Source organism: Sciurus carolinensis, chromosome 11 (assembly GCF_902686445.1).
Source record: "Sciurus carolinensis chromosome 11, mSciCar1.2, whole genome shotgun sequence".
Classification (NCBI taxonomy): domain Eukaryota; kingdom Metazoa; phylum Chordata; class Mammalia; order Rodentia; family Sciuridae; genus Sciurus; species Sciurus carolinensis.
The window spans coordinates 103,401,739-103,978,454 of NC_062223.1; the positions used below are offsets into that span (position 1 = coordinate 103,401,739).

The 576,716-nt window shown below is 34.6% G+C and overlaps 2 protein-coding genes and 1 non-coding gene across 8 annotated transcripts; 1 reads left to right on the forward strand and 2 right to left on the reverse strand.

Moving 5' to 3' along the window:
- Positions 1 to 29,322: 29,322 nt before the first annotated feature.
- On the reverse strand, positions 29,323 to 63,449 carry Dcun1d5 (defective in cullin neddylation 1 domain containing 5). Of its 6 annotated transcripts, XM_047519155.1 has the most exons (8): positions 63,051 to 63,449; positions 60,915 to 61,006; positions 55,013 to 55,083; positions 54,519 to 54,610; positions 37,095 to 37,203; positions 36,903 to 37,007; positions 34,940 to 35,042; positions 29,323 to 33,097 (listed from the first exon to the last, which is right to left on the reverse strand). In XM_047519155.1, exons 1-8 carry the CDS (start codon positions 63,134 to 63,136, stop codon positions 33,042 to 33,044), a joined length of 714 nt encoding a protein of 237 aa, XP_047375111.1. In that variant the 5' UTR covers positions 63,137 to 63,449; the 3' UTR covers positions 29,323 to 33,041. The 6 variants fall into 6 exon arrangements, with proteins under 6 accessions (XP_047375111.1, XP_047375112.1, XP_047375113.1 ...); XM_047519156.1 differs by lacking the exon at positions 60,915 to 61,006; XM_047519157.1 differs by lacking the exons at positions 60,915 to 61,006; positions 63,051 to 63,449 and adding an exon at positions 58,247 to 58,381.
- Positions 63,450 to 82,656: 19,207 nt separating this feature from the next.
- Dync2h1 (dynein cytoplasmic 2 heavy chain 1) lies at positions 82,657 to 456,861 on the forward strand. The gene is given in 97 exon segments (XM_047518130.1): positions 82,657 to 82,963; positions 86,257 to 86,427; positions 86,743 to 86,878; positions 88,745 to 88,863; positions 89,819 to 89,963; positions 90,631 to 90,669; positions 90,672 to 90,725; positions 90,728 to 90,745; positions 90,748 to 90,773; positions 90,775 to 90,861; positions 93,644 to 93,683; positions 93,686 to 93,777; positions 93,896 to 93,954; positions 93,956 to 94,007; positions 94,119 to 94,176; positions 94,179 to 94,229; positions 94,564 to 94,687; positions 97,271 to 97,447; positions 99,641 to 99,836; positions 108,973 to 109,068; positions 115,357 to 115,509; positions 116,426 to 116,524; positions 117,710 to 117,849; positions 117,965 to 118,193; positions 119,428 to 119,555; positions 122,905 to 123,020; positions 123,778 to 123,905; positions 126,206 to 126,355; positions 127,276 to 127,481; positions 128,713 to 128,868; positions 128,956 to 129,070; positions 129,609 to 129,779; positions 130,982 to 131,364; positions 133,016 to 133,148; positions 133,255 to 133,372; positions 135,100 to 135,212; positions 136,916 to 137,035; positions 138,815 to 138,965; positions 141,709 to 141,914; positions 143,118 to 143,300; positions 143,869 to 144,051; positions 146,525 to 146,748; positions 147,468 to 147,583; positions 149,885 to 150,084; positions 150,879 to 151,143; positions 152,486 to 152,693; positions 153,374 to 153,503; positions 156,764 to 156,919; positions 158,243 to 158,502; positions 159,416 to 159,662; positions 160,774 to 160,925; positions 163,524 to 163,668; positions 164,343 to 164,445; positions 164,926 to 165,093; positions 180,425 to 180,555; positions 181,710 to 181,958; positions 182,476 to 182,584; positions 185,639 to 185,752; positions 187,348 to 187,490; positions 189,796 to 189,880; positions 191,178 to 191,332; positions 193,102 to 193,239; positions 200,143 to 200,256; positions 200,647 to 200,807; positions 202,034 to 202,157; positions 202,859 to 202,980; positions 204,646 to 204,732; positions 216,041 to 216,167; positions 217,600 to 217,741; positions 218,436 to 218,545; positions 223,346 to 223,366; positions 224,764 to 224,862; positions 228,341 to 228,464; positions 242,087 to 242,250; positions 244,087 to 244,206; positions 244,743 to 244,877; positions 254,276 to 254,419; positions 259,184 to 259,273; positions 269,827 to 269,892; positions 271,774 to 271,824; positions 272,574 to 272,651; positions 275,268 to 275,399; positions 276,338 to 276,410; positions 293,505 to 293,665; positions 294,963 to 295,088; positions 297,871 to 297,981; positions 302,505 to 302,660; positions 305,240 to 305,315; positions 316,329 to 316,537; positions 319,820 to 319,924; positions 376,675 to 376,791; positions 389,806 to 390,015; positions 405,611 to 405,700; positions 423,746 to 423,855; positions 424,910 to 424,991; positions 440,907 to 441,023; positions 456,245 to 456,861. Coding segments are annotated over 97 exon segments (12,927 nt in total). The 5' UTR covers positions 82,657 to 82,768; the 3' UTR covers positions 456,404 to 456,861.
- Positions 273,736 to 273,808, reverse strand: Trnaa-agc (transfer RNA alanine (anticodon AGC)). Its single transcript has one exon. It is a non-coding gene; the product is annotated as a tRNA-Ala (tRNA).
- Positions 456,862 to 576,716: the final 119,855 nt, after the last annotated feature.

Below are 576,716 nucleotides of genomic sequence, written 5' to 3' on the forward strand. Positions count from 1 at the left end.
GTAAAACAATACATCATCATCATCATCTTCCTCATACTGAATTCTTATTTTATATTATCCAGGGCCTCTCAGCCCTGGGAAAATCTTGTGGAACATGAACTATATACACACTCCTGCTTGCAAAACCAGTTATGTGATTACATATTCAAATGTGCAGTCTTTCCTCTGATCTTGTGACTCAAACTCTGGTATCCAAAATCCCCCAAGCACAAAGTTAAGGGAGTGAGAGACCAATTGTTTCTTTTACATACTTGTTCTGGATTTGACTAAGGTGTTTGTCTGAGACCTTTAAAATCACAGTGACAGGCTCTACTGTATATAATAAACAGGTAAGGTAATTATCAGAACACACTTCAGTTTCTTTCAGCACCACCTCTGCATAGGAAGCTCTTTCCTACACCTTACTAAAATCCTCTTTGTTCATTCACTCAAAATCTATTTACCAGATCAGTATTCTCTATAAAGAAGTAATCTGGTAAGCAGGGATTTGATGAATAAGATATGATCCCTTTCCTTCAGGCATTTATAACCTAATAAAGAATACAGACAAGAAAAATCAGTGATAATAGCACAAATGTAATTTAAGTTTTTCATCTGTTTTTAAATACTCATACAATCACTCTTGGATTATCAGTTAGAACTATTTATCACTTTACCATTTATTGAATCTCTACCATATTTACAAAGAACTAGAGGGATGAAGAGGGGATCTTTTAGAAGGGTCAAGCCTCAGCCTCAGGTGACTTCTCTAAGTAGCATCTGTGTGTGTGTGTATGTGTGTGTGTGCGCGCGCGCGCGTATGTGTGCGCACACGCACGCACACACAAGGCATGAACCCAGCCCAGATCTTCCTTCTCAACTCAAGATAGGTTTTATTCACCTATCTTCTGGCCATCTCTATGTAGAGTTCCAGGAAATCACTGGTCTCACAGGTCCGCAATGAAATTCCTTATCATACTCTCTAAGCGTGTCCTCAACTGCACCTATCACCTACCTGCCCTGTTACCAAGACAGAAACCTGGGGCTTAGATTTCTCCCTCTCCTTAATTGTCCACACTTAATTATTGTTAATTTTATCACTTACCTATTTCCTTACTCTGTTTTTTACTCACTTTCTGGCTACAACTTCCTTAATTCCTGCTCTCATCAATTCTACCCTAGGCAACCACAAGAGCCTCCTCCACTGGTCTTCCTGGGTCCTGTCAACCTTTCCACTTGAACCATTGGCTGCAGTGCAAGAATCACCTAGACACTGCCCTGTTCCCAAGCCCTTGGTGACTCTCCAATCTCACAGGGAAAAATCAAGGAGAGCCCTTCATGGCGTGCGTACTCATCCTTGTGCAGCTGGTTTTGTTAGCCAAATTTAAATGTTCAGAGTTCTATGAACACACTATGACATTTTATCCTTCTGTATCTTTGTAGTTACACCTCCCTTTCTCTGCCTATCCTGTCTGATGTCTAATCATCTTCAAAGACCCTATTCAGGAGCCTCCTCCTCTGTGACACAGATCTCTGATTTACCAGAACTATAGTCGATAACTCTTTCCTTTGTCCTACTGATGACATTTATATATGTCTCATCCTGCCCTTTCTTCCTATATTGCCACTTTTTTACTTCAGTATCTCCTTCTATGTGTTGACTTGAAAATATATCCTTTATATAACTCTTAAATCCACTGAGTTCTCTCTATATTCCTTACCACCACCCTTGACCAAGGCACCATTAAATTTCAGAACTACTGCAATAGATTCCTGACTTGTTTCTCTGCTTCCACCATTGTTGCCCTACAACCCAGTCTTATTTTCTACAATTTGAGTATGTTTTTTTTTAAATGCAAACTGATCCTGTCATACACATACCCTTCACTTCTTAACATTAGTTAGAGGCACCTTCATTTTCCTTAGGACAAAAACCAGAATCTTAGGCATGTCTCTTGTGACCCTCAAGACTTCCCTGGTCTTGTCTGTAAATATGATTCCTCCCTTTCCCTCTCTGCCCTTGCTAAACCAACTACTTTCAGTTCCTGGAATTTACCATTAAACACACAGAGGATTTAGGTTTCAATGGAAGGGAATAGAGTCAGTAAAGCTATTTGATCAGGTGGATATTGTGACACAATTATACTGGAAGGGAAAAGGAGACCAATATATTGACTAATTAGATGAGTCCTGTGTGACCAACCAGAAAATTAGTGCAATAATTAGGCTGTGACTTGTGTAGTAGTAGTGCACACAAAAGAGGCAGGAAGAGACATGAGATATTTCAGAGGAAAAATCTTTGGGAATGAGTGGCTGGTTGATTATGACGAATGAAAAGAAAGAATTAGACCTAGGAAAATAGTTCCTCTACTGAAAAGAAAATGGAAGGAGATTTTGAGGTTAAGATAATAAGTTCTGCTTTGGACTTAAGTCAAGCTCAGGGAGAGCTCATGAGAGAAATGTTCTATAAAGGCATGGACTGTTCAGAAATACAGATTTGGGAACACCCACTCAGCCCAAAGAGTGATGTGCCAAAGGTTGAGCAGATCAGCTCTTCTGGGAAAACTGTAAAAAGAAGAGGTCAGAAGTGCACAGTCATGAATAAGAGGAATAAGAGAAGCTATGATGGAAACAAAGGAACTATAAAAGAGGTAGGCACAGTCTGGAAGAGCATGATGTCTTGGAAATTGGAAGAGAGGAGATTTCAAGAAGGAGCAGGTAGTCACACAAGGTCATGGAAAACAAAGGCCAAGGGAAGGCTTTTGGATTTATTTTTTAAAGGAATGTCATTCTTGACATTTGAAAGAGACTCTTTAGTTGATAAGTAGGAATAGAAACCAGAGAAGAGAAAACTGAGGAATAGGTCATTATTGATCTCTGAAAACAAAAATTGGTTTCTAATTGGTTTAATTTATAAATTTTGAAGAGTCTAAAAGGCAGAGCACTGTTCACTTACCAGACATCTTAAAACACATCTTTATGTTTAAGAATAAGCTGCCATATTTTGTAAGCAGAGACCAAAGACCACATAAAACATTTCTCTTAAAACCTCCAACATTGAGAAAGTTGTGAAAATTCCCAGTATGAAATGTTTTCAGAAGCTTTCCCCAGATTCCATTTTTGCTTAGTCAGAAGAATATTTGCAGCCAGTTGTTTTTCTAAGTGATGTCTGAATTCTGTCATTGCAACATGCAAAAGGGCAGCTGGCTGCTTTCTTCCTGTTTATGTTTTTCTCTTAAGTACATCAGACCATCAGGCCTGAAATAGCCCAACTATCCAGCTGCCTTCACATGCTTCTTATGGCATTAGAAAACACATAAACTCTTATGCATTCATTCAAATTCTTCATAAAATCTAGTCATTACTCAGAAAAAGCCTTCTTCTAGGTTTCATCAAGGCAATGTAGAGCTGTACCCCAAAACTCTTAAAAACAAATCATCTTTTCATTCACCATTTAATGAATTCTGTGTGTGCCAAACACTATTATGTGTCCTGAGAAGATGAGTTCCTGGTCTCAAAGAGTTCATACTTTTGATGGTGACATGTGCCCCTTTTCCCCCCATGGGAAAAGGTGTAAAACCCAAGAAGAGTAGATATGAAGATGGGCTAAGAGTGAGGGGAACTCATGGATCCCTTACACCCGAAGAGAAACATTGTATGTCATTACTCTGCCCCCAAATTACTTTGTCCTTACAATCGTCAAATGGGATGTGGACCAACATGGAAGCCAAGGGCTCTGTAAAGACCATTCCTTCACCTGAACAGAAGCATGGATTGTACTTGACTTTTTCACTTTGGAGTGGACATCAATAATCATTTTCTCCTGCTATTGAGAAACCAAGTACGGTTTGCTATACATAAACTAACATGAAGATTATTCAAGGGAAGGAAGTGATCTAAATGTCTCTCTAAATGAACAAGTGCATTTCTGCTTTTAAGTGAAAGAATCTTGCTTGGTCTTTCAATTACAGTGATGACTTTGTTTTCCTTGCCTTTTGAGGAGAAATCTCAAACTGAAGGAATCTGCCAAACCAACAAAATGGTTGCCAGGGAATGAGCTCAAATTACTGTGAGTGTGTGTGTGTACATATGTATATATATATTATTATTATTTTTTTGACCTTATGCATTCTAGGCAAGTGCTCTGCCACTGAGCTACATGCTTAGCCACTTTATGTAATATTAGAGGTAGTCATTTTGAAATGTTTATATAGTTTTTCTTTTGACTGTATCCCCTTCTTCCCAAAATATGAATTGGGTCATTCAATACTTGAATAGTGATTATGACCATGATGACATCATAATGAATTTCTAGTTATATTTTTTGATAATTTTTAAAGGTTAAATTTCATTCATCCATTGTACATTTTTGATTTTTTTAGTATTTTGCAACATCCTGCCTCTAAATTTCTCTTATTTTTCTGCTCTAAATTAGTAGACACTAGTCAACAGCTTTATAGTGGCCAAAGGCTGGGAAAGAAATTATGTCCCATCTCCTTAGTAGAAAAATGCTGGAAAGTTCAATGTACAGTAGCAATTCCCAATATGAAACACTGAGTTCACCCAGGGCTACCATGCTTTTACTTATATCCTATTAGCATGAATGAACCCAAACAAATTACTCTCTAATTGTTTCATTTGCTTTTAAGACAGATATTAGATGAACATTCTACCAGGTGCTAATGATTCAAAGGACAATCCAAGAACTTGAAATTTATAAGTATGGTGAGAGTATGAGCTTCTTGAATTTTAAGTGTTCTCTAACTTGTTCATCTCCTAAGTAACTACAGGGAATCAGTACTTAAAAGAACATTTAGAATCATGGACTTTGAAAGCTAAGGGGGAATATATACCATCTTGGGCAATGCCGTTCAACAGAAATATGTAATCCTTAGTGAGGTTCACAAACATAATTCTATTTTCCAGTGATAACACTTTTAAAAATTACATTAATTTTACTAACATTTTATTCAAGCCAAATTATGTGAAATATTAAAATTTTAATATAATGAATAAAAATGCTTAATTGTGGCATTTTACCTTTTTTTCTACTGTCTTGTATGTATTTTACATCTACAGCATACCTCAGTTTAGGCTAGACACATTTCAAGCACTCAAGAGTCACGAGTAGCTGCCATGTCAGTCAATACAGGTCTAGGGTCAAACTGTAGCATGTTATAGATGAAAAGACAGAGATTCAAAGAGGTGAGGTTATCATCAGTATAATGAACTGAAAGAGAAACATTAGAAGAAGGAAATCTCATAGCCTGAAGTCACAGGATTTCCCCACTGGGAAAGCTGTGGTGATTTTCTTCACGTACTAAGGTCTCTTTTTCCCTTGCCTCTGGGTACCTTAACCCATAGGCCTGGGCAATGATGATGAAGTCACTATCTTCAAGTATGGGCAAGTAACCTGTTCCCAGTGACTGATTGTATTTGCCTTGACCAACATTCAGATGAGACAGGATCACTTTTATGATGGGCGCCCTAACCATTCTCCAAATGTGGCTTCTTTGATATACTGATTAATAGTTTGAAGCTTAATAGAATTTCAGAAGACACTTTAAGAGTTCCATCATGAGACATCTATTGACCCAGAAAGACAGATTTTTATCTGCTCCTGTTCACTATCTTGCACTTCAGACAGTCAAAATGAGTTAAGTCATGTGATAAAGAAGATAACTGAAAAGATTTCCAAAAGTCAAAATGGAGGTGTGAGCTTGGTTTTTGCAAGCTAGAACTTGTTCTTCAATGACATTATGGGTTGGGGTCCCTTCCGGTTTAGAGCAAAAGGGCATCTTAATAAAATACAAAATGACACTGTCAGCCAATTTATTTCTGTGGGTCATACACCAGCTGATTTTAGACCAACTGGTCATTTGGCAGAGAAGGAAACTGAGGTGCAGATAAGTAAAGTGATCTTCCCAGGATCACTGCACGTCAGTGGCAGAACCAAGACCAGGGCACCAAGATAAATTCTTTTTTTTTTTTTTTTTTTCTGGTGGTGCTGGAGAATTGAACCCAGGGCCTTATACTTGCAAGGCAAGCACTCTACCACCTGAACTATATCCCCAGCCCCGATATAAATTCTTGATTCAGTTTTCTTTCTGCCTGAACAAACTTTTTCTTCAGCTAGTAATACCATATCAAAAACAAATAAACAAACAAACAAAAAACTCTACCCTCCTGTACTGCCAATTCTACCTCCTAAATATATCTACTTACTTCCTATTTCCATAGCCTCTCTGCTAGAGAATTAGGGCCATTTTCAAACCTTGGAATTCATGGGCATTCTGACCTTTAGGGAGCTCATCCCACTTCTTGTGAAACACCTAAAAATGCACAAACAACTCCATAAAAAGTACTTAATTTTACGTACAAAGGATTAAAAAAAATTTTTTTTGTAACTCCCTTTTGAAATTATTGGCTTAGAATAAAAATTTTGGTTGGTTATCATTTCTCAGCAATAATTTTGCATTTGTGGCAACTCTTGCAGTGAGAAAACCTACCCCATTCATTCTTTCTGAAAACAACAAACCTTTTACCACAGTTAGATTCAATACAATATGTATTTGGTAGTAATTTTAATGAAGCATACCAATTTTTATTTTCCAGTTTTTCATATTTTAGAGAACGATTTTCTTTCAAATACTCAAAACTCTTCATAGGTCTTAGGAAAAAAAAAAAATCATAGATCTGGATCCGTGGTGTCAAACAGTGTACGTCATCCTGTGGATCATTGCAAAGACCCTCTCCTAGTCTCTGTCACAAAGGACTTGTCACTATCTCCCAGTCTTGTAGAGTACTTTTGTCCCTCTTTTGTTTTAAACCCTTCAGTGGCATACCCGGCAAGTAACCTCTAAGCCCCTAGCTTCTGCTACATCTTTATTTTCACTTAAATTGTATAAAATCCTGTTAGAATGCCAGGCTTTACCTTATATTCTTGTGTTCACATGTGCATTTCTTGATGTTTGGGCTCATTCCCTCCTCCATTTACTGCTTCTCTTCACACCAATTTCACTTATAGAACAAATAATTTTTTCTGATTTTAGAATTTGAGTTGCCTTAGCAACCATATCTCTGTTCTGGTATTTATTATACTATGATATTGCTGATTTTATTTGTTGGCATGTGTATCTTATCTATGCTACCACAGTGAGAATTACACTATATACATTTCATATCTCCAGTCCCTAGCAAGATGCTTAGCTCCTAGTAAGCTCATAATAAATTCAGTTTAATGAATGTCCATTAACAATAAAGCACAATTGGTTAAAGCCAGTTCAATTGTAACAACCAGCTACTATTCTGTCCAAAACTTGTCATAATTTTACTGCAGTGGAAAAAAAAATTGAACTGAAGTTAAAATCCTGGGTCTAGTCTTCATTTTGCCCTTCTCTAGTCAAATAATCCTAAAAACTTACATGACACTCTAAATCTCAGTTTTCTCACCATATTTTGAAATCAATATTATCACCTCTGCCTATTTTGCAGTTGCCAAGGAAATCACATGAATGCATTCTGAAAACTCTGAAGAACTCCATAAAGTCCTATAATTACTAAGTTGATTATGTGGTATCTCTGTTGATGATGACCTTAGGCAAGGGGCTCATTCACACCCATTTACTCAGACCCTAAGCAAGAGGGACAGCTCTCCTGTATGTGAAGGGCTGAGGAGCAGGGCACAGGAAGCCCCCAAACCTTTACAGCACATCAGTCATTCCTCCTATCAAGACCTGACCATTTTAGTAATACCTCAGGGGAACAAAACCTGTTTCCCTACATGACGAATTTAAAACCTGAAACAGGAGATTAAAAATTAAGTTTCCAGTTTGAAAAGAGATTCAGGCATTACTGAAGAAGAAAAAACAAAGGCACAAAAATGGTCAATGGCAGGAAGCTGAGTTATTGGAAATAACACTGCCCATCATGTGAGAGAACCTGTGTAAACTTGCCTACCCACCCCACAGGCTTCAAGATCCTCAGCTGAAACTTGGGGGTTGGCGCGGGTAAGTTCCTTGTTTCCTCCCAACTTGGCAGTTCCATGATCTCAAAGGACTGGAATCTGACAGTCCTGCCTGACATTGTCTAAATGTTCCTGGGAACTAACAGAGCATGTTGTGGTTTCATGCTTAGTTGGGAAATACAGAAATGGGTCTGTTCATTGTGACCAGAAAAACATATTATTTCTGACAAAGAAAGAAAGGATAAGGAAAAAAGCCAGAGCAGTGAGTCTGAATTGACAAACTAAAGTAGTTGCTATCTTGGAGGATAAAAACCAAGCAGTTTAAGAAATAGTTACATAATAGTTTGTCATTCTCTTACTCTTTGGATTTTTCTCTGATATAATTGCTCTTCCTAAACCAGCTGGAAGGTGAATGTAAGGAGTTCTTTGGGTTCTGTATAGAAATCTTCATGCAACCCTAGATAAGCCATATAACCCCTAGGAACCTCAGTGTGTTCAACTGCTAAATGACTGAATTGAACAATGAAAAAATTGTTAATAAATTAGATGGAAAATGGGGAACAGAAAGGATCGTTAATAAGAGTGGTAAAGTATACTACAAATCACATCATCAAGATGTAATTTATTCACTCATTGAATAAATATTTACATATGGTGTCAGATATAATTCTAAGTGCTATGGATATAGGGAAGAGAAAGAAATGAAAGAGGGAGGGAAAAAGGGAAGGAAGGAAGAAAGGATGGAAAGAAGGACAGACCAGGTAGAAATCCTTGTTTTCTTGAAACTTAAATTACCATCAAATAAACAAAGTAAAACATACAGCATGTCAGATGGTGAGGAGTGCTACAGAGGAAAAGGGCAGGCAGGGGCTTAGAGTGTCTCACCTGTACTCAGGTGAGATAGGTCACTGGAGAATTTTAAGTAAAGTCTCAGGTGGGAGACAATACAAACAGAGATGTTGAAAAGTCAGTGGGAGGTCCTGGAGTTTAGAAAAGAAGACGTCAGGACTGGAAATATACATGTCCAAGTTCGCAGTGTTTAATTGGGGTTTAAAGTGATGAAGCTAGAGACCATCCTGGGGTGGGGGGAAGAAAATAGGAGTGTTCTGAGGATTGAGATAAGGAGCACTCAATGTTTAGAGGTCATCTAGATAAGGAGGAACCAGCAAAGGGACCTGAGAGGCAGAGATGAATGAGGGAGGAGAAAAATTGGGAGAGTACTATGCTGGAAACTAAGTCTTTCAAGGAAAAGGAATTAGTTTACAGTGTCAAGTGTTATAGACCAAATAAGTTGAGGACAGAGATTTGGCAATATGGGTGTTTTGTTGTTCTTTGTTTGTTTGTTTGTTTGTTTGTTTTGGTACTAAGGATAGAACCCAGGGGTACTCTAGCACTGAGCTACTTCCCCAACAATTTTTTTTTAATTTTGAGACAGGGTCTCACTAAGTTGCCTAGACTTACCTCAAACTTGCAATCCTTTCACCTCAACCTCCTGAACCTGGTGTGTGCTACCTCACCCACATTAGTAACTTATGTAACTTATTAGTAACTTATTAGTAACTTATTATTAGTAACTTATTAATAATTAGTAACTTATTAGTAACTTAACTGGGTGACATTAGTAACTTAGACTAAGTAACTTAGAAACTTAGTAAGTTACTTATAACTCAGAACTGTTTCAATTGTTTGAAGTGGCTTTAGGAAAGAATTGGAGGAGAAGAATTAGAGATAACTAATATAAATAACAGAAGGGAATTATGCTATATAGTAGAGGAGAGAGTTGGGGCAGTAGCTGGAGGTAAACTGTCAAAGAGGGATTTGTTTTTAAAGTGGGTGATTGTATTGCATATTTGCCTTCTGATGGAAATAATAAAGAAAATTTAGAGGAGAAAAGAAAGGAAGGAAGAAAATTAAAAATGACCTCAATAAATAGAAATGCATCATCTGTACTAGTGTATAAGACTAAATATTGTCATGATGTAACTGTTACAGAAGGAAGCATGAATTCAGTGCAATCCCTATCAAAAGTTCCTACAGACTTTTTGCCGAAACAGAAAAGCCAATTCTCAAATTCATATGGAACTAACTGGAACTCCACTCTCCACTAAGGCAAAACAATCTTGAAATCCAGTTGGACCAGCATCACTGGTTGAAGAGACTACTCTTTTTCCACAGAATAGATTGGGCACTCTTGTCAAAAATCAATTGATCATAGTTGTATGGGTTTATTTCTGGACCTCAGTTCCCTTCCATTGTTCTATATGTCTAACCTTATGCCATAACCACAGTTTTGATTACTATAGCTGTTAGTAAGTTTTGGAATTGACACATTCAAGTTGTTCAACTTTGTACTTTTTCTCTTACAGAGACATCAGTTCTATGGGATCAGAGTTACATCATAGGCCCTATCTCTAGTACTGTCACATAGGGAATTAGGGCTTCCATACATGAATTTTGTAAGGACACAATTCAGTCCATAGCAGTGATTATGAGAATGACACATACTTTCCATCCCCCAAAATAATACTAGTTAATAATATACGGGAAATAGCAGAGGATTATGTTTATGAATTAAGCAAACTAGAAGATGACATTTCCTTGAGCTAACAATAAACGCTTATCAAAGACCTCATTTAACCATTCTCATAAAAATAACCTAAGTCAAACTTGTCCCCTCTTATGACAAAACCTAAACTGTAACTCGAAAGCTAAATGCTGATAAGACAAAGTACACAATAATTTAATAGAATATTCTCCTAAGCCTTCTGGGAGAAATAGAACCAACCTTTTAAAACATCACAGATCATAATTATACAGAAAGGTTTCTACTTGGATTCATATTAATCACCAAAATTACAATAAATCCTCTAAAAGATAAAGGCTTTACATTTGGGGACCACTGACCCATGCATTTGTCAGTGGGATTTATATAAAATATTGGTTGGAGGGATTTTGTGTTATGTAGGTATAAAGAAAAAATGTTTCTTTCAATTATTTTATAAGATCTTGGAGCATGAAATGTTATTCAATACATGTATAAATATGTTTTTCATTCATCTTTGATCCAGAGAATGGAAGAGGACAGGTAGGAAAGAAAAGGAATAAGGAGAACTAAAGAACATAAGGAGAAAAGAACAAAAACGAGGCAAAGGAGAAAGAGGAAGAAGATAGAAGAGAAAGTACTTACACAGATGTACATCCCACTGGGAGGAATGGAACACACAGGAAGTAGGAGATCATGAAGCAAAAGTTCAGAGAAAGTAAGCAGGAGGTTTGTGAAAACTCAAAACAACAGGTGTTATGTGCAAATAAGTATGGATGAGTTCTCTAAGACAAGTCATATTGTGGATTTTTTTCCCATCTATAACAGAGTTATTGAATATGGAAAGAGGATGCTTCCATAGACTTAGGATACATCTGTCAAAATGGCTGTTAATAGCCTTTTGAATAAAACATAGAAAACCGTAAGTTGGATTTTGGTCAAGTTAGAGAGGCATATGTCTGGGATAGCCACACTCAGTCTATTTGTTCATAGGTCTGCACCAGTTCCTTTATTCTTCAACTAAAAACTCTTCTTAAGCAGCAACTATTTTTCAGGAACTATGTTACACCTTAGTGATGCTAAGACCAAACTGTGGCCTCACTATCAGGAAGAAGGAGTTTTATCACAACTGTAAAATGGTTCAGTAACTATGAGAGTAATAAGCTAGATTCAAGGAGCATCTTTAGTGAGAAGACACAAAGTTCTTCCCCAACCTTATCTTCAACATTTTTATTATAATGTGGCTAATGCTAGAAAAGCCTTTCTTAATTTTTTGCAAATATCATAAAACTTGTAGAAGTAGATATACATTGGTAGGTAAAAAATAAAAGCAAAAGAAAAATCTCAGAAGATTGTAATGATGGTCTGAAGCCAGTAAGATGTACTGAATATAAATAAATTCAGTGATCTACATTTACATGAAAGAGCACAACCCCATGAACACAAGATCTGGGAGATGTGACTTGACAGCAGCTAATGTGAAAAGGACCTGACTTAGTCAAACACTAACGTCACAGTTTCACAGAGAAATGTAATGAATAGAAACACTTGTGTAGCGAGGTTGATTAGAGCAGTATGTGGGGGCCAATACATTGACACAGCTGTGTTCTATGCTGGTCATATCATCCTGTAGTGCCAGGTGCAGCTGTGGGCACACCTCAGGGCAGTGTTTGACGTATTGGAGACCATCCATAGGAGGCAACCAAGAGAATTTATATGAAATCTTTCCTAAAAAATTATAGGGAAAAGGGCATATTAGCCTAAACATAAGATGATGTAATGAAATATGTCATTATTTTCTTTAACAATGAATAGAATTATTTTACAAAGTGCAATGGTGAAATAGGAAGAGCTAACTTTTCCATTAAGAAAAGTTAATGTTTTCTTAACTTTCACCAGCCGGGCATGGTGGCACATGCCTGTAATCCCAGCAGCTTGGGAGACTGAGGCAGGAGGATCACAGGTTCAAAGCCAGCCTCAGCAATTTAGAAAGATCCTAAGTAACTTAGTGGGACCCTGTCTCAAAATATAAAAGAAAAAGGGCAGGGCATATGGCTCAGTGGTTAAACACCCTAGGTTCAGTCCCCCATACAAAAGAAAAGAAAAGAGGGAGGGAAGGAAGGAAGGAAGGAAGGGAAGGAGAGAGGCAGGGAAGGAAAGGAAAATGAAAGAAAAAGAGAGAGACTTGCTATTTGCAAAACAACTTATCTTATAAATTATATCACTTGGTTTTCATAATGACCTTGAGAGTTGGGCAACATAGGCACCACCATTACTACCATTTCACACGTGGCAAACTAAGGTTCAGCAAGACGGAACTTACTCAGAGTGAAAAATTTGGGGTCTAAATTCCAATTTTCTGAGTCCAGATGTATGGTCTTCCCATGACACTATGCCATCCTTCCACCTAGAAGCAGTTTTTTTCCTCTAGTGTGAGGGAAAGCTTTTTAAAAATTTTGAGACAGGGTCTCACTGTGTTGCCCAGGCTGACTTTGGACTCATGATCCTCCTGCCTCAGACTCCAAGTGGCTGGGATTAGAGGTACGTACCACTGTGCCTGGCTGAGGAAAACCCTTCCAGTAATAAGTAATACTTAAGAATGAAGCAGACTGCCTCACAAGTTAATGATCATTTTCTCATGGGAAAAGGAAAAAAGGATGAGGACTTTGTATCAGGGACACTTTACAGGTGACTCCTACTTATGGAGGAGATTGGATTAGGTGACCCTTAAATCTATTTAAAAAAATTTACCATGGGGAAAAGAAAGACAATGAATAAAAAGAAAAGCTTGAGAGATTCAAATTGATATTCCTGAGTCATCCATGGAGTTCATTCATTCATTTGGCAAACTTTCACTGATCATTTACTATATGTACTGAGTCCTATAATAATGACAAACATACCAGATTTGAAAATAGAAATCCTGGTATTAAATACCAGTTCACTCAGTCATCATCTGTGCACTTTTTTGAATCTAAATTTTCCCATATGTCAGTTGAGGTTTATAAAATCTATCTCAAGAATTATAAGGCTTTGGGGCTGGAGTTGTGGCTCAGTGGTAGAGCACTTGCCTGGCATGTGTGAGGCCCTGGGTTCGATACTCAGCCCCACATATAAATAAAATAAAAGATCCATTAACAGCTAAAAAACATTTTTAAAAAAGAATTGTAAGGATTGGATGAGGTAATATTTTGTTTAAGTACTAAGCACATTGGAGCTTAATAAAGGTCAGTTCCTTTCTTTCCTTTAGATATGAGAGGGGCTGGTTTGTATAAATTGAATATGATAAGACAGGATCTGGATATAAAGAAAGTTGGAAGTGTAAGCAGAACATCACTTAGTGTTCACATCACTTAGCTGACCTGGAGTGATCACTTGGGCTTAACTTCCTGAGAAGAAAACAGTGTGTTAATTTACAGGGCACAGCATGTTCTGGAACTTTATTTGAGCCTGAATATCCAAGCAAAGATTTTCTTCTTTCACTGATCTTTGTACACTGTTGAGCAAATCGTACAGGTTTCTTATTTTCAGATGGAACTAGAGAAAAGGAGATATCTGTTTGTCAGATGATTTTATAGAGCAAAAGGACACAAGGGCCATGTTTTATAGTGATTTATACATCAGAGAAATATTCTCATACATATGACTTTAATAAGAGGAAGTAATATTACTGACTAAAAATCAGGAATTTTTCACACAGATTTACCAACTACACATTCATATTTTAAAAATTGAGCTTCTTAGGTATAACTAGAGTAGTTTGGAATGTGATGTTTTGGATAATTTTGCCAACTTCATGTTCTGGCTAGAAATACAAAAACATCAGGAGACAATGGCTCAGTTGGTTATGAAAGACTGTTGGTTGCACATCAAGCTATGGAAGTCAGGTTCACAAACAAAATCTTTCTCAGTCTTGCTGAGTCATTCTTCCAGAAATAAGTTTGGGTGAAGGTCTGGTTTTTTTTTTTTTTTTTCCATTTGCTTTAATATATAAATTAAATATTTGCTCAGCCCTCATCTCAAATCATTAACCAAAACTGTAAATTCCTACTGAATACAGACTGGTTTACCTATATTCATCTCCTATTGTGAACCCAAAATGATAAAAGATGGCAAAGAAACATGATATTATTCTATACTTTTTTCCTCCTTGTTGAGAGTATCCATTTAATACACATAAACAGTTAAGTATCAATATCAGGGACAGGGATTGTGGCTCAGTGGTAGAGTGCTTGCCTAGCATGTGTGAAGCACTGGATCCAATTCTTAGCACCACACATAAATAAATGAATAAAATAAAGGCCTATCAACATCTAAAAAAATATTTTTAAAAAAATCAAATTCAGTGTTCATAATAGCAACTGCTATACCCCTAATCTATTTTGTGCCATGGGCACCTATCCTTGAGCATCACAGTCTCATGGCAGTAGAAGATATCAGATGTAGGAAAACTTGTAAAGGACAATGTGACCCTCAGGAGGTTATGACAAGAGGGTTGCATGTCTGTGTAAACAGGGAGAGAGAGAGAAAGGGAGAGAGAGGGCAAGGAGAGAGAAGGTTCTAGCTCTAAAAAAAATGTGTATCAAATTTTAACACTGTACCCATATATAAATATAAATACTGTTTGTTTATTAAAAATAAAATTAATTTAAGATGAATTAAGAGTTTATTATGCATAATGTAAAATTTAAAAAAGAACGTGAAACAAAAATTATCTTTCTAACATATTAAATATTAAGACAATAGTTCTCAACTCACAAATACTCAAGACTTATTTAGGAGCATGCTAAAATGCAAGATTTTTATCTTTACACCAAGACATTCTGTTTCAGTAAGTTTGAGATGAGGCACTGAACTATTCAATTTAAATAAAAATCCCAGATGATTCTGATGCAGATGTATTGAGATCTCATCTTGAATACAACTACTAAGAATCTAAAAATTAGACTGAATGGGACACAGCTTTCCCAATCACAGATTCCAAAGACTTAAAACCCCTTGAATAAAACATATCAATCCCTTATGAAAAGAACTCTGTAAAAGTTTTAAAAGCCAAAGTAATCAATCATGATCATTATCATATTTTCTTCTTTCATCTCATCCAGATGGTAAGATCAACTGCAAAAGAAATGATTTAGGATCATTTGGATAATAGAATAGATATTACTGAAGAATAGACAACTTTCTCCTGGCATATTTAGATTGAAAATTCCATAATATCAAGCAAGCATTTGAATGAAATAGAGTGATTCAATTCATCAAGTATTTCTTAAGGAGAATCTATTCTGTGTATAAATAACACTAAGGTGGATACTCAATGACCGGGGTCAGAGAAGGGATGGGTTTGCCATTCCAATGAAGTTTCATTCCTTGAGGAACTTAAAATATCCTTAAAAGAAAATACAAAAATCATATGAAATACAATCCATTGTATACAGGAAATAATAAGTGGATGATATAAGCATAACCATTGAATGAGTGCTACAAATATTAGTGTGCCCAGGACTGATTCAAGAAAACAACCAGGATGAAGGCCTGGATGATAAGCAGAGTTTGGATTGTTAGGGAGAAAGACAGTCAGCAAAAACAACATGCTGTTTTTGTCTCCCAGACTGCTAAATAAGTGGGTAGGTTAAATTGAACGGGTTGAATTATTTTGAGGTCACCAAACCATAGCCTTAGGTTTTCAATAATAAAAACTAGTAAAGAGGGGCAGGGGTTATAACTCAGCGGGAGAGTGCATGCTAGGAATGCACTAGGCTCTAGGTTCAATCCCCAACACCAAAACAAAACAAAACAAAACAAAAATACAAAAACGAGTCCTGCTCCCTCCCCACACACACTGTCAAAAAAAAAGATCAAGGAAAAAAGAAAAGTGAGGAGAGCAAGGAGAGTAAGATGCAGGAAAAAAGTGGGGGATGGGGAGCAATCCCAAGGTAGAAAGAATAATAACTTCTGCTGGGCAGGCAGTGCATCCCTTCACAGTATTCATTTCAGTAGAAATAAGAAGAAAATAACATTTATTAGACACTTATTGAGTATTGGATGATTCTAAGAATTTTTATGTATCAATTCCTTTAATCTTCCAAGAAAACTGAGGTAGGATTACTAAAGCCCATGATCCATTCATGCAAAAATTAGCTTGATGTAATCTTATCTACAATGTAGACATAGATCAAAACATTGCATCATGCCCCCAAAATATACACAATTATTATTTATCAAATAAAAATAATTTTAGAATGAATTAATTTTATTTGATCTTTTTAATATAAATTCATATAATATTTATTCACTCAGAGATTATTACATGACAATCTTGAAGAGATGGGCTTCTGGCATGATGTTCTTCTCAGGTTTGCTCTCCTGGCGTTGTTTCAGGTTCATGTGATACATTTGAGTAACTGCTAAGCATTCATTAGGTTGCCTCCTATTATGGTTTGGATAGGAAATATTCCATTAATGCAGGAATATTCAGAGGTGAAATGATTGGATTATGAGAGCAGTAACCTGATCAGTTCATCCTACTTGAATGAACTAACTGGGTGGTAACTACAGGCAGGTGGAATGTGGCTGGAGGTGGGTCACTGGGGGTATGCCCTGGAAGAGTACATCTTCCCTGTGGCCCCTTCCCGCTCTGCTTTTTGACCCCACCATGAGTTGAGTGGTTTTCCTCTACTGGACTCTTCCCCCATGATGCCCTGCCTCACCTTGGGCCCTCAGCATTGGAGGAGTTCATCCATGGATCGAGGCCTCTAAAACCATGAGCCCTAAATAAACTTTTCCTTTTCTTAGTAGAACATGTCGGGTATTTTGGTCGCAGCAATGCAAAACTAAACTCCTCCCTTTCATGTGTGGTCTCCTGAAGGGTGTGACCGATCTGCCCCTTGCCCTATGGTTCTTTCTCTTGTCACAACCTCAGGTGCAGGGAACTCAAGAGCTCTAATTGAAGGCCAAATCTTACCAATATGCTATCTAGTCTCTAGACCTGGTGCTGTTTCATCTGGTTTTCTCTCTATGGAAACCCAGATTTTCTCACTCAGAATCTGAGCAGAATTTCTCAGGATTCTAAATGCTATGAAATTACCCTATACTTTAGGAGTTTCTTCTTGGCTGCCACTCTGTGATACTTTTCTCTGGCAAAGATGCAGGTACCAGAAAAATATTGCTGTAACTGAGAGATGAATGTGTCATTTGATTATTTTCAGTACTTGCTGTTTTCATGTATCTAAGAGGTTTGCTTTAAAAAAATATCCTTTATTTTCCATGAATGAATATTCAATCAGTTGAAGTGTGAATTTTAAGAGTTGTAATCAGTAAATTCTCATTGGTGTTCAATACAAACTTGACATTTTTGCCTTATGTATAGATTTTTAAATTACTAGTATTAATAACCAAGTATATAGACTTATACCTCAATCTTAGAGAATGCAAATTCAATTAATGGGGTGCAGAGAAACATGGAGGGCAATATCACAAGAAAGCCACTTAAGAATTTAACAAGCAAGCTCAAACAGATTAAACTTCTGGTCTAATGGGAAAATGCATCCACCTGTGATCTTGCAATATAGCCCAGTTCAAGTGACAAGTTTAAGAATTGTATCTTCTATTATCTAAATTTCCCAGGGATTCAGAAAAATTTTTCAACAGAGTCTTGGTTTTGAAACTGAATGTTTATGGTGACTCATTGGATATTTACAATTCTTAACTCTGATCTTCCAGATTATTGAGCAAAAATTAATGACCTAAATGCAAATTCCTCTGTTAATTACAAGTTTCCCTCTGTCAGCCAAAACGCCTTTTAAAAAATTAGTCTAAATTAGTACATCAGTCAAGTTTTCTCTGCATTGACCAAATAGATGTCAAACTACCACATGGCTTTAAATATTAAATGGTCAGTAATTAATCAGTCACAGAAAATTTTAAGGTAATAGTCATTGGACTAGTTTCCAAACATGTCTAATAATAATTGTGTAATTCTATGAATTCATAATTAGTTACACACATTTCACATAATTACTATAGTGTTGATGTCATTAGTGCCATTTGAAATTACAATTTAGATTCCATAAAGTGATTTCCTATGCTTATGTTAATAGAAACTTATGGCAACACTGGAAGTTATCCAGGCAAATCATTTGGTTTCTAATCCAGAGTTCTTTTGACTGCTAGTAAGTGTGGGTTATGAAAAATATAAAGAGCACAGTGAACTCTGAAAACAGGCAAATTTTCTAGCTTCTAGTGAGGCAGTCTTTTCAGTTTGACTTTTGGAATGGTCAGGCCAACCCCACAAACTAGTGCACAAATTCCCCTGTTAAATTTTTTTTCTCATAAAAATACAGGATGAACCATTCTGTCAGCAGTGAGTGGAGTTTTATATTTAAAAGTAGTTACCGATTATTAATTCTGCAGATCTCTCATTTAAAGATTTTGTTGACATGTTTCTTAACCATTTCTGTTTTTTAAGCAATAATTTTCTAAATTCACATGGTAAGCAGTTGAAGGCCATGCTGTGGCTAGAATCTGGTTCATAATGGTTTCCTCTTCCTAGTTGTCATCCTTTCCATTTAATTACTCTCCACTTGGCTTGTGGAGAATACACAATTTTCCAGTAAAGTGACACAATGAGTGTTTGTTTATACTTCAGGAGTATTTCCTGTTTTTTTGTTTTCCAGTCTATCTACATACAGATATAAAAAAAAAAGGCTGAACCATTTGCTTGTTTTCCCTTAACACTGCAGACTTCTTTTCAGGACTTTTTCCAATGAAACATACAGGATAGGCAACTAGTAGCTCTTATAGCAACAGTAGGTGTCATTTCCCTTTGCTTTCTCCATCACTCTCAACGCAAACTCCTACTCTGTATTTATTTCGCCTGGATCTTGGTTCATTCAACAGTCACCACCTGTATCTACAAACACTTGCTTAAAGTGAAGGTATGGGTATTGAATTGGAAATTCTGGGAAGTCTATATCATTTATGCAACTGCATGTAAATCAATATTAGAAACTACTTTAAAACATAGTTTTTATTTTTAAGGAAGCTTGTATTACTTTAAACCATAACAGGGAGTTTCTAAATGATTACTTTTCTTCAAATCTTAGAGATAATTTACTTCTTTAAGGAAAAATGTTTTATGAGTTTTAGCAGTATCCTGAAATCAAGAGGCCACCCTACAAGTGTGGTAACTTAAAGACAAACGAGGGAAGCATATTTTCAAAGACAGCAGGAAGCACAAAATAGAAAGACAAAAGCAGGAGTGCCTTCTAGAGCTAAGAGTAGTGCCAGAAGGTGAAAGTTCAAAATTAAATCTAGAATATGGAAAACTGAGGTAAGAGTGTGGAGAAGGCACAGATCTGCTGCTAGGGAGTTTCACGATGAGTGCAGAGAAAAAGTAGAATTACTCAGGCCCTATTTTAGTTTCTATTTTCTCTGTTAATGTGTGAATCTGAAATTAAAGAACTTGTTAAGACTGCTGTACCTGCACAGATTATATCACATCTGTAGTTCTATGTTTGGTTCAAATTTTTTAAGAGGAAGGATTCAGAAGAGCCTGAAGTATCTTGAAACACTACTTCATTCATTTTGTGCATCCATGAATTCATTTATTCTTCAGTAAACACTTCTTGAGCCCCTATCAGATGCAGCTCCATATTACAAATTAGAAAATAGACTCATTCATTCACTCATTCATTTACTCACACATACCTTTCATGTTCTGGATACTGTGAACGAATCAGTTAAGGTCCTTGCTATTATGGAACACACAAGTATGAGAAAATATTATTCAGTACAAAAAACATTAGAGTAAAAAGTGTGTAAATCATAGTGCAGCATTTCTGAAACAAAAGGATAAAGCAATTCATTTGACTGGAAGAAGAAAGGCATTGACAAATGAATGATTCAGTACGTGGATAAAGGCATAAAGAGTTTAGGAGGCAGAGGAATGGTATGTACAAAGTTCCTAAGGTGCAAAAATACACACAGTCTTAAACAGGAATAAAGGGCAACTTGATCATATGAGAAACCATGAAAGAAACTAGAATTTTTAACCTGAAGAATAAGAGACTCATGGCTAGTGTATTATTGCTATCTTCAAATATCTGGAAATCAGTTATGCAGAAAAGAGAAATTCCACTCCAAGGGCAAAACCAGAATCAATCCATGAAAGTTACACACAAACGAATACAGGGACAGTGTCAAGAAAAACTTGCAATGAGGGTATTGTGGTAACATCAAACTACAAAAAATATTCTAGCCTCAGCAAACCAGAAAGTAATACAGGCAACTTCTACATTGGATTGAATGCTAATAGTTAAGGTCCAATTCTTTAGATCTTTGAAAGCTAAAATCAGGTCAAAGTATTCTAAGACAGTACACTAAAATTTGAGAGGATTCTGGAAAAAGACCTTGGGTCTCTTGAACCCCAAACTTTTACTTTACAGATGAGAAATTGAAGCTTTGGAAAAATAAGTGCCTGCAGATCACCCAGAAAATCAATGTCTATGTCTAGATTAGCATTGCCTCTTCAGTTCACCATGTGGTTATCATTCCACCATATCATGTTGCTGCTCTAAAATGAATCCAAATATCTAAACCTAAAACTCACAGTGAATGTACAAAGCACAATCCACAATGTTAAAAAACATATACCCAGCTGCTAGAGAAATAAAGGGGCCAGATTTTCCATGACTTATCAAAAATACAGAAAATGGTTTCTCCAAACTACAGTCCAGTGATTTTCATATCCAAGAGAATATATGGTCCAAATTAATAAACCGAAGAGGTGATCACAGGAACTAATATGTAAGAACAAATCATTCCTAACCTTTATTTTTTAACATCAGAAGAAAATTTTATTTCATCATTCACTTTTCATCCTATCAAGAAATAAATATTTAAGTGTCTGTTAAGGGTCCTACACTGAGCTAAGGACATTGGAAAGATGAATGACCAAATCCCTGGTTTCAATGAGTTCAGTATAATACAACAATGCTATAGAAGGTAAAAGATATTGGGGAGTGGGTGTGGGTGAGGAGAGCCTTCCCAGAAGAGGTAATATCTAAGCTGAGATTAGGAGTTTTGAAAGATTAGTGAGAGTTAGCCAGGTTAGGACTTTCAAGGTGCAGGCAGCAGAAGAGAAAGGAATAGCTCATTTGATAATTGAAAGTAGTATAATGCTATGCTGTAATTATATTGTATTTGCCTTTTGGTAGTTAACCAAATCTAAATAATATGCTTTATGCTTACAAATATACTAGGCAGATGGACTACTGACTAGATGAATGGCCCTGCCCAAAGATAAAGAGTAACAGATTGATGTTAATGAGTGTAAGGATTTTAAGTGACTTTGCCATTTTATTCAACTGGTTAAAAATTAGGCAAAACCAGGCAAGTGTGGTGGCGCACATCTGTCTTTCACTGTATACAGACTAGGATTAGCAATAGTGGCAGAAAAGGCAAGTAAAAAGGTCTGCAACAATGAGTCCAGGGGGAAATTCCTATTTGATAATTGGTCCCACTCACTAGAGGATGTGTATAATCAGCAAAGGAGAAAGTATATATTCCTTATACAACCTTTATTTTTTTTATATTACAAAAGTAACATACTCATTGTATTACAGAAAATACAGATTGTGAAGCAAAATAAAAACTCCTGGTAATTCTATCACCAAGAAGTTAACCATTTTCTCATATTTTGGTGTATAGTCTTTCAGCCTTCTCTTGATACATATAGTTTTAAAATATAGTATCATATTGTACACACTGCTTTAAAATGCTTTCCCCCTTTAATAATATACCATGGATGTTTAAAGAGGCCATAATACCTCATTAAATGAATGTGCTATTATTTAACAAATTTTCCTGTATAAGCATTTAGGTAGTTTTTTTCCCCCTATAAACTATGTTATGGTAAAAGGCTTTCACAAATTTTATTCTTTAGGATAAATTTCTAGGCTTAGAATGGCTGGGTAAGAGGATATGAAACTTATTAAGGCTTCTGAACATATCTTCCTACCTTCAGAAAAGACTATGCCAATCACAGCCTCTTCAGTAAAGCACAAACAGTTTTCTCCCTATGCCATCAACAATAGGTATTATCAATTTAAAAATTTATGCCAATTTGAGAGGTAAAAATGTCATAATTGTTTTAATATGTATCTCCTATTTTGATTTACATTTACTTCAATAAATGAACATTAAAAATAGGACTATACTAGAATGTTTTCCACACAGTAAGCAAAAAGTACAAATATATTAGACATCTAACACAAGCAAAACCATTAATCTGTTCACTCTCATGTATTCATTTGTCCCATTTGAGTGCTTTACCTATACTGTAGATAGTTTTCAGCATTAGAGGATAAAGCAAAAACACACGTTAGAACCTGCTCTCAAGGAGCTCACAGCTTAGTTAGGAAAACGTATGTGAATATGCTGTTATAATACAGTGTTATTGACTCTCAAAAGTATATATGATTAGTAGTGACTCAAAGATTGCAGAAAGGAAAGAATGTTTCTTTAAGGCTAACCAGGCCCAGAATGGGGAGAACCCTCAATTACTACAGGAGGCAGTGGATATAGAATACACAAGAAACAGAAAGGTGTTGCAATCTGGACTAAAGAAGTTCCAATAAATCCAGTCTTACATCAGAGTTAAGGGCTAAGCTATTACCAATTCATACATCCTAAGAGCAAGAAGAATCAGATTTTCCCCTATTCAACTAATGGCCTGTCAATTTTTTCAATTATTTTGTTAAGATCAGACTAGTCGATGTAACCATCTTATGACCAAATTTATAACAAACTGGTTATGGGGGAAAAAAATGACTCATTTGTTAACTAAAGTGGAAGGCAGTTAAAGCAAATGAAGCATTTATCCTTCAGGAAGCTATTATTTTAAAAAGATTTTTTGCATTATCTTGTGGTTTGCCTCTTTCAACAAAGCAGTAAACTTACAAATAATGTCAGTATGAAAAGCTATGACTTACTCACTTCTGACATAACTTTAGTCTCAAGAGTTTCCAATTGATCTGAAAAGTCTTTCTTTGGATCATGAGATTTGGTGACTTCACATACTTGTTTTTCTTCTCGTAAGAACTAACAGGTTTACTGGCAGATGCAAGAGCTGACATTCCACTGGTTCCATTCTTTTCATTAGTCAAATATCAGTTATCATTTAACAAAAAACATTTGGAACCCACTGTCTTCAAAGCACAGTGTTAGGTTTTACATAGTACTTTACAAACAATGCACTTTTAAGTACATTATCAATATGCACTGTAATCTTACCTCTTACCTCACAAAGAAGTAATCTTCTGTCACATGTTCACTAGCAAGAACTTTGAAAACAGATCTCTGAATTCCAAGTCCTGAGTTTTTTTCATGTTATGTCTTTGTTATTGGTCTTTCCAGGTGATTAATTTTCCAATTATCTAAATAATAACCTTAAAAGACCAATATATCCCCACCTTCACCATCTCATTTGTTCTGAGAAGGCATCTTGCCTATTTGGGTCCATAAGAACTCACCCTTCTCTAAACTCCTACAGCTTGTTGCTCATATTATTCAAATGGCAGACTCAGAAAATGCTCAGTGGATCTTTAAATTCAATCATGAAAATAATTTTTGAGTCTATTAGGAAGACATTATGCAAGGTTATGAAACTATTCTAGTACTCCTCAAACTTAAGTTCTATTCAGTTTGCTAACGTTTCTGACAACCTACTATGAGTCATACTTAACTTCACTAAGTTGAAGACATGGTTTCCAGCCTCAAAAATTTTAGTCTAAGGGAAATGTAGATACAGAAACATTTTATGTATATAAATGTGCATTTGTTCATTCAATGTATTCAGTAAACAATTTTTTTTGCCCTGGGCATAAAAAGATAAAAGAAATATGGTTTGCTTTTCACTTGTACTTTAAGTGGAGAGAGAGACATAACTTTTTCATTTATTCAATAAACACATTATGAAGTGGACATATGAGAAGGGAACACCTATAAACATCATAGCCCTTGCTTAGAGTTGCTTCCTTTTTGAGAATCATAATCTTCAAAAGTAAAGAGTAGGAATTACACATATTTATTCTATGTAATAAGGGGCCATAGGGAAGTCTTAACCCATGGACATTCATTTATTCTTAAGTCTATTCCAAATCTGTTGGTAATTCTTATATTACTGCTTTAGAACAGCTCTAGATAATGAATCATCATAAATGCTATAATTCTAGAATAAAATAATTTCTATGGTCCTTGAAATATTTCTCATCTTATTCTAGACTAAAACACTCTATTATTTTGTTCACATTTGACAAGTCAAAGTACAATGTGCAGTGGTTTTCAAAATATGCTGTTGGAGCTGGGCATGGTGGCGCATGCCTATAATCCCAGAGGCTCAAGAGGCTGAGGCAGGAGATCTAGAGTCCAAAGCCAGTCTCAGCAAAAGTGAGGCACTAAGCAACTGAGACCCTGTCTCTAAATACAAAATAGGGCTGGGGATGTGGTTCAGTGGTACAGTGCTTGGGTTCAATACCCAGTATTCCCCCCAAAAAAATGCTCTTGAAGAGCTAGTTCCTTTGAGGTTCTAGAACCTCGAACTGGAAGTGAGGATATAGAGCTTCTTACTTTAATCAGAGCATTTTAACTATTTTAAACATTTTTACTTCTAGGTAAAACTTCTTTTGGAAAAGGGTCTTGCTACTTTTTAAAAAATACACAATTTAAGGGAATCAAACTAATAAGATCATCTAGTATTTTCATTTTATAAAATATCTTTAATATTTTTTTAGTTCATGTTACTGAGCACTTGTTACTTGGTATCAAGCACACTATAAATTGATCATCTCACTTAGTCATGTTTAACATCCCCTTGAAGAATCACTCCATTATACTGCCCAAGTTAGTAAGTCAATGATACAGATTAGTTTACATCAATGAGTTTTGTATTTCTAAATGTATCCGTCTTAGTGGATTGTTTTCCACTTAATCTCCTATATCATATTTATTTGAACACAAATTCAATTTACAAAGACCAATGATCTAGTTTTGTTTTTTCAAATAGCAATGTAGTTAACATTTACTGTATGTACTATTTAATTTCATTCTCAAAACAATCCCATTAGGTAAGGACTAACATTCTTGAGGAAAGTAAAGAACTAAGAGGGATCCTAAAAGGACCAGGAAAACATAAGAACCATGTATGGGAAAATTTTCAGGGTGGAAAGTGGATTAAGAGTACCCTCATTCTGGAAGGTTCCATTTCAATATCTGTAACTTCTCAATCTGATACAAGCCAGACAGAAAGAACTGCCCATCTTCCACACCTATCATTCCTCCTCACTCTGGTGACTATAAAAAGGCTGACCTTCTACTTTCTATGGCTGCCAATGTTACTTCTAAAAACTGTTCTTATAGATAAAGACTATAAGAAAAAGGCATGGGAGCAAAGATAGAGTTGGAATCATCTCCATAACTTTTAGCCATGTTAATAGGAAAGCCTGTCTCTAAGGGAGAAAGTGTGAAAATAGAATTTTGAAGGGAAAAAAGAAGGTGGAGGTGGGGAGATAAGACAAACTTAGTGCAGTGGCAGAGTGCTTACCTAGTATATACAAGACCCTGGGTTTGATCCTCAGTCGTGGGGGAAAGAAAACCCAAAAAAGGAAAATTGGACTTTGCAAAGGCCCCCACTTTCCTGATCTCGTTCTCTTTTTTTTTTTCATTTATTCAAACACTATGAACTAACCTAAAAACTAGGCACTGTGATGAGCACTTCAAAGTACCAATAATAATAGGGTCCAGATTTCTATTATTAAAGGGGGAAAGACATTTAAAATTGGTAAGATAAGGTATTAACTCTAGGAAGCTACCTTGAGTTTCCTTGGGCTTCATAAGCAAATGAGTTAATATCAACCACCAGTCTGAGATAGACTAAAAATCAAGCTTAGCCTTATTTTATGCTTTCCCAGCAGTAGAAATAAAACACAGTACATGGTAAACATGTCACCTGAGAATCAAGTGCATTCTTTGAGAATGAATGTAGGAATTATGTTTGGACAAATCCACTTACAAGGCTTCACAATATAGAAACAATTCTGCCCTCTAGTGCTAGAACTATCAAATTGAATCACAACAGTAATTTCTAACCATCAGAGAAAATAGAAACATATTCTCAAAATATAAAACTGTACCACTCACAACAAAAGGCTTCATTCTAAGAATTAAGGAATAATGACACATTCCCTCTTCATTTTGCCATTTGTTTATATATATTAGTATGTTATCAAATTTGCTTTTAAAAATCTATTTCTATACTATAAGAAATAATGGTTTATGTTGTAGAAAATGTTATATATTTCTTATTGAAAAATCACAAAAGGTAGTCCTAAAGTTCTCTGTCTTCAATTTGGTTCGATTCTATAAGCTACACTTACTCTCTGTGATTTCATCTACATCCTGATGTAAATATACACTGTTGACTTCCAAATTACCTATCTTTAGCCCAGACTTCATCTTTGAAATCCAAATTCAAATATCCAATTGCCTACTCTACATTTCCCTCTGGACAGACATCTTATAGCTTGTCTACTATTAGAAATCCCGAACTAAATCCTCAGTCTTCCTACCTCAAACCTGATCTTGAATCTTTTGCTCTTAAATGGAAACTTCGTTTTTTGAACCTTTCAATATTCTAATGTATTATCCTCCAAGTTCTATTCACCCCCATCCTTGCTTTCAACAGAACACTAATTGTATCCTACTTCACTAAGTCTGTCTTTAGAAAAGTGGATCATGTCCTATAAGATTACCTACAATCAAGCAGTGTTTACTCCCAATCTCTGTAACCTCACTTTCTATTGCTAATAATACTCTTCTCGCTTACTACAATTACACGAATCTTGTAGCTCCCCAAAGACACCTAGCAAGCACACTGCTACCTGCTCATGGCCTTGGCAAATATGATTCCTTCTGCCTGGAACACTCTGATCCCAGATAACTATATTGTTCAATTGCTCATGTCTCCCAGGTCAAATGTCTCATCAATTACAGTCTATTCAAAATAGCCACACTATACTCACACTCTAGATGTCTTCCTCAACTTATTTTCCCCAATTAATTATGTCACCATTTGATAAATAATGTATTTTATATACCAATTCAAATGAAAATCACATAAACACCAGAGACCTCTCGAGTCTGTGCCCTGTGATATACTTGGGCTAAAATATTTCTTGGTATAGTTAGGATTTGTTGAATTAAAGATTTAGTCTAAAATGTGATTATTAAAAAATGGTAAAGTAAAACAGGAAATCCTAGCCATTTGTCCATATAGGATGTTGTAATCTGTTGAGGGGAAAATGAACTATTTCAACTAATCACTTTTTGTTCAAATACCAAAGTGAATTCTTTTTAAATTTATTAAATAGGCAGATAGAACCCTATTTGTACCTCCTAACAAAACAAGTAGGATTTCTGCTCTTTTACAGAAGAAACTGAAGATGACAGGGGTCAAGTAACTATCTAAATGTAACTAACAGATGTGGCAAAGAAGAAACGAAACTCAGGTTTCTCAGATTTCACTTTTATAAACTCAAAATTCCAAGTAGTTTCAAAGAATGACATAAATCCAAAATAGGTAAGGATTCTACATTTGCAGCCAAAATTAACTGCATAAACCTGCTGTAAGTAATTTCATTTGCATAATACAGGTAAAATATGTAAACCTCATTAAATACTAAAAAATTAATTTGCTAAATTTGATAAGGTCATGTATGAAGTCTCAAGTGACAAGTTGTTCAAATAAAGTATTAAGTTTTTTTTCACATTTCAAATTCAAATGACAGCAATCATATAAAAGCAAATTTTTTAACCTTCTAAATGTGAAGGGCTCTTAATCATGATTTATTGTCTTTTAACCATGAAAAATAAACTACAGTCACTAATTCCACACACACATACAACCCTATAGAGTTTTGGGAAAATCTTGCTTTATACATATGCATTTTATATATTTTTAAGCTTTTAAAAATCCACAATTTCAATTTAAAACCAATTTGTGAAAACTCATCAATACTTTAGACCTGAAAAGCCAAAAAGCAGGATAATATTTCCTCAAATGATATTTTTCAGGGAAGCTAAGACAATTAAAACTGTTTTGCTGTAATTTTTCCATTTGTGGATCATAGATCTATAAAATAAAGTTCCAATAAAATTGGCATTGTAAGATTTAATACTCATGTTAATGTCTAATCTATTAAGTGGATATATTTTAAAGAACATTTAACACATGGGAAGTAAGAACTGATAAAAAATAAGGTGTATTATAAAGGGTTCCTAATAAATTATCCATCTTAAAAAGAAAAGGGTCACCATTAGTAACAACTGATCAAGGAAAGAAATTAAGGAAACACTATCTGTACTCATAGAATACAGAAGATCATGAGGTGGACACAGTAAATGCCTCATCGGTTTTATTGAGACTGGAGTATAAGAAAAGGCAAATAAATTAACATCAACAGATTTGTTCCAGTGAAGTAAAAATTCACTAGAAAAATATATACAATATTAGTACAATTTATCCAAGGTTCATGGCAGCAATTCAACTTTCCACAATCTATAAAGTTTACCACAGAAGTTAGAATGCTTTCTGGGTTTCAACAGTATAATCATAGGTAACTAGGTCTATAAACAAAAAAGACTGAATTGTAATCTTTTGGGCTGGGGAGACAGCTCAGTTGTTAGAGTGCTTGCCTTGCAAGCACAAGGCCCTGGGTTTGATCCCCAGCACTGCAAAAAAAAAAAAAAAAAAAAAAAAAAAAAGAATTGTAATCTTTTTGTCTGGTTATTGTCAAATATTCATGAGTTATAAAACTAGAATTATTAAAAATTATACTATCCAGAATATTTAATAATTCACAGTCTTTTCTACTGAGGAAATTAATGAAGTTTTGCTATTTCTCATTTCTCCCAAAGAGAAAATGCTTCCTTCTTTGAAATTTTTTTTGTGATGCCTTCCAGTATCATTCAAGAAGTGATATACTTCCTTAAGGGAGAATTCCTCTCTAGGAAAAAGAATTCTTTAGCAATATGATTCTGTCTCCCTTTTCTCTTGTTTTAACAAGGAAATGCATTCAAATTACATGCATTAAATGTCCTCAACTTATTTGCTACTTTAGACATTTGGGAAGCATGTGAGAGATGTGCTACAAAACTTCAGGCTTAAAAGTATTATCTCATAGGGAGTGAAACATGATGTCAGCATTCTTACCAACTGCTCCTCCTCAAAAACTAAGCACAGAAAATATTTCAATAAGTCCTTTCATAATTTCACATTAGTGATGGTGGAAAAGATGTTTTGCGAAAATATAACTCAAATTGAAGTGCTTAATTAGCAATGTATTTCATGTGTATTGAATCTGACCATGCCACATAACTTTGCATGCCTTAAAAACCCTAGTTATGTCAAAATTATGCTCTCACCCTCATCCCCATCACTCTGAAAAGTGATGGCATTTGATATTGGTAAAATACATTTTTGGTTTGCTGGATGAAAAGGCATTCATACTTAAGAGATATATACCCCTGAGGGTCAATTTAATAACCCCATGGGAGGTCTCAAATTTCAGTTCAAGAGACAATTAATCTAGAGTACTTCAGAGAAAAATCCGAATCAATAATACCTATACATTACACATAAAAATACAACTACTGAAAATGTATTGTCAAGCATTTTATCAGCATTTTAAAAACAAGAAATCATTAGATAGTAGGAGACAAACATGGTAACAGATTCAGATCAACATGTAATATACATTTTTTTATCATACTAAGTTACCTGAATCACTGGTCATTTTTTTAGAAATACCATACCTTATTACTGGCCCCAATAGATTGTGGAGGGCAACCTCTCCAACCTCCCACAAAGAATCAACACCTGGCTCTACTTTCTTCCAGTAGTATTACATTTGTAAACTATTTTATAAGCAGCAAGTCAACTCCATGTTACAAAGCACCATAGAGTATTTCATTCCATATGAAGGAAATAAATTGGAAAATTTTACAACAGGATTCCTGGGAAGGCACTTTAGTCAAAAAAGGAGCCACAACACTTAGGAGACTTCTTCATACTACAAGTTCCTTAATATTGTCCTCTTTGCTTTACATCTTGACCAGTTAATATCTTAACCACTTAGCATCTTGATTATAAGTTTCCCAATAAACTGAATGTTGTCCAAATATAAATTAAGAAAGGAGAGAAGGGATATAGCCCCATGCCCTGATAAATAAGGCCGAGTAAATATGCCTCCAAAGTAGGTAAACGGGGTGGGGGGCAGGAACTAAAGATCAAACTCTGGAGCACATAACCAGATTTTCATTCCTAGCCCCCTCTCCTCCCCACTTTTAAATTTTGAGACAGGGTCTAGATAAGTTGCTGAGGCTGGCCTTGAATTTGTGATTCTTCTACTTCAGTCTCCCAAATTACTGGGATTATACAGGCATGTGCCACTGAAGTAGGTGAGTGTTATATGACTTTAGAAAGGTAAGAGAAATAGATGGAGCCAGAAAGTAAAACAGGCACATGATCAGTGTGAGACTTTAGGCAGAAAAAAAGTGAATTTAATTTTCATTTTCAGAACCACCCCCCAAATCCTAAAGGAATCCTTGGATAGTTAAGCAAAGTAAAAATTTTTTTTAAGTCATCTGTAAGTTTTGAGTGTTACTTTCTTTACTCAAATAATAAAGATGACAAAGACTTTACAATTAGTTCAGGTTATAAAGTAACAACTTGTAAGATTTCACTTAAATTGTTTTGAATTAAACAATATTCTTCAACTTTCTTATACCTTAGAAGAGTCAATTATGTTAGAAATTCAAAGGTCTATAAATGCTTTTCTTGTATTATTAATTTGATATTAAAACATCATTCATGATACTAAATCACAACTGTTTGTATGCTCCTTTCTAAAAATTTTCTAATTCTGATACTTAAGAAGAATATGCCAAGAAAATTATCTAAAGGCATTGAGGGGAAAAAAAATTGTTTTCCACTATTGTATCAGTGTTTCACAAAACTGTACAAAATAATCTTATTAAGAAGGCAAGTAAAATATTGGCAATCACTTTCTGTTCATTAACCAAGAAGCAAACAATAAAGTTTCAAAATGCTATTTTTCCCTTAGACAATTAATACTGAAAATCACTCATTAAATAAATTCATTATCAAAATAATCAACTTTTACTTTAAATCTCAAGAGAAATTCCTTATTATGGAAAAATAACCTATTTAGTTCTCTCCATTTATACAGTGAGACTATGAATATTACTGAGGTTGTGACTGAACTGTCAATGTGAACCAAGTTTTCTCATCACTGGAATATTGGATGGTTTGAAAAGGAATGTATAAAACATACCTGCTGCTAACCAAAAGGTGACTTTTTTGTCAGTAAGGCTGTTATTTCCTCAAGAGACACTGTACTGCCAACAGTCAGAAAATAGTGATAAACCGCAAAACTGTGATACTACCAATTAAATGACCTCACTGAGTTTGTACTTACAGCCAGAGTTCTCTCATGGTCCATTATTCTATTTTCTTTTCTCTTATGTATCTTAACAAAGTCCAAAAAATCGAAGCTACAGTTTTCTTAAGGAAAACATCAGTGCTCTCAACAAAATTCTCATTATAAAATGATAGTTTAAAAATCATAAATATGCCATTTGTATTAATGGTGAGAATTACAACTTCAATATTGATCCTAATGCTCTTATAAGTGTGTCTGATCTTGAGACTATTAATATATCAACCTTGCTGCTTCAAATGTAAATAAAATTCTTTAACTGACAGAAATATACAAAACTTAAAATTCATGTTAAAGATACACATGCAATGCTCATTTATGCTTATTATCTCATGGTTAAAAACAAAATAACTGAACATAATCTTTCCAAACTTTTCAGATAAGATACGTACATAAGACCTTGACAGTTTTTACAGAAAACCACAGCTGAAAGTGAGAGCATTTCTCATACCTAGAAATGTTCTTTACTAGCTGCATCAGAAAATTTTAGAAGTCAAGGTCAAAAATTATTCTTCCTAACTGTGCAAAGATAAATAATATGAGCTAAACCATCAGTAGACTACATTGCCAGATATCAAGAATGCTTAAAAGCTTTAAAATTCCACAAATTCATGGTGATTTCAAACCTCAAAAATGTAAGAATTCAAACTTACAAAAATAAATACCACTCTGACACTCAAGGGACATCTTCACTTTAAGGCCTTTGTCACAAATCTGAATCTTTATTGTTCTGAAATAAATGTTAAAAACATAACTTGAAACAAAAATGTCAATATTCAGTCTCAGAAGAGGTGTGGCTCAATGCCCCTCACATGTAACAAGGAAACTTCCTTTAAAAAAAAGGAAAAAAAAAAAAAAAGTACTATGAGAAGTCTTTCATATGAATGAAAATGCACCCTTTGGATTTTTCCCCCTCATCTCATTAGTTTGTATACATATGGGAATCAAAAAGTTTGCATTTTCTTCACAATAGTTCTTGCTATGATGTTTGACGGACTTTTTGCCACTCAACAAATTCATCAAGAAGAACGGGCCCTAGAAATAATGAAACAAGTCTCATTAGAATTCAATAAACTCATCTCAACTATACAACAAACTCTACAAGCTTAGTAATGACAGAGCCTGATCTCTTTGAGTGTTGTGTTTCCAGTCTCCCTCTTCTACATATTGGTGGTTTCTTAGCCTTTTCCATTCTGCCCATAAAAACACAGGGACTTTCTACAATGTTATTCATACCAATTTCCTTCTCAAGGTGTTTCATAAACCTTCTAATAACTGAGTCACTACTAACCTCTCCCATAGCATTCTGGCATTTAATTATTAAATAACGTGAAATTGATTGAAGGTAGTTCTATTACATTCCCAAGTACTGTAAGATTGTTAAGGGGGATTAGCCATATAAGAGACTTTATTCCAAAAATAGGACACAGTATAAACACAAAGTAAATGTTTAATAAATATTTGACAACTATTCTAAAAAAGGTATTTTTAAAATGCAGAGGTACAAACATTTACTTAAAGGCAGGTAGGCAATTTAAATGAGTTTAGTGTTTGTTTACTTGCTTGTTTGATCCTTTAATATAGTAAAATTAAGTCCCACAAAGAAATTAGCTTGTCTTATTTTTCTCAGAACACACGGCCCTCACGTGGTCACTTTTCTTCTCTTACCTTTAATAGACATTTTTCTACTATTAAGAAAAATAGCAAAGCAAGCACAGTAAGAAATAATAGTCATTGAAAAATAGCCTAGGTCTTGAAATACTGTATGAACAGTCAAATTGAAAAGCAAGTTCAATACAAACCTCTACTTGGCTCCAATCTCTGAATCCACAAAAGAATTCAGGTGTAGTTTTGTCAGATCTTCTGATTTTTCAAACAAATCTAGGAGTTTTGGTTTTATACAAAATATCCCAGTTCTAACTGTTGGCTCGACATACACAGAAACACACACACACACATACCTGCAAGCTATCTATAGCTCCCAGTTTACTACTAGAAGATATTATTTCTATAAAATATCTAATTTTATGCCATCTTGTAGACTACTATACATAGAGGGAGAAATAAAGTTATTCTTTCTGTAGTATCTTACTACTTCAGTACCACAAAAATAAATGCATGATTTTTAATTTCTGTTTATAAGGAAAGTTACTTTTCCATGTAACTTCTGAACATTAAAACAATGTGTACAAACAAAATGATAGTAAAAACTGAAAATATATAATTCTAGAGAGTAACCTGGCTTATCTAATTAATCATTACTTCAAATTTTTGTTTTATACACTTAAAAGTACAGATATTTTAACTGAAGGGTTGAAATTGTAGTGAAATTGTTCACTACCGGTTTATCAATTTAAAATTATGAGGAAAGTTATTGACATTATTTGCCATATCATTAATGGGTACTATCATTAATTTTAAAGCTTTTTCTAGTATAGTTCAATGCTTTGTTTTCTTGTTTTTAAAATCATGACTTTCTATAGGAAGGGAAAAAGTAAAGCAGAATTTCAGTCTCTAAATGCAGAAATTATCATTTCAGTTTAGCTATAATGTACAAATTACTAAGGAAAGGAAACACTGCAATTACCAAAATGAATTTTATAACATTACTAAATCTAAGTTCTCTACCTTTCTCATGACCTGGTTAAACAGTAGAAGTTACTGTTATGTTTAAAGCTGTTATGTTAATGTTCCACAAACACATCCTCTCTTCTAATACTTTTTGAAATTTTATTTTCATAGAAATACATTACTGGGGTTGTGGATCAATGGTAGAGTGCATGCCTTGCATGCGTGGGGTGCTGGATGCCTCAGCACCACATAAATAAATTTAAAAAATAGATATTTAAAAAAAGAAATACATTATATTGTACTTACAAGCACCGTCTTCATCGTAGTTACTAAGATCGGCATGAACTGTTCTGCTGAATTCTAATACATTGTACCACTGATCTTTGTTCATAACACGATACTTTGATTGCTGTGGAAAATGATATAGACATTTCAACTCCAGACCAAAGATTACTAATAGGATTTAACTTAAGTCAATATAATTACAATTTTTTTTGTGCTTTGGCTTTTCCTAAAACATTTCCCTATTAATTATTTATGTTCTTAAAGAAGAGTCAAGAGTATTTACACACTGACATCATCTAGTTTTTCCTCCAATATGTGAAGATCAAGACAGAACATTTTCCATATCTATAAAGTTCCCTCACAATGCTTCCAAGTAAATTTTTTGCACAAACTACATTTTGAGGTTGGTGTCTAATGAAAGTAGTGGATTCAAATCCCACCTGAGTCACTTAACAGTTTCACCCTGAGAAAGTCACTTAATAGAACCCACAGCTGGGCCCTGTGGCACATGCCTGAATCCCAGAGGCTCAGGAGGCTGAGGCAGGGGGATTGCAAACTCAAAGCAAACTCAGCAGCTTAGTGAGGACCTATGCAACTTAGCAAGCCCCTTTCTTAAAATTTTTAAGTGGGAGGGGACTGGGAAAGTGGTTAAGTGCCCCTGGGTTCATTCCTGTTACCACAAGAGAAGAGAATTCATTTCCTCAATTGTTAAATGGATATAAAACTTAATTTAAAAATTATGTTATAACCATTAAAAAAGTATGTGGTCAAATAGCTCGCATATAAACAAGTGTGTGGAAACAGTTGTTCATCTTAGCTTCTCAGAGATAAATATTTTCACACTGAGTTAAATCTAATTTTACCTAAAAATAGCAACAGGAAAAAGGTAAACACTACTCATGAAAAATATTCACTTTATTGGTCTTAAAATTTATAGTGTACAAAACTTCTTTATACAAGTACCACTCTCCTTTATTATAAGCTTTAAATAAAACTACTCTGGACAGCTTGCTGTGATATCAGCTTTATGAGAAATTATTTCCAAAGGAAAAACTTATTTATTCAAAAAATGGCAAGAACTGTATCAAGAAAAAATTAAAAGGCACAAGCTGGATGTGGTGGTGTATCCTGGTAATCCTAGTTACTCAAGAGGCTAAAGCAGGAGGATCAAAAGTTCAAGGTCAGCCTGGGTAACTTAGTGAGAACTTTTCTCAAAGAAATAAATAAATAAAGGGTTGAGGATGCTGATCAGTGGCAGAGCACCTGCCTAGCATATGTGAGGTCCTGCATTCAATCCCAATGCAAAAAAGAGAGAAAAGGGGTCCATGAAAACATATAAACTAGATAAAGCAATGCCAAAAAAAAGGATAGTATTTTCTTAGAACCACTGTTGCTAGTAGAAACCATGACACCTCTTCTCAAAGAATATTTACTTCATAAATTCAGCATCTATTTTTTAGTAATCAGTAAAGTCAACCATGCTGTTACAATCATTCTCATATTTGTGGACATAAAATATTAAAGTTTTTTTCTTCAGAGTGAATCTAAATACAAAAGGAAAGTTTTATTGCAAGACTAGGTTCTTAAGTACATTTCAGCGTGAAACAAGCTGCTTGAGATTTGTTTATTAGCACTGATGATTTCTTGGCAAAACTCAAGAAACTAATTTTGCATAAAAAATATCTATGTTAATAAAGGTCTCACTTTGAATGTAGTGCTAGTGACTGAACCCAGGGCCTAATGCATGCTACACAATCATTCTACAACACTATACCCCTAATCCCAAAAATTCTTATGTAAAGACTATATCAAATGAACTAGTACCTAGAAATGACAATAGAAATGTACACATTTTAACAGAATTTTTTCAATACTCACGAAGAATGTTTAAAAGTTCAGGATTAAAAAATGATTTGTTCCTCAATATTCTTAATGAGATTTTTTTTATTTAAATAATTTAATCAAAAATTTTAAAAATGCCTACCTCCAGGTACTGGTAAAATACTGAAAACAGTGGCCATGTCCTCCCAAGCAGAAGAGCTAACATAGATTTAGCAGTATCAATATCAAGGCTTCTCTGATCTTTATCCTAAAATATGAGTGAAAAAATTTTCCTAAGTATGGTCTCAAAATGAAAAACAATTACAGTGACTAAAGACAGGGAAAATATACCTACCCTTGCAAAATCAAAGGCATATCTGTATATATTCTTAAATGATGAAATATCATTCAGCTGAGAGCGCAAAAAATCAAATTTGTTCTGTAACTTTTCTGTGCAGTCACACCTTAAATAAAAAAAAATATATATATAATCAAGAAAATTAAAACATTTTTAGGAAGTTAGAGGAATGTATTGAGAATGAATACATTTTATAAAGTTAAGTTTAAAATTCTCTCACAAATTAAGAGTAACTAACTTATTGCCTTATATCTACCAAAACAATAATAAAAGGAAAAATGTGGAAAAATAAATAGAAACCCCGGCAATCAATGAAAGTTTATCCCAAAGACTATTCTTTGGGGGTGGGGGGGGGGGCAACCAAATATTTCTAATAAGATGACATGTATTAAAATATGCCTTTATTATATATAATTGCAAAAGAGAAAGTAAAAAAAAAGAATGGGAGAACCAAATAAAATATCACATATTTCATTGGAAAGTTCTTAAGCAATAGCCTGGTGAAAGATATCAGCCATAGTGGTTTTAAAAGTTAAGGACACAATACAGAGGAAATTAATAATTATATTAAATGGTTCAGTAATAAATCCTGATCCCCACATTTTTAGTGAACAAAAAAATTAAAGTATCAGTAGAAGTATTTAACTTCAAGTAAGATATACATGCAAAAGCATGCAAACAAGTTATACATGTTATTTCTAAAGATAATACATTAAATATAAGCAATTAAATAAGTACAATGCTCAAAAAGTTTGACTTGTCTTTCTAACTCTCACTGGGTTAACAAGTTCCAGTTTGAACAAGAAGCAAGGCAAAATCTCCAAAGGTACTTAGAAATCTCCACTCTCATCTTGCCATTTCAGCATATCCTTACTATACTCTAGTTATATTTCAATTACCATTCCTACGTGCCACAGCTGTGGTTTAGCATACCTTATTTCCTCTGCTGGAAACACATTCCCTTCAACTTTCTGACAAAATATTACTCATCAAGACCTAACACACATTTTGCCACCTTTAAGAGATCATCTAACACCCTCTGATCAAATTAGTTGTCATGAACTCTGATCCACAATATTCTGCTCAAAACTGAATTTTAGTGTTCATGATGTAATACATTATACCTGGCATTTTCAAATTTAATTCAGACTTTCACTACCCTAAATGTATAGTAAGTTATAATTCTATTAAGGTGTAAACACTTTAGATACTTCCTTTTTTCTATTCTTTTCTTTTTTTTTTTTTTTTGCTTCTGGAGATTGAACACATGGTCACTTAACCACTGAGCCACATCACTAGTCCTTTTTGTATTTTATTTAGAGACAGGGTGTAGCTGAGTTGCTCAGAGCCTCCCTAAACTGCTAAGACTGGCTTTGAAATTGAGATCTTCCTGCCTCAGCCTCCCAAGGTGCTGGGAATACAGGCTTGCACCACCATGCCCAGTCATTTTGGATTTTTGGATACAATTCTAATGTTAATTAAATCTTGCACATCTAAAATAAGCCAAATTTAGCCATGTTACCCGTCTTACACACTGCTAGATTTTTTTTTTCTGTTTCTAAGCAAAACTGGCTTATAAATTTCACCTTTTGTACGCTCTCCTTACTAGTTTTTATAATGACCTTTACATAAGCCTCAGAAAACAAAATGAGGATTATTTCCTTTTCTGTTTCATGAAGTTTATGTAACCTTGGAAATAGTGTTTGTTCAAACACAAATTAAAACCCATCTGGGGCATTTTATTGAGAGAAAGAAAGGCTTTAAAAATTACTAAATTAACATTTTTAATGGCTATGTGACTATTCAAATTTTCTATTTCTTTTTAAGTCTGGTTATTTAACACTTCTAATAAGTGAATGATTTCATATAAAATCTCATTTAAATGTTGATTAAAATTATTTAACATTATAATCTACATTGTTTTTACCTTTTGCTTTTCTTGACAATCTTGACAGAATTTAATACAGCATTCAAGAGTAAAACTTAGGTGTAACCATAAGTCTTGGTAAATATTATTACTTTTATTACATTCACTTATAAAGGACACCTTGATGAACTGTTTTCAGAGGAGTGGTAGGGATAAAAATCCTACTGGAATAGGTTTAAGAGAGAATGAGAAGAACTGGAGAAAATAAGTACAAACACTTTTAAAGAACTTGGTTCTACCTACAGAATGGGGTAAAATCTTTGCTACCTACTCTTCTGATAGAAGATAAATCTAGAATACATAAAGAACTCAAACTTACCACCAAAAACCCAAATAATAAATGGGCAAATGAATTAAAGAGATACATCCCAAAAAAAGAAATACAAATAGCCAATAAAGCTGGGCATGGTGGTGCACACCTGTAATCCCAGGGACTTGGGATTACAAGTTCAAGGCCAGAACTCAGTAACTCAGCAAGGCCCTCAACAATTTAGTGAAACACTGTCTCAAAATAAAAACAAAAAGGGATGGGAATGTGGCTCAGTGGTTAAGCACTACTGGGTTCAATCCCAGGTACCAAAAAACAAACAAATGGCAAACAAATATATGAAAAATGTTCAACAACATTAGCAATTAGGGAAATGGAAATCAAAACCACACTGAGATTTCATCTCACAATAGTCAGAATGACAGTCATTGAGAATACAAACAATAATAAATGGTGGAAAGGATGTGCAGAAAAGAAACATTTTTACACTCTTGGTGGTATTGTAAGTTAGTACACCCACTATGGAAATCACTATGGAGGGTCTCAAAAGAGAATGTATGGTCTCACCATATGACCCAGTTATACTACTACTCAATATTTATCCTAAAGAATTAAAGTTATCATACTTGTTATGGTTTAGATGTGTCCACCAAAGTTCACAGTTGAGAAAAAGAAAGGTTTGGAGAAGAAATGATTGGATGATAGCATTAATATAATCAGTGGATTAATCCCTGATGGGATTAACTGAGCAGTAACTGGAGGCAGGTGGGGTGTGGCGGAAGGAAGTGGTTCATTGGGGTTGTATCTGGAGAGTGGAGTCTCTATCTCTGTTTCCTGATCACCATGTGAGCTGCTTCCCTCTGTCATACTCTCCTGCCACGTTGCTCCTGTCTCACCTGGGGTCCTAAGGAATGGAGCTGGCTGTCTACTGTCTATGATTGAGACCTCTGAAACCATGAGCCCCTAAATAAACTTTTTCTCCTCTAAAACTATTCTGGTCAGAGCCTTAAGTCACAGCAGTGAAAAAGCTGACTAAAACAATATTACAGTGATATATGTACACCCATGTTTATAGCAGCACAATTCACAATAGCCAAAATATGGAAGCAGTCTAGGTATCCATCAACAGATGAATGGATAAAGAAAATGTGGTATATATACACAATGGAGTTTTATTCAGCCATAAAGAAAAATGAAATTATGTCATTTGCAGAAAAAGGAATAGAACCTGAGACAGTATGTTAAACAGAATAAGTCAAACTCAGAAGGTCAAGGGTCATGTTTTCTCTCACTGGAGAGGAGGTAAAACTTAACGGTGGGGGAGCAGGGATCTCATGAAAATCAAAGGGTCATCAGAAGAGGGAAGGGTACAGGAGTGGGAAGGGGGGAAGTACTAAAGTATGAAATTAGCCAAATTATAGTGTTATATTGTGTGAATAAATGAATATGTAGCAACAAATACCATTATTATATACAACTATAATGAATCCAAAAAATGTGGAAAGAAAAAACTTGGTTCTAAATGGCACACAAGAAGCACTAAATTGAGTGGAATTAAAAAAAAAAAAGTTAAAAGGAACAACTTTCTCCCAGGACTAGGGAGGCTAAAGAAGGAGGACTGCAAGTCTGAGGTAGCCTCAACAACTTAGCAAGACTGCCTCCCAAAAAAAAAAAAAAAAGAAAAAAAAGAAAAAAGGGGGGCTGGGGATATAGCTCAGTGGTAAAGCATCCCTGGGTTCAATCCCCAGTACTAAGACAAAACAAAAACAAAATAACTTTCAATTTCAGCAAGATGGAGTAAATATCTCTCACCATCCTAAATCCCCTCCTTTATATATGATGTCCCACGGACATATATAAAACAAACATAAGAGAACTCCAAAACCGGAGACCTGAAGAACTCAGTGGTGAGTTCCTTGAGTGTATTATATACTCAGACTTAGGGCTGAAGGAGCCAGCAAACCAGAAATGGCAATGGAGGAACACAAAGTAAGCTCCAACAAAAGCCACAACTTTTTCTAGCCAAAAGACTAGGAAAGGAACAGCACAGGAAGACAAAATTTAAGAAACTAAACATTCTATTTTAGTCAAACACTATCCAAAAAAAAAAAAAAAAACCTGTGCTCCAACTCCCACCTATGCAAGTGAAGACTGAATAGGAACCTAAAATGTCCACTCTCACCAGTATATGACATCTCTATCAACTCTTGCAGTGTTTGATAGAAACCACATGGGGAATATGAACCTCTACTCATACAAGGTAATAATAAGCAGCAAATCCTCTGCCCTGGGGTGGTATACAGTTAACATGGTAAAAAGTAGAAACTTTCTCCATCACCCACTGGTAAAAGGCCACAAGCCCCAGTGGGGTCAGTGGAGGCTATGTGGGGAAAAGTTAATAAGGCCCTCTTAGCCGTTTCAGACAAGATGGTATCAGTGGAGGCTAAAAGGGGACCCAGAACTCTCACCCTTGCCTAGCAGTTAACAAGGAGCATCCTTCCTTGGATAACAAAAGGTGCAGTTTCCACTTCTCCTCAAAGAGTGGTGCTACAGGAAGCTAGCTAAAACAAGATCCCAAGTTTCATAACATAGTATTAAAAATGTTCAGATTTCAATAAAAAACATTAAACAAGAATCAAGATTTCACAGAGAATGCAAAAAGATAATCAATAGATACAAACACCAAAATGGCAGAAGTGCTCATCATTATCTGACACAAACTTCAAAGCGTCACCATAAAAATGCTTCAACAAGCAATTAAGTACACAATAAAACAAGCGAAACAATATAAAGTTTCAGCAAAAAAAGAAAAGAAAAATCTGAGAAATATGATTAAAAAAAAACAGAACCAAAAGGAAAATTTTCAATGGCAAAACAGGGTACACTTATGCCCTATCATATCAATAATAACACATAAAAGATCTTTAAATACATCAATGAGAATGATAGAGATTTGCAAAGCAAAGTTTAAAAAATTACCCAAATATATGCTACTTAGAAGAAACAAACCTCAAAAATAACAATATAGGCACGATGAAAGTAAAATAGAAAATGATATAAAATCATAGAAACATTAATCAAAAGAAAAAAGAAATGACTATATATAATATCAGCTAATGTGTACTTTAGAACAAAGAAAATGATTCAAACAAGATAAGTACATAATGATAAAAAAGTCAATCCACCAAGAGGACACTGCAATCCTAAACAACCCTAAGCAATACAAGATGTACCAAACAACAAAGCTGCAAATACGTGAAGCAAAAACTGATAGAAATGAAAGGAGAAATAAATTCATATTATAGATGGAGATTTAAATACTTTCTCTCATCAATTGATAGAAATATTAGAATGTCAGTAAACAAAGAATTTAACGGGCTGAGGATATAGCTCAGTTGGTAGAGTGCTTGCCTTGCATGCACAAGGACCTGGGTTCAATCCCCAGGACCACAAAAAAAAAAAAAAAAAAAATTAACAATACCATCAACCAAGAGAATCTAGATAACAGGGAATACTTCACTCAATTACAATAGAAAATTTATTCTTCTCAAATGCCTATGGAACATAAATCAAGATATACCATACTCTGGGCCATAAAACAAACCTCCACAGATATAAAATAAATAAATAAATAACTGAAGTGATGGAAAGTGTGTTCTCTGGTCACAATGGACCCAAACTAGAAAATAACAACAGGAAGGTAACAGCACAATTTCTAATAAACACTTGGGAATTAAACAGCAAACTCCTAAAATAATCCCTGGATCAAAGTCTCAATGCCAACTGAAAATGCATTAAATTGAATGAGATGAAAATATATTAAAATTTGTAAAATGCAAATAAAACATACAGAGAGGTAAATTCACACTAACTGTAAACATTAGAAAAGAGAAAAATTTTAAAAAACTAACTAAATTTATACCTTTAGAATCTAGAAAAAGTATAACAAAATAAATACAAGAACTAAATAATTAAGAGCCAAAATCTATGAAATTAAAACAAATAATAACAGCAACAACACCCCCGCCTCCGCCACCACCAAATCAAACAAACAGGAACTGATTCTTTGAAAAGATCAATAAAATTGAAAAGTTTCTGGCAAGACTGCCCAAAAACAACAGAGAGAGAATATCATTAAAGACTCAAAGGGACTATACTATGAACAACTCAATACAAGAATTTTCAACTACCCTAGATAAACTGATTCAACCATTTGAAAAACAGAAATAACAAGGCTAAATTAGTTTAAGTACTATGGAAATCAGTACAAAAATTCCTCAATAAGACTGGTAGGAATGGAAATGGAACCACCATATGACCCAGCTATAACACACCTCAAAAGAGTTAATCGGTATATTACAGTGATTCAGGCATACCCATGTTTACAGCAGTGCTATTTGCAATAAAGGATGTTCTCTCCTATGTAGTAGAAAGGAAAAAAAAAAAAAAAAAAGGCAGTGGGGTGTGGGAGAGGATTCTCATGAAAGTAAAAGACCAAGAAGATAGAAAAGAGGGGAGGCAACTGAGAATTAATGGATCAAATTACTTTATGAGTATATAAAAATGTGCCACAACGAATTCTATTATAATTATTACCCACCAATAAAAAACATTTTTAAAAAGAAAAGCACAAATACCAGAACACACAATATGCAGTAATATAAGTAGTTCTAAAATTATTAAAGCAATTGAATTCAAATTTAAAAGTTCTCAAAAAAGAAATCTCCAGGCTTAGATGATTTTACTAGAGAATTCTACCAAAGCTTTAAAGAATGATTCTACATAATCCATTTCAAATAATAAAAGGAAAAACTTCCCAATTTGTTTTAAAAAATCAGAATTGCCTTAATAAAAAAAAAAAAAGGAATAAAAACACAAAATCATTTAGTGGAGGGAACTAAAGAAATTAACATCTATTTTTAATAGAAATAGGTCACAGGAGACAAGATAAACTTACATAAATTAATTATATTTCTATAATAGTAATGAACAAAGACTTTGAAATAAAAAGACTACAATACCATTCATAATAGGTCAAAATAAAAATGGAAAACACGTAATTTTAACATAGAATATACATGACTTATATATTGAAGACCTACATAAGACTGATGGAAAAAAAAAATCAAAGATCTAAGAAAATGGGGAGGGTTAGCAGTGTGGCTAAGTGCTGAATGCTTGTGTAGTATGTGCAAGGCCCTGGTTTTAATCCTTAGCACTTCAAAAAATAATGAAACTTTAAAATATAGATATATATTGAAACACTGAAAATAGCAGAGATGTCAATTCACAGTTTAACCAAAATCTCAGCAAAATGTTTTTTGTAGATCTAGAGAATAGTCTAAATTTTACATGGAAAAGCAAAGGCACTAGATTAGCTAAAGCATTTTGTAAAAAGATGACAGTTCATCTAATTTCAAGACATTATATAGCAATAGTAATTTAGACTGTGGCACAGGCAGAAGATTAAGACACATCAATGGAACAGAATGGAAAACCCAGAAATAGACCCACGAAATATGTCCAATTGATTTTTGACAAAAGTGCAAAAGCAATTTAATGGATGAAAGATAGTTTTTCAATAAATGGTACTGGAACACATGGACAACCACAGGCAAAGAAATCAACCAAGACTCCTGAGTCTTACATCTTTTTACAAAAATTAATCTGAAATACATCAATGACTTGGGGCTGCAATTGTGGCTCAGTGGTAGAGTGCTTACCTAGCATGCCTGAGGCATGGGGTTCAATTCTCATAAAGACTTTGTGTTCATGTACAACTAAAAATTTTTAAAAAACATTAAAAAAAATACACCAATGACAAATGTAAAACTTTAAAAATCTTCTAAAAAAAAAAAAAATAAGAGAAAATTCTCAGGAGAGAGCTAGGCAAAGAATTTTTCAGCCTGACATCAAAAGCACAATCCATGAAAGGAAAAATAAACTGGATTAAAGCAAAGTAGCAGGATACAAACTCAACATACAAAAATAAACACTTTTCTATATACCAATAATGAACCCAGTGGAAAAATAAATCAGGAAAACAATTCCATTCACAAAAACCTCAAACAAAAAAAACTAGGAATAAATCTAACCAAGGAGGTGAAAGACCTTTATAATGAAAACCATAGAAATCACTGAAGAAATTGAAGTAGACATTAGAAGATGGAAAGACTTCCTTTGTTGTATAGGCAGAAATAATAATGTCAAAATGACCATACTACCAAAAGTGATCTAGAAATTCAATGAAATCTTTATTAAAATTACAATGAAATTCTGCATAGAACTAGAAAAAGTCCTAAAATTCACATGGAAAGATAATAGTAATAATAATAGTAATAATAATAATAGTCTAAGCAATTCCAAGCAATAATAAGGCTGGAGGCAACATTATACCCAACATCAAACTATATTATAGAACTACAGTAACAAAAACACAATGATGTTGGCATTAAAACAGAATGAAAACCAAAGCAACAAAAAAGACACAGAGACAAACCCACAGAGACCTAGTCATCTAATACTTGACAAAAGTGCTAAAACCCTAAGTTGGAGAAAAGATAGTCTTTTAGGTACTGGGAAAACTGGATATCCATTTGTAGAAGAATGAAACCAGACCCCAATCTATCTCCCTGCACAAAAGTCAGCTCAAAGTGAATCAGAGACCTAGGAATTAGACTAGAACTCTGCAAATGCTATAAAACATATTCCATTATAGAGGTGCAGGCACTGACATCATCCATTAAGATTCCTAAAGCTCAAGAAATAAAACCAAGAATCAATTAGTGGGATGACATCAAATTAAAAAGGTTCTGCACAACATAGGAAACAAAAAAGACTACAAAATGGGAGAAAAATCTTTGCTAGCTATTCCTCTGACAGAGGGCTAATATTCAGAATACACAAAGACTTTTCAAAACTTATCAAAAAACCAAATAACCCAATCAATAAATGAGCAAATGAACTAGAGTCATTTCTTAAAAAGTGCAAATGTCCACAAATAAATGAAAAAAAAAAAAATGTTCAACTTCCTTAGGAATCAGGGAAATGCAAATCAAAACCACACTGAGGTTTCATCTCATGCCATTTAAAGTGACAAACATCAAGAATATAAATAATAGCTGGGTGGTGGCACATGCCCATAATATCAACGACTCAAGAGGCTGAGGCAGGAGGATCACAAGTTTGAGGTCAGGCTCAGCAATTCAGCGAGACCTCAGCAAGTTAATGAGACCCTATCTTGGTAAAGTCTGCCTGGGTCCAATTTCCAGTACAAACAAAACAAAACAACAAACAATACAAATAATACTAAATGCTAAAGATGATATGGGGAGAAAGGAATAATTATACATTGTTGGTAGGACTGCGAATTAGTATGACCACATTGGAAAGCAATATGGTGAGTCCTTAAAAGATTAGGAATGGAACCACTAGATGGTCCAGCTATTCTACTCCTGTGAAGAGCTAAAATCAGCATACTATAGTGATACCTGCATTTTAATATTTATGGTTGCACAGTTCACAATTATCAAATTATGGAGCCAATGTAGGTGTTTGTCAACAAATGAATAAAGAAATGTGGTATATAGACACAATGGAGTTCTACTCTGCCATAAGAATAAAATAAAGCATTTGCTGGCAAATGCTTGGAACTGGAAAACAATATGTTAAGTGAAATAAGCCACACTTAAAGAGTCAACTGTTTTCCCTCGAATGTAAAAACTAGTGAGAAATAAGGAATAAAAAGAAAGGGGGACCTTAGGAAAACAGAAGGATGCACAAGAAAGTAGAGGAAAGAGATTGAGGGGAGAAAAGAAGAGTTGGAAAGGGAGCCATTGGAGTGAAATCAAATTATGTTAAGTGCATGCATGAAGATACCACAATGAATTCCACTTATATGTATAATTATAATGCAACAATTAAAATAACAAATAAAGAGAAGAAAGACCAGCAGAAGAGAAAAGGGATGAGGATACAGGAGGATAGGTAAAGTGGAAGTACTAGGTAGGGATTGAAATGGAATTATATCATATTCATTTATGAATGTTAAAATGAACCCCACTATTATGTATAATCATAGTGTACTAATAAAAAAAATTTTTTAAATTAAAAGCATATTTTGCAAAAAGTCTTATTAAGAGGATGAAAGAAATGGGAAAAAATATTTACCACCTATTCAACAAAGGACTCCTATCTGGAATATACAGATATTCTGTATTCTGTATATTCCTATCTAGAATATGAGAACACTCTCAAAACTCAATATTAAAAAACTAAGCTTGTCTTAATTTTTTAGCCTGTTTATCATTTTCTTTTCACACTAATTTCCTCAGATATTGTAGTTCACTGATTCCTACTTCGACTACATTTTTCTACTTCATGTGTCATCCACTAAGTTTTTAACATGCTATATTTTTCACATTTGGAAATTTGATACTCTGATCAACCCAGGACAATTCCTTTTTTCTTTAAATACACAGAAATTTTATATTGCAAGTATTGATAATTCATAAAATAAAGCTGGGTACAATATTGTACACCTGCAATCCTATCAACTCAGGAGGCTAAGGCAGGAGGATTCCAAGTTCAAACCCAGTCATGGCAACTTAGTGAGACCCTGTCTCAAAATAAAATATAAACAAGACTGGGAATGTGGTTGTTTGTAGAGAACCCACGGTTCAAACTCCAGTACCACCAAAAATGATCATGGAACCTCTTTTTACAAAAAAGTGAAATGCATTTTTATACAGCAGAACTGCTTCCACTACGAACAGAGGAGGTGTCCTAATTATCTAGAACAATTATAAAGCAACTTTTTGGTTTGGGTCATAGAAATAGTGAATTTTAGTCCCAGCTCTATATGACAGAATCTACAACTAGAAATTTCCTTGGATTGAAACCCTTTATCTCCAACTGTATGGAGAATGAAGTCTTGGCAATCAAGTAGCCAATTACTGGGTATGTTTGTCATCAAATCTAAGAGGGAGTTTAATTCCCACTCTACTCAGTCTTCCAATTTATGCCCTGCTCTCAACACGCACGACAAGTTAACAGACAGATCAGAGGTGACTAGGAATAGGTACGTGTCCTCTGGGTAACACCAGCTTTAATACATTCCTATGAAATCACAATCTCTCATTATTTGGGGCCTCTGATTATTTTCCTTAATTTTCAGACAAGCCCAGGTATGCTTCTGAAATATGGTTTTGTATTTAATCCAGCATTTAAATGTTTTTCATGAGAATGCTTTCTCAGCACATTTAGTCTATCGTATTGCTAGAAATATAAATCAAAATTGGGTAAGTCTAACTTGGCAAGGGCCTAAATTCCTTATAGATGAATGAGCATACCATATCATGCAGAAATAAGAAAAATATATTCTTAAAAATTATTAGAAAGTCATTACTTACACTCTTGGTAAGTGGTTTCAATTAGTGCAAAACTGACTCATTATGAGAAAAATTAAGCTTTAATCAAAGTTGAAAATACAGTTAACTTCTACCACGGGGATATGCAAGAGAAATAAATTATCAGATTACATGTTAGTACAATGCTGCCTGAAAATTTGGAGATGAAGTCTTCGAGATCTCCAGATTTAACAACTTATCACTCAAAGAAGTGGTAAATTTCTGAGAAGCCAGGTGCCTGGCACATGCCTGTAATCCCAGCAGCTTGGGAGTCTCAGGCAGGAGGATCTCAAATTAAAACAAATACCTTGCACAAAATACAATGCAAAATCTTAGCAGACTTGAAACCCAAAAGAACAAAAAAGATAAAGTATGCCTCCTGACATTCCAAGTTATTCCTTTCTCTACCTCCAGAGTTTGAAAATTATTTACAGCAATAACACTGAGGGTTTGGCATATAGAAGCACTCCAAAAATACTGGTTAAATAAAAATAAAAATTAAAATGCCAAAAATAAACCAAAAGGTTGATGGATGAGATTTTCAATTATAACGTTTCACAATTCCTATCTGGTGGAAAAGTATAGATAAAAAAAAAATCATAAAGCACATACTAAGTCACTAACAAGATGAGAACCCAAAAAATTATATATAATCATTTCTAAATATTTTACATTCTATGGGTACACACAGCAACAATATTACTTATGTGATCTCAATAAGCTTTAAGACAGAGATATAGTGAAGAAAAGAACAAAGATTCAAGTCAAAGGGACTTTGGTTAAAATTCCACCGTCTCCATTTTCAGCCATGGGACTTTTACGAAAGTTATCATTTCAACCTTCTCCAGTCTGTTTCCTCATTTCTAAAATAACAATAACTTCATAGGATAACCATGAAGATTACATGGGAATACATGCATTAAACGCTTAACACAGCTCTTAGCTTAGTGTGCTCCTTTTCAGATAAATGGATTAAAAATCACCTGCACTACATTCTGCTATCCAAACTATGTCCTACCATTCCTAATGGTGTATCATAAACCTTGAGCGGAGAAAGAATCCATGGAACTGAAAATTGATGTTGTCTTCTTAGAGAAGAGTGATAAAAAAAGAAAACCCATATCTCCACATTACCAGCATCTTTATGATAAAGACAGTCAATGAACCAAGCAAACAAACCCAGTCACTAACACCAACTCAACTCTTAATTTAGTCTTCAGATAAACTCCAAATAGTAAAGAATGTCAATATCACAGAACCTGGGAATTTAGGAAAATAAGAATGCATTTTTAACTAGTAATGTCATGGGAGGCAAGTAGTTTATGAATATGAATAGAACCCAAAAAAAAAAAAAAAAAAAAAAAAACCACACAGATTTTGGAGAATATTGGCATACGATACCACTTTCCAAGGCTATTATTGTTAAAGCAAGAATAAAATGAGTTTAAATTACAACACTGAGACTTGGAAATTAATTTCCAGGGTATTGTTAAACATCTGATTGTCAAGGGAGAAAGGACTTCAAAATTGTGCTTCACCTTTAAAATGAGAATTCTCATTTATATATCAAACCTAAGGGTAAATTCCAGTAAAAGAATTTTATCACAAAATTTTAGATTAAGAACCTTCTCTAAATCAGGTTTATCACATAAATAATTCAACCTCTAGGAGTATATGGAAATGTGGAGGAGGGCATTTTGAAATCCATGACAGAGTGAAGAGGAAAGATGCTAATGGCAATTAGTAGTTTGACCCAAAATGCTAAATGAGTAAGTCACAAACCATAACCATGACATCTCATCTAGTCCACTTCTCTGCCTCCACGATAAAGTAAACTAAATATTCTCCATTCCTTTCTTTCTTAAAGAAAGTAAGTCAGAATATTACCTTTAATTTCAACTCAAGGGCTCAAAAAAGACCCAAATGTGTAATCTGTACCCTACTGGTGGGTAATTTGGCTACTACCACTGTTATCAGATGCTATCTTCTTGTCACTTTATTTCATTATCATAACCAAATACAACTCTCTTCAAAGGTCTATGTTATTTTATCTGCCAACACATTTTAATCTTGCTCCAACACCAAACTTTCAGCTACCAGATGTGTGAAAAATTCTTCATTCCAGTAAAGTACGTCAAAAATCAAACCTTCCAACCATCCCTAGAACTTTGTATCTGTAGATAGAGTATGAAAAAGATCCATAACCTCCTGAGAATATAAGCATAATATTGTGTAGTAGTAGTACATGTGAATCTTAACCGCGACAAGGTTCACAGTTTTGCTAAAATTCTCAAATCTCTCTGACCTTAAAATGTCAAGAATAAGTAGCAGCTGGACATAGTGACATACTTGTGATATCAGCTACCTGCTAAGCTGAGGCAGGAAGATGACAAGTTTAAAACCAGCCTGGGCAACTTAGTGAGAACCGGTCTCAAAATAAAATAAGAGATGGAAAGACAGCTCAATGTTAGAGTGCTTGCCTAGCATATGCAAAGCCTGGGTTCAGTCCAAAGAACTGAAAAACAAAAACAAACAAAACAAAAAAACTGCTCATTTAAAACTATGCTGAAAAATCTCTAACTATTCCTATGCTCAAAAATCTGGTTGTTCAACATGTTACCTAAGCCCTTCACAATGGAGTCATTATCCCAAATATCTAGAATTTTAAATACATTCTGGCAACTTTATCTATCTTATGATTCTAACGACCAGATTATTTCCTTTAAACATTTACTTTCCTTCCTCAAGGCTCTAATCCTAATTTCTCTCTTCTGAAACATTTTTCATGTCCTCAACCAACAAAATCCTGATCAGTCTTCAAGTTCCAGTTCAAATGCCACATCTATAAAGATTTCCCAATCTACTCAGCTGAAATTAACCTTATTAGTATCTTTACTTTCCCAGTATTTTGTACTTTTACTCTTATTACATATCAGGTTCTGCCGAGGTTTACAGTTATAGTACTGTAATGTCTTCCTTGACCTACTATAATATACTAAAGGGCAAGAGCTATGTCTGATGTCTCACAGTGATAATCAGAAAGAGACATGGTACTTTATGTAAGATAGGTTTTTAATATAAATATCTGTAAAATTAAATACAATGTGGGGAAACTTGAATCTTTATTAAAGATGAAAACTTTGTGAAACTAAGTATCTGGAAAAAATATGGCAATTTCATCCTCTGAAACTTACAAAATAACCAGTCTACTCCAATTACATGTAAATTCAAATGCACAAATTCCTTCACACAAAATAGAAAGTCAATTCATTTATACAAATCCTGTATGATAGCCTTAAAGCAAACCAGTGTAGGCTTCTGAAAACTGTAAAGCATTACACAATACAGATTAAAAGTAATTATGACTATTATAGTTCACTATATTTGACTACAGTATATATTTTAGCTATGAGACTATTTCTATTTAGCAGAGTTCGACTAAGGTTTCTGCAAATCAAAATTCATTGAAACAACTGATGATTTAAATACCATCAGATGACTAGGTCAAATTCTAAAATATGAATGAAAAATATACACAGAGAATTAAGCCTATAAAGTTTTACATTTTAAGATTTTATTACAGAAAGTCAAGTACATTAAACAACTATACATTTTAAAATTAAGAAATATAGATTATTTAGTTTGTGTTGCTTAAAATTTCACACTATTTTATTCCTACCAAGTTTTTCAAAGATTCAGGGAATAAGAGTTGATGGAGTGAGGGAAGAAACTTTTTACTTCATAATAATTTAGATCATTGGGAAAAAAACAATCATTTTCCTAGCTGAGAATACTTGTTTATTTGTACAGCTTCAATCTACAGAATATTGTTCTAGGCACATGGCAATGATAAACTTCTGGGACAATTTAAAATAAGTGCCTGTTTTTATTTTGTATAGCTTTTGAACTTCCTATAGAAAACATATGCTAAACCAGGTGCACTGGCACATGCCTGCGCCTGTATCCCAGCAACTCAAAAGGCTGAAGTAGGATTCCAAGTTCAAGGCAAGTCTGGGCAACTTAGTGAGACCCTGTCTCAAAATAAAATAAAAAGGGCTGTACCTCCGTGGTAGAGTGCCCCTGGAATCAACCCCAAGTAACAACATTCCCTCACCCCCCAAATAAGATTGCTAATAAAAACAATGTTCATGGGCTACTTAATTTCTGGTTTTTGTACTTAAGACTAAAGATTCAGGAATAGGTATTAGAAATGTTCTGTTTACCCATTTTTATTATACAAAGGCTCTTCTCATATCAACTATACAAAAACAAACAATTTGCATCTTTTTGGTTTACAAATACAAAACTGCTTTTTAGTTGGAATACTCCAAAAAGCAGCACACAAAATGTGGTAATACAAAAAGCCCTTATAATGTGAAATAAGCAAATAACAATTTTAACAGCCTAAGTTGCATAAAAACTAGTTTATGTTCTTTGTGTATCCCTTTGTATATTTTATTTAATCTTTCTTTAAAAAGTTATTTAAATGGTAGGATATAGCCCAAAGAATTTCAGAATCAATCTATTTAACTGGGCATAATATAACATCTAAATATAAGAGAGAACTTTGGTTGCAAACACTATAACTTTAAAAAGTTAATGGCCTATTTTGTTAAGGAATCTAATAATTTACATATGAAAAAGCATTACTACTACTAAGTAGAGTATGATTGATAGACTGGTAATCAGTAAATTTAAACCCTAGATCCTAAATCTGCCACTGAGGAATTGTGTAAATTTTGCCAAATATTTTCTTAACTTCTTTTAATCTTAGATTCCTCATTTGTAAACAATGGAAATAGGAGAACTGACTTTATGTTCTATTCTAGAAATTATGATTTGATTATGAGAAAAGGTTTTTACCCTCCCCAAATATAAACTTTCTATATGTTGATGCTGATTTAAAGTAAACACTGCAAATACAAATACAAAAAAACAGATGCCATATAAACAAATATACTTCCTTTAAAAAAAAAAAAAAAAAACGAAGGACAGGCAAACAAGGACTAAAAATAGTTAAGAGTGTTAATAAAGCATAATCACAACAGGAAACCACCTGGCTAATAAAACCTTAGTTTCTGCCTTTAAAATGTAAATTAATGCTTCCTCACTTGAAAATTTTTAACTAGTAATATCCTGAAGGAATGTTAGGAACATGATATAAAATGAAATTAACACGTAATTCCTTATTTATTCTGAAATTAAATACACTTCACTCTGGAAAGTCAAAATCAAATTATTTTTATAAATAAGTAATTCTATAACTTATTTAGCTATTCAAAGCATCTTAAACTGGAAGTATACAACTATAAAATGGCTGAAGGTTGCATGGAAGCTTACATTTGTTCTTTTGTTCTATTTAAGATCATTTAGTAAAAAAGAAAAATAATCATAAAAGTATCATGTAACTGTATCTTTAAACTGATTAAAGAAAGGAGTGAGGAGGCCCTAGAATTTAGGACTGCTCAGTGAACAAACTCCTTATATTGTGGAGTTCTCTATTCAGAATGATAAAGCCTTTAATACTCAAGCAACCTGTGAATACATAAACTCTTTGATCACAGACTTATAATTCACTTAACAAAAGAATCAACAAGTTTTAAGACAATTATACTGAAGTTCTTAAACAGTATGAAAAATGGGGTATTCATTTGCCAAGATCACAATATAATTTTGTCAATCTCCAAACTGATTGTGATAGATCAAACCAATTTGATTTTTTAAAGGTGAAACCTTACTCCTGAAAATTATGAAGCACAAAATATCAATTAAGATCTTCAAATAGGCCATCAAATTTGTTTTTTAAAAAAATTTCTTACTGTAATGAAGTCATTCCCTTTAACCATTCTTCCTTGGTAAAAAATCCCATGCTTTCAGCCTCCAATTTCCACGCTAAAACTAACATAATAATCTGGAAAGAACAGAACATAAAGGATACGGGAAAAGTCAGCATAGAGATAATGATGTCTATATTTATCATGGAGAGCATTTTTATAAAAACTATTTCCATCCTTCAACCATTAAAGAGTACAACCTCTGGAATTATTAACTATAAAGAAATTGAGATGGGCCAATTTATTAAAATTAAAAAGTTCGAATAAATTTATGAAGGTAGAATCTCACTTGATCACAAATAACATTTATAACAAGAATATATGTGCCCAACTTAAACTGATTAATAACACTCTAAATGCAAATTTACAATATTAAACAAAGACAAAATCTTCATTTAAGTACAAAGTCTCAATTTTTAGAAATTTATGAATATGTTATACCCAACTTATATTGCATTCTACTTAGAAATAAAACATACATTTTCAGGTTCAACACCAATGTCTTCACAAAATTTTTCCATTCCTTCTGGCCCTACAACTTCATCAGGACCTTCAAAGACAAAAACAATTTATAAATTTGATTATGATTCAATATCAACATAAAACAAGTCATTATGCTTAAGGCATCCATGAATACAACATAACATTTTACAAATAACTGGCACAGCTTCAATAAAGTATAAATATTTGCTAGAGGATTTATAATTTAAAACTTTTAAAAGAAATATTTGAGTAACATTTCAATATGAAATTAAGGAAATTTTTAAAACAAGCAATAAAGAAACACTTCATTAGTATCAATCATTCATTTATTTAAAAAGTTTACTAAGACAGCCTACTCTGAATAAAATTTTTGGAAATGCAGAAAATTGATTTTTTTTTTTTTTCTTTTTTTGTCGTACTGGGGATTGAATCCAGGGCATTCCATATGCTAGCCAAGTGTTATGCCACTGAGCTACATCCCCAGCCCACAAAGCAGGAATTTAAAGAAGCCGAAGAAGGTTGGAGCTAGAATGTGTTAGAAAAAAGGCAGTTTGCTTTTCTGCTACTGGGAACTGAATCCCAGGGTGACCAAGCTACATTCCCAGTCGCTTCAAATTTTTAATTTTAAGAGAGGGTCTTGCGAAGTTGCTTAGGGCCTTGCAAAGTTGCTTAGGGCCTTACAAAGTTGCTGAGGCTGGCCTTGAACTTGCATTCCTGTCTCAGCCTCCAGAGTTGCTGGGACTACAGGCATGCACCACTGTGCCTAGTTCAACGCATAGTTTAATACAGTAATCAGAGGAAGAATATTCATTTACTTACTACAAAGAGATTATCTCTTTGAAATAAACTTAAATATAACTTAATTCTTGAAAAATTATATTGTAAAAATGACTTCTGTAAACTACTATATTGCAATTTAAGAAATATTTTCCATATCATATTAGTTCTAAATCACAAGGCATCAGTTATGTCACCTTAACATAGAAACAAGTTTAATCTCTCAATTAGCTTGGGTCTATCACGTGAACAAAAATTAGTTATTTAGCTTATTCTTTATTTTATTCCCTATCACTAAATTTAAGTTAATACATCAATTCTCATGTTTTGTTTTTATTTTTGTTTGTTTTTTAAATCAGATTCCCAACACATAGCAACTGCATCAGCTAGGTTTCTTTTGTGACAGGAAAACTAAACTAAATCTTGATATAACGTTAAATTAGTCAAGAGAAGCCTCCATTTTCCTTTCTTAAGAACTAAAACTACTCCAGTTTTATATTAAGTCATAGATTAGACCAAAGTTACTCAGGTGGATTTTATGACACCACTGTTAAATTACAAGTAGAATACAAAGTCAACATCCTACAGCTTTTCTTAATAAAAGAATTTAGCCATCCAGTATCTAGAAAATACATTCTTGCTGCTTGAGATGAGATCCAGGATGTCAAGATGACTTTACTATTTGATCAGAAACCAAAACCCATTTTAAATTTTATGTAAAATGATCAAGTCATTAAGTTTAAATAAGTAGTAAAAGTTCAATGAAGTATTAAAAGATGAAGAGGGTGCTAATCAAGAGACTTTTACTTCCTAGTATTAATAGTTAGAGAATGATTTTAATTAAATGTATTAATTCAGAATTCAACATAGGAAAGAGCTAGGAGTGCAGTTCAGTAGTATGTGTGCTTAGTAGTAGGTGCAAGGCCCTGAGTTTAATCTCCAGCACCAAAATAAATTAGAAGAAAAACAAAGAAAAGTAAAGAATACATATACAATAAAGCCACTAAAACGACATAACTGAGGTTGGGTTTGACAGTACATAACTATAATCCCAGCCATTAGGGAGGCTGAGGCAGGAGGATCACAAGTTTGAAATCAGCCTGGGCAAATTAGTGAGAACTTGTCTCAAAATAAAATAAAAATGACTGAGGACATAGCTCAGCAGCAGAGTACCTGCCGAACACATGCAAGGACCTGGGTTCAATCCCCAGTACCCAACCCCCCAACCAAAAAAAAAAAATCAAACCAAAAACAAAACCATAACTGATATGCATCCTATATATGGCTGAAAGAAAACAAAAATTACATTAAAAACTTAATGGAAGAAAACAAAGTGCTTTTTAAAGCCATGAAAGGAAAATATTCAAATTTTTTCTGATGCAACAAGTACACTTGCCCTCAAAGTTGCCATCAATGCTCAGAAAAGAAAGCTGAAGAGTTTTGTCAAGAAATATCATTACTGTCATAAAATATAGGCCTCTAGAAACAAGGGGGTTAATGATTAAAACCAAGTTAAAATTTGTTTTATATGTATATATAATATGCATATATACACTGCACACACACACACACACACACACACACACACACACACCTCTCACTTTATAGAGCTAAAATCTATAAATGTTAAATGACTTTCCCAAAGAAATGCAAACAGTAATAGATTTAAGTCTAAAGCAAGGTCTATACCAATGTTTTTTCCTTGTGTGCATAATTTTAATTATACTTTTTGAAACATACCCTTCCAATAACAATATTTCCTGGGTTAAATTTCTAAAGCTGAATTTACTCTTTCATGCAATTTGGTTTGCACTCAATTTAAAAAGCCTGGAAATGATTAGTTCACTGTACTAGTACGCTCTATCAGCTGGCTACTAAATTAGGATTATGCACTTCTAACATTTTTAAATGTTTAGTCAATGGACCTTTGTTTTGTCTATATGTGGTGCTGAGAATCAAACCCAGTGCCTCACACATGACAGGCAAGCGTTCTATACCACTGAGTTACAACCCCAACCCCTAGTAAAACTTTTTAAAATTCCCTTTCACTTCGTATATTTTTGTTTACCACAGACCCAGTATATAACCAGCCTTATATATCTTGAGTTCTGCACTAATGGATTTCAACCAATTGCTGATCAAAAATATTCAGAGTGAAAAAACTCCATCTGTACTGAATGTACACACTTTTTTTCTCATCCTTTTTCAATTACTTTTACATAGCATTACATTGTATTAAACATTGTAACTAAAGATGGTTTTAAGTCTACCGGAGGATGTGTGTGGGTTGATTATAAACAAGTAATATTTCATTTTATAAGAACTTGAGCATATTTGGATTTTGTTATCTGTGGTGAAGATGAGGTTATCCTAGAACCAATACCCATGGATAAAAAAGGACAAATGTATTATTCAATTTAAATATTACTGAAGCCAGGCACAGTGATACACACCTACAATGCCAATGACTTGGGAGGCTGACGCAGAAGGATTGAAAGGTCGGCCTTCATAACTTAGGGAGACCCTGTTTCATATACAAAAGCTGGGAATGTGGCTCAGTATCAAAGTTCCCCTCAGTTCAATCCCCAACACTGCAATAAATAAATAAATAAATATCACTCAAGAGTAACAGGTTTTGTGTGAGGGCAAAACCATCAAGTTTATCACATATGACCTATAATACTCCAGTAACACATTTGTGATATTTTTAAAACTAGAAGAAAAACAAAACTAACTCTGATGTTTTGTTAAATAATAAAGAAAATGCTTCCAGGTATATATGCAGTGTTTAATACCATACCCATAATAGATTCTCAAGACAAAATAATATGCTCAGTGACACAGCACTTTCATCATGAGCTACATAAGATTAGCTAATTTGGGGACATTAAAAAGCTACAACCAATAAATCTGAAGCTATAATATTATACTGTTTTAACCATAATAACAAAAATGTGTTGAGTTCTGACCATATACCAGGTACTATGCTAAGGACTTATAAGTTAGTATACTAAGTAGGCACAACCTTGTCTCCATTTTAAAGAGGGACAGCCCCATTTCAACACAAAACAGTTACTGTTTATTTGGCAATGGGCTCTTCCCCATCAAGCAGTTTTCTGCCCAAAATCTCCAGAGAGCCCTTCCCTAATCACTGTATCTGAAAGTCCATCCATACCTTCCTCACTCTATTTATGAATCTCCCTATATTTATTATCTGTGTAATATTAAAAAATCCATAATATCCTGCCTACGTATTGTTTACTGTCTTCCTCACTAGAAGCCAAGTCCCCTGAGGGCAGGAATCATGTCTGACTTCTTCACTGTTACATCCCCAGTACTTAATTAGCACAGTGCCTGATTCACCAAAAAGTGCTTGATAAATATTTATTGAATGAATGACAGAAAATAAATTAACCAGGTGTACTTATATTTTTTATAAAAGTGAAAACCAGTTGCCATGTATACAGTCATGTACATATTTAAATAAAAACATAGGAACAATAATTAAAATCATGGTCTAGTGTCACAATGACTGTGGTTTGAATCCTTGCTCTTGTTATTACCTTGACCAAATTACTTAATCTGTTTTCTCAATCATAAAATGAATACTACACCATCTACTTCATAGAATGGTCATATGGAAAAATATATACTTAGCACAATCCCTAGAATAATGAGAGCAATTATTATGTTGGCAATTAAAAAATGCTAATACAAGAAATACATGTTTAATTAGAACTTTATGATACCCAGGAAAGTTCTAAAAAGAAGTAAAATCAAGCAAACATTAAATTAAAAAATGAGCTCATTATTTTTACGGTATCTAGTAACCTTTATAAGTGAAGTAAGAAGAATGACCTTTTGATTCTATATCCTGCATACCAATAAAACTGGCATTTTGAATAATGGGTCAACAACTTAAATGGAGGTCAGTTAAGAAAATGAATTCCCTTCATTTAAATTGGGTTAGTGGTTGTCTTGGGATGCCAGTAATAGCTTTTTTCCTGGTCTAGAATGATTCTGTTCTGCTACTAAACAATTTTAAATTATACTTTTGGGATCACTCCACTGATCCCAACAGTTATGTTACTGCTCCCTTTTCAAAATAGTCTCGCTTTTCATACCGTTAGCCTAAACTTTACTTGAAGTTCAAAGCATATTTTAGAACTTAACATGGATTAGCACTAAATAAACCACATACACACTTTTAAATAAAAGATTTTGAGAATGACAAGAGGGAAAACAAAAGCAGGGAAGCAAGTAAGAAAAAGAAGGAAAAGTAAAAACAAAAGTAAGCTTTTAGAGTTAGTTACTCCAAAAAAGCAAAACTATTTAAGTGGAAAAAATTGTCATGTATGCTTACAAAATGTTAGTAATAAATGGTAAATGATTAATCTTTTTCATTTATTTGCTTAACTCTTTAGCTTCATCTATGGCTGGCTTTAACTTTTACCTGTGTCCTAGGCCTAGAGGTTTTCAGTTACTGCTAATAGTATTTAGCTGAGGTTAGTTAGCTTCTCCAAGAAAGCTACCCTGACACTTCCAAGGCTGGGTTATACACTGCTCCTATGAATTCTCACAGAGTGTTCCTAACATACTAGCTATCACCATGTGATAATACCACCTATTTACTTTCTTACTTATTTTCTATCTCCAATAGTAGTAAATGGCCAAATAATCATTAAAGGGTAAATGTTTGTGCAATGATGGTTCAAATCTTTTCCTGTCTCCCCTGAAGTCTCAGAAAATGTTACCAATTCACAAAAATTCCCAAAAAAAAAAGATTAACAGAAAAAGAAAATTTTATTATGTATTTTTTGTTTTCCACAATGCTACAGTAGCCAATGGATGTAAATAAGTAAATCCACCTCTGTTTACACATTAACAGTAAATGAGTTTCTCCTCTTCTGATGTATAATGAATACATATTTGAAGAAATAACAGCCTGAAGTGGCACCAAATTCTTAACTAACCCACAATCCTTAGTCTTGATCCTGATCCCAGTACATAGCACTAAAACATGGCAGGCCTGAAATAAATAATTTGTTAAATAAATAAACCAAAAGGAAATAAAACTTTTTAAAGCATAAGACTGATATCTTCTTACATTAGTTTCATTACCTGCATACTCATAAAACCAAGCCAGGCACTTCTTGCTTGAAAAATGTTCCTCTCCACTTATTAGTCTAGCAGGGGGTTGGGATCTGCAATAGCTTAGAAAACACACAAATGCCTAAGATTTTTATCAAGTCTCAATGCTTAGTGAAAAACTAAGTGCAATAAGAACTACTTCAATTCAAACAAAGCTTTTTGTTTTGTTTTTTAAGTTGGCATTAAAGGAAAAAAATGGAGTTAAGTATCTGCAATTTGAAACAGTAATCTACATATTAGATTTCTAACAAAACCCAAATGCTACTTTACTATCAAATTCCAAAAATACCAACTAAAATTACTTCCCCAGATTTTAAGACTATACAGAAGTTCAAACTGAGTGTCAACGTAGAACTGAGAAAGTAAAATCTTTTTTGTAATTCCACTACTGATTTCCTGGGAAACTATATATATTATATACATTTTAAAACAAAATCTTACAAAGTATATTTTATTGCAAAATAAAATAATATATTAAGAGTTTTAATGAATCACCTATCAAACTTAGATTTTTAAAGATGCTCTAGGACCTAAGGCTATATTAAAGTCCACAGGTTAAAAAACAAAACCACAAATCCCCTACAAATTAATAATTAAAAACAGTCCAAATATTTGGGCCAAAAGCTATTTAATCAGATTTTTTTCCCATAAAAATCATTAAAAGCTGGGAAGTTAAAAAATATCCTCTAGGATTTAACAAACTTCAGAGAGCTTTTTCTCAAGGAATTCAAATAATTACACTACCACAATGACATGGAAACACTGGAACTTCTGCAATTGAGTAATGTAATGTAAACTAGGGATACCAAATTTAAAAATTTTAATTGACAGAACAAAGTATCACCTGATTTCTAATTCTGCCTGCCCAGCTATTTTAATGTTTAAATACTTTTGATACAGTATCCATTTAAGATGGTCACAAGTTACAGTGATAAAAACTAATTTGCCTATGCTTCATAAAAATATGCTAGTAACCACTTCAAATTCTAATGTTAGTTACCAAGTGGTATAAGAAAACCCTATCACATTAACAGCCAAAACAAACAAACAAACAAAAAAAAAATATATATATATATTCCTTAGGTTCCTTTGCCAAAGCATAGTAAGGAAGGAAAAAAGTGAATTATAAAAAGGAAGATGTAGACTATACAAGTCACCTCTCTTACATTTTAAGCAGAGTTCTAATATTTTTTTCTCCTTACAACTTTAGGTACTGTCTTATTTCTGAAGTTGTCAACATCTGAAGTTGTCACATTAAGCATCAATTATTAAGACAAAGATACTATAAGGAGATGGGGGGGTGACAAAACCACTTCTCACACCTAAACTGCAATGATCTTTTGCAGTTTCTGTGATGCCTAAATGATAAAGTTACAAAGGCGTCAAAGAGCTTTAACTATAGTTCCACTTTGTCCTTTTTCTCAAAGAAAATACGGAGTATAACAGCTCCCAAATTAATAATATACATACTGAGAAACGAATGCTGAATGCTCTAGAAAACAAAAAGCATGCAGGGCCTTCCCAACTCTGCACACAGGGAATTAGCGCAGGTGCAGATACTAGACTTCCAAAAAATGGGTCTTCTGCAAATAAAAAAGGTCTCCAGCTGGGATGGTTCAGGTTCGGACACTCCAAATACTAAAAATTTGGAGGCCAATTACAGAAGTTTTTTTCTTTTTTCCATTTCCAAGGCAGTTCTCTAGATTCCTTATGCTCTCGCTCCTTTCTTCAGGCTCTACAAAGAAATTTTAGGTTTGACCTTTTGGGTTTGGAAAAAAGACGAGGGAGGAATTAAAGGAGTAGAAGGTCGAATGAAAGAACGCAATTTATATATGCATGTGTTTCCCCACCCACACTCCAGGGCACACAGACTAATGTGGGGCGACTCTTCTGGTTCCTCCTTAAACACCAGAGCACACGCACGCTTGCGAACACGAGGTCGGGTCGGGCGCGGAGCCTGGGTGTTCTACACCTACCGCCTAATTTGATTAGAGGGGTCTCACCTCTCTCCAGCTCGAGGCCGGGAGGTTCGGCCCAACTCCTCCTCCTCCAGCTGTCCTGCAAAGGAGGAAGGAGGAAAGACTGAAAGGTGGGGGGAGGTGGTACCTGGAGATTTTACACTTTTTGAGGCCTCCGTCTTCCGCCACTGCCGCTGCCACCCCAGAGGATTTTCTCTTCTTCTTCACTGGCATCTTCCGCCCTCCCCGGCAGGGTGGGCTGGGGGGCCGGGGAAGGGGGTCGCTGTCCGCTGGAGGCCCCTCAGCGCTGGCACCCAGTTCCCAGAGACAGCAGCAAGCGGAGGGACACAGTTGCCAGCCCAAGCCGACGCGGCCCAGCCGCTGCCCGCTCGCAGTTCTCCTCCTCGTCTTTCTCTGCTTAGGACAGAGTTAGCTCTTCACCCGTGAACACTGCGGCTCCGTCTCACCAGGAGGAGATAACGCGGACAGCGCGGCACCTACACTAGTCACGGATAGCAAGAAGCTCAGTCTGACCCGGATGCGAATTGCCCGGGACCGGAAGTGACGCAAGTGCAGAGCCGGGCGACGGAATGGGCGTGGCTTCTGTTGGCTTGCCTTAGGAGAGGTACCTTTCTGGCCTGGGCGAGTGGAGCAATCTAGTCAAATTTCGGTGTTCAGTCCAGGGTATCCTGACTGTTCTAGTGAAGATGACACCTTGCCCCAACGCTGGTAGTCACCACCAACAAATGTTTCATGAAACCACTAATATTCTGCAGTTAGCGTTCAAAATAACCTGGCAGACTAATCTGAGCTGTAAATGGTAACCTCACCGTTAAGTGTAACCACCTCTTAAATGTATTGTCACCCAGTGTCCTGCATGTTCTCTTTATGGGCCTGAGATCAGCTTCCTCGTCCCCCATTCCCACTTCATCTTTGACCCTGACCTCTGCTTATTACTTTCTCCTGTATTAAAACAGCTCTGTCATTTCCATTTCTACTAGTACACCTCTCAGGCGAGTGTCAGTAGCTACCCACTGACAGTAGAGAGACTTATTAGTAGAGAGAAATTTGGGGGACAGGTCTAAGGGGCCTCTTCCTAAACCTTACTACCCCAAACAAATCTCCAGCGGAAATATTTATGATTAAAATTGTAAATATTGTTATGTAGAGATTATCTAGTCAACTGTCATTAGTAAACATTTTTGTAAAATCACCTCTAAATTAGCCAACTATAATAGTAGAGCAATAAAAATGTCTTTATATTCAGTAACAATTGATGCCATCCATTGGAACCCTAATCTGGCCAATCAGAATATCATATCATAGTTCTATTAATTGATTCAGGATGGATGCTTAAGTCAGGGTAATAAGTGCTAATGACAAGAAATTGAGCTATTTCTTTCCTATGAACTTGAACCTGAGAAGCTGTTGGGAATGAAACCAAAATTCAGAAGAGACCAGAATCAAGCAGAAGAGAGAAAAACCAAGGTATGATTCTGTGACATCAGTCCCAAGTCCATGATATCCCCTGGAATTGTCAGTTATGTGAGTCAATAAATTTCACCAATTTGCAGATGTAGTAACCAAAATAATGAAAGCCTGTACTCACTCCTTCAACTTATTTGAAATGTGTAAGACCAAAAATCAAATCTCCATCAGATCGAGTCTCTCACTATATAACTACTTTCTTCAGAAAGTAGAGGATAGGAGCATCAGCAAAATCTAGAGTACAAATGACCCAGATTGTGCGACAAATTGTTAGGAAGAGAGGAAAGAAAAGGAATTTAGAAGAGCTTTCTTAAAAAAAGGGTTTTTTTTTGTTTTTTTTTTTTTTTTTAACAGAGCTAGGGTTTGAACCCAGGGTCTTGTATGTGGTAGGCAAGTACTAAACTACTGAGCTATACTCCCAGTCTAGATCATTTTCAGTATGGTTCTTATTTGAATTGTGACTCAAACAATTTAAACAATACTATGACAATTATGGGAAATTTAGACACTTTAAAATGGGCAGATATTTGATAAAATTTAGAACATGTGAAACTTATCTGTAGCATATAGTGACTCCTGGGACTTGAAATGCTGTGGAGTTGTCGGGGAGCAGACTGACTGCAAAGGATTGCAAGGGAACTTTTTGGATAATAGACCCATTCTACATATTGACTTAATTGGTGGAAAATATATTTCTCAAAGTTCGTTGATCTATACACTTAAAAATAGATGCCCTTGCTGGGAACTGTGGTGCATGTCTGTAATCCCAATGGGAAGCTAGGGCAGGAGGATCACAAATTCAAAGTCAGCCTCAGCAACTTAGTGAGGCCTTAAGTAATTTAGCAAGACCCTGTCTCAAAATTTAAAAAGGGCTGGGGATGTGGTTCAGTGATTAAGCACCTTTGATTCAATCCCAGTTACCAAAAACAAAACAAACAACAAAAACAACAAATATCCATATACATATGTATACATGCTCTTAATTTTCTGAATATTATTTCTCAATAAATTTTATATCAAATGAACGAATTCCAACAGCACAAAATAAAACAAATGGTAATGACAAAACACTATTAGAAAAAAACAAGATAATTTCTTCAAGAAATTAGCTGCAAAAGCTAAAGAGCCTGTTTACCTAATGAGGACAAAGGAAATGGAATAAAACCTAAAAGATGAAGATACATAATCTAAGAGGACCTGAGGATGAAGTTCAAGGAATCTCATTCTGGAGAATAGAATCATGGCCTAATCAAAGGATAAAGAACTTCATAATACCTTTGAAGCAGAATATCAGCATTGTTGTAGACCAGGATTGTTATACATCTTTAATTTTCTGAACTGAAATTTTTACTGTTGTTAACATGTACTTTTCCATAATTATATACTGAGTAAGAGTGGGGAGCAGAGCATATTCTCTTAAGTTCATAGGTCATTGAATCATATGGAATCACTTCTAGACCTGAGGAAGAAGATCCTGCCCTCCATGGAGGTTCTGGTCATTGAGCTAGATGCCGTAATTCAATATGAGACTACTTGTAGAATTCTCTGGGGCGAAAGATGCTGGATATATATGGTATTCATTCAGTAGATCTATAATTCAAATAACATTTGGGGGGGTTACCAGGGGTTGAATTTAGGGGCATTTGACCACTGAGCCACATCCCCAGCCCTATTTTGTATTTTATTTAGAGACAGAGTCTCACTGAGTTCTTAGCGCCTCACTTTTGCTGAGGCTGGTTTTGAACTCAAAATCCTGCTGCCTCAACTTCCTGAGCTGCTGGGATTATACTCGTGTGACACCACACCTGGCTCAAATAATTATTTAATGACCACTTAAACCAGAAACTGCTGGAGTTAAGAATATAAGACTGATAAGACTTCTGCATTCACAAAGTTGACAGTCTGGAAGGGAAAATATGTACAATCAATCTAAGAGAATTTTATGAAGAAAGAATAAGATCAGTTGGTTATGGTAGCACATGCCTGTAATCCTGGCAACTCAGGAGACTGATGCAAGAGGATTCAAAGTTTGGAGTTAGTCTCAGCAACTTCATGAGACCCTGTCTCAAAAACAAACTCAGGATGGTGATGTAGTTTAGTGGTAAACTGTCCCTGGGTTCAATCCCCAATACCAAGGGAAAAAAAAAAGAATAGGATATTTTTCAGTGATATCTTGGGGATGGCAATTTCCAGGATCATATAGATCATTCATACCCATATACCTCTTCATTGCCTTCTCTGGTCGGTACCTACAACCACAATCATACCTCCATTACTAGGGATTGAACTCAGGGGCACTCAACCAGTGAGCCATATTCCAAGCCTATTTTGTGTTTTATTTAGAGACAGGGTCTCACTGAGTCACTTAGCGCTTTGCTTTTGCTAAGGCTGTCTTTGAACTCTTGATCCTTCTGCCTCAGCCTTCCAAGCTGCTGGGATTACAAGCCTGTGCCCCCACACCTGCCTCAAACCTCCATTTTTAAATGTTTGCTCTATATCATACCAATTACTATCAAAAAAAGGGGAGCATACTGATACCTCTATACCTGTGAGGAATGTAGAAATGCCTAGTTATGTGGTCTTACTTTTTTCTGATGCTTGCCAACACATGGATAGTCCATGATTTTCCACCAAAAAGTACGATAATGAAAAAACAAACTGTGAAAGAATAGTTTTGTTCTTTGTTGTGCAGTAAAATTTTAAGTGAAAGTAATGAGGAGAGGATGTGATATGTTCTGGTTTCAGATCCAAAGAAGACACTCAGTAGCTTTAGGAAAGTTACATGACTTTATCCTTCATCTTATCCTAGTATCATATAAAAAGATGCAAATTAAAAAAAAATCACAACTAAATAATAACCCTCTGTAATGAGAGTGGACATAATACTTGAGCTGAACAGGGAAAAAGGCAAAATGTTTGAGACATAGTTCCATCATCTATTTAGCATTTGGTGATGACAGAACAAAGCCATGAAAAGATCTTTAAAAGTCATATCTGTATTAAGGTAGCCAAAATAAGGTCCTAAGGTATGTTAATTTATATGTTCTGTACATAGTTTATTTTTTCTTAACATCTCTTAGATAGGATTTTTCCCCACTTGCTGGAAAAGCAAGCAATGTGGACATTAAGTGATTTATGGGATGCCAAGTGTTATTGTGGTCCTGGATCTATGTTAGCCTTTGCATACGTTAATGCTGATTTTCCAAACAACTTTATAAGTCAAAATTTTATGCAACATTTCCATACACATAAACCCAGAGGAAGTTGACTCTGGGAATTATGGGGACATTCTGTAGTACCATTGCAGTTTAAAAAAAAAAAATCTAAAATTTTTTTTTTTTTTTTTTTTTATTGTGAACAAATGGGATACATGTTCTTTCACTGTTTGTACATAGAGTAAAGGCATACCATTTGTGTAATCATACGTTTACATAGGGTGATGTTGGTTGATTCATTCTGTTATTTTTTCCCCTTCCCCCCACCCCTCCCATCCCTCTTTTCCCTCTATACAGTCCTTCCTTCCCCCATTCTTGCCCCCCTCCCTAACCCTCACTCTAACCCTAAAACTAACCCCTCCCACACCCCATTATGTATCATCATCCACTTATCAGCGAGATCATTCTTCCTTTGGTTTTTTGAGATTGGCTTATCTCACTTAGCATGATATTCTCCAATTTCGTCCATTTGCTTGTAAATGCCATAATTTTATCAGTCTTTATGGCTGAGTAATATTCCATTGTATATATATGCCACAGTTTCTTTATCCATTCATCAACTGAAGGGCATCTAGGTTGGTTCCACAATCTGGCTATGGTGAATTGAGCAGCAATGAACATTGATGTGGCTGTATCTCTGTAGTATGCTGATTTTAAGTCCTTTGGGTATAGGCCAAGGAGTGGGATAGCTGGGTCAAATGGTAGTTCCATTCCAAGTTTTTTAAGGAATCTCCATACTGCCTTCCAGAGTGGTTGCACTAATTTGCAACCCCACCAGCAATGTATGAGTGTACCTTTTTCCCCACATCCTCGCCAACACCTGTTGTTGCTTGTGTTCTTGATAATCGCCATTCTGATTGGGGTGAGATGGAATCTTAGGGTGGTTTTGATTTGCATTTCTTTTATTACTAGAGATGTTGAACATTTTTCCATATGTTTGTTGATTGTTTGTAGGTCTTCTTCTGTGAAGTGTCTGTTCATTTCCTTAGACCATTTGTCGATTGGATTATTTGTAGTCTTGGTGTTGAGTTTTTTGAGTTCTTTATAGATTCTGGAGATTAGTGCTCTGTCTGAAGTATGATTGGCAAAGATTTTCTCCCACTCTGTAGGCTCTTTCTTCACATTGCTGATAGTTTCCTTTGCTGAGAGAAAGCTTTTTAGTTTGAATCTATCCCAGTTGTTGATTCTTACTTTTATTTCTTGTGCTATGGGAGTCCTGTTGAGAAAGTCTGGTCCTAAGCCGACATGTTGAAGATCTGGACCTACATTTTCTTCTATAAGATGCAGGGTCTCTGGTCTGATTCCGAGGTCCTTAATCCATTTTGAGTTTAGTTTTGTGCACGGTGAGAGATATGGGTTTATTTTCATTTTGTTGCATATGGATTTCCAATTTTCCCAGCACCATTTATTGAAGAGGCTATCTTTTCTCCATTGCATATTTTTGGCCCCTTTGTCTAGTATGAGGAAATTATATTTGTTTGGGTTTGTGTCCGTGTCTTCTATTCTGTACCATTGATCTACCTGTCTATTTTGGTACCAATACCATGCCGTTTTTGTTACTATTGCTTTGTAGTAAAGTTGAAGTTCAGGTATTGCAATACCCCCTGCTTCATTTTTCCTGCGAAGGATTGCTTTAGCAATTCTGGGTTTCTTATTCTTCCAGATGAATTTCATAATTGCTTGCTCTATTTCTGCAAGGTACATCATTGGGATTTTAATTGGAATTGCATTGAATCTGTATAGCACTTTTGGTAGTATGGCCATTTTGACAATATTAATTCTGCCTATCCAGGAACATGGGAGATCTTTCCATCTTCTAAGGTGTTCTTTAATTTCTTTCTTTAGTGTTCTGTAGTTCTCATTGTAGAGGTCTTTCACCTCTTTTGTGAGATTGATTCCCAAGTATTTTATTTTTTTTGAGGCTATTGTGAATGGAGTAGTTTTCCTAACTTCTCTTTCTGAAGATTCATCACTTATGTATAAAAATGCATTGGATTTATGAGCATTGATCTTGTATCCTGCTACTTTACTGAATTCACTTATGAGTTCTAAGAGTTTTCTGGTGGAATACAAAAATGTATTAAAAAGATAGTGCATCATGATCAAGTGGGTTTCATCCCAGGGATGCAAGGTTGGTTCAACATCAGGAAATCAATAAATGTAATTCACCATATCAACAGACTTAAAGTCAAGAATCACATGATTATTTCAATAGATGCAGAAAAAGCATTTGATAAAATACAGCACCCCTTCATGCTCAAAACACTAGAAAAAATAGGGATAGTGGGAACGTTCCTTAACATTGTAAAGGCCATCTATGCTAAGCCCATGGCTAATATTATTCTTAATGGTGAAAAACTGAAAGCATTCCCCCTAAAATCTGGAACAAGGCAGGGATGCCCTCTCTCACCACTCCTATTCAATATCGTCCTTGAAACTCTAGCCAGAGCAATTAGACAGACCAAAGAAATTAAAGGGATACGAATTGGAAAAGAAGAACTCAAACTATCCCTATTTGCTGATGATATGATTATATACTTAGAGGAACCAGGAAATTCCACCAGAAAATCTAAAATTTAAAAAATTATTTTAAAAGTATTTTGGACAGAAAAACATTAGTAAAATTGAGAAAATAGTGAAGTATAGAAAGTGATAACTCAGGGGAATCCTCTTAGATTGGATACCTTTGGAAAGAAGTCATGAAATTCTGCATTGGGGATTATAGGCAGAAAGTAATGTCTTAGGTATCATGTTGATAAGAAGAGAACAATTTGGGGGCTGGGGAGATAGCTCAGCTGGTAGAGTGCTTGCCTCGCAAGCATAAGGCCCTGAGTTCGAACCCCAGTACCGCAAAAAAAAAAGAGAACAATTTGAACTTGAAACCTAGCCAGGAAGAAGAAGAACATGTGCTGAAGAGGAAAATATTAAACAGAACACCCAATTTGCTTTCTAGTATGTAAATATGTACCCCAAATTTTAAAAAAAAGTAGTTCATAGACTGAAATTACTGTCAGAGAGCTGTTTTGATGACTTACTGCAGAGAACTCTTTTTGGTTGGTTGAAATGATAGAGAAGAACAAAGGTAAATGCAGGTAGTTTGTGTTTGGTGTGTTCATAATTTTGGTCTTTGCTAGATGACTATTGCTTTTTTGTCACACCATATATTTCCTCAAACTTACTGTTGGAAAGGTAGCCTAATGGAAAGGGTTTCTTAAGATGAGAACAACCATTGACTTTTTAACTGCCACATTGGTAAAACATTTAAACATTTATGACTCAGTTTTACTAAGAAAAAATAACAATATCTGCCTCATCTGGATAACAAAGATTGCATTATTGATAAAAGAAAAATATATGACAGTGTATTCAAAACTGTACTGGGGTACTCAATTATTTATTGGGGTTTTTAGAGTACACCCCAACAAAAATATATTCTAACTTAGCAAGTTGTTTTATTTATTTAATCTCAGAATCAAAGGAAAGAGTTGTAAAGAGGCACGTAAAAGAAGTGAGTTGTCTTAGGTTCCCTCTCTACTCAAATTCTAGTAATGGGGGAGAATTCATATCACTACAGCCTTCTTGAATGTAACCAACTCCATCATTAGTTTCAGGGATCTTAACTTTTTTTTTCCCTGTCATTGAAAATAGAGCAGTTTCAATGAGATTCAGCAAATTCTTGAGTCATAGTTATACATCACTTCTTTGAAAAATTCATAGCTCACATGTGGGCAGTTACTGAACACCACTGGTGAAGACCAGTCAGCACAGAGAAGATCAGTCCATATGATTCTTCAGCAAAGGCAGCAGAGGCAGTGATTCCTAGGAAGACAGTTAATGATTGGCAAATAATCTGCCACTTACTTAGCACCTACTTTCCTCTAATCACTGGCACTGATAGTGGGTTAAGATATCTCTTGATGCTAATTCCTTTCCTAATCATGTGTTCTTCAGAGGTTTGCTCTCCTGTCTAACCTCACAGATACTCTTTCCAAGTTCCATCCTTATGCAACTCTTAAACCCTTCAGCTAAGATTAACTTTAAATGTCATGGCGTTCATTCTGTCCTCTGTTTCTTTCAGGGATTGGACCTTAAATTTCCAAGAAACTTCTTGTCTCTCAAGATAACATGGCTCATAAGAATCAAAGTTTTTTTTTTTTTTTTTTTTTTTTTTTTTTTTTTTTGGTGCTGGGGATCGAACCCAGGGCCTTGTGCTTGCAAGGCCAACTGAGCTATCTCCCCAGCCCAAGAATCAAAGGTTTTGAGCCGGGCGCAGTGGCACACACCTGTAATTTCAGTGACTCAAGAGGCTGAGGTAGGAGGATCCCAAGTTCAAGGCCAACCTCAGCCACTTAGGGAGATGCTGTCTCAAAAAAATAAAAATTAAAAAAGACTAAGGATGTAGCTCAGTGGCAAGTGCCTCTGGATTCAATCCCCAGTCCCCCTTTCCCACACATACACAAAGTGAGAAATTCATAAGTGAGGTATGGGGTATATAGGAAAAAGAAGAGGAAGCAGCACTCTATAGAAGTCATCTAGTGCCATGAAGAACCCTGGAAGAGCTTTGGACTCAGTTCATCAGTCCAAGGTGTTTAGCACCTAATTAGTGGATATTTTCTGGGAATGACAAAACATACATAATAGAATGAAATTATTTAAGGAGTGACATCTCCAGAACTGGAGAGAGATTTTCAGATTCAAGGTATTTGCACTAGTCAATCAGATAAAAGAGAAAAGATCCATATTTAGGGTCCTCACTGCAAAATTCCCAGAAAACCCACAATTTTAAACAGATGCTGGTAACAGAAGGATTATACACTTGTTAAATCTCTAAAGAACTATACATTGAGAATTGTAGCCCATCAGAGTTACAATAAGGGTCAGGACCCTCTACTACCTTGCTTATAGCAGGTAACACCCTTCATTTGGCAATAGACTCAATATATGTAGATATGGGTGGCTCATAGACAACAGGGAATTCACAGGCTTTCAAAACCATGAAAAGTTCCCCTAGTTTGGAATGTGTTATACAGTTACTCAACTCCCCATTTCATGGTATCCCAAAACCTGGAGGTTCTATTTCTTTGATCCCTGTGATTAGAGATCAATAATAACCTTTTATTTTCTTTTCATGCCCTGGAGCCTCTATAGCATGTTCTCTCTAGGAATGTCAACTAAGGTTAACAATACAGAGATAATATTAATAGTTTGCCTCTTCAAACCCCTCTGTACTCAAGAGGATAACTTCAGGAACATTTTTGTCTTAGTACTTGCCATCCAAGCATCTCACACATACACAGGAAAGTTGACATTTCCTTCAAATACCTGATGTCTGTCTCTTTGCCTGGGTCACTAAGTGGTTTCACTGACAGGCAGGAACATCAGAGGTTGATGTTCTGAAAATGCTTAGAAAAGGGAGAACAGGGATTGGTACTGAACTCTCTTCCTCTTTCAGTTCCCACCCAGGAGGCCTGTCCCCCAGGAACTTGAATGGAGAGGTAAGCCCCAACATGCCAGAGGCGCAAGCATCACATTCACATGTTGAGTCAAGATCCCGAAGGAGAACTTGCCTGGGGATGCAACTGGGTCCACACTTTGACTATGGTGACTGTTAGTCAGGCTGAGCCTTTCCTTCACCAACTATAGCTTTGCAGCCAATACTGAGTCTGCAAAAACAATGGATCTCTTCCAAGGTAGGGAAAGAAAGGGGAATAGGAAGCCTGAATTCAAGTGTTGGTTGTCAGAGTATTGTGGGTGGAAGAGACGATGAACCTCTCCGTGTTCTCTTAGGGCCAGACTGAAATCTGAGTTTCTCTGATATGATGAAGTAGGCAGGATTGGGTTCAGTATCATTCCTGTTCCTTGGCCAGGTAGATTTTGTGTTTACATCTGAATTCCCTTATCTCAGAGACCTGATAAATGATATTTACATTTATACATTTGTAGTACCATTAATTAAAATAAATTCAATAGTGACAATTCAGTAAATAAAATTGCCCAATAAAAGCATCAATTATGATTTAAAAAAAAAGCAAATCAAGGCTTCATTCCATGAAGCACCAGGTTTGTAAAGTACACTTTATTAGAGAATACTGTGTGTTGACCAAATATCATTCTTTCTTATTCCGGTGTATACAATTTGATTACATTTTATCTTTGTAGTCAGAAATTGCCATAAAAATCTCTTGTGTAAGACTTCACACTTTACCTGTCAATGAACCAGATTCAAATAACGTAGGAGGGAATTCCATAGTCCTGGGAGATAATGAAGCCACAACGTGGAAAAGGAAGATTCCTGAATCATCACATTGAAGACTGTCTGCCATATATCACATTATTGGACTTTGAAGAGAAATATAATTCTTCAGTTAAACCACTGAAATTTTGTGGTTGTTTATTGTAACATTTGCTATACCTTGTTTGTGACTATCAGGACTAGGTTATGCTACAGTTATGAACCACACCAAAATCTTAAATATCTCATTGTTTTAGCCCACTCATGCTGCTATAACAGGTAATTTTAAAGAAACTTTTTCCTTACATTTTTGGAAGTTAGGTAGTTTAAAATTAAGAGTCTTACATCTGGCAAGAGCCTTCATTCACCATGCCACAGTGGAAAGCAGACACACAGAGCAAGAGAGCAAGAAGGGTGCTAAATTTGCTTTTTAAAACCCACTGTAGTGATAACATTAATCTGTTCATGAGGGCAGAGCCCTAATACCCTAATCCCCTCTTAGTAGGCTCTTCCTTCTGACACTTGCTTTGGGATTTCAGATTCTAGCACATGAACTTTGGGGGAAACATTCAAACCATAGCACCCATCATAAAAAAAAATGTATTCCTTTTTTACAATAGTTTATCAAGAAAACTACTTATGTAGATATCCTAGTAAAAACTTCATCTTGACTTATACTTTCATGATTATCATGGCAGTGAGAAAGAGCTGTGGTTAATCATACTTTGACTTACAAGGTTTCTGTGTGAGTGGGTCAAAATAGTCTACTCTTAACTATACTTCTTTAGCGTGATTTAAGACAGCTACAGCAGATGTAAGAAATAGCTTGGAAAGCTGTTCTTTTATGGGGCAGATTTGCATCTTATTGAAGTACAAGAGGACATAAACAGACTTTCTCCAAGGCTTACTTATTTCTGACTTATCTGGATCCACCTAGAGATTTCCACATGATGTCACATTATTCTGAAGGTTATTACTAGCAAGATGATCTGCATAACAACATTGATTAGTGCATTTGTATCCCTTCAAACTTTCATAACTTACATTACCACTTTCTCCCCAGCAGCCTAAAGTTCCTATTGCTTCCTGTATCTCAAAATGCTATTTAAATTTCAACTATCTGGTGCTTTAATTTCATACTTATATATGGCTCCCAGACTTTCATGTTAATAAATTTTTATGCTTTTTTCCTGTTAATCTGTCTATTGTCCATTTATTTTGTAGACTAAAATTATCAAACCTTATAGAAAATAAATTCAAACTTCCCTATTCTATATATCACATAGGTGATATATCAATCACTTCTATATACATTTCAATGATCAAAGCAAGTGATATGGCCATACCTATCTTTAAAATAGCTGAGAAGTGCAATCTTATTATGTGCCAAAAAGAGGAAAGCCAGAAATGTTTGTTAAATGGAAGTAATAAAAATCACATGAATACAGATGTTGGTGCTTAGAAGGAAGATGCTGGCATACAGATGCTACATGGAATTGGTAGTCATCCAGCAGGTAGCAGGAAAACAGATTAGCAGGTTGGTTAGGTGGACATTTCAGGTGTGCTTTGGTAAAATATTCAATGATATTGTCCCCAATGAAAAGTAAAAGACCATGAACCTCATGAGATTCTAACTATAGAAAGTAGTTGGAGGCATAGTATGTGTTGATTATAGTTGTCTGTCTTTTGTAAGATATAAGAAGAAAGATAAAAGCTCAGATGAGAACTGGTTGATGTTCTACAAAGTACAGGAGGCCACTAATTCTAGAGATCAAAGGCTTTTGAGAGTTCCAGACAATGAAGCCCAAAGTAATAGGAGATAAGACTGAAACAGAAGTTAAGCATGGAAATATCTCTGTTTTAAAAAAGTGATACAATCCTTGGACAAACATCAGGCTAAGGATTTTAATCTTTCCATGTAAACCTGTTGTTTCAGATAATTCCTAGATAACCATCAAGTTGAGGAAGAAAGACCTGTACAAGAAAGCAGATAAATTCCTGAGAATTATGTGTAGGAAAGAAATAGAATAAGAAATTTAGGATACAGATCTAAAAGCAAATACATAAGAAAGCCTTAGTTCTTAAGATAATTATATTGTTAATGAAACCATGAGCCTAGACTAAAAAATCATCCACCTCCCAGCATTTTCCCCAGCAAGAAACACAGATAACTTATCTTTTTAGTTTATAGGTTGCTGTATTTTGAGAAGCCACATTTGAACTTAATGGAAAAAACTGCACACTACTTTTAGGTCTTAGGTTTATCGCTTTCTCTAATAAAGACTTCCGCCAAATGTGTCTTTATTGACTTCACAGCCCCATTCCTGACAACAACACATGATAGGAATAACTTCCAGTAGATTCAGCAAATATGTTTCTTAATGATGTAAAGTCTCAAATTTCATATTCGATTAGCTGTTATTACGGACTGAAGGTGACAAACCAGTTTTTAAAAATGGGAATTGCAACTGAGCTTCTTTTCCTTTAAATTTATCTTGAGATACTCTGCTGGGTAAGTTGACACTGACAATTTTTTGATGTTCTATTTTCATAGCAACAGGCTCTGATGTCAGAGAGTTATTTTATCACAGAATTTATCTAAAAAAAGATGTTAGGCTGTGAAACAGAAAACTGATTTAATTGCATGTTATTCAACAATCATTTTATATAAATAAAAATGGGAATAGCAATACTCAAATAACCATTTATGTGAACATTTTTCTTAATAGTTGCCATGGTGTTGAAAGCCTCAGCATTTTACATCAGTGGGTATATATTTTAAAATGACACTAAAGGGCATTCAGTTATAAGTCAAAGCAAGATTGTTTCCTGCAAATAAGAGATAAACTAGATCATGCTCACAGTAAAGAAAGCATCATCTGAAAGTACACATCATCACAGAAGAAAAGAAGACCTTTTAATATGTTCTGAAATTAAAGACCTTAACATGGTAGTTTTGCTAGCATATTTGTTATCCTAAAAGGCAAATTTAAAAGCAATGCCCTCTTTATCAGACAATGGAATTTGCTGGAGGTACAACAAATTTTGTTAAGATAGCATCTTGTAAGACAGTTTTACAAACTCCCAAGTCTACAGGGTCTGGTAGGTTATGTAAATCAGCGAAATGGCCTGGGTGTAAGACAATGAGGTGTATGGGCACCATGACTGAACTATATGTGTTAGTAGTTTAGATGGGATAAATTAGCCAGAGCAACAAAGCAGCCAATAACTCAGTTAAGAGGACAAAGTTTTCTTACCTTCTTACACTACCCATCAAGTGTCAGTTGGGGGCTCTTTTTTTTTTTTTTTTTTTTTGCTATGAGAGCAGCTACTGTTGGAACATTACTGGTTACTGTGGCAGAGGAAAAAGAAGAACATAGCATTTTTTGCTTGGAATCTGCTTTGTCACATGGTTTCTTTCCCCTAAATACCAGTAAGATGCTTTGTAAAAAAAAAAAAAAAAATGTGACTTTTCAAGTGAACTCTTAGATAAGGTTATTATAACCAAAGCTCAATAAACAAAAACTTTTTACCAAGGAATGTACAATATCATAAAACTATAGTGAGCTTTTTTGGTATATTTCTCCAAAACATGATGTCTTTATATTTTGAAAGAGAATATTTTTATAATATAGTCTTTGTCATATCCCCTGTATTCCTTGTTATTAAATGTACTTGAAATTATTATTTTCTTTAAGTAGGCATTACAATTATACATAATAGTTGGGTGCATTTCAACAAAATCATACATGCATGAAATTTAATTTACTCCTTTTCAGTCCTTGGTGTTTCCGCATTTTGATATTCAATTTTTAAAACATTATGAAGCACTAGCATTCAAATAAATAATAAAGTCTGATAGAAGAATCACATATTTAAATTATTTAACCATATTATATATATTTTCTCATAATGAATCAGAAATAGTATCTACAAGGAACACTACACGTTGATTTTGTTTTTTCTAAAGTCTGTTTCTGTTCTTTCTGCCAGTAGAGACAGGGAAAGAAATTATTCCCATATTATCTTATTTATGTCCTATTGCTCCACTTCTTCAGTCATGTCCAAGATTAGCTGGGGGAGGTGGATAGCAGGAATGCAGATGTAAAAATTATCTTCAGCTCTATGCTACAAACATAAAAACCAACTCACTTGCTTACATATCTCTGGTCTCTCTCCCCATGTGTTTTTAGTGCAACTGACTAAGAAGAATTGGTTCTCTATTAGACACAGAAGTAGTGTTAACAACTAGTTGTTCACTGACTTTAGGAAAAAAGTCAGAAGAAATATAATGTCTTTGATTCTGCAGGGAAACTTAAAAAAGACTTTAACTTCGAGCAACAAATTTTTATTGTTTATAAATTATCCAGTCTAAGGTATTTTGTTATAATAGTCCAAACAGACTAAGACAATGATCTAACATGAAATTTAAAGTTCAACTTGAATTTAAATATATTACATCTACACATTTTGTTGGGGGGTACTGGGGATTGAACTTGGGCACTCAACCACTGAGCCATATCCCCGTCCTATTCTGTATTTTATTTAGAGACAGGATCTCACTGAATTGCTTAGTGCCTCATTTTGCTGAGGCTGGCTTTGAACTTGAAATCCTCCTACTTCAGCCTCCAGAGCTGCTGTAATTACAGGCATGTGCCACCACTCCTGGCCACTTTTTTTTTTTTTTTTTTTTTGATTGATTGAAGAGTCCTCGATCAAGATGACAGCAGATCTCTTTTCTGGTAAGGGTTCAGTCCTCACAGATGATGCTTCTCTATGTTCTCACATATCACGAGGGATGAACAATCTTCATTGGACCTCTTAAGAGGATGAGGGCAGACCCTCATGACCTAATCACTTCTCAAAACCTCACTTCTTAACACTATCATATTTGGGGATTATGTTGCACCATATGAATTTGAGGGGACACAAACATTCAGGCTACAACAAGTATGCATTTTATTATGCTGGTGTCTGATATGTGTAAAATCATGACCTTAAATGAATTCTTGCTTCTGTAAGTCTGAAGAAAATGTTCTCAAATGACATTCTTTCATGGGCAACTACCCAGCACTAAGACCAGAATAGTTGATTATTGCCTTGATATGAAAAATTGTATGTATTACTCAGGATCCTCTAGAAAAACAGAAACAATAGAATGTATATAGACACATAAGACCCCCACCCCCACCCACCATGGGAATTGGCTTACAGAATTATGCAAGTCAAGAAATCCCATAATATACCAACTGCAGGTTGGAGAACCAGAAAAGCCAATGTTATAATTCAGCCTGAGTCTGACACCAGTATAATAAAATGTATACTTGCTGTAGCCTGAGAGTTTGTGTCCCCTCAAATTCATATGTTGCAACATTAGGTCATAAGGGTTCTGCCCTCATTAAGAGGATTTATGACCTTATAAAAGAGATCCAATGAGACTGTTCATCCCTTGCGATATGTGAGAACATATAGAAAGCATCATCTGTGAGGACTGAACCCTTATCAGAAATGAGATCTGCTGTCATCTTGATCAAGGACTCTTCAATCATTAAAAATAAATGTGGCCGGGCGTGATGGCACATGCTTGTAATTCTAGCAGCTCAGGAGGCTAAAGCAGGAAGATTTTGAGTTCAAAATTTCCTTTTAAAATTTCTAATAATAATATTGATAGAAATAACTTACAAAAAAAATTTGGGGTGTCTTCAATTTTTATTATTATTTATTTTTGTTGGGAATTGAATCAGGGGCTTTCTGCATGCTAGGTAGACACTCTACACTACATCTCCAGACCGTGGAGTCTTTAATAATTTTTTAAAGTACAAAGAGGTACTGACACCAAGTAGTTTGGGAAATGCCAATTTGGAACCAAAATTAAGAAACTTTGGCTCAGAAAGGATCTACACCTTGTTCTCAGCTCATATTTCCTATTTTTATGCCATCTGCCAGCTAATAAGTCAATGTTCCTCATTAAAAAAAAAAAAACCACCAAAAAAACCAACAATTTAGATTGTACCATCACTATCAATTACATTTTTGGTTACAGTAACCCAAATTACTACAAAAATAGGCTTACATGTTGAATGTACACACAAAGGTTGTTCTTGGTTATTTAACAATTGCTCCACATTGTGACTTAGGTGTAACCAGGTCTTACTATTGTTTGGTTATACCAGCTCTTCTTGCTTTGTTTTATCTGCATCCAGTTGGCAAAAGGCAAAGGTACACTCACTTCCTTTAAACTGTTTTGCCCTGAAAGTGCATACATTACTTTTGCTCAATTTCATTGGTGTGAATGGAATGCCTGGATAGTAGCCAAGTCTTCACTATGGAAGGGACAAATGACTTGGTGATATCTGGCTGCTACCACTGTGATGCAGTATACAGAGATTGGTTTGAATTGGATTTTGGTATGAATCTTGCCTCTATTATTTACCATCTCTGTGGGCTTGTATAAGTTATTTAATCTGAGTTTTTTTTTTAATTCTGAAATTTCCTCTCCTTCTTCCTTCCCCTCCTCTTCATCTTCCTCCTACATGTCTTCTTCCTCCTTTTCCCCTTTTATATGAACTACTTCACCACTAAGTTATATCTCTAGCCTTTTTTAAATTTTGAGATGGTCTCACTAAGCTGCTGAGACTGTCCTCAAACTTGAGATCTTCCTGTCTCACCTTTCCTTCTTCTTTTTTATTGTAAACTTCATAATTACAGGGTCCTTATGTATCTTGTTTCCTACTCTATTCATAATTTTACATGTACAACAGTGAATAGGATACACAAAATCTCTATTTTCACAGGGTTTACATGTCAAATGGAATTATCATGTATTTTGAGATCTGGGTTAAACTTGGACCGTAATGTACATTGTAGAGCAAGAAGTTCTGTATCCATATAACATTTATGTTTTCAAAAATCCTTTTTAGCTACCCAGTTACCTTGGGTTCCTATTTTGATTTTTTTTTCCCCACTCAGTGTTCCTACCTCACTGTTTGGATTTTTTCCCATGCAGCATTAGATTCCCATCTCCCACCTTATGGGTGTTTCACGTGACTTTAAATTCATTTACTTTTAAATTGAGAACAGTTAGGTTTCCTTTCATTCCTACTCCCAAATCTTAAGGTGCTCAGCAGATAAAAGGACCATCCTTTTAATTTTAGAACAATAGAGTTTTTGGAGGAATTTGTGATTATTGAATGGAAATTTTAAAAATCTGTATATAATTATGTACCCTGGGAAGACAGCTCAGATCAGTATAGAGATGATGAAAGACTAGACCACAAACTGTAAGAGCAGGCACTATGTTCCCAGGGCCTGCTTCAGTACTAGCATATAGGGTATACTATGTAGTAACTATTTTTATAACACATTGTTGAATTGAGAGTATCTTTGATGAATGTTCTGACTGAAAAAACTCAGCAGTTTTTTAGTAATTTGTAGTGATGCTGTTAAGGGGATGGGGACTTCTGGAGAATGGAGGTCCTGTGAAGACATCCCTTCTAACCCCAATTCTTGTGATCAGGTCAGAAAGATGTCAGATATGTTGCTCAGAATAACAGGCATGAGTTTGCTGAAGGAATAGGAAATGAGAAAGGACACTGTCAAAGGAGAGATGGGTCCTCTCAGAAAGGAGAGGGACAGCAAACCTCTCCTGCACTCCAGTTTTATTGGGGTTCCAGAGAGTTTCTAGAGAGTCCCACCCAGGTCAACCTCTTGACTTTTGACTGTCAGCAAGATAACATCACACTTTCAAGTTTCCACTGCCATGACAACTCCAGGTCACTTTGGTTCATGCTGACTATTCTAATTGGATTCTTAACCATAAATTCTTATCGATTTTAGGTTTGGGAGGAATTATCCTTAGCTCCTTGAGTTTTGGGATCTAGCCTGTGAAAAGGTACATAAAAGGTGACTCCGTCAGAGTAAACTGGGGTCCTTCTACAGAAACATTTCCTGCCTGCATTTCTTCTGCAGGACCAGGTAGTTTGCTGAGGAATGTGACATACCCGGTCCACTTAAGCCAAGCAGGGCTGCAGGTAAATTGCTTCTTGAAAAAAGAAAGCATGTGGGAATCAGCACAGTGTCCAGTTTATAGAATTATTCTTTTAATCTCTCGTTCCCACCAATCTCATCTGTCTGTCCCCTTTCAATGCATGGGGAGGAAAATGAAACCTGCCTTCATTTCTGTATTTCTTCAGTATTTGTGCTTGTTATTAAATAAATCAACAATTATCATTTGACTATTTTACAAACAGGGTTGTTTTAGGGTTAGTACTGTTAAAACTTGAGGAAATTAGTAGATAAAAAAAAATCAAACAGGCATGAATTAACCAACAGAAATTGAGTAAATTAACATTGTACTGGGTTTCTATTATCAGCCTCTCTAAAAAGCGATTTTTAAATCGTAATCAAGTCCTCACTTGGTTGCAAGATAGCATTTCCTCATTTTACAGACATGGAAATGACGGGACAGTGGTTTGCTAACAGATGCACGTGGAAAGGAGCACTAGAATCCAGCTCTTAAATCCAGGTTACGCGGCTGCACCTTCAGGCCAGCAGTACCTCTTCTGATTATGCATTATAAGAAATCAATAGAAGAATAAAAGTTTTTTTTTTCTTTCTTTTTTTCATTCAATACAAACTTGCCGGAAACTTTTACAATCCATGAGCATGGGGATCAGCTAAGGAGCGTGGAGACAGTCGATCCTCTCTAAGAGCTTTGCGTGCGCGCGACCGACACGGAAACGTCCGCTGCGCGCCGCCGTAGCGCTCAGTAGCCATAGCGACCGCCCCTGGCAACCGCGAAGCTCTGAGATCCGCGGGCCCACTCTGAGTTGGAGCAGAGCTCTGCTCTTCGTTTCCTTTTCCCTCTGGCCTGGTTTCTTGTTCCTTCCCTCTTTCCCGCCCACCCTCTTCCCTCTCCCTCTCTCCCAAATCATGGCGGCCGGGGGTCCGGACGTTCGTAAGCTCTTCATCTTCACTACTACCCAGAATTACTTCGGGCTGACGTTGGAACCCTGGGACCAGTCATTGCTGTACAACTGTATTGAAGTCAACAGCTTCTTGGATGATGGGAACCAGATGCTCCTCAGGGTGCAGCGATCTGATGCCGGACTCCTCTTTTCCGACACGGTACGGCTCCTTACACCCCTGCCTCACCTCCGGTTACGTCCCCAGGCTCAGCCCGAGGGCTGGCCGACCGCCCCTCAGCCCTCCTCACAGATCCTCCTCGGGAGCCCAAGTCTGTCCCCGCCTTTCTAGCCTTGGCCTCAGCCTTGGTTTTGGCCCCGTACTTAGTACTTCAGCATGTAGTTTCCATCTGTCAGAGGAGGTTCCCTGTCCACACATCTGAATAGAAATAATTATATATATTTAAAAAAATTATTTATTTATTAATTTTGAACCCAGGGGCGCTTAACCACTGAGCTACATCCCTAACCCATTTATTTTTTTGAGACAGGGTCTGGTAAGTTGCTGAGGCTAACTTTGAACTTGCTATCCTCCAAGGTGCTGGGATTACAGGCTTCCAGCCCTAAATTTTAAATAAACACTACAGATGGGTTGTAACTAAAAGACAAACACATTATTTATTTTTGATTTTTTTTCCCCTCCCTTTTTTCCATTTTCCCCATTTGAGGCAAATTCTGGTGTGTGTGTGTGTGTATAAATACACATATGTGTATAAATAAATAAATAAATGTTTTTTGTTTGTTTGTTTGTTTGTTTTTTGGTTCATGCACTTACCTTAGCACTGCCTGAGGGGAAAATTAGTTAGGAATTAATCTATAAAATATTATTTGATTATTTTCCAAAATAAAGTTCATTTTGATGTGCACGTGGTTTTGATTTACTTATTGCCCTGCTCCCTCTACTGGCAGGATTGCTTAAAATGATTGCATTTGCAACTCATAAACCTCAAAGAAAAACAAGAAAATTGCCTGACATAATGAAAGGGGTTAAGCAAACAGATGAAGATTGACAAACCATAGACATATTTTTAACCCTTTCCTTTTGTGTTCATTCTTATCTTTAGATCCAATGAGTTAAATTCAGTTCTATTTAATAAATATTTTTTTGAACTTAAGATATGCAAGGTGTTTTGTGGACCAGGTGGATTTACAAAGATTTAAGAAGGTTAGATAATTGTAGCTAATGTTTATTTTCACTTTACTCTTTGTCAGGCATTGTAGACATTTCATATGTATTATTGCCTTTAGTCTCCACAACACAGTAAGATGGGAGTTTTTTCTGTTGTTGTTGTTGTTGTACTGGGGATTGAACTGAAGGGCACTGAACCACTGAGCCACAGCCACAGCCCTGAGTTGCTTAGTGCCTTGCTTTTGCTGAGGCTGGCTTTGAACTCGAGAGCCTCCTGCCTCAGCCTCCCTGAGCTGCTGGGATTACAGGCATGTTCCACCGCTTTGGACTGGAACTATTCTTATTCCCATATTTTGACCAAGAAAAGCAAGGAACAAAGTTTATATCCCAAGTGTTAACTGTTCTGCTTCTCTAATACTACAATCCAGAGTAGGGCCACTGCTTCTGCCTCCCAGAGCCTCGCTCCAATATTTAGGATAACATGTATTCAACAAATTGTCAAATCAGGGCAACTTTTGTAAATGCCTTTGAAGGTTCAGATGGAATGCAGTGGGAAAGATGAGATTTTCAGTTTGTGAAAATGTATCTTGGGTTGGGTTTTGAAAGTTGAAGCTGTCACTTTTTAAGTTAAAGCTTATATAGGTAGCGTTCATCAGTATCTTGGTAATTTTACTTATATACCATACTACAGTTTTTAGTCATATTTGAAAATTTTTTTTTATGTCTGGGAGTCAGCATGATATAATAAGTTAATGTCAACAAATATTTATTGAGTACCTTCTCTAGGTCTGACACTGTCTTAGTTAGATGTTAGGGATAAAGCCATGAACACAGAGTCCATGACTTCAAGGAGTAAAGGTGGAATGAGTCATGGGTTAAATACACATATATTGTAACATAATTTTTAGTATTAATACATTCTGTTAAGATAAAAATAATAATAGTGATGAGGTGGGGTGGGGAACTGCATTAAAATAGGGTGGAAGGTAATACCTCTCTGGGATAAGTGACCTTTAAAGTAATATTTGAATGATGAGTTGTAGACAGGTGTAAGTTCTGTGGGAAAAGTGTTCTAAGCAAAAGAAACTGTAAATTCCAAAGCCCTGAGCTGGTTCTCAGCCTGGTTTCAAGGGGCAGGAAAGAAAAGAAAATCCATGGTGATGGTTAAAGTCTAATATATGAAGGGCAGTGTGTGAGATAGGACATGGGTTGGCAAACTTTGTGTATTGAGTTAGATAATATTTTAGGCTTAGTAGGCCATAAGGTGCTACTTGCAACTACAACTTGGCCATTATAGTGTGAAAGCTGTCATGTAATAAACTATATAATAAGCAGTGTAAATGAATGAGTATGACTGTGTTCTAATAAAACTTTATGAACACTGATATTTGAATTTCACATAATTTTCATGTGTCATGAGAGAAGAGAGTTTCAGAAATATATTAATACAAGTAAAGTGTCAGTTTTTTTCCAGTGGTTAAAAATTGTAAAAATTATGGTTAAAGTGGTGTGAAATTCACTTATGTATAAGTATCCTTTATGTACAGCAGTAACTTCGTTTGAAAGCTTTTTAGTGCATATACTTCTCTTCCTGGAAAAAGAAATGAGAATAACTCTGAAAATGTGTATCTAATGCCCAAACTTCTTTTGAGTTGGCAAAACTAGTTTTTGGCTAATGAACTAATTACTATAAACTGACCTATTTTAAATAAGATTACTTTAGTGAATTTTGATTAAGCTCATCTGGTTCCAATTTTAAATAATCCTAACTATATGACAGTTTAATAAAAAAAACTTTGATGCTCAAACTCTTTAAGGAAAATTTTTTGGTTAAGGCAAAGATAATTCTAGGAGATAGATCACTTAAGCTTATTTTGGCAATTTTGAGTACATGTTATATTGTACATATTAAATTATGTAATAAATATAATTTTAAAAGCAACTTTTAAAATGCTTTTTCCAGATGACAGGATCATTAACATTTCTGTTACAGACTTTCTGGGGATAGTAGAGAAGTACACTGCTCATCATTGTATACTTTGGGCATCCAACTTTGATCTTCAGTATTCCTGAATCTGGTTGGAGTAGAATAGTTAGTAGTGTATGTCAATAATATATAGTGTCAACCTATTGTAATAGCTTTATGATATAATCACATGGAGATCCATTTTTAAACCCAGGTATTCTTAAGGAGCAGAGATAGACTGGTTTAATATATTTATTTTTACAGTAACTGTTTTTCCAGGTGGTAGAATATTTTAGATAAACATTTCTTTCAAATATTAAATTTTATGAAGATAACATTTAACAATTGTTTATCACTTTAGATTGATTTTGGTGACACAAAAGATAAGGTGCTGGTTTTTTTCAAGCTGCGACCTGAAGTAATTACTGATGAGAATCTACATAATAACATTCTTGTTTCATCTATGTTGGAATCTCCTATTAATTCTCTATACCAAGCAGTAAGGCATGTATTTGCACCAGTGTTGTTAAAGGTGAGTAAAGTAGCTATGTAACTATTTGTTGTTTTTTTACTTACATATTTTATTAATGTGTATATAAACATAAGCATTTATCCAATTTACTATTAGTGTAATTAATGTTTTAGTTTTTAAATTGAAATGTTTATTTATTAATTTATTTTTGCAGTGCTGGACCTCAACTCCAGGGCTTAAAATATCTCTTCTTAAATTCTAATTTTCTTAAATTCTAATTTTAAAGTAATCTTTGTTGACAAATAGAGACACTGTTTAGGAAGTGTTTGATTGGGAATACTTCGATCAATGGTTGCTCTGTCTCTTTTTCTGTAGGATCAGGAATGGAGCAGAAACTTTGATCCCAAGCTTCAGAATCTTTTGAGTGAACTAGAAGCTGGGTTGGGTGTAGTTCTAAGAAGATCAGACTCTAACTTATCAAAATTGAAACTTAAGGAAGATGATATGCGAGGTATATAAGACTATATAATGTTTCATATTCATAAATCATTTGTTAAAGTAACTATACTATAATCATCTCTGGCTTACTCAAAGAAATTGCAAAATGGTTATTTTGTTAGTACATTGCTAATTGAACATGTTTCTGCACAGATTGCTTTTCATGTTTTTATAACTTCTCTTAGCATAAACTTCATTTAAATAAAAAGATTTATATGGATATGGAGAAGACAGAAGTATATTTCTTAACAATATGCAATTTATGGAAACAGGAAATATGGTTGATTCTCATTATTTGCAGTAGTTATGTTTTATAAAGTCACAGTGAAAACTGAATTAGTGAATTCTGAACCATTGCTTCCAGGGAAAATAAAGGGTAAAGTTCTTTCAGACCTCTTGTCACAACAGTTTGCAACTGATCAATACCTAACATTCTTGATTTTGTTTTGTTTTTGGTACTGGGAATTTAACCTAGGGATGCTTTGCCATCAAATCATGCCCCTAGCCCTTTTTAAATTTTTTATATTTTGGTACCTGGAATTGAACCCAGAGGTGCTTAACCACTGAACCACATCCCCAGCCATTTTTTTAAAAAAGTTTTTGTTTTGAAATTGTCTTGCTAAGTTGCTTAGGGCCTCACTGAGTCACTGGGACTGGCTCTGAACTTTTGATCTTCCTTCCTCAGCCTCCCAAGTCGCTGGGATTACAGGTGTGGGCCTCTGTGCCTAGCGATACCTAACCTTATTTTTTATGTGTTTCTGTATGAAGACACTTTCATTAATATATATTGATGATTAAGTAATATTGTTTTTATCACCAGCCTTGTAATAGATGCCTGAATGAAGCTTATCTAACACAAATATTTTTTCTGTAAGGAATATCACAGCTTTCTTGTGGTTAGGAATACTAGACAGAATTTTAGCACTATGCTTGGGGATCATTTTCAGCAGTAAAATCAGCAAAAAGCTTAAAAATGTGAAAAATATGACATTAAATAGACTGCAAAAAAGATCATTTGCTTATAGCATGATATGGGAAGCAAGAAAGTAGACTGTTAAATTGTTTGATCTCTGCTGGGAACAGGTATGTCAGGCAACAAATTTTTTGCTGTTGTAATACATGATATGGGAACAATGAGTACCAACTAATTGTATACCTTGCAAAATTATCAGATTTGCCTTCAACTTTTATTTTAAAATATATTTTATCTGAGGATATCTAATTGTCATTTCATTGTGGCTACAGATAAATTGCTATTCATATGAACAATCAATATTAAATTCATAACATAAAAATAATTATTTTAAAATATTGGGAGCAGTTTTATATTTTGCTTGGACAATAAACGATATGCTTTTGAAAGCTCAAAGTCCCAGGAGGAATAGTGCATTTATTTCCAGCATTGGATTAGAAAAATGGCAATCATTCAATTCATTGGGAAATTTAAAGGCAAAATTCAAAGTAACACTCTTTTGTTTATATTTTGAAATTAAATCAAAAACATTTATTGATTAAATTGTAATTATTTTCATTTGTTTGGAATTTAAGAGTATGAATGGTATTAGAATTAGATTTAGGAGTACATGTTGGAGAAGCAAGCTCATAGACACAAGATGCAGAATGGTTATATAGATAGGAATGATTTATAAAAGCATATAGGAATCATTCTGGGCAACAGACTCAACAAATGTTATGTGAAGTGCAAATTTGGATTTTTAGTGGATTTATCTACTGTTATCTGATAGAGTTTGTATATCTTCAAGCATGTAGGAAATGTGCATGTATCTAGATATAACCAAAATTAGCAATGACCCAAATAACTTTCTGGATTTTCATTTCCATTGAAAATTTCTTCCTTTTTTCTTCTTTACTTTTATAGGTATTCTTACACCAAGTGATGAATTCCAATTTTGGATAGAACAAGCTCATCGTGGAAATAAACAAATTAGTAAAGAAAGAGCCAGTTATTTTAAAGAATTATTTGAAACAATCGCAAGAGTATGTGTTTCATACATAGTTATATATCAGGCTTCTTATGAAAGTATTTTAGGGTTGAGTTCTCACTGTTTTTCTATTTTAAAATCTTGATGACTGCCAATAAAATACATACTTTACATGTAGCAAAGTTTTTTTAAGGTGTCTATTTAAAATGAGAAAAACTTAGAAATACAGACCATACAAGACAACAAAAAGTTAAATTTTTATTTCTAGAAATACCTTCCTCAAAACAAAATTACTTTCCTGCATGTACTTAATATGAAACAAAAACTTAATATATTTCAGAGGTTTATCTGTGTAGAGGTATATGTTCTTTCAAAAGAATATTCATTTTACTCAAATTAACACTTTTGAAATGACCTGATATGAAAAAAATCTTAGTTTTATGCTTATTTGATTGATTATTCCTTGATGTATCTTCATAGAGATTAAATAAGTAATTATAACTGCAAAAAATCTATTTTCAAAACAAATACATGTAACGATTTTCTACATGTTCCACTATTATTTCAATATCACGTTAGTCATCTGTTTGAAATGATTTTAAGTTTTTTTTTGAAACAGTGATAAAATATAGAATGATAAATATTATACTGCTGTTGTATTGTTAACCACAACCTTATGCAACATAAGAAATACATTAGTAAAGATGGGAACTGCAATGGGTAGTGCACATATGAAGGTAAGACTATCTTTACTAGGATTATAAGTAATTCTAAATTTAAAGAAAATTAGGTCAAGGGTATAAATAGTGACTAGACTTTATAATTATTTTGTCTTTTGTCTCTCAAAATCTATTTATATGGAGGATATTTGCATAAATAAGTAATTATGGTAGAAAATGAGAAAAGATGGCAAATATTAGAGTTTTAGCAGTTGAAAAAGTCTGGGATAGTTTGTATTACTCAAGGTACAGATATGATTATGTTAAAAAATTAACACATTTTTGTTTTAGGAGTTTTATAACTTGGACAGTCTATCATTACTGGAAGTTGTTGACTTGGTGGAGACTACTCGGGATGTTGTAGATGATGTGTGGAGACAAACAGAACATGATCCTTACCCTGAGTCACGAATGTTACATCTTTTAGATATCATAGGTATTATTATAGAAATAAGCTTTTGGAATTTGGAAGCTTGTCTTATTTTCTTGTTTTCCTTTAAGCTCTTACTTAAAATGTCCCTAGTGTAATAATTGCTATTTAAAGTATCTCTTAAAGCACATCATATAGAATTATTTACACAGATATTTGTATATTGATGGTTAACTTAAATCTTTTGTGTTAAATTTATTGACCACTAATAGAATTAAATTATATATATTTTCAATATTTATGCTTTTATTTTTAAATGAACTGAAAATATACTAAAAATATATTGACTATCTGTCAATATTAAATTTTTGACCTAGAAGATATCATTTTTGTTATTATCCTAAGGAATAACAGATAAGTACACTAAAGGTGTAAAGGATATTTATTGCAGTACTTTTTGTAATATGAGTAGAAAAATTGCAGTTGGCAATTATTTATATAATGCCTTGAAAGAACTGTAAATACATCTCTACACTTGGACGTTGTACACGATACATTGAAAGATGCAGAAATGCAAACTGGTGTGTGTGTGTTTTAAACAATATGTTATTGACAGTGTTAGTCTAAGGGTGTACTTGTGGTATTTTGTAAAGTCTTGCTAATTGCATGTTTTAAAATTTTGTCATAAGCATGCATTTTATTGCCATTAAAATTTTGCTATATGTTTTACTAGGTGGTTCATTGGGAAGGTTTGTTCAGAAAAAACTGGGAACTTGAACCTATGGGAAGATCCTTATTATATTGTGAAAGAAAATCTGAAAGCTGGTATTTCATTTGTGAACAATGGGTGTAGTCTGTAATCATCTAACAGGCCAGGGTGTGGCAGCGCTATGTTCCTCATCCATGGAAAAATGAAAAATATTTCCCAGAAACACTCGATAAAGTTGGTAAACGACTTGAAGAGGTATACATGTGAATATACATATCTTTGTCTTTAAGTATGAAGTGGGTCTTTACTTGTTGTGAATGTATTTTATAATTAATAAGTATACTATAACTCTACTAGAAATTATTTGGGAAAGAATAGGAGTTAAGGTTCATGTGGGATAATTTATGGCTTAGTGCCAGGTACACAGTGGGCACTAAGTGCTAATTTACTTTTTTTGGGGGGGTGAGTGTGGCAGGTTAACATGCTAATAATGAAATTCTCTTTTGTTCTTTATTGTAAGAAAATAATCCACTTATCTTTCTGTGGAAGCTCTCAGACATTCTCTTGCTATTACAATTGTTTTATGTATGAACCTTTTTTTAGGTAGTACTCTTTTTTTTACATTTTTTTTTAGTTGTAGAGGGACACAATACTTCCAATTTATTTATTTATTTTTACGTGGTGCTGAGTATTGAACCCAGTGCCTCAGGCATGCTAGGTGAGCACTCAGCCACTGAACTACAACCCCAATGCCCTAGGTGTCTTGAATGAAACAGCTACCTATTACGTAAGTTATGAGTTCAGTATAGAATTTACATATGTAGCTTCAAGGGACAGGCAAAATGAAATTATCTGAATATTGTAAAGCTGACTCCCACCCCCCACCCTGCCCCTTGCATAGGGGAATAATAGTTCTTTGTTCATTTGGAATAATTTAAACATATATAAAGTAAAATAGTGTAATGAATGCTTAGGTTTCAGTTACTCAGAATAATTACTGACATTATTCAGTTTTTATCTCATCTTTGTCTTGCCTTCTCTCCTGTATCCCCCTTTATACTGGCATATTTTAAAGCCAAAATATATGCTACCACCCTAAGATATAACCACAATTAACATTATTCCACCCAACAAGATGACAGTAATTTTTAAATATAATTTCATGTCATTTATCCTCTTTGTCTCAGAAAATTTTTTTATAGTTGGCTTATTTAAATCAGGTTAAAATAAGGTCCACATATTGTACATCTCTGCTGAGTTTCTTTTAATCTAAAAGGCTTCCCTTTATGTTTTGTTATGTCATGAAGTACTTCCCATCTTTAGAATTTGTCTTTTTATATTCTTGTGCTGTTTATCATGTTTCTGTTTCTCCTAAATTTTCTACTGTGAAGTTAGTTATAAAGCCTTGATTAGATTTAAGGATTTTTCTTTTCAAGAGTACTTCAGAGGTCTATAGTTTTTATGAATTCTGCCTAGAGGCATGCAATGTCTGACTTTTTAATTTTTAGTGAAGTTGAGTTTGGTTTTGTGGGTTCAGATAGATCTGCTCATCTATTATAATGCTCTCCATCAACTTAATGTTTGTAGCATCCTCTGATAATTATGAAGTGTTGCAATATGGCTGTTTTCTATATCCATCATTCTTTCTGCAATTTCTTTCTTCTTCTTTTTTTTTCTTATTTTGGTACTGGGGATTGAACCCAGGGGTTGCTTAACTACTTAGCCACATCTCTAGCCCTTTTTAAAATATTTTATTTAGAAACGGGATCTTACTGAGTTGCTTAGGACCTCACTTTTGCTGAGGCTGGCTTTGAACTCGTGATCATCCTGCCTCAGCCTCCCAAGCCACTGAGATTACAAGCATGCACTACCTTGCTTGGCTCTTTCTGCAATTTCTAGTGGGACTATTTTTCTATAAAGTAGAATTTTTCTCATCAGCTTTTTAGTTACCCTGAAATATAGTTTGCATAGGAATGGAAGGATAGACATGGCTTCTTTTTTTAATTTATCATTCTTTCAAACAATGAATAGTATGTTAGTGTCATGGTAAGTTTCATAGGAGCAAGAAATTGTTTTGGTAGTATCATATATTTATGTGTTTCAGAACACTTTAATTATTCCATCTTTGGGAAGTAAGTGCCCCCTCAAGTTGGGCAGTGAGTACCCCTTCAAGAAGGCTTCTGTGACTCTACTATCTTTCATAATTTTCAGACCCCAAAATGTTTCAGGCCAGCCCATTTTTTATATTTTCTGTACTACATCTGAAATTAGACATTTTTCCAGTGGGACTGGTTCTTTTTATTTTTTTCTCAGTGCTGGGGTTTGAGCCCAGGTCCTCATGCTTGTGTGAAAATCACTGTACTAACTGAGCTATATCCCCAGCCCTGGTTCTTTTTAGTAGGAAATGATATTTAGCAATGACCTGATTAGGGCAGTGCTGTTATTTAGTTATCAATGCTTTTAGGCTAGGGTAGATAGAATTGTTGATGATATTTTTTAAGCAAGAAATTAATACATCATGAGTCTATGCTTATTTTTCCGACTCAAGGAATATTATAGTGTGTTTACTTGATCTTTTTGATTACTTTTTGATTGTTAGTATTTTTTAATTCAAAATATGACAATATTTGTTTTCCAGCTGTTTGTTAACTATAAATAGTAAGGTTGTTACATTGATTTCATAATTAGAAGTGCAGTTTGTTGCAGAATAAGAAAAATCAGAAGTTGCTACTATTTTCAGAACAGATTCTTAAAAATTTACTTAATAAGCCTTAAACAGTTTATAAATATCTAGATCTTATACATTTTCACCAAACTTGAGCACTTTGATTAATGTTAATCTGATCACATAATTATGTCTTTGAATATCACTTTGATAATTGATGAGTTGTAATTCTCAGGATTATAGTTTCAGATTTATTCATTTCAGAGAACCTATTTTAAAGAAATTATTGCCAGATATATTTTGATTTTAGACCATTTATACAGATTTTTTTGATTTAAATAAAATTTGTTGTTTTAATATTTTATGTTTTAGGTTTTGGCTGTTAGAACAATTCATGAGAAGCTTCTCTATTTTTACCTGCCAGTGAAGAGAAAATCATATGCCTGTCTCGAGTATTTGAACCTTTCAATGGCCTGAATCCTGTGCAATATAATCCATATACTGAGGTTGATTTTATATATCTATATCTATATATGTTTATATGTATATTTTCCTGTTTGTATTATTCTTTTAAAGGTAGATTTTTAATATATTAAAGTGTAACAATGTTGTTAATTTGTTTAGCCTTTATGGAAAGCTGCAGTGTCTCAATATGAAAAAATTATTGCACCTGCAGAACAAAAATAGCAGGAAAATTGAAAATTATATTTCAGAAATTCAGGATAGTCCACAGCAGGTAAAATATTGAGATATTTTACTTTAATGTTTTCCTTAAGCTATTTTAGGAGATATATGTATTTACTAAGTTGATCAGTTGGTATAAAACATACACTTTATTTTATGTTAGCTTCTTCAAGCATTTTTCAAATATAAAGAGCTGGTGAAGCGTCCAACTATAAGCAAAGAATGATTGTGGAAAGAGAAACTTTATTGGCAAGACTTGTGGACTCAGTTAAAGGTAAAGGTTTTCCATAGATTATAGTGTTTGCTTAAGAAAGTATTTTTGTAGATTACTTTTTCTTTATTGTATAGCATTTAGAACTAAGACTATTCTGAACATTTTTATGCTGAAGATTAATTTATTTATTCTATTATAAGTAACAGATTTTTGAATTAGCAGGTTATTTTCTTTTCTGTTGATTATACTTACTTCATGATAAGGTCATTGGGTATAAAGGCCAACTCTTACTGTTTTTCTATACATAGTATTTGACATAGTGCTTGGTGGATTGAAATATTTAGGAAATCTTTGCTAAGCTTGTATAATCATTTATTTGATTTAAATTTTATAGATTTTCGATTAGACTTTGAGAATCGGTGTCGAGGAGTTCCTGGTGATGCATCTGGACCACTTTCAGGCAAAAATCTTTCAGAGGTTGTCAATAATATTGTTTGGGTTCATCAGTTGGAATTGAAGTATTTGTTTCAATAAGTTGAAAAATACTAGTTATTAAGATAATACTAACTTAAGGCATAATGTAGTATGCGCTCTAAAACTGTAGTGAAAATAATCCCTGTTTTCCTTGGTACATCCACCTAGTTTTTCATGTGAAATGTTCAAAAAAGTGTGCAGAGAAGATTATAATGGTACTATTCTTTACTTGTATAGAGATAATTGTCAAATCATTTATAATTCCAATTGCAGTTGCTTCAGACAAGTGCTTTTAAAAATATTCAAAGAAGAGCATCCCTTACTCAGCATTAAAAAAATCTTCAAAATTTTGGTAGTCTATTTGCAAATATGTTTATATTACTACATTACTTTAAGTTGAAGTTAAAGGAAAGGTAAAAGATAATTATAGCATTATCTAAAGTAATGATATCATTTACAGATTTGAAGAGTATTATTTGAATATTATTCAATTTGTCCTTAGATTCTTATAGATCTACTAATTAGTATGTGGTGTAGTGTCTTGCATTTGACTTATACAGTAAATATAATTGAGTAGTCTCTGGGGCAAAAGAACGTAAAGTATTATGTTATAAAAGCTAGCATTTTTTGTTTTTACAGGGTGTTTTTTCATTTTTTAAATTTGTTTGAATTAGTTACACATGACAATGAATTTTGACACATTATGCATAATGGAGTATAACTTCTCATTCTTCTGGTTGTATATGATGTAGAATCACACTGGTTGTATAATCACATATGTACATAGGGTAATCATGTCTGATTCATTCTCCTATCCTTCTTACCCCCACACCCCCTCCCCTCCCTTCACTTTCCTCTGTCTAATCCAGAGTACCTGTATTCTTTCTGAGGGGGTCCCCCCACCTTATTGTGAGTTAGTATCTGCATATCAGAAAAAAATTCCTTCTTTGGTTTTTTGGGATTGGCTTATTTCACTTAGTGTGATATTCTCCAGATCCATCCATTTACCTGCAAATGCTGTAATTTCATTCTTCAAGGCTGAATAATATTCCATTGTATATATTTATATATCCACATTTTCTTTATCCATTTATCTGTTGCAGGGCACCTAGGTTGGTTCCATAGCTTAACTATTGTGAATTGCGCTGCTATAAACACTGATGTGCCTGCTTCACTGTAGTATGCTGCTTTTTAAGTCCTTTGGGTATAAACCTATAAATGGTGTGACTGGGTCAAATGGTGGTTCCATTCCAAGTTTTCTGAGGAATCTCCATACTGCTTTCCAAAATGGTTGCACTAATTTGCATTTCCACCAGCAACATATGAGTGTACCCTTTCCCCACATCATTGCCAACATTTATTGTTGCTTGTATTCTTGAAAATTGTCATTCTGATTGGAGTGAGATGAAATATTAGAGTAGTTTTGATTTGCATTTCTCTAATTGCTGGAGATGTTGAACATTTTTTCATATATTTGTTGATCGATTGTATTTCTTCTGTGAAGTGTCTTTCGGTTCCATAGCCCATTTATGGATTAGGTTACTTGGTTTTTTTTTTATTTTTTATTTTTTGAGTTCTTTATATATCCTGAGATTAATGCTCTTATATGAGGTGCATGTCATAAAGATTTTTTCCCATTCTGTAGGCTCTCTTCATATTATTGATTGTTTCTTTTGATGAGAAGAAGCTTTCAGTTTGAATTCATCCCATTTATTGATTCTTAATTTTACTTCTTGCATTTTAGGAATCTTGTTAAGGGAGTCAGTTCCTAAGCTGTCATGGTGAAGATTTGGGCCTACTTTTTCTTCTCCTAGGTGCAGGGTCTCTGTTCTAGTGTCTAAGTCTATGACCCAAATGAGTTGAGTTTTGTGCAGGCTGAGATTTAGGGGTTCAGTTTCAATCTGCTACATATAGATTTCCAGTTTCCCAGCACTATTTGTTGAAGAGATTATCTTTTTCCAGTGAATGTTTTTGGCAAGCTAGCAATTTTGATATTACTACTTACAATTTTGATGTTTTATTTTTTGGAATATTCTGCTTGGTTCTGTCAGTTAGCTTTCCAGAGTGCTACAATAATCTTTGTAAAGTTATGGAGGAAAGGTACTTTTCTCTCTTTAATGGACGTTCTTATTGGCCTAATTTTTGTTTGTGTTTTCAACCAGAGTGTTTATCTAAGGGCCAAAAATATTGCTATGTTTAGGAGTATTGCTGTAGTTCTTGGAGTTTTCTCTGAAATAAGTGGGGCACAAATATTTTGAGACCTCCGCATGTATGATTTTGTAAAAATGAACCCAACTACTACATATAATGCTCTAATAAATGCTAATAAATAGTACTCTAATAAATAAAAATGCTTCTAATAAACATAAAAATATTTTGAGACCCTGACTTTTCCTTATTTTACCCTTCAAATTATGCCTTCAATGGGCTATCCTTTTGTGTTTTGCTGTTCTAAGGTTGTATCATTCAGATGTATGGTAGGATTGATATTTTTATGTTCTCTGACAAATCTCCTGTTTTTAGTGTTACAGATGAAAGTGAAACTGATTTCTGAATCACAGATCAGATATTTATGCTAATTCTGTTAGGATATAAATGATATATATCTGTGTAATTTGACTTTTTAAGGTTGATGATACTATCAAGATCGCGGAGGCTCTTTTGTCTGACCTGTCAGGATTTCGATCTTTCCATCGAAGTGCTGAAGATCTCTTAGACCAGTTTAAACTATATGAACAAGAACAATTTGATGATTGGTCCAGGGAAATTCAATCAGGTTTATCTGATTCCAGATCTGGTCTATGGTAAGTATAAATATACCAACTTATAAAATCCCAAACCATATGTCATTAATCCAAACAGCAAGATAGAGTTAGTCATTCTTTTCCTTTTTCCAAATTTGATGCTCTTCCTTTAAATTTTTTTTTTTTGTTGTTGTTGTTGTAAGCTGATCATTAAGTTTAAGTCATTAATATTGGAAACTTTGATGATGTAGTTAGTTTGACCACTTGGTTCCCCTTTTATTCTAATGTCTTTTATCTAGAATTGCAAATTCCTGTTTGGAAATCAGACTTACCCTCTCATTTTTCTTTTTCTTTTTTTTGTCGTTTTTCTCATATATGCTTTTATTCCCTTTTGGCACTAATATTGCATACGCACTGTGTATATACATACACACCCCCACAACACACACACATATACACACACATAAAACTTTCATGTTTTTTGCAGTACTGGGGATTGAACACAGGGATGCTAAACTAATGAGTTACATCTCCAGCCCTTTTTTTTTTTTTAATTTTTTTTTTTAATTTTGAGACAGGTTTTTGCCAAATTGATGAAGCTGCCTTGAACTTGCAATTCTTCTGCCTCAGTATCCCAAGTAACTGGGACTATAGAAGATCTCCACCATGCCTGACCACATCTTTTTAAAAGTACCTTTGTGCTGGGGATGTAACTCAGTGGTAGAGCACTTACCTCGCATGTACAAGGGTTCAATCCCCGGTAGTGCAAAAAAAAATAAAAAATAAAAATAAAAGGAAAAATAAAAGTAACTTTGTTCATAACATAAGATTCTGTTTATTTCCTCTATACTGATACAAAGGATAATTAGACCAAAAGTGGTACTTCTTAAATGGAATTAATTTTTTTCTTTTCTAAAATTCTGACTCTGGAGGAAGAATGTAAGAAACAAAGGGTTTCAGGGCATAATGGTTACAACTTTATGGCAATTTAACTCTTTCCCTTTGTATTTTGAGCCTAAAACCTGAGAGATTCTCCTCTCAAAGTGCCTTAGTCAATTAATTTGGAAATATTTGCATGCTTTTATTACTGTAGTTCTGGTGGTGATCCACTCTGTATGGTAACCTACCAAGGATCTGAGATCTGTTGTAAAAAAGTCTATTTAACTTTATTCAACCTAATCTTTCTCATTTGATGAGGACTCTCCTCTTCTTGCTTAATTTTGGTGTTAAACCTGTTATTGCCCCATGGAATCATCTGTATGCTTTTGAACACATTTTAGAAATGCTGATTTGTACAAGCTAATTTTGAAGATCACTCCTGAAAAAAGATTGAAAGTCACTATTGTAGTTTTCTGACAGGCTTTACGTGTATAAAGCAAAATTTATTCTAACTCATCATTTTAAGTCATTATAAAATAAGTATCTACTTTGTTTTATACTTTGTTGTATCTGCTATTAATTATGGGGAATAGATTTGTTCTTTGCTTTTCAAAAGTAGGATACTTTCTAACACTTGTAAGTTTTCTTAATTGTGAAACTGATTTGAAAGAATGTGCATTATATAAACCTACTTCTAAAGGAATGGTGATGAAAACATAATACCTTATGTTTAATTAGCTCATCATTTTCATACTTCCATGCTGACCTGAGTGCTCCAAAGTAACACTTGCAATTAAAGACTTCACAAGAAACAGAGAGATAGGATAATCCTCAGTGAAACAATGGGTAGAAGAATGAAACATTTAGGGGCTGGGGAGATAGCTCAGTCGGTAAAGTGCTTGCCTTGTACGCACAAGGCCCTGGGTTCGATCCCCAGCACCCCAAAAAAAAAAAAAGAATGAAACATTTAAATTGTCTCTACTTCTACTCTTGCTGTTCAGATTTATTTTATCATTGATGTATTAAAAGTATTAAAGAAGCAAGTAGACCATTAAAAGCAAAATCCAGGTTACTCTTAGAGAATAAATCAAATCTTTTCTTTATCTGTAGATGTGTTGTTTTTGAGTCTTAGTTGACAGTTAGGAGACTGATTTTTCTGACCTTAAAACTGCTTAGTTAAAATATTAGTGTGATGATATATTTTGAATTTTATACTTTATTTCCAAAATCTAAATTAATAATGTGTAAAAAACAAATATAAAAGCTGTAATTTTCAACTTTAATACTAGACTTACAGAGAAGTAAAAACTATTTGTGTATTTTATTATTCAAGTGTGAGAACATGACAAGTAAAACATCATTTGTTTTTTTCAGTATTGAGGCTAATAGTCGAATTATGGAATTGGATCCTAGTGATGGATCATTGAAAGTGCATTATTCCGATCGTTTGGTGATTCTTTTGAGAGAAGTTCGTCAGCTTTCTGCCCTTGGCTTTGTTATTCCTGCCAAAATACAACAAGTTGCGAACATTGCACAGAAATTCTGCAAGCAAGCAATTATTCTTAAACAAGTATGAAATTATATATATATATATTTTTTTGTGTTTTCTTTTTTTTATTATTGTAAACAAATGGGATACATGTTGTTTCTCTGTTTGTACATGGCGTAAAGGCATACCATTTGTGTAATCATAAATTTACATAGGGTAATGTTGTTTGATTCATTCTGTTATTTTTTTCCCCTTCCCCCCCACCTCTCCCACCCCTCTTTTCCCTCTATACAGTCCTTCCTTCCTCCATTCTTGCCCCCCTCCCTAACCCTAACTCTAACCCTAACACTAACCCCTCCCACCCCCCATTATGTGTCATCATCCACTTATTAGCGATATCATTCGTCCTTTGGCTTTTTGAGATTGGCTTATCTCACTTAACATGATATTTTCCAGTTTCATCCATTTGCCTGCAAATGCCATAATTTTATCATTCTTCATTGCGGAGTAATATTCCATTGTATATATATACCACAATTTCTTTATCCATTCATCAATTGAAGGACATCTAGGTTGGTTCCACAATCTGGCTATTGTGAATTGAGCAGCTATGAACATTGATGTGGCTGTATCTATGTAGTATGCTGATTTTAAGTCCTTTGGGTATAGGCCGAGGAGTGGGACAGCTGGGTCAAATGGTGTTTCCATTCCAAGTTTTCTAAGGAGTCTCCACACTGCTTTCCAGAGTGGCTGCACTAATTTGCAGCCCCACCAGCAATGTAAGAGTGTACCTTTCTCCCCACATCCTCGCCAACACCTGTTGTTGCTTGTATTCTTGATAATCGCCATTCTAATTGGGGTGAGATGGAATCTTAGGGTGGTTTTGATTTGCATTTCTCTTATTACTAGAGATGTTGAACATTTTTCCATATGTTTGTTGATTGCTTGTAGATCTTCTTCTGTGAAGTGTCTATTCATTTCCTTAGCCCATTTGTCAATTGGATTATTTGCATTCTTGGTGTAGAGTTTTTTGAGTTCTTTATAGATTCTGGAGATTAGTGCTCTATCTGAAGTATGATTGGCAAAGATTTTCTCCCACTCTGCAGGCTCTTTCTTCGCATTGCTGATAGTTTCCTTTGCTGAGAGAAAGCTTTTTAGTTTGAATCTATCCCAGTTATTGATTCTTGCTTTTATTTCTTGTGCTATGGAAGTCCTGTTGAGGAAGTCTGGTCCTAAGCCGACATGTTGAAGATCTGGACCTACTTTTTCTTCTATAAGATGCAGGGTCTCTGGTCTGATTCCGAGGTCCTTAATCCATTTTGAGTTTAGTTTTGTGCACGGTGAGAGATATGGGTTTAGTTTCATTCTGTTGCATATGGATTTCCAATTCTCCCAGCACCATTTGTTGAAGAGGCTATCTTTTCTCCATTGCATATTTTTGACCCCTTTGTCTAGTATGAGAAAATTGTATTTATTTGGGTTTGTGTCCGTGTCCTCTATTCTGTACCATTGATCTACCTGTCTATTTTGGTACCAATACCATGCCGTTTTTGTTACTATTGCTTTGTAGTACAGTTGAAGATCTGGTATTGCAATACCCCCTGCTTCACTCTTTCTGCCAAGGATTGCTTTAGCTATTCTGGGTTTTTTATTCTTCCAGATGAATTTCATAATTGCTTGCTCTATTTCTGTAAGGTACATCATTGGGATTTTAATTGGAATTGCATTGAATCTGTATAGCACTTTTGGTAGTATGGCCATTTTGACAATATTAATTCTTCCTATCCAAGAACATGGGAGATCTTTCCATCTTCTAAGGTTTTCTTTAATTTCTTTCTTTAGTGTTCTGTAGTTCTCATTGTAGAGGTCTTTCACCTCTTTTGTGAGATTGATTCCCTAGTATTTTATTTTTTTCGAAGCTATTGTGAATGGGGTAGTTTTCCTGATTTCTCTTTCTGAAGATTCATCGCTTATGTAGGATGATATTGAATAGAAGTGGTAAAAGAGGGCATCCCTGCCTTGTTCCAGTTTTTAGAGGGAATGCTTTCAGTTTTTCACCATTTAGAATGATATTAGTCATGGGCTTAGTGTAGATGGCCTTTACAATGTTAAGGAATGTTCCCACTATCCCTATTTTTTCTAGTGTTTTGAGCATGAAGGGGTGCTGTATTTTATGAAATGCTTTTTCTGCATCTATCGAAATAATCATGTGATTCTTGACTTTAAGTCTATTGATATGGTGAATGACATTTATTGATTTCCTGATGTTGAACCAACCTTGCATTCCTGGGATGAAACCCACTTGATCATGGTGCACTATCTTTTTAATATGTTTTTGTATGCGATTTGCTAAAATTTGTTGAGAATTTTTGCGTCGATGTTCATTAAGGATATTGGTCTGAAATATTCTTTCCTCGATGTGTCTCTGTCTGGTTTAGGTATCAGGGTGATATTGGCTTCATAGAATGAGTTTGGGAGGGTTCCCTCCTCTTCTATTTTATGGAATACTTTGAGAAGTGTTGGAATGAGCTCTTCTTTAAAGGTTTTGTAGAACTCGGCTGAGAACCCATCTGGTCCTGGACTTTTCTTTGTTGGTAGGCTATTGATGACTTCTTCTATTTCATTACTTGAAATTGGTCTATTTAAATTGTGTATGTCCTCCTCGTTCAGTTTAGGCAATTCATATGTCTCTAGAAACCTGTTGATGTCTTCAAAATTTTCTATTTTGTTGGAGTATAGATTTTCAAAATAGCTTCTAATTATGTTTTGTATTTCAGTCATGTCTGTTGTGATATTTCCTTGTTCATTCCGAATTTTAGTGATTTGGGTTTTCTCTTGTCTTCTCTTTGTTAGTGTGGCTAAAGGTTTAGATACCCATAGACTAAAGGTGAAAGGATGGGGAAAAACATACCATGCACATGGACTCAGCAAAAAAGCTGAAGTATCCATCCTCATTTCAGATAATGTGGACTTCAAGCCAATGTTAGTCAGAAGGGATAAAGAAGGACATTTCATAATGCTTAAGGGAACCATAAATCAGCAAGATATAACAATCATAAACATCTATGCCCCAAACAGTGGCTCACCCATGTATGTTAAACAAATCCTTCTCAATTTTAGAAACCAAATAGACCATAACACAATAATGCTAGGTGATTTTAACACGCCTCTCTCACCACTGGACAGATCTTCCAAACAAAAATTGAACAAAGAAACCATAGATCTCAATAACACAGTCAATAATTTAGACTTAACAGACATTTACAGAATATACCATCCAACCAAGAGCGAATACACTTTCTTCTCAGCAGCACATGGATCCTTCTCTAAAATAGACCATATATTATGCCACAAAGCTAATGTCAGCAAATACAAGAAGATAGAGACACTACCTTGTATTCTATCAGATCATAATGGATTGAAGTTAGAAATAAATGAAAGAGTAAAAAACAGAAACTACTCCAACACCTGGAGACTAAACAATATGCTATTATATGATGAATGGATAACAGAAGATATTAGGAAGGAAATTAAAAAATTCTTAGAGGTAAACGAGAACAAAGAAACATCATATCAAAATCTCTGGGACACTATGAAAGCGGTACTTAGAGGAAGATTTATTTCATGGAGCGCATTTAATAAAAGAAGTAAAACTCAAAAAATAAACGACCTAACACTACAGCTCAAAGCCCTAGAAAAAGAAGAACAGACCAACACCAAAAGTAGTAGAAGACAGGAAATAGTTAAACTCAGAGCTGAAATCAACGAAATTGAAACAAAAGAAACAATACAAAAAATTGACAAAATAAATAGTTGGTTCTTCGAAAAAATAAACAAAATTGAAATTATATTTTTGATTACGTGCCTATTCTGAATTCATTACATAAAACTAGAATGTGATAAAGGCTTCATTTTCTACTTTTGATTTTTTTCAGCTAATTGAATAGCCTTGTGAAATTATAGCTTGCTAAATGATTAGTTATACAATTTGTTTTGTAATCTATATAGGAATTTATTAATATAAGTTGTTCTTGCTTTTTATTCTAAAAACATTTAGAAAAATAGAATATTGCTATTTCTTTTCCCCCCTTTCTTTCATGTTACTTGCAAAAGTTTTAAAGTACCTTCTAATTAGAGTCCTGCTTGCCTTCTGGGGGAAGATTATTGGAAAATTCCCAGGTTAATAGATTGGTCTTTATTTCTACCCATTTCATTAGCACCATTATGTTGTTTCCATATTTAAGACCAATATTATCACTTCATTGTCTGTCTCTTCAGCATGGCATACGAGGCCTTTCTTAATCACACCCCAGCTAACTTAATGGTTTGGAACTGCCTGTATTCTCCCCTCTTGTATATTCTATGTGTGTCAGTCAACTTCTGTCAGTATAGCAAATACCTGAGATGATTAGCACACAGAGAAAAGGTTTGTTTCAGCTCACAGTTTGAAAGTTCCAGTCTGTGATTGGTTGGTCCCTTGCTTTTGGGCCTGTGGTGTGGCAGCGTATCAAGATGGGAACATGTGGTGAAGCAAACTACTCACTTTGTGGCTATAAAGCAAAAAAGAGAGCAGGGACATAATTCCCTTCAAGGGCACACTCTCACTTACCTAAAGACCACCCACTAGCCCCTACCTCTTAAAGATTCCACCAATTCTCAGTAATACTTTTCTGGGGACCAAGTCTTTAATACATGGAACTTTGGGGGACATTTAAATCTAAATTGTAGCTCTGTGCTTTGGTAATATGAAACATGCGTTTCTCTGAGCATGTTTCCATGTGCTAAAAGAATCTGTTCTCTCTGATTGGAAAACCCAGTGTCATTGTTCAGTTTCCAACCTAAAAGTCACTTTCTCTATTGTGTGTTACATTAAGTGATTTTTCAATATTCTGCATGTGATATGAAAATCATTATAGCACTTATATTGTATTGAATTTTTTCCCCATCTTTTCTCTCACTTGATTAGTAGCTGTTAGAGAGTAGAAAAATTATCTTGACAGCCAGGAGCAATATCTTGTGTGTTTGACCTTTCATTTGTCCTTTCGTTCAACAGAGATTCACTGAGTACCTGCTCTGCTAGGTATTTTGTAGAGAGAAATGAACAGATACCTATCATAGTCTGGCACAGGATTTCTCACCTCTGCACTTTTAATAGTTTGGACCAATTTCTTCCTGGGAATGTTCTCTGCATTGTAGAAAGTTTAGCAGTATCCTTAGCCTGCACTCAGTATATCCCAGTGCATCTGCCTAGTCCTGATAATAAAAGACATGTCTAGACATTGGCAAATGCCCTCTGGGGTATAAATTAGCTGCAGTTGAGAGTAATTGGTCTGGAGGGAGAAAATTTTTTTAAATTATTTTTTTGGGCTGGGGAGATAGCTCAGCTGGTAGAGTGCTTGCCTCACAAGCACAAGGCCCTGAGTTCGATCCCCAGTACCGCAAAAAAAAAAAAAAAAAAAAAAATTATTTTTTTATTTTTACAGACTGCATTTTGATTCATTGTACACAAACGGGGTGCATCTTTTCGTTTCTATGGTTGTGCACGATGTAGATTCATACCATTCTTGTAATCATACATGTTCATAGGGTATTGATGTCTGTCTCATTCCGTGATTTTTCATACCCCACTCCCTCTCATTTCCCTCTATGTAATCTAAAGTTCCTCAGTTCTTCTTTCACTCCCCCCCCATTACATCTCATCATCCACTTATCAGGGAAAACATTTGGCCTTTGGAGTAGCATGGTATTCTCGAATTCCATCCATTTATCTGCAAATGCCATAATATTATATTCCATTATGTATATATACCACAGTTTCTTTATCCATTCATCTGTTGAAGGGCATCTAGATTGGTTCCACAGTCTAGCTATTGTGAATTGAGCTGCTATAACATTGATGTGGCTGCGTTACTGTAGTATGTTAATTTTAAGTCCTTTGGGTATAAACCGAGGAGTGGGATAACTGGGTCAAAAGGTGGGTCCATTCCAAGTTTTCTGAGGAATCCCCACACTGCTTTTCAGAGTGGCTGCACCAATTTCCAACTGCACCAGCAATGTAAAAGTGTGCCCTTTCAGAGGGAGAAAATTAACTAAACTTGGAGTGCTCATTAAAAGTCAGGCTTTATGATAGAGCTGTAGTTTCACTTCCTATAGTTTCATTTACCTATAGTCAACTGCAGTTTGAAAATATTAAATAGAAATTTTCAGAAATAAGCAATTTTTTTTTATGGTACTGGGGATTGAACTCAGGGGCACTTTACCACTGAGCCACATCCCCAGCTCTGTATTTATTTAGAGATAGGATCTTACTTGGTTAGCACCTCACCATTGCTGAGGCTAGCTTTGAACTCGCAATCCTCCTGTCTCAGCCTCCCGAGCTGCTGGGATTACAGTTGTGCATCACCCACGCCCTGCAGAAGTAAGCAATTTTTAAGCTTTAAATTTCACATTATTCTGAGTAGGATGATGAAATCTGCCATCCTACTCCTTCCTGTCTAGGATTGAATCATAGTGTCCATTCTGTAAATGCTATCATCCTGTAGAAGCCATCTCTGTTATCAGATCTGATCACTGTCATGACAGGTGTTCTAAGGTTTGTATTCAACTAACCTTGATTTTGGTTAGTTCTGGGCCCAAAATAAAAGGATAATGATGCTGGTAATTTGGATATAACAAAGAGAATCTCTAAAGTGCTAACTTTAAGTGAAAGTTCTCAATAAGAAAAGAAAAAAATTATGTGCAGAGGTTGATAAGATGTACAGTAAAGGATTAATCTTTTATCCAGAAACTTTGAAGAATGAAAAAGAAATCTGTGCTAATTTTGTTGTCACATATCAAATTGCAGAGTTTATGGCCATGATACATGATAAGTGCTTAGTTAATATAGAAAGCATTAAATTATGGGGTTCAGAAGTATTTGCAATTTCAGGCATTCACTGGGAATCTTAGAACATATCTCTTCTATATAAAGGGGGAGTGACTGAATTTCAGTTAATTCTCTAATACTAATCTAATTAGAGATCACATATGTAAAAGTTACATATAGCTAGTAAGTTATAAATCTAGAATTTGATACCAAGTCTTTCTGCCTCCAAAGCCCATATTTATTTAATTATAGACCAGTTATGTGAACAAGTAGACACAATATTTAATGTAGTATAAGTACGATGTTTTATATGTTCAAAGTCCTGTGACTACATAGAGGTGGGAATTTTCAATTTTTCTCCTGGCCAGGCATAAAAGTAGTATGAGTTAAGTCTTTAAGAGGATTGATGGTTGATGTGAGACTTGAAGAGTATTCACATAATCTCTCAAGTACACAGGGGATTTGTGATGATTTTGGTTGGAGTGATTATTTAAGCAAAAGCAAAGATACTGGCTCATTTTTGTTTCTTAAGTATTTAGTTTGTCACAGTAGGGCTCAGCAAAGTATTGAATGGTCATACAGTATTTATATTTACCCGTGGAAGAACAACTGGGAAAATCTATTTCTATATATTTTATTTGTGAGCAGATATATTTAGCTAGTGAAGAGTATGAAGTAGAATGTTGGAGATAGAGCAATATGGCCCGATTGTTGTAATATTATATATTTTCTTGCTTCTTGGCCTCCAGATTGTGCTTTTTGTGGGCTTAATTTTTTATTTTATTTTTTGGTGCTGGGTGTTGAACCCAGGACCTTGTGTGTGCTCTAGCATTAAGCTATATTCACAGTTTCTGGGCCTACTTTTGTGGTGGTTCCAAATGAGTAGAGTGGGCATTCTTCAACAAATAAAGTATATTTTCTTTGCATATCAGTGTAAAAAAGAGGATGTTCTAAAATCATTTTTTAAGCACATTCTCTGTGCCAAGAATTTTGTGAGGTATTAGAATACAAAAATGAAGACAATATCTCCTTAGACTCCTCATACTCGTGACAGGATATCATCTTTATCTTACTCCTTGGACTTTCTCTTTTTGCCTAATGGTGTTGACAATATCTTTTGTTCACCACTGTACCTTGTAGGTATCTCAATTTGTTGGTTCCTTGGTTAACTCAACAAATATTTATTGTCCACAATCAGATAACTGTTCTTAGAGCTATCATTCCAGTAGGAGACACAGTTAGCAAACACGTAGCTATGTAATATAATACTGGGTAATGGTAAGTGCTTGGAAGAAAAATAAAATATAGTGAAGAGATAGTAACAAATACAGCTATTTTATATAAAGTACACATGGCCGACCTTGATGAAGAAGTGACATTTGAGAAGAGACGTGACATAAAGTGAACAAAAGAACCGGCAAATGTATAGAGGAAGACTGTTCCAGCTAGAGGGAATGATAGATGCAGAGTTCTTTAGGAAAGCCTTACTTGGTAGTATAGAATAATAGTAAGAAGACCAGTTTTGTTGCAATATAATGAGGGAGAGGTTTGTGGTGGGACTAAGGGTCAATTTATGTAGAATATTATATGCTGGGGTAAAGGCATGGGTTTTGCATTCAATGTTCATTCTTTGTATTGGGAAACCATTGGAAGGTTTTTAGTAAGAGTTTTGGGATAATGGACTTTATTCTCAAGAGTATTAGAAGCCATTAAGTTTTGAGTAGGCAAGAGGTGTGATATGTTTAAGAAAGATCATTCTGGCTGCTTTGAATGAACTATTAGAGGCCATATTTGGCAAAGGAAAATAATTAGAAGACCGTTTTGCCAAGATAAGGGTGCATGGATTAGAGGGCGATTGCTAGAGGTGGGGTGAAGTGGTTGGATTCAAGATATATTTTGAAAGTATAGGTAATAGGATTTTATTGATGTGGAATGTAAGAGAATAAAGACAACTCAATCTTTGATTTAAGAAATGGATAAATAATTATGATATATACTGAAAAAAGTAGTAGGTTTCAAGAGGTATAGGAGTTAAGAATTCACATTTTACATGCCTTATTGGTCCTTTCCTCCATGAGACTGTTAACTTCTTGATTCCTGGGACCTGGTTTTATTTTCGTATAATCAGCCTCAGGACATAAGTTGGCAAATTGTAAGAATTAGTATATGTGCGTTCATTGTGTATATTAGTTTATGAATAAATCCTGTATTGAGATGAAAACTTATTTCAGTTTAATCTTAGAATTGAAAAGTTATTATTTCCATTTATTTAAAAATGAAGAAAAATTAAAACTAAAAAGTGAAGTCTGTTACTTATTTTCAGTTATTGTTAACTAGAGTTTTACTTTGTAGGTGGCACATTTTTACAATTCTATCGATCAACAAATGATTCAGAGTCAGAGACCAATGATGTTACAATCTGCCTTAGCATTTGAACAGATAATTAAGGTAGGTGAACTTTTTATGTTTTATGATTAGATTTTACATGTGAAGTGATTCTTATTTCTTAAGTTTTCAGTATACCCTTTTTTTTACCATAGCCATCAATCTACTTTCTTTTGTTCTCTAATTACTTCCTTCACTCTTAAAAGGAACATTTTTTTTCCACTTGTAGATTTGAAGTTTTAATATTTCATTTATTTTGGTATTGATTTTCATTGGTTGCATTAATAGAGATAATATAAGATTTATATGCTGTTATATTTATTGTCCAGTAATATTTGAGGTCCTTATATACAAGGTTCTTTAATGATTTTTTTAGCATCTCCTGATTTTGTATTTAAGATTTATTTGCTTTTTATCTGTATTTATTTAAATGTCCATGCATATTAAATTAGGAAAGTTCATAATAGTGTTTAAATTGTATGTTGCTATGTGTCTACTAACTGTTTGACATGAAATATTTTTTTTTTATTATTTTTTTTATTTTTTTACATTTACATAGGGTAATGATGTTTATTTTATTTTTCCCCTCCCCCCACCCCTCCCACCCCTCTTTTCCCTCTACACAGTCCTTCTTTCCTTCATTCTTGCCGCTCTCCTTAGCCTAACTCTAAACCTAACCCTAAACCTAATGCTAGCCCCTCCCACCCCCCATTATATGTCCTCATCCGCTTATCAGCGAGATCATTCGTCCTTTAGTTTTTTGAGATTGGCTTATCTCACTTAGCATGATATTCTCCAATTTCGACCATTTGCCTACAAATGCCATAATTTTATCATTCTTCATTGCGGAGTAATATTCCATTGTATAAATATGCCACAGTTTCTTTATCCATTCATCAACTGAAGGGCATTTAGGTTGGTTCCACAATCTGGCTATGGTGAATTGAGCAGCAATGAACATTGATGTGGCTGTATCTCTGTAGTATGCTGATTTTAAGTCCTTTGGGTATAGGCCGAGGAGTGGGACAGCTGGGTCAAATGGTGGTTCCATTCCAAGCTTTCTGAGGAATCTCCACACTGCTTTCCAGAGTGGCTGCACTAATTTGCAACCCCACCAGCAATGTATGAGTGTTCCTTTTTCACCACATCCTCACCAACACCTATTGTTGCTTGTATTCTTGATAATCGCCATTCTAATTGGGGTGAGATGAAATCTTAGGGTAGTTTTGATTTGCATTTCCCTTATTACTAGGGATGTTGAACCTTTTTTCATATATCTGTTGATTACTTGTACATCTTCTTCTGTGAAGTGTCTGTTCATTTCCTTAGCCCATTTGTTGCTTGGATTATTTGTATTCTTCGTGTAGAGTTTTTTGAGTTCTTTATAGATTCTGGAAATTAGCGCTCTATCTGAAGTATGATTGGCAAAGATTTTCTCCCACTCTGTAGGCTCTCTCTTCGCATTGCTGATAGTTTCCTTTGCTGAGAGAAAGCTTTTAAGTTTGAATCTATCCCAGTTGTTGATTCTTGCTTTTATTTCTTGTGCTATGGGAGTCCTGTTAAGGAAATCTGATCCTGAGCCAACAAGTTGAAGATTTGGACCTACTTTTACCAGAAAACTTTTAGAACTCATAAGTGAATTCAGTAAAGTAGCAGGTTACAAGATCAATGCTCATAAATCCAATGCATTTTTATACATAAGTGATGAATCTTCAGAAAGAGAAATTAGGAAAACTACTCCATTCACAATAGCATCGAAAAAAATAAAATACTTGGGAATCAATCTCACAAAAGAGGTGAAAGACCTCTACAATGAGAACTACAGAACATTCAAGAAAACCTTAGAAGATGGAAAGATCTCCCATGTTCCTGGATAGGCAGAATTAATATCGTCAAAATGGCTATACTACCTAAAGTGCTATACAGATTCAATGCAATTCCAATTAAAATCCCAATGATGTACCTTGCAGAAATAGAGCAAGCAATTATGAAATTCATCTGGAAGAATAAAAAACCTAGAATAGCTAAAGCAATCCTTAGTAGCAAGAGCGAAGCAGGGGGTATTGCAATACCAGATCTTCAACTCTACTACAAAGCAATAGTAACAAAAACGGCATGGTATTGGTACCAAAATAGACAGGTAGATCAATGGTACAGAATAGAGGACATGGACACAAACCCAAATAAATACAATTTTCTCATACTAGACAAAGGTTCCAACAATATGCAATGGAGAAAAGATAGCCTCTTCAACAAATGGTGCTGGGAAAACTGGAAAACCATATGCAATAGAATGAAATTAAACCCCTATCTCTCACCCTACACAAAACTCAACTCAAAATGGATCAAGGACCTCGGAATCAGACATGAAATATTTGAAAAAATAAGTAGAAGAAGAATATACCCTTTTGTTCTTTTATTTGAAAGTGAATAACTAGTTGTTTAGGATCCTCAAGACTGCTCCCCATTTTGAGATTCACTAGGTGTCACAGGACTTAGTATACTCCTAAGACTCAGAATATAGTCATACTCATAGTAGTGACATAAAGTGTAGTGACATTATGTGTATTTTATCCACAGTGAATGGATAAAAAACAAAATTAGCCAAGGGTTGGAGTCCTAGGAAACCAGATGTAAGCTTCTAAGAATCCTCTCCCAGTAGATTCACACAGGGAGTGTTAAATTCCCTCAGCAACAAGTTGTAGTACAAGTGAAATGTTCTTTTCCTCAGGAAAGTCATTAGAGACTCAAAACTCAGGTTTATGTTGGGGGCTGGTCACACAGTCATATCAAACTGCTAGTCTCCTAGAAGGAAAGCAAGTATTTAGCATAAACCGTTTTGTTTGGGTATCATTCTTATCAGTCAGGGTGGAGAAACTCTTAGAAATCTTAGTTCCCAAATACTGCTAGCTAAGGGCCAATATTTTAAGAAGGTCTTTTAAATTAGTCAAATTTATAATCTTAAGTCAGATTTATAATCTTAACCTTTCTGCACGTAAGGTCTGAGGCTAAAAATTTACTGACAACTATATAATTCATATCATAGATGCTTTAAAATTTTTAAAAAAATTATTAGTTTTTGAATAACATGAATATTTTAGTCATCTTTTTTGGTGCTCTGACTAAATGGTCTGACCAGCACAATTATAGAGGCGGAAAGGTTTATTTGAGGGCTCATGGTTTCCGGGGTCTTAGTCCATAGAAGGCTGGCTTCATTCCTCGGGGCTTGAGGTGAGGCAGAACATCATGGCGGAAGAGTGTGGCAGAGGGAAGCAGCTCCCATTATCAGAAAGTAGAGAGAGAGAGAGAGACTCCACTCTCCAGATACAAAATACGTACCCCCAAAGCCATGCCCTAATTCCTGCCTTCTCTAGCCACACACTACCATTTCAGTTAATCCCATTAGGGATTAATTCACTGATTGGGTTAAGACTCTTACAACCCAGGCATTTCTCCTCTGAACCTTCCTGCATTGTCTGACATGGGAGCTTTTGGGGGACACCTCACATTGAAGCCATAACAATAAGTTTAATGGAAAGTTTAAGAATACAGGTAAACAACAAAAAAGCCCAGTAGATGACCATTTTTAATAGTCTGGTATATATTCTTTTAAATTTCTTTTGCTATGTATACTTTTATAGTTTTGAAAAGGGAATCATTATTATTTTTGAACTTTTTTCACTTAATGTATAGTATTTTAATGTTTCTCTTATAATGTGAAACAACATTTCACTTTTTATGTCTTTGTAACTTTTTCTTCCCTAATAAATATATACAAAATAACATTTGTTCGTATTTCTGAAAACTTATTTTCTGAAATTGCCTTCTGAGAAATATATATTATGTGTATATTAAATGAGACATAATAGTGGATGAAACTAAGATACGAGTAGAATGGAAAGAACACTAAGGTTCTTTATAATGCTTTGACCACTCATTATGTATAGAATTTTGGAGGACAGGGACTCTATATATTTTAATACTCTCTAATAATAGAACAGTATGTGGTATGCAGTAATTACTCAATAAATGCTTTTTAAACGAATTCACAGATAATTCTGTTGGCTTTATTATAATTATTTAATTTCATTCCTTCATTAGCTAGTATATATAGTTCAGGGACTTACTCTGCACTACCATTTATCACTTAAAGTATAAGAAACCTTACTTCTATGTAGGTCTCTTTCTCCTTTCACTTTTATAAATTTGTCTTGAGTTTTTGCTTCAGTTAACATGTAAGATTTGAGGAACTTATGAGAAGGATAGTTTGTGTGTGTGTGTGTGTGTGTGGTGTGTGTCTATATCTATATTTATTTATTTTTACTCATCCCAGTTTTTTTTTTTTTTTCCTTTCTGATGTTCCAGGCTTCCTTGGTTGTCAGTTTATTCTTATGTAGAGAACTTCCTTTAACTATGCTAATGACAAATTTTCTTAGTTTTTTTTTTTTTTTTTTTTGTCTGATAATGTTTGTTTCTCTTCTTTCCTGAAAGATTTTTTTACCAGATATAATATTCATATCTGACAGTTCTTTTCTTTTAGCACTTTAAAAGTATTGTTTTTCTTTTTGCTGGTCTCCATGGTTTCAGTTGAGAAATTCATTGTCATTCTAATTTGTATTCCTTTGAAAATAATGCTTTGTTTCTCTGGCTGCTTTTGAGATTTCAAAGATTTTTTTTTTTTTGTCTTTAGTTTTCAGAAGTTTTATTATTATGTGGCCCAGCATAGGATTTTTAAAGTTTGATATTTTTGAAGGTTCACTCCTATTCAGGTTTTGGTCTTTTGCAAAATTTCAGATTTTTCAGTTATTGTTTCTTTGTATACCTATTTCAGTTTCTCTTCTCCTTTAGGATGTCAGTAATATGTGTATTAGTTATTTTATCTTAGAGTTCCCTGATATTCTGTCTTTTTTTTTTTTCTATTTTCTTTCTTGTTCCATTAAGTGAATTCTATTACTTTGTCCCTAAATTCACTGATTATATTTTCCGATATCTTCACTCTATTATTGGGTTTATCTAAGAAGTTTTTTTTTTTTTAATTGTTATTGTATTTTTTAGTTCTATACATTTCAATTTTTTTCTGAAAATATTTTTTTTTCACTAGTTTGTGGGAATTTGTTATTGCTTGTTGAAGTATTTTTATGATGGCTGCCTAAAAATTCATGTCAGATTATTCCAACATGAAATTAATTTCAGTATTGGCATCTGTTGATTATCTTCTCATTCAAGTTGTGGTTTTCCTAATTTTAATGTCATGAATGATTTTCAGTTATATTCTGTCATTTAGACATGGCATTATGATACTTGGTAATATTTTATCCTCACACTTCAGAAAATAGTCATTCTGAGGGCTGAATGGGTATATATATTTTTTTCCTGCTGGACCCTGCAGTTACCATTTTAATGAAAGTGGAATACTGATTTATACTATTTGATTGCAGATGAGAGAAGTGAAAGTTCAGTGCCTCCTTTTTCTCTCCATCTTGTGATAGTGAGGCATCTACTTGTGTTGTCTCACTACCTGCAGGCAGGGTGTACAACCTCAGTGTCCTCTTTAGCCCCAGCAGCAATACCTTAGCAGGGGAATCAGAACACTGCCTGCTTTTACAAGTAGGAATAGAACATCAGTTCTTCATTTGGTTCCACTGAAACTGCAAAGAGGGAGTGGTTTTCCTTTGGTGTTTTCCACTGTAGGTTGGGCATTCCTCAAGATTTTCTGTCATGAGGCTGCTATTTTCCTAATCTTTTGTCTCAAGAGAACATACTTCTTGAAGTGCTTTTTAGTCTTCTCCAAAGACCTATCCAGAATATATAGGAGACAGTAAGGAAACCTAGGTATGTTGTTGCCTAATTCCTGAAATGTTTTGACTAACTTCTCTTCATTCTACCATTTAATCTTCCTATGCTTCTTTGCTGTGTTATATGTAGGGGTTTTTAGTTATAAGAGGGAGACCCTGGAAGAAATAGCGCTAACTCAGCCTTGCCTGGACCATATAATATACAAAATGAGAAATTATATTCTTCCTTTTTTTCTTCTGTGGTACTGGGGAGTGAACCTACAGGCGCTTAATCACTGAGTCACATTCCAGCCCTTTTTATATTTTATCTTGAGACAAGTTCCTGCTGAGTTGCTTAGGGCCTTGCTAAGTTGCTGAGGCTGGCTTTGAACTTGTGATCTTCCTACCTCAACCTCCTGAACCACTGGGTTTATAGGCTTGTGCTATCACACCTGGCTAGGCTATATTTTCTTTATTGCAGGTCAGTGTTGGGGATAATTTGGCTTATGGTATAAAATTGAATCTTTTGGAAAAAAGAAATGTATGTAAATACTAAATGTCATTTATTATACCATAGAATTCAAAAGCAGGGAGTGGAGGAAAGTCACAAATTACTTGGGATAATCCTAAAGAATTAGAAGGTTACATCCAAAAGCTCCAAAATGCTGCTGAAAGACTTGCTACTGAAAATAGAAAACTGAGAAAATGGCACACTACGTTTTGTGAAAAGGTATATATTGTTTATACAATTGAATAAGCTATGAACTTAATTAGGATATAATTTTTTTTTCTTTTTTTGGGTACTGGGAATTGAACTCAGGAGCACTCAACCACTGAGGTATATCCCCAGACCTATTTTTTATTTTATTTAGAGACAGGGTCTGACTAAGTTAGTTAGTGCCTTGCTTTTGCTGAGGCTGGCTTTGAACTCCAGAGCCTCCTGCCTCAGCCTCCAAGCTGCTGGAATTATAGGCATGTTCCTCTGTGCCTTGTTTAGGACACAATTTTAAAAATCTAACTTTTGAAATAATTTGAGACTTATAGTTGCAAAAATAGTACAGAGTTCACATTTACACTTCACTTAGCTTCCCTTGATGTGAACAGCTTACATAATCACAATATGGTTATCAAAACCAGGAAATAGACTTTTGAATTTTACAAGTATTTCCACTGATATATTTTTTCTTTTATAGAGTATAATCCAGTTTCTTGGTTTCCATTTAGTTGTTGAGTCTCTGTACTCTTCTCCTCTTCGGTATTTCTTGTTTTTCATGACTTTGATATTTTTGATAAGTACTGATCAATTATTTGTGGAGTATCTCTCCATTTAGGTTTATATATTTTTTCATGCAATTTTAGCAGGAATATTATGGAATTGTTTAGCTTTTCTTGGTATATCAGACAGGTATTAATATTTCTTATCGGTTGAGTCATACTTGATTGCTTGGTTAGGATAGTGTCTTATCAGAAAAGTTACTGTTTTTTCATCAACACTTTGAAATTATTATGCTCCAATTTAAAAAAAATAAATTATTATTATTTATTTATTTTTGTGTTGCTGGGATTGAACCCAGGGCTTTGTGCATGCCAGATCAGTACTCTACTACTGAACCACACCTCTAGCATTATGCTTTAATTTTTAACAGGTAGTTGTTCTTATGAATATCGATCTACTTCGGCAGCAGCAGCGTTGGAAAGATGGATTACAAGAACTGAGAACTGGCTTAGCAAGTGTAGAAGCACAGGTAGATTACATTTTACTTTGTGTCTATACTTTGAAATATTATCTTTTCAGAATGTGAATATATGAATTGAGAAGTTTATAAGGGTTATCTTTTAAATCTTTGCTGATAGATTCCTATCAAATGTAGAATTCTTTGACTGAATAACATGTAAAGGCCATAAATTAACAATGAATTTCTATTAAAAATATAAAAATCAGTCTCTATCTTATGAAATGTCTAATCCTTCAATTCAGAGTTTGTTGTTTTTCTGACTTGGCGCTTAAATAATTATCTTTTAGATGATTGTGACATCTGTAGAACACAGTTAAGTTTAGATAGAACAATTTTTCCTTTATAGGGGAGTGGATAAACTCAAGTTTTATTCACATTTTGATATAAGATGATGTATACAGAACAAGTAGCACAGAGAATGATATACAATACCTGGTAGTGGGATCTTCCTTGAATGTGAATTAGCAATTTTTAGCAATTGTGAATTGTCAATTTTTAGAATTTTAAGAAAAACCCCAGGGCCAGGTATGGTGCACACACCTGTAATCCGGCTTGGGACCCTGAGGAAGAAGGGTCATGAGTTCAAAGACAGCCTCAGCAACTTAGCCCAGCTCTAAGCAACTCAGTGAGACTGTGTTTCTAAATAAAACATCAAAAAGGACTGGAGATGTGGCTTAGTGGCTAAGGGCCCCTGGGTTCAACCCCCCAAATATTTGAATTGATATAATTATGATTGTATGGAAACAAAAAAATATGTAAACTATCCCTCTAATATCTTAAATTTTTCATGTTTTTAAATATTCAGTAGATTATTTAGGGAGTTGGCAGGGAAAAGAAGAGCTGTACTTCATGGGAATTTTTAAAAAGGACTAAAATACTCACAAAATAAGCCTTATTTGTGTAACTGCATTATAAAACAAAGTACAGATATGAAATCCATTTAATATTAGCGAGATTTTTAAATTTCACTGATCTTTTTCTATACTATTTATAAGCATGAAAGCTAGATATTTTCATATTTGGTGCTGTGAAAATTTGCTCACTAAAAGTGCCAAATAAGGAGTTGCATGTTTTAAAATATTTACAATAAGTTTTTCATTTTAAGTGTAATCTATGTGACATGAAAGTATTAGATAAAAAAATCTATTTTGCCACGTAAGTTTTAAATAAAAAAATGTTAATGCAACATATTAGGGATTCCAAGCAAGTGATATGCATGCCTGGAAGCAGCACTGGAACCATCAACTATACAAAGCTCTGGAACATCAGTATCAGATGGGCCTCGAAGCACTTAATGAGAATCTGCCAGAAATAAATATAGACTTAATTTACAAGTAAGATATTTTTAAACCCCACTTTAATTTTCAATTTATAATTTTCTGATATCGTATATTTAAATTAAAGTGTAAATTATAAATATATGTAATTAAATTTATATTTTATTTTCAGACAGGGCCGGTTACAGTTCAGGCCCCCTTTTGAAGAAATTCGGGCTAAGTATTACAGAGAAATGAAGAGATTCATTGGTATTCCAAATCAGTTTAAAGGAGTGGGTGAGGCAGGAGATGAATCTATTTTTTCTATTATGATTGATAGAAATGCAAGTGGTTTTCTTACTATTTATAGCAAAGCAGAAGATTTATTTAGAAGACTGTCAGCTGTTTTACATCAACATAAGGTACAGAACATATAATTTTCCTTCCTTCTATTATATATTTCATTAAATGTACAGGTTAACATAAATTAACATTAAATGTACAGGTTAATAATTTATCTTGTGTGGCATTAAATTAAAATATGGCAAACCAGAGACCCTGATTTATTGATTCCTATACAGTTTAGATTTTTGCTGCAGATGAAAACTAGTTATACTGTTTTTTTTTTTTGTCTTTGAGTATTTGATTTTTTTAAAGTGTTGTGCCAACTAAAAATGTGGCATGATTCTACTGTGTCAATTTTAATTCTCCTGAAGAAAATATATTTTGAAGGTAATGATCAAACATTAATGAAATCAAGGCGATTTAAAGATAGTTGTGTAGCCAGGTGTGGTGGCCTACGCCTGTAATTCCAGCAAATCGGGAGGCTGAGGCAGGAGGCTCTCAAGTTCAGAGCCAGGGCTGGGGATATGACTCAGTGGTCAGGTACCCCTGAGTTCAGTCCCTGGTCCCCGCCTCCACGCCACCCCCCCCAAAAAAAAAAGAAAAAAAGATAACTGTGTATTGCTTAACAACTAGCATACCTTCTGAGAATGTGTAAATATAAAATTTATCATTGTGTGAATGTCACAAAATGTGCTTACAGAATCCTAGACGGTGTAGTCTGTAACACACCTGGGCTTTATGATCATATTTCATATGTGGTCCACATATGTTTTTTGTGGTCTGTCAGTGATTAAAAAGTCATTATATGGAGCATGACTACTCATTTCCGCTCAAGTGAATCATACCAACTAACTCTAGTTAGAAGCCCCAATTTCATGGCTCATTTGTATTGACATTGAAGACATTTTACTAAATTTGTTCAGTTCCTTCCTTAACTGCTTCTGCAGTGTTTCTGCACTTTAAATTTCTAGAATCTATTGGGTAAATCTGTTTACTTTCAGATTAATAACTTTTAGTGAGTTTTGGCTTTACAGAAGTGATTTTATATTTGTATTTTATGTATATCTAATTTGAGAAGAGAATCTAAAGAAAGGGTTTATTAACTTCTTTAGAAAGTTTATAATTACTATATTTTCATATTAAATCTTTTTCTCCCCCTCTTCATTCTTTCATCTGTTTAAATTGACATTTTTCTGAATAGGCCACATTTTCTTCATTTTATTTGTCTTAAATGAAGGTTGAATCCTAATCTTTTAAATATCAACTTGTTAGTTCTGTTTCTTTAATGATATGTTTTTATTCTTTAAATAGGAATGGATTGTAATTGGGCAAGTTGATATGGAAGCTCTGGTGGACAAGCATCTTTTTACTGTACATGATTGGGAGAGAAACTTTAAAGCACTGAAAACAAAAGGGAAAGAAGTAGAACGACTTCCAAGGTTAATTTAGTACTTATGTATCATAATAGTTTTTGACATGGATAGTAAGGGTACTTTGTATTCATTGGAATTGAAATCAAATCAGCTTGTTCTTTCCTATAGATCTCTGCCTTGATATTTGAGTATTATTTGGTTGTGACTTTACAGAGAATGAAAGAAGTTCCCCTTCTAGATTCTCTACTGGATGGCATCTAGTTGGGTAGAAAAGACTGGGGGAAGAGACTTCTATTCATATCTGATATTAGGAGCTAGTAAGTGATATGCATTATCACAAGCTACTGGAGAGAACATACTAGAGAATACAAAATGAATGGTATTTAACCCTACTTTTGTACTGTTTTCTTTCCTTTTAGAAAGGTTTAGGAAGTGTACCACATAGTGCTGTATTTAGGTATTACTTTAAAAGTGAACAAAAACCTCTGAAGAGTTTTTCATAACCTAGTTACTTGAGTATGTGTTTCCCTTACTTATCTGAAATTTCCACCACTGGAACTTCTTTTGGTGGTAAACAATCCATGAAAGGCCTCATGTAATAGTGAATCTATTATACCTATAGAAGATAACATTGCTTATATTAATTCATTTATTCTTTATTATAATAAATATTTGGTGAACATTTGTAACATGCAAAATCTTGTGCCTCCTAGGGGTACAAAATGAAGAAGAGTGAATCTGAAATCAAGTTGCTTTACTCTCTGATAGTGTAGGAAGACAAGTACATTTAATAAGTCAAGTGCAGTGAGGAGTAATTAGATAGCTCTTACCAGTTGCATGACTTTGACAGTCATTAAAATTGTAAAGCTAAATTTCTTCAGCTTTAAAATGCAACAGTAGTATTTATAGTATTTTGTGAGTTAAATTAGTAATTTGCATATAAATTAGTGGTACAGGGTATAAGTTCAATAAATGTTAGGTTTCAATTGTCATTAATAACAAATTGAATAGTCCATATTCCTTTATTAGAGACTGAACTAAGACTGTGAGGATTCAGAGGGTGATGATGCCCATACTTTGGGACAAAATCAGGGAAAGCTTTGTTAGAATAGTAACAATTGAATTAGAATTTTGAGACGTAAAAATGATAATGGGAGGTGACAGAGGGTATGATGTAAGTTATAGTGAAAGACATAGATTAAAGTACAAATTTGGGAAAGTATTGCATTCTAAATTAGGGGATTTGAATTTTATTTATTTTATATGATTACTTTTGAAGATTTCACAGGAATATGTATCAAAGTGGTCCTTTTGGAAGGTCAGTCTGGACATAAGGAATTGTATGGCAGAATAAAGAAATTCTAGACGTGTCAGTCATCCCAAGATCAGAAATAATTAATCAGATTAATTTTTGACACTCAAAATGGGGAGGAGGAAGTACTATGAAGAATTAAGAGTCATATTTATTAGAGGAAAACGAAGGATGAGGAATAGAGAAGAGACAAATGACTTGAGGAGTTGAGTTTGATAAAGTAATGATAATTCCATTAATATAAGTTCAAAGTAATAAGTAGTACTTTTGTATTGCTTGCATATGGGTTTTCTCTTCCTTGTTGAGTTCTTTTTGTTTAATCTGTTTTCCATCTTTAACTTTGTGATGTTTAACTACTTAAGAACTTCACTGCTACCTTTTCTATTTGTTTGCCCCTTACTGTAGATAGCTTTTCTCTTTGCGCTTCCTTGCCGAAGATAAAAAAAAGAATGTCTGTCCTACAGTCCATTTTCCATTTTGCTATTTCTTACTAATGAATTAACATGTTTTCATCTAAGCTAACATGAACATAAATGCACATACAAACACATACACAGATATTTATTTCATTGGTATTTTTTTAAAGTATAAGGCTAGAAAAGTTACATTCTAGTATGTATTTCAGATGGTATAGAAAGCACATGATTTTTGGGTGGTTATCTTTGAAATACAATGAGATATCTTCCTGTTCTCTCTTTGACTGAATGGAATCTCAGTTGCATATTATAAATATTTTCAAATGAAAGATGAATGTTAGTCTTGTCCATAGCATTCAACAATCAGTGATTTTGATTTCTTTGCTCTAATTATGTCACTTTATGTTAATTTATTAGCAAAAAAATCAATAACATATAATTTTTTGATTTTATAAAATCATTTATCTGCAAGTGTCAAAACCCAGCATGATTTATGCTTGTTTATGTTTCAGGATTTCAGAAATCATATAACTTTATTTATCAGGCAAATTGACTTATGTTTAACTGGCTAAGAACTGCAGTTTAGTTTAGACTTTTCCAGCTCGTCAATGGTTGAGAATAAATTAATAAAGCTTTAAAGGAAAATCATATTTAAATTATAAAACTATTAATACTTAATACATCTAGCTTGATTTCTAAGGCTCTTACCTGGCTCTGTGGTTTGGAAAGGGAAAATTTCTGTCTAAATAATAATTGGGGGCCAAGGTTCCAACCCATGAAACTTTGCAGGGCAAATTCCATTCAACACATTGCATACATATGCTTAGGAAATTTGAATCATATTGTAACCTGCTTTTTAAAAAACAATTTCTCTAATATTTTGCCATATTATTATCTATTCCTCAAAAATATTATTTTAAATTATATGGATATATATTAATGTAGCTATTATTGCACTTAGATTTTTTTCTTAGTTTTCACTATTACAATTAATGCCTTGATGAAGATAATTGTGTACAAGTCTTGGAGTCTGGCTTGAAAATTTCCTTAGGAAAAATTCTAAAGTTGGCATTTAAAAAATAAAAGATATACCTATTTTAAAATTATATGATCTATAAATTGTTCTTCACAAAGCTTGAATTATTTCATACTCTCACATTTCTGAGGGTTCTCATTTTGCCTACATGATTGAAAATGCAAATTAACCACTCTATTTTGTCATTTTGATAGTTATAAAATAGTATTTCATTTATTATTTTAGTGCTGTAATAATCTATAACTATCATTTATATTTTTCTTTTCATTATCATTATTGTTTATATTTTGATTGCAGTATAGTGAGTTTATTTTATAAATATCTAAATAATTATATGCTGTGATAGACCTTGAAATATTTGACATATTCTGTTGAATTTTCGATGATTTATAATGTGCTGGATTTTAAAAAACTGATACATTAGTTGATTAAAAGTTAGTGTTACAATGAAACTGTTCAGTGAAAACCTTTGAAATAGTAAGGCTTTTTTTGCTTAATTAAAGCTAAAATATAAATGTGTTTAAAGATCAGAATAATACTTTTGTCTCATATTTTTAAATGTTTTTTTGCAAAATTATTATAACATTTTAAGGAGATTGTTTTCTTTAATTAGTTTTTTTCATGTCACATATATCCATTGGCATTTTTCAGTTCTGTCAAGGTTGATTGTTTAAATATTAATTGCAACCCAGTGAAGACTGTGATTGATGATCTCATCCAGAAGTTATTTGATATGCTTATTCTTTCTTTGAAGAAATCCATCCAGGGTAAAGACAATTTTTAATTTTAATGTTAACTTCATTTTGGATATAGAGACATATACTGTGTTAGTTATAAAATATGAATCTCAATTATTACAAATTAAAACAAGTAGAAAATAATATGAAGAAAATTCTATAAATAATAGCTTAAAGATCCTGGAAAGAATCTGACATGACTTTCCTATATACACATATGAATACACCACAGTGAATCCTACCATTGTGTATATCCAGAAGACTGGGGCCCTCATTAGAATAAGATATATTCCATGCATGTATAATTTTATCAAAATGAACTCTATGTATAAGTAAAAAGAATCAGACAAAAAAGAAAGTTGGAAAATCCTTATTTTTTTCTTTAGCATCTGAGCTAATATCAGTTTGTTGCATATGTTATTGAGAAAGGTAGAGATTTCTGCCATAATGTATTTTGTCCTTAAGTTTTTAAATAACAAATTGAAATATTTTAGCATATTATTTAAAAGACTGAAAATATTTCTAATTGTTAATGAACTTTACCAAGAATGAATACATTGTAATTATTTTTCAAAAAATTTTAGTGGAATGTGAAGCATCTAAAATTTCATAGGAAAAATTATTTTGCTTATTCCATATTTTGAAACTTTGTTGTATGAAAGCAAATAATAATTTAGGATTCAATGCATTTTATGTAGTGATTACTTCTTCTAATATGTCTTAATTTAGAAATGATGTAATCGAATATTTTTGTGGTAATGTCTTATATTTCAATGTTACCTCTCAGCTCATTTACATAAAATTGATACATTTGTTACTGATGCTATGGAAATCTTAACAGTTATGCCCCAGTCTGTGGAAGAAATAGGTGATGCAAATTTACAATACAGTAAGCTGCAGGAACAGAAGCCAGAGGTGAGAATCCCAAATTAAAATTATTATTATTTTCCCTACTGGAGATATTTAAATTAGGTATTTTTTTTGTGTGTGTATTTAGAAATATATAATGTTAGCATTATAAAGAGGGTCATATAATTTAATCAATCTTGTCTGTGGCTATTTGGCCTTTCGATGCGATGTTGATATAATAAAACAATAATAATAATGTTTATATTGTTTTCAGAAGTATTTGCAGTCTATTTTATGATGGGACATATTAAAATAATAATAAACTTGAATAGTTTATGCTGTTACCTTCAGCATTGTAATTTTAAGATGCTAAAGTATGAAGTTAGTGTTGAATTATGAACCCACACACACACACACACACACACACATAATGGAAGAGCTTTTAATTAAAGACGTATGAAAGAGGGGTAAAGATTCATAAAAACAGTATTTGGAAGGTCAGAACCCTGAAGAAGCAATGCAAAATTTTATAAACATATTATGAATGATTTCAAATAGTTTTAGGCCAGAATAAGAAATAATTCAAGTCAGTAAACAATATTTTATGGGTCCCTACAATGCAATAGACTTTAAGTTATAAAGTGAATTTAGTGTTAAATAAAAATAATACACTGCCTGATGTGAGGGTGCACATGTGTAATCTTAGCTACTCAGGAGGATGAGGCAGGAGGATTTCAAGTTTGAGACCTGCCTTTGAAACTCAGTGAGACTCTGTCTCAAAATTAATAAAACAAAACAAAATAAAAATTTGGGATGTAGTTCAGTGATATAGCACCCCTGGGCTCAATCACTACTCCCCACCCCATCAAAATGTACCTCTTTGTGGAAGGAATTATAAACTTTTATGTGATAGGCTGAAAGATACAAAAGAGGGCTTAAAGGCAAATAAAATAATGCCTTTAGGAGAAAGAATTAAAGAAGGAATGATTATGAACTATGGCATTTAGCAAAAGCATAGTCATTCATTTATTTCTTTGACAGATACTTGTGGATCATCTGATATATTCCAGGCATTGTTGTAGGAGTTGGAGTGTAGCTATGAAATGTGCTCTATTCTCATGGATTGTGCATGTGTGTGTGTGTGTGTGTGTGTGTGTGTGTGTGTTTAAGTGTGTTGTAAGAGGGAGGGTGTTTAGAGGAGCTATAGAAACACAATGAAGCAGGAGGAAAGATATAAAAGTAATATCAAAAAAGGTAAGAGGAAAAATAGTTTCTTGGGAACAGCAAGCTGTTATACATTATAAGAGATAATATGTGAAGTAGGAGTAACATGGGAACTGGGCAGAATCAAGGTTGGGTCATGTTAGGGATCCTAGGCTGTATTCCAAGAACATTGGGGTGTCATTGCTGAGTTTTAAGCAGCAAGATGTCTCAGAATTCTGTTTTGATATGTCTCTCTGTCAGTAAGTAGATTTGTGGGGTAATGCTGGAGGCAGGTAGACCAGAAAACTGCCATAAAGTCTTTTTAAGCTAACTTAAGTTTTGTTTACGTGTGAGCATTAAAATGTTACTGCAGTTTTTTTCACTTTTCTTACTGATAGAACAGCATGGCTTCTTGGTTCGTTGGCTTTTCTCTTCTGCTCAAGTGAAACTGATCTTGCCCTGGGGTTATTGAGATATATTTGAATTTCTGGTGTTGTCTGTTTTATTACATATGTACAGTGATATGTAAAAGTCTTTCAGTGGATTTACTACTTTGTTGTGTAGTAAAAGTATGATTATTAATTATAGGACAACATTGTCTTACAGTGCTTCAAAAGATAAAAGCAATTTAAGCAGTTTAGAATGTAATGACCAGACTATTTAATAAACTGCTTATTATCTACTATAACTTAGGACTTTTCAGTTGGAAACTCCAGATATAGGAGTTTGATTTCACTTCTTTAGTTGTCTATTTCTTAAATGCCATTTTTCATAGCTTTTTCTTCTCTATGAAGTAGATATTTAGCTAATCTATGCTTTTGGATAATCAGTAATATTAGCACTTTTAGAAGACTTTAGCATTTTCTAATAAATAGAACATTTATTATGAGAATTTTACTTTGAATAGTTATTGTCTTTATGGCTTTATGGTTTCACTAAATCTCATATTACTACTTTTATTATTTTTTTAAACTACTGAAGTTAAAGTGCCTTCATTGAGCTTGTGTATAATAATAAGCATTCCAAAGTTTTTTTATCTAGGAATTTAACAAATTGTTTAAAAGCAAATATTGATTTTTAAAAAAGCAAATCATGAAATACAATAAATGAAATCTTGAGAGATTTCATGAAAAAGTTTGTCACGTTTTTATTTTAATCTTTAGATTTTGCCCTTATTTCAAGAAGCTGAAGGTAAAAACAGACTTTTACGAACTGTGGCAGGTGGAGGTTTAGAAACAATTAGTAACCTGAAAGCTAAGTGGGACAAATTTGAGTTAATGATGGAAAGTCACCAACTTATGATTAAAGATCAGGTAAGAATCTCTTAATTATTTTTTAAAAATGAAATCAATTCATTCTCACTTAATTTTTTGCTTATGTTTATTTTATTATAACCCATATTTATAAGAATTTGATGTTGCTGTTTAAATTGACCTTCCTTAGTACTTTATAGTAATACATATTTTATGTAACTGATATATCACATGGTTTGTCTTCTTCTTACCATGCCAAGAAGAAAATAGTCCCTTTGAAATATAATCTTATTTTCAGTCTTGAATGTTTGCCTGCTGTATATGCCGTATGTGATTTCTGAAGCTCATGTTCTTTTTTAAATTACTAAACTTATTAAGATATCAGTTTGACTATTCTAATGAAGACTTCAAAAATTAGAGCTTAAGTTTCTTTCTCAAGTTAAATTTCAGGCTGAAATGATGCCTCCGCTCTATGACTTTGTCTGGGGCCCACTAACTATCTAATAAGGGATAAAGAAGAGAGCAAGAGAAAGGGACACCATCTGTCTTTTTTAAGGGTATAATCCGGAGGTTGTACACATCTATAGCATTCATATGTTATTGACTAGAGTTTAGTCTGATGGCTCTTGGCTACATGGAAGACTGGAAAAGCCTTCCTTTTAAGCCACTATACACTCGGAACCACCAGCCTTTGAACATTTTTTTTAATTACATCACTTTTGTTGACAGTTGTATAGGGTGCTGTTAGTCATAGAATGATTTAATGATGATAGTTGAATGTTATCTCTGGTTATTAAAATATATTCTAATTTTATGTCATTGAAATTATTTTATTACACTTGAAGTCAATAATTGAGAAAAAAACAATCCTTTGAACAATTGGTGTTGATATATTATTACTTTGAAACAATATTAGAAATAAAAATATGAAAATAGAGATTTTGCTCTGCATTAAATTATTTAAACTTTGTTGCTTACAGATTGAAGTGATGAAAGGAAACGTGAAATCACGTCTTCAGATCTATTATCAGGAACTGGAAAAATTTAAAGCTCGTTGGGACCAATTGAAACCTGGTGATGATATTATTGAGACTGGCCAACATAATACTCTTGATAAAAGTGCAAAGTCAATAAAAGAGAAAAAAATTGAATTTGATGATCTTGAAGTTACAAGAAAAAAATTGGTGTATGTTTTTTCTTTAAGGATTAGTTTGATAAATAAATTTTACATTTATATGTTAAGCTAACAGTTTTATTGTATCTACTGTCTTAATTCCTTTCCTCATAAACTTTAGTAGTTGTTTTAACAACTACAATTAATACATGTTCACATAGTGCTTTCTTAGGAGTTATAGTTAGGTTATGTAAGTCTAGTTAAATAAAGCAAATTTCAAGAAAGGCCTTGAAACAGAGTAGAAAATTAAATTTATTTATATGTTAAATTAAGAGAATTATGATATTTTTGTAATCTCATCCTATTTAAAAATGAAATCAGTGGAAATGAAGGGGTGGGAGGGGGAATAGAAAAGGAAAGAGTGGAATGATTCTGACACAATTTCCCATGAACGTATATGAAAACAACACAGTGAATCCTCCCATCATGTTCATCTACAAGAATGGAATCCTAGGACTGGGGAGATAGCTCAGTCGGTAGAGTGCTTGCCTTGCAAGCACAAGGCCCTGGGTTCAATCCCCAGCACTGCCAAAAAAAAAAAAAAAAAAAAAGAATGGAATCCTAACTAGAGTAAGATATATTCCATGCTTGTATAATTATATCAAAATGGATTCTATTGTCATGTTTATCCAAAGAAGCAATATTAATAAAAAAGGAATATATAAAATTGTTGGAAAAATACTTTGAATTTTAGAAAATGAATCTAGCAAAATAAATAATAAAAATAAGAATTCAAAGAAAAAAAGCTGGATTTTTGGTTTACCTTATAAATAATACAAGGTATTAAATTTGAACATTGTTTTATGATTGGTTTATTTAGGTAAAAGTATCCATAAAATAATTGTTTTCATACGTGAATGGAAGTTTTATACCATACTTATTAAGTGACATTTTACCTATTAGATGAAGAATATCTTATAATCAATTGAAAAGGCTATTCTCAGACTAATTGATAGACTTATAAAATCATGAACATTTATATATATTATATATGATATGTATTCAAAAATCTCCTTAAATATATTACCAACTCCATGTTGACACCTTTGGAAAAAGTAACCATTATGTAGGTAAAATTCTCACATAGTGTAAGGAATCTCCCATTGTCTATCTCAACTAAAAGGCATACACCCACGCACACACACACACATTCTCCCTCTTTCTCACACACACACAGAATTTATTTGAATAGTGGCAATTTACAGTTTTTCTTTTTTTAATTTTTCAATATTTGTTTCTATAGTGATGATTGCCATCATTTTGGACTAGAAGAGCCTAACTTCTCTATGGCATATAGCATCGCTAAAGACATTGAAAGCTATGCACAGATTTGGGCACTTTATGAAGAATTTCAGCAAGGATTTAAGGAAATGGCCAATGAAGATTGGATTACTTTCCGGTTTGATTAAAAGAAAATATTTAGATTCTTATAATTTAGTATTTTTTTGGGATATGAACTCTAATATGTGTTTTTGTTATTTTGTAGAACTAAGACATGCCTGTTTGAAGAATTTTTGATGCATTGGCATGATAGATTAAGGAAGATTGAAGAACATTCGGTTATGACAGTGAAATTACAATCAGAAGTTGACAAATATAAAGTAGGATTGTTTTACTAATTAAAATGATGTTTTAATTAGTAAATATGATAATTAAAAGTGATGTTTGGAACTTTCATTTATCTTTTTATTATTTGGTGACTGATAATTTTAATTTACATATTTTAAAATTCAACTACTCTATTATATGAAAAAAAATAGGGAATATAGAGTAAGCCATAGAAATTATAAGTATTTGTGCTACCAATTGGAAAGAAGTTAGAACTAGGAAATTTATTGTTAAAAGTTATGGAGCATTTATACATCCTAGTACAATATAGATCATATCTAAAAATAAAAATAGAAATAATCTGTACTTTAAAATATATTAAACTAAAAAGGAAATTTGCCTGTATTTACACCAATGTTAAATAAAAATTTTATATTCTTATGTTTAAGAACATGATTTCAAGATTGTTAAATAATATAATACAGTAATTAAAATTATGAGGGCTAAAAATCATGAAAGAAAATAATTTGTATTTTACAAATATATTCATGTGTATGTAAATGTGCCTTTTTCTTCTCTTTTTCTCCATAGACCTCTATTCCAATCTTGAAATATGTGAGAGGGGAGCATCTTTCTCCAGATCACTGGCTTGACCTTTTTCGTCTACTTGGCCTTCCTAGGGGAACTAGTCTAGAGAAATTACTGTTTGGTGATTTGCTTAGAGTAGCTGATACAATTGTAGCCAAAGCTTCAGAACTTAAAGTAAGAAGTATTTTCTCAATATCCCGATTTGATCTTTGTTAATTTATAATTTTGTAAATGTGATTTTTTTATTCCCTTAAAAATAGTAACAATATTATTCTGTTATTCTTTCATTAGCAATGCATCTGAATCCATATATCACTGTGTATAGGATTATAGAAACACTAATATAAACCCCTTCTTAGAGGAAAAATATGAAATACAAAAAAATCTTTCCTTATGAAGGAAGTCAGTTTTAATCAGAAGGGCAATAAATACAAATTATTGTACATAGAATGAATGAAAAATAATGTGCTGTTACAAATTTAAAGATAGGATACAAAAATCCAGAGAACTACACCAAGAACCCTTTTAATAATTAGTTTCAGAAAACTCTCAGGTGAGAATACAATCGTCTCAATTTTGTATTAAGTAGCAGACTCTATGTTGTGTTCTGACCATTCATTGTGAAAATACATAAGACTTAGATGCATTTTGTTTTATTTTCTATCCAAAATGTCAACCTTTATGTTTGTCAGTTATCCTGGAGCATGTTTGATAATCATGGGAAGTTATAAAGTATTATTGCTCTGGGATATCTCTAGTTGATTGTTATTCATGTTACATGAATCAAAATTCACAATTAAGATTATAATAACATTTTTGTAGTTCCATCTCCCCAAACTTGGTTTTTTGGTCTACAAAACTTGAAATAAGTTAGGCTAGTTTTGTCTTTTGTGATAGATGCTTTAATTTTTTTTTATAGAATTGAAAAACATAAGGCTAAAGTTCATATATACTTTGATCACATAATCACGAATGCTAAATATCTGATATACCTTGATGCAGTAGCCACTTATTTTCCTGAATTACTTGTAAAATATATCCACTAATTTTTTTTTTTTTGCCTTATGATGAAAATGCAGATAAAATATATTTTCCTTAAAGTATATTCTTAGTCAGGTTCAGTGGTGCATGCCTGTAATTCCAGCTGCTTGGGACATTGAGGCAGGAGGATTCTAAGTTTGAGTCCAGTCTTGGCAACTTAGACCCCGTCTCAAAAAAAAAAAAAAAAAAAATTGAATAAAAGGGGATCTGAAGTTAGCTCAGAGGTAGAATGCTCCTGAGTTCAATCCCAATAACTGCCAAAAAAGTATGTTGTAATGATTTATTTATAAGAGAATTAATTTTAAAATACTGTGTGGATATTTTATGTTAAATAGGATTTAAATAGTCGGGCACAAGGTGAAGTTACCATCAGAGAAGCTTTACGTGAACTTGATCTTTGGGGAGTTGGAGCAGTGTTTACACTGATTGATTATGAAGACAGTCAAAATCGCACTATCAAGCTGATTAAAGACTGGAAAGATATAGTGAATCAGGTTGGAGATAACAGATGCCTTCTTCAATCCTTGAAAGATTCTCCATATTATAAAGGATTTGAAGATAAAGTGTCAATTTGGGAAAGAAAACTTGCAGAATTAGATGAGTACCTGCAGAATTTAAATCATATTCAGAGAAAATGGGTGTACTTGGAACCCATTTTTGGTCGTGGAGCATTGCCAAAAGAACAGACACGCTTCAACAGAGTTGATGAAGATTTTAGGTTGGTATGACCACATAAGACTTAGACATATATGGCAGTATTTCACTCACATTGTACTTAATGCAAGCTAATTTCTTTTACATTATTGGTATCCTGTGGGTTCAATCTATTTCTCTAGTGGATCATTCTGAAAAACAGTTTTCACTCTTTCAGGCATTTATTTCTTAAACCTTTTTGATATGGTCTTTGTCTTTATTGATCTACTCAATATATGTACTTCCTAAAGTCCCCGGTTTCCTCCTTCTCCGTCAACAACAGCAGCAACTACAACCACAATCAAGGGTCTCAAGCATGCCAAGCATGTACTCTACTCCTGAGTTACATTCTCTGCCCCTACTTTCCTGTTTTAAATTCAATGGGTATTTTAATTTTTAAAAACTTTTTATATTTATATTTTTATATCTGACTACTATTTAATAGAGTTGAGCTTTTTTTTTTCTCTTTCTAGAAGTGTTTCCCTTGATTTCTATGATACTGTCCTCTGTTGATTTTCTGCCTCTATAGTTCTCTACTTGTAGTTTCTGGTCCTCAGTCCTCTTCAAACCTTTAGATGGAGACTGTCTAGTCTTTAGCTTTTAGTTGTTATTCTATGTTTATTCCTTAGGGAATCTTAAATACTGTCAGAATCAGTTATTTTCGATTTTCTGAGGTGTTCTCTGCTTACTAAGTATAGCCTTATTTATCTTCTGAGATTCAAATCTACTCAGCATTCTCAGACAACAGGTCAAAACTGAATTCTTAAGCTTGTCCTCAATCCTTTTCCCATAAATCTTTTCTACTTTCTAATTCAAATGATACTACTAATTACTCAATACAGAAACATAATGGATATCTTTAATATGATCCCATTTCCTCTACTTCTGATTCATTGTTATCAAATTTTATTGATTTTAACCTACTTAGTGTATCTTGAACTGATTACCTTTTTTACCTGTACTGCTCCAGTTCTGTTCTAAAGTACTTTCTCTCTCACATAGACTCTACATTAACCTTCAAGATTTGTTCTTGTCTTCTTTACTACGTTTTTCACACAATAGCCAGTCAAGATTTAAAAATGCAGTTTCATCACTTCTTTTAATCCTGTTTGTGAAATTTTCAAATGACTTTCTATTGCTCTAAGAATAAAACATGGTCTGTTCCTTGTCTGTCTCTAGACTTTTTTTGGGCTGCTTTCCTTTTAATTTTTGTGAGTCTAGACTTTAGTTTCTCAGACATATGTAACTCTTTTCCAGGATCTTTGCCAGAAATTGTTGTGCTTCGACTTACTTTTTTTTCTTGTTCATTATTTCTATCTCAGTTTAAATTAATTATCCAAGAAGTCCTAAGTTATGAATTGTCCTATTAGCTACTTTAACAATACTTTGTACCTTTTCTTCTTAGCATTCATTATAAATTTATTTAAATATTTTGAGAAATTAATGTTTTTTTCTGTCATTGGAACTTTATCTCTGTCAGATAGGACTTTACATGTGTTTAATGAATGAATCAAAAATGAATTTGTAATAGGGAAGGATAAAAATGATGAGATATTAGTTTTTAGCATGATTTTTTAAAAGCATAATGATATATTGCTGTTAATAAGTTTACTTATAGTTTACTTGAAGCAGATGAAAATGTAAACCCACATGTGACTATAATTTTTCTTTTGTAGATCAATAATGACTGACATCAAGAAAGACAATAGAGTCACAACATTAACTGCTCATGCAGGAATCAGAAATACTCTACTAACAGTACTTGATCAACTTCAAAGATGTCAGAAATCATTAAATGAATTTTTGGAGGCAAGTTTTTTTTTTTTAAACAATGTATATATACTAATTTGTAAAGTCCTTAATATCTTTATTATTTGAAAAGAGTGAAAGCTATTTTCCTTTTCCTTTTTACTAGGAAAAACGCTCAGCATTCCCCAGATTTTATTTTATTGGTGATGATGACTTATTAGAAATACTGGGCCAATCTACTAACCCATCAGTGATTCAGTCTCACCTTAAGAAGCTGTTTGCTGGTAGGTTTCAACAATTATTCCATAAATATTTATTAAGTTTCAAGTATTTGCTAGACTGAGCTATACCCCTAGGCCTATCAATATATACTCTTATGAGCTTACTTGTGTGTGACTTTTTTTGCTCAGTGTGATATTTTTGCCATACTTATATATATATTTCATTTTTAAAAAAAAATTCCTGGAAAGTATTCTAGCATCTGACTCTATCAGAATTTATCCATTTATCTGTTGATGAATTTATTCATTCACCTGTTGGGCCTTTGGGTTATTTCCCATTTTTGACTAACATGAATAAAGTTTTTGTGAACATTCATATAAATATTTTTGTGGATATATCTTTTATTTTATTGGACAAATACCTAGCTACAGTAAGTATATGTTTAACTTTATAAGACACTGGCAAATCTTTTTCCAAAGACATTACATTTTATATTCCTACTAAGAGTGTTTGAGAGTTATTATGGTTTTTTTGATTTGCATGCATTAGTTGATTAATTTGCTTAAAACTGTTAGGGTCCCGTTCTGACTAATCCCCAGAGAGTCAAAGTGAACACACAGTAATGCAAATCACACAACGAGGTTTTATTAAAGCAAGCTGGAGCCTGGACCCAAACCAGCCCCTCAGACCGATACAGTGGCTGCCGGGGGAGTGGGGAGGTTGGACCCGAGTGGCGAGAAAGCGCTCTATTTAAGAGCTTTTTCAGCATTCATACACAAGGACCTGTACATTATTGGTTAAAATTCAGATAGCTAAATATTTGTCCTCCTTTGGTTTGGTCCCTCCACTTTATTTGAATCTTATTGGGTCCCGCCAAAACTGAACGGTCCTGGAGGGAGCATTGAGGAGGGAGGGAGTGAAATTATGAGGGAGAGGGGTCAGGGCTAGGTTCCCCTGTCCTTGATAGATGGGGTCTCCGGACAGCTGCACATTCCTCAGATAGATATCTCTGAACAGCCTTGATAAACCTGGGGCCCAGCACATCCCATTTGACCTGTATTGGCCCTCGAAGGTGCCGCTGTGGCTGCTGGCATCCTCCGTGCTTGCACGCCCTCTTCCTGGGGGCCCAGTTCATGAAATAGCTTGTTTATACAAGAGGGCTGCACGGATGGCACCCCGTTCTCAACAAAACTTTCTGGAAAATGGTGAGAATGAATAAACAAACAGATAGCTAAATAAATAATAAGACTACTGCCAAATTATATCATGTATAGTTAGATGTTAATAAGAAATATTTTTTATTTTTTAAGTTTTTGATACTGGAAATTGAACCCAGGGTGCTTAACCATTAAGCCACATCCTCAGTCAATTTTTATATTTCATTTTGAGATACAGTCTTTCTCAGTTGCTTAGGGGCTCGAAAAGTTGCTAAGGCTGGCTTTGAACTTGTGATCCTCCTGCCTCAGCTTCCCAAGTTGCTGGGATTACAGGTGTTTGCCACTGTGCCAGCTGTCCATATTTTAGATTATCCATCTAAAAAGAGTGTTTTGTTTTCTTCAATAGGATATTTAAATACTGGCACAACTATATACATTATAATTCTATTAATATGCATACAATATGTAATATAATTATATTGATTATAATATTAGGTATGCAAATATGCTTTGTGAGAGAGATATATGTGTATATTTCACATTGCATATATACATACATATATACATATGTATATCATGTCATAATTATTCTTTAATCCTTTCACATTTAAATTGTTGCTTTTATATAACAGGTATTAACAGTGTATGCTTTGATGAGGAATCAAAATATATAACTGCTATGAAATCTTTAGAGGGAGAAATTGTGCCTTTTAAAAATAAAGTGCTTTTATCAAATAATGTAGAGGTAAGCAATTCTTTTTCTAATATGAAAATAAAAATGATTGAACTTAAAATTGATTTTAAAAATAATTTTAGTCATTTTGTAGGATAGAGTTGGTTCATTTTTGTGACTTTAGGAAATTCATCTCATATCTTCAAAAATGATGTTAGATTTAGAGTGTTTGGACATTTAAAAAATATGGGTCTTTAGTCTTTAAAAGGCAACATATTATCATGAAAAGAAATTGATTTGGAGTCAAAAAGACTTGGATATTAGTCTTAATGCTATAATTTTTCAGCTATGTGACTTAGAGCCTTTTTTTAAAATCAGGAAAATGTTAATTTTTGTTGTAAAGATTTTCCATTGATCATTAAATGAGTTAATTGGTTTTAAGTACACTATATAGTGCTTGGAATATAAGTACTCAATGAGTCCTAATTCTCTTTATTCTTTAAAATATGAGTTGTATAAGATCATTTAGGTGAACAAGTGAACCTGAAACTAGCACTTTTATAAGACTATTGATTAACTAGTTCTCTAAGACTGGGAATCAACTTAGGCATATAGCTAAAACCAACAAAAGGTTGTATAACATGAATTATAATTTTCAAATTCCAAAATTATCTTCCAATTAGAAGTCAGGGATCATCTCTCATGATGTGAATTCTGTAAGTCTTAAAAAATGTCTTTTCTTGGTGAGGCCTCAATATTTTATTAGATATTGAGTATATAAATTGGGTAATTGAAAGCACTGAAATTTTTCTAAGTAGTTCCCATGTTTGGTTAGGAATTTTCTGGTTTGTTTCCTTTCTTATAGTTTTGTTGACACAAAACAGAGAGAGGAAGAGCTTAAGCTTTAGTAACTGGGCTAGAGCAGTTATGCCAGCAAAAGAAGAGCTAAAACTGGAAACTCTGTGATGAACAGAGCAGGTATTTTCTGTTGCCTTACACTGAGGAACAGGTTCTCACTCTTTAGCTTCAGTGGCTTTTGGGATGGGCAAAGGTTCATGCTGTTTTTAATATTGGAAAATGCTTTTCAGACAATAAAAACATCTAGAACTTATAAGTTAAAGTAAATAATGATGAAAAGTTAAGATTGTTTTTGCCTTTGTATTTAATCACATATATTTTTAAAGTTAAGTAGTGACTCATAAGTAGTGATTGTTATTTTTACCAGTTGTCATTATTTTAACTTGTTACATTTTGTTATTTTATCTATAATCAAGTGAGTAGGCACATATATTATTTTGACTTTAAAACAAAATCATTTTGTTTAATGAGGCAGCCTAACCCCCTCTGTAATACAGTTTATTCTGATAAAGCAGTGTCTTCTCATGGATGCAATTTTGTGAATATAAGATCATCAGAATAGCATGAGCCAGGAAACTTAGCTAGTCATTTTGACTATGATTTCTTGACTCATTTATCTAGTTTGATTTATCATAATGATGAAATGAATATTCTACTTTTAAATGTTCATACTATATTGGTTTGTATAGATATATTAAGTCACCATAGTCATAGGTAATCACAAATTAGAGTTTTCACATTCACCATGATCCTGAGGTTAAGAACTTTTCTTAAAATTACTTAAACCACTTATTAATAAAATAAAAAAATATACATTTTGGCATTGTAACAGTCAATGATTTCCCTCTTGAAATATAAGAATAAGTATAGTCAACAGACTGCATATTTGTTTTATGACTTGTGTATATTATTTTCAGGCTTGGTTGAGTGATTTAGCCTTGGAAATGAAGCAAACTTTGAAACAGTTGTTGAAGGAGTGTGTCACCACTGGGAAAAGTTCACAAGGTGCAATTGATCCATCTCTGTTTCCTTCACAGGTAAGGTGGCTTATATCTGGAATATAGGTAGGTATTTTATTGTGGAAAGATCTCTTTAACAGTTAACATGGACAAATTCCTTAACTTCTGGGTGTGTTTCCTGAACTGTAAAATGTGAAGGATGAATGGCACGATAATGAAGTTATTTTCTAACTCCATTAGTTTTCTGTAATTCGGATAAATTCAAACAGAAGTCACCCTGATATCTAAACAAGCCTGGCCAGTGGGAAATGGGAATCAAGTATGTAATAACTTCCTGGTTCCACATGATTATTCCATTATTGATGGAAAGGCACAGGATTTATAATACTGCCTCTCATACCCGTCCACCCCTCTCATGGGATCATCTAAGAGGTTGGAGCTGGCAAGAACTTATTAGGGTGCTAACATAGCTTGAAATATAATTACAACACCGAACTGGAGTATTGTCAAGGAATCTGAGAGCTAGGTTACATGGTGGGTTAGGATTTGCTGCAGATCACCTAATTTCTGGAACTCTTACAAAACTTGTTTCAAGCTTTACCAAATTGTAGCACTAGTAAGACTCGGGTTAAACATCTTGCCTGTTTCAGAATTTGGCCAGACAAGTGACACAGGTGTAGGTCATTAGGAACTTTATTTATTAGACACTATGAAAGGTAGGCACTGAGATGTTCTATGAGTTCTCACAAGACAATCTACCCAATGACTCAGTTACTAGTTTCTCAGATTAAGAAATTTAGTAGTTATTGGAGAAGGTTTTTATGTTGGTTCTTTTGAAAGTATGAGAAGTTCAATGGAGTCATGGAACATTTTAAATTCTAAACCATTTTTTCACATCTTTTATATATTTTATCATTTTAAAACAAACTACAGTGCTTTAAAAATCTAAGTCCCTAGAGAATACTAAAATAATTGTCAGTGAACAATTAGTACCAATGCTTTATTACCTCTGGTAATGCTTCCTAGTACTCGGTCAATAGGGCCAGATTTAAATTGAGTTAGAGTAAAAGACAAGATATAAAAAATTCAAAAAGCAAGAATTGCATAATAATTGGGTTAGGGAAATAATAATTATATTAGGAGATGTATTGGAAGACAGGCTAAAAAAATGTTGCTGACTTTTAAGCCTGAAAATTAACTTTAGGTACTTGAGCAGTGAGATAAAAATGAATTCTTAAAAATGTAAATCATTCATTATCTATCACAACAAAGAACTCTTAATTTTTTTCCAACTTTTGTTTATTGGTGCATTATAGTTGTACACAATTGATATTCACACATGCACACAATATTACAATATAATTTGGCTACTGTGACTACCCTGCACTTTCTCCCTCTCTCCACTTCCCCCACTTCTTGATCCCTTTCCTCTGTTCTACTGATCTCCCTTTGATTTTCATGAGATCCCTTCCCTCACCCCACCTTTATTTTCCTGTTTCCTCTCTAGCTTCCACATGTGAGAGAGAACACAACTCTTTACCTTCTGGGTTTGACTTTTTTTGCTTAACTTAATGGTCTCAAGTTCCATCCATATACTTGCAAATGACATAATTTCATTTCTCTTTATGACTGAATAAAACTCCATTGTATATATATACCATATTTTCTTTATCCACTTATCATAGACTTGGCTGCTTCACACAATGCTCTGTTAATATTTGAGGTGCCAGTGTGACATTCAGGTAGAGCTATATGATATACAGTTGGTAATTTAAAAAATGGTGTCGTTCCTTAAATTTATAAAATATTTCTAAGTAAATTCACCTTTTAAAAATATTTTTTCTTTTTATTCAACAGATATTGTGCTTGGCAGAGCAGATTAAATTCACTGAAGATATAGAAAATGCTATCAAAGATCATACTCTTCATCAGATTGAGACACAACTGGTGAATAAGTTAGAGCATTATACCAACATTGATACAAGTTCTGAGGATCCAGGGAATACTGGTATGGGAAAAATGTTCCCTTTTTTTCCCTACCTTTGGGTTATCTGGACTTTTTTTAAAAACAAATTTTTAATTTTATCTGTACTCATTATGTTCTTGACTGTGAAGCCATCCATCCATCCATTTTGGTTACTACTCTGTGAGTTTTATGTATACTTAATTTTTTATATTGTACTTAAAATCAATAATGTATTACTTTAAATGGAATGTAGAAACTTTACCCTACATAAATTTCTTTATCTCCTCTTTTTATGTTGTAGTTGTCTTAAAATTATATCTCCATACACTGAAAACTCCATGGGATTGTCTTTTAATTTTAGCTTTTAACCCTCAAACATATTTTAAGGTTTAAGAGGAAAAGCGTAATTTATTTTATGTACCTAAATGTTCACCATTTCTGATGCCCTTCCTTCATTCCTGCTATTCCAGGTTTCATTCAGCATCATTTTCCTTCTATCTAAAGAACTTCTTTCAGTGTTTCTTTTAGACAAGGTTTTCTGGGTGTGAATACACCCATAGATTTCCTTCATCTGAGAGTATCTTCATTCCACTTTTATTCAGAAGGTTTTATTTCACTGGCTCTTGTGGGTTAATTTTTCTGTTTTTTCAGCATTTTACACTTGTTCCACAGTGAGGGATGCAGGTGCATGTCTGTAGTCCCAGGGACCTGGGAGTCTGAGGCAGGAGTAGCACTAGTTCAAGGCCTGTCTCAGCCATTTAAGGAGGAGCACAAGTTCAAGGCCAGTCCTGGTAACTTAACAAGAACCTCAGCAGTTTAGTGAGACCTTGTCTCAAAATGAAAAAAAAAAAAAAAAAAAAAAAAAAAGTAAAAAAATAAAAAGACTGGGGATAAAGCTTAGTGATAAAGTGCCTTGGGTTCATCCCCCAACCCCTAGATTAAAAAAAGGAAAAAAGTGTTCCATTTTCTTCTGATCTCTATATTTTCTGATGAGGAATCCACAAATGTTTGAATTATTGTTCTATAGAGAAGGTGTTATTTTTTTCTGATAGCATTGAAGATAATCTTTTTCTTTAGTTTTCAGTTATATGATTATGATATGTCTGGCCATGTTTGTTTTGCGTTTATACTATTTGGGGTTCTCTGAACTTGAATCTGTAGGTTTATGTTTTTCATGAAAAATTTGGAAAGTTTTTAGCTATTATTAACTTCAAAAAAATTTTTTTTTGCTTTATATGCTTTCTTTTATCCTTCTGAGTTTCTCATGGCTTGAATATTAGACCTATGATATTGTCTCACAGGTCTTGGAGGCTTTGTTCATTTTTATAAAAATTTTTTCTGTTCAGTGTGAGTAATTTCTACCTACTGCTCTATCTTTAAGTTCACTGATATTTCTTTCCTTATTTCCCTCCATTTCAGTGTTGAGCCCATTCAATGATTTTTAAAATTCTTTTTGTATTTTTTCAGTTTTAAAATTTCCATTTAATTCATATTATATTTTTTAGTTTTACATTTTTTTGTTGACATTTTCTTTTCATTTGTTTCAAGATGTTCACTTCTTTATTTTTGAATGTTTAGTTATTTCTTAGAGCAATTTTATAATAGTGCTTTAGAAAGTCTTTTACAGATTATTCTAATATCTGTGTAATCTCAGTACTGGTACCAGTTAATTGTCTTTTCTTATATAGATTCAGGTTTTCTTGATTCTCTGCATATTTAATCCTTTTGAATTATATTCTGAATGTTTTGAATGTATTTTTGTGAGAAAATATAACAGAATAATATTATTCTTTATTTTGTTTTAGTGGCTGATCCCTATTGGGTTCAGGTGACAAGTTCTGTGTGTTGTATTTCAAATGTCAGTTTGTTTTCATATCTTTGTAATATTATTTGAATCCATACCACATGTGTGCCATATAGTGGTCAGTTCTTGAAGTCTTTAGTTTATTATTATAATGTGTTTTACTCATGAACAGTTTGGCGTTGATAAATAAGTTTATGAGATAATTTTTTCAATCTTCTCCATGATCTTCCTGGTATTTTCTGGTTCTCTTGTGTTTCTCTTATGGTCCTTTGGCCAAAAAGTTGGGATTTCATATACCTTACTCTTTTGCATACTTTTTGTGACTGTGTTCATATACTATGCAATTGATGGGAGAACAGAGAGAAAAAGCAATTGGGATTTGCTCTACTACCTTGGGTTTATAGTTCTTCTGATTTCTAAAACTTGTCTCAGAGTTTTAGGTACTTTTGGGTCCTAGTTGTCAGTGCTGTAGATACCAGGATACCTTTCCTGCTTCTCAGAGACCTCCTCCTGGAGCTCTCTCTTTATACAGTCTGAATTTCTGACTACATTGGGTATCGGACAAGGGGATAACAAAGGAGAGGGGGAAAAAAAAGAGGTAAATTTTCCACTGGCTTGATGGTACTTCTAATTTTGGTCTGCTTCCTCAATTTGCCTGCTACTCTTTACTTTTCTGAGTGCTAAATAGCAGTTCAGTGCATATTGTTCAGACTTTTTTACCTGTATTTAGATGAAAAAACAAGGTAAGATATGCTTATTCCCTTGAGTAAGGAACCAGAACTTCTTTCTTGTTGAATTTTGATGCCTTAAGGCAAATTTATTATTTCTTACCAACTTTTTTTTTGGCTTGCACAAACTATTTGATTCAAATGTATTGTAAAATTACTGTTTAAATTCATTCAAAAATTTTCTCTGTACATAATCATAAAGTACAGAAGTCACAGACTAAGATATTTTCATATTCTATTTATTTGTGTTCAGAATCAGGCATTCTGGAGCTGAAACTTAAAGCACTAATTCTTGATATTATTCATAATATTGATGTGGTGAAGCAATTAAATCAAGTTCAAGTTCATACAACTGAAGACTGGGCTTGGAAGAAACAAGTTAGATTCTATATGAAAAGTGATCACACATGTTATGTTCAAATGGTGGATTCTGAACTTCAGTATACATATGAGTATCAGGTATGACTTGTGGCAGAAATATTTTATTTTTCTAGTTAGAAATTATTTAAAGGAAGTTTGCTATTAGGAGAAAGTATGCCATTTCTTTTTATTCAGTTGTAAGTTTTCAGTTTTTTTTTCTTGATTTTGGTTCTGGGGATCAAATCCAGGGCTCAGTGTTCTACCAGTGAGCCACATCTCCAGACTGATATTTTTGTATTATTATTTTCTTTAGTGTTCATCAGAATTTAAAAAGTTTTATGTAAAAAATAATATATTCTATTTGCAAAAAATCTGAAATATTGCCAGTATTATACTGAATTTTCTAAAATGTATCTCTTATTGAGTGACATTTATATAGACTTTGAAATATATCATTAATCCAAGGAGCATTGGATATAGTCAGTCTCAATAGAAGGAATTAGTTTGTGCCTCTTTATACAATGCCAAAATTAGTGCAATTGTAAATATGCCAGAATTTTTACTAAATGTTTTCAGTTTTGACGGTAAAAGAATTTTTGAACAAAAAGCCTAGATAACATAATTAGTTTTTAAAAAGATCTAGTTATATTCCTTCTGCCTTTTTTCTATCATCATGAATCACTCATCAGAATATGTTCAACAAATTTTTTAATAAGCATATGTTAGGAGAGCTGCCCATGCCTCTTTCAAAAAGGAAATATATTGAGACCCAAATGTATGTTGAACAGCTGGAATTATATTTCTTTACAGTGTAGTAGAATTTTGAGAATTATTTGATACCTTCAAATTATTAGTTTCATAAGCAATTTTAAAAATAGTGTACTTTGAAGTCTTCAAAGTAGTTTTGATTTGTGGAGATAATGATTCAAGGAAATAATTTACATGCATTTTAAAATATGAAGTGGAATGATTATTATGTAATACACTTTTGGATTTGTCTTAGAAGTATGTCTTTGTGCCATTATCACCAAATTCTTAGCGGTATGTCTTTGGGCCATTGTGAATAACTTTAGAGACTGTTTGGAAATCTAACAACATGGTACTGAAGATAGAAATAACTAAGTTTAATCCTAGTTTGTGCTTTAGAAAGTTTCTTTCACTAAGAAAAATTTGGATGTTGTTCTGTGTTGAAAACTTTAACATGTTTGCTCTATTCTTAGCTTCTTAAATCTCATACCATGTAAATGTTTATAAATGTTTACTTGAACACCAGTACTCTGACATTGTATTTCTCTTGTATAGGGTAATGCTCCCAAGTTGGTTTATACTCCATTGACAGATAAGTGCTACCTAACTCTCACGCAAGCCATGAAAATGGGACTTGGAGGAAATCCTTATGGACCAGCTGGAACTGGAAAAACTGAATCAGTAAAGGCTTTAGGTGGACTTCTTGGAAGACAAGTTTTAGTTTTTAATTGTGATGAGGTAGAATAAATAATTATCAAAATATATAATGTGTTCACCATGGTTGGATTAGTTGTCATGTACTTATATATGTAATACTCTATTTTAAATTGCATGTAGACAGAATTTGTCTTAACTGAAAAGAAAAATAGAGAGAGGTTGCACATAGTATTGTCCTAAAACTTTACCATGGAGAATTATTGTGAAGAAGTAAATTTTTAATGCAGAACAAATGTTACATTGTAGAAAATGAATTATAGTAAGGAGAATACTGAATAGAAGAAAAATCTTAAATGAGGTGCCCAAAGTGTTTTGTGTAAGATTTATATTTCAATTTAAATAACGAAATCTTTCATTTGTTGCAGTTTTGTGTATTTTTCAGACCATTTGCGTGTGCATTATTTTGCTTATTCCTTGAACCCACACTGAGTTTTGAAAGAGGAGCTACTTGATCTCTATTTTAAAAAGAACAAATGAGGCATAGATGACTGAAATGATACTTTATCAATATGTAACATGAAATATTAAATTACTATTAGAGATTTAAATTATTTTTTATGAACATTATTTTTATTTTTGTTTTTTTAAGGGTATAGATGTGAAGTCAATGGGGCGAATATTTGTTGGTTTGGTGAAATGTGGGGCCTGGGGATGTTTTGATGAATTCAATAGACTAGAAGAATCTGTACTGTCAGCGGTATCCATGCAAATCCAGACAATTCAAGATGCTTTGAAGAATCATAGAACTGTATGTGAACTACTTGGCAAAGAGGTAGAAACATGAAAGAATTAAAATTTTTTTTTTATAAGACTTCTCCTTACTCATACTTAGGCATTGTTCTACCTTTTTTTCTCCTGGTACCCCTGTGTCTAATCTGTGACCAGTGCGATAAGCCTTTTTATCTATGAAATGTCTCTGAGGTTTTTTTTTTTTTTCCTTTTTTGGTTGCACTTTTACCATTCATCTTTAAACTTTCAATATGGAATAAATCAGTTATAATAGTATTTGTATTATTACATTATACATTATATACTATTACTTGTGTTAGCACTGTACATATTGCTTTAATGTGTTTTCTCATATAATAGTACAATCCTTTGAGATAGATACTTTTTTTTTTCCCACTTCATGGTTAAAGGTTTGATAGTAAAAGTAGTGGAACTGGGAACTAAATTCAGATCTGTCTTATTTGGAAGCACACATTTTAAATCACAATTTCATGAGTATTAAAATAATAAGTACATAACTATTCTGTTTCTCACTTCTTCCCATGGGAGAATGAATGTACATGAGAGATATACATTCGTCTTGTTAGAATGTAGATTTATTTGTGTAGAAAATGTAAACATCTTCTTTATATTATGTAATGCTGAACATACCAAAAGTTATAAGAATTGAGAAATTATGCTATTATTCATACTAACATTTTCATAATACAAAGTTGTCTGTAAGACCTATTTTAATGTTATTTACATGATTATTGACAAATAAAAATTGAGAATTACCTATTATCCAGATTTAATTTATTTCACATCTTATTTTTTTCCCATTCTTCCTCTTTCAAATAAAGAGTTGTCTTTTCTTCCAAACAGTACTAATCTTTCCACCTGTGCTTTGGAATCTGTTTTCCATGACTTTCTCTTGTACCCTGTGCTAGAGTTTCAGCCTTCCTACTTTTATTGATTCCTTATTGGTTTTTAAACCTAATCACATCTTTTCCATTTATATAATAATTAAAACATAAACATTTTACTTTAATTCATTCTTTCTTCTAACCTCTGCCTTTTTTATTTTCTTCTCTTTCTCTCTCTCTCTTTCATTGTGTTCTTTTTTAGATATATGTATGACAATAGAGTGTATTTTGACATTATATATGCAAGGAGTATAACTTATTTTAATTAGGATCCCATTCTTGTGGTTGTACATGATGTAGAGTTTTGCTGGTTGTGTATTCATGTATGAACACAGGAAAGTTATGACCATTTCATTCTACTGTCTTTCCTGTTTCTATTCTCCCTCCCTTTCCTTCATTTCCCTTTTCTAATCCAATGAATTTCTGTTCTTCCCTCCTTTCCCACTTTATTGTGTGTTAGCATCCACATATCAGAGAAAACATTCGACCTTTGGTTTTTTGGGCTTATTTTGCTTAGCATGATAGTCTGTAGAGCCATCCATTTACCAGCAAAAGTCATAACGTCATTCTTCTTTATGGCTGAGTAATACTCCATTGTGTATATATATATCACATTTTCTTTATTCATTCATCTGTTGAAGGGCAGCTAGGTTGATTCCATAACTTAGCTACTGTGAATTGAGCTGCTATAAACATTGATGTGACTGAGTCACTGTAGGTTGCTGATTTTAAATCCTTTGGTTATATACTGAGGAGTGGGATAACTGGGTTAAATAGTTTTCTGAGGAATCTCCATATTGTTTTCCAGAGTGGTTGCACCAATTTACAGTCCTACCAGCAATGTATGAGTGGACTATTTTCCTTACATCCTCCCCACCATTTATTGTTACTTGTATTCTTGATAATTGCCATTCTGACTGGAGTGAGATGAAATCTCAGTGTAGTTTTAATTTGCGTTTCTCTAATTGCTAGAGATGTTGAACATTTTTTATATATTTTTTGACTATTTGTATTTTGTCTTCTGTGAAGCTCTTGTTCAGTTCCTTTTCTGCCTCTCTTCTTTCCAATCTGGATTTCTTAGTTTCACTACTGTAGGTGTTTCTTCTACTTAATAATTGACCTTTTTGTTTACACTTTGTACTTTAGCTTCTCCTCTTAGTGCCATGTTGATCATGCTTCCACAAGGTGTTCTTATACTATTTGACTTTTTCCTGTCATGATATTTATCCCACAGTCACCTCCTTGTTAGGGTATATCTATGCTTCAAGGGCATAAACTATTATGGACTTTTGTTCTGAGTTGTCTCTCTGTATTTATTAAATTGCCTTTCACAATCAAGACATTAATTAAACACACGTTGAATGCGTGAATAGACATTCAAATTAGATATCCTCTCTTAAAATTACAATCTCAAAAAACTCATTATGAAGAACCCCTGTAAAGCAGTGTATTCCTGTTCCATTTATTATATGTTGAGTAAGGATATGGGTTAGCACATTGGATGTTACTTTTTTCTAAGATGTAAGACTACATAGAAATATGTCACTTTAAAATTTCTTTGGACAATATATATAATTTCAAATTTTTGATGCTGATATTCTAATATTTCAGGTAGAAATAAATTCTAATTCTGGGATTTTTATCACTATGAATCCTGCTGGAAAAGGTTATGGAGGAAGACAAAAACTGCCTGATAATCTTAAACAACTTTTTAGGCCAGTGGCTATGTCTCGTCCAGACAACGAGCTTATTGCAGAAGTTATTCTCTATTCAGAAGGCTTTAAAGATGCTAAAGTATTGGGCAGAAAATTGGTAGCTATCTTCAACCTATCTAGGTGAGTTTTCTTGTTTTAAATATGTTTATATTTTCCTTTCAAATGGCTGATTAAGGTTATTAGTGATCATTTTCACATTTTCCAATTCAACTTTGGTGATTTTTTTATATTAATGAGTTTATGTATTTAAGGTGTTTATGTGAAAGCTTTTACTTTGAACAATAAAAACATCTGGTTCAAAACTACTTATTTTTCTGAAATATTACTAATTTGATTTTTTCTTTAAAATAGTTATATTGGAGTGTTCTAGCTAAATGTTTCTTAATGAATTAATTTACTAGCTCACCACGGAAAAGCTACTATTCTTTGGAGAAAAACTTTCCCAATTTTCCTTTTATCTTATGTCTCATAGTACACCTTGATTATGGGGTGGCAGCCTAAAATTTTGGTTTAAATTACTTAAGAGATTGTGGGGAACAAGTTACCAGAGATGTAGAGCAAGATACGTTGACCAAAGACTTTAGGAATAAGAATAAGAGGTAACTGTCTGTATCTTAAGTAAGATAATTAACTAGTTTATCCTGATCCTGAGCACCACTTATCTTTATTCAGTAGCTTACTTGAATGACTGTTTTTTGTGATTAACTCCTTACATAAATTTAGTGGAATATCAGTATTTCTATATGTCTGTAGTTTTGTTTTGTATTTCTTTGGCTGTGATGAAAAAAGAATTTCTTGTAGTTATTTGTTGCTTTAGGATTTCCATGTCTTTATTTCAGGGAACTTTTGACACCTCAGCAACATTATGATTGGGGGTTGAGAGCTTTGAAGACAGTTTTGCGAGGAAGTGGAAATCTTCTTAGACAATTGAAGAAAAATGGGACTAAACAGAATGGTATGATTGATTATTCCAATTATAATAATTTATTTAAAAAAATAAGGTCAATTTAGAATAGTTTTATATTTACAGAAAAGTTGAAGATATAGATGATTTCTGTATACCCTACCCCCAGTTTCACCTCTTGTTAAAATCTATATTACTTTGCTACATTTGTCATAACTAATGAACCTATTTTTTGCTATTGTTTTATAATTAAAGTTTGATTTTTTTTCTAATTTTTAATCTGATGTCCTATAATAACTTTTGGGGGAGGATACCAGGGTCTTATGAAAGGCATGCATTCTACCACTGAGCTATATACTCCTTACCCCTCATATAATAATTTTTAAATGTTCGTCAAATATTAAATAGTTGTAACATGTAAAGGAATAGTTTAATTTACTTGTTCTCAAACTTAAATGTTCATTAGAATCACTGGTGGCTTGTTAAAATACTGACTGTTGGACCCCACTCCCAGAGTTCCTGATTAAGAGGATATGGAGTATAGCCTGAGAATTTGTCTAGTCTTAACAAGAACAGAAAGTTTTAAAATACATGGAAGTCTTTTCTTTCAAATATAGCATACCCTGGTTAGATTGGGTTATGAAATTTGGTAAGAATATGGTGGAGGTGAAGTGCCGTATTCATCACATTGTATCAGTGGGTACATGAGCACCACATGACACCACTGGTGAGATTATCTTTCATCACTTAACTGAGGTAGTGTTTGCTAGATTTCTCCATTGTAAAGTTATTATTTTCCTTGTTTTCTACTTTGTGCTGTGGAAACATGTTAAAAAATCTAGCTGACCCTCAAAATGAGGATGTTCCACTCTATAGAGGGGGGAGGATCTACATATATTATTTGAAATTCTTCTATAAATATTTGTCTCATTTTCCTCATTTACATTTTTGTTACATTTTTATTTTAACTTATATGAACTCATGTATGTTTATATTATTTTTGTTCATGTAAAATAAATGATTTTCTGCTAATAAAATAAATGATTTTATCATCCACGGATGTAGGCCTTCATGGGAACTTTCAGTTTCTTCAGGTTGTCGAAAAATAAGTAAAACACTGTGAAAAGAGCAGAAAGGACTATATAAAATTACTTAATTGGAATTTAAATGATCAAACTATATATGTTATCAAAGGAAACTAATTTAGATCTTATTATTTTGACATATACAAGGGTAGATATAGCTATTTTGTGAAGTAGTTAAATAAATATTTTCCATTCATCTATCTCTGGTGATTTTTAAGAAATATTTAAACCATATTCATAATAAATAAAGATGGCATATGATTCATGCTTGCCTGTTATGTATATATATGTTATCAATCATGTCCTTGAAAGTAGTACTCTGGCAATGATATTACTTTGCCTTTGGTCTTAGAATAAATTTGTGAACCAGTTTGTTTTAATCAGAAATTAGGAATTTTTATTATGCCGAGTCATTTAATTTTTGAATTGTTTGCTGTAATAGATGATATTATTTCCATGTTGGTAAATATAAGGAAAAATCTGAAAATCACATTTAGTGATTGGTTCAAGAATTGTAGCTAGTCCTTAACAAACTTTTTTGTTAGTTTGTTTGGTACTGGGGATTAAACCAGTGTCTTGTGATGCTAGGCAAGCACTCTTCCACTGAGCTACATCCCCAACCTTCCCATTTTTAAATTCTGAGACAAGGTTTCACCAAGTTACCCAGTATGGTTGGTCTTAGATTTGTGATTCTCCTGTCTCAGCCTCCCATGTGAACCAGTATTGAACAAGGCTTATTGAAAATTGCTTTTCAATTTGTTATTTTTTTAGTTTTAGGACATAAACTCTCTGGGAGGCAGTACTGGTATATTTGGAGATATACCTGAATCTAGAATTAGTTTACCTGGCTTCAAATCCCACCAGTAGTACTACTGTGCCTTCTCAGGCAAAACATTTAGACTTAATGTCTCATATGTAAATATGGAATAATCATACTCTCTTACCTACTTTATAGAGTTGTTATAAAGATCATAAAAGTAAAATATACAAATATAAGTCATAATTATTTTTATTATTAAAGTCTGGGTAATCTGGAATTCAAATTCTATAGAAAGAATTTTATGACTGTTTAGTGATACTTATTTTTCAATAGTCAAAATAGAAAGTTTGGTTAAGCTTGCCAGTTCACATGATTTAGTATATCTTTAAATGTTTCTAGTGCATCATTTAATGATTAATAATGTATATTAAGAATATAGAATACTTAAAAACTTTTGTAGTCATTAAATTGATAGCATCTTATTTTAAAATAAAACTTTTTCTCTAGCTGATGAAAGTCATATTGTGGTACAAGCATTGAGGCTTAATACAATGTCAAAGTTTACATTTGCTGATTGCACGCGGTTTGATGCACTGATTAAAGATGTCTTTCCTGGAATTGACTTTAAAGAAGTAGAATATGAGGAACTAAGTGCTGCATTACAGCAAGTGTTTGAAGAGGCCAATTATGAAATCATACCGAATCAGGTAACTGTCAAGAATATTTTTAATATATTAGCTTTTCTTAGCTCCTTATTAACTATTCTAATCATAAATCTTCCAACTTATCTTTCATCTTTCAACCTTAACATTACTTGCTTCAGTTCTCTGATTTTGAAGTCCTGATAAGTCCTTTTATTATGTACTTTTATTACTTTTATTATATATACTTGTGTACTATTTAATTGTATATTTGATTAATATTGATTATCTCCCATCAAGTAGTAATCTTCATGGAAAATGAAGAATCTGGGTATATTTTTGCTTACCATTTTATTCCTGGCACCCATCCTAGTATCTGGCATATAATCCTTCATATGTGTTTTTGATAATTAATTATATATGATTTAGCTTCATTTTGATAGTTTCCTAGGAGAACTTCTTTTCGGTGGGTCTTGCTAGTAAAAATGAACACTTCCCTCAGATTTTGTTTTTGAAGAAAGGTAGGATATAAATGAATGAATGAATGAATGAATGAATGAGTGAATAAAGTAATGAACATACTGTATATGAATGAATGAATGAGTAAAGAAAATAATGACCATATTGTCAAAAAATCTAAAAGCATTCTGTTTCTTTGAAATAAATATTGAATTGAAAAGTCACATTGTAAATATGTTAGGATTTATTTAGATATTGTTTTATTTAACATTTTATCTTCCATTGACGAGATCAAAAGCTTAATTTACATGTTTGGAATAGAACAACAATATAGGATGAAAGCAGAACTGAATATAATTGAATATTATAAATAACATATGAACACATTTCTTTTCTACTAGATCAAGAAAGCTTTAGAATTATATGAACAATTACGCCAGAGAATGGGAGTCGTTATTGTTGGTCCAAGTGGTGCTGGGAAATCAACCCTTTGGCGAATGTTAAGGGCAGCACTTTGTAAAATTGGCAAAACAGTAAAACAATATACGATGAATCCCAAAGCTATGCCCAGACATCAATTATTAGGCCATATTGACATGGATACAAGAGAATGGTCTGATGGTGTTTTAACAAATAGTGCTCGCCAAGTAGTTCGTGAACCACAAGGTTAGTCTCTACTGTGTAATTCATTGCTTTAGTTAGTAAGTTGTAGAAAATAATAGAGCCTGTCTGTAATGCTGTCCTTATAATTTAGATCTTACATAGAGCCATAAACTACCTTATAAAATGTGCATTTGATATTTTACTAAAACATTTTGACTTACACTCTGTACCAATTTTTTAATAAAATAAAAATTTAAAGTAACTTGTTTAAATTGTAAACTATTTACTGAATAAGTATAGAAATCTTTGATTTCTGAGTTGACATCATAATACCTCATAATTTAATTGGTTTTTATTAACTATTAATTTGTTAGTTTGAATACATTATTTTGAATCATTTTGAAAAGTTAAGTAGTAAAACCGTAGATTTTTATCATCTTAATTTTTTTGGGGGTAGTGGGTACTAGAAATTGAACTCAGGGCCCTCGACCCCTGAGCCACATCCCTGTCCCTTCCATTTTGTATTTTATTTAGAGACAGGGTCTCACTGAGTGGCTTAGTGCCTTGATTTTGCTGTGGCTGGCTTTGAACTCACAATTCTCCTGCGCCCCTGGGATTATAGGCGTGTGCCACTGTGCCTATCTGCATCTGAATTTTATTGAGTTACCTTAAGAATATTTTTGGGTAGAATCAGTGGAGACTCCTTAGTTTTTACCAGGTCATAATCTAGTTAATACTTATTTTCTAAGGCAGTGATTGGAATGTTCAGAACTCTAAGACATTGGATTTTTGATGTAGTCTCATCTCTCACACTTTTATTGGTGACACATTTCTGTTTGAAATATTTTAAACTTGAACCACTCCCATTTTAGGGAGGATGGATAAAGAAAAAGTGGGTTCCTGGAAAGTCTGTATATATAATCTGCTTTTTCCCTTTGAGTCAGTTTTTATGTATATTAAAAAAGCACTGACACTGAAAATTGAGTTTCTAATATTTTCTAAAAGAAACATATTACATAGCAAGCATTCTTGTATTCTCATGATATATTAAAAGACAAAAGTCAGAGGAATTTTATAGGTTATCTCATGGGAATAGGACCATCTAAGTCTTGTATACCAATTTCTTTTAGGGAGATTGCCTATGCTGTATTTTTAGATAAATGAAGTGTTATTGCATGGTATATAGCTGAGTCTTTTGGCTAGCTAAACCAGGATCACTCTTGAATTCTCTAGCAGATTTGTAGTAAAAATTTCCATGAAATTTTTAACTTGTTCAACTTTTTCTTCTTTATATTCAACTTCAGTAATAAAAATATACTTAGGAAAATCACTTCTAATTTATAAGAGATAATAGGTTTTCCTTATCTTTAACTATTATTACTGCCCTATTATGGTTTTCAAATAGATGTGAGCTCGTGGATAATCTGTGATGGTGATATTGACCCTGAATGGATAGAATCTTTGAATTCTGTTCTGGATGATAACCGACTACTCACTATGCCTAGTGGAGAAAGGATTCAGTTTGGCCCAAATGTTAACTTTGTATTTGAAACTCATGATTTAAGTTGTGCCTCACCAGCCACAATATCTAGAATGGGAATGATATTTCTTAGGTAAGTCATAAAATTTATTTCAATTAGTATTTTGGTTTTATAGCTAAGTCAAGTATAGTATGAATAGCATACAGACTTTTTAAAAATTTACAATTAACTTTTTTAGGTTGCCATATGTTTCAGTTCTATCTTAGCTTTGGGTTTCATTCATTTCTTCAGCAGATATTTGCTGAGAGCTTGCTATGTAATAGGCCAAATGGGGACCTTTTTATTTCCCTACATATTTTATTGGTATTGTAGTTGTACATAATGGTGCTTTTTGTTGTTACATGTTCATGCTTGCACACAAGATAACAGTATAATTTGGCCAATATCATTCCCCATTATTTCCCCTTTACTTCCCCTGTTTATTTCCCCTGCTGTCTTTCCTCTGTTCTACTGATCTCCTGAAATTTTCATGAGACCCTCCCACCCACCTTTCTTTTACTTTTTCCTCTTTAACTTCCACCTGAGAGAAAATTTGTGACCCTTGATCTTCTGAAAATGGGAACTTTGAGTAGTGCAATGGGTGCTATTAATTATTATACACACATACACACAAAAGTAATCAAAGCCAACTCTTGTGTGCTAAAGGATAAAATACTTGTGTGGAGTAATGTTTAATGGAGCAGAAATTTATTGGAAAGTAAATTGAGAATTTCTTCCTAAGTAATTTATGTGTTTGTGTTAATGTGTTTCAGTGATGAAGAGACAGATCTTAACTCTCTGATAAAATCTTGGTTGAGGAATCAGCCTGCTAAATACAGGAATAATCTTGAAAATTGGATTAGGGATTATTTTGAAAAGGCTTTACAATGGGTTCTAAAGCAGGTAAATTGACCATAATATTTCATAATTAATTTTTGAAGTGACACATATAATGATTAAGAGTGATGCTTACATTTTACTGCCTTATGGCAAAGCTCTGCTGGAACCTGGGGGTGAGGTGAGAAGTATTTGTTGTCTTTGCCATTCCTCCATATCTTTTGGCATAAATTTTGATTACATTAGTTTTCAAAACACTTTAATTTTTCATTTACAATAACTTGAATGCCTTACCTAAATATCTTTAAAATATTGAGATATCTTTTTTATTTTTCACTAGCAAAACCATCTTGCTGTCACATTTTACTATGTTATGCAGTACCTATGTATATATCTTGTTAAACACAATATTAAACTATTATTAAGTAGGAAAAGGATGGCGAGTTATTTACAATAATGTACGGACATTTATTCAACAAAAGTGAATTAACTAATATATGTCAAACATAGTAGTAGAGAGATTTTGAGGGGTGAAGATTAATAGGGTAGTCCCTTTCCTTGGTTAAGGTCTATCTAATGAAGGAAATGCTGTATAAACAGATAATCACAGTGCAGCAGAACGGAAATATATTGCCGTTTTTTTAGAAGATATTTTTTTTTGTTGTTGTTGATGGACCTTTATTTTATTTATTTACATTCAGTGCTGAGAATAGAACCTAGTGCCTCACACTTGCTAGGCAAGCGCTCTACCACTGAGCTACAACCCCAGCTCTTCGAGGAGTTTTAAATAAGAGATCACTCTTGATTTTTAATTCGAAGCATAATTAGAAGTTTAGCATGCAAAGAAGATCCTGGAGGATTTCTAGATATTCTATGATTTTTTTTTTAACTTTCCTGTCATTACTTTTATGAAAAACTTAACATAGCTATACAAAACAGGAAAGAAATAGCAATGAGTGTTTTGAAAGTATTTGATTGTTAATCTGAATTTGATTTAGAAGTTAATATCTTGTGATTGAACAGAATTCATAGAGAAATGGAGATCTATCTTGCTGTAGTTTTCACAACCTTTTTCTTTTCTTTGTAAGTATGTAGGGATTTGATCCTTACAAAGCAATAGGGATTTTTGAGGAAATACTGCAAGTGAGATAGTTTTCCCTGGGAGTCTCAAAGAAGGAACCACTCCCACCAGCCCCGACCCACCAGCCCCGACTCTTCCTATGTGCTTATATAGCAATATACAACATCTACCAATCATCTTTCAGTTATCTGTTTATGGTTAACTCTAAGCACCTTGAGGGTAAGAACCACGCCTGTCATATTCCTTATTGTAGCCCCAGAAATTTGGTATTAACAGAGTAGTGAGTGAATGATAGTGTTTGTACTTAATTAATTTAGCCCTGATGCTATTTGTGGCACTTTTTTGGTAGATATGTCATTAATAAAACATGTAGGACCTGCTGAGTCTCTCTACTGTAATACCCTGAGATCATTTACTTACCTGCTATTAATATTAGAATGTGGATTATATTACTCAATGCAATATATATGTATAGCAGTTTGGCTGTAGATATGAAGACAAGGTAAGATTATTAACCATAGATTATATTACCAAAGATGCAGTTAGAAAATATACTGATTCTGTTTGGAGGTCCATTCATTGTTTTTGTTTGAGGTTTTGTGTGTGTGTGTGTGTGTGTGTGTGTGTGTGTATGTTGAGAGATTCTTTCTTCTTTTGTTCACCAATCTCATAGTATGATATATAACATAATGAATGCTCTGGTCAAATACTGAAATTTTATTTTTAACTAGAACTTTGCTTTCTTGTATTAGTTCAGCAATTAAGATGATATAGATGAAAGTATGAAAGTGTCTCTATCTCACCTTTTGTCCTTGGGAGCCTTAGTGTGACCTAACCACCTGTGTTTCTACCTATCTCCTCCCTTCTTCCCACTCTTTTTCCGATTTTTATTTTCTTCAAAATTATTTATTATATAGGCAGAGTGAGCTTTTAAAAATGTAGGTTGTTTCATTTTAATCTCTTATTAACACCGCTTTAAGGACAGTGAAAATAAAATTTGTATTACTTACTGTGGCCTATTTTTGCACTCTGGTCTTCTTTAATTTTTTTTTTTTTTTTTTTTGGGTGCTGGGAATTGAACCCAGGGCCTTGTGCATGTGAGGCAAGCACTCTATCAACTGAGCTATATTCCCAGCCCCCTTCTTTAATTTTAACTGCTGATTCCAGCCAAGTATGGTGGCACATACCTGTAATTCCAGTAACTCAGAAGGCTGAGTCAGGAGGATCACAAGACAAGGCCAACCTCAGAACTTATCAAGACCCTCAACAACTGTCTAAAAGTAAAAAACAAAAAGGGCTGGGGATGTAGCTGGTAAAGAATTCCTGGGTTCAATTCCCAGTACTGCAAAATGAAATGAAATGAAATATAAATAAAATACAAATAAATAAAAAATAAACCACTGATTCTTTGCTTCCTCCAGGTTAAGCTTTTTTTGATGTACATAAAGGTACTAAGTTTTCCTTTCAGGTGCTGTGTTTTCTGCATGGCCAGATGGAACTTAATCTTTCAGATGTTAGCTTAAATGTCACCTTTTACAAAGAGGCCTTGAACCTTCAATTTAAGTTACTTTTCACATCACCTTGTTGTGCTGCTCTGTAGCTTTTACTGCAATGTATTAAACATTTCCTCTCTTGTGCTTCAGTACTGTGAAGACAGGGACTATGTTTTATGCACTTTTTTCTCTTTTCAAATCTAGTACCACATGTAGATCTAATGTATGATTGGTTCTAAGTAAATAGTTATATAAAGAACGAAAAACATAATTTCATGTGAACTCCCAGGTTTACCAAGGTCCCAGAAGTTTACACATCAAAAACATCTATACCACCTACATCTAAAAGTATTATTTTAAAGTTCTACTTATGGAGGAAAGTTCAAATTATTTTCATTTAAACTGGCTTTTCTTAGCCTTTTTTTTTTTTTTCACCTAGTCATTATTATAGCTCTTGCTTCTAGTTCTTTTTATCAGCAGGAGGAGATGAGCAATAATAATTTTACTTTTATAGTTTTCAGGGTTAGAAAGTAGGCAAACCATATATATCTATTTGAGGACTCTAGCATTTGTAGAATAAAATATGTTTTTATTTTTTAAAAAAGAGTAAATATATAGAATAAAATCCAAATTTCCTACAACTTGATTGGAAGGATGAATTTAAAGAGTGTTTTTAAAACGATATGTGAATGTCTATTTGTTTGGTTCTCACTTTACCAGTTAATATTTGTACTATGGATTTTAATCAACAGAATGACTATGTGGTAGAAACAAGTTTGGTTGGGACCGTGATGAATGGTTTGTCTCACCTACATGGATGCAAAGAACATGACCAATTTATTATTAATCTCATAAGGGGACTTGGTGGAAATCTGAATATGAAATCACGTCTGGAATTTACCAAAGAGGTAATGTATATTTAAAGCCTTTATTCAGTCAACACTTTTCTTTTTCATCAACTCTTAACTGCCCAAATACAATGATTTGTAATTGTAAGGTATAGAACTTTCAAGTTTAGAAATTATGCATTCAGTAGAGTAACAGTAGAGTAACACATTCATTTATGTGTATGTGTACATATTTATATATATTTATTTTCTCCTTTGATCTATTTTATGGTGTTAAAATTTTATAAATATGTTTTAATAGGCTAGTTTGGGACGTAAAAATGTTAGATGTTTGTGAACCACATGAATAAATATAATTATTTTATTGCTTTTAAATCTCAGAATAATAAAAACTTTTAATCATCTCTTTAGAAAAGTTTGAGCAATTAGCAATAGAAAGATGAATTAATAATTAGTAAATGTTTTCTTTAATATGTGCAAAGTTTGCATTTTAGCCAATTGTTTATAAAAATAAATTCTACACCATAAGGAATTTTCTTTCTGTTGACCTCCAACATTGTTTCAGCTTCTTTTCCCATTTTGATGCTTCTTTAATACCACCATGTGTTGCTTTCTCTATTGTGTTTCCATTACCATGGCTATTCTGTTGCTTTTGTTGTCATTGGTACCACTCAGTGCTATTCTGTGTGATGCTCTGAATCAGAGACTCTCTTGCTAAAGTTTAAAATAAAGGTGTTGAAGAACAGCATCAGGTTCGAACTCTGCTTTACATCAGCACTAATAAGACCTGTCAGTATGAAGGAGAAAAATAACACATAGAGTACAGTAGTGGTAGCACTGGAGTGTGCAGTACTGATTTGTTGGAAGTGAGGGACTTTAGAATTCCTACACTGTACAGTTTTATTTTATACCACTAATTTGGTATCCTCTGTGTACTTTTATTTATTTGCTTAAATGATCATTTAGAGAAAAATATTTAAGATAAAATATCACTTTAATTATTAAATATTTTACTTGTAAGTAGGTTTAGTGTATGTGATTTTTTTTTTTTTTTGTACTAAGATGATTTAGTTTGGGGATGTTTACTTTGAAGAATTAAAAAATTTTACACATTCAGCCAGGCACAGTGATTCATGCCTTTAATTTCAGTGACTCAAGAGACTGAAGCAGGAGGATTCCAAGTTCAAGGCCAGCCTTAGTAACTTAGCAAGACCCTCAGCAACTTAATGAGACGCTGTCCCAAAATAAAAAATAAAAAGGACTGAGGATGTAGCTCAGTGATAAAGTGCCCCTGGTTTTAATCTCCAGTACCAGGAAAAAAAAATATTATTACACATTCTGTTTGGAGTACATAAAAACTTACCACAACTTTTCCTTTTTAAGGTTTTTAATTGGGCACGAGAATCTCCTCCAGACCCTCACAAACCAATGGACACCTACTATGAATCAAATAGAGGTCATTTAGCATCGTATGTGCTGAAGAAGCCAGAAAACTTGACAGCTGATGATTTCAGTAATGGTCAAGCTCTTCCAGTCATTCAGACCCCTGATATGCAACGAGGTCTAGATTATTTCAAACCTTGGTTAAGTTCTAGTACCAAACAGCCATTTATTCTCGTAGGACCAGAAGGATGTGGCAAAGGGTAAGAAGAGTGTTGACAGAGTGCATATTGTGGATTTATGTCCCCTTTTCCTAGTTACTTGGTAGATTTTATGTTTCTTTTGTTTAAAGTGACATTTACATTTTCATGGAGGATTCTTTTTAGTGTCACTACTTGTGAACATCATGATGATGAAGAAGAATGTGTCCTTTGCTAGATAATGTGATTTCTAATGGAAAAAGAACAATCTGAGAAGTTATTCTTTAATATGCATACAATCATAAGAAATTAATATCTTAGATGTAAATTACCTTGTGCTTTAGTTTTAAAATATAAATGTTGAATTTAGCTTTCTGTTTAACTTTTGTTGTTGTTGTTATTTTTATGTATTTATTTATTTTTTTGCAGTGTTGGGAATTGAACTGAAGGCCTTTAGTATGTGCTTTTTACCAGTGAACTATAGTCCCAACTCTTGATTTAGCTTTTAATTCAGTAGAATCCACCTATTTTTAATGCTTATAGGGTGTAGTTTTTGTAATAAAAAAATCTACGAATTATTAGTTTTACTTTTCTGTTGGGAGAGTAGTCATTTAAAAATTCCATAAAATGATAATTTTTTTTTTAACCTAGGAGAACTTAAAATCTTTTTCTCAATTGTAGGGAAACAGAATTGATATATTCTATGTATACTTTGTCAAACCAAATTACTTTTGAGAACTTTGACTGTTTTGACTGAAAAAAGTCCCAGTAGTACCTTAAAATATACATTTATTTTCTAATCCAAAATTTAGAAAGTTACTATATGGGTACCATATCTGTGTTTTCCATTTCCATTTTCAACATCATCATCATAATTTGGAAATTAAAATATTTGTAAAATGGAAGTCCTAAATTGAATATAGAACATATTATGTTGGTTACATTTTCAAAGTCAAATGTCATACATCTTTTACAGGATGCTGCTCAGGTATGCCTTTTCTCAACTCCGATCCACTCAGATTGCTACAGTTCACTGTAGTACACAAACTACTTCTCGGCATCTCCTACAAAAATTGAGCCAGACTTGTATGGTAATCAGTACTAATACTGGTCGAGTATATAGACCAAAAGACTGTGAAAGACTTGTTTTGTATTTAAAAGATATCAACTTACCTAAGCTTGATAAATGGGGGACCAGTACATTGGTAGCTTTCCTACAGCAGGTAAGTTTTATTACTTGATATATATATTTATATATATATTACTTGATATATATATATTTATATATATATTACTTGATATATTTTGGTATAATTGGAAACAGTTTAATTCCAATAATTTTTCTTCTAAATAGAAAATCTGCTTTTATTCTTTGGGACCAGTTTTTTTATTTTATTTTATTTTATTTTTTTGCGCTTCTGGGGATTTGAACCCAGGGCCTTGTGCTTGTGCAGTTTTTTTTTTTTTTTTTTTTAATTATGTGTCATGGAAATTGAATTCATGAGTGTTTCAGTCTTATTTTAGGTTGCTTTCTTAGATTTTCCTGCCTTTAGAAGTTAGTATTACATTGAGATAATATATGACAGGGAAAGTAAAAACCTTTATGTTACATCTATCGCCTGCCCTTATTAAAACAACAACAACAACAACAAAAAAAAAAAAAAACAAGGAGGAAATCAGAAGCTGGGGGTGGTATTGGAGTTTGGGAAGTTTTTGCTTCAGTTTTTTAGGTATGCATTCATCTGAGAGTAGTTATACTACTTATTTGTAAGCAAGTATAAGTAAGTACCTTCTGTCGTCCAAGTAAGTATAAGTAAGTACCTTTCTGTCTGCTTTAGCCCATTAGTCTCCCTTTTTGCCTCAGAATTCAAAATCACATATTCTTATACAGTGTGCGAGATTTTTTCCTTAATGTTATTTAAATCCCATTAGAAATGCCAAATTCTTAGAGCTCACTATGCCTATTTGTGTAGGTCCAAATTTAGCTTTACCATGTAACTACAGAATATGATAAAATATAGGAAAAAAACTAAAATATTTTCCCTCATTCCTGATATTTTGTTTTGGATAATTGCTAATATATTTATAATATCATCTGAATTTTTATGTTTATTGAGAAAAACATTTTTAAAATGAAGATAATTCAGCTAATGTTAAATTTAGATTTGAACTGTATTATTTTTCAGTGGCATAGAATTTAAAATATATTTTAATCTTAAATTCTTGAGGTAAGAAGAGGGTGATAATCGCATTTGGAAATCATTGAAATTTAGACAAGCTTTTGATTAGAAAATCTAACGTATAAACATTTAAAATGCATTTATTTTCAAATAGGTATTGACATATCAAGGATTTTATGATGAAAACTTGGAATGGGTTGGTTTAGAAAATATTCAAATTGTAGCTTCTATGTCAGCTGGAGGAAGACTGGGAAGACACAAGCTTACTACCCGATTTACTTCTATTGTTCGTCTTTGTGCTGTAGAGTATGTATCTTAGAGTTTAATTCTTTTTTTTATTTGGAGAGACATCATTATTATTTAATTGCATCTTATTAAAGGTTTCCATTAATGAAATTTCTTCAAAATGTAGAATATAAAATGGTCAAACTTAAGCTCTGATACATTTTTCTTAGTCTTCCCAAACTAATAATTTAGGATGGTAAAGGCTTTAATGAAATCATTCTATGTGTTAGAAATATATAAGGTAATGAGTACTGTTTTATATAGTCTGTGTTTTAAAATATCAGTATTAGGGCTGGAGCCGTAGTTCAGTGGTAGAGCCCTTGCCTCGCATGTGTGAGGCCCTGGATTTGAGCCTCAGCACCACATAAAAATAAATAAATAAAAATGTGAAGAGAGAGCCTAGAGAATGGGTTACAATCTTTAAAAAAAAAAATCAGTATTTTTAATTAAAGTGGTAGATTTTAATTTTTTAATTAAAAATGTTTTAACTAATATGCAATATAAATATGGTATGTCCTCAGACTTGTCATTTTTTATGGTGAAAACACTTAAAAATTCTTTCTTCAAGCTTTCTGAAATGTACAATACATTGTTGTTATTCATTGTTACCTTACTGTGCAGAAGCTCACGAAAACTTTTTACACCCAGCTAGCTCTTAGTACCCATTGATCAATCTCCCCTGTCTCACTCTACTACTACTCTACTCATCCTCTGATATCCACCATTCAACTCTCAACTTCTATGAGATCAACATTTTTAGATTCCATATATGAAAGAAATTACAGTATTTGTCATTTTGTGTCTGACTTATTTTGCTTATCATAACTAGTTCCACCCATGTTGCTATAAATGACAGGATTTCATTCTTTTTATTGCTGAATAGTATTTCATTGCATTTATGTACCACATTTTCTTTATCTATTCATTGGTTAATGGGCACTTAGGTTGCTTCCATTTTTGGGCCATTGTGAATAGTGCTGCGATGAATGTGAGAGTGCAGAGATCTCTTTGACCTACTGATTTTATTTCTTTTGAATATGTAAAAATGTAGATTTTAGATTTAAATGTTTTATGTGTTTAACAAAACAAAAAACATTGAATTTTTGAAGATTTTTTTGAAATAAAAGACTTTAAATCTGAGAAAGAAATAGGTCATTTTAATGGTTGATGGCATAAGTACTCATACATCTATCCAGCTCTATAATCTGTATCTGTCATTGTTACAGGATCTCCTGAATTTTTCCAATTATGGCACTATCTCCTATTTTGTTCCATTTTTGCTTTTCCAACTGTGTCTTTATGCTTTCAAACTAATTGCCCTTCATCTATTAGTGTTCCCCTTTCTGAAATGATACTGCTGCCAATTAAGCTCTGTGGAAATTAATTTGGTTTTGGAGAAAGAGGTTGATTTTGTGTGTGTGTGTGTTGGTTCTATTTTTATAGGTTCTGAGGTTGACTCTGCCTTACATATAGACTGTACTTATTTCAAAATGCTTTTTTGTAAGTCTGGTTTTCCTTTTTCTGCTTTCTAAAATCAGTGGTTTTCTAAACAATTTGTCTTTAAATAATTTCATTGGAATCATGTACAGGATTTAACATTTGTTGACAACAGGTACTTAGGACTCTAATTTGGTTGAAGTGAAAGCAGGAACCATGAGCCTAGCCTTAACCTTTGGGTGATCTGGGACCTAGAACAGTTCAATTTGAAAACCACTATAAATTACCCAATAAATTAATGGGCAAATGAACTAAACAGACATTTCTGAAAATAAGAAGTACAAAGGGCCAACAAATATATGAAAAAATATTCAACATCTTTAGCAATTGAGGAAATGCAAATCAAAGCTACACTGAGATTCCATCTCATTCCAGTTAAAAATGACAGTCATCAAGAATATAAATAAAAATAAATGCTGAAGAGGATGTGGGGAAAAAGGAACACTTTTGTTCTGTTAGTGGGATTATAAATTAGTAGAGCCACTGTGAAAATCCTCAAGAGACTAGAAATGGAATCTCCACATGACCCAGATATAGCACTCTTGGTATTTATCCTAAAGAATTAAAGTCAGCATATAATAGTGGTATATACATACCCATGTTTATAGCAGCACAATTTGCTATAACTAAATCATGGAAGCAGGCTTGGTGTCCACTGATGGGATGTACACACAATGAATTTTGTTTAGTTATAAAGAAGAACAAAATTTGTGTCATTTTCAGGAAAATGAATGAAACTTGAAGGCATTAGGTTAAATGAAAGTCCAAGATCATACGTTTTTTTCTCATATGTGGAAACCAGAGAGAAAAAAGGAGGAAGAAAAAAAAAAGAGAGATGGGGGGATCTTGTGAAAATAGGAGCAAAATCAGTAGAGTAGAGGAAGGGGCCCTGGGAAGGTGGGGCAGGGAGGAACTGGGAAACAAAATGGACCAAATTATATTGTTATTGTTCTAATGTGTGCATGTAGGAATGTATAACAACAGATCTCACTATCATATATGAATATAAAGTACCAATAAAAATTTGTAGAAATCCCCCAAACTGCGACGGTAACTTAGCATTAAAATAGTAATTTAGAATATTGATTTATTTCAGTTTTTTTCTTTTATACCCTTTTTTAGTTACCCAGAAAGAGAGCAATTACAAACAATTTATGGAGCATATTTGGAAGCAGTTCTACATAAAAATTTGAAGAATCATTCTATTTGGGGTTCTTCATCAAAAATTTATCTTTTAGCAGGATCTATGGTACAAGTTTATGAACAGGTATATATGCATTTATATTATAGTTTTCAAATGTATTGGTATCATTCCCAGAGATCAACCTTTAATTTTGTCTTCTGTTGATGTCCAGTCTTTACCTTCCTGCTTTTTTATTAATTCTTTCTACTAGAGATTAAACATTTTGAGGGCAGGTGAGATGTGTACCTTATGTATTCTATTGTATTTCTGGCATAGGTTCTGAAAGGCACTCAATACATACTTGTTGGTTGAATGAATTATTGTTAGATGGTTACTTTGCTTTAAACTCCAATTTAGCATGTTTAGAATGGTGTTCACTTTCTTTCCAAAACCAGGCCTTCCTCCTTTCTTCTATTAGCCATGCTGCAAACTTGACAGTAGCATTTGATGTTTATAACTTTCCTCCTGTGAGTAAGTGTCTAAAGTATACTTCCTTGATAAAGTGGAGAAGATTACTTAAGAATAGGCATGGAGGATGCAAAAGACATTTGAGTATCTTTTATTGCCAGTGGTAGTCCTAGGGATACAAAGATGACCAGTTCTCCTTACTATGGAAGATCATAATCTAATGAGGGATTGAGTTATATAACTAAATTATTAATGTGGTATGATAAATGTAACAACAACATATTTTCAAGTTACAGAGTCAGCACAGAGAGGAGAGAATATAACTGTTTACAATATTTTATTTTTTTCAGGTGCGGGCCAAATTTACAGTTGATGATTATAGCCACTATTTTTTTACTCCTTGCATTCTTACCCAGTGGGTTCTTGGCTTATTTAGATATGATTTAGAGGGAGGTAAGTTGTGCTCATGTGTTTGTATGTGTTTGTATGCATGCTTTTATGATATATATTATAGTTGTAAAAGATGTATTTAATGAGTACTGTGAAAATAATTCTATTTTAAAAATAAGAATTGTAGTAATATTCAATTTAAATATCATGGTTACTTTTAAATATTTTTATTAAAATGATCATATTTCTTCTTCCAAGTGATTTATTGCTATCACCATTAAAATTTGATTTTGAATGATGTTTATTGTGCTTTTTGAAATCATGACATTTTTATTGAACAACTAGAGACAATAGTATTTGATGTATATTTAAAGCATAAAACAATCTTACTAATAAAATGAATTTTAATTCTTTTTTTTTTTAATGCATCTGATGCCAAAATTATGGTATGTAGTTTCTCACTCTTTCAAATATTACGTTAAACAGACATTTTGAAACAATTTAAGTTTTATTACAATTAAAGAAAATTTTGCCTTTTCTTAGGATCCTCAAACCATCCAACAGATTATGTATTAGAAATTGTAGCATATGAAGCACGGCGCTTATTTCGTGACAAAATTGTTGGTGCGAAGGAGCTTCATTTGTTTGATAATATTTTAACATCAGTGTTTCAAGGAGATTGGGGCTCAGATATATTAGACAATATGGCAGGTAATATAATAGTTTTTTATATATATAATTATTATGAAAAATTTAAAATTATTTTTTTACCTGTAGCATGATTTCACTTGTCTAAAAAAAGTTTTGGCTAAGTCTAATTTTTCCATAAGGTGAACTGCCTTGTTATTTTTTGCTAGATGTCCATAATTATAATCTAGACAAAATGTAATGACGGTAATTGTTCTTAGGGAAAATGAGTTCAGGCAATACTATCTTACATTTGCAATACAAAAATGTTTTTTCCTGGAACATTTTCACTATTAGTTTTTTTAGTACAGTTATATGTGTATGAAACTTACAGATCATTGAGAAACTGCATTTTATTATGATGACTTTTTGTTTTTGTTTTTTAAAGACAGCTTTTTTAATAATGATAGAAATTTAGATGGTATTGATATAAATTATAGCATGTTAAAATCAGAATCTATTTCAGCATTATGTGCAGAATAAAAAACAGATTTCTTTTCTCAGTCAACAGAAATGACATGTCATATTTAAATATTCACAGAATCTCAGCTATATAATGACCTTTTTTATGACCTTTTGATTAATAATAGTAATGGCCATTAATTTTCCTGTCACCACCCATAATGCCATTAGCATAGAATTTCCTATATAGTCTTGTTACCAGCTTTTTCCATTGTCTTGATAAACACAACATAGCATCATTTGGTCAAAGCAGCTATGCTGCATTTGGAATTTTGACTGCTTAATAACCAGTTTGCATTTTGAAACCTGCTATGAGAGTAAGGCATGTTATAGAAAATTATGGTGAGAAGGTCTTTTAGAAAGACCACAATAAGAAAATATTTCTTAGTAAAACTGCTTTCAGACTACAAAGTGGACTCATTCTTTCAGAATATAAAGCTAGGCTTCATAAGTATTTCATATAACACGTTGTATATATTGTATATTTCTAGATGTGATATTGGTCCCAGGGTCATAATTATAAATCAAGAAATATTGAATATTAAATGTAGGAAGAAAGTTAAGATTGATATAAGGAATTTTTTAGGTATTGCCCAAGATTTGGAATTAGGAGATAAGTTCAAGGGAACCTAAGGCAAGATAAAATGTTGAGAGAAGCCTAATAACAGTTCAGATTTAGTTTGAATTTGAGTAAGAGTTTATGTCATTATGGCCTGTAGCTTTCATGGACTTTGTTTCTTAAATGAACTTTGTTTCATGAACTTTGTTTCTTTTTTCTTTTCTTGCAAAGAAAGCGGTGTGTGCTTTGATCATTAGATAGTATTGATACTTTACTGGATGTCTAAATTCTCTAATGTTTGATAATTTTTATAGTTCCCTGTGTAAGACTTTTAAAAAATTTTTGCTCTTCTCTTCAGTGAAGGTTTTAAAAATTTTTTAAATACATTCTTGACATCTTAGATCTAGGCACACAGGATTTTCACATAGTAAAATGTTAGTTTATTAAGAAAAATTTAATTTTGGACACAAAAATACACTAGATATATCTTATCCTCAAGAAACTTACAATCAAGTGGCAGAAATAGATATGAAAATCTGTTTATGGTGGTAACTATTGATAGTATGTTTAGACGCTATGAAAATCTGTGGCAATAGGTTGTTAAAGTGGTAATTGCAATAGAGCTTGGCTTAAGTAATATTACTTTTGTGAATATGTTTGGCATGGAGCCAACATTTCAGATTTATAGAAGAGCTAAGTACATTCTTTTTTGAGAAATTTATATTGAAACGTTTTAAATGAAAAGAAAATTGAGATAATTGTAGATTCACATTCAGTTGTAAGAATTAATACAGAAATAGCACATGGAAGTTTTACTTGAGTTTCTCCAGTGGTAACACCTGGATAGATTCTAATATCACAATCAGGATATTGACATCAGTGTAGTTAAGATATAGAAAAGTATCTCAAGTTCAAGCCTAGAACAATAGCAAAACCCTGTTCAAAAAAAAAAAAAGAAAAAAAGGATTGGGGATATAGCTCAGTGGTAGAGTGCTTGCCTACCACGTATGAACCCCTGGGTTCATCTCCAGACTTAAAAAAGAAAACTACAACAACAACAAAAATCCTCCCCAAACCCAGATACATTTACATTGTTACCACAAGCATTTGCTGTGTTTCCTTTTTATAGCCTTCTTCCCTTTAGAAATCACTAATCTGTTCTTCAATTTTGTCAATTTAAAAATGTTATCTTCACTCAACAAAATTCTCTGGAGATATACAAAAGTTGGATATTTTAGCAGGTTGTTCCTTTTTTTATTGATGAGTTGATATTCCATTTTATGAATGTTACACTATTTCTTTAACCATTCATCTATTGAAGGACATCTAGGTGTTTTCAGTTTTTGTGTATTAGGAGTAAAGTTTCTATAAGCATATATGTACAAGATTTAAAAAAAAATATTTTTAGTTGCAGATGGACACAATACTTTTTTAATTTTATTTTTAATGTGATGCAGAGGATTGTACCCAGTGCCTCATGCGTGGTAGGCAAGTGCTCTACCATTGCACTACAACCCCAGCCCATATGTACATACATTTTTGTTTTTTCGTGATAAAAGCTCAGGAAAGCAATTCCCATGTTGTGTATGGTAATGCTTCGTTTTTAAGGTAACTACCAACCTGTTTTCTAGAGCACAAGTATCATTTTATGTTCCTGTCAGCAATATAAGAGTTATCTAGTTGCTCTATATTCTTACAACCATTTGGTATTGTCACTTTTTTATTTCAGCCATTCTGAGAACTAAGTACTTAATTTACATTTGTGAGTGGCTAGTAAAGTTTAACATCTTCTCATGTGCTTATTTGCCATCTATCTATTCTGTTTGATGAACTATTTATGGTTTTTTGGCTATTTTCTAATTGGATTTTTTTTACTGTTCAGTTTTGAGAATACTTATTTATAGATACTAGTCTTTTGTTTACAAATATATTTCCCTACTTTGTAGCTTGTCCCTGCATCTTCTTAAAATGATCTTTCACAGATACAAAATTTTTAATTTTGTTAAGTCTAACCTTTCAATTTTTCTTTTTAATGATCCTTTGGTATCAAGTTTAAGATTTCTTTTTCTAGTCCTAGATCTTAAACACTGTCTCTGTGTTTTTTCATAAATGTTTTTATATTTTAAATCTGAATCAGTAAACCATTTTGAGTTAGTTTATGTATTTAAGGAGTGAGACTTAGCTCAGATTCTTTTTTTTTGGCCTATAGATGACCATTTGCTCTAGCATCCTTTATTGAAAAGGCTTTCTGCCTGAATTACTTTATTGCCTTTGTCACAAATTAGCAATTTGGGTTTATTTCTGGATTCTCTGTTCTATTCCATTGATGTGTGTTTGTTCTTAACCACAATGTCTTAATTACTTATAGCTACTAAATATCTTGAAATCATTCAGACTGATTTCTCCTGCTTTATATTTCTTAAGATTGTTTTAGCTACTTTAGTTTTTTTTGCCTATTTTTGTAAATTTTAGAATGATCTTATGTGTATATGAGAAGTGTTCCTTAGATTTTGTTAGGTATTGTATTAAATTTTTATATTGATTTGGGGAAAATTGACATCTTTATGTAGAGTCTTCCAATTCATGAACAAGGTATGTCTCTCCATTTATTTAGATATCCTTTGCTTTTTTCATCAGTGCTGTATATTTTTCATTGTACAAGTTCTCTGCATGTTTTGTTATATACCTCAGTTTTAAATTGTTTTTGAGTAATGATAAGTGGTCATACTGGATTTTATTTATTGATTTGCATTTGTTCTATTTAGATATACATGACGGTAGAATGTATTTTGGCATATTTTTTATACATGGAGTATAACTTATTGTAAGTAGGATCCTATTCTTGTGGCTGTACATGATGCAGAGTTAACCTGGTCATATATTCAAATATAAGGACAGGAAAGTTATGTCTGATTCTACTGTCCTTCCTATTCCCCTCCCTCATTCCTCTTTGTCTAATCCAATGGACTTCTGTTCTTACCCTCACTCCCTTATTGGGTGTTAGCATCCACTTATCAGAGAGAACATTGGAGCTTTGTTTATTTTTGGTTTGGATTATTCAAATCCAATCCCCAGATCCATCAATTTTTCTGGCAGATGTTATAAAGTCATTCTTTGTAATGATGGAGTAATATTCCATTGTGTATATGCACCACATTTTCTTTATCCATTTATCCATTGAAGGATATCTAGCGTCCTTTACCTTGGCTATTGTGAATTGAGCTGCTCTAAGTATTGGATGTGACTGTGTCACTGTAGGATGCTGCTTTTAAGTCCTTTGGGTATAGACCCAGGAGTGGGATAACTGGGTCAAATGGAAGTTCCGTTCCAAGTTTTCTAAGAAATCTCCATACTGCTTTCCATAATGGTTGTACCAATTTGCAGTCCCACCAGCAATGTATGAGTGTACCTTTTTCCCCCACATCCTCTCCAACATTTTTTGTTACTTGTATTCTTGATAATTGCCATTATGAATAGAGTGAGATGAAATCTGAGTAGTTTTAATTTGCGTTTCTCTAATTGCTAGAGATGTTGAACATTTTTTCATATATTTATTGAACATTCATATTTCTTCTGTTAAGTGCTTGTTTAGTTCCTTTGCCCCCTTATTGATTGGGTTATTTGGTTTTTTTTGTATGATTGTTAAGGTTTTTGAATTCTTTGTATATCCTGCAGATTAACACTCTATTTGAGGTGCAGGTGGTAAAGATTTTCTCTCATTCTGTAGGCTCCTTCGTGTTCTTGATTATTTCCTTTGCTGTGAAGAAGCTTTTTAGTTTGAATCTATCCCATTTATTCATACTTGATTTTAATTCTTGCTCTTTAGGAGTCTTATTGAGGAAGTAGGTTCCTAAGCCGATATGATGAAAAGGTGGACCTACATTTTCTTCAAGTGCAGGGTCTCTGGTCTAATGCTTAGGTCCTTGATCTACTTTGAGTTGAGTTTTGTGCAGGGTGTGAGATAGGGTTTCAAATTATCTCTGATACATATGGATTTCCAGTTTTTCCAGCACCATTCATTGAAAAGGTTATCTTTTCTCCAATGTATGTTTAATGGTGCCTTTGTCTAGTATGAATAACTGTATTTATGTGGGTTTGTCTCTGTGTCTTCTATTCTATTTTGGTCCTAATACCATGCTGTTTTTTACTACTGCTCTGTATTTTAATTTAAGGTCTGGTATTGTGATGCTACCTGCTTCAATTTTCTCGTTAAGAATTGCTTTGGCTATTCTGGGCCTCTTATTTTTCCCAATGAATTTCTTGTCTGTTTTTGTATTTCTATGAAGAATGACATTGGAATTTTAATAGGAATTACATTAAATCTGTATTGCACTTTTGGTAGTATGGCCATTTTGGCAATGCTATTGCTACCTATCTAAGAACATGCCTATCTAAGATCTTTTCACTTCCTGGGTTCTTTGCAATTTCTTTCTTTACTTTTCTTTGTTTTTCATTGTAGAGGTCTTTTGCCTCTTTTATTAGTTTTTTTTTTTTTATTATTGTACACAAATGGGATACATGTTGTTTCTCTATTTGTACATGGCGTAAAGGCATACCATTTGTGTAATCATAAATTTACATAGGGTAATGTTTGATTCATTCTCTTATTTTTTCCCTTCCCCCCACCCCTCCCACCCCTCTTTTCCCTCTATACAGTCCTTCCTTCCTCCATTCTTGCCCCCCTCCCTAAACCTAACTCTAAACCTAATACTAACTCTTCCCACCCCACATTATGTGTCCTCATCCACTTATTAGCGATATCATTCTTCCTTTGGTTTTTTGAGATTGGCTTATCTCACTTAACATGATATTTTCCAGTTTCATCCATTTGCTTCCAAATGCCATAATTTTATCATTCTTTATGGCAGAGTAATATTCCATTGTATATATATATACCACATTTTCTTTATCCATTCATCAATTGAAGGACATCTAGGTTGGTTCCACAATCTGGCTTTTGTGAACTGAGCAGCTATGAACATTGATGTGGCTGTATCTCTGTAATATGCTGATTTTAAATCCTTTGGGTATAGGCCAAGGAGTGGGATAGCTGGGTCAAATGGTGGTTCCATTCCAAGTTTTCTAAGGAGTCTCCATTCTGCTTTCCAGAGTGGCTGCACTAATTTGCAGCCCCACCAGCAATGTATGAGTATACCTTTCTCCCCACATCCTCGCCAACACCTGTTGTTGCTTGTATTCTTGATAATCGCCATTCTAATTGGGGTGAGATGGAATCTTAGGGTGGTTTTGATTTGCATTTCTCTTATTACTAGAGATGTTGAACATTTTTCCATATGTTTGTTGATTGCTTGTAGATGATCTTCTGTGAAGTGTCTATTCATTTCCTTAGCCCATTTGTCAATTGGATTACTTGCATTCTTGGTGTAGAGTTTTTTGAGTTCTTTATAGATTCTGGAGATTAGCGCTCTATCTGAAGTATGATTGGCAAAGATTTTCTCCCACTCTGTAGGCTCTTTCTTTGCATTGCTGATAGTTTCCTTTGCTGAGAGAAAGCTTTTTAGTTTGAATCTATCCCAGTTATTAATTCTTGCTTTTATTTCTTGTGCTATTGGAGTCGTGTTGAGGAAGTCTGGTCCTAAGCTGACATGTTGAAGCTCTGGACCTACTTTTTCTTCTATAAGATGCAAGGTCTCTGGTCTGATTCCGAGATCCTTAATCCATTTTGAGTTTAGTTTCATGCATGGTGAGAGATATGGGTTTAGTTTCATTCTGTTGCATATGGATTTCCAATTCTCCCAGCACCATTTGTTGAAGAGGCTATCTTTTCTCCATTGCATATTTTTGGCCCCTTTGTCTAGTATGAGAAAATTGTATTTATTTGAGTTTGTGTCCATGTCCTCCATTCTGTACCATTGATCCACCTTTCTATTTTGGTACCAATACCATGCCATTTTTGTTACTATTGCTTTGTAGTAGAGTTGAAGATCTGGTATTGCGATACCCCCTGCTTCACTCTTTCTGCCAAGGATTGCTTTAGCTATTCTGGGTTTTTTATTCTTCCAGATGAATTTCATAATTTCTTGCTCTATTTCTGCAAGGTACATCATTGGGATTTTAATTGGAATTGCATTGAATCTGTATAGCACTTTTGGTAGTATGGCCATTTTGACAATATTAATTCTTCCTATCCAAGAACATGGGAGATCTTTCCATCTTCTAAAGTTTTCTTTAATTTCTTTCTTTAGTGTTCTGTAGTTCTCATTGTGGAGTTCTTTCACCTCTTTTGTGAGATTGATTCCCTAGTATTTTATTTTTTTCGAAGCTATTGTGAATGGGGTAGTTTTCCTAATTTCTCTTTCTGAAGATTCATCGCTTATGTATAGAAATGCCTTAGATTTGTGTGCATTGATCTTATATCCCGCTACTTTACTGAATTCACTTATGAGATCTAACAGTTTTCTGGTGGAATTTCCTGGTTCCTCTAAGTATACAATCATATCATCAGCAAATAGGGATAGTTTGAGTTCTTCTTTTCCTATTCATATCCCTTTAATTTCTTTGGTCTGTCTAATTGCTCTGGCTAGAGTCTCAAGGACGATATTGAAAAGAAGTGGTGAAAGAGGGCATCCCTGCCTTGTTCCAGTTTTTAGAGGGAATGCTTTCAGTTTTTCACCATTTAGAATAATATTAGCCATGGGCTTAGCGTAGATGGCCTTTACAATGTTAAGGAATGTTCCCACTATCCCTATTTTTTCTAGTGTTTTGAGCATGAAGGGGTGCTGTATTTTATCAAATACTTTTTCTGCATCTATCGAAATAATCATGTGATTCTTGACTTTAAGTCTATTGATATGGTGAATGACATTTATTGATTTCCTGATGTTGAACCAACCTTGCATCCCTGGGATGAAACCCACTTGATCATGGTGCACTATCTTTTTAATATGTTTTTGTATGCGATTTGCTAAAATTTTGTTGAGAATTTTTGCGTCGATGTTCATTAAGGATATTGGTCTGAAATATTCTTTCCTCGATGTGTCTCTGTCTGGTTTAGGTATCAGGGTAATATTGGCTTCATAGAATGAGTTTGGGAGGGTTCCCTCCTCTTCTATTTTATGGAATACTTTGAGAAGTATTGGAATGAGCTCTTCTTTAAAAGTTTTGTAGAACTCGGCTGAGAACCCATCTGGTCCTGGACTTTTCTTTGTTGGTAGGCTTTTGATGACTTCTTCTATTTCATTACTTGAAATTGGTCTATTTAAATTGTGTTTGTCCTCCTCGTTTAGTTTAGGCAATTCATATGTCTCTAGAAATTTGTTGATTTCTTCGAGGTTTTCTGTTTTGTTGGAGTATAGATTTTCAAAATAGCTTCTAATTATGTTTTGTATTTCAGTCGTGTCTGTTGTGATATTTCCTTGTTCATTCCGAATTTTAGTGATTTGGGTTTTCTCTCGTCTTCTCTTTGTTAGTGTGGCTAAAGGTTTATCAATTTTGTTTATTTGTTCGAAGAACCAACTATTTATTTTGTCAATTTTTTGTATTGTTTCTTTTGTTTCAATTTCGTTGATTTCAGCTGAGTTTGAGTATTTCCTGTCTTCTACTACTTTTGGTGTTGGTCTGTTCTTCTTTTTCTAGGGCTTTGAGCTGTAGTGTTAGGTTGTTTATTTTTTGAGTTTTACTTCTTTTATTAAATGCGCTCCATGAAATAAATCTTCCTCTAAGTACCGCTTTCATAGTGTCCCAGAGATTTTGATATGATGTTTCTTTGTTCTCGTTTACCTCTAAGAATTTTTTAATTTCCTTCCTAATATCTTCTGTTATCCATTCATCATATAATAGCATATTGTTTAATCTCCAGGTGTTGGAGTAGTTTCTGTTTTTTACTCTTTCATTAATTTGTAACTTCAATCCATTATGATCTGATAGAATACAAGGTAGTGTCTCTATCTTCTTGTATTTGCTGACATTAGCTTTGTGGCATAATATATGGTCTATTTTAGAGAAGGATCCATGTGCTGCTGAGAAGAAAGTGTATTCGCTCTTGGTTGGATGGTATATTCTATAAATGTCTGTTAAGTCTAAATTATTGATTGTGTTATTGAGATCTATGGTTTCTTTGTTCAATTTTTGTTTGGAAGATCTGTCCAGTGGTGAGAGAGGCGTGTTAAAATCACCTAGCATTATTGTGTTATGGTCTATTTGGTTTCTAAAATTGAGAAGGATTTGTTTAACATACATGGATGAGCCACTGTTTGGGGCATAGATGTTTATGATTGTTATATCTTGCTGATTTATGCTTCCCTTAAGCAGTATGAAATGTCCTTCCTTATCCCTTCTGATTGACATTGGCTTGAAGTCCACATTATCTGAAATGAGGATGGATACTCCAGCTTTTTTGCTGAGTCCATGTGCATGGTATGTTTTTCCCCATCCTTTCACCTTTAGTCTATGGGTATCTCTTTCTATGAGGTGAGTCTCTTGCAGGCAACATATTGTTGGATCTTTCTTTTTAATCCAATCCGCCAGTCTATGTCTTTTGATTGATGAATTCAGGCCATTAACATTCAGGGTTATTATTGAGATATGATTTGTATTCCCGGTCATTTGGTTCATTTTTAAAATTTTATTTATTTATTTATTTCGTTTTTGACACATCTTGGTTCCTCCTTTATTTGACAGTTCCTTTAGGATAATTCCTCCCTTTGCTGATTTGCTTCTTTGTTTTTTATTTCTTCCTCATGAAATATTTTGCTGAGAATGTTCTGTAATGCTGGCTTTCTTTTTGTAAATTCTTTTAGCTTTTTTTTATCATGGAAAGATTTTATTTCATCGTCAAATTTGAAGGTAAGCTTTGCTGGGTATAAGATTCTTGGTTGGCATCCATTTTCTTTCAGAGCTTGAAAAATGTTGTTCCAGGCCCTTCTAGCTTTTAGGGTCTGGATTGAAAAATCTGCTGATATCCGTATTGGCTTCCCCCTGATTGTAATTTGGTTCTTTTCTCTCCCAGCCTTTAAAATGCTGTCTTTATTTTGTATGTTAGGTATTTTCATTATAATGTGCCTTGGTGTGGGTCTGTTGTAATTTTGTGTATTTGGAGTCCTATAAGCCTCTTGAACTTGATTTTCCATTTCATTCTTCAGATTTGGGAAATTTTCTGATATTATTTCATTGAATAGATTGTTCATTCCTTTGGTTTGTTTCTCTAAGCCTTCCTCAATCCCAATAATTCTCAAATTTGGCCTTTTCATGATATCCCATGGTTCTTGGATATTCTGTTCATGATTTCTTACCATCTTCTCTGTTTGTTCGACTTTGTTTTCGAGGTTAAATATTTTGTCTTCAATATCTGAAGTTCTGTCTTCCAGGTGTTCTATCCTATTGGTTATGCTTTCTATGGAGTTCTTAATTTGGTTTATTGTTTCCTTCATTTCAAGGATTTCTGTTTGTTTTTTTTTCAATATCTCTAACTCTTTATTGAAATGATCTTTTGCTTCCTGAATTTGCTCTGTTAACTGTCGATTGGTGCGATCATTCAATGCCTGCATTTGCTCTTTCATCTCATTGTTTGCTTCCCTAATCATTTTAATTATGTACCTTCTGAACTCCCTTTCTGTCATTTCTTCTGCCATGCTGTTGTTGGATTCTATTGATGTACCATCTAGATTTGTTTGGGGCATTTTCTTCCCTTGTTTTCTCATATTGTTCAGGAATCAGTGGGTCCTTAAGATATTGCAGATTTCCTGTATCGACTTATAATGTCCCTGAAGATTGCTAGTATATCCCCTCTTATTCTTCAGTAGCCTGAAGTCTTGGAGGAAGTTGATAATGCGGAGCTCCACGAAGAAGCTGCCTCTCTAGGGTGGTGACCCTCAGGTGGCGTATATTCCCTGCTAGTGGTCAGAGGTGTCTCCACTTGTTGACCAATGGTCATCCAATGGGGAACTAGGCTGTGGGCCGAGGCAAGTCCTGTTTGTGCCTGTGTCTCTGGTTTTACCGTCCCTGTGGGAAAACCTCTCCCGGTAGGGAAGACTCACTCGGTGGGAACGTCTCGCTGGTCAGTTCCCCTCCTAGAGGTTCCCCTCAATCTACAACTACCGCCTGGGCTGGACTGTCTTCCTCTGCAACGTTCCCAGGGGCCCGGACCTACCTCCTGGGCCTGGGAGCCTCACCCTCCGCAGGCGAGTCTCCTTAGGCTGCTTCTCCCAGATAATCTGCCCGCAGTCCTGGAAACTTCATTCCGCCCCTAGGCGTGTCTCTGTGTGACTCTTCCAGCAAGAAGCCATCTAGCTCCTGGGACCCTACTCTGCACCTAATCACCTGGCTATGCGGCCCCTCCTCTGAACCGCCACCTGGAGCCCTGTACAATAGCTCTGATACCCAGAGACCCGCCACACACCTCCTCCACCGGACAGCACCCCGGTTTCTGACGCAGTCACTAGGAGTCCAAGCAACTCACTTTGCGTCTCCTCCTCCCGCCAACCTCCCGTAGCCCTAGGCAGTCACTCCAAGCCCAAGTGACCCGCCCTGTTCCTCCTCCTCCCCCACGGGGTAGCCTCCCGGGTGTTCAGGAGCGGTGGCTCCGAGACCAAGTGACCCACCACGTTCCTCGTCCAGGCAGGCCACCGGTGTTCAGGAGTGGTCGTTCTGAGTTCAAACAGCTCGCCACGCAGCTCCTCCTCTGGCAACCGCCTGTGGCTCTGATGCAGTCACTCCTAGACCAAGCGACCCACCGCGCTTCTCTTCCTCCGGGCAACCCCCCGGTGTTCAGAAGCGGTTGTTCTGAGTCCAAACAGCTCTTGATGCAGCTCCTTCTCTGGCAACTGCCTGTGGCTCTGATGCAGTCACTCCTAGACCAAGTGACCTGCCGCGCTTCTCCTCTTCCTCCGGGCAACCCCCCGGTTTTCAGAAGCAATTACTCTGAGTCTAAACAGCTCACCACGCAGCTCCTCCTCAGGCAGCCGCCCGGAACCCCAGTGGTTGCTCCGAGTCCAAGCGCTGTGCTCAGTATTTTTTTTTTTTTTTTTTTTTTGAGGCTATTTTGAATGGGATAGTTTTCTTGATTTCTCTTTCAACTGATACTTCTTGTTGTAGAGGAATGCAATTGATTTTATACCCTGCTTCTTTGCTGAATTTGTTTATGAGTCCTAGAGTTCTCAATTCGTTTATGAGTTCTGGTGGAGTTTTTTGAGTCTTCTAAACACAGAATCATGTTGTTGGCAAATAGGAATAGTTTGAGCTCTTTTCCTACTCGTATCCCTTTAATTTTTTTCGCTTGTCTAATTGCTCTGGATAGAGTTTCAAGGATTATGTTGAATAGGAGTGGTGAAAGAGGGCATACTTGTCTTGTTGCAGTTTTTAGAGGGAATTCTTTCAATTTTTCTATTGATGTGGTGAATTATATATATTGATTTCCATATGTTTAACCAACCTTGCATCCCTGGAATGAACCTCACTTGATCATGGTAAACTAACTTTTTAATATGAGACAGACATTATTACCCTATATACATGTATGATTACACTACTGATACGACTCAGCATCATGTATAGCCAGAGGAATGAGAAGTTATGCTCCATTTGTATATAATATGTCAAAATGCATTGTACTGTCATGTACAACCAATTAGAACAAATTAAAAAAACTTAAAAAAAAACCCTACAAATGATCTAGTTTCTATGACAAAATTTAAGGAAAAAGTGTGCATAATGGAGCATAATCTATGTATTAAAAGAGACTTAAGAGGCATTTCAACTAATTTCAATTTGTGGATCATATTTAAATTCTGATTCCAACAAACTATAAAAATAAGTTTATAAGCCAAAAAAATTCATTAATTCTAGCTCTCTTTTTTATTATTTCATGTCTTCTGCTTTTGGTGTTGATTTGTTCTTCTTTTTCTAGGACTTTGAGGTATAAATAAGTTATTTGGTGATTTTGTATTCTTTTAATGAATGAACGCAATACAATGAACTTTCCTTTTAGTAATGCCTTCATAGTGTTCCAGAGATTTTGATATGTTGCATCGCTATTCTCATTTACTTTTAAGTACTAATTTCATCCCTGAGTTCATCAGGTATCCATTGATCATTCAGTAGTGTATTTTTTAGTTTCCAGGTGTTAGAGTAGTTTCTGTTTTTTATTTTATCATTAATTTCTAATTTTATTCCATTATGATCTAATAAAATGCAAGGTATTTCTTTTTTTTTTTTTTTTTGTATTTCCTAAATGTTGCTTTGTGGCCTAAGATATGGTCTATTTAGAGAATAATCCATGTGCTGCTGAGAAGAAAGTATATTTAGTCATTGATGAATGAAATATTCTACATATATATATGTCTAAATTATTAATTGTATTTTCTAGTTCTATAAGCTTCTTTATTTAGTTTTTTTTTTTGAAGATACATTGATTGGTGAGAGATACGTGTTGAAGTCATTCAGTCATATTTTGTTGTGTCTCTTTGATTCTTGAGATTGTGAAGGATTTGTCAAACTGGATTTTAAAGGATGAATATGATGAATGAGGAAGAGGTGAAGGACAATCCAGGAGAGGGAAAAAAATGCAAAGAAGCCAAGCCTTGAGATAACTATTATAGAATGTGGAGGGAGATAGGAAATTTAAGCAGTAGTGAAGCGAGATTGCAAAAGGGCCTTTATTAGGAGTCTGAAGTTTCTTTCTTCCTTCCTTTTTTTTTTTAAAGGGAGTCTGAAATTGATATTGCACTGGTATGGCACAGTTTTTATTTTTGTCTTATAGCTGTGAGGATATATTTGAGGGGCAGAGACTTGTAGGAGAGATAAAGGGTAGAAGGCTATTGTAGTAGCTCCTATGAGAAATGATGAGATGTGAATATAATGTAGTTATTATAAATAATTATGGTTATTTAAAAATATCCATTTTACATTTTTGAATATTTCTAAGCTTTAATTTAATCTTTTGTAAATCTACATAGACTTTATCAAATATGAGGATAGAAATCATGTCTGTCTTATTCACTGTGTATCAAGCAGGAAGTACAATGTGTCAACAGGTGCTCAGTAGATAAATGTTAAGTGAATGTGTGAATTATATATCTGTTAATAATTGCAAACACGAGACTAGACTAGAACTTTGGAAACCTGTGATGAAATATGTAATGAGTGGCTTTTTGGGTATGTAAATAGTTGACAGCTCAATCCACTGAAAAAGGTAAGTAAATATATAGAATTCTTTAGAATTAAAAGAACAGAACACTGAATTCAGATCTTGGGGCAAAATAACTATCAGCGATAAGCAGAAAACTGAAAAGCAGTAGTGTTAAAAGGAGGAAAGACCTCAAGGAAATTGGAAAAGTTCTTATCCAGGTAATGACTGCCAAGTTTTGTATTTGGAGATTAGAGCTTTGCTGTTGTTCCCAAATATGTGGTTAAGTATGGTGGTCTTTTCAGATAGAAAAAAATATGTGAAATGTGAAGGTAAAGGCAAGAAGAACATGAAGTAGTGTTGGTGTAGGGAAGGTATAATGGTCATTACTTTAGGAGATGGTAGAAGTGGGCATGTGTCAAGGAGGGTATATGATGGAATCATCCTACAAAGCAGTTGGGGAGGGAAAGTTTCAATAGAATGTTGAGTAGATTTTCCTTATATGGTACCCTGAATAATGTGCTAGATGAATTTAAGGGAAGTTTGGGGATTTTTGTTTTCTAATTAAAATTTGATTTTTAAAAATTTTAGCAATAAGCATTCTTGAAAATATTAACAAATCAGTGTTCTTTCTCAAGAGATTTTTGAGATTGTTTTATCAATTTTATGTATTATTTTTAGTAAATTTTTTTGAACCAGGGATTGAACCCAAGGGTACTTTACCACTTTACCCCAGGCATTTTTTATTTTATTTTTTTGAGACAGGGTCTCGCTAAGTTGCTGACAGCCTTGGTAAATTGCTGAGGCTAGCTTAAACTTGGGATCCCTTTTCCTCAGTCTCCCAAGTCACTGGGATTGCAGGCATGCATCACTGTGCTCTGTCTAATTTATAATTTTTATGTGGTGATTCTGAAGAAGGAGGAAAATGAGACAAACTGAGAATAGACAGGGGGAAAGAGGGGTAAGTTAGATGAAAGCCAGTTCATTTTGGGGAACAGGTAGAGGAAGAATATAGAACAAAGATACAGTCAGCTAGTTTTCAGAGTTTGGTGTTAAATTTAAAGTCTTTGTATCTTAACTGATTTTATTGGTCTTCCAATTAATTATCTTAATATATTTAATATAGTTTATATTTTTATTTCTGGAGATAATCTTATTTGGACTAAACTAAAAATAATTTAATAAGCAATATATTATTGATTCCCCAGTTACTACTAATGCATGTAAAGCAGCATATCTTTTATTTCTAACAGATAGTTTCTATGTTACATGGGGAGCCCGACAAAATTTAGGAACAAGGGCAGCCCTAGGACAACCATTACCTCCACATGGAAAACCACTTGGAAAACTAAACTCTGCAGATCTCAAGGATGTTATTAAAAAGGTATAATATGCATCATTAATTTGAAATAAGATTTGTTATGATTACTGTTATTTAAAAATATTTATTGAAAACATTTTGAGGTCATAGAGATATCAAATCATAGAATAGACAAAACTAGTTCTGCTCTTTTGGAATTTAACATAACTGGAAGCAGATGTACTTTATATAGATCCTTGTAAAATTGCTAAGATATATTTTGCAAGAAGATGTTTATTAGAAATATTAATGAAGCTTAACAGTAATTGGGAAATCATCCCATGGCAGTGATTGTTAAACTTTAGCAAGTATCTGAATCACCTGGAAGAGTAAAAAAATATGCAGATTCCTGGGTTCCATCTCTAGAGAGGCAAACACAGTAGGTGAGGCCCAGAGAATCCAATTTTTAACAGTCTCACACATGATATTGCTGCTCCTTGTCCTTTGAAACTTGGAGTAACACTGCCTACAGAGTTTCTTTTTCTTTCCATATTTCTTTCTTATTTGCTATCCTTGTTTGCTTTGTTTCTATTTAGCTATAATAAAGAAGAAACAGTTTTGAACATTGAAAGTTAGTATGGATTTGATGTCAGGAAGTTTCTTTGTCATGGTCTGGTAAACTGATTGATTTGCCTGGAATTGATACTGCAATATTTGAGAATATTGAATATTGAAAGTTGTATGTGAGGTCTAATTGTCTTTTCTCTCTTTTTATACTCTTTTGCTCAGTCTGTAGCAGGACATGATACCCATGTGGGCTTTTGAGTCATTCCCAAGTAGTACAAAAGAGCAAATGTTCACAAAAACATTTGTAGGCCCTAGGTTTCTAGAGTTCTGAGACTGTTTCATAGTCCATGTTCATTGATTTATTACAACTGATAAAATTTGAGCATTTTTTAGTTTTTTAGTTAAGTATCCCATGTACTTTTTCCTAGTGTATTAATTAATGTCTAAGGGTAGCTGATTTTTGTGAACCCTTGAACTTTTTTGACATATTACAAGTTTTTTCTTAGAATGTACCTAGAAAGAAGGATTACTGAATAGTTAAAATATTGGTGTGTAGTTACTTTCCCCTCTTCTTGAATGTATCAAAATAATATTTTAATCTAGATAATTAGCATTTTTATTATGTAATTAGTATTTATATTATGAAATATTCTTCTTTGGTTTTTTGAAAGGGTCTTCTTCATTATGGACGAGATAACCAGAATTTAGATATTTTACTTTTCCAAGAAGTCCTGGAGTACATGTCTAGGATAGATAGAGTACTGAGTTTCCCTGGAGGTTCACTTCTGTTAGCAGGACGCAGTGGTGTGGGACGTCGGACCATCACTTCTTTAGTCAGTCATATGCATGGAGCAGTGCTATTTTCTCCAAAAATTTCCAGAGGATATGGATTGAAGCAGTTCACAAATGATCTTAAATATGTAAGTTGCTCATGATCCTTTGCTTTGTTGGGTTTTTAATCATATTAGTTATTTTTCTAAATTACTTCTATCATCTTTATGCCTCTGATATATAACATAGTATTTATTTTTATTTTTGATGATTGTTTTTTCCATAAATATTAGAAAAATTACATTCTTATGTATACAGATTTAAGAGATTCTTTTTGGGATTTATAGGTCATACAGGATGTTAGATGGATATGAATAACAACAAAAATGATGGAATTTATAGAGGAAATATGTGGGTACATATAAAAGTGATCTCTTACTTTCTGATTTAATGTTCTAGCTCTAAAAAGATTAAGTTTTCTCTCAACTAGTATTTATTTGTGGGTTCATTTTACTATTCAAGCTATATGGCTAAAGTTCGAATTAATTTTGATTACTCAAATATGAATGCATGATATGACATACTTTACATAGAGTAATAATTTTTAACTGTGCCAAAATACATAAAGAGTACTAAAAAAATGTGTTTTGTTTGTTTATTTTGCAGGTGCTGAATCTAGCAGGAATTGAAGCACAACAGGTTGTTTTACTTCTTGAGGATTATCAGTTTGTACATCCTACATTTTTGGAGATGATCAATAGCCTTTTGTCTTCAGGTAAGTGAATGGTTTCTATTCAGATAAAATAAAAGTAGTGATGTTTTAATAAGGTGATATAGGATTAAATATGCTTGTGGCAACAGAATGGAGAAATGCCATTTTTATAAAATGAATAACGTAGGAATTATATAAAAGTTATTGGTAATATTGAATATTAATGAATTACAGAAAAATTGGCCTTTCCTGTTCCTTCAGTGTGTTATTATATGTTCTAACCTTTAGGAAAGTTATCTACTAGTACTTATTAAAAATGTGCTGTACCCTTTCATGCAGCATTGTTTTTTGTAGAAATTTAACCCATAGAAATAGAATGAATAGTATGTAAGGAAGCATGTAGTATGATTTGTAATCACGAAAAGTTTGATAGAACTTCTATCAGTAGTGGTCCAGTTGAATAATTATGGTATGAACTTAGTATAGACTTAAATATAGGTGTATTCCATATATATGAAATACTGCAGATATCTATATGTTAGTGTCTGCATTTCATATATATCTGGAATATATCACTATTCATTAATCTGAAACAATGCATAGTCTGTTTCTTTAGTTGAGTAAAATATATCAGCTACTATTTACTATTTGTAAGTAATCTCACTTTTTTTTTATATAAGAATATCTTACATGTTAATAGGAAAGAGACCAGTGACTCAATAGAAAAATAGGCTATGGATGGTAGTTAACAAAAATAATAAGCACTTATGAACATTTAAAAATGTACAGCATTAAGTCATCTTACTTTTTAAAAGAAGAAATTAAAATTACTTTTAAGAAAAAAGGGGAGAATGCATTTACAATATGCATTTATATAATAAATATCATTTAAGACTACTTTATTAAAATAAATACTTCATTGAAATGTAGAACTAAATGGAATTTCTATATTTACAGAATTTTATAGGTTGTAGGAATATTTACCATAATTTTTAAGATTTTTGTTTGAAAATCATTGTTTTCATTTTGTATTCCTGACTTGAATCACTTTCTCTTGAGATACAATACAAAACTGTCGTACCATTTAATCAGCCTACTACAGTGAGGCAGCCACATCAAAACAACAAGAAAACCCCACATTCCTGCATGTTGTTTAACCTTGCTAGTTGGAGACCTTGTTGTGTTCATTTGACTGATATAAACTGATAGACCAGATACACTGTGTGTGTGTGTGTGTGTGTGTGTGTGTGTGTGTGTATGTGTATGTGTGTGTGTGAGAGAGAGAGAGAGAGAGAGAGAGAGGAGGAATAAACATATAGTTAAACACTAACCCAAATATTATAGTTTTATTGTTTTAAGATAAATTGTTCTAATTATTTTGTGGGGGGGTGGAATTGAATCCAGGGACACTTTACTACTGAGTCACATTCCAAGCCCTTTTTTACTTTTTATTTTGAGACAGGGCCTCCCTGAGTTGCTTAAGGCCTTGCTAAGTTGCTGAGGCTGACTTTGAATTTGCAATTCTCCTGGCTTAGCCTCCCAAGCTGTAGGTATTGTTACAGGCATGCACCACCTTGCCTGGTTGATAAATTGATTTTTCTTATCAAGGTATAGCTGCAAAAATGACAAATTAAATTTTGGCAGTTTCTTTTTAGAAAAAGTATTCAATAAATCCTTCTCTCTTTTTTTCCTATTTCAATTTCTTATTCCCTAAAGTGTATGATATGGAAGTAGATAAGCTGGTAGTCTTTGCTGAATTAAAGGCATCAAAAGTATTCTGTTGCTGGGTGTGCTGGTGCACACTTGTAATCCCAGCAGCTCAGGACACTGAGGCAGGAGGATCTCCAGTTCAAAACCAGCCTCAGCAAAATCAAGGCACTAAGCAACTCAATGAGACCCTGTGTCTAAATAAAATACGAAATAGGTCTGGGGATGTGGCTCAGTGGTCAAGTGCCCCTGAGTTTAATCCCTGTCCCCCCGCACCCCCCCAAAAAAAGTATTCTGTCATGACTGAAATTTAAAGAACAACATATAAAACAGACTTATGTGTATATGAGTGTGAGTATATGTATAAGCTTTTTGAGTAGCAGGTGATCTGGTGCCTTTTAGTTGAATCCAAAGAAAAGTTGGAATTGGATTGTGATGGGCCCTTCATGAATGTAATACTTTGGTTGTGTAGAAAGGAATTTTTACTTAATCTTCGTTTCTTGTGAGTTACTGGTTTAATAAATATTTTTTAAGTATGGTCCGGGCCTGCTTACAGTGTTAAGCAACTTTGATTTGCCTTTCATTATTCTATTGCCTGTTAGAAGACCATGGAATAGGTCCCTTGATTTCTAGTATAAGTTCATTAATTCATTTATCTAACAAATATTAATGTTCTGGATATATAGTAAGAATTCCCCAGGGTTTAATATTGAATGTTTTAAGATATTTGTCCTTTGAGAATTAGAGTAATTAAGTGGGAGAGGAAAGTAATTCATTACTGAATAATGTGATAAATGCTAAACAGTGGTATGTTTTGATAGCACATGAGAGAGAGAAAAGGTCTTAGCATTTGGCTAAATAGGAAAGGCATATGGGCATAGCAGTTGATGAAGTAGAATCTTGAAGCATAAACAGTCATTTAAGGAAGGATAAGAGGCACAGAACTAGGTAGGTATACATTCTAGAAAGGGAAATATTTTGTTGTATTTACAAACATTTAGGAAAACAAGGTCTTACGAGTGAGAAGGGGAAAAAACCCCAAAAGACGAATAGATGGCTAGATTATGTCTCCTTTGCTTGTCCTCCCCGCCCCCCCCCCCCTTGGAGGTGCTAGGGATCAGTCCAAGGGGCCTGGCACATGCTAGGCAAGTGCTCTACCACTGAGACCAATTCTTAGCCTAAGAACTCTCTGGAATGACTTGATTAGGAGTTAGAATTTGATCAAATGAAGGTTATAGATGTAGGTTTAGAGTCATGTAGATGTGAAAGGGTTTATATATTTTTGGAAGGAAGGATCCAATAAGGACTGATTATTTAATACAAAAATTGAAAAGCACTGTGTATGTAAAATGTGTTTTGAATTAGTGTGTTGCTACCAAAGTGAAAAAGAAATCTAATATTTTTCTGTAGGTGAAGTTCCTGGACTTTATACTCTTGAAGAATTAGAGCCCTTGCTATTGCCTCTTAAGGATCAAGCTTCACAGGATGGTTTTTTTGGACCTGTCTTCAATTACTTCACATATAGTAAGTGACATAGAATTCATTTATCAATTCAAATTCTGTTTCAGATGAAATAAATATCATTTAATTTATACCTTTTTCTTTTTTTCTGGAGCTTTTAGAAATTAACACATAATAATATATAGTCTAGCCTGTGATTAAATCACCTTAGCCCAATTTTAGCAAAGGCGATTGATGAAAATTTTAGCAAAGGTGAATATTTCTTTGGAATATTTTCCTTACTTTTTTTTTTCTTTTTAAAGAATTTGGCATTTTTTCAAAAGTATCCAAGTGACATCCTAGGGTAAATCACAATGTTTTGGGCTTTCTTACACTAGTTTTATAGTTTGTTTGTTTGTTTTTGATAGTAGAATGCATTTTGACACATTGTACACAAGTGGAGCATAACTTCTCATTCCTCTGGTTATATATGGTGCTGAGTCACACAAGTCTTACTTTGTTTTCAGGTGGTAAAATTATTGTTACTTTAGAATCTCCAGTCCTAGAAAGCAATTGAATATTTAGATTGTGTCAGACTTTATAGTTTTTTTAATTTAAATTTTTAAATTTTTAAAGTTTGTTCTTTTTAGATATACATGACATTAGAGTTTATTTTGACATATTGTATATACATGGAATATAATTTATTTTAATTAGGATCCTTTTCTTGTACTTGTACATGATATGGAGTTACCCTGGTCATGTGTTCATATACAAGGATAGAAAAGTTATGTCTGATTCTTTCTACTGCCTTTCCTATTCCCCTCCTCCCTCCCTTCCCCTCATTTCCCTTAGTAAAATCCAGTGGACTTCTACCCTTTCTCTCTCTGCCCTCCCTTTTTGTGGGTTAGCATCCTTTTATTAATACAGAAGCAGTTTTATGTGTACTGTAGAAATCTGAAATTGAAATAAAAACTGAGGGCATAATCACACCATCCAGTCATTACTATTACTATAATTCTGTCCTTCAAGGATATCTTCCTGAATCTTTATTTTCTTTTCTTCTCCTTCCCTTACTCTCTCTCTCTCTCTCTCTCTTTCTTTCTTCCTTTTTTGGGCAGCTGTGGATTACACACAAATATGCACACTTCCAAGTATATATATATATTATTTTTTTTTTTTTCAGTGCTAGGAATTGAACCCCAGGCCTTGTGCTTGAAAAGCAAGCACTCTACCAACTGAGCTATATCCCCAGTCCTTACAAGTATTTTTTAACCGAATTTTGTACCATGGTATTATTTCTTTGTTTTTTAAGAAAAACAGTTGCTAGCCAGGCACGGTGGCACACTCCTATAATCCCAGTGACTCAGGAGGCTGAGGCAGGAGGATTTTGAGTTCAAAGCCAGTCTCAGCAAAAGTGAGGCACTAAGTCACTCAGTGAGGCCCTGTCCCTAAGTAAAATACAAAATAGGACTGGGGATGTGACTCAGTGGTCAAGTGCCCCTGAGTTCAATCCCCAGTACCCATCTTTCCCCCCAAAAAAGACAAACAGCTCCTAATATAACATTTCAGGAAATTTCAATCTCATGAACTAGATCATATAGAATTCGTATATATAGAATTTCTGATTCTGTTATTCTTGTAATGGACTGTGATTAATTTTCTTATATATTTTTCAGGAATTCAGCAAAATTTACATATTGTCTTGATAATGGATTCTGCAAATTTAAACTTCATAATAAACTGTGAAAGTAATCCAGCTCTGCATAAGAAATGCCAGGTGTTGTGGATGGAGGGTTGGTCAGATAGCAGTATGAAGAAAGTAAGTTTAACATTTACACATGAAAAGAAAAAATACTCATTTTCTTTTTGAAATTATTGATTTTACAGCTCCTCTTTGGTTTTGCTTTTAACATTAGCTTTATTGTGGCACTGACCATTTCTGTCATGTTTAAAAATATCTGTTTTCTCTTTATTCTTTTATTTATAGTTCAGCTGAGTATAGAATTTTAGGTTGAGGATTATGTATTTAATTAAGGACCATAAAGATAATTATACTTTAAATTTTTATGCCTTTAATTTTTTAGCTTATTGTAAGCTAGCCTAGAATTAAAAAAAAAAAAACAAGAATTTTACCAATTAAAATTTTAATCCTTTTTTTTTTTTTAAAGAAATGTATCATTGTTGTGCTATACATTGGAGAGGGATTTTTAAAGTGTAAGCTCGTAGTCTTAAGCTTTGCTAAGAAGAGTCTTAAGGTGCTTTACTTACGTAAATAATTTTTAGCATCATTCTTTGACTATTTCCAATCATTCGTTTCTTTATTTTTATAATAGATATACAGATTATAGTAGATTCTAATAGAAATTATACAGATGATAATGGAAATACAGATAGAAATGCCTGTTGTGATTCACTGAATATTGTAATATGAGGTAATAGATAAAGTTTTATAGGTGAGATGGTATTTTAGTTATGTTTAAATAAGTAGATAAAGGAGAGGAGAGGTATTTTAATCTGAGGACACCACATGAATAGAGGCATTCATTAAGAAGAAGTAATGTTCTATATACTGAAGATACAGCAGACGGGAGGAAACAAAGATTCCTGCCCTTATGGAGTTTTTTCATTCTTGTCACAAAATTGGAGAAAGCTTTCTAGATAAAGATTTTTGAGATGAGCACATTCCTGATGATTTTTAGGATCAGCAAGAAGCCTGTTTACCTGGAGCAGAGTGATACTGGGGAAAGTAGTAGGAGATGATAACAGAGAAGTAAGAGACCAGTTAGGGTAGGGTTTTGTAAGCCATAAGGATTTTTAGGTTTTCTTGAGAACTTACTATTTAGAAGTTTTTGAGCAAAAAATATTCTGACTCATGTTTTAATAGAATTACTCTGATTTCTGGGTTGAAAGTAGACTATAGGAAACAGAGGTAGAAGCAGTTATAAACTATTATAGTAATCTAGGTGAAAGAAAATGGTGGCTTGAGCTATAGATCTAGTGGGGAGGTGTAAGAAGTAGTTGGGATTTTGGATATGTTTTGTAGTAGAAACAATAGGATTTGCTCATAGGTTCTAATAAGGTATAACAAAGTGAGGAGTCAGTAGTAAAATATTCTCATAGATGTTTAACTATTTTGTCAGAAATCAGTGAAGATGGTTGAGAAAAAACATAACTCTCTGGCTCAAGAAAAGTGACAACTTTTAAACACTATGTTAAATAGGGGATCTTTGGCTTATGTTTTTTTTTTTTTTAATTCAGTCTAAGAAATTTTAAAAAATGAGGGTTTTTTTTTTTTTTGCTTAATTACATGAGTTACTTGTGTTTCTTTTTGCTGTTAATGTCCACCATACCTGTGGAAGAAATTCAAGCTATTTTTCTTGATATTTCAGAGCCTTTATATTTTTCTCTAGAAAACTATTTTCCTTTGTATATTCTAAAGTAGTATTCTTACTGAGTTTTCCCATTTTCCTTAATAATAGGATATCTGTTTATAAAACTTTATTTGCTTATTTGTGATAGGGGTAAAAAACTCAGCCATAGTTAGAAAAAAGTTTTAGAATCATTATTTATGAAATTATTGGTTATTAAATATGAAGTTATTTTCATTCACTTTATTTCTTACTTATGAAGCTAAGAATCTTTGGTACCCCGTTGTGCCATGAAGGCATTTTATTATCTTGATGCCAAATAAAACATTTTTATTACTTTTATGATCATAAATGGTAGTTTTAAATTCAACCCAAATTTTAATACCTTTTATTTCGTACTGTCTAATCATTTTTAGGTGTTGGAACTTTTCCCTGTGTGCCATTAGTTTGCAATTAATGGTTGATACGTGTTGCAATGTGTAGTAAATAATGACTTCTAAAGATATGTTTTTTTCTCTTTGTCTATAAAGCAAAAAAATGCAGTTGATACTGTTTTATTTTTGGTGTTGTTGTTCAAGGTTCTTAACCTTTGATATTGGGCATACTTAAACTATTTCATACTGATTTGAGTTTTAATTTTTTTAAAACTTTTTTTGGTGGTGCTGGGGATTGCACCCAGGGCTTCTCACAACTAGGCATGCACTCTACCCTAAGCCCTGACTTCTAAGTTTTAAAAAATTGTTGTATATGTTTTAGATACCTGAAATGCTATTCAGTGAAATGGATGGTGAAGAGAAATATAGTGACAAAAAAGGAAAAGAAGAAAAGAAAAAAAATTCAGGTAGTATTTTGATGAAACCAATTTTATCTGATTTTTATTTATGAAATGTCATTTTTCTGTTGTATATCCATTATTTTTTTGACTGAGTAGTCTGAAGGTTCCAATTATATTTTTAGAGTCCTTGATTAGTAATCTAAACTTTTGATAGTAGCTTATCTTTAGACATATCATAGAACTCAATTTAAACCCAGAAAAATTTTATGAATTTCTTTGAGTATGGACACAAGATTTTCTTAATTATAATATTGGAAAAGGCTTAGAGAAGTAATACAGGCATTTTTATGGAACTATGAATAGCCTAAAAGGCTAAAATATAGGATGTGTAAATAGTAGAGCACTAGGTGAAGAGGAAAAGATTGGTAGGATCAGGTTATGAAGAATTTTTCATGTTATGCTGAGTTTGTATTATAACTTGTAGGTGATCTGGGGTTATTGAGAGATTTTAATAGGGATGTAACCAGAGTCTTGTTTTAGAAACAGGAATCTCTTGGTCCATCCCTTTCTTCAGTTATTGGAAAATAGATTGGTATAGGAAAAAACGGAAGGTCATTAGACAATTTTAGAAGTCCATTGCAATAATCTAAGAAAGACATGATAAAAGTCCTGAACAAAGGCAGAGGTAAGAATGGAGGGAAAAGAATGAATTTGGGGATGTTAGGTGGTTATCTATATGGGACTTGATTGTGTCGTGATGTGACATACAAGGAAGAATGAAAGAAGTCGGGAATGTCTCACAGGATTCTGGCTTGGAGAATTCATTAAAAGTTGATTTCATTCACTGCAGTAGAGTCTAGAGAGGGAAATTAAGTCAGTGAAAGGGAGGTGATGTTTGATCATGAATGTATTAAATCTAATGTGAACTTATTCTCATTCTTATTCTTATTTTTGACTTTCGAAGTCTTGTTTTCCTCTGTATCAAATGGGAGAGAACAGATACTTGGTTTGGTGTCTTGATTCTACTCAAGCAAATTATATTGAGCTCTTTTTATATGTGTTATATAGTCCCAATTCTTTTATGTTGTGAGACCATGTAGATTTCTTTTTCTTGCAGTAATAAAAATGTTCAGGGAAAATTTATAACATCAGAAGATAGAGACCACATAAAGTAGACAATTCAAATTCTTAAGGAAGATGAGTGCTGTGAATAGATGTCTAGGAATGCCTGTGCAAAGATTATATCACATATTTATAATTTTAAAGTGGAATTACCTAATATGAAATAAATAAGTTAATATTATTTTTCTAATTTTTAATGAATCAAACATATAAGTAATTGTATTTTCTATCTTTTTTCTAGTTGATCCTGACTTTCTAAAATCATTTTTATTAATCCATGAATCCTGTAAAGCATATGGTGCTACACCAAGTCGATATATGACCTTTTTACGGGTGTATTCTGCCATTAGTAGTAGCAAGAAAAAGGAATTATTAAAAAGACAAAGTCATTTGCAGGTATAATATTGATTATATCCAATGCTTTATCTTTATCATTATTTGATTTTAATTTTAAATTATTTTAGTATTCATAGGAAACAAGTATTATATGTTACAATGCCATGTTACCTCTGGCATATATTTATTATAAATAAATAATATACTGTATTAAAAGCTTGGAAAAGAATTCTACCTCCCTGCCTGTATTGCCCAGTTGATTATATGGTTTGAATTTTTTTTATTTACTATGTATTTTTATTATTTCTTACTTTACTGGACAGTATTTATGTATTTTTGATAGTTTTTATATTGTTGTCCTTAAGTCTTTTTCATATGAAAATATCTTTAGGCATTGAGAAATTCCTTTCCAAAGGTGGTTATATAGTATAATCTTGGATATTGTGAAATTATAATTATATTTTTGAAGAAAATTAAATATTATATTTGAGATTGAAATTTTATAGAGCAATGTTCTTATCCATATCACTTCTCTTACTACATTCTGAACGGTTTCTTTCTATTTCTCTAAGCTTTAACTTAAATTAAATGAATGCCAGCCTCTGGAATTGTCAGAGAGCATTTCCTCTCCCAAGTTTTAGCTTCTGTCTGTTAGGTTAATAAACTAGGATCCATCTTAATTGCATAATTATCTTTGTCCTTCTTTCTAATGATTCACTTTCATTTATGTTAGGTCACTAAACTATACATGATTTGGGAAGGTTAATTTCTCCATTTAGTTCTTTTTTAAATTTATTTTTTAATTTTTATTTTATTTTTTAAATTTTTATTTATTTTTATTGTAAACAAATGGGATACATGTTGTTTCTGTTTGTACATGGAGTAACAGCATACCATTTGCGTAATCATACATTTACATAGGGTAATGATGTTTGATTCATTCTGTTATTTTCCCCCCCACCCCTCCCATCCCTCTTTTCCCTCTATACAGTCCCTCCTTCCTTCATTCTTGCCCCCCTCCCACCCCCCTCCATTTAGTTCTTGATGTTGTCTCTGGTGAATTATTTAAACTTGTTGAATTGCTGCTTAGTTAGGTCAATGTAGTTGTATGTGAGCATAGTAGTTAAATTAATATAAGAATAACATAGCTTGATACCTGTCTTTTATGTTAAGTGGTCAGTAAACATTGGTTGAATTTTTTTTTTTTCCAACACTTTCTCTCCAAATCTTTTGATTTGTTCGGTGACAAAAGCCTAACTCATATTATAGAAGAAAAGGATTATTTTTCCTTTCCTTCCTTGGATTAATCATGGGCAGTGGGTAGGATACCATAATGGCTGGGTCTGGGTCAAATGACTGCCCAAAGTGTAGGCAATGCATTTTGAATTATAGTCCACCAGAGCCATGTGTGAGGCAAACAAAATCAAGTCATGTCCACTACAAAAAAGAGTAACCCTTCAGTTCTTTTGCCCAATGAGACTAAAAATTGGAAAAGGTTTTCTGAATTTTCCCTTGCTTTCTAGTTTCTCTCCCATCTACCACATTGAATGAAAGTGTTTCACCAATTGTTCAAGCTGACAAAATATGTTGATCTGTATAGCTTTAATTGTTTTTTCTTTAAAACTTTGTGGAGTCTTTTACTACAACTTAATGGGTATGATGTTTAATAAATCATAATTAGCAAAAAGAAAAAAAAACTAAGGCCACTTGTTACTGTTTCGCATATATCCACTTACATGTTTGCTTGATCCATTTTTATAGGACTTTATTTACTACGTGTATATAAACTTTTGTTTTTAATATTGCCCATCAATATTTTATTGATGTAGGCTGGTGTATCTAAACTAAACGAGGCTAAAGCTCTTGTGGATGAACTGAACAGAAGAGCTGGAGAACAAAGTATATTACTTAAAACTAAGCAAGATGAAGCAGATGCTGCCCTTCAAGAGATCACAGTGTCAATGCAGGTAATGTTTGAGTGCAGAAGTGCAAAACATAGGGAGAACACTTATGCCTAATTGTTAATCCATGTGAAAAAGAATATTTTAGCTTAAATGGATTTTAAAAATATTGCTCATTTGAGGTTGGGGTTATAACTCAGTGGTAGAGCACTTGCCTAGCAAGCGTGCATGAGGCACTGAATTTCATTCTCAGCACCGCATATAAATAAATAAAAGATCCTCTAACAACTGAAAAATATTTTAAAAAATATTGCTTATTCATACTAAATGAGACTGATTATATTATATACTTGATCTTTTATGGAAGAGCATGTTATTTTTCCTTATTGTTTAGAATCATAACTTTGCCCCCTCAATTGATCTTATGCTTATTTATCTAAACCCTTTTTTGTTTTAAATTGGTATGGATTTGTCTGTAACTGATTTTCTTTATTATAATGTTCTGCCAGTTAAGTTGATCTCTTTTTATTTTCTTACAATTCTCTCCTTTAGTCTTTGAAAGTCTTCCTTGTTTTTAATACTCTGAAAATTTATAAAATGTTTTCATTGTGTTTTGCATGATATTTTATATTTTAGTTATATCCTATTTATAACCATCATTTTCTTTTGTCAAATACTTTCAAAGTAGATTTTTTTTCAAATGTTCTTTTTTTCCCAGATTTTAAAAAATTATTTGGTTTCTTTACAATCATTTATTTATTTTTCATAGTTGTAGATGGACATCATGCCTTTATTTTGTTTGTTTTTTCATGCTGTGCTAAGGATCGAACCCAGTGCTTCACATATGCTAGGTGAGCACTCTGCCACTGAGCTACAACCCCAGCTCCTCATTTATTTTTTATTTGTTCTAATTAGTTATACATGACAGTAGAATGCACTATGATACATCATATATAAAAATGGAGTATAATTTCTCATTCTTCTGGTTATGATGTACAATCCTACCAGTTGTATAATCATGTATGCACATAGGGAAATAATGTCTGATTCATTCTACAATCCTTTCTACCCACCCTTCACTCTCCTCTGTCTAATCCAAAGTACCTCTCTTCTTCCCTAGGCCCCTCCCCCACCAGCCTTATTGTGAGTTAGCATCCACATTATCAGAGAGAACTATTTGACCTTTGGTTCTTTGGGGATTGGCTTATTTTGCTTAGCATGATGTTCTCCAAATTCATTCATTTACCAGGAAATGCCGTAATTTCATTCTTCTTTAAGGCCAAGTGATATTCCATTGTGTGTGTGTATGTGTATGTGTATCACAATTTCTTTATCCTTTTATCTGTTGAAGGGCACCTAGGTTGGTTGTTGGTTCCATAGTTTAGCTATTGTGAGTTCAGCTGCTATAAACATGGATGTGGCTGGTCACTGTAATATGCTGATTTTAAGTACTTTGGGCATATATGGAGGAGTGGAATAGCTGGGTTAAATGGTGGTTCCATTCCAAGTTTTCTAAGGAATCTCCCTACTGCTTTCCATAGTGGTTGCACCAATTTGCAGTCCCACCAGCAATGTATGAGTGTACCTTTTCCCCACATCCTAGCCAACATTTATAGTTGCTTGTATTCTTGATAATTTCTATTCTGACTGGAGTAGGATGGAATATCACTATAGTTTTAATTTGCATTTCTCTGTTTACTAGAGATGTTGAACATTTTTTCATGTATTTGTGACCATTCATATTTCTTCTATGAAGTACTTATTCGGTTCCTTAGCCTGTTTATTGATTGGGTTATTTGTTTTTTGGTGTTGAGATTTTTGAGTTCTTTGTATATCCTGGAGATTAATGCTCTATCTGAGGTGCATGTGGTAAAGATTTTCTCCCCTTCTCTAGGCTCTCTTTTCACGTTATTGTTTCCTTTGCTGAGAAAATGCGTTTTACTTGGAATCAATCCCATATATTGATTCTTGATTTTACTTTGTGTACTTTAGGAGTCTTTTTTTTTTCTTAATTTCTTTCTTTCTTTTTTTTTAATTTATTTTTATTGTAAACAAATAAGGTACATCTTGTTTCTCTGTTTGTACCTGAAGTAGAGGCATACCATTTGTGTAATCATACATTTACATAGGGTAATGGTGTTTGATTCTACAGAGTGGGAGAAAATCTTTGCCACACATACTTCAGACAGAGCACTAATTTCCAGAATATATAAAGAACTCAAAAAACTCTACACCAAGAATACAAATAATCCAATCAACAAATGGGGTAAGAAAACGAACAAGACACTTCACAGAAGAAGATCTAAAAGCAGTCAACATATATATGAAAAAATGTTCAACATCTCTAATAATAAGAGAAATGCAAATCAAAACTACCCAAAGATTCCATCTCACACCAATTAGAATGGTGATTATCAAGAATACAAGCAACAACAGGTGTTGGCGAGGATGTGGGGAGAAAGGTACACTCATACATTGCTTGTGGGGCTGCAAATTAGTGCAGTCACTCTGGAAAGCAGTGTGGAGATTCCTCAGAAAGCCTGGAATGGAACCACCATTTGACCCAGCTATCCCACTCCTTGGCCTATACCCAAAGGACTTAAAATCAGCATATTACAGAGATACAGCCACATCAATGTTCAAAGCTGCTCAGTTCACAATAGCCTGATTGTGGAACCAACCTAGATGTCCTTCAATTGATGAATGGATAAAGAAACTGTGGTATATATATATAATGGAATATTACTCTGCCATAAAGAATGATAAAATTATGGCATTTGGAGGCAAATGGATGAAATTGGAGAATATCATGCTAAGTGAGATAAGCCAATCTCAAAAAACCAAAGGACGAATGATATCACTAATAAGTGGATGATGACACATAATGGGGAGTGGGAGGGGTTAGTGTTAGGGTTAGAGTTAGGGTTAGGGAGGGGGGCAAGAATGGAGGAAGGAAGGACTGAATAGAGGGAAAAGAGGGGTGGGAGGGGTGGGGGGGAAGGGAAAAAATAACAGAATAAATCAACCAACATTACCCTATGTAAATTTTATGATTACACAAATGGTATGCCTTTACACCATGTACAAAAAAAGAAACAACATGTATCCCATTTGTTTACAATAAAAAAAAAAAAAGAATACCAGCAACAGTAGGTGTTGGCGAGCATGTGGGGAAAAAGGTACACTCATACATTGCTGGTGGGGTTGCAAGTTAGTGCAGCCACTCTGAAAAGCAGTGTGGAGATTCCTCAGAAAACTTGAAATGAAACTACCATTTGACCCAGCTATCTCACTCCTTGGCCTATACCCAAAGAACTTAAAATCAGCATACTACAGTGATGTAGCCACATCAATGTTCATAGCTGCTTAATTCACAATAGGCAGAATGTGGAACCAACCTAGATGCCCTTCAATTGATGAATGGATAAAGAAACTGTGGTATATATATACAATGGAATATTACTCAGCCATAAAGAACAATAAAATTATGACATTTGCAGGCAAATGGATGAAATTGGAGAATATCATGCTAAGTGAGATAAGTCTTTTTTAAAAAATTTTAGTCATAGATAGACACAATACCTTTATTTTATTTAGTTATTTTTATGTGATGCTGAGGTTCCAATCCAGTGCCTCACATGTGCTACCTCTAAGCCACAACCCCAGTCCCTTTAGGAGTCTGTTTAAGGAAGTCAGATCCTAGGTAAAGATTTGGGCCTACTTTTTTTTCTATTGGGTGCAAGATTTCTGTACTAGTGCCTAAATCTTTGATCCACTTTGAGTATTCTTTTATGTGCTTATTCTCTCAGAATGCTTTTTCCATTATATTGCTTTGTACTACCAACCACATATGACTATTACCAAATTCATCTTTTCCTTCTTTAGCACAGACATATTTATTAGCCCAGATATTTCAGATTCAAATATTCAATTATCTTCTAAACATATCTTTTTGGAAGTCCTATGGACATTGCAAGTTGAAACACTTTGGAAAGTTAATTCATGATTTTTCTGTTTTATATTTATTTCTTCAGGTTATGGCAGCTTATTATAAGTAATTATTTAAGACAAAACTTATACATGATATTTGACTTCTGTCATCCTTTATATGTAATGTAAATCTTTAAATTCTGTTTTGTTTCCTTGACTCTTTCTCAAATATGCTTACTTGTGTCCATGTTGGTGATTATTACCTAGTCTCTAGCTACTAGTCTAATGTTATTAAAATCGAATATTTTTCACATTAATTAAAAAGTACATGGCACAAAAATCTTAAAAACAATAAAGTTGGAGTACTTAAGATTTCAGGACTCACTATAAAGTTGAAGTATCATTTAAGAAAGTGTGATATTGGTGTAATGTTAGGTGTAGAGGTTGTTGGAATGCTATGGAAGCTAGAAATAGACCTAGTCATACAGAGTCAATTGATTTTATACAGAAATGATAAATAAAAAGGGAAGGGATAGTCTTTTTCAAAACTAGTGCTGGGTATTTGGATATTCATATATAGAGAAAAAACTTCATTTCTTTATCTTGTAACCTATACAAAAGTTCACCTGATAGAGATCATAGATCTAAGTCTATAGCCCTAAATTATAAAATTTTAGAGGAAAACATAGGCGAAACCCTATGCTTGGGTGAGGCAAAGACTTATTTGTGATGCCAAAATAGGAAAAGAAAAAAATTGATGTTAGATTTCATCAAAATTAAAAAAATAATCCTCTTTTTACATAAATTCTGAAATGCAAAGGCAAACCACAGACTTGGAGAAAACATTTCCAAAACACATATATGATAAAGGATTTGCATCCCGAATACATGTGTTAAACAACTTTATAATTGTAAAACAAAAAATTCAGTTTAACAAAGGATAAAAGATTTGAATGGACACTTGCACAAAAGAGGACACAAGAAGGGGTAATAACATGAAAACATGCTCAACATCATTAGTCATGAGGGAAATTTAAAATAAAATCCCTAGTGAGATGCCACTGTACATCCACTAGAACGGATAATGTTGAAAGATTGATAATATGAAGTGATGGTAAGGATGTGGAATATCTGGAATTCTGATAATTGAAGGAGGAAGTACAAAATGGTACAGCCTCTTTTAAAAAATTTGGCAGTTTTCTGTAATGTTAAATATAAAATTCCCATATAATCCAGCAATCCCGCTTTTAGGTTGGTAAATGAGAAAAATGGGAATAACATGAGGATAAATCTCAGAGGCATTATGCTAAGTGAAAAAAGCTAGACACAAAAAATTACGTACTATGTGATTTCCTTTGTATGGAATTATAAAAATAGGAAAACTGTAATGATAGAAATCAAGTTAGTGGTTGTTACATGGGAAATAAATATATCAGACCTATAAATGTAATTTTGATACCATAAAACTTTGTCTTAATTTTTTCTCAAGGTATTTTAGAACCAAATTAACATATTATTAAAAGCAGCCAGCCCTCTTTATTGTTAAATATCTATTACTTCTTATCTTAGAAGAGTAATTTGAAATGTACAAAAATAAAGACTACATAAAAAACAACACTGTTGATAATTATCTGTCTATAAAAGGAAATTATTTCGCACTTAGGTTCCTTGTATAGTCTCAACCTAGTTTATATTAATAATACATATTAGGTCTATACTGCTCTTTGAATTGTCCTAAGAAGGAATTTTTCTAAGACTATAGCTGATTGTTTTACCTAGTAGAGACCCAAAAGAATAACTGTGCATCTCATAAATTAATAATTTTGCTTAATTAATTAGGATAGCAGATAGGCTTTTTCTTTTTTTTAGGGGTGGGGAATGAAGTACTGTTCAGAGATATAGGTTAAACACCAAACTGCAACTTTTAAAGGTTGCAATTCTAGATTTGTTGCAAAAGAAGGGTAGAGATTAAATGCTATAAAAACTCACAATAGGGATAGCTTCCAGTAGAAAGAGAAAGATATGAAGGAACATAAGCCTTAAAGAAAGATAGTGATGTCCAAGAGAATAACTTCACTTTTTGAGAAGTGGTAGCAGAAGTTCAAAGGTAGAAATGTTTGTGAATTGTAGAAAATTCCAAATGGGCTGATGTATAACATACCTGAGAGTTAGAATAGGACAGGGAAAAAATTGATGGACTCAGGATTCTTAATTGTGGTGGTAGATTTTGGTGGTAGAGTCCTAGTTGCACTCAGATTAAGTATATCAATATATTTGTCAGTAGGACATCATGTATTAGTAGGTTTTAAGTTCCCTGAATGCTTATAATCTAGTTGAGAACCAGTTCTGTAAGGACTCTTGGAAGATTTTTTGATGAATTTTTTCTTTGGTTTTCAAATAATATAAATAAGCCCCAAACATACATTTATAATACTCTAACATTTTCATTATTACGGGATCGAACACCATTGATTTTTTTTTTTATTCAGGAACAAAGAAGTCATGAGATATTAATGCATAATTTATTGTTCTTTAAGTTTTCTCATTTTTCCCCCAGTTATTTGCCATCATTTTATCAATGTCTTGATTTCAATTAATTTATGTCTAAGATAAAAGTACAGAAACAGTCTTTTATTATACAAGTTACTCTGGAAGAATTATTCATCTCATATTAGAATTAAAGACTTTTATTTTTAGTTTCTTCATTTATAAAATGAGCATAATACTGACCTTCCATGATTGCTTCAAGTTTAATATGTGTTTTAATGTAATGGCTTTTAAAATTATGCATTTCTGACTTGTTTAAATTTTGTATTATGAGAATTTATTGCTTTAAGTTAAAAAATTGAAATGAAGCATAAAAATCTTTCTGGTAAATGTAGGGTATTTTGGAAATTCTCATGACATAGATTCCAAATGAATATTAGAAGGAATTTTAATAGAAAATGTATATTTTTAAAATAAGTTATTCTTGGTATCCTGTTTTTAAATATTTAGTGTTTTAAAATTGATTGGAATGTCTCATAAATATTCCTGTAGGATGCTAGTGAACAGAAGACAGAACTTGAAAGGTTGAAGCACAGAATAGCAGAAGAAGTTGTTAAAATTGAAGAAAGAAAAAATAAAATCGATGATGAATTAAAAGAAGTACAGGTGAGCGAAAAAACATTTGAAGGTCCATTTACACATTTGACTACCATCTGTATGTAGGAATTTAAACATTGCTCAAGTTATTTTCTAATAGTATTATTAAATGTGGCCTTCAATCATAATATTACTTATAAAATAAAAAGCAAAAAACAAAGCCTGCCAGGGAAAGCAAGTGAATTAACTAAAGGTAATTAAAAATAACCTTTGTTTTCTATAAGTCTTATTATTTGCAGAGGGAAAAATATATTGTAGATAAATAAGACAAATCAATGATCTTGTTTTCTCCAGTCTTGACTAAATTACCTACCTAGTTCTAAAAAAATAATTTGTAAAGTTATTGATTTTTTAAAATACATATTTTGAAAATAAGGTGACCTTTTCTTTTTCTTTTAGCCTCTAGTGAATGAAGCTAAACTAGCAGTGGGAAACATTAAGCCAGAATCTCTTTCAGAAATTCGCTCACTACGCATGCCACCTGATGTAATCCGAGACATTCTTGAAGGAGTTTTAAGGTTGATGGGTATCTTTGATACATCTTGGGTGAGCATGAAAAGGTAAGTTTTTGAACTTGTGAAAATGGTATTTCAGCAATCAATCACACCCTTTTTCATAGTTCTTAATATATTTTTTTTTAAATTTCTCAATCTTGCCTTTATCTGAATACATGGGTATATACCTTGCCCTGAAATTTCAAGGTGTTCTCTGCAATCATATTTCAAGATCTTTGTATGCTTCCTTCATAAGTGATTATCAAAAATATCCAAGGAGGAGGAAAGGAATGCCTTAGAATTTTTCAGAATGTCTCATTAAATTTAATAATTTACTTGATCCCTACATAGTAGAGAGCACTGTGATTTTAGTGTGATTTATACTTAGAGAAAATATAGTCACTATTCTCAGAGTCTAGTAGTTTGGGGACTGAGGTGGGGACAGAAGGGCAGGAGATTGAAAGAATGAGGGAAAGAGAGGGAGGATGAAGGAAACCATCAATAATATGAGTGACATAAAATAGAAAAGGGTGAGTGGTAACCAAACATGGAGCTATGCAGCTTCAGCTTTCTCATTACACTCTTATTTGATGCCAGTAGTATAAGCCTTATTGTTTGGTCAGAGAGAGGAAAATGTGTTGTAAGACAAACTGTTAAACTTGTTTTCTTTAGACTTGACTAAATTACCCAGCTAGTCCTAATGTGTTAAAAGTCTTTTGCAAAGGGCTGGCTATGTCCTGTGCTCATATTAAGTTTTATGTTTGGATTTAGGTTGATAGTAAGGAGTGTTTTTTATATCTGATAAGAGGAGAGAAAATTTAGGATGAGGGAATACTTTAAAATACCTTAGAAAGCAGTCAGAATATTTCCTTGTGTTATCATAGAGCATATAGACACCTAGTAGTTCACAAATAAGGATGTGGGTGGAATAAGATTGTGATTCTGGGTAGGGAGATAGCTCAGTCAGTAGAGTGCTCGCCTTGTAAGCACAAGGCCCTGGGTTTGATCCCCAGCACCACAAAAAAAAAAAAAAAAAAAAGAGAGAGAGATTGTGATTCTGATATTTCACTTGTTGCTCTAGTTTTTTCACAGGACATTAAATGGTTTTGCGTTTTAAGAGAGTTGGTCTTTGCTGTCTATAAAAAATGATATCTATTAGAAGCTTAAATTTTTAATATCCTATTCTTTGTTAATAGATTAAAAGTATTACATACATCATTTTTATATTGATTTTTTTTCAGAAATATCAATTTTCACTTAGTCTTATTTGAATTACTGTGTTTTATTTTTAGTTTCCTTGCCAAAAGAGGTGTAAGAGAAGACATAGCAACCTTTGATGCACGAAATATTCCAAAGGAAATAAGAGAGAGTGTTGAGGAACTTCTTTTTAAAAATAAAGGCTCTTTTGATCCAAAGGTAATTTCAAACAGTTATATCATAAATTCTTTTATCAAATAATAACAGATAACTGTGTTAGGATAGTTGCATCAAATTTCAGTGAACACTTTAAATTCCATGATTTTTGTGTTTTTTTAGTTTCTTATTGAAAATGTTATTTACATCTTCTTTGACAATACTAATGATTTCAAAATTGTTCTTATCTACTAAAAATGTATCACATGCATAGAAGAAAAATAATGCTTGAACATTTTGTGGTTGGCATATTTATTCATTATAATTGGGACCAGTGGAGTAATTATGTTGGTAAATCATCATAATTATGTTGGTAAATCTTATGCTAAAGATTCTATATGGTTCAAGATTTATTTTTAACTAAAAGTAGAGTTCATGTATATTCCTCTTAATCAGAATAGCAGTTCACTATATATTTTTTAAAAATATTTTTATTAGTTGTTGATGGACCTTTATTTTATTTACTTATTTATATGCGGTGCTGAGAATTGAACTCAGTGCCTCACACATGCTAGGCAAGTGCCCTACCACTGAACCACAACCCCAGCCCAGTTCACTATATTTTTATTTTAACTATAAATAAAAAATTTCATTATTTAGTTTAATTTTTTAAATAAATACCTAAATAAAAATGTGTTAAAGTGAACTTTGCATTTGTTTAGAATTATGTCAGGATACTGGATAACATCTAATGAATTTTTTAGAATGCTAAACGTGCCAGTACTGCAGCTGCGCCTTTGGCTGCCTGGGTTAAAGCCAATGTACAGTATTCCCATGTCTTGGAACGAATTCAGCCTTTGGAAACTGAACAGGCAGGATTAGTATCGTAAGTGAAATATAATATATATGTACATATATGTATATATAATTCTAACATTCGTTTTCATCAATTTTATGAATTTGTTCTATTATTAATAATGTATTCATTTTTTCCTCTATTTTAAAAAGGCAGCTGATAATATTAAAGCTTAAAATGAGTTAATTAAATATAAATTATAAATTAAACAGATTGAAGAAGAAAGAGATTAGAAGGATAGATAGCAGAACCAAATCACTTTATCTCTGTGATTATGTTGTTAGAAGGATGTTATTCCTTTAGAAAGAGTCAGAGTTTTATAATGTAATAACATTAAATTAAAAAAAGAAGGTTTTGGAATTGAGGGATTTTATGTTGGTTTTCATCATCTAAGTTCTAGGAAATATTTAGAATATGTTTTCCAGAACAATTTCTGGGCATGTAGTAGAAAGATTTAATGATTCAGTATTTGAGCTTAAAGGTCCAATTGGCTATTGTTACTAATTCAATGTTATATTTTATCCCCTTTGTTCTAAATGTAAACTGAGGTTTGTTGTGTTCTTGATTGTTCAGTTTTTCACATTACCTACTAACATTTTTTTCTCTTTGAAAGATTATAGATCTTAGTTTCTAACATTGTGAAATTTTACAATTCTTGGTGTTAGATAGTTACTGTCCACTTTTAATTTTGAAATTCATTTATTCATTCTGGGAAAGTTTATTGAATTTTTTCATTGGTAGTTTATTTTTGTACTTATGTGTCATTTGGGGTACTTTGGGCTGTAGATTAGTAAAATTACCACTCAAGGTAGCTTTAAGAAATTAAGAAAAATATGACATTGCAAACAAGTCCCCAAATTAGGTTGATTTTAAGGTGACTGCTAAAGTTCTATTCAGACAAGATGATTTATAGTTGGAAAAAAGAGACTATATATTTTTTTAATTGTTGATTTTTAGAAGGTACCTTCCCTGTCTTGGGTAGTTTGTAGAAGGAGGTTGTCATTCAATTTTTTTCTCCAAAGAATCTGCAGAGGGTATGTGTAGGGGTAGATGGAGTTGTTTGGAATATAAGCTGGTATTGCAGCATTCTGTTTGGTTTTAGAGAAAAAGTCTGCTTGCAATTAGGTAGAAAATTTGAGGTCAAACTCTTTGTAGTATCAACTCTTAAACTTCTGTACTTAGTTTTATTGTTAGATTCAGGAGTATCTGTTGTCTACATTTTCTGAGCATTTTGGAATTCTGCCTTTTTTAGACCTTTTTCCTGTAGCCATTTAGTTTTTATGTTCTTGATGGTCAGTTATTGCTTTTCAGAATTTTATTGATGTTCCTCCATTGCCCTACTTATTCTCTTTATCCTTGTCTTATATAACTTTTTAAAATTATGTTGCTTTTATGTAATAGAGTTTCAGAAAGAAGAGAAGATAAATATGTTTAGTCTACCCTTTTGGTCCGGAAGTCTACTTGCACAAACATTTTTAAATATAGATTCCTAGAAGTGTGGTTGGATCAAAGAATGAACTTTTAATTTTAACATGTTTTTCAAATTTAATTTGAAGCAAAAGTGTTACATTATATGACTATTGATAGTTTTCATTGTCTTGTTTTAACTGCAAGATTATATTTCAAAGTACTATTGCTGTTTTAATACTGATATCTAAAATAGAGTGACTTTTATAATATTGAGTTATATTTTAGGAATTTGAAGAAAACTGAAGACAGAAAAAAGAAACTAGAAGAGCTTCTTAATTCTGTTGGTCAAAAGGTATCAGAACTCAAAGAGAAGTAAGTTAAATTCTGAAAGATATTTTGAATACTTGAAACATATGCCTCAACTGACATTTTTAATTTTCAAAATTTTAATTGTAATCGCTATTTTTACTTCTTTTTGTAATGTATCACTTTAATTATGGTAAGGATATAGAATAATAGAGAAGGTAGGTACTTTTCCCACAGTTTTTCATTGGTATATTATGGTTATACATAATGTTGTTACATATTTGTACATGCTCACAATAATATAACAAGAAAATTTGGGCAATATCACTCCCCAACATTTCCCCTCCTTCCCTGCTTCCTGCTCCTTGATTCCTTCCTTCTACTGATCTCCCTTTGATTTTCATGAGACTCACCCCTACCTTTCTTTTCCTTTTTAACTCTAGCTTCCACATATGAGATAAACATATGACCCTTGGTGTTTTGGGTTTGACTTATTTGTCTTAACATGATGGTCTCAAATTCCATCCATTTTCCTGCAAATGATATAATTTCATTTCTCTTTATGTCTCAATAATACACTATTGTGTACAGATACCACATTTTCTTTATCCATTCATCCATTGATGGACACTGAGGCTGCTTCCATAGTTTGACTATTATGAATTGTGCTTCTATAAACATAGGGTATGCATGTGTCATTATAGTAAGATGACTTTTTATTCTTCAGGACAAACACCAAGAAGTGGTATAGATGGGTCATGTGGTGGTTCCATGCCTAGTGTTTTGAGGAGTCTCCATATTGATTTCCAGAGAGGTTGTGATAATTGACAATTCCACCAACAGTGTAAAATTATTCCTTTCTCTGCACATCCTTTTCAGCATTTATTATTATTTGTATTCTTGATGACTGCCATTCTGACTGGTGTGAGATGAAATCTTAGTGCAGTTTTGATTTGCATTTCCCTAATTACTAATGATGTTGAATATTTGTTCATATATTTGTTGACCATTTGTGTTTCTTTTGAGAAGTACCTGTTTAATTTATTTCCCATTTATTAATTGGGTTATTTGACTTGTTGGTATTAAGTTTTTTGAGTTCTTTATATATTCTTATTAATCCTGTGTCAGACAAGTACCTAATAAAGATTTTTGCTCATTCTGTGGGTTCTTTCTTCACATTCCTACTTGTTTGCTTTGCAGAAACTTTTTAATTTGATATCATCCTACTTATTAGCCCTTGACATTATTTCCTGAGCTTTAGAGGTACTATTGAGAAAGTAATTACCTATGACTTTATACTGCATTGTTGACCCTATCTTTTCTTCTAGGAGTTGCACAGTTTCTGATCTAATTCCTAAGTCTGATTCATTTTGAGTTGATTTTTGTATAGGATGTTGATTTTTGTATAGTTTCAATCTACATGTAGATAACCAGTTTTCCTAGCATCATTGTTATAAAGGATGTCTTTTCTCCAGTGCATGTTTTTTGGCACTTTTGATAAGGATCAAATGACTATAGCTGTCTGGGTTTGCCTCCATGTCTTCTATTCTGTAAAGAAGGTACTTCTTTTAAAGAAAAATTTTGGTGAGAATAAATATCTTCTGTCTCTGTTTAGGTAGCTACTGTTACATATATTCCTCAAGTACTAGTGAAAAATTGAGCAAGAAGAATTTAATGTCATGAGTTAATGCTGGGAGTGTTTACATTTGACATTCCATTTTCTTTTTATTTTGACTTTAAAATTTTAGTCCTTAATATCAGATGATGCTATCACCACATTTTTCTATAAATGTGTCATCATGTATTCTTGATAATCGCCATTCTAATTGGGGCGAGATGAAATCTTAGGGTGGTTTTGATTTGCATTTCCCTTATTACTAGAGATATTGAACATTTTTTAATGTATCTGTTGATTGCTTGTACATCTTCTTCTGTGAAGTGTCTGTTCATTTCCTTAACCCATTTGTTGATTGGATTATTTGTATTCTTGGTGTAGAGTTTTTTGAGTTCTTTATAGATTCTGGAAATTAGCGCTCTATCTGAAGTATGAGTGGCAAAGATATTCTCCCACTCTGTAGGCTCTCTCTTCACATTGCTGATAGTTTCCTTTGCTGAGAGAAAGCTTTTTAGTTTGAATCTATCCCAGTTGTTGATTCTTGCTTTTATTTCTTGTGCTATGGGAGTCCTGTTGAGGAAGTCTGATCCTACGTCAACAAGTTGAAGATTTGGACCTACTTTTTCTTCTATAAGATGCAGGGTCTCTGGTCTGATTCTGAGGTCCTTGATCCATTTTGAGTTGAGTTTTGTGTAGGGTGAGAGATAGGGGTTTAATTTCATTCTGTTGCATATGGTTTTCCAGTTTTCCCAGCACCATTTGTTGAAGAGGCTATCTTTTCTCCATTGCATATTTTTGGAACCTTTGTCTAGTATGAGAAAATTGTATTTATTTGGGTTTGTGTCCATGTCCTCTATTCTGTACCATTGATCTACCTGTCTATTTTGGTACCAATACCATGCCGTTTTTGTTACTATTGCTTTGTAGTAGAGTTGAAGATCTGGTATTGCAATACCCCCTGCTTCGCTCTTGCTACTGAGGATTGCTTTAGCTATTCTAGGTTTTTTATTCTTCCAGATGAATTTCATAATTGCTTGCTCTATTTCTGCAAGGTACATCATTGGAATTTTAATTGGAATTGCATTGAATCTGTATAGCACTTTAGGTAGTATGGCCATTTTGACAATATTAATTCTGCCTATCCAGGAACATGGGAGATCTTTCCATCTTCTAAGGTTTTCTTTAATTTCTTTCTTTAGTGTTCTGTAGTTCTCATTGTAGAGGTCTTTCACCTCTTTTGTGAGATTGATTCCCAAGTATTTTATTTTTTTCGATGCTATTGTGAATGGGGTAGTTTTCCTAATTTCTCTTTCTGAAGATTCATCACTTATGTATAAAAATGCATTGGATTTATGAGCATTGATCTTTTAACCTGCTACTTTACTGAATTCACTTATGAGTTCTAAAAGTTTTCTTGTGGAATTTCCAGGTTCCTCTAAATATATAATCATGTCGTCAGCGAACAGGGATAGTTTGAGTTCTTCTTTTCCAATTCATATCCCTTTAATTTCTTTGGTTTGTCTAATTGCTCTGGCTAGAGTCTCAAGGACAATGTTGAATAGAAGTGGTGAAAGAGGACATCCCTGCCTTGTTCCAGTTTTTAGGGGGAACGCTTTCAGTTTTTCACCATTTAGAATGATATTAGCCATGGGCTTAGTGTAGACGGCCTTTATAATGTTAAGGAATGTTCCCACTACCCCAATTTTTTCTAGTGTTTTGAGCATGAAGGGATGCTGTATTTTATCGAATGCTTTTTCTGCATCTATTGAAATAATCATGTGGTTCTTAACTTTAAGTCTGTTGATATGGTGAATGACATTTATTGATTTCTGATTGTTGAACCAACCTTGCATCCCTGGGATAAAAACCACTTGATCGTGGTGCACTATCTTTTTAATTTATTTTTCTATGCAATTTGCTAAAATTTTGTTGAGAATTTTTGTGTCGATGTTCATTAAGATATTGGTCTGAAATTTTCTTTCCTCAATGTGTCTCTGTCTGGTTTAGGTATCAGGGTGATATTGGCTTCATAGAACGAGTTTGGGAGGGTTCCCTCCTCTTCTATTTCATGGAATAGTTTGAGGAGTATTGGAATGAGCTCTTCTTTAAAGGTTTTGTAGAACTCGGCTGAGAACCCATGTGGTCCCGGACTTTTCTTTGTTGGTAGGCTTTTGATGACCTCTTCTATTTCATTGCTTGAAATTGGTTTATTTAAGTTGTGTATGTCCTCCTCGTTCAGTTTAGGTAATTCATATGTTTCTAGAAATTTGTTGATGTCTTCGAGGTTTTCTGTTTTGTTGGAGTATAGATTTTCAAAATAGCTTCTAATTATGTTTTGTATTTCACTCGTGTCTGTTGTGATGTTTCCTTGTTCTTTCCGAATTTTAATAATTTGAGTTTTCTCCCTCTTTCTCTTTGTTAGTGTGGCTAAGGGTTTATCAATTTTGTTTATTTTTTCAAAGAACCAACTGTTTATTTTGTTAATTATTCCAATTTTTTCTTTTGTTTCAATTTCGTTGATTTCGGCTGTGATTTTAACTATTTCCTGTCTTCTACTACTTTTGGTGTTGGTCTTCTTTTTCTAGGGCTTTGAGCTGTAGTGTTAAGTCGTTTATTTGTTGATTTCTACTTCTTTTTTTGAATGCGCCCCATGAAATAAATCTTCCTCTAAGTACTGCTTTCATAGTGTCCCAGAGATTTTGATATGATGTGTCTTTGTTTTTGTTTACTTCTAAGAATTTTTTTATTTCCCTCCTGATGTCTTCTGTTATCTATTCATCATATAATAGTGTATTACTTAATCTCCAGGTATTGGAGAAATTTCTGTTTTTTATTCTGTCATTTATTTGTAATTTCAGTCCATTATGATCTGATAGAGTATAAGGTAGTATCTCTATCTTCTTGTATTTGCTAACAGTAGCTTTGTGGCATAAAATATGGTCTATTTTAGAGAAGGATCCATGTGCTGCTGAGAAGAAAGTGTATTCGTTTTTTGTTGGATGGTATATTCTATATATGTCGGTTAAGTCTAAATTGTTGATTGTGTTATTGAGATCTGTAGTTTCTTTATTCAATTTTTGTTTGGACAATCTATCCAGTGGTGAGAGAGGTGTGTTAAAATCGCCTAGTATTATTGTGTTGTGGTCTATTTGATTTCTGGAATTGAGAAGGATTAGTTTGACGTACGTGGATGAGCCAATGTTCGGGGCATAGATATTTATGATTTTTATGTCTTGCTGATTTATGCTTCCCTTAAGCAGCATGTAATGTCCTTCTTTATCCCTCCTGACTAGTTTTGGCTTGAAGTCCACATTATCTGAAATGAGGATGGATACTCCAGCTTTTTTGCTGTGTCCGTGTGCATGGTATGTTTTTCCCCATCCTTTCACCTTTAGTCTATGGGTATCTCTTTCTATGAGATGAGTCTCTTGCAGGCAGCATATTGTTGGATTTTTCTTTTTAATCCAATCTGCCAGTCTATGTCTTTTGATTGATAATTTCAGGCCATTAATATTCAGGGTTATTATTGTGATATGATTTGTATTCCCAGTCATTTGACTCAATTTGTTTTTTGACATGGTTTGGTTTCTCCTTTATTTGGCTATTCCTTTAGGCTAGTGCCTCCTGTTGCTGATTTGCATCATTGTTTTTCATCTCTTCCTCATGGAATATTTTGCTGAGAATGTTCTGTAATGCTGGCTTTCTTTTTGTAAATTCCTTTAGCTTTTGTTTTTCACGGAAGGATCTTATTTCATCGTCAAATTTGAAGGTAAGTTTGCTGGGTATAAGATTCTTGGTTGGCATCCATTTTCTTTCAGGCTTGGTAAATGTTGTTCCAGGCCCTTCTAGGTTTTAGGGTCTGGATTGAAAAATCTGCTGATATTCTTATTGGTTTCCCTCTGAATGTAATTTGATTCTTTTCTCTCGTGGCCTTTAAAATTCTGTCTTTATTTTGTATGTTAGGTATTTTCATAATAATGTGCCTTGGTGTGGGTCTGTTGTAATTTTGTGTATTTGGAGTTCTATAAGCCTCTTGTACTTGGTGTTCCATTTCATTCTTCAGATCTGGGAAATTTTCTGATATTATTTCATTGAATAGATTGTTCATTCCTTTGGTTTGTTTCTCTAAGCCTTCCTCAATCCCAATAATTCTTCAATTTGGCCTTTTCATGATATCCCATAATTCTTGTAGATTCTGTTCATGATTTCTTACCATCTTCTCTGTTTGTTCAACTTTGTTTTCAAGATTAAATATTTTTTTTTCAAGTCTGAGGTTCTGTCTTCCAGGTGTTCTATCCTATTGGTTATGCTTTCTATGGAGTTTTTAACTTGGTTTATTGTTTCCTTCATTTCAAGTATTTCAGTTTGTTTTTTTTTCAGTATCTCTAACTCTTTATTGAAATGATCTCTTGCTTCCCGTATTTGGTCCTTTAACTGTTGATTGGTGCCATCATTTAATGCCTGCATTTGCTCTTTCATCTCCTCCTTCAATGCCTGCATTTGCTCTTTCATCTCCTCATTTGCTTCTCTGATTGTTTTAATTATGTACATTCTGAACTCCCTTTCTGACATTTCTTCTGCTGTGCTGTCATTGGGTTTTATTGATGTAGTATCTAGGTTTGTTTGGGACATTTTCTTCCCTTGTTTTCTCATATTGGTCAGATGTCAGTGGGAATCTGAGATATTGCAGAATTCCTCTATTGGCTTATAGTGTCCCGGTAGATTTCCAGTGTATCACCTCCCACCTTCAGTAGCCTGAAGTCTTGGAGGAACTTGATAATGCAGTGCTTCTGAAGAAGACTGCCCCTAGCCCCCTACTGGTTCCAGGGCTTGGAGCTGGCTCTGTGCAGAAAGGCTCTCACTGGGGGCCTGCACCGTGCAGCTGGCCGTGTGGGGGGAGCCCACCGCCGGAGTGTGGAAGGCTACCTGGGGAAGACTCTAGCTGTCCTGTCCTGCTCTGATAAGCTACTCCTATCTGTGCCTGCCACCCAGGCCAAGTTTCGCCCAGTGGGTGAGACTCACCCCGTGACTCTATTTTTGTCCAAGTCTCTCAATGCCTCCCTTATTGAGTCCTGGGTTCTGGAGTGACTGGAGATGCAGTCACCCTCTAGGCCGCCATCTTGGATCGCCCCATGGAAAGAGCCTGCGGCCGGAGTGGGCAGAGCCGCCTGGAGAAGTCTCTGGCTGCCCTGCCCTGATCCCAGAGGCTGCTTGCGGATCGAAGCTCTCCGTTGGCTCGGGGAGTTGTGGCTGGCTCTGTGTAGAAAAGCTCTCACTGGCTGGTCTGTTCCAAAAAGCTAGCCTTGAAAGGTGCCTCCCACCGCCGGGGGGCCAGGCTGCTTGTGTAAGTCTCTGTCTGCCCTGTCCTGGTCCCTGAAGCCGCTTGCGGGCCGGAGTATGCCGCGCTGGCTCCAGGACTTGGAGCTTGTTCTGATCAGAAAGGCTCTCAGTAGGGGGCCTGCTCCAAGAACCTGGAGAAGCTGGCTGTGTGGGAGGGGCCCAGCGCCGAAGTGCGCAGGGCTGCCTGTGGAAGACTCTAGCTGCCCTGCCCGGCTCCGATAAGCCACCTCTATCTGGGCCTGCCACCTGGGCCGAACTTTACCCAGTGGGCAGACTCACCCGTGGCTCTATTTTCGTCCGAGTCTCTCAATGCCTCCCCTTCTTAACTCCTGGGTTCTGGAGCGACTGGGGATGCAGTCCCACTCTAGTCCGCCATCTTGGATCGCCCTGTGGAAAGAGCCTGCGGCCAGAGTGCGCAGAGCCGCCTGAAGAAGTCTCTGGCTGCCCTGCCCTGATCCCAGAGGCTGCTTGCGGATCGAAGCTCTCCGTTGGCTCGGGGACTTGTGGCTGGCTCTATCTTATCTCTTTATTTAAAGTAATGCTGAGAAATTTAAATGAAGCAAATTTCATTTTCCATTATATAATCATTAATCAAGAATGGAGTATAATGCTGATCACCGGGATGTTACTTATCACCATACTGTTACTGTAGACTGTGATACTTATTTTATTATATATTAACAAAGAATAAAGGACTTTAAAAATAAGCATGATCTATCAAGTTTAATTATAACCTGACAAAATTAAGGAGGTGCTTGGCAATTTCTATACAATTTTGTAAGAAGTAGGAGAATTGATTTTTTTTTTTATTGTAAACAAATGGGATACATTTTGTTTCTCTGTTTGTACATGGCGTAAAGGCATACCATTTGTATAATCATAAATTTACATAGGGTAATGTTGTTTGATTCATTCCGTTATTTTTTCCCCTTCACCTCCACCCCTCTTTTCCCTCTATACAGTCCTTCCTTCCTCCATTCTTGCCCCCCTCCCTAACCCTAACTCTAACCCTAACACTAACCCCTCCCACCCCCCATTATGTGTCATCATCCACTTATTAGTGATATCATTCGTCCTTTGGTTTTTTGAGATTGGCTTATCTCACTTAGCATGATATTCTCCAATTTCATCCATTTGCCTCCAAATGCCATAATTTTATCATTCTTTATGGCTGAGTAATATTCCATTGTATATATATACCACAGTTTCTTTATCCATTCATCAATTGAAGGACATCTAGGTTGGTTCCACAATCAGGCTATTGTGAACTGAGCAGCTTTGAACATTGATGTGGCTGTATCTCTGTAATATGCTGATTTTAAGTCCTTTGGGTATAGGCCAAGGAGTGGGATAGCTGGGTCAAATGGTGGTTCCATTCCAAGTTTTCCAAGTAGTCTCCACACTGCTTTCCAGAGTGACTGCACTAATTTGCAGCCCCACCAGCAATGTATGAGTGTACCTTTCTCCCCACATCCTCGCCAACACCTGTTGTTGCTTGTATTCTTGATAATCGCCATTCTAATTGGGGTGAGATGGAATCTTAGGGTGGTTTTGATTTGCATTTCTCTTATTACTAGAGATGTTGAACATTTTTCCATATGTTTGTTGATTGCTTATAGATCTTCTTCTGTGAAGTGTCTATTCATTTCCTTAGCCCATTTGTCAATTGGATTATTTGCATTCTTGGTGTAGAGTTTTTTGAGTTCTTTATAGATTCTGGAGATTTGTGCTCCATCTGAAGTATGATTGGCAAAGATTTTCTCCCACTCTGTAGGCTCTTTCTTCGCATTGCTGATAGTTTCCTTTGCTGAGAGAAAGCTTTTTAGTTTGAATCTATCCCAGTTATTAATTCTTGCTTTTATTTCTTGTGCTATGGGAGTCCTGTTGAGGAAGTCTGGTCCTAAGCCGACATGTTGAAGCTCTGGACCTACTTTTTCTTCTATAAGATGCAGGGTCTCTGGTCTGATTCCAAGATCCTTAATCCATTTTGAGTTTAGTTTCGTGCATGGTGAGAGATATGGGTTTAATTTCATTCTGTTGCATATAGATTTCCAATTCTCCCAGCACCATTTGTTGAAGAGGCTATCTTTTCTCCATTGCATATTTTTGGCCCCTTTGTCTAGTATGAGAAAATTGTATTTATTTGGGTTTGTATCCGTGTCCTCTATTCTGTACCATTGATCCACCTGTCTATTTTGGTACCAATACCATGCCGTTTTTGTTACTATTGCTTTGTAGTAGAGTTGAAGATCTGGTATTGCGATACCCCCTGCTTCACTCTTTCTGCCAAGGATTGCTTTAGCTATTCTGGGTTTTTTATTCTTCCAGATGAATTTCATAATTTCTTGCTCTATTTCTGCAAGGTACATCATTGGGATTTTAATTGGAATTGCATTGAATCTGTATAGCACTTTTGGTAGTATGGCCATTTTGACAATATTAATTCTTCCTATCCAAGAACATGGGAGATCTTTCCATCTTCTAAGGTTTTCTTGAATTTCTTTCTTTAGTGTTCTGTAGTTCTCATTGTAGAGGTCTTTCACCTCTTTAGTGAGATTGATTCCCAAGTATTTTATTTTTTTCAAAACTGTTGTGAATGGGGTAGTTTTCCCAATTTCTCTTTCTGAAGATTCATCGCTTATGTATCAAAATGCCTTAGATTTATGTGCATTGATCTTATATCCCGCCACTTTACTGAATTCACTTATGAGATCTAAAAGTTTTCTCGTGGAATTTCCTGGTTCCTCTAAGTATATAATCATATCATCAGCAAATAGGGATAGTTTGAGTTCTTCTTTTCCAATTCGTATCCGTTTAATTTCTTTGGTCTGTCTAATTGCTCTGGCTAGAGTCTTCAAGGACGATATTGAAAAGAAGTGGTGAAAGAGGGCATCCCTGCCTTGTTCCGGTTTTTAGAGGGAATGCTTTCAGTTTTTCACCATTTAGAATGATATTAGCCATGGCCTTAGCATAGATGGCCTTTACAATGTTAAGGAATGTTCCCACTCTCCTTGTTTTTTCTAGTGTTTTGAGCATGAAGGGGTGCTGTATTTTATCAAATGCTTTCTCTGCATCTATTGAATTAATCATGTGATTCTTGACTTTAAGTCTATTGATATGGTGAATTACATTTATTGATTTCCTGATGTTGTACCAATCTTGCATCCCTGGGATGAAACCCACTTGATCATGGTGCACTATCTTTTTAATATGTTTTTGTATGGGATTTGCTAAAATTTTGTTTTTAGGAGAATTGATTTAACTTAAGTATCTGTGTAGAACCAGGCACAAGATATAGTATGAATTAAGCACTGAATAAAGATATAGTTTTCTGTTTCCAGCTTCTGAAGACCAGCAACATCCAGTGGAACTTTACGATATGGTGGAAGTATTCTGTAATATACTTCGTCCAGTATGGTAGCAAATAACTATATGTAGCCACTGAGTACTTGCAATGTGTGTAATATGACTGAGGAATTAAATTTTTTATTTTACTTATCTTTAATTAACTTAAATAACCACATGTCGCTAGTGGCTACCTTATTGAACAGCTCAGTTCTAGAGTCTTATGTCTAGGTAAAAAAGAAGAGGATAGAATGGCAGTGAAATGTACTATAAAATGTATGGAACTTAATGTCAGATACATCTGTATGTGAATTTTAGATGCTGTACTATGATTGGTTAATCTTTGTGCCATAATCTGTTGTGGTCTAAATTCCTATATCCACAGCATGAGAAATGTAATGCTTTTATTTTGAACTGTTGTCAGAAGAATAAAATGAGGTGTTATTTTAAAAAAAAATGTTTGATACAATTCTGGGCATGTTATAGGCACATATTTGTACAAATATTTTCAAGGAAAACAATTTAAAAAGAGAGTTATATAAACTTTGGTAAATGGGCACTGAGGGTTAGATTATATATAATGGATTGGATATTTGAGGTGAATTTTGAAATTGTACTTTTATTTTTGGCAAGTAGATGTTTAAGAGGATTTGACTGAGGGTATAAGGGAGTTGTTGGAAAATATTATAGGCAAATAAAACATCCTGAGGCACACAGGAGATAAACAATAGGGCATTTTCTGATAATGTTGATTTTTTTCAGATATTGACATATACTTTGGTGAACTGAAATAGCAAGTAATAAACCTAGAAATATAGATTGGATCAGTCTTTGAACAGGGTCTTGAATGCCAAACATGTACATAAATTTAGAAGGGCATGGTATATCTGTCTGGCTTTTTGAGGTAGAGAATTATAGGTTTTTAATATACGTATTGTTTAATTTGTCTGTTTTATTAATGATGTATTTTTCACAAGTATTGTCTGTATTATTAAATGTGTACTTAACTATCCAAGGATAATTTCATTAAATATTTCTTAAATTCTTCTTGTTTTTAATTAAATGTTTTTTTAGATTTCAGAGTAGAACTTCAGAAGCTGCCAAACTTGAAGCTGAAGTTAGCAAAGCACAGGAAACAATCAAAGCTGCCGAAGTCTTAATTAATCAACTTGATAGAGAACATAAGAGATGGAATGCCCAGGTTTGTTGGAGAGAAGGGTCATAAAGAGTCTCAAAGATACAGGAAACTTATGATGCCATGTATTTGTTAAAACAAGTAAAAGACACATATCATTAATTTGCAGCTGACTTTGAACAAGTGATCTACATTCATGTGGTCACCAAGTAAATTAATCTTAACGCAAAGTATCTCTATATGAATGAATTTTTAGATAAGCAAACAAATCCTCTTTTAGTTACCTGTTGCTGAGGGGAAGGGTAATGATCTGATGTAAACTTAGTTTTCTTTAGAGACTTTTTTGAATTTATCTTTATCAGGACAATAATTTTAGGATTCAACATTGTTGACCATTTATTTTTTCCTGAAATATTCTATTATTTCTGCTTTGTTAGTCCTCTCTCTCTCTCATTTTCTTTTAATTTCATATTTTAAAACCAGATTCTTTCCCTCACCTGATCCTTCTCATCTGTTCACCCAATAATGTTGATTATCTTCAAATTCACTTTGTTGGATCTTTTTTCTGAAATGGAACTGGGGTTATCTCATTCAGGCTTAATCTCATCTATACCACAGTGATGACCAGAGGTATATTTCTAGGATATATAGAGCTTAAAATTCAAACTTCCAACTATACTTTAGATAATTGCATTACATTTGTTTTTTAGGAACGCACTCAACATGTCTAAATTAACATTTTTTTTCTCATTCCAAATCTCCTTCAGTTCATAATTCTCTGAAGTCTTAGTTCTTAGGCATTGAAATATAGACTGTCTTAGATGCTTCTTTGTTTAATTGTCATAACAATTTGTGATATTCATATTTGCCTTCCATCTTTAATGCCAATCTTTTTCTTTTCTCATCTGGATTTTCCTAACTTGTCTCTCTTTTATCTGACCCTTTAATTAGTCCATCCTTTGCTGAAATATATTTTTAAAACTCATCTGATTACATTATTTGCTGCCTGCTTGAACAGTGTTAAAACAGAAAATACTTTGCATTGTATGGAAAACCTTTCACAATTGGCCTCTAACCAGCTCTCCCTCTCTCTTTCTGCTCTGTGTTATGTTTCATGTGCATTAAAGCTTACAATAATGAGTCTCATTGCATTATCTTTGTCATTTACCCTTGTTCATCACCGTGTTTTAATCTTGTTTTATAATGTGATACGTATTCAACTGTGGTAAGAATGAAAGCTTATTATTCATTATAATAATTCGTAACTTTCAATTTCAAACTGTATTTCTACAAATACATTAGGATTTCATTTTTAAAAACTAATGACAAATTCTGTGATCTTGTTGATATTTTAAAAATTTGACTGGCATATTCAAATAGATAAGGGACTATTAATTAAACCAATATCTGATTTTTTCCATAAACAAAATTCCATGATGCTGTAATTTTCTTCCATGTTAGGACATATTCATATACATCTCTTTCTCTCTTTTTCCAGGTTGCAGAGATAACAGAGGAATTAGCTACTCTTCCTAAAAGAGCTCAACTATCTGCTGCATTTATTACTTATCTTTCTGCTGCTCCTGAGTGTCTGAGAAAAACCTGTTTGGAAGAATGGACCAAGTCAGCTGGTCTTGAAAGTTTGTACTTATTTACTGGTGATTTTGAAATTTTAGTATTAGAAAAATGCACATTTGACCTTTGTTAGTTTACTTTTCAATTTTATTATTTATTTATTTATACTGGGGATTGAACCCAAGGGGCTTAACCACTGAGCTATATTCCCTGTCCTTTTTATTTTTCATTTTGAGACAGTGTCTCCCTAAGTTGCTGAAGCTGGCCTCTAATTTGAGATCCTCTTGCTTCAGCCTCTCAAGTTGCTGGTATTACATATGTTTGCCACTGAGCCTAGTCATTTTACTTTTCTTCAGTGGTTAAAATTTTCTGTAAGTTACAAGGATACTAGACTGTAGATTTGCCAAATTTCACAAATGTTTTGGGGATCCTTTTGTTATCGAGTTTTCTATTCCTAAATCACTAGAAGTAACAGACCACTAAATTATTTTTGATATTGCATGAATGCAGCTAAACATATTTTATTTTCACAATGATTTTATATAATAAGATGAGATGTAGGAACTCTAATATTTCTTGGTTTTTTTTTTTTTTAACTTTTTTTAACTCAGATTTGGGGGCTAAATGTAGATGAATGAGTTTCAAATGAAAGATCTTCATAGGACTTTTGCTTCATATTTTAAAAGTAGTTTTATTTTCTTAACTTTATCAAGTATGAGATTATTGTAGTGAAGTATTCTTGGTATCTTTAATTTTCAGAATTTGATCTAAGGAGATTTCTTTGTACTGAAAGTGAGCAATTAATTTGGAAAAGTGAAGGCCTACCATCTGATGACCTTTCCATAGAAAATGCTCTTGTTATATTACAGGTAATTAATTTATTTTAATTTTCTCAGAAATGTTTTCTTTTGAGGTTTGCTGCAGGAATTCTTTACATTCTTATGTTTTTGCAGTTACTCTTGTGTTATTCGTGTAAAAGTGAAAATATTTTGCTAATGTAAATCATTTGGTCAGTTAGTGAATGTATACTTCTTAATATAATCTTTTTTTACCTTAATATAAAAGTATAAAGTGGCATTTAAAAAAATTTTTTTAGATGTTGATAGACCTTTATTTATTTATTTATATGTGGTGCTGAGAATTGAACCCAGTGCCCAAAACATGCTAGGCAAGTGCTCTACCACTGACCCACAACCCCAGCCCTAAAGTGGCATTCTTCTTATGGCAAAATATTGTAAATAGAACTTCCTACTAGTCATAGAAATGTTATAGTGATAACTGGTTTATTTGGTTATTTACTTACTTATTTAGAATATATGACTTTATACATTTTACATTTTATTTTATGTTGCAAAATAAAATTATGCAAAGTGAATTTAAATTTTTGAATTTAGGTTGGAGATGGCCATATGTATATGTTGGAAAATTGTTCTTTGTCAATGTTTTCTTAAAGTTGAAAATATTACAACCTTTTTTGTTGGTGAGTGTGACAACTAAATTCAGTGGCTTCTACACACACAAAAAAATCATTACTTTGAACAGTTTTATTTTAATCATTAACTTGATTTCCTTTCTGATATGAAAGTTGGAAGATAATTTTTCCTCCTTGATAATATGAATTTTTTTCTATTCTTTCTCTCTCAGTAGCCTGTATTTTGTGTTACTAGTATTGTATTTCCTCTCTGTAACCCTCCTGCCTAGATACCATTTCTTTATTCTGTAATTTCATAGTCTCAGAGAAGGTATGAGCATTGAATACTTCTCCTTTTTAGGTAGCATAAACTTTTATAAGACTCATATTTTGGTCCTTGTTTACTCCTGGATACTTTGTTTTATTAAGCCTGTTAATCATCTGATTATAGTTTGGTTCATTGCATTGGTTTCCGACCAGAAGAAAAGTTGCTGACCTCAAATTGAGTACTTTTTCCTTATTTTAATTTGATTTTGCTAGGTTTTTGATTTATTTTTTTTAAAATAGTTTTCATCATTGCTTTTCCATTGGAACCACAAATCTGGAACTCTAAATGTGTTCATAAATAAGTTCATTGCATCATAGCAAGTTGTATGCTTTTTATCAGATTTGTTATTGCTTCCTCAAGGTTTTGTAATACTCTTGTTTCAGTAATCCAAGAATGTAATTGTAGATTTTTGAAAAAGTACTAGTTTAAGATTTCTATTTTTATTCCAGAAGCAAACATAGTCATTTTTATTTTTTACTGATAGCAATTGAAAATACTTAATTTTGTGTTCTGAGTTGTCTTTCATAAAGAATATGGGCAGATTGCCTTTGAATTTAATTTTAATAAGAAACATTTATTTTGTATTTAATATTGCTGAATTCCTTTTAGTTATTTATGTGCAATTATTTAGCAAAATAAAAATTACTTGTAAAAATTTTGGGTATGGAAATCTGTGAACTTGTTGAATGAATTTGCCATTATTGTCAACATTCTATCTCAATTTTCTTGTGTGTGATGCCGGGGATTTGAACCCAGTGCCTTGTGCTTGTGAGGCAAGCACTCTACCAGCTGAGCTATATCCCCAACCCTCTATCTCAATTTTAAGGTAGGCTAGATTTAAAATAAGTCATTACAGTTAAGGGTGTGATTGGATAGTACATGTTTATAACATCTAATCATTAAAATACTATGAATGTATATGAAATTAAGTCTCTAAATATATACTACTTGTACACCTGTGACAACTTCTCTGAGGAAAGATGATTAGGTGTGATAAAGAAGATGTACTTTTGATTCTGAGATTTATAAAATTTCCTCAAGTGTACAACTTTTCTGAGATTTTCCATTTCAGTGGAGGCTATTCAGATTCAAGTCTTGTAGCTACTCAGAAATTTTTTAGATACTAGGAAAAACCTTTTGTATCCAAAATTATTTCTTTTTTGGTCTTAACATATATGCTTGAAATTCTCATATTTAGGTTGCACTAACTGTTGAAGCGTATGTATTCTCTGAGACAGGAAATAGTCAAAATTTTTTCCTTGACCTTGTAACAAGAATTAGGTTTATGGTAGAAGAAAACTTATATAACCTATGTCTTTGAGGAACAGAGAAAAATTTGGCTAATGTGCATCCATTGTGGATTGCTTGAGCTGTGGTGTAAATTAATAGTTTTCTTTTAAAGTATCTTGATATGGGTGATAAATTATATGCTCTTTTTAATATTGGGCAACTCCATGAATAATGGAGAATATAAGGCTGTTAGAAACTATGTGGAAGGTATCAGTGAAAAGTATTCTAAAAGAAGATGGAAAAGATGATAAATATAAATATCAGATTTTATATAATTTTCTATTGTGAAGACATCTATTGGACATTTATATTTATTGTTTATGGATAGTTCAGTGTCTAATTGGTTTTCTTTAAACAACGTAAAGTTTCTGAGATTTTTCTTTCCTTTCTACCATTTGGTGTATGTCAAGGAAATGCTAACTAATTTGACACTTGTCTAAGAGCAAAGAATTATAAAGATAAATCATAAAGGGGAAATTCTTCATTTCCCCAATAAATCATCATCATTATCATCATCATCAACAACAATATTTAGGTAGTAATTACTATGTTGTGCATATATTATTGTTTAAGAATTTACGTAGGTAAAGCAAATACTCATATATTATTCTCACATCAAATCAAATCTAGTAGGTGCATACATATGTAACCCTTTTTATAAATAAGGAAGTTGAGGCACAGAAGAGTGAATTGCTTGTCCATTGCTGTCATGTAGTTGACCTAGGATTCAAACACAAGTTATCAAGCGCCAGTTTCTACTCTAACTGCCTCTTATCGGACTGAATGTGTGTGTGTGCACCCTTAACTTAATTATTTTGTATTATTCTTCATAATGTAACACTCTCCTTAGCTAATAAAGAGATAGGCTTTAATTTTATTTGTAAAGTATTTTTGCTTTTCTCCCATTTCAGATATTAAGAATAAAAATAAAATTATGAAATGTCCTTAACATTTTAAGATACATCACTTTCAAAAATATTTCCTGCCCAATATTACTCCTCACTCAAGGAAGGAAGAATTAAAATAGATATTATTTATTTCTGTCTTGAATCTCTCTTCTGAGTTCCTTAGAGTAGTTCCAACTACTCTAAGATATTTTTGTCTAGGTAGCTCAATCTTTATCTGCCTTTAACTGAATTTGCCATTTTTTTTTTTAAACGAAGAATCTTTCCATTACAGCACATTTAAGTGAAAAAGAAAAAAAAAAAACTGCTTATGCTTTTAAAGAATTGAGATATCCAGATGTTTGGGGCTAGCTTCAGAATTCAAAAATGATATTAACAGGAAATTTTCTTTTCATTTTGACAGATGGATTTATTCTCAGATAGGTTCTCTCTCCCTTTCATTAACAATGGTTTTTGGTGTCTCCATGTTTTCCATTATCAGAGTTTATGTTTCCAGATTAAGGATGTGTTATACCCTCCTTCCACCTCTACCCCCAGCATGTATGTCAGTCTTACAAAAGGATTCTGATTGTTTAGGATGGTACTCCTGCTCATTGAACGGGTGCAGGGCTAGGTGATTGATAATCCCTTGAGAAATTGTTAAGTGGGGCATGCAGAACAGCAGATATAGCTCTTTTCTACCAAACTTTTTTGCTCTTAATTCTTTATCACAGGTTTCTCTTTTATTTCCTATCATTGACTATATTGCAATCTTGTCCCAGTAGTGCAAACTACAAGCTAGGAGTCATTCCCTCTGTCTCTTTCTTTCAGTTTTGTCAAATGTATTTCTCAGATATCTCAAGAATGCATCCTGTTTTAACTACATCCACTGCCAGTGGCTTCATTTATACCTTCATCAGTTTGTATCTGGATAAATACATTATTATGCCAGCTGATTCCTTATTCCTCAGTATCACTTTTTTACAGTTGTCGAAGTGATCCTTTAAAAACATAAATCAGATGATAATATTGCTTCAAATTAATATAGTTCATTGACTTCTCATTGCCTGCAGTATGTAATTTTCACCATCTTTATACATGGTATAAAAAAATCTTCATGATCTCAGAGACACCAGTTTACTTCTGCCTTTTTATGTATCATCTTTGCCCACTGTCCTTAAGCTATGTCAAATTACTGGAAAATTTCTAAAACTCCAAACTTTGTTATTCTTCTTTTCATCAGGGTATTGTTTTTATCCAAAAAATTTTTTTCCTACTTATTTGCCTAAGCTAATCTTTCTTGGCTTGGATTGATTTGAATTATATCCTAGTGGCCTACCCTTTCTCCATCTGTCATCCTTCTGTAGCATTTCCTAAACTTTTTAATGATGGGATTTGCTTCTTTGTTGGATGTCAAGTCATTGAGGTTTAGGGAATATATCTTATCAATTTCTGTATCCTTTGTACTCTGTACTATAGATTCTATCTAAGTATGTTAGATGAATGAATGAATGAAAGCTCAACATTTTTTTTATTCATTTGTTGTTAATTGTAAAATTTAACTACATTTAATCATGTGACACAGATAAAATGCACTTTAGAAATTTTCTCTAAATCTCTGTAAAAGTATAAATGAGATGAACAAAAACTTTTAAGTACCATTTAAATTTGTTAAGCATGTTTTCTTTGATAAAAACAGATTTTGAAGCATTACTATTTTCTTTTCTTTTTTCTTTTTTTCTTTCGCCTGCATCAGATCATTGGTTTGAAATCATGGGTAAGAACTCATTTCAATTTTAAAATCATTACTTTCAGAGTTAAGCAAAATCTAATAGAATTGTGAAATGCTAACCACCTAATTACTAACCACATTCTTTTTCCTAGGAACAGTATATTTATTTATATAATGGAACAGTAAGTGAAACCTATAGAAATAGTTGCTGGATAATGATCATACAGTGATGTAACATGGCAAGGTGGGGGAGTATTCTACTCTGGCTACAAACAAAAACAAGTCCTTTGTGGAGAATTTTAAAACTATAATACAGCTGTTTTGAAGCCAGGCATGTCTTTATCATGACTATGTGCTAGAAATTCTAAATGGTGTTGGTGATAAGAAACTGTTAGTCTACAGGGCAGATTATTCCTACCATTCCCCTCCTTCTTTTTTTTTTTTTTTTTTTTTTTTTGCAGTACTGGGGATCAAACTCAGGGCCTTGTTCTTGCAAGGCAAGCACTCTACCAGCTGAGCTATCTCCCCAGCCCCTCTCCTTCTTGATATGCCACTGAAATAACATTAAGTGTTTTTATTAGGTTGATACACCCCAATCCTAAGTTTTTTTCTACTCTTTCACATGTGTTCTCTTATTACTATAATGCACAATCACATTTTTCAAGTAAGTGAAAATTTAAGAAAAATTTTGTCATTTAAATCTGAATTAGTAGGTAGTGGTGATTATTAGATGACTTCTAATGTTATTACATATGTGATATATATTTTATATATATAATCGGTTTCCATTAATCTCTAAGAGCCATTGTGTGTAAGACATCTCCACTGGTTTCTAAACTACTATTTCCTTTAGAGATTAACTAGTGCAGGACATTCTATAATGAATTTAGTTTCTAGTTCATTAGATTTAAATATAAAACCTCTCTAATTTTCTAAGATAAGCCTTTATAATAGGTATGTACTGCTATAGAAGAATCAGTGTTTTAAAATATAAATAATTGTGTTAATAATTATTTCAGCAGTATTTTTATGATTAACTCTTGAGTCTTTTATAAGGCCTTTATGGTTTATTCAACCAGAGGATGTATACAGTTAGGGAATAACTTGAATGTGTATTTTAAAAACCAGAACAAATAATGTAAATAGTATCAGCATGGAATAAAACTCTTGCTTAGCATATTGTCATGAGTTACTGTGTAATAAATAGGACAATGCACAGTTTAATTACTTAATATTATTTCTAAGTCATTGAAAATTTATTTCAGGTGCTGATATATACTGTATGTGTTTTTCTTCCTTTTGGTTATATATTTATGTCCTCCAAAGCCAAGGAGAAAAACTCATTTAGAAATTGTTTCATAATTTTTAGGCATTTATTTCCATTAATTAAAAACATAATCATTTAAATAACATTCTTCTTTTTCTACTTTTTTTCAATCTAGAGTCGAGTTTGTCCATTTCTTATAGATCCTTCATCCCAAGCTACAGAATGGTTAAAAACACATTTGAAGGATTCACGTTTGGAGGTTATTAATCAACAGGTATGTATTATTTATTATTCAGATTCCAACTAAGAATAGCATCTTATAGTGAAAATAACTCTGGGTGTATAATTAGAAAACATAGGTCTGAGACTGAGCCCTATAATTTACCTGGTGTTGTATTTGGGGAAAGAAATATAACTCTCTTAGCTTCAGTTTTGTAATTTGTACAAAAGCGATAGAATATTTATTTGGTGCTAGGTATTGATCTAAGTCCTGGGAATTAAATAATGAGTAAAGTAGTCACATTTACTTTTCTTATGAGGACGATGCTGTATTAGGTTAGAGAAACAAATAAATATTTACACTATTATGATTAATGGCACAAATATAATTAATTTAGCTTGGAGAATCAGAAAATTCTCCTGGTCTTTTAGCACATTTACAGTTTCTCTGAATGCTTCTCATAATTTCCTATTTCTGTAACATACCAATAAACATATTTAATGTGTCCCAGTATTTGACATTTTGGTTAGTAAAATGTAATCATAGTCTTTTGTTTTATGTAATGACTTCTCACTGTCATATTTATCTTGATGAGGAAATTTTTTTGGTCGTTTTTAAATTTTGTTTTTGGAAGCCTTAGTGTATGATTACTTTTATAGATAGTCTTTTGTATTTGAAAAGTTATTTCTAAAACTTACCTTACTTTTATAAGTGGGGGTTTCAATCTCATTTGTTTATAGTGAGAATAATTGAAAATTAGATAATATACAAAATATAATTATGTATTCCTTAATTATGGGGAATATTTTCTGAGAAATGTGTTGGACAGTTTTGCTTTTGTTTTAATATGGTTGAGTGTGCTTTTATAAAGCAGGTGGTATGGCCTACTATACACATAGGCTATACAATGTAACCTATTGCTTCTGTGCTACAAACAGGTACAACATGTTACTGTACTAAATATTGTAGGTAGTTGTTAACATAATGGTAAACACATCTAAACATAGAAAAGGTATGTAGAAATGTGGTATAAAATATTAGAAAAGACTGTATCTCCATAGAGGTAGGTACTTAATATGAATGGAGCCAGCAAGACTGGAAGTCGCTCTAGCTGAGTCAGTGAGTAAGAGTTGAGTGAATGTGAAGCTCAGTACATTACTGTATACAACTGGAGAATTTATTAACACTGTATATATACCGAATTCATAAAAATTTTCTTTTTTCACTAAGTTAACCTTAGTTTACTCTAATTTTTTGCCTTATAAACTTAACTTAAAACATACATATAACTATACAGATTTTTTTCTATATATCTTTATTCTGTAAGCATCTACCTATTTTTCAATTAAAATTTTTTTAAGTTGAACTTTTTAAAAAATTGGTTCTTTTTAGTTACACATAACACTAGAATTCATTTTGACATAATTATACAAGCATGGGATATATCTTATTCTATTTCAGACCCCAGTACTTCTCCTCCTTCTATTCCCCTCTTTCTGCTTCTTTCCATCTATTGATCTTCTTGCCATTTATCCATAGTTATTATTTATTTAAATTAATTTCTCGTGGATATACATGGTGGTGAGATTCACTGTGGTATATTCATATATGTGCATAGGAAAGTTATGTCAGATTCATTTCACTGACTTTCCCTTTTTTAGTCCTTCCTACCTCCCTTTGTTCCCCTTTTTCTAATTCGTTGAACTTCTGTTGCCCCTGCTCCAACACACTTATTGTGGATTAGCTTTCACATATCAGAGAAAACATTTAATCTTTGACTTTTTGACTTTTTTATATCACTTTTATATCATGATACTCTCCGGATCCATCCACTTTCTGGCAAATGTTATAAATTCATTTTTCTTCATGGCAGAGTAATATTCTATGTGTATATATACCACAATTTCTTTATCCATTCATCTGTTGAAGGGCACCTAGTTTGGCTCTATAGCTTAGCTATTGTGAGTTGTGCTACTATAAACATTGATGTGGCTACATCACTGTAGTATGCTTATTTAAATCCTTTGGTTGTATACCGAGGAGTGGGATTACTGGGTCAAATGGTGGTTCCATTCCTGCTTTTTAGAGGAATTTCCATACTGCTTTCTAGAATTGCACCGGTTTGCAGTTCCACTAGCAGTGTATGTATGAGTATACCTTTTTCCCCCACACCCTTTCCAACATTTATTGTTCCTTGTATTATGGATAATTGTCATTCTGACTGGAATGAGATGAAATCTCAGTGTAGTTTTAATTTGCATTTCTCTAATTGCTAGATATGTTGAACATATTTTTCATATATTTGTTGACCATTCATTAACTTTTTTTGTTAAAAGCCAAGACACAAACATATGTACTATTCCAGGCCTTCATAGTGTCAGGATCATCAGTACATTACCTTCTTTTGGAATAACTCCTGAAGGACCTGCCTGTGACTGTTTTATAAATTGACTTAAAAAAATTCCTAAAAGGAATATACTCTAAAGTATATTCTATGTACTCCAAAATATACTCCAAAGTATAAAAGTATAAAGTGTATATATATATATATATATATATGTAAAACAGTTGTTTCTTATTATTATTTAGTATAATATAGTATACATAATTGTATTGGCTGTACTTCTATAATATTCCTGACAGCTCAGCATTGTGCTATGATGTGACAACTGCAAATTTTTGCTCCATTATAATCTTATGGGACCACTGTTGTATATGTGGTCCTTTGCTGACTGAAATGTTATGTGGTGTACATGATTATACTTTTGCAGTATAAGATCTTAATAATTATCCCAAATATTATGTTTTATTTTTCATCTTAGATGGAGGCATGGAATAATATGTTAGGCTACTTCTTTGCTAGCCAGAATCCCTCAAAATTCTTCAGTGGTTAATGGAGTCTTGTCTAAGATTCTTAATTATTAAACCTGTCATACCAAGAAATGTTTACTAGAATTCATCATTTTCCTTTTTTAACCTCCCCATTGAATAGTTGATTTGGAATATAGACAAAGTACTTCTTATTAATACCTGGTAATTTATTGCAGATAGAATTTGAAATTTATTTTTGTTAAAACTTGTAATTATAGTAGAAAAATTTAAAGAGACATTTGTATTGTGGGGTAAAGAGATGATATTCAGGGGGTATAGTGTTCCAGATGTGGAAGATGGAAAAGTTCTAGAGATCTGCTACCCACATTGTTATAATTAACAACACTGTAGTGCATACTTAAAATTGTTGAAGAGGTTAGATTTTATGTGCTTTTTCCCACAATAAAAAATGGTAAAAAAAAATCTTATTTTTCTTATATTTCTATTTAAATGTTGACAATTTTAAGATAATTTATTAAACTAAAATAATTCATGTACTTTTAACTACAAAAATAATTATGAATAATTTGAATTATTAACATTAAAATTACATTTAAAATATTTATATTTTTTTGTACTACCTTCATTTATCATCTATAAGGACCTTTGTAAATACTGAGATAATAAAGGAATTAATATGTATTCTTTTTTATTCTCACAGGATAGTAACTTTATCACAGCTCTTGAGTTGTCTGTACGTTTTGGGAAAACCCTTATTATACAAGAAATGGATGGTGTAGAACCTGTTCTTTATCCATTGTTGAGACGAGATCTGGTTGCTCAAGGTAAATATTTGCGTTTCCAGGGAGTGCATATTTTTAAGATTTCTCCAAGTTATTAGACCTGGTACAAGCTTGCAAGAGCCCTTATCCTGTGAAGTCACATAGACATGTTTAATTCTTTCAGTAATAGAATATTGGGACTAATAGAGCAAAGCAGAGAAATAGCAAAGCATGCACTGTTTTTTTTTTTTTTTTTTAATTTATTTTGATTCATTGTACACAAATGGGGTACAACTGTTGTTTCTCTGGTTGTACACAAAGTAGGGTTGCACCAGTGTGTAATCATACATGTTCATAGGGTAATGGTGTTTGTCTCATTCTGTTACATTTCTTTTCTCCCACCCCCTCCCACCCCTATGCACTGTTTTTGATCATCTTTTATGCCTGCAACAAGTTATGACAACACATGTGAAATGTTGTCTACCAGGCAGGCTCATTACAAACTCAGTAGTGTTGATTGGGGATTGATTTTGTAAGCGAACTATCCCTTGCTCATAGCAAAACTCCCCAAAGGAAAGTAGGTATTCAGCATAAGCCCCATAGTTTACATAAAGAGTTAAGACACAGTTAACCACTTTTATTAGTTCTGAGAATTAACAAATCCCCAAATCCAAGTTCTCAGACACTAGTCATGAACCAATTTTTAAAGCAGACCACTCTAAGGCTAGCAGTCTCAGGATTGGTATATTACCTCTTTTCTTCATAGTGTTGCACTCCAAATATTAGAAGGTGATACCCTGAAACTTTTAAGAGTGTGTTCCTGCAAAAGGGATACACACACATAAGGTACAATGTACATATACATGCATGCATGCACATATTTACACTACACACTTTGCTAACAGAATTAAAATAGAAAATGGAATTATTGGGACACAGCAGAAAAATAGCAAAACATGCACTCTTCTGTTATCCCACAAATAGTATGCTTGGCATGGCAGTGGTTAATATGTTCTGTAAGGAAATCTAGGGGACATTTTACCTTTTGATATTCTTTTTAATATATTTTTATGTATTATTATGTACATTTTATGGGAATAAAGGGCAGGGACTACTTGGTCTACTATGTAACAACAGAAGCTTTCTAATGAGACCATGACCTTGCTAGAACAGAAGTTTTCTAATGAGAACATGACCTTGCCTCTAAGAGCTATCTCTGGTCTCTGTTCTTTTGTTGGAGCAAACTCAGATCTGTTGATCCTGCTTCTTGCTGTGGCATTATAACTGGGGTGAAAATAGACTATAAAGCTATCTGGATTTAATACTTTTTTTTCTATATCCTGGTCCTGAAGGGTGTATGAAATATAAATCTCTAAGAATCTTGATTCATGTTAGTTTTTAGCAGTCTATCTTGAGTTATCTGAGAGTGGAATATTGACAAGGTTCCCGTAACATTGGATTTAGTAAAGGGTGATATATTCCATATTTTGAATGTCATAACTCACATTATGAACCACTTTTTAGACAGTTGTATAAGGATGTTTGTTCATGTCAGAATTAAAAAAAAGAGAGTTAGTCATTGCCCCTACATACTTTTTTCTATCTTGTTCTCATGGTTGGGTGAATTCATATCATAGTATTCTGTTAATCCCATTTGGGTATACTCTAGATCATCTTTTTTCAGAGTGATGAGTTCCTCAGGAATTACCATTTTGTCATCATACATTATCTATTGGGACAGAGGATGATGATCCTAAAACCACATAAAACAGTTTATTTCCAAATTTATTTATATCTTTGTGTTCTTAATCTAAGCAGGACAAACTGCTTTTCTACCTTTTAAGGTTAAAGAAGACACAAATAAATAGGGATGGAACACATTCCTCTTCCATAAATTTAAAAAACTCCACCAGAAAATTTCTAGATCTAATAAATGAATTCAGCAAAATAGCATTATATACAATCAACACCCATAAATCTAATGCATTTCTATTCATAAATGATGAACCCTCTGTAAGAGAAATTAGGAAAACTACTTCATTCAAAATAGCCTAAAAAAATAAAATAAAATACGTGGGGATTAATCTAACAAAAAAGGTGAAAGACCTCTACAATGAAAACTGCAGAACACTTAAAGAAGAAATTACAGAAAACCTTAGAAGATGGAAAGATCTCCCGTTCGTGGATAGGCAGAATTAATATTATCAAAATGGCCGTACTTCCAAAGGCACTATACAGATTTAACGCAATTCCAATTAAAATCACAATGGCATTCCTCATAGAAATAGAGAAAACAATCATGAAATTCATCTGGAAGAACAAAAGACCCAGAGTAGACACAGAAATCCTGGACAGGAAGAGTGATGCAGGAGGTATCACAATACCAGACTTAAACTGTACTACAGAGCAATAGTAACAAAAATGGCATGGTATTGGCACCAAAATAGACAGGTAGACTGATGGTACAGAACAGAAGACACAGAGACAAACCCACATAAGTATAGTTATCTCATACTATACAATGGTGCCAAAAACATACAATGTAGAAAAGATAGCCTCTTCAACAAATGGTGCTGGCAAACTGGAAATTCATATGCAGTAAAATGAAATTAAACCCCTATCTCTTACCCTGCACAAAACTCAATTCAAAATGGATCAAGGATCTAGGAATTAGACCTGAGACCCTGCACCAAATAGAAGAGAAAGTAGGCCTGAATCTTCATTATGTCGACTTAGGACCAGACTTCCTTAAGACCCCCAGAGCACAAGAAATAAAAGCAAGAATCAATAAATGGGATGGTTTCAAACTGAAAAGTTTTTTCTTATCAAAGGAAACAACCAATAATGTGAAAAGAGAACCTACAGAATGGGAGAATATCTTTACTACACACACTTCAGATAGAGCACTAATCTCCAGAATCTATAAAGAACTCAAAAAAACTTTATACCAAGAATACAAATAACCCAATCAATTAAATGGGCTAAGGAACTGGGCAGATACTTCACAGAAGAAGATATACAGGTGATCAACAAATATATGAAAAAGTGCTCATCATCTCTAGTAATTAGAGAAATGCAAATTAAAACCACCCTAAGATTTCATCTAACTCCAACTAGAATAGCTATAATCAAGAACACAAGCAATAATAAGTGTTGGTGTGGATGTGGGGAAAAAGGTACACTCATACATTGCTGGTGGAGTTGCAAATTGGTGCAGCCACTCTGGAAAGCAGTTTGGAGATTCCTCAGAAACTTGGAATTAACCCACCATTTGACACAGCTATCCCATTCCTTGGTTTATACCCAAAGGACTTAAAATCAGCATACTATAGTTATGCAGCCACATGAATGTTCATAGCAGCTCGATTCACAATAGCTAGATTGTGGAACCAACCTAGATGCCCTTCAACAGATGAATGGATAAAGAAACTGTGGATATATACCCAATGGAATATTACTCAGCCATAAAGAAAAAAAAATAAAATTATGGCATTTACTGGTAAGTGGATGGATTTGGAGAATATCATGCTAAGTGAAATAAGTAACTTCCAAAAATCCAAATGCCAAATGTTTTCTTTGATATATGGATGATGATACATAATGAGGTAGGGTGGCGGAAGAGCAAGAGAAGAATAGAGGAACTTTGGATTGTGTAGAGGAAAATGGGGCAGGAGGAAGTGGGGGAAGGAAAGATAGTGGACTGAGACAGTCATTATTACCCTATGTACATGTATGATTACATGAATAGTGTGAATCTGCATTGTGGACAACCATAGAAATGAAAATGTTGTAGCCCATTTGTGTACAATGAATCAAAATGCAGTCTGTAAAAATAAAAATAAAAATAATTTAAAAAACATCCTCCAGGGACTTAGATACTAGAACAGAGACCCTGCACCAAATAGAAGGAAAAAGTAGGCCCAAGCTCCACCATGTCAGTTTAGGAACTGATTTCCTTAACAAGACTCCTAAAGTGCAAGAAGTAAAATCAAGAATCAATAAAGGAAACAATCTCTTCACAACAAAGGAAACAATCAGTAACATGAAGAGAGAGTCTACAGAATGGGAGAAAATCTTTACCGCATGCACTTTAGATAGAGCACTAATGTCCAGGATATACATAGAACTCAAAAAACTCAACACCCAAAACACAAATAACCCGATCAACAAACAGGTTAAGGAACTGAGAAGACACTTCACAGAAGGAGGAATACAAATGGTCAAAAAATATATGAAAAAATGTTCAACATCTCTAACAATTAGAGAAATGCAAATTAAAACTGCATTGAGATTTTATCGCATTCCAGTCAGAATGGCAATTATCAAGAATATAAGCAACAATAAATACTGGCAAGGATGTGGGGAAAAAAGGATGTTCATACGTTGCTGGTAGGACTGCAAATATGTGCAGCCATTCTGCAAAGCATTATTCCTTATGAAACTTGGAATGGATCCCAGTTATCCCACTCCTCAGCATATACCCAAAGGACTCAAAATCAGCATACCAAAGTGACCCACCCACATCAATGTTTATAGCAGCTCAACTGACAGTAGCTAAACTACAGAACTGACCTAGGTGCCCTTCAACAGATGAATGGATAAAGAAATTGTGGTATATATACACAAAGGAATATTACTCAGCCATTAAAAATAATGAAATAATGGCATTTGCTGGTATATGGATGGAACTGGAGAATATCAGTTAAACTAAGTGAAATAAGCCATTCCCAAAGAACCAGAGGCAAAATGTTTTCTGATATGTGAATCCTAATTCACAAAAAAGTTGCGTGTGGGGGTAGGTACTAGGGAAGAATAGAGGTACTTTGGATTAGATAGAGGGGAGTGAAGGGAAGGGAGGGAGTATAGGGGTAGGAATGGTAGTAGAATTAATCAAACATAATCCTATGTTGCATATATTATTACATGACTGTTGTAACTCTACATCATGTACAACCATCATCTATCCATTTATGTATGATGTGTCAAGATGCATTCTACTGTCATGTATAACTAATAAGAAAAAAAAATCCTGTCAACTATATTTTGATGAAAAGAACAGCAAGGTATAATTTCTCTTTAATTTTTTTTTTTATTAACTTCCTCTTTCCTGTGTGGTTAGGAGCTCAGCTATAGGAGTATGTAGATTCGACAGTTTTAGTTTGTAAGTAGTTGAAGAACATTGGACAAGCTAGCTATCTAGAAGTTAGTGAGGGAGATGTTGTTGTGGGTGGCAAATAATTTAAGTTTAATAATAAATATCAAAAGTTTTTAAATTAATCATTCCTTTTCTTTATGGCTGTTTCATTTCCATGCTGGGTTAGAGTATGGAACCAGGAATAATAGTAAATATGATAACTGAACATTCTTGGTTAACTCTTGTGTTCCCAGTTAGTTTTTTAAAGGTATGGTTGCTTTAGATAGGCATGTATATATGCAACATAATGTTTATATTGGTGATTAGATGTTGTCTGTGTTTCCAGTGGGTGGTTCCCATATGGATATGACTTTGGTAGTCCAATTGGGTCTGGGTGACCCAAAGGTCTAAAAATTGCTGGATCAGTGTTTTTTTTTTTTTTTTTTTTTTAGGACCAATTTATCCTTTTGAGGACATTTGGCAATGTCTAGAGACATTTTTGATTGTCACAATTGGGGTGGGGTGAATCTATGTTGAGGACATCTTAAAATGCATAGGAAAGCTCCTACAATAATTAATGTATCCAGCACAAATTGTTTATAGTGCTGAGGTTGAAAAACCCTAAGCTAGTTTAATAGTTCTGACCTAGGAGTCTCTGTACAGGCATATTTCTGTTGGTCTTATAGTGGATATTTTATCACTAATAGTTCTACTTGAAGTCAGTCAATTGAAAACAATATCCAGTGTTATAGTCTGTCAGAAATTTTACCTGTGGTTAATAAATGGCATTGCACTGAATTTGCTAATCTGTGGGATGATTTATTGACATGTGTAATTTGATGCATCTGAAGGATATAGGGACCAATGCCAAGAATTGATCGATAGCTCTTGAACTACCTCCAAAGATTTCTTTAGCAGGAGCTACTATTCACACCTACTCACATTTTCTCAGAGTTTATTTCTGGGTGTGGGATATGCTGCTATTTATAGAGGAGATTCAGATATTGAATCTCTTTCTTTGTCTTTAGAAACTGTAAAGCCAACAGTTTATCCTTAATGAGCTGTGGGATATTCCTTAGGCCATTTCCTTTTGGTCATTTGTGTGGCAGTATTTTTAATTTGTCTTCATTTAAATCTCATTCAACTTGAGTTAATTATGTCTTCATTCAGTATGAATAGTTTTGTCACAGGAGACCATTGCCAAAATGTTAACCATATAATGTAATGGAATTTGGCAGTTCACATGGTATTTGGGTTTATCTAACACAGATGATACATTTTCAGTTTGGACTTGTAATGCTGTACTACATACGATAAATGAACTGAATTTGGTCTTCTTCCTAAAGGAATATAAAAAAGAAATCATTAGTAATTAGTATTCCAGTCTACATACCAAATATCAGTTATGGCAGCAAGTTTTTTATGTTAAGCATTGTGGAAGCAATGGTGACCACTTTTTGGTTTAAATTTCAGTGGTCACAATAAAACTTCAAGCAATATTGGTTTCTAGAATCCAGACAGATAAAATTGTGTTGCTTCACTGCATTTTCCTCTTCCAGCTAATAGACTTGACTCCATATCACTCACCTCCTATGTAAGAATTAAGATATTAAATCATAGTATTGTCCCTTCTTTTTTTATCTCACCCAGGAAAATCACATTTGTCTTGTACTATTTCCAAAACACACAACAGAAGCCCAAATCCTAGTACAACTACTTTCATTACCTTTGTACCTACATAATGCAGTTTCCCATTATGTTCTTTTCTGTCTTTTATTGCAAAGAGCTGGTAAACCTGACCCCTTTAAATACTGGGCTAATTTATTTTGTTGGATTGGTGTGTGTGTGTGTGTGTGTGTATGAGTTTTAGGATTTGTACTTTTTTTCCCACAGGGTCATTGAGGTAAAATTGAAGTACAATAAAATGCACATATTTGAAGTTTTGATCAGTTCTGACATGTTTTGACATGTATGCAACCAGTACAATCAATATAAAAAGCATTTTCATTACTTTTTTTAAAATTTGAAATCATGCAATGTTACCTGTATGATTTATTACATTAGAAGTCAGTCACCTTAAGCAGAACCCCACCCACACAACTACTTCACAATTAAATGGCATACTTATAAATACCTTACAGGTCTAAGAAGAAAGCACAAGAAAAGTAAATAAAAATGCTTTGAATCAAGTGATAATACAAGCTTAAAATATCAGACTCTCTGGGATGAAACATTACTCAGATGAACATTTATAACTTAAAGTACTTGTATCAGAAAGAAGCTAGAATAACAAATTATTTTCAAATTATGTAGTAGGAAGGAAAAAATAAGAGTAGGAGTAGAAATATATGAAACAGAAAAGGAATAATACAGCTAGAGGTTGATAAACCTGTCTAATCAAGAAGACAAGCAAGAACACAAACATTAATATCAATGAGAAGGGACCTATCAAAACAATCCTATGTATGCTAAAAATATATTAAGATAATATTACAATTGTATGCCAAAATATGTGGTCTATATTAGAGAAGGACCTTGTGATGCTGAGAAGATAGTGTTTTCAGTCATTGATGGATGAAATATTCTATATGTGTCTGTTAAGTCTAAATTATCCATTGTATTTTTTAGTTCTATAGCTTCTTAGTTGTTTTTGGAGGATCTATCCAGTGGTGAGAGAGGCATGCTAAAGTTACCCAGTATTGTGTTGTGGTCTATTTGATTCTTGAAATTGAGAAGGGTTTGTTTAATGTACCTACATGCTCCATTGTTGGGGGCATAAATATTTACGATTGTTATGACTTGTTGATGTATAATTCTTTTAAGCAGTATGAAATGTCCTTCTTTGTCCCTTCTAATTAACTTTGGCTTGAAGTCCATTTTACCTGTTATGAGGATAAAAACTCCTGCTTGTTTATGAGATCCATGTGAATGATATGTTTTTTCCCCTATCCTTTTACCTTGACTGTGGATGTGTTTACCTATGAAATCAGTCTCTTGAAGACAACATTTTGGTGGGTCTTGTTTTTTGATCCAATCTGCCAGTCTGTGTCTTTTGATTGATGAGTTTAGGCCTTTTACGTTCAATATTATTTTTGAGAAATGATTTTTTATTCCCTGTCATTTTGATTTATTTCTGGTTTTTACTTTTATTGTTTTTTTCTTTGATTGACTATTCTTGTAGTGTAGTTCCTCCCTTTGCTGGTTTTCACTTCTATTTTTCATTTCTTCTTCATGAAATATTTTATTGAGTATGTTTGTAGTTCAGGATTTCTACTTGTGAATTCTTTTAGCTTTTGTTTATTGTAAAAGGATTTTATTTCATCATCAGTTCCAAAGCTTAATTTTGATGGGTATAATATTCCCGACTGGCATCTCTCTTCTTTCAGAGCTTGGTATACATTATTCCAAGACCTCCTAACTTTGAGGGTCTGTGTTGAGAAATCAGTTCAGGTCTGAGTTGGTTTCCCCTTAAATATTACTGGCCATTTTTCTCTGGCAGCCTTTGAAATTCTATCCTTATTTTGTATGTTAGGCATTTTCATAATAATGTGCTTTTGTGTGGGTCTGTTGTAATTTTATGTATTTGGGGTCCTGTAAGACTCCTGTATCTGATTTTCCATTTCATTCTTCAGGTTTTGGAAAATTTCTAATATTATTTCTTTGAAAAGATTGTGCATTCCTTTCATTTGTATCTCTGCACCTTCATCTATCCCAATAAATCTTAAATTTGGTCTTTTCAGTTTATCTCATGTTTCTTGGATATTCTTTGATTCATGGTCTTTTCTCCATGGTCAACTTTGTTTTAAAGATTCTGTATTTTGTTTTCATTGCCTGAAACTCTGTCTTCCAAGTGTCTGTTGGTGATGCTTTCCATTGAATTCTTTAATTGGTTTATTGATTTCTTCATTTTGAGGATTTCTGCTTGATTTTATTTTTAGAATCTTTCTTTATTGAAGTGATCTTTCACTTCCTGTATTTTCTTACTGATTTCACTTTCTACATCATCACTTATTTGCAGATCAGTTTGCCTATGTACATTCTACATTTCTTCTCTGACATTTCTTCCACCATGGTGTCACTAGATTCTGTTACTGAAGTATTTTGGTTTGTTTGGGGAGATTTTTTCCTTTGCTTTTTCATGTTATTCGTGTGTCTAACCATCTAGCAGTAGGATCTGAGGTAGTAGAATTTCTATCCTGTGAACTTGTGTCCATAAAGGTTTCAAGTATCTTACAGCTTAGGGGGAGACAGATAATAAAAACAACCAGTGCAAACAATATACAACATTAAACCAAGTAGTTCCTACTATGCAGCTATAATTCTAATTGTCACAATAAACAGAAATGACATGATCAGTTATTGCCCATAGTAAAATAGTAATAATTTTGAATGGTCAACTGGGAGAGAACAGAAGTGATGTAGGATGTGATGATTATGAGGGAGGAGAAGATAGAAGTAAAAAATTAAGGGGAGAGTGAAGGAGAGCAATAGAAATTGGCTATTATCAGAAGAAAAGAGAGGGAAACAGATAAGTGAGAAAAATTATATAAAGTAAAAATTAAAAAAAACAAAAAAGAATACAAAACAAAATTGAAATACACTAATTAAATATCCTAATCTTCAAAATATTGATCCATAAAAAATAATTGACTTCAAAAATGCTACAAATGAAAAAAACAAAAACAAATTTGTATATGCAAATGTTCATGAATCATTAAGGTCACAATTAAACAGAGAAAAGAAAAAAAGAAAACAAAAAATTCCAATGGAAAGTTAAAGAATTGTTTCTGCTGGAGTTTAAAAGATTCTCAATTTCCCTTCTCAGCAGTGTTGGGTGGGGTTGCTGGGGTAAGAGAGGTAATATTGTAGGCAGTATTCCTGGAGGAGGTTTGGGCTTACGTGGGCTCCAGGCTCTTTGCCAGATGCCAGTTGGTCTGGAGACTTTAATCTCCAACTCCAGGGCCCAGCAATTGCAAGTTGGCACTGAAATAATGCACACCAGGAATCTCCCCTATCTTCCACTCTTGCTTTGGAGGAGCCAATTCTTAGTCGACTGTGTCTCCTGCATCCCCTTGCTTCCTGATCTTGAGTTCAGTCTCCCAACTCAATCTCTCCCACCCTCACCCTTTTGAGTTCTTGGCCAGGCTTGGCTCTCCCAACTAGCCCTGCAAGCACCTGGGTTGGAAGGGGAGAGGTAGAATCAGGCGGGTTTCCATGACCAGTAGCCCCCTGTGTTAACTCTTTCCATCTTTGATTTTCTTGTGACCACTTAGGTACATACTATGTTATGCAGTGTGGGTTTGCCAGGCCTGTATTTTGGGTCAAACTCAGGTTTGTTGGGAATGGACTTCCTCAGCTTCTGCCCCCTGCACCACAGTTGCAAAGTGGTTCTTTCCTCTGACCTCTCCATGCAGCCTGGAAAGATGGCAGCTTCTTTCCTGCACAAGCATTATGTGTAGCATGTCTTTCAGTTTTTTTTTTTTTTTTAGACATTTAAAAAAATTTTTTTTAGTTGTTGATGGACCTTTATTTTATTCATTTATTTATTTGTGGTGTGACACTCGAACCCAGTGCCTCATGCATGCTAGGCAAGCACTTTACCAGTGAGCCCCAACCCCAGCCCACATCTTTCAGTTTAGTCAGGTAGTATCTTTGATCTCTAAACTCTCCATACCCAGACATGCCTCAGGCATCTTACAAGTGCGGGTTCCTTTAATTCCCCTGTCCCTCCACTTTGGTTGCAGAGGGACTTCTCTTATTGGTGACTCAGGCTGTGGCACTGGGGATCTCTTCCTTATTATATCCAGCCTTCTGAGTCCCTGATCTGCTTTGAATATGCAGTTTTAAATTCCAGTAAAGTTCCTACCCCTTTTTTTTTTGTTTCCCCACCTTGCTGAGAAGCTGCCTGTCTGCTCTTTTGGTTTTACATCATAGAGCAAGCAGAAAAGTGACCTTCTCTTGAAACTCATCTTGAAACTCAAGGCTGTATACTTTTTAAAAGGTATTTTTAATTTACTTCAAATTGTCAACTGTATTGGTATATATTTTTAGATATATTATATTTTTTAAATTTCTAATGTCTTTGTAATGAGGTTTTCTTTTTTCCTGAGGTTGATCTTTTTATTTTCTTTTTCCTTGGTCAGTCTTGTTTAGGGTTTATCAATATTAATAATCTTTCAGAATATTAACTTTTGATTTTGATTTTGTTCATTATATTTTAAAATTGACTTTTCTTTATTATTTCATTCCTATTATTTTTCATGGATTTCATCTTTTTTCTTGGTTCTTGAGATGGAAAATCAAAATAGTGATATTTGATCTTTTCCTAATTTATGTCAATAAATTTTCTATCAGGCCCTTCTTTAGCCTCATATCTCACATTTTGATTTATTTGATACATATATTACTTAACATTATGTTATTTAATTTCCAGGCAGTTGGATATTTTCTACTTACCTTTTTGTGGTCATTGGTATCTACCTTCTCACCATTTTGGTCAGGGAACTTATTCTAAAGTATTTTAACTAGGAGGAATTCTGTTGATGCTTGGTTACTTTTAATAAGCATTCCAGGTATTCTTAAAAATTGTGCAAATTTGACTTCTATTTTGTGTAATTTTTATTACAGTTCAGTTAAATCAAGTTTGTTAAATGTGATATTCAGATCTTTCAAATCATTGCTGTTTTTTATCTTTATTCTGTTTGCTCTATCAAGTCTTGAGATAAATGCCTTAAAGTCTTTATGATTTTTAATTTGTCTGTTTTTCTGCAAGCTTGAAAAACTTTAAATATTTTGAAGCTTTATTGTATATTATGCATATACATGCTTGGAAATGTAATGTCTTCTTATTCATGTATGTTCTTTATCATTAAGATATACCCATCTTTATATCTAGAAACATCTCAAGATTTAGGGTCTGATACTAGACCCTAAATCTTATATCCATTATAAGATTATAATATATATCTTATATCCATTCTTTTACTTTCAAGTTATGTTCATCTTTTCTAAAAAGAAACTTTCTTGTGTATATCTAAGGCATAAAACATTACGTAAGATACATATAGATAATAAAATGGCCATGATAGTGAAGCAAGGTAACATATCCGTCTTCTTAGTTACCCCTTTTTCTGTGTGCTGAGAGTTGCTAAAATTTACTTAGCAAAAATGCTGATACTATATATAATTTTATTTACTCTAGTTCTCATATTTGTATATTGTCTATAGATGTAATTATTCCACATAGATGCTACTTTGCATCCTTTGACCTACATCTTCCCATTTCCTCCCCATCACCTCTTCCTTTGGTATCCACTGTTTTATTCTCTGTCCTTACGTACTGGGAATTTTTCTTTCTTTCTTTTAGATCTCACATGTAAGTGAGATTATGCAATAATTTTCTTTATTTTTGTCTGACTTATTTCACTTACAATAATATCTCCAGGCTTATCTATGTGGTGGCAAATCACAGGATCTCCTTTTTTATGGATGAATAATATTCCATTTTATGTTTATGTACCATTTTTTCTTTACCTGTTTTTCCAATGATGGACACTTCGGAATTTCTGTATCATGGCTATTGTGAATAATACTGCAAATAACATAGGAGTTCAGATATCTTTGTGAGGTGGTAGTTTCATTTCATTTGGGTATCTATTAGAAGAGGGTTTCCTTGTCTTGTAATAGTTATAGTTTTAATATTTTTAGGAATCTCCATGATATTTTTGATAATAGCTGTACCAGTCTTCATTCCTACCAAAAGTTCCCTTTTCTCCATACCTTTACCAACGTTTGTCATCTCTTTTCTTCCTGATTATAGGCACATCATGTGTGTAAGATATTTCATAGTAGTTTTAATTTGCATTTCCCTAATGAGTAGTTGAACACCTTTTCATATATCTGCCGGACATTTTTATTTCTTTGTACAAATGTCTATTCAGGTCCTTTACCCATTTTCAATTAGGTTATTTTCATTTTTTTGCTATTGTATTATAAGAATTTTTAATAAGTTTTGATATTAACTCTTTTTCTGATAAATGGTTTGCAAATATTTTACCCAATCTGTAGGTTGCCTTTTCATACAGTTGATTATAAATATTTTTGCATTTACTTATATCTTGATATTTTCCTAGGATTTTATCATTCCATTTTCAAGTATTACAACATAAATACAAGTATAATAAACTTTTTAATAAATGAATTAGAAATAGGGAATAATATATAATTGAGTTTCTAGTTTTTCATCTATAATCAACTATTTCAGAAAAATTTGAAATACAAAAGATATAGTTAATATTAAAACCATACTGAATGTAAGTAGATATTCCTTTGATAATTCAGCATTCCAAGATCATCAAAATTAATCTTATTCACTGTTGATTATTAACAGATCCTTCTGTCTAGTAGTTCCTTGGATAGCTTAACTTTTTCTGTCTTTTGGCCTATGTTTAAAAGTCTATAATAATATTGGAAATATTAGAAAATTATATTTTTAAGTATGATATAGCGATATTCAGGCCAACTAATTGCATGTGTGGTTTTTTTAAAACAGGACCACGTTATGTGGTACAAATAGGTGACAAGACTATTGATTACAACGAAGAATTCCGCCTTTTTCTATCAACAAGAAACCCAAATCCCTTTATTCCGCCAGATGCAGCTTCCATTGTTACTGAGGTTAACTTTACTACAACAAGAAGTGGATTGAGAGGGCAGGTATATAAAGACAAGAGTCATAATATATTTAAATTAAAATCTTTGTATCTTTATATACTTATTAGACATTGTTAATAGAAAGATATTATATTAGGCTGATTAGTATTTAAACTTATAACTGAAAATCAGCTTATAAGTGAAGTATTTAGGCTTATTTTATCAATCATCTATATTGGACTTACATATTTGATGCTGACCTCCAATTGTTACTTTTTCCAACATAACTCTAATTTTATAGTTTTATTTCTGTCAGATGTGTTAGATTTTGAGAGATGAATGGTTCATAGAGATTAAGAAGAACTGGTTTATTTTTTTAATTGTGATAACTGAAATACATGAAAGATGTAGCTAATTGACATATTCAGATAATTGAGGGTTTTTGATTCCTGAGCCAGTATGAAACCTATGCATTTTAAAAATTCAGTTTATCTGTATAAGTCTGATTACAATTTATGATGTTTGTGTGAATTTCAAAATCATTTTTTTTATATTCAGGCTTTTATTTATATATTTATTTTTTTCTACTCTTAAAAGATATAATGTCTGTTGACTTTTTGAGTATCCTTTTTTTTATCTATCTAACAATAGTAATTTCTTTCCTCCTTTGATTCATGTGAATGCATGTATATTTGCTGGAAATTTTACTTTATTACAGTTTTACATTATTGCATTTTTTTCAAAATATTGTTTTCTTAACTATACCACAGGACTCACTGAGTACATTTATATGAACATATCTTTTGATTGAGTTGAAAATACTTTTTACAGATAAAACAATGTAACAATCACTCTAAACTTGACAGAATTAATTGACAAAATTGCTCTCTTCCATCTAAAAACTCTCCATAGTAATTGCTAAAAAGAGACATGTAGGATTTAAGAACTAAGGAAAGATGCTTGTACAGCAGATTTCTAATTACATATTTTATACCAGTGTCACTTGCTATATTAATTTTCAAAGTTAGCAATTTAAGCTTCTTTTTTTTGGTACTGGAAATTGAACCCAGGGGTGCTTAACCACTGAACCACATCCCCACCCCTTGTAAAAATTTTTATTGAGATTGGACTTGGCTAAGTTGCTTAGGACCTCTCTAAGTTGCTGAGGCTGACTTTGAACTTGTACTCCTCCTGTCTCAGCCTCCTGAGGCACTGGGATTACAGAAACATGCCACTGTGCCCATGTATTTAAGCCTTTTTAAACAATTTAACAGATAACAGTTTTAGCAAATACAATTCACGTACCATACAACTTACCAGTTCAAAGTGGATCATCCAATGGTTTCTTAGTGGAATTGCAAGTAGCTGTGTTTAACAATTTGAGAAACAAACTCTCCATTATACTTTCCCACCAAAAGGGTTCCATTTTCTTCATATCTTTCCTAACTCTTATTAGTTGTCTCTTTAATGGAAGCTATCCTTGTAGGTGTGAAGTGGTATCATGGTATCTCATTGTAGTTTTGATGCATAATATTTTAAGTTATATAGCTTGTTGTTTTTTGATGTGACTACTTATCAATAGATAAAACTATTTCCATAGTTTTTATTTTATCTAACTTTAGAATTAAATATTACATATTTACCTGTTAATTATTATAATTTCATGCAGCTTTCTTAAGATATTAAACATTTTATTGATCAATTTAACTACTCATCTAATGTCTTTTTCATCAGATGTAATTGTGTCTTACGTTTAGTTAGAAAGAATGAAATGAAGTAACATAGTAAAATACTTAAATATAAGACCTTGTGTAGGAAATTTTTCTTTTCTATTGTTTTGTTTTATAGCTTATTATTAGGATTAACTTACCTTTCTTTTTTTTTTTTTTCCTTTTTAAGCTTTTGGCTTTAACCATTCAGCATGAGAAACCTGATTTAGAAGAACAAAAAACAAAACTTTTACAACAGGAAGAAGATAAGAAAATACAGCTAGCGAAGCTTGAGGAATCTCTTTTAGAGGTAAAATTAAGCCCTTTAGTGTATTTTTATACTATTTTTTCTCATAATAAATATAGATAGCAGTGTCCTTTTGTAAAAAAAATGAGTAGCACTTTCTGAATGCTTTTGTTTTCAAAGGTGTACAAATATCTTAATGTCAAAATTCAGACAAAACAAGGAGATAGCTTTTGCAATACAAGCTCTTGAGGAATTACATTTGAGACAAGCAACTTCAACTAATAATTTCTTTTAGTGTTTTGTTTCATTATTTATCATATACTCAGAATTAGAAAAGCATTAAAAGCATGAATTTATAATTTAATCTATAATTTTATAGTTTTAAATTTGTATTAGACATTATATTATATATAATGACATCATGTAATAATATACTATATCATTTGATGAAGGGTGACCAAAAATGTTTAAATTATTAAAAAATAATGTAAGTTCCTGTAAATGTTATCAAATTAATGACAGTTAATATGGGCTTCCTTTAGTTGGTTATTTTAATATGTCTAATAATGTTCATATTATTTTGTTAATTTTTCCTACAGACACTGGCCACATCTCAAGGCAATATTTTGGAAAATAAGGATTTAATTGTATCTTTGAATAAGACAAAAGCAAGTAGTGCACTTATTCAGGACTCACTTAAAGAATCTTATAAACTCCAGATTTCCCTTGATCAAGTAATTATTTCCTTTGTGATTTTATGTCATGTTTGCTTAAGTAATTATGTTAATATGATAGAGAATGTAGATCAAGTCTTGAGGGGAAAGATTACGTTAAAGAAAAAGAGCCAGTCATAAACACCAGAGCTTTGGGTCTGATTCTTCTTATTATAGAGAGTCAGTTAAGACATTGGGCACATGGAGGATAAAGACTGCTGGTCAGCATACCCTGGTGGGTCCTACCGATTTTTTGCATGTGTTATCTAAGGTTGAGCTATAATATTTTACTAAAATTGAAAATGAATACATTAAAAATGAGTATTAGGCAACATCTTTGCCATTTGTGTAAGTGAGCTTTTTTACTGTAATAAATGCCTGAGATAAGTCAAATTAAAAAGAAAAAAGTTTTACTTTGATTACAGTTTTGGATGTTTCAGTCCATGGTCAGTTCACCTTATTGCTTTTGGGCCTGTGGCAAGGCATTAGGTCATGGCCAGAGAATGTGATAAAACTGTTTGCTTCATGGTTGTAGAAAGAGGGAAAGAGAGAGGGAGGGAGGGAGGGAGGATCCATGGTACCAGAAAACCCTTTGAAAACACTCCTTCAGTGCCCTAAGAATTCCCACTAGGTCCCACATCTTAAAGTTTCTATACTCCCCAATAGTACCATGGTCTGGGTGCTAAACCTTTAACAAATGGGACTTAGTGGGACATTTCAGACAGTAATGATAACACTATTAGGACTTTTCTTAAGATAAGCCCAGTTAAAGATACTAAAGGGGTTATAAGCTATTATTTCCATTAAAAAACATTTTTCTTCCCTTTTCATTCCGTATCCAATAGTATGATGATCTGAACCATTTTCTTACAAATGGCTTTAAATTTTTTTTTACTTTATTCTTTTGATGTTTTCTGTAGTAGAGTTTCAGTTCTTTTTTTTTTTATTATTATAAAATTGTAAACAAATGGGATACATGTTGTTTCTCTGTCTGTACATGGCGTAAAGGCATACCATTTGTGTAATCATAAATCTACATAGGGTAATGTTGTTTGATTCATTCTGCCATTTTTTCCCTTCCCCCCCTCCCCTCCCACCCTTCCCCTCCATCTATACAGTCCTTCCTTCCTCCATTCCTGCCCCCCTCCCTAAACCCAACTCCAACCCCAGCACTAACCCTTCCCACCCCCCATTATGTGTCATCATCCACTTATTAGCGATATCATTCTTCCTTTGGTTTTTTGAGATTGGCTTATCTCACTTAGCATGATATTCTCCAGTTTCATCCATTTGCCTGCAAATGCCATAATTTTATCATTCTTTATGGCTGAGTAATATTCCATTGTATATATATACCACATTTTCTTTATCCATTCATCAATTGAAGGACATCTAGGTTGGTTCCACAATCTGGCTATTGTGAACTGGGCAGCTATGAACATTGATGTGGCTGTATCTCTGTAATATGCTGATTTTAAGTCCTTTGGGTATAGGCCAAGGAGTGGGATAGCTGGGTCAAATGGTGTTTCCATTCCAAGTTTTCTAAGGAATCTCCACACTGCTTTCCAGAGTGGCTGCACTAATTTGCAGCCCCACCAGCAATGTAAGAGTGTACCTTTCTCCCCACATCCTCGCCAACACCTGTTGTTGGTTGTATTCTTGATAATTGCCATTCTAATTGGGGTGAGATGGAATCTTAGGGTGGTTTTGATTTGCATTTCTCTTATTACTAGAGATGTTGAACATTTTTCCATATGTTTGTTGATTGCTTGTATATCTTCTTCTGTGAAGTGTCTATTCATTTCCTTAGCCCATTTGTCGATTGGGTTATTTACATTCTTGGTGTAGAGTTTTTTGAGTTCTTTATAGATTCTGGAGATTAGCGCTCTATCTGAAGTATGATTGGCAAAGATTTTCTCCCACTCTGTAGGCTCTTTCTTTGCATTGCTGATAGTTTCCTTTGCTGAGAGAAAGCTTTTTAGTTTGAATCTATCCCAGTTATTAATTCTTGCTTTTATTTCTTGTGCTATGGGAATCCTGTTGAGGAAGTCTGGTCCTAAGCCGACATGTTGAAGCTCTGGACCTACTTTTTCTTCTATAAGATGCAAGGTCTCTGGTCTGATTCCGAGATCCTTAATCCATTTTGAGTTTAGTTTCGTGCATGGTGAGAGATATGGGTTTAGTTTCATTCTGTTGCATATGGATTTCCAATTCTCCCAGCACCATTTGTTGAAGAGGCTATCTTTTCTCCATTGCATATTGTTGGAACCTTTGTCTAGTATGAGAAAATTGTATTTATTTGGGTTTGTGTCCGTGTCCTCTATTCTGTACCATTGATCCACCTTTCTATTTTGGTACCAATACCATGCCGTTTTTGTTACTATTGCTTTGTAGTAGAGTTGAAGATCTGGTATTGCGATACCCCCTGCTTCACTCTTTCTGCCAAGGATTGCTTTAGCTATTCTGGGTTTTTTATTCTTCCAGATGAATTTCATAATTGCTTTCTCTATTTCTGTAAGGTACATCATTGGGATTTTAATTGGAATTGCATTGAATCTGTATAGCACTTTTGGTAGTATGGCCATTTTGACAATATTAATTCTTCCTATCCAAGAACATGGGAGATCTTTCCATCTTCTAAGGTTTTCTTGAATTTCTTTCTTTAGTGTTCTGTAGTTCTCATTGTAGAGGTCTTTCACCTCTTTTGTGAGATTGATTCCCAAATACTTTATTTTTTTCGAAGCTATTGTGAATGGGGTAGTTTTCCTAATTTCTCTTTCTGAAGATTCATCGCTTATATATAAAAATGCCTTAGATTTATGTGCATTGATCTTATATCCCGCTACTTTACTGAATTCACTTATGAGATCTAAAAGTTTTCTGGTGGAATTTCCTGGTTCCTCTAAGTATATAATCATATCATCAGCAAATAGGGATAGTTTGAGTTCTTCTTTTCCTATTCGTATCCCTTTAATTTCTTTGGTCTGTCTAATTGCTCTGGCTAGAGTTTCAAGGACGATATTGAATAGAAGTGGTGAAAGAGGGCATCCCTGCCTTGTTCCAGTTTTTAGAGGGAATGCTTTCAGTTTTTCACCATTTAGAATGATATTAGCAATGGGTTTAGCGTAGATGGCCTTTACAATGTTAAGGAATGTTCCCACTATCCCTATTTTTTCTAGTGTTTTGAGCATGAAGGGGTGCTGTATTTTATCAAATGCTTTTTCTGCATCTATCGAAATAATCATGTGATTCTTGACTTTAAGTCTATTGATATGGTGAATGACATTTATTGATTTTCTGATGTTGAACCAACCTTGCATCCCTGGGATGAAACCCACTTGATCATGGTGCACTATCTTTTTAATATGTTTTTGTATGCGATTTGCTAAAATTTTGTTTAGAATTTTTGCGTCGATGTTCATTAAGGATATTGGTCTGAAATTTTCTTTCCTCGATGTGTCTCTGTCTGGTTTAGGAATCAGGGTAATATTGGCTTCATAGAATGAGTTTGGGAGAGTTCCCTCCTCTTCTATTTTCTGGAATACTTTGAGAAGTATTGGAATGAGTTCTTCTTTAAAAGTTTTGTAGAACTCGGCTGAGAACCCATCTGGTCCTGGACTTTTCTTTGTTGGTAGGCTTTTGATGACTTCTTCTATTTCATTACTTGAAATTGGTCTATTTAAATTGTGTATGTCCTCCTCGTTCAGTTTAGGCAATTCATATGTCTCTAGAAACCTGTTGATGTCTTCGAAATTTTCTATTTTGTTGGAGTATAGATTTTCAAAATAGCTTCTAATTATGTTTTGTATTTCGGTCGTGTCTGTTGTGATATTTCCTTGTTCATTCCGAATTTTAGTGATTTGGGTTTTCTCTCGTCTTCTCTTTGTTAGTGTGGCTAAAGGTTTATCAATTTTGTTTATTTTTTCGAAGAACCAACTATTTATTTTGTCAATTTTTTGTATTGTTTCTTTCGTTTCAATTTCGTTGATTTCAGCTCTCAGTTTAAGTATTTCCTGTCTTCTACTACTTTTGGTGTTGGTCTGTTCTTCTTTTTCTAGGGCTTTGAGCTGTAGTGTTAGGTCATTTATTTTTTGAGTTTTACTTCTTTTATTAAATGCGCTCCATGAAATAAATCTTCCTCTAAGTACCGCTTTCATAGTGTCCCAGAGATTTTGATATGTTGTTTCTTTGTTCTCGTTTACCTCTAAGAATTTTTTAATTTCCTTCCTAATATCTTCTGTTATCCATTCATCATATAGTAGCATATTGTTTAATCTCCAGGTGTTGGAGTAGTTTCTGTTTTTTACTCTTTCATTAATTTGTAACTTCAATCCATTATGATCTGATAGAATACAAGGTAGTGTCTCTATCTTCTTGTATTTGCTGACATTAGCTTTGTGGCATAATATATGGTCTATTTTAGAGAAGGATCCATGTGCTGCTGAGAAGAAAGTGTATTCGCTCTTGGTTGGATGGTATATTCTATAAATGTCTGTTAAGTCTAAATTATTGATTGTGTTATTGAGATCTATGGTTTCTTTGTTCAATTTTTGTTTGGAAGATCTGTCCAGTCGTGAGAGAGGCGTGTTAAAATCACCTAGTATTATTGTGTTATGGTCTATTTGGTTTCTAAAATTGAGAAGGATTTGTTTAACATACATGGATGAGCCACTGTTGGGGGCATAGATGTTTATTATTGTTATATCTTGCTGATTTATGCTTCCCTTAAGCAGTATGAAATGTCCTTCTTTATCCCTTCTAACTAACATTGGCTTGAAGTCCACATTATCTGAAATGAGGATGGATACTCCAGCTTTTTTGCTGAGTCCATGTGCATGGTATGTTTTTCCCCATCCTTTCACCTTTAGTCTATGGGTATCTCTTTCTATGAGGTGAGTCTCTTGCAGGCAACATATTGTTGGATCTTTCTTTTTAATCCAATCTGCCAGTCTATGTCTTTTGATTGATGAATTCAGGCCATTAACATTCAGGGTTATTATTGAGATATGATTTGTATTCCCAGTCATTTGGTTCATATTTAAAATTTTTGACACATCTTGGTTCCTCCTTTATTTGACAGTTCCTTTAGGATAATTCCTCCCTTTGCTGATTTGCTTCTTTGTTTTTTATCTCTTCCTCATGAAATATTTTGCTGAGAATGTTCTGTAATGCTGGCTTTCTTTTTGTAAATTCTTTTAGCTTTTGTTTATCGTGGAATGATCTTATTTCATCGTCAAATTTGAAGGTAAGTTTTGCTGGGTATAAGATTCTTGGTTGGCATCCATTTTCTTTCAGAGCTTGAAAAATGTTGTTCCAGGCCCTTCTAGCTTTTAGGGTCTGGATTGAAAAATCTGCTGATATCCGTATTGGCTTCCCCCTGAATGTAATTTGGTTCTTTTCTCTCACAGCCTTTAAAATTCTGTCTTTATTTTGTATGTTAGGTATTTTCATTATAATGTGCCTTGGTGTGGGTCTGTTGTAATTTTGTGTATTTGGAGTCCTATAAGCCTCTTGGACTTGATTTTCCATTTCATTCTTCAGATTTGGGAAATTTTCTGATATTATTTCTTCAAATAGATTGTTCATTCCTTTGGTTTGTTTCTCTAAGCCTTCCTCAATCCCAATAATTCTCAAATTTGGCCTTTTCATGATATCCCATAGTTCTTGGAGATTCTGTTCATGATTTCTCACCATCTTCTCTGTTTGTTCAACTTTGTTTTCAAGGTTAAATATTTTGTCTTCAATATCTGAGGTTCTGTCTTCCAGGTGTTCCATCCTATTGGTTATGCTTTCTATGGAGTTCTTAATTTGGTTTATTGTTTCCTTCATTTCAAGGATTTCTGTTTGGTTTTTTTTCAATATCTCTAACTCTTTATTGAAATGATCTTTTGCTTCCTGAATTTGCTCTGTTAACTGTCGATTGGTGCGATCATTCAATGCCTGCATTTGCTCTTTCATCTCATTGTTTGCTTCCCTAATCATTTTAATTATGTACATTCTGAACTCCCTTTCTGTCATTTCTTCTGCCATGCTGTCGTTGGATTTTATTGATGTAACATCTAGATTTGTTTGGGGCATTTTCTTCCCTTGTTTTCTCATATTGTTCAGGGATCAGTGGGTCATTAAGATATTGCAGATTTCCTCTATCAACTTATAATGTCCCTGAAGATTGCTAGTATATCCCCTCTTATCCTTCAGTAGCCTGAAGTCTTGGAGGAGGTTGATAATGCAGAGCTCCACGAAGAAGCTGCCTCTCTAGGTGTGGTAACCCTCAGGTGGCGTATATTCCCTGCTAGTGGGCGGAGGTGCCTCCACTTGTTGACCAATGGTCATCCAATGGGGAAGTAGACTGTGGGCTGAGGCAAGGCCTGTTTGTGCCTATGTCTCTGGCTTTACCGTCCCTGTGGGAAAACCTCCCCTGGCCGGGAAGAGTCACTCGGTGGGGACGTCTCGCTGGTCAGTTGCCCTCCTAGAGGTTCCCCTCAATCTACAACTACCACCTGGGCTGGGCTGTCTTCTTCTGCAACGATCCCAGGGGCCCGGACCTACGTCCTGGGCCTGGGAGCCTCACCCTCCGCAGGCGAGTCTCCTTAGGCTGCCTCTCCCAGAGAATCTGCCCGCTGCCCTGGAAACTTCGCTCCGCCCCTAGGCGTGTCTCTGTGCGGCTCTTCCAGCAAGAAGCCACCTAGCTCCTGGGACCCTGCTCTGCACCAATCGCCTGGCTATGCAGCCCCTCCCCTGAGCCACCACCTGGAGCCCCGTACAATAACTCCGAGACACAGAGACCCGCCACACACCTCCTCCTCCGGACAGCCGCCCGGTTTCCGACGCAGTCACTAGGAATCCAAACAACTCACTTCGGGTCTCCTCCTCCCGCCAACCACCCGTAGTCCTAGGCAGTCACTCCAAGTCCAAGTGACCCGCCCTGTTCCTCCTCCTCCTCCTTGGGGTAGCCCCCCAGGTGTTCAGGAACGGTGGCTCCGAGACCAGGTGACTCACCACGCTCCTCCTCCAGGCAGGCCACCGGTGTTCAGGAGCGGTTGCTTTTAGTCCAATCAGCTCACCACTCGCCTCCTCCTCTGGCAACCGCCTGTGGTTCTGATGCAGTCACTCCCAGGCTAAGCGTCCCACCGCTCTCCTCCTCCAGGCAGGCCACCAGTGTTCTGGAGCAGCTGCTCCGAGTTCAAACAGCTCTTCACGCAGCTCCTCCTTTGGCAACCGCCCGCAGCTCTGATGCAGTCACTTCCAGGTCAAGCAACACGCCGCGCTCCTCCTCCTCCTCCGGGCAACCTCCCGGCACTCAGGAGCGCTCGCTCTGGGTTCAAACAGTTTACCACGCAGCTCCTCTTCTGGCAACCGCCTGTGGTTCTGATGCAGTCACTCCCAGACCAAGCGTCCCGCCGCGCTCCTCCTCTTCCTCTGGGCAGTCCCCCGGCGCTCAGGAGCGCCCACTCTGAGTTCAAACAGCTCACCACGCAGCTCCTCCTCTGGCAACCGCCCGTGGCTCTGATGCAGTCACTCCTAGACCCAAGCGACCCGCCGGGCCTCTCCTCCTCCTCTGGGCAACCCCCAGGTGTTCGGAAGCGGTCACTCTGGGTCCAAACCGCTCGCCACGCAGCTCCTCCCCAGGCAGCCACCCGGAGCCCCAGCGGCTGCTGGAGTCCAAGCGCTATGCTGAGCCGCCTCCTCTACGATGATCCCAGTTGTCCGTGTTTACCGCTCCAGTGGGGGGAGGGGCGTCTCGCCGAGCAACTCCACTTCACAAATTCCCTGCGTTCCGGGGCTACCGCCCCATCCGGGACGCCTCCCCAACAGGAGAGACTCACCCGGCAGCTTTGAGTTGGTCCCAAGTCTCTCACTATCTCCTCTTTTGAATCTTGCGTCCTGGAGCAGCGTGAAATGCAGCCGCCCTCTAGTCTGCCATCTTGGCCCGCCTCCGAGTTTCAGTTCTTTATTAGTATAATATCTTTTCCTCTCTTGCATTCTAGAGACTAATCTAGATGACCAGGGAAATCAATGTTTTTATGAATTTCCAGGCTCCAATCTGACATGAGCTCCAACTAATAGTTTTTAATTATTATCCACTTTTTTAAATGAGTTTTCCAATTTTTCCCCAATATTTTACCTAGTCCTTATATAAAATTTACACTTCTATTACTGCTTTTTTCACTTGGGAAAGAACTCTGTTGAAACCAGAATTAGAGCAAATTTTATAGCTACCACTATCCCCCCACGACCCCCCCACTACCAAGGCTAAAGTTTGCAGTTGTTGTGATTGCCAGTTTCTGCCAAAAGGTATTTGAACTCTGAATGCCTTTTCTTAAAGAAAGTAAAAGATTCTGAGTAACATAATTTTACCAGTATCACATTTGTAACTCTAGTGTTTTGATCATGACATGGAGGACCTCCTCAGAGTTCTGTTCAGAATTTTAAGGTCATTTAATCCTATGATCCATGTATTTCTATCATTCTTTACTTTCTGTCAGAATGACAGTCCATATCATTTTTGACTCTTCCTATGCTTACTTTGAACTGGGCTATTATGTGATGTGTGAAACTGTTTGTCATCTTCTCCTCTGTTTTTTTTTTTTTTTTTTTTTTTTTTGACATGTTCTTGTTGATACCAGTCCCACACACTTGTCTCATAGTTTGAACTTTTCTCTGTTAGCCTAGTAGTGCCATGGTCTCTTGCACACCTTATTACACAGGTTCTCTTTTGAAATGTGTAATTGCATTACTTATTCTCTGATCCCAACTGTTTATTCTATCTTAATCTCTTTCCCCAAGTACTTTTCGTCCTCATTAAGACTAATATACAAACTATTTTTAGCTCTGCTCTCTGAGGGTCAGAAAAGTATTTGAAATATATTGCTGTCATTTGAATGTCTCTTCCCAAATTCATTTGTAAAAAACTAATTCCCAATGTGATAGGATTAAGTGGTAGGACTATTGGCAGGTGATTATGTCATGAGGGTGGCCCCTCCTCAATGGGAGTAGTGTCCTCATAAAAGACAGCTGAAGGAACTTGTTTGCTCCTTCTTGCTTGACACAGCAAGAATAAACTGTTTCTGTGAACCAGGAAATGGGGTCTCAGACATCAAATCTCCCTGTGCCTTAATCTCAAATTTTCCAGCCACCCAAACTGAGAGAAATTAGTTTCTATTATTTATAAACAGAACCAGTTTAGTGTATTTTGTTATAGCAGCATGAATAGACTAAGATGCAGATTGTCCTCAGCTTCATAAAAATAGGAATAATGATGCTGCTCTTATAGTTGCAAATTTTTTTGATTTGTCATCTTATTTGTTGTATGTATGTAGAAAAGTAAGAGGGTGACTAGACATGTGCATAGTGGTCTGTAGGTGGCAGTAAAGCACTAGTACTAAATAAAGTGTTTCCCCTTCTCCAATGACCCACAGGAGCGAGATGCCTATCTCCCTTTGGCTGAGAGTGCCAGTAAGATGTACTTCATTATCTCTGACTTGTCTAAAATTAATAATATGTACCATTTTAGTTTGGCTGCATTTCTCCGACTTTTTCAACGAGCTCTGCAAAACAAACAGGTAAGCCATTGGTTGCCCTATGGTTGAATTAGACCAGTTTCTTTACTGTGTATTTAATTTATAATAACAATTTTCTGATAAAACATATAGAATTATGCTTCAGAAGACCACATGTAATACTTTTAAAGAACATTTAAAAGAAAGCAGTTCCTTAATTTCATTTTGTTTTCTTACTAGTTCTAATGTGACAGTCTTTTGAAAGGAAATAATTTGTTTTAAGAATAAATTAATAAGTAATATAGGATGATTAAAAAAATATGATTAACAAAAATATAAAAATAAGAACTTATCCACATAATCCCATTACATGGGATATATCTTTGTTTGAGACTATAAAATGAAAGTATTATCCTAGATAATGGGTTCATAGTAGTATACACTGTCTTAGGAAGCTTATATTCTAGTGGAGGGGAGGATATATTAATAAATAACAAATTGTTTTAAGGTAGCATACTGTAACTTAAAAAATGTATTAGTATATTGTGGACAACTTCTTGTCAATGAATGTATAATGACAATATTTTCAAGTGATAGGTTATACTGTACATTAACTATCTCCTGTATCCTATGTGAATATTGTTTTGATTTTTCTCTGCCAAGTATCATATTATCACCAAATTTGACAGATTAAAAACATTTTCTTACGTTCATGTCAGAAATTTTGTCAGGATACAGCAAGGATGGCTTGTCTCTGTTTCACAATGTCTGGGACCTCAACTGGGGTGTCTTGAGGGTTTGCCGGGCAGGGGTTCTACTTATCTGTCAGGTGGCGTGGATAGGAGGACTTGATAAGTAGGACTGCTAACTATAGCACCTCTGTGATAGATTTGACTTCCTCAAGTGCAGACTAGATGGACTTCTTAAATTATGCTTTGGGGCATCAAATATGTATTCCAGTGAATGAGTAGAAACTGAATCACCTTTTATAACTTAGCCTTAAGTTAGTATCATTTCTGCTGTTTTGTATTGACTGAAATAGTCACAAGCTTACCCAGATTCAAAGGGATAGGAAGTAAGACGTCACCAATTGAGGGAAAGAGTATTGAGTAATTTTGGGGTAGTATTTTAAAATAGCTATACACATTAATAGGTTCTTACCCCCCAGTGTTTTCTTAAGTTCCTAGAATCTATCTTGACTGGGGAAAAGAATGCATATTTATAAGTTTTGGCAAATACTAACTATCCTTAAGAAATATATGATTATTGGTGCATTAAACTGATTCAATGAGGACTTTTTTCTATCTACATCTTAACTACAGATATATATCTTTAAATAACTGTCCTATTTAACAAGTGAAAATTATTTCATTGTTTTTGTAAATTTTTGATATTTTGTAAGGTAAATGTCACTATATGACAAATATAGTATCTTTTGATATTTGTATTTTTCATTAGTGAATTATATTTTTGTACCCTTTGTTTATTTTTCTTTTTTTTAAAAAAACTATTTTTAGTTGTAGATGGACACAATACCTTTATTTTATTTATTTTTATTTTTATGTGGTGCTGAGGATCAAACCCAGTGCCTCATGTGTGTGAGGCAAGCGCTTTACCACTGATCCACAATCCTAGCCCTCTTTCTTTTTTTCTTTTATTTATTTTTAAAATTTTTATTTGTTTTAATTATTTATACATGACAGCAAAATGCATTTCAATTCATCGTATACAAATGGAGTACAACTTTTCATTTCTCTGGTTGTACACGATGCAGACTCACACCATCCGTGTAATCATACTTGTACATATGGTAGTGATGTCCATCTCATTCCACCGTTGTTCCCACCCCCTCTCCCTCCCCTCCCCACACTCCCCTTTTCCCAATCTAATGTTCCTCCATTCTTCCGTCCCTCTGCCCCGTTATGGATCAGCATCCACATATCAGAGAAAACATTTGGCCTTTGGTTTTTTGGGTTTGTCTTTTCTCACTTAGCACAGTGTTTTCCAAATCCATACATTTACCTGAAAATGCCATAATTTCATTGTTCTTTAAGGCTGAGTGATATTACATTGTGTATATATGCCACAATTTATTTATCCATTCATCTATTGAAGGATATCTAGGTTGGTTCCACAGTTTAGATAGTGTGAATTGAGCTGCTGTAAACATTAATGTCACTGTGTCACTGTACTATGCTGATTTTAACTCCTTTGGTATAAACTGAGGAGTGGGATAGCTGGGTCAAATGGTGATTCTATTCCAAGTTTTCTAAGGAATTTCCATACTGCTTTCCAGAGTGACTGCACCAATTTGCATTCCTGCCAGCAATGTATGAGTGTACCTTTTCCCCCACATCCTCACCAATACTTATTTTTGCTTGTATTCTTGATAATTGTCATTCTGATTGGAGTGAGATAAAATCTTAGAGTAGTTTTGATTTGCATTTCTCTAATTTCTAGAGATGTTGAACATTTTTTCATATATGAATTGAAAAATTCAATGTTGATGAATTGTAGATCTTCTTCTGTGAAGTGTCTGCTCAGTTCCTTAGCCCATTTATCAGTGGGTTATTTGTTTTTTGGTGTTGAATTTTTTGAGTTCTTTACTAGTCATCTTGTTTTGGGTCTGGATTGATAATTATATAATACAAGTAATTTAAATGGCTTTAACCCAAATTGAATAGTGCATTTTAATTACTCCTTTTAAAATGTTTTAATTAGTGCATTATAGTTATACATAATGTTGGAGTTCATTTTGATATAATCATACATGAATGGAATATAAATAGTATTTCAGTCCCCATTACTTTGTCTTTCCCTCCCTGCTTTTCTCACCTTACTTCCCTACCTTTACTGTACTGGTCTTCTTTCTATTCATATATTGTTTTTTTTTTTTTTTGTATTGTTGATATATATATATATATATATATATATATATATATATATGAAATTTGCTGTTGTATATTTATATATTCCTAGCATATTTTTGTCCATTTTATTCCACAGTTCCTTTCCTTTTTCCTCCTTCTCCCTCCACTTCTACCCCTTTCCTTTATTTCATTGATTCCCATTCTGTATTCATGGGTTCCCTCCTCTTTTTTTCACCTAACATTACTTTAGTTTCTGCTTATGAGAGAAAACAACTGATCTGATCTTTGACTTACTTTTTCTGGCTTATTTCACCTAGGAAGATGTTCTTTCCATTTACCAACAAATGCCATAATTTCTTTCTTCTTTTTATGACTGAGTAAAACTCTACTTTGTACATGTACCACATTTTCTTTACCCATTTGTCTGTTGTTAGGCACTTGGATTGGTGCCATAATTTGGCTATTGTGAATTGTAATATTGTAAATATTGATGGGGCCTTTATCATTCTAGTATGTTGACTTTTAGTTCTTCATGATAATGGTGGTTGTATATTTAGTCTTTTGAGTAATCTCCATACTGCTTTCTAAAGTGGTTATACTAATTTGCAGTCCCACCAAAAATGTATAAATTTATACAAAAATGTACCTTTTATCCTCCATTCTTGCGAGCATTTATTATTTGTATTCTTGATGATTGCTGTTCTAACTGGAGTGAGATAAAATCTCAATGTAGTTTTGATTTGCATTTTCCTGATTGCTCTGAATGTTGAACATTTTTTCATATATTTGTTGACCATATGTATTTCTTATTTTGAGAAGTGTCTCTTTAGATTTGTTTCCCATTTATTGATTTTATTATTTGTGGGTTTTTTTTTTTTTGGTGTTAAGTTTTTGAGTTCTTTATATATTCTAGATATTAATCCCCTCTCAGAGGAGCAACTGGCAAAGAACATTTTCCATTCTGTAGGCTCTTTTTTCACACTCTTGTTTTCTTTGCTGTGCAGAAGCTTTTTAATTTGATGCCATTCCAGTTTATTGATTCTTGGTTTTATTTCTTGAATTTTAGGGGTCTTATAAGAAAGGAAATCAGTGCCTATGCCAATATGTTAGAGTGTTGAGCCTATGTGTTCTTCTTATAGTTTCAAAGTTTCTATTCTAATTTTTAGGTCTTTGATGTACTTTGAGTTGACTTTTATGCAGGGTTGAAGATAGTGATCTAGTTTCATTCTTTTTCATATGGATATTCAGTTTTCTCCGCACCAGTTGTTAAAAAGACTGTTTTTTCTCCAACATGTATTTTGGTCACTTTCTGAAGTATCAGATGACTGTATCTATGTGGATCTGTTTCTATATCTTCTATTTTCTTTATTTGGTTTTCATGTTGGTTTTGATAACAACAGCATGCTGTTTTTTGTTACTATAGCTCTGTAGTATAATTTGAGGTCAATTATTGTGGTCCCTCCAACACTAATTTTCTTGTTCAGCATTCCTTTGGCTATTATGAATCTTTTATTATTCCAAATGAATTTTATGACTTTTTTATAGTTCCGTGAAGAACGTCATTGATATATTGATGGGGATTATAATGAATATGAATAGCACTGTTGGTGGTATGACCATTTTGATAATATTAATTCTACCTTACATATTGTTTTTGATGCTATAAGAATCAAAATGTTATGAGTGAAATTCAACTAATATTTTATTTTGGGGAATTGATTTTAATTTTCACTTATTAACAGCTTTAACTTTATACATTTAGAAAAACATTAAATTTTTATATTAGTATACTAGTTTAATTCACTTATTTGTTTAGTCCTTTGGGTTTGATGGGCGAAGATGCTATGCCAGAATCAGTATGGAAAAATAATTTATAAGAATGATTAAACTCTGAAGTAACTTTTAAATGTTTATAACTTTCCTAATGGTCTTCCAATTTTCAAATTGCAATTTACAGGAGTTTGAAAATACAGAACAGAGAATCCAGTCTCTTATAAACTCATTAAAACATATGGTATATGAGTATATATGTCGTTGCCTATTTAAGGTAAGAAGTATATTTTTTCACATTTAATATACTGTATGAAACCAGTGTGGTGGCATTTGCTTGTAGTCCTAGATACTTGGGAGGCTGAGTTAAGATCATTTATACCCGGGAGTTCAAAATCTACCTGGGCAACATAGTAAGACACCCCCATCTAAACAACACACACACACACACACACACACACACACACACACACAAATTACATCATTCTTGATTTTTTTATTGTGTTTACAGTTATATAACCATGTACCTACTTTAAAGGTTTTTATATAACCATGTACCTACTAGAAAGGTTTTGGAATTGGCCTGTCCCATTATAATATTCATTGCTCACTGGAATGTCTTACAGCAATCCAGGATATAGTGAGGTGAGAATGGACAAGTGAGGAAGGGAGAATAAACACTGGGTTAGCTGCCTTAGCTCTGAACATTTCAATAGTCACTGAAAAAAACAACAGATTATGTAGCGTAATATCTAGCAAGGGTTTCTTATCCTTAACACTATTGACATTTTGGGCACATAATTCTTTGTTATGTAGGGCTGTTATGTGCATCTTAGAACATTAAGCAGCATCCCTGATGTCTGTGAACTGATGCCAGTAGCACTCGCTCCCCCTACTGCCCATTTGTGAGAATCAAAAAATATCTCTAGACATTGCCCAGTGTTCCCTAGGTCTGGGGACAAAATTGTTTCCCATTACTAACATTATTAGGTAAACTAATGCCTGCTTCTGAGTTAGGAGCATTTTGTTATGGAAGTCTTCATATTATGAACGTTCCAGAGAAACATGTAATAAACAATAATTTAGAAACTTTTGAATATTAGAAAAAACATGGAGGCTTTTCATTTAAGATTAAAAAAAGTCTGAGCATAGCTTAAGACATTATGTTAAAGAAGAGCTTCATAAAGGCAGTTAACTGAGTTTGAGAAATAGTTACTATGGTTCATTTATAAAGACAGCAAATCTTGAAAAATGTCAATATGTTTTTTAGAATTGTAGTTGTACATTTCTGTAGAATTTCTTCTTTAATGGGAACTTGGGTTTGTATTTTTCTTTCAAAGGTTGTTTTTTATTTATTTTTTATTTTTTATTTTTTTGGTACTGGGAATTGAACCCTTGTGCTTGTGAGGCAGGCATTCTACCAACTGTGCTATATTCCCAGACCTTTCAAAGGTCTTATAATTAATTAACTATGATTCTAAAATTCACCTTTTGGTGCCTCAGTTTTAACTCATATAAAATGGGGAATTATAAGCAAGTGATGTCAATCCATTTTGTTATTAAAATGTATGATCCTAGGTATGTGGATGACTATAGTGATATAGTTTCATTAGTTGTAGATTTCATGGCGTCTCTAACATTTGTATAGTGTATTATTTCATGTAATAATTAGTTTTTTATTATACAAACATAAATATTTTCAAAAAGAGCTTCAAACTTTTCAAACTGTAATAGGAAAATTGTAGTCCATTTCCGCTCTTTTGTGTTCATATTTATGAAAATATAGTTTTAAAAAATTTATTATATACTTTGTTCTATAGCTTCTCCTTTGTTGCAGTAGGTCCTAAAGATCTTACTATAAATATAAATATGTTAACCTCATTATTTTTAGTGATTTTGTGGTATTCCATAATATGGCTATACAGGTTGAATATTCCTTATTCTAAATGCTTAGGATCAGTGTTTTACATTTTGGAAACACTGAAAAGATTTTTACCAGTTAATTTCCATCCACCAAGTAATTAGAGATACCTCTTTCCTTGCATAATTATCAAATCTGGATGTTATCAGTCTTTTTAATTTTTACCAAGCTCTGGTTTATAAATGTTATCTTACTTTTTAAAAATATCTTCTCTTTATTGTTTTTGAAGTTATTTATTTTTGCCCTCCTCCCTTACCCTGCTGTATTTATCTATTATCTTGGTATTCTAAAGAAAAAACTTTTACTTTAAATAGAGCAAATCCACTTTATTATAATTATTGTCTTTAAATTATATTTTTTAATCATTAGAATTAATTATTTTAACTTCTATTTCATTATTTTGATGAGGAAATTTTTAATGAAGTGGTAATCTTTTTTATTTTCAGGTTAATATATTAAACTACATAGTTTCATTTTGGTTAATCTCAATAATAATGGGTTTAATGCTTTTCTAGTTTCCTTCCTAAAACCTCTACACTAAAATAGGCTGTGATTTATGAAAATGTCAAGGAGCTACAGTTATCTTAATCTGTTCCAAATTCTATTGAAAAGTGGGTGTGTTATAAATAAATATTATTCTTAAAAAATGTTTTAGGTCTGACGATAGTATAAACTTCCTTCATATTTATTCCAAATATTAGTAGACTTTTTTTGTTAGTTTCTTGTTTCTAACTGTATATTTGTATTTCAGTTTATGTAGCCTCACTTTGTTTTTAGCAATACGTTATCTTTGCTGATGAGGTTTAAGTCCTATGTCATATATTTTGCAAAGTAATTAAGGAAAATAAGTATTTAGTATGCACATGTTTTGACATGTTAGTAGAATATAGTTAGGATTACTTCTTTGAAGTCACTTTGCCTTTCAAAAATACATTAAATTAGATTAAGGCAGCATTTTGTTATACTAGGAGGGAGGTTGAAAAACTTTATTTCCTTAATATTTTAGTGTTCAATTCGAGCTTTTCATTGCCTATATTGAGTAATACTTTTCTATTGTGAACAATTAAAATCATAAAAAGATAACTATGGTTTATAGTTCGTAGGACATGTTTTTAATTGATGATGGAATTTTTTTTAATAAAATTAATTTGTTTGAGTAACATTCAACCTATACAGCATAAATTAAGTACTACATAAAGTTTCAGTAAATAATTCAGAAAGCACAGTAATAAAAAAAAATCAATAAGATATTTCTCAAGATTTAGAATTGTAACTATTGAGGATGGAACCATTTTTAAATTTTCGGGAAAGCTTTTTGGGGTTTAGCAGTCAGCATAATATTAAATTGCCTGCCAGTTTCTCTCATGCTGGTTTTGCTGTTGTGTTGGTGACAGCAGTATGGCAACAATAAATTTTTGAAATAGAGACAGACTAGGATTATTAGCATTCTCATCACATTGAACTGAAAGAAATGTTTGAGTTGTTTTTATGGCAGAAAATTTAGACTTTTAACTCAAATAGAGAAAACTGTCTAGTAATTTCAGTTTAGATTATCAGCTATGTCATTATTTTACTTCAAAAAATCAAAAATTTTTATTTTAGTTACCTAAGTATTTTAGAAAATTATAGGATCATTAAAATATTTGGTTCCCCTAAACTTATGATTATTATAAAACTACGTACAAGTCAGTCCCTTTGCATATCTTGTCTTCCACTTCAGTTTGATCCGGAGTTTTGGAAGCTATTGTGGAGTGTTAGTTTCAAGCTATTGAATCACGGAAGAGGGTTGGAAGGGAGGATTAGGAGGATATATTCTTACTGTTTCCTCTTCCTCATGGAAGTAAAGAGATTTGAAAAGATATAAAAAGAATATTTGGTGGGTTATGAAGAGAATTTTTTTCACGCAAACTCCTTGGATATTTTCTATGTAACTTACCTCACCTTTCTTTCCAAACAAATTTGTTTATTGACTGAGTAAAATTCAGGTGGGTACTATTTTAAAATAAAATATAAATAATACCTCATGATTGTTTTTATTGTATAAATCATTTAATTTTTTTATTTTTTCCTATCAAAATGTGTTTTGTTATATTAAAAAAGGAAATTTTCTGACTGGGTGTTTAGAAATTTTATAACCTGTTGTTTAAAATGGTTCTTGATAATTTAGATAATTTTCTTATGCTTTGATAACTTTGAAACTTTCAGCATCATATCTAACCATTTGAGTTTTTTGAACATATATTGAATGTGCATAGAATTGCCCATTGAAATGTATGATTGAGCTTTAAGCCCAAATGGAAGTGCTCAAGTTCTGTGCAATATCATCTCCTTTGATTAAAGTGGGACTTTTCTTTATAAGGTAATATATATTTTTCATGAAATGTATTTGATGAAATTTGTAGAATAGAAATAAAAAATGAATTGCTTAGATTTTCAACATCTTTGAGAATCAGAATTTATGGAATATTTTTAAAATAATTTTTTCCAGTATCATACATAGTCTATCAGTTCACTGCATGTGAGATAATTACCTATCGCCTTTTGATAAGTGCCTTAAATATTTTGCCATTTATTGCTTAAAATAGTCCCATTATACAGAGGAGGAAACTAATAGATTTAGAACTAATAACCTTTCTCTGCTCAGATCTAGAGAATGTTGGAGTTGGAATTCAAATGCATTCTACATTATGTTTAAGGTATCTCGCTAATAGGATGCAGATGAAACAAACCACTATATCTAGAAATGTAATTTTTTACAAATATCTTTATTTTACTTTTTTAGTTTTTGGGGTGCTGAGGATTGAACCCAGTGCTTCACATGAGGCGAGTGCTGTACCACTGAGCTACAACCCCAGCGCATAGAAATGTGTATTTGAACTCAGCTATAAAGTGGACTTTTAAGATTTCCTCATATCACATTAATCTTTATCTACTACTTTACTTTGATTATTTACTAGATTGTGTGTGGTATAATGGTTTGGGAGAAATGACTTATACTGCTCAGTAGCCTATCATCTTTTTTTTCTCATTCAGTCACTTATTCATGTGATGTTGAGATGCTACTTTTACATACCCCCTTTATAGTAAAGTTTTCTAATAGAACCATTTTTCTAATGGAACCGATAATGAGGTAGATTAACATTGAATTAAAATAAATGCATTTTCTGTTCTGAGAAGCAAAGTAAATCAAGAATTTTTAAAGATGCCAAAAATGTGCTCAATTTTGGACATTGATAGGTTTTTTTTTTTTAAAATGCATTCAAAAAATCCTTAAGCTTGATTCATTCATTTGTAATTTTGCTTTAATTTAATTGGAAATAATACTTCCAGGTGCTCCAACTCATATTTTTTTCCTCTCTCTCTTTCTTTGTAAACTGAGTTTTTAGTTTTATTCTTGAATCATTATTTTTCCTAATAGCATTATTGTTAAATACTTTGGTTAAAGATATTCTTAACTAGGCAACCAGACAGGTAGTGCAAAAGACTTTTTGCTTTATTTCCAGCTTAACAAATCATGGAAGAAAATCATGGTTGACCTAGCTTAGGCCATGTAGCACTTTTTTATCACTATGTGAAATGATATAATGTGATTGAAAGCACTATAATTGCATTTATCCCTAAGGCCAGGATGTCTTCTGTGACCAGAAAGCAGGAAGAAGGGTAATCACCCTTACTTATTTATTGGCCACATACTTTGTGTGCCAAATTTTGATGCCATTTTGGAGCTTGTGCTCAGTAATAATTAGCAGTGAGTTTACAGACTCCAGTGGGTAATATGAAGTTTATAGAGAGGTAGGAACTTTCCTTAACTCTGTTAACACTGGGAGACTACTTTATTCTTCAGTTCAAAGGAAAAAAGAGCTCAATAAATGTAATAATTTTGTAAGTTTGTTTGTATAGACTTATAAAGAATTAAGTGTGTAAATAAATGTTAAAGACTTCAAAATAATACACTTATTTATTATCCTGTCTTACTCATTGTTTATTTGTTTACCTTAAACTATGAAGTTTTATAATCATAAAATATCCCTATACTTGTAAAATAAGCATTTCAGTGATTTTTTCCAACTTATCATTGTTGAATCCAAACCTGAATTCTGACCTTCTTATACCTAAGAATACTACACATCTCTCAGAAGATGTGCCATGCCTTGCTTTTTAATAGTATTTTAATTCACATAGTAGCTGTTTCATATATATTGGTAGTAGGCTGTTACTGTCTTTTGACTATATCTTGTGTTTTTGGTTACTGCTTCTGCTTTTATATTATGAAGGTTTATTCATTTTGCACTAATTTTCATGTTATAGTTGTGAATGCATTTAATTATTTTTAATGTGGTTTTAGAATCACAGCAAAATTTAGCAGAAAGTAGTCTTCCACTATACTCCATGCCCACATGTACCACTTGGCCTCCTCCCACTGTCAAAATCCTGCACTAGCCTGGTACATTTCTTATTATCAGTGACTACATTGGCATATCATTTTGACTAAAGTCCATTATTTTAAATTAAGGTCCTTTTGTGACATTGTACCTTCCGTGGGTTTTGATAAATGTAAATGACATATGTTCACAATTTAAGTATCAGACAAAGTAGTTTCACTTGCCTAAAAATCCCTGATGGGCCACATTTTCATCCTTCTCTCTCCTTAACCCCAGCAAACAGTAATCCTTCTATTATAGTTTTACTTTTTTAAAAATGTCATCTATTTTTAATCATATATTATATAGCCTTTTCAGATTGACTTCTACCCTTCAGTAATGTGCATTTAAATTTCCTTTATGTCTTTTCGTGGATTGTTAGCTTATTTCCTCTTAGTGCTAAATAATATCCTATTTTCTAGATATTGACCAAAGTTTCTTTATTGATTCACCTACTAAAGGATATCTTGGTTGCTTCTGAGTTTTAGCAAGTATGAACAATGCTGCTGAAAACACCCATATGCAGGTTTCTGTGTAGATACGAGTTTTTCAACTCTTGTAGGTGAATCCCAAGGAGGGCAGTTGCTGGATCATCTGGTAAGGATAAATGTAGTTTTACAAGAAACTGCCAAATTGTCTTCCAAAGTGGCGGTATCATTTTGCATTCCTGCCAGCATGAATAAGAGTTCTTGTTTCTCCACATCCTCGCCAGCATGTATCATTGTCAGTGTTTTGAATTTTGACCATTCTAACAGGTGCATTGGAGTATCTCCTTTTCATTTGCATTTTCCTGTGATGTAATGTGTAATTCTTTATGCTTGAATGTTTATTTATATTTATTCACTTAATCAAGGGACATCTACTGAGTACTTGTATTCATACACATAAATATCCAATATATATTTTTATAAAATATATTGTGTTTTTCAAAATACTGGATCTGGACAACAGGGATGTCAAGTACAACTTAGAGGAGAAGTTTATTTTGGCATGTGGTTTCAGAGATTCAGTTCATGGTCAGCTGATTCCATTGCTTTGGGTCTAGATGAGGCAGAATCATGGCCAAAGGATGTGAAAGAGGAATGCTGTCAGCTCATGGCAGCCAGGAAGCAGAGAGAGATTGAGGAGCAACAGATAAAACAGAATTCCCAAAGGCATAGCCTCAGTGACCTACTTCTTCCAGCCATGCCCTAGCTGTTACCACGCAGTAATTCATTCAAATTATAAATCCATCAAATGGATTAATTCACTGATTAGGTTACAGCTCTCATAATCTAATGGTTTCACCTATGAACATTCCTGCATTACTACATGAGCTTTTTGGGGGATACCTCAGATTGAAACTATAACAGACTTACTAGTAATATTTCCGGAGAGTCTTTAAAAAAAATATGTATCTTTTTTAGATGTTATGTCTAATATCATTACCTCTGTTTATAGGTTTACAATCACATACACATTCAATATTGGATATGAAGTGTTATTTACAATATAGGAAAAACCAAATAAGATATACATTGGTAGAAAGGAGTGTACTTGAATAGATGATTTCTTTTTGTAAATAAATTTTTACTAGTTTATTTTTTTTCTCTTTTATTTTTGCAGTACTAGAGATTGAGCCTAGGGGTGTTAATACCAGTTAGCTACATCTCCAACCATTTTTAACTTTTTAATTTTTGAGATGGGGTCTCACCAATTTGTCAACCCTCCTGCCTCAGTGTCCTGAGTTCACTGGAATTATGATCCTATACTACCGTGCCTGACTTTTACTGAGTTTTTTAAAAAAACAAATAATATAACTTTATTTTAGAAAATTTGCAAAATACACATAAGAAAAATGAAAATAAAAATGACCTACAGTCTCAAAACTGAAGCACCACAATAAATTTTAGTGTCCTTAAAATTTGTTTTTTGAAGGTACATAGACACATGTTTATATAAACCTACTCTTCCTCTTTTCACAAAATATGCTATGCGGTATATTTTGTTTTGAATATCATTCATGGTAGATTTTTATTTTGAAGGACAATTTGGGAATGTGAATCATAGATTTTGGAGCCAGAATATTGCCTTCCCAGTGACAGCAAATCTCATATCTGTCATTGTAATTGGTCCTGATAGCTTCCATCATCTTAGACAGAGTTCTTGTCTTCTCAGTTAAACTGTGTGAAGACAATGGCGGTACATGTCTTCTTGTGCCCCAGGTGGGTCTTTCCCTTGACAATACAGTAGGGCACCCCCCGTCTCATAACATAAGACAGGCAAAAAAAGAATCAGCTAGAAGAGAACAACATGATAGATTTTGAACTGTCTTTTGAACCGTCAGGTGATTTCAGTTTTGCTTTTGTTATTAGTGATATTTTAATGAATATCCTTATTATCTAGGAACACATACATGATCCTTTTGCATAAATTTCTAGAAGTGAAATTTATTGATGTAGGGGCATGTAGAATGTAAAGAGGGAATAAAATTCTGTTCAGAATGTAATAATTTTATCCTCCCTAACAATATATTATGACATAATCACGACATCATTAATACTATGTGCCTTAATATTTTTAAAAATTATTCCCCTTAATATTTAATATAAAATTATATGTGTTTTATTATTAATCAGATAATGTATACATATGTATGAAGAAAAAAGTCTCCTTTGTAGTTCCCCTTCCAACTTAAGTTATCCCCTTCAAATGGTTATATAACCAGTATTAAAAATTCATTTTATCATCTGCAAATTTACTTGTATGCACAGTGTATGTTGCAATTTTCACATGTATGAATTTTTGTATTCAGTTTTTTTTTTTAAACTTTAGTCTTGTTTTAATGTGGCAATTGCTTCAGGTTTTTCCTTCCATTTTCTTGTATTTTACTAATATTTTCATCATCTGGATCATCAGCTGAATCTAATTTCAACAAGTATACTTTTTTCCAGAAATTCTCCCTTCCCCACTCTGCTTTTTTTAGAAGTGTTTACTTCTGGGGAGTGCTAATCTTGTCTATGTGCTTAACTGTTATTTAATCATACTTATTATAGAATATCTTTCAGATTCTTCTGTCATCTTAAGTTCTTGGGGTTTTAGTCTTGTCAGTGTGTTTAGTGATGCCTGCTCATAGTGGAGAATTTTCTTATGTTGGCAGTTTTGGGCTTTCAAGTTCATTGATGCTTTATTTTTTGGTGTACTTGAGATCTGGGTTAGGGATGTAACTGTCTAAGCCAGGTTTGCCTAAACTCTTGCCAGGTATCCAGTGAAATCCTATTAATTTGGTTGTTTAGAGATTTCTTGTTAGTTCTATAGTAAAAATTTATCTGTGAAGTTTGTGCTAAGCACAAGTTTAAATTTTTCAGAGGGCACTTTCTTTTACCCAGTTTTGAGGTGAATTTGTCTCCTGCTTCCTGTGAATATGGGCATATGGTCATAGTCTTTCTTTATAATGTAACTTTTAAAGGGCCCCAGATTTAGACCAAGATCTCATTTTTAGTATCCTTCCTCATGTTGTCCCTGGTAGCGCCTAACTCTAGGTTACTGTGCCTGATGTTTTCCTTCAAGTCAGCCACAGCTGTTTTAATACCACTATGGTTTTTTAGTTCATTCTTTCTGAGTTTTGGGAACTGTTGTCCCATTCTTTTTATTTTTTTAAGTGCAACCATATGTTATCTTTTATCTAAAATTTTATGTGTTTGTAACTTGAAAGTTTTTAGAGTCTTCTATCTTTCATCTTGCTGGCATTGCGAAACCAGTAGCTAATTTTCTATAATTCTGTGAAAGTTGATTAATGTGTTGTTCCACAGGTATAAACATTAATACTGATCAAATAATAAAATACGTTTGACCTACCTATTTCTTGACATAATGTGGTAATGCTTTTGTTTTACCTGTAAGATATGACAAGTTCTTTTGTTAAATCAGTTACATGTTTTAACTCTGCTTCTTTTCCCTAAGTAATAACACATTGATGGAATTATTCATTGGGTTCAGTTTGTAAGATTTCTTTTTTTTATTAAGTGGAAAGTAAAGAGTACACTAGTTTCCTATTTAATTTAGGAAGTTAATCAATATCTAGAAAGGAGAAAATATTGTAGTTGTGATAATTACATGTAATCACCCTTATGTTTAAACTTACACAATGACAAATTGAAGATTGCTAATGTACAAAGTTGATCTGGTTAGTAATATGTGGTTCAAACTTAATAGTTGAATTTCAACTAACTAAATAAGTTATATTTTTTATTTTTTACTGAGATATACATTCAACTTCATCTTAGTACTTTCTCTAAGAATTTTATTACTTATTGCTTTTGCTTCCTCCACCCCAACTTAGAAATATGTGTTTTATGGAGACATAGTCTGTACAGTCGTTTCTTATATTGATAAAAGTAGGTGATTTGAAGACAAAATTTTGATTTTTATGAGCCAGAATTGAAGGGCTATGTTTTTCCAAAGACACAAATTTAGAAAAGTCATGATACTGTCTATTATTCTTTGCAGGCTGACCAGCTGATGTTTGCTTTGCATTTTGTTCGGGGCATGCATCCTGAACTTTTTCAAGAAAATGTAAGTGGAATTGAAGGAAGAAAACTTTAGAGTTGCAGGAAAACTTGGTGATGGGTGTATTTTTAATTAGATTAGAAGCTACTTTAGGCCATAAATAATGTATTAACTTACTAATCTTTTACAAAGTTAGAAATTCAGTGTAATATGCTGTTTTTCAGTTCTGTTCCCTTATTGGTAAACCCAACTTTCCTGAGTGATGACAAGGAAAGGAATCTAAGTAACTTATCAAGCTGCCTAGGTTTTTCTGAATCTAGGTTCATTTACTTAGGATACCAGAGGAAGCAGCCTTCTTATTTTCCTGGCCTACGCAGTAGAACCAATAAATGTAGTGAGAGAATATGGGTATACAACTACATTATTTATTACCTTCTTTGACTTGTCAAGCGTCAGCAGGCACTGTGGTGCATTCCTGTAATATCAGCAATTTAGCAAGGCCCTAAGCAACTCAGTGAGACCCTGTCTCTAAATAAAATATGAAAAAAGGCTGGGAATGTGGCTCAGTGGTTAAGTGCCCCTGGGTTCAATCCTCAGCACAAAAAAAAAAAAAAAAAAAAGTCAGATGGTGAAGCAAGAGGATGGACAGTTCCTAGAAACTTCCTATAACCCATAGATTTATGTTAATATCTTTATATATAATTTTATCTTTTTGGTCTATGGTGTCTGTTTTTGTCTGCCATATAATGTCCTCTGAAACTTCGAAAGAATATTCCTTGAGCTAGAGCTTAACCAATCCATCTCTGGTCTACCTGTAATTTTTTAAAAATATTTATTCTCTAATAATTTTTCTTATAAAGTAAGACTGTAGTAGCCAGGGTGCCAGTGCTGTACATCTTTGACCTAGTAACCTTTAATTCTACTTGGTCAGACTTTAACTATCTTCTGGAATTCCTTCATTCAAATAGTTTAATAGGCAGTTCATTCAGAATTCTGTCAGTGTTCTTTCTTTTCCTCTAACTCAATATGGTCTGGTTCACTTGTATATTTTTTTCTGAATTTATTAACTTGACTCCTTTTATTCCTGTTAATGTCAATGTCTTTCCCTCTTCCTGTATAATTTTTTTCACCATGATCATTATGTTTCATGTAATATAAGATCTGTATTCCCTGTTTTTTTCCTACTAGAGAATAACTAAATTATCACTGAGAAAAAGGGAATATTTTTCTGATGCATTGTAGAAATAATCATCCCTATTTTAATTACATGAGATTGCATAATTATAATTATAATAGGGAGAGTAGATGGTCAGGATGGTGGAGACAGGAATTATGTTGCTTTGGTAGTTTTTCCAGATTGCTATCAAATTCTTATATACTATATTTGCTAGACCATGTGTGACAAATAGTATGATAGTGCCCTTTATTATCTAACCTGTGAGAATCCTAGAGTGAAGACGTAGATTTTCTTGGAACACCATATTCCGTAACACTTGATTTATCTTGATTCTGTGCCTAAAAAATGGATTAATGGCAGTGTTATTCCAATCTGTAGGAAAAGATAAGTCAGTGGAAGTAATTTTCTGAACTTTACCAATCATATAGTTTTAAAATTTTTGGCATACCTTACTGCTAATCTAATAGTGAGAATTGGCATATAAAAGAACATAGTAACAGGTAGTAAGAAATGTTAATTGAATTACCCATTTAAATTTTTAGACATTGAGACTAACATACATTTTTAAACAAAGTTCTTCCTCGTACTGTTTATTATTATTTTATATTGGTACATGAACTCATAATGTTAATATACTAGAAGAAGTAAGTAGATGTGAAAGACGTTTTGTTTTTTTTATCTTCTTAGCTGCATTGTAAGTCATCTTATAGAAAAATTAAAATAATTTTGACTTAAAAATATTTTTTGTTTTCTTCATTTTTATTCAAAAGGAGTGGGATACATTTACAGGTGTGGTTGTTGGAGATATGTTACGGAAAGCTGTAAGTTAAAATAAAATTTATTTATTTATTATTAGAGAAAATATCTCTGACTTTGACTTCATAAAATATAATTAGCTTCAGAGGAGTTTAAAATTATTGTTGAAATTATACTTTGATCAGAGGACTATATTCTGGCCTCTGCTGCTATAATATGGACTTAATATATTTTTTGACATTGAAGATATAGTCTTGAGAATAATATTAAATACTAAGGAATTAATGTAGTTCATTTTTAGCAGTATATGTATACTTTATTCTAAGAAAATTTTTATCATCTTTAGGAAAATCAAACATTGTATTATAACTAGGAAAATTTTCTTATGTAAATGAAGTTTAAAAATATTTCTTAAAACTTAATAACTTCAAATTCAGGTTTTTCTTTCGCTTTTCTATTTGACTAAATAATGGATAAATCAGTCCATTGAAAATATTTTACAGAACCTAGATCACATCTGAAGTGCAAGATGTAATTTAAAATAATGTACTTTCTATCATAGTCTCTTATGACATTTTTTCCTAAGTTTCATGAAAAGTTACATACAATGAAAGTTAATGAACAATTGTCTAACTAGTCTCTCTATACCTTTTATTACATATAGTTTTTTCATGGTGACTTGTAAATTATAAAAAATAGAATATTGAATGAGTAATTTTTTCAAAATTGTGTCATAAAAGTAGCTAGTCAATTGCTATTTTTAAACTCTGAATTTTACCTAACATACCAAAGAAAATAATTGTTTCTATTAAAGGATTCTCAACAAAGAATACGTGATCAACTTCCATCTTGGATAGATCAGGAAAGAAGCTGGGCAGTAGCAACATTAAAGGTATTCCTTTTCTGCTTGAGGGGTAGCTGAATTTTTTTTGTGCATTTTAGTTATTTCTGTTGAGTTTTTTTATGTTTTATTTATTTATACTCAATGTTTATTTCTGAGACTAGGACATGTCTCAGCTGAAAGACATCAAAGAATTATTGTGATTACTCCATTAATCAATATTTAATTGATTAAATCTTTCATTTATGAAATAGCATGCCGTTAATGTTCAGGTATTCTAAATATAGTATCTTTCTCTCTTTACCTTTCTTCAGTTTTATCTGTGTTTTTAATTATTTAGGCCAAAATATTATTTTTATGGATAATGAAAGACAAACACTTCTCTGTGTGTGTGTCTGTCTTTCCTTTCTTACCTCCCTTCTTGTGCTTTTCCTTCTCAATTCTTATAATATTACAATACCGCATGGTAAAAACAATGAGAATAACTAGCAGTTATTAATAGCTTAATGTTTTTAAGGCATTATGCAGACTTTAAAAATGGATTATCTGATTAGATATGTCCAATAACATTATATATGTGTAACTACTGTTATTATCTTCATATAACAGATGAAGAAACAAAGGCACAGAGAGGTAGTCTCTTGTTTATGGTCACTTAGAAAATGGAGGCAGAATTCAAAACTGGGCTTCTTGTTGCATAATCTGGTCTCTTTTACCACTACTCTGTATGCCTTTTTTCCAAAAATAGTTGTTGAATAAAATAAATTATATACTTTGCCATTTATTATTTTCTTCATTAATCATTTATTTGTTGCTTACTACCAATCAGTATAGTGCCAGTGACCAAACTTTAGTCAGCCCCCTGAACCTCTCCTAGGCCTATCAGTGTACTTCCTTGTGAAATCTGATTTTAGCAGGAACTCTGCTACATTGGTTTAACCAGAATTTTCCTATTCTCTGGATCTTAACATCCATGATATCTAATTGGCATTTTCATCCTCCACCATCCCCCAGGTGATTCTAATCACCTTGACCTGTGTTCAGCAAGAATTCTGTTGAATTGGTTTAGCCAGAATCTTCCTTACCCCTGACCCCTGATGTTTTCTCTTGGTAATTTCCTTTTTTTTTTTGGTGGTGGTGGTACTGGGGATTGAACCCAGGACCTTTTTCATGCTAGGCAAGCACTCTACCAACTGAGCTATATCCCCAGCCCCCCTCTTGGTAATTTTCTATTTGCAGACTACTACCCTCTTATAAGTTATTGTATTCAGAATTGAAAGCTATTCTATATTGACATCTTTTCCCCTATAGCAATATCCTTGAATAAAATTTGTTATTACTGTTCCAACTATTGTCCAGATCTGTTTTTTTTCTTCAACATCAGTGAGATGACAAATGCATATTTTTATATGGAGGCCCTGCCATGAATAAACTTACACTGTAGAGATTATATCAAATAATTACTTTCTGATATGGTTGGCACAGTATAAGAGGGATAGTTCTGGTAATTTGACCCAGTGTTTAACCTGCAGCTAGAGAGCCTTCTAACTGTGCTGTACAGCCTATCTCCAATACATAATGACTATATGATGTGTAATGCACCTAAATTAGTGGAGAATAGAGCTTACATACTGATATTAAAACCAACATACCAATATCACCTTATCCTAACATGCTTACATCATTTATTGAAAATAATTAAATTGAAATATACTTTTTTAATATTTTCCTGTTTAGTTTTAGGATAAATGATGAAATTTGGGCATGATAATCAATTATTTAGATAGGAACGTAGATACTTGGATAAAGAATTCTTACATACTTGATTCAATTTTATGTTACATGAAGTTTAACACTACAGGCACAGATCTTCTAATTCATCATTATTTTCAGTGAAAATTCTCCATCTGTACAGCTTTACATTTCTGATCCTATAAGAACAGCATTCTTGCTGAAGGCTGATGAGGGTAATCACATATCAAGGGGATGGGATGAGAAATTTGATCAGATACTGAGCATAGGGATTTTTGCTAAACTGACTTAGCAAGTTTCTTGCTAAAACTGAATTTTGCAAGGAAGGACATGAAACCTTAGGTTGAAGCCTAATCAAAAAAAGCTCTGCAGACCTGACCTAAGGTTTTTATTTTTTATTTATTTTTTTCCGGTGTGTGTGTGTGTGTGTGTGTGTGTGTGTGTGTGTGTGAGAGAGAGAGAGAGAGAGAGAGAGAGAGAGAGAGAGAGAGAGAGGGAATCCTTATTGATATGAAATTTGACATATTTTTGCAGTTTAACATGGAATTCAATTGCAGCAATCCCTAAAATTTTGTACTTGATTTTTAGTGACAGCATTTCTTTTCTCCACAAGGTGGAGATAGCTAGGTATAAATATTTTCATGTAGAGAAAAGATTTCTTTTATGAGTATTGATTTAGTACTACTTTGAAAATGTTTTATTTAATTCTGGCATTAACACTGGATGAGTCTACCTTACTGTTTCTGACCTAGAAATGATCAAGACATCTTAGATAAGTGAAGACAAAGCAGAAAACCAGCAATATGTACCCATTAGTAGTTGGTTTTATTTGCATTTTTTTAAAAGATAAAAAATATGTACATGTTCACATATTTACATGTAGTTCATTATATGTTGTTATTTTTTATTTTTTAGATTGCTCTTCCTAGTCTTTATCAGACTCTCTGTTTTGAAGATGTAGCTCTGTGGCGTACTTATTATCATAATTCAATGTGTGAACAGGAGTTTCCATCTATTCTTGCAAAGAAAGTTTCCTTATTTCAGCAGGTAATATTTAATGTTATAAAAATGCAAAAAAATATTTAATATGTCATAATTCAGAAATCATTTAAAGAAACTTGGTTTTAAAGGTATTATCTAACCTTTAATGGCTTGTGGAAGGATTTTTTTTTACTTTTTACCAACTTATCTAGACAAATTACTTGCAAAATTTCTAAATAGGGTGTCTCCCATTGTAGATTTTCTTATTCTTTTTGTCTGTGATCCAAATGAGATCTTGTAATAGGAAAAATGATTTTAAAAGAAACTAAGATACCAATTACCTTAGTTTTTATTCATTTTCTAGAGTTCTATCAAAACAGAATGATGAAATCTACTGATAGGTTCCATTCAGTTTGTGGCTAGGCAAAAGAGTAGAGTGGAAGAGCTCTCTAGAAATTGATGTTTTATGAAATGACCCTTGCATTTAACCATTTTTCTAGACTGTTGACTGTAGAATCTGTCTTCATTTTGTCTTTGTATACACTGAATTCTTTTTCAAGTGTGCTTAAAAATGAAAAATAGAAAAGTACAAACCATATAGGAATGAAATAAACATCTAAGAATAATGTAGATATATGTGATTTTAACATAATAGTAGTGATTTGAAGATTTTAGGCAGGATCTCTGTCACCAGAAATGTTTTACCTGTATTCTCTTATTTTCACCTGCTATTTAGTTCTCAGATCTTGAAGACATAGCTAACCTCATGTTTAGTTTAGATCATAGGTTTGAGGAAGCAAATGAATTTCAGTAATATTCTGGATATTAAAATGATGTCTTTGCATATGCCTGTTGTGACAGTTTAAGCATAGTAAACACTATGGAACAATGATGGATACACATATTTTAGTAAACATTTATTGAATTAGTGAACATTAATTATTATTAAATTAAAGTCATTTGGGAAATTTATTATTTAAAAATATTCTGTGCTTTATTTTTAGGTTCTTGTAGTACAGGCTCTAAGACCTGATAGATTGCAAAGTGCCATGGCTCTCTTTGCATGTAAAGCTCTGGGTAAGTGCAGTACTTTTCAAGACCAACCAGTAATCTGAATCATTTGTTTTAATTAACATTTTATTTTATGTGATCTTAGTTTAGAAATGTTGTAAGGTCTCTGTTTTTTATTCTTCTTATCTTATAATCTTTACCTGGTTTAAAAGATAATTCTCTTTTGGATAAGCATGTGTAATGTTGAATTACACTTGCTATTTAATTGACATCCTATATTTAATAAAGGTATTTGAGGTTTTGTAAATTATTTTCTTATGAAAATGCTTTGGGTATTTGTCAGTTTTGAAGATTACAAAAAAGATAATCAAGTGTTGGTGCCAAATTTGTACTGTGCAAGTACTACTTATAATCAGACTTCAGTGGAAAATTTAGACAATTAAATTAAAATACATGCACAGATACCATAATCTTAGGAAGTAAAGTCCTCAAAACAAGTAATTTTTGCCATGTGTAAAACAAACAAACAAACAAAAACCGAAAATTTATTTTAAATCATAAATTTCACAGTATAGTTTTGCCATTCCTTTTAAGATTATACTGACTGAAGAATTGTTATCACCAGTTGGAAATAATTCCACCTTCTCAAGAAAAATTTGGAGAAAACTGTGCTAAGGAAAGAGAATGAAAGGATTTTACTTAAAGTACAGACTCATTCAAGAATAATGAATCTTTACTATTAGTAAATGAGATTTTAGAATTATGTTGAAAATGGAAAACATCATAGTTAAAATAGTTTTCTGGCAGTTTTCCCCAGAAATCATTTATTTCTATTAGTTTATATATAAATATAAAAATAGTATTATATAAATAATATTAATTTGTATATATAAGTAATAGAAACCTTAAATTTCTATTAATTTATATATGTGTGTATATATATATATCATTGCATCCTGCACAGTGAATGAACAGTTTACCAAACGCAGGCTGTGAGTCAGATTGAGAAAATTAAAAGCCATAAGAAAAATAGAAGAAATAAGGACAAAGGACACGAAAATAGGTAAAATGCAGGTCCTGGTGGGTTGGTCAGCCGGATGGGTCTGACCGCTGACAAAGAGACTCCTGCTTGCTTTGTTTTATAGGCAAAAAACATCAAAAGGATTTATTGTGATAAAAACTTCTTCAAAGCAGAAACAGGCTAATTGGGGCTTATTTACTTGGCTGTCTCTTCTCTAACTCTGAAGAGCTGGCACCTCAAGGCTATTAATTTCTTCCACCCCAGGGCAGCAGGTGTTTGAATTCAAAGCTATCGAACCCCTAAATTCCACTCCAGGCATGGAATCTGCCCCTTTAACAATGGTCACCTGCAAGTAAGCCTATCTTTCAGCACCTTTTCACTGAAAGATTCCCAGAAGCAGCGTCTGCTGTCCAAGGCTGTAGAGTTCAAAGCAATGATTTGCTGCTCCTGACACATATATATATATATATATATATATGCATCTATTTATAAAATTTTATGTAGAACATTTCTCAACTATAATTTACATGTATTATACTCAAGTAAGATTCATATAATATACATAATTTCTCTAAATTAGAATTTCTCTAATAAATAAGTAGTTAGCACAGAGTTTTATGAAGTTGAAAAAATAATAGGCCTTATGTGAAAACCTTTGAGGTAGTGAATAATCATTCTCTTGTTAGTACATAAATTATTGTATTTAGGTATGTCAGTATTACTTTGAGAAATTGACCCTTAGCTTTAGGTTATTAATTTTACCCTAGTGAGCACACTCTTATTTAAATTTGAATGTTCATAATGATATTATCACAACTAACATTTAAACAGCTTTTACTGTATGCCAGAGATTAATTTAAATACTACACATATCAACTCCTTTAATCTTTACAACAACCTATGAAGTGCTATTTTATTTCCCTTTATAGAGGAGGAAACAAGATCACACAACTAGTAAATGATAGAATTCCAACACAACTCCAAAGCCTGTGTTCTTATTAATAACAAAAGAGACAAATTTGTTTTCAGTATGTGGGGATATTGTTGGCAATTGCTAACATAAAAGTCTCCTTAAGTCTTATAGTTGTATAATATACACATTTATTCCTATTGTAACCTACTGTATTAGTTTCTTACAACTGCCATAACAAAATACTACAAATCAGGTGACTTAAAACAACAGAACTTAATTGTCTCACAGTTCTTTCTGGTGGTTTAAAGTCTGAAACCAAGGTGTTGGCAAATCATACTCTGAAATCTTTTGGGAAATCCTGGCTTGCCTATTGCCATATTCTGATGGTTTACTGGCTATCTTTGGTGTTCCTTGGCTTGTGACTGCGTAACTTGAATCTATGCCTTCATTGACACTTGAAATTCTCTGTTTTCTATTTATCTGTATTCTTCTATAGGAACCAAATCATATTGGCTTGGGGCCCACTGTCCTCAAATATAGTTAACTATGTTGGCAATGTCCTTATTTCCCAATAAGTTCATATGCTGTAGTACTGGGGTTAGAACTTACTAAAATATCTTTTGGGGGAACTCAACTCAACCCATAGCGTTGATCAAGGCAGTTCTTCATGTGATCCCTGTCTTCTGCCTCACCAAAATAAACATGCATACACACAGATATTTTGAGTTTCATTTCAAACTGGTCTGCTGATTGGTTGGTGATGGGTTTATGGAAATGAGTCTGGAAATACCCTGTTTTTCTTTACCTTTGTTATGGAGAGGAAATGTCCCTGTTTAATTATCTTTGATAGAATGCTTATCTAGCAGATAATTTTTACATATGTGTGGCAGAATTTTTATCCACCAGACTTGATTGTGAATAATATACCCATATCAAACTCACTTAAGTGAAGAAGGAGAATTTTTTGGATTATGTAACCAGTATTCAGAAAGGATGAAGTAGGGGGCTGGCTTCTGGGCCAATTGACTTCATGAATTCAGACAAAATCAGTAGACTTTTCTGTTTAAGACTTGTAGTTTGTCTTTCTTTTTTTCCTCCATATGCCAAAATTTTCTGTTTCTCCCATTTTCTTTGTGTCTTTATCTTTCTTTGCCTCTTACATTGCTTTTAGACTCTCATTTTAATTTCAATTTGTATGCTGTCTTTTGTCTTAATATTCTGGTAAGATAAGGCTGCTGACCTCCTGAGTCATATTTTCAAACTGGTGATACAAGGGGGAAAAAGACATTTTCACCATCAAAATACTAGGTCTGATTTGTTCAGTTGGGAAGCATGTCCACACTATAGTTATACCACCAGAAATATGTGGAATTATAATTTCTTGAAAAAGAAAGCATGGATAGGCAAGGAGCTATTTCCAGAAGTAGGAGAAAGAGGTGCTGGTACAAAACAATAAATGTGCATTATAATCAGGTTATATCAAACCTATTTTAACTAATTTTTATTTTAAACAGTTCATTACAGTTGAGCCATTAATTTGTAAAGTGCATTTTAACTACTTTAAGAGTTACAAGTATGTAACTTTTTTTTTTTTTTAATTGTAACAAATGGGATACATGTTGTTTCTCTGTCTGTACATGGTGTAAAGGCATACCATTTGTGTAATCATAAATTTACATAGGGTAATGTTGTTTGATTCATTCTGCCATTTTTTCCCTTCCCCCCTCCCCTCCCACCCTTCCCCTCCATCTATACAGTCCTTCCTTCCTCCATTCCTGCCCCCCTCCCTAAACCCAACTCCAACCCCAACACTAACCCTTCCCACCCCCCATTATGTGTCATCATCCACTTATTAGCGATATCATTCTTCCTTTGGTTTTTTGAGATTGGCTTATCTCACTTAGCATGATATTCTCCAGTTTCATCCATTTGCCTGCAAATGCCATAATTTTATCATTCTTTATTGCTGAGTAATATTCCATTGTATATATATACCACATTTTCTTTATCCATTCATCAATTGAAGGACATCTAGGTTGGTTCCACAATCTGGCTATTGTGAACTGAGCAGCTATGAACATTGATGTGGCTGTATCTCTGTAATATGCTGATTTTAAGTCCTTTGGGTATAGGCCAAGGAGTGGGATAGATGGGTCAAATGGTGTTTCCATTCCAAGTTTTCTAAGGAATCTCCACACTGCTTTCCAGAGTGGCTGCACTAATTTGCAGCCCCACCAGCAATGTAAGAGTGTACCTTTCTCCCCACATCTTCGCCAACACCTGTTGTTGCTTGTATTCTTGATAATTGACACTCTAATTGGGGTAAGATGGAATCTTAGGGTGGTTTTGATTTGCATTTCTCTTATTAATAGAGATGTTGAACATTTTTCCATATGTTTGTTGATTGCTTGTATATCTTCTTCTGTGAAGTGTCTATTCATTTCCTTAGCCCATTTGTCAGTTGGATTATTTACATTCTTGGTGTAGAGTTTTTTGAGTTCTTTATAGATTCTGGAGATTAGCGCTCTATCTGAAGTATGATTGGCAAAGATTTTCTCCCACTCTGTAGGCTCTTTCTTCGCATTGCTGATAGTTTCCTTTGCTGAGAGAAAGCTTTTTAATTTGAATCTATCCCAGTTATTAATTCTTGCTTTTATTTCTTGTGCTATGGGAGTCCTGTTGAGGAAGTCTGGTCCTAAGCCGACATGTTGAAGCTCTGGACCTACTTTTTCTTCTATAAGATGCAAGGTCTCTGGTCTGATTCTGAGATCCTTAATCCATTTTGAGTTTAGTTTCGTGCATGGTGAGAGATATGGGTTTAGTTTCATTCTATTGCATATGGATTTCCAATTCTCCCAGCACCATTTGTTGAAGAGGCTATCTTTTCTCCATTGCATATTTTTGACCCCTTTGTCTAGTATGAGAAAATTGTATTTATTTGGGTTTGTGTCCGTGTCCTCTATTCTGTACCATTGATCCACCTTTCTATTTTGGTACCAATACTGCCGTTTTTGTTACTATTGCTTTGTAGTAGAGTTGAAGATCTGGTATTGCGATACCCCCTGCTTCACTCTTTCTGCCAAGGATTGCTTTAGCTATTCTGGGTTTTTTATTCTTCCAGATGAATTTCATAATTTCTTGCTCTATTTCTGCAAGGTACATCATTGGGATTTTAATTGGAATTGCATTGAATCTGTATAGCACTTTTGGTAGTATGGCCATTTTGACAATATTAATTCTTCCTATCCAAGAACATGGGAGATCTTTCCATCTTCTAAGGTTTTCTTGAATTTCTTTCTTTAGTGTTCTGTAGTTCTCATTGTAGAGGTCTTTCACCTCTTTAGTGAGATTGATTCCCAAGTATTTTATTTTTTTCAAAACTATTGTGAATGGGGTAGTTTTCCCAATTTCTCTTTCTGAAGATTCATCGCTTATGTATCAAAATGCCTTAGATTTATGTGCATTGATCTTATATCCCGCCACTTTACTGAATTCACTTATGAGATCTAAAAGTTTTCTGGTGGAATTTCCTGGTTCCTCTAAGTATATAATCATATCATCAGCAAATAGGGATAGTTTGAGTTCTTCTTTTCCAATTCGTATCCGTTTAATTTCTTTGGTCTGTCTAATTGCTCTGGCTAGAGTCTCAAGGACGATATTGAAAAGAAGTGGTGAAAGAGGGCATCCCTGCCTTGTTCCGGTTTTTAGAGGGAATGCTTTCAGTTTTTCACCATTTAGAATGATATTAGCCATGGCCTTAGCATAGATGGCCTTTACAATGTTAAGGAATGTTCCCACTCTCCTTGTTTTTTCTAGTGTTTTGAGCATGAAGGGGTGCTGTATTTTATCAAATGCTTTCTCTGCATCTATTGAATTAATCATGTGATTCTTGACTTTAAGTCTATTGATATGGTGAATTACATTTATTGATTTCCTGATGTTGTACCAATCTTGCATCCCTGGGATGAAACCCACTTGATCATGGTGCACTATCTTTTTAATATGTTTTTGTATGCGATTTGCTAAAATTTTGTTGAGAATTTTTGCGTCGATGTTCATTAAGGATATTGGTCTGAAATATTCTTTCCTCGATGTGTCTCTGTCTGGTTTAGGAATCAGGGTAATATTGGCTTCATAGAATGAGTTTGGGAGAGTTCCCTCCTCTTCTATTTTCTGGAATACTTTGAGGAGTATTGGAATGAGCTCTTCTTTAAAAGTTTTGTAGAACTCGGCTGAGAACCCATCTGGTCCTGGACTTTTCTTTGTTGGAAGACTTTTGATGACTTCTTCTATTTCATTACTTGAAATTGGTCTATTTAAATTGTGTATGTCCTCCTCGTTCAGTTTAGGCAATTCATATGCCTCTAGAAACCTGTTGATGTCTTCGAAATTTTCTATTTTGTTGGAGTATAGATTTTCAAAATAGCTTCTAATTATGTTTTGTATTTCAGTCATGTCTGTTGTGATATTTCCTTGTTCATTCCGAATTTTAGTGATTTGGGTTTTCTCTCATCTTCTCTTTGTTAGTGTGGCTAAAGGTTTATCAATTTTGTTTATTCGTTCGAAGAACCAACTATTTATTTTGTCAATTTTTTGTATTGTTTCTTTGGTTTCAATTTCATTGATTTCAGCTCTGAGTTTAACTATTTCCTGTCTTCTACTACTTTTGGTGTTGGTCTGTTCTTCTTTTTCTAGGGCTTTGAGCTGTAGTGTTAGGTCATTTATTTTTTGAGTTTTACTTCTTTTATTAAATGCGCTCCATGAAATAAATCTTCCTCTAAGTACCGCTTTCATAGTGTCCCAGAGATTTTGATATGATGTTTCTTTGTTCTCGTTTATCTCTAAGAATTTTTTAATTTCCTTCCTAATATCTTCTGTTATCCATTCATCATATAGTAGCATATTGTTTAATCTCCAGGTGTTGGAGTAGTTTCTGTTTTTTACTCTTTCATTAATTTGTAACTTCAATCCATTATGATCTGATAGAATACAAGGTAGTGTCTCTATCTTCTTGCATTTGTTGACATTAGCTTTGTGGCATAATATATGGTCTATTTTAGAGAAGGATCCATGTGCTGCTGAGAAGAAAGTGTATTCGCTCTTGGTTGGATGGTATATTCTATAAATGTCTGTTAAGTCTAAATTATTGACTGTGTTATTGAGATCTATGGTTTCTTTGTTCAATTTTTGTTTGGAAGATCTGTCCAGTCGTGAGAGAGGCGTGTTAAAATCACCTAGTATTATTGTGTTATGGTCTATTTGGTTTCTGAGATTGAGAAGGATTTGTTTAACATACATGGATGAGCCACTGTTTGGGGCATAGATGTTTATTATTGTTATATCTTTCTGATTTATGGTTCCCTTAAGCAGTATGAAATGTCCTTCTTTATCCCTTCTGACTAACATTGGTTTGAAGTCCACATTATCTGAAATGAGGATGGATACTCCAGCTTTTTTGCTGAGTCCATGTGCATGGTATGTTTTTCCCCATCTTTTCACCTTTAGTCTATGGGTATCTCTTTCTATGAGGTGAGTCTCTTGCAGGCAACATATTGTTGGATCTCTCTTTTTAATCCAATCTGCCAGTCTATGTCTTTTGATTGATGAATTCAGGCCATTAACATTCAGGGTTATAATTGAGATATGATTTGTATTCCCAGTCATTTGGTTCATATTTAAAATTTTTGACACATCTTGGTTCCTCCTTTATTTGACAGTTCCTTTAGGATAATTCTTCCCTTTGCTGATATGCTTCTTTGTTTTTTATCTCTTCCTCATGAAATATTTTGCTGAGAATGTTCTGTAATGCTGGCTTTCTTTTTGTAAATTCTTTTAGCTTTTGTTTATCGTGGAATGATCTTATTTCATCGTCAAATTTGAAGGTAAGTTTTGCTGGGTATAAGATTCTTGGTTGGCATCCATTTTCTTTCAGAGCTTGAAAAATGTTGTTCCAGGCCCTTCTAGCTTTTAGGGTCTGGATTGAAAAATCTGCTGATATCCGTATTGGCTTCCCCCTGAATGTAATTTGGTTCTTTTCTCTCACAGCCTTTAAAATTCTGTCTTTATTTTGTATGTTAGGTATTTTCATTATAATGTGCCTTGGTGTGGGTCTGTTGTAATTTTGTGTATTTGGAGTCCTATAAGCCTCTTGGACTTGATTTTCCATTTCATTCTTCAGATTTGGGAAATTTTCTGATATTATTTCATTGAATAGATTGTTCATTCCTTTGGTTTGTTTCTCTAAGCCTTCCTCAATCCCAATAATTCTCAAATTTGGCCTTTTCATGATATCCCATAGTTCTTGGAGATTCTGTTCATGATTTCTCACCATCTTCTCTGTTTGTTCAACTTCGTTTTCGAGGTTAAATATTTTGTCTTCAATATCTGAAGTTCTGTCTTCCAGCTGTTTTATCCTATTGGTTATGCTTTCTATGGAGTTCTTAATTTGGTTTATTGTTTCCTTCATTTCAAGGATTTCTGTTTGGTTTTTTTTCAATATCTCTAACTCTTTATTGAAATGATCTTTTGCTTCCTGAATTTGCTCTGTTAACTGTCGATTGGTGGGATCGTTCTATGCCTGCATTTGCTCTTTCATCTCATTGTTTGCTTCCCTAATCATTTTAATTATGTACATTCTGAACTCCCTTTCTGTCATTTCTTCTGCCATGCTGTCATTGGATTTTATTGATGTAACATCTAGATTTGTTTGGGGCATTTTCTTCCCTTGTTTTCTCATATTGTTCAGGAATCAGTGGGTCATTAAGATATTGCAGATTTCCTCTATCAACTTATAATGTCCCTGAAGATTGCTAGTATATCCCCTCTTATCCTTCAGTAGCCTGAAGTCTTGGAGGAGGTTGATAATGCAGAGCTCCACGAAGAAGCTGCCTCTCTAGGGGTGGTGACCCTCAGGTGGGATATATTCCCTGCTAGTGGGCAGATGTGCCTCCACTTGTTGACCAATGGTCATCCAATGGGGAACTAGACTGCGGGCTGAGGCAAGGCCTGTTTGTGCCTGTGTCTCTGGTTTTACCGTCCCTGTGGGAAAACCTCCCCCGGCCGGGAAGACTCACTCGGTGGGGACGTCTCGCTGGTCAGTTGCCCTCCTAGAGGTTCCCCTCAGTCTACAACTACCACCTGGGCTGGGCTGTCTTCCTCTGCAACGATCCCAGGGGCCTGGACCTACGTCCTGGGCCTGGGAGCCTCACCCTCCGCAGGCGAGTCTCCTTAGGCTGCCTCTCCCAGAGAATCTGCCCGCTGCCCTGGAAACTTCGCTCCGCCCCTAGGCGTGTCTCTGTGCGGCTCTTCCAGCAAGAAGCCACCTAGCTCCTGGGACCCTGCTCTGCACCAATCGCCTGGCTATGCAGCCCCTCCCTTGAGCCACCACCTGGAGCCCCGTACAATAGCTCCGAGACCCAGAGACCCGCCACACACCTCCTCCTCCGGACAGCCGCCCGGTTTCCGATGCAGTCACTAGGAGTCCAAACAACTCACTTCGGGTCTCCTCCTCCCGCCAACCACCCGTAGCCCTAGGCAGTCACTCCAAGTCCAAGTGACCCGCCCTGTTCCTCCTCCTCCTCCTTGGGGTAGCCCCCCGGGTGTTCAGGAGCCGTGGCTCCAAGACCAAGTGACTCACCACGCTCCTCCTCCAAGCAGGCCACCGGTGTTTAGGAGTGGTCGCTTTTAGTCCAATCAACTCACCACTCGCCTCCTCCTCTGGCAACCGCCTGTGGTTCTGATGCAGTCACTCCCAGACCAACCTTCCCACCGCTCTCCTCCTCCAGGCAGGCCACCAGTGTTCTGGAGCAGCTGCTCCGAGTTCAAACAGCTCGCCACGCAGCTCCTCCTCTGGCAACCGCCCGTGGCTCTGATGCAGTCACTCCTAGACCAAGCGACCCGCTGGGCCTCTCCTCCTCCTCCGGGCAACCCCCCGGTGTTCAGAAGCGGTCGTTCTGGGTCCAAACAGCTTGCCATGCAGCTCCTCCCCAGGCAGTCACCCGGAGCCCCAGCGGCCGCTCAAGTCCAAGCGCTGTGCTGAGCCGCCTCCTCTACGATGATCCCAGTTGTCTGTGTCTACCGCTCCAGCGGGGGGAGGGGTGTCTCGCCGAGCAACTCCACTTCACAAATTCCCTGCCTTCCGGGGCTACCGCTCCATCCAGGACGCCTCCCCAACAGGAGATACTCACCCGGCAGCTTTGAGTTGGTCCCAAGTCTCTCACTATCTCCTCTTTTGAATCCTGCGTCCTGGAGCAGCGTGAAATGCAGCCGCCCTCTAGTCCGCCATCTTGGCCCACCCCAGTATGTAACTTTTGATTGTATAGAATGAAGTAGTTGAAAAAAGATACTGGTGTCCATGTTAAGAAAAAGGGAGAAGGATTTCATGAAAATAAGAAGGAGATCAGTGGAGCAGAGGAAGAGGATTGAGGGGGAAGGAGGAGGGATGGGAAAAGAGAGGAACTGTGGAATGAAGTGGACCAAATTATGTTATTTACATATATGAATATACCACAATGAATTCTGCCTTCATGCATATCTATAAAACCCCAATTGTAAAATAATAAATAAATAAAAGACCAGTAGAGTAGAGGAAGGGGAATGGCAGAGTGAGGAAGGGAGGGATTGAAGTGAAACAAATTTTATTCATGCATGTATAATTATGTCAAAATGAACCCTACTGTTATACATAATGAACTAATGAAAACATTAAACAAGAAAAATGCTTATGATCATATTTTATCTTGCAATTGAAACATTTAACATTCCCAAATTTGGATACACATGGTGAGTAATAACTATATTAGATATAATATGAAAACTATCCCTGTATTTACTACTTAAATTAGTTGAAATAGTTTTTAAGTAACATTTTTGAGGAAATAGAAACATTATTATGGAAATTCATTTCCCCTACCAACTACCTGTTTTGGTATTCCTACTCGTTCTGCTTTCTTTTCTGTTTCTGTGAATGAATATTGTTGTGGGCAAAGGTCAACTCATTTACTCCATTCCTGTCATTATCTCTGTCTCTTACATCATGAATCGTGTTCTTTAATGGCTCTTTCATCAGCATACAAACATATTATCATCTCAAAATATTCCTCCTGTGATCCTGTGTCTTCCCGAGCTACGAGCAGTTTTTACTTTATTCTATACCAAAACATCTGGAAAATGTGTCTGTGGTTAGAGACCACAGTAATCCATTTCCTAAACTCTTATTCTATCTTCTACTCATTCTATTGTGACTTCTAACCCTAAAGTTCCACAAAATTCCTTTTAATAAGGTGTTTGGTTTTTTTATATTGCTATATCCAGTGGTGACTTCTGTGCTTTTGTTTTGCTCTCTCAAGCAAGTTCCATTTCTTTCTTAAATACTTTTTCTTCTCTTGATTGCTATGTTTCTTATTCCATTCCTCAACCCTTTTAGGCTGGTCCTCTCACTTCCTTTTCTGTGTGCTTTCTACATATCTTCTATATGTTGGTGTGTTTATTCTCTCATTGCATCCTTGCCCTGAGTTCCCTTCTTTCATTATTTATACATTTTTTTTCTCCAGATGCTCTCACTCAACCTCTGGCTTTAAATATCGTCTCTAAACTACGGAGTTTTATAATTCTTACGTCTAACTCTGGAATTCTAGTCTTACGTATCCAAATGCGTATTTGATGTTTTTATATGAATGCCTAATAGACATCGTAAATTTAATGTGACCAATATAGAACTTTTGATTTTTCTGAGCATCCACTCATTTGCTGAAATTAAAACCCAAAATAATTCTTTGCTTTCTTTTCCTTACTTCCTATACCCAATCTATCTGTAATTTTTGTTTCAACTCTGAAACTTTTTCTATATTTATTTACTTCACTTCATTACTTCCAACCTAAATAATCTATCATCATCTCTCACCTCAGTTACTTCACAATTTTTTAATTTGTTGTCTCTATCTTCAGAATATACACAAAATCCACTCACTTCTCACACCTCCACTACAATCTACTACATTATTCTTATGAGCAAAACTACTACCTTTCAGGCTTCTGACCTTCCTTACTTCCTTACTTCTTAACAGTAGTTAGAGTATCTTTTGAAATATAAATTAGACGATATTCCTCCTCTGCTGAAACACTACTGATGGCATCTCTCTTACTCAGTATTCTTGCAGTGTCTTATAAGGACTTATCTCTTTTGTTTCTCTTTCCCTTCAAATTTTTTTCCCCTCTCACCCTTGTTTAATTCTTTCCTAAGATAACTTATTTCCTGTTCTTCTAGTGCTCCAAGTGTGTTTCTGGAGTATCATGAAATTTATCCTGTCATCTAAGTGTACTTTAAAACCAAAGTCATCTCCCTTCCCTCTCTCCTCCAACATTATTTTTTTTCAGTGATGATGTGTTTTATGGTTGTGTCCCTAGTGCCTTAAACAGCTTCTGGAACATAAAGGCACTATAAATGTTTGTTAAATAAAGGACTACTTTCCTAATTGGTTCTTCCTACTTCAATTTTTGCTTCATTTTCAATCCCTTCATTTCAGAAGGATGTGTCATCCTTTTGAAACTAAAGCCAAATCTTCCTTGCATAAAATCATCAAAGTCTTCTCAAACACAATAAAATTCAGATTCCTCATCCACAATTATAAACCCTACACAGTCTGGCCCCTGTCTATTTCTGTGGCCTCATCTTGTACCCATCTTGTTCACTGTGCTTTAGTGGGCAAACTGCCCCAGAACCTTTGTTCTATCAATTTGCTCTCTATATGCATCCTCCTTTATATATATATATGATGTCTCCTCTGTATTATTTAGGTGTTAACTTAAAATATTACATTTTCAGATAAGTTTTATGGGCCATCTAATCCGTTCTAAAACATCAACCTGTTTTAAATTCTCTACAAAGCACTTAACACTATCTGGTATATTTTTGGCTTATCTCTACATGTTCATCTGTTCCAATAACTTGAATGCAAGTTTAAGTAAAATGAGACAATTTTTAAGAGAGGTTCTTAAGAGTTTTATCTTTTTCCCACTTGCTTAATCTTTAAAAATGAGATCTTTGTGCCATATTGCAGATGACTTTCCTTACTGTTTTGTTATTTAATGTTCTACCAACTCTTTGGAATACTTCCATTAATGGTACTATTTCATTTCCAGGTCAAATGACATTTAAGGCTTAACAGCTTTAATTGAAAACCCCATGTTATTCAATTATTCACATGTTTTGAAAGCATACTATTTCGAAGGAAGATTATATATGCTGTTGTATGGTTAAATGATTTTGTATTTGGTTAAGTAATTTTATTAATAAAGTTTTTATGTAAAATTGGAGTTTTTATTATACATATAATTTTTTAAAAATTCACATTGCCAGAGAATGATAAACACTGATCATTTTAATTAGACTTTGGAAATTTGATTTCAAATATAAAATTCTCAAGCATCATTCATATAGAAAGATTCTTAAGTTTTAGTAATACTTTTTATAATCTATAAACTTTAAAAGAGTAACTTATAAAGATGTGATTATGAAAGTAGTTTTGCTTTGAAGATTTAAGTTAGAGGAATTCTCAAAACCTTAGGTGTACCATATAATATAATCCTGCAAAAGAGTATGTTTTGGCAAAATCTACCACATTTTACTCTTACTGCTTTTTAAAAACAGTGTTACCAGATCCAGATATTCTAACTTCTGTAATTCTGATTTGATCTGGACTTGTTAAACCCTATAGGAGCGGGATACTATGCTCTGTGGATTGAGGAATCAGAAGTATAAAGAGACGTGTTCACATAAGTTGCTGCATAGCTATAGGAACCAGAAACCTTTAATGGTTCTCTATCAAAAAGTTATTTTTGACAACCAAGCTTTCCTAGTTTTATGATCCTCTCTTCTCCATGCTATCATCCTATCTGCTGCATCTTGCTTCTATTGCTCAGTCTATTTTGTGAAGTCTGTGTCTAAAAGGAAGAATGGATGTAAAGATTTCATATATTCATTTTATACTGCTGCCACAAAGTTAACGTAAAAACAATACCTATTTATTATTTTTCTTTATTTGCAACATTTACGTTTCTTAAATCTGGGTTGGCCATTAGAACTCTTATTGGGAGACACTGGGAAGAACCCACTTACAAACTCATTCAGGTTCATCCCAATGAAGTTGTAGGGCTGAGGTCCTTATTTACTTTCTGCTCTTTGGTGGTTTTCTCAGCTTTTAGAGGATATGTGTGTTCTTTAGCATATAGCCTCTTTCCTCCATCTTTAAAGCCAGCAATAACAAATAGATTTCCTTCTCATGCTTTACATGTCTCTGACTTCCCCTTCTGCCTCATCTCACCTGCTTCTTTGTTCTGTTGCATCTCTGTGACTCCAGTTGGAAAAACTTCCTCCTTTTAAGGACTCAAGTGATTAGATTGGCCCATTTGGATAACAAAATAGTCTTCTTACTGACCTTGAGGTCCATAACCTTAGTTACAGCCTCAAACCTCATAACCCTTAGTTACTCCCTTCACAGCAGTACCTAGTTTAATGTTCTTAGATGTATTTAGAATTCTGCCTACCACAAAATGTTTGACATTTTTTTAAATTTCCAGGGTTGAATATTATTCCATTTAAAAAAAGTTTTTGAAGAATTTTAGTTGGTTCATGTATACTGGGTTAATGGTTATTGTTTTCCTTCTTTTTGTTGATGTTCTGGTACATTTTAACAGTTTCCTTTTCTCTCAAATAAAGGAAAAGTAATTTTGTATATCTGATACTTATCAGATATACAAACGAGAGGATGAGATGAATGAGGAGGAACCACCTATGATAGATTGATGTTAATTTGGTACTGTCTTTACTCAGATTCCTGAAAAGTGCAGGAGTGATGTTCTTTCATTTTTTAACTGCCAAGTATTTTTTTATTATCTCAGTATTTTATATAAATAACATAAAATACAATGAAGGTTTAAATGAAATTCTTTTGACATATTTTCAGCTCTTATTTTTGTTTTGAAATAAATACTGTGTTTATTATAAAGGACCAGGTTGAAAATACAAGATCCCAGTGATTTACAAATGGTTTTACACTATTATAATTACAAATGGTTTTACACTATGATAAGTACAATTAGCGTGTTTTACTTTCTAATGTTATTAAATAGTTTAGAATGATTCACAGTGACAGTTCTAAGGTTATCATGAGTCCAAATTACTCAGGTTAGTAAAACCAGTGATTGGACTCAATTTGCTTAAAATGTAATGAGAATGTATTGGAATTTTCTGGGCAGGATGGCTAACATGTAATTCCAAGTAATATGTATGTTGCTTGTGTTACATTAAATGTCAAGGTATTTTCGTGATTTTTCTCTTAATACAAAATGTTCCATTGCTTTCAAATATTATATAACATGAATTAACATATTTGCCTTTTATGGCATTTGTCATTAAAAATTTTAACTTGTCATTATGAGTTGATATTGTGAAGGGTTAGAAATATCTCTTTTTTGTCCATTTCAATGGTATTGAATTCATATTTTAAAGTGTTTACTACAAAAGTTCTTAAGAATGACTGTTTCTGAAGTGTGGTTTTATCTATTCACTTGTACTTTTGAAGACATATGGAAACCCTTCTTGCCTTTCATTCATTCTACTAGACAGCGCATTCTTCTAGACCTCCCTTTGTTTTTAAACTTTGGTGTCATATTCTTTTTAGCTCAATTGAAGTAAGTATATTCTTAATTTTTAATTGAAATAGGCTTTTTTCCAGCTTTTTACTAAATACGTTAATAGTAGAAACATTTGAGTTTTAGTAGAAGAGATTTCAATGTAATAGGAAAATTATGATTTTGTAATTGAATAGAATTCTATGGTTGGTGAAGGGTTGCAGAGTGGAAAAGGACAGATAAATTGTGTTTGAATAAAGTTAACAGTAGCTGGGTGCCTTTTGGCAAGACATTTAACTTCTTTGAGTAGTAATTTTCTTACATGCAAAATGAACATGATAATAATTGCTTTTCATGGTCATTATTTGGTTTAGACATTAGGTAAATAAACTACGTGGCATAAGTCTTAGCACAGAGTAGGTGATGAATAAATGGAATTTGTTGTAATTATTAAATCTATTTTGTCCCTAAAGATTTGTGGTTTTATCTCTGTTTTACAATTGAGGAAACTAAGCCATACTGCCTTTTAGTGATTTGTATAGAGTCACTCAGCTAATAAATTTAAATTGACAGCTGCATATTTGTTTCCTGTCTAAGCATTTTAACATTTTTATTCCACTTATGGTTATTATGATGGATGTAAGAAATAACTCTTTGTTCAATATCATGACAGTGAAATTGTTTGCCCAGGTGATTTGGAATCTGATTACCCACAGAGTAGGCACTCAGTTTATTCGTATAAATAAATGAATTGTGTTGTACTAATGTACTAATGTACTAATGAGATGTATAGATGGGTGAATGGGTTTGGTCTTCTCTTGTAGGGAGACAATTGTACATTGAAATCACATTGCTGGCTATGTATTTCTTAAAATATAGCAACAACAACAAAAACCACTTAAATGTGATTATTAGAGTATTCACCTGTTAGCATTGTGATGATTAGAAGCTACTGTGCATACATTTAGAAAAAGGGCTGGCACCTTAGCATTCAATAAATACTAATTATTAGTAGTATGTAAATGATTTTCTTTCTTTTATTTTTTCGTACTGGGGATTGAACTAGGGGCACTTTACCACTGAGCTGCATCCTCAGCCCCTTTTATTTTGTATTGGAGACAAGATCTCACCAAGTTACTTAGGGCCTTGCTAAATTGCTGAGGCTGGCTTTGAATGTGTGATCTTCCTGCCTCACCGGCCTGAGTCACTGGAATTACAGGTGTGCATCACCATGCCAGGTGTATGTAAATGATTTTAGAGTGAAAAACTTGAATGAAATTATAATTTACTCAGGTATTCTCTATTATATATTGTGTAATATTTTAGTTGACTTTCATTTTTAATTTTTATTTTTTCTATTAAAAATTTTTTGTCCATATTTTTTATTGGTACATTATGGGTGTACATAATAGTGGAATTTGTTGTTACATAGTTGTACATGCACACAATATAACAATATAATTTAACCAATAAGGTATTCCCCCTTTCCCTCCCCTGTTTTTTCCTCTTGGTCCCTTTCCTGTACTCTACTGATTTCCCTTTTTTAACAGACATTTTATGATGCATATTACTTAAAATTCTTTTTAATATCTTTTAGGACTGAAAGAGTTGTCCCCACTTCCTCTAAATCTCAAACGTTTGTACAAAGAGACACTAGAAATTGAACCCATTTTGATAATTATTTCCCCGGGTGCTGATCCTTCTCAGGAACTTCAGGAACTTGCTAATGCTGAAAGAAGTGGAGAGTGTTATCATCAGGTGAGTGCAAATTGCCATGCTGTTTTTGCCCATGCCATTGTTATTCCTGCCACAGAATATTATATTAGTGAAATGGGCATTTTTTGTTGTGGTGGTGATGGTAGGACAAATAATGCCCCCAAACGTGTCATGTCCTAATCCTTAGAATTTCTGGATATGTTATCTTACATGGTAAAAAGAACTTTGCTGGTGTAATTAAGAATCTTGAGATGGGAAAAATTATCCTGAATTATCCAGCTGGCCCAATATAATCATAAGCATCTGTATAAGAGGGAGACTGGAGAAGCCTGAAAGTACAAGATATAAAAATGGAAGTAGAGGTCAGAAAGGAGAGAAGATGTTATACTTCTGGCTTTGAAAATGGAGAAATGTGCCACAAAGGACTGTAAGTAGCTCCCAGAAGCTGGAAAAGGCAAGGGAAGGATCTTCTATTAGAACTTGCAGAAAGAAAATAATACTAACTTTATATTCAAACCCAGACACCTTGATTTGAAATCAGTGAGACTTCTTCTGCCCTTCAGAAGTCTAAGATATTAATTTGAGAAAAGGTACAAAGTTTGTGGTAACTTATTAGACCAGTTGTAGGAAATTAACACATTTACTTAAATATTGAGAATATCTTTTAAAATTTTACAAAAAATCACAGTAATATTTATCTGCAGTTTGTTGATCTGGAATTAAAGAAATACATGAATATTTTGAGTAAAATTTATCAAATATAATACTGTTTTTTTCTGATATTGGAGCTTTTATTTCCAACTCAATTTGCAGGTGAGTTTGAAAATTAAATTTATTAGTTTACTCTCAGTTTTTGGCAAGTGGATTCACCTTTTTCATTAGAAAATAATAATTTAAAAACCCAAATACTTCATAGCAAACAAAAATTGAAAAGCATTTCACAAGGAATAAAGGGAAGATACCAAAATAGCAGAACAGTTATGCTCAATTGTACTGATTTTTCACTAGGGTTTTCTGTTCAGTCTCTGGTATAGTAGATCAGAATATTCATTAGGACAGTATTGAGTTATCAGTGAGGTATATTAAGGCAGGGAGCCCTTTTCTACAGGATGTTCTGTTAGCAGTACCTTTGACAGGAAGATTAAACTATGCATATAAATTTCTAATTATTTAATGTTCTTGGATAAGAAGGTGATTAATCCTGGGTATTTGGAATTTCTTCAAAATTTAATATTAAAGCTGGGTAGGTTTAGAGATTACTATTATTGAATCCCTTACAATGTAAGGTTACAACATATAAGAAGTTCAGAGTTTTTATTTATTTATTTATTTTCTGTAGGTTGCCATGGGTCAAGGTCAAGCTGATTTAGCTATTCAAATGCTAAAAGAATGTGCACGCAATGGAGACTGGCTCTGTTTGAAGAATTTACATCTGGTGGTATCTTGGCTGCCAGTTCTGGAAAAGGTAGATTCAGCTAAATAGGGTACAAATACTATCTAATGTATCAATCAATAATTTTCAAGAAGCATCATTATTCAAATATCATCCATTATCAAAAACAGTATTTGATAAGAAATAAACAGATATATTCTTCTTAAATAAGTATGTTTCTGCAAGACAAGATAGATCTAAATAGGAAGGCTATAAAAAAAAATCTGCAGTTTCATCCATTTGCCTGCAAATGCCATAATTTTATCATTCTTTATGGCTGAATAATATTCCATTGTATATATATACCACATTTTCTTTATCCATTCATCAATTGAAGGACATCTAGGTTGGTTCCACAATCTGGCTACTGTGAACTGAGCAGCTATGAACATTGATGTGGCTGTATCTCTGTAGTATGCTGATTTTAAGTCCTTTGGGTATAGACCAAGGAGTGGGATAGTGGGTCAAATGGTGGTTCCATTCCAAGTTTTCTAAGGAATCTCCACACTGCTCTCAAGAGTGTCTGCACCAATTTGCAACCCTACCAGCAATTTATGAGTGTACCTTTTTCCCCACATCCTCGCCAACACCTATTGTTGCTTGTATTCTTGTTAATAGCCATTCTAATTTGGGTGAAATGAAATCCTAGGGTAGTTTTGATTGGCATTTCTCTTATTACTAGAGCCGTTGAACATTTTTTCATTTATCTGTTCATTGCTTGTACATCTTCTGTGAAGTATCTGCTCATATCCTTAACCCATTTATTGATTGAGTGTTTTGTATTTTTGGTGTAAAGTTTTTTGAGTTCTTTATAAATTCTGGAGATCAGTGCTTTTTCTGAAGCGCGTATGGCAAAAATTTTCTCCTACTCTGTAGGCTCTCTGAAGAGACATTTTTGACCCTACTAGAAGGGCCAAGTAGAGCAACCTGGGGAAATGGAGTTAGATGACTTGAAAGGGAAGAGGTTATGGAAATAACCTGAGAACCTCTGAAGAGTTTGGAGTTTATAATCCTGGGATTTAAGAGCCAGAGTAAGGCCTTACCACAGGAGCTAGTAATTAGTCAATTGAATTAATCTTACAGAAGTAGTTTCAAAACAGAACCAAAGAGAATAGAGTAGGTTGAGGGCAGCCCTAACCTAGTTTTAAGGTGTGGAAATTTTGTGTAGTTCTAATAAATGGACAACTATAGCACTTGCACAAAATAATCTGTAAGTCTTTGAGGTAATGACTGAGTACATGAATTGATGGACCATGTTATTTCACTAATTGTGATCAAAAGAACTAGATTTTAGAACATTTGAATATTCACTATTAGTCTTTTGTAAAAATCGCTAATGTGTAAAAATATGAATAATATTTTAAAACATAAAAAGACCAGTAAATACTAATTCTACTTTATGATCTAAATAGTTGATTGATAGCTAGCTATTTATAAAATAATATAATTAATACATTGGAAGCAAATCTTAATTAGAACTTTTAGAATCATATATGGTAGGTTATATTCAAGAGGTTTAAACAATTATCGTTATTTTGCTTTTCTCTTGGAAAGTTTGAATGAATTATTTGATTATAAATTTATTTATTTACTGTGAACCCAACTTTCACAAATGTATTGTTTCTCTTACCTTTTTAATTTTTTAAAATGTGCTAACCCAAAGCAAACTATTTTTATAAAGTAAATTTAAAATTACGAGGTGTAAATACATTCTACTATTTACAATTTTGAGCAAGCAAGATGTTTTTATGACCATTCTTTTGCCAGTTTTTAGTTATCCTAACTACATTTTATATGATATTAATAATGAAAATGTGAGATGCTGATTATATTAAGATTTTTTTTTTAACACTTCACTTTCTTTTAGAACTGTTAGCTATGTTTTCATTCATTTAGTCTACAGATACTGAGTACAGAAAAAAGCCAGGAATTGTGCTATGTGCTGGTCAGAATTTTACCTGCTTTCTAGGAACATAGTTTAGAAGAAAGCGACCACATTTATTAGTAACCGTTTAGTGTGATGAATAGTACAGAAAATTTACAAAATGGCATAGGTGATTTGTTTTGCTCTAAATTGTGGTAGCAAAGAACTGCAGAAAATATTTCCCTAAAACATGCTATTTAAATTGTATTTTTACAGATGGTTAAGAATTTGTAAAGTTAAAAGAGAAGAATGGGTAGAAGGAATATGATGAGTAAAGATTGAAAGGCATAAAAATCTAAGTAAATGACTACAGCATACAATATGAGGGGCATTGATGGATGAGTTTGTATGCGAATTTTGTATTTGTTATAGGCAGTAAGATGCTACTAAAAATTGTCAATAAGGGAATTGCTGTCACTGGTATCAATTGATAAAACTCTGTGGAAGCATCAGTTGTAACAATGAGGACATAAAGGCCTGAAAATAACTGTTGTTAAGCATAGCAATTATAGCAAACACTCTTTTGCATTTTCTACATACCAGGCATTGCTTTCAGTGTTTTATGCAACCTTATGTGGTAGGTACTTTTATTATCCTTGCTTAGAAATAGTGTAAGTCACAGAACCCAAGATCAGACAGCAAATAAGTGGCAAAGTTTGAATTTCAGCCCAGTGAAACTGGCTCCAGGTTCAAGTTCTTACTCATTACACTACTCTAATAATAGAGAAGATAGAATTTTTGGGAAACATCAGAATATTAAGAAATATATCAGAATGTAACAGAAAAGTTTCAGTGAGAAAAACAAATTATTAATAATAGATGGTTGATAAAAGGGAAATGTATGCATGTATATTTAAGTAGATTTTTTAAATTGTTGTTTTTATATATAAGGAATTGAATACTCTTCAGCCTAAAGATACCTTTCGTCTTTGGCTCACTGCAGAAGTTCATCCCAACTTCACTCCTATTTTACTACAGTCAAGTTTGAAGATAACATATGAGGTAAGAAGATTTAAAACTCAAGTCATTCATTGTATGAGAGTAGTAATCTCTTTGTACCTTCTAAAATTTTACTTCAGAAATAACCATATATTAGATAAAAACATTTTTTTAAACTTAGATGAGGTATAATACAAATAGATCATAGCATAAGATATAAAACATTTCTAAGTATTTTTCAAATTTTATTAAACATCATTTGTGTTTTGGTTTTTATTGTGGTAAAAATCAACACAAATTTTACCATCTTAATGATTTTTAAGTGTACAATTCAGTAGCGTTAACTTCATGTACCTGTTGACCGAAAGATCTCTATAACTTTCATTCTGTAAAATTGAGATCCTGTATCTATTTTTAAATTTTTCATTAGTGTATTATAGTTGTATTTAATAGTTAGGTTCATTTTGAAATTTTCATAAATGCTTTCAATATAGTTTTCTCCATTCTAATCCCCAGTGTTCCTTTTTTCCCTTCCCTGATCCCCTTTCTGTACTCTATTGGAGATTCTGTATCTATTGAACATCAATTCTCATTTCTTCCTCCAACTCCTGCAACCACCATTCTTTCAATATCTGGGTTTGACTTCTTTTAGATACCTCATTTAGTAGAAGTATGTTCACTTAGCATAATATCCTTAAGATTCATTCATGTCTTGGCATCTGACAGTATTTCATTTTTTAAAGACTGAATAATATTCCGTTATAGGTGTATACCACATGTTCTTTGTCCATTTATTCACCAATGAACTTTTAAGTCTTCTACTTCTTGGCTATTATGTATAATGCAATGGATATAGGTTCAAGATTCTGTTTTCTATTATTTTGGATGTATACATAGAATTGGAATTTCTAGATCACATGCTAATTCTATTTTTAGCTTTTTGAGGAACCTCTATATTGTTCTTCATAGTGCCTGTATCATTTTGTATTCCCAGTAACAGTTCACAATTTCTCTGCCTTCTTGCCAAAACTGATTTTCTGTTTTGTTTTCTTTCTCTTTCCCATTCCCAAATAGTGATTATCCTACCTAGATTTAGGTGATACTAATTCCTTTTCCTGGTGATTAGTGATGTTTTACATCTTTTCATGTGCTTTTAGACATTTGTATATTTTCTGTTCAGAAATGTCTGTTCATTGTTTTCACTTTTGTAATTGGAATATTTCTGTTGTTGTAGGGATGAGAACACACACACACACACACACACACACATAAAATATGATTTTTTGTTGAGTTTTTTGGTACTATGGATTGAACACAAGCGTGCTTTACCTCTGAGCTGCATCCCCAACTCTTTTTATTTTGAGACAGGGTTTCTTAAGTTATTTAGAATTTTGCTAATTTTTGAGGCTGGCCTTGAACTTGGAATCTTTCTGCCTCACCTGCTAAGTCACTGGGATTACAGGTATGTGCCAAAGTACCTGTATCCTCTCTACACATTCTTATCAAATTTCTTATCAAATAGATGGTTAGCAGATATTGTCTCCTATTCTGGAGCTTGCTTTATCATTCTGTTGGTTATTTTGTTGTTGTTGTTGTTTGTTTCATTTAGGTTTTTTAAATTTAATGCAGTTCCATTTATTTACTCTGCCTTTTGTTGTTCATGTTGTTTGGTGTCATAGTTAAGAAATCCTTGCCAAAACCAATGTCATGAAGCTTTTCTTCTATATTTTCTTCTAGGAATTTATAGTTTTGGGTCTTATATTTAGGTATTCAATCCATTTGGACTTAATTTTTGCATGTTATGCAAAAGCAAGGGCTAAAGTTCACTTTTTTTTGAATGTGAATATTCAGTTTTTATACTATCTTTGACATAGCTACAGTAGATTTTCAGTGTTGATTTCTTCTGTTCATCTATTCCCATCTGTCCTTATCTACTCATCTTTATATTGCTCAAACACGTAATCCCAGGTAGATTCACTTTAAACCTCACATATTTAAGATTTTAATAATATTACACAACTTATCAGTCATAAATGAATTAGAACTTTTAGAAACTGGTAAAGGCGTTTCTGCTTGCATTTTTTTCTGAATTTTTAGAAACATCTTTTTTTTTTTCCCCAAAGAAAGTATCTTAGTGTGTGTAACTACTTGTAATTTTACATCAGTACTTCTCTTTTTACTCTAAATGTCTTAGTCTCAATAAAAAGGTCAAGAAATGCAAAGATGACTTTATATTGGAAATATCTTGAATGAATGTTATAAATTCTAGTAATAAAAAAACTCTTCCAGAGTCTTCTCCAGCCACTGTCCCAATAAGCCCTTCCACTGATCTATTTTCAAGGACTGGACTGTATGACATGAAAACTGAGGCTGTTTTTTCACTTGCTTTTTTGGCATATAAAAAAACTTGGTAAATATTTTAATAATGAAAAACTAATATACCACAGAAGCTGTTCCTTCAGTGTTGTAACTTAATGTTCAGCCTTTGCCAGGATGTGTTTTAGGAAGTAATTTCATGATAGTTCAATGGAAATTTCAGTTTGATTTGACTTATTTTGGAGGGTTTTATATTTTTCATTTCTTGAGTCAGTATAGGTGATTTAAATGACCTTTGGAAATTGTGTAGCTAATTGAGAGGTTCAAGATTTTTACTATATGTGTAGGTGTGTCTATAATATCCTCAAGACACACATATAATCTTTAAAAATTATTACATGTCCATTTTTCTTCAGTTTTGATTAGTTGCCAGAGTTGTTTAAATTTTTTCCAAATTATTAATGTCATGCTAATGTTAATATTATTTATTCTTTCTGTTCACTGAATTTCCATCTTTAATTCTATATTTCATCTTCCTTATGCTTTCTTTATATTTTTTTTTGTTTTTTTCTGACTTTTTAAGCTGAATGCTTAATAGTTTCATATCTATTTGTACTAATATTGAAATTAGTTTAAGTCTGTGAATGTGTATGTGAGTATAACTTTGGACTTTATATTTTGACATCCTAGTGTTTTCATTATTTTTCTGTCGGGGTTTCTAGAGCCCCCGGCCTTAGACATGGTCAAGATGGCGCCTGACGCTGAGCCAAAAGCGGCCAGCTATACAGTAAACAACCAGCGAATTCCAATGATTGGCTAGTTAACGATGTGATTAGAGCATGCCCCCCCTCGTGTACCCATCCTGTGCCTGCAGCTGTCCGCGTTTATCTCGTGTACTCTCCCCTGATTGGTTGAAGTGTATATAAGCTTGGTAACCTCCTGGGTGCAGCGGCGGGAGTAGCTGAAGCCGGGAGTAGAAGGGAGTGCGAGCGAGGGCGAGAGCCGAGAAGCGGAAGAAGCGGCCGGAGCGGGCGAGAGCCGAGCGGGAGAGGAGTTGAGTGCAGGAGAGGGAAAGAGAGCGAGAGAAGGGAACAGAAAGGAAGGAAGACTGTGCACAATAAACTTCCAAAGCTTCAGACGTTTGCCGTGTCTCTCTCTGCGGGCAGAGGGGACGCGACATTTTTCAAATACTATATTATGATTTTCTAATTCTTTGCACATGATTTATTAGTTTGCATAATACTTATTATAGCACCTTTTGAAGAAAACTCTTAAGTTGTTTAATTTCCTATTAATATCATGTGTAGTTTGTGCCAGGCTAGCTCAGATGCTGGTAAGGACACGGAGTCAAGATCCCCAAACTCCAGGAGTTGGGTGGAAGCAGGCTTGTGGCAAGCAGCCTGCAGACTTGTTTATTGCGGGAACTATACATTTTATAGGCTTCTTGCCCAATCACAATGTGCCATGGGGGATCAAACCACCAGGCTCCTATACAGGTTCCCTAGGTAACACTGAGTCAACTTGGGGCAGTCATTTACTTTGCTAGGTAGGAGAAGTGGAATGCTTCTCTGCAAGTTTACATACTTGAGACATTCACTGCTATCAGCCAAGAACTATGATTTCTCCCAACAATCATGCATTATTAAGTAGTACTCTTTTTCTAAGGATTTGTATACTTTATTTTTATCATTTTGATATGATATTTACAGAAATATAACATGTAGACCTAGTACATGTGGATGAACATTTTTTGACTGAGTACTAGTCAAATATACAACGTCAATTCCTAGGTTTGTATTTGTACTTAATTGTTCAGCAATGTCTGGTAATGCCCACTTAAACTTTGGTAGACTAATGCTCAAGGAAATTTAGTTTACATTATATGTAAATGATACACTGAAGTCCTCATGGAAATTCAGATAACAACTAGTGAGGTATAACTGGCATATTAATCCCAAATACCTGCCCTATATCAATCAGTATCCCAGTATTGTTAGTAATAATTTTGTTTCTATAACAACAAAAACCCTTAATGATCATGTAAAAATTGACCGTTTTGAATACTATTGGTTATATTTGGGATTTATAATTGAAGTAAACTGTTAAGAGATAAGGTGTTTACAACTCAGTTTTATATTTGTACATTTTAAAGTAACATAAATCAAACTTGGTAAGTGATGAAAATATTCACTAAAATAGATTTTTAAATAGGATAAATATAGATTTATTTGTAATATTTTAAGTAATAGAATGTCTGTTAATTTCTTTAGTCACCTCCAGGTTTGAAGAAGAATTTAATGCGTACTTATGATTCTTGGACTCCTGAGCAAATTAGCAAAAAAGACAATATATATCGAGCTCACGCTCTGTTTAGTTTTGCATGGTTTCATGCTGCATGTCAAGAAAGAAGAAATTATATTCCACAGGTAATTAAGAATGTCTTAAATAGTCAAAACTTTGCCTTTTATGAGAATATTTTTATAGTTTAGTATAAATAGCTAGGATCATATCATGATTTGGCTCATGATTCATAAATTTATATCTCCAATGCAATCTTTTCAATTGTTCAGACTATATTTAGCTATCTACTTCACATCTCATATTTACTCGGTAAAAATTAGATATTATTTGTACGATTAACCTCTCATAAACATTTCAAACTTCAAAAACTGATTTTCCTCTAGAAAACCAAGATAGAATTATATGAATTGTTTTTGATGTTTTTGCCTCTTAATTTCCCTACCAATACATGACCAAGTACTGTGCACAACTCTTCCACCATTTTTTCTAAGCTTCATCTCTCTTACCTGTGTTACTTTCTGGATTTGCCTTCTAAGTAGTTCTTTTGTGGTTGTCTTTGTTGTTTGGTTGGACTTTTGTTTAGTTTTGTTTTTGCATTCACCAGCTAGAATATCTTCCTAATATGTGAGTTTGATTGTATTTGTGGAAATATAATGCAGATTTCTTACTATGGTCTAGAAGGAAAGATCTGCTGTTCCCTTTAACCTCGTCTCTTGTCCCACATATTACTTGTACTCTACTTTTCTCTAACACTGGACTTCTTTAAGGTTTTGAACCCATCAAACTCTTGCTTGTTATTGGCTCTAGCTGTTGTTGTTACCCTAACCAATAAATTGCACATTTCCATTACCATGGCATTCACAACTGGTACTAATGCTCTATTCTTGATAAATAACCATCTCTGCCATGAACTCTTCCATATTTATTTTTTTTCCATTCTCTTTTTTTAACTTTGCCCACTGCTGCTGGAAGGCTGTCTCCTACCTGCTCTCCTCATCTTTCCACCCTTTTAGCCTCTCTATTTCAGTTTCATGTCAAAGCAAGAGCATAGATTCTGGAGTTAGATAGACTTGGGTTTGAGTCCTGATTCGAGAATTTCCTTGCTTTGTGATCTTGAATAAACTACTTTAACCCCAATAAAACCACTACCCCATTCACTTTTTGCAACTATAGAATGAAAATGATTATATTTGCCTTTGTTGTAGGGATTAAATAAAATAGTATGTATCTGGAGGTTCTTGACATGTTGACTGGCACATAGCCTGTCAAATATTTTGTCAAATAGATGGAATAGTAAATAATCATAGTATTGCATTGCATCACATAATTTGCATATGATTATGGAAAGTATACACTTATTATTTTAATTTTACAAAAGAGTAACTGCTTGTCAGTGATAATCAACTTGCTCAAGGCATCATACCTAAAAAGCTATAGAGATCTGAAAAAGCTAGAAATATCTTCCTCTAAATCCTTCATCAGTCCTCGGCCTACTATAGCAAATAATCCTTACTGACAGATGAATTGTGATAGTGACAATTTTATTGATAAATTATATTTAAATGAAATTAAATTTTATTGTGTATTATTATACATGTATGTAGTGTAAATTTAAAGCTAAACAAATTTTTGCAATGGAGTTAATCTCCTCCCCCCATGTATTCCTGCCCCCAAGTTTCCATTCCATGAGTATCACTGTTAACTCTGTTAACTGTTTTTTTAGGTGTTCTTTAGGGATATTATATAGCTATAAAAACATTTTATTAATTTATACATATATACTTGTGTTCTTTGTAACTCAAATGGTACAAATTACAAATATGTCTATATCTTGCTTTTTTAAATAGTATTTTTTAAAAATTATCCATTTATATACTTATGTCAAATTTAAATTTATATTGCATTATACTGAAATCTCTTTCTTACATACACCAAGGATGTTTCTTTACATCAAATTACTTATACTTCGTAGTACATGTACTTGAATGATTGTCTCTACCTCATTCCTCCCTACATTTGACTGAAAGCTACATGACAGCAGAGATTACCTATGTTCGGGTTTATTCATACTCCCAGAACCTCACCTATAATTCACATTTAAGAAATGATTTTTGAATGATGAATGCATGTAATTTGTATTAGTATTCCTAAATATTGTCCAAGTCTAAAGCATTTTAGTTTGAACTTATCTGATTGCATAGTTAGTTATAGCCCATAAGAAATCAGAAATCATGTTTAATATTATTCTATATATACTGGAGAGCTCTATGAACATTCTTCTATGAATGCTTTGTTAATTCAGTATAATTAAATAAAAAGAAATAATATTATATGTTTTGGGGACTCTTGAATATTTTTGTGTTTGTGGAGAAAATCCATACTTTTGAAATTTAAGGTTATAGAAAATAATCACTGCATACACAGTATATAGAATAAAAACATACCAATTTGTTCTATGACTATATTTACTTAAATGATAAAAACAAATGTTATTATATAGCACTTTTCATGCTTTGAAGGTCTGTAGATTTTTTTAAATTACTGTAAGTTTAGATATATTGTATATGGATTTTATTAAAAATTCTCAGTTTGTATTTTTTGGGTATATATTGAATGTATTTTAAAACGTAAGGGTAATTCTGTGTTCATACATTGCTCTGAACACTGCTAAGTTCTTTACTACTTTTTAAATTTGTTTTGGTAGGGTTGGACCAAGTTTTATGAGTTTTCTTTATCAGATCTTCGGGCTGGGTACAACATTATTGACAGACTCTTTAATGGTAAGTTCTAACAAAATTTTATATCTCTGGTTTTAATAAATTTGATTTATAGTGTTATTCATATTTTTCCAGAACTGGCTTAACTTCCTATCACAAAATTGATTGTATATTTTTTTTAAGTACTTTGTATTTTGCCTGCCATGTCTGTGTTATCTGGGGTTCTTGTATTATCTGTTTCTTTTGGTTTTGATATAACCCATTTGATATCTGATTTATCTGTATCTCTCAGGAAGCAGAAAACTAGAAAGACCTGTCCTCACTTTGTGGCATATAAAAGTTTCAGGCTTCAGATGAGTTGTTCAGGTCTCTTTCCAGGGAACTGTTAAAATTCAAATATATTAATCTAAGGCTAGTACCAAGGATTTGTAAAACCTTAGTTAAATTATTAAATAGGAATGAGGATACAAGTAATACACTGAAATAGTGTAGCAAATAAGATCATATAATTTGATTCCCTAAGGTCATTTAACTTTTTCCCTCCTAACACAGGAACAGTGCAATCCCTAAAGGTTTTTTTTTTTGTGCAGGACTGAGGCAAGTGAACACTAGAGTTGAGAGCAGTGATGGATTAGAAAACATAGTAGGTCACTAGAATCTTACACAAAAATATCATAAGCAGAATTCTTAATTCCTGTTTCCCTTCTCTTTTTCCAACCCTGCCACCCAGCCACGCTACTTTGCCTAGTTTGCTGCATTTCAGTAGATGGCATAACCCTTCATGTACATTTTCAAGGTTAAGGCCTATGAATCACCCCAGATTCTTTCTTCCTTCATTCTCCAGCATCCAGTGCTTTGGCAATTTCTGTCTCTCGTGTTTCCCCATCACATCATGATTCTGTTGACTTTGATTTCATTAAAGCCTTAGTTTTCTAAGTCATAATTTCTTATCCTCTTACTTCTACTTTAGCATGCTTCCAAACATTCTCTATAAACTAACTTCACTTTTAGAAAAGTAAGCAAAATCTTTTCTCTTTAAAGCCTATAGCCACATTTGTTGACCTTCTGTTCCTCAAATAAACCAGTCTTGTTCCTATTTATAAATTGTAGTAGATACTTTTTCTATTAACAGCATCTGAAATGTTTCTCTCTCAAAATTTTCTGGTTTTTTTTCCTATCATTCACATCCCAGAAGTTTCCACTTTAGAAGACTTTTTCTTTTTCTTCCTCACATTTTTTTTATTGGTGCTTTATAGTTGTAAATGCTGAAGGGATTTGTTGTTACACGTTGGTACATGCATACAATATAACAATGTATCACTCCTCAGTCTTTTCCCCTCTCTCCCGACTCCCACCCCTTTCCCTTACTGATCTCCCATGGTTTTCATAAGATCCACTCTCATCTTTCTTTTCCTTTCAGAAAACTTTCTTAGCACTGAATTCTAAGTAATTTTTAATCATTCTGCCTTTGTTTCTTTGCATTGTTGTTTTGTTTGTTTTGTTTGGGTACCAGGGATTGAACTCAGGGGTACTTGACCACTGAGCCACATCCCCAGCCCTATTTTGTATTTTATTTAGAGACAAGATCTCACCGAGTTGCTTAGCACCTCACTTTTGCTGATGCTGGCTTTGAACTGTCAGTCCTCCTACCTCATCATTCTCCCAAGGCACTGGGATTATAGGCATGTGCCACTGCACCCAGCATTGTTGTATTGTTTTAATAGTTAGTTCTACCTAATATCTTTTTGTTTATATACTCACTTGTTTATTGTTTCTACCTTTCTGCTAGAATGTAATCTACAGTAAATTAAGGTCTTTGTCTTGTTTACAGCTCTAACGGTACCTAGTCCATCATAAACATAAGAGATTTTTCTGTTATATGTGTTTGGCAGAAGGATAATGATGGACATGTAGGAATGTGGCCAAGTCCCATTTTAAATGTTACGATTGAGTTAGAAAAAAACTTTTTAATGAAGCATAATATGTCAAAAAAGGACTTACAACACTCAGCTTGGTGAAATTTTCACAATATATCCAGCATCTTAAGAAACAAAACATTACCAATAATTATCCCAGTTTACATTCCATGCAATGCTGCTTTCCAGTCACTGCCATTCCCTATATTTACCATCCCAGTTCTTGAGTTAATGTCAGATACCTAACTATATATATTAGTTTTGCCTATTTTTGTAAATCTGGGATAATGTAGCCTGTGTGCTTCAGTGATTAGATTCTTTCAATTAGTTATATGTGATAAGCTGGGCATGGTGGTGGAAGTCTGTAATCCCAACTGACTGGAGGCTGAGCCAGGAGGATCGCAAGTTCAAAGCCAGTCTCAGCAACTTAGTGAGGCACTTAGCAACTCAGCCAGAACCTGTCTCAAAATAAAATATATAAAAGGGATGGGAATGTGACTCAGTAGTTAAACACCCCTGGCTTTAATCGTCAGTACCATAAAAGAGAAATTAAATGCAATGGATTGATCCATATGGTTGCATATAGTTGTAGTCCATTTATTGTCAAGGCTATATAGCATGCCATTTAATTGTAGGGACTTCCGTTGATGGACAAGTGGGTAATTTTCAGTTTAAGATGATTGAGTAATGCTATGATAGCTTCAGATAACTATATGGATTTATTTTTGTGGGGTATTTATGTATTAAAGTCAACATACTGTAGAGACACCTGCCGTGTTGATTGTGGCACAATTCTTAAGTAGACAAGTTATGGAATCAGCCTAAAAGCCCATCAATGGATGAATGGATATATACATATATATCAAATAGAAATGGATGTGTACATGTATGTGTATATATATACATATATATATATATATATATATATATATATATATATATATATATCTCCATTTCAGGAGAATGGATAGAACTGGAAATCATGATGTTAAGTAAAATGAGCCAGACACAGAAAGACAAAATTGTATAATTTCTCTCATGTGAAATCTAGTAGGGGATGGGAGGAAGACATGAAAGTAGAAGGGAAATTATTAGAGAACAAAAAGGGCATCAGGGGCAGGGGAAAGGCAAGGAAGGTAATGGAGTGGGAATATGATCAGTATGTTGTTTGCATATTTGAAAATGCTACAATGAATCCCACTATTCTATGTAATTAAAATACACACTAATAAAGTAATATTGAATCTCATGTTAAAATGTAATTGTATAATTTATGGTTGCAAAATTTTCTAGTATCAAGGGGACTCGATGTATGTAGAATTCAGTTCAGTAAAAAAAATTCTATTAGGCCAACTGGTATAAAGATTAATAACCATGTGACCTAGAATAACTTTCTTAACCTTTTAAACCTCAGTTTCCAGATTTAGAAATAGGATTATAAGCAAACTCTTATTTTGCTTAATTGTTTTTTTTATTTTATTTTATTATTTTTTTTTATTATAAACAAATGGGATACATGTTGTTTCTCTGTTTGTACATGAAGTAAAGGCATACCATTTGTGTAATCATAAATTTACATAGGGTAATGTTGGTTGATTCATTCTGTTATTTTTTCCCTTTCCCCCCACACCTCCCACCCCTCTTTTCCCTCTATACAGTCCTTCCTTCCTCCATTCTTGCCCCCCTCCTAACTCTAACCCTAAAACTAACCCCTCCCACACCCCATTATGTGTCATCATCCACTTATTAGCGAGATCATTCTTCCTTTGGTTTTTTGAGATTGGCTTATCTCAGCGTGATATTCTCCAATTTCATCCATTTGCCTGCAAATGCCATAATTTTATCATTCTTTATGGCTGAGTAATATTCCATTGTATATATATATGCCACGGTTTCTTTATCCATTCATCAATTGAAGGGCATCTATGTTGATTCCACACTCTGGCTATTGTGAATTGAGCAGCTATGAACATTGATGTGGCTGTATCTCTGTAGTATGCTGATTTTAAGTTCTTTGGGTATAGGCCAAGGAGTGGGATAGCTGGGTCAAATGGTGGTTCCATTCCAAGTTTTCTAAGGAATCTCCATACTGCTTTCCACAGTGGCTGCACTAATTTGCAGCCCCACCAGCAATGTATGAGTGTACCTTTCTCCCCACATCCTCGCCAACACCTGTTTTTGCTTGTATTCTTGATAATCGCCATTCTAATTGGGGTGAGATGGAATCTTAGGGTGATTTTGATTTGCATTTCTCTTATTACTAAAGATGGTGAACATTTTTCCATATGCTTGTTGATTGCTTGTAGGTCTACTTCTGTGAAGTGTCTGTTCATTTCCTTAGCCCATTTGTTGATTGGGTTATTTGTATTCTTGGTGTTGAGTTTTTTGAGTTCTTTATAGATTCTGGAGATTAGTGCTCTATCTGAAGTATGATTGGCAAAGATTTTCTCCCACTCTGTAGGCTCTTTCTTTGCATTGCTGATAGTTTCCTTTGGTGAGAGAAAGCTTTTTAATTTGAATCTATCCCAGTTATTGATTCTTGCTTTTATTTCTTGTGCTATGGGAGTCCTGTTGAGGAAGTCTGGTCCTAAGCCAACATGTTGAAGCTCTGCACCTACTTTTTCTTCTATAAGATGCAGAGTCTCTGGGTCTGATTTCGAGGTCCTTAATCCATTTTGAGTTTAGTTTCGTGCATGGTGAGAGATATGGGTTTAGTTTCATTCTATTGCATATGGATTTCCAATTCTCCCAGCACCATTTGTTGAAGAGGCTATCCTTTCTCCATTGCATATTTTTGGCCCCTTTGTCTAGTATGAGAAAATTGTATTTATTTGGGTTTGTGTCCATGTCCTCTATTCTGTACCATTGATCTACCTGTCTATTTTGGTACCAATACCATGCCGTTTTTGTTACTGTTGCTTTGTAGTAGAGTTGAAGATCTGGTATTGCAATACCCCCAGCTTCATTTTTCCTGCAAAGGATTGCTTTAGCTATTCTGGGTTTTTTATTCTTCCAGATGAATTTCATGATTGCTTGTTCTATTTCTGTAAGGTACATCATTGGGATTTTAATTGGAATTGCATTGAATCTGTATAGCACTTTAGGTAGTATGGCCATTTTGACAATATTAATTCTTCCTATCCAAGAACATGGGAGATCTTTCCATCTTCTAAGGTTTTCTTTAATGTCTTTCTTTAGTGTTCTGTAGTTCTCATTGTAGAGGTCTTTCACCTCTTTTGTGAGATTGATTCCCAAGCATTTTATTTTTTTTGATGCTATTGTGAATGGGGTGGTTTTCCTAATTTCTCTTTCTGAAGATTCATCACTTATGTATAAAAATGCCTTAGATTTATGAGCATTGATCTTATATCACGCTACTTTACTGAATTCACTATGAGTTCTAAAAGTTTTCTGGTGGAATTTCCAGGTTCCTCTAAGTATATAATCATATCATCAGCAAATAGGGATAGTTTGAGTTCTTCTTTTCCTATTCGTATCCCTTTAATTTCTTTGGTCTGTCTAATTGCTCTGGCTAGAGTTTCAAGGATGATATTGAATAGGAGTGGTGAAAGAGGGCATCCCTGCCTTGTTCCAGATTTTAGGGGGAATGCTTTCAGTTTTTCACCATTTAGAATGCTATTAGTCATGGGTTTAGCATAGACGGCCTTTACAATGTTAAGGAATGTTCCCACTATCCCTATTTTTCTAGTGTTTTGAGCATGAAGGGGTGCTGTATTTTATCAAATGCTTTTTCTGCATCTATTGAAATAATCATGTGATTCTTGACTTTATGTCTGTTGATATGGTGAATTACATTTATTGATTTCCTGATGTTGAACCAATCTTGCATCCCTGGGACGAAACCCACTTGATCATGGTGCACTATCTTTTTAATATGTTTTTGTATGCGATTTGCTAAAATTTTGTTGAGAATTTTTGCGTCGATGTTCATTAAGGATATTGGTCTGAAATTTTCTCTCCTCGATGTGTCTCTGTCTGGATTAGGTATCAGGGTGATATTGGTTTCATAGAATGAGTTTGGGAGAGTTCCCTCCTCTTCTATTTCATGGAATACTTTGAAAAGTCTTGAAATGAGCTCTTCTTTAAAAGTTTTGTAGAACTCGGCTGAGAACCCATCAAGTCCTGGACTTTTCTTTGTTGGTAGACTTTTGATGGCTTCTTCTATTTCATTACTTGAAATTGGTCTATTTAAATTGTGTATGTCCTCCTCGTTCAGTTTAGGCAATTCATGTCTCTAGAAACCTGTTGATGTCTTCAAAATTTTCTATTTTGTTGGAATATAGATTTTCAAAATAGCTTCTAATTATGTTTTGTATTTCAGTCGTGTCTGTTGTGATATTTCCTTGTTCATTCTGAATTTTAGTGATTTGGGTTTTCTCTCGTCTGCTCTTTGTTAGTGTGGCCAAGGGTTTATCAATTTTGTTCATTTTTTCAAAGAACCAACTATTTATTTTGTCAATTTTTTGTATTGTTTCTTTTGTTTCAATTTCGTTGATTTCAGCTCTGATTTTAACTATTTCCTGTCTTCTACTACTTTTGATGTTGGTCTGTTCTTCTTTTTCTAGGGCTTTGAGCTGTAGTGTTAGGTCGTTTATTTTTTGAGTTTTACTTCTTTTATTGAATGTGCTCCATGAAATAAATTTTCCTCTAAGTACTGCTTTCATAGTGTCCCAGAGATTTTGATATGATGTTTCTTTGTTCTCATTTACCTCTAAGAATTTTTTAATTTCCTTCCTAATATCTTCTGTTATCCAATCATCATATAATAGCATACTGTTTAATCTCCAGGTGTTGGAGTAATTTCTGTTTTTTAACTCTTTCATTTATTTCTAATTTCAATCGATTTTGATCTGATAGGACACAAGGTAGTGTCTCTATCTTCTTGTATTTGCTAACATTAGCTTTGTGGCATAATATATGGTCTATTTTAGAGAAGGATCCATGTGCTGTTGAGAAGAAAGTGTATTCACTCGTCGTTGGATGGTATATTCTATAAATGTCCGTTAAGTCTAAATTATTGATTGTATTATTGAGTTCTATGGTTTCTTTGTTCAATTTTTGTTTGGAAGATCTGTCCAGTGGTGAGAGAGTCATGTTAAAATCACCTAGTATTATTGTGTTATGGTCTATTTGGTTTCTGAGATTGAGAAGGATTTGTTTGACATACATGGATGAGCCACTGTTTGGGGCATAGATATTTATGATTGTTATATCTTTCTGATTTATGGTTCCCTTAAGCATTATGAAATGTCCTTCTGTCTCCCTTCTGACTAACTTTGACTTGAAGTCCACATTATCTGATATGAGGATGGATACCCCAGCTTTTTTCTGAGTCCATGTGCATGGTGTTTTTCCCCATCCTTTCACCTTTAGTCCATGGGTATCTCTTTCTATGAGGTGAGTCTCTTGTAGGCAACATATTGGTGGATCATTCTTTTTAATCCAATCTGTCAGTCTATGTCTTTTGATTGATGAGTTCAGGCCATTAATATTCAGGGTTATTATTGAGATATGATTTGTATTCCCGGTCATTTGACTCATTTTATTTATTTATTTATTTATTTATTTATTTATTTATTTTTGATACGACTTGGTTCCTCCTTTTTTTGACAGTTTCTTTAGGATAGCTTCTCCCTTTCTGATTTGCTTCTTTTTTTTTTTTCATCTCTTCCTCATGGAATATTTTGGTGAGAATGTTCTGCAATGCTGGCTTTCTTTTTGTAAATTATTTTAGCTTTTGTTCATCACGGAAAGATTTTATTTCATCGTCAAATCCGAAGGTAAGTTTTGCTGGGTATAAGATTCTTGGTTGGCATCCATTTTCTTTCAGGGCTTGAAAAATGTTGTTCCAGTCCCTTCTAGCTTTTAGGGTCTGAATTGAAAAATCTGCTGATACCTGTATTGGTTTCCCCCTGAATGTAATTTGGTTGTTTTCTGTCACAACCTTTAAGATTCTGTCTTTATTTTGTATGTTAGGTATTTTCATTATAATTGCCTTGGTGTGGGTCTGTTGTAATTTTGTGTATTTGGAGTCCTATAAGCCCCTTGAACTTGATTTTCCATTTCATTCTTCAGATTTGGGAAATTTTCTGAAATTATTTCATTGAATAGATTGTTCATTCCTTTGGTTTGTTTCTCTAAGCCTTCCTCAATCCCAATAATTCTTAAATTTGGCCTTTTCATGATATCCCATAGTTCTTGGAGATTCTGTTCATGATTTCTAACCATGTTCTCTGTTTGTTCAACTTTGTTTTCAAGGTTAAATATTTTGTCTTCAATATCTGAGGTTCTTTCTTCCAGGTATTCTATCCTATTGGTTACGCTTTCTATGGAGTTCTTAATTTGGTTTATTGTTTCCTTCATTTCAAGGATTTCTGTTTTGTTTTTTTTCAATATGTCTAACTCTTTATTGAAATGATCTTTTGCTTCCTGTATTTGCTCTTTTAACTGTTGATTGGTAACGATCATTCAATGCCTGCATTAGCTCTTTCATTTCATCGTTTGCATCCCTGATCATTTTAATTATGTACATTCTGAACTCCCTATCTGTCATTTCTTCTGCCATGCTGTCATTGGATTTTATTGATGTAACATATAGGTTTGTTTGAGACATTTTCTTCCCTTGTTTTCTCATGTTGTTCAGGTATCAGTGGACTGTTGAAATGTTGCGGATTTCCTCTATTGACTTATTATGTCCCTGAAGATTTCTAGTATATCCCCTCTTAGCCTTCAGTAGCCTGAAGTCTTGGAGGAAGTTTATAATGCGGTGCTCCCCAAGAAAGCTGTCTCTCTAGGGGTGGTGACCCTCAGGTGGGATATATTCCCTGCTAGTGGGCAGAGGTGCCTCCACATGTTGACCAATGGTCATCCAAAGGGGAACTAGGGTGCGGGCTGAGGCAAGGCCTGTTTGTGCCTGTGTCTCTGGTTTTACCGTCCTTGTGGGAAAACCTCACCCGGCGGGAAGACTCACCTGGTGGGGAGGTCTCGCTGGTCAGTTCCCCTCCTGGAGGTTCCCCTCAATCCACAACTACCGCCTGGGCAGGGCAGCCTTCCCAGGCAACATTCCCAGGGGCCCGGACCTACCTCCTGGGCCTGGGAGCCTTGCCCTTCGCAGATGAGTCTTCTTAGGCTGCCCCTCCTCAGAGAAGCTGCCCGCAGTCCTGGAACCTTCGCTCTGCCCCTCAGCTTGTTTCTGTGCAGTTCTTCCACCGAGAAGCCGTCTAGGTCCCCGGACCGTACTTTGTGCCTAATCGCCTGGCTATGCCCCTAATTGCCTGGCTATGCGGCCCCTCCTCTGAGGAGCCACCTGGAGCCTCGTACAGATGCTCGGAGCCCCAGTGACCCGCACACACCTCTTTCTCCAGGCAGCCACTCGGTATTCTGTGTGGTCGCTTGGAGACCAAGTAACAACTCACTGCACACCTCCTCCTCCTCAGGGCAGCCCCCCCGTTGTTCAGGAGGTTGCTCTGAGTCCAAACAGCTCGCCGCGCAGCTCTTCCTCTGGGCAACTGACGGAGCCCCAGCGGGTTGCTCCAAAACCAAGTGTTGTGCTGAGCAGCCTCCTGTACAAAGCTTCCAGTTTTCCGTGTTCACTGCTCCAGCGGGGGGAGGGGTGTCTTTCCGCCTGGGCTGGGCAGTCTTCCTCTGCAGTGTTCCCAGGGACCCGGACCTACCTCCTGGGCCTAGGAGCTTTGCCCTTCGTAGACGAGTCTCCTTAGGCTGCCTCTCCTCAGAGAAGCTGCCCACACTCCTGGAACCTTCACTCCGCCCCTCAGCTTGTCTCTGCAGCTCTTCCACCGAGAAGCCACCTAGGTCCTGGGACCCTGCTCTGCACCTAATCACCTGGCTATATGGCCCCTCCTCAGGGCGGCCGCCGAAGCCCGGTGGGTTGCTCTGAGTCCAAGAACTGTGCTGAGTGGCCTCCTCTCTGCTTAATTGTTGAGAGGTTTAAATGAGAAAAATCATCTGAATCATTTAACATTTAGTATGTTTAATATGGTGTAAAAAGTTGCTAGCCTATTATTGCTTTTTATTCAAAGATTTTCTTATAAAACTATAATAAAGTATTTCACAAAGTGATCATTTCTACTTTTTCAAATTTCTCTGTTTCTTGGTGACCTATTTACTCATGAATGGCATTAATTACTGATGTATCATTCAGCGAATATCAAGGTAGAAGGAGAATACTGATAAGTCTTGGTAAAGTCCCCTGTTACCTGTTATTTAGCTGTTGGAAAGATATAGTAAGATATAGGTTGGAAACAACTTAACTCTACAATATAGATGCCCTTATCCTCTCAGAGGCTATAAATAAATTGTGTTCCAAGGTATTTAGTAACACTCCTTAACTATCAAGTTTTATGCTTCTCTGAATTTTATAGTGATAAAATAGAATTGAACTAGTAATACTAACAAAAAAGTTAACTAGCTAGTTTATTAATATAGTTATGTTTCCTCTATTTACTAGAAGTCAGAAACTTAATTCTTGTGCTTTAACATTACCACTGAATTGTGGTTATGAAGCTATCTGTTGAAATAATATTGAGAAAAGTTCCATAGTGTTTTTATACTTTTCTCTTTTAGTAGAATAGAAAATGGATAGTTAAGTATGGAAATCATGACTGTGAAAATCCTGATATATAGAAGACTTATATGAAGATGTTTTGTAGTGTTTCCTTATTTATCAGATTATTTTGTGATCTGAATGTTTCATTAAGTGCTGTATAAAATTGTTTTGGACAGGTTCTTCTAAGGAGTTTCCAGTTTAATTAGGCAGTATTATATGACAGAAAAAAAAAGGATGGCTCAGGATTCAAAATGCCTCATTTCCAGTGAAATGGAAATGTGTGGCTTTGATTCTTCTCACTCTGGCAACTCAAATTTCCCAGACTTCAATTTGTCCATCTGTATAACTGAATAATATTAACAGTTTTATGTTTGCTATGAAGACTGAGTTAATAAGTGTAAAATAGTTGAAAATTTTTACTTACGTAATCTCAATAAATTTTAACTACTGTTAATATTAACCATTTAAAGAAATGACTTAATTATTATTAAACATATATATCCATATTCTATCAATATAACCAAAGCCAGTAATTTATTTAACATTTTAGAGATGCATTTTTTTTTATTATAGGTACCAAAGATGTACAATGGGAATTTGTACATGGTTTATTTGAAAATGCTATTTACGGAGGGCGTATAGATAACTATTTTGACCTCAGAGTTCTTCAATCATACCTGAAACAGTTTTTTAATTCTTCAGTAATTGATGTATTAAACCAAAGAAATAAGAAAAGCATTTTTCCATATTCCATATCTCTACCAAAATCCTGCAGTATATTGGTAAGTAAAATGAATCATTTTCAGTCTATTACTTGTACCAGATAGAACCTTGAATCATTTCCTTTTTTAATTTTTGAAAAATTTTTATTAGTTCTTTTTAATTGTACATGACAGTAGAATTCATATTGACATAATTACAAAAGCATGGAATATAATTTGATCTAATTCAGTTCCTAGTATTTTCCCTTTCCCTACCCCCACTTCCCGTTCCCTTCCCTCTGTTACACTGATCTTTCTGCTATTTTCTTAGTTTTTTTTTTTTTTTTTTAATTTGATTCTTGTGAATGTACATGATGGTGAGATTCACTATGGTATATTCACGGGTGTACATAGAATTGTTAGATCAGTTTCATTCCACTGTCTTTCCCTATCCCATCTCTCCTTTTCCTTTATTTCCCTTTCTCTATGTCACTGATCTTTCTTTTATTTTTTCTTTAAATCATTTCTTTAAAGTGTTAAACATGTCATTTCTTTTCAAAAGCACAAGTAATTACTCATTGTACAGATTATTTATTTTGACACAAGGTCTGATTCTCTTAACTCTAAAATCTAGTAACTCTAGTATTTTTGGGTATTTACTGAAGATCAGTTTTATCATTGTGACAGTAGGTTGTTGTATAAGCAAATCAGAAAGAAAGTAAGCAGCCCAGGAAAAAATGTAGGATTGCTGTGAAGAGCTGGAAAGGGGACTATGCTACTTGCTAGTAGATGTGAATGTACTCTGATGTACTGAAGAATAGAAACTCAAATAGTGTATAGCAAATATCTGTTTTAGTTTCTGTCATGTAAATTTAAAGCAAGTCTAAGAATATAAGAGGCATTCACTTTTTCTTTTATGGCAACATTTTTGTTTCTGTGTATTTATTTTAGCAAGCTATAGCTTTTGCCTTGAGTTGTCACATGAAAATCTCCTAGAATGTAGTCATCTTTTCCCGAAAATAGTGTTTAATATATTATAGCCCAAAGATTTTAATTCTAGTTTATTTAGCCACACACCTATATTTGCATACATGCCCAACTATTTTATAGGTAATTATTGTAACTAACATTTCTTCATAAATTTTAAAGAGATATATTTGATTATGTGGCTGTTTCATGTTATTTCTCATCCAATAATTTTTAAGAAAATTCTTTCATTTCAATAGCATAATTATTATATTATTGACTACCCCATATGTTTTGTTTTTCAGTTGTCATTTGCTCATTCATTCAGTAATATTCATTGCACATCTGCTCAATGATAGCCTTGTTTCAAGCATTGTGGATACAGTTTGAATCTATGATGTTTACCTTATAGTAGAGAACATTAGAGTGAATAAGCAGTTTATTGCATAGGGATTTATTCTATGCTTTTTTCAGATAGTGTACCTCAACATCTTCTATCTCTATTTGAAGCCTGTATGGAAAAGTAAAATTCATGCAAAATGTTCACATCATCTACACATATTGCAGATGCAATGCAATAAATTTTTATACATCAATCACATAAGTATAACCAGCACAGAATCAAGAAATAGAACATTATCTGCATTGTGTACAACCATAGAAGCAAAATTATGTACCCCATTTGTGTACAATGAATCAAAATGCAGTCTGTAAAAAATTAAAAGCTAAATAAAAAAAAAAAAAGAAATAGAACATTATCAGTTCCCCAGCCCTCTCACATTTTCTTGTAATTACTACCTTTCCCACAAAGGATACATTATACTGTCTTCTGTCAGTCTAGGTTAGTTTTGCTTATTTTTATACTGTTTACATAATATGTTAATATTATGCTTATATAATATAGTCATAAATAATATAGTCAATATTTTGTGTTCAAGTGAGGATACATTAGTCTGGACATGTGACTGCAGATTATTTAGTCAACTTGTCAGCTTATAGTTGTATGTAGACAGAAGATAGTTTGGATGAGAAGAATTTACAGCTCTTTGGAAATGAACCAACTCTACAAAGAACAGTAGTTGTAAATTTATAGGATGATTTATGAGAATTACAAATTAATTTTCTATCTGAATTAGATAGGAGTATACCAAAAGTCTGCTGGGAGGATAGACACACACACTCACACACACACACACACACACACACACACACACACACACACACACTCATACACTTATGTCCATACATTGTGATTGAATACCATGAGGAAGTTTACTGAGTTTAATGAGAGGAATTTCTAAGTACAGCATGTATTTCCAAAATATGACATACTTACAGGTTCTAGTCTTCCTGGAGCCCAATTCTAACCTTGAAAATACTTCAGGGGCAACTGCCAAGGATGAGAAAAGTATGATGAGAAGTCGGGATGTTTCTCTTCACTCCTACTCAGCAAATACAGTTTAGATGCATATACAATACCTACTGTGAAACAGCTTGCCTCTATAGTACCTACCGTGAAACAACTTGCCTCCTTGTGAAAACAGAACAATTCCTATCTTTTAGCCAAATGAATTATTCCTCTTAGCCAAAATGAATTATTCCTCTTGGTCTGTATTTTATCTTTATCTAAAGTCATGAGCAGATAAATATTCAGATGAATGCTTGATAAAATAAGTTTATGCAATACTTAAAGTAAACCAAGGGTGAAATGGTAGAATTATCAATGCATTTCATCATACTTAACCATGGAATTGCTGTATGATAAAGTTATTTACAAAGCAGACTTGTGTAACAGTGTATCTCATAGGTTTATAGGGCTTTTTAAAAAATTTGAAATGTTTATCTTAACTGAACATAAGCAGAACTGAACTCTGCAGATTGGTCTTTGATAAGTTAGGGGAAACATTACAGTGATTTCCTGAAAACATCTAACAACTGGGGTTATGGCACATACTTTTAATCCTAGCTACTCAGGAGAGTAGGTCACAAGTTTGAAGCCAGTCTAGACAACCTAGTGAAACCCTGTCTGAAAATAAATTGCAAAAAAGGATTGGAGTATAACTGTGTGATGGAGTACTTGCCTAGCATGAATGAGGTCTTGGGTTCAATCCCTAGTAGCATTAAAAAAAACAACTAAATAATTTCTTACACATAGTAGGCATAGCCACTAAATGTTTGTTTTAATCAATTCAGTGTTTTCTTGAATTGGGGAGTTGGAGTACACAGCATGAAATAATTGATGCACAAAAAGTATTGAAAGCATATTTCCTACAGATGAGTTAAAATAAAGACAAAGTGAGATTTATATGAATAATTCTTCGTAATGTCCAGTCTTTCTGACTTCAGTGGTTATAAATTCAATCTCTAGATAAAATGTTTTTTCTTCTTTATGTTTAGGACTATCGTGCTATCATTGAAAAACTTCCAGAGGATGACAAACCTAGTTTCTTTGGTCTTCCTGCCAATATTGCTCGTTCATCTCAGCGCATGATCAGTTCTCAGGTAATTTTTAGAAAGTATCTACCTTTTAGAAAAATATGACTATGGAGATTGAATTAAACTAGTTTAAGCTACAAAGCTCACAAGCTTTTATTTAAAAATTTTATATAATTTAATCTTACTTTAAATAAATTTTAAAGGAATCAATTTTTTCTTAATGTTTACAAAAATTAGTAATAGAACATCAAATACTATCTTTTCATTCCAAATATTTGTTGTATTCTTGTGACATATTTTATTATGATCACTTTAAGTGTAGTTTAATTTTGAATTAATCAATTAAAATTGCCATTGATTGAATTTAACTGAAGTCAATTTTTTCATACTAGGTATCAGATACAGATATATAATTTGCAATTGTGTATTAACTTGTAAATGATACGTTTATTTCTTGTTAATTTACTCATGATTGAACATTATGCATATTTGGGAATTTGAATTTTCATATTACTGAAGCAGAACAATATTTTCTGTGAAGAATGTATACTCCAGTTCCAATGTAATTAAGAAGAGCTAATATTTATTGACCTCCTGTGTGCCTGAAACTGTTCTATATGCTTTATACTCATGAACTTTAATGTGAATAGAGTCTATGAAGTAAGAACTATTACTCTGTCCCCTTTTAACAGATGAGGAAACTGATACTAATACAGACAGAATTATATATTACAACTTGCCCAAGATCATAAAAATAGAGGCACAACCAGAATTTAAACCCACACTGAGTGAAGAGGTGGTTCTCTTCCCCCTTAACTTACAGCCATTCCTCAGGCATGACTGTATTGCTAAGTAATGTGCACCATTTCAGGGGCATGAAATTATGAACCATTACATAATGTTCATTGTGTAATTGGTGCATAGAAAAATCATATAGCCCTTACCTGTTTACTTTGGTTATTTATGGGTATTCCAATTAGATTATATTTTCCCTATTTAAATTTACAATTTTATATTTTATTGCTATTTTAGCCAATATTTATAAAACTGATAGTGTTTCTTCTCTTGTTTTATTGTTAACTATTTTGCCTGTTTTGAAATTTTAAAATTGTTTTGTCATTATAAAAAATTTTTAGCAGATATTTATAAAAATTAGTATAAATGTTCCGAGGAACAAATAACCTCTTCATCTGTACCAGCTGACAATATTCTCCAGTTTCTTTTCCCTGTCTTATAAAACTGTCCAAATAGTCTATGAGATAATGTGAAGTCCTACATGGACCTTACATTTTTTTATGTCTTCGTTTTTATGTGTTGCTGAGGATTGTACTGAGAGCTTTACATGTGCTAGGGAAGTGCTCTACCATTCTTACCAAAGGTGGTTAAACTCGTCATTTCTCTCCATGCTTTTTAGCTGACCTGAAATAATTATTTTTCAATATTTACACCAATAATGTGTATGGATTTTTTTTTATATTTGTGTACGTGAGTGTATATACACACACCAGTCCTTCACAAATATTCTCCTAATATAAAGTAAATCTGAAAGCACTTCATTTAAAAATACATAGCTAATTCAAGTTTATTTTTCTGTGGTTTATTTTAGTGTTTAAAATGAAGTTGTTTCTATTGTTTGCAAACATGTATATATGCATATACATTTTGTGTATACATAAAATTTTATTATAGTGCATATACAGAAAAGGTTAAAATAATTAAAAAATCATTAAAAGAAGAAGAGGTATTTTACAGAACCTGAAAAATTGTTTACTTTTGGAACCTTATTAACAGATCCAAAAGGCTTTTTAAAGCTCTGTTATTAACAGAATATGGCTTCTACAATTCTAGCCTAATTCAGCTTCTGGGGGAATCTGAATCAAACATCTAATGAAAGGAATGGGATAACAGAATAGATACAGTCTTAGAGACTTTGTGGAAGGATACAGTAAAAACAGTGCAGAATTCCCAGCATTTTCACCTAATTGAGAGATCCAACACTCACCTACATACACAGCTTCTTTTGCTCTGGGGCCATGTCTGGCTACAAAAGTCAAGGGTATGAGGGTTGTCTTGGTACTGCGAGAAACCATATTCTTGATTTCCTATTAATCTTTTCTTTCATTATAGTACACAGGTCCAGGGTTGGCATACTAATATCAATATGCAGCTCCTTAGTTTAAATTGAGTCCCAAACATGGGGGTTTCATAGCAAACTAGGCATATAAAACATTCTTTACTTAACTGAACACTGTAGTTTCTAAGTAAGTAGTACTATAAGAAGATAAACTCCAATGTTATTTTCCCCAATGATCCAGGATGTATTTTTATTTTTACCCACTCTAGTATACCAACTAATTCTCCAAAATTTATCTTACTATGCTTTAATCTCTACTATTTTGTCTTGCCTGAAACTTTTATTAATATCTATTAGATGAGAAGATAATATGTTCTTCAAAGTTTTCTGGTAACACATATTTTAATATGTGTGTTTTAACTATAGGCCTATTTCACTACTTTTTAAAAGTTATTAATTATCATTTTCACATATAAGATGATCTTCACAGTACAATTATTATAATCTCTTATTTTGTGATTACCTATATATACATATGTTAACTAAAGTATGTCTATGCTTGGAGTGTATAGTTAGAGGTTTTTCATTAGAAACCATATTTAGAATGTCTTTATTTGAAAGTGAATATGCAGATACTAGGAAGTCTGACTTGACATCAAGTCTGTCATCTGCTTCACCCCAAATAAATATAAAATACACACTATTGATCATGCCCAAATTCAGGATTGTGAGAATTGTTATTGAAGCAGGTACTCAGTAATTTTGACTTTTGAAGATAAACACCAATGCAAAAGTTACATAAACAATTTTGTACAAATATGAAGGCTGGAAATGAATTCAATACACCCATAAAAGGCAGTAATTGTGACATTTATTATAAAGTGTTAGTGATACTTATGTATAGATACTGTATATTAGCAGTTAGCAATTATTTTTGTGTAACCTGACTCAATATATATGCCAAATGGTGTTCTCATTCATATCAACTAATGTAATATCCCTTTTCCTTCTGTTGTTCCACTGTTATTAATGCTGTATAGACAGTGATACATTAATCAAAATGTGAGTGTCAAAAAGAAGAGACTTTGTACTTCCATTTTTAGTGGTGGGGAGAGGAAGAGCTCAGTTTAATATATTAAATTGAGGTAACTATGGAATAGTATTTTTTCTGAGGTACCAAAGAAATAACTGCTTGGACATTCTAGTAGGAATTTATACTAAATAAATAGAGAATTCACGTGTAGATTTGATAATGGATTTAGCAAACAGAAATATCCTATCTGGAGAGGGAGCGATGGGAGTCAGAGATTGCTGGGAAACAGTGATAAAGCAAAAAATATGCCCAAAAGTAGAATTCCAGGAAATACCTATACTTAACATAATTTTGAAGCTGGGGTGATCCTTCAGAGAATTGTAGCAAGACTTGATGTGACTTCAGAAAATAAGACAATTAGAAGATCTTTACGGGCAGTGGGAATGTGTGGTGCTAATTGGAGTATAGGGGAAGAGGGCTAAGTGATAACGTGATTAGTATAGTTAGTTGTCATTTAGTAGTCTTTACATTTTCTACATATAGAACCATATCATTTTCAAACAGGGATAATTTAACATCCTCCTATTTATATTTTTGTAAGAAAGTGTATTTTATTCTGACTAGAATGCTCTTATTAAAACCTCTTATTAAAACATTGAATAAGAGCAATGAATGTGGACACCTTTGTCTTATTCCTGATCTTGGAGGAAATGCTTTTAGATTTTTCCCATTGAATATAATGTTCATGTGTTTGTCATACAAAGACCTTCACCCTGTTGAAATATGATCCTTCTAGTCCTAATTTGTTCAGGGATTTTAAAATTATTTATTTATTTTTGAAAATCATTTTTTTTTTTTTAGTTATTCATGACTGTAGAGTATATGTTGACATTTATACAAATGTGGAGTGCATCTTATTCTAATTGGGATCTCAGTCTTGTACATAATGGTGAGAGTCACTCTGGTATATTTATATATGTACATAGGAAAGTTAAGTCAGATTCATTCCATGGGCTTTCCTATTTCCTGTTCCCCCTCCCTTCCCTTCATTTCCCTTTGTCTAATCTACTGACCTTCTGTACTTCCCCTCCCATCCCTTGTTGTGTATTAGCATCCACATATCAGAGAGAACATTCCACCTTTGGTTTTTTGGGGATTGACTTATTTCACTTAGCATAATAGTCTCCAGATCCATTAGTTTTCTGGCAAATATCATAAAGTTATTTTTTTCTTTTTTAAAAAATTTTTTCTTTGTTCTTTTTAGTTATGTATGACACTAGACTGTATTTTAACATATCATACATACATGGAGTGTAACCATTTTTGTGGTTTTACCTGAAGTGGAATTACACTAGTCATGTATTGATATATGAACATAGATATGTTATATCCAATTCACTGTATCATCTATCCCATTCCCATCCCCTCTTCCTTCCACCCAGTTCCCTCTGGTGAACCTCCACTACTCTCTCCCCTTCACCTATTGTGAGTCAGTATCTGCATATCAAAGAGAGCATTTGGCCTTTAGTTTTTTGGGATTGGTTTATTTCACTTAGCATGATAGTCTCCAGTTCCATCCATTTACTGGCAAATGCCATGATTTCATTCTTTTTATGACTGAGTAATATTCTATTGTATATATATGCCACCTTTTCTTTATCTGTTTCATTTATCTGTTGAAGGGCCCCTGGTTGGTTCCATAGTTTAGCTATTGTGAATTGAGCTGCTATAAACATTGATGTGGCCACATCACTATAGTATGCTGATTTTAAGTCCTTGGGGTATATGCCAGGGAGTGGGATAACTGGATCAAATGGTGGTTCCATTCCAAGTTTTCTGAGGAATGTCCATACCATACTGCTTTCCAGAGTGTTTGCCCCAATTTGCAATCTCACAGGCAATGTATGAGTATACCCATTTTCCCACATCTTCATGAACATATACTCTTACTTATATTCTTAATAATTGCCATTCTGAGTGGAGTGAGATGGAATATCACTGTAGTTTTAATTTGCATTTTCTCTAATTGCTAGAAAGGTTGAATATTTTTTCATGTATTTGTTGACTATATTTCTTCTTCTATGAAGTGCTTGTTGAGTTCCTTATCATATTTATTGAATTATTTGTTTTTTTTGGTGTTGAGTTTTTGACTTCTTTATATTTCCTGGAAATTAATGCTCTGAGGCGTGGGTGGCAAAGATTTTCTCTCCTGTAATCTCTCTCTTTGTGCTCTTGATTGTTTCCTTTGCTATGAAGATTTTTAGTTTGATACCACCCCATTTATTGATTCTTGATTTTACTTCTTGTGCTTTAGGAGTCTTGTTGGGGAAGTTGGTACCTAAGCCAACATGATGGAGAGTTGGGCCTACATTTTCTTCTAGTCCCACATGATCTCTAGTCTAATGCCTAGGTCCTTGATCCACTTTGTGTTGAATTTTGTGGAAGGTGAGAGATAAAGGGTTCAGTTTCATTCTGCTACATGTGGATTGCACCACATGTGAATTTTCCCTGCACCATTTGTTAAAGAGGCTGTTATGGTTTGGATGTGAGATGTCCCCTAAGAGCTCATGTGTGAGCCATTGCAAGAAGGTCCTTCAGAGAAGAAATGATCAAGTTATAGCCTTAACCTAATCAGTCAATTAATCCCTAATGGGGATTAACTGGAGGCAGGTGGGATGTGACTGGAGGAGGTGACTCATTGGGGGCATGGCTATGGGATATATATTTTTTACATCCCAGAAATTTTGGTATATTTTGTTTTCATTTTCATTTGGCTTGAGAAATATTTAAATTTCCCTTCTGACTTCATTAGTGATGCACTGTTCAAAAGTATCCTTCAGTCTCCATGCATTTGTGTAATTTATACATTTTTTTGTTGAATTCTGATTTATTCCGTTGTGATCAGAAAAGACAAAGGAATTAATTTTTTTAAAATGTAATACTTGTTTTGTGACCTAATAAATGGTCTGTTCTACAGAAAATTTCATGCACAAATTAAAAGAATGTGTGTACTATAATTGTTGGTTGAAATGTTTTGCAAAGTTCGGCTAAATTTATTTTGAATTTTTTTTTTTTTTTTTGGTCTGAATAATGTTTCTCTTGTTTCTCTCTTGTGTATCTGTTCTTCTAGTGGGGTTTCTACATTCATGTGGTTTCTTTTACCTCTGGATGTAGGACTCCCTTAAGCATGTTCTGTAAGTCTTTCTTGATGAATTCCCTCAGTTTCTGCTTATCTTGTAAGGTCTTTATTTCTCCATTTCTGAATGATAACCTTTCTTGGTATAGCAATCTTCTATGACAGTTATTTTCTTTCAGGGTTTACAGTATGCCATTCCATTCTTTCCTGGTCTATTGGGCTCCTTTTGAGAAATCTGTTAGTCTAATGGGGATACTCTAACATGCAACTCAGATCTCTCTGCTTATAGGTTTTAAAATTCTTTGTCCTGTACTTTTGACAGTTTGACTATAATATGCCATAGTGAAGATCTTTTCTGATTATGTGTATTTGGAGTCGTATAAACCTTCTGTGCAGGAATATTTTTCTTTCTCAAGATTAGGGAAGTTTTCTGCTATTGCTTCTTTGAATGGGTTTTCTTTGCCTATAACTTTATTCTCCTTACCTTCTGATATTCTGAAAATGAGAATATTTATTTAAGCATCCCACAGATCTTGAATGTTCTCTTCTTTCTTCTTTTCCCTTTTTTCTGTTAGCATTTCAGACATTTCAAAATTCCTTTGTTTACCTCACTTCTGTAATTGCCCTTGCCACCACTTTTTGCTTATTTAAATCTTTATTCCCAGTTTAAAATCCATCCTCTCCATTAAATATTTGTATTGATCCTTTCAAATTTTTCATTTTTACATGTGTTCTTCTGTCCTACATTATTTACTGCTAGTGCATCCCCATTAGGATAGTAATTGGAAAGTATAGAAGAATAAAAATAGTTCCTGTTGTGAAGCAAGTCAGTTTAATAGGGAGAGACATGTAAAAAGTCCCACTTGGCAATCTAAGTAATAAAGTAGAAACATGTATTCTTATATTTAAATATGTATCTTGTGAATGCATCTGAGTAAATGTATGCACTTTTAACTTAAAATTGCTAAAGAGAATTTCTTCCATGAATTAGATATTTTTTCAATGTTTTCACGGAACTTGTGCAATTAAGACGGTCTGAGTGTGTGAGAAACACTTCAAAATTAAGCTTAATTAAGTTCTAAGGAAATCTTTAAATCAGAAATTAAATTCTACTTCTACATTTTTCAAATTTTAGAATATTTGAGATTTTACCTTTGTGACAGTAAAAATAAGTTTTAGTTCCTGTAGTTTATTTTGTTAAAATAAACTTATGTAAATGAAAAGTGATTAATCAAGTTTGACATTCAAAATTGTATTTTTTCATCATTTAAGCCCTAAGTTGTTATCATAAATGTCTTTGTTTACTAAGATGGGACAATGTCTTCTATAGTGAATATGTTAATTTTTATCATCCCAGATATAAAAATCACTTAAAACTAGTACTAAATAAATAATACATCCCATTTTGTGGGATTCTGCTACATTTATTAATAACAATGCCATTCTTCTGTATCTCCTTCATATGCTTCCTCCCCTTGTCCCATTATTGGCCATCATAGTACTATTATCTCTCTGATAAAGGTAACATTTACACCAGCAGAGTCAGTAACTGAGATAAAATGGGCACAATGGGCACTTTTCATTAGATTAGATGGGAATATTTATTTAATAAAGTCTACTTGATGGTGGTTATACTTGGAGGGAAAGATGACCATTTTGATTCAATAATAAATGTACTTCAGGAATGTTGAGCGCATGAAAAAGCGTTGTTTCTACTATTTTGAGAGTCCAAACTACAAATCTGTGACTATCTTAAAAAAACTATCAGTGAGGGGACTGCAGGGGAACAACTCACTGAAATCTAAGGAGATACAGCTACCTACAGAGAATTAATAAAACACAGGCATTTCTATACCTAAATTAGATGTACCCAGACACTTGTATGAGCTCAGCTAGAAAGGTTAACAAGTTGGTCAAGGCCAAGTACAAGCTGCTAGAGCATGAAGTCCAGAGATATAGGGTGAGTTCTTGCCCTCTTACAAGCTTTTTCTACATGAACCTTTGCATGATGAGAGCACTAACAAACAGCTTTTTTGGTGGAGACCTATGGAAGAGGAACATGGTCCTTTGGGGTCGTGGAAGGGCATGAAACTCTGCCCCTACCCTTTGAAGCTCCCACTTCAATTAAAAGGTATCTGTAGATAATTTTTTTAAATTAGAGAATTACAATTATACATGGTATTTGGGATCATTTTTGACAAAAGCATACATGCAAGGAACTTAATTTCAATCTCATTCCTACCTTTTCCTCCCCTCTTCCACCCCCTATTTTCCTTTTTCTACTAAATGTCCATTCTTTTACATATTCATAAAGGGGAAATTCCCTTTGATACCTTTATATATGAATATAACATAATTTAAGTTAATTTCATTTATTTTCCCATTTCCCTTCCTTTTTCCTTTACTCTTGTTGTCCTTCTATGCCACTGAAAATACTTCCTGTATTTTTATGGTACTTCCTGCATGTTTATGATATCTGATCCCTTCCTCAACCGCCTTCTTTCCCTTATTTTGCTCTAGCTTCCCATATGAAAAAATAAAACATTCAACTGTTCAGTTTCTGAGTCTGTGTTATTTCACTTAGCATGATTTTCTCCATTTCCATCCATTTACTGGTAAATACCATTATTTCATTATTCTTTTTGCTGAGTAGAACTCTGTGTGTCTGTGTGTGTGTGTGTGTGTGTGTGTGTGTGTGTGTGTGTATGTATACATATATCACATTTTCTTAATTCATTCATCTATTGATGGATGTATGGGTTCCAAAATTTGGCTATTGTGAATTGTGCTGCTATAAACATCTAGGTTACTGTATTGCTTTAATATATTGATTTTTAGATCCTTGAGATAAATACTGGATCATGTAATTGTTTCATTTCAAGTTATTGAAGAGTCTCCACACTGCTTTCCAGAGTGGTAGTATAAATGTAAAAGAGTACCTTTTCGCCCTCATCCTTGTCAGCATTTATTATTGTTTGTATTCTTGATTATTGCCATTCTGACTGGTGTCAGACTTGGTGTAGTTTTTATTTGCACTTCCCTGATTGCTAGAGATGCTGAACATTTTTCATATATTTCATGACTATTTGTGTCTCTTCTTTTGAGAAGTTTCTGTTAAGTTTTTTGCCCATTTGTTGCTTGGGTTTTTTTTTTTTTATTGTTTTTGCATTCTTTATATATTCTGGATAATAATTTGTCAGAGGAGTAACTTGGCAAAGATTTCTCCCATTCTATGTAGGCTGTATTTTTCACTCTCTTCATCATTTCCTTTACTGTACAGAAGTTTTTTAATTTGATGACATCACACTTATTAATTTTTGATTTTATTTCTTGAGCTTTAGGGGTTTTTTTGAAGAAGTCAGTTCCTGTGCCTATATGATGGAGTATTATCCCTATGTTTTCTTCTTGCAGTTGCAAGGTTTCTGTTCTAATTTCTGTCTTTGATTCATTTCAATTTGAGGGTTAGATATAGAGGTCATTTCATTTTTCTACATGTAACTATCCAGTTTTCTCAGCATCATTTGTTAAAAAGGTTGCCTTTTCTTCAAAATATTTTTTGGCACCTTTGTCAAACATCAGATGGCTATAAGTATGTGGATTTCTCTGTCTTCTACTATATATCAGTGGTCTTCATGTCCTATTTTGCTTTTCTTGCTTAGTATTGCTTTGGCTATTCTGGGTCTCTTATTCTTCCAAATGAATTTAAAATTTTTTTTTTTTTTAATTGTGTAAAGAATGTCATTGGTACTTTGATGGGGATTGCATTGATTCTGTATATTGCTTTTTGTAATATGGCCCTTTTGACATTATTCTGCCTACCAAGAATGTGAAAGGTCTTTCCATCTTCTGAGGTCTTCTGCAATTTATTTTCATTACTTTTCTATAGTTTTCATAGTAGACATCATATCATTGACCTTCCTTGTTAGATTAATTTCCAGGTTCTTTTTTTTTTTTTTTTTTTTTTTTTAGGTTATTGTGAATGGGATGGTTTTCCTGGTTTTTCTCAGCTCAGCTGTTGGAATATTAAAAAATTACTGATTTATGAGTGTTAATCTTATATTGTGCTACTTTGTTAATTTATCTGCTTTAGAAATCTTCTGGTAGAATTTTTTGTTCTGCTAGTTATAGGATCTTGTCTTCATCAAATAGGGATATTTTGGCATTTTTTTCCTAGTTTGTTTCTTTTGAATTTCCTTCTCTTGTCTGATTGCCCTGGCTAGAGTTTTGTTTTATTTTGTTTTGTTTTCAGGCTTTTAAATTAGCTTTATTTAATAGAATAATGGTATTAAATACCTTTGTAAATCAAAAGGTAAAAATATATACCTAGAATAAATTATCAAGACTTTATCCAGCAAAATTGATGGTGATTATTTTTTAGTGTACTCTTCAGTTCATTACTGTAATAATCTTTCAACCAATTACAGTCAGTTTGGTTGATTATGTTAAAATGGTTGTCCTATTATTTGCTCTGGCTAGCGTTTTGAGAACTATATTGAATATAAGTGATGTGAGTGGACATTCTTGTCTTGTTCCTGATTTTAAGGAACAAGCTTTCAATTTTTTCCCATTCAGTCTGATATCAGTGTTAGCTTTGGGTTTTCAGATAATGTTAAGGTAACTTTCTTCTATCCCTAGTTTCTCCAGGGTTTTTAACACGAATGGTTGGTGTATTTTATCTAAGCCCTTTTCTGCATTTATTGAGATGATCATGATTCCTTTTCTTCTATTTATTTATTTGAATATATTGAACCAGCTCTGCATTCTTGAGATGAATGCCCCTTGATCATGATATATTATCTTCTTAATATGTATTTCAATGCAGTTGGTTAATATATCTTTTAGTATTTTGTATCTTTGTTCATTAGGAGTATTGACCTGTAGTTTTCTTTCCTAGATAGGTCTTTGTCTGGTTTTGGTATCAGGGTTATGCTGGCTTCATAGAATATCTGGGAGTGTTCCTTCCCTTTCAATTTTGTGGAATAATCTAAGAAAGAGTGGGGTTAGTTCTTTAAAGGCCTGACAGAACTACTGCAGAGGAATTTGAAAACTGGTGCACCAAGAGTAACTACCAACAACAATGCTCAATTGAAGCCCAACTCTTGACTTCTTAAACACAAACTGGAGAAAAATTACACCCTCTTTTTCTTCCTCACCTTTTTCTTCTTATGTTTCAGTTTGGGTAACTTCTGTTGCTCTATCTTCATTTTCACTAATTCTCTCCTTGGCTATCAAGTATTTTTTAAGACATTCTGCATCTCTGTTGCTCTGTTTAATTTTAGCATTTTGATTTTATTGATTTTTAAAGTTTACTTATTTTTGCTAAAATTAACCACCTGATATTATATATATTGTCTACCTTTTCCATCAGAACCATTAACATATAAGTCAAAATTATTGTAAGCTTCTGGTTACAAACTTATGGCATCTGGGTTATATCTAAATCATTCTTTTGTCTATTGGAGTGATATATTTTCTAGCATTTCCATATGTCTTGTAATGGTTTGTTGAAAGCTAACATCTTATATAGAGCAGAAGAGACTAAGGAAGCCCTCAGTCTTAGAAGTAGACATGAATTTCCTTCTGGCTCTGATTGTTATTCAAGATAACAGGAAGTTATTTATTCAGAAAAATTTGAAGAGACAGAATATAATTATATATAATTTTTACATGTACAAAACACATTTAAATGACTTCAAACTAAAAACTTTCTATTTTATAATTTTCATAAAGAACAAATCAGAAAAGTATTTCTATATCATTCCTGAATCAGAGGTAGAAATATTATAAAATTAGTTGTGTGCAAAAATTAGAATTATAAGATGTGAATTTATAAAAGAGGCTTTTTAGTCTGTTAACTTCTTAATTATATATCAATTAAAACATTGGAATTCTACTAGTAAATGAAGAAAGCAAGAATAGATACTGGAGTAAACGTAATGGTCTTTTCCACTGATGCTATAAGACAGAGCTTGGTATAAAGGAGTATAGGTTGTTATTATGAAACACAAGATGTGGTTTCTGATCTTTCTGGTAATTCCACATATATTAAATCTTTTCTTTTTATTATCAAGAAACCATCTTAGTTGTTGTTTTGTTATTTTTTCTTTTATTAATTAAAATTAAATATCAAACCTAATATATTAAGTCTGTATGAACCAGGCATGGTGGCACAAGCTTATAATCCCAGATACTGGGGAGTCTGAGGCAGAAGGATTGCTTGAACTAAGTTCAGGACCATCCTGGACAACAAAGCAAGACCTCCATCTCAAGAACAAAATAAAAAGAAAAGTAATAAATTGTAACTAATACTGATTTATCTCTTGCATTTGAAATTCCTTGATGATCTCCAGCAATAAAACACACTGCCTCAGAAATGTCAATTTAAATATTTTGAAAATATTCAGGTAAGCAAATTTTTAAAATCAAGGGGTAGAGAATTTTTGATCAAGGCTAAGCTGGCTGCTTGTAGAACAAAGGCCAGGATAAACTACTGCAGCATGATGATTTTACAGATTGTAAAGATTTGCTGTGTAACAGTTTAGCATGCTGCAAAGAAATGTATCCTCTAGTGATCTTCTCTGCAACTTTCAGTTCTAAGATTATGCTTTTTAAACTGAAAAGATTATCCCAAATATTCCTAACTTATTCATCTTGAAGAATTTGGAATGATTTCTTCAGATCAATTTGTCAATATATGCTGTCCACAGTTATATTGCTTCTTTGGAAAATGGCACCTTTGGCATTTTATGATTTATTTCTTTAGGTCAATGTTGACATTTCCCTTTTAAGAAAGAAGGAAACAGAAGGAATAGATAACTTTTGAGTTGATAGAAGATTGATTGGAATTCTTGATCTCTTAAATTACTATAGAATTCATTGTCCATGCTTTTTTCTGTGTGCATTGTATCTTTATATAATGCATTGTATCTTTATATACTGGTGAGATTTGTTGTTATGTATTTGTATACACATATGAGATATAATGATATAATTGGGCCAAAATATTATTCTCTGGTATTTCCCCTTCCCCTCTGCTGGTCCCATAGAAACTCTTAACAGTCAACTACAGGTACTTCAGCTTTCTGGAGTTCAAGGGAAACAGTTTGAACTGATTGTGGTTGTCCAGCCCTGAAGACCTATCTTTAAGCCTTGAAAATAAACTCTTCAGAACTGAATGCATATTCTGCAAGTAACAACCTCAGGCCATTATATATGCAGATACAGCCATTGCCCAGCCCTTATTTTCAAAATCCTGTGGTCCAAAATATATTCTGTTTACCTGGGACAGTTTTCAGAAATGGAAGTCTGTGTTTTCCCTATTCATTGGCTTTGATTGACTATCCTGCCTTTCCAGTGCCACAGTGTCCCTTGATTACAAGATATGACCAGAGACCTGTAGTCTTGATGTCTTATCATACAATGCAGCTCCAACCTTATAATGGCTTTGGAGAAAGAAAACAAACTATAGACATTCAAACTGGTCCTGAGCAGGCTAGAAACACAAATACAAAACAAGACACCCATGCACGAGCCATCAGCCATGACATAGGCAGTATGACCTACGACTGCTGTTGACACAGACACCAAAAATATTCCTAGAAAAATGATGAGGCTTTATCTGTGGCTCCAGAAAGGTGGCTGCATGGTGTGAGACCTTTTGATAACACTGAATGCAAACACACATCTCACCTCTGCTGCCTCTGAGGAAAAGAGTAGAAAGGGACAGTGGATCCCCTGCAATAGTATTCTGGAAGGCTTTTAAGGAAAGCATCTGTTTGTATGACCTGGCCTATGAAAGTATGCCAGAGAAAGTCCAGCCCGATGTCATTTCCCAGCATTCCTATGAAAGTCAAGGTATGCTCTGCCACCATCCTGAGGGTGAGGACATTACACAAATACAGATGAGCAAAGAGGTGCCAGGCTATGGGAGCAGCACCTGAAGTTGAAGAAGAAGAAGATATTAAGTCAGGTGCTGGTGTGGAGATGAATGTGGGTCAAGAGAAGAGTGGATGTGAACTGCTCCCCAAATCCTGACAACTACCAGTAAAGCCAGAAATGAGCTTCAGTTGGCTAAAAGCCAGAAGAATGTGAAGGAAAAAGAATATGCGTCTACAGCAGTGAGCCAGCTCCAGCAGGAGAAGCAACTCTAGTCCAGCATGGAAGCAGAAGACTTGAGCCTGCAGTTGAGTGCCCAGAAAAACCCCAGTGAGGAGAAAAGAGAGCCAGGCTCCCCAAAGAACCACTGCCCCTCACCCACCCAGCTGGCCCAGTGCAAGAAAGTCAATACAGCAGTCAAACTGGATGTTAGGGCCACTGAGACGCAACATCCCTTAGGATGTGTAGAGCCTAAAGTACATGAGTATAAAGTGTCTGTAGTTTCTGAAGTCATATAAGCTCAAGGAGGCCAATAATGAAGGACATGGTAAATCTAAATTGGGAGGAATGTGCCCAATGTCAACATGGTGGAATTATGATTCCTATGACTATGAGAGGGCTAATTCCAAAGTCAGTAAACCAGTCAATTTTAATGTGACATGCAGTGAGGAGCCACAGCAAATAGGACCTTTGATTTCCAGTTCTGATTCGGAGCCGGATATAGACTCAGAATTTTATGAAGAGGAAGATGATATTGAAATGCACAATGTATCAGTTTTACCATCTGAGGAAAAACTTGATGTGCCCTCCACCAAGTTACATTTTTTTCATAACTACAATCAAAAAGAGAGAGCTACAATCCAAGTGGACAAAGCAATCCAATGTGATATGAGCTGTCCTAAAAACAAATGTTTAATAGAAATTCTGAAGATTGAACCTGATTATGACTCATATTCACTCTCAGACTACCTTGAAAACAGGAAATAATCATGGTTGAAACTAAGTCTTCTGAGAATGTCTGTTCCTCTCCTCCTGGACCTGCTGAATGCAGTAGAATGAAATCAAATCAGTCTGACAGGAGTGCCAGTGAGAAGGCCCATACAGTAGTGGCTCAGCATTCCTTCCTGAGTGAAGAGTCCTGACCTGACAGCCCTGCATCTGTGGGTTCACTGAGAAGTAAAAAGGCCTCAGAAAAAAGAAAATGAATAGGAAGTAAAAAACAGATGAAGAAATAGTCAAAGATGACACCAAGGAGGCCAAGGATCACTTACCAGGTAGTCCAAAGATTAAGAAGAATGTGAAAAGCAGGGAGACAGAAGCCATTGCTCGCTCTCCAAATTGAAGGACAATATGTATGTTGAAGAGACACCCTAGGTTTAACAACTTATTTGAAGGTTTACACAACAGCAAAGATGATGAGGTATATGAGGTAGAAGGCCTTTTTCAAGAAGTTTATGGGCAGAATTTATCAAGAGATCAGGGGAACAAAACCCTTGAAGTCTGAGGACCCCTATCCCTCCCCTTCTATCAGTCAGGTATGCTGGAAAGAGGGGTGAGTTAAGCTTGGTGCTTGTGAGAGTATCCCTAAGTCACACAGGCTGAAGATGGAGGAAGGCTGTGAAACCACTTATGTTGGGTGCCAGAAGAAACCGACCACAGCCAAGCTGGAGGAATCACAGTCCAACACAAGTTCTTTTGAATCAAACAGGTTCTCCAGTATCACTGGAAAACTGAGTTCCTCCTATGAAGAAATTTACTAATGTGTGTCATGATAGGAAAGAACATCTTTCAAAATAAAAACTACACTGGACCAATCAACAAGTTATGAAAAATGGGAAACCTTTTGAATAAGACTTATTCCAAATGGAATAAATGAAAAAAACTGGAGGGTGAAAAAAAACAAAAAAACCAACAGTCTCCTTTTGATTTTCATTTGAGTCCACCATCACATCTTTCTTTTCCTTTTTCCTCTCTGACCTTGCCATATGAGAGAAAACATATGACCCTTGACATTCTGAGTTTGGCTTATTTTGCTTAACAATGTTCTCAATTTCCATTTATTTTCCTACAAGTGACATAATTTCATTTTTCTTTAGGGTTGAATAAAACTCCATTGTGTTTTTTTCTTTAAAAAAACTATTTTTTATTATGAAATATAGCATCCAACAGGAAAAAAATATATAAAATAAGCATCTTAATGAACTCAAGATGTTCATAGCTACCACTAAGGTCAATACAGAAAACATGGCCTGCACTCTAGCAGTCTCCACCCTATGTCCCATCATAGTCTGAAAATTCCCCCACCATCCAAGGGTAAATGCAACTTGACCTTTCTAACAATTAAGTTCTTGATCTCTTGTTTAACTTTTTTCATCTAGAAATGCATCCCGAAGTACTATTCTTTAGTATTGCTTGTTTGGCAACTTTATACAAATGGAATCACACAGTATGAATATACATCAGTTTATCTGTCTGTGCTACTATTGATGGACATTTGGTCTATTTCGGTTCAAGGCCAATACTACATGCCGCTATGAATAATCTTGTACACGACTCCTGGCATGTGCATATATGTGTTTACATGTTTCTTTTTCTTTTTTCCCTTCTGCCTTGCCTATGCTAGGCAAGTGCTCTGCCACTGAGCTACAATCCCCAGACCTTTTCATATTTGAGAAGGGTGTCACTAAGTTGCCTAGGCTGGCCTCAAACTTGTGATCTTCTTTCTTCAATCTCTCTATTTATTTATTTATTTATTTATTTTTTATTTTAAACAAATGGGATACATGTTGTTTCTCTGTTTGTACATGGAGTCAAGGCATACAATTTGTGTAATCATAGATTTACATAGGGTAATGTTCTTTGATTCATTCTGTTATTTTTTTCCTTCCCCCCCACCCCTCCCACCCCTCTTTTCCCTCTATACAGTCCTTCCATCCTCCATCTTGTCACCCTCCTTAACCCTAACCCTAAGCTGACATGTTGAAGATTTGGACCTATTTTCTTCTATAAGATGCAGGGTCTCTGGTCTGATTCCGAGGTTCTTGATCCATTTTGAGTTGAGTTTTGTGCAGGGTGAAAGATAGGGGTTTAATTTCATTCTGTTGCATATGGTTTTCCAGTTTTCCCAGCACCATTTGTTGAAGAGGCTATCTTTTCTCCATTGCATATTTTTGGCCCCTTTGTCTAGTATGAGAAAATTGTATTTATTTGTGTCCATGTCCTCTATTCTGTACCATTGATCTACCTGTCTATTTTGGTACCAATACCATGCCGTTTTTTTTACTATTGTTTTGTAATAGAGTTGAAGATCTGGTATAGCGATACACCGCCTGCTTCGCTCTTTCTACTGAAGATTGCTTTAGCTATTCTGGGTTTTTTATTCTTCCAGATGAATTTCATATTTCTGTAAGGTACATCATTGGGATTTTAATTGGAATTGAATTGAATCTGTATAGCACTTTAGGTAGTATGGCCATTTGACATTATTAATTCTTCCTGTCCAAGAACATGGGATATCTTTCCATCTTCTGAGGTTTTCTTTAATTTCTTTCTTTAGTATTCTGTAGTTCTCATTGTAGATGTGTTTCACCTCTTTTGTGAAATTGATTCCAAGTATTTTATTTTTTTCGATGCTTTTGTGAATGAGGTAGTTTTCCTAACTTCTCTTTCTGAAGATTCATCACTTATGTATAAAAATGCATTGGATTTATAAGCATTGATCTTCTAATTTGCTACTTTATTTAATTCACTTATGAGTTCTAAAAGTTTTCTGGTGGAATTTCCAGGTTCCTCTAAATATATAATCATGTCATCAGCGAACAGGGATAGTTTGAGTTCTTCTTTTCCAATTCGTATTCCTTTAATTTCTTTGGTTTGTCTAATTGCTCTGGCTAAAGTTTCAACGACGATGTTGAATAGAAGTGGTGAAAGAGGGCATCCCTGCCTTGTTCCAGTTTTTAGGGGGAATGCTTTCAGTTTTTCACCATTTGGAATGATATTGGCCAAGGGCTTAGTGTAGATGACCTTTATAATGTAAAGGAATGTTCCCACTATCGCTATTTTTTCTAGTGTTTTGAGCATGAAGGGATGCTGTATTTTATCGAATGCTTTTTCTGCATCTATGGAAATAATCATGTGATTCTTACTTTAAGTCTGTTGATATGGTGAATGACATTTATTTTTTTCCGGATGTTGAACCAACCTTGCAACCCTGGGACAAAACCCACTTGATCGTGGTGTACTATCTTTTTAATATATTTTTGTATGCGATTTGCTAAAATTTTGTTGAGAATTTTTGTGTCGATGTCCATTAAGGATATTGGTCTGAAATTTTCTTTCCGCAATGTGTCTCTGTCTGGTTTACGTATCAGAGTGATATTGGCTTCATAGAACGAGTTTGGGAGGGTTCCCTCCTCTTCTATTTCATGGAATAGTTTGAGGAGTATTGGAATGAGCTCTTCTTTAAAGGTTTTGTAGAACTCGGCTGAGAACCCATCTGGTCCTGGACTTTTCTTTGTTGGTAGGCTTTTGATGACCTCTTGTATTTCATTACTTGAAATTGATTTATTTTAAGTTTTGTATATCCTCCTCGTTCAGTTTAGGTAATTCATATGTCTCTAGAAACTTGTTGATGTCTTCGAGGTTTTCTGTTTTGTTGGAGTATAGATTTTCAAAATAGCTTCTAATTATGTTTTGTATTTCACTCAGGTCTGTTGTGATATTTCCTTGCTCATTCCAAATTTTAGTAATTTGAGTTTTCTCCCTCTTTCTCTTTGTTAGTGTGGCTAAGGGTTTATCAATTTTGTTTATTTTTTCAAAGAACCAACTATTTATTTTGTTAATTTTTCCGATTGTTTCTTTTGTTTCAATTTCGTTGATTTCGGCTCTGAGTTTAACTATTTCCTGTCTTCTACTACTTTTGGTGTTGGTCTGCTCTTCTTTTTCTAGGGCTTTGAGCTGTAGTGTTAAGTTGTTTATTTGTTGATTTCTACTTCTTTTGTTGAATGCGCCCCATGAAATAAATCTTCCTCTAAGTACTGCTTTCATAGTGTCCCAGAGATTTTGATATGATGTGTCTTTGTTCTTGTTTACTTCTAAGAATTTTTTTATTTCCCTCCTGATGTCTTCTGTTATCCATACATCATATAATAGTGTATTATTTAATCTCCATGTATTGGAGAAGTTTCTGTTTTTTATTCTGTCATTTATTTCTAATTCCAATCCATTATGATCTGATAGAATTATCTCTATCTTCTTGTATTTGCTAACAGTAGCTTTGTGGCATAAAATATGGTCTATTTTAGAGAAGGATCCATGTGCTGCTGAGAAGAAAGTGTATTCCTTCTTTGTTGGATGGTATATTCTATATATGTCCGTTAAGTCTAAATTGTTGATTATGTTATTGAGATCTATGGTTTCTTTATTCAATTTTTGTTTGGAAGATCTATCCAGTGGTGAGAGAGGTGTGTTAAAATCGCCTAGTATTATTGTGTTGTGGTCTATTTGATTTCTGGTATTGAGAAGGATTTGTTTGACGTACATGGATGAGCCAGTGTTCGGGGCATAGATATTTATGATCATTATGTCTTGCTGATTTATGCTTCCCTTAAGCAGTATGTAATGTCCTTCTTTATCCCTTCTGACTAGTTTTGGCTTGAAGTCCACATTATCTGAAATGAGGATGGATACTCCAGCTTTTTTGCTGTGTCCGTGTGCATGGTATGTTTTTTCCCATCCTTTCACCTTTAGTCTATGGGTATCTCTTTCTATGAGATGAGTCTCTTGCAGGCAGCATATTGTTGGATTTTTCTTTTTAATCCAATCTGTCAGTCTATGTCTTTTGATTGATAAGTTCAGGCCATTAGCATTCAGGATTATTATTGTGATATGATTTGTATTCCCAGTCATTTGACTCAGTTTTATTTTTTACATGATTTGGTTTTTCCTTTATTTGGCTATTCCTTTAGGCTAGTTCCTTCCATTGCTGATTTGCATCATTGTTTTTCATCTCTTCCTAATGGAATATTTTGCTGAGAATATTCTGTAATGCCAGCTTTCTTTTTGTAAATTCCTTTAGCTTTTGTTTGTCATGGAAGGATCTTATTTCGTCATCAAATCTGAAAGTAAGTTTTGCTGGGTATAAGATTCTTGGTTGGCATCCGTTTTCTTTCAGGGATTGGTAAATGTTGTTCCAGGCCTTCTAGCTTTTAGGATCTGGATTGAAAAATCTGCTGATATTCTTATTGGTTTTCCCCTGAATGTAATTTGATTCTTTTCTCTCGCGGCCTTTAAAATTCTGTCTTTATTTTGTATGTTAGGTATTTTCATAATAATGTGCCTTGGTGTGGGTCTGTTGTAATGTTGTATATTTGGAGTCCTATAAGCCTCTTGTACTTGGTTTTCCATTTCATTCTTCAGATCTGGGAAATTTTCAGATATTATTTCATTGAATAGATTGTTCATTCCTTTGGTTTGTTTCTCTAAGCCTTCCTCAATCCCAATAATTCTTAAATTTGGCCTTTTCATGATATCCTATAATTCTTGTAGATTCTGTTCATGATTTCTTACCATCTTCTCTGTTTGGTCAACTTTGTTTTCAAGATTAAATATTTTGTGTTCAATGTCTGAGGTTCTGTCTTCCAGGTGTTCTATCCTATTGGTTATGCTTTCTATGGAGTTTTTAACTTGGTTTATTGTTTCCTTCATTTCAAGGATTTCTGTTTGTTTTTTTTTCAGTATCTCTAACTCTTTATTGAAATGATCTCTTGCTTCCCGTATTTGCTCTTTGAACTGTTGATTGGTGCGATCATTTAATGCCTCCATTTGCTCTTTCATCTCCTCCTTGAATGCCTGCGTTTGATCTTTCATCTCCTTGTATGCTTCCCTGATTGTTTTAATTATGTACATTCTGAACTCCCTTTCTGACATTTCTTCTGCTGTGCTGTCATTGGGTTTTATTGATATAGTATCTAGGTTTGTTTGGGACATTTTCTTCCCTTGTTTTCTCATATTGGTCAGATATCAGTGGGATTCTGAGATATTGCAGATTTCCTCTATTGGTTTATAGTGTTTCTGTAGATTTCCAGTACATCTCCTCCCAGCCATCCGTAGCCTGAAATCTTGGAGAAACTTGAGAATGCAGTGCTTCTGAAGAAAGTTGCCCCTAGCCCGCTACTGGTTCCAGGGCTTGGAGCTGGCTCTGTACAGAAAGGCTCTCAGTGGGCGGCCTGCTCCGAGATGCTGGTCGTGGAAGGAGACCGCTGCCAGAGGGAGCAGGGCTTCTTGGGGAAATTCCTGGCTGCCCTGCCCTGGTCCCTGAAGCTGCCTGCAGGCCTGGGCTCGCCACTGGGTCCAGACTTGGAGCTGGCTGTATGCGGAAAGCCTCTCAATGGGGGACCTGCTCTGAGAAGCTGGCCGTGGAAGGAGACTGCCGCCGGAGGGAGCAGGGCTGCTTGGAGAAGTCTCTGACTGCCCTGCCCTGGTCCGAGATGCTGCCTATGGGCTGGAGCTCTCCACTGGGTCCAGGACTTGGAGCTGGCTCTGTGCAGAAAGGCTCTCACTGGGCAGCCTGCTCCAAGAAGCTGGCCGTGGAAGGAGACTGCCACTGGAGGGAGCAGGGCTGCTTGGGGAAGTCTGTGGCTGCCCTGCCCTGGTCCATGAAGCCACCTGTGGGCCTAGGCCCACCTTTGGCTTCGGGACTTGGAGCTGGCTCTATGCGGAAAGGCTCTCACTGGGCGGCCTGCTCCGAGAAGCTGGCTGTGGAAGGAGCCCACTGCCGGAGGGTGCAGGGCTGCCTGGGGAAGACTCTAGCTGCCCTGCCCTGCTCTGATAAGCCGCCCCTATCCGGGCCTGCTGCTCGGGCCGAGCTTCACCCGGTGGGGGAGACTCACCCCGCGGCTCTATGTTAGTCCGAGTCTCTCCGTGCCTCCCCTTCTTGAATCCTGGATTCTGGAGCCACGGGAGATGCAGTCACCCTCTAGTACGCCATCTTGGATCCCTCTCCATTGTGTTTTAATTATCATTTATCTGTTCATCCATTTTTGGACACGTAGCCTGGTTCTGTAGTTTGGCACACTGCTATAAATATGGGTAAAGTAAAATATTCTGATTTTACTTCTTTAGGATAGGTAGTGGTATAACTAGGTCATATGGTGGTTGCATTCCTAGTCTTTTGAGAAACCTCCATACTTATAATGGTTATACTAATATATACTCCTTCCCACAATGTAAAATTATTTCTTTTTCTCCTCATCCTCTCTAGCATTTGTTATTGTTTATATTCTTGGTGGCTGCCATTCCAACTGGAGTGAGATGAAATCCAAATTTAGTTTTGATTTGCATTTCTCTAATTCCTAAAGATGTTGAACATTTTTTTGTATATTTGTTGGCCATTGTATTTCTTTTCTTCAGAAGAGTCTGTTTAGTTCTTTTGTCTATTTATAAATTGGGTCATTTGGTTGTTTTTGGTGTTGTTTTTTGAATTCTTTAAATATTCCCGTTATTAATCCTCTGACAGAAGAGTAGTTAGCAAAGATTTTTTCCATTATGTAGGTTTGTGTCTTCCCGTTTTTGTGTCCTTTGCTGTGGAGAAGCTTACATCCTATTTATTAATTCTTGGTGTTATTTTCTGAGCTATAGGAGTCCAATTAAGAAAATTGTTGCCTATTCCTATATTGTTGGAGTGTTGACCCTATGTTTTCTTCTAGGAGTTGCATAGTTTCTTGTCTAATTCCTAGGTCTTGGATCCATTGTGAGTTGACTTTTACACACCGTGAAAGATAAGGATCTAGTCTCTTTCTTCTACTTATACTCAGTCTTTCTAGTACCATTTAAAAGACTGTCTATTCTCCAGTGTATATTTTTGGAACATTTTCGACTATATAATTCTTTGGTTCCCTAGTGGTTTTGTATCACAGAGCTGCCTACCCTGGTTTATATTATGTTTTAATTAAAGGCTGCTGCTAGATTCAAAAGTGGATGTATGAAGCCAGGTGCTGTAGCACAAACCTGTAATCCCAGTCACTCAGGAGGCTGAGGCAGGAGAATTTCAAGTTCAAAAACAGCCTTGGCAACTTCACAATGTCCTAGGCAACTTAGCAACGCCCTATCTCAAAATGAAAAATAAAATGGGCTTGGGTATGTGGCTCCATGTTTATGAACCCCTGGTTCAATCCAAAGTTCAAAAAAAAGGTGGATGTATGAAAAAGCTAGGAGCTATAGGGGAATAGGGGAATTGTGATTTAAGAAAAAAAGAAAAAATAGAATACTTGGAGGTGAGAAAATAGCTCTTGATCAAAAGGTTAACAGAGAGGACAAAAGTATGTAATTGAAGATTGGTTTTTAAAACTAAAAGCTATAGAAGGCAACTTTTTAGTTTCAAAACTAGTATAATTTTTATATTTCTAAAATCATACCAAGTACTGTTATCTGTCCTACCTTAATCTATGACAAATGGAGCCATTATCAGATAGCTTTACTTAGATAGATTTTTGAAATTGTAATTTTATGTTCTATATGTAGTTATTTTGGTTTTAGAATATATCTAGTGTCATCTTGTTAATCTCTGTTTATCATGGTGATGATTTTGATGCTTTTTATGCTCCTTATAATAGGATTTATTTCATTTAAATTTCAGAATGATCCTATGATACAGGTGTTATTGAACTCATTTTATACTTGAAAAAATTGCCCAAGGAGGTTATTATTTTTCCTGAGATCGTAGTTTTAGTAATTTACTGAACTAGACCTTAAGTGTGTAACTGCTAGTTCATGCATTAAAGACATCTGAGAGAGCAAGAATAAATTGATTTGGGGCTTTCTTGTGCTGAGATTCAATAGTTTATTCCATAGAAGTTTCACTTTTCACATAGTATATATTATAGGGGGAAAAGAAAGAAATCTTTTGCTAGGCAAAATAATTGTTAAAATAGTTCTCTTTTATCACTTTAATTCTCATTATCACTTGTTGATCATTATCACATCTTGTTCTAGGAACTAAAGTCAAGCTTTATTGCAAATATATATTTTGATGTATTTTTAGGCAGAGTAACCCAGAAGAAAAATAAACAAATTAACCAAATATTTGCAAAATTTAGAAAATGTAAAGAATCTTGTTATTGAATATTTTACAGTTAATTCAACTATCTATAAAGTCTTATCCTTAACTTTATTCTCACTGATCCTTTGGAATATTGAACTTGATTTGTAGTATACTTAAGAATGGCCTTACAGAAGTAAAATTTTGGGTAAAGATGGATATTATGGTATTCAATGAAATTTTTCATTACATTAATGTTAGTCAAAAGTACTATCATACTGTATTGTAAATTTTCATTAAAAAACTAAATAGAATTTGTGTATTGCTGATCTGAATAGTTTGGTACCTGGTTATATTTAATTCATGTAAGGTTATATTTAATTCATTCATTTAATCTTTTAGATTTTAAGTTGTATTAAAGAGCAGTCATCATAACTAATATTTCCCCAAAATATTCAAAATCTGTCAGCTCTACTGGCTATTAGTACTAATGGAGATTAGGTAGTTATTAGAACTGTTTAATTCACTATACTTGGAACAAAAGAATAACTTAAAAAATAAATTATAGTTGTAAAGCAAGTGAATATGATGATATGAAGAGGGAAGAAAACTTATAATATTTATGAGATTTCAGAATTTAAAATTCCAACCAGAATTTGGACATTAGGTATAGGAACTCAATAAGGAACATGAACCTTTGAAGGTACTGATGAAACCCTATAGCCAGAGTGAAACTCAAAGGAATAAATTTGTCTGCTTGATGTTTTGAAAGCTGCCGTGTTCAATAACTGATGATTATCTGCACTAATAATACCCAGTTGCTGTCTGTATGCTACACTTCTCAATGGAATCACTTCATTCAAAATCTCAGCAGGAAAGCCATAACTTTTAAAGTATCTGAATCATTCTAGTACTTTGTGTTACTTTCCTAGATTTGTCTCCACATCATTATAAAAGCAATACCCAAATCTCTGCAGTTTCTCCCCCTTTTAAAATTGCTAACCCATAATTGCATGTGTGTATTATTTATTTTTGCATATGTTTTTAAAAATTTTTACTTGTTCTTTTTAGTTATACATGACAGTAGGATATATTTTGACATATTATACATACATGGAATATAATTTCTCATTCTTGTACTTGTGGAGTTACATTGGTTGTATATTTGTATATGAACATACGGAAGTTATGTCTGATTAATTCTACTGTCTTTCCCATGTCTAACCTCCCTCCCATCCCTTCATTTCCCTTGATCTAATCCAATGAATTTCTATATCTCCTCCTCCCTTCCCTTATTGTGTATTAGCATCTGCATATTAGAGAAAACATTTGGCCTTTGGTTTTTGGGGATTGGCTTAGCATGATAGTCTCCAGTTCCTTCCATTTACCAGCAAATGCCATAATTTCATTATTTTATATGGCTGAGTAATATTCAGTTGTGTATATATCCACAATTTCTTTATCCAGTCATCTGCTGAAGGGTACCTAGGTTGGTTCCATAACTTAACTATTGTGAATTGAGCTGCTATAAACATTGATGTGGCTGCCTCACTATAGTATACTGATTTTAAATCCTTTAGGTATATGCTGGGGAGTGGGATAACTGTATCAAATGGTGGTTCCATTCCAGGTTTTCTGAGGAATGCTCATACCATACTGCTTTCCAGAGTGATTGCACCAATTTGCAGTTTAGCTAACGATGTATGAGCGTACCTTTTCCCCACATCCTCATCAAAATTTATTGTTGCTTGTATGTTTGATAAGTGCTGTTCTGAGTGAAATGAGAAGGAATATCACTGTAGTTTTAATTTGTATTTCTCCAATTGCTAGAGATGTTGAACATTTCTTTCACAGATTTGTTGACCATTTTTCTTCTGTCAAATGTCTGTTCAATTCCTTTGCCCATTTATTGATTGGGTTTTTGGTGTGTGTGTGAGTGTGTGTTGTGTGCGCGCACGCGCAAGTTTTTTGAATACTTTATATATCCTGGCGATCAATACTCTGAGGTGCAGATGGCAAAGATTTTCTCTCATTCTGTAGGCTCTTTCTTTATGCTCTTGTTTCCTTTGCTATGAAGAAGCTTTTTAGTTTGATACCATTCCATTTATTGATTCTTGATTTTGCTTCATGTGCTTTAGGAGTCTTGTTGAGGAAGTTGGTACCTAAGCCAAGACGATGGAGAGTTGGGCCTACATTTTCTTCTAGTAGCACGTGGTCTCTGGTCTAATGCCTAGGTCCTTGATCCACTATGAGTTGAGTTTTGTGGAGGGTGAGATGGGGGTTCAATTTCATTCTGCTACATATGAATTTCCTGTTTTCCCAGCACCATTTGTTGAAGAGGCTGTCTTTTCTCCAATGTATGTTTATGGTGACTTTCTCTAGTATGAGATAACTTTATTTATGTAGGTTTGTCTCTGTGTCTTCTATTATGTTTCATTTCTGGTCTTACCTATTTTGGTGCCAATATCATGCTGTTTTTGTTACTATAGCTCTGTCATATAATTTAGTCTGGTATTGTGATACCCCCAGCTTTATTTTTATCACTAAGGATTGCTTTGACTACTCTGGGCCTCTTAGTTTTCCAAATGAATTTCATAACTCATATTTCTATTTCCATGAAGAATGTCATTGGAATTTTAATAGAAATTACATTAAATCTACAGAGTGCTTTTGGTAGTATGGCCATTTTGACAATGTTATTTCTGTCTATCCAAGAACATGGGAGATCTTTCCATCTTCTAAGGGCTTCTTCAATTTCTTTCTTTAGTGTTCTATAGTCTTCATTGTAGAGGTCTTTCACCTCTTTTGTGAGATTGATTCCCAAGTGTTTTTTTTTTTTTTTTTTTTTGAGGCTATTGTAAATGGGTTAGTTTTCCTAATTTCTCTTTCAGTTTGATGCATCACAATGTATGGGAATGCAATTTATTAAAGGGTTAATTGTATATCCTGCTACTTCACTGAAATCATTTATGAGTTCTAGAAGATTTCTGGTGGAATTTTCTGGGTCCTCTAAATAGAGAATCGTGTCATTGGCAAATAAGGATATTTTGAATTCATTGTTTCCTATTTGTTTCCCTTTAATTTCTTACTTCTAATTGCTCTAGTTAGAGTTTCAAGGACTCTGTGGAATAGAAGTGTTGAAAGAGAGAATCCTTGTCTTGTTCCAGTTTTTAGAGGGAATACTTTCAATTTTTCTACATTTAGAATGGTGATAGCCTTGGGTTTAGCATAGATAGCTTTTACAATGTTGAAGTATGTTCCTATTATCCCTAGTTTTTCTCACGTTTTGAACATGAATGGATACTGAATTTTGTCAAATGCATTTTCTGCATCTATTGAGATAATCATGTGATTCTTGTCTTTAAGTCTATTGATGTGTTGAATTATGTTATTTCTTCATGTTTAACCAACCTCGCATTCCTGGATTGAAACCCACTTGATGATGGTACACTGTATTGTACATGTATTTTTGTATGCCATTTGCCAGTATTTTATTAAGAATTTTTGTATCTGTGTTTATCAGGGATATTGGTCTGACGTTTTCTTTCCTTGATGTGTCTCTGAATGGTTTGGTATTAGGATGATACTAGCTTCTTAGAATGAGTTTGGAAGGGTTCTCTCCTTTTCTGTTTCATGGAAAAATTTGTGGAGGTTTGGTTTTAGTTTTTCTTTGAAGGTCTGGTAGAATCATCTGGGAACTGTATATTCCTGGGCTTTTCTTTTTTGGTAGATTTTTCATGGCTTCTTCGATTTCACTGCTTAAAATTGATCTGCTTACATTTTCTATGTCCTCCTGATTTATTTTGGGTAGGGCATAGGTCTCTAGATGTTTGTTAATGTCTTCAAGATTTTCTATTTTATTAGAGCATAAATTCTCAAAATAGTTTCTGATTATTGACTGTGTATCAGTGTCTACGGTGATGTTTTCTTTTTCATTGTGAATTTTAGAAATTTGAGTTTTTTCTCTCCATTAGCTTGGCTCAGGGTTTATCAATTTTATTTAGTTTTTCAATGAACCAACTTTTTGTTTCTTTGATTTTTTTTTAATTATTTTTTTCTTTCAGTTTCATTGATTTCAGTTCTTATTTTAATTATTTCCTATCTTCTGCTTTTGGTGTTGATTTATTCTTCTTTTCCTAGGGCTTTGAGATGTATTGTCAGGTTATTTTTTTGGTGACTTCCTATCATTCCATTAAATGAGCTCAATGTAATGAAATTTCCTCTTAGAAGTGCTTTCATAGTGTCCTAGAAATTTTGATATGTTGCATCACTATTCTCATTTATCTCTAAGTATTTTTTAATTTCATCCTTGATTTATTCTGCTATCTGTTGATCATTCAATAGCGTATTATTTAGTCTCCAGGTATTAGAGTAGCTTCTATTTTTTATTGCATCATTGATTTCTAATTTCATTCCATTAAGATCTGATAAAAAGCAAAGCCATTTTCTCTATTTTTTTGTATTTTCTAAGAGTTGCTTTGTGGCCTAAGATATGGTCTATTTTAGAGAAGCAGCCATATGCTGCTGATAAGGAAGTATATTCTCTCATTGATGCATGAAGTATCCTATATATGTCCATTAATTCCATATTATTGCTTGTATTATGTAGTTCTGGAGCTTCTTAGTTTTTTTTTTTTTTTTTTTTTTTTTTTTTAGAGGATATATCCAGTGCTAAGAGTGGTGTGTTAAAGTCACCCATTATTTTTGTGTTTTAGTCTATTTGATTCTTGAAATTGAGAAGAGTTTGTTTTATGTATGTAGACACTCCATGGTTGGGGGCATAAATATTAAAATTGTTATGTCCTATTGAGGCATAATTCCCTTAAGCAGTATGACATGATCTTTTTTGTCCCTTCTGATTAATTTTGACTCCAAATCTACTTTATCTGATATGAGGATAGAAACCCTTGCTTGTTTACAAGATCTATTTGAATGATGTTTTTTCCTATTCCTTTACCTTCAGTCTGTGGATGTCTTTGCCTATGAGGTGAGTCTTAAAGACAACATATTGTTGGGTCTTCAGCTTTGGTCCTATGTGTTTTCCACTTTTATTTATCATTTCTTCTTTATGAAATATCTTATGATTTCATAGTATGGCTTTATAGTTATGAATTCTTTTAGTTTTTTGTTTATCATGGAAGGTTTTTTTTTCATTGCCAATTCTGAAGCTTAATTTTGCAGGGTATAGTATTCTTGGCTGGCATCCATTTTATTTCAGATCTTGGTATTTATTTTTTCAAGACCTCCTAGCTATGAGAATCTGGGTTGAGAAATCAGCTGAGATCCAGAGGGGTTTGACTCTAAACACTTTTTGTTATTTTTCTCTGGCAGGCTTTATGTATTCTCTCTGTATTCTCCGTGTTACACATTTTCATAATAATGTGACTTTGTGTGGGTCTGTTGTACCTTTGTGTCTTTGGAGTCCTGTAAACCTCTTGTATTGGATTTTCCATTTTATTCTTAAGGTTTGTGAAATTTTCTGATTTTATTTCACTGAATGTCTGTGCATTCCTTTGGTTTGTATCTCAGCACCTTCATTTATTCTAATAAATCTTAAATTTTGTCTTTTTCATGTTATCCCATGTAACTTGGAAGTTCTGTTCATGGTCTCTTAACATCTTTTTTCCATCATCAACTTTATTTTCAAGATCATATATTTTGTCTTCATTGCCTGAGGTTCTGTCTTCCAAGTGGTCTAGTCTGTTGGTGATGCTTTTCATTGAGTTTTTAATTTTATTTATTGATCCATTCTCTCCATGAATTTCTGCTTGACTTTTCTTTTCAGAATCTCTACCTCTTTATTGAAGTGATCTTTCACTTCCTGTACTTTCTCTCTGATTTCACTTCTTACATTATCCATTACCTTGCAGATCAGTTTAACTATATACATTCTAAACTCCTTCTCTACCTTATCTTCCACTGTGGTGTTGATGAATTTTTGTATTGATGTATCTTGGTGTGTTTGGGATAATTTGTTTCCTTGCTTTTTCATGTTGTGTGTCAACCCATCCTAACAGTATAGATCTGAGGCAATAGAGTTTCTCCCCTGTGGATTTAGTGTCCCTGATTGTTTATTGTATCTCATTGTTTACAGGGAGACAAATAATACCAGCAACCAATGGAAATGATATACAGCATTAAACCAAATATTTCCTGCTATGACATCTTCAATGTTAATTGTCACAATAAACAGAAATAATATGATCAGTTATTGCCTATAATAAAAACAGTAGATTTGCAAAAGGGTTTCCAATTTTGAATAGTGGAAAAGAAGAGATCAGAAGTGGTGTAGTATATAAGGATTATGAGGGAGTTGTAGAGAAGATTGAAGGAAAAAAAATCAAAGGACAAGTGAAAGAGAACAAAAAAGATTGACTCTTAGCAGAGCAAAGAGAAAGAGAATCAAGGGAAAAAGATAAGTAAGAGAAAAAATACATAAAGTAAAAAATTTTTAAATTAAAAAAATGAAAATATTATTATTATTCTTTATGGCTGAATAATACTCCATTGTGTATATATACCACAGTTTCTTTATCCATTCATCTGTTGAAGGGCATCTAGTTTGGTTCCACAATCTAGTTATTGTTAATTGAGCTGCTTATAAATATTGACGTGGCTGCACTGCTGTAGTATGCTAATTTTAAGTCCTTTGGGTATAGGATGATGATATATAATGGGGATGGGGGAGTCAGGGGATGAGAGAAGAACGGAGGAACTTTAGATGATGTAGAGGGAAATGAGAGGGAGGAAGGTGTGAGGATATTAAAGATGGTGGAATGAGACAGGCATAATTACCCTGTGTACATGTATAGTTACAAGAATGGTATGAATTCACATCGTGCACAGCCATAGAAATGAAAAGCTGTACTCCATTTGTGCACAGTGAATCAAAATGCAGCCTGTAAAAATAAAATAAATAAATAAATAAATAAAATGAAAAGAATACAAAACAAAACTGAAATATACTAATCATACATCCTAGTCCTCAAAATACTGATCCATGAAAAATAAGTTGCTTCAAAAATACTCTAAATTAGAAAAAACGAGTATGAATGTATATAAATGCCCATGAATCTTTATGGTCACAGAGAAAAAGAAAAGAAAAGAAAAAAGATCTCAGTGAAAAATTAAAGAATTGTTTCCATTGGAGTTCAGAAGATTCTCAGCTTCCCTTCTGTGCAGTGTTAGTGGAAGTCATCTGGAGCGTGATGCTTGCTCCACCCTCAGGGTGGGGTTGTGGGAGTGAGACAGGTAATCCCATGGCTACAATCCTGGAGGCGGGGTTTAGGTTTAGGTAGGCTCCAGGTTCTTTGCTCAATGCCAGTTGGTCTGTATATTTTAAATCAGTACACCTTCAGGGTCCAGCAATTTCTGATCCTGTTGGAAGGTTGTACCTCAGGGATCTTCCCAGGGTTCCACTCTGGTGGAGGAGACAATTCTTAGTCTAGTCATCACCTGCAAACCTCATATTTCCTAGTCTTGGATTCTCTCTCCAAACTCAATCTCTCCTGCCTCCACCCTTTTGAATTCCTGTCCAGGTCCCAGCTGGTCCTGCAAGCAGCCAGATTGGAGTGGGAGGGGGAGAGCCAGGTGGTTTTCTATGACCAGTAGGCCCCAGTTTAAACCTCTCTCCATGTTTGATTTTCTCCTGGTCAGGTAGGCACACTCTGTCAGGCAGTGTGGGTTTGCTAGGCCCATATTTCTGGAGAAACTCGGGTTTGCCAGGATTTGGCTTCCTTAACTGCCAGCCCCTGTGCTGCATGGCTGCAAAATGGTTCCTTCCTCTGTCCTCCACTGCAGCTGTGACAGATGGAGTTTCTTTCGTGCACAAGGATATTGTGCAGCTTGCCTTGCAGTTTATTTGGGCAGTGTCTTTGATCCCTACAGTCTCCATACCCAGATAAGCTTTGGGCCTCCTAAAAATGCAGGATCCTTTAATTCCCTATCCCTCCACTTCACTTGCAGAGGGACCACTCTGGCTGGTGCCTTAGGGTTTTGCAGTGAACATTTGTGGTTATATCTCCTGATACATATGTTTAAGAATTTCTCTAGAGTATATATGTAGGAATGTAACTATTGTGTCAAATTGTTTTTAGTGTTTATATTTACTTTTGCATCAGCAGTATGTAATATCAACATTTTCTTAATTCTATTCTTAGGATTTTTTGATGCCTTCATTTTTGCAAATCTGATAGGTTAAAGTGATATCTCATTGTGGCTTTAATTAGCATTTTGGTTACTAAAGGGACTGAACATTCATATGTATATGAACCATTTCTGCTTTTTTAATTGGAAAAACAAGAGTGAAGCAGATTTGCCTTAACAGTGAGGAAGAAGAAGAGTAGTGGAATAGGAGGCTGCTGAGTTACCTGTAGTGGAGTACTTGATAACATTGAGCCTTGTGAGCCATAGAAATAACTCATTTTGGCAGTGTATAGCGTGTAGAGACTAGACAACAAAGGTAGTAAGCAAAACTACCTTAAAGACTTAAAGCAAAGAAACAGAATTTGGTTGCAATATGCCAATGCAACTGATCAAAAATGGTATCATGTTCTTAGGAGGCAATTATTGATCAAATATATGACTAGATTCAGTTCTAGGATATTTTTGTCTTTTTCTAGAAAAGCTACATATTTTTCAGTCCTAGCTACTTATATTTTTCTGAGCATGAAGTTCCAGAACTTTATTATTTTATCATAGACTCAATAACAGTTTCATAGCAAAATTCTTAAAATGTGTTATATTTATTCTTAAAAATTATTTTTTTCTTTTGCCAAAGATTTGAGGATTGTTAGTATAATAATTTTAGCAACAGTGCATTGAATGGCTCTTATGAAGTCAGCAGCTGTGAGTACTCTTATTTGGCAGCTGCAGTTATCCTGACTCAGATGGTTTTTCATCAGTTATTAGAAAAGTCACAAATTTTCAGTAAATTCACTTTTTTTAAACTAGAAAGTTTCAGTTACAGATATCCTTCTGTTTGAACTTGTTAACTCATTTTCAGGAGCATATATTAACTACTTTGCCAATAACATAATCAGTAATAAGAGATAATAAAGATGTACTTTTATGCCTGATGTAATAACTTCTGTCCTGTAAGCAAATATGGATTTGAGAACTTAAAATATATTGAGATAATTTTAGACAAAAGCGAGTAGATTAGAGGACATTTTGGTTTACTTTTATAATGTATGTAATTATTTACATTCCTTTTGAATACTTATGTAGAAATAATAGCATTAATATTCTAAAATTAGTTTTTAAACTATTATATGCTATCATTTAGTAAGATAAAAAATCTCTTACATTGAAAATAGCAATTAAAGTACTTATCTTTATTTTGTGAATATACTTCATGATAAGGAAAGAAATGTTGATAGATGAAAATAAGCTCTTTATTGAATGTTTCTAGAAAATATGTATGAAAGGAACAATGAAATTTGAAAAACCATTTTATAAACTCTTATAAAATAAAACAGTTTTGGCAGACTGAACCCATTACATGGAAGGTTAATGGAAAAATTTGCAAAAGAGGAATAAATTTTCACCACTTTTACCTGGTGATCAATCTGCATCACAAAGAGGAAGCATTCAGATTCTGTGCCTCCTGATATGATGCAATGTAAAGTACTCTTTCCAAAAGTATTTTTTTAAAGGTGAACTTGAAACAAATCCAGATTTAGAACTAATTTCCCATTCATAAGAAACACAGGGGTAAATGAATAAATTAAATGACACCGCAGGATCCTAAAGGTGGGAAATTTTGCAAGATAATTGATTCAGTTTTATCAGTAGGTTAATGGTGTATGAAAAAAAAAAAAGAGGGCAGAGGGACTGCTCTATATTAAAAAGTTACCATATATAATAGCAACCATATGACCTTTGTATGAATCCTGCTTTTGTTAATTCAATGACAACTAATTTTGAGATAATCAGGGAAATTTACATATGTATTAGATATTATAGGACATCAATTTTTTGTTGTTGTTTGGAGAAAATGCCATTGCAGTTATGTGGGTTTTGCAGGGAGAGGAGTCTGGGATTTGTTTTAAAACATTTGAAGAAAAATAAGAAAATAATAGATACAATAGGAATGAATGAGGCAGGTGCAGGAAAATGTTGAAAATTATTGGATCTGTATGATAGGTATCTTCATATGTTTGAAAATGTTGATAACAAATTTAATTTTTAATAGTTTAAAAATGTCATGAATATTTACATGTGTCTTCTTGACCTTGTCATCTAATTAAATGTGGACAGCTTTCAGTATTTTCCTTCTTAAAAGTGTTAGGCAGCATGCCCTACCAGTGTAGGTTTTGAATGACAAGTACTCACTTTCTAACCCATCTCACAGAGAACAGGTGTGGCTGACTCCATCCCTAGCTTGTGACTATGGAACTAGGGAATCAAGGAGCAGTTTCCATTCCTATTTTGAAATGTAGTGACAAACTGATTTACACTGCTAAAAGGCAGCAGAATTGGGGAGAGATGATTAGAAACAGGATGACAAAGTTCTAAGAGAAAACTGTCTCTGCATTCAGTGGCAGCATCAGGTGTTTCTCCCCTCCACCAGAAGAACCCAGTATTTTAACTGATCCTAAGGCCCCTTTTAACTTTTCTGGTAATTCTATTTATTGCCTAACATGTTTTAATAATTATTTTTTTTTCAGCTTTATTGAGGTTAACTTATATTCAATAAACAGCACATTTAGAGTGTATAATTTGAGTAGGTTGAACATATGTATATGCTTGTGCGACCTTCACCATATGAAGATTGTGAAACTTCCTGTCACCCCTAAAGTTTTCTCTTAACACTTTATAATTCCTCTGCCCTATTTCCTCTCCCAGGGTAACCACTGATTTCCTTTTGGTCAGCATAGATAAATTCATATTGTAGAGTTTTATCCAAAAAGCAACACAGTCAAGTATTCTTTGCTATGTGACTTTCTTCTCAGAATAATTATATAAGATTTATCAATGTTTTTATGTGTATCAGGAGTTGTTTCCTTTTTTTTAATCCCTAAGTATTTTATATTTGTTGGGTTTTTTTATTGTAAACAAATGGGGTACAACTTGTTTCTCTGTTTGTACATGAAGTAGAGGAGTTGTTTCCTTCTTATTACTAAGTAACATTGCATTGTATGAATATACCACAATTTATGTATTCATTTAATCACCAAGGGACATTTAAAGTATTTCCCAGTTTGGGTCTCCAAAAATTAAAGTACTATGAACTTTTGAATGTTTTATGCTTTTATGAATATTTGCTGTTATTTTCCTTGAGCAAATACCTAATAGTGGATTGACTGGATCATATGACATGTATGTGTTTAATTTTTTAATTGCCAACTTAGGTGGGCTCTGGAAACTTCTGCATTCATAGGCTTCTTCCTCTAGAAAAATCAAAATATGTAAAAAAATGGAAATCATATTTCACTACTGCATATAAAGACAAATATACTAACATTATATCTTAAAATAATTTTCTTGACCTAAAAGTTCATTTGTCTCTTCTGATTTTAAAAGAAATTAAAGCATTTTCATGGGTCCCTAAAGTATTATGGGACTTGGGTATGTTCCCTATTTTGCCTGATGCATAAGCTGGCTTTTTAGGGAAGATTCTATCTTAAAACTGGCTAAAATGATCTATTCTTTTATTCAACTATTGAAAAATATGTATTTTCTGTACACCTGGTACTCAATCAATATATGTTCACTGAAAATATTTAGGGATTTTAAGACTTCTTTTGTAACAAAAAATATGGTATATGATGTTTGAAAATAGGAGAGATCTGTATTATGTATGTGATTTGGATATATATGTATACACATACATACATCCACACAATATTTTATGTATTAATATGATCTGTGTCTGTGTTATTTGTATTTCCATAAATAGCAAAGGTATGATTTCACTTATCATGTAGGACTATTAGAGCCACTAATTATCTATAGTGTAACAAAGCATCATAATTAGATCTCCTCAAATCAGATATAACAATTCATATAATTTAGTGATTAATATAATCTTACTTAGTATTAACCAGTGTTACATAGAAAACATTAATATACATGATTTATAATGAAATGTTCAGCCTATTACTTAAAATAATTTGATATTTGAAAACTGGTATACTCACTATTTTTAGTATGAATTTAAACATCTTTTTGAAGAGGTTCATTTTTCATTTGCTTATGTTAAAATTTCACAAGCTAGCAGATCTCCTGAGATTTATTGTCAGGCTGAAAAATGATATGAGTTCATTAACATGGTAGAGTGCCTGTACATTTCACTCTTGATCTTGAGTGAAATCTCATCTCACAAATTGCTAACATAAATTATAATTTGGTCTTGTTTGTGACTAGCATAAATATTTTTATTAAATGACATGAAAGCTATAGAAAAAGCCCCTCCCTTTCTTTTTCCTAAATATATCAACTTTAGAAAGATAAACCTCTGGATATTCTCCTATGTCTCATTTTAACATGTTAGTGTACAATTTCATTTTTAGTATGTAGGAGATTTAATACGGTTTATTACATTCTTCTGTGGTTGGTAACACAGTTAAACATATACCTAGCTAGGCACCTATAGGGAGCTTGGAAATGTTAGGAGGCAAAGAGAATATTGACTAAGTTGAAAATAATCATTGAAAAAGAATACTTGGATTGAAGTTGATCACATAATATTGTTTAATGATTTTCTACTCATTTCAAACAGAAATATATACTATGAATATAATATGTAGTATACTATATAAAAAGTCATAAACTTTGTTCTTACTCTAATATCTTGAAATTTATGATGTCACTTTTTTCCCTTTGTAATCCTTATACATTTAATTACTTTTACATGTCTATGGATCACTATTGTGTGCAGTGTTGAATAAAAGTAGTGGTAGTTGGCATCCTTGTCTTACCCTGAGTTTAAAGAATTTGACTTTTCCCTCTGGGTCCTCACATGGCCCTTCCTCAGCATCTGTACAGAAAGAATAAGAGTAATTAAGCTCTCTAATATCTCTTCCTATAAGAACTCTCTATTCCTGTGAGATCCGGGCCTTTCTCTTATGACCTTATTTAACATTAATTACTGCTTTAGATGCCCCATCTTCATATGTAGTCACATTGGGAGTTAGGGCTTCATTGTAATGAATTTGGGGAAGGTAAGAACATTGTCTATAACACAGATTTAAAGAAATTTTCTAATTTCTTGTGCTTTACTTTGTCTTTTCTGCATAGCTAACCATCCCAAAACTCAATGACTTGTAACTATGTTTTTAACTGTTTTAAATGATTCTGTGGATTAGCTGGATTGTTCCTCTTTAGATTCACTTGAACTTACTGTCATTTGAATAATTGATTGGGCTGAAAAGTTCAATTTTTACTCATGTTTCCAGACAGTGCTGACTATTGGCTGGAATCACTTGGTTCTTAAATACATGGCTGTTCATCTATCAGAGGTCAAGGGTTTCAAGGCAAGAAATGAAACTGCAAGTCCTCTGGGAGTCTCATATTTGGAAATTGCATATGGCTCTTGCCACATTTGATTGATCAAAACAAGTCACAAAATCAGTATAGTTCCAAGGTAGTAGAGAAATAGGTATCTCTTGATAGGGAGGAAAGGAACATGACATTGAAAAGGATATAATTATAGGAAAGCATCTTTTGTCAAAGACTAACAACTTCCTGCATCTTTGCTAAGTTTTCAAAGAACTTATTAATTTCATTGACAATGTTTTCACCACGTGTTAAGATGATATAAAAGCTGGGCACTGAGGTACACACTTGTAATACTAGCAACTCAGGAGGTCTAGGTAGGTGGATGGCAAGTTTGAGGCTAGCCTAACAACTTTGCAAGACTCCAACTTAAAATTAAAAATAAAGGCTGGGGATATAACTCACTGGTAGAGTATCCCTGAGTTCAATCCCCAGTACTGCAAAAACAATGCATATAGTTAGTTTATGCAGTTTTTTCCTTAATCTGTGTATGTAGTGAATTATAGTTTCTGTGGTTGACCATATACTGAATGTCATTATGTATTATATCTTTTTGAACCCACTTAATTTTCCTATTCTTGAGACTATTTTATGAATTTATACATTCCTGTGAATTTTTCCTTTGCTGAATTTGCTACTTTTTATGGTATAAAGTTCAAAATAATCCCATATTGTCTTTGGTCTTTTCTGTATATCTAATCATATTCCTTTAACCTATTAGGTTCCAAGTTTCATTTCTAAATATTTTCACAAAATTAGCCTAGGTGTTTAAAATAAGTTGGAGATCATAATCTAGACCTTATATATTATATTAATGTTATGATTACTATAATTCTATTCTTATTATATATTGTCATATGTAATTTTATATAATAATTGTTATATATTTAAGTATTATATATATTGAAGGTGTTCCACATATGGGATGATGGGACTATAGGGGTTAAAATTAAGAATTTTAAAATAAAATTTTGCCTTCTGTTGTTTTATCCATCAGGTATCTATTTCTCAATATGTTTAGAAACCTCTTAATTTTATCAGTTTTTAGTCAACCAAATTTTGGTCTTTTTGGTAAGATCTTTTCTATTCTATTTTACATTTTTTTGCTCTTAGTTTATTTCCATTTATATTTTCAACTTTGTTATTTGTAGGTTTGACTCAGTTTTCAGCATTCTTTCTTAATCTAAGCATTTGCTGCTATCACTTTCATCTAAGAATCTCATTCTTTGCATTGCTATTAATTTTGATAAATTATTGAAATTTTTGTGACAAAAATATTTTTAAATTTTATTAAAATTATTAGGGTTAGGTTTAGGGTTAGGGTTAAGGAGTGGGGCAAGAATGGAGGAAGGAAGGACTGTATAGAGGGAAAAGAGGGGGTGGGAGGGGTGGGGGGGAAGGAAAAAGAAAACAGAAAGAATCAAACAACATTACCCTATGTAAATTTATGATTACGCAAATGGTATGCCTTGACTCCATGTACAAACAGAGAAACAACATGTATCCCATTTGTATACAATAAAAAAAAAAAGTTACTTACTGGACCCTTTGTTATTTAGAAATGTGTATTCAAATGTCTAGATATTTAGGGTTAATTGTAAAATTTTATTAGTTAATTTTTAACAATTACATTGGAATTAGATATGTTTTATATCATTTATTTGAAATTTGCTAAGATTAACTTCATGGCCTAATATGTGATTGATATTCTTAAATATTCTAAGTACTTGAATATCTGTTCTCTACTCATTGGTTGCATTATATATCCACTAGATCATGCTTATTGATGGTGTTGTTCAAATCTTCTATTTGTTTTCTGGGTTTGTCAATTTGCATAGCTGAGAAATGTATATTAAAATGTCCTACATGATGCTAGCTTTCTTTTTTCCCTTGTATGATTCTGGTGATTTTATTACATGACATCTGTGTTTTTAGGCTTATAGATAGGTAGAATTATGCCAGTACATAGAAACCCTTTTATAACATTAATAATTTTTTTTAAGTTTTCTATTTTTTAAAGTTTACTAAAAGTTTACTAAAGAAAGGTTTATCTTTTCTCATCCTATTACCTTTTAACTTCATATTGTTTTTGTTTTCGGTACCTCTCTTTAAATATACACACACGTTTAACTCTTAACATATTAACATCATTAGCCATTGTTTTTAAAGTAATGTTTAGTCCATTCATAATTACTGCAATCACTGATTTGAGATTTATTTATTCGATTTAAAAATTAATTTGTAGAATTTATATTTTGGTTTTTTTTAATTATTTATTTTTCTATTTTTTGCAGACTGCATTTTGATTCATTGTACATAAATGGGGTACATCGTTTCATTTCTATGGTTGTACATGATGTAGATTCATACCATTCGTGTAATCATACATGGGCATAGGGTAATGATGTCTGTCTCATTCCATAATTTTTCATACCCCCCCTCATTTCCTTCTACATAAAGTTCTACATAAAGTTCCATTCTTCTCTCATTCCCCACCCCCACACCTCCGTTATATATCATCATCCACTTATCAGAGAAATCATTCAGCCTTTGGTATTTTCGGATTGGTTTATTTCACTTAGCATGATATTCTTCAATTCCATCCATTTATTTGCAAAAACCATAATATTATTATTCCTTATGGCTGAATAATATTCCATTGTGTATACATACCACTGTTTCTTTATCCATTCATCTGTTGAAGAGAATCTAGGTAACCCAGGGCCTCACTCGTGCTAGGCAAGTGCTCTCCTACTAACTTAAATCCCCAACACCCCCTTTATTTTCATAAATTCTTTATGCTTTCTTTATAGGTGAGGTTCTTGTATCCTCTCCTTTGCATTCATTTAGAGTCATTTCTTTTTTAATAATTCTATCTTTTTCTGTTTTGGAAATTTTATGCTATACTTCTTTGTATCACTTTCTAAATTTTCATATATCTTCCTTCCAAATAATACGATGATTTAAAATGCTTTTACCCTGCTCATTTCATTCCAACTTAGAGGTGCTTATTTTTCAGTGTTTTATTTCTGTTGTATATTGGGGTCAAGCTTTGTTTAGATTTATAAATTTCCTGATCATTTCCTTTGCAGAACAGTTCATTATACACATAACATCTTCTTTTTCTGTTTATTTTTCTTTCCTTAATATACGTATGCTTTTAAATAGTGAAATTTGGCTAATTGTATGCTTTTGATTCTTGCCTCAAAATATTCTTATTTCATTTTTTTCTCAAAAAATAATTTAGTTAAATTTATAACAATTTTCAGTTAACAGTCTTTTTCAACATGTTTTGTTTTAAAAAATGGTCTCTGCCTCATTTTATGAATTCTTCTTATGGAATTCTGATTGGTATACATTAAACCTTCCCATTTTTTTTTCCCATGTTTTAAAAAATCATTATTTTTGTCTTTGTATTTTTTCTTTAGTGGTTTCCCTTGATTTTCTTAGGACTACATTATAAGTTTTAAAAGTCTTTTTGTTGATAATGATGTTGCATATTTTTAGTTTTGACATGTTCTTTGTCATAAAAATGTTCCTTGAACATTTTTCCTTGTTAAAAGAAAAGGAAAAAAGGTAAATTACATAATTCTTTGGCAATCTATTTTATCATCTAAAAAATGAGAATGAGAGTTTATACTCCTTCTCATTCCAAAAATGATTTAGAGATTATTAACAGAAAATATAAGTAATCTGGGTGAAAATCAGTTGAGGAAATCAATCAGAGGAAATTAGAATGGGAAAGCAAAATTAAATGCCTGAAAAAGTTTATGCTGAAACAAATGAAAAGAAACACAAATCTTATGCCTCTGAGGTTCTATGAAGTTGATATTATTACATTAAAATTAGTCTATGTAATTCATAATATTCAAGATTTAGTGTCTGTGTTAGTCAACTTTATGTGACTACAACAAACTACTTGAGTCTTTTAACTTTATAAGGAGAAATGCCTATTTTTAGCTCATAGTTTTGTGTTTCAAATTTAAGATCAGGTGGAAAGATGATCTATATTGCTTTTGTCTGTGGTTAGGGTAGCAGATGGTGGCAAATCAAGGCAGGAGCATGTGTAAAAGCAAATGCTTACTTCTCAAATAGGAACAGAGTGGATGGAGCTTCTTTTTTTCCTTTTTTTAATTTTGTTTATTTATTTTTTATTTATTTTTATTGTAAACAAATGGGATACATGTTGTTTCTGTACATGAATTAAAGGCATACCATTTGTGTAATCATACATTTACATAGGATAATGGTGTTTGGTTCATTCTGTTATTTTTTCCCTCCCCCTCATCCCTCCCACACTCTTTTCCCTCTATACAGTCCCTCCTTCCTCCATTCTTGAACCCCTCCCACCCCGCTTTATGAGTCATCATCCACTTATCAGCAAGATCATTTGTCCTTTGTTTTTTTGAGATTGGCTTATCTCACTTAGCATGATATTCTCCAATTTCATCCATTTGCCTGCAAATGCCATAATTTTATCATTCTTTATGGCTGACTGATATTCCATTCTACATATATGCCACAGTTTCTTTATCCATTCATCAATTGAAGGACATCTAGGTTTGTTCCACAATCTGGCTTTTGTGAATTGAGCAGCTATGAACATTGATGTGGCTGCATCTCTGTAGTATGCTGATTTTAAGTCCTTGGGGTATAGGCCAAGGAGTGGAATAACTGGGTCAAATGGTGGTTCCATTCCAAGCTTTCTGAGGAATCTCCACACTGCTTTCCAGAGTGGCTGCACTAATTTGCAACCCCACCAGCAATGTATGAGGGTACCTTTTCCCCCCACATCCTCGCCAACACCTATTGTTGCTTGTATTCTTGATAATCGCCATTCTAATGGGGTGAGATGGAATCTTAGGGTAGCTTTGATTTGCATTTCTCTTATTACTAGAGATGTTGAACATTTTTTCATATATCTGTTGATTGCTCGTAGATGTTCTTCTGTGAAGTATCTGTTCATTTCCTTAGCCCATTTGTTGATTGGATTATTTGCATTCTTGGTGTAGAGTTTTTTGAGTTCTTTATATATTCTGGAAATTAGTGCTCTATCTGAAGTATGAGTGGCAAAGATTTTCTCCCACTCTCTAGGCTCTCTCTTCACATTGCTGATAGTTTCCTTTGCTGAGAGAAAGCTTTTTAGTTTGAATCTATCCCAGTTATTGATTCTTGCTTTTATTTCTTGTGCTATGGGAGTCATGTTAAGGAAGTCTGATCCTAAGCCGACATGTTGAGGATTTGGACCTACTTTTTCTTCTGTAAGATGAAGGGTCCCTGGTTTGATTCTGAGGACCTTGATCCATTTTGAGTTGAATTTTCTGCACAGTGAGAAATAGGGGTTTAGTTTCATTCTGCTGCATTTGGACTCAGTTTTCCCAGCACCATTTGTTTAACAGGCTGTCTTTTCTCCATTGCATATTTTTGGCTCCTTTGTTTTGTATGAGAAAATTGTATTTATTTGGGTTTGTGTCCATGTCCTCTATTCTGTACCATTGATCTACCTGTCTATTTTGGTACCAATACCATGCCGTTTTTTGTTACTATTGCTTTGTTGTATAGTTGAAGTTCTGGTATTGCGATACCCCCTGCTTTATTCTTTCTGCTGAGGATTGCTTTAGCTATTCTGGGTTTCTTATTTTTCCAGATGAATTTCATTATTGCTTGCTCTATTTCTGTAAGGTACATCATTGGGATTTTAATTGGAATTGCATTGACTCTGTGTAGTACTTTTGGTAGTATGGCTATTCTGACAATATTAATTCTGCCTATCCAAGAACATGGTAGATCTTTCCATTTTCCAAGATCTTCCTCAATTTCTTTCTTCAGTGTTTTGTAGTTTTCATTGTAGAGATCTTTTACCTCTTTGGTTAGATTGATTCCCAATTATTTTATTTTTTTGAGGCTTTTGCAAATGGAGTTGTTTTCCTCATTTCCCTTTCAGATGTTTCATCACTTGTGTATAAAAATGCTTTAGATTTATGTGTGTTGATTTTATAGCCTGCTATTTTGTTGAATTCACTAATGAGGTCTAGAAGTTTTCTGGAGGAGTTTTTTGGATCCTCTAAATATAGAATCATGTCATCAGCAAATAGTGACAGCTTAAGTTCCTCTTTTCCTATTCGTATTCCTTTAATTTCTTTAGTCTGTCTAATTGCTCTGGCTAGTATTTCAAGAATGATGTTGAATAGAAGTGGTGAAAGAGGATATCCCTGTCTTGTTCCTGTTTTTAAAGGGAATGCTTTTAGTTTTTCTCCATTAAGAGTGATGTTGGCCATGGGCTTAGCCTAAATAGCCTTTACAATGTTCAGATATGTTCCTACTATCCCTATTTTTTCTAGTGTTTTGAGCATGAAGGGGTGTTGTATTTTGTCGAACGCTTTTTCTGTGTCAATTGAAATAACCATATGATTCTTATCCTTAAGCCTCTTGACATGATGGATTACGCTTATTGATTTATGGTTGTTAAACCATCCTTGCATTCCAGGGATGAATCCCACTTGATCGTGGTGCACAACTTTCTTAATATGTTTTTGGATACGGTTTGCCAATATTTTGTTAAGGATCTTTGCATCTATATTCATCAAGGATATTGGCCTAAAATTTTCTTTCCTTGATGTGTCTTTTCCTGGTTTGGGTATGAGGGTGATATTAGCTTCATAGAATGAGTTTGGTAGGGTACCCTCCTTTTCTATTTCCTGAAATACTTTGAGAAGTATTGGAATGAGTTCTTTGAAGGTCTTATAGAATTTGGTTGAGAATCCATCTGGTCCTGGGCTTTTCTTGGATGGTAGGTTTTTAATGGCTTCTTCTATTTCATTGCTTGATATTGATCTGTTTAAATTGTGTATGTCCTCCTAGTTCAGTTTGGGAGGAGCATATGTCTCTAGAAATTTGTCAATATCTTCAGTAGTTTCTATTTTGTTGGAATACAGATTTTCAAAGAAGCTTCTCATTATGTTCTGTATCTCAGTGGTGTCTGTTGTGATATTTCCTTTTGCATCACAAATTTTAATAATTTGAGTTTTCTCTCTTCTTCTCTTTGTTACTGTGGCTAAGGGTTTGTCTATTTTGTTTACTTTCTCGAAGAACCAACTTTTTGTTTTGTCAATTTTTTGAATTGTTTCTTTTGTTTCAATTTCATTGATTTCAGCTCTGATTTCAATTATTTCCTGTGTTCTACTACTTTTGCTGTTATTCTGTTCTTCTTTTTCTAGGTCTTTGAGCTGTAATGTTAGGTCATTTAGTTTTTGATTTTTCATTCTTTTCTGGAATGCGCTCCATGCAATGAATTGTCCTCTTGGTACTGCTTTCATAGTGTCCCAGAGATTTTGGTATGTTGTATCATTGTTCTCATTGACCTCTAAGAATTTTTTTTATCTCCTCCCTGATGTTTTCTGTTATCCGTGTTTCATTCAATAGCATATTATTTAGTCTCCAGGTGTTGGAGTAATTTCTGTTTTTTATTTTGTCATTAATTTCTACTCTCAGTCCATTATGATCTGATAGAACACAAGGCAATATCTCTATTTTTTTGCATTTCCTAAGGGCTGCTTTGTGGCATAACATATGGTCTATTTTTGAGAAGGTTCCATGTGCTGCTGAGAAGAAAGTGAATTTGCTTGTTGATGGATGGAATATTCTATACATGTCTATTAAGTCTAGGTTATTGATTGTGTTATTGAGTTCTATGGTTTCTTTGTTTGGTTTTTGTTTGGAAGATCTATCCAGGGGTGACAGCAGTGTGTTAAAGTCACCCAGAATTATTGTGTTGTGGTCTATTTGATTCCTGAAATTGAGAAGGATTTGTTTGATGTACAGAGATGCACCATTGTTTAGGGCATAAATATTTATGATCATTTTGTCTTCCTGACTTATGGTTTCCTTAAGCAGTATGAAATGTCCTTCTTTATCCCTTCTGACTGTTTCTTGAAGTCCACTTTATCTGATATAAGGATGGAAACACCCGCTTTTTTACTGAGCCCATGTGCATGGTAGTTTTTTTCCCGTCCTTCCGCCTTTAGTCTGTGGATGTCTTCTTCTATGAGATGAATCTCTTTCAGGCAGCATATTGTTGGCTCTTTCTTTTTAATCCATTCTGCCAGTCTATGTCTTTTGATTGATGAGTTTAGGCCATTAACATTCAGGGTTATTATTGAGATATGTTTTGTATTCCCAGTCATTTGGGCTTATTTTTGGTTTTTAAATGGCTTGGTTTCTCCTTTGATTGGATTTTTCTCTAAGGTAGTTCCTCCCTTTGCTGACCTACATTTTTGTTTTTCATTTCCTCCTCATGGAATATTTTGTTGAGAACATTCTATTTGTACTTTCTTTTAACTTTTGTTTATCATGGAAGGATTTTATTTAATCTTGAAATCTCAAGGTTAGTTTTGCTGGGTATAGGATTCTTGGTTGGCAACCATGTTCTTTCAGAGCTTGAAATATGTTGTTCCAGGCCCTTCTAGCTTTTAGAGTCCAGGTTGAGAAGTCTGCTATCCATATTGGTTTCCCCCTATATGCAATCTGATGCTTTTCTCTCGCAGCCTTCAAAATCACATCTTTATTTTGAATGTTAGGTATTCTCATTATAATGTTCCTTGGTGTGGATCTGTTGTGATTTTGTGCATTTGGTATTCTGTGAACCTCTTGTAATTGATTTTCCATTTCATTCTTCAGGGTTGGGAAATTTTCTGATATTATTTCATTGAATAGGTTGTTCCTTCTTTGGTTTGTGCCTTCCTCAATCCCAATACTTCTTAAATTTATTTTTTTCATGATGTCCCATAGTTCTTGGTTTCTGTTCATGATTTCTTATCATCTTCTCTGTTTGGGCAACTTTATTTTCAAGATTAAATATTTTGTCTTCATTGTCTGAGATTCTGTCTTCCAAGTGCTCTAGTCTTTTGGTGATGCTTTCCATTGAGTTTTTTATTTGGTTTATTGTCTCCTTCATTTCAAGAATTTCCATTTTTTTTTTTTTTAGAATCTCTATCTCTTTGTTGAAATGATGTTTTGCTTCCTGCAGTTGCTGTTTCAACTTATTGGTATTATCATTCATTGCCTGCATTTGTTCTCTTATCTCCTCCTTTGCTTCGTGAATCATCTTCATCATGTATAATCTGAAGTCCTCTTCTGACATTTCTTCTAACATACTGTCATTTGATTCTATTAACATAGAATCTAGATTTGTTTGGATCATTTTCTTCCCTTGTTTTTTCATGTTGTTCATGTATCTTCCCCTCTAGCAGTGCAGATCTGGGGTATTGCAGATTTCCCCCTATAGGCTTATAGTGGCCCTATAGGTTTCCTAAACCTTTTCTTTAAGGGGTAGATCAATATTAACAGTGCCCAATTCAGACACTATGCAATCCTAGACCAAATAGCTCCTATGAGGACATTAACAATATTGTCATAATAAATAGAATGAGTTCAATTATTATCTTCAGTAGTATAACAAACAGATTTGCAATAAAGTCTGCCGTTTCTAATGGAGGACAAAGAGGATGCAGAGGGATGTAGGATGTAGCTGTTAATGGGATAAGAAAAGAATATACAGAAGTTCTAGATAATAGAAAGGGTGAGAGTATAATCAAAAGAAATTGGTTGTTAGCATGCAAAAAGGGAGAAGGAGACTCTGAAGGAACAGGTAAACAAAAGGAAAAGAGAGCCAAGAGAAGTAAAGAAATAACTTCAAATTGTTCAGTAAGGAGAAGAGAGAAAATCTACAGTTTAATAGTCATATAGTATTCAAACCTCCCATTCTTCAGTAGCCTGATGCATGAGAGGTACCCGACAATGAGCTTCCAGTCTTTAGCAGGCATCTCAGGATGGGATTTGCCCCATCTAAAGATCAGAGCTATGGCTTCCAGGATTATCCAAGATGGCCACTCAGGCTTCCAAATGTGTTGGTAAATGGGGAGCTGCAGGTCAGGGGTGGACGTGGTCAGCTGGAGGTCCTGGAGGTGGCATGTGGTTGGTCCAGCAGGGGTCCTGGAGGTCCGGTGTGTTTGGTGTGGTTGTGGGATCCTAGATGCCGGGTTCAATCAGTCGGTCTGGGGTCCTGGTGACAGGGCACAGTCAGTTGGTCTGGGGGTCCTGGTGGCAGGGAGCAGTCATTCGATGTGAGGGCCCCAGAGGCACGGAGTGATCGGTCGGGCTGAGGTATCCTGGAGATGGGGCTCAGTCAGTCCGCCAGGGGTCCTACGGGGCCTGGCTGTTGTCTCAAAATGGCGGCAGCCATGTGTAACCAAACCTGCAGGTACTGTGACAGTGAACTTCCAGGCAACAGTAGGCAGCGGGTGCTCCACTGGCAGTAGGCGATCAGTTTGCTGACTGTTGTCGGATGATTGGGAGGTGAACCTTGTAGGTTGGGTGATGGATAAGTGTAAGGCAGGCGATGGACAGGCGAGAGGCTGGCAAATGGCAGATGATAGGCACCTGACAGTGAGCAATCTGCACTCAAAAAAGGTGTCAATATGCTGGCAGACTGCAGGTGATCACAGTAGACAAATTGGGTAAACAGCAGGTAAAGCAACAAAAACTTCCTCACCAAGAAACAGACATCCTCTGCTTGAAACCAGAGTTACGGAGCAACAAGGAACACAGCCTCCCTCTAGTCCACCATCTTGGATCTGGGAGCTTCTTTTATAACAATTCTCTTGAAAACACTCAAGGGATTACACAAAACTACCAAGGAGTCTCAGGAGAACTACCTCTATCCCACTGACCTAAGGATTTCCCACTAGGGGCACTCTAAGGATTCTACCATCTTTCCCATACCACCACTCTAGGGACCAATCCTTTAGCCATAGAGGATCCAAAACACTCAGATCATACCCAAGCCATAGCAGTTTCTTACAATAGGAGATATTAGTTGCTGATGGGAATCATAGTTATTAATAAAATGTTTCTCATTGGTCTTTGAAATGTTGACAGGTGAAAAAGTGACAGAATCTTCTGTAGCTTCCCTATAATTCTTAGAGATCCCCAATTTGTGAAAGTAACAATACAAAGTGAGAAGTATGGGTAGAACATGGAAGAATTAATGTAAATTTGTTTGTTAATGGAATGCAATTCATCCCCTATAACCCATCTTAAGGCAATATTATTGAAAAAAAAAAGTATTTTACATGCTTTAAATCATTATAGACATTTTATTTATGCTTTATAAAAAATAAGTGACAGATCTTACAGAAACAAAAATAAGGTCCATTGTAATACTGTTGTCATCATTAATAAGAATATTTTTATTGCATATTTGAACTCTTTTAAAATTTCCATGTGTTCATTAAAGATTATAATAGTGTTTTTAAAGAATGCAAGCCTCACAGATTGTTTTTCTAGGACAGAAAACATGACTGTGTTTTTGGCTGGTACATATTTCACACTATACATAATGTTTTTTAACATCATGTATAAAAAATATTTGCACTCCTTTTCCTCTGCACTTTCCTTTGCATTTTTCTTTTCTGTCATGTTTGACAGATTTAAAACACAAATAACTGACAGTAAATGCTAACAGTTAAAACAGCACATCTTCTGACTACCAACTAGTGATGGTTTGTAGTCTAGCAAACATGATAAATTAGATGCAGTTGTATAGTTCAGATAGAGCAAGTGAAAATAATTAATCAGAAAAACAAAGAAAATCAAACACTAAATTACTGCAATTTAAGGCTGGAAAATCAATCAAATGCTCTAAGAGGAACCTGAGTTTAACACAATTATTGTGGATGTTTAACAATTAAGTAGTATATTTATTTGGAAAGGTTTATAGTCCTTATTTTATTACAAGTTTTAGTAGTATAAGAACTTAACAAAATATGAAATATGATCCAATATGTTAAAAGGGAAAAAAATACCTAACATCTTTCAAAAATCAAATGAAAAAGTGGTCAACATATACAGATATCTGAATTTTAAAATACTGCCTGAGGAAAACATATTAAATTCATTTTGATTGTGTTGGAAAATGAGATAACACAATTTTAATATTTTTTTGGTTCTTTTTAGTCATACTTGACAGTAGAATCCATTTGAATAAAATTATACAAGCATGGAATATATCTTATTTTAATTAGGCATCCCATTTTTGTGGGTGTACATGATGATGGGCTTCACTTTAGGCACATAGGAAAATTCCATTAGATTAATTCTATGGTCTTTCCTATTCCTATCCCCTGCCTGTCCCTTCATTCCCCTTTGTCTAATTTACTGAACTTTTCTTCTTTCCCTTCCCTCCCTTTATTGTGGTTTAGCTTCCATATATCAGAATATATATTCAACCCTTGTTTTTTGGGGGATTGACTTAGTTCACTTAGCACCATAGTCTCCAGTTCCATTTATTTACCAGCAAAAGTCATAAAGTTATTTTTATTTATGGCTGAGTAATACTCCATTGTGTACATACACCAAGATTTCTTTATTCATTCATCTGTGGAAGGCACAGCTATGGGGTTCCATAGCTTAGCTATTGTGAATTGTGCTGCTATGAACATAGATGTGGCTTCATTGCTGTAGTATGCTGATTTTAAATCCTTTGGATATGCTGAGGAGTGAGATAAATGGGTCAAATGCTGATTCCATTCCTAGGTTTTGAAGAATCTCCATAATGCTTTCCAGGCTGGTTGCACCAATTTGCAATCCCACCAATAATGTGTTAGCATACCATTTCCCCAACATATTTACTAACATTTATTGTTTCTTGTATTCTTGATAATTGCCATTCTGATTGGAGTAAGATGAAATCTCAGTGTAGTTTTAATTTGTATTTCTCTAATTGCTAGAGATGTTGGGCATATTTGTTGACCATTCTTAGTTCTTCTTTTGAGAAGATTCTGCTCAGTTCCTTTGCCCATCTATTGATCAGGTTATTTGGGGTTTTTGGTGCTAAGCTTTTTGAGTTCTTTGTATACCCTGGATATCAATGACCTGAAATGCAGGTTGCAAAGATTTTCTCAAAGGCTTTTTTCACACTCCTGATTGTTTCCTTTGCTGTGATTTTTAAATTTTATTTCTTGTGCTTTTCTTCAGCCAATATGTTGAATTGTTGGCCCCACATTTTCTTCTAGTATGTGCAGGATTTCTGGTCTAAAGAGATAGGGGTTTAACTTCCTTCTGCTAGAACAAAATGGATTTCCAGTTTTCCCAGCACCACTTGTTGAAGAGGCTATCTTTTCTCCAGTGTATGTTTATGGCACCTTGTCTAGTATGAGGTAAATGTATTTATGTAGGTTTGTTTCTGGGTCTGCTATTCTATTCCATTGGTCGTCTTGCCTATTTTGGTGCCAGTGTCATGCTGGTTTTGGTACTATAGCACTGTAGTATAATTTAAAGTCTGGTATTGTGAGGTCTCCTGCTTCATTTTTCTTGTTTAGAATTGCTTTGGCTATTTTGGTCCTCTTACATTCCCAAATGAATTTCATGACTGCTTTTTCTATTTCTGTGAAAAATGTCATTGGAATTTTGATGGGAATTGCATAGAATCTGTATTTCTTTTGGTAGTATGACCTTTTCGACAGTAATATTTCTGCCTGTCCAAGAACATCGGAGGTCTTTCCATCTTATAATTTCTTCCTCAATTTATTTCTTTAGAATTTTTTAGTTTTCATTGTAGCAATCCTTCAACTCTTTTGTTAGATTGATTCCTAAAATTTTTTGAGGCTATTGTTTATGGAATAGTTTTCCTAATTTCTCTTTTAGCTGTTTCATCCTTTGCATATAGGAATGCAGTTGATTCGTGGGTGTTGATTTTGTATCCTGCTACCTTGCTGAATTCATTTATGAGTTCTAGAAGTTTACTGGTGGAGGTTTGGGGTCTTCTCAATGTAGAATCATATATGTAAGCATAGTTTGAGCTCTTCTTTCTTGTTTGTATCTCTTGAATTTCTTTCTTTTGCATAGTTGCTCCCAGTAAAGTTTCAAGGTCTATGTTGAATAGAAGTTGTGAAAGAGGGCATCCCTCCCTGTCTTGTTCCAGTTTTTAGAAGGAATGCTTTCAGTTTTTCTCCATTTAGAATGATGTTGACCTTGAGTTTGTCATATATAGCTTTTGCAATGTTGAGGTATTTTTCTTCTATCTCTTGTTTTCCAGTGTTCTAAATATGAATGGATGCTGTATTTTGTCAAATGTTTTTCTTCTTCTAATGAGATAATTATGTGGTTCTTGTCTTTAGGTATGTGATATGTTATGTTTATTGATTTCATTATGTTTAACCAACCTTGCATCCATGAGATGAAACCCACTTGATCATGGTGCACTATCTTTTTAATATGTTTTGTATGTAATTTGCTGGTATTTTATTAAGAATTTTTACATCTATGTTCATCAAGGATATTGTTCTAAAGTTTTCTTTACTTGATTTGTCTTTGTCTGGTTTTGGTATCAGGGTAATACTTGCTTCATAGAACATGTTTTTAAGAGTTCCCTCCTATCCTATTTCATGGGATAATTTGAGGAAGATTGGTATTAGTACCTCTTTAAAGGCCTGGCAGAATTTGGCTGAGAATCCACCCAGTCCTGGACTTTTCTTTGTTGGTGGACTTTTGATGGCTTATTCAGTTTCATTACTTGAAGGTGATCTGTTTAAATTTTCTATATCTTCCTGGCCCAATTTGGGAAGATTATATCTCTCTAGGAATTTGTCAATATCTTCAAGAATTTCTATTTTATTGTGGTACAAGTTTTCAAAATAGTTTCTGATTATCTTTTGTATGTTGTTGGTGTCTGTAGTGATATTTCTTTTTTCATCATGGATTTTAGAAAGTTGAATTTTTTTCTCTTTTTATCTTGGTTAGAATGGCTAAGGGTTTATCAATTTTATCTATTTTTTCAAAGAACTAACTTTTTCATTGATTTTCTTTTTTAAAATTTTTTTAAATCTCAATTTCATTAGTTTTGCTCAGTGAAAATGATTTCAATTATTTCCTGTGTTCTATTGATTTTGCTGTTGATTTGTTCTTTTTCTAGGGCCTTGAGATGTAATGTTAGATTATTTATTTGGTGTCTTTCTATTCTTTCAATGAAGGAGCTCAAACATGGACTTTCCTCTTAGAACCACCTTCATAGCATTCCAGAGATTTTAATATGTTCTTTCTTCTACTATTCTCACTTTACTTCTAATTTTTTAAATTTCATCCCTGATTTCTGCTATTCATTGATCATTTTGCATAGTATTTAGTTTACAGGTGTTAGAATAGCTTCTATTTTTTATTGTGTCATTGATTTCTAATTTCATTCCATTGTGATCTGATAGAATGCAGAGTATTAACTCTAATTTTTTTGTGGCCTAAAATGTGGTCTGTTGTAAAAAATGTGTTGCTGAGAATAAAGTGTTTTTGATCATTGATGGATGAAATATTCTATATATGTCTGTTAAGCCAAATTTTTAATTATGTTTTTTAGTTCTGTAGCTTATTTAATTTTTGTTTGAATAGATCTATCCACTGTTGAGAGAGTTGTGTTAAAGTCTCCCTCTATTGTTATGTTATGGTCGTTTTGATTCCTGATATTGTTAAAGGTTTGTTTGATGTCCGTAGATGCTCCATTATTTGGGATATAAATATTTATGACTATTATTTCTTCTTCTTTATGATTCCTTTAAGCACTATGAAATGGCTTTCTTTGCTCTTCTGTTTAACTTTGGTTTGAAGTCCACTTCATCTGATATAAGAATAGAAACTCCCTATTTTTTATTAGATCCATGTGAATAATTTTTTTTTCCCATCCTTTTACCTTCTGTTGATGCCTTTGCCTATGCCTTGAGTTTCTTGGAGACAGCATATTATTGGGTCTTCTTTTTTAATCCAATCTGCAAGCCTACGATTTTTGGTTGATGAATTTAGACCATCTGCACTTAATGTTGTTATTGAGAGGTACTTTTTATTTCCTCTCATTTTGATTTATTTCTAGTTTTTAAAAGTTGAATTAGTTCTTTGATTGACTGTTCTTCCAGTGTAGCTTATCCCCCTGCTACTTTTCATTGTTATTCTCCATTTCTTTTCCATGTAATATTTTATTATGTATGTTTTGTTGTCCCAGCTTTCTACTTGTGAATTTTTAAATTTTTTTTTTGTGGAGTTGTATTTCATCTTCAAATCTGTAGCTTAATTTTGCTGAGTGTAGTCTTCTTGGTTGACATCTTTTCCTTTCATAGCTTGGTATTTTTTATTCCAATACCTACTAGCTTTTAGAGTCTGTGTTGAAAAACCTGAGATCTGGATTGGTTTCCCTCAAAATGTTACCAGTTGTTTTTTCCTCTAGCAGTTTTTAAAATTCTATCCTTATTCAGTTTCATAAATAATATGTCTTGGAGTGGGTCTGTTGTAATTTCATATGTTTGGAGGGCTGTATGCATCCTGTATTTGCTTCTCCATCATTCTTAAGGCTTGGGAAGTTTTCTGGCATTATTTCATTGACAAAATTATGCCTTCCTTTAGTTTGTTCTTCAGAGTCTTCATCAATCCTGAGGAATCGTAAACTTTGCTGTTTTATGTTATCCCATACTTCTTGAAAGTTCTGTTCATATTCTATTAACATCTTTTCTCCATGGTCAGCATATTTTCCAGATTATATATTTTGTCTTCATTGCCTGAAATTCTATCTTTTAGTTTGCTGATGATGCTTTCCATTGAATTTTTTATTTCACTTATTTGATTCCTTAATTTCAAGCATTTTTGATTGATTCTTCAGAATCCCTATCTCTTTATTGAAGTGGTCTTTCACTACTTGTATTTTCTCTGATTTCACTCCTTACATCGTTTTTTGACTCAGAGATATGTTTAATCATGAACGTTCTACATTTCTTCTCTGACCTTTCCTCCACTGTGGTGTGAGTGAAGTTTGTTGTTGAAGTACTCTGTGTTGTTTGGGATGGTTTGTTACCTTGCTCTTTCATATTGTTTGTCTACTCATCTATTTTGGTGAATCTTTAGCTGCAGAGTTTCTACTTTATAAGCTTATATTGTCCTTTCATATTCTAAGACCTCACAGATTATGGGGGAAGTAAACAATAGCATCACCCTTTGTAAACAATATATATCAATAGACTAGGAGCTTAATTCCTATTATGACATCTACAATATTAGTTTACACAATAAGCAGAAATAGTAGGATCAGCAATTTTCATTGGTAAAAAGTATAAATAATCATAAATTATGTCTAGCACAAAATTTGACAATAGGTTTTGTTAATTATTAATTATTAGTGCTATAGCATTGGTGGTTGGGGACTGGCATTACATAAACCTATTATTGTTAAGATGTATTAAGGATAGCTTGACTAAGAGGAAGAAGATATAGGAGCTTAGAAAAGTGTTTGCAATTTCAGAGGGTGAAAAATGCTATGGCGACAGGATGTCTTGGTTTTGAGCTGGGAGGAGAAAAAACAAGTAAAAATTTAAAGGAAAAGTGAAAGTGGGAACAGTAGAATTTGACTATTAACAAAAGAAAATAAGAGGGAAGCAAGGGCAATGGAGTAGAGGAAAAGATAATTCAAAAGAAAATCAAAACATACTAATTAAAAACCTTAACTCTCAAAAAACAGAGCAAGGAAAAATAAGTACCTTCAAAAAAAGGGGTTAGAAATGAGAAGACAGAAACATATGTATATGTATAAATGTCCTTGAATAAATTAGTACACATTTTAAAAAAAGGAATAATGAAAAATCATGATGAAAAGTTAAGGAGTTGTTTCCAATATTGTAGACAAAATTAGTTGGTGAGAACACACGTTTTCTGTCTGCTCAATTGATTTTCTTTTCATTTGTTTTTAAGGTCTGAACCAAGCATGGGAATGTGGGCCATGGGCTGTTGAGTCCTTCCTTTTTATTGTGTTGCTTACTGAGTTGCAAGTTGGGGTTTAAGACTTCTCATTTTCCCTTGTCAGGGTGGAATGGGATGAGATGTTGGCTCCCCTCCCTGGGTGGGTTTACTACTGGGCTCTGTTAGAAGAGTTTCCCTGAATGGAGTTCCTGGGAATGGGGCTTAGGTTTAGTGAGGTTCCAGGGACTTTATTGTGTAGTGAATTGTCTGGTGTTGTTGAACCAACAATGGACCTGTAGGGCCTAATAGAAGCTACTCTCTGTTGGGAGATCATGCCCCAGAAATCTTCCCACGTTCTTGTGGGACGTGGAGGTTATTCTTGGTCATTTCTGTTGCTCTTGGATCCTGCCCATTTTGGCCTCTTGGGGTCAATCTTGAGATGAGTAGCTGAGCGCTGAGTGCTGAGTACCAAGCTAGGTGCCAAAGTGGCGGGCCATGCAGTGGGAATTTTAATATTTAGTTAAAACATTGTAAAGAACAATCAACAATACTTCATTGACGTGTGTGTGTGTGTGTGTGTGTGTATGTGTGTGACACACACCACAATATCTGTGACCCAGTATTTAGCATACTTGGTAGTATTTCAGATCATTTTTAACAAGTGATTAAGGAGGTTAATAAATGCTCTTAAAATGAGAGCCACTTAATACTATTTTAGGAAAAAAAAATACGGAGTTGATTGATTTTAATGAGAATGATAGAGAAGGTGATAATAGTAAATTGTAGAAGAAAAGTCCAAAACAAGGAATAATTATTTACCTTCCTTCATTTTAATTAACTGACCTAGACTTCTTTTGTTGGAGCCCTGTGTGTAGAGGAAACATTGAAATGGCAGCCTAAAATTAGAGGGCATTAAAAGTTAGATTTATAAATAATTTTTTATCAATCAGTAACTATGTACAATTGGCTTACCATTTTATATAGTGTTTACTATGCTATTGACTATTTTTCCTGCCATTTTATATTTTTAAAAAACTATGTTGCCATTTTTGAAATTATGAAATTTAAATCAAACAACAGAAAAATATGGATTTCAAAAATTAGCAAATAAAGCTCAGGTTATTAATAATGGATAATGAGATCTTTCTGCATAACGAAGGAACTTTGCACATAAGAGACATTACAATTATAATTTTATAATGGTCTCCCTCAACTTTACATTCTTTTTAACTACTAAAAATAAAATCAGTAAAAATATGAAGCCAATTTTACAGAGATAATAGTAATAAAACCTGTTCACAATATATTTGATCATTTTTATAAAACAAATAAGCCTGGTTTTGTACTGGTATTATTTCTCTGAAGTTATTTCTATTTATTGCTACTTATTTTTTTCATTCAGGTTATTTCACAGTTGAGGATCTTGGGCAGATCAGTAACAGCTGGTTGCAAATTTGATAGAGAAATCTGGTCTAATGAACTTTCTCCTGTTCTCAATCTCTGGAAGAAACTAAACCAGGTTAGTAGTGGAATATTCTTCTATTTCTTCTTTCATTTTTCTCCCCATCCTTTTTTTTTTTTTAAATGCAATTTTTTTGAATTTATTGAGAATTTTTTTAAGTTTATTTTTATTGTAAACAAATGGGATACATGTTGTTTCTGTTTGTACATGTAACAGCATACCATTTGCATAATCATACATTTACATAGGGTAATGATGTTCGATTCATTCCGTTTTTTTCCTTTCCCCCCACCCCTCCCTCCTCTCTTTTCCCTCTACACAGTCCCTCCTTCCTCTATTCTTGCCCCCCTCCCACCCCCCATTATGTGTCATCATGCGCTTATCAGTGAGATCATAAGTCTTTTGGATTTTTGAGATTGGCTTATCTCACTTAACATGATACTCTCCAATTTCATCCATTTGCCTGCAGATGCCATAATTTTATTATTTTTTATAGCTGAGTAATATTCCATTGTATATATATACACCACAGTTTCTTTATCCATTCATCAATTGAAGGGATATAGGTTGGTTCCACAGTCTGGCTATTTCTCCCCATCCTTTTTAAAATTTTTTTTTAGTTGGCAATAGATCTTTTATTTTATTTATTTATATGTGGTGCTGAATATTGAACCCAGGGCCTCTACACATGCCAGGCAAGTGCTCTGCCACTGGGCTACAACTCCAGCCCCTCTCCTTATCCTTTTTTCCCAAGTTTCCTAAACCTATGCTCTCTTCTTCTGCCTAAGTTATGTAAGGAATCACATTTCACATATTCTTATCAAGTGATGCCTTTTATCTTTCTTTGTATCAGTTTATATTCAAGTTAATGTAAATTGTAACCCAATTCACACAAATTTTCAATTCTTTCCTTTAACAGTTTATTTCCTGTGTTCTTAATTGGTAATATTCATTTTATTAGGACTCAACTTCTTTTTTACAGTTTCTAAGTCCATTTCCCAACTTTTATAAAAAAGACTGAATTTTTCAAGATTTATAGAATACTTGAAATGCATGAACATATACAGCCACATATACAATATAAATTATGCATATATGTATTATATAATATGGCTTTTTACTGAGAATAATATATTATTTTCAATCTTCAGGTAAAGAATAAGATGGTAATTGAATGATTTAAATAATTGTATACTTCTTAAATAACAAACCAATGGTAAAAGTAATCCCAATTATTTCAAAGAACTAATGTTACATGTTAGAGATCTAATATACAATAAACAGGTAACTGTTGGAAATTTTTCTTCTTTCTGAAATATAAGTAAACTTATTTGGCCCAATTTCCAGAGTTTGGGTGAGATTGAATACTCCTACATTGTTTTGTCACCTTATTTACTTTTAATTTTTTTCTATTTCTGTACCTGATTTGCCCTGGCCATGTTGTTTTTAACCCCATATTTGATCCGAGTTTGAAGCACAATTTTTATCTCTATTTTTCACAGGAATACAGTAATGAGATTTTGCCAGGAACAGTTCAAGTTAACATATGATTTTTTTTTACTAAATCACTTCCCTTGGGACTATATTCTTTGAAATTGTGGCACTTCTGTTGTGAGTGAGCTGTCATTAACATAGACCAAACACATTTGTGATTTTCCAGCATGTCAGAATTTAATGAGTAATAATAAATTCATAGGCTACACCAATTTCAGCAGTGGCAGTTCACAGAGTACTCACAGATCACCTGATAGTCATAAGCTGAGCAACCACAAGTTCTTTTGTTCCATTTTTCATTTCTAATATTTGTAACATTCAAATTGCTTATCAAACTTCATATAATTATATATATATACATATTACATATACGTATATATATATATACAATTACATATATATGGGGAGAAAGAGAAAGTCAAAAAAGGTAAAGAGAGTTGCAGGGTTATAGAATGCTGAGCCAAGAGCACTGATAGAGAGATGAATGCAGAATCAGAGTCATTATAGGTAGTCAGATAAGGATTTTAAGGGACTAATTCTGCACAGTTGTCAAAACAGGGTCTGGACCTACAGATGGCAGTTTCAGATTTTAAGTACTTCTTGATTTAGTTTGATAAGTTAGCATATGTAAGTTATGTCAATCTGCCTTATGGTTGTGCTGGGTGATGGTGGTGGTTTACGTATACAAAGACTAGAGTCATTCTATCGTTGTACTTCCACTCAAACTGGAGTAACTCATGGCAAACTACTGCTTTACAAAATGAAGTAACTGGAGTTTAGGCACAGACTGAAACTGCCATCACGGGGTAACTCAGAGCAGGGAACAACCTGCTTTCCAGAACTTCCTAAAGTGACTGTTTAGTCTTCCTGTCCTCCCTGCTTCTGTTTATTCGATTTTATTGATGCCCCACTCCTACCCCACTGTTAACGCACATATATACCAACTTTGTAATTCTGAGATTTTTTTCTACTACACAAAGAGGACCATGGATAGGATTTCAAATGTAAATTGTTTGCCTTCTAAGACCCAACCCAAGAATAGAAACTCAAACTACTTTGCCTTTCCACAAATCCTCGATTGAATGTACATAATAACCTATTATTAGTACTCTGATGTTTGATTTATGCCAGGAGGTATAAATCACTACCCTAGTCCTCACTACCCTAGTCCTACATACAGAGGAAAAAGGGTGGAGTACAATATCCAAAAACATTGTGGTTAACCTATAGACAGAAGCAGAGATTGTAGTGTTTGTTGCTGAAAGATTTTAGGGGAAACACCATGGAAGAGGTCAGTAGGCTTTCCACATGAGTAGTCATTCTCAAAGGGTAGGCACATGGGAAGGAAACCAGGAATCCCAAACTAAAACAAAGTATTGAAGGGAAGGATAAAAGTAGATTTTGGAGTAATTTTCTGGACCCATTGATGTTTGAGTACTTTGGCTTTTATTGATTCTACTGAACTAGACAGCTGTCCTGTGATTAAACTTGGGAGCCACAACTTTTCAGTTCATCCTCCACATTCTTCTTAATTTTCTTTCTGGATCATATAATGCATCTTTTTGAAAGCTCATTTGATTACTTAGGAATAAAATGAAGTGTCAAATAGTTAGCATGAGCCTTTGTGGTCTCATCCCAGTCAGGCTGGCTGTCTTCTTTTGGTTCTCTTTGAACCACATGTCTCATGTTTCTGTTGCTATTTTCTTTTTTTTATTTTTAATAAACCAGGCTCTTTTTTAGCGCTTATTCTCATGTTTTCCTCTGCATAGACTTATCTTCCTCTCCTTTTAAATGGTAATTTTTTAATAATCCTTACTTGTTTAGCAGAAATACCACTTTGTATCCATAACTTTTCATAAATATACATTGTAAATTTTGTGGTAACAAAAATGAGTGAACTATTACCTTGTTCTGAAGCAGCTCACAAAATATGTAATGTCTGGGTTCACAAAAATGGTATATTTAAAAAGGATCAATTTCACTCTATTTGCATTTTTTTCTTATTATGAGAAGCCTCTCTGTAGTCACCACTTGAATAGTTACAGTTCCAATTTAATAGTTTGTTTTTTTTTTTAATAAGAAAATACACAAAAGTTAAAGAATTACAAACTGAAAAAGATTATTTGGGGAGGGGCAGGGAGAAGGAAAGATAATAGAATAAGACAAGCATCATAACCCTATATACATGTATTATTACACAAACAGTGTGACTCTACTTCGTGTTCAACCAGAGAAACAAAGGTTTTACCCCATTTGCGTACATTGAATCTAAATTAAAAAAATAAAATTTAAAAAAAGAAAAATATTATAAATTCACTCCCAGGATAAACCTTTTTTTTCTTTTCATTAGAGTTCAAAAGATTCTAAGTTCCTCTACTCTGCAGTTTTAGGTGGTGTCTTGGAGCATGATGCTCCACCCTCTGGATTGCTAGAGTGAGAGAGGTAATCCTATAGGCAAATTTCTGGATGCAACGTTTAGGCTTAGGTGGGCTCCAGGCTCTTTGTTGAATACCAGTTGGTCTGGATATTTTAAATCAGCACACCTCCAGTGCCCAGTATTTGGTTGTCCATGCTGGAAGACTGTACCCCAGAGGTCTCCCCTGAATTCCACTTGTGTGGTGAAGGACCCAATTCTTAGTCCCCTATGTCACCTCTAGACCCTAGGTTTCTTGGTCTCAGGTTCAGTCTCCAAACAATCTCTCCTACCCCCACCCTTGCAAGTTCCCAGTCCTGCAAGCAGTCAGATTGGAGGAGGAGAGATAGAGCCTGCTGAGGTTCCATGACCAGTTATCCCCTGTGTAAACCTCTCCTTCATATTTGATTTTCTCCTTGTCACTTAAGCATACTCTGTCATGCAGTGTTTGTTTACTGGGTGTGTATTTCAGGTCAAACTCGGGTTTACCAGGAATCAGCTCCCTCAGCTCCTGGACCCCATCTAGCCGCTGCAAAAATGTTCCTTCCTTAGCCCTCTGCATACCGCCTGGAGAGATGGCAACTTCTTTTCTCTCACACAGATATCTTGCATTGCGTCTTTCATGTTTGCTGGACAGTGTCCTTGATCTCTAAATGCTCCATTCCTAGACATGCCTCGTTCCTCCCAAAAATGTGGGTTCCTTTAATTCCCTGATCCCTTCACTATGTTCAAGGAGAGACCACTCTGACTCGTACTTCCAGCCAGGCACAGCACTGGCTGTGCTCCTGGGTATTTCTTCCTTATTTTATTATAGCCATGCTCCCGAGTCCCTGATCTGCTTTGAATGTCCAGTTTCAAATCTCAGTAAAGTCCCACCCCTTTTTTTTTTGGTTCACTCACCTTGCTGAGAAGCTGCATGTCTGCTTTTTTGGTTTCACTCCATGTAGCAGCCAGGAAAGTGACCTCCTCTATTCCACCATCTTTGAAAACCTCTCAAGATAAACTTCTTAGTAAGCATTATATTTTCAATATGAAGAGCATGTTTTTACTTTTTTATTTTAAAGATGAAGAGATTATTTGCCACACCATAGTGTATGTCCATATACATACATGTATATATATGTATATGTATTTACATATACATATATATAATGTTTTTATTTGGACTTAACTTTTCTTTTCCTGTCAAGGATCAAGTAAATGCGGTGTGTTAAATTTCCCACTAGGTGAAATATTTGTATCATATCAGAGCTATTTCCTGTTTGGTGAATAGGTTGAAGAGTATCTGTTTACTAGTTTATCCAAGATTGGTGTACAGCTGGTTTTTACTTGCCCAGCCATTCCTGAAGCCATTTGGTTATAGTTCACCTCTGTTTTGAATGGATGGCTTTGTGTCTGCTGCTCAGGACCTGACTGTTAAATATGTTGAATTTTCATTGATAATCTTATATAATAATAGAAAGGTGACTTCCAGAGCCAGACTAATAGGATATGGCTTATTTCCTAATATTTCCTTAATGTGTAACTTAGGAAAATTACTCACCTTCTCTGTACCTCTGTCTCTTATCTGTGAAATGGGGATAATAGTATGACAGAACTTAAGGATTAATTGACTTAGTAGACATCAAACTTTTATAGTCCTACCTAGTATACATAAGCACTCTTTAAATTTTTCATTTTACTTTTATTAAAGATTTGATTACAAATGATTATTTACTATACATGATCATTATTTCATTTGCCACTTTGCTAAGCAAATTGTTTTTATTTATGTAATTACATTATTTTTCAGTCATTCATATTCAAAATATTTTAGTCAAATATCTGGTATTTTGGTAGTTTATACTAGGGATATTATATAGATACTTGTGGAGTTTACAGTTAGTTTGTAAGGGAGACATTAAAAAGTGAAGCAAGTAAATGACAGATGCATATATTATTAAAAATTATTTTATATGTTGTGAATGGAGAATACAGACTGTTGGGGGCTGTGCCATGTGGGCTGTGCTGTGATGGCGCCTGGCGGCCAGCCAGAGGTTGTTTTGATCACATCGGCAGTGAGGAGGTTAATTAACATAAGCACACCAGGTGATTTATCATTGGCCATATTCAATTAAGTCCATGCACACAACGCGTGCACAGGTGTTCCTGAATGCTCCTGCTCGTGCCTGCTAGTTTTAACCTTTGCCATGATAGGGCAGCTGGCTCCTCGCCTGATCTCAACTGGCGTGGCCCTGCCCTCTGCCTCCTGGAGGGAATATAAGTGGGCAGTAGGTGGAGGGCAAGGAGAAGCAGCAGAAAGCAGCAGCTAGCAGCAGCTAGCAGAGAGAAGAAACTAGCAGAGATAAGAAGAAGCTAGCAGAGAAAAGAAGCAGCTAAAAGATGCAGCTAGCAGAGAGAAGAAGCAGCTAGCAGAAGGAAGCAGCAGTAAGAAGAAGCAGCAGAACTCTAAAAGAAATAGATCTCTGATAAGCGTAGAAGCCTCTCTTTCTCTAAAACTTTCTCTATAAGCAAAGCCTATCTTTCTTTCAAATCTTCTCTTCCTCTAAAATCAAGCAAGCTTTTCTTCCTCTATGAGCTAGAGAATAAGCAAGCAAGCAAGGAAGCAGCACTGAAATAGAATTAGTTTATTTCCAGTCTACCTCCGATAAATACCTGCGCTATTGTTGCCGCAGGCGGTGACAACAGACACTGTTAGTATATGAGAGAATATCTATTTGGGACTGAGTAGTTAGGGAATATCTAGCTTGAAAAGTGAAAATAAATTCAAGATGTGAACAGTGAAAAGAAACTAGCCAGGCGGTCAGAGGGAAGACTATTCTAAGGAGAGGTAACAGCATGCACAAATTTGCCAAGAGAAAAAGGTTGCCACATTCAATAAAATTGAAAGGAAGTCACTGTGAAAGGATTACAGAGACTAAAGGATAGAGTGGAATGATGCAGGGCAGATGCTATGGGTCTGAATGTTTGTTCCCCTTCAACTCCAAATTTTGAATCAAAATCCCAAAGTGATGGTATTTGGAGGTGGGGGCCTCTGGGAGGTACTTGGGTCATGAGGGTAGCATCTATGTGAATGAGATTAGTGTCTTTATGAAAGACCTATGAGAGATCCCGAACCCCTTCTTCCACAAGGACATCATGAAAGATGGCCAAAAAATGATGTCTGTGAACCCCAAAGTGGGCCTTCACCAGACAAGAAGTCTACTAGCACCTTGAACTTGAACTTGTCAGCCTCCAAAACTGTAAAAAATAAGTTGTTGTTTTTAAGCCACCCAGCAATATTTTGTTATAGCAGCCAAAATGGACTAAGAAGGTAGGGTACAATTAAGATAAGTACAGTGTGGTCTGTGGAAGTAACTTAATAGTAGACGTGCTTGGCAAGCATGTGTGAAGCCCCAGTTTCTATACCCAGTACTGCAAAAACAAACAAAACAAGAAGTGGAAAACAATAAGAGAGTTTTAAGTAGTGGAATGGATATAGTTCAATTTAGAATTTCAAAATTTCAAAAGGTTTCTCTGGCTCTTGCATAGAAATTAGTTTGGAGTGGTCAGAGGACATAAGGAGAACAGACAGGTAGCTTCTGCATTAATCTAAGTAAGAATCATGGTGACTCAGATTATAGTGGCAGAGCAGATAGAGAAGTGGGTATATTCAGCTAAGATATTTGGAAGTGTCATTGAAAGAAACTGAACATGAATTTAGATGTGGGGGAAATTAAGGGAAGAGGAGGATGAAAAGATAAAGCCTGAGTGGAAGTGGCACCATTTACTGAGTTAGGAAAACAGCAGCAAATTATGCAATGGTAAGGTTGGAATAGGTAGTGATGCCACAGGGATGATCAAAAGTTTAATTTTGGGCATCTGGCAGGTTCAGATATGCAAGTGTGGAGGTCAAAAAGGATGTCTGGGACCTGTCAGCATCTGTAATGCATTTAAGCCATTGAAGAGCATTTCTTCTAAAGATAGAGGGGTGAGAAAAGAGATACCAGTAATGAGCCCTTGAAGAATGCCAGCATTTACAGATCTTATTAGGAAAGATGTGGCCAAATTATTAATGAGGTAACTGTTGGAATAATGAAATTATGTATAGCCAGGAGCAAGGAGAGAAACGTATGGCAAGATGAAGCCTTCATTATATTAAGGGAAGTTAATTACATCAAGTTATCCTAAATTATCTATGGGAAGATATTTTTAATTATATTGATGGGACTGGAAGTTTTTGAAATTGATCACACACTATTGATATAAAAATGAAAATCCAAAACAAGAACACAGAAGACTAGTATCATAGAAACCTTGAAAGAGAATACTTCACTGGAATAGAATAGTTAACCATGCCAAATTCCTTTTGTGATAAGCAAAATGAGGATAGAATTCACCACAGAATTTTCATAGTAAAAGTTGTTAGTGATCTTGACAAGAAAAGTTCAAGTAGAATGAGGAGATTGGGAGTTAGATCTAAATGTAAACTAGAAACATGACACAAGGAAATGTAGACATTATGTACAGATAATATTTATTCTTTATATGTGCTGCAAAAGAAAATAGAGAAAGTGATCAAGTTATGGTGCTAAGTTTGTTTTTGTCTTAAAGATAAAAAACTCTAGGTTGGTTTTAGGATAATGGAAATGATCTACTAGAGAAAGTAGTTGAAGATGCTGAAGGATTAGGCAAAGTTCTCAAACTATTCAAAGGAAAAGAAACATGATTTTTGCTAAACCAGTAGTCTTGTGATAAATATAAAAACTTCCAGCTCCATTAATATATTTTAAAATATAGTCCCATGGACTCAGGATAACTTGATGTAACTAACTGTTCTTAATGTAATGAAGACTTAATCTTGCCATATTTTTCCTCTCCTTGTTATTGGCTGCAAAGAATTTCATTATTTCAATGGTTACAGGAAAATTTGGTTTGGATATTTGGTTTTAATTATTAGGTCAGCAGAAAATATGAAATGTTCTTTTTGTAACTGTTAATAAAGCCCCAACTGTTCCATTTTGCTCTTTTAAACATCACATTTCAACCCAACTCAATCTTAGTTTTTTTGATACTCTGTATTTTTTACTTTGCTATACAGTGCTACAGAGTTGCTAAACATCCTTATTCCTAATTTTATCTTAATGCATCTGCCTCTCCTCTCCTCCCCACCCCCCATTACTGGGGCTTAAATCCAAGACCTTGCACAATGCTAGGCAAGTGTTCTAATAGTGAACCTTGTCTCCAGCACTTATTTTGAGTCAGAGTCTAAGTTGCCCAGGCTGGCCTCAAAATTTGTACTTTTGGAAACCCTACTGTATGTTCTTTTTTCCCCCTTCTTATTGCTGTGCTTGCGGCATTCTATTTGTAACCTCTAGAATGGACACTGTCCAGTAGAAACATAACATGTAACACAAATGAGAGCTGTATATGGAATTTTTATTGAAGCATTATAATTGTACCTATTTGGGTTTCTTTTGATGTTACACCTACAAGGAATTTGATTTCAATCCCCATTCCCACCTTTTCCTCTCCTCTTTGCTCCCCATTTTCTCCTTCCTTTAGTGATCTTCCTTTCACTCCTTTATTTACTTTTGATTGATACTTTATATATATATATATATATATATTTATATATATATATATATAAAGGTGAAATTCCTTTTGGTACACTTTTATATGTATGTATCATGATTTTTGTTAGATTCCTTCCATATTTCTTTCCCTTTTCTCTCTTGGTCTCCTTCTTTTCCACTGATATTCCCTATATTTTTATGATATTTGATCCATTCCTCCACCTCCTCCTTTCCCTTATTTTGACCCACCTTCTACATATTAAAGAAAACATTCAACCCTTGATTTTTCTGAGTCTGGCTTTTTTTCCCTTACCATGATTTTTCTCCATTTCCATCAGTTTCCCAGCAAATGCCATTAATTCATTCTTCTTTATGACTGAGTAAATCTCAATTGTGTATATACACCACATTTTTTGGATTCATTAATCTGTTGATGGCCATATGGGTTGATTCCATACTGAGCTGCTATAAATATTGAAGTAGTTGTACTGCTATAGTATACTGATTTTAGATTTTCTCCCATTTTTTAGGCTCTGTCTTCATTCTCTTAATCATTTTCTTTGCTGTGCAGAAGCTTTTTAATTTAGTGGCATCCCATTTATCGATTCTTGGCTTAATTTCCTGAGCTTTAGAGGTCTTGTTGAGGAAATTTGTACCTGCACCTGTATGATGGAGTGTTGACCCTATGTTTTCTTTTACCAGTTTTAAAGTTTAAATTTAAAGTTTCTGGTCTTAATTCCTGAGTCTCTAATTCATTTAATTTGACTTTTATATGGAGTGAAAAGGGTATGATTTCATTCTTCTACATATAGATATCTGGTCTTCCCAGCACTATTAGTTAAAAATGCTCTCTTTTCTCCAATATATATTTTTGGCACCTTTGTCAAGTATTAGATGGCTATAACTTTGTGGGTTTGTGTCTTATTCTATTCCTTTGATTTTCATGTCTATTTTAATGCAAATACCATGCTGTTTTTGCTACTGTAGCTCTGTAGTATAATTTGAGATCAGGCATTGTGATTCCTCCTGCATTATTTGTTAAGAATTGCTTTGGCTATTTAAAAAAAAAAAAAGTCTAAGTTTAACAAAATAAAAAGAATAGATTAAAAAATGGGAGTATGAAGAAACAAGAAATTAGGAGAGGAAAAAAAATCCTAGAAATAAAGGGCTTAAATAAAGGGTTCCTGATCTTTCTCCCCTTGGTAGGAGTTGGGGAGGACACTATTATAGGCAGTGGGAGTGCATTGGGAACCACTTTCTCTGGTATTGCAAGCAAGCAGGTGGCTACTTTTTCCTGTAGAGCAAGCAGGAGCTTTCCCCAGTGGTGGGGAGCACCCAACCCAGCTTTCCCAAGAAGCACTAGCAGTAATTGGAGCTCAGAGGCCTCCCCTCCCAGGGAGTTATTTTTGGATTTGCTTTCACTATTTGTTTCCCCTACCAACTCTATTAAAATCAGCCTTCCTCTCTAATCCATAGGTTACCCCATCAATTCTTTATTTTTTAATTTCTTTATCACATCATCTCCTTTGCGTGCACAGCTCAACCCCCGGTCATGCCCCCCCAACACTGATGGCACTTCTCTAATGTATTATTTCTTATGTTCAACTTTCTGCCTGTCTCTATAGTTTTTCCTTTTTTTTTTTTTTATAATACAGTTCAGTATAAAGTTTTAGTGAGTTCCCCTAGTTACCCACCTTGCTGAGAATCCATCTTCTACTTTATAAATCTGGTGCTGAGGGGCTTCTAGAATGTGTATCCTTCCGCTAATCTACCACTTCTCCCCCTATGTATACAATTTTAAAATTTTCTGGGACCCGCACTAAAAAGGTAGAAACAGATGATATTGATTTTAATAATATATTTTATTTAACATGATATACCCAAAATATTAACATTGCAGCATTCTTATAAAACTTATGAAATATTTTACATCCTTTTTTATATTTGAAATCTCATGTACATTTTACATTTCTTGGCCAGTTGAATTTTAATAATTTTTGTTACTCTTTTAACTCAAACTTTAAAAAAGTTTAGTACATTAAGCTTTCTATTTGCTTGGATGGTAGATAAATGGAATCTGACTTGAATGATATAAGTTTTGGTATTCTTGATTTAAATGATGCAAATTTGTCATTAATCAACCTAGTAGAAACGTTAAAATCCACAAACTCTACCTTTAAATAAGTTATTTGTTCATTTGCTTGCTAATATTGAAGAATGTTTAAATACCAAATTTTATACATTTCCAGGAAGCCTGTTTTAATGTTAAGCATTACAGAAGGTATACTCAAATTTCATTCCACTTGATTTAGGTTGGAGATGTGTTAAGTATTATTTATTTCTTGCTGTTATCCAAATAGTTAATTCTGTCCAATTTTTGATATGATATTTTTCTCCCTCTGAATTCAGTTGAGTTTATAGTAGATATTTATGTATGTGTATATACATTTTGTGTGTTGAAATCAAAATTTCAGCAATATTTTCATAGAGCAATAGAAATAAAAATGGCACATTTAAGCACATCGCCTAAATTTGATTTCAGGTCTCATTTTATGCTAATAAAATTTATTTAATGGGAGTAACAAAGTTAGATCATTACATTAATAAATTATTTATTATGCTAAATGGATAAAATAGTGATGGTGCTGTTGCAGATCATGTGAATGTGGCAACCAGTTGAACAAAGAGAAAGGATTTTTGACTAGGCTTGTAAGACTATATTGACAAAACTAGAATGACAGCAGGTTAGAGAACAGGACTTCACAGTTATCTCTTCGTCACTTTAAGAAAATTATCAAAAGTTTTTTTGTTTAATTTTAAATATCATATAATCATTTAAACTATTTAAAAATAGCATTGAGTTTTTCTTAAAAATTTGTGAAACTCACCACAAGAATGGCATCCTCATTAGAATAAGTTATACTCCATTTGTGTATAACTTGTGAAAATACACTGTCATGTATATCTAAAAGAACAAATTTTTTAAATGTGAACTTTTTGAGAAACCCTAGAATTTCTGTATACCGTATCACACATTTCCCTCTGTAAAAGTAGATTAAAAAAAAAGAAATGTGGAGATAAAGTACTGACTGGTCTTGACCACAAGATGTGGTCAAGTTTAGTGTAGTTTTCTACTGCATATACTGGTAGCTTTCAAATTAAAGCATCTGTTCACATTTTCATTTAAACCATGATTTTTTTCTATTCTTCTTTGGGTGGTGAAGTGGAATGTAACTGTCCTGCTTTCTACATTGGCTTATAAGGTACTGTTTCTTCCACTTTCTTTTTTTTTTTCTACTTTTTTTGCGGTGCTGGGGATTGAACCCAGGGCCTTGTGCTTGCAACTGAGCTATCTCCCTAGCCCCTGTTTCTTCCACCTTCTTGCTTCTCATTGTGATTTGTCTTTTACCATTCTCACCTCATATACCACTTTAAATGTTGATGAACTCTAAAATTTCTTTTTATAGTCTTAATAAATTTACTCATTCATAAAACAACATTATTTCAAAACAGTTTCACAACAGAACGATAAAAGGTTTCAAAACTTTCTTAGTGTTTTACTATATCAGTGGTTTGTGCTACTTTTCAGTAAATGATGTTTTCTTTTAGAATTCAAACCTGATTCATCTGAAAGTGTCTCCTCCTAATGATCGACAAGGATCTCCAATATTATCATTCATCATTCTAGAACAATTTAATGCCATTCGTTTAGTACAAAGTGTGCATCAGTCTCTTGCCGCTCTCAGCAAAGTCATCAGAGGAACTACCTTATTGAGTACAGAAGTACAAAAATTGGCAAGTGCTTTATTAAACCAAAAGGTAAGCCAATATTGTATGTTTTTATTTCATTATTTAAGTAGGTCTTTATTTGTTGAATTCTTGTGGTTAATAACAGAAAACTGAAGTGGTTGAAGTCATGTGGGAGTTAATTGGCTGAGATAGCTAAAGAATCTAGTGGTAGCTAACATTTAGGAAGTTTGATGGAGCTTAAAATTGTCATTAAGGATCTCAGTTTATGCTATCTATCTATCTATTCATTGCATATGTAGCAAAATCTATGTTGATTTTACTGTGGAGCAAGTTCTCTATATACATAATGATAACCTACCAACAGGGAGAATGAACATCTTTTTCCTGGTAACTCAAGCACAAATCTTGGGATATACTTTGATCCAAATCAATTTGTATGTTATGTCTTTTTCCATACTAATTCTGTGGGCAGGATGTGCAAAGTTTTCATTGAGAAGGGGTTTGACTAACAAATACCTATTCCTGGAACTGGGGATGGATTCATCTGTAACATATATACTGAGAATAAGTATGGTATGGCTTTCCAGTGAAAAATCAGATATGTTCGACAGCAGCAAAATCAACACTTCTACTAAATAATTAGATCCTTTTAAATGATAGTAAACATCATGCAGCTCAGATCAATTAAAAAGAAACAAAGAATATGGAAGGTCATTTGTAAACTAATTTTTAGTTATTTGGAGAATATAAATTTTACAGCATTTGGCGTCTGGAAAAGATTTTAATAGTGCAATCTAAAGTTTTTCTTTGCTGCTGTGTACACTCAATATAAAGAAAGTTGTAGTAATCCACCTAAAAGTCCTGTTTGAATTTAAAAATGTAACCTATCTATAACTTCCTACATCTCACTAATATTAAGAAGATTTTCAATGCTTTTCCATATATATAATATATATATATGTGTATGTATGTGTATCTTCCAACATCCTTGTAATTCTTTCCTTGATCTTGAGAAAGAATATTTTTCATTATTTACTGAACTGAGTTTTTTTTGTTGAATATAGATTAGTATCTTTGTTACCTTTGATTATTAAAGTACTATAGTACTGTTTTACACTACAGATTATAACTAATTGCTTTCCGTTTGAGGTGGAAATACTGTCTGTCATGAAAAATTCTTGGCCCAGTGAAGTTGTTCTAACAACTTTCTGAGAACTTTGTTAATTAACTTCTTAAATAATCACATGAGTGGTACTATTACTGTTATTATTATCACCATATTATATGAAGAACTCAAGGAAGAAGGGTATTAAGTAACCAGTCACAACACAAAAAGTTAAAGTCAAGATTTGAATCTGGGAAGATCTTTTAGTCATAATAAATATAAATGGTTTAAATGTACTTATCAAAATAAAAGTTCTTTTTTAATTTATTAAAATTAGTTTTACATGACAGTAGAATGCATTTTGACACATTGTACACAAGTGGAATACGACTTCTCCTTCCTTTGGCTGAACATGGTGCAGAGTCAAACTGGTAGTGTAATCATACATGTATATAGGATAATAATGTCCATCTCATTCCACTGTCCTTCCCATCCCCACACCCTCTCCCCTCCCCTCACTCCCCTCTGCACCATCCAAATGTTCTTCATTCTTCCCTACCCGTCTCCATTATGGATTAGCATCCATTTATCAGAAAAAAACATTGACTTTGGATTTTTGGGTTTGGCTTATTTCATTTAGCAAGATACTCTCCAGCTCCATCCATTTACTTGCAAATGCCATAATTTCATTCTTCTTTAAGACTAATATTCCATTGTGTATATGTACCACATTTTTTTATACATTCATCTCTTGAAGGGCATCTAGGTTGGTTCTATAGTTTAGCTATTATGAATTAAGCTGCTATAAACATTGTTGTGTCTGCATCACTGTGGTATGCTGATTTTAAGTCCTTTGGGTATAATCTGAGGAGTGGGATAATTGGGTCAAATGGTGGTTCCATTCTAAATTTTCTAGGAATCTCCATATTGCTTTCCATAGTGGTTGCACCAATTTGCATTCCCACCAGGAATGTATGAGTGTACCTTCCCCCACATCCTCACCAACACTTACTTTTGCTTCTATTCTTGATAATTGTCTTTCTAACTGGAGTGAGATGAAATCTTAGTTTTACTTTGCATTTCTCTAATTGCAAGAGATGAACATTTTTTTCATATATTTGTTGATAGATTGTGTATCTTCTATGAAGTGTTTGTTCAGTTCATGAGCCCATTTATCGATTGGGTTATTTGTGTTTTTGGTATTATGTTTTTTGAATTCTTTATATATCTTGGAGATTAGTGGTCTGAGGTGCATGTGGTAAAGATTTTCTCCCATTCTGTAGGCTCTCTCTTCATATTATGGACTGTTTTCTTTGCTAAGAAGCAACTTTTTAGTTTGAGTCTATCCCATTTATTGATTCTTGATTTTACTTCTTGCATTTTAGGAGTCTGGTTAAGGAAGTCAGTTCCTAGGCTGACATGGTAGACATTTGGTCCTACTTTTTCTTCTGTTAGACTCAGGGTCTGTTCTAGTGCCTAAGTCTTTTTATTATTATTATTTAAAAATTTTTTAGTCTGCATTTTTATTCATTGTGCACAAATGAGTTATATAATTTCATTTCTATGGTTTGAGTTGATTTTTGTGCAAGGTGAGAGATAGTGGTTTAATTTCATTTTGCTACATGTGAATTTCCAGTTTTCCCAACACTATTTGTTGAACAGACTATCTTTTCGCCAATGTATATTTTTGGTACCTTTGTCTAGTATGAGATAACTGTTATTTATGTGGGTTTGTCTCTGTGTCTTCTATTCTGTACCATTGGTCTACATGTCTATTTTAGTGCCAATACCATGCCATTTTTGTTACTATTGCTTTGTAGTATAGTTTAAGGTTTGGTATTGAAATGCCTCCTGCTTTACTCTTCTAAGGATTGCTTTGGCTATCCTGTTTCTCTTGTTTTTCCAAATGAATTTCATGATTGCTTTTTCTAGTTCTATGAAGAATGTCATTGGTATTTTAATAGGAATTGCATTAAACCTGTATAGCACTTTTGATAGTATGGCCATTTTGAGATTTTTAATTCTACCTATTCACGAACAGAGATCTTTATCTTCTAAGGTCTTCTTCAATTTCTTTCTTTAGTGTTGTGTAGTTTTGATTGTAGAGGTCTTTCATCACTTTTGTTAGGTTGAATCCCAAGTGTTTTGTTTTTTGTTTTTTGTTTTTGTTTTTTTGTTTGTTTGTTTGTTTGTTTGAGGCTACTGTGAAGGGGGTAATTTTTCTAATTTCTCTTGTAGTGGATTCATCACTGTTGTGTAGAAATGCATTTGATTTATGGGTGTTAATTTTATATCCTGCTACTTTGGGTGAATTCCTTTATGAGTTCTAGAAGTTTTCTGGTACAGTTTTTTGGATCTTCTAAATAGAGAATCGTGTCATTGGCAAATAGTGATAGTTTGAGTTCTTCTTTTCCTATGTGTATCCCTTTAATTTCTTTTGTCTGATTGCTCCAGCTAGAGTTTTGAGGACTATGTTGAATACAAGTGGTGAAAGAGGGCATCCTGTTTGTTCCAGTTTTTTGGGGGAATGCTTTCAATTTTTCTCCAGTTAGAAAGATGTTGGCCTTGGTCTTAGCATAGATAGCTTTTACAACTCTTTTTTTTAAATATTCTTTTAGTTGTCAGTGGGCTTTTGTCTTATTTATTTATTCATATGTGATGCTGAGAATCGAACCCAAGATCTCACACATGCTAGGCAAGCTCTATACTGCTAAACCACTACTCCAGCCCCAGCTTTTACAATGTTGAGGTATATTCCTACTATTTCTAGTTTTTCTAGTGTCTTGAACATGAAAAGGTGCTATATTTTGTCAGATGCTTTATCTGCATCTATTGAGATGACATGATTTTTGTCTTTAAGTCTATTTTTTTATTGCTTATATTTTTTTAATTATTTATTTTTTACAGACTGCATTTTGATTCAGTGTACACAAATGGAGTACATCATTTTGTTTCTATGGTTGTACACGATGTAGATTCATACCACTCGTGTAATCATACATGTACAGTCTATTGATGTGGTGAATTATGCTTATTGACTTCCTAATGGTAAACCAACCTCACATCCCTGGGATGAACCCCACTTGATCGTGGTGCACTATCTTTTTAGTATGTTTTTGTATGCAATTTGTCAGAATGTTTTTGAGAATTTTTGCATCAATGTTCATCAGGAATGTTGGTCTGAAGTTTTCTTTCCTCAATATGTCTTTGGTAAAATTAAAATGTTCTTGAGAATATATTTCTTCATAATCCTACTACTTTGTATGAGGGCAAATGTATAGTATAGATTAATTGCTGTGAATTAAGGAGGAAAATGGTGATTAAAGAAAATAACATGGGGGCGATCCAAGATGGTGGACTAGAGGGTGACTGCATCTCCTGTCGCTCCAGAACCCAGGATTCAAGAAGGGGAGGCATTGAGAGACTCGGACTAAAATAGAGCCACGGGGTGAGTCTCCCCCACAGGGTGAAGCACAGCCCGGGCGGCAGACCGGATAGGGGTGGCTTCTCAGAGCAGGACAGGGCAGCCAGGGAATTCCCCAAGGAGGCCTGCTCCCTCTGGTGGCGGGCTCCTTTCATGACCAGCTTCTCGGAGCAGACTGCCCAGTGAGAGCCTTTCCGCACAGAGCCAGCTCCAAGCACTGGAACCACTAGCGGGCTAGGAGAAGCTTTCTTCAAAGCACTGCATTTTCAAGTTCCTCCAAGACTTCAGGCTACTGAAGTCTGGGAGGTGATATACTGGAAATCTACAGGGACACTATAAGCCAATAGAGGAAATCTACAATATCTCAGAGTCCCACTGACATCAGACCAATATGAGAAAACAAGGGAAGAAAATGTCCCAAACAAACCTAGATACTATATCAATAAAAACCAATGACAGCACAGAAGAAATCTCAGAAAGGGAGTTCAGAATGTACATAATTAAAACAATCAGGGAAGCAAACGAGGACATGAAAGAGCAAATGGAGGCATTAAATGATCGCACCAATCAACAGTTCAAAGAGCAAATACGGGAAGCAAGAGATCATTTCAATAAAGAGTTAGAGATACTGAAAAAAAAAAAATCCTAAAATAAAGTAAACAATAAACCAAGTCAAAAACTCCATAGAAAGCATAACCAATAGGTTAGAACACCTGGAAGACAGAACCTCAGACTTGAAAAAAAAATATTTAATCTTGAAAACAAAGTTGAACAAACAGAGAAGATGGTAAGAAATCATGAACAGAATCTACAAGAATTATGGGATATCATGAAAAGGCCAAATTTAAGAATTATTGGGATTGAGGAAGGCTTAGAGAAACAAACCAAAGGAATGAACAATCTATTCAATGAAATAATATCAGAAAATTTCCCAAATCTGAAGAGTGAAATGGAAAACAAAGTATAAGAGGCTTATAGGACTCCAAATATACAAAATTACAACAGACCCACACCAAGGCACATTATTATGAAAATACCTAACATACAAAATAAAGACAGAATTTTAAAGGCCGTGAGAGAAAAGAATCAAATTACTTTCAAGGGGAAACCAATAAGAATATCAGCAGATTTTTCAATCCAGACCCTAAAAGCTAAAAGGGCCTGGAACATTTACCAATCCCTGAAAGAAAACGGATGCCAACCAAGAATCTTATACCCAGCAAAACTTACTTTCAGTTATGACGATGAAATAAGATCCTTCCATGATAGACAAAAGCTAAAGGAATTTACAAAAAGAAAGCTGGCATTACAGAACATTCTCAGCAAAATATTCCATTAGGAAGAGATGAAAAACAATGATGGAAATCAGCAACAGGAGGAACTAGCCTAAAGGAATAGCCAAATAAAGGAGAAACCAAATCATGTCAAAAAACAAAATTGAGTCAAATGACTGGGAATACAAACCATATCACAATAATAACCCTGAATGTTAATAGCCTGAACTCATCAATCAAAAGACATAGACTGACAGATTGGATTAAAAAGAAAAATCCAACAATATGCTGCCTGCAAGAGACTCATCTCATAGAAAGAGATACCCATAGACTAAAGGTGAAACGATGGGAAAAAACATACCATACACAGGGACACAGCAAAAAAGCTGGAGTATCCATCCTCATTTCAGATAATGTGGACTTCAAGCCAAAACTAGTCAGAAGGGATAAAGAAGGACATTACATGCTGCTTAAGGGAAGCATAAATCAGCAAGACATAACAATCTTAAATATCTATGCCCCAAACATTGGCTCATCTATGTACATCAAACAAATCCTTCTTAATTCCAGAAATCAAATAGACCACAACACAATAATACTACAACACACCTCTCTCACCATTGGATAGATCTTCCAAACAAAAATTGAATACAGAAACCATAGATCTCAATAACACAATCAACAACTTAGACTTAACCGACATATATAGAATATACCATCCAACAAAGAAGGAATACACTTTCTTCTCAGCAGCACATGGATCCTTCTCTAAAATAGACCATATTTTATGCCACAAAGCTACTGTTGGCAAATACAAGAAGATAGAGATACTACTTTGTATTCTATCAGATCATAATGGACTGAAATTAGAAATAAATGACAGAATAAAAAAAAGAAACTTCTCCAATACCTGGAGATTAAATAATATGCTATTATATGATGAACAGATAACAGAAGACATCAGGAGGGAAATAAAAAAATTCTTAGAAGTAAACGAGAACAAAGACACATCATATCAAACTGGGACACTATGAAAGCAGTACTTAGAGGAAGATTTATTTCATGGGGCGCATTCAAAAAAAGAAGTAGAAATCAACAAATAAACGACTTAACATTACAGCTCAAAGCCCTAGGAAAAGAAGAGCAGACCAACACCAAAAGTAGTAGAAGACAGGAAATAGTTAAACTCAGAACCGAAATCAACGAAATCGAAACAAAAGAAACAATTGGAAAAATTAACAAAATAAATAGTTGGTTCTTTGAAAAAATAAGCAAAATTGATAAACCCTTAGCCACACTAACAAAGAGAAAGAGGGAGAAAACTCAAATTACTAAAATTCGGAATCAACAAGGAAATATCACTACAGACATGAGTGAAATACAAAACATAATTAGAAAATTTATACTCCAACAAAACAGAAAACCTCGAAGACATCAACAAGTTTCTAGAGACATATGAATTACCTAAACTGAACCAGGAGGATATCCACAACTTAAGTAAATGAATTTCAAGCAATGAAATAGAAGAGGTCATCAAAAGCCTACCAACAAAGAAAAGTCCAGGACCTGATGGGTTCTCAGCCGAGTTCTACAAAACCTTTAAAGAAGAGTTCATTCCAATACTCCTCAAAGTATTCCATGAAATAGAAGAGGAGGGAACCCTCCCAAACTCGTTCTATGAAGCCAATATCACCCTGATACCTAAACCAGACAGAGACACATCGAGGAAATAAAATTTCAGACCAATATCTTTAATGAACATCGCCACAAAAATTCTCAACAAAATTTTAACAAATCGCATACAAATATATATTAAAAAGATAGTGCACCACAATCAAGTGGGTTTTATCCCAGGGATGCAAGTGTGGTTCAACATTCGGAAATCAATAAATGTCATTCACCATATCAGCAGACTTAAAATTAAGAATCACATGATTATTTCCATAGATGCAGAAAAAGCATTCGATATAATACAGCATCCCTTCATGTTCAAAACACTCGAAAAGATTGGGGTAGTGGGAACATTCCTTAACATTGTAAAGGCCATCAACGCTAAGCCCATTTCATCATTTTAAATGTTGAAAATCTGAAAGCATTCCCCCTAAAAACTGGAACAAGGTGGGGATGCCCTCTTTCACCTCTTCTATTCATCATCGTCCTTGAAACTCTAGCCAGAGCAATCAGACAAACCAAAGAAATTAAAGGGATACGAATAGGAAAAGAAGAGCTCAAACTATCCCTGTTCGCTGATGACATGATTATATATTTAGAGGAACCTGGAAATTCCACCAGAAAATTTTAGAACTCATAAGTGAATTTAGTAAAGTAGCAGGTTACAAGATCAATGCTCATAAATCCAATGCATTTTTATACATAAGTGATGAATCTTCAGAAAGAGAAATTAGGAAAACTACCTCATTCACAATAGCATCAAAAAAAATAAAATACTTGGGAATCAATCTCACAAAAGAGGTGAAAGACCTCTATAATGAGAACTACGGAACACTAAAGAAAGAAATTAAAGAAAACCTTAGAAGATGGAAAGATCTCCCATGTTCTTTATAGGCAGAATTAATATTGTCAAAATGGCCATACTACCTAAAGTTCTATACAGATTCAATGCGATTCCAATTAAAAGTCCAATGATGTACCTTGCAGAAATAGAGCAAGCAATTATGAAATTCATCTGGAAGAATAAAAAACCCAGAATAGCTAAAGCACTCCTCAGTAGAAAGAGCGAAGCAGGGGGTATCACAATACCAGATCTTCAACTCTATTACAAAACAATAGTAAAAAAAAAACGGCATGGTATTGGTACCAAAATAGACAGGTAGATCAATGGTACAGAATAGAGGACATGGACACAAACCCAAATAAATACAATTTTCTCATACTAGACAAAGGGGCCAAAAATATGCAATGGAGAAAAGATAGCCTCTTCAACAAATGGTGCTGGGAAAACTGGAAAACCATCTGCAACAGAATGAAATTAAACCCCTATCTCTCACCCTGCACAAAACTCAACTCAAAATGGATCAAGGACCTCGGAATCAGACCAGAGACCCTGCATCTTATAGAAGAAAAAGTAGGTCCAAATCTTCAACTTGTTGACTTAGGATCATATTTCCTTAACAGGACTCCCATAGCACAAGAAATAAAAGCAAGAATCAACAACTGGGATAAATTCAAACTAAAAAGCTTTCTCTCAGCAAAGGAAACTTATCAGTAATGTGAAGAGAGAGCCTACAGAGTGGGAGAAAATCTTTGCCACTCATACTTCAGATAGAGCACTAATTTCCAGAATCTATAAAGAACTCAAAAAACTCTACACCAAGAATACAAATAATCCAATCAACAAATGGGCTAAGGAAATGAACAGACACTTCACAGAAGAACATCAACAAGCAATCAACAGATATATGAAAAAAATGTTCCACATCTCCAGTAATAAGAGAAATCCAAATCAAAGCTACCCTAAGATTCCATCTCACCCCAATTAGAATGGTAATTATCAAGAACACAAACAACAATAGGTGTTGGCGAGGATGTGGGGAAAAAGGTACACTCATACATTGCTGGTGGGGTTGCAAATTAGTGCAGCCACTCTGGAAAGCAGTATGGAGATTCCTCAGAAAGCTTGGAATGGAACCACCATTTGACCCAGCTATCCCACTCCTTGGCCTATACCCAAAGGACTTAAAATCAGCATACTACAGAGATACAACCACATCAGTGTTCATTGCTGCTCAATTCACCATATCCAGATTGTGGAACCAACCTAGATGTCCTTCAATTGATGAATGGATAAAGAAACTGTGGCATATATATATATACATACAATGGAACATTACTCAGCCATAAAGAATGATAAAACTATGGCATTTGCAGGCAAATGGATGAAATTGGAGAACATCATGCTAAGTGAGATAAGCCAATCTCAAAAAACTAAAGGAAGAATGATCTCACTGATAAGCGGATGAGGACATATAATGGGGGGTGGGAGGAGTTAGCGTTAGGGTTAGGATTAGGGTTAGGGTTAGGGTTAAGGAGAGTGGTAAGAATGGAGGAAGGAAGGACTGTATAGAGGGAAAAGAGGGGTGGGAGGGGTGGGGGAAAGGAAAAAAAAATAACAGAATTAATCAAACAACATTACCCTATGTAAATTTACGATTACACAAATGGTATGCCTTGACTCCCTGTACAAATAGAGAAACAACATGTATCCCATTTGTTTACAATTAAAAAAAAAAAAAGAAAATAACATGGAACAGTAAGTTCTGTAGGGCTAGAACAGAGGAAAGTATGGTAAAATTAAAGTTGGATCACATTTTGAGATCTTTAAAGCCAAAGAAAGGACGTGGGGATTAAACACTATAGAAATAAGGATATATTCATGTAGAAATGATACAGTATAGCAAAATGGCTAAGAACATGTCTAGCCTCCAGAACATGTCTACCACTTAGTGGGGATGTAACCTTAGGCAGATTCTATGTACTTCCCTAAACAGCTTTCCTCACTTGTAAAATGTGCATAATAATTGTATCTACTTCATGTGATTCTTTTGATTTTTAAATTATGGGTAAAGTACTTAGCACAAAACTAGTACACTTTTAAAATTTTAGTTGTTTTTGTTACTTTGAGAGAATTTCATTATAAACAGAACAACTTATGAAGTATGTTATATTGTAACTTTGTGCAAAATGAGTTTATGTAAGTACGGATACTTTGTACATTGCTTTTAGTAAGAAATACCGGATAGGGTATTTCAAGAGGATTTCTGTGATATAAATAATTAAAAAATACAAAATGTAATCCAAATTTGGTTTCTTTTTTTGTTTCTACTGTTAACATCTGTGTAATCTTTGGCATAAATACCTGAAAAAATTAACTTTAAATCATTTTCTGTGAATGTAATATGATGTGGTTTAGATTAGATCATTCAGAAAGACAAAGAACTAAAGGGGCTTACTGATATGAAAATCCTTTAGAAAGGGATCATAAATTTTTATTTATTTTCTCTTTTCCCTGAACCATTAAGATCTTCTAAATATTTTCTAACATGGCATAGCAATAGGCATAGCAATAGAATCAGATAGTTTATTTTCTAATTAAAATGTGTTTATATAGAATGTGGATAATTTCAATATGTCATTTATTGTCTTCTATATTACACATGAATAAATGTAGCCTTCAAATATAGTACTCTCTTTGATATAATTTTATCATTTTCATGACAATAAATTTGTTAAAAGCCTTTCAAATGATGAAAAGTGCATTTTGCAAAGTATATTTAAACTATGTCATAATAGTGTTTATGGAAATAGTTTAAGATCTTTAATAAAACTCAAATGAGTAGACTGACTTTCACAAAGACAAGTAAAGTACTTTGTGTATACTTTGTAATTAGTTTTAATGAAATTGAGAATTCAGTACCATCCCATTTCAGAAAAAAATTTGTTACATTTGAATGTGACAAGTTCTATATTATGTGATGTGGGGAGCCATCCATGTTTAGCAGAATCAGACTTGGTTGAGCCATGGGATACAGAGGTCTGACTCCTAGGAACTGGCAGTCATGAGAGACTCTTTCAGACAGCCGGGGAGTAGGTGGGCCTGTACAAAGGTAGCTCAGTATGGAAGAAATGCTAATTCTCTAAGCAAATGGCTCCTTTAATTCCTCCCCATCCTGTTCCTCACAGAAGAGGCTCCTCCCACTCAGGGCCCCTTTACCTGTGGGACTATAAATAAAGGTGAAGGTGGGCTCCTCCATCTTGTTGGAGGCCAGATCTGGTATGGCCTGATCTGTCACAACCCATTTCATTTGAAAAGAGCATTGGCTCTTGTGTTTTTGGATTAGATAAGTTTATTAGGAATTTACTTATAGCCAGCATCATCCTCCAATAGAAATCTCTTCTTTCATCTATGCTGGACTTGGCAGAACCCCCACAATGTGATATGATCTCATGTAATTTAGGAAACGAATCAGAAATTCTTTCTTTGACATATCTAATTTCACTTTAAATTGTATTTTTCTCAGATTCTTTTATAATTGTATTTCTTTTCATATTTACTTATTTTCTTTAACCTAAAATACATAACAATTTCAAAAGTACAATAACAAAATTACAACTATTATTAACTCTAGTGATTAAGGTTATTTTGTAGATTTTTTTTTCTTTAATGTACCTGACATGATTGGTTTAGGAGTTTTTATAGAGAATTATAATTTTTTATTCTCTTGATAATGTCTGTTGATAAGCCTAATCTCTTTTTATTTTTTTATTTTTAAATAAAGATACAATACTTATTAATGAAGACATTATAAAATATCGTTGTTTTATGTGTTAGAACATGAGCTTTATGATAATGGCAACATGTGGGAAGCCATCCTTATTTAGCAGAATCAGACTAGGTTGAACCATGGGATACAGATGCTTGGCTTCTAGGAACTGCCAGGCAGCATGTGGTGCTATGTGGGAGTGGTTCCCTGTCTCCTTCTGGAATATTCCCACTTAAGAGAACGACTCCCCTAACTCCAACCTGTCCTGTCCATCACAGAAGAAGCTCCTCCCAGTGCTTGCCCCCTTTACCTGTATATTATAAATAAAAGAGAGTTGGGCAAGTTGTTGTTGTAAGAGGCCAGAGCTGGTATGGCCAGACCTGTCATGCCCCCTCTCATTTAAAAAGAGTATTGGTTCTTGTGTGTTTATTGAGTAGATAAGTTTTTTGGGTAATAGATAGAAAAACTGCCAACATCATCCTCTGACAATTAACCCTTATCTTATCCACGTGGGACGTGGCAGAGAGAACTCCACAGCAACTTACCATTTTGTAGATATTAATAGGTTTTATTGCAGTTTTTACAATATTAATTGAATTCTTTTTAAAGCTAACCTGTGCAACTCCAGAGACTGAGGCAGGAGAATCACAAGTTCCAGGCTATCGTCAGCAACTGAGTGAGGCCCTATGCAACTTAATGAGACCTTGACTCAAAATTAAGAATTTTTAAAAAGACTGAGGGAGTGGTTCAGTGGTAAAGTGCCTCTGGGTTCAATCCCTAATACCCGCTTCCCCAACAAAAGAGCAACTAAAAGCCAACTTGTGTATTGGTTATACATTTTAACTTTTCGTAACATACTTATTGCTAACACTACATGACTTTTTGTCTTTGTAAACCAGGGAATCCTTCAACCGTAGAGAAAAAATGCAAGTGTATCCTAAGTTTTAAAAATAAATTTCCAAACTACTGGATTTTAACTTTTTGGATCATTAAGCCCTTTAAAAATTAAAGGGATGTTCTTTTAAAATATGCATATACATAGACACAGAGCTTTATTATATAATTTCAGGAGGAGTAATAGCTAAAATCTTTTTTTGCAAGGGTCTGCTTTATAGCAGAGGTTTTCAAAGTATGGTCAAGTGTGGGGGTGATCAAAAGACTTTTGAAGTGAACATATTGTCAGTTTGGTGTTTTAAGTTTACACAAGTCTAAATACTGCTTAGAGACTTGAACGTGTATTTAATTAGGAATTGATTTTCAACCTTTTAATGTAGCTTGGAAGCACATAGCAAGATATTTAAACATGAGTGCACAAGATTGGTATCTAATTTGTGTTTCAATGAATAGCTGGCTAATTCAGTATCAAAGATAAAGCAAACTAATGGATTTGACCTCAAGTTCTTTCATTTTACCTGAGGCAATTTATTGATTTGTTGCATTAATGCCCAGTAATTGTTCAAATTCTGATTTATATTAATATTCACATATCCTTTGATGAGACGAACAATTACTGTGGAACCATTATGCCTTGCATTAATAATCACATTCACCTAAATTCTATTAAATTCATAATGTGTTGAATAGGTTTTCTTATGACTCATTTAACAGTGTGGTAAATTATGGAAATTATTATTAGCTTTATGTTTATAGATCAAATTTGAATGTAAGCCCTCAGTCCATTTAATGCTGCTCTTGAAGCACTTTCTTTGTTTTTGTTTTTATTTTTTTATTTTGGGGTTTTTTTGGTACTAGGGGATTGAACCCTAGCCCTTTTATAAATTTAGAGACAGGTTCTTGCTGAGTAGCTAAGTGCCCATGTTGCTGAGGCTAGCTTTGAACTCACAATCCTTCTGAATTAAATTAAAGAATGGCAAGTGAGGGCTGGGGTTGTGGCTCAGTGGTGAAGCGCTTGCCTAGCATGTGTGAGGAGCTTGGTTCGATTCTCAGCACGGCATATAAATAAATAAATAAATAAATAAATAAATAAATAAATAAATAAATAAAATAGGGGTCCATCAACTAAAAATATATATTAAAAAAATTTTAAAAAAAGAATGGCAAATGATATTGGCCTAAATGAATATAATATAGAAATAATCCACAAAATTTTAAACTCTCCAGGAAAGTAAAAGCTTAGAGATTCATTATTGAACATTGATCTTTCCACTGAAGTAAAAATGCATTCAGTATTTGTATTAGATTTCATTACATGGAATATAATTTACAGATATCTTCATACTTTCTGAATGTATTTGATGATAAACTTATCTTTCTCTCCAAAGTTAATCTTCATTATAAGCAATTTTCATGTGTTCAGGTTTAGCTACAGATGGTGTGAATTATCTATATTTTAAAGACAAATGCTGTCTTATGTACCAGAATATCATGGAACAGGTGGCTCAAACAATAGAAATTTATTTCTTAGTCTGAAGGCTGAAAAGGTCTAGATCAAGGTGCTTTCAGTTATGGTACAGCACCCTTAAGATTTATTGAAGCCTTATTGTTTAATAAAGGCTCTGCAGTGCATACCCTTATCGTCCTTATGATACTTTTGTCTGTCTTAGATTCTCCCTACTTTTAAGACTACAAAGTCCCTTGGTTTCCACTAGTATTCTGTTCTGTTTTCATTTATCCTCTCTTGAAGGTCCTTCCAGCTTCAACCCACCACCCAGTTGCAAAGCCATAGGTTTTTGTGAAGGCAGCATTCCACTTCTAGGTATCTGCTGAACAAATTCACAAAACTTATTTTAAAACCATATTTTAAATGCTTATTTTTAGCTCACAAATCTGAAATTAGGTAAGACTTGATAGAGAAAACTGTCTCATCTCATCACTGATGGCTGGTTTATCTTCACTGGTTAAGAGCTGGGAGCCTCTACATTTGAGCCTCTCTAAGAACATTTAGGCTTCATGAAAAATGACTGAGTCTCAAAACAGGAAATATAAACACTAGTTTTTTATAACTTGGACCTGGAAGTTAGCACAGCATCACTTCCAATTGGACCAACTAGTTATTGGGCCAGTATTCAGGGAGAGGAACCTAAACCTCAAGTCTCAATATAGGTGTCAAAGGCTTTGGGATCTGGTCTTATAATCACAACTTTTAAGTTCAAAACATAATTATGACCTTTATCTCTCATATATTGAAGGTTTGTTTCACTCCTCTAATGAAACTAGATGTTTTCTAAGTCCCTTTTCTACTCTAAGTCTGGTTATTACATAATTTTCATCTTCTTATTGTTGATATATTCTAAACAGGAGTAGTTTTTCAACTTTATAATTGTAGTCTTTTGTGCTGATGCTTTCTCTGTATTACCACACTTCAGAAAAATTATTTTAAGTATTTTATTCTTTGAAGAAATTTTCCTTAAGAAGAATTCTCCTTTTAGAATGACACAGTAACCTATTCTGTGTCATTCAATTTTAATGAAATCAAGGAAAACAGACATATTAATGAAAGGAATTCATGATATGGATAATGTGAATTATGCCAATTTTATTCCCATCACACTAGTGCTGAAAGTCTTTTATATGTCATATAATATACATAAAGTTAATTTTGGCCCTTTTTAAATTCTAGTGTCCTCTCACATGGCAGAACAAGTGGGAAGGCCCAGAAGATCCCTTACAGTACCTTAGAGGTCTTGTGGCTCGTGCCCTTGCAATACAGGTAAGACTAAATTATTTAATAATTAATATTGCATAAGTGTATGACCATTGAATTATACACATGCATATTAGATAACCTTTTTGCTAATGACTGAGACTGACATGACTTTCTACATAAAGCATCAGATATTTTCATATTCTGACTTTTTTGTATAGTGCTCTTTTAAAAATGTCATTTCTGTTTAATATGGCTTTTCATTATTTTTGAGAATTTAGAGAAAAATATTTGATTTTAATATAGGTAGATCATGTAGACTGTAAATTAAAATAATTCATTAACTGTGACCCATTTGCTTTAGGGAATATCCCTTCCCACTGCAGGAAATTGCTTTTAAAAAAGTCTTTTTCCCCAAATTATCATGTTTCTTTTGTTTAGAGTAAACCAGTCAAATAACTGTAGGAAAATTTAGAAGGAAAAACAATGTATTTTTTTGAGGAATAACAAATTGTACAAATTTGTTGGTGCATGCAAGGTACCTCTTTTCCTGTGACTTTTCTATTGTATACTACCTTCTTTATCCTCATGTTGTATCTGCTTCCCAAATAACTTTCTTTATCACATTAACTTCTCATGTGAAAAACTTCATCTGTCTTCATCCACACTTTTAGTAATTCACATACCTATGCCTCTTTAACTTTGTTATTACTCTCCGTTGCTCCTGGTTTGCACCTCTGATATAAACATTCATTGACAACAAGCACATTTTACTCTTGCACTAAGGCTTTTCAGTTACTTCTTGGTTAGTGTTGTACTTCATCCTCTAACTTTAACCATTCTCTTTCCAGCCTCTTCAGTGTCCTAATTCACTTTTATTTTTGCTTCATCCTTTCTGGAAACCTTTGAACTTGGTTCAGTCTCCATTCTACAGACTGCTGATCTCTGGCATGGGAGATGAGAAATGTTCAGATGTAAAATGTATTAGGTGGGTCCTGAGCACTGCTTCCATATTACATAGTGATGTTTTAAACCTTCAGTACTTTCCTGAAGATTCCATTATGTCACAGACCTGACTTTAGAGAAAATTGGAGCTGTGAAATATGAGCGCTTAAAAATTCCTACCCTTCTCTCCCATCTACAAATTTGTTCAGTGTTACTCTCATCACCTGTGTTTATATTAGAAGTTGACCTGCTATTGAAGATGCATATAGTTGATTCCTCATTTCTTTAGAAAACTTCCAGGGGGGTCTTCCCTTGTTCTTCTGTCTTTTCATCTTTCCAGATCTTTCATGATTTTCAAGCTCATCTAAACTTTGATCACTCCCAGATGTATAGCTGTAGCCCATCTTCTCATATAACTCTAGACGTGAATATTCCAGTGCAATTTTTTCCACTTGATATGTTATAAACACCTAAACTAATATTTAAAACTACAATGCCATGTACCCAAAAAATCAGTTCTATCTGTAATGATTTCCTTAATAAAGTGACAGCTCTATCCTTCCTGTGACTTAGGCAAAAATTTTCAGCATCCTGTTGCCTTCTTTCCTCTCTATATTCATTCTATCAGAAAATGATTTTGCCTTCATCAAAATATATTCAGATACACTTCTTAACCACTTTGACACTACTAAAACTTTGATTAGCGTCATTGTGAAGGCAGCTGTCACCAAATAGTCCTCCTTCTACTCTTGTCCCTGTGCTGATTGGTTCTTAATTTTTTTTAATCTTTTAATTTTTTACAGACTGCATTTTGATTCATTGTACACAAATGGGGTACATCATTTCATTTCTATGGTTGTACATGATGTAGATTCATACCATTCATGCAATCATGCATGTTCATTGGGTAATGATGCCTATCTCATTCCAACCATTTTTCATACCCCCTCCCTATCTCATTTCCTTCTACATAATCTAAAGTTCCCACATTCTTCTCTCACTCCGCAACTCCCGCACCCCCATTATATATCATTCTCCACTTATCAGGGAATACATTTGACCTTTGGTTTTTTGGGCTTGGCTTATTTCACTTAGCATGATATTCTCCAATTCCATCTATTTATTTGCATATGCCATAATATTATTATTCTTTATTGCTGAATAGTATTCCATTGTGTATATATACCAGAGTTTTTCAATCCATTCATCTGTTGAAGGACATCTAGGTTGGTTCCACAATCTAGCTATTGTGAACTGAACTGCTATAAATATTGATGTGGCTGTGTTACTGTAGTTTGCTGATTTTAAGTCCTTTGGGTATAAACCAAGGAGTTGGATAACTAGGTCAAAAGGTGGGTCCATTCCAAGTTTTCTGAGGATTCTCCACACTGCTTTCCAGAGTGACTGCACCAATGTGCAACTCCACCAGCAATGTAAAAGTGTGCCTTTTCCCTCACATTCACACCAACATCTATTATTGTTTGTGTTCTTGATAATAGCCATTCTAATTGGAGTAAGATGAAATCTTAGAGTTGTTTTACTTTGCATTTCTCTAATTACTAGAGATGTCGAACCCTTTTTCATATATTTATTAATTGCCTGTGTGTCTTCTTCTATAAAGTGTCTGTTCAGATCCTTGACCCATTTATTGGTTGGGTTCTTTGTAATTTTGGTGTAAAGTTTTGTAAGTTATTTATAAATTTTGGAGATAAGTGCTCTATCTGAAGTGCATGTGGAAAAGATTTTCTCCCACTCTAGGTTTTCTCTTCACATTCTTGATTGTATCCTTTGCTGAGAAAAAGCATTTTAGTTTGAGTCCATCCCATTTATTGATTCTTGCTTTGATTTCTTGTGCTTTGGGAGTGTTGTTAAGGAAGTCTGATCCTAAGCCAACATGATGAAGATTTGGGCCTACTTTGTCTTCTATTAGGTGCAGGTCGTATGATCTAATTCCTATGTCTTTGATCCATTTTGAGCTGAGTTTTGTGCAGGGTGAGAGAATAGAGGTTTAATTTCATTTTACTGTATATGGATTTTCACTTTTGCTAACACCATTTGTTGAGCAGGCTATCTTTTCTCCATTGTATGTTTTTGGCTCCTTTGTCTAGTATAAGGTGACTGTATTTATATGGTTTTGTATCTGTGTCTTCTATTCTGTACCATTGGTCTGCCTGTCTATTTTAGTGCCAATACCATGCCATTTTTGTTACTATTGCTCTGTAGTATAGTTTAATGTCTGGTATTGTGATACCTTCTGTTTCACTTTGTCTACTCAGGATTGTTGTGGCTATTCAAGGTCTCTTGTTCTTCAGATGAAGTTCATGATTGATTTCTCTGTTTCTATGAGGAATGTCATTGGGATTTTAATTGGAATTGCATTGAATCTGTATAGTGCCTTTGGTAGAATGACCATTTGACAATGTTAATTCTGCCTATCCAAGAACATGAGAGATCTTTCCATCTTTGAAGGTTTCCTTCAATTTCTTTCTTTAATGTTCTGTAGTTCTCATTATAGAGGTCTTTCACCTCTTTTTTAAAATTAATTTCCAAGTATGTATTTTTTTTTTGAGGCTATTGTGAATGAAGTGGTTTTTCTAACTTCTCTTTCATGGGATTCATCACTTAATGAATTGAAGTGCATTAGATTTATGTGTATTGATTTTATATCCTGCTACTTTGCTGAATTCATTTATTAGTTCTAGAAGTTTTCTAGTGGAGATTTTTGGATCTTCTAAATGGATCATGTCATCAGCAAATACATCTTTAGTTTTTCTTTTCCGATTTGTATCCCTTCAATTTCTTTGGTCTGTCTAATGGCTCTGGCAAGTGTTTCAAGGACGATGTTGAATAGAAGTGGTGAAAGAGGGCATCCCTGTCTTGTTCCATTTTTTAGAGGGAATGCTTTCAGTTTTTCTCCATTAAGAGTGATGTTGGCTCTGGGTTTAGCATAGATAGCCTTTACAATGTTGAGGTATGTTCCTACTATTCCTATTTTTTCTAGTGTTCTAAGCATGAAGGGGTGCTGTATTTTATCAGGTGCTTTCTCAGCATCTATTGAAATATTCATGTGATTCTTAACTTTAAGTCTATTGATGTGGTGAATTACATGTATTGATTTCCAGATGTTGAACCAACCTTGCATCCTGAGATAAACTCCACTTGATCATGGTGCACTATCTTTTTAATATATTTTTGTATGTGACTTGCCAGTATTTTGTTAAGGATTTTCACATCTATGTTCTTCAGGGATATTGGTCTAAAGTTTTCTTTCCTTGATGTGTCTTTGTCTGGTTTTGGTATCAGAGTGATACTAGCCTCATAGAATGAATTTGGAAGGGTTCCCTCCTTTTCTATTTCCTGAAATACTTTGAGGAGTATTAGTATCAGTTCTTCTTTAAAGGTCTTGTAGAATTCAGCTGAGAATCCATCTGGTCCTGGGCTTTTCTTGGTTGGTAGGCTTTTGATGGCTTTTTCTATTTAAGTGCTTGAAATTGATCTGTTTAGATTGTGTATGTCTTCCTGATTCAGTTTGGGAGGATCATATGTCTCTAAAAATTTGTCAATGTCTTTGATATTTTCTATTTTGTTGGAGTATAGATTTTCAAAGTAGCTTCTAATTATGTTATGTATTTCAATGGTGTCTGTTGTGATCTTTCCTTTTTCATCATAAATTCTAGTAATTTGAGTTTTCTCTCTCCTCTTTGTTAGTGTGACTAGGGGTTTATCAATTTTGTATACTTTTTCAAAGAACCAACTTTTTGTTTTGTCAATTTTTTGAATTGTTTCTCTTGTTTCAGTTTCATTGATTTCAGTTCTGATTTTAATTATTTCCTGACTTCTACTATTTTTGGTGTTGATCTGTTCTTCTTTTTCTAGGGCTTGGAGATGTAATGTTAGGTCATTTAGTTGTTGACTTTATTTTTTTAATGTATGAGATCAGTGCAATGAACTTTCCTCTTAGTACTGCTTTCCTAGTGTCCCAGAGATTTTGATATGTTGTGTCATTGTTTTCACTTACCTCTAAGATTTTTTAAATTTCTTCCCTGATGTCTTCTGTTATCGTTGCATCATTCAATAGCATATGATTTTGTCTGCTGGTGTATGAGTAGTTTTGTTTGTTATTTTATTATTCATTTTTAATTGCATTCCATTATGATCTGATAGGATACAGGGTATGTTCTCTATTTTTTTGTGTTTACTAATGGCTTCTTTGTGTCATAGCATATGGTGTATTTTGGAGAAGGATTCATGAGCTGCGAAGAAGAAAATATATTTGCTCAATGATGGATGAAATACTCTGTAAATGCCCATTAAGTCTATAACATTTATTGTATTATTTAGTTCTATAATTTCTTTGTTCAGTTTTTGTTTGGAGGCTCTATCCAGTGGTGAGAGTGGTGTGTTAAAGTCCTCCACTATTAATGTGTTTTGATCTGTTTGATTCTTAAAATTGAGAAGAGTTTATTTGATGTACACAGATGCTCCATTTGGGGGGCATAAATATTTTAAATTGTTATATCTTGCTGTTTTATGCTTCCCTTAAGCAGTATGAAATGTCCTTCTTTATCCCTTCTGACTAACTTAGGTTTGAAGTCCACTTTATCTAATATAAGGGTGGAGACTTCTGCCATTTTACTGGGTTCATGTGCATGGCATGTTTTTCCCCATTCTTTCACCTTTAGTCTGTGGATGTCTTTTTCTTTGGGATGAGTCTCTTTAAGGCAGCATATTGTTGGGTCTTTCTTTTTAATCCAGTCTGCCAGTCTGTGTCTTTTGATTATTGAGTTTAGGCCATTGACATTCAGGGTTTTTATTGTGATATGATTTGTATTCCTGGTCATTTTGGCTTATTTTTGGCTTTTAACTTGACTTGTTTTATCCTTCAATTGGGTTTTCCTTTAGGGTAGTTCCTCCCTATGCTGACTTGTATCGTTGTTTTTCACTTCATCCTCATTAAATATTTTGCTGAGAATGTTCTGTAGTGCAGGTTTTCTATTTGCAAATTCTTTTAACTTTTATTTATTGTGGAAAGATTTTATTTCATTGTGAAATCTGAAGTTTAGTTTTGCTGGATATAGAATTCTTGGTTGGCATCCATGTTTTTTCAGAGCTTGAAATATATTGCTCCAGGCCCTTCTTGCTTTTAGGGTCTGGGCTGAAAAATCTGCTGGTATCCATATTGCTTTCCCCTTATATGTAATCTGATGCTTTTCTCTTGCAGCCTTTAAAATCCTACCTTTATCTTGTATGTGAGGTATTTTCATTATAATTTGTCTTGGTGTGGATCTGTTGTAAATTTGTGCACCTGGTGTTCTGTAAGCCTCTTGTATTTGATTTTCCATTTCATTTTTCAGGTTTGGGATATTTTCTGATATTATTTTATTGAATAGGTTGTTCATTCCTTTGGTTTGTATCTCTGTGCCTTCCTCAATCCCAATAATTCTTAAATTTGATCTTTTCATGATATCCCATAATTCTTGGAGGATCCAGTCATGACTTATCATCTTCTCAGTTTGTTCAACTTTATTTTCAAGATTAAATATTTTCTCTTCATTGTCTGAGATTCTGTCTTTCACAAGATCTATTCTGTTGGTGATGCTTTCTATTGAGTTTTTAATTTGGTTTATCGTTTCTTTCATTTCAAGTATTTGTTTTTTTTTTTTCAGATTCTCTCTCTCTCTCTATTGAAGTGTTCTTTTGCTTCCTGCATTTGCCCTTTTAACTGTTTACTGGAATGATCATGCATTGCCTGTATTTGCTCTCTTATCTCGTCTTTTGCTTCACAGATCATTTTAATTATGCAGATTCTAAATGCTTTTTCTGTCATTTCTACTGCCATGCTCTCATTGGGTTCTTCTATCACAATAGCATCTTGGTTTGTTAGGGACATCTTCTTCCCCTGTTTTTTCATATTGTTTCTATGTATTCCCCTCTAGCAATGAAGATCAGAGATACTGAAGTTCCCCCCTGCAGACTTATTATGACCCTGCAGTTTTCCACTACCTGCCCTGTGAAGAGGAGATTAATACCAGTAGCACCCAATACAGAGAAAATGTAGCCCTGAACCAGATAGCCCCTGTAAAGATTGTAACATTATTAAAATAAACAGGATCAGTTCAATTACTATTTACAGTATTTCTAGTTGTGAACAAGAGGATGTTGAAGGGTGTAGGATGTAAGTGAGTAAATAGAGGTACCTGTCAAAGGGCCTCCAGTCTCCTGTAGGTGTCTCAGGAAGGGAGTTGCCCTTCCAATGATGATGGCCACGCCCTCAAGAATAATTCAAAATGCCTGCACTAGCCTCCAAAGAAGCTGGGGAGCCCCAGAGAGGGTGCACTGAGTTAGCACAGAGGCAGGCACAGTGTCCCTCAGCAGTAGAGGACAGACAGGCATGTTCAGCTACTGGCCTCTGTCCTCGGTATGGGGGTGGGCTGTGGGTCTCAGCGCTGGTTTGTCCATGGTGTGGGGGGGGCTCAGCGCCAACGTCTGACCTCCATGTGGGGGCTGGTGGGCTCCTGGTTCTTAATTTTTAAAAACATTTTTTAGTTGTAAATGGACACAATATCTTTATTTTATTTATTTACTTTTATGTGGTGCTGAGGATCGAACCCAATGCCTCATACATGCAAGCAGACACTCTACCACTGAGCTATAACCGCAGCCTGGTTCTTGATATTTTTAAATTATTTTTATTTGTTCTTAGGTATACATGATAGTAGAAGATATTTGACATACACACATGGAGTTATCTTCTCATTCTTCTAGTTGTACATGATGTAGAATTACATTGGTCGTGTAATCATATATGCACATAGGATAGTAATGTTCAGTGCAGTCTACCATCTTTCCTATTCTCATTCCTCCTCCCTTCCCTTCACTCCCCTTTGTCTAATCCAAAACATTCTGTTCTTCCCTACTTATTGTGAGCTAGAATCCACATATCATCCTGTTTTAAGTTGTAGTCCCTAATACTTCTTATTCTTTTTGCCTTCTTTGTTTTCTCCATGGCCTATATATCCATCTAATATTCTGTATATTTTACTTATTCATGTTTTAAAATTTCTAGTATTCCTTCACTAAAATGGGATAGCCAAGTATGCAGTTCACATAAGAGGACTTTTCAATAACTGTTGAGTAAAGAATGTTTCAATTATAGGGTTAATCTCAAGCAAACTTACATTTCTATGTCTCCCTATCATAACAATTTAGCTCCCCAAGATATATTCTTAACTCTCCAGGATATATTTGAGATTTTTTACTTCTATAGACATTATGTTTTAACATTTGAGAACTTATTTGCTCTTAGAATCTCAAATGTTAAAAGTATTTTTTTGAGTTGTTATGTGTATTTTCGAAGGTTTCATCATACTTTGTATTCCTGGAAAAGGATATTCTTAATTTTCCTACCTTATCTCAGTAATTGATAATCCTTAATATAGTGTTTTCCACCCATTAAGTATTCACTAAAATTATTCATAGGAAGACTTGTAAAAATGAAATTGAAAAAGTCTGTGTGGCTCTAAAATATCTAGCATCCCTATTTTTCCTCAGCTGAAATGTGAATTTATATATATATCCATATATATTTTTTTATTCATCCAGTGCTATTTATTGACATTATTCTAAGTGCTGGAAATTAGTAGTGGGAAAACAGAAATCATTTTGGTGAAGGATATAGATAATAAAATTATCAATATTAGATTATCAAAATATTTTTGCCAAAATTCTGAGATCTAAGATTAATATACAACCAGGTTTTAAGCTGGATTATCACCAACATCGAATGAGTTTAGGGTATATATCTGAAATTTTATCCAGTAAAATGTAGCTATTTTTATAGCAGTCATGTTGTAAAATTTTAAGAGTAAATTTTACACTGGGATAGTGATTCCTTAGCACCATCAACTGGTAAATCCTTTTAATGGTCAACTATGTTGCATATTTGGAATACTGAACAGTAGTCTGTAGTGATCTGCAGTTTTATAGAAGCAATTCTACAAAATATGCTATTTGTACTCTTTGCAGAGATAAGTCTTGGTTCTAGAAATGTGACAGTATAGCAGCATAATTAGCTTTCAAGATGAGTCTCTATCTGCACTACAGCCTTCATTACTTCATACAAATTTCAGCAGCTTGTGACATTAAAAAAAAAAATTTCACAAAACATGCAGAGAATACTTAACTCTTATGACAAGTTCATTTTTTTTTTTTTTTTTTTGAGGAATCAGAGTCCAGCAAACAATTTCCCTTGCAAGTAACCGATGATTGTTAGTACTGTTTGCTATGTTGGTACTCTTTCTTGCATGTTTCAAGGCTTTTCTTGGTTAAAGTAGCTAGTTAGAGGCTTTCATTACATCTTATTTTAACCTTATCAGTATATAGCAAGACACTTGTGAAAAATCTTGTGTCATGTAGTTCTGTCTTTGGTAAATAACAATAATAAAAATGGTTGACACTTTTTCTGATATGGTCCATAATTCTGTTCTATCAGATACTATGATATTTCTGAACTCATAATGGAACATGTATTTTTTCAATAAAATGTCATGTGCTTGTGACTCCTAAGTCAATATAGCTTCCATATTTGTTGTATGGTCAATGATAATTGCATAATCCCTTACCTATTTTCCATTCTCTAATGTATCTCCTATCAGATTTATTTTGTTTTTAGCTATTTGCATCTAAAAATCTCTTCATAAGCAAAGAAAGCAGTTATTGGTTTCATTAATTTACATGTGGTTACACTTTAAAAGACCTTTTAACTGTGTATAACATCTATTTGTTATAGACAATATTGAGGTAGACTATTGAAGTAGACTAATGAGTAATCTATTTAAAAATACTAATAATTTAGGAAAATATTTTTCAGTAATATATTTACCTGATAGTCTTAAACTTAAGGTCATTAGGTAATCTCAACCTTTTTGCCCATCTCCTAAAAATTATTGGTAATCTACATCAATGATTTTATCAAGTCTTTTTTAACATCTATAGACTCAAAATCTCAAAAGGAAATTTTGAAAAGTGAGAAAATGAAGAAAAATTAGGTATTTCAAATATTTATTCTCCTTTTTATTTTATGCTCATATTGAAGATAACTTACTTTGGATATTTTTATAAATGATATGCATTTTTTTCCTCCTTGAGCAATTTTTTGAATTATTTTTTTATTTTTATAGACTGCATTTTGATTCATTGCACACAAATGGGGTATATCTTTGCATTTCTATGGTTGTACACAATGTAGACTTATACCAGTAGTAAAGTTGATATTCCGTTGTTATTTTGTCCTCATAAAATGGGAAGTATTCTCAAATAATACTTCCTCTGGAAGGACTCATGGTTCAATAGAACTGAGTAAGTTACAATTAATTTTTTTAATAAATATTATTTAATGTTTCAAATACTGGTATGTCAAATAATTCTATGAAAATCTGGATTTCCTTTTAATCTAACATGTATAATATGTGATATTACAATAATATGTATTTGCATATTATTTGTATTTGAATATGCATAATAATTTGTTATAAATTTATAACAAAATTATAAATTATTTTATAAGTTTAATAGATTTATAAAATATATACTTTTTTAATATTTCTTGACTAAAATGTTTCCAATGTTATTCCTTATACTTACCAAGCTAGTATATTCTCTTAATATTTGTATTTTCAGTCTATTTCTCTATTTATTAGACTCTAAATTCTTCGTTTACATAAAATTAATTTTTCAATGTTTGAAATTTTACTATTGTAATAAGTATTTATATTTCAGACTAAGACAACTTCAACCTATAAAGCATATAAAGATTATTTTCCCTTTACATGGTATATAAAATGCCTATTTATGTATTATAACCAAAAATGTAATAATTAAAAAAAATCTAAATGTCATGCCTTGCTGGCATTACTAACATGGTTACTCTTAAGCTTAGATAAATATTGATATTGTTTATTTCTAGGGTGTCAGAACTATATGTTGGTAGAAGGTAAAAAGACAAATAATAGATTAAATACTAAAACAATTTTAATAAATATCAGAATACTAAAAAAAATGATATGGACTAAGGGTATGAGTTGTCATGGAAGACCTCTGCTAGGAAGTAATATTTAAAGAGAGTGGAATGAAGAGAGCAAACTATGAAGGTATCTAAGGGGGGCGAAAAAAACAAAACACCAAACCATTGGCAGAGGGGATCAGTGAGCATGAAATCACAGACATAGGAATATGCTTTGCCTGTTCAATGGAAAACAAGGAAGCCATTGTGACTAAAGGATGTACATAAAGAGAATGCTACTAGAAATGAGGTTGGACGGGTTACCAGGGACTGTGACATAGATCCATGGAGGCTTGGTAAGGACTTTAGATTCTGAGTGATTGAGAGCAGGAGATAAAAATAATATTCCAGCATTGTGTGAATTGACCATAGGGGATGAATTGCAGCAGACTGAGCAGTTAAGAGATTACTACATAATCCAAATGAAGTTGTTATGGTTTTATGCACTAGGATGGTGGCTATGGAAGTAGAAAAGTGCTAAGATTTTTATATTAGACCTATATATTTGGCTCTGGGGCTTGAGAGAGAGGTGTCAAACAATTTCAACGTTTTGACCTGAGCAATTGGTTGAATGATTTGCTGAGTTGAGGATGCAATAATAGAGTGTATTTCTTATGATGGAAGTGGTCTTGCAAATTAATATTTCTGATTTGAATTTATTAAATTCAAAAACATTTGTGGAAGTAATAAAGAATTAATAAGAGGTTGGAGTATAAAATAAATTGGCAGTCAGGAGCATATTGAGATGGTCTTTAAAACTATAGGTGGTGTGGCCAATATTTGACCCTACTTCACTCTAATATGATGTTTCAAAAAAAGGAGGAAATTATTGAGACTAAGTAGTAATAGTCAAAAATACAGAAGAAAGCTTGGGAGGCTGCAGTGATCAGGAAGTCAAGAAAGAAAGGGTTTTAAAAAGGTCAAAATCATCAACTATGTCAAATTCTGTAGGTAAGATTAGAGAAATATCATTATATTTGGCAATGTGGATGACACTGGTAATGTCATTTTGTGAAGTACAGAAAAATGAAAGCCTGGTCATATGAGGTAGAGAATAAAAAGCAATGATGAGATGGCAAGTATAGACCTTTTTCTTCTTCTTTTGTGTATTGTGATACTTCCTTGCACAGATAAATAGGGTGATAGATGTGACGAAAGTAGGGGAGCTGTGGATTTGTTTTTAGAGTCCAATAAAAGTGAAAAAAGGAAATAATTTTAGGAGTAAAGTTCTTTGAAAGGCAAGATGAAACAGGTCCCAGTGCACATTTGGAAGGATTGACCTTACATTGAAGTGTGAGCCATTCATAAAATAAATTATAATTGACCATTAAGCAAGGTTCTATAAATATGTAGATAATATAAATCCCTGGCTTACCACCCCAAAATTAAGTACTATGCTCGGAAGCCACTTCTAATGATCCTATTACAATGATTCAGGTTCTGTATGAATACTGTATGGGTTTAGCCATGTAACTTTAACTCATTCCTGTCTCTGGAAAGGTCAGAAGAGACCATCAGTAAAGAAATCTAGTTATGAAATATTATTCTTTCACATTTAGTAAAAGAACATCACAAAGGTCTATTGAAGAATGTACTTAGAGCTGGGTGGAGTAGCATAGGTCTGTATTCCCAGCCAAAGACTGAGACAGGAGGATCTCAAGTTCAAAGCTAGCCTTGGCAAGTTAGAGAACCTGTCTCAAAATAAAAAAAGATGGAGATGTTCCTTAGTGGTAGAGCACCCCTAGGTTCAATCTCCAGTACCATTCCCCCATAGTATTACTTGATGCAGAATATTTAACCTTATAATTTGAATGTTTTAAAAATTATGTTTGAATGAACTTTTTAGTATTCTAATAGGTGAGTATATTAAGGGTAGAGGAAGAGTTAGGCTTCCCTTTTAAAAGTTAAGGTATATTCTGTTCCCACATAGACAAGACCATGTTTATTAAGTTAATAAAGTTAAACAAACTTGCAAAAATTAGTCCATCTGAGACAGCTCTGAAGGCTAGTCTCCCTCAGAGTCTTTTTTGTACAGTTCATTTTTTCAGTCAGCTACATAGCATCAGGGATCATCACAGAAATCTCATCAAAAAAATGTCTAAGATTTTTAAATTAGAATAGTTGTAATGTATACAGTTAGAAGTCTTCTAGTTATCCATCTTGCTGTTAATGAAATTCATAACAGAAGGTATTTTTTCCAGAATCTATTTTTTACTGGACCATATAGCCAGACCTAAGGAATTACAACAACTAAGTATTTGTTGGTTTTAAGCAGTGAGAAATCCTTTACGTTTCATGAGTACTTAGTTAATTACTGATGTTTTGTTTCTGGTAGATACCAATTTGGGTAAGGTTTTCTGATTTTATTTTTATGTTTGTGTGTTTCTCTTTTACTACTTAAAAAAAAAAAAAAATTGGTACTGGGGATTGAACCACCAGGGGCACTTAATCACAGACCCACATCTCCAGCTCTTTTTTTATATTTTATTTAGAGACAAGGTCTTATGGGTTTCTTAGGGCCTCACTAAGTTGCTGAGGCTGGCTTTGAACTCCTACTTCAGTCTTCCAAACTGATGGGATTACAGGTATGTGTCACCACGCCCAGCATTTTTTCCATTTTTATCAAATATTTTTCCAAATATTTTTCTTTTTGATGTCCAAAAAAATCAATAAGGTGGGACCCAAAATATTAGAATATTTTTTGCATTATATGCAGTTCCCTCATAAACAGAGTAGAAACCTTATTCTTTTAAGATACAAGAAACAAAATTATGAAGACTGATTAACACATAGCAGGTCATTTTTGGAATCTGAAACACTTCTGAAACATTTTTCTTTTCTACCTACATAGTGGCAAGTTCTATACTTACTATAATAAGTGGTTAAATCAGAAAGAAATAACTTTCTATAGAAAAATTAGGATATTAATTTTAAAGGTAATAGTAAATCAGAAAGGGAGCTTACTATATATTGTATCTATAGTGTTTTCCACTGGAGTGAATGTTTGTATATTTTCCCATAATATCATTTACCAAAATCATTTTCTGTTCATAAATTAGCATATGGGAAAATTTCCTAGTTAACTTAAAACTCTCACTAAAAAATATCCCACAGGAAAATAGTATTCTATTTTTCTGTGGCTGCAAATCTACTGCCAATACAGGTATTCATATTCAACAGAATGATTAGAAGTTAAAATACCATTAAACAAGGTTACATGTCAAAATGATTTCTGTACCTTAGTAAGGAAATGTAAATGGTTACAAAATCATATTCAGTCTTCAAAAGAATTCTTCTCAGTGGAAGAGGGCATGATAGAACAGTGAGAGATTTCAGCATTCTCCTTTAATCTGATGAAGATGAGAAATACCTGGAACATCAAAATTTCTTTATAAGACCATAATATTAAAGCCCCTCCCAAGAACTAATTTGGTTAAAATTAATTTCCTAAAAGTATAAAAATGGTTAAAAGAACACTTTGATTTCTTTGAAGTTTTACTTCGAAAACTCCCCAGAAATCAACAAAGTGAAGTCCTTAGAAATTTTTTTTCTCTGTTTCTTAATTCCTATTAATAGCATGTGGCACTCTAGATTTCATAAAGGTAAAGTGTATAAAAATTAGTCACATTAAACTGGTAACATTAGGAAAGACATTTCCAAGGTAAAGATATTTGAATAGAGACCTGAAGGAGGAAAGGGAATAACCATGCAAATAGGTATGTGGTAGTGAAGTGTCAGGCAGAGGGAATAGCAAGTGAAACATGCTGAGGCAGAAGAGTGTTTTGAGAAAAGGAGATCATGGTGACTGAAGAAAAGGTTGTCAGAGAAGACAAAGGTTAAGGTAGATATGGTGGCACGGAGAGGGGTTTGGAATAAGCACAGGGGCAGACAGTGTAGTCTTTGTATGCTATTTTAAGGGCCTTGGCTTCTGTGAGATGGATTCACTCTGGGTAATTTGAGACTATATACAGGGGTTGGCATTGAAGGGTAATTCTTAAAATTTATATATGTATTTGCCTTTGGTCTTCAAACTGTCTGCTTCAAATTTCAACAATGAAATACTGGCTTGTCTATCTCCCCCCAGAAATTGCCCAATTTTTTTAAAGGATAAAAATTGCCTTAAATTCAAGCATATAATGAATAAGCCAAAATCTTTATTCATACCATGTCGTACACTGAATTTATATTCAAATGTTTCCCATAGATGTGGTGATTATTATATGTAGAAATTATTCCTGATTTTTTTCATACAGGTCTAAAACATTGTTGAATTTAAAAGTAGAATTTACCAATAATTTAAACAACATGTTTTAGGTAAGAAATGAATTTAATTCTCTGACCTTCTTTGAAAAAAAATATTTTAAGTTCCATCAAAAACCAAATTGAAGGGGGCTAAGGAGATAGTTCAGTCGGTAGAGTGCTTTCTTTGCAAGCACAAGGCCCTGGGTTCGATCCCCAGCACCCCCCCAAAAAAAAAACAAAAAAAACAAATTGAAGCCATATTTTTGCTCATCGAATTCTACTTTGCTTAGTCTAAAACCCTGAAATGTTTTCCTATAAAAAAATAGCATTTTATAAGTTCATCTTTCCCCTCAGTAATATTAAACCATTAAGTCACTGAAGTAGCATTTTTACAAATTTAGATATATATTTAAGTCACCATTTAGAGCCAAAGATTGTCAGTGTGGATAAAACAAGACCAACTATGATGGCATCAGGGCACTGCACTTTTAAGTATAACAACTAATAGGTTAAAAGTAAAAGAATGGAAAATGAGACACTGTATACTAACCAAAAAAAGCTAACTTGCTATATTAATGCAAACAGAGTAGTATTACAGATTTTAATTTATTTTATTCTCTTCCCAGCTGAGAGATGTAAATGCTTAAGTAGAGAATAGGCTGTTATATTACACAGACACATCCTTCCTAAAACAGTAATAAGTTAAGACTTTTTTTTCTGAATGGCTTAGAAATCATGCAAAATGAATTACTGCATAAAAGAGAATTTTGAAAGTTTTTTAATAGCTGATTTGATTATAGTACTATTTCTTTATACCAGCCAAAATAATAGATTCAGATAGCTGTATGCCTTCTATTAAGGTACCTTAGCAACTGCAGGAAATATTATGGAGAAACAAATCACTTAATCACTGAGTTTTTTTCCGGGCTCCAACACCTACTAACAGAACTTGGACAAGACCTTTAACCTCACTGTACCTCTAATTCTTCATTTGTAAAGAGGGGATACTAACTTGCAGGTTTGTGGTAAGCATAAAATTGGTTAATACATGAAAAGCATTTGTGTTACAGAAGACTTTATTTTTGTCATTGGTTCCAAGTGGCAATTTAAAAACTATACTTTTTAAACATATTTTTAAAACTAAAGTATTTTCAAACATACTTTTTAAAGATTTTTTAACAGAATGCATTTTGGTTCATGGGGTACATCATTTCGTTTCTATGGCTGTGCACGATGCAGATTCATACCATTCGTGTAATCATACATGTACGTAGAGTAATGATCTCTGTCTCATTTTACCATTTTCCATACCTCCCATCCCACCCATTTCCCTCTACATAATATAGTGTTCCTCCATTCTTCTCTCACACTCCACCTCCCCACACCATTTATATATCATCATCATCTTATGAGGGAAAACATTTGGCCATTGGTTTTTTGGGATTGGCTTATTTCACTTAGCATGATATTCTCAAATTCCATTCATTTATCTGCAAATGCCATGATTTTATTCTTTATGGCTGAATAATATCCCATTGTGTATGTATACCACAGTTTCTTTATCCATTCATCTTACTCCTTGGTTTCTACACAAAGGACTAAAAATTAGCATACTACAGTAACACAGCCACATCAATGTTTATTAGCAGCTCAATTCACAATAGCTAGATTGTAAAACCAAACTAGATGTCCTTCAACAGATGACTGGATAAAGAAACTGTCAAACATTCTTTATGCTGATGTGTACTATTGCAGGTAACAGTATAGAATGTTTTATAAAATGGCAGAAAAATAGAAAAGACTACTTTAAAATACCCATTGAAAAAAGAATTATTCTTGGACATTACCTTCCACTTTAATGCTTGATTCAAAAGGTAATAAATTTACTATCAAATCTGGATCTGGAACTGCAACTCTAATTCAGTTTGTAATGTCAAAACATAAAGATCCTGAGGACTCTTGACAGACCTGAATGCTCAATGTCTACTGAGCATACTCAAGAAATGAGTCATCAGTAGAAGTGGTGGTCCAAACTGAAATATATATATTTTCATATACATATATATATACTGCTATATATAAAATTAATTTTCACAAAGGACTTAAAATCAGTATACTACAGTAACACAGCCACATCAATATTTATAGCAACTTAATTCACAATAGCTAGATTGTGAAACCAACCTAGATGCCCTTCAACATTTAAACGATAAAGAAACTGTGCTATACATACTCAGGGGAATATTATTCAGCCATAAAGAAAAAATAATATGGCATTTGCAAGTAAATGGATGTAGCTGGAGAATATAATGCTAAGTGAAATAAGCCAATCCAAAAAAAAAAAATAAAGGCTGAATGTCTTTCCTGATAAGTAGATGATGATACATAATGGTGGTTGGGGGGTGGAGGGTAAGAGGAGAAAGGAGGAACTTTGGATTATGTAGAGGGAAATGAGAGGGGAGGAGGGGAGAGGGGTATGAAGATGATGGAATGAGACAGACCATTACTCTATGTACATGTATGATTACATGAACAGTATGACTCTACATTGTGTACATCCATAGAAATGAAAAATTGTACCTCTTTTGTGTACAATGAATCAAAATGCAGTCTGTAAAAATTAAAAAATTTTTAAAAAGAAATTTTGAGATTTTTACTAGCAAAAGATTTTACAAGGATGGATATTATGTCAAATTACTATGTTAGGCTTTACAATATAAAGTCAAAATTCTATTTTTTTTCTAGACACCATTTCAGAGCATTTGGAAACTGCATGACTGTCTCATTGAAAATGATTTATGAATAATTCTTTAACTGATTTTTAAGAATATATGTATATATTTATTTCCTCCCTTCTCCTCTAGAACTGGGTAGATAAAGCTGAAAAGCAGACTCTTCTTTCTGACACACTTGACCTATCAGAACTCTTCCATCCAGACACATTTCTTAATGCTCTTCGCCAGGAAACTGCAAGGTAATTAAAAGTAAAATGCTTTGCCTACTTGTTCCTGAGGGTATTTAGATTTTGTTTTAGTTAGTTCTGATCACATTGCCTTGATATTATTAAATTCATAATTTTAATATTATCAAATTTATTGAGAAATTAATTTATTGTTGAAATCCATAGTTATGTTATTCTCTAATACTTTATTTTTTAAAACTCTTTAAGTATAAAAAATGATTGCTTTTAATTATGTATTTATTAGAATTGAAAAAGGTGAAATTTAACTTAAAAATTTAGTCATTTATCTAGACTTGTCCATTATGAAGTTATTTAAATTTTACATTTCACATGTCACATGGAAATTTAAACAATTTAAAGTTAAGACTAAAAAATTATTTTCTCTCACATTAGCCACATTCAAAATGCTTGATATCTAAATATGGCTACCATTTTGGACTGCATGAAAACATTTTATCTTTATAAAAAATTCTGCTGACCAACAGTGACTAGCCTTCATGGTGGAGAAAAGGACCTTGTAGTTAAGATCAAGTTGATTTTTGTACCAGATTCTGATTACTTATAAATTTTTAACAAGTTAGAATGTAATGAAATACCAAAAATAGTACCAAAAATATATTGAATAAACAGTTGCTTAGTTACTCAGGGAGATTTCAGTTTATACAGCCTCAAGATAATATAAATATCAATATTTTAGTTTTGCTAATAAGCATTCATTGAACACTTATTTTGGGCAGTAGTCCAAATGGAGGATATAAAAATGAAATGCCATGTACTTAAGGAATTCGTAACCTTAAAGAAAGACTGATATAGAAACAGTTAAATTTTAAAACATGGTATAAAATCTGAGATATTATGCATAAGAGATCTTAATTTGCACATTGTAAATATTTCAGTTTAAAATAATAAGACTATCTTCTGTTGCTTATTAATTCTCTGAGGATTTGGGGTTGGGAGTTGGTTCTAGGGATTGAACCTTGGGACTTACACATGCTAAAAATACTATCCCTGAACTATACCCCCAATTCCCCTGATAATTGTGACTTTTGATGCTTTACTTTTATAGGGCAATGGGTCATTCTGTGGATAGTCTTAAATTTGTAGCCTCATGGAAAGGTCGACTTCAAGAAGCAAAGCTGCAAATTAAGGTACTAATTTTAGATATTCATCTGCTTGAGAATATGAAATCCCTATCTCAAAGTCACCTATCTTTATATTTATAATACCAGCAAAGATAGATTGTATCACCTATATAATACAATCAAATTTAAAATTTAGCATGAAATAGCTTATAATACAAAATTCAAAAAAATCTACTTATATGCTATTAATAATCTACATCTAAACCATAACCACATAATTTGAGAAAAGGAAAATTACATAAAGAACTGAATCGTGCAAAGGTTAATTGTGTTCATATCTAGTTTGAGTCTACTTTAAAAATTCCTAACTTTACTCCATAGCAGCCCTACCTTGGCATCCATCTGGTCTTTGCAGATAACACTCCAGCTAACAGTACTTCCCATCTCATCTTACCTCATACTGGGGAGAAAAAAAGCTGAGAATTATTTGACCTAACTTCAGTCTTAGACCACTCTAACTGGCAGCTTGGTGAACAGCACAAAAAGAGAAGCTGATTATTATTTGAAGTAGCTTTAGTCTTAGACCATTGTAACTGGCAGCTTGGTGAACAGCACAAAAAGAGAAAGGGCTTAACAACCCTTCGCCCTTGTTCTTGTGCTCAGTGTAGTTCAAGAAATGGAAAGAAAGACAGTTGGCTGTAGATAGTGGCCATCTATTCTTGTACTATTTTGACCAACTTAGTGGAAACAATTCTGTAATTTTTCTTTAAAAGTCTTTTTTCTTTTTTGTTTTTGTGTGTTTTGCTGTGCTGATTGGTTCATGGACGTGTGTGTGTGTATATATATATATATAATATATATATGACATATACATTTTATATATAATATATATGATATATATTATATATGTATACGTGTATGTGTGTATATATATATTTGTTTCTTTGTCTCATTTTTAAAATATTTTAATTGTAGTTATTTTTTCCCTTGCCTTATCTTTTGAGGCTCAGGAGTTTTTTGATTAGTATATTTTGGTTTGGTTTTATATTGTTTTTTTATTTATTGGTTTCTCTTGTTTCTCTTTTCTTCTGCTAACAGCCAAATTCCATTCTGTCTTCAACTCTCCCTTTGTTACTTCTATTTTCTTTCCTCCTTCCTTATAACTATCACATCCTACATCTCTTCTGCAGTCTCTGTTCACCTTTTGAAATTGTAAACTTTTCTACGTTTCTATCACATTTTCTTTTCTATTAACTGTATTCTTACCATCTTTTAGCAATAACTGGTTTATCTAATGCCTGCCCCCACCATTGATGCTTTTGCTGTGCATTCCATAGTTAACACCTATTGTTTGATTTAATGCCATATATAATACATGGTTACTTGTTTTTGCTGTTGGCAATTGCTAGCCCTACCATTTGTTTTTTGTGGCAATTAACGTTGTAGAAGTTATAATAGAAATCAAATATTTAGTTTAATACTATACATTGTTTGCTTTGGTTGTTGCTCTTGTTTGTTTTCCAATGTTCTGTGAGGTACTGGGAACCTACAAGAGCACTACAAGTTCACAGGGTAGAAACTGCTGCTGAAGCGAACTGAACCAAAAGATGGTATACCTTGCTCCACACACAAATTAATGGTGGTCGATCTACAGCTATACTTTACTGCAAAGAATAGGAGAGACAAAAACCCAAACTAACAACCAGGCCCCAAGTAGAAATGGCTAGGACTGGGCCCCCAGCTCCAACCTATGGACACTATACCTACAAGGGCGCGGGGAATCTCAATCCAGATCTCTCTAGGACACTTTGGCAAGTGAAGACTAGACCCTAAAAAGGCCCACATGTAAGAGTGCAAGAAAAATCCCAACAGGTGCCTAAAACCCAACACATGAATATAAAAAATATGAAAAAGCAAGCTAACACAACACCTCCTAAAGGTCATAACTCACCAGTAAATGACCTTCAAAATATTGATGAAATACCAGATAAGGAATTCAAAGAATAATTTTTAAAATGATCAATAAATTACAAGAGAACATGGGAAACCAACGGAATCAATTAAGGAAGTCAGCACAGACTATGAATGAAAAATTCAATAATTAGATAGAACATTGAAATCTTGGAAATGAAAGACAATAAATCAAATAAAATGTTCAATTGAAAGTCTCTCTAATAGAATAGACCATGTTAAAGACAGAATATAAGACCTGGGAGACAAAGTGGCCAGCCTTGAACATTCAGACAAGTAATCATAATCAGAATATACAAGAACTCTGGGACAACATGAAGAGACAAATTTAAGAAGCATTGGAATAAATAATAAATAAATAAATGTAATTCATCACATAAACAAGGCCATCATTTAGTAATCTCAATAGATGCAGAGAAGGCCTTCAACAAAATTCAGCACCCATTCATGATAAAAACACTTAAGATAACTAAGGCATAGAAGGAACCTGCCTCAACATCATAAAGGCTATATATGAGAACTCCAAAGCCAACCTCATAGTAAATAGAGAAAAACTGAAGGCATTTCCTTTAAAATCTTGGACAAGACAAGGATGTCCATTCATTCTTACCATTCCTATTTAATATAGTGCTAGAAATTCTAAACAGAGCAATTAAGCAAGAGAAGGAAATGAAAGGGATAAAATAGGAAAGGAAGAAGTCAAATTATCACTATTTACAGGTATGATCCTATACCTAGAAGATAAAAATCCACCAAAAGACTGATGATGGAGTTCATAAACAAATTTGGCAAAGTAACAGGTTACAAAAAATCAACATACAAAAATCAATAACTTTCCTATATACCAATAACTAATCTGCTGAGAAAGAAATCAGTAAAATAACTCCATTTCCTATAGGCTTTTTAAAAAGTATGTAGGAATAAATGTAACCAAGATGGTTTCTAGTTCCTAATAGAACTAGAAAAAAGTCCTAAAATTCATTTGAAAGCATGAAAAACTCAGAATAGTCAAAGCAATTTTAAGCTAAAAAAGCAATGCTGAAGGTATCACAATATCTGATTGTAAATTGTACTACAGAGCTATAGTAACAAAAACTGCATGGTACTGGCATAAAAACAGATACATAGATTAGTGATATAGAACAGACACAGAGACGAACCCACACAGATACAGTTATCTGATCCTTTACAATGGTGCCAGGATAATTGATTATTCATATGTAGAATAATGAAACTAGACCCTTATCTCTCATTCTGCCCACAATTGCCTCAAAATGGATCTAAGACCTCAGAATTAGGCCAGAAACTACACAACTTCTAGAAGAAAATGTAGAGTCCATACTCCAACATTTAGGCACAGGCAAAAATTTTCTCAATAGAACTCCTAAAGCTAAAGAAATAATACCAAGAGTTAAAAAATGGGACAGCATCAAATTAAAAAGCTTCTTTATAGCAAAGGAAACAATTAGTAATGTAAAGATAGAACCCACATATGGGAGAAAAACTTTAGTAGCTACCTTTTTGACAGAGGATTAATGTCTAGAATACATAAAGAACTTGATAACAAAAAGGGAAAAAAAGAAAAAAAATTCAGTAAAGGGGTAAATGAACTAAACAGACTCTTCTTAAAAGAAGAAATACAAATGGCCAACAAATACATTTTTAAAAGTGTTAAACATCATTATCAAATAGGGAAATACAAATCAAAACTACACTGAGATTTCATTTCACACCAGTCAGAATGACTTTATTAAGAATGTAAATAATAATAAATACTGGAGAGGGTGTGGAGAAAAAGGAACAGCTTTATACTGTTGGTGGGACTGTAAGTTAGTACAATCACTATGGAAATTAGTATGGAGGCTCTTCAAAAGACTAGGCATGGAACCACCACATGACCCATCTATACTACTTCTTAGTGTTTATCCTATAGAAATAAAGTCATCTTAGTACAATGATACCTGCATACCCACATTTACAGAAGCACAACTCACAATAGCCAAACTATAGAACCAGCCTTGGTGTCCATCAACAGATGAATAAAGAGAATATACAGTCTGAATAATTTTTTTAAAAAAAGAGAATATGGTATAGATACACAATGGAATACTACTCAGCCATAAATAGAAATGAAATTATGGCATTTGCCTGTAAATGAATGGAACTGGAGGATCTCGTGCTAAGTGAAATAAGCCAATCCCTAAAAACCAAAGGACAAATGTATGTGGATGCTAACTCACAATAAGAGCGAAAGTAAGGAAGAATAGAAGTACTTTGGATTAGACAATGGAGAATGAAGAGAAGGAAGGGGGAACAGGAATAGAAAAGATAGAATGCATTGGACATTACTTTCCTATGTGCATATATGAATACACGACCAACGTAATTCTACATTCATTTACAACCAGAAGAATGGGAAGTTATACTCCATATATGCGTCATGTCAAAATACATTCTACAGTCATGTATAATTAATAAGGACAAATAAAATTTTCAAAAAGAATATATGAATACAATGAAGTTTTATTCAGTCATAAAAATGACTGAAATTATGTCATTTGCAGGAAAATGGATAGAACTAGAGACCCATCATTTTAAGTGAAATAAGCTAAACTCAGAAGATTAAGGGTCATATGTTTTATATGTGGAAGCTAGAGAGGAAAAAGGAAAAAAAAAGGGAAGGGGTGGATCCCATAAACATCACGGGAGATCAGGGAGGAAAGGGACCAAGGGGTGGGAGGTGGGGAGGGAGGAAGAAAGTGCTAGGGAGTGATATTGGCTAAATTGTCTTATTATATTGTGCACATGTATGAATATAGAATAACAAATCCCATCAACATGTATGACTATAAGGCACCAATAAAAAATGTGGGAAAAAAAAGTGAATATACCCTTCAACCTAGCAGCTTCACTTCTGTACCCAGAGAAACTAGCAAATGTGCATAGAGATTCACAAACCAATATGTTTATTGCAGTAATGGTGAACAACTAGAAATCACATAAATATTCAAAGCAGAAAATGAATAATATGTTATTAATAAAATGAAATATTGTACCCCTGTTACAAATGAAAGAACAAAATGAATACACCTTAAAATCAATGATGAAGTAAAAATATAGTTTACAAATAGTAAAGGCTCATTTATATGCCTTTCATTTAGTAACTGTTAATATTCAAATAGCTTATCTTACCCTTTATATGCAGTTTGAAAACATGAAAAACAATATTATTGTTTATGTTTACTTATATTTAGCAATTATATACTGCAAAATTTAGGACAATGACTAGGTTGGATGAGAAGGAAGTAGAATAGGAAAGGTAAAGTATATACAGAACACATCAACTACATCTGTTACAGTTTATTTGCTTAGAAATGTGAAACAAAAGTGGCTGTATATTAAGGTCTAATAAAACTGATAGGAATATGTAGGTTTAAAATTCTTAAGATTTCATATGTTCAAAATATTTTTGATAGGAGGCTTCAGACATGTAAAGCCAAATAAAAACTTACTAAAAACTCATGCTTTAATGTGAAGACAATCAAATCCAAGTGAAATTTCAGTTCAAATGAGAAGCATTTAAGAAAGTCAGCATCATACATGGAATATGGCTTTCTGTTTTTAGTGAACAAAGACACTACTGTTTCTATTGCTAACTGTTATTGAAATGAGAAACCAAGAGTAGAATATCTGAATAGCCCTTTTGAAATAGATTGTGACCATGGTACTTATTTGAAATATATGTGGTTGACCTAATGTACATTATCCCTCAATAAGAGTTTTTGAAACTATAAACAAAAACAAATGTCTTTTTATAAACTTAGTTTTGTAATTGCTCCATGTTTTCAAATGTTTTGATCAAAGGTTCAAGTATGTATACCATTATAAATACAAAATGATTTTTGGTTTAATGATTTTTTTCTTTTCCTATTTGATTAAATTGAAAGCTATACATTTACAAGTAACCCAAGAATAATTAGAAGAAGTATTATTACTGAAGATGCACATTTATATGCCTTTCCCTTAGTAACTTTATATTCAAATAGTTTATATGCATGATGATCAGAAGATGGCCTTAACAATGTGATTCTTTTACTATAATATAAACAAATAAGCTTTAGTCTCCATCATTATTTCTTTGCATTCAGCATTTCTGTACTGGTCAAGCACAGTAAGGCACTAAAGTCCAAAATAGACTTCTATCAAATTTATAGCAAAAATTATGAACTATGCCCCATAGTTTAATTGTTAAGTATAACTAGAAACTTTATGCTTTATCATTTAATAGAGTTGAATAAACAGTGAAAGAACAATGTTGTTAAAATTATAGTGCAGTGGTGGTACATCCCTGTAATCCCAGTGGTTCAGGAGACCAAGGCAGGAGGACTTTTTTTTTTCTTTTTTTGTGATGCTAGGGATTGAACCCAGGGCCTTGTGCTTGCAAGGGAAGCACTCTACCAACTGAGCTATCTCCCCAGCCCAGGAGGATTTTGAGTTCAAGCAAGACATAAGCAACTCAGTGAGGCCCTATCTCTAAATAAAATACCAAAAATAGGGCTGGGGATGAGGCTCAGTGATTGAGTGCCCCTGAGTTTAATCCCTGGTACCCCTCCATCCTCCACCAAAAAAAAATTAAGTATGCTCTGATGTATAAATGAAATGATAGAATAGACTCAATTATCTAGAATAAATTGAAAAATTTTTGCAAAATTAAATATTATAGACAAATGTCTTAAAATTTCTGTTTAAACCTTTATTTTGTTTCACTTAAATAAAATGCATAAATATATGAAATAATTTTAGGTGTCTAAAAATTAGAAGATAATGTAGGTTAAATAATAAATGTTATTGAACATTTATGTCTCAGGTGATTTTCCAAGTATTTTAAATATATTATTATATAGGAATTTTTATTTACCATTCATTTTTTACTTGTATGTGGAGAGATGATTGCTAATGTTGAGACTCCTAAATTCTCTCTAGCTTCTTTACTCTCTTCACAGGGAATGAATTCTTTTACCTGGGTATGGTTTTGAAGAACCCAGGACCTAATACTGCCTCTTCTTTATGCTTTTCTTTTGGGTGTAGACATAATGCTCTTCTTCAAGGAGTCCTTGTTTAGGGTGGCATGTTCTTTGGCTCAGCACTATTATGGTTAAAAATTAAGCTTTTTTAATCTTTGCATTTAATATTAGGAAGACCATGTGCCTAGAGAACTATTAAAATCTGCTATCTTTTTCAGTCATTAAGGTAGTGTTTTGGGCCTATATGCTTTTACTTTTTCCTCTAATGCAGAACTCCATTTGATAAAAGACTACAATTTATTGATCCCATTCTAATACCTGCTATATAATAGTTTCATTTCCATAATTGAGGTAGATAATATTTTTGTTGTATTTTATTGATGAAGAAACAGAAAATTTGAGCACTCAGATCCCAAAGCCTGTACATTAACAATGGAGCCATACTTTGTGTTTTCTGGACCTAGACACAGAAATATAATTAGAAATTAAGTGGCTGACTCTTTAATATATTTAGAGTCATATTCAATTCTTATGGTCTAAGAATAACTGAGTTTACTTTCATTTTATTCTCTCTGTGGGACTCAAGTGATTGGTTTAATGGTTGCAATTAAAAGAAACTAACTCTATTCCTTTGTGTCTATACCAAATTTTCTTCATCCATTAGTCCACTTATTGACATTTAGGTTGATTTTGTATCTTGGCTGTTGTGAATAGTGCTGCAATAAACATGGAAAAACATGGAAGTACAGTTGTCTTTTTGACTGGTTGATTTCATTTATTTTGTGAATACACCCAGTGTTGGGATTGTTGTATTCAAATGTAGGATAGTCCTAGTTTTGGATTTTTGAGGAACGTCTAAACTGTTTTGCATAATGATTGTACTAATTTAAATTCCCATCAATAATGTATATGAGTTTCTCTTTACATGAGAAATAATAAATTTTGGTGTTGTATTGCACAGCAAGGTGAATATAAAAATAATGCATTATATATCACAGAATAGGGGAGAAGACTTAAAATGTACTTACCATAAAGAAATGACAAAAATTTGAGGTGTAGATAAGCTAATTACCCTGAGTTGATCACTACTTGATGTGTACATGAATCAAAAATCAGTTTTACCTCAAATATGTAAAATATTACATATCAAAATATCTTTTAAAATTAAATAACCTTCAGAAAAAGATTATTTTGCTTTAAACATATGGGCTAACTCACATCAAAGGAAAAACTGAAGAGGCAAGCTTCAAAAAGGACATGAGAAAGTGACTTAAGTTTTAATGGCAAGCTCTAAAGAGCTCCATTAAACACTTCTGTCCATCCATGCAAGATTCAAATTCTTCACTTGAAGACTGTCCCTTTCCTGCATTAGTAAGAAGAGGACAGTTTAGCTAAGAGTCCTATGAGTGCTGAACCAGTGGAGGAGGAGTAATTCCATGAATAGAATCTAGACCGCAAACTGTCACCAGAAGAATGGGTTCTTCACCCACAAAACCAGTAGCAACACATTTTACGATCACCAATAGAGGTAATACAGGCAGCTTCTCCTGCTATTGTAGCTGGCAAAAAATGTTCCAAAAAAACCATTAATACTTGTATATACGAGATATACATGTGACTTAGGAGAACATTATAATTCTGTTACACAGTTGGTGAACACAGCTACTGAAAATTGCAGCTAGTTAACAAAATGTTACACAATTATGTTTTAGTACAGTGTACCAATCTGAGTATTCCTAACACGTGCTAGATTGTTCTAAATGCTACTCAACTACCTTACATCAGTTTTATGAATAAGCTTACTGCCAGGCTTTTTAGAAATACATCAGAGATAAACTTTAGCCAGTGTCCATTAGTGGTGTTTTTAAAACATATAAATTGATTGTGGTGAATATCACTTATAGACCAAGGTGGTACCTATTCACTGATACATTTTTATCATTTTTATTTATATAACATCCTGGATATTTTTTTCTGTTTTCAAATAAATTTTTAAATGTTTAGAAATTTTAAAATTTTTAAATGTTTTAAAAGTTCACCCCACTTAAGAATAAAAAAGCAAGCTCCACTATGACACCCTTCTTTAGAAACCTCAAACTTAGTTTTAACAATTGCTTTGTTTCTCTTTTTACTCTTTTACTATATTTTTAAATCAAGACACTGTACATATAAGCCTTTAAATTTGTTTTTAAATAGCATATTTGGACCCATAGAATGGGAAAAGATACTTGAAGTTATGTATCTATAAGGGACTTTTACCTGGAATCTATAAATAACTCATAACTAATTACTAAAACAAAGATGAGCAAAGCATCAAGATATAAATTTCTCCAAAAAAGATATACAAATTGCCAATAAGCACATAAAAAGATGCTCAATATCATAAGGTATCAAGGAAATTAAAATCTAAACCAGTCATACCATTTCACACCAAGATGGCTATAATCAAAAACATACGTGCTGGGAAGAATGTGGCAAAGCTGAACCCTTCATGTGCCTTGGTGGAAATGTGAAATTGTGCTGCCACTCTGGCAGTGCCTCGAAGTTGAAGAGTTCCATGTGACCCAGCAATTCCACTCCTACATGTTTGTCCACAGAAAATCTTGTACCAATGTTCATATCATTATCTATAATACCAAAAAGTAGAAGGAATCTAAATGACCAACTGATGAGTAAAAAATTAGTCTATTCAAACAGTGAAATAGTGTTTAAACATAAAAAAGGAATGAAGTTTGGCTACAACATGGATGAATCTTGAAAACATCGTTATAAAAATCAGTCATAATAAAACCACCTATTATAGGATTTAATTTACATAAAATGCTCAGAATATAGAAATCTATATGGACAGAAAATAGGTTAGTAACCACTGACCTATTTCACCAAGGGTAGGGTGAAAGAAATTAATGGGGTGAGAACTTTAGTGTATGAAGTTTCTTTGGGGATGAAGAAAGTGTTCTAAAATTGAGTACAATGATGGTTACACAACTGAGTATACTGAAATTCATTTAATATTTAAAAAGTTTTTATGTCTTAATAATTAATGGCAATAATGATGTTCTATAAAAAGTTTATTAGAAATCGCATTTTCTTTTTCCTCATTTAAAAATCATGACCTTTTACTACTTGTCAGTGGTTTCAAATCTGCAAATATCAATGAAGTCATATTTTCTTACTTTTATCATTCATTAGAGCTAGCATTAAAATGTCACCTACATATTTTTTTTTTACTGGTTAACAGTTTTGCTTAATTGTTGATAGTTATAATAAATGTACAAATTTAACTCAGTCATGAGATGTAGTATTTAGATAACCATACCCACATAGAAAATCAGCTTTCATAACTATGAGAACAATCTATTTAAAATTTTATATTAATGAATATTTTTACTCTAATAAATTTTACTTCCATTTCTTTGGGTTATATGATGAAATGTAGACTTTTGACACTCTGTTTTAGTTTCTAAAAACAAAAATGTCTTTACATTCCACAAATCCTAAAATTTTAATGTATTTATGGCTTTTAAAATAAAGCTTAAATTTTAGGTTTATTTTTGAAGTATGTAAAAGTCAAATATTGGAATACAGAAGTGCTATTAAAGGTGGAACAATTTTATAATGTATTTATTCAACAGATATAGTAATATTCCTTGTACCTCATTCATTGCTTCAGTTATTCATTCAATAAATATATGCATTTTAGAATACACTATGAGCTAATGCATCAGAAATAGATGGTGATAAAAAAGACATTACTTAAGCTTATTTTCTGTTGGGGAGATCTATTGGAAAAGATAGATATTAAAAATTATTACATTAAATGGGAACGTATCTCAGTTTATAGGAATCAAGAAAATATTCTATGAGGAAATACGGTTTAAATTGTTATCTGTAGAAGAAGCCAAGAAATGTTGATAAGAATGAAGTGTTCATAAATTCCTCAATAAGACTCCTAAAGGGCAAGAAGTAAAATCAACAATCAATAAATGCAACATTATCAAACTAAAAAGCTTCACAGCAAAAGAAACAATCAAGAATGTGAGCAAAGAGCCTACAGAATGGGAGAAATCCTTTGCCACCTGCACATCAGGTATAACATTAATCTCCAAGATATACAAGAAACTTAACACATACACACACACAAAAAAATAACCCAGTCAATATATTTAAAGGAACTGAATAGACACTTCACAAAAGAAGAAATATGATAGGTCCACAAATATATTAAAAAAATGTTCAACATCTCTAGCAATTAGAGAAATACAAATGAAAGCTACACTGAGAATTCACCTTACTCCAGAGTGGCAACAATCAAGAACCTAAGTAACAATAAATGGTGGTGAGGATGTGGGGAAAAAGGTACACTCATACACTGCTGGTAGAACTACAAATTGGTACAACCACTCTGGAAAGCAGTAGAAGATGTCTCAGAAAACCTGGAATGGAAATCACCATTTGACCCAGCTATCCCACTCTGTCTATACTCAAAGGACTTATAATCAGCATACTACAGGGACACAGCCACATCAATGTTTATAGCAGCTCAATTCACAATAGCTAAACTATGAAACCAACTTAGGTGCCCTTCAAGAGATGAATGGATAAAGAACATGTGACATATATACACAATGGAATATTGCTCAGCCATAAAGAAGAATGAAATTGTGACATTTGCTGGTAAATGGATGGAACTGGAGAATATCCTGCTAAGTGAAATAAGTCAAATCCCCCCAAAAACAAAGGCTGAATGTTCTCTCTGATATGCAGATGCTAACACACAATAAGGTGGGAGAGAGAATAGAATTTCATTGAATTACACAAAGGGGAGTGAAGGGAAGAGAGGGAGAATTGGAATAAAAAAGACAGTAGAATGAATCAGATATCTTTCCTATCCTCATATATGAATACATGACCAGTGTAACTCCATATCATGTACTGTCACAAGAATGGGAAGTTATACTCCACATATGTATAATATGTCAAAATATATTTTGTCATGTATAACTAACAAAAAGGAACAAATAAAAAAAATCGTATTCAGAGCAGAAGGAATATTTGAGGAAATCTGGAGGGGAGAGATCATGTGCATTCAAGACCCTAGCTGAAACCAAGAAAGATCAGAGTACACTGTAGAGAAGAGAAAAACTGACATTACAAAGTTCAGTGATGCCAAGGTTTAAGTTATTTTTCAAAATTAACCTGAGGACAGTAGAAATCTATCAAAGGATTTTAAAATGCAAAGAATGACATGATCAGATTTGTTTTTGAAAGACTGATTTACCACACACAACATATTAATATTGAATCATGAAGAAATAGGAAGCTTGAAGAGAACAATAACAGGTAATAAAACTTAATCAGTAATAAAAAGCTTCCCAAGTAAAATCCTAAGACCAAAAGACTTCACTGATGAATATTAAAAAAATGAATACCAATTCTCAAGTTACTCCAAACAATGGAAAAAGAGAACATTCTTCTAAACACATTTTAGTATCCCTGATACTAAAAGTAAAAGACACTCTAAAAGCAGGGAGGGGCAATATTTTTGATGAATAGGTGGAAAAAAGATCCTCAAAAAAATACTAGTAAATTGGAATGAAGTTTTGTGCCAAGATCATGGACGCTGCCTGCCTAAATCTGTTCAGGAGAGTCAGTAACATGATAGCCAAGCTTGCCAAAACCTGCGCCCTTCGCATCAGCCCTGATAAGCTGAACTTCATACTTTCTGACAAGCTGGCAATGGAAGAGTGAGCATGTGGTGTGAACTGGAGCAGGAGAACTTTTTCAGTGAATTTCAAATGGAGAGTGTCTTGGCAGAAAACAATGAGATCTATTTAGAACTGATAACAGAAAACTTATCTAGAGCTTTGAAAACTGCCCAGAATGCCAGAACCTTGAAAATCAAGCTGACTAATAAATACTCTCCCTGCCTCACAGTATATGTAGAGCTGTTATCTGTGTCAAGCATGACATCCCCATAAAGGTTATTCTTAGAAAATTGTGGAAGGCTTTACAAGAACCCTCAGTCCCAGATTCTGACGTATTTGCCAGTCTTGAAGACTATGAGGAGTGTTGCGGAAAAAATGAAAAACATCAGCCGTCATCTTGTTATTGAAGCAAACCTAAATGGAGAATTGAACTTGACGATAGAAACTGAATTAGTATGTGTTACAACTCATTTTAAAGATCTTGGAAATCCTCCATTAGCTTCCAAAATTACTTTTCAGGATAGAAACCCAGAAGAGATGGCTGGAGTGCACATAGATATCAGGAAGCTCCTCCGGTTTTTTGCTGGACAGCAAGTGAATCCTACAAAGTCCTTATGCAGTATTGTGAATAACAGGATTGTTCATTTTGATTTGCTTCATGAAGATGTCTCCCTATAGTATTTCATCCCAGAATTGCCCTCACACCACCCCACCGGATTTGAGAGCCCAGAGGCCTTTGTCCTGATGGGAGAGGCAGTGGAGTGAAGTGTTCTGAGTCACTTGTCTGTCCTCTCAACACCACAAATCTCTACACCATGCTTATTTCTCCCTCTATGATATTTTAGCTAAAAAGCAAATCAGTGCAACAGTTGGATAAACATATTTATGTTAAAAAATACTAGTAAATTGAGTCTAACAACACATTAAATGATTAAAAAGATTATACACAGCAATCAGGTAGAGAATGAAATTCAAATGGTATTTAAACTGGAAGAGGAATCCAGATTGTCTTTTTGTAGATGACATGATTTTCTAGAGAGAATTCCTAAAACTTTACCAAAAAAATAAAAAAAGAAAGCAATAAATGAATTTAGCAAATGTTTAGGACACAAAATCAGCTTATGAAAATCAGCATTGATATATGAAATGGAAGAAAATAATCCCATTTATGATAGCTGTAAAAAATAGGAATAAAATCAGTCAAAAGGTGAAAGATCTCTATAATGAAAATTATAAAACATTGAATGAAAACAAAAAATGGGAAAACATCCCATATTCGTGGATTAGAAGAATATTGTTAAAATGTTCATACTACCCCAAGTGACCTATGATTCAGTGCAATGCCAATCAAAATTCCAGTGCCATTTTTCACCAAAATATATATGGAACCACACACATCTTGAGCAAAAAGAACAAAGCATTATATTACCTGACTTCAAAATATACTGCAGAGCTGTAGAAATCAAAATAGCATCATAAAAACATAGTCTAATGGAACAGAATGCAGAACCCATAAGTAAGTTCAACTATAACCAACTGGTTTTCAACAAAGATACTAAGAAAATACATTGGAAAAAGGACAATCATTTCAAAAAGTGGTACTGGGAAAATTAGGTATCCAAAAATGAAAGAATGAAACTAGACTGAAGTCTCTCAGCAGTTATAAAATGGATTAAATAATTAAATGTAAGACCTGAAACAATGAAATAACTAGAAGGAAACTTAATAGAAATTAGATTTTAGATAAAGCACAGGAAACTAATGCAAAAATAGATAAATGAGATTACATTAAATGAAAATGCTTCTGCACAACCAAATAAACAAGTGAAAAGACTAAAGAATGGGAGAAAACATTTGCAACTACACACCAGATAAGGTATAGATATCTAGAATACATAGGGAACTTCAAAAACTCTATAGCAAAAAAAAAAAAAAAAAAAAAAATTCTCCTAAAAAAGCATACAAACAGACAATTGATTTATTTAAAAATGCTCAACATCATTATCATCAGGGAAATGAAAATCAAAACCACAATGAGATATCACCTTCCCCAATATGACTATTCAAAATTTTAAAGATAAGTGCTGGCAAGGATGTGGAGTAAAAAGTCTGCACACTTGTTGGTGGGAATATAATATGGTGGTCAGGGTTCCACAAAAAATTAGAAATAGACCTACCATATGATCCAGCAGTTCCATTAGTGGGTATATAGCCAAAGGAAATGAAATTCGTAGGTCAAAACAAAACACTCCCATGTTTATTACAGCACTATTTCCAGTATGCAAGAAAATGAAAGCAACCTAAGTATCCATCAAACAATGTCTATATGTGGTGCATTTAGACAATGGAATACTAGTTGGTCATAAAAAGAATATTATCCTGTCATTTCTGACAATATGGATGGAACTGGAGATCATTATATTAAGTGAAGTAAGCCTGTCATAGAAAGATAGTTTCTGCATCATCTCTCTCTTAGAATTATTATAAATTCAAAAAATTATAATTTAAACCATCAGAAGTTGAAGACCAGCTAGAGTATGTTAAAACTTGTAGGTACTATATAAGATTGCTTATATTTTATACCAAGTATAGACTGTGGGAATATAGATTGGCTATGAAGGCAAAATGTTGGAAGAGCTATGATTGCAAAAATACTCTACATTGTTGCCATTAGAGTAGGTTAACAGTGAAGAAACTAAAATAATGAGCACTAAGAAATATGAAACTAATATTACCTATAGAAACTATAGTTTCATTTTCAAAATTCAGTTTTTACCAGTTACTTTAGAGTAAGATATTTTTTATTCCTTCAACTCTGCATAACATGTTAAATTTTTTTCATTTAATCTGCTGAACTTTGTTCCATTCTGTAAAAGATGATGTTATAATTCCAAGCAGGGAACCATGTTTGCTCTCTAATTAATGTGTTTCTTTCTTCTTCTTGGAGAAAGAATGACTTTTTTTTTTTTTTTTACTTTTTGCATTATATTTCTATTAAATCTAATACCAGGGCACCTGTGGTTATATAATTGATGACATTTGTGGTTTTTTCCTAAATTGTTTGCTAAAAGTGAGAATTCAGTCTAAAGTTCACAATGAACACTGCTCCAGATCTTATATTCTTTATTCTCCAATAAAATGCCATAAACTGTTTTCATAGTTTTAGAATACATAGCCACAATAGAAAGTATTATCTTTGTTCTTATGATACAATACCTTAACTCCTTACATTTCAGATTTTAATATATATTTTAATGACTTGTACATTTCCATGGCAGATCAGTGGCTTATTTCTGGAAGGATGCAGTTTTGATGGAAATCGACTTTCTGAAAACCAGCATGATTCTCCTAGCGTGTCATCAGTTCTCCCTTGTTTTATGGGCTGGATTCCACAGGTAATAATTTTTAACAGGCATAATTTTTTTATTTCACCAATTAATTCTTAGATTTTATCTTTTCAATAAGATTCTCAGCCTATGTACTTTTGATTTCTAATCTTACTTGAATTTGAACAAATTTGCTGTCAAAACACTTTATAATTTGAGATGTACAGAATATTTTAAAACCATTTTGGTTTGAAAATAACAATATATTCCTTTTATGTACAGCAAAGTGGTAGGTGCTTCATGTACTTTATATACTCCTCAAATCAATTGTGAAAAGGCAGATAATGTGCCTATTTTCAAATGAGTAAATGTGTGTCCATGAAAGTTAGAGGACTTAACTGTAGTTGGGCACACCAAAAGTGACCAAATCAAGGTGTTTACTTCCATTACTATCACACTATGACCTCATATTACTGATAGGCAGGTGGAAAAAAAAAACCTTCAATTATTGAAAGAATTTTCAACAATGGAACCAGGATGCAAGCATGCCTTTAAAAGAGAATATAGTTGTAGATGAAGTTTAAGAATCCAAGTATAAACACATGTGAACTAACTATAATCCTATACCTAAAGAGTAATGAAACTATTTCATGTATTGCTCACTACATGAAATATTAATTTTCTCATTGGGAAATATTGCATTGAATTTTCTATTATAGGTCTCATTCTAAACAAGAATCAAAAGCATCTGAATGTTTTTTTGAAAAACAAAAAAGGTATAACTGTAGTGATAATTTAGCCATCATTCTCAGAGAGCTAGAACAGTATCCTGTGACAAGAAAGAGCATATATTATTGTATGACCTATTTTTCTCCCATCTCATATTCATTATACCTAATATTAAAGTGACTATCAGATGAAAAGAGGTTGAAAGAATATTTTTTTAATCTGTTAATTCCTAATGAGAAATTTTTACCAAAAAGTTTAAATTACAGATTTTTCATTTTTTGAAAGTTTAAATTACATATTATACATTTTTAAAATACAGATTATACATTTTTTAAATCTTAGGTCTGGGTACCAAACTGAAAGTTATATGCAAAAGTAAAGTTTGGAATTTGTCAAGAGTTTGAACTACATCATGTAAAGTTGTGTATAACCTAGGTGAATTCTAATGAATCCAAATTATGTGAAGTACTTATTCTATGGCAAATAAAATCCATATAATGACTTTGATGAGGGCAAAAACAAATTGGACAGCTGTTAACTAGGTTCACTGAAGAGAAACCCCAGCAATAAAAATAGAGCATAATAAGTGACTAGAATAAACATAGAAGAAAGTGACCTGGAACAATACCTACATAATTGACCATAAACTAAAGGCAAATCAGGAAGCCAAAACCAACCTATTACTGGTTATATAAAAAGCAGTGTTACTTTATAAGACTAGGCGTTGATACCTTTGTAACATTTTACTTAAGGTGTTATATCTATCCAGTTATATTTTTCATACTTTAAAAGAACAAGTATTAGAATGAAAAATAGCCATCCTGTGTAAAGAAAGGTAAAATGAATTGAGTAGTTAACCTATGAAGAACAGGTAATATGAACTTTATCATAGCATATAATGAAAGGATTTATTGGTTCTTCCCCACCTTCCTCTCCCCAACCTTCCTTTACCATTGTAGAACCCCCTCTTTGCAGATAACCCTACTGCTTTCAGACTGTCTCTCAGCTAAGAAGGATATGAGACATATTGCTAATTGTTCCTGAACAAAAAATTTTGGTGTCAAGCAAATCTTAGTTCCTGTCCCAGTTTCCAAAATTATGAACTAGGTGGTTTAGGCAAAATTAACCCCACTGAATCAGTTTTCTCATTTGAAAATGTGAATACTGATGATTTAAGAGGACCATGTTAAGGATTAAATAAGTTCCTATGTATATAAGTACATAGCACAGTGTCTCACACATGGTAAAGCCTAATTTATTCAATTGCCAATATTTTGAAATGTTTTAATAGTATAACAATATGTATTTCATATAGTGCTTTATAGTTAACTTACTGTGGTTTTACTCATCATTAAATGCTTGCTGAGTTTTTATGTGTTAGGTATATGCTGAACACTGGACTTACAATGATAATTTCTCCCATCAAAGTCTTCTGTTGAATAGGGGAGCAAATAATTAAGTACCACAGTTAAGAAATATAAATGCAGTTATAGATGTTTATATACAAAGTGCTAAGGGAAACCTCACCTCTTCCATCTGTGAGTGGATGAGGGAAAGTCAAATGACCTTGCAGAGAGTGTGACTTGAAGTATGGTTAATGAAAGTTCAAGGACAAAAAGTGGGCATTCAAAAAGTTGCCCATTCAAAAAGTGGGCAAGGTATTCCAGATAGAACAGGCAACGGATATAAATGTGTAGAGGTAGAAAATAATTAGGTTATTCTAGGAAACACAGGTATAGTACATCAGGAGTATATATTCATTTGGAAGGCTGGTAGGGGACTTGGTCATATAGGAAGGCCAAGCCCAAGTGTGACAAGCTGAGTAGCTCTGCCCAGGAGTTCATACAACCTTTATGGTCAGTACAGAGTTTTTAAGAATTAGAATAAGAGCATAATAAGATTAAATTTCCAGTCTTAGAAAATCAGTCTATAATTGAGTGAGTGCATATAGATTGGCACAGAGCAAAATACAATTATATTTGGTTTTTCATAGCAATCCTATAAGTTTGGTAGAGCAGGTTCTGTTTTGTTGGTGAAAAAGCTGAAAAATTAGGTAAATGATTTTATGTGTCATAATTTGAGTAATAACCAGCATTTCTTTGTACTGTTTGTATACCAAGCATTGTGTGAAGTGTTTAAGCTACAAGATATTTAAACCTTGCAAAAAATTTTGAAATAGAAATTATCATCTTCTTAAAAAAAAAAAGAAAGAAAAACAGGTTTATAAGATTATATAAACGGCCCAAAGTTCATACAATTAGTAGATAGGCAACTGAAATTTAAATCCAGGTCTCTTTCATAAACTTTTGGCCTAATGCAGAACCAGAATAACAGTTTAAACCAGGACTTGGAAAACAGTAGCCCAAAGAACCAAATCTGATTTGCTGATTGGTATTGAACAACCATTAGCACTGAATGGTTTTTACATTTTTGAAAACTCTTAATGACATGTTAAAATTTCATGAAATTCAAATTTCAGTGCCCATAAATACAGTTTTATTTGGAAAGTAACCATGCCCATTTATGGACATATTGTCTACAGCTACTTTGAGGCCACAACAGCAAATTTACATAGCTGCATCAAAGACAAGACAGCCCACAAATTCTAAAATATTTCCTCTCTGATCCTTTTTTTTTTTTTAAATTTTTTTTTTTTTACGTTTACATAGGGTAATGATGTTTATTATATTTTTCCCCTCCCCCCCACCCCTCCCACCCCTCCCACCCCCCCACCCCTCTTTTCCCTCTACACAGTCCTTCTTTCCTTCATTCTTACTGCTCTCCTTAGCCTAACTCTAAACCTAACCCTAAACCTAATGCTAGCCTGTCCCACCCCCCATTATATGTCCTCATCCGCTTATCAGCGAGATCATTCGTCCTTTAGTTTTTTGAGATTGGCTTATCTCACTTAGCATGATATTCTCCAATTTCGACCATTTGCCTACAAATGCCATAATTTTATCATTCTTCATTGCGGAGTAATATTCCATTGTATAAATATGCCACAGTTTCTTTATCCATTCATCAACTGAAGGGCATCTAGGTTGGTTCCACAATCTGGCTATGGTGAATTGAGCAGCAGTGAACATTGATGTGGCTGTATCTCTGTAGTATGCTGATTTTAAGTCCTTTGGGTATAGGCCAAGGAGTGGGATAGCTGGGTCAAATGGTGTTTCCATTCCAAGCTTTCTGAGGAATCTCCACACTGCTTTCCAGAGTGGTTGCACTAATTTGCAACCCCACCAGCAATGTATGAGTGTTCCTTTTTCACCACATCCTCGCCAACACCTATTGTTGCTTGTATTCTTGATAATCGCCATTCTAATTGGAGTGAGATGAAATCTTAGGGTAGTTTTGATTTGCATTTCCCTTATTACTAGGGATGTTGAACATTTTTTCATATATCTGTTGATTACTTGTACATCTTCTTCTGTGAAGTGTCTGTTCATTTCCTTAGCCCATTTGTTGATTGGATTATTTGTATTCTTCGTGTAGAGTTTTTTGAGTTCTTTATAGATTCTGGAAATTAGCGCTCTATCTGAGGTATGGTTGGCAAAGATATTCTCCCACTCTTTAGGCTCTCTCTTCAAATTTCTGATAGTTTCCTTTGCTGAGAGAAAGCTTTTTAGTTTGAATCTATCCCAGTTGTTTATTCTTGCTTTTATTTCTTGTGCTATGGGAGTCCTGTTAAGGAAATCTGATCCTGAGCCAACAAGTTGAAGATTTGGACCTACTTTTTCTTCTATAAGATGCAGGGTCTCTGGTCTGATTCCGAGGTCCTTGATCCATTTTGAGTTGAGTTTTGTGTAGGGTGAGAGATAGGGGTTTAGTTTCATTCTATTGCATATAGTTTTCCAGTTTTCCCAGCACCATTTGTTGAAGAGGCTATCTTTTCTCCATTGCATATTGTTGGAACCTTTGTCTAGTATGAGAAAATTGTATTTATTTGGGTTTGTGTCCATGTCCTCTATTCTGTACCATTGATCTACCTGTCTATTTTGGTACCAATACCATGCCGTTTTTGTTACTATTGCTTTGTAGTAGAGTTGAAGATCTGGTATTGCAATACCCCCTGCTTCGCTCTTGCTACTGAGGATTGCTTTAGTTATTCTAGGTTTTTTATTCTTCCAGATGAATTTCATAATTGCTTGCTCTATTTCTGCGAGGTACATCATTGGGATTTTAATTGGAATTGCATTGAATCTGTATAGAACTTTAGGTAGTATAGCCATTTTGACGATATTAATTCTGCCTATCCAGGAACATGGGAGATCTTTCCATCTTCTAAGGTTTTCTTTAATTTCTTTCTTTAGTGTTCTGTAGTTCTCATTGTAGAGGTCTTTCACCTCTTTTGTGAGATTGATTCCCAAGTATTTTATTTTTTTCGATGCTATTGTGAATGGGGTAGTTTTCCTAATTTCTCTTTCTGAAGATTCATCACTTATGTATAAAAATGCATTGGATTTATGAGCATTGATCTTGTAACCTGCTACTTTACTGAATTCACTTATGAGTTCTAAAAGTTTTCTGGTGGAATTTCCAGGTTCCTCTAAATATATAATCATGTCATCAGCGAACAGGGATAGTTTGAGTTCTTCTTTTCCTATTCGTATCCCTTTAATTTCTTTGGTTTGTCTGATTGCTCTGGCTAGAGTCTCAAGGACGATGTTGAATAGAAGCGGTGAAAGAGGGCATCCCTACCTTGTTCCAGTTTTTAGGGGGAACGCTTTCAGTTTTTCACCACTTAGAATGATATTAGCCATGGGCTTAGCGTAGATGGCCTTTATAATGTTTAGGAATGTTCCCATTACCCCAATTTTTTCTAGTGTTTTGAGCATGAAGGGATGCTGTATTTTATCAAATGCTTTTTCTGCATCTATTGAAATAATCATGTGATTCTTAACTTTAAGTCTGTTGATATGGTGAATGACATTTATTGATTTCCGAATGTTGAACCAACCTTGCATCCCTGGGATAAAACCCACTTGATCGTGGTGCACTATCTTTTTAATATATATTTGTATGCGATTTGCTAAAATTTTGTTGAGAATTTTTGCATCGATGTTCATTAAGGATATTGGTCTGAAATTTTCTTTCCTTGATGTGTCTCTGTCTGGTTTAGGTATCAGGGTGATATTGGCTTCATAGAACGAGTTTGGTAGGGTTCCCTCCTCTTCTATTTCATGGAATAGTTTGAGGAGTATTGGAATGAGCTCTTCTTTAAAGGTTTTGTAGAACTCGGCTGAGAACCCATCTGGTCCTGGACTTTTCTTTGTTGGTAGGCTTTTGATGACCTCTTCTATTTCATTGCTTGAAATTGGTTTATTTAAGTTGTGTATGTCCTCCTCGTTCAGTTTAGGTAGTTCATATGTCTCTAGAAATTTGTTGATGTCTTCAAGGTTTTCTGTTTTGTTGGAGTATAGATTTTCGAAATAGCTTCTAATTATGTTTTGTATTTCACTCGTGTCTGTTGTGATGTTTCCTTGTTCATTCCGAATTTTAGTAATTTGAGTTTTCTCCCTCTTTCTCTTTGTTAGTGTGGCTAAGGGTTTATCAATTTTATTTATTTTTTCAAAGAACCAACTATTTATTTTATTAATTTTTCCGATTGTTTCTTTTGTTTCGATTTCGTTGATTTCGGCTCTGATTTTAACTATTTCCTGTCTTCTACTACTTTTGGTATTGGTCTGCTCTTCTTTTTCTAGGGCTTTGAGCTGTAGTGTTAACTCGTTTATTTGTTGATTTCTACTTCTTTTTTTGAATGCACCCCATGAAATAAATCTTCCTCTAAGTACTGCTTTCATAGTGTCCCAGAGATTTTTATATGATGTGTCTTTGTTCTCGTTTACTTCTAAGAATTTTTTTATTTCCCTCCTGATGTCTTCTGTTATCCATTCATCATATAATAGTGTATTATTTAGTCTCCAGGTATTGGAGAAGTTTCTGTTTTTTATTCTGTCATTTATTTCTAATTTCAATCCATTATGATCTGATAGAGTACAAGGTAGTATCTCTATCTTCTTGTATTTACTAACAGTAGCTTTGTGGCATAAAATATGGTCTATTTTAGAGAAGGATCCATGTGCTGCTGAGAAGAAAGTGTATTCATTCTTTGTTGGATGGTATATTCTATATATGTCCGTTAAGTCTAAATTGCTGATTGTGTTGTTGAGATCTATAGTTTCTTTATTCAATTTTTGTTTGGACGATCTATCCAGTGGTGAGAGAGGTGTGTTAAAATCGCCTAGTATTATTGTGTTGTGGTCTATTTGATTTCTGGAATTGAGAAGGATTTGTTTGACGTACGTGGATGAGCCAATGTTCGGGGCATAGATATTTATGATTGTTATGTCTTGCTGATTTATGCTTCCCTTAAGCAGCATGTAATGTCCTTCTTTATCCCTTCTGACTAGTTTTGGTTTGAAGTCCACATTATCTGAGATGAGGATGGATACTCCAGCTTTTTTGCTGTGTCCGTGTGCATGGTATGTTTGTCCCCATCCTTTCACCTTTAGTCTATGGGTGTCTCTTTCTATGAGATGAGTCTCTTGCAGGCAGCATATTGTTGGATTTTTCTTTTTAATCCAATCTGCCAGTCTGTGTCTTTTGATTGATGAATTCAGGCCATTAACATTCAGGGTTATTATTGTGATATGATTTGTATTCCCAGTCAATTGACTCATATTTGTTTTTGACATGATTTGGTTTCTCCTTTATTTGGCTATTCCTTTAGGCTAGCGCCTCCTGTTGCTGATTTGCATCGTTGTTTTTCATCTCTTCCTCATGGAATATTTTGCTGAGAATGTTCTGTAATGCTGGCTTTCTTTTGTAAATTCCTTTAGCTTTTGTTTATCATGGAAGGATCTTATTTCATCGTCAAATTTGAAGGTAAGTTTTGCTGGGTATAAGATTCTTGGTTGGCATCCATTTTCTTTCAGGGCTTGGTATATGTTGTTCCAGGCCCTTCTAGCTTTTAGGGTCTGGATTGAAAAATCTGCTGATATTCTTATTGGTTTCCCTCTGAATGTAATTTGATTCTTTTCTCTCGCGGCCTTTAAAATTCTGTCTTTATTTTGTATGTTAGGTATTTTCATAATAATGTGCCTTGGTGTGGGTCTGTTGTAATTTTGTATGTTTGGAGTTCTATAAGCCTCTTGTACTTGTTTTTCCATTTCGTTCTTCAGATTTGGGAAATTTTCTGTTATTATTTCATTGAATAGATTGTTCATTCCTTTGGTTTGTTTCTCTAAGCCTTCCTCAATCCCAATAATTCTCAAATTTGGCCTTTTCATGATATCCCATAGTTCTTGGAGATTCTGTTCATGATTTCTTACCATCTTCTCTGTTTGTTCAACTTTGTTTTCAAGGTTAAATATTTTGTCTTCAATGTCTGAGGTTCTGTCTTCCAGGTGTTCTATCCTATTGGTTATGCTTTCTATGGAGTTTTTAACTTGGTTTATTGTTTCCTTCATTTCAAGGATTTCAGTTTGGTTTTTTTTCAGTATCTCTAACTCTTTATTGAAATGATCTCTTGCTTCCCGTATTTGGTCTTTTAACTGTTGATTGGTGCGATCATTTAATGCCTGCATTTGCTCTTTCATCTCCTCCTTCAATGCCTGCATTTGCTCTTTCATCTCCTCATTAGCTTCCCTGATCATTTTAATTACGTACATTCTGAACTCCCTTTCTGACATTTCTTCTGCTGTGCTGTCATTGGGTTTTATTGATGTAGTATCTAGGTTTGTTTGGGACGTTTTCTTCCCTTGTTTTCTCATAATGGTCAGTTGTCTGTGGGACCCTGAGATATTGCAGTTTTCCACTATTGGCTTATAGTGTCCCAGTAGATTTCCAGTGTATCACCTCCCAGCCTTCAGTAGCCTGATGTCTTGGAGGAATCTGATAAAGCAGCTCATTCGAAGAATACTGCCCCTAGCCCCCTACTGGTTCCACGTTTTGGAACTGGCTCTGTGCGGAAATGCTCTCACTGTGGGCCTGCACCGTGCAGCTGGCCGTGTGGGAAGAGCCCACTGCCGGAGTGTGGAAGACTACCTTGGGAAGACTCAAGCTGCCCTGCCCGGCTCCAATAAGCCACCTCTATCTGGGCCTGCCACCCGGGCTGAGCTTTACCCAGTGGGCAGACTCACCCGTGGCTCCACTTCAGTCCGAGTCTCTCAATGCCTCCCCTTCTTAACTCCTGGGTTGTGGAGCGACCGGGGGTGCAGTCTCCCTCTAGGCCGCCATCTTGGATCGCCCCGTGAAGAGAGCCCGCAGCCGGAGTGGGCAGAGCCGCCTGAAGAGGTCTCCGGCTGCCCTGCCCTTATCCCTGAGGCTGATTGCAGATCGAGGCTCTCCGCTGGTTCTTTGCAGGAGTACACTGCACTGCAGCGGCTCCGGGACTCGGAGCCTGCTCTGTTCAGACAGGCTCTCACTAGCGGGCCTCTCTGATCCTTTATAAAAATGTTTTCCAACCCGTATAAACTTCTAACCTCTCCAACTTCTGCTTCAGTTAAGCAGCATTTTGCTCAAAAAAGTGTCCTTTTAGGAATTCTGTGGCTATTTTTAATAAATTCTACAGAATTTGGAATAGAAAAAGAACATCAACATTTTAATGCATTTCTACTGTGAGGGAAGAAACTAGCATATAACATAAGGAACATCAACATCAATTTATATAAGCCAGTAAAACGAGTTACTTTTGACTTCCCTTCTGTAGCTGTTTTGTTGAAGAAATCCAGAATTTTTTAATAAGATTGGGTGGAATAATACAATTCAGAACTTTAGTGACTAAATGTTTTTAGGTCAGATGGAGGGGTTTTCCAGAAATTATTTTCACAATATTATCTGTCATCCAATAGCCGCAAGTAGCTACATTCCAGCAGAAATTTACCCACAAACCCAGTCCTTTGCACAACCTTGCTTCATGGTTGTTTTCACAGAACATTTTAGCCTGCAAAAATTTGTAAAATTGCTTCAATTATTTTAATATGTGTTAATAGTTTAATAAGAATACCAACAAGAAATTCTAAATCTTTTATTGGGGGAAGGGAAACACCATTATTGCTTCTGTTTAAATGCATTGTACTTGGTAAATTAACAAAATTGAAATTATGAACAGGATTCTTGAAAGTAACCAAGCTGCTGAGGAATTGTTTTTTGAGTACTTCTGTTTACCATTTTCTGTATGTACTAAGATCATTAACCTGTGCTCAGATTATTTACTTATACCTTCATCCATTCATGTTGCAGATCCTAGAAGTTGTTTCCATTTCAGTTTAGTGCTTGGTTAAATTAATATAAATCCAAAGTAAGATAACTTTTAGAGATTTTACCCAAAAAAGTATTAGCTTTTTTTCATAGCATGTTTTTCTACATTTATTCTACATTAATTCTGTGAAAAATTGTTTGGTTAAACAAATTTAATTCCCTCCTCCTTGAAAATTCTGTATTAAAAGCTCTGAAAATTCCCCCAAACTTCCTATTATAAAGCCTTCTCATGTACCTACACCACACCCTCTATCAGGATCTAGTGTTCCATGTAATATGATTTGAGAAACACTACTTTATGATGTAGAGGTAATGCCCTGTTTTGGCATTCCACAGGAAGTCAGTTTGCCTTCATTCTGTTTTCCCAGTAAAATTTTTAAAAAAGGCTACCTAAAGTTTATCAGTTCCTCAGTGACATAGCAGTCTTAAACCAGCCTGAATCCCAAAGGCCTAGACCTTCCAGCAGGTACCACATTTAACAGTTTGACTTGAAAAACAGTTTCATTTCCAAGGAAAATATGACTGCATTGAGAAAAAGCCAACACATTATTTTTTATAGATATTAAAATATCATATATATTAGAAAATATGTACTGAAATCTCTGCCTTGAATACACTCTAGTTTAAAAAAACAAACATTTTCTTTCTGGATGAGAGTTTATTTTTCTATAAGAACTTATAAAAATAATGTTCTTAGTATTATAATAGTGAAAAATATGAACCAGAGTACCTTTTAAAAAGTAGCTAAACATTTTTTTAAATTTTTAAATTTGTTCTAATTAGTTATACATGTCGGTTCAATATACTTATGCATTTTGATAAATCATACATAAATGGAGTATAATTTCTCATTTTTCTGATTTTTCTATTGTAGGATTCTTGACAGAACAAAGTCTTTCAAAATGTTCATGGGTGGCAAGTTATTTTGTTTCCTGTTTTGAGCTATTTTGTTTTTCCAGAGTTGAGTTGCCCTACTAAATTATGTCACTTACACATTAACCTCCAGTTTCCTAACATCTTTTCTAACAAAATAAACAAAAAATCTATCTACTTGATCCATAAACACTCAAATCATGTGTTAAAATAAGCTGATTGGACTATGCAAATAAGCTATTGGTCCATTAAGAAATAGTTTGTTTTGCCTTTGTATATATTTTATTATAATGAAGCCAAGTTGAAATTGACCAAATAGTTAACATAATAGACCCTAGTTATTTTGTTTTGTTATGGGGTTTACTTTTTATTTTATTGCTTCCTAGTGTGCTAAGTTATATCCTATATTGCTATTTTTCCTTAATATAATGTACTACCTTCTTTTAAATAGTTAACATATTGCTTACTATTTGTAAGAAGCATGTGCTTTTAAGCAATTTTGCCTGGGGCATGGAAAATTAATTTTATTATGAGGCAGCCAGACTATTTTTAGACACTTTAGGGAAGCAGAAAAATTGTGTGGCTGCTTGCTCACAATTATTACCTATGAAAAGCTACTTGGCCCAATTGAATATAAAATTTCAAATTTTACCTTCATTTGTTTAAACAGAATCAACTGGACTAGTTTCTGTTTCAATAAGTGTATGGTTTTTTACATTAGGGTAATCGCAACATATAAATTTTTAATTATTAAATTTTAAATACACAACTGTTTCATATACTACTAATGTGAATTATTTTAAGTCAATATATACTTAGTACTAATTGAACAAAAATTTTAATCAAATATTGTAGCCCAGCTGGTTTGTATACTTTCCCAGTTAAGATAAACATATTAAAGAGGGGATTGGGTTACAAGAATTTAATTTAGTTAGCTCTGCTTCTGCTTTCACCATTGATTTATTGGTGCCTTATCAGGAAGTTCACTCAACTTTTTTATAGAAGTATTAATATTTACCACCTAAGAGATTTTGAGAATTGACAAGCAAAATGTCAAACTCCTGTGTTGCTTTGCTTTAAAATACTGTAGGTTTGGGGAGAAAGATTTGTTGCCTCACTTTAAAACAAAGCCTGCAACTATGAGCAGATTTGAAAGGATTTGGAAACAAATACAAAACCTAGTAGATTGTTAGGGAACAAAGAATCAACTTTGCATGATTGTTAATTTCCTTATTTAAAAGAAAATTTTCTTGACATTAAACCGAATAGATATAAGAACAATCTTTTCACTACATAGGAGTAGCATTGCAAAACATTTCATTGTGATGTTTTTATTGCATTTTTGATCATTGAAGTAATGGGGAGCAAAGCAAATATCAGGTGGCAGAGAAAGATAATTTCAGACCTTTCCTGGGATTAAAAATAGGCATTCACAGATTCAGATCATTTTAGTTCAACAAATATGTAATATAGGTCTGCTCTTTGCCAAAGACTCTAGAGGTAACACCAGAAGAAAGTCTGCATTAAGTTATTAACCTTAGCCTTGGCCAAAGAATTGTGAAAATTACAGTAATTTCTGAATCCTAAAGCTTTGCCATTTAAGCAGAATTGGAGAGAAGGGAAGAGATTAGTCAGTGACAGATAACAGTTGAAAATTTTCTTTACTCCAACTACTACATTTTTTTTCTGTGGCCCACCTCAGAATTCAGACTGTCCTTGCATCCTTATTAGTTAACATATATCCAAAGTAGTATTTATTATTTTGATTTTTAAAAGTATACATTTTTCCCAAAATTATATTCTAAATATTTGATGTGTACATTTTTTTCCTAAACCGAATTTTAAGCTACAAATATTTTTACCATTTGTATGTACATATATATACATGTGCATATATATACAAATGCTTAGCCTTTACATTCTAGTCACATTAGCATATGAAATGCTCTTAAATAGATGATAAATTGACAAGATCATCAATACAGATAGTTTGAAAGATTCAGGATACATGGTGTTTTTATTTGGGGAATGATTCTACATAAACAATGAATTTTATTATGTGTACATCAGTTAAGATTTAGAAATGTTAGGAATTAATTTGTCAAAGGGAGTTAACTGTTTTATATCAACTACCTAAAGAGGCAAACAGTATTTTGGGTGTGAGAGAGATGGAGGAGGAGGATTGGAAAAGATAGAAATTTTATATAGTGCCTACCTAGGTGTAAAAATACAATGTTTTAAAATTGTTTTCCCTGAAGGAAGATTATCTTATTTCTATCATAGCATCTTTCTATACATATGTAGTAGGTTCTAAAATGGTGGAATTTTTTTTCTAGATGATTTTGGAATTAGTAGAAAGGAAAAGGCATTACAAAGAATTGGAGATATATGGATAAATAATACTTACACTTGAGCTCCTTATTATATCATCTGACTCTTTTCAACTTCCTATGAGGTGGGCAAGTAACACTTGTCCTTTTATAAGAGGAAAACTAACAGTCCACAGTTCCTAGACAGGTACTCCATAAACATGTTGTCTTCTATTTTGGAAAATAACAGAGCTGGGTGCAGTGTCACACACCTGTAATCCCAGTGCCTTAGGAAATTGAGGCAGGAGGACCATAAGTTTCAGCCTGGCCTAGGCAGCTTAGTGAGACCCTGTCTCAACTTAAAGGGCTGAAGATATACCCAGTAGTAGAGTGCCTCTGGGTTCACTTTCCAGTATTCCAGTAACACATACAGAAAAGAAAAGAATAACAGTGCTAATAATAATCACGTGTATTTTCAACTATTCTATCTGTGGCAACTTTACCACTTCCTAACTATGTTACCATGGGTAAATTCTCTGAGTTTCTGATATATCACTTCTATTATTCTATAAAGGGTCCCTCTTAACTTTTAAATTCTGATTCTAAAGAATTATAATTAATTGAATAAAATTATAAGTTAAATAAAAACACTAATCTCAAATGGAAATACCATTAGATATTTATCATTATCATTTTAAATCTTTTTAAAATTTTTATTTTATAATTTTTTTTATTTTTTACAGACTGCATTTTGATTCATTGTACACAAATGGGGTACATTATTTTGTTTCTATGGTTGTACATGATTCATACCATTCTTGTTATCATACATGTACATAGGGTAATGATGTCTCTTTCCATGATTTTTCACATTCCCCTCCCTCTCATTTCCTTCTACATAATTTAAAGTTCCTCCATTTTTCTTTGAAAAATATGAACTTATGAGTTGAGTCACTGAAAAACCATAGAATGAGAATGACTGACTATTCTTAGCACTCAAATTATGGTCTATAGTACTGTTTCTTGAAAGAAACCAGGGATCAGAGAAATGACTAATTTTATTTTTGGAGCAGGATGTATATAAGATGAGCTCAAAACTTCCTTGCATACTAGAATTACAAGAAAGCTATTGAAGACAACTAGGGACTCAAAACTCAGGAGCCCTCTTAGTTAACCACTGAGCAACAACTGACAATTTGAACATCAATAAGATAATTGCATTGCATTGAACCCCACATCAAATGTTTATATCCACCAACTTATAATGGTATTTTTTAAGGAGAGAGAAAGAAGGTGGTCATTGGTCACTTTTGGAGTATTGTAGAAAAATATTATTTTGAAAACAAGTAGAAATTATATGCACTTTATCTCATCTTTCCCATAATAAGTGTACCTCTTGGTAATTAAAAATAAATAAATGGAAGTTGTTTTTATGTATTCCTGCTTGGAAATGAAGAAATGATAGAATTGGATTACCATTTTATGATCTTGAGTAAAATAATGATTATTGATAGTCTATAATATTCAGAAAAAGAATCAGATATTATATACCTCTTGATGAAAATTTGTAGTTCCACCTATATAGTATTTTTGTCAAGATAGTGAATTTCAGATTACCTCTAGGTCAGTTTATATGAATACAAGGTGCAGCAAAACATGAAACCAATGGAATGTAACCAAAAGTCAGAATGTGGGAGACTATTTTGTATCATTTCTCAGGATATTTGCTAAGGAAAGAGATATTAACAAACTGGAAGGTATGGCTTTTATTTGAATTATGAGTCTAACAAAAAATAAAATTATGAGATAGTAAATATATTATGGAATTATTAATTTGCATGTGTGATAATGCCATTCTGTATTTATTTTTATTTATAGATGAAGTTTGAAAATTGTAGGATTTGGTTTAAAATACTCCAGTACTGGAAGCTAGGGAAACATTGGCCATTAATAGTTTTTGTAGTGGGATGATAAAGCTTTACTCTATAATCTTTACTTGAAACACTTTATAATAAATGGTAAATAAAAGTTATTCATTGAAGGGTGTTTAGTTATCTAATAATAATCTTCAAAGTAGTATATTGCTGTATTTTAAAACAATTTCTTTTTAAACAGGGTGCATATGGTCCATATTCTCCTGATGAGTGCATCTCTTTGCCTGTTTACACAAGTGCTGAAAGGGATCGCGTGGTAACCAATATCGATGTTCCATGTGGGGGTAACCAAGACCAGTGGATTCAGTGTGGAGCAGCTCTATTTCTAAAAAATCAATAGATGCTAGTAACAAAGTGTCTTAGTAAAATGAAGGAACTGCTATTTAAGCTTCAAATAAAATATATAATCAGCCTACAGTTGAATTGTTAGTTCAAAATGTTAGTATATAGTTATTCTATATTGTTGGTCTCCTTGAATTATTTTAATGTGTAATAACAGCACTGGACAACTTTTAAAGTAATCACAGAGTTAATGTTAAAATTGAAGATCCCTTTGATAACAAATATTTCTAAGAAGAAGTATACTTTTCCAGTGGCTCAAAATATTATTTTTAGTGAGAGATTTTAAATACTGTTTAAAGAATCAATTAATATTTTGGCTATCATTTTATGAATCATAATTATTTAATAAAAGTTAGTTTTCAGTGTTCCATAGTTTTAAATATATACATATTTGGGCTGGGGATATAGCTCACTTGGTAGAGTACTTGCCTTGCATGCACAAGGTCCTGGGCTCAATCCCCAGCACCCAACAAAAAGCATATTTAAGAATGTATATTTTTAAGTTATAATGAATATCTAATGTCAGTACATTAATCATATGATTGATATCTTGTGAATTTTATTTTATAATTATAACCAATATTTTAAATAATAAAGAGGAATAATTCACATAAGACAATAAAGGGAGCATAAATTCTGGTTATTTTTATAAATATATACTTTTTATTTTGTATTTTTAAATTCTTTATGGTTTCTAGTATTTCAACTTTGTAAGACTCCCTGAAATCAAAGAAACCAAAAATACTGTTTGACTGAATGGTAGACAGTTCAGTAGCCTACAGATTTATTTCCAGCTGTATGCTTGGAGCTTAGGCATGTACTTTTGATAGGTGTTTATAACAAATAAGTCACAGCATCAAAAAGAATGTATGTACTTAGAGAACCAAAGGATGAAATTAATAATTTCTTTAAAGACTGTTAATAGCATCTCATAGTAACTCTAAAGAAGTAGGAATCTGTAGCTCACTTTTGATAATACAGACAAAATATAGCCATATTACCAAAAGTGATGTATAGATTTCCTGCAGTCTCCATCAGAACACCAATGAAATTTTTCACAAAACTAAAAAAATTCATATGGAAAAATTTAAAAATTCAGAGTAGTCAAAACAATGCAAATCTAAGAGGATCACTGAGGCATCACAATACCTGACTTTAAGTTATACTACAGAACTGTACTAACAAATTGCATGTCACAGCATAAAAACAGACACATAGTACAGAATAAAAGACACACAGACAAGTCCACACATGTACTGTCATCTGATCCTTGACAAAGAAGCCAAAAACATGCATTGGAGAAAAATTTTTCTTTTCAACAAATGATCCTGGGAATACTGATTATCCATATGTAGAAAAATGAGACAAGACCCTCATCTCTCACCCTGCACAAAAATTAATTCAAAATGATTCAAAGACCTAGGAATGAAATCAGAAACTTTGCAGCACCTAAAAGAAAACATACAGTCAACACTCCAACATATAGGCACAAACAATGACTTCCTCAATAGGACTCCTAAAGCTTGGGAGATACCACCAAGAATTAATAAATAGGAAATAAAAGGCATCAAATTAAAAAGCTTTTGCACAGAAAAGGAAATAATTCAAAATGTGAAGAGAGAACCCACAGAATGGGAGAAAATGTTTAATAACCACTCTTCTGACAGAAGATTAGTATCTAGAATATGTAAAGAACTCAAACTTAACACACACACACACACACACACACACACACACACACAAAGGGAAAATGAACTAAAGAGACATTTCTCCAAAGAAGAAATACAAATGGCCAGCAAATATTAAAAAAAAATGTTCGATATCATTAGTTCTTAGGGAAATGCCAATCAAAACTATACTGAGATTTCATCTTACTCCAGTCAGAATAGCAGCCATAAAGAATACAACAGTAATGAATGCTAGAGAGGATGTGGGGGAAAAGAAACACTTTTATACTGTTGGTGCTATTGTAAATTAATACAACCACTAAGGAAATCAGTATACAGGTTCCTATAAAGACTAGGAACGGCACCACCATATGATCCAGCTATAGCACTCCTTGGTATTTATCCTAAACAATTAAAGTTGGCACACTATAGCAATACATGCATGCCCATGTTTAAAGCAGCACAATTCACAATAGCCAAATTAAAAACCAGCCTAGGTGTCTATCAACAGGTAAATGGATAAAGAAAGTGTGGTGTTTATACCCAATGAAGTTTTATTCCACCATAAAGAAGAATGAAATTATGTCATTTGCAGGAAGATGGTGAAACTTGAGAGAATTATTGTTAGCACAAAAAGACCGGGCAGGACGCAATCCTCACGAGTCATTTCAGCTGTTTATTCAGGAACAGGGCGTGCAGAGATGAAATGGCATCATGGAACCCACTTTCCTGGTGGAAAATGAGCCCACTGAACAAAAAAAGGAACTGGATTCATAAAGGTTATTTTGAGGGGTGGTCTAGTGAACTTATCAGTTTTCTTGGGCACCCAGGAATTTGAACTTTTTTTGGTCAGAGGTCTGTGGGCAGTGTCTGGAGAGGATTTACCTTGTAAGAGATTAATGCCTCCTAGAGACTGTTTCTTTTCTTTTTTATTTTTTTTAGATGTTGATAGACCTTTATTTTATTCATTTATTTATATGCGGTGCTGAGAATTGAACCCAGTGCCTCACACATGGTAGGCAAGTGCTGTACCACTGAGCCATAACCCCAGCCCGAAACTGTTTCTTTTAAGGGTGATAAAAACATCTCCTCCCTGCCTGCAGCGGGCACCTGGAAAACATTTATCTTGGGAGATGAAAGTTGTCAATTCATGGCCTTCATTTTCATTTTCTTTTCTCAAACCTCTTTATCTTAGAAATTTCTCATTCTCCATATCTATTAATTACATTAAGTGAAATAAAGTTAAAGATCATGTTTTTTCTCATATATGGAAGCTAGAGAGAAAAAAGGGGGTGGGGAACCTCATGAAAATAGATTGGGAAGCAGTAGGGTAGAAAGGGAACCAGGAGAAAGGAAAGGGAGGGAATGGAGAAGCACTAAGGAATAATATTGACCAAATTATATTATTCTATTGTGTATATACATATGGACATGTACATACATATCCCACTATTAAGTATAATTATAATGTACCAATAAAATGCTAATGAAAATAGGAAAGAATGGCACAAAAACCAGGATATTATAAAAATAATTAAAAGTTATGATTTCTGATACATATCACTTTAACCATATATTTCTAAGAAAAAGTAAAATTCTGTAAGTTTAAAATTGCTGAACTATATGAAATATATCCAGAAATCAAAATAGTTTTCATCATATTACTCTTTGTATCTATTTGGGTCCAATCAGGAAACAAAGAGTCACGAATTATACTGATTTGAACAGAGAAAGTTTAATGCAATGATTTATTATGCTATGGTTGAAAGAATGACTACACAAAATAAAAGAACTCGGTTTGGAATAGTAGGGTTAAGAAACAAGAACAGACTTCCATGGTGGACCTCTCAAAACTTGGGATTCAGACATCATTGGAGAAGATATTGACAGCCCATTGATGGCAGAGAAGTTTACTGGTTTTCCCAGACAGAGTTTGTCTGCAGTCACCAAATGCAGAGAAAGCAGGACAAAACCCTTGAGGTGGGGAGGGGATAGGCAAAACATAGTCAATGCCTAGGTAGTGACAGCACCCAAATAGAGGGCACTCCAAGGCAAATAGGAGGCCTGGATCAAATGTTGTCTATGTTGAGTGTACTACAAGATGATTATTAGACTGGTCTGGCCTGGCAGGAACCATATTCTGTGTACATGGCTAGGATGAAGCTACCTTCTCATCCCCCTACTCCATACTATTGACCAATGCTATAGTCAGTATAATCAGCGGAAGCCCCTTTGTCCTGCAGTGTCTAACTGACTTAACTGAGCATTGTAACACAAAATGCTTAAAGGAATTCTGTGCATTGCTACACAGCAGAGGAATACACATGGAAGGTTTTTAATGGGCCCATGTCTGGAAACAGTATACATCATTTATGTTTACATTCCATCAGAACTTAACTATATGGTTACACCTAATTTCTAGAGTAGTTGGGAAATATAGTCAGCTAGATGCTGTGGATCTCTCTGCCACATCCCCAACCAACAAAGAATTTCTTCAAGTTATGTGAATTCATTACAGAAATACATTCTGTATAATGGCATAATATTAAAGACTTAAGAAGCATGTCTTTAGTCATCTTACTCCAACCCTCATTCTTATGAATTATAGTACTGTCTTATCAATGCGGGATATTTCAATGTTATAAAAAATAACATCCTCTTCACTGTATCACCTTTTTTTTCTGGTTACTATCTTTTCTTTTGCAGTACTAAGGTTTGTACCCAGAGCCTCATGCATACACATGGTAGGCAAACATTATGACACTGAGCTTTACTCCCAGTCCCATTGATTTTTTTTCTAATTTGAGAATACACAAAATATATAGAAAATTTATAAGACAATGAAATATGATTTATATCACACAGTAGCAAAGGACTGTGGAATTCCAGCAATAACATAACCAATTTTACCTGATATGTATGTAACTTAATCAAAGGTTATCAACAAAAGACTTTTTTTCCCTTTGTTTTTTTTTCTTATATTTTATTTATTTATTTTTTTAATTGTATACAAATGGGATACATGTTATTTCTCTATTTGTACATAGAGTCAAGGCATACCATTTGTGTAATCATACGTTTACATAGGGCAATGATGTTTATTTTTTTCCCTTCCCCCCCACCCCTCCCACCCCTCTTTTCCCTCTATACAGTCCTTCTTTCCTTCATTCTTACCGCTCTCCTTATCCCTAACCCTAAACCTAACCCTAAACCTAATGCTAACCCCTCCCACCCCCCATTATATGTCCTCATCCGCTTATCAGCGAGATCATTCGTCCTTTAGTTTTTTGAGATTGGCTTATCTCACTTAGCATGATATTCTCCAATTTCATCCATTTGCCTACAAATGCCATAATTGTATCATTCTTCATTGAGGAGTAATATTCCATTGTATAAATATGCCACAGTTTCTTTATCCATTCATCAACTGAAGGGCATCTAGGTTGGTTCCACAATCTGGCTATGGTGAATTGAGCAGCAATGAACATTGATGTGGCTCTATCTCTGTAGTATGCTGATTTTAAGTCCTTTGGGTATAGGCCAAGGAGTGGGATAGCTGAGTCAAATGGTGTTTCCATTCCAAGCTTTCTGAGGAATCTCCACACTGCTTTCCAGAGTGGCTGCACTAATTTGCAACCCCACCAGCAATGTATGAGTGTTCCTTTTTCACCACATCCTCGCCAACACCTATTGTTGCTTGTATTCTTGATAATCGCCATGAAAGAGCAAATGCAGGCATTGAAGAATCCTTTGTTTTTTCATTTTTGGAATGATCACCCAAAATGATCAAATATTAACTTGATGGTTGCTTTGGATTTTTTAAAGAAACTTGAAAAATTTTTTAAATTATTTCAAAATCAGTTGGAGTTCTTCACATTCCCTTTCCAGAATGATTTTAATGTTTTCCTTCTCAGAGGCACTAACATGCATTTGTTTTATACATAGTCCACATTTAATTTTAAATATTACCAAAACAAGTAGGAGGTTTTTTGCATTTTGTTTTTGTTTTGAATAAGAGCTCCAAGGAGTCTCTCCAAGGCTTCAAAAGGACATACTATTTGAGACTCTTGGTCAGAAGCAACAAACAACTGCTTTAGATCCCTGGGACCACACATTTGGATTATCCCAAACAAAATATGGAATACTGCCATAAGATCTGCTATTTTGCTGCCACCATTATTCTCCCTTCCCTACATCACTTTAAAACCCAGATTGTTAGCCTGCGAACTTCCCAGCCAGTACTTGGACCAGATTGTTAGTCCATGAACCTCCTCGCCATCCATTGGTTCATTGTTATTAGCCTGCAAAATTCTACTACTTAAGAATAGCTCTGGTCGGCCACCATCACTGAACCCGCCCCCCCATCACCAAGGTCAGTCACCTCGCTGAGCCCCACACAGAAGTCGGATGCCAACGCTGAGCTTGCCTGACCCCACACCGAGGTCAGAGGCCGGTAGCTGAGCCTGCCCGCCTTTACCCCAACTGCCGAGGAACACTGCACTTGCCTCCGTGCTGACTGAGCACACCCTAGCTGAGGCTCCCCAGCTGCTTTGGAGGCTGGTGCAGGCATTTTGAATTATTCCTGAGGGTGTGGCCTTCCTGAGACACCTAGAGGAGACTGGAGGCCCTTTGACAGGTACCTCTATTTACTCACATCCTACACCCTTTCCCCATTCTCTTTGTTCATAACTAGAAATACTGTAAATAGTAATTGAACTGATCCTGTTTATTTTAAAAATGTTAAAGTCTTTATAGGGGCTATCTGGTTCAGGGCTACATTTTCTCTGTATTGGGTGCTATTGGTATTGACATCCCCCTCAAAGGAGAGGTAGTGGAAAACTGCAGGGTCATAATAAGCATGCAGGAGGAACGTAAGTATCTCTGATCTTCACTGCTAGAGGGGAATATATAGAAACAATATGAAAAAACAGGGGAAGAAGGTGTCCCTAACAAACCAAGATGCTATTGTGATAGAAGAACCCAATGAGAGCATGGCAGTAGAAATGATGGAAAGAGTTTAGAATCTGCATAATTAAAATGGTCCGTGAAGCAAAAGATGAGATAAGAGAGCAAATGTAGGCAACGCATGACCATTCCAGTAAACAGTTAAAAGAGCAAATGCAGGAAGCAAAAGAACACTTCAATAAAAAGAGATTCTGAAAAAAATAATAAACAGAAATACTTGAAATGAAAGAAATGATAAACCAAATTAAAAACTCAATAGAAAGCATCACCAACAGAATAGACCTCGTGGAAGACAGAATCTCAGACAATGAAGACAAAATATTTAATCTTAAAAATAAAGTTGAACAAACAGAAAAAATGTTGTCATGAACGGAACCTCCTAGAATTATGGGATATCATGAAAAGACTGAATTTAAGAATTATTGGGATTGAGGAAGGCACAGAGATACAAACCAAAGGAATGAACAACCTATTCGATGATATAATATCAGAAAATTTCCCAAATCTGAAAAATGAAATGGAAAGTCAAATACAAGAGGCTTACAGAACACCAGTTTCACAAAACTACAACAGATCCACACCAAGACACATTATAATGAAAATACCTCGCATACAAAATAAAGATAGGATTTTAAAGGCTGCGAGAGAAAAGTGTCAGATTACATATAAGGGAAACCAATACAGATACCAGCAGATTTCTCAGCCAAGACTTTAAACGCAAGAAGGGCCTGGAACAATATATTTCAAACTCTGAAAGAACACGATAGCAACCAAGAATCCTATACCCAGCAAAACTAACCTTCAGATTTCACAATGAAATAAAATCTTTCCATGATAAACAAAAGTTAAAAGAATTTACAAATAGCCTACCCTGCAGAACATTCTCAGCAAAATATTTTGTGAGGAGGAAGTGAAAAACAACAATACAAGTCAGCATAGGGAGGAACTACCCTAAAGGAAAACCCAATCAAAGGACAAGTAAAAAAACAAAAATAAGCCAAAATGACCAGGAATACAAATCATAACTCAATAATAACCCTGAATGTCAATGGCCTAAACTCAATAATCAAAAGACATAGACTGGCAGATTGGATTAAAAAGAACGACCCAACAATATGCTGCCTTCAAGAGACTCATCTCATAGAAAAAGACATCCACAGACTAAAGGTGAAAAGATGGGGAAAAACATACCATGCACATGGACACAGTAAAAAAGCAGGGGTCTCCATCCTCAGATAAAGTAGACTTCAAACCTAATTAGTCAGAAGGGATAAAGAAGAACATTTCATACTGCTTGAGGGAAGCATAAAAGAGCAAGATATAACAATTTTAAATATTTATGCCCCCCAAAATGGAGCATCTGTGTACATCAAACAAACTCTACTCAATTTTAAGAATCAAATAGATCAAAACACATTAATAGTGGGGGACTTTAATACACCACTTGCACCATTAGATATATCCTCCAAACAAAAACTGAAAAAAGAAAATATAGAACAAAATAATACAATGATACAGACTTAATGGATATTTACAGAGTATTTCATTCATCTTTGAGTGAATATACTTTCTTCTCAGCAGCTCATGGATCCTTCTCCAAAATAGAGCCTATGTTATGCCACAAAAAAACCATTAGTAAATACAAAAAAAAAGAGAGAGAGAGAGAGAGATCCTACCCTGTATTCTATCAGATCATAATGGAATGCAATTAAAAATGAGAAAGCATTTGATAAAATATAGCACCCTTCATGCTTAAAATGCTAGAAAAACTAGGAATAGTAGGAACATACCTCAACATTGCAAAGGGTATCTATGCTAAACCCACAGCCAACATCATTCTTTTTTTTTTTTTTTTTTTTTTTTTTTTTTTTTGCAGTGCTGGAGATCAAACCCAGAGCCTTATACTTGCAAGGTAAGTACTCTACCAAATGAGCTATAACCCAGCCCCAACATAAATTTTAATGGAGAAAAACTGAAAGCATTCCCTCCAAAAATTGGAACAAGACAGGGATGCCCTCTTTCACCACTTCTATTCAACATTGTCCTGGAAACACTTGCCAGAGCCATTAGACAGACCAAAGAAATTAAAGGGATACAAATAGGAAAAGAAAAACTAAAAATGTCAGTATTTGCTGATGATATGATCCTGTATTTAGAAATCCAAAAAAATTCCACTAGAAAACTTCTAGAACTAAAAAATGAATTCAGCAAAGTAGCAGGATATAAAATCAATATGCATAAATGTAATGCATTTCTATTCATAAGTGATGAATTCTCTGAAAGGTAAATTAGGAAAACCACTCCACAGTAACTTCAAAAAAATAAAATAAAATACTTGGGAATTAATCTAACAAAAGCGGTGAAAGACCTCTACAATGAGAACTACAGAACATTAAAGAAAGAAATTGAAGAAAACCTTCAAAGATGGAAAGGTCTCCCCTGTTCTTGGATAGGCAGAGTTAACTTTATCAAAATGGCCATTCTAACAAAGGTGCTATACAGATTCAATGCAATTCCAATTATAATCCCATTGACATTCCTCAAAGAAATAGAGAAATCAATCATGAACTTCATCTGGAAGAACAAGAGACCTCAAATAGCCACAACAATCCTGAATAGACAAAGTGAATCAGGAGGTATCACAATACCAGGCACTAAACTATACTACAGAGCAATAGTAACAAAAACAGCATGGTATTGGCACCAAAATAGACAGACAGACCAATGATACAGAATAGAAGACACAGAGATAAAACCACATAAATACAGTCACCTCATACTAGACAAAGGAGCCAAAAACATACAATGGAGCAAAGATAGCCTGTTCAACAAATGGTGCTGGCAAAACTGGAAATCCATATGCAGTAAAATGAAATTAAACCTCTATCTCTCACTCTGCACATAACTCAAAATGGATCAAAGACATAGGAATTAAACCTGAGACCCTGCACCAAATAGAAGACAAAGTAGTCCCGAATCTTTATCATATTGTCTTAGGATCAGACTTCCTCAATAAGACTCCCCAAAGCACAAGAAATGAAAGCAAGAATCAATAAATGGGTTGAACTCAAACTAAAAAACCTTTTCTCAGCAAAGGATAAATCAAGAATGTGAAGAGACAGCCTACAGAGTGGAAGAAAATCTTTTCCACATGCACTTCAGATAGAGCACTTGTCTCCAAAATTTATAAATAACTTACAAAACTTCACACCAAAATTACAAAGAACCCAATCAATAAATGGGCCAAGGAACTGGACAGACACTCTACAGAAGAAGACACACAGGCAATTAATAAATATATGAAAAAGTGTTCAACATCTCTAGTAATTAGAGAAATGCAAAGGAAAACTCTAAGATTTCATCTTACTCCAATTTGAATGGCTATTTATCAAGAACACAAACAATAATAGAAGTTGGCATGGATGTGGGGGAAAGGCACCCTTGTACATTGCTGGTGGAGTTGCAATTAGTGCAGCCACTCTGGAAAGCAGTATGGCAAATCCTCAGAAACCTTGGAATGGACCCACATTTTGACCCAGTTATCCCACTCCTTGGTTTAAATCCAAAGGACTTAAAATCAACAAACTACAGTAACACGACCACATCAATGTTCATAGTAGCTCAGTTCACAATAGCTAGATTGTGGAACCAACCTAGATGCCCTTCAACAGATGAATAGATAAAGAAACTCTGGTATATATACACAATGGAATACTATTCAGCCATATAGAAGAATAATATTATGGCATTGGCAAATAAATGAATGGAATTGGAGAATATCATGCTAAGTGAAATAAACTGCCGCTTGCCGCCGACCAGCGGGACAAACGACACGTACACTTCAGAAGTTCATGAAGCAACTTCTGCTTTATTCAGATAACACCATCAATATATAAGCAGTCTCATGCATAAGCAATTGTAATCAGATATGTCCATCCAATCCTATTAAAGGTTAAGCGATCACGAGCTCAAGCATACATGTAAGATATATCTGTCCACACGCTAGGCGGCTGAACTAATTATCATACAGCCAATGGTAAACGCTTCCTGTTTTTCTCAAGGCACATTCAGCACGCCCTTTGGCTCTTTGCCAGTTGCCATCTTGGATGCATGTGGCATAACCCTGGGCCCCGGGTCTCGTCCGCCACAATAAACCAAGTCCAAAAAACCAAAGGCAGAATGTTTTCCCTGATAAGTGGAGAATTATATATAATGGGGGTAGTGGGGTGGGGAATGAGAGAATAATGGGGGAAACATCAGAATATGTAGGGGGAAGTGAGAGAAGCGGGGGTATGAAAAATGATGGAATGAGACAGACATCAATGCCTGTGTACATGTATGATTGCATGAATGGTATACATCTACATTTTGTACAACCATAGAAATGAAGTGATGTACCCCATTTTTGTACAATGAATCAAAATGGTAATAAATTAAAAGCTAAATAAAAAAATAAAAAGCTTCCCTGCCATTCTCTCTCTCTCCTCCTCTCTCTCTCTCTCCCACCCCGCGGGTAGGCACTCTGCCTGTCCACTTAATGAAATCTCTTGCTCGAGTTCCACATCTATAGTGGTTTCTGGGTGCTTTCATAGAATATCTATATATTTGGTAAGGATGGAAATTTTTAGAGTAAAAATTAGAAAATCAGGAATTGAAGACAATTCTTTTCTCAAATAGAAGTATTTATGAAAAACCTGAAGATCATTCAAAGGGAAAAGAGCATTAAAATGAGGAACAAAGATTATCATTCCCGTTCAACATTGTTTAGTGGTCCTAGCTGTCACAAGAAGGGTGTGGAGGTGGAGAAAGAACTGAAAATGGAAAACAGAAAAATATGTTCAGGGAGAAAAAATGTTAGTATTCACACACCACTCGCTGTCATTGACACTACATCTTTGGAGTTTTAAAATCTCTTTGCACATAGAAAATTAAAATTTAGATCTTGAAGTTATGATGGTGAAGCCAGAATTGGGGACAGGCAGTTAGTGTAGAAATAGGGGATTGGGTCAAATTGAGGAAATGGAGACCAGCCTTCTGTCTCTGGAAGTTGGAGACTGCCCCTGGAAAAATGGAATGTCAAGGATCTCTGGAACACATTGATTACCAAATTTACCTGCCCTTATCTAGGACTATAGGCAAGGAGCTGCTAATTAATGCCCCCTGGGCCCTTGCCTGGCTGAATCACTTTGGCTCTCCCCCTGCCCATTTGCTCCTCAATTTATGCATCTTGCCTGCAACACCAGGCCTAGTCATATAGGCTGGAAGGAGAGATAAGGGGGTAGAAAACTGTAGAACAAAAGAGACCTTAACCTATAAAAGATATAGGGTGCGCTCACTTCTTGGGATTCTAGAATATCAGCCATGGCCCCCTTATCCCCCTCGGGAGAAGTCTGTATTATTACTACTTTTAAATAAAAACTGCTTAATATGCTTGCCTTGGTGTGCTTCTCTAGTGTTCATACTTCAACAATAGAGGAAGCAGAACTTGTCACTGGAAAACAGTGGTATCAGTGGGACCCCAACCACCAGTTATCTCTCACACAGAAAGATACTCATTATTCTAGAGATTCGAAGGGTCTTAGAAGCTCTTATGTTGGCGCTGGGAACTAGGGTGAAATATTACAGCAGAGGATATTTCTCTCAACCCCTGTTGAGACCAGGGCAAAGGACAGATAATCAACTAGATAATGAAAGATTGGGTCATGAAGATGGGGGCTAATTTAAAAGGAAATAAAATGCTAACACTTCCCTTTTCTGCAACCTGTTGCCAAGGTTACCTAGCTTCCAGGGAATTGGTCCTCCCAGCAAGGAGTTGTGTTGGGACTAATGACACGTTAACTAACTCAGGCTAACTCCTTACCTCCTGGCGGGTGAGCAAGATCAAGGCCCCAAAGGCAGTTTCAATAGTTAACGACGATAAATCAGACCACTGTCAGGGATTGGTTAACAACAGTTCCATGAACGTGATCAGCTTGTGCATGCCATATAGTCCTATGGGGCTTTTGCCTGCGTGAACCCCCGTGCCTTGCTAACCTTTAAGCTGATTGGTTCCCACCTAGCCTCCACCCTACATAAAAGTTGTGTGACTTCCTCAATAAACGAGTTCCTGCTGTGACTGGTCTCCCTGACACGTCTGATTGTCCTCCAGGAGGGCTGGGTGCGGGTGGTCAGGCGGCCCTACCTTTCTTGGTCTGGCCTTGTTGGGTAGTGCTCCCTTCCCTTGTTGCTGGTCGAGAAGAGCAAGGGGGCTAAAGACCCCAACAGAGTTGTTAATGAATACCCGCTGGGTGGCTTCTTTCCTGCCTTTTTTGGGCAGGTGTGGAGAATAGGGAGAGCTATCTGACCCCTCCACCCTCAGCTCTTTTCCTGCCTTTTATCTTTCCCATCTTTTGGTCAGGGACAGAATGGGAGGAGGGGGCATGAGAAGAAAGGAAACCTGAAATCTATAAAAGCATAAAGACACCCTCACTCCCTCAAGCACCAGATCTGGAACTCCTCCTCTCCGGAGGAGTTAGTAAGTCTGTCTCTCTTCCTCTTCTGTTTTTTAAATATTATTACTCTGCTCTTGCCTGAGCATTTCTCAGGTGTTTAATCTTCAAAACTGGGGGAACAAGGACCTGATCCTGATTTTAAAGACTGGTTTCACTATCACCCAAGATTCGAGCAGCTGGAATACTGCTTCTCTATGACGTAGGTGAAAGAGGGATTTCACTAAAACCCAATATCGGACCAGCCAGAGTGTCTTAGAGACTAAGAAATTTGGGCACATTTAACAAAGAAAAAAGACTACATTAGAGCCAAGTCAGTTGTGACAGCAGTAGTAGCGCCCCTGGTTCAGCACAAGAGGGAGAACGCAGAGAAACAATGGGGAGATTCAGTATAGAAAATTCTGAAATCAGAAAAGCAGACTGCCCTTAGCTGATCCAGAGGCTGCACTATACACTGGTGCATGAAAAGTGCCCCATGTTTCCCAACTGGCTGTGGAGAACTGAGGCAGGGGCCATCTTGGTGGCCATGCTGCTGCTGCTGCTGTGGGAGCTGGGAAATCTGAGCAAAGACTGCTATTTAGTCCTGGCAAGTGCCTACTGCATGACCTAGGCTGTACCTAGCAGAAGAGTGAAATAAACACAAAGAATATTTTACCCAGAGGGATTCAAGTCAGAAAGCCAAGGGGAGCCAACTCACTTCATCCTTTGAGTCTGGCAGCTCACAGGACCAGTTGAAGAGGGTCAGAATCTGAACAGGAGGGTGAATACACTCAGGGACTAAGACAGGGAAGTGTGGAAAGGCGTGTTCACAGGCAACAGAGAGGGTGAAGGATTGGCTTCCCAGGCCTACAAGAGAATCCTAGGGAGACTCCTTGAGATCCAGACTCCCAGGAGAGATCCGCAGGGCTGTATTGATCTAATCTCCCCAGACCAGTCATCACCCAGCAAAACCCCTGAAGCCTCATTAGGCCCAAACCCCACCTGAGGGAAGTCCACTCTTAGAACTCTGCACTGGCCCCTCCCTAGGAGTGCAAGAACACAGTCTGTGCAGACAAAACTCCAGCTGACACCATTTCCCATCCCATCCTACCTCTTTCTGGTGAGAAGGGAAGCTGAGAATTTTTGAAATCCACCCAGCAACTTGGTGAGCAACACAAAAAGAGGAAGAGTTTATCAACCCTCAGTACATAGCTCAAGAAGAAACAGAAAACAGTTGGCCATAGAGAATGAACATACATTCTCATTGACTATTTTGACCACCTCGCTGGAAATTATTCCTTAACCTTTCATAAGAATCTCTTTTTTCTTTTTCCCCTTTGCATGTGTGTGTGTGTGTATGTGTGTTGTGATTGGTTCATGGACATACATACACATACATATTTGTTTCTGTTTTTCTCATTGTAGCATTTTTAAAAATGCAGTTATTTTTTCTTACCTTGTCTTTTAAGAGTTAGGGTTCTTGATTACTATGCTTTGGTATTGCTTTACATTTTTTCATTTGTTTCTCTTATTTCTCTCTTCTGCTAATAGCCAAATTCTATTATTCTTTCACTCCTAATTTTTACTACTTTCTCTTCCTTCCTTATAACCATCACATCCTACATCTCTTCTGCATTCTCTGTTCACTTTTTTAAAATTGTAAACTCTTAACTGTATTCTTACCATCTTATAGCACTAATTGGTTTATGTAATACCTGCCCCACCGTTAATGCTGTTGCAATTATTACTGCTGTAGATTTCATAGTTGATACCTGTTGTTTGATTTAATGCCAGATATAATACATTATTATTTCTTATTTTTGTTCATGGCAATTGCTGACCCTACCACTTTTTTTTTTGTGGCAATTAACATTGTAGATGTCATAGTAGGAAACAAGTATTTAGTTTAATGCTGTATATTACTTGTATTTAATGTTACTATTATTTTCCCCTAATCGGTGAAGAGCTAGAAACCTACAGGGACACTATAAGTTCACAGGGTAGAAAATGCTGCTGAACTAAACTCAATCAAAAGACAGGTGCCTTGCTCCACACACAAATTAATGACACTCAATCTTCAGCTATACAAAGAAGAGATTAAAAACTCAAACTATGACCAAATCCCAAGTAGAAACAGCAGGGGTGCATGCCCAGATGCTGCCTATGGGCATCCATTGCTATAGCAAAAATAGAGAAATAACACAAAGGCTGTGTACCCCACACCTACAAAAGGGTCTCAATCTAGATTACTCTAGGACACTTTAGTAACTGAAGACTGTGTCACCCTTCCCCTAAAAAGGTAGTGGAATCCACTTTAATAGATGCATAAGACCAAGACCCCTGAAAACATGAGAAAACAGGCAAACAAATCTTCCCTCAAAATCCATGATTTCTTCCCCCAAAGGAATCAACTGATAATGAGGGAGACAAAAACCCAGAGATAGTTTATAAAAAATTCTCAAAATGTTCAATGAACTAAAAGAAGATCTAAAGGATTAAGAGAGTAATTATAGGAGATAAAATGCCTTTTTGATGAAATAAAAATACTGAAAAGAAACTAAGCAGAACTAGAAATGAAAGACAAGATCAATCAAGTTACAAACTCACATGAATGTATTGATAACAGACCAGATACTGTAGAAAATAGAACCTCAGTCCTTGAAGACAACTTCAGGCATTGAAGACAGACTATATTATCTTGAATACATTGAAGGCAGAAAGGGAAAAAAGAAAATTATAGAACATGACCAGTGTTGTGGTTTGGGTGTAAGGTGTTCTGCAAAAGCTCACAAGTGAGACAATGCAAGCAGGCTCAGAGGAGACATGATTGGGTTAAGACTCTCACAACCCAATCAGAGAATTAATCCTCTGATAGGGATTAACTGAATGGTAACTGAAGTAGTAGGGTGTGATTGGAGGAGGTAGAAATTGGGGACATGCCTTTGGGATATATATTTGTATCTGGCAAGTGGAGACATCTCTCTGCTTCCTTACCATGTGAGCTTCTTCCTCATGCCATTCTTCTGCCATGGTGTTCTGCCTTACCTCAATTCCTAAGGAATGGCGCTGGCCTTCTATGGACAGAGACCTCTGAAACTGTCAGCCCTCAAATAAACTTCTCTTCCCTAAAATTTTTCTGGTCAAGTCCTTTAGTCACAGTAGCAAAAAAGCTGACTAAAACAACCAGAGTGTACAAGAACTCTGGGATAATTTTAAAAAACCAAACCTGAGAGTAATTAAGATAATAAAATATGGAGATAAAAACTAAAAGCAAAATGAACATTTTCTTTTTTAAAATTTGTAAATTTTTTTTAAATTTTAATATTTTAAATTATACATGACATTAGAATGTATTTTGACATATTATACATATATGGAGTATAATTTCCTATTCTTTTGGTTGAACAAGATGTGGAGTTACACTGGTCATGTGTTCACATATGAACCTTAGAAATAATGTCCAATTCATTCTACTGTCTTTCCTATTCCCATTCCCCCTCCCCTTCCCTTTGGATCACACAAAGGGGAATGAAGGGAAGAACATTTTTAGTGATACAGTTATAGAAAACTTCTCTAATATCAGAAATGAGTTAGACATCCATATACAAGAGACTTACAGAACACCCAAAAAGACCAAGCCAAATGAGAAGCTCACTGAGACATAGCAATCATTTTTCCCAACATAGATAACAAGGAAAGAATGTTAAAAGCTGCAAGAGAGAAACAACATATCACTTTTAGAGGCAAACCAGTAAGGCTCACTTCTGATTCTTCTAAGACCCTAAAATCAAGGAGGGCTTGAAATGGGATATTCCAAACCCTAAAAGAAAATCAACTGTTAGCCAAGGTTACTATATCCAGCAAAACTTAATTTCAAATTTAAGAGGGGAATTAAAAACATTCCAAGATTATAATAAACTAAAAGAATTTGATCACTAAATCAGCACTACAAAAAAATACTCAAGGATAAACTTCACAAAAAAAAAAAAAAAAAATCAATTCCCAAAACCCACAAACAGAGGAAGTTCAATACAAGAGTAGTCCACTAAATAAGAATCAAGACAGCATAAAACATAGAAAAAAAAATTTCAGGGAACCACAAATCTACCCATACTATCACTGAATGTTAATGGTCTCAACTCTTCAATTAAAAGACACAGATTAGCAGAAGGAATCAAACAAAATTCAGCTTTTTGCTGCTTACAAGAGACCTATCTTATAGGCAAAGACATCCACAGGTTGAAGGTAAAAGGATGACAAAAATTATTCCAGGCATGTGGTCCAAGAAAACAAGCAGGAGTAGCTATTCTCATATCTGACAAAAAATATTTCAAGCAAAAACTAATAAGAAAAAGGACATTGTATTCTAGCAAAGGGAAGCACCCAAAAAGAAGATATAAACATAATAAATGTTTATGTACAATTTATGTCCATGACATTAAATTCCAGAGAGACTCCAACACAATAATAATGGGGGATTTGAATACAACCTTATCAACAATAGACAATTCATCAAAAACAAACAAACAAACAAACAAAAAAAAACAAAGATAGCTGTAACCTAAACACTGCTATAAATCAAATTGACCTATAAATCAATGGACATCTATAGAATATACTGCCCCAAAACAAGATGAATTTACCTTCTCAGCTGCATGTAAAATTTTTCTCAAAATACATCATACCCTAGATCACAAAGTAAATATTAGCAAATATTTAAAAATTGACATCATCCCATGTATCCTATTGGATCATAATGGAATGAAACTAGAAATCAACAGTGAGAAAAATAATGGAAACCACACAAACTCATGGAGATTAAACAGTACTCTCTTAAGTGAAGAATATATCAAAGAAGAAATGAGAACCAATATCAAGAAATTCTTAGAAACTAATAAAAACAAAGGCACAACATATCAAAATCTCTGTGACTGTATGAAAACAGTTTGAAGAGTCAAATTTATAGCACCAAGTACTACATTTAAAAATCAGAGAGATCCCAAAAAATAAACTTATGTTCCACCTCAAGGCCTTAGAAAAAGAACAAACCCCCAAAGCAGAAGAGAGGAAATAATTAAGTTCAGAGCCAAAGTCAGTTAAATTGAGAATAAGAAGAACAATATGCAAGATAAATGTAAAGAAGACTTGGTTCTTTGAAAAAATAAATAAAATTGGCAAACCCTCAACCAAACTAACCAAAAGAGTGAGAAGAAGTAAAATCAATAAGATCAGAGATTTAAAAAAAAGGAGATATTACCACAGACCCCTCTGAAATCCAGAGGATTATCAGATCCTATTTTAAAAATTTATACTTTAATAAACTGGAAAATCCTAGATGTGGACAAATTTTTAGACACACATAACCTGCCCAAATTGAACCAGGACAATGGAGAAATGCTAAGCAGACCAATATCAACTAGTGAAATTGAAACAGCAATTAAAAGCCTTCCAAAAAAGAAAACCCTGGACCTGATGGATTCTTAGTTCAGTCCTATCAGAACTTCACAGAAGAAATAACACCAATATTTCTCAAATTATTCCATGAAATTGGAAAAGGAAATACTCCCAAATACTTTAAATGAAGCTAGTATAACCCTAATACCAGAATGAGACAAAGATATCAAGGAAAGAAAACTACGGACCAATATCCTGATAAACATAGATGCAAAAATCCTAAATAAGATATTAGCAAACCACATTCAAAATACATCGAGAAGATAATACACCAAAATCAAGTGGGTTTTATTTCAGGGATGGAAAGTTCAACATATGCAAATCAATAAACGTGAAGTATCACTTAAACAGAATAACAAAAATCACATGATCATCTCGATAGATACAGAAAAGACCTTAGATAAAATCCAACATTCATTCATGTTAAAAATGCTGGAGAAACTAGAGATCAAAGGAAATTCCCTGGCATTGCAAATGCCATTTATGACAAATCCAAAGCAAATATCATTCTCAATGGAGAAAACCTAAAATCATTTCTACTAAATTTAAGGCTATCCACTCTCACCATTCCTATTCAAATACTCATCAAAACATAAGCCAGAGCAACCAAGCAAGGAAAGTAAATCAAAAGAATACAAATAGGAAAAGAAGTAATCATATTATCTGTTTGCTGATGATAAGATCCTGTATCTAGAAGATCCAAAAACTCCACCAGAAGACTTCTAGAGCTCATGAATGAATTTAGCAGGATACAAGATCAATAGCTTTCCTATACACCAATAGTGATTCAGTTGAGGAAGAAACAGGAAAACCATCCCATTCACAATAACCTCAAAAAACAAAAAAAAAAAAAAAAAAAAAAAAAAAAAAAAAAAAACCTCTACAATGTAAATTATAGAACACTGATGAAAGAAATTGAAAAAGACCTTAGAAGATGGAAAGCTAGCCCATGCTCTTGGTTAGGCAGAATTAATATTGTCAAATGGCCATACTACTAAAAGCAATATACAGATTCACTGCAATCCTCATCAATATATCAATGACATTCTTTACACAATTAGAAAAACAATTCTTAAATTCATTTGGAAGAATAAGAAACCCCAAATAGCCAAAGCAATACTAAGCAAGAAAAGAAAAGCAGGAGGCATCACAATAACTGATTTGAAATTACTCTACAGAGCTATAGTAAACAGAGCATAGTATTGACACCAAAATAGACATGAAGACCAATGGAGTAGGAGATACAGAGACAAACCCACCAATCCATAGCAATCACAATCTGATGTTTGACAAAGGTGCCAAAAATATATCTTCAAGAAAAAGACATTGTTTTAACAAATGGTGCTGGGAAAACTGAATGGTTATATGTAGAAAAATGAAATTGGACCCCATCTTTCACCCTGCACAAAACTCATTGAAATGGATCAAAGACTTAGGAATTATACCAGAAACCTTGCAAATGCTAGAAGAAAATATAGGGTCAACACTCCATCATATAGTGTTGGCACAACTTCCTTAACAAGATCCCCAAAGCACAAAAAAATAGAACCAACAATCAATCAGTGGGATACCTTTAAACTAAAAATCTTCTGTACAGCTACAAACCAACTGATTGTGTGAAGAAAGAGCCTACAGAATGGGAGAAAATATTGGCCTTCTACTCCTCTGATATTCAAAGAACTCATAAAACTTAATTCCAAAAAAAAAATTCATTTAATCAATGGGTAAAAGAACTAAACAGAAGCTTCTCAATAGGAGAAACACAAAAGACCAATAAATATATGAAAAAAAAATCCAACATCTTTATTAGTTCAAGGAAATGCAAATGAAAACTACAGTAAGATTCCATCTCACTCCAGTCAGAAGGCAAGGGTTAAAAATACAAATAATAAATGCTGGTGAGGTTATAGGGAGAAAGGAATGTTTATACATTGTTGGTGGGTCTGCAGAGTAGTACAAACACTTTGGAGAGCAGTTTGGAGATTCCAAAAATAACTAGGGATGGAACCACCATCTGACCCAGCTATTCCACTCCTGTGCACTAAAATCTGCATACCATAGTAACACAGTCATATCAATGTTTATAGCAGCATAATTCACAATAGCTAAATTATGGAACCAATTCAGGTACCTGTCAATAGATGAATGAAGAAGTTGTTGTATATACATACAATGGAGTTTTACTCGGTCATTAAAAACACAGAAATTATGGCATTTTCTGGTAAATGGATGGAAATGGAGAATATCATGCTAAGTGAAATTAGCCAAACTCAAACTCAAAGATCAATGTTTTCTCTCATATGGAAGCTAGAGTAAAATAAAGAAAAAGGGAGGGAAGAATAAGATTACATAAAGAACCAATCAAATATATATTAATAAATGAGCAAAAGGAAGTCTAAAAGGAAGAAGGTGGGGGTAGGCAGTAGGGAAAAGTGGGAGGGGAAAGGGAGGATCATGAACTTAAATCAATTTCTATGCATGTGTGAGTTTTTTGGGATGAACCCAACTACTATATATAACCATTAAGCTCTAATAAAAACAGTTTCAAGAGGAGAAATTAAAGATTAACTTTGTTAAATGTTCCTAAACAAATTCTTTGGGGCTTTTACATTTTGTTCTGAGACTTTCTCATCTAATTCCCAAAAGAAATGTGGAGACTAGATGGAATTGAAGAACATCATGCTAAGTGAAATAAGGCAACTCCCAAAAAACAAAGACCAATGTTTTCTCTGATAAGTGGATGATGATACATAATGGGGTTGGGGGTAAGAGAAGAATGGAGGAACTTTGGATTGTGCAGAGGGAAATGAGATGGGGGAGGGGGTGGGGGTATGAAAGATGGTGGAATGAGACAGAAATCATTACCCTATGTACATGTATGATTACATGAATGGTGTGAATCTACATCATGTACGACCATAGAAACAAAAAGTTGTACCCCGTTTGTGTACAATGAATCAAAATGCAGTCTCTAAAAATAAAATTAAAAATAATGTGGAAACTAATGCAAGAAAACTAAAATGACAAAATTTACCCTAGTCACTTGATACTGCTTCTTCCATTTTACTTCTATTCACTCAATTACATTTTGTCAAAATAAAGTATGAAGATTTATCATTTCTAACCCATCTCAGGAAGTTATGAGCACAAAGGATTTCTGTTAGTAGAAACAAAGCATGCAGAGAGCAAGAATACACTAGGACTTGGGGACATGATTAAAAAACAGGAAGAAAAGTACTACAACATGGAGTATATTAAGCTCGAGAAAGTCACCTCCCTCTTGTTTTGGGCCCTCTTACACTTCACACATCTTGAGAGCAGGATGTGTGCTTGTCATACTTTTGTTCAAGGCACCAGCTTACGTTGGAGTTCAATAGGTGTTTGTGGAATCAAAGGATAAAAACAGTTTCAGACAACTTAGTCATCAGATTTGTTTCTAAAAGATTTTAGATTGTTCCCCCAAATCAAACACAACCTCAAAGAATGAGTATAGCTCATCACTGATATTAGTTGGAAATTACTCTTACAAAGGTTAAGGAAATATGAAAGAGAAGTTCCAAAAATATCACATCAGAATAGCCTGTCAATAGACTGTCCTTCAAATGAATGCTTTGAAGGAAACAACTCTGTCAGTCCTTGAATCAAAACCTTTTAGCAAAATGAAATTAAATCCCTATCTCTCACCCGGAACAAAACTTAACTCAAAATGGATCAAGGACCTTGGAATCAGACAGGAGATCCTGCATCTTATAGAAGAAAAAGTAGGTCCAAATCTTCAACATGTTGGCTTAGAATCAGACTTCCTTAACAGGACTCCCATAGTACAAGAAATAAAAGCAAGAATCAATAACTGGGATAGATTCAAACTAAAAAGCTTTCTCTCAGCAATGGAAACTATCAGCAATATGAAGAGAGAGCCTACAGTGTGGGAGAAAATCTTTGCCACTTCAGATAGAGCACTAATCTCCAGAATCTATAAAGAACTCAAAACACTCTACACCAAGAATGCAAATAACCCAATCAAAAAATGGGCTAAGGAAATGAACAGACACTTCACAGAAGAAGATCTACAAGCAATCAACAGATATATGAAAAAATGTTCAACATCTCTAGTAATAAGAGAAATGCAAATCAAAACTACCCTAAGATTCCATCTCACCCCAATTAGAATGGCGATCATCAAGAATAGAAGCAACAATAAGTGTTGGCGAGGATGTGGGGAAAAAGGTACACTCATACATTGCTGGTATGGTTGCAAATTAGTACAGTCACTCTGGAAAGCAGTGTGGAGATTCCTTGGAAAACTTGGAATGGAAACACCATTTGACCCAACTATTCCACTCCTAGGCCTATACTCCAAGGACTTAAAATCAGTATACTACATTGATGCAGCCACATCAATGTTCATAACTGCTCAATTCACAATAGCCAGATTGTGGAACCAGCCTAGATGCCCTTCAATTGATGAATGGATAAAGAAACTGTGGTATATATATACAATGGAATATTACTCAGCCATAAAGAATAATAAAATTATGGCATTTGCAGGCAAATGAGTGAAATTGGAGAATGTCATGCTAAGTGAGATAAGCTGATCTCAAAACCAAAGGATGAATGATCTCGCTGATAAGTGGATGATGATACATAATGGGAGTGGGAGGGAGGCAAGAATGGAGGAAGGAGGAACTGTATAGAGGGAAAAGAGGGGTGGATGGGTGGGGGGAAAGGAAAAAAATAACAGGTAATCCCTATGTAAATGTATGATTACACAAATGGTATGCATCTACTGCATGTACAAACAGAAACAAGTTATACCCCATTTGTTGATTATATATATATATATATATACATATATATACACATACATATATATATATATATACACAATTTTGTAAGGGAAATGAAAAGGAAATATGAATTGAGGGAGTAAAATTAAAAATGTTGAGAGAAAAATGTTTGTATTTTGAAGAATGAATGATAGTTGTGTTTATTCACTTTGTTATTTATATTCCTTTTGATACATGTAAAAGTGATATAAGCATCTTATTTTTAAAAAGAATATAAATGGAATTTCATCTTTTGCTTCTATTTAAACTTATAAAGAGAAAAGTTTTATATTCAGGTTTTAAAATGTTTGGAGAACTTAATAGTACATAAATATTTTTAATTGTATACTCAAACAAAAATGTTTAAAGATTACATTTTTACTTTCTACTGAAATTATATTATTTTCCACAAGTTCCTCCTACCTATAGAATTATGGTTCTTCTCTTTCTCCTGAGTAAATAATGCCTTTGTTTAGAAAAAAAAAAAAAAAAAAAACTTTTAGAACTGAAAAGGATCTTAGGGATTATTCGACTGGGTTTTTCCCTTACAATATGCCTTCCTAAGTACTTTACTTTGCTGTATGAACTTGAGATGTTCTAACATTTCAGTTGGAAAAAAATTGGGGAAAGTTTCAAGAAAACTTTCATGTTGGACCATCAGGGACTCTATGATATAAAAAGTTGGAAGTATATTTATTGGGGTCCAAAAGCTCCAACCAATTACTTTCCTTAATACATCTGAAGTCCTCCAGATGTTAAGACTGTAAATTTCTCACTGCAAAATAAATGTTACTGGTGAAAGGACAGGAAAGGTACACTCAACTGAGGTGGGCAGGGCAGGAAAGGATGCTTATTAAGAGTAACTGTCTCTACCCACACTGATATTTTCCATACATGTAGACATGGCTATTAGTTTTCTTTTTATGAAAGAAAAGGGAAAAATAAGTATAAGACAAATATTATGCTAAAATATTATAAGCTCTGATTAGGCTATGCCCAAATTCATCCTTCCCCTTTTTTTCAGAGATTAAGGCAATAAAAACCTAATAAAGTAAAGCAAAGACAAAGGGTAAATGGTGTTAAGATTTGGTACAAAGAATAGATGAGCTTCAATTTCTCTTTCTCTTTCCACAGAAGTAGAGTAGTTACTGGTTAGAAGAGTAAGGATAGAGAATAAGTTATGTTTGGTTTCATGAGTAGATCACAAGGCAATAAAGAGATCAACATAAGCCATATGGAAAGAATGTAATCAAATTATTGCCTAATACAAGATTTGATTATTAAAGTTAATGACACGTGTGTTATAGAAATTTGCTTTATTTCCATTTGAAATAAAGCATTGATGCCGTCCAGCGGAGTCAATTGGCACGGGAGACAAACGAGTAGTGAGGCTCTTGAATTCAGAATGGTTTATTGGTGATTCAGGAAACCCGGGAACTTCTGGTGCTGGAGGAGAGCCGGCTTATATCCCCTCCAGGGAGTGAAGGGTAGGGCCGACGCCAATTATGCAGAGATTAGGCAAGGAGCTATCTGTCCAATCACGGTAAAGGTCAAAATGAGCAGGCATAATCAGGGGCGTGCATTGTGTGTGTGGACTTAATTGAATACGGCCAATGATAAATCACCTGGCTGTGCTTATGTTAATCAACCTCCTAACACCAATGTGATCAAAACAACCTCTGGCTGGCTGCCAGGTGCCATCTTGGTGTAGTCGCATGGCATAGCCCCCAACATCTCCCCTCTCCTTATATGAAATGAAAATGAAGCTGGCAGGGATTGTGTCTGTCTTAGGTCCCGGGAATCAACATCCTGTCCTTACCCATCATCAAAGGATACCAAAGTAGGGTTGGCCCTTCTGTCTTAGGTTGGTACAGTGTTTTCCCGTGGTTACCCATCTTTGACTACCGATCCAGCATACTAAGCCACATATTGGGAGATTGTCCTGCTTCAAGGGTGACCATGGCCTGTTTTATGATCACATTATGAGCCTGTTGACTGGTTTTGAGGCGTTTGTAAATGTAGAATAGAATTAACACAAGCACACCCAAGCTTATTAGTGTGGGACTTAAGAGTCCCCCAAATTTGGTGCCAAATTATGTTAGATTATCTAAAGCTCCCGTGATAAGCCCTCCCGGTTTGACTTCCACCTTAGTGGTGTTCATGGTGAGGATCTGCCGTCGAAGACTTGTTACCAGCTCGTCGAATCTGTCTGTCCATTGTTGTGCGATCTGTGACAATAACTGTCTAGAGAAGTTCTCATTAAAAGTCACAAAAAGGAAAGGGAGAGCTAGGTATACAGGAGTACATGAAAAAACAATCGTTTCACTCTCTCTACATATTTCAGTATTAACTCCATTAACCTTTTGATCAGTGCACTTTCCTTTACTTATAGACCCTCCTTTTACAAAAGCCAAGGGGCTTATATCCGTACATGCCTTACGTCTGCATAAGGACCAGATGGATAAGGGGTTGAAATTGCCTTTATATTCCAAATTTCAGTCTTATTACTAATAGCTTTGGGCATGTAACCAGTGACATTTGTGTTGTTTTCTTTATTTAAGGTAATATCTGCCAAAGTACGATTAATCAACTGTAAACAAGGTGTGCCACTGCCAAAGGCGAGGCATAATGCATTCTCTAGCAATAAATTCAGGGCAAACTCGGAGTCCAATGGTGGTGCGCACCTAAGGGTAGCTTGCCCAGTAGATTCATTAGTGGAAAAGAACTGAGGAAAGACTGCACCACCTTGAGAGACTGGAACCAGTCAAGGCAACACCCTGACTATTGTCCAGAACTGTTCACCCTGGACGAAACTCACCACCATCATCAGTAGCGGCAGGATACCAAGGGCTCGGCTGCATCTTGACAAACCGTCTTAACTGCTTGGACTAGCCTTTCTGGAATCCAAATTGGCGTTTTTTCTTCCTGTGGAAATACACACACATGCCCTCTTCCCCAAATCGAGACTGGGGAAGGTCCTTTCCATTCTTCTGTTACAACATCTTGCCATAAAGCTTGTGGCTTTATGTCAGTGTCAACTGCAGCATGTCAATCCGCTGCTGATTTTCCTGATTTATCCAAATTCAAAAAATTTAAGGTAAAAAGGGCTATGGATAATCTGTTCTTAGGTGGATATGACTCCCCTATTCCCTCTTTTTGTTTTATTAATAAGGTCTTAATGGTTAGATGAGCTCTTTCTATAATTCCTCGTCCCTGGGGGTTATAAGGAATTCCTGTGACATGATATATACTAAATGTAGAACAAAACTGTTTAAAGGTTAAGGACGTATAGCCTGGACCATTGTCTGTTTTTATTGTTTTTGGAACGCCCAGAATAGAAAAGGTATATAGGCAGTGATTTATAATATCTTTTGTTTTTTCACCTGACTGTAAGGAGACCATAATAAATCCTGAATAAGTATCTATGGACACATGCATGTATCTAATCTTTCCAAATTCTGGGATATGAGTAACATCCATTTGCCATATATGGTTGGCTTGTAAGGGTTAACACCATTTTGAGGTACTGGGAAATAAGTGACACAATGTTGACAATTTTTGACAATAGTTCTAACTTGTTCCTTAGTCAATCTAAAATGTTTTTAAAGAGTGTTAGTGTTAACATGGAAGTTTTTATGAAAATTTTCTCCTTTAAGAATGTGGAAAAAATATGTACATCTCTAGTAGCTAAGTCTGCTAAAGTGTTACCCATACTGAGAGGTCCTGGTAACCCGGTATGAGTCTTAATATGTCCAACAAAAAATGGTTCCTTACGGTCCCAAATTAACTTTTGAATTGTAGATAATGAGGAACGAATGGTAGATGCTGAGGATATTTTTGGTACAATTTCTATAGAGCATTGACTATATATTTGCTGTCAGAGAACAGATTAAATGGCTGATTTGGGAACATTTGGAATATTTGACAAATGGCTAGAAGCTCTATCTTCTGGGCAGACTGTAGAGGATAAAGAAAAGTAAATGTCTATGTTGGTGTGATTATAGCAGCTGTTCCATTACTGGACCCATCAGAAAAGCAAGTTATAACATTTGGTATGGGATCTTTTCTGGTGACTTTAGGAAATATGAATGGGTGTCTGATGAACATTTGGATCATCAGATCTCTGGGGTAGTGATTATTAAAATTTGGATTATAATTACATATAATGATAGCCCATACTTCTGATTCTTGTGCGAGCTCAATTATAGTTTCTGGTTTATAAGGAGTGATAATTTTTTTTGGAACAATGCCAAAAATTCCTATAGCATTAGTTATTGCCTTTTCTATTAACTAATTCTGGATAACTCGCTAGAGTTATCTTTTGGCTATAGTGAAGATGGACCCAGTAAATAGGTCCTTGTTGCCAGAACACTCCTGTAGGACTTCCTATGGTAGCTATGATTATCAGTAATATAGGCTTAGTTATATCTACCCAATCTAAATGTGCCTTAGTAATGGCATCTTCTACCTTACACAATGCTTTTCCATCCAGCTTCTGTGGTAATTTCCCGGGGTGAGGCAGGATCACCACTTCCCTTAAGAATATCAAATAATAGTCCAAGGTCTTCAGTTATTAATTTTAAATATGATCTTATCCAGTTTATATCTCCCAAAAGCTCCTGGAAATCATTTAATGTTTTTTTTTTCATGTTTTTATTTTTTTATTTTATTTATTTTTTATTATTTTTTTATGTTTACATAGGGTAATGATGTTTATTTTATTTTTCCCCTCCCCCCAACCCTCCCACCCCTCTTTTCCCTCTACACAGTCCTTCTTTCCTTCATTCTTGCCGCTCTCCTTAGCCTAACTCTAAACCTAACCCTAAACCTAATGCTAGCCCCTTCCACTCCCCATTATATGTCCTCATCCGCTTATCAGCGAGATCATTCGTCCTTTAGTTTTTTGAGATTGGCTTATCTCGCTTAGCATGATATTCTCCAATTTCGACCATTTGCCTACAAATGCCATAATTTTATCATTCTTTATTGCAGAGTAATATTCCATTGTATAAATATGCCACAGTTTCTTTATCCATTCATCAACTGAAGGGCATCTAGGTTGGTTCCACAATCTGGCTATGGTGAATTGAGCAGCAGTGAACATTGATGTGGCTGTATCTCTGTAGTATGCTGATTTTAAGTCCTTTGGGTATAGGCCAAGGAGTGGGATAGCTGGGTCAAATGGTGTTTCCATTCCAAGCTTTCTGAGGAATCTCCACACTGCTTTCCAGAGTGGCTGCACTAATTTGCAACCCCACCAGCAATGTATGAGTGTTCCTTTTTCACCACATCCTCGCCAACACCTATTGTTGCTTGTATTCTTGATAATCGCCATTCTAATTGGGGTGAGATGAAATCTTAGGGTAGTTTTGATTTGCATTTCCCTTATTACTAGGGATGTTGAACATTTTTTCATATATCTGTTGATTACTTGTACATCTTCTTCTGTGAAGTGTCTGTTCATTTCCTTAGCCCATTTGTTGATTGGATTATTTGTATTCCTCGTGTAAAGTTTTTTGAGTTCTTTATAGATTCTGGAAATTAGCGCTCTATCTGAGGTATGGTTGGCAAAGATATTCTCCCACTCTGTAGGCTCTCTCTTCACATTTCTGATCGTTTCCTTTGCTGAGAGAAAGCTTTTAAGTTTGAATCTATCCCAGTTATTGATTCTTGCTTTTATTTCTTGTGCTATGGGAGTCCTGTTAAGGAAATCTGATCCTAAGCCAACAAGTTGAAGATTTGGACCTACTTTTTCTTCTATAAGATGCAGGGTCTCTGGTCTGATTCCGAGGTCCTTGATCCATTTTGAGTTGAGTTTTGTGTAGGGTGAGAGATAGGGGTTTAATTTCATTCTATTGCATATGGTTTTCCAGTTTTCCCAGCACCATTTGTTGAAGAGGCTATCTTTTCTCCATTGCATATTTTTGGCCCCTTTGTCTAGTATGAGGAAATTATATTTATTTGGGTTTGTGTCCATGTCCTCTATTCTGTACCATTGATCTACCTGTCTCATTTTGGTACCAATACCATGCCATTTTTGTTACTATTGCTTTGTAGTAGAGTTGAAGATCTGGTATTGCAATACCCCCTGCTTCGCTCTTGCTACTGAGGATTGCTTTAGCTATTCTGGGTTTTTTATTCTTCCAGATGAATTTCATAATTGCTTGCTCTATTTCTGCAAGGTACATCATTGGGATTTTAATTGGAATTTCATTGAATCTGTATAGAACTTTAGGTAGTATAGCCATTTTGACAATATTAATTCTGCCTATCCAGGAACATGGGAGATCTTTCCATCTTCTAAGGTTTTCTTTAATTTCTTTCTTTAGTGTTCTGTAGTTCTCATTGTAGAGGTCTTTCACCTCTTTTGTGAGATTGATTCCCAAGTATTTTATTTTTTTCGATGCTATTGTGAATGGGGTAGTTTTCCTAATTTCTCTTTCTGAAGATTCATCACTTATGTATAAAAATGCATTGGATTTATGAGCATTGATCTTGTAACCTGCTACTTTACTGAATTCACTTATGAGTTCTAAAAGTTTTCTGGTGGAATTTCCAGGTTCCTCTAAATATATAATCATGTCATCAGCGAACAGGGATAGTTTGAGTTCTTCTTTTCCTATTCGTATCCCTTTAATTTCTTTGGTTTGTCTGATTGCTCTGGCTAGAGTCTCAAGGACGATGTTGAATAGAAGCGGTGAAAGAGGGCATCCCTGCCTTGTTCCAGTTTTTAGGGGGAACGCTTTCAGTTTTTCACCATTTAGAATGATATTAGCCATGGGCTTAGCGTAGATTGCCTTTATAATGTTTAGGAATGTTCCCACTACCCCAATTTTTTCTAGTGTTTTGAGCATGAAGGGATGCTGTATTTTATCAAATGCTTTTTCTGCATCTATTGAAATAATCATGTGATTCTTAACTTTAAGTCTGTTGATATGGTGAATGACATTTATTGATTTCCGAATGTTGAACCAACCTTGCATCCCTGGGATAAAACCCACTTGATTGTGGTACACTATCTTTTTAATATATATTTGTATGCGATTTGCTAAAATTTTGTTGAGAATTTTTGCATCGATATTCATTAAGGATATTGGTCTGAAATTTTCTTTCCTCGATGTGTCTCTGTCTGGTTTAGGTATCAGGGTGATATTGGCTTCATAGAACGAGTTTGGTAGGGTTCCCTCCTCTTCTATTTCATGGAATAGTTTGAGAAGTATTGGAATGAGCTCTTCTTTAAACGTTTTGTAGAACTCGGCTGAGAACCCATCTGGTCCTGGACTTTTCTTTGTTGGTAGGCTTTTGATGACCTCTTCTATTTCATTGCTTGAAATTGGTTTATTTAAGTTGTGTATGTCCTCCTTGTTCAGTTTAGGTAGTTCATATGTCTCTAGAAATTTGTTGATGTCTTCGAGGTTTTCTGTTTTGTTGGAGTATAGATTTTCGAAATAGCTTCTAATTATGTTTTGTATTTCACTCGTGTCTGTTGTGATGTTTCCTTGTTCATTCCGAATTTTAGTAATTTGAGTTTTCTCCCTCTTTCTCTTTGTTAGTGTGGCTAAGGGTTTATCAATTTTATTTATTTTTTCAAAGAACCTACTATTTATTTTGTTAATTTTTCCAATTGTTTCTTTTGTTTCAATTTCGTTGATTTCGGCTCTGATTTTAACTATTTCCTGTCTTCTACTACTTTTGGTATTGGTCTGCTCTTCTTTTTCTAGTGCTTTGAGCTGTAGTGTTAACTCGTTTATTTGTTGATTTCTACTTCTTTTTTTGAATGCACCCCATGAAATAAATCTTCCTCTAAGTACTGCTTTCATAGTGTCCCAGAGATTTTTATATGATGTGTCTTTGTTCTCGTTTACTTCTAAGAATTTTTTTATTTCCCTCCTGATGTCTTCTGTTATCCATTCATCATATAATAGTGTATTATTTAATCTCCAGATATTGGAGAAATTTCTGTTTTTTATTCTGTCATTTATTTCTAATTTCAATCCATTATGATCTGATAGAGTACAAGGTAGTATCTCTATCTTCTTGTATTTGCTAACAGTAGCTTTGTGGCATAAAATATGGTCTATTTTAGAGAAGGATCCATGTGCTGCTGAGAAGAAAGTGTATTCGTTCTTTGTTGGATGGTATATTCTATATATGTCCGTTAAGTCTAAATTGCTGATTGTGTTGTTGAGATCTATAGTTTCTTTATTCAATTTTTGTTTGCACGATCTATCCAGTGGTGAGAGAGGTGTGTTAAAATCGCCTAGTATTATTGTGTTGTGGTCTATTTGAATTCTGTAATTGAGAAGGATTTGTTTGACGTACATGGATGAGCCAATGTTCGGGGCATAGATATTTATGATTGTTATGTCTTGCTGATTTATGCTTCCCTTAAGCAGCATGTAATGTCCTTCTTTATCCCTTCTGATTAGTTTTGGTTTGAAGTCCACATTATCTGAGATGAGGATGGATACTCCAGCTTTTTTGCTGTGTCCGTGTGCACGGTATGTTTTTCCCCATCCTTTCACCTTTAGTCTATGGCTGTCTCTTTCTATGAGGTGAGTCTCTTGCAGGCAGCATATTGTTGGATTTTTCTTTTTAATCCAATCTGCCAGTCTGTGTCTTTTGATTGATGAATTCAGGCCATTAACATTCAGGGTTATTATTTTGATATGATTTGTATTCCCAGTCAATTGACTCATATTTGTTTTTGACATGATTTTGTTTCTCCTTTATTTGGCTATTCCTTTAGGCTAGCGCCTCCTGTTGCTGATTTGCATCATTGTTTTTCATCTCTTCCTCATGGAATATTTTGCTGAGAATGTTCTGTAATGCTGGCTTTCTTTTTGTAAATTCCTTTAGCTTTTGTTTATCATGGAAGGATCTTATTTCATCGTCAAATTTGAAGGTAAGTTTTGCTGGGTATAAGATTCTTGGTTGGCATCCGTTTTCTTTCAAGGCTTGGTATATGTTGTTCCAGGCCCTTCTAGCTTTTAGGGTCTGGATTGAAAAATCTGCTGATATTCTTATTGGTTTCCCTCTGAATGTAATTTGATTCTTTTCTCTCACGGCCTTTAAAATTCTTTCTTTATTTTGTATGTTAGGTATTTTCATAATAATGTGCCTTGGTGTGGGTCTGTTGTAATTTTGTATGTTTGGAGTTCTATAAGCCTCTTGTACTTGGTTTTCCATTTCATTCTTCAGATTTGGGAAATTTTCTGTTATTATTTCATTGAATAGATTGTTCATTCCTTTGGTTTGTTTCTCTAAGCCTTCCTCAATCCCAATAATTCTTAAATTTGGCCTTTTCATGATATCCCATAATTCTTGTGGATTCTGTTCATGATTTCTTACCATCTTCTCTGTTTGGCCAACTTTGCTTTCAAGATTAAATAATTTGTCTTCAATGTCTGAGGTTCTGTCTTCCAGGTGTTCTATCCTATTGGTTATGCTTTCTATGGAGTTTTTAACTTGGTTTATTGTTTCCTTCATTTCAAGGATTTCAGTTTGGTTTTTTTTCAGTATCTCTAACTCTTTATTGAAATGATCTCTTGCTTCCCGTATTTGGTCTTTTAACTGTTGATTGGTGCGATCATTTAATGCCTGCATTTGCTCTTTCATCTCCTCCTTCAATGCCTGCATTTGCTCTTTCATCTCCTCATTAGCTTCCCTGATAGTTTTAATTACGTACATTCTGAACTCCCTTTCTGACATTTCTTCTGCTGTGCTGTCATTGGGTTTTATTGATGTAGTATCTAGGTTTGTTTGGGACATTTTCTTCCCTTGTTTTCTCGTATTGGTCAGTTGTCAGTGGGACCCTGAGATATTGCAGTTTTCCGCTACTGGCTTATAGTGTCCCGGTAGATTTCCAGTGTATCACCTCCCAGCCTTCAGTAGCCTGATGTCTTGGAGGAATCTGATAAAGCAGCGTATCCGAAGAAAACTGCCCCTAGCCCCTACTGGTTCCACGGTTTGGAACTGGCTCTGTGCGGAAATGCTCTCACTGTGGGCCTGCGCCGTGCAGCTGGCCGTGTAGGAGGAGCCCACTGCCGGAGTGTGGAAGGCTACCTTGGGAAGACTCTAGCTGCCCTGCCCAGCTCCAATAAGCCACCTCTATCTGGGCCTGCCACCCGGGCCGAGCTTTACCCAGTGGGCAGACTCACCTGTGGCTCTATTTCAGTCCGAGTCTCTCAATGCCTCCCCTTCTTAACTCCTGGTTTCTGGAGCGACTAGGGGTGCAGTCTCCCTCTAGGCCGCCATCTTGGATCGCCCCGTGAAGAGAGCCTGCAGCCGGAGTGGGCAGAGCCGCCTGAAGAGGTCTCTGGCTGCCCTGCCCTAATCCCAGAGGCTGCTTGCTGATCGCGGCTCTCCGCTGGTTCGTTGCTGGAGTACGCTGCACTGCAGTGGCTCCGGGACTCGGAGCTTGTTCTGGTCGGAAAGGCTCTCACTAGCAGGCCAGTTCCGTTCCAAGAACCTGGAGAAGCTGGCTGTGTGGGCGGGGCCCACCGCCGGAGTGCGCAGGGCTGCCTGTGGATGACTCTAGCTGCCCTGCCCGGCTCCGATAAGCCACCTCTATCTGGGCCTGCCACCCGGGCCGAGCTTTACCCAGTGGGCAGACTCACCCGTGGCTCTATTTCAGTCCGAGTCTCTCAATGCCTCCCCTTCTTAACTCCAGGGTTCTGGAGCGACTGGGGGTGCAGTCTCCCTCTAGGCCGCCATCTTGGATCGCCCCGTGAAGAGAACCTGCAGCCGGAGTGGGCAGAGCCGCCTGAAGAGGTCTCTGGCTGCCCTGCCCTAATCCCAGAGGCTGCTTGCTGATCGCGGCTCTCCGCTGGTTCGTTGCCGGAGTACGCTGCGCTGCAGGGGCTCCGGGACTTGGAGCTTGTTCTGGTCAGAAAGGCTCTCACTAGCGGGCCAGTTCCGTTCCGAGAACCTGGAGAAGCTGCATTTAATGTTTTTAATCTATCCATCCTAAGGTAACTTTTGGGATCATATTAAGGTTTTGTCAATAATGGCACCAAGGTAGGTAATGGAGCAAGAACTCTGTAATTTATCCTCTGCTATCTCTAATCCAAATCGAAGAAGACTTTTGACCAGCCCATCATACACTCTGAAAAGTTTGTCTTGATCAGGATGAGCCAATAAGACATCATCCATATAATGATAGATCTTTAGATCCTTATCAGATTTTCTAATAGGCTGTAAAGCTTTGTCTACATAGACCTGACACATAGTGGGGCTATTGGCCATGCCTTGCAGTAATACTGTCCATTCATATCTTTGATCGGGTCCTTCATGGTTAGTAGCTGGTACAGTAAAAGCAAATCTACAGGTATCTCCCTTATGAAGTGGCATAGAAAAGAAGAAATCTTTTATGTCTAAAACTATAATTCTCCAATCCTTCGGAATAGCAAACAATTGAGGGAGGCCAGATTGAGATGCTCCCATTATTACCATTTGATTATTAACTGCTCTAAGATCTTGGAGGAGTCGTCACTTTCCTGATTTCTTTTTAATTATAAAGATAGGTGTATTGAAAGGAGATGTAGAAGGTTGTAGATGGCCTAAGGTTAGTTGTTGTCTTACTAACCCTCTGGCTGCTTGTAACTTTTGAGTATTGAGGGCCACTGAGGTAACCAAACAGCCTTTTGTGATTTCCATGTAACTTTTATTGGCTCAATGGCCCCCTCTGAAAACCCATTCCCTCTTTATTACTTCTCCTCATAGCTTGGATGGGTTCAGTTATTCCCTGTGAATGTGCTCCCAGCCCTTTTCCAGGTATGATTCCCTGGTTCACCACGATATTACAAGCTATCGGGTTAATATGCGTATGTTCATTCGTCAACTTGATCTGCAATTGTCTTAATATGTCTCTCCCCCATAAATTAACAGGTAAATCTCTTAAGACATAGGGTTGGAAAGTACCATAATTTCCTTCTGTATCTGTTCACTTCAATAACTGTGCACTCCGGGGTGGGTTTGAGGCAACCCCCAAACCTCATAAGGTCTGGTCAGCCTTTTGAAGAGGCCAATCTTTTGGCCATTGGATCAATGTTATGATACTAAGATCTGCTCCAGTGTCTAGTAACCCATTAAATTTCTTGTCATTTATTCTTATAGTATACATGGGGCAAGTGTTTAGATCTAAGGCAAGCATGGTCATAGGTTCCCCTGTGGATCCAAACCCCGATTTATTTCTTTTATTCTTTTTTGCTAAATATTTGTCATGTTCACTGGGTATCACCAGTATTTGTGCTATTTTATCTCCCTGATTTATAACAGAAATACCTTTTGGGGAACTGACCATTATTTTTATTTCTCCTTCATAATCTGGATAAATCACTCCCGGTGTTATATGGAGTCCTCTTAGGGCATCAGAACTGCGCCCTAATTGTAAACCTACTGTCCCCGATTTAAGAGGTCCATAGATACCCGTAGGTATTAATTGAACCCCCATTTCTGGAGTTAGTACTACTCTGGCGGTGGCACAGAGGTCCAGTCCTGTGCTTCCTGTTGTATGTCTGATGAGGGAATTAATGGATGATGGGTTCGAGGAATCACTCTGATGGGATCCGCTGCTGGCTGTCCTTCCTTCAGGGCTCTGAATATCTGTGGGGCCTGAGCCTGAGGGACCCTCATCTCATTTTTTGGGAGTGGTTTTCCTTCAATGTCAATTACAAATTTACATTCACTTGCCCAATGTTTTCCTTTTTTACATTTTGGACATATTCTGGGCATTTTTTTGTATGTACTATGACTTGGGTTTGGACAGTCCCTTTTAAAATGTCCTGGCTGTCCACATGAAAAGCAGCTTTTGGGTTTGGCCCCCATAGCTTGAGCTACTCCTTGAGTAACAGCAGCTGCTAGTACTTGACCCTGTATAGCTGACTCATTAATATCTCTGCATATTTTTAAATAGGTATTGAGATCCTTATTTTTCCATGGCCTAATTGCTTCCCTGCACCATTTATTAGCTTGTTCATATGCTAACTGTTTTATTAAAGGCATTGCTTGTTCTGAATCCCCAAACACTCTGCCTGCTGTTTGTAACAGATGGTCTACACACTCTGCATATAGTTCATTTGAGACCTGTATAACTTTGGATAATTGCCCTTGCAAGTCCCCATAACCTTGTAATGTTTTCCAGGCTCTAACAGCAGCGGTAGCTATCTGAAGATAGACCGCTGGATCATACGTAATTTGTTGCTGTCGTTCAGTGTATAGTCCTTGTCCCAGCAACTTATCTAGGTTTCGTTGATGGAAACCTGCAGCTGCATTTCTATGAGCCGTTTCTGCACAGAGCTCTTGATTGGTTACTTTCCACATTAAATATTGTCCACCATGCAAAACTGCTCGATGCATACTCGCCCAATCACTAGGAGTCAGATTAAGTGTTGCGATGGATTCCACCATACTCACGGTAAACAGAGCTTGGGGCCCATAAGTAGTGACTGCCTCTTTAAGATTTTTTACTGTTTTAAATTCTAGGGCCTAATAAAATTGCTGCCCCTGACCATCCGCCAAGACTGGGCAGGACAGTCTTAATGGTCCTTCCACAGGGTCCCAGCGATCCCCGGTATCACTTGGGACTCCACCACAACATGGCTGACAAGAGTGCCCACAAAATGTCAGGTCCTCCCACCTTTTATCATAAGAGGGAGCTGAGGGGGTAATTATCTCATGGTCTTTCCTGTCTTTTAGCAACTCTGCAGTGTTAACTTGCTTATTTTCTAGTTCCTCCCCAGTATCTCCTTCCTCCTCAGAACCTCCTTCCTGTTCTTGGCTACTCCAGCTAACTTCCTCCTCAATCTCTTCTAGCACTTCTTCCCCTTCTTGTAATATATTTTTTATGCCTTCTTTTTGAATTATCCTTTCAGACTGACCTCATGATACTTCTGAACCCATCTTTTACTACTAAATAAATTTGATACAGGACAAACAAAGACCACACTAACACTAGTACAAACACACAAACAATACTAAATACATGCACTCCGGAGCTCCTTTCCTCTTTGTATTTCATCACCTGGCCTGCTATCCTGAGTGCCTAACTGCCTTAGAGAGACAGGACCTCAGCTTACCTGAGCACCTAACTGCCCTAGAGACAGGGGCTCAGCTTCACCTGGCCAGCTATCCTGAGCACCTAACTGCCTCAGAGAGAGACAGGGCCTCAGCTTACCTCACTACTTACCGTTTGGATAGACAAACGGGTAGCAAGACTCTTGAATTTGACAAACACACAAGCAACACAAAATACACGCACTTTTGCACTTCATTACCTGGTCAGCTATCTTGAGCATCTAACTGCCTTAGAGACAGGGGCTGCAGCTTACCTCGCTACTTACCATTTGAGTTCTCTGGAGGGGAGACAAACGCAGAGGTTCCGTATGCAGAGTTCCCTGTACGCAGATTTCCCCGTACACAGAGTTCGCCGTACGCAGAGTTCCCCGTATGTATGCAGAGTTCCCTGTACGGGCCACCAGTACACTGGACAGTACGCTGTCCAGTGGAGTCAATTGACGTGGGAGACAAATGAGTAGCGAGGCTCTTGAATTTGGAACGGTTTATTGGTGATTCAGGAAACCCAGGAACTTCTGGTGTCGGCTTATATCCCCTCCAGGGGGTGAAGGGTAGGGCCGACGGCAATTATGCAAAGATTAGGTGAGGAGCTAGCTGTCCAATCACGGTAAAGGTCAAAATGAGCAGGCATAATCAGGAGCACTCGGGAACACCTGTGTATGCATTGTGTGTGTGGACTTAATTGAATACAGCCAATGATAAATCACCTGGGTGTGCTTATGTTAATCAACCTCCTCACCACCAATGTGATCAAAACAACCTCTGGCTGGCTGCCAGGTGCCATCTTGGCGTAGTCCGCATGGCATAGCCCCTAACAAAACATTACTAAACTAGGAATGATTTTGAACATGGCTGGTTCTGCTAGAAATGGTAGCATCCTTAGCTATGCTGTGGTTGTTAACTGGCTTATAATTTTAAAGTTACTGTCCTGGATATAAAGCACAAGCCTTTTTGGTTTACTGTAGTTATAACAATGTTTAACTTAACAAATGCATAGTCATAATAAGAACTCCAATCCACATCTCTATTATATTCAAGTGCAGACATGTGACTCCTGACCAAGAAAATGTTAACCCAAATATCCTATGGCAGCTTTCAGAATCCTACTTAATAGGACATGGTCCATATACAATTTCCTTTCTTTATCTCTTCCTCTTTCCACTGCCTAGAATTGGGATATTATCATCTCGGACTCCTGGGGCTCAGGACTCTTAGGAATATGGATGCCACCCCTGGACCATTTAACTCTGGACTTCATTGTATAAGACAGTTTACAGTCATGGATAGGATGGATAAATAGTAACTGGATGGATAGACAAATAGGAATTAGTGCCTACAGACAGTTCCTCCAAAAACAAGGACTAGACCTAAGCATTCAAATTGCGCTGGGAACCCTAATTTGGAAGTAATTTCAACATGTTATCTCTGACTGAGTCAGGTCCCACTTGGCGGAGGAGGCAACAATTGCAAACAAAACTTGCAGCCACATTATATGTGCCTTTGGCATTGCATTTCTTATGTGGAAACCAACCATTAACATGCCTCCCTCTCTCCTCCAAACACTTTCTCCTCATATATGGTCATAAGAGAGATGCAGATGCTAAAAGAAATATCACTGGTACAGCATTTATCCTCAAACAACTTTAGGGACCTCTCCAAAATCATTCTATGCTTTGTTGCTTGGTGGAGGTCCCAGAATAACTACTTCATTACTTTATACTATGAGCATTTTTCCCTGCAATAGGGGTGATTCATTTAAAAGGTGATACAAAAATTTATTCTTGACTTGAGCTGAAGTGAAAAATGACATCATCTTAGCCCTGGAAGGAATTTAGGGTTGAACATAGTTCATTGTCCATGAGTATTATGCCATCTTGTGTCTCTGGATAAACATCTCTAAAGTATATTTGGTATTAATATGATAATTTAAAAAGACAATGCTTACAATGTAATGTTATTGAAAAAAGTAAATCTTTTTGACAATGTAATTTAATATGTATAAATATATGCATATACTATCTCAAATTAAGAAAAAGAAACCTTAAAAAATATTTAATGATTATTTCTGGGTAGAAAGATGATAGGTAGCTGAGTGCAGTGGCACACACACCTGTAATCCCAGCAGCTTGGGAGGCTGAGGCAGGAGGATTGCGAGTTAAAAGCAGCCTCAACTACCGTGAGGCACTAAGTAACACAGTGAGACCCTGTCTCTAAATAAAATACAAAATAGGGTTGGGGATGTGGCTCACTTGTTGAGTGACCCTGAGTTCAATTCCCTTTACCCAAAAAGAAAGAAAAAGAGAAAAAGGGAAAGAAAGAAAGAAAGAAGGGAGGGAGGGAGAAAGGAAGGAAGGAAGGAAGGAAAGAAGAAAGAAAAAAAAAGAAAGAAAGGAAGAAAGAAATTTTTGTTTTGCTTTGGGTACATTTTTATATTTCTTAAGACGTTGTAGTGATGATGAATATATGAATGTACCTAATAGGCATTTGGTAAGATTATTTTTAGCCAAAAACAAGCATGGCATTTATATCTTGGTGTATTGCCACATTCAGAAATGTATGCAAGTTTGAAATCTACAATAAAGAGAGAAGTGGTAAATCGACACTTACATGATATCAAGACCACTGGCCTTGGGGTTAGGCTATCAGATGGCCAGTCTTCCTAGACTTATGAACTTGAGATTCACTCTAGCTGAGTTATCTGATCCTTCTTAGTTTTCCTTTATCTAAAAGATATGGATTATAATTCCCATTTCAAAGTGTGATGTGAAGATCAAATGCAATGCCACAGAATAACATTATATGATCTACATAAATGTATGGTATTTTTACATTGTCATCTTGGGTCTAGACATAAATTTAAATGCTAAGATTTACAAAGTTCATAAATCATGGTTTATATAAAGTATTAATTCACTATGTAGAAATTAAAATTTAAACTATTAATTAATTATAATATTCTCAAGCTTTCATTACCTCATTTATTTATAATTATACTTCCAGCATTAATGGTCTAATTTATTTTCACAAGATTTATTACAGCTCCCAATGGATGCCATTTCCAAAATTTTGTTAAAAACCAATGTACTATAAATGACCAATAACAACAAAACTTATATAGCACATAGTACATGCTAGGCATTGCTCCAAGTTGATTATGGGTAAATAACACTTTTATCACCACGTTTATTATTTCCATTTAATTGATGAGGAAACTGAGAATAGATTGTGACTTGATCAATAAATTGATAAAGTGGCAAGAAGAAAACACTCTCAGCTCCAATCCCCAGGAAAAAACAAAACCAGCAAAGCTGAATTCTCTAGCATATATCATCTTGGAACTGAGTATACTAAAAAAAATGAGCAGGGATATTGCAAAACTACATCTTGCTCAATTCTTCATTTTGACAAATATTTGCTACAGCAAAGCTTCTGGCAAGAAGATAGAGTGAATTGACAGTGCCAGTCAAAACGCTTGTTATATTACATATTTTCATTGAAGTGTCAACTCTGTAAAACTCAGAAAGAGAATATGGGGGAAAATGCTTTGAATTGTGAACTTAGTTCTCAGAAATGTCAAGTAAAGCTTCCTTTACTACAAAGTCCAGTTGTTCCCTGCATGCATAGTACTGCTCTGGAGGCATTAAGAACTTTCAGACAGACTCATTTCACTGCATAAAAAGAATAATAAAATCAAAACAATTTTTTATTTTTTCACATTTCTTATAAAGAACACTGTGAAATATTTCAAACAGAGAGAATGTGTGTGTTTTAGTCAACTTTTTTTTTTATTGCTGTGACCAAAAGATGCAACAATAACAATGTAGAGAAGGAAATCTTTATTGGGGGCTCAGAGTTTCAGGGGTCTCAGTCTCAAGATGGTGATTCCATTGCTCTGGGCTGGAGATGGGACATAACACTATGGTGAAAGAGTGTGGTAGAGTAAAGCAGCTCAGGACATGACAATCAGGAAGGAGAGGTTGAGCATGTCTTTTTCACCATGGACAAAAAAAAATACCCCAAAGACACACTCCCAGGGACCCAGTTCCTCCAGCCATACCCTACCTGCTTATAGTTACAACCCAGTTGATTTCTATCAGTGAATTAATGTACTGATTAGGTGAAGGCTCTTATACCCCAATCATTTCACTTTCGAATGCTCTTGTTTTGAATGCTCTCATATCTAAACCATAAAAGGGTGTATGTAAACAGTATAAAGGATAATAGAATGAATCTTTACCTCTAACATACAACATAGAGAGCCTTTCTATCACCATTTAAACTGCCCATAATATTTTCAGTATCTTCTTTCCCACACTCTACCCAGAGACAGCAATTACCCTGATTTGGGTTTGTATAATTTCTTGATGTGAAGAGAAGTCAATTCCCTTCTTTGAGTTATACCATGCAAGCAAAACAAAACAGAAAAACAAAAACCCTAAAATACCTTGGAATTAATCTAACCTAGGAGGTGAAAGAACTCCACTAAGAAAACTATAGAGCACTGAAAAAAGAAACTGAAGAAGACCCAAGAAGATGCTCCCATGCACTTAGATAGAATTCATATTGGCCATACAACCAAAGGCAATATAGATTTGGTATAATCCTCATCAAAATACAATGACATTCTTCACAGAAGTAGAAATAGTCTCAAAATTCATTTGGGATAACAAGAGACCTAGAATAATCAAAGCAATTCTATACAAGAAAGGTGATCAAAATACCTGATCTCAAATTATCCTACAGAGCTATAGTAGCAAAAGCAGCATGGTATTGACATCGAATAGACATGAAGATGAATTGAATAGAACAGAAGACACAGACAAACCCACATACTTACAGTCATCTGATAATTGACAAAGGTACAAAAAAAGGTTAGAGAAAAGACAACTTTCTAAACAAATGGTGCTAAGAAAACTGAATACCCATATGTAGAAGAATGAAATCATATTCCTGTAAGTTCTCCATAGAAATGGAGAAAATCATTCTAGGTGAAATAAGCCAGACTCAGAAAATCAAGAGTTGAATGTTTTCTCTCCTATGCACACAAAATTCAAATAAAAATGAAGCAAAGACTTAGGAATCATGTTAGAAACCTTGCAACTGCTAGAAGAAAGTATAGGACCAATACACCATCATATAGGTGTACACACTTACTTCCTCAACAAGACCCCTAAGGAACAAGAAATAAAACCAATAATCAGTAAATGTGATGCCATCAAAGTAAAAATCTGCACATCAGAGGAAACAATTAAGAGTGAAGTGAGAGCCTATATAATGGGAGGAAATATTTGCCAGCCACTCCCCTGACAGAGGATTACTATCCAGTATATATCAAGAGCTAAAAAAAGCTCTGCCAAAAAATAAAATAAAATAACCTAATTAATAAATAAGCAAAAGAAGTAAACAGAATTTCTCAAAATAAGGAACATCATGACCAACAAATATATGAAAAACTGTTCAACATCACTAGTAATCAGGGAAATGCAAGTCAAAAGTACACTAAGATTTCATCTCATTCCAGTCAGAATGTCAATGATCAAGAACATGAAAAATGATAAATGCTGGTGTGTTCCTGGGGGAAAATGTACACTCATAGATTGTACAACCACCATGGAAAGAAGTGTGGAGATTCCTCAAACAACTATGAATGGAAACTCCATGTGGCCCAGTTATCTCACTCCTTGGTATTCATCAAGAAGATCAGTATACCACAGCAATAAGTCACTTCATTGTTTACAACAGCATAAGTCACAATAGCCAAGTTATGGAATCAACACTGATGCCCATCAATAGATGAGTAGATCAAGAAAATGTGGTATATATGCAGGATGGACTTTTACTCTGCCATAAAGAAAAAAAAAATATATCAGTTGTCAGTAAGTAGATGGAAATGGAGAAAATAATGAAATAAACCAGACTCAGAAAGATCAAAGGTTGAATGTTTTCTCTTATATGGGGAAGCTACAGTAAAATAAGGGGGAAAAGGCAGTTGGGGAGGGGATTGGATATCATAAAGAAATATAGAAGATACCCTGAACATTGGCTCATCCATGTACATCAAACAAATCCTTCTCAATTCCAGAAATCAAATAGACCACAACACAATAATACTAGGCGATTTTAACACACCTCTCTCACCACTGGATAGATCTTCCAAACAAAAATTGAATAAAGAAACCATAGATCTCAATAACACAGTCAACAATTTAGACTTAACCGACATATATAGAATATACCATCCAACAAAGAAGGAATACACTTTCTTCTCAGCAGCACATGGATCCTTCTCTAAAATAGACCATATTTTATGCCACAAAACTACTGTTAGCAAACACAAGAAGATAGAGATTCTACCTTGTACTCTATCAGATCATAATGGATTGAAATTAGAAATAAATGACAGAATAAAACACAGAAACTTCTCCAATATCTGGAGATTAAATAATACACTATTATATGATGAATGGATAACAGAAGATATCAGGAGGGAAATTAAAAAATTCTTAGAAGTAAACGAGAACAAAGACACATCATATAAAAATCTCTGGGACACTATGAAAGCAGTACTTAGAGGAAGATTTATTTCATGGGGCGCATTCAAAAAAAGAAGTAGAAATCAACAAATAAACGACTTAACACTACAGCTCAAAGCCCTAGAAAAAGAAGAGCAGACCAACACCAAAAGTAGTAGAAGACAGGAAATAGAATCAGAGCCAAAATCAATGAAATTGAAACAAAAGAAACAGTCGGAAAAATTAACAAAATAAATGGTTGGTTCTTTGAAAAAATAAGCAAAATTGATAAACCCTTAGCCACACTAACAAAGAGAAAGAGGGAGAAAACTCAAATTACTAAAATTCAGAATGAACAAGGAAATATCGCAACAGACACGAGTGAAATACAAAACATAATTAGAAGCTATTTTGAAAATCTATACTCCAACAAAACAGAAAACCTCGAAGACATCAACAAGTTTCTAGAGACATATGAATTACCTAAACTGAACCAGGAGGACATACACAACTTAAATAAATCAATTTCAAGCAATGAAATAGAAGAGGTCATCAAAAGCCTACCAACAAAGAAAAGTCCGGGACCACATGGGTTCTCAGCCGAGTTCTACAAAACCTTTAAAGAAGAGCTCATTCCAATACTCCTCAAAGTATTCCATGAAATAGAAGAGGAGGGAACCCTCCCAAACTCATTCTATGAAGCCAATATCACCCTGATACCTAAACCAGACAGAGACACATCGAGGAAAGAAAATTTCAGACCAATATCCTTAATGAACATCGACACAAAAATTCTCAACAAAATTTTAGCAAATCGCATACAAAAATACATTAAAAAGATAGTGCACCACGATCAAGTGGGTTTTATCCCAGGGATGCAAGGTTGGTTCAACATCTGGAAATCAATAAATGTCATTCACCATATCAACAGACTTAAAGTTAAGAATCACATGATTATTTCAATAGATGCAGAAAAAGCATTTGATAAAATACAGCACCCCTTCATGATCAAAACACTAGAAAAAATTGGGGTAGTGGAAACATTCCTTAATATTGTAAAGGCCATCTACACTAAGCCCATGGCCAATATCATTCTAAATAGTGAAAAACTGAAAGCATTCCCCCTAAAAACTGGAACAAGGCAGGGATGCCCTCTTTCACCACTTCTATTCAACATCGTCGTTGAAACTCTAGCCAGAGCAATCAGACAAACCAAAGAAATTAAAGGGATATGAATTGGAAAAGAAGAACTCAAACTATCCCTGTTCGCTGATGACATGATTATATATGTAGAGGAACCTGGAAATTCCATCAGAAAACTTTTAGAACTCATAAGTGAATTCAGTAAAGTAGCAGGTTACAAGATCAATACTCATAAATCCAATGCATTTTTATACATAAGTGATGAATCTTCAGAAAGAGAAATTAGGAAAACTACCCCATCCACAATAGCATCAAAAAAAATAAAATACTTGGGAATCAATCTCACAAAACAGGTGAAACACCTCTACAATGAGAACTACAGAACACTAAAGAAAGAAATTAAAGAAAACCTTAGAAGATGGAAAGATCTCCCATGTTCCTGGATAGGCAGAATTAATATTGTCAAAATGGCCATACTACCTAAAGTGCTATACAGATTCAATGCAATTCCAATTAAAATTCCAATGATGTACCTTACAGAAATAGAGCAAACACTTATGAAATTCATCTGGAAGAATAAAAACCCCCAGAATAACTAAAACAATCCTCAGTAGAAAAAGCGAAGCAGGGGGTATTGCAATACCAGATCTTCAACTCTACTACAAAGCAATAGTAACAAAAACGGCATGGTAGTGTTACCAAAGTGGACAGGTAGATCAATGGTACAGAATAGAGGACATGGACACAAACCCAAATAGATACAATTTTCTCATACTAGACAAAGGGGCCAAAAATATGCAATGGAGAAAAGATAGCCTCTTCAACAAATGGTGCTGGGAAAACTGGAAAACCATCTGCAACAGAATGAAATTAAACCCCTATCTCTCACCCTACACAAAACTCAACTCAAAATGGATCAAAGACCTCGGAATCAGAACAGAGACCCTGCATCTTATAGAAGAAAAAGTAGGTCCAATCCTTCAACTTGTTGGCTTAGGATCAGACTTCCTTAACAGGACTCCCAGAGCACAAGAAAGAAAAGCAAGAATCAACAACTGGGATAGATTCAAACTAAAAAGCTTTCTCTCAACAAAGGAAACTATCAGTAATGTGAAGAGAGAGCCTACAGAGTGGGAGAATATCTTTGCCACTCATACTTCAGATAGAGCGCTAAATTCCAGAATCTACAAAGAACTCAAAAAACTCTACACCAAGAATACAAATAATCCAATCAACAAATGGGCTAAGGAAATGAACAGACACTTCACAGAAGATCTACAAGCAATCAACAGATATAGGAAAAAATGTTCACCATCTCTAGTAATAAGAGAAATGCAAATCAAAACTACCCTAAGATTTCATCTCACCCCAATTAGAATGGTGATTATCAAGAACACAAGCAACAATAGGTGTTGGCGAGGATGTGGGGAAAAAGGTACACTCATACATTGCTGGTGGGGTTGCAAATTAGTGCAGCCACTCTGGAAAGTAGTATGGAGATTCCTCAGAAAGCTTGAAATGGAACCACTATTTGACCCAGCTATCCCACTCCTTGGCCTATACCCAAAGGACTTAAAATCAGCATACTACAGAGATACAGCCACATCAATGTTCATTGCTGCTCAATTCACCATAGCCAGATTGTGGAACCAACCTAGATGCCCTTCAGTTGATGAATGGATAAAGAAACCGTGGCATATATATACAATGGAACATTACTCCGCCATGAAGAATGATAAAATTATGGCATTTTCAGGCAAATGGATGAAATTGGAGAATATCATGCTGAGATAAGCCAATATCAAAAAACTAAAGGACGAATGATCTCGCTGATAAGCGGATGAGGACATGTAATCGGGGGTGGGAGGGGTTAGCATAAGGGTTAGGGTTAGGTTTAGAGTTAGGGATAAGGAGGGTAGTAAGAATGGAGGAAAGAAGGACTGTATAGAGGGAAAAGAGGGGTGGGAGGGGTGGGGGGGAAGGGAATAAAAATAATGAATCACACAACATTGCCCTATGTAAACTTATGATTACACAAATGGTATGCCTTGACTCCATGTACAAATAGAGAAACAACATATATCCCATTTGTATACAATAATAAAAAAAAAGAAAAGATCCGAGTCACCACTAATAAAATCATTTATATAATTTAAATAAAAAAAGAAATATAGAAGGATAAGAAGGGAGAAAGAGGAAGGAAAAGTGAAAGAAATGGGGAATAAATTTAACAATATCATGTTATAAACATATAAAGGGATGGAGGGGAATATCACCTTTAAGTATATAAAGAAAGGACCAATCAAAAATGAAAAAAAATTAAGAAGTGAGAGGAAGATCAGTAGAGTACAGGAAGGAGAATAGGAGGAGGGAGGAGAGAAAAAGGGGGTAATGGGAATTGAAATCAAATTCCTTTCATGTATGATTTTGTCAAAATTAATCCAAAGACTATCTATAATTATAATGTTCTAATAAAAATTATTTATTAATAAATTGGCAAAAGAATTAAACATATTTCTCAAAAGGAGAAATACAAATGGTCAATAAATATATGAAAAATATTCAACATCCCTAGCAATGAGGGAAATGCAAATGAAAACTATAATGGCAATTCATCTTACTCCAGTTAGAATGGCAATCAAGAATACAAAAAATAAATGCTGGCAAGGATGTAGGGAGAAAACTATACTTAAACATTTTTGGTAGAACTGCAAATATGTACAACCACTTTGGAAAGCAGTATGGAGGTTCCTCAAAAGACTAAGTATGGAAACATCATATGACCCAGCTATCTTACTCCTTGGTATTCATCAAAAAACAACAACAACAACAAAAAACAAAACAAAACAACAACAACAAAAACTTTAAAACCAGCATACTATATTGATATAGGCATACCAATGTGTATAGCAGTGCAATTCCCAATAGCCAAGTTATAGAACCAGCCCAGGTGTCTGTCAACAGATGACTGGATAAAAAAGTGTAGTGAATATACACCAATGGAGTTTCACTCAGCTATTAAGAAGAAAGAAATTATGGCATTTGCTGGTAAATGGACGGAACTTAAGAAAATCATGCTAAGAGAAATAAGCCAAACGTAAAGTCAGGAGTCAAATATTTTCTTTATAAGTGGAGGCTAGAATGAAATAAGGGAAAAAAACATAGCCAATGAAAACAGAAGGGAGATCAGTGAAAAGGAGCAAGGGGATAGAGGGGAAAAGAGGAGGAACAGGAAAAGGGAGAACTTTGGAATGATATTGACCAGATTATGCTATGTATTCATTTGACAATACCACAGTGAATTTCACCTTTATGTGTATCCATAAAGCACCAATTTAAATAAAAAATAAATAGAAGAAAGACCAGTAGAACTGATGAAGAGAAACAGGGGAAGGATGAAGGAAAGTGAAGGTACTAGAGATTGATATGGAGCAAATAATATTCCATATGTCAAAATGAATTCTACTACTATCCATAGTTATAACGCACCAAAAAAACCATTTTTTAAAGCCTAGGAATAAATCCAATCAAAGAGATAAAGAAACTCTATGATGAAAAGTATAGAACGCCGAAGAAAGAAATGGAAGAAGACACTAAAAGATGGAAAGATCTCACATGTTCATGGATAGGCAGAATTAATATTGTTAAAATGGCCATATTACCAAAAACTACATATAGATTCTAAGAAAACTTCATCAAAATACCAATGGCATTCTTCATAGAACCAGATAAAATAATCCTAAAAGACCCAAAATATCCAAAGTAACTCTAAGCTGAAAAACCAATGCTGGAGGTATCACAATACCTGAATTCAAATCAGTTATAGCAACAAAAACTTGGTACTGGCATAAAAACCAACACACAGACCAATGAAACAGAATAGAAACCATAGAGAAAAATCCACACAGATAATAATTTGAACCTTGACAAGTGTATTAAAATGCATACATTGGAGACAAGACAGCCTTTTAAAGGAATAGGGTTAGGAAAACTGGTTATCCATATATAAAAAAATGATTATAGATCACTCTCATCTGGACAAAAGTCAATTTAAAATGGATCAAATGCCTAGGAATTAGACCAGAAACTATGCAACTCCTAGAAGAAAATGTAAGATCAATTCCCCAGCATATAGGCAGAGGCAATGACTTTCTCAATTGAACTCCTAAAGCTCAGAAAATAATACCAAGGATTAAAAAATGTGATGGTGTCAAATTAACAATCTTCTGTACAGCAAAGGAAACAACAAAAGAATCTGATGAGAATACCTATATAATGGGAGAAAATCTTTGCTAGCTACAATTTACACAGAGGATTAACATTCAGAATATATAAAGAACTCAAAAAACACCCCCCAATAATCCAACTAATAAACGTGAAAATGAATTAAACAGACACTTCCCAAAAGAAATACAAATGGACAACAAATACATGAAAAAAATGTTCAACATCTTTAACAATCAGGGAAATGCAAATCAAAATTACACTGAGATTTCATCTCACTCCAATCAGAATGGCAGCCATGAAGAATACAAATAATAATAAATTCTGGAGAGGATGTGGGAAAAAGGAACACTTTCTCATCATTGGTGGGATTATAGGCCAAATTTATTGTTATAATATGTGCATGTAGAAATAAGCAAGAACAAATTCCATCATGTGTAATGCACCAATAAAAATATGAAAAATGTGTTTAAAAAAATTATACTCTAAAATTTCTTATAAAATGAATCATTCAAGTTGCTGAATGTATCACTAATTCATCACATTTTATTGATGAACAGTATTACGTCATATGAATATACCAAAATTGATTTCCTATAGATTGACACATAGATTGTTTCTAGTTTTTTGGATGTTTAGAACTTTGGGTGGGTAGACATTTTCGTTTATTACAGAAATACATAAGAGTAGAATTCCAGTTTAAGTGTATGTGTAAACTTAAAGAAATTTGCAAAATTTTTTCTAACTTGTGCTTTTCTCATTTATTGAGAAGTATTCCACATCCTCACCAATGATTGCAGTTGTCAATCTTTATTCTATTAACTAAATATATACTACTGATCACATTTTTATTTAATTTGTATTTCTCCAATAATAAGTTGAATCCCACTTCATATGCTTACTGGTCATTCTTATAATTTATTTTGAAAAAAAATTTTTTAAATTTTGATAATATCCAAATTATCAACATTTAACTTCATGCTTTGCAAATATTTTGTTTGTGTCTGTCTATTTATTATTTCAATGTCTTTCAAAGAACAGAATCTTCTAATTTTGATGACATCCAAATAATTGACATTGTCTCTTTAGGATCACACTTTTGGTATCATATCTAAAATGTTCTTGTGTAAACAAAGATCAAGATTTTCTCCTATAGCTAGACTCATTTAACTTTTTTCTATAGATAATATTGATATATGTAATTTATTAATGAAAATTTTATTTCTTCTTTTATGTTTATATATTTGAACATTTTTTTTTCTTATTTTGCTGCCTAGGAACTCCATTACAACATTGACTAAATATTTTGATAAAGTTCAGTATCTCATTCTAGACTTTCAAGGAAATATATGTAGCATTTCTTAGTTAGCTTGGAGAGTCTTGTAGACTTTTTGGACATACTTAACTATGTAAAATAAACTTGCTAAGAGTCTTTTTTCCCTAAGGGACTTTTAATGAATAAGTGAATTGTCAGTATTATTAAATGACTTTGTTACCTGTTGAGGGATTTATGTGCTTTCCACCAGCACCTTCTCAGTTCTGCCTTTGCTTGTGTTTCCAAAATCCCTGACCTGGTACATGTCTACTTCTGGGCAGTATGGAGTAACAGAAGCTATTTATCCTCTTGCTAGTTATCTCTTGCTTTCATCACAAATGACCTCAAATGACTTAATGACTGAAAACAAACATTTCTAATCTTACAAGCTTCTTTGGGTCATAAATTCAGGAGGAGTTTAGCTGGGTGATTTTGGCTAAACCTAAATCATGGTACTGGATGAGGCACAGTCATCTCAAGGCATAACTGGTGGGAGAATTCACTTTTAAACTCAGGCTCCTGAAGATTTGCTTCCGTGCTCACTTGTATGATCTCCACAGGATTGTTTCACAACATGGCATTTGACTTCTCTGAGAGCAACTGATACAAGAGGAGGTGAGAGTGGGTGAGAACCCTGTAGTCTTTTTTATCCTAATTTTAGAAGTGACATTCACACTTTGCCATCTTTTATCATTAGATGTGAATCATTAAATCCAGCCTCCACTTAAGGAGAGATATGTGAAGGTGTGACAACCCTTACAGGGATCATTGAGGACCATCTTAGAAGTTGTCTACCTCATCTACCTGGAGAAAGATAAATTACAATAAGGAACACATCAGGGATAGGAGATTATGGCAGGCATGGTGGTGGTCATGTACCCCCACATTTGTCCTCATATTATTCCTTTTATTTCTCACCCTAAGACTTCTTTTTATATCCCTTTCTTGTGAGTCCCATGTAAACCCAGGTTGCCCTTGGAGCCCTGGAATTGCATAACCCAAGGCAAGAGCACAGGAACAAAAGGGCATAGATCAGCCACCTTTTTCTAAGAGCAAGCAGAACCTATGGCAGCTCAACTTCTTCAGGGCAAGGATTCCAAGGTGGGAAAGCAGAACACTTGGTTACATATCATAGAAGCAAAGGGATCTTATTGCTGCATAGACTGTCCTTCAAAAGGAGATTCATGCAAGATCACACTCTCTCTGCTTCAGAATTAATCTTCAGGGTCAAATGGCACCCTGATGATATAAGACACACAAGTACAATGTGTCATAATTTGTACAGTGCTTTCTGATACATCATCACAACAACCCTGAGAAGAGTGTAGGGCAGGTGTGAGAGCAGAGGAATAATCTGAGACCTAGTGTCACGGAACCAATTTTCCAAACTCAGGACCCAAAAGTTTCACTCCAAGACCAAATGACTGTCCATACATATCATGCCACCACCTGCTGCCCTTGGTCAATTCCACTGCTCTTGTATTCCATTAGGTAGGCAGAACAGGTTCTGATCCCCTTGCTAAAAATCTCCTATCTGAGGATTGAGCCAAAAAGGGATATTTTCCTGAGACTGTACCTCGGACGTCACAGAAAGAAAAGATTAAAGTCAATTGTTGGGGGATTTAGTGTTGAATAGACAGAAATTTGCACTATCTTTAAGCATCTCTTAACTTCTGAGTTGATGCTGACCCAACTCTCAATTTTCACCAAAATTGCAATTGATGTTTCAATGCATTTATTCTCATTTCAAGCTCTCTTTTCCCTATCCACTCTCCCCTATCTTTCAGAAGTCTGTCTATTCAGGGAAATTTCTCCACACAGTTTGGTATCTCTGGTGATGATATTTATAGATTGATTCCAGTCCTGACTGGGCAGATGTAAAAACATTCAAAATTTGAGCAAACGTACACTCTGAAAAAAGAATATCCCACATGAAAAGAAGGATTTATTTTAAAAATGGCCACTGACACTTTCTGCACAGAACCAGCTCCAAGTCCCGGAGCCAGCAGTGAGCTCTGGCTTGCAGGCAGCTTCAGGGACCAGGACAGGGCAGCCAGGGACTTCCACAAGCAGCCCTGATCCTTCCGGCGGCAGGCGCATTTCAAGGCCAGCTTCTCAGAGCAGACCACCCAGTGAGAGCCTTTCTACACAGAGCCAGCCACAAGTCCCAGAGCCAGAGGAGAGCTCCAACCCGCAGGCAGCCTCTGGGACCAGGGCAGGGCAGCCAGAGACTTCTCCAGGCAGACCTGCCCCCACTGGCAGCAGGCTCTTTCCACGGGGCGATCCAAGATGGTGGACAAGAGGATGACTGCATCTCCTGTCACCCAAGAACCCAGGATTCAAGAAGGGGAGGCATTGAGAGACTCGGACTAACATAGAGCCGCGGGGTGAGTCTCCTCCATTGGGTGAAGCTCGGCCCGGGCGGCAGCCCAGATAGGGGCGGCTTCTCAGAGCAGGGCAGGGCAACTAGAGTCTTCCCTAGGTAGCCCTACTCCCTCTGGCGGTGGGCTCCTCCCACACAGCCAGCTTCCTGGAGCAGGCCCCTCAGTGAGAGCCTATCTGCACAGAACCAGCTCCAAGTCCCGAGGCCAGTGGCTAGCTCTGGCCCACAGGCAGCTTTAGCGACCAGGACAGGGCGGGCAGCCAGGGACTTACCCAAGCAGCCCTGCTCCCTCCGGCAGCAGACTCCTTTCACGGCCAGCTTCTCGGAGCAGACCGCCCAGTGAGAGCCTTTCCGCACAGAGCCAGCTCCAAGCCATGGAACCAGTAGCAGGCTAAGGGCAGCTTTTTTCGGAAGCACTGCATTATCAAGTTCCTCCAAGACTTCAGGCTACTGAAGGTTGGGAAGTGATACACTGGAAATCTACAGGGACACTATAAGCCAATAGAGGAAATCTGCAATATCTTAGAGTCCCACTGACATCTGACCAATATGAGAAAACAAGGGAAGAAAATTTCCCAAACAACCTAGATACTATATCAATAAAACCAATGACAGCACAGCAGAAGAAATGTCAGAAAGGGAGTTCAGAATGTACATAATTAAAAAAATCAGGGAAGCAAATGAGGAGATGAAAGAGCAAATGCAAGAATTGAAGGCGGAGATGAAAGAGTAAATGCATTCATTAAATGATCGCACCAATCAACAGTTAAAAGAGCAAATACAGGAAGCAAGAGACCATTTCAATGAAGAGTTACAGACACTGAAAAAAAAAAAACCCAGAAATCCTTGAAATGAAGGAAACAATAATCCAGGTTAAAAACTCCATAGAAAGCATAACCAATAGGATAGAACACCTGGAAGACAGAACCTCAGACATTGAAGACAAAATATTTAATCTTGAAAATAAAGTTGACCAAAGAGAAGATGGTAAGAAATCATGAACAGATTCTACAAGAATTATGGGATATCATGAAAAGGCCAAATTTGAGAATTATTGGGATTGAGGAAGGCTTAGAGAAACAAACCAAAGGAATGAACAACCTATTCAATGAAATAACATCAGAAAATTTCCCAAATCTGAAGAATGAAATGGAAAACCAGGTACAAGAGGCTTATAGGATTTCAAATATACAAAATTACAACAGACCCACACGAAGGCACATTTCTATGAAAATACCTAACATACAAAATAAAGACAGAATTTTAAAGACTGCAAGAGAAAAGAATCAAATTATACTCAGGGGGAAACCAATAAGAATATCACCAGATTTTTCAATCCAGACCCTAAAAGCTAGAAGGGCCTGGAACAACATTTACCAAGCCCTGAAAGAAAATGGAGGCCAACCAAGAATCTTATACCCAGCAAAACTTACTTTCAGATTTGACAATGAAATAAAATTCTTCCATTATAAACAAAAGCTAAAAGAATATTCAAAAAGAAAGCTGGCATTACAGAACATTCTCAGCAAAATATTCCATGAGGAAGAGATGAAAAACAATGATGCAAATCAGCAACGGGAGGAACTACCCTAAAGGAATAACCAAATAAAGGAGAAACCAAATCATGTCAAAAAACAAAACTGAATCAAATGACTGGGAATACAAATCATATCACAATAATAACCCTGAATTTTAATGGCCTGAACTCATCAATCAAAAGACATAGACTGGCAGATTAGATTAAAAAGAAAAATCCAACAATATGCTGCCTGCAAGAGACTCATCTCATAGAAAGAGATACCCATAGAATAAAGGTGAAAGGATGGGGAAAAAAATACCATGCACATGGACACAGCAAAAAAGTTGGAGTATCCATCCTCATTTCAGATAATGTGAACTTCCAGCCAAAACTAGTCAGAAGGGATAAAGAAGGACATTACATACTGCTTAAGGGAAGCATAAATCAGCAAGACATAACAATCATAAATATCTATGCCCCAAACATTGACTCATCCATGTACGTCAAACAAATCCTTTCAATTCCAGAAACCAAATAGACCACAACACAATAATACTAGGCGATTTTAACACACCTCTCTCACCACAGGATAGATCTTTCAAACAAAAATTGAATAAAGAAACCATAGATCTCAATAACACAATCAACAATTTAGACGTAACGGACATATATAGAATATACCATCCAACAAAGAACGAACACACTTTCTTCTCAGCAGCACATGGATCCTTCTCTAAAATAGACCATATTTTATGCCACAAAACTACTGTTAGCAAATACAAGAAGATAGAGATACTACATTGTACTCTATCAGATCATAATGGATTGAAATTAGAAATAAATGACAGAATAAAACACAGAAACTTCTCCAATATCTGGAGATTAAATAATACACTATTATATGATGAATGGATAACAGAAGACATCAGGAGGGAAATTAAAAAATTCTTAGAAGTAAACGAGAACAAAGACACATCATATAAAAATCTCTGGGACACTATGAAAGCAGTACTTAGAGGAAGATTTATTTCATGGGGCGCATTCAAAAAAAGAAGTAGAAATCAACAAATAAACGAATTAACACTACAGCTCAAAGCACTAGAAAAAGAAGAGCAGACCAACACCAAAAGTAGTAGAAGACAGGAAATAGTTAGAATCAGAGCCAAAATCAATGAAATTGAAACAAAAGAAACAATCGGAAAAATTAACAAAATAAATAGTAGGTTCTTTGAAAAAATAAACAAAATTGATAAACCTTTAGCCACACTAACAAAGAGAAGACGAGAGAAAACCCAAATCACTAAAATTCGGAATGAACAAGGAAATATCGCAACAGACACGAGTGAAATACAAAACATAATTAGAAGCTATTTTGAAAATCTATACTCCAACAAAACAGAAAACCTCGAAGACATCAACAAATTTCTAGAGACATATGAATTACCTAAACTGAACCAGGAGGACATACACAACTTAAATAAATCAATTTCAAGCAATGAAATAGAAGAAGTTATCAGAAGTCTACCAACAAAGAAAAGTCCAGGACCAGATGGGTTCTCAGCCGAGTTCTACAAAACCTTTAAAGAAGAGCTCATTCCAATACTTCTCAAAGTATTCCATGAAATAGAAGAGGAGGGAACCCTCCCAAACTCGTTCTATGAAGCCAATATCACCCTGATACCTAAACCAGACAGAGACACATCAAGGAAAGAAAATTTCAGACCAATATCCTTAATGAACATTGACGCAAAAATTCTCAACAAAATTTTAGCAAATCACATACAAATATATATTAAAAAGATAGTGCACCACGATCAAGTGGGTTTTATCCCAGGGATGCAAGTGTGGTTCAACATCCGGAAATCAATAAATGTCATTCACCATATCAACAGACTTAAAGTTAAGAATCACATGATTTTTTCCATAGATACAGAAAAAGCATTCGATAAAATACAGCATCCCTCCCTTCATGATCAAAACACTAGAAAAAATTGGGGTAGTGGAAACATTCCTTAACATTGTAAAGGGCATCTACGCTAAGCCCATGGCCAATATCATTCTAAATAGTGAAAAACTGAAAGCGTTCCCCCTAAAAACTGGAACAAGGCAGGGATGCCCTCTTTCACCACTTCTATTCAATATCATCCTTGAGACTCTAGCCAGAGTAATTAGACAAACCAAAGAAATTAAAGGGATACGAATTGGAAAAGGAGAACTCAAACTATCCCTGTTCGCTGATGACATGATTATATATTTAGAGGAACCTGGAAATTCCACCAGAAAACTTTTAGAACTCATAAGTGAATTCAGTAAAGTAGCAGGTTACAAGATCAATGCTCATAAATCCAATGCATTTTTATACATAAGTGATGAATCTTCAGAAAGAGAAGTTAGGAAAACTACCCCATTCACAATAGCATCGAAAAAAATAAAATACTTGGGAATCAATCTCACAAAACAGGTTAAACACCTCTACAATGAGAACTACAGAACACTAAAGAAAGAAATTAAAGAAAACCTTAGAAGATGGAAAGATCTCCCATGTTCCTGGATAGGCAGAATTAATAGTCAAAATGGCCATACTACCTAAAGTGCTATACAGATTCAATGCAATTCCAATGAAAATCCCAATGATGTACCTTGCAGAAATAGAGCAAGCAATTATGAAATTCATCTGGAAGAATAAAAAACCCCAGAATAGCTAAAGCAATCCTCAGTAGAAAGATCGAAGCAGGGGTATTGCAATACCAGATCTTCAACTCTACTACAAAACAATAGTAACAAAAACGGCATGGTATTTGTACTCAAATAGACAGGTAGATCAATGGTACAGAATAGAGGACATGGACACAAACCCAAATAAATACAATTTTCTCATACTAGACAAAGGGGCCAAAAATATGCAGTGGAGAAAAAGATAGCCTCTTCAATAAATGGTGCTGGGAAAACTGGAAAACCATCTGCAACAGAATGAAATTAAACCCCTATCTCTCACCCTGCACAAAACTTAACTCAAAATGGATCAAGGACCTCGGAATCAGAACAGAGACCCTGCATCTTATAGAAGAAAATGTGGGTCCAATTCTTCAACTTGTTGGCTTAGGATCAGACTTCCTTAACAGGACTCCCAGAGCACAAGAAATAAAAGCAAGAATCAACAACTGGGATAGATTCAAACTAAAAAGCTTTCTCTCAGCAAAGGAAACTATCGGTAATGTGAAGAGAGAGCCTACAGAGTGGGAGAAAATTTTTGCTACTCATACTTCAGATAGAGTGCTAATTTCCAGAATCTACAAAGAACTCAAAAAACTCTACACTAAGAATACAAATAATCCAATCAACAAATGGGCTAAGGATATGAACAGATACTTCACAGAAGAACATCTACAAGCAATCAACAGATATATGAAAAAATGTTCACCATCTCTAGTAATAAGAGAAATGCAAATCAAAGCTACCCTAAGATTCCATCTCACCCCAATTAGAATGGCGATTATCAAGAATAGATGCAAGAATAGGTGTTGTCGAGGATGTGGGGAGAAAGGTACACTCATACATTGCTGGTGGGGTTGCAAATTAGTGCAGCCACTCTGGAAAGTAGTATGGAGATTCCTCAGAAAGCTTGGAATGGAACCACCATTTGACCCAGCTATCCCACTCCTTGGCCTATACCCAAAGGACTTAAAATCAGCATACTACAGAGATACAGCCACATCAATGTTCATTGCTGCTCAATTCACCATAGCCAGATTGTGGAACCAACCTAGATGTCCTCCAATTGATGAATGGATAAAGAGACTGTGGCATATATATACAATGGAATATTACTCTGCCATGAAGAATGATAAAATTATGGCATTAGGAGGCAAATGGATGAAATTGGAGAATATCATGCTAAGTGAGATAAGCCAATCTCAAAAAGTAAAGGATGAATGATCTCGCTGATAAGCAGATGAGGACATATAATGGGGGGTGGGAGGGGTTAGCATTAGGGTTAGGGTTAGGTTTAGGGTTAGGATTAAGGAAGGTGGTGAGAATGGATGAAGGAAGGAGTGTATAGAGGGAAAAGAGCGGTGGGAGAGGTGGGGGGCAAGGGATAAAAAATAACAGAATGAATCAAACAACATTACCCTATGTAAATTTATGATTACACAAATGGTATGCCTTTAATCCATGTACAAATAGAGAAACAACATGTATCCCATTTGTTTACAATAAAAAATAAAAAAAGAAATGTAACCAGACCAAAAAAAAAAGAAATATTAAAAAAAAAATGGCCAGTGACGATATTCTTCAAAAAATATACAAGACAAAGGAAGAATAAGGAGACAAAAGGAACGTTATAACTACATGTGATATGTATTGCTGACTGCAATATGTATTCCTTTCCTGTAAAGAAAAATAATGCTGTGAAGGACACTCGTGGACATTTACATTAATAAAATTGAAATACAGAAAGATTAAGTAAAGTTGCTTTAATGCTAAATTTACTCAAGAATTTTGAGTATGTAGAGAATATTCTCAGGCAATAAACACTGAAATATTTAAAAGCAAATGCCATTATATTTAGAACTTATTTATGTATGCATATACAGAAAACAAATAGGACAATATTAGAGGAGTACAGGTAAATAATATGGCATATTCCTTACGATTTTTATAACTTTTCTATAAGTTTAAATTATTTCCAAATGCAAAAAAATATAACTCATTGAGATCACTCTGAGTGTTACCTCCCCTGTGGGAGTCTTTATTCTGAGTGACGTCACTATCATGCCCAACTCCCAGAAGTATGCTACTTCATCTTTAAGACAAATATGTCAGGTTTTTTCTCAGACATAAACCGTAGGATCCTCTTAATACAATGGAAGTCCATACAACTCCATAGGGTTTTACAAAATACTGAAAAAGAGATAAAAAGAAAAGGAAAATAGACACAATATTTAAAAGCAAAACAAACTTGTTTACAACATGTAGGTTTAAGGTCCAAAACATTAGCATGTATGTTTTTTGATTCAGAAACAGCCAAGTTAAAATTACTGCATTCCTAGATGCCAGTGTGTGAGCCAGAGCAAGTCATTTTACCTTTTTGCCTTCAGTTTCCTTCTCTGGTATATGAAGATAAATATCTCCAGTTCTCAGGATTGTAATTAGTATAATAGACAATATTCATCATAAATCTTTGGGCATTCGAATGACAGCTATGATTAAGAATATGAATAGAATCAAAGAATTTTATTAGACCTAACTTTTTTTTTTTTTTGCTTTAATTCAGAAATAGCTAAACTCTACTGCTCTTTGACCAATTGATCCAAACTTACCCTGCATCTTTTTCTTCATGAGCCACAAACAATTTTGTGGAGTAAACTGGGAACTTCTAATTTTTCCTGGGGGCATCCAACATAATTCCCAGCACAAGAACTCATGGGCCATGGCCCTTATGATATGGAATGCTTCATTCTTCTCATTCTGTCCATCAATGACTTTGCAGTGTCACAGAGGTGACTCCAGAGTCCTGGAGAGAATAAGCCACTGAGGTGGCTCACCTCTTACTTCTATTCAAGGCCATCCTTTCTATTTTCGGTCTTCTACTCTATAGCAGAAACAGCACCACCTCCCTATACAGCTGAAAGACTCAGGACCAACCCCAAGACTAATATGAGCCCATCCCATTGTTCAGGACAGTCCTGCACCTCCTCCTGTGGAGTGGCTCTTCACCTCAGGTCTTCCTCTCGCTTTCTTAGCCTTACTCCCAGTGTTCTGGCAGAAGGTATCCCTTAAGTTCTGTTTCTCTTCAAGGCTTTTTCTGCATAGGTACACCTGTCCCCAAGTGTGTTTTACATTATGCCATATTGGCTTTTGGAGCTCTTCCTTGAAAATCAAGTTGAGAGCTATCATTTCCTATAAAAATAAAAACAGTTGTTACCAGACTCCATCAAAATATGAATAGAAACTCAGGTGTGAGTATTGTAGTACCCTGTGTTCTCCACAGCATCTTAACTTTATGAAAGGAAATCTGTGGTTACCATTAAAATTTGTATTTTATTTGGTTTTTTAAGCCTGCCAACTATGCAGTTGATGGCCATGCTGTACAAAACTCAGGATGGAAGCAATGAAAATCCCAATGAAAGCTTAAGAAAATGAAATGTGAGCTTCTATCATACAGCCTAAATCTTTTTTTTTTTATTGTAAACAACTGGGATACATCTTGTTTCTCTGTTTGTACATGAAGTAGAGGCATACCATTTGTGTAATCATACATTTACATAGGGTAATGGTGTTTGATTCATTCTGTTATTTTTTCCTTTCCCCCCATCCTTCCCTCCCCTCTTTTCCCTCTATACAGTCCCTCCTTCCTCCATTCTTGCCCCCCTCCCACCCCCCATTATGTATCATCATCCACTTATCAGCGAGATCATTCGTCCTTTGGTTTTTTGAGATTGGCTTATCTCACTTAGCATGACGTTCTCCAATTTCATCCATTTGCCTGCAAATGCCATAATTTTATTATTCTTTATGGCTGAGGAATATTCCATTGTGTGTGTGTGTGTGTGTGTGTGTGTATATATATATATATACATATATATATATATATATATATGTATATATATATAAAATCACAGTTTCTTTATCCATTCATCAATTGAAGGGCATCTAGGCTGGTTCCACAATCTGGCTATTGTGAATTGAGCAGCTATGAACTTTGGGTTTAGGCCAAGGAGTGGGACAGCAGGGTCAAATGGTGGTTCTATTCCAAGTTTTCTAAGGAATCTCCACACTGCTTTCTGGAGTAGATGCACTAATTTGCAACCCCACCAGCAATGTATGAGTGTACCTTTTCCCCCATATCCTCGCCAACACCTATTATTGCTTCTAATTTTTTTATTGTATACAAATGGGATACATGTTGTTTCTCTATTTGTACATGGAGTCAAGGCATACCATTTGTGTAATCATACGTTTACATAGGGCAATGATGTTTGATTCATTTTTTTTCTCTCCCCCCCCACCCCTCCCACCCCTTTTCCCTCCATACAGTCCTTATTTCCTTCATTCTTACCACACTCCTTATCCCTAACCCTAAACCTAACCCTAACCCTAATGCTAACCCCTCCCACCCCCCATTATATGTCCTCGTGCGCTTATCACCGAGATCATTCGTCCTTTAGTTTTTTGAGATTGGCTTATCTCACTTAGCATGATATTCTCCAATTTCATCCATTTGCCTGCAAATGCCATAATTTTATCATTCTTCATGGCGGAGTAATATTCCATTGTGTATATATGCCACAGTTTCTTTATCCATTCATCAACTGAAGGGCATCTAGGTTGGTTCCACAATCTGGCTATGGTGAACTGAGCAGCAATGAACATTGATGTGGCTGTATCTCTGTAGTATGCTGATTTTAAGTCCTTTGGGTATAGGCCAAGGAGTGGGATAGCTGGGTCAAATGGTGGTTCCATTTCAAGCTTTCTGAGGAATCTCCATACTGCTTTCCAGAGTGGCTGCACTAATTTGCAACCCCACCAGCACATCCTCGCCAACACCTATTGTTGCTTGTGTTCTTGATAATTGCCATTCTGATTGGGGTGAGATGGAATCTTAGGGTAGTTTTGATTTGCATTTCCCTTATTACTAGAGATGTTGAACATTTTTTCATATATCTGTTGATTGCTTGTACATCTTCTTCTGTGAAGTGTCTGTTCATTTCCTTAGCCCATTTGTTGATTGGATTATTTGTATTCTTGGTGTAGAGTTTTTTGAGTTCTTTGTAGATTCTGGAAATTAGCCCTCTATCTGAAGTATGATTGGCAAAGATTTCCTCCCACTCTGTAGGCTCTTTCTTCGTATTGCTGATACTTTCCTTTGCTGAGAGAAAGCTTTTTAGTTTGAATCTATCCCAGTTGTTGATTCTTGCTGTTATTTCTTGTGCTATGGGAGTCCTGCTAAGGAAATCTGATCCTAAGCCAACAAGTTGAAGGATTGGACCTACTTTTTCTTCTATAAGATGCAGGGTCTCTGGTCTGATTTCGAGGTCCTTGATCAATTTTGAGTTGAGTTTTGTGCAGGGTGAGAGATAGGGGTTTAATTTCATTCTGTTGCAGATGGTTTTCCAGTTTTCCCAGCACCATTTGTTGAAGAGGCTATCTTTTCTCCTTTGCATATTTTTGGCCCCTTTGTCTAGTATGAGAAAATTGTATTTATTTGGGTTTGTGTCCATGTCCTCTATTCTGTACCATTGATCTACCTGTCTATTTTGGTACCAATACCATGCCGTTTTTGTTACTATTGCTTTGTAGTAGAGTTGAAGATCTGGTATTGCGATACTCCCTGCTTTGCTCTTGCTACTGAGGATTGCTTTAGCTATTCTGGGGTTTTTTATTCTTCCAGATGAATTTCATAATTTCTTGCTCTATTTCTGCAAGGTACATCATTGGAATTTTAATTGGAATTGCATTGAATCTGTATAGCACTTTAGGTAGTATGGCCATTTTGACAATATTAATTCTTCCTATCCAAGAACATGGGAGATCTTTCCATCCTCTAAGATTTTCGTTAATTTTTTTTCGTTAGTGTTCTGTAGTTCTCATTGTAGAGGTCTTTCACCTCTTTTGTGAGATTGATTCCCAAGTATTTTATTTTTTTTGTTGCTATTGTGGATGGGGTAGTTTTCCTAATTTCTCTTTCTGAAGATTCATCACTTATGTATAAAAATGCATTGGATTTATGAGCATTGATCTTGTAACCTGCTACTTTACTGAATTCACTTATGAGTTCTAAAAGTTTTCTGGTGGAATTTCCAGGTTCCTCTAAATATATAATCATGTCATCAGTGAACAGGGATAGTTTGAGTTCGTCTTTTCCAATTCGTGTCCCTTTAATTTCTTTGGTTTGTCTGATTGCTCTGGCTAGAGTCTCAAGGACGATGTTGAATAGAAGTGGTGAAAGAGGGCATCCCTGCCTTGTTCCAGTTTTTAGGGGGAATGCTTTCAGTTTTTCACTATTTAGAATGATATTGGCCATGGGCTTAGCGTAGATGGCCTTTACAATGTTAAGGAATGTTTCCACTACCCCAATTTTTTCTAGTGTTTTGATCATGAAGGGAGGGATGCTGTATTTTATCGAATGCTTTTTCTGTATCTATGGAAAAAATCATGTGATTCTTAACTTTAAGTCTGTTGATATGGTGAATGACATTTATTGATTTCCGGATGTTGAACCACACTTGCATCCCTGGGATAAAACCCACTTGATCGTGGTGCACTATCTTTTTAATATATATTTGTATGTGATTTGCTAAAATTTTGTTGAGAATTTTTGCGTCAATGTTCATTAAGGATATTGGTCTGAAATTTTCTTTCCTTGATGTGTCTCTGTCTGGTTTAGGTATCAGGGTGATATTGGTTTCATAGAATGAGTTTGGGAGGGTTCCCTCCTCTTCTATTTCATGGAATAGTTTGAGGAGTATTGGAATGAGCTCTTCTTTAAAGGTTTTGTAAAACTCGGCTGAGAACCCATCTGGTCCCGGACTTTTCTTTGTTGGTAGACTTCTGATAACTTCTTCTATTTCATTGCTTGAAATTGATTTATTTAAGTTGTGTATGTCCTCCTGGTTCAGTTTAGGTAATTCATATGTCTCTAGAAATTTGTTGATGTCTTCGAGGTTTTCTGTTTTGTTGGAGTATAGATTTTCAAATAGCTTCTAATTATGTTTTGTATTTCAGTTGTGTCTGTTGTGATGTTTCCTTGTTCATTCCGAATTTTAGTAATTTGAGTTTTCTCCCTCTTTCTCTTTGTAGTGTGGCTAAGGGTTTATCAATTTTGTTTATTTTTTCAAAGAACCAACCATTTATTTTGTTAATTTTTCCGACTGTTTCTTTTGTTTCAATTTCATTGATTTTGGCTCTGATTCTAACTATTTCCTGTCTTCTACTACTTTTGGTGTTGGTCTGCTCTTCTTTTTCTAGGGCTTTGAGCTGTAGTGTTAAGTCGTTTATTTGTTGATTTCTACTTCTTTTTTTGAATGCGCCCCATGAAATAAATCTTCCTCTAAGTACTGCTTTCATAGTGTCCCAGAGATTTTTATATGATGTGTCTTTGTTCTCGTTTACTTCTAAGAATTTTTTAATTTCCCTCCTGATATCTTCTGTTATCCATTCATCATATAATAGTGTATTATTTAATCTCCAGGTATTGGAGAAGTTTCTGTTTTTTGTTCTGTCATTTATATCTAATTTCAATCCATTATGATCTGATAGAGTACAAGGTAGTATCTCTATCTTCTTGTATTTGCTAACAGTAGCTTTGTGGCATAAAATATGGTCTATTTTAGAGAAGGATCCATGTGCTGCTGAGAAGAAAGTGTGTTCGTTCTTTGTTGGATGGTATATTCTATATATGTCTGTTACGTCTAAATTGTTGATTGTGTTATTGAGATCTATGGTTTCTTTATTCAATTTTTGTTTGAAAGATCTATCCAGTGGTGAGAGAGGTGTGTTAAAATCGCCTAGTATTATTGTGTTGTGGTCTATTTGATTTCTGGAATTGAGAAGGATTTGTTTGAAGTACATGGATGAGCCAATGTTTGGGGCATAGATATTTATGATTGTTATGTCTTGCTGATTTATGCTTCCCTTAAGCAGCATATAATGTCCTTCTTTATCCCTTCTGACTAGTTTTGGCTTGAAGTCCACATTATCTGAAATGAGGATGAATACTCCAGCTTTTTTGCTGTGTCCATGTGCATGGTATTTTTTTCCCCATCCTTTCACCTTTATTCTATGGGTATCTCTTTCTATGAGATGAGTCTCTTGCAGGCAGCATATTGTTGGATTTTTCTTTTTAATCCAATCTGCCAGTCTGTGTCTTTTGATTGATGAGTTCACGCCATTAACATTCAGGGTTATTATTGTGATATGATTTGTATTCCCAGTCATTTGACTCAGTTTTGTTTTTTGACATGATTTGGTTTCTCCTTTATTTGGTTATTCCTTTAGGCTAGTTCCTCCCGTTGCTGATTTGCATCGTTGTTTTTCATCTCCTCCTCATTGAATATTTTGCTGAGAATGTTCTGTAATGCCAGCTTTCTTTTTGTAAATTCCTTTAGCTTTTGTTTATCATGGAAGGATCTTATTTCATCGTCAAATTTGAAGGTAAGCTTTGCTGGGTATAAGATTCTTGGTTGGCCTCCATTTTCTTTCAGGGCTTGGTAAATGTTGTTCCAGGCCCTTCTAGCTTTTGGGGTCTGGATTGAAAAATCTGCTGATATTCTTATTAGTTTCCCTCTGAATATAATTTGATTCTTTTCTCTCGCGGCCTTTAAAATTCTGTCTTTATTTTGTATGTTAGGTATTTTCATAATAATGTGCCTTGGTGTGGGTCTGTTGTAATTTTGTATATTTGGAGTCCTATAAGCCTCTTGTACTTGGTTTCCCATTTCATTCTTCAGATCTGGGAAATTTTCTGATATTATTTCATTGAATAGAGTGTTCATTCCTTTGGTTTGTTTCTCTAAGCCTTCCTCAATCCCAATAATTCTCAAATTTGGCCTTTTCATGATATCCCATAATTCTTGTAGATTCTGTTCATGATTTCTTACCATCTTCTCTGTTTGGCCAACTTTGTTTTCCAAGATTAAATAGTTTGTCTTCAATGTCTGAGGTTCTGTCTTCCAGGTGTTCTATCCTATTGGTTATGCTTTCTATGGAGTTTTTAACTTGGTTTATTGTTTCCTTCATTTCAAGGATTTCTGTTTGTTTTCTTTTCAGTATCTCTAACTCTTTTTTGAAATGATCTCTTGCTTTCCATATTTGGTCTGTTAACTGTTGATTGGTGTGATCATTTAATGCCTGCATTTACTCTTTCATCTCCTCCTTCAATGCCTGCATTTGCTCTTTCATCTCCTCATTTGCTTCCCTGATTGTTTTAATTATGTACATTCTGAACTCCCTTTCTGACATTTCTTCTGCTGTGCTGTCATTAAGTTTTATTGATGTAGTATCTAGGTTTGTTTGGGAAATTTTCTTCCCTTGTTTTCTCATATTGGTCAGATGTCAGTGAGACCCTGAGATATTGCAGATTTCCTCTATTGGCTTATAGTGTCCCTGTAGATTTCCAGTGTATCACTTCCCAGCCTTCAGTAGCCTGAAGTCTTGGAGGAACTTGAAAATGTAGTGCTTCTGAAGAAAGCTGCCCCTAGCCCCCTACTGGTTCCAGTGCTTGGAGCTGGCTCTGTGTGGAAAGGCTCTCACTGGGGGCCTGCACCGTGCAGCTGACCATGTGTGAGGAACCCACTGCCAGTTAGCCCACCGCTGGAGTGTGGAAGGCTACCTGGGAAGACTCTAGCTGTCCTGCCCTGCTCTAATAAACCACCCCTATCTGTGCCTGCTGCCCAGGCCAAGTTTCGCCCAGTGGGGGAGACTCACCCCGTGACTCTATTTTTGTCCAAGTCTCTCAATGCCTCCCCTTGTTGAGTCCTGGGTTCTGGAGCAACTGGAGATGCAGTCACCCTCTACCCCGCCATCTTGGATCACCCTGTGGAAAGAGCCTGCGGCCGGAGTGGGCAGAGCCGCCTGGAGAAATATCTGGCTGACCTGCCCTGATCCCAGAGGCTGCTTGCGGATCAAAGCTCTCCATTGGCTTGGGGACTTGTGGCTGGCTCTGTGTAGAAAGGCTCTCACTGGGCGGTCTGTTCAGAGAAGCTAGCTTTGAAAGGCACCTCCCACCGCAAGGGGCCGGGTCGCTTGGGGAAGTCTCTGGCTGCCCTGTCCTAGTCCTTGAAGCCGCTTGTGGTCGGAGTACGCCGTGCTGGCTCTGGGACTTGGAGCTTGTTCTGGTCAGAAAGGCTCTCACTAGCGGGCCAGTTCCGTTCTGAGAACCTGGAGAAGCTGGCTGTGTGGGAGGGGCCCACTGCCGTAGTGCGCAGGGCTGCCTGTGGAAGACTCTAGCTGCCCTGTCCTGCTCCGATAAGCCACCTCTATCTGGGCCTGCCACCTGGGCCAAGCTTTACCCAGTGGGCAGACTCACCCATGACTCTATTTTAGTCCGAGTCTCTCAATGCCTCCCCTTCCTGACTCCTGGGTTCTGGAGCGACTGGGTATGCATTCACCCTCTAGTCCGCCATTTTGGATCACCTATTGCTTGTATTCTTGATCGCCATTCTAATTGGGGTGAGATGGAATCTTAGGGTAGTTTTGATTTGCATTTTTTTTATTACTAGAGATGTTGAACATTTTTTCATATATCTGTTGATTGCTGTAGATCTTCTTCTGTGAAGTGTCTGTTCATTTCCTTAGCCCATTTGTTGATTGGGTTATTTGTATTCTTGGTGTAAAGTTTTTTCAAGTTCTTTATATATTCTGGAAATTAGTGCTCTATCTGAGGTATGAGTGGCAAAGATTTTCTCCCACTCTGTAGGCTCTCTGTTCATATTGCTGATAGTTTCCTTTGCTGAGAGAAAGTTTTTTAGTTTGAATCTATCCCAGTTGTTGATTCTTGCTGTTATTTCTTGTGCTATGGGAGTCCTGCTAAGGAAGTCTGATCCTAAGCCGACAAGTTGAAGATTTGGACCTACTTTTTCTTCTATAAGATGCAGGGTCACTGGTCTGATTCCAAGGTCCTTGATTCATTTTGAGTTGAGTTTTGTGCAGGGAAAGATCTCCCATGTTCTTGGATAGGCAGAATTAATATTGTCAAAATTGCCATACTACCAAAAGTGCCATACAGATTCAATGCAATTCCAATTAAAATCCCAATGACGTACCTTAGAGAAATAGAGCAAGAAATCATGGAATTTATCTGGAAGAATAAGAAAACCAGAATAGCTAGAACAACCCTTAGCAGGAAGAGTGAAGCAGGGGGTATCACAATACCAGAACTTCAACTATACTACAAAGCAATAGTAACAAAAACGGCACGGTATTGGCACCAAAATAGACAAGTAGACCAATGGTACAGAATAGAGGACATAGACACAAACACAAATAAATACAATTTTCTCATACTAGACAAAGGTGCCAAAAATATGCAATGGAGAAAAGATAGCCTCTTCAACAAATCGTGCTGGGAAAACTGGAAAACCATATGCAGCAGAATGAAACTAAACCCCTATCTCTCACCCTGCACAAAACTCAGCCTAAATCTTAATAAGTATCTGTAATGGTAGAAAATCACAAAAAAAATTTTAACACTGGTTATACTTAGTTTTAAATGCAGAGCAAAATACAGAAGTAGTTTTAGACAAGTCTGTGGTAAAACAAACATTATACCTCAAGTCCTACTTCCCCCATCTGCTCATCTTGAGAAATGACAGATACAGAATTCTAGAACTTGATGTAATACATGACAGTTGAGAAAAAAAAAATCTTGTTTTAAAAACTTTGCAAAAATATGCTGCATTTTAAATATTGACTCTTTTACCAAAATAAGAATAAATTATCTTTGGTTACAGCAGGTCAGTAACATAAGAATTACAGACAGAGAACATGAGATCTGATAGTGCTAATAACTGGATTTAGCCAACTGCACTTGTGGCTTCTCCACAGCTGCTTTGGAGCTTGTGTACTAGTTGAGTGTTCTAAAACTATACAGTTTATTTAGAAACCAGACTTTTAAAACTTCACAGAAGGAAACAAGAACATAACCTAAAGGTAGAAGAGATATCATTAACTAAGGACAAATACGAATGGTACAGACTGATTAAAACTGCATTACATAAACAAAAACTAGATAGAGGCTTGTGGAAAATACTGAAAATGAAAATGAGTCTTTAATATGCTATTCAGGAGGGGGAAAACAAACAAAAACAAAACACAACCCAGATTCTGGGACAACACGACTGTTAAGTTCCAGGTTTCTCTTTCGTCTCATACTTTGCTCTGAGCAGAATGTTAAAGTCTCTTTTTCACTGATTGGGGCTTTTTTATGTGACATGATTTGGTCTCATTTTCTCCTTATTTCTTGTGCTTAGAGAACATTGGGCTTCTGGAGCTGTAAGTTTACAGTTTTTAATCAAATTTAGAAAAATTTTGATCTTTATTTCTTCACATATTTTTTTGACTTGTCCTACTTTTTCCTCTGTTGCCTTCAACATTAAGGCACTTGAAGTTGTTTCACAGTTCACTGATGATACCCTCATTTCACCCTGATTTCATTGTTTTTATTTATATCATGGGAAGTTTGATTTGAACCTTTAAAAAAACTTCAATGTCTGTAGTTAAATTTTTGAACATATGGGGCTAGGGGTGTAGCTCAGTGGTAGAGTGCTAACATGTGTAGGCCCTGGGTTTTAATCCCCAGCACTGCAAAAACAAAACACCCAAATTTTTGAACATATGGAATATAGCCATAAAACCAAATTTTGTATACCTATGTTAGTTCTGGGTTATTAATTACTATCACTTTTGAGCATGGGTCATATTTTTTTTTCTGATTTTTGAAACTACTTTTGCAATTAATTTTAATTAAATACCAAACAAATTTTATCTGTTTTTTTTTTTTTTTCTTCCTTGTGGTGCTGAGGATTGAACCCAGGGCTTGTGCTTATAAGGCACTGAGCTATATCCCCAGCCCCCAAATTTTATCTGTTTATATTCTTGATTCTGTTTTTTATTCCTATAAGTGTTCTTGGACATTTTTATGAAACTTAATCAGGTTATTGGAAATAGTTTGCTTTCAGATCTTTTCACATTTGACATGAAGCAAAAGTAGTCCTAAGAGGGAAATAAATAGTGATAAATGTCTACCTTACAGAAAGAAACATCTCGAATATTCAATAAAATGTTACATCCCAAGGAACAAGAAAATGAAGAACAAACTAATAGTTAGAAGGAATGAAACAAAGATTAGAGCAGGAATAGGTGAAATAAAGATTAGAAGGATAGTAGAAAAGATTAACAAAATTAAGACGTGGAGTTTTTAAAAAATAAAATTAGCAAATATTTAGCTAATCAAGAATAAAGGAGAATTCAATAGGATAACTCAAAGGAGACATTACAAATGATATCACAGAAAAATAAAAGATAATATGAAACTACAAAACATGTACACCAAAAATTGGGCAACCTGGAAGAAATAAATTCTAGAAACATATGATCTACTAATACTGAATTATGAAGAAATAGAAAAGCTGAATACTGAATAAGATTTCATGATAATCAAAAATTTCCCAACAAAGAAAGTTACAGGATCAGAGGAGTTCACAGGTGAATTTTACTAAGTATTTTAAATACTTGAAAGGAATTCATGTCAATTCTTTTCAAACTTTCCTCCCCCCCCCCAAAAAACTACACTCTTCCAAACTCATTTAATATGTTCAGCATTACCCTGATATCAATGAAGACAAGGACAGTGTAAGAAAAATAAAATTATAGGTCAATATCCCTGATGAACACAGATGCAAAAATCCTCAAATAAATGAAACATAAAACACTTGTAAACTGAATTCAATAGCACATGAAAAGAATCATACCCTGTGATAAAGTGAAATCTATCTCTGCAATGCAAGGATGGTTCAGTTTGCAAATCAATAACTGTGATATACTACATTAACAGAATGAGCAAAAATCATGATAAATGCAGAAAAAGCATTTGATGATTTATCCTTTCATGATAACAACTCTGAGAAAATTTGGTACTGAAGGAGTGTATCTCAGAGAGTCAACAAATATGTGAAAAATTGTTCAATATCTCTAACAATCAGGGAAATGAAAATTAAAACTACGTTGAGATTTATCTCACTCCAGTCTGAATAGCAATTATCAAGAATACAAGTAACAATAAATGCTGGTGATGATTAGGGGAAAAGGTTCACTCATACATTGTTGATGGGACTGCAAATTAGTGCAACCACTCTGGAAAGCAGTATGGGAATTCCTCAAAAACTAGGAATTTCAACATCATATGATTCAGCTATTCCACTCCTAAATATATATCCAAAGGATTTAAAATCAGCATACTACAGTGACACAGCTACATTAATGTTTATAGCAGCACAATTCACAACAGTCAAGCTATGGAGCCAACCTAAGTGCCCTTCATGGATGAATGGATAAAGAAATTGTGGCATATATACACAATGGAGTATTGTTCAGCTATAAAGAATAATGACTTTATGGCATTTGCTGGTAAATGGATAGAACTGGAGACTACCATGCTAAGTGAAGTAAGCCAGTCCCCAAAAGTCAAACATGTTTGAACGTTTTCTCTGATATGTGGAAGCTAATCCAAAATGGGGGGCATACAAATAATAGGAGAAAAGATCAGTGGAGTAGATAAAGTGGAATGAAGGGAACGGGATAGGGAAAGACTGGACTTAATCTGACCTAACTTTCCTACGTACATATATAGATATATTACAGTGAATCTCACCCTAATTTAAAAAACTAGGTAAATAGCAGAAAAAAATGGTAAAGTAGAGGGAAGGTAACAGGGAGAGGGAGGAGGAGAAGTGAGGGGGAAGTACTGAGGAATGAATTGGAACAAATTATATCCCATGCTTTTATAATTATGTCAAAATGAATCCTATGGTTATACATAAGTTAAAAGAACCACAGGGGAAAAAAAGTGAAAAATACACAAAGAAACTAAATTCACTTAAGCACCAATTTAAAAAAAATAGAAGAAAGTAGACTTGAGGAAGGGAAGTTGGAGAAGGGAGGAGAGGAGAGGAAAGTGAAAGTACTGAGGATTGAAATGGAGTAAATATATCCCATGTTTGTATGAATATGTCAAAAAAAACACCACTATTGTGTATAACTATAATGCACTAATAAAAACAAAGAATATTTTGATGAAGAAAGGTAAATATTATGTATGTGCTTTATCCAATAAAAAATACAGAGAAGAAGTATATTTGATCTTAACAAGGGTCATATATGACAAATCCAGTTAACATCTTAACAATGAAACTGAAGATTTTCTTCTAAGATAAGCAACAAGACAAAGATGCTCCCTCTCACTACTTTATTTAACATAGTGCTGGAAGTCTTAGAGCAAATAACAAGGATAAGAAAAAGATATTCAAAAGAGAAAGAGGTTAAATCATCAGTTAGCAGATAGCATTACCTTATATATAGAAAAACCTAAGGAATACACACACCCTAATCCAGTAAATATGCAGTCTGCAGATCAACATTCAAAAGTCAGTTGTGATTCTATACACTAGCAAACTATCCAAAGGAAAAAAAATTAAATCCTATTTATAATAGCATCAAAAAGAACAAATATATGGAATTAATTTAACCAAGGAAGCAAAGGTTTATAAACTAAAAAAAAGTATAACATCAATGAAAGAACTTGAAGAAGACATAAAAAAATGGAAAGATATCCCATGTTTATGGAATGGAAGAATATTGTTAAAATGTTTATACACTCAAAGCAATACAGATTCAATGTGCTCCTTAACAAAATCTCAGTGACATTCTTCACAGGAATAAAAACAATACTTCAATTCTTATAGAACCACAAAGACCCTAAATAGCCAAGGCAATCCTGAGAAAGAGCAAAAGATAGAGATATCATACATCCTGATTTCCAACTATATTGTAAAGTTATAGTAATAAAAATAAAAGTATAATACTGTCATAAAAACAACACACATAAACCAATGGAACAGAATACAAAATCCAGAAGAAAACCATGCACATACAGTCAATTTTTGACAAGGGCACTGAGAAAATACAATGAGGAAAGAATAGTCTCGTTAATAAATAAGTTGGGGAAAGTGGATATCCACAGGCCAAAGGATAGTTTGTATCCTTATTTTACACCATATACAAAACTTAATTTGAAATGGATGAAAGACTTAAATGTAAAACTCTTAAAGGAAAACATATGAAAAACCTCTTTGACCTTAGTTTTGGCAGTTTGTTGTTTTGTATATGACAGAGAAGCAGAAGCAAAGATAAAAAACAAAAATAAACTAGTGGGACTATATCAAACTAAAAAGTTTGTGCACAACAAAGGAAACACTCCAAAAACAAAAGGCAACCTACAGTATGGGAGAAAATATTTTCAAACTGTGTATCTGATATTCAAAACATAAGCAACTCATACAACTCAATAGCAAAAAGTCAAACAATCCAACTTAAAAATGGACAAAGTATGTGATTAAACATATTTCCAAAGAACATGTACCAATGGCCAACATGTATATAATAGTGCCCTCAACACTGTTCACCAGGGAAATGTAAATCAAAACCATGGTGAGATATTACCTCATATTTGTTAACATGGCTATTATCAAAAACCCAGAGATATCAAGTGTTGGTGAATGTGAAGAAAAGAAACACTTGTACAGTGTTGATAAGAATTTAAATTGGTGTACCTATTATGGGAAAAAAATGGGGATTCCTCAAAAATTTATGTCAAAGGTATATACACATTACCATGTTTATTATAGCACTAATTGCAACAGCCAACAACCTGTGGCTGTAAAGGATAAAGAAATGTTATACACACACACACACACACACACACACACACAGCCCAATCATTCCACCATAAAAAAATAAAATCTTTCCATTACATCATAGATTATGCCACATGAAAAAAGTCAGATAGAGTTGCATATAGCGGCCCATACCTGTAATCTCAGTGACTTAGGAGGCTGAGGTAGGAGGATCAAACGTTCAAGGCCAGCCTTGGTAACTTAGTGAGACTCTGTCTTAAAATAAAAAATAAAAAAGGACTGGAAACTGTGGCCATATAAGCAGTGGCTACAGCTGGGCTTTTGTCCATAAGTACAGGAACCTCTTGGTGGTGACCTGTCCAACTCCCAGATAGAGTGCTTGGTGATTGGTGCCTGGTGGCTGATGGCTGGTGACTGGTGACTGGTGGTTGGTGATTGGGGTGTTTGGCTGTTGGTTTTTTTATTTGGGCTTTGGTTTGTTTGCTTGTTTTGTCTTTTGTGTTTTGTTTGTTGGTTTTGGTGTTTTGTTTGGGTTTGTTATTATTATTTTGTTTTTAGCTAGCATCCTTCCTTGGTGTTCCGGCTTTAGGATGTTTTGCAGTCAGAGTAGTGAGCATAGTGTAGAGCTGCAGGGGCCCAGCTCCTGCTACCAGCCGGCCCTCACCGACCACTAGTAGGTCGTGAGGGAGCGTGGGCAGGGAGGCTTCAACCAGGTGGCCCTGGCCCATCATCTCCTCACCTGGGCAGAGGTGGTGGTGAACGTCGTGCCCAAGACAGGATGGAGCAGGTCCCCTGTGAGCCACAGAGGTTGATGGCCCTGGAATAGCCAAACATGATCCAGCTCTTCCAGGTCAAGACCCCACACAACATCTACATGGTCATGGAACATGCAGATGGGGGCGAGCTGCGGGGTACCATCCCCTCAGCCCCGTGGCCTGAAGAAGAAGGCATGCAGGGTGTTCAAGCAGATCGTGTGTGCCATGGGCCACTGCCACGACAGGGGCATTGCGCACCTCGACCTGAAGCCCGACAATGTGGTACTAGACCCCGTGGGCTACAGCGTCAAACTCATCGTCTTTGACCTCAGTGTCACCTTCACGCCAGGGTAGAAGCTCAACACTTTCTGGGGCATGCTCCCATACCCAGCCCGAGATTGTGCAGCAGCAAGAATTCGAGGGGCCTCTGCGAATGTCTGGAGCCTGAGCGTCACCCTCTTTCTCATGCTCACAGGGAGACACCCGTTCAAGGCGAGCACCGACAAGTGCCTACAGAAGCTGATCCTGTGGGCCTGCTAGGAGCTCCCCGCGCACCTCTCCCACGAAGCCTGCAGCCTCATCCAGCAGGTGCTGATGCTGGACCCCGCTCGAGGCCCACCCTCCAGCAGGTAATGGGCCATCCATGCCTGAGCCAGGGGGAGCAACCTCCACCTGGTCCTGGCAGCAAGCCACTCCCCAAACGCCCCGACCCCGCCATCATGACCATCTTGTTGGCATGGGTTTAGACCCCTAGGATGCCTGGGTGTCTGTGGACAAGCGGAAATTCGATGAGGCCACGGTGACCTACCCGCATCCTCCAGCACCAGGGATCCTAGGGGGCGGGCTGTGCGCCATCACGTGTTGGCACCCCGCCCACGCCCCTCAGATGCCCCCAGCGTCCACTCCAACAAGTGTGCTAGTGAGCTTGCCCTTCCCGTGCCCTGTCTGCGGTGGCCAGGTCTGTGGGGCAGAATGGTGCTGTCAGTGCCAGCGTAACCGCCATCCCTCTGGCTTCTTCCATGTGGACACAGCCCCTCCCAGCCCAGCCTCCCTGGGAGACCCTGTGATCCACAGGTCCGAGCACCCTGGGCCCAGCCCCTGGATGATCCTTAGCAGGTGGGGTGACAGAAGGCCACACTCGTCCTCCCAGAGTCCCTACTCAGACCAACCCTCTGACAGCCACAGGGGCTGGAGGGGGGTCACTAGGAGGATCACCACCTGCCTTCGAAAACTCTGCTGCTGCGCCCCCTGCATCTGCTGGCCAGTCTTCACAAGAAGAGTGGCACCAGTGCAAGGAGGCCACAGAAGCCCTAGGTCCCCACACGGAGTGACTCCAGGGAACGTGCCTTGATGGGACAGACAGACCAAAGGATAGCTAGAAGTCCCCCAGCTCCGAGCATGGTGATCTGGTGGGGTGGTCAACCATTAAGAGTGAACTCCAACAGCTTCAGACATGAGGTGTGTCAGCTGGCCCCCGGCCTCACCTTGCGATTCCAGCCAAGAGTGCGTCTGCATCCACCATGACTCTCCTCTTCAGAGACTCTGCCCGCTGGGACACTTCCCCCTGCCCTGCTCTTCCCTGGCCTTCCTCCTGGGCTTCTGGGATGGCAGAGATGGTTCCTAGTGAATTTCTCTTTCTCACCGATTATATAATAAAATTGATGTTCAAAAAAAAAAAAAAAAAAAAAAAAAGGTGGAATGCTGGGATGTAGCTCCATGGTGGAGCACCCCAGTGTTCAATCCCCAGTACCAGGACACGGTGGAGAGAGGAAGCGAAGAATATTATGGTGGTTGCCAGGGGCTGAGGTAAGGGAAACAGGAAGATGTTGATCAAAATATACAGACTTACAAGATGAATAAGTTCTGAGAATCTAATGTACTGCCTTATGACTATAGTTAATAATGTACTGTTTAGTTGAAACTTACTAAAAGAATTAATCTTGTTTCATCTCCCCCCACACCCTGACACACAAAGAAAATGGTGCTATATGTGGTAATGGATGTGTTAATTTGTGATAATCACTTCACAACATATACACATATAAAACCTGCATGTTGAACACCTTGAATAAGTAGAATTTTTTACCTGTCAATTATACTTCTATAAATCTGGAAAAAAGAGGATATGGTACAGGAAAAGTTGATCCAGGTTTTCCCTTGGAAATACATTAATTGACATAGAATTATTTTTGTTAATTACTTATACATAATTATTTATACATAATTTAAAATCATGTTATGTTCTTTAGACTTTTATAAACCCAAGGCCTGTTGAATGCTGGGCAAGTGGTCTATGACTGAGCTCCATCCCCAGCCCTATTTTATCTCTGGTGGTGTTCTGACAGTTTTTGCATGTAGCTATTCTGTGCTCTAAAAAAGTAGATTACCTATCAGTACCTTAATGAGAAAGAAAAAAATAGTCCCTGATGGTTGTGTAGTCAGCTTTCATTTGGTCATGCAGGGACAGCAAACACCTCCAAACTTGCAGTGACTTAAAATAATTAAGTAGGAAAGAAAAAGAAAAAGGAGAGAGTGAGCGAGTCAGGGAGAGACCTGAGACTGGCAGCAATGTTAATGATGGCTGGGGAGTAAACAGATTCGGGAGACACGCATGAGGAAGAATGAAAAACCGAGAACTGCCTGACAAAGCACAGAGGGAGCTGAGTTTCCTCACTTTGTTGAAAAGAGCCATTTCTGAAAAAGGGTATAGAGGTGGCGGAGGTTCAAGTTCGTAAGATTAGTGAATCTGACTTTGAACTTTGATTTTGGTATCCAGTGGGATTTACATGTAGATCTTTAAAAGGAAACATGAAAATATGGACTTGGGGCTCAGGAACGAGCTCTGGCTTCACTGACTAATCTGTGACAGCAGACAGCATGGGGAGCTTCAGCAGTGAAGGAACAGAATCCTGAAGCAGTGACTTGGTCTCAGGAGGCTGGGGAGGAGCAGCCACAGGAAGACAGTGAGAAGTAGTGATGGGGCAGGAAGAGAATGGATAAAGCACATTTTCCAAAGGTGTCCTTGGACTCAAACATACCTGGGGTTGCTTATCAGATTTCTGGGCTCCAACCCAGACCTCGAGAGTTAGAATCTTTGGAAGTGAGAACTGGGAATCTAATTTTTAATAAGCATCTCTGGTTATCTTTGTGACTACCATTAGAGTAGAAAGAAATAGAACAGAGTCCAAGGCAGAAAATATTTTTGAGGAAGAAGTGGACAATACTTTCATTTTCTATAGGAAAGTAAAAATCTAGAAAAGTCAAATAAAATCTTGAGTATAAATTTATGGTAAACATTTTGTGACCAAAAACTTCTGTCATTTTTATATGATTCATGATATTTCTGTAAAACTTTATTTCTATAAAACTATTTCTAAAGAATGGTTGGGTCACACTTAGCCTTAAGAAATTCACAATGCCAAACCTGTTTCTTCTAGCCATTTAGATATCTTCTAAAAATCAATTTTGCAAGATTTCTTTCTTCCTTTTAGTTCATAGATAAGATTTTCTGTTTTTGAAGATTAAGGATGTCACTAGAATCTGTTATAGTGCTGGCATCTACTTATTCCCCTTCACTTCCAAACTATGTATCAATTTTAAGTTTTTAGGCTTTAAGTTCTAGAAAGTTTTTGTTTCGATTATTCTCTTGATAAATTTCTCCTATTTGTTCACTATTTTCCTTTAGGAAATCCAGTTAATCTTATGTTGCTTTTTGATGTACTGTTCTTTATAATTTTATTATCCTCTTGAATTGTCATGTTTGTTATTTTCTTTTATAGTCTGTATGTTTAAAGATTCTATTTTCTGTCTCATCTGTTTTTGAAATATAATTCTGCTACTCACCATACCAGAGGGCATTTTTTCACGGAATGTGTTCTGATCTCTTGTTTCATAACTTCACTATCTTCTATCTCCCTGAAAATAGATCACAGATATTTTCACTGTGTGTTTTGTTCCTCTTTCCATAGGAAAGCCTACTGGATGGATTAGGACTGGTTGAAATACAGATTTGTTTGCCACCTTCTGCTTCTTTTGCAGTGCCACTTCCTTGGAAGAGTCTGATCACTTTTCCTTTTATGCTCAGTTTTCTCTAGATTACTTCGACAGTCCTTGGTGTCCTGAGTAGACCTATTGCCTCTGGTCATCAGGCTGGATGGACTGAGGATACCTGGAATGTAGGATATGCTGAGTTTGTCAGCTAGGGACCCCAAGGTAGCTGCAATCCCTGGAAAATCAGGCATCTCCTTTTAATCATTAGAAATGCTAATTCTCATAGTACTACCAATGGCTCCAGTTAGCAATATGGAAAACTGTCTTGAAATGTTGTTTCAATAATCTGCTTTCAGGGGAAAACTATACACATGAAGCTGGGATCCCTTATAGGCATGGTAGCAGGTCAATGGCTACAAATAATGGCAGAGAGCCTCTTTCACTTTCAAACACTTAATCTACTAAACTAACAGTTCAGTGTTTACTGGCAGATTTTAAATTACAAGATATTTTGAGGCACTGTCTGATTTTCACTATAGTCATCCATCTTAAGAAATTTGAGGCACATTTTTTATTTTGACTTTTTGGTACCAGGGATTGATTCCAGGGCATTTACCCACCTTTTAGCCCTTTTTATTTTTTAAGGCACAGTCTTGTTAAGTTGCTTAGAGCCTTGCTAAGTTGCTGAGGCTGATTTCAAACTTATGATTTGAGGCAAATTTTAAAAACAGTGCCAGTTGCTTTGTTAAATCTCCTTGAAGTCAACTTTGAGGATGGACGGTGAGAATGCAGCTGGAGCTATGTGGTTTTGACAGCTCCTGACAAATCTGTGGATCTGACCATCTGAGCAGGTAACTCTTTATCTTGTTCCTCATATTCTGCTTCCTGTGTTGCTGTGGAAGTTGCAGAATCACTTGTGGGAGATGACTATCCCCAGCAAAGAAAAGAAATTAAGGGGAAAAATATAATGCTGATTTTTTTTTTTTTTATTTTTAAAATTTTGATTCTTTGTACACAAATGGAGTACGACTATCATTTCTCTGGTTGTACATGAAGTAGAGTCATATCATTTGCATATTCATATATGTACACAGGGTAATGACGTTTGTGTCATTCTATTATCTTTCTTTCCCTGCACCCTCCCCACCCCTTATTTCCATCTACATAATCTATCCTTCTTCCTATAATGCTGATTTTGTGAGAGAAGATTTGGATTATTTTAATGCCTGTTAAAATATCAAACTAACACCCAGCGTAGTGGCTCACACTTGTAATCAGCAGCTAGGGAGACTGAGGCAGGAGGATTGCAAGTTCAAAGCCAGCCTCAACAAAAACAAGGTGCTAAGCAACCCAGTGAGACTCTGTCTCTAAATAAAATACAAAATGGGGCTGGGGAAGTGGCTCAGTGGCCAAGTACCCTTGCCTTCAATCCCTGGTACTCCCCCCAAATCAAACTCCCCAGTGTCTGAGCCCCCTTGCAAAGTGATTACTGTTATGGTTGGGATGTGAGGTGTCCCCCAAAAGCTCACGTGTGAGACAATGCAAGAAAGTTCAGAGGAGAAACGATTGGGTTGCGAGAGTCTTAACCCTATCAGTGATTTAATACTGATAGGGATGAACTGAGTGGTAACTGAAGTGGTAGGGTGTGGCTGGAGGAGGTGGGAATTGGCCATGGCTTTGAGCTATGCATTTGTATCTGGAGCATGAAATCTTTCTCTGCTTCCTGATCACCATATTGTGAGTTTTTTCTCTGTGCCACACTCTCTGACCATGATGTTTAGCCTCACCTGGAGCTCCAAGTAATGGAGCCAGCCTTCCATGGACTAAGACCTTGGAAACCATGAACCTTCAAATAAATCTTTTCTCTTCTACGATTGTGCTGGTTGGGTTTTTTAGTCGCAGCAGTGAAAAAGCTGACTAAAACAACTACTGCTCCTTCCATCAGGAGGTGGAATCTATTTTCTTCTACCTTCTTCTAGCCTTTCAGCAAAATAGAGGAGGAGACCAGTTCAGTTGTGCCATTAGAACTGGTTGAATCTAGCTAAATGTAACCACCTGGGCTACTCAGGATGGATCACCCAGCCTGCCCACAGATCTTGAAATATAATAATCACTGCTTAGGGAGATTTTCTTATGAAAACAGAAAACTGGTAAAGGATATGACTTTCACCAGAGAGCAAAAACTCTGGTGAAAAAACTTATTGTCATCTACTTTCCAGAGAAGCAGGGATTTGGAGTCAAGGAGGGAGAAAGACAAGGAGGGAAATACTATGATGGACAGTGTGTTACTGAGGCAGCAATCACTTGATATTAACCATAACTGGTTGTTCTATTTTGGGATGCTCATCTTCTAGGGGACTGTTTGAAATACTGCGTCTGTCTTTGGGAGGAACAAAGAGAAGGATTTATCTGTTGCCTAGGCCTTTTTATCCACCAATTAATTGTAAACTAAGTCATTCCTCGTCATATGTAAACTGATGCACTTTCCTGGGTCCCATTGGTGAGATCTATGCAGATACTAGATAGTCTCACTTTTGGGTCCAACAAGGATGTCTTGTTGGCAGGTGAATGGCCCACTGCAAATTGTTATCAAATTTCTATTTTAAGCAAGTTGGAGCCTATTCAGAGTTAGTCTCTGTAGCAGTATCTGGGACAGTGGGAGAAGAGGATAGAAGTTCCAGGGCCAGGCAAGGATGAATGGATCAGGTGTGGTGTGTACCTCTGACATAGCATTCAACAGGTTTTTGATATATTAATACTGATGGAATCTGTAATTTAATCAGCAGTTCCTATTTAATGAAAATCTGTCTGTAAGTACAAATAAGAGCCTAAAATGAAACTACATATACACACATTCCCAACATAAAAACTTATAACTGATTACAATATGACTTGTCAATCTGCATTTCATTAATTTTTAAAGATGTTTTTCAGCTTCAAAAATATCTTATGAAGTTTCCATTTCATTGTAAACGTAATGTCAAAACACCAAGTTACAAAAAACTCTAAAGATCTAATTGACTTTCATTTGCAATACCATAATTGGCCAACACCTCATTCCAGAAAATATAAAATGGAATGAATATTCTGATGAGCTGAGCAGAGAAAGTTGGTTTTATAGGCAGAAGAGTTCCAAAGGAAGCAGAAATGGAAACAATCTACTTTTTGTTCTAAGTTAATTTCCTTTTAGGGTTAAAACACAAAGGACTTCCTTATTATATGGACTCTTTTGTTGTTGTTTTCTAAAGTATTTTTCTGTAATGTTTATTCAGTTTGGTTATGTGATCCTTAGCACAAGTGACTCCTATCTGCTTTGGTCTGGCTTTTCAAGGCCTAGTACAGGGGACTGGTCCAAAACCAATGACTTTCTATACATGGTAGCATATGCCTATTCAGAGATATCTCCTTCCTAATGTAATTGATGTTCACACTATAGTAGAATAATCTATTTTTTCAAGCTTTATATGTGCGCATGTAGATCAGTATATACACGAACCCACACACACATTATATGTGGTTTTTACATTTTTCTCACCAATTGGGGTTTGACTACTGATGCAATTAAAAAAAAAAAAACTGAATCATGATGCAGCCACTTTGGAAGTTGATATAACAGTTCCTTAACATGTTAAAATACAGTTGTTGTATGACCTAGGAACTCTATTCCTGTGTCTATACTCAAGAGAAATGAAAACAAATGTTCTCATAAAAACTTTGACACAAACATTCAAGGAAGTACTAGGTCAGCTAGCTGGCTATGAACAGGTGGGCAGAGGAAAGGACAAGAAGGACAGTAACAAAGAAATATATCAGACATATGCATTACCAAAAATCCATGAGTCATCAAAACTGAAGCCACAGGGAACCTTATCAGAACAGGCAAGCATTTGGAAAACGGAAGCCGAACTGTCTAACCTTCCTCAAAGCCATAGATGACTATAATCTCTGAAGGGAACATATTATTTCATATCATGGGGATATTATCAAAGCAGATAAATGTAGGAAAATGGGTCCTGGTATGTCAGATGCTCCCCTAGCTATAGTTAATCATGACCTCTTCAAGGAACTTCTGTTTCTAGACTGTCTTCACTATCTCTTGTGACTAGGCCACCATGACCCTCTCTTATCACCAAAACCATGTCACAACTTCCCCAACCACCCCAAGACCAGGGTGTTAAGACTCTTGTAAATAACCCAATCAATACATGGGGCTAAGGAACTGAACAGACATTTCACAGAAGAAGAAATATAATCGATCAACAAATATGAAAAAATGTTCAACATGTCCAGCAAATAGAGAAATGCAAATCAAAACTACTCTAAGATTGCATCTCACTCCAATCAGAATGGCAATTATCAAGAAAATAAGCAGCAATAAATGTTGGTGAGGATGTGGGGAAAAAGTTACACTCATACATTGATGCTAGGAATGCAAATTGGTGCAACCATTATGAAAAGCAATATGGAGATTCCTCAGAAAACTTGGAATGGAACCGCCATTTGACCCACCTATCCCATTCTCATTTATACTCAAAGGACCTACAGTCAGAATACTACAGTGACACAGTCACATTAATGTTTATAGCAGCTCAATTCACAAAAGCTAAACTATGGGACCAAACTAAGTGTCCTTCAACAGATGAATGGATAAAGAAAATGTGATACACACACACACACACACAAATGGAATATTACTCAGCTTTAAAGAAAAATGAAATTATGGTATTTGCAGGTAAACGGATGGAGTTGGAGAATATCATGCTAAGCAAAATAAGTCAAACCCCAAAAAACCAAAGGCTGAATGTTTTCTCTGATATGCGAATGCTAATTCACAATAGGGGTGGGTGGCACTAGGGAAGAATAGAGTTGCTTTAGATTAGGTAGAGGGGAGTGGAGGGAGGAGAAAGTGTATGGGGGTAGGAACGATAATAGAGTTAAACAGACATTATTAGCTCATGTATACATATGACTGCATGACTGATGTGATCCTACAATATGGGTAATAAGAAAAATGAGAAATTATACTCCATTTATGTATGATTTATCAAAATACATAAATGTATTCTACTGTCATATATAACTAATTAGAACAAATAAAAACAATTAAATTAAAAAAAATGACTTGCAGAGAAAGTTTGCTGGGGGTCATTCGAAGGGTAATAAACCAATTAGGGGGTTATGAGAAATTGAGTTAAGAACCAAGGAGGCTCAAAACCCTGAAAAGCCTCAATTTTATCATGGCCACGTCAATGTCCCTAAGGGGATCTATGTATTTTGTCTTGAAAATCTGTATGCTCCATCTTTCTAATAAACTCCTTCCTGGCTGTTACTCTGTGCAAAATGCTTGAAATTCTTCCTATGAGACTGTAAGAATCAGTGGTCACTTTGACTCCACTGTAGGTGGGACCCCTCTGCATTGCAGCACTATTCATTACAGCCAAAAGGTATTAAAACCTAATTTCCCACTGGGTTATGAGCAGAGTTTTTTAAATGTGTCATGTCCATACACTAGATTATTATTCAGCAATAAAAAGGAACCAAGTACCGAAACATGCTGCAATATAGGTGATCCTTGAAGACAAGATGTGAAATGAAAGAAGCCAGTCATAAAAGACCACATGATTCCATTTGGATAAAATGTTCAGAATCAGCAAACCTATATGTTAGAGACTGGATGTTTGTGTTTCCCCCAAATTGATATGTTGACACATAATCCCCAATGTGAGGTGGGATATGGGGAGTTGACTAGGTCATGAGGGCTGTGGCCTCATGGGAAATAATCCTAACAAAAGAGCCCCAGAGTGCTCCCTTGCCTCTCTCCCCATGTGAGGACACAACAGGAAAATGTCATCTATGAACCAGGAAGTGGCCCCTGCCAGACCGTGAACCTGCCAGTGCCTTGATCTTGACCTAAGAGGCTCCAGAACTGTGAGAAATGTTTGTTAATCAGCCACTAGTCTATGGCAATTTGTTATAACAGAGCAGACTAAGATGCCATTAGAGACAAAGTAGTAGCTGCCTGGGGCTTGGCGATGGTAAGAGGATAGGAAAATGAAGAGCAACTACCAATGGGTACAGGGCTTCTTCAGGGATGGAAACATTATCAAAGTAGTAGTGATAGTTGCACGAGTCCAGGATATACTAAAAACCACTGGACTGCATACTTCAAATGAGCAGATTTTATGGTATGTAAATTATATATCAATAAAGCTGTTAAAATGTATCATGGACATTTCTCAGGCCATTACATACAAAACTGCAGAGTCAATTACATAGTTGCAAAATAACATTCTGTAGTCTATATCCAGTGTAATTTGTTTTTATCATTTTTATGTCAATTGCACTCATGGATTGTTTTTTTTCCCCTGCTCTCATTTTTTTTTTTTTTTTTTTTTTTTGCTATTAGCAACACTCTAATAAAATATTACTGTTGGCAAATGTTTTTATTTAAACAACTACAAATAAAATTGTTTTATCAAATAGCACCCATTTTAAAAGACGCTGCCAGATTAATTTACGAAAAGGAAATAGCCATTCTCCCTAATACCTAATAGTAAATGAGTACATTTTCTCACACCCTTACCAGCCCTGGATTTACACAGTCTTTAAACTGCTGGAAATAGACTGGTAAAATGATCCATTATTGTTTGAATTTACATTAAAAGGTATCAGTGAGCCTAACATGTTTCCTGATATTAGGTATTTGCATTCTCTCTTCATACATTTTCTTTTCTAATATTTTGCCAGTTTTTCCACTAGATTTTCTTTTGCACCTTTTTTACTAATATAAACAATTTATTATACTTGTGCTACAAACATATTTGCCTGCCATGTTTTCTATTTCCCTGTTCACCCTCCAATGTATGTTTTGTTTTTTGTTTTGCTCAGTATCCTTTTCATGTAAAATTTTAAAATTATTATAAGGTAAAAATCTACCACCATTTTATTTTATGGTTCCTGGATTTCCTGTTTTATTTAAGAATTACCAATCTTTTCTACCTCAACTCCCAAAGTCATATGCACAGAAAAAATTATACTACTTTCATTTTGTACAATTAGATCCTTAATTCAAATTATTTGTATATGATACAAAGTAGTGTCCAATTTCTGAAGTTTCCCATGAATAGTCAGCTATGCAAAGAAAAATTAATATTTCATCTATTATCAAACTTGAACTGTAATTTGATTCCCTTCCTTCTTGATTCAAGAAATTTGTTCTTACAATCACCTCTTTAAAATTTAAAAGTATTTTTAAAGATTCCCAGAACTGTTATGTTCTGTTTGATCACCTTAGGAATTCTTTACAGTTTTACTGTGTCTGTTTATTCTCTTCATTCTAATTTCACAGGAGTCACCTCTCCTTATTTGGCTCATTGGTTTTTGTTTGGTTGGTTGTTTTGCAGTACTGGGGATTGAACTCAGGATACTCTACAACTAAGCTACCTCCCGCCCACCCCTGCCCCTGCTTTTGGTACTGTGGATTGAACCCAGAGGAATTTACCTCTGAGCCACGTTCCCAGTCCTTTTTATTTTGAGACAGGGTCTTGCTAAGTTGCTTAGGGTCTTGCCAAATTGCCGAGGATAGCTTTGAACTTGTGATCTGCCTGCCTCAGCCTCCTGAGTTGTTGAGATTACTGACATGCACCACCACACCTGGCCCAAACCCTTTTTGAGACAGGGTCTCCCTAATTTGCCAAAGCTGGCCTTGAACTTGTGATCCTCCCGCCTCTAACTCTTGAGTTGCTGGGATTATAGGCATGTGCTACTGTGTCCAGCAGGCTCTGTGTCTTTTATATTTATTAAGCTATTATCTCTGGACTATCTTATTGTGTTCAGGTTGCTATAACAAAATACCATAGACTCAGTAGCTTAGTAATATATATATATATATATATATATGTGTGTGTGTGTGTGTATATATATATATATATATATATATATATATATATATGTATAAAATTTTTTTTAACAGTTCTGAAGCCCAGGGAGTCCAAGATTAATGTGCCTGTAAACTTGGTATCAGGTAAGGACCTGTGTACTGGTTCAGGGATGGTCATTTCTTGCTATGCCCTCATGTGGTAGAAGGGGGGAGGAATCTCTCTGGGATCTCCTTTATAAGGGCACTAACCCCCTCATGAGAGATCTGCCTTATGACCTATTTACTTCTTAAAAGGCCCTACTCCCCAACACCATGACCTTGGGTAACAGAATTTTAACATAGGAAAATGGGAGGAGAGGGACACAAATATTCAACCTATGCCAGCCTCCAAGCCCACTGAAAGGAGATTGGATGGCTAGAGTGGAGGATGGGACTCACTTGTTCCCGCCCTTGTCAGTGTCAGACTCAATAACGCTGCTTTTTGCTAGCAGGAGCAGATGATTTCAATAGCTGCTGGCTTCAGATCTCAGTTTTCCTTATATCCCTGGAGGTCAGTCTCACAGACCCCTCAACACAAGCCAGGTAGTATGTTTTCCCAGCATTTTGAATCCCACTTCTATGGGGCTTTTCTATTAGCTTTTGTTAGGTTGAACCATATGAGATTGCTGGTAGTTGAACATTTTGATCTAAAACCAGAGCAATTTCATATGATTTAAATCAGAACCAGCTCCATAATTTGTGGTGACCAGTACAAAATAAAGTGAAGGTCCCTCACTCAAAAATTATTGACAACAGCAGAACATTAAACCAAACCCTCTGAAATTTGGAATGCATGTCACTACTCAATAGAATGCCCTTGAAGCTGACCCTGGTTCAAACTATGAGATTCTAATAGCCCAACCTCCTCCCCTAATTCCACAGTCCTTAGGGAGTGGTAGCTACCTTGATAGTCATTGGTTCTGTGACCTCAGACTTCCCTTTTCTGGCTGTTTTAGTTTTCCAACATGTTTAAGCAATTTTTTAAAAAAATAATTGGTATGGCTTACTTTTCCCCAAGTGGATCTCCATGGAGCCTTCTTACATTGCTTATAATATTTGGCTTCTCATATCAGCAGTTGTGTAACAAGAAACTGTTCTATTAAGGTGATGGGGGTGGTATGGTCTTTTAGGGGACATCAGGAAAATCTGCTTTTTTCCTTCAAAAGAAACTTAAATATTGATGTGTTCAAAGCAGTTAAAACAGGCTAAGCATACTTCTTTGCTCTTACATAGTTCAGATTTTAGTACTCCCTTAATACCTTTCCTAGAGAAGTTATTCTATTTTATATTTTATGTAAAATGTTATTGGCATGAAATACCAAAGCATGTATAAGACAAGCAACACTGCAAACTTCATGACCTTACTAAAAATCCAGACCCCTCCCCCAATCTTTATGCGTTGAAACAGTACAGTTATTCTAGAGGGAAATAATAGTACCCATGGACTGTTGGATGCCTGTGGGCTGTAGGGCCAGAATGCAATATTTGATTTGGCTTTTAGAGAGAATGTTAATTTCCAGAGCATTCAATGGGGTCTGTGTTGCTAAACAATTAGACACATGTTGGCTTGCATTTCCATACAAGCTCCACATTAATCACAGCCTGTTATAATCTAACTGCTGATTGTTTTGAAGGATGGAGAGAGTGCATCTGTGTTCCAGTTAATCCCATGCATTCAAATTGCCCTAAAACAATGGAAGTTAAGTCATAGCAGCTAAAATGAAGCAGCTCCATACCTGGGAACAAGAATATGTGTGAGTACACCCCCCATATGGATGTGCCTGGTGAAAAGATGTTTTTATCTTGTTAGGAGCACACATTAATGCAAATTTGAGAATGAGAAGTTATAATCATTAAAGGCAATTCCATTTCTGAACTACTTACAGAGACAGAAAATATTACATAGCCTTTCTAAAACTGTAAATTACATCTGATTTGAACTTCATTTGAAACTCCAGAGTATGAGCGAACTCTGAGTTTCCCGTTAAATACAAAAGCTTAAATGAGAATTCAGCACCCAGGAGACAGCTGACTGACAATACACAATCTCACTGAAGCCTGAGTGGGTACACACCAGCACAGTTAATCAAAACTCTGTTCAGCTGCCAGCTCTTTATGCATTCATCAGAGCCCAGCGGAGAGCCTTCAAGACAGAAGATTCATATGTCAAGAATTCAGCTCTGCTTTCCTTGACATTCCAAACAGATTAGTGGTTGACAGATTTCTGCAGCCCAGTAACTGGGCCAGGATGAATCAATGGAGGAATGACAAGCAAATGTGTGGCATCAAGTGTCATGGCCTCTTGTCCCATCAGAGCTGCAAGGCTGCTACTGAGGTTATTGGAGTCATGTGGTTTGGGGGGAAATATTTTGTTTTAGCAATGTGATAGGACAGGATAATGAGTCAACTCCTCACTGACACTTACAGTGGGGTATCTATCAAGCCTTCACCACCCAACACCACCCACTACTTGCCTGACACTTGCACATAGACAACGATCATGTCTGTGTGTTTTGAGAAAACGATAAAAATCTTTTGTTCCTAGTCTGACTAAATCTGAAGTCTACTCTGAATAAAACTTTACTTACCAAGCGACGGTATGTAAAGATATTCCCAACAATATTATCTAACCCCTGAAAATGCCTCACTTTCCTCATAAAGTATATTACAAGAAAGTGCAGCTGTTAATCCTCAGTGTTTTTCTCACTTGTTTGAACACAGTCCTATCAAAATGTCAAGGTTTTCTTGAATATAAAGGACTCCAATGAGGTATATGTGGCTTCAACTGTATCATTTTACCACAATCTTGGGTCTGACTTGCTTTGTAACCCACTTACATGCAAGTCCTGTGTGTCTTGACAGACAATAAACTTGCCAAGGTTTTACTCGTTTGTTTCAGATTATGTGTCCTGCTAATGCCTTTTCAGGCTTTAAAGAATTGCCTTTTCTCAGCCTCCCTCCAAATTGATTTTCTGAGCCCCTATTGTAGACAGGGAGCTTGCAAACTACTGAAGAACACATAAATAGAAGTGCTCATGCTCTTTCTGCTTGGATAACAGATATTAAATCACAGCTGTAAAGCACTGTTTCCATGGCAGGAAAACCATTTGAGAAAAGAGCCTATGTGACAAGTACCAAGGTACCTGGGATTGTGTTGCCAAGGACAGCTTTATACAAGGGAAGTGTTCTCAAAACACCTCTGCTTCTTTTATCTGAGGCAGGACACTTGGGAATGTGTTTGCAGCATCTGCTCAGGACCTTTGTTCTCCTTTGTATGCCCTGTGCCCTTGTGATAACTGGTTCCTACTCAGTCTTTTATGTCTGTCCCCACTCCCTGAATAATAGTTTATGCTTTTCAGTGGTTAGACCCACTCTTAAGGAACAGTCTGGATTTAAGTACCAACTCTGCCCTTATCTGCTTGTCACCTTGCACACATCCTCTGTATCTCCCTTTACCTGTAAAATGGGGATAATAATACAGGTTGAGTGTCCTTGATCCAAAATGCTTGGGACCAAAATTGTTTCAGATTTTTTTTGGATTTTGGAATATTTGCTTAAATGAGATAACTTGAGAATGGAACCCAAGTCTAATCGCAACATTCATTTTTTTATATATTCTTTATAAAATTACCATCAGACAGTGTGTGTATACAGTATTTTCTGTGTATCTGTCTTTAGACCGTGACCTGTTACATCAGGTGTGGAATTTTCCACTTCCAGTGTCTTGTCAGTTCTCAGAGTTTCAGATTTTGGATTTTCAGAATAGGGATGCTCAATCTGTATTTCCTATGTGATAGGGTTAAAGATCAAATGATTTATATGTCAAGCACTTAGAACAGTGCCTAGATAGAGTTAAATTCTATGTATATGTTAGCTACTACTATTATTTGACTCTTTTAAATCTATGAGGCAAATTTCAATAAGACAATTTTGGACAGCATCAAGATCAGGACCAAGTCTAGGATCCAAGTTGACTCCTAGTCAAACACTTGTTATGCTTCTCAGCTGATTTGTCCTCTCTGATCTTACCATTCCAGCATTACAATATTCTTTAGTGCATTAAAATACCAGTCTGAGTTTGACTACTTTTTCTACTTTGAGGAGATGAAAGTCAAGACAATGGACTCTAATAACCATTAAAGGAAGAAATATAGGGCGTTTTTAGGATCCTAAGTTCCTTTTTCTTTCGTGTTTTCTTTGTTATAGTCCTGTACTTATGCAATTGCAAGACATGGTCTCTGCCCATGTTATGCTACACTTCAGGCTGGGTGTGGCAAATTTGGTGGTGATGGGATAAAGAGCAGCAAAACTTCAGTTATTTATCCAATATAGAGTTTATGAAAAAACTGATCAGAGCCATTAACTAAGCTTTTGTTACTTATTAAGCATTTCTTATGTAAAATGGAAAGCAGCAGCACCTCACATAGGATCACATGAGTTAGTATGTGGATAGTACATAGAGCAGGACCTGGTGTGTGGAAGTTATATTGGAATTTTTATTTTTTCTGGCACTGGGGATTGAACCCAGGGGTGCTTTACCACTGAATTACACCCCCAATCTTTTTAATTTTTATTTTCAGGCAGTGTCTCAGTGAGTTGCTGAGGCTGTCCTTGAACTTGAGATTCTCCTGCCTCAGCCTCCTGAGTGGTTGGGAATACAGTTGTGCACCACCATGCCCCATGATATTAGAGTTCTTGACCATTACCACCTGTCTTATTTACATGGTCATCCTATTCTGTTCTTGCAATAACTCTGAAAGGCATCGAATGCCATCTTCATCTTACAGATGAGGAAACCCAGTGACATATTCATGCTTATAAAACTACAAAAAGGCAGAGCTGAAGGTCCCAGTATTTCTAATGATTAGGCCTGAGGCCCTTCTGCTGTAGATGCTGCAACCTAGTGGTACAGGACGGAACCAAACTCCAAAGGAAAACACGGCTCTTTTGTGACTATGGGTGTGACTGTGTCAGAATTTGGATAGAGCATAACATTGGCAGATGTTACATTCTACCATTCTACATTCTACCGCTTCTAGGAAGCGGTGCCTCTGATACGGTCTGTGAAAAGTGTAATAGAGGTCAGTGCACAGCCCACAGGGGCAACTGTTCAACTACTGTTTACTAGACTCTGTTCTGTTACCAATCATTCTGTATTTAGTACGTGCTGCATGTATACACAAACACATGTATATTTTAACTCTGATGCAGGAAGTTGAGTTTTTTTCCCCCTTCTCTAGTACATAAGACGACATTTGTCTTACTTTTGAATTATCCCATGCTATGGATCACCATACACATCACTACTTGTACATATTCATTTTTTCCATTTATTTTTCCTCATCCTCCTCCTTCCTTCAACATTTGTTAAATGGCTATTATTTGCCAACCATTGGATTCTTGCCCTCAAGCAGGCTAGAATCCACCCACTTCCTCCAGAGTTTTCTTCCCCCTATTGGACACATTTCTCACTGTGGTTCAGTTCTCTCCCATTCCTCTTATCAAATTCTTGTTATAATCCCTTATTTGGCCACTTGCCTCAACTTTCTATTATCACATCCTTTACCCAGTTAGAAACATTTCATGACTTTCCATTGTCTAACTACACAAAGACTCCCTTTTCATCCTTCAAAGCCCTCCTTACACTGACTTCAGACTTCTTTTCATTTTTCATCTTGACTAAATGCCCTCCTTTCATTTTCTTTGCTGGATTCCAAAGAAATACTATCCCACCAACCACATTTCCTCCTTCCTGTCTACCTTCCAAAAGAGGTTGCAACTCAAATGTTACCTTTGATCTCAGTCACACATACTCAAGCATATCTATCTTGACCTGATTACATTACCATATATCAAATACCAACACTATATGTTCATTTTATCCTCATTATCACTTTAATAGTGATCACAAGGTACTGCAGCAGGTATTTTATTTCCATATTACAGATGATGAACCTGAGGCTTATGATATATTGGAAATATAAGATATAGAGATATATCCCCAAATAGTCTTCTGGTGGATAGGCTTCCCACTTTGACTTTTGGACTAATAACTTGTCCAAGGTCATATAGTTAGTGATTAATGAAGCAAGAATTTGAACTTAGAATTACTTCAAAACCTGATTTAGGGGAAAAAAAAAATCAGTCTGATCCTTAACCAGGCTGTGAGTACCTGAGGGTAAGACATTGACTTGATACTAAATTTCTGGCACCTAGCAAAGCAAACCAACTTAAAGAACATGTGAAAAATGGAGTAAAATAGAGTTTAAGTAGATTCAGAGTTCCAGAAAGCTTCCATAGGTATGGAAGGAAGGATGGAGAAAATATACATCTCCCTCTTGACCTTGGCAGTATTTAAGTAATGTGACACTTTGGCAAGTGAGCAAGAATTCTAGGGTGGATCTACGTGAGGTTTAACATCACAAATTTTTCTTATTCTCTTAGCATTTTATGGTCAAAAACCCAAAACCAAGGTCTGGATCCTCTGGAGAAGGGTTATTATGGTGCATCCCTCTACTGACCTGCACTGCCATTAGAGCAAGGCCTTCTTTTCAGACCCTGTTTGCAGCAAGCTCAGGACTCTCAGGTAGGATGTACCTTTATGGACTTGTTCAACTCATCATAAGGATGGTGACCAGGTGAACTGCTTAAGGCCCCCATTTCCCCCAGTGTCCTTTAGGCAGCTGAAAACTGGCAATGTTACCTTGAAAAAGCTGAGGGAGACATGAAGAAAGAGAGAAAATAATGACTTTGATCTGTAAAATAGCTAAAACAGAAGTTTCCTAATGTTCACAATACTCAAGGCTTAATGAGCTTCCAGGAATGAATGGGTCAACTTCTGTTTCAGAAGAAACAACTTAAAAAATAGTAGTGATAAAAATGGTTTGGAATGGGAAAACATGAATTTAAGCTCTACCTTTGAAATGTGCTAACAAGCCATTGTTGGCTTTGACCCTGGAGAATCTACAGAGGAAAACTTTTATACCACAGGAAAGAATGGAAGTGCCTTTTCATAGAGTGACATCAAAAGTGTTAAATAGATTATTTTGAATGAGACCTATTTTACTACAGGAGATAGTAAGTAACTTATTTAAGTTACGGACATGTTATTAGAAATTTATCACACAAAAATCTACAATAGATCTTCTTTTAACCTTCATATGTCTAAAGAATGAAGGCAGGTTAGTCCCTTAAGGAAGAGTCACATATACAAGGTGTTGAATAGATAAGGAATTCAATTTGGAAAGAATTGCTTTGAAAGGAAGAACAATTACACAGAAAACCTCAGAGTATTAATAAAAATGACTACAATATGGTGTTTGAAGAAAAGAATAGAAAGGTGAAGGTGTGATGGTGGAGGGTTGTGGAGAGAGATGGTGCAGAAGTCATAAAGTTATTAACTTATATTGAAAAATATTTTAGAGTTAATTCCTGAAGTGAAATTATTAATAAATAAACCCCACCAGGATACATATAGTTAAGTACTACTTTTTTGTTTATGAGACAGAATTACAGAGAAGTTAAGAGAGAAGTTTTGGAATCAAACTAGACTTACCAAGTCAATATTTGGTTAAGTAATCCTTAAATATTCAGTCCTTAAAATTGGATCAAAATTCCAATTATCAAAATACTACTGCCCTTTTTTAATAAAATAGAAAAATAATCCTAAAACTCATTAAGACCCACAAATGTTCCAAAAAGATAAGTACAAAGAAAAAAAATAGAGGTATTACAAAACCTGATTTCAGACTATACTAAAAAGTACAGTAATTAAAACAGCAAAGTACTGCCATAAAAATAGGACTCATCAATCAATGAAACAGTAGAGTCCAGAAAATGAACCCTCCAATGTATGGGAAATTGATTTGTACCAAAAGTGCCAAGTATACACATGGAGATAGGAAATTTCTTCAATAAGTGTACTGGAAAAACTGGATTTTCATATGCAGAAGAATAAAATTGGACCCTTATCTTATGTCAGATTGAAAAGGATCAACTCAAAATGGATTACAGAATTAAACAGAAGATCAAAAATTACTAGAAGAAAATTTAGGGAGAAATCTATATGACATTGCTCTGGGAAATGTTTTAAGATGTCACTCCAAAGGCACAAGTAACAAAACCAGAAACTGACAAATAAGATTGGATCAAAATAAAAAGTTGCAGAACAAAGGAAATATTTAACAAGCTGAAGCAAGAACCTACAGGCTAGGAAAATATATTTGTAAGCAATATATCTGAAAAGGGATTAATATTCAAAATATATAAGGAATTCAAATAACTCTATTGGAACAAATAATCCAATTAAAAAGTGAACAGGAGACATAAAGAAACATTTCTCAAAAGAAGACATATGAATGGTGGATGGATATATGAAACCATGCTCAATAACACTAATTGTTTGGAAAATACAAATTAAATCCACAATGAGATATTACTTCACAATTGTCAGAATGACTATTATATTTAAAAAAATTGGAAAAAGGGAACACTTGCATTCTGTTGGTAGAATTATAAATTTGTATAGTCATTATGGAGAACTATATGGAGGTTACCCCAAAACCTAAAAATAGAATTACGAAATGATCCAGCAATCTTACTACTGGCTCTTTACTCAACAAACCTGCAGTCGATAATGGAAAAGATATCTTCACTGCCATGTTCATCACTGCATCATTCACAATAGCTAAGTTGTGGAATGAGCCTAGGGTTCACCTACGATGAAGGAATCAAAAAAACATGGTACATGTACACAATGGAAAAGTATTCAACCTTAAAAAGAAGATGTCATTTGTGACAACAGACAGAATTAAAGAATTATGAAGTAAGCCAGGCATAGAAAGAAATATCAATGTTCTCACGTGTGGAATCTAAACCTATTGAACTGATAGGAGCAGAGTGAGAAGGTGGTTACGAAAGGCCAGGTGCTGTCGCGAGTGGGGACAGGAGGGTAAAAGGGTAAAACGTCTCAGTCAGACTGGAGGAATGAGATTTTTTCCCTTTGGAAATGTTGTACAGTGTGATATAGTAAACAACACATTATATGTTCAAAATTTCCAAGAATAAATTTCATATTTTCTCACCACAATAAATATTTGAGGTGATGGATATGTTAATTAGCTTGATTTAATTAGTCCGTATTGTATTCAGAAATCACAATATCACTGTCAATCCTGTAAATGCAAACAAGTTTTTCAAATTATAATTAAAAATTAATGAATGAACAAGTGAATTGTGGTATACCCACCCAACGGAATCCTCAGCAGCAGCAATGAACTGTTTGTACGTACAACATGGGTGACTGAGTGATATTGATTTTTTAAAATCCAGACCAAAAAAGACTGTATGTTTTTATATGTTTTATAAAATGCAAATAAATTTATAGTAACAAAGCAGAGGTTGAGGTTGCCTTTAGGGTGAGAAAGGGAGAAATTAATTTTAAGGGACAAGAGGAAATTTGCAGGTGTTTGCTAACCAGTTTTACATGACTGTGATCAAAAAGCCTGATGAGACAACTTAGAGGAGAAAAAGTTTGTTCTGGGATTGTGGTTTCACAGATTTAGTCCATGGTTGGCTAACTCCATAGCTCTGGACCCAAAGTGAGACAGAACATCATGATGGAAGGTGTGTGTGAAGTCCAAGGAGCAGAGAGAGAGGGAGGAGCCAAGGGGACAAAATATAATCCCCAAGGACACACTCCCAGTAGTCCTTTAATCCAGTCATGCTCCACCTGTCTACAGTTACCACCAAGTTCAGTAGTCCTTCTAAATTATTAATCCAGCAAATGGATTAATCCAGTGATTAGGTTATAGCTCCTGTAATCTAATGCTCTCCAGCATTAACACAGGAGCTTTAGGGGGACACTTCATATACAAACCATATTAGATATGTTCATTATCTTGTGTGGATGATGTTATCATGTATACATGTTAAAACTTATCAAATTATTCATACAAGCTTATGAACTGGGGATGTAGCTCAGTGGTACAGCATACGCTTAACGTTCATGAGGCCCTGGATTCAAGCCCAAGTACCACAACAAAACAAAAAATTCAGTTACTGAAGTTCAGTTAGTCCTAAATAAAGCTTTAAACTTAAAAAAAAAATCATTCTCATTCTCTCTCTTTCTTTCTTTCAGGTATAATCATGGAGCATGGTGAACATTTTGGAATATGCATATTTTGAGTTATAAAAATGAAATGTGTATTTATGTGATTAATATATTAACAAGCTTTCTCCCATTTTTCTTTAACACAAAAATGTCAGCAAGACATTCCTATTGTATATTCTTTACAAACGTTCCCATTGAAGGATTCATACTGTAAGAACCCAGAAACCACTCCGGAAGTGGGAACTCACATAAGACAGTATATTAAACAAACAGGCAGACTGTCTCCTTGCAGGGTAAGAAAGAAAATGAGAGGAAGAGAGAGAAAGAGAGAGAGAGAGAGAGAGAGAGAGAGAGATTGAAAAGCCAGGTGGAGAGAGCATGAAAGTGAGGAGGAGAGAGAGAGAGAGAGAGAAAATGGTGGGGAGCTATTTTTAAGCTGTTGAATTCCGTGGGCTAACAGGGGACCAATATCGGAGAAGGATACTTGCAAGCTGACTGATGAACCAGTAGTTAGCTAGGATGTTCACAGACTGACAAGCTAGGTTGTAAGTTGGGAGGTGGGGAAATGACTGCAGCGTAAAGGGTGGGGGAGCAGCTTTATATTATATTATACATACCATGGTAGACTATTTGTCACTATGACGTCATTGGTATCTTGTCCATGTGACTTGCTTTGGCTAATGAAATATGAAGGTATATTTCAAAATTGCCAAGAGTAGATTTGAAATGTTTTCACTACAAAAAGGTGACAAGTATATGAAATGATGGATTTTTAAAAAATTAGCCTTGGGCTGGGGCTCAGTTGTTAGAGTGCGCAGAAGGCCCTGGGTTCAATCCCCAGCACTGCAAAAATAAATAAATAAATAAATAAAAGATAAAAATTAGCCTCATTTAATCACTCCACATTGTAAACATTGATCAAAACATTTTGTAACCCCTACATATATACAGCTATTTTCAATTTAAAAATAAAAGAAAAAAAGGACTGTGTTAAAAAGAAAATTTCTTAAACTAATTAAATTTAGTAGAGTTTTTTCTTTTTTGGAGCTGGGGATCGAACCCAGGGCTTTGCACATGCAAGACAAGTGCTTTACTACTGAGCTACATCCCTATACAAAACTTGGGGTTTTTGAGCAAAGGAAAAACATGTGAGCTGGGCAGCTCCCAAAACCAGTGCAGGTCCCGAAACCGCCAACCAACATGGTGATCTGACATCATTTACAGAAAAACAGAACCAAGACACAGAAACAACTTCATAGGCTATAGCTTAGGCAACCAGTTACAGCTTAATTAGTTGTTTACTGACCAGTTAACTGACCAGAGGGCCTTCTGCAGCTGGCCGAAGCTCGGTTACTGTGATGAAATCCTGTGCTGGCTTGGTCTGTTGGGCCCAACGCAGGTGCCTAGTACACATTCATGGCCTCCTACAAAATCTTAACAAATGGAGGCAATGTGTTTTTCTGATAAAAGGCCTGGTGTCTATCTACACCTTCATCATCCTAGCATTACCTAGGACACACTGGTTTCAGTATGGTTATTAGATATGTTTATTATCTGGTCGTGTTTGCCCCAGTCAAGCTAAAAATCTTTATTCTACCAGAATGAACTAAAGACAGGAGCTGAGGTGTGGTCTGACAAATAGCAGGCCTTTATACCTGATGGGAGAAGGTGAAGACACGACTTTTCAATCTTTCCATTCTTTCCCTCTTCTTTCCTTCCAATGCTATTTATCACATACCTGTCTGATGCTGTGCTCGGTATACATGAACAATGGAGGAGGATGATCTCGTCTCGTTTGTACCGAGGGAAACAAAAAACTACACCAGTAAACCACACTACCCATTTTTGAGAAAGCTGTGCACAAAACAAGTGTTAATCTGTAGCCCAGTGTGGGCAGTGGGTTGTGTAGGAAGACACAAAAAGCTTCTAAGAAAAATCACTTTTTTCCTTTTTTTTTTTTTTCAACAGAGGGGATGAGATTCTTTCAATGAATTTTAAGCATTGACCATCTTCTTATCTAAGGTAACATTCACACACCTCGAAATCAGGTCATTGGTGTCTAATTCAATGAATTTGGACAGCTATGTATTATGTATATGGGCACAACCCAAACAAGATGGAGAACATTTCCAGCACCTCAGAAGGCTCCTCAAACCCCTTCAGTTACCTGATTCCACATAAGAAATAACCATCCTGATTTTTGTAATTGTAGGTTAGTTTCGTCTGTTCTCACACTGCATGGTAATGGATATATCCTTTTATGTCATCTTCTAGTCTAGTGTTGTGTTCTTTCCCTTAAGTGGATGTCCACAAGTTGTGAACTGGGCAGCTCCCAGAACCAGCACTTCAACCAACATGGTGACTGACATCATCTATAGAAAAACAGAACCAGGGTGTAGAAAACAACTTCACTGGCCATAGCAACTAGCCTCTAGTACGCCAGATTCAACACCCTTTATTCCTGCCTGTTGTGATTTTAATTTGGTCTTGATGTCTTTCTGTGGAAAATCAACACAGACCAAGACAGCCACTTTCTTGAATAGCCCTGACTGGGCAGAAAGTTAGGTTTGGGTTTGTCTATCAGGTGAAATACAAGGAGGAGAAACCAAAATGCATGAAACTGAAGGAAGTTTTTACTCACATCTCCCAGAGAGGCAAGGAGGCAGAGAGGAGGCCCAGATCTGGAGGCAGAAAGAAGCTCAGTCAGCAGGATTCAGGGAGAGGGGAGCTGGGGAACCAGGCCTTATTAAGGTGCACCTGTGTTTTCCTTTGGGCTGCCCCATGGGGCTGTGGGTGGCGGGTTTAAAGAAACATGTGAAGAAGGAACTTATTTACATGGCTCTGGTGTTGCCTCTTAGGCTTATCAAGGTCCACAGCAGTGGGGAGTGTTGGGTTTGGGTCTGAGAGATCAGAGCCACATGGGCTGCATCACAGAAAATCACACAGGGAGGAGAAGTATTAACCAGGTCGAAGGTGAGGTGGATCAACTAGCTTTCAAGTAACTATATCAGGGCTAATAACCGATACTGAAGCATCACCTGTATTATACAAATTCATGACACCACCTCTGCTTCCCTCTATGTTCTCCCAGACCCCACATGGAAAGGACAAGTATCTGTGTGCACTTCACAAGACTCCAGGCTAAACCCCTGCTGCCTTTCTTTCTGTCTTGGGGTGGGTGATCTGGCCTTCCTTACACTGGCAGTTTTGTTCTGTGAGCATGCTGCTAGACCCCAAATGCAACAGGAAATGCACAGAAGGTTTTGAATCATTACCTATACCTATAGGGAGAGAGAAGCAGATGCCATTTGAAAGGGGCCTGATTAGAGAACATGTTTGCCAACAGTGTACCTGATTGGCATCTGTGGCTTTGCAACCAGACCATCTGTTTTTGCTAATGCTGCCTCAAGTGCAGTGCATAATGAGGTTGGGGTCAGGATTGTTTTTTTCAAGTCTGTAGTTTATGTGGGCTGCCTCCAGCTAGGTGAGCAGTGGGGGGCACTTCCAGGACCAGGAGGGCAGAGAGAACTTCTCCTAGCTGAAATGTGACAGAAAAAAAAAAAAAAAAAAAGGAATAATGAGCTTCATTTGCATGTCTCTAGGGGAATCTTGAGATGGAAGGATTGCAGAACTAAAGTGGTAAATAGGCAGAGAAAAGGGGCAAGGGGAATGAGATTTGATACTTAAAATGGATGGTACCACAAGTAGAGAGGACTTTAAACATAAGAGAAAAATCCAGACAGACTGGCTGGAAAAGAGGACAGAGGTGTAAATGTTTCTTACTCTGGGATAACATCTCAGCATGTATGAAATGGAGCCTCCCCTCAATGACTCCCATGTCCCACGGAGCAGCTTTGCTTAGAGTGCGCTAGAGTAGCCCGCCATTAGACCACAACAAAACACCCACACACTGATGATGTTTCCACCTGATCCCAGTGCCCTCTGAAATCCTGTCCTCCTGTCAAAGCCCAGATAAGATTCCTGTTATATTTAGACAATTTCTCTTCTTAAGTTTGGAAAAAGACCAGTTTTAAAGTAGATTATTTGACAAACTGTTATTCTTGCCTTTATACATTATAGTGCATAAAATTTGCCTACACCAGGTTTTAAGGAACTGAGAAGCACTCCAAATATTTGACGATAGAGATTTACATAGGAGTAGTGCAGTACTTCTAGGCAGTTCTTAGTATAAACCTCTTTAGAATAACACAAAAATACAACTTCCTCAGTGTCATGTAAGGTTTATACATCAGATAGCGTGAATAATAATGTAACCATGTAAAAACAACTTTAGAGCGGACATTCTCAAGCCACATACTTCTGTTTTTGGTGTGTTGCTCTGAGTGTCCCAGGGCCCATCCCCAGCTAGTCCAAAGCTCCTGACTTGAGAACCAATTAAATAATAAGGAAGGCATCCAATAACAGGTGTGCTTTCAGCAATGTATTTGTTTGGATTCCATAACTAGATTAAGTCTTTATATTTTTCTTTGATCTTTTCACAAATACTTTATTTTGGTAACTGTTGTCCACGTATCTACAGCTGTGGTCTTATTCTGAGATGAAAGTATGTGCTTGTCATTCAGAACAAGCATGACTGGAAGAGGTTTACCTTATTGAAGTAAAAATACTGCAAGTCCTTTGAAAACTCCTCTTATGGACAGATTGCTGAATGTGTGGTGTGGTCATGGGTGGCCTCCTGATTCCTCCCCAATACGAACATTCGAACACCTGCCCTTTCAGTCATTGTATGATTGATACTCCACTGCCTTCCTCCAAACTTTAAGCTTTGGTCCTCAGCTGATGAGCATTTTGAACTGTCACATGGTAGGTCCTTTATTGAGCAGTGTTTGTACAATTATCTGAGCAGTCCAGTGCCTTTTTTTTGTTTGTTTGTCTTATAAAAATAAGTATATATCAGCAGAAATGGAAGTGCTGATGTAGGCATGAAGTATCAGAGTTCTTATAAACTCACTCTAATTGAGATCATCATTAGATGAGCTGAAACAGTGACTTTTTAGCCTCAATTAGATGCCTAATGAATTAAATGACTATATTAGTTAAAAAAGGAACAAGATTAAAATTTAGAAATTTGTCAGATGTTGGAAATATGTGTTGAAAATTATTTACAAAAGGCAAGATGCCATTAAGACTTCTGTAATGTTTTAGTTTCATGGAACTAATTCCCTCCATCCCAACACACATGCATGCACACACAGTTCTCCCATTCGAAAAACTACTTTTTGATACATTTCAAGGACCTATTTCATAATAGTGATGGGGATGGTTTTATATCTTTCTCTTCAAAAAGAAATATGAGTGCCACAACCTCATTTGTGTGGTTGGATACATCATTTGCATGAATCAGAAATAAACAATGTTACCACAAGTGTTTTTCCACATGCTAAGTTTGATAATCAATACACAATAACTGATACAGACACACTTGTGCTATTGCCTTTTGCTTTGGAGAGAAGAACCCCTTGAGTAATGAAACTACCTGTATGTTGATATCTTACAAGTTTCCTTTAAGGGACAGTATAATTCTTATATTCAGCAATTACTTAATAAAGGTTGTAAAATGATGATACATTTCTGCATGTGAATCTTCACCAGATGAAAGTATTTCAAGTTAATTCTGTACTATAGACATTGTGATGCTGGATCTAGTCTCTGTCAATATAAAAGTGGTTATAAAACTTAACGACATTCTCTTCCCTTCACACAAATTGGCTTGTTCAAAGGGTTGGTGAGCTAAACTGACCACCTTTTCCCTGGGTCCTGGAGTCTCCTCCTCCTGTCTCTCTACTGCTGTAGCTCTGTATGTTCTAGCATTCAAGTTGTAAATCCTAACTAGTATTCACAACATTGATATCCACAGTTGAATTCATCAACTCTAATCATGGATCATATTTCCAGAGGGCTTCAAAATGAAAAAACTGAGGCCATACATGGACTAGACTGAAGAGTTGTTTGCTCAAAGTTGCTTACCAAATGAGGATACTAAGTGTGATGATTAATTTTTTGTGTCAATTTGAGTGGGCTATAGGATGCAAAGCAATAGGACCAATAGCACTGGTGTGTCTGTATCAGTTAATAAGTGTATAAAGATAATTTGGTCAAAAATCATTCTAGATATTTCTATGGGAGTACTTTGGATAAATCTGACATTTGAGTTAATAGACAATAAAGTAGATTGCCCTTTTTAATGTGGGTGGGCCTCATTTAAACAGTTGAAACCTGAATAGAACAAAAAGACTTAACCCTCTCCTGAATAAGAATTTCCTCCTGACAACCTTGTAATGGGGCATCATTTTTTTTTTTCCTCCTTTCAGACTAGAATTTCTTACCCACTGCAGATTTCGGGACTTGTCACTCTCAATAATTGTTAGAGCCAACTTGATATTCTCTCTCTCTCTTTCATACATACTCTCTCTTTTCTCTGTTGCTTCTGTTTCTTTAGAGAACCTCCACGACTACACTAATATGGAAAAGTAGAAACATTTCTTTGCTTAGAAACTGTCTCCAAATCACAGACCAGATAATTTGAAAACATATACTAGAAATTCATTCTAAAAGGTATGATCAATTTCCCCAGACCTTGCAGCCACTTGTCTGGAAATGGCTATACTCCGTGTTGTTTTATGTCATAAAATATAACCCTTTGACTCATGAGGCTTCTACACACAGGGAAACTCCATGCTTCTTGTCTCTGATGGCACAGAGGGCAACGAATGTAAGAACCACAGACAGGTGGATAAATTTGGCTGCTCTCATCTTTAAGTCAGAAAGTCCTGTTTCTTGTCCTGATGAGCAAGTCAGTTGGACTCCCGTCTGGAGCTATCCTGGAGAAATGATGAAATCCACCTCCTGTGGGTTTCTTTCCCTATACCTGATAGCCCTCAGGTGGCTGTCATGACATTAACCTACTGCTACATTTTTAACAGCAAAGGAAGTTGAAACCATGAGGGAAAGAGACAAAGGTAGACACCTGGAATTTTCAACAGGAAATCCTTGAACACATCAAGGTCTGTCTGAAGTTGTAAGGATTAAGTTCACATTCTTCAAAAGAATGACCTCACTTGACCCTCATACATAGTCTTTATAGCCATGCAATTTATGTAGATATAAATATAAATTTTGTATATATATTATAAATATAAATATAAATTATATATAGTGCATATAGATGTATGTATATATGTGTGTGTATATATTTATATACATTTTATATATATTTTATATATATATAATATATATATAATATTACCATTTGGCAGTACAGGGCCCTGCAAATGCTAGGCAAGTGCCCACTACTGAATTACATCCCAGCCCTAACTTGTATATTTTGTGTGACTATTATGACAGAATACATTACAGATTCATTAGTAAATATAAAACTGTACCCTTCTCCAGTTTCTTGTGTCAGAGTCATGAGTACTTCTCACAGTAAATATTTAGGCTCAATTTGGAAACTTTAGCTTCATCTTTAGTTTACTCTTTTTATGAAGACCTCAGGTTAACAACTCTGTTATTTATTTTTTTTCCCTTGAAGTAACTCACACATGTATCTCTTTATCCCATTTAACTAATGAGTAATGATGATGAAAGAGTTTAAAATACATCTGGACAAGAAGATCTTCAGGTTAGAACAGTGAGACTGAAAACCACTATGCGAGTGTGTGTATATGTGTGTGTGTGTGTGGGGGGGGGTGTTTCTTTAGCATCTCCTATAATGCATCAATGTGTAATTATATAATAAATACTTCAAAAACATTATTGTAGAGATTTATTGAAATAGCCAATAGACCATCAAATTTGAAATGAGTCCTGCCTGATTCTGAGGCAGGTGAGTTAAAAATCACACTGAAAAACACATTCTAATCTGTAGAGATTAGGCCCATTTAGCTCATGGGTCTTTTCCATCTGTAGGTTAATGATGATCATAAGTAATGGTCATTAGGATCACAAACTACTTCTTAAATCATTAAAAATGCACATAATTGCATTAATAGAGTTTTAGACTTACTTTCATATTTTATGAATTATAATTCCTATAAACTTGGAAACCGACAGTTAGCTTGCATGGAATCTCTCTAAAAAGAGAGTGTTGCTAGGTATCTGTCCAGACAAAGTGGAGACTGTAATTGATAAGATTTTTTGCTTATCTGAATCCTGTGGACTCTTTATTATTAACAAATCAAAATACAGTTTGAAAATAACAGGACCTCATTTGACTCTACACTATTATTGGCAGGTGTTGGGCCTCAGGATCTGGCGGCTTGTGGCTGGTCCCATGGAGGAGAAGCCTTCAGGGTTAGGTCAGCCCCGGGGCCCTTCACCTTGTTGTGTGAGGATGATGGATGCCATGGAAGTTGCCCCAGTGCCACAGGCTGCCAGCAGAAGCACCAGGTAATGCAGACAAGTTAAGACAGGTAGAAAGCATGAGAAACATATCTAGAAAGGAAAGGCCCCAAGAAAAGGCTAGGGCTCTGGGTCTTACTGAGAAGTTGGGGAATCAAGTACATACTGGAAGGGGAAATGACTTTTGGAATGGAATAAGAAACCCGACAATAGAGCGAAGGCACATTGCTGTGGGCCAGTGATGAGCTTATTTGAGACTCAAGTAAGATTAGAGAGCTGCTAAGAACAGGTATCATATATTGTGTATTTACCACATCTGAAGTACAGAGCTAAGCATTTTACACCTATTAACCTCTTTAACCCCTGCAAAGGCCCAACAGAAAAGGAAGCCCTTTATCAGTAAAAAGAACTGTGTGCTCAGCTCTCCTTTCTAACTGAGGTAACATTAAGAGGAAGAGGTGAAGTTGGATCAAGAGGCCCGTGCCTCTGGAGCACTGCAGGAGGGCTGCAGTGTGAGCACGTGTGTGCCTGAGGGTGTGTGCGAGGGAGTGTGCGAACCAGGGATAGCTTGTGTGTGTGCAGGAGGGAACACGGGAGAACGTGCATATGGCACAATGGGAAAAGAATCCAGGGTTTCCCTTCTGGTCATTGCGGACTAGAATGAGTTCAGAAACAGAATCAAGTCCCTTGACCACAGTCAGACCAAGGTCAAGAGTGGCTCCGGGGCTGGGTAATGAGTGAGGGCAGAGGATAGGTTGATGCTTTACTTCTTGCCCCCATCTGGGTGGGTTTGGGAACTGGGAGGTGAAGAACTGTGGGCCCAGCTGGCGAATGGCCACATCTTGTCTCCTGGGCAGCTCCTCATCCAAGAATAATGTAAATAGGGACTAATGTCTTCAGATGATGACATCTAGACTAATACAGCCTACAATAATTTTACATTTTACCAAGTTATCTTTTTATCAAAGGGGTTTCTGAAATCCTAGAAACACAAATCTAAAAGTAAAATAAAATGAAACAGAAAGACGCTGTAATCTTACTTAAACACTAAGGTTTCTCAGGATAGAAATCAAGTTTTATGTTCAACATGGCATTTAGCACAGAGTAGAACAAACTTAAGGCTCATTATCAACTGTTGGTGTATTTTGTATACACCCAGTTCTCATTTTAGATTGGTATACATCTGATATTTGGAGTTCATGATTTTATAGAAATCATATCCAGTATTAATTTGTTGTTGTTATTTTAAAAAAGTGAACCAAACAAAAAATTTGAATATCCAACTGATATAAAAACTGCTAATATGAGACTTTTCTAAACAGCATTTTGGTGTAGATAAAAAACAGATTCCTAAATCAAAAAACCACTTGATCTTTATATGATTTTAAAGAAGTTCAAGCACCCAAAATTAATTTATTAATATCTGAAACTGACAATATGCCAATGATGCTGATTAATTAACCTGATTTTGCAAGCCAGGCATGGACTATGAATGATTTTCTTTGACAATTTCCATAAAGATTGAAAAAAAGAACCCTAGCTCTATGATTTGCCCTCTGTCAAATGGGAGCTGTTCTAATTTGATAATGTGCACTGTTCCTTCTCCCATTTAATTCTCCAAATTTACTCAGATATAAATGGAATTAGAAAGGTTCAGGATTCACAAATTCTTTACTCTTATTCTTTCTCTTCCTGTTTGTACTACAGATAATTCAAAAAATGAATTTAATTAAAAGTTTGATATGACTTTGGTCATCACCAAACAATTCAAATATCAATCATATGAAAATGAAATCCTTGGTGATGAAAAAATAAGACTAATATTTAAGCATTTGATGACCTTGCAAATTACAGGACTTGAGTTTTAGAATAACCCATTCTCTAGTGGTAAAAATGCAATATCTTCAATTAAATACTAAGATAATGTGTATTAAACCCAACAGAAGAGTTAGAGATGGACAATGAAATAATTTCTTTTTCCATCCAGATACTTTTTAAATGAGAAAATTATTCATTACAGTGCCAATGATAGTTTGTCTACACTTAGTCACGAAGTTAAATGGAACACAATTATTAATTTGAAATTATTGGCTTAACCATGATTACCAAATGAAATTTAAGTAGAATACAAAATGTGAAGCAACAAATCCTAGAGCCATATTGTGGATTATATCTTCTAGTACTTTAAATTGCCATATTTTTTATTTAATATTTTATGACAATATCATTTCCCTTCTCAACTCCCACCTCATCATCAAATCTTATTAAAATTTACATTTGATGCAAGTGAGTGCAAGGCAGGAGGTAAATGGTCTTTCCTGGTCTACCAGTAGCCTTCCCAGAAACAAACATGGTTCTAGAACTGTAAACTGCCTCAATAACCCCAATTCTGGTTTGTGTGTGTGTGATAAATTTGGCATGCTTTTCTGGGATATATCACGAGCAGAGCACCATGTTCCCAGAGAATGCAATCCTCAGTGAAGTAGGCAGATGATCTCACCAACAAAAGATACTGTTCCACAATGTCTTATCTGCAATTTTTACATCAAAGCAGCTCTGAAAACTGACAATTTTTTTTAAAACAACTCACTAGGCAATAAAACTTGGTCTGAGCTAACGTAAGGATTTTTATTATTTTCACTTTAAATATTTAATATGAATCTTTCTATATTTAAATACTGAAATGTTAATATCACTACCCCCTGTAAATTTTATATAACATCTAGTTATATGCACAACATCACTTTTCTAAAATATAAGCTACTATGAATTTTAAAACACACTTGGCCCCAGGGATTTCAAATAAGAGGTATGGATCTGAACAACATGGTAAGTGATTCACTCCACATTATAGAACAAAGGGGAAAGAGATAAGCAGGGGGTGGTGCGAGGAATGGCTGGAGAAGAGAGAAAGTGACACCTGAGATGTCACTAAGATCAATACATGTTAGAACAGGGAGATGAGTGGAAGGGGGAAGAGGTCTATTCTAGACAGATTCCACTGTATGTGTGTGAGGTAATGAAGGAGAGAGAAGGGAGGGAGAGAGGAGGAGGGAGACAGATTGGTCACTATTGTTTATCCATTGCTGCATATGACAGTATACCAACATTTAATGACTTAAAGTAGGAGTCGGTTACTTTGAAAATCTGCAAATGGGGCACGAAGTGTTGGGGATAGTTCATCTCTTTTCATGTAGCCTCACATGGCACAGTTCAATTAGAGCCAGAGAATTTGTTTCCAAAAGGACTCACTCCCTTACCTACAAGGAGGCATTAGCCACTGAATGGGATTTCAGTTAGTAGTGGCTGTTATGTAGGCAGGAACATAGGTTCCTCTCACATGATCCTATCCATGGTGGCTGCTGTTCTGCCTTGTTTTAGTCAGCTTTTTATTACTGTGACAATGTAAAGGAGGGAAATTTTACTTTGGTTCATGGTTTCAGAGGTTCAGTACATGGTCAGATGACTACCCATAGCTCTGGGTCCAAAATGAGGTAGGACATTTTGTTGGAAGGGCATGGTGGGGAAAGCAGCTCAGAACTTGAAGCAGGAAGCAGAGAGAAGTTCTGTTTAATAGGGACAAAATATATACCCCAAAGGCATGCCACCAGTGACCTACACCCTCCAGTCACACCCTACCTGCCTCCAGTTACCACCTAGCTAATACATATCAGTAGATTAAACCACTATAATTATAATTAAAATTCTTATAATTTAATCATTTCATCTCTGAACATTCTTGCATTGTCTCACACATGAACTTTTGGGGGACACCACATATCCAAACCATAACAGATGCTCAGGCTACCTTACAGCCTTGCGGGTGGGTTTATGAGTAAGTGTTTCCAAGAGCCAGGAAACAGAACCTCCCATTTTCTTAAGACTTGGGTAGAGAAACTGGAACAAGCATCAATGTCCACCATATTCTGGTTAAGCAGTTATAGAGGGGAAGGGACATAGATCTAACTTCTCAGTGGGAGCATTGCCAAAGAAATAGCTTTTACATACCAGAATTGGCCTGACTGGAACTTAAAATAGGAAGGTGAAATAAGATTGATGGAGGAGGACTTGGGAAAGGATACTCTATTACTCTAAATCCATATTGTTATAGTTTGGATTCTGAATGTCCCCCAAAGGCCCATGTGTTAAAAGCTAGGTCCCCAGAATGGTACTACTGGGAAGTGTAGAACCTTTAAGAGATGGGGCTTTGTGGGGAGATCCTTAAGTCACTGGGTGCATAACCCTCTAAGGAGATTGTAGAACCCAACATCTTTCTCTCCCTCTCTTTACTCCCTAACTCATGATGTTTGCTCTGCCATGTGCTTCTGCCACAATGTGCTGCGACAGGTCCTAAGCAATAGGCCTGTTGATCATAGACCAAAACCTTCAAAATGGTGTGCCAAAATAAACTCTTTTTTCTTTACAAGTTGATTATCTCTGGAATTTTGTTGTAGTGACAGAAAGCTGACTAGCACACATATCTACCACCAAGAAAGTTGTATTTCTAATAGAGAAAAAGCAAAATTAATTTAGTTGAACTTAATATTACTTCTTTTATCATGGTTAGCCATTCTTCCTTCCAGTTCCATATCTCTCTCCACATTAAAATAAAAAGGGTTGGTGATGAAGAAATGATGTGTGGGGGCCCTGTTTACTGAGCTTGGAAAATCATCTAGAATTCTAATTCCTTACATTCCTAAAATAGAACAAACTACAGAAAATTATAGATTATGGGGTATCCATGAAACATGGTATGCTGCAGCTGACTTATACAGGATTGAGAGCACCAATTTTGAATATTTATTCTCTTCTCTGCAGTGCTATTACATTGGTATGGTAGCTTAAATCTGGCCATCTTAGTACTTATACAACAATGTAAAACAGCAAATGGCAAATGCTACAAATCAGGACTTTTTTTGGGGGGTGTCCTTCAAGAGAATGAATTTACCAGCATACCAATAAATCTTTTTTTATTGTTTATTCTGTTTAGTTATATATGAAAGTAGAATGCATTTTGATTCATTGTACACAAATGGGGTATAGCTTTCCATTTCTATGACTGTATGTGATGTAGAGTCACTACATTCTTGTAATCATACATGTACATAGGGTAATGAAGTCTTTCTCATTCAACCAGCTTTCCTACCACTGGCCTCCTCCCCTCCCCTCATTTCCCTCTACACAATTCAAAGGTCCTCTATTTTTCCCTTACCTCCCACCCTCCAATTATGTATCAGCATCCACTTATCAGAGAAAACATTTGGCCTTTGGTTTTTTGGGATTGACTTATCTCTCTTAGCATGATATTCTCCAGATTCATTCATTTACCTGCAAAGACCATGATTTTATTCTTCTTTATGACTGAATAATATTCCATTGTATTATATACCAGTTTCTTTATCCATTCATCAACTGAAAGGCATCCAGTTTGGGTCCACAATCTAGTTATTGTGAATTAAGCTGCTATCCAATAGATCTTTTTTTCCTCACGTTTTTATTGGTGCATTATAGTTGTCACATATTCATACATGCACACAATCTAACAATGTAATTTGGACACTACCACTTCCCAGCATTTCTCACCCTCCCTCCCTGCTTCCCATCCATTGGTTTCTTTCCTCCATTGATCTCCCTTTGATTTTTAGGAGATCCACCACCATCTTTGTTTTGCTTTTTCCTTTCTAGCTTCTGCATATGAGAGAAAACATATGTCCCTTAACCTTCTGAGTTGGACTTATTTCACTTAATATGATGATCTCTAGTTCCATCCATTTTCCTGCAAATGTCATAATTTCATTTTTCGGCTGAATAAAACTCCACTGTATATATATATCCCATTTTCTTTATCCTTTCATTGGTTGGTTCCATAGTTTGGCTATTAGGAATTGTGCTGCTATAAACATGAGTATGCATGCATCCCTGTAGTATGATGACTTTAATTCTTCAGGATAAGTACTGAGGAGTGATATAGGAGTGGTCATATGGTGGTTCCCTGCCTAGTCTTTAGAGGAGGCTCCATTCTGATTTCCATAATCGTTGTACTAATTTACAGTCCTATCAACAAAGCTTAATGTCACCCAATCCTATCCAGAGAGCCATAGAAACCAACACTGAATAGGTCATACCTTTGGAAACACAGTCCAGTTTTCTGAATAACTACTGCTATGGTTTGGATATGACTTGAATGTGTCTCCCAGGGACTTGTGTTGGGAGTTTAGTCTCCTGGGTAGTGGTGTTGAGAGGTGGTGAGACTTTTAGGGGGTAGAACCCACAAGACTGGCCTCTCCCTACCTGACTTCCTGTCCCAACAGATGATCTCTCCCTCTCACTGGTTCTGTGGCCATTGTGGTGCCAATCACCATAATGAGATGATACAGTTCACGTGGGGCACAGCAGAGTCAGTGTTATGCTCTTTGGACTTTCAACCTCCAAAACTGTGAGCTAGATAAACCTCTTTTCTTTATAAGCGCCCAACCTTGGGTATTTTGCTATAGAAACAAAAAACCTAATACAATAAAAAATACAGATCAATATAACTACAAACAGTGAAAAACATTGAATTCAAGAATGAATAAAATAATTAGTTTTAGGGTTAAACAGAGCGTTTGGATATGAAAAATAAGGTAAAATGGAAGAAGTGGAGAGGTGATAGTAGAGCTATGATGGAGGCTAAGGACAACCAATCTGAGTTGCAGAGGAATCTGGTAGCTGAGGAAGTGGGGTTGTTAGAGTGAGAATGCTAGGGAGAGTGGGTGGTCCCTTCCAGAGGGTGGGATACCTGCTAACTGTCAGTTCCAGTTGCATTGTTTTCAGTTAGAACTTCTTAGGAAAAGAGGCTGGTGAGCTATCTTTCTCTTTCTGAATTTCCTTGAAGCATACACCTCTCAGATGCATCTTTCCATAGGTGTCCTCGGGCTATAGGATGTGCCTCCTTTTTCTGAGAAGGAGGCAAGAGCAGTTTTAGTATTGTGTTTCTGTGAGAAGAAGATTGCATTTGGAATACACTCTTCACTCTTCTTCCAGCAGGGGTGGCATGTCAGATTTCCAAAAGCAGGAAACTGCAGCAGCCAGAGTACTCCTCCTCGGGAGGAATTGAATAAATGTCTCAATGTAGAATCTGGCTATATTCTTGGAGTGTGGAAGTAGAAGCTTTATTGTAAAAAAAAAAAAAAAAGGGTTTTCATTTAGGGGTTATTGTTCCAAATAGCAATCACATTAGCATTTTTCTGCTCTCAGTGGGACTTGACTGTGTCCATCACTGATTATACCAGTTCAGTCCTGAGTCCCAGGGAATCTTTTAGAAGCTTTATTAAATAGCACTTGTTTCTCCAAAGATCTCTCTTCTACAACCAAGGCCATACTGTAGGGAAGCATGAGCCTCCAGTTCTATAGCAACACTTTGATGTGAATTTTATATTCAGCATTTCTACTTAAAAACTAAGTTTGCCGATTTCTCAAGTTACTCAGAAATATGCAAAAGTCATTTCATCCTCTTCTTTCCCTCCTTTATATCCTCAACCTAAGGGAAATCTTCTAAACACAAAACGCAAGGCAATGCACAAGAGGCTAAGTTTTTTGTTAGGTTTTGCTGCAGAAGAAATTGGGAGGAAGATAAGAGAGGAAGCAGAAAACATAAATATGTAGGACAGTTTGGGGAGGCTGCGTTGGTGATTGGGTGACTGTTAGACATAAGGCCTACTGTATGAGTATAAAAATAGCCCTGTATGAGTATAGAAATAGAAAAAGGACATTTTCTAACACTGGTCCATGTCATTAGAGAGAGAGATGACTTACCTCTTCTCAGAACCACTTTAAGAAGTGAGAGTGAAAAGTAAGTGAACAGGTGAAAGCTTCCCACTAGTAGGAGGGTCTGATTGCAGATCCATTCCTCCTCCTCCTCCTCCTCCTCCTCCTCCTTCTCTGTGTGACCTAGGATGCAGGAACCTGTCAGTCACACTCATGGGAAGGTGGTTACTCCTGTCATGGATTAGTAAGGAAGCAAGCAGATTAGTTATTAAAGTATAAAATCCTCATATGATTCACGGTCTCTTGGGATAGATGCTCTTCCCCTCTGTGAGGACTGTTCAGCCCTCTTATTGGCTTCTACCATCTGTTCTTGCTGAGCTCGCCCACCTGACCTGGTGATGGAGGAATGGGGTCCACCCATTAATTTCTAAAGTTTGTTTTATAGTCATGTTATGGGTTAACATAAAAGTCACTCCCCAAATTAGATTTTCAAAGAGAACATAATGAAGTTGTTCATCTCTCTGCATTCCATACATCAATGGGGGAAGGTGATTGGTGGCAGGGAAGGGTTGACTATAGCCAAGAATAATAAATAATATTAGAAAATATGCATGGCATATTAATGACTGAGGAGAGGTGTGTTCAGGAATCTGTTATCTGCTCAAAAATCACAATGAGGTATCATCCCTAACCTGCCAATTCCAAAGTAAGAATAAGGAAGGAAGGAAAAAAGGAGGAAAGGAAAAAGGAAGGAAGAAAGGGAAAGAGAAAAGGAAAGAAAAAAGAAAAGGGGTAGGCCAACTTTTGTGTTTCCAACTTTTGGATGTAAAGTATCAGTTTCTACATAACAACAATATTTGGATTTTAGACAAAACCCCAATCAGAAGTTAGGAACCTCTGATTATAATCATTTCTCCATCTAAAAATAGAAGTGGTATTTCTCTGCCTTTTACCACAGTGAACACAAAAGTGTACTGTGCTGGTGGTAAGGATCGTCCCACAACTCAGCACCAGAGCAGTGAGCAGCATCCGCTCACAGGAAGACTTTCTGTGGAAGATGTTTTATACACACAAAATCTTCCATAGCTGCAGCTCAGAGTTTTGGGGCCCAGGCAGCTGTCTATTTAATAACTTTCATTCAGCTAACATTCATTTTGTGCCAGTGCACATTAAGAAGATTTCATGGAAGATAATAATTTTAGGGAAGATATTAAGTTATTGTGGTTGACCCTCCTGGAGGAAGAAGAGGAAAGGGATTGGCCAGAAAGATGAGGCAGGACCCTACACACAATGCTAAGGGATTTGGATGCAATAATCTAGTCTTTCCCTCTGCTTTCCCATTCACCCTTATTTCCAACACTTTCTCATATCCCACTACTGTGCCACCAAGGTAATATAGTTCACAGGTGAAGCCAGGGAAGGACTAAACTATGGAACCAACATCATCCTATAGTGATTCTGAAAATGATAGTCTAGAAATAGTGTAATGGGTAGATTAAAGCGGGCAACATGTTAGGCAGCAAAATTAGATTGACAACTATGATAATGGCCAGAGGAGACAAAGCAGTCTGGAGTGAGAGTGATGATAGAATTAAACACACACACACACACACACACACATACACACACACACACACACACACCTATATGTTAGATCAGACACAGATTGAAGGGGAAGAAGAAATCAATGACTATTTTGATGTGTCTTATCTGATAAGCTGAGTGTATCCTCTCAGACTCTTCTGTTCTCAGTGGCCAAATGTCTTTCTAGTATCAGCCCCTCACTGACCAATTTAAGCAGGTACAGGGGCCATTTAAGTCCCCCACATTGGATGTTGCACTTTTCCCTTACCTGGTCTGGAGTCTGCTCTCTTCTTTCTGAACAGTAGGTCTCCTTCAACATGACAGCCTGGGGAACATAATGCTGGAAACAGTGAAGATGGTCAAGTATCCTATTAGAGGAAATTAAAAAAAAATAGAATAAGGGTTATAATTTTTTGCTGGTTATTTTAAAATTAGAAAGTGAGAAGAACATGGGGAGAGATGCAGAAGAATGTTATATATATAGTTTACCTGCTTTTGGCTCTAGTCCTTAAATAATGCAGAATTTCTATTGTAACAAAATGAGTTGTTCAGAAATAGGAAAGATCTCAGGTTATTAATTTAACAGCTCAAGGATGCCATCAGGACCAAGGTGTTGCGGTTTGTAGGCAAAACAAAATTGTATTCTTCATTCCTCATTTGAATTTTTAATTAATAGAGATATACACAGAAGTTGGACAAATGTAGATCAAATTACAGATCGTGTTGTTTTTGAATGTGCCTCAGGATGAGTGACAATCATGGGTTTGTTAATACATGAACCTGATAAAACAGTAATATACTATTTGTTGGACAAGTCTAGTTCATGCTCCTAGGGGAAGTCACTTACCAAACAGAGGAAGTAAAAGAGAATGTTCCGTTATTTTGTAATTTCAAAGATTAACTTGATTAGGGAACATAATCATACCATAATCAAAGAATATGCAAGATCTCTGTGAACCCAGTGTAGTGAACAAAAAGACCTTACAAGAGCCGGGCACGGTAGTGCACACCTGAAATTCCAGCTACTCAGGAGGCTGAGGCAGGGGAATCACAGGCTCAAGCCATTCTAGGCAACATAGTGAGACCCCCATCTCAAAAAAAGTCTTATACAAATATTTATTAATGTACTTATACATTAATACAGGATGTAATGAAAGTCTCAGAACTCAAACCCAGTTAACAAAACAATGCTGTTTACTTTTGTCATATTTTTATTCATTTTTATGATTAATGAGGAAAAGAACCCTCTTTTTCACTTACCTTTATGTATTTTGAACTTTCCATGCCTAGAGTGTAAGTTCTTAATAAGTTGAATGAATGAACCCAAACATTAAGATATAAAACAAGTGAGGTGTAAATATTGTTGAGATAAAATGATCAGTTTTGAGTGTTATTGATCTAAACACAACCCAAAATGACATGTTCCCAATGAATATCTCGTTACAGGAATTTCGTTAACAAATAAGGCATCACATATGGAAAAGAAAGTGTACTTGGCAGATAGATAACTGGTCAGATGTCTACCCTGTGCCATAGAAAAAATTTATGTGAACTACAAAAACATTCAGACTACAAAATAGAGTTAAAAACCTTTATATTGAGGAAAAAGGTTCAAGTGAAGCTCTGAAGACTGAAATCACAAAGATAACAATGAACAGATTTGATCAAAAGGGAATAATTGCCTACATAGAAAGTGTTAAAAATACACAAGGAAAAACATTACTATGATCACAGTTGGTAATTAATGCATAATTCTATATATGTGGACATGTAGGAATACTAATAGATGAATGAACAAAAAAATAGACAACTCAAAGGGAAGTTCAGTGAACAAAAATCTGGGAAATATTTCACTCTGTAAACTCACTTCTTGGAAAGACTTAAATGAATAAACATGTTTGCATTGTTAAAAAAAGAATGTGCAGGATCTTATACATACAATATAGCTGAAATAGTTACATTTTACTTCACTATATTAATATTTCTGAAACATATTTGAATATTAAAATCTCCACTTTAAAGCAGAGTAAACGCACTTAAAATCACTTCTTTCCTAGGCTCAGCTTGAGTGCTAGAGACAAGCAGATTAAATTTGGAGAGGCTCTCTTCCTCTGTTTTAATTGAGGTTCTTTTTTTCTATTCATATAATTGAAAATAAAGACTGATGAATCACGCCTTCTGATCAAGAACCAGATTGATGTCCTGACCTTGCTGCAAATTTGCATCTGTGTAAATACAGATTTCAATGAAACAAAAATAAATGTGAAGCATTTTATAGGAAACTAAGTTTTTCTTAGTGAAATCTAGGGCACTAAACATCACAGAGACAACTTCCAAATGTTTTATTTACACAATTTTCTGCAAAGAATTTTAAATAAGTTTTCTCAGGATAAGTAAAGATTAAAAATTCCAACTTATTTCTGGCAACGCTGAAAGCATAGCATATGAATTTCCTGATGTGAATGCACTTTGACACTACCTGTATCTCTTCCATGGCACTTGATGACATTATATCTTGTGACTTGAGAGTAAACAGGTATATTTTCTTTATTATAATGATACCAATTTCAAATACATGGGACAAAGAATGGATGGCAGAACTTGTCACCAGAATACCAGTTAAACAGAGACAACTGCTCTTTTCAGAGTTAGATCTTCCCCTTAGGAAAGCTGGATTCAATCACACTTCTGACACTTGTCTAGAAAAAGTCATCTTGGTTCAGTCCAAACTCCAAACTCCCATGCCTAACCCAAGTTAACAATTCAGTATGTATGGAAGATCCTATGGTTAAAGAGCAATAATTTTAATCAGACATGTTCTGTGTGATTATCATGTACAAGCCACTGTTCCAGTGCTTTCCATTTATTTCCATTTATTTCTTAGCCTTTACAATGATCAAAACTATGGTTTAAAAATTACACAGTCACTGGAAAGGCCATCATCATACTTGCTGTGTTTTGAGCTCTTATCATATGCTTAGTTTACATATAGTTTATATAACAAACTCTGCACATATAGCAGCATTTAATCTTCACAGTATCAATCTGATGTTTAGTTGGTAACTCTAAGCAGAAAAGGTTATTAAAAAGAAATGTACTTTAATGTATGATTTATCAAAATGTATAAATACATTCTACTGTCATGTACAACTAATTAGAACAAATTAAAAAATAAAAAGAACAAGTTGGTGAATTTTTTTTTTTTTGGTGAAAATTTTTTAAAAAATGTACCTCTTTGGGTAGATCACAGAGCCCCTAGAGGGCTGGGGAATCAGGCTCAAGACTGCACTATAAACAATAACCACATCATGTAAACTGTTCTAGTAAGAAAAATTATAGCTGCTGCCCAGAATTTTATTTTGGCACACCACTGTCAATTTCTACGTTAGAAAACAAAGTCTACGGCAACTGCTTGAACCATTAACGTTACTGTCATTTATGTCCTAAGAAATTTCACCCAGTGTTATTACCACTGGGTCACCAGTTCCTGAAAGGAAGGTGAGACATTGGAGAGTTGACATCATTTAGATCTACTCTCACTGTAAAGATGTTTAGAAAAGTAGTTGTATAACATTTTCAGTTTCTACCTAGGGAGACACTTTCTATTCTTTACTAATTTCTTAAACCTAGGAAGGGATTCAGAAGAATAACAAATTCCCATTTACAGGAACTTTGAAAGTTTTATTATCCCAATTTTTATGGGCCTTGGAAATAAGATGTAAAATTTTGTGCAGGAAGTTTATTAGAGAGGTCTCTGAGGATCCCAAGGTTGAGGGGAGGGAGAAACTAACCTTCAATGCTAACGCAACTGTGGCTCGGTCAATCCTATAGGGAATTCTGTTGCTGGAGTGACAACAGAATTGTTCCAGATCTAGACAGGAGGACTAAGACTTGCATCTCTGCATAAATCAGTTTTGGCTATAGGATGCCCCTTGAATGGGGCCAAATCTTTGATGAGACAGTTCCCTATGGCTGAAAGATCATGAGTGACTGTTGCTTTGTTTTCATAATGGTAATGTAATCATTGATTCAACACAAACTAATCCTACAAAGAAGTAAATAGAGTAAGAGTGATATTCATCTATCTTCCCATGATATAATCTACATGAAATATAACTAAATAATTTTTAAATATAACATGTATCCCATTTGTATACAATAAAAAAAAAATTCACAACTAAGGATGGATGCTGTCAAGTGATGCTGAGGGTCTGGAGAACTTTGGACCCTCATACGTTGGTTACTCCTGAGTATGTAAAATGGTGACGGTGCTTTGTTTATTTCCTTAAACTGAAAGTCTAGTGTGGTCCATTATCTCCTTTTCCTTCAGCTCTTCTAACAATTTTGCATTATGTAAATCCCTTTCAGCCTAAATGTTTAGGGTGGTTTCAGTTTTATGCACTAATGCCTGTTATGATCTATAACAATTACAACAAGGTCAACCTATTGCTTCACAATAGGCCAGTTTATTTCACTCTGGGTGTCATAGAAGAAAATAGAACGCTGAATCCACCAAGATGAGAGTGACCAAGGTAGAGAGAAACTTAAAGGCATGATAGTTGAGCAACAATTAAAGTCATGAGACAAAATTTAAGAAGAACATGACAGCCATTTTTCAAATACTTAAAGCATGTTAGTACATAGGAAGAACTAGGATAATGTTTGGGACAAATATGATCTTACCTGACCAGATATGAAGAGTCCCACCTGAGGAATAGTTAAAACTGAAAGTAAATGACAGGGGAGACTCAAAGATTCTGAAAAGAGCCAGATGATCTTAGAGTGTAGGTAGTCAATGAGCAGCTCATGGTCCAATATGGTCCATGTGATGCTGTAAAACAGATTAATTTAGTTTAGTTGTTGATACTTATGAATCAGTAAGTTCATATAAAAATCTGAAATTTTGCTTTTCTTAAGAAAAACAAATACATGGTAGTACTGGGTCTGGCATTTCCTTTCAGCAACAATTGGTTGTGCTAAGATTTCTTCACATAGGTAAGGCAAGTAACCTGAAGTTCACCACAGTCCTAGACTCCCAACTATTTCTGACTTTAGCTCACATCTCTTATCTGTGATACCTATCTGGAATCTGGGTTTGCTACTCTGGATCCCTAGTTCTAAGATTCTCTAATTCTTTGATGCCAGGACTTAAATCTACTTCAAATGCTGTACTAGGAAGTTTTTCCTACTCATTCCAGTTAAGTGTACTTAATTCTCTTCCCTGTGTACCTCTGGATCATTTTTAAAAAATAAGTTTACTTCCCCTTGGAATTCTGGCATTTTAAAACAAGCATGAAGGAATAAGTGAACTTTAGACCATGGAACTTTACAGTTGCTAGTGATTTTATCAGGCTTCAGTCAGAAAGTATCCTTATCACACAAACCTATAAATTGCCTTCTTTCCTTCATTGCAAAATTCATATACAAGACTGCCCCATTCCATAATGCCTAATGTTTGCATTTGAATTTATAATTACACATCAGTTTCAATATGACTGCTTTTTCAAACCATAATCATTTTGTGGGGTAGAGGCAGGAGAATGTTTGTGACCTTTGAATTTAATCTAGACTATTGAGAATAATAGCAATGATTTAATGCTTGAAAATAGCCTTTATATTTTGGATATAATATATTTCATATATTTTTTTTCCAAAACAGTCTCAGAAAACTGGTTTCATAAAGTGTCTCCCAAAACATCCCATTTAAAAATGGGTCACAACTTACATATCATAGTATAGGCTGCTAAACAAGATTTTTTAAAGATACAGAATTTTTAAAAAGTGACAAGAATTTCTGCTTCTAATGATGAACTTTTACCACCCATACTTATATTTAATTATGCAGGGAAAAAATCTAGCTCCAAATTGGACTTGTACTTAGGAGAA

Excerpts from the sequence above, each read along its gene's own strand:
- Dcun1d5 (XM_047519155.1), bottom strand. The coding sequence starts at position 63,136 with ATGCCAGTGAAGAAGAAGAGAAAATCCTCTGGGGTGGCAGCGGCAGTG. Across the intron at positions 37,204-54,518 it reads AAGGGAATGACTTCATTACA|GTGTGACTGCACAGAAAAGT; the intron begins GTAAGAAATTTT and ends TTTTTATTTAAG. Across the intron at positions 35,043-36,902 it reads TATTTTACCAGTACCTGGAG|CAATCAAAGTATCGTGTTAT; the intron begins GTAGGCATTTTT and ends CATTTTCCACAG.